Raw genomic sequence first — 576,716 nt, forward strand, 5'->3', positions numbered from 1 at the left:
TAAGAAGAAAATGGATAGAATTCTAGATTCGAAGGGGGTGAGCGTAAATGGCAACCTGGGCACGATTCGCGAGAATCGTGAAACTAGATTCTTACCGATGAGATCCTGTTTCCTGATTTTCCACACCCCTTGCCAATGATGTAATGAGGTTCCTGTCCATAACCTCATTTTATATATTTTAATACAATTTTTAATATAATTAGCGAGCTCCTGCCACGTTAACCCTGTTTGCTGAATATTCAAAATGGAATACAACAGGTCTATAATGATGTGATTCAGTTAAAGGGATCCCCCAGAATGCAAAGGTAAGTATAGCCCCTGGCAAGGGAGGAAAAGAAGATAAAGTTTATTACTTCGTGTCACAAGTAGGCTCACATTAACACTACAATGAAGTTACTGTGAAAATCCCTTCTTTGCCACAATCCAGCACCTGTTCAGGTACACTGAGGGAGAATTTAGCTTGGCCAATGCACCTAACCAGCACGCCTTGTGGAGTGTGGGAGGAAACCAGAGTACCCGGAGGAAACCCACAAAGACACAGGGAGAATGTGCAAACTCCACACAGTGACCCAAGCTGGGAATCAAACCCAGGTCCCTGGCACTGTGAGGCAACAGTGCTAACCACTGTGCCACCATGCCGCTATATGTTCTCCAGAAATGTTAGACCAGGAACATAGAATTTTTCATTCCTGTAGATGTCTTTGGAATATTTAAGAACTTGTGCTCCCACAAACACGAATGTGAATACCAAGTAAATTTAATTTACCAAGTAAATTTAATTTCATTTTGAATGTCGTGATTAAAAGCTTGTTTTGTGGAAAATGTGATGAGATTTAGTTGATTCCATTCCTCAGTTCTAACTCATTCAGCTAATTTTATTTACTTTCATTATCAGACAATAATGACTTGCAAACAATAAAAAAGACTTTCACAAAAAGAAAATAAGGTAAATTAGACCATAAGACCATAAGACATAGGAGCAGAATTAGGCCACTCAGCCCATCGAGTCTGCTCCACCATCAATCATGGCTGATTTTTTTCTCATCCCCATTCTCCTGCCTTTTCCCCATAACCCCTGACCCCTTTCTTAATCAAGAATCTCTCTATCTTGTCTTAAAGACACTCAATGACCTGGCCTCCACAGCCTTCTGCAGCAAAGAGTTCCACAGATTCACCACTCTCTGGCTGTAGAAATTCCGCCTCATCTCTGTTTTAAAGGATCGTCCCTTCAGCCTGAGGTTGTGCCCCCTGGTTCTAGTTTTTCCTATTAGTGGAAACATCCTCTCCACGTCCACTCTATCCAGGCCTCGCAGTAAGTTTCAGTAAGATCCCCTCTCATCCTTCTAAACTCCAACAAGTACAGACCCAGAGTCCTCAACCGTTCTTCATACGACAAGCTCTTCATTCCAAGGATCATCCTTGTGAACCTCCTCTGGAGCCTTTCCTAGGCCAGCACATTCTTCCTTAGATATGGGGCCCAATACTGCTCACAATACTCCAAATGGAGTCTGACCAGAGCGTTATACAGCCTCAGAAGTACATCCCTGCTCTTGTATTCTAGTCCTCTCGACATGAATGCTAACATTGCATTTGCCTTCCTAACTGCCGACTGAACCTGCATGTTAACCTTAAGAGAATCTTGAACAAGGACTCCCAACTCCCTTTGTGTTTCTGATTTCCTAAGCATTTTCCCATTTAGAAAATAGTCTATGCCTCCATCCCTCCTTCCATTCCGGAAACCTGAACTAAAAACCAATTTTTTGGAACTGCACAGCATTTGTAAGGAGAAATAAAATGAGTAAACATCATTTGTAAGAAGAACAAAGAGAAAGCAATCAGGTTGGATCCTTTGTCAAACTGCTGCAGTGAATGGTTCTCTTCAATAACGTACTTTAGTTTTGATTGTCACAATTTTACACTGCACAGGGAAATTCAAGATCAGCCTGGAAACAGCCAAAGATTCAATGCAACCTGAAGATGTTAAGACAACTCTTGTGGCCTATGGTTCAAAAGGAAAAAGTGATGAAATAGTTCTGTCTTCAGACAAGCCAGAATTTCCCCATTTCCTCCCAGGAACAATTGATGATTTTTTTGTAAGATATGAAAATGTTTTTAAGATGTTCTATGTGGAAGTGCTTATGATATGACGTGCAAAGAACTTATTGAATATTACAAACTGATATACTGATAAATGGAATATTTGCATTGAACCGTATGTAACTATGATTGAAGGATTCAAATTACTTTTTATAGTTTTGAGCACAATAATTAAAGTGAAAGGTAAACTCACCATACTCCCCAAATCTGTCTTTAGTTATTGGGAAGCTGGGTTAGCTTAGTTAGCTCAAAAGCTGGCTCGTGATACAGAGCGATGCCAATAGCGCAGGTTCAATTCCCATACAAGCTGAGTTTATTCACAGAAGGCCCACCTTCTCAACCTTGCCCCTTGCCTGAGCTGTGGTGACCCTCAGGTTAAATCACTACCAGCCTATGGTCATCTGGGAGTATGGTGACTTTACCTTTTACTTTAGTTATTGTGCTCAAAACTATAAAAAGTAATTGATATCAATTTTATCCTTGATATTGATTTATTCCTGACCCCTACCTTACCTGGATGGGTGCAGCTCCAACAAACATTCAAGAAGCTTGACACCATCCAGGACAAAGCAGTCTGCATGATTGGCACCCCATCCACAAACATTCACTCCCTCCAACATCAATGCACAGGAGCAGCTGTATGTATCATCAACATGTACCATCCCTGCAGGGACTCACCAAGACTGCTTAGACAGTTTATTCCAAACCTACGATCACTACCATTTAGAAGTACAAGGGAAGCAGATACAGAGGAACACCACCACATGTAAGTTCCCCTCCAAGCCATTCACCATCCTGACTAGAAATATATCACTGTTCCTTCACTGTCGCTGGGTCAAAATCCTGGAACTCCCTCCCTAACAGCACTGTGGGTATACCTACACCACATTGACTGCAGTGGTTCAAAAAGGCAACTCACCACCACCTTCTGAAGGGCAATTAGGGATGGGAAATAAGTGTTGGCCTTGCCAGCGAAGCCCACATCCCTTGAATGAATGAAGGAATAGATCAATAGAAATATGTGCATAACTGCAAATGTATGCTTATAAGTACATTTTGAGGAGGAAATAATTTTGCGTATTGCCACTTATAATGGCATTACACAGACTTGCACTGATTCCCCTGGACAGAAAAGTGCCACACATTCTTTTTCCATTTATCTAATTGGAAAATGCTTCACAATGCGTAGCATTGCCTGCCCCAGGGAATCGACGCAAGCCTTGCATAGTGACACTACATAAATTAATTTCTTCCCCATTATGTCAGACTCTCAACAGTAACACTTTGTCCAGGCGAACATGTTATTCTTTTTTAGATTTTTATTGAAGGTGTGGGAGATATTTATAAGATTCGAGTCAACGGTGAAGAGCTTGGAAACTATGTGGGCTGGCATTTAATGTCAATCGTCTTGGAAGATTTGCAAACAAAACAAGTCTACATTTTTAACTGCAATACCTGGCTGTCTGCTACCAAAGAAGACAAGGAGCTAGTGAAAGAATTTTCTGTAACAAAAGAAGGAAGAGACATGTTACCCGGTAGGAATAATAATCACTACCAAAATTAAATAGATGAAATTTACAAGTCGCCGTAGAACATTGAAAAAATGAATTCCTATTTTATTTTATTGCACTGTTTTAAAACAGTTGTGGGGCTTCAGCAATTTGAAGTACAAATTTGACAAGTAAGGTACACATTTTATAGCTCTATGTCAAATATCTGTTCTGATGTTTAGGAACATAGAAGCAGAAATAGTCTATTTGGCCTCTCCAGCTGGCTGCACCAGTCAATTTGACCCTGGAGGATCATCTAGTTCAACACCACACTTTCCCACACTATCCTCATTTCCTCTATTGGCATAGTACCCAGAAGTCTATTGATTTCTGTCTTGATAAGCTTAACGATTTTCCAGCCAAATCCCAAAGATTTACCACTTTCTAAGTGAAGAAATTCCTCCTCATAGAACCATAGAAAATTACAGCTCAGAAACAGGCCTTTTGGCCCTTCTTGTCTGTGCCGAACCATTTTATGCCTAGTCCCACTGACCTGCACTTGGACCATATCCCTCCACACCCCTCTCATCCATGAACCCGTCCAAGTTTTTCTTAAATGTTAAAAGTGACCCCGCATTTACCACTTTATCCGGCAGCTCATTCCACACTCTCACCACTCTCTGCGTGAAGAAGCCCCCCCTAATATTCCCTTTAAACTTTTCTCCTTTAACCCTTAACCCATGCCCTCTGGTTTTTTTCTCCCCTAGCCTCAGCGGAAAAAGCCTGCTTGCATTCACTCTATCTATACCCATCAAAATCTTATACACCTCTATCAAATCTCCCCTCAATCTTCTACGCTCCAGGGAATAAAGTCCCAACCTATTCAATCTCTCTCTGTAACTCAGCTTCTCAAGTCCCAGCAACATCCTTGTGAACCTTCTCTGCACTCTTTCAATCTTATTTACATCCTTCCTGTAACTAGGTGACCAAAACTGTACACAATACTCCAAATTCGGCCTCACCAATGCCTTATATAACCTTACCATAACACTCCAACTTTTATACTCGATACTCCGATTTATAAAGGCCAATGTACCAAAGGCACTCTTTACGACCCTATCCACCTGTGACGTCACTTTTAGGGAATTCTGTACCTGTATTCCCAGATCCCTCTGTTCAACTGCACTCTTCAGAGTCCTACCATTTACCGAGTACGTTCTTCTTTGGTTTGTCCTTCCAAAGTGCAATATCTCACACTTGTCTGCGTTAAATTCCATTTGCCATTTTTCAGCCCATTTTTCTAGTTGGTCCAAATCCCTCTGCAAGCTTTGAAAACCTTCCTCACTGTCCACTACACCTCCAATCTTTGTATCATCAGCAAACTTGCTGATCCAATTTACCACATTATCATCCAGATCATTGATATAGATGACAAACAACAATGGACCCAACACCGATCCCTGTGGCACACCACTAGTCACAGGCCTCCACTCAGAGAAGCAATCCTCCACAACCACTCTCTGGCTTCTTCCATTGAGCCAGCGTCTTATCCAATTTACTACCTCCCCATGTATACCTAGCGACTGAACCTTCCTAACTAACCTCCCATGAGGGACCTTGTCAAAGGCCTTGCTGAAATCCAGGTAGACAACATCCACCGCCTTCCCTTCATCCACTTTCCTGGTAACCTCCTCGAAAAACTCTAATAGATTGGTCAAACATGACCTACCACGCACAAAGCCATGTTGACTCTCCCTAATAAGTCCCTGTCTATCCAAATATTTGTAGATCATTTGTCATCTCAATCTTAAATGGCTTGCTCCTTATTCTAACATGGTGTTCCACACTCACCAGCTAGGTGAAACATCCTTCCTTCATCTACTCAGTCACAGCCTGTAAGAATCCTGTATGTTCATATAAAATCAATTCTCAATCTTTGAAACTCTAGACAAGGCCAGTTTCCTCATAAGACAATCCCACCACCCTCAGGGAGAGTCATAGAGCTTTACAGCCTTCGGCCCATTATTTTCTGTGCTGTCCATCAAGCACCAATCTATTCTAATTCCATTTTCCAGCACTTGGTCCATAGCCTTGAATGCAATGGCATTTCAAGTGCTCAGCTAAATGCTTCTTAAATGTTTTGAGGATTCCTGCCTCTACCACTCCTTCAGGCAATAAGTTCCAAATTCTAACCACTCTTTGAGTGAAAAATCAAATCCCCTCAAAATCTCCTGCCCCTTACCTTAAATTTATGCCCCCTGGTTATTGACCCCTCTATTCGGGGGATAAGTCCCTTCCTATGCACCCTATCTATGTCGTTCATAATTTTGTACACCTCTTTAAGGTGCCCCCTCATCCTTCTCTGCTTTAAGGAAAACAACCCCAGCCTATCCAGCCTACCTTTATAGCTGAAATGCTCCAGTCCAGGCAACATTCTGGTGAATCTCCTCTGCACCCTCTCTCGTGCAATCACATCCTTCCTATAGTGTGGCAACCAGAACTGCACAGAGTACTCTAGCTGTTTCCTAATGAGCATTTTGTACAACTTCATTGTAATCTTTCTGCTCTTATTTTCTATGCCTTGGCTAATAAAGACAAGTAACCATATGCCTTCTTAACCACCTTATCTACATGTCCTGCTGCCTTCAGGGATATAAGGGCATACATCCCAAGGTCTCCCTGATCCTCTGTACTTCCTAGCATCCTACTGTTCATTATGTATTCCCTTCCATTGCATCACCTCACATTCTCAAGGTTAAATTCCATTTGTTCTGCCCATCTGACCAGCCTGTCCATATTGTCTTGTAATCTAAGGCTTTCCTCCTCATGATTTGCCACACCACCAATTTTCATGTCATCTGCGAACTTAGTGATCATACGTCCTACTTTCACATCGAAATCATTAATGTTTAAGGGACCCAGCATAAATCCCTTTGGTACACCTCTGGACACAGGTTTCCTGTCACAGAAATAACATTCAATCATCATCCTCTGCCTCCTGCCACTAAGCCAATTTTGGATCAAATTAGCCAAGTTGTCCTTGGGCTCATATTTTCTTCACCAGTAATTAGTAACATCCTTCCGTCCTGAGAATGACCCATTTATTCCTACTCTCTGTTGTCTGTCTACTAACCACTTATCGGGCCATACCAATATATTACCCCCAATCCAATGTGCCCTAATTTTGTTTACTACTTTCTTGTGTGGGACCTAATCAAAGGCCTTCTGTAAATCTAAATGCTCCACATCCACTGCTTCTCATTTATCTATGCTATAAGAAACATCTTCAACAATCTTCAACAGGTTCATCAAACATGATTTCCCATTCATAAATTCATGCTGACTCTGCCCAATCATATCATTATTTTCTAAGTGTCCAGTTTACACACGCTTTACAATAGATTCAAACATTTCCTCTACTACTGATGTCAAACTGACAGGCCTGTAGTTCTCTGTTTTTTTCTCTCCCTCCCTTCTTAAATAATGGGGTTACATTTGCTACTTTCCAGTCTGCAGGAATCTTTCCAGAATAAATAGAATTTTGAAAGATAATCACCAATGCATCCATTATCTCTATTACCACTTCTTTCAATAGTCTGGGATGTAGCCTGTCAAGTCCAGGGGATTTATCAACCTTCAATCCAATTAATATTTCAAGTAATCCCTTTTTATTAACACTAATTTATTTCAGTTCTTCATTTTCACAAGTCCCCCAGTATCTCTGTGTGATTTTCTCTATCTTCCTCCATGAAGATAAAATATCTGTTAAGTTTCCCTGCCGTTTTCCTGTGCTCCATTATAAGTTGTCCTGTCTCTGCCTATAAAGGACCCACATTTGGCCATGCTAATTTTTTCCCTTTTACACACTTAAAGAAGCTTTTACAGTCCGCCTTTATGTTTCTCGCTAGCTTGCATTCATATTCTCTTTTCCTTTCCTTTATCAGTTTCTTGGTCCTCCTTTTGCTATATACTAAGTTGCTCCCAATCCCCAGGCTTTTCTGGCAAATTTATAAGCCACTTCCTTTAATTCTAAGATTCGAATGGAATCTTTAACATCTTTTGTTAGCTATGGTTGATTCACCTTTCCTATTGGATTTTTGTGTCTTAGAGGAATATATATATTTGTTATACACCATGTGATACTTCTTTAAATTCTATACATCTCCTGTCTATCATCAATTCTCTTAGTGGCTGTAATTTTACCGTCCTGCCTACTACGGGAATCGGAGCAGGCGAGAGATGGAACCTGGAAAAGTCTGTTGACCTCAGGCGGGACTTTACAGTTTTGGGACGAACGAGGCCACTCCATTTGTTTCCTCAATCCAAAATAGCCAACAAGCCTCTAATAGCCATTTCATTTCCTGTGTTTGAATTTAAGGCCCTAGTTTCAGAATGAACTAAATCACTTTCAAATTTAATGTAGAATGTCATCATATTATGGTCACCATTTCCTAAATGCCCCTTAACAGCAAGAATATTCGTTAGCCCTTTTATCATTCCATAATGCTAAACCTAAAATAACCCAGAGTTGGTTCTTCAATATATTGCTCCAGAAACCGATTTTGCGCACAGTCCGGGAATTCACCCTCCATGGCATTATTGCTAATTCGGCTTATTTAGTCAACATGCAAATTGAAGTCATCCATTATTATTGTATTCCCCGTTTTACATGCAGCTCTAGTTTCTTGATTTATACTGTTCCCAACATCACCACTACAGTTTGGTGGCTGATAAACAACTCCCACCAATGTTTGCTGCTCCTTGCTGTTTCACATCTTTATCCAAACTGATTTTATATCTTGATTCTTCGATTGAAGATCCTCTCTCACTGATGTTCTATTGTCCTTTATTAATAGTGCTATCCCACTTTGTTTCCTTTTTGCCTAGTCTTCCTAAATTATGAATATTCTTGAATATTCAGTTCCCAGTCTTGGTTATTTTGTAACCACGTCTTCATAACCATGTCTTCATTCCCATTTACCTTTATTTCTACTTTTATATCATCTACTTTGTTGTGAATGTTGCATGCATTCAGATAAAGGGCCCTTAACTTTGTCTTTTTAACACTATTCTGCATTCAAATTTGATTTGCTGCTTGCCTTCACTTCTGTTGCCTTCTAATTTCGATTACTTACTTTCTACTTCCTGATAGCAATTCTTCTTCCCTCCCTCTCAGATTTCCATCTCCCCACCAATCTAGTTTAAACCCTCCCCAACAGCACTAGCGAATCTCACTATGAGGAAGTTAGGCTAGGTATTGCTAGTGTGCAACCCGTCCATCATATACAGATTACACCTGCCCCAGAGCTGGTCCCAATGCCTCAGAAATGTGATGCCGTCTTTCCTACACCAATTCTTCGGCCACATGTTCAATCACTCATTCCTCCCATTCCTACACTCACTAGGATGTGACACAGGAAATAATCCAGCAATTACTGCTTTTGCGATCCTGATTTTTAATTTCTTTCTTAACCCCTTAAAATTTGCTTTCAGGATCTCACCTCTTTCAGATGTGTGCCATTGATATCAATGTGGACTAAGACCTTTAGCTGTTCACCCTCCCCCGGGAGAATCTCATGCAGCTGCTTTGTGACATCCTTGAGACTGGCACTAGGAAGGCAACACATCTTCCTAGAGTCACATCTATGTCTATTTCCATAACCAATGAATCCCTTATCACTATTACACTTCCGCTCTCTTTCGGTGCTGATTAGGTGCATTGATCCGAACAGGCGCCGGACTGTGGCGACTAGAGGAATTTCACAGTAACTTCATTGCAGTGTTAATGTAAGCCTTACTTGTGACTAATAAATAAACTTTACTCTCCTCCTGTGCAGCTAAACTACTTGTGGTGCCTCGGAGCAGTCTCACTGTACTCCTTTGAGGGCCCATCGCTTTCACCAATATCCAAAATGGAAAACTCTTGCAATAGCTCTCTTTGTTTGCCTGATGGTCACCCATTCCCTCTCTGCTTGCAAGTTTCTAACCTGTGATGTGAGCACCTGCCTAAACATGCCATCCGCATAGTTCTCTGCCTCGCAGATGCACCATAGTGACTCCAGCCACCACTCTGGTTCAAAACCTCAGAGCCCAAGCTTTGGTATCCAATGACACTTCCAACATTGTGTTTGTCTAGGATACATAATGCACCCATGACTTCCCACATGCATCAGGATGCACATTCCACTTGGCTCATTTGTACCTTAAATTTTGCAAACTTTATTAATAGATTAAGTAGAATGCTGTACCAGTTGCACAGCAATCAGCATCTTCCTTTGTATCAATTTAAGAACCTGAAAAAGATAGAAACTAAAGAAGAAAGGAAGATTTCCTTCCTCCAACTCCATCACCAACCAAACCCTCAGATGCTTCATCTGTCTAAGCCACACTTTGTTTGCAAGCTGCACTGAGACCCCTATATTTATACTAGCTGAGACTCAGATGAGTAAACTCTGTTACAAACTAGATTGAGCTAGCTACCTAATTCACTAACTACAATTGCTCTCTGGTCGAGAGCTTCACTATCCTCGGTAAGACGAGAGAAATTTAAACTTAACTGAAACAGCAAATTTTAATTAAATGATAAATGCAAACAAAATTGACTTTTAGAAAGAGATTACCCCTTACAATTCGCTCACTCGCCAAACTCCATTAATCACGATAGGTCTCCAACCTGTACCTGGCAAGTAGAACCTGTCAGAGGAGTTCAGGTGAGTGCATCACTCTGGAGGAAAGAGTAATGCCTGAGCAGTGCCCCTTGACATTGCCCCCTTGCAGTGGCAGGAGGTAGTGCTGAGTAGCATTGCCGAGGGCAGTGGCGAGGGGGCGGGATTATGTTGCATATGAAGGGTGTTTGAGGGGGTGGGGTGCAGTTCTATTTTTAATATTTTGTATCGGGCCACCCTTTAAAAAGGTGCTCGGATCTTCAAAAGTTTAAGTTGCTGGTGGGACGGGCTCTCTGCCAGTATTACATTGTGGGATCCGCCCCTTCAACTTTTTTCAACCATACCCCTCAACAATACAGCAGAGAAAGCAGCGACTTTAACGTCATTTTTCGTGCTCACTGCACCACCACCAAAAATGGGAAAATTCCGGTCATTGCTTCAGGAGCGGGTAATAGTTGGCCAATAATACCACCTTGGGTTATTAGGAGTCACAAGTAGCTGCCTTTTCCCATAGTTGGCTGGAACAGACTTTCCATCCCCGGGGTTGGAGCTCAGCCTTAGAAATGGGAAAAGGGTTGATGTATTTCTCTGGAATTCCATTGTCAGCAGTCACATCAAGGAGCACCTCCTTACAGATAGTTTGGAATTCCTCTGCTGTGAGCCATTGCTAGTCATGGAAAGTCGTTTCCATTTAAAAAAGAATAAAAGTGGGTTTTTTTTCACAGAGTAATCTGGGTGAATTAGACATGTATTTTATTTTCACAACTGGAACACAACCAATTTTTGATTGTTAGTAAAGTAGCTGGACATAAAAAAAGTGAATGGGTGTGAGGATAGACAGAAATTAAAGGAAAAACAAACACATAAATACAGACATACTCACAGTGACAATCGAGGCTGGTGAAATCAGTCAGTTCTAAGAGGAAGATGGACAAGCATTTGGTGAGAAAATTAATTGGAGAATGTAGGGAATGAACTGTGCATTCTGTTTTTGAATTTGTGACCAGTCACATGAACCAAACTGATTTTTTCTGAGCGCTTACTTTCCAGTGTTTCGGTACGTTGCCCAGAGGTAGAAGGGAAGCGAAAATAAGAAAAACATGGCCACTGCAAGGAGATAAAATTATGTATGAAAAATTGTTACGTAAAGGTGGAAGAGGAGATGAGGGAATTATATGTTCGGATTTTTCCGCAGTCTTTGGGATGCTAACTACAGGACCAAATGGGGTTCACAAACCTACAGTTGCTGAGAACCAGACCGAGGGAGCCAATTTCCCACTGGCAACTTCCTGTTTGGCCACCTCTGAGCTTGCAATCCAATCTTGATGCTGCTGGCCCTGTCCAAAATATAGCAAGGAGGCCAACTCCATTAAATTCGCAGCTTCATGTGCTGTGATGGGGTGGTGGGGATAGGCGGTCCCACCACAGGCAAAGTGTGGGCAATCACTTTAAATGTTTCCTAATTAGGATCTTAAATATGCAGATTGGCTGCCCACCATCTAGCAGGGGGCAAAGGATCCACATTCTTGCCTGCCCGAGGAAGCATCCCCAGCAGCGGGGAGCTGTGACAGGGAGCCACCCTAAAGTGGATGTTTGCAATTTTCCTGACCACCCTGTCTCCATTCCTGCCACTCTAGGCTGGGAAAATTCTCTCCATAGATTCTATGTCATCCCAGGATGTCAGTAAACAAAATATGACTTTCAATCAGTAGGCTCACGAAAGTATGACTGGTAAGCTGTATGAGACAAAAGTGTTGACACTCTCTGAGTACTCTCGTGTGGAGCTGTTTGCCTTGCAATGTCTGAAGAGGTGACGAGCTGGAATGGGTATCCACTGTCGCAATGTATGTGCCTGTCCTCTTACTCAGTTTAGTACGTGATGGAAGTTAGCCTTTTGCATAGATAATAGATTCTGTCTTGCGGTGAGCTCTGCCTGTCATTCTGCTGTATTTTGTAGAATTCTTGCTTGTCATACTGGACTTCTTGAATAATTTAAAGCAATCCTAGCCAATTTAATCTTTGCTTGTAACTGCTGTAAGTCCACTGTTACAGCAGCTAAACACAGCCTTATTTAAGGAAAATGTCACTGCTGTCTTGCTCATTCCCCACGCTGCAAAATACAGCTTGACTTGATTGAAGTGACAGTTTTATTCGTGTATGGGCTTCACAGAAACCCAATTGTCTTGTATTCCTCTGGGCAGCAACTGGGTGGGCTACTTAAGATATTCTCTTGCTTTGCCTGTGTGTCATTGGTGCTTGAGGATGCAGGGACCACAGTCAAGCACCGAGACAGAACAGTCCCTTTTTGCTTCTGATGGTTTATTTTCCAAAGCATCGAGTTCTCTTCTTCAACATGTTCTGTCGTGATTCTTCAATGTGTAACTCTCCTACAGAGAGGGCTGGCTTGTTTGGCTTCCTTCTCTCACCAAATTTTAATCCAGGAAACCATGACGAACTTTCATTGTTCCATGTGGTGAACATTGTGACCAATGTGAAAGGGTGATTATTCCACTTCCTGACACATCAGGCCCTATTTTATCATTTTGATTCTAAATGCTGGGCGGACTTGAAACTGGGACTGTCTCAGATCTGACCTTTAGACCTGTTCTCAGGTGCCCCCATAAACATTCTGCCTGCAAAAATATCAGCGATTCTGAATCACACTGCAGAAGCCTGTGGGCGGGGCTTAACATGCCCGAAACACTACAGCTCCGATCGGCGCCTCCAACTGCGCATGCGCAGTAAAAAAAAAGGATAGAAAAACGCTTCCCTGCCACATTGTTCCCGGGCCGGATAATGATGATGTGGAGTTGCCAGCGTTGGAGTGGGGTAGGCACAGTAAATAGTCTCACAACACCAGGTTAAAGTCCAACAGGTTTATTTGGTAGCACGAGCTTTCGGAGCGTTGTTCCTTCATCAGGTGAGTGAAGAGTTCTGTTCACAAACAGGGTATATATAGACACAAATTCAATTACAAGATAATGGTTGGAATGTGAGTCTTAACAGGTAATCAAGTCTTTACAGGTGCAGACAATGTGAGTGGAGAGAGGTTTAAGCACAGGTTAAAGAGGTGTGAATTGTCTCCAGCCAGGACAGTTAGTGAGATTTTGCAAGCCCAGGCAAGTCGTGGGGGTTACAGACAGTGTGACATGAACCCAAGATCCCGGTTGAGGCCGTCCTCATGTGTGCGGAACTTGGCTATCAGTTTCTGCTCAGCGATTCTGCGTTGTCATGTGTCGTGAAGGCCCGCTTACCTGAAGATCAGAGGCTGAAGTCCCTTGACTGCTGAAGTGTTCCCCGACAGGAAGAGAACACTCCCGCCTGATGATTGTCGAGCGGTGTCCATTCATCCGTTGTCGTAGCGTCTGCATGGTGTCGCCAATGTACCATGCCTCGGTACATCCTTTCCTGCAGTGTATCAGGTAGACAATGTTGGCCGAGTCACAAGAGTATGTATCGTGTACCTAATGGATGACGTTCTCATGTGAGATGATGGCATCCATGTCGATGATCCGGCACGTCTTGCAGAGTTTGCTGTGGCAGAGGATAATGCTATCCCTGCCCCCCATAGACATTGCCCCACCCACCCCCTAACATAACTGACCCCCTTATCTCCCCACCCACCCCACTACCCAGACCAATCACAGCCCCCTGCCCCCCTTCCCCCCCACCGATCACAAGCAGAGTGGCAGCGGACCCCCCCGCCCCCTCCCCGGCCTCCCCCCACCAATCTGAAGGTAGCCATCTGACCCACCTCCTCCCCACCTCCACCAATCTGGGTGGAGCCATCTGACCCGCCTCCCTCCCTCCCCCCCGCCCAATCTGAGTGAGGCTATCTCAGCCTCTCTCCCTCCCCCCGCCCCCCCCTTCCCATTGATCTGAATGGAGCCATCTGACCCACCTCTCACCACCACCTCCCGCCCCCCCCTTCACTTTCCCCCCCCCCCCCCCCCCCCCCCCCCGCCCCCCCACCACCCACCGATCTGCCGCAGAGAGCCACCAGCCACTCGAAACTTACCTACTCAGAAGCTGGAGCGCCCAAATCAGACCTTTGCGAACCATGTCTGCTTCACGCCAAATCTGGACAGGCGAACGCGGTGGGAAAGGGGGAAGTGCCAGTAAGTTTGGGCGTGCAGCCCATTAAGCCAATTTAAATGCATTTCAATTGACATTGCACGCGCCTGTTTCAGGCACAGTCCCGACGGCGGCCATTTTCAGCCCTTGGTAAATGGGGAACCAGTGCGGAGGTGGGCACGGATTGCACTACTCGCCTCACGCCCGACTTTACCAAGTTTTCACGCCCGAAAACGGGCGCAACTTGATGATAAAATCGAGCCCATCGTTTGTTAAAATTAATCAATAGTGCTCACATATAATTTTTCGATAGACGTCCTAGTTAAGCCTGGAGTATGGGATGAAAATTGACCTTCATAGTTTAGCCCCAATAGGTTTGTCAAATTCCCCATTCTCTAGACTTCAGTAAGAACTTTGGTCATGGTTAAATCTCTCCAGTTGTCTTCAAAATGTGTGCCTCCAGATTATATTTGGTCTGTCCTATGGCATTCCTTTAATTTAACTTACTTTCAATCCACTCATTCATCAACAGTGAACTCTCTACCTTAGAGAAAGGAATTTCCTCTGAGCCATCAAATTATATTATATTAAATTATATTACAGATATTATTTATTGATGTGATTTTTCTTGGTGTTCCTCTGAAATTTCCTGTTGTTCCGTGTAGACTCCAAATACAACATTCTACATTGCTCTTCTTCATTTCTACATCCACAATATGTCGAAATCAAGATCCCCTCCATAGCTTCCCTTTAAATATTATTTTCCTTTGCCTGAATCCTGCGGAATTTGGAACCCCTACTTCCCTTAATCATTCTTCTCCCTGCGATTGGTAGATTTTTTAAACTAATTGCTTGTTGATTTACTTTTGCTTCTGTCCATAATGATGGCATCCTGCACCTTAGACTTTGGTTCTGTACCTAAAAAAGTACATTCAAAAAATACCATGGACTCACAAAATCAATGTATAAAGTGACTGATTATTATCTTTGTCTAGAACGACCTGGGCATTAACTGCATGACCAGCAGCCACAGAATGCAATCAAAAAGCAATTGTTAATTTAACTGGTATCAGCATGGAGCCAGAGCTGGATTTATTGCTGCAACATAGTGAATCTCTATGCCAGGAGAGCACATACATTGCATGGAGTTGATAGTTCATGCACGAGCTCACGTGTGGAAAAGTGAGGGGTCACATCTGTCTAAACCTGAGGCTCAAAAAGACAAGGTTTAAATCTCAAGTGTCTTTTAAACAGGTTTCAATTCCTCCTTTGTTGTTCTTGAGCAAGAATTCTCAAGGGTTTTTCTGACTATGGTCATGTCACAAATGTTTACTTTATGTGCAAGGAAAACCATTGCCTGTCATTTACAGTGAGAGAAACTAAAAGATGTAGACTGCGATTCTCCCATCCAGACCTGCTAATTTTTTGGAAGTGTTCCCAATGCGCGCGCATCTTCCAGCGACAGATATCCGGTGCGGTCGGGTCCACACTGGTAACCCAACAGGAACAGCAGATAAGTGATTTTAATCTCATTTGAATGTAATTTAAATGTGATTATCAGGCCCAGGACTGAATTTTCCAGGCTCGATAGCAACTCCCACCCCACCAGTACAATTTTACTCCAGCAGAATTTAAAGTAGGTCCCCACTTTTGGGGAACTAGCGGGAGATCCCACTGGAGTGAAGGGGGGGCAATCAGATCCCCCCAAGGGGGTATGGGGCTGTGCCAGGGGCAGGGCCTAGGGGCAGGGCATAGAGGCGATCAGTGGGGGTGGGGGGGTTCATGCTGCCACTCTGCATGGGGATAGGCCGGGACTGGAGGGAGGCCAGCGATCGAGGCAGGCTGGGGGGGGTCTGCCTCCTGTGGGGGTTTTCTGGGGTGGGGAGATCTGCTTCCCGGGGGGGCGGGGGGGGGGGTGTCTGCCTGTCATGGGGGGGAGTGGATTGTCATTGCTGGGGAGGGGGGGCACTGGATATTGGGCACTGCTGGACCAGTAGGATTCGGGGCTGGCCTGAGAATGCTTGTGGGGGCCGCGATCGGGTGTGGCGTTGTTGGGAGGGGCAGCACTGCGAGGGTCCCGGGCTGGCCAGTGATTGAGCTGGCCAGCAAACAAGAGGTTGACAGTTCAGGGCCATTGCGCATGCGCAGAGTTCCAGAACTGTCAGGCTCTGGTGTGAATAGGCCCCGACCCCCCTGGATTTTTAATTATATTCACGATTGTGACCTCTGCAGTGCACAAAGTGGGGAAATTTGAGTGTGAAGTTACACTGAAAAAAACAATTGTGATTTACACCAGTTTTCCCGCAAATTGAGCACTTAGAACTTTTTTGGGAGAATCAGTGCTATCAGCCTGTTAAAGTGGAGGGAGGGATTTTAGGGTTGAGCACCAAATAAGGTCATTCAGCCAATAGTGTTTCTCCTGGCTCTTTGATAGTGCTCTCTAATTAGTCTCACTCCTTTTCTCCTTCTCTGTAGCCTTGCATTTTCCTTTTCTATTATTTATACAATTACCGTTTGGAAGTTGCAATTGTATCTGCTTTCACTATCCTTTTATTCAGTGCATTCTTGATCACAATAACTTGCTCGTAAAATGTTTCTCCTCTGGCACTTGTGCCAATTATTTTAAGCTGTGTCTCTTGCTGATTGATGTTCCTGCCAGTGGAAATATTTTCTCCCCAATTGCTCCATTAATACACCCGTAGCCCTGAACATCTGCATTATCGGTCTCCAAGGAGAACAATCCCAGCTTCTGTCATCTCTCCATATAACTGAATTCCCATATCCCTGGCACCATTCCAGTAAATCATTTCTGCACCCCCGTCAAAGGTGAATGACGAGGTTTGGATCCTTGGTATGTCATTCCTACTGTGTCATAACAGCGTCAGGTTCAATGGAATAAATGGATTTGCGTCTAACTGCCAACTATTCAATCACAGTATCCAGTCAGTGTGAAGCTTGACTATTGGGTTAATTAATGTCAACCATGACCCAGCCTGAATTAGAAAATAATGGGTTCAAGCACCATTCCAGAGACTCGAGCACAAAATCCAGGCTGTGCTGTTGGAGATGTCGTCTTTCAGATGTGACATTGAACTGAAGCCCGATCTATCTTTTCAGATATTAAAAGATCCCACTGTTTTGAAGAAGAGCAGTGTGCAGAGCCTGGTATCTTGGCCAATATTGATGCCTCAACAGCATTAAAATAAAATCTCAGGTCATTATCACAATGCTGTTTGTTGGACCTTGCAATGCACAAAGTGGCCACAGCAATTCCCATCCTGCAACAGTGACCACTTTGTATTTTTGAGTAGTCTGGGATTGTGAATGATGCCATCTAAATGCTGTTGTTAATTGGATAGCAAGGGGCATCTGATTATTAATAGATGTCACTGCAACTCAATGGTCAGAATAATTTTGGAACTTTAAACGTTAAAACAAGCAACCTACCTTTTAACTCTACAGAAGATTAATTTTTTAATCAGCTTGACTAGAACTGATCAGTAAAATACTCAAACAAACTGACGTATGGTTTAACCAGTGTGGGAAAATCCACTGGACGGGGTCCCAATGCTGTTAAAAGAGGTTGTCAGCCATTGTGCAAGATCCCAAGATAGAATCCCCTTTCACCAGAGTGCATTGTGAAGTGGAGATCATAGAGCTGTAGAAATGGAGAAAATAGTCAGTGTTGTCAGCCCTGTTGAGATCATTGAACTGCTTATGAGGCTATTTTGCAGTTGAGAATTGGCATTTACCATCAATGCCAAGTCCCACCATATGCCATGAGTGATACTTCTGGCAGGTTTCCTGCCATGGACACCCAACAATCTGTGTCTCTTGGCTGATCCCAATTTCCTTAGGAGGTGAAATTATGGCTGCTTTCTCTCTGCCTGTATTTCTATGCAGGCCCTGTCACCTTATATGGCTGTTTGTGCCAGCTGCTCTTGGAGCATAGATTAGAATAATCATGAGATATGAAGTGAAGTTAACTGACAGTCGAATGAATGCTCTTTACTACTAATGCAGTGTTCAGTCAGAATTACCTTTTTCAGGATTGAACTATAATTTTGATCACTTTAGGAGATTACACCCATTTTGCATGTGATTCAAAACAATGGCTACTCCATGTGTTGTACAGACAAGCTGGTGCAGAAACTCTTGTGCAAGCTGTTGTTATGATCGCAGTTGGTGTTATAACTGCTTGAGAAGATCCCAGAATGGAACCCTGGCTCAAACCACTGTAACTTTTATTTTTAGTTTATAAAACATGGAGGAACAGAGTCACAGGATCCCTAATTAGTTATAACAAAAAAAAATCATGAAAACATTGGATTAATATACAATATTATTTACTCCCCCCTTAGCTTAACAAATATACACAGATTTAAAGATTAACATGAATTACAAAGTAATCTTTCTGGTGTCTCAGTCTTTTCCTCTGTCCTTCTTTACTGAACAGCTCTCTTCTAGTACCTTTCATCTCAGACTTCTTGGAAACTTCTCTCCATTTCTTTAATTAATTGCTCTTCAGATCTCTGCTGTTGTTTTCTTAACCATTGTAGCTTTTCTTCCAGCAAAGTGAAAGGGATGTTCCTCCTCCAGCCTTCTAAACCACTTCTTCTAGCAGAGCTATGAAAGCTGTCTTCTCTCTTGCTACCTATCTTCAACTGCAATCAAATTAGCTGAACTAAAACTTAAAAGCTTCTCTATCTTAGAAGGCCTTAGCTGCTAAGCAACCACTGCCATTTTATTTATTATCCACACCATAGCCCTCTCTAAGCACAATAGAAACACAGTTGGAACTTAACCAACCTCCACACATACAAACTCCTTTGTTCAGCATGATCTCACTATAAGTGTTACCCTTCTAGGCACAGAAACATTAAATTAATTACTTAATTTCTAATGTTTACCAATAAAAATATAAATCCCTTGAAACTACCTTTGTTTTCCTAACATTATCCACGGCATGATGAGGATCAAAGGGGAAATTATATGGAGGTGTAGGGGGTCGGGCACGCCAGCTAAAGAACTGGTGAGAGACCTGTATTGCCTTCTCCTGGAAGGCCTACCTTCAGGTGCTTCTCAGGGCTCATTTGACCACTGGTGGGACTTCCCCAGGATTAAGGACACTTGGGTCAGAAATCCTGTCCCTCTGAAAGCTGCTATCCAATCAGAGGCTAGCAGCTCTTTTGCTCACCAGCATCACCAGAGAGGTGGTGGCTGCTGCCACAACAACAGCCACTGGAGGCCCAGGATCGAAGAGCTACCTAAGTCATGGTTTTGCAAGGTGGGGTGCAGCAGGGGAGGAGGTCAGCAGCAAGGACAAGTGTATAGTTCTTAACACAAAACCCCCTTGTTATGCTGGATCCCTTGATCAGGCACTGTGTGCCTTTGATTGAGGGGCCCTCCTGGGGGACCATAAGCAGCCTTCACCATTATACTTCTCACCCACACTGCATGGCAAAGGGTCTACCTACAGCTGAGTTAATACCAGTGCATTTTGGATGAAGCCCTTACATGTTCATTAATTGGCCACTTAAGGGCCTCAATTGGTATCTGGGAGGGAAGTATGACCTTGGGCCTTATTGCCACAAAGCATAATTTTGGCAGAGGTAGGAAGGGTTCTCACAAGGCACCTTCCCATCTGATTAAATGCCCTCCCTGCATCCAAAAAGCAATGAGAGAGGAGACAAATTCCCCCCCACCCCCCGCATCTTTTCCCCAATGGTAAAAATGTGGGAATTCACTCCCGAAAGTGTTCACATGGGCAACATTGGTGGTGGTTTTAACTGGTTGGTAACCTGATGGAAAGAATCACCTACCCTTTATGAAACCCATCTGATTTCTGTTCCATTGATTTCAAATTTCCATCCAGAAAATAAAGTTGGAAATTATCCCCATTATGTCAGTAGTAAACTAAATGTTGCTTTTCAAACAGTAGTTATGAAGGGAGCGATTGGTAAGATAGTTTTATCGTTTTTTAGTTTTATGTTTTTTCTAAATGATTAGAAAGATTGATCATATAAAAACTGATGCATATATCAGACTATCAAGCAGGATTTTATGATCTTTGAAACTGGCATTGCAGTTTGTTTAACAGTACAAGTGATCTTTTGTTGTTTAAGCACCCATTATAAAACTGTTATACTTATTTTATGACATGATCTTGACTTGTACTTGGAATTCTCATTATATTTGACTGTTTCCTTAAGAAACAGAAATTCAGACTTTGAATTGCTTTAAAACCTTTTTGAATACTGAATATAATATAATAGAATATGTAGTTTTAAAAATATTTCTGCATGGTATACAACATTTTCCATTTGGTAATGGTGTCACAAATGTGAGGTTTTATAAGATTATGCTTCAAGACTGTGTCTTTAATTTAGGATAAAATGGTGGAATGAAGAGGTCAGGCGACCTGTTCTGAATTCTGCTGATAGCAAGTTTGGATTATTTGGGTGTTGAAGGTTAAAGGGTTGTTTTACTGGAAGGAAGTTGCAAGGTGTTCATGCTTGTAAACAATGACCAAAGCATCTGTGCTGACAGTAAACAGATTGTTAGTCTCCAAAGTCTCAGGAAGGTGTGAGGAATGTTAGGTTTTGTAAACAGCTGTAATTCAAACTGCAAAATGACAGCAAAATACAGTGGATGCTGGACAATTGAAGTGAACACAGGAAGTGCCGGGACTCTGCTAGTTTGGCAGCATTTGGATTTTCCAGGCAAAGGGTCATCCTGACACAAAATCTTGGTTCTATACTTTCCCCACGGAAAGTTGTCAGACCTGCTGAGACATTCCAGATTTTCTGTTTTTGTGTTAACACAGGTTAAGAATTCATTTTAGACCTGGAGTGTTTGATAAGTTAAGCTAATACATTTATGTTTACTCAAGTTTCCCTGGTATTTCAGGGTAGAGTTTTGATTAGGGACAGAGACAAGAACAAAGAACAATACAGCACAGGAACAGGCCCTTTGGCCCTCCAAGCCCGCGCCGCCCCCCGGTCCAGGATTGAATCCTGAATCCAGGATCCCCGCCCAATTTTCCAGCCTATCTTCATACCAATATACCAATAGGATACCAATATCCTATCCACCGAGCTGTCCCTCACAGCTACGATGCTTTGTTCATCACTAGACATGTGCTTAATGGGAGGAATTAAACTTGCAGGGGAGAAATACTAGGAGCGATTCTCCCAAAGGTGCTGACTTGGTGGGAAAACTGTTCTAGATCACGACTGTTTTCTCAGTTCAACTTCACATTCGAATCTCCCCACTCTGTGCAATGCAGAAGTCCCAATTGTGAATCTCATTAAAAACTCAGGGGGGCAGGGCCTATTCACGCCAGAATCTGACAGACCTGGAACTCTGTGCATGCGCAGTGGCTCCGATCTGTCAGTCTCCCAGTTTGCTGGCCAGCTCGATCACTGGCCAGCCCAGGACCTCTGCAGTGCTGCCACTCCAGCACCCCCCCCCCCACCTCTCCACGGCCCAATCGTGGCCCCCACAACAATTCCTGGCCAGCCCTGAACTCCCCGCCCAAGAGCACCCCAACGTCCAACACCCAGCAGTGGCGATCCCCCCACCCCCTCACACCAGCAGACCCCCCCCCGGGTCAGACACCCCCCTCCCCCCTGGAGGCAGGCCCCTTCCCCAGCAGACCATCCCGTCAACCCATCCCTATCGCTGGTCTCCCTCCTGCCCAGACCAATCCCCATGCAGAGTGGCAAAAGGATCCCCCCACCCTCACCGATGGCACCAGACACCACCCACAGTAGACCCCGCCCCCTTGGCACTGCCCAATGCCTGATGGGCAGCGCCAAGATGCCCCTTGGGCAGTGCCATGGAGCACAGACTTGAAATACCAGGGTGCCCATTCCCAAGGGGCACCACCCCCGCCGCCCAAGCCCTGATTGCCCCCCCTTCATTCCGGCTGGGTCTCTGGTAAATCCCCAAATGTAGGGAGCTTCCCTAAACCCCGGCAGAATGAAGTACTTTTGGCGGGGTGGGAGATTCAATCGGGACCGACATGTTTCTGATAATGAAATGCTAAAAATATTTAAATTACATTAAAAAAAGATTCAAATGATCTACCTGTCTTCCCGCCGATTTCCAACGTGATCTGGTCTCCAGCAGTTCTCCAGCTCTGGTTCCCGGGCATGCGCAAATCCTGGAACAAGGCTGACAACGCCCCTCTCCCAGCCCAACCCGCCAGAAAAGTTGCGGGTCGCGATGGGAGAATTGCTTCCACTGTTTATTTTAAAAATACAAGCAGTTTCCTTCCTGGACTGACAGAAGGAAGCAGTGGCTTTCCCTCCCTTTCTGTAAAGGCCTCTCTGAGGGCTCTAGGACTGTTAACCTGAGTCAAGCAAGTAGGCCTGTGATTTTCTGACTAATTTTAAAGAAGGGGGGGTTAAGTCTATAAGTAGAATATTGTTTGAATTGGAACTCACAGTGAGAGTTAGCAGTTAAGAGGTGTGTTGTTGTCTTATTTAAGTATTGTTCTATTGTTAAAAGTTAAGCTAATTCATTTGGTATAGTTAAACTGTGTTATTAAATAAAATTTGTTTGATAAAAGCTTCCCAGTGTGTCAATTGAAATGCGTTGGGAGTGAAACATTATATCACATTAATGCCAAGATATCAAATTGTTGGGACCGAGTCTGACTTCATAATATACCTTGGCTTTCTGATCTGGTACCCTAACAGCGTACAGTAGGACATTGACAGAACTCATGCGCGTCTACAATGGTGCTCATATGTAACCTTCATGTTATTTTGCAGTGAACCACTATCTTGTTTATGTGCATATTGGTGATCGTTGGGCAGCTGAGACTTATGCAAATGTATTTGTAACATTACACGGGGAAAGAGGAGACACTGGACTCAGGAAGCTGAACAAGTCATTAGTATATGGAGAAAAGTTTCAACAAAACAAGGTATTATACATTTATTGAAGAATTAAATCTATTTTATGGATTTTAAATCAGTTGATGGAAATGGAAACAAAATATGAATCATAAAACCCAGAGCGGCTGATCATATAATTAAACTTGTACTTAATGCCATTTTCATTACAACTTACAGACTGACTCATTTTTGGTGAAAGCAGTATCTTTAGGCCAACTGACAAAGGTGATCATAGGTCACGACGGAGAAGGATATGGTGCTGGAATGTATCTGAAGATGATAATAGTACGTGAATCAAAGGATTCCGACAGAGAATGGGTGTTCCCATGCTGGAGCTGGCTGGATGACCACATTGGAACTAAACAAACTGTTTGCGAGTTAGCTTTGTTGGGTAAGCTTTGTATCTGTAGTGATGCTTCAAATTGTGAATGCAATGATTCCATAACTGCAACCTTCAAAGTCTTGCTTCATTTTATAAAGGTTACTTCACTTAACAGCAAGATCAATCATTTACATTCATTTATGTGGTGTTAAATTTTAAATGCCCCTAAAAACAACCCATTAGCTTTTCAACAAGTAATCTATTTCCTCCAATTTAAAATTACTCAATTTGATGTTTTTGCAAAAACCGATGCCTCAGCATTCTTTTATTTAAATTGCTTAACTCAAAGTGCTGACTAATTCGAATTCCTTTCAAGCACAAAATAACAAATAGTTTGTATTTTTGGGTCTAGAACTGTACTCATATCCATCAGGTGCACACAGGGTAAGAGGACTGGGGGGTGGGGGAGGTGCCAAACCAGGACACAGAGTATGCATCCAATTAATGTTTATGGTGATCTTCTGCATTGCCAGCCCATTTAGGAGCACTAATTCTATACATTTGACATATTGTATTCTTATTGCCTCCGATATTTCAGTGTGTGACACTTTATTATCATGTCTGCAGAAATTGCCGTTTCACAGTCACCAAAGACATCTTAAGGCAAGTCTTGCCTCATTTTGTGCAGGCAGAGAATCCCAAAGATTCTTCAGAGTGAAGAAATTCCTCCTTATCTCAGTCCTAAACAGTCTACCTTTTATTCTGAGACTACCTTCCCTTGTTATAGACCTCCCCCTGGCCAGAGGAACCATCTTTCCTACATCTACCCCATCAAGCCTTGTAAGATTTCTGTATGCTTCAACGAGACCATACCTCATTCTTCTAAACTCTGGAAAATACTGGCCCAGTCACTTCATTCTCTCTTCATAGGACAATCCCACCATCTCAGGAATCAATCTGGCGAACTTTCATTGCACTCCCTCTTTGGCAAGTATATCCTTCCTTCGGTAACAAGTCCAAACCTGTACAGAATACTCCAGATGTGGTCTCGCCAAGACGCTACAGAATCACAGCACAGCGTCTTTACTCCTGTACTCAAATCCTTTGCAATAAAATTGAACATACCATTTATAGTCATAAGCCTTAATCTTGACCCAGTTTTCCCTGAGCTCTCATCTCTCCAAAGAACCTTGTGCCTTCCAATACCTATCTACCGTTGCTGCCAATATCCAAGGGATCAATATAACTCTGGAATAAAATCAGTGGCTGTGTGCTGTCTGCGATTGATCAGTCACATGTAAATGAGACACGGGTTTCAAAATCATGGTGATCTCTTCAGAGACTTTTCCAGTTTTGCCTTCTATACTTTTCCTGCCTCTTGACCACAAATGGGAGGAGTCACAACACCTTCTAGCATAGCCCCATCCCTGAGAATAGCTATGAACGGAGGTTAATTTAAAGATTTCAGACCATTTCTCAGCTGTTTATCTTGTTTTTATTCTGTCATAATTTAGATGATTAGAATTCCTTGTACTAATTATTGTGTAGGTGTAAAAGTTTTTTTTCCCACAACTGCAATAAAACCAGTATGTAAGCCATGGAATATTACTTTCAACAATATTGTTGGAGGGACAGGAAGAGATGGGGAGAGTGATGCTAATCAGGTCAGGTTTGTGCCGCAGAGGCACTTTGCACCCTGTCACCAGATTTCCCAGCAATGGAAGGGGTTCTGATCTGTCAACTATTCTCCAGGGTCACTGAGGCAGGTACATAACTGGAAGATATTCATCAATGCAACTGTCCGGCCAGGATGGCTTTCATCGGTTATCCTGAAGAGTTCTAGCAATAACTACTGTGGGATTGCTGTTCAAAGCACTTTTGGTTTATCATTCCTGGTTTCCTCCCACAATCTAAAGATGTGCGGGTTAGGTGGATTGACCATGCTAAATTGCCCCTTAGAGTCAGGGGGACTAGCTAGGCTAAATACATAGGGTTATGGGGATAGGGCCTGGGTGGGATTGTGATCAGTGCATACTCGATGGGCCAAATGGCCTCCTTCTGCACTGCAGGAGTCTATGATTCTATGACCAAACCATCCTCCTCCAACACCTCTCTACTATCATCCAGTTGGGTCAGACTGCTCTCACCTGGTTCCATTCTTATCTGTTTAATCATAGGCTGAAAAAAACACTTGGAATGGCTTCACTTTCTGCCTGTGCACCATTTCCTCTGGTATCTTCCAGTGATCAATCCTTGGCCCTCTCCTAATTCTCTTCTACATGCCACCCTTCGACAACATCATCTAAAAACATGCCATTTTTTTCACATGAACATTGACAACATCTAGCTCAACCTCACCACTAGCTCTCTCAATTCCTCCTCTGTTGCTAGATTACCAGACTGCTTAACCAATGTCCAGTACTGGATGAGCAGATATTTTCTCCAATTAAATATCAGGAAGACTGAAGCCATTGTTTTCAGTCCTCATTCCAAACTCCATTCCCTAGCTACCAAGTCCATCCCACTTCTTGGCAAAAGTCCGAGATCAAGTCAATCTGTCCATATCCTTGGGTGCAGATTTCTATGCCTCTGTCTGTGTATCAGAAAGAGGCGAGGGGATTTCAAAATGGCAGACCAGACCCAATTCCTGCCCTTTATCCCAGTGTGGCGCCAGGATAACAGCACAGGCAATCTCACCCTTGCCTACCTCATTATGGGAGTCGGCAGTTTATATTCCCTGTTATTTTCATGGAGTCAGTTCTGTTATTGGAGGAGATGTTGCTCACAGAACCTCAGAGGATTCATGAACCATCGTCTGGTTTTGGGAACCATTTGACAGGTGACTTTGGAAAATCTTGGAGATTTGGAGTTTGGACATCACTCCATCGACATTCTCTGCACAACACTTCAGCTACTGACCTCCTCTGCAACAACAAGCCAAGCCTGTTTGGTGAGACTGGCTGGCCAACTCCTGTACCCTCTTAAAGTAGACTTCTCTGCATGTATTGACTGTTTCCAGCATTCCCTTCAGGAATGTGTCCATGAACCAGATGCAGCCATCTCATGCCTTTCATGTATTTTGCTCCTTGTTTCCGTCTCTCATTGAGTGGATCACACCACACAGCACTGCTACTGTATGTGCTGCTGAGAATCCTTTATGTTGAGATCCTCCATTGCTGTTTCAATTGCATCATCGTCTCTGCTCCCTCTATTTGAATGGTTATCCCAGATGGGGCTTCTTAATTGGTTGGCACTGGCAAAGAGTACTGGAAGGCTCACTACTCAGGAGGTCAGGTTTACAACCCTGAAATGCACTCATCATTGTTCCAGAGACTAAGGTAGTAAGATTCTGCCCAGAATTTCTTTGCAAAGTAATTTTAGTCATTCTTACTGAAGAAATGTAAGATGGTGATTTAACAAATGGGCATATTAAATTTATGAGAGGGATGCCAAAAGCTTCAGTTTTAATCAGCATACCCAGCGTGGACAGGGTGTGTTTAGATGCTTGATGTCTGGTTTTGGATTCCATTGAAGTCAATGGAGTGTAGAATTGAACAGCATGGAAGTTAGGTATCTGCCCCATTCTTTACCCATTAAGTTAAAATCTAAGCTATTGTAATGGTAGCAAGTCAGGAATGTGATGGAATAATCTCTATTTGCCTGGATGGGTGTAACTCCAACAAGCTTGAGACCAGCCAGAACAAAACAGCCCATTTGATTGGAACTCCTTCCATAAACATTCACTCATTCCACCACCAACGCATAATGGTAACAGTTTGTACCATCTACAAGATGTACCGCAGGAACTCACCAAAACACCTCATGCAGCACTTTCCAAACCAACAACCACTATTATCCAGAAGGACAAGGGCAGCAGAGGCCTGGGAACACCACTATCCAGAAGTTTCCCTCCAAGTCATTCACCATCCTGACTTGGAAATATATCACCGTTCCTTCACTGTCGCTGGATCATAATTCTGGAACTCCCTTGCTAACAGCACTGTTGGGTGTACCTACCCTCCAGAGACTGCAGTGGTTAAAAGAGGTAGCGCGCCACCACCTTCTGAAGGGCAGCTAGGGATGGGCAATAAATGCTGGTCTAACCAGTGACGCCTGTATCTTATAAAAGAATAAAAAAGCAAAGATTCCTGGGGATTTCTGTTCCTTCTTTTGATAACTTTAACAACAATGTCAATGTGAGTAAGCACTCATAAAAATTACTGAATGGAGGAAATTTTGACTGTGATGAAAAAATACAATAGCAAGCCTGATCATCTGAAGTTAAAAAGAAAATGCAATAAATTAACAGCTGAAAGCAATTAACGTTTTGGGAAGAGCTCTTATTTGATGCTGGTTAAATCAGATGAAGTTAAATTAGATCTTTTTTCAAGAAACTGTCAATGGAAAACTGCTTGGTAATTAAATGTGAATTTGCCTGTAGGTGAAAGACTTGCTATCAGCCCCAAGGGTGTATTGCAGCATTCATCAGATATATGGATGATGAACATCTTCAGTTCAGATGTGAAGAGCAATCATGGTCTGGTGCAGATACTAATTACTGTCTATGGGAAAGATGGTCAGAGGAAGTTCACGGTTGGAATTGCAGATGAAATGACACAAGTCAAGGTGAAATATACATTATTCCCTCTTATGTTTTCTTCCCGTGCTTCTGTCCTGAAGCTGTTGACTCCTAACTGGGATACAATTCCACAATCACAGGTTAGTCATTTAGCAATGGCTGGCAAAAGTTGCTGTTCTCCATGTGTGAAGCTCAGCAGAGTGTTGGCAGACAGCTTAGGGAGTACTCCATAACAATCAAGACCAAAAACCTTTCCCCTCCCTCATCCAGAAGCCACCAACACCAAAGTTTTAAACCCTGACGACAACCTAAACTGAGATAGCTAATTCAACATGGGCCAGCTGCAGTATCCCTGCTGGTGATAAACTTGCTGAGGCAAAGGAAGAACCCGTTCTTTATGCTTATGATATTTATGTGTTCCTATTACTAATTCACGTTGATTTTTTTTTACAGATTTGAATTAATTCCCCTTTTTACCTTGTAGGCTGAATTGGCAGATGTGGGGTACGTTTACAAGCTCCGTGTCACTCCCATGTCTAATGGCTTGAGGCAGCCATGGAAATTAGATTCCATCAATATGAAACGCATTGCTACCAAGCAGGAGCTATGGTTTAACTTTAATTGGTGGTTTAAACCAACTGACATTCAAGGCAGAGAGCTCCCTGCACTGAATCCTTTGGAAGATCCTCTTCCTGGTAAGCAAATACCAATCTAACTTTCTGTGCTATTATATTGTTAGCAGTTAATAATCTTAATGGGTTTTATTTTATTTTAATTCATTGTTATCTATTAGGGCAGTATATCATATATGTGCACAATAATCTTCCAGAATCACTATTCCTGTACATCTTGTAAAATCACTATTACTGAACTTAGAGTCATTAACCAGCAGCAAACTGTATCTTTTTGGCTGGCGCTTGGGCTAATTGTCTGTGACAAATGCTGAATGTCAAAATGGAGCCCAAGATGTTGACTTTATTTATTTAAGATGCATATATGGAATGTAGCAGTCAAAATGATGTCAGTTTTTCCCAAGTGTAAACTGTTCCCACCAACTGGATGACTCTCACCAAAAGCAGTTACAAGTAGGCTTCTGTATTTTGGAGTGCAGTAAACATTTTATACATTGTTACTTGTCTGTGCAGCCTGCATTAATAGTGCATGGTATGAACACTATCTTTCTCACAGGAACACACTTGATTTTTCTTTGTATCTCAGCACCTGCCTTGCGTGCACCCCTCCAGTCATTCCACCCTTGGCATCCAGTCAATCACAAAGTCTTTTTTGAGGTAAAAAGCTGAAAATACTGGAATTTCTCAGCAAGTCAGGGAGTATCTGTAAAGAGAGAAACACAATTAACATTTCTGGCAAATGACCTTTTGTCAGAACTGAAAGACATCAGAGTTGCCACAGGTCTTAAGTAAGCACAGAGTCAGGGAACGAGGGAAGGGGAGAGGGAAGGAAAGAGCAAAGGGGAAGATATTTGATGGGGTAGAGGGCAGAAGAGATTAAGGGGACGATTTTCCCATTTTGATTCTAAGTGCTGAATCTGGGCGCAATTCAGATCCGACTTGTAAGCCTGTTCTCAGGCATCCTCATACGCACTCTGCTTGAAAAAAAAGTCATGAATCTGAATCGCGCTGTGGGCGGGGCTTATCGCGCCGGAAACGCTGCAGCTCCGATCTGAACCTTCAACTGCGCATGCGCAGTGAAAAAAAATTTTGAAAAATGTTCCCCTGCCATATCGCGGCTGGGCCACAAAAAACAGATAAAGCAGCCCAGGAGCAAAAAGTGGGAGCGATGGCCCCCACAGACATCACCCCACCCCCACAACATAACTGTCCTCCTTATCCACTCACCCCCCCCACTACCCAGACCGATGGCGATCCCCTGTCCCCTTCCCTCCCACCGCTCACCCGCAGAGTGGCAGTGGACCCCCCTTCATCCCCACCAATCACCTGCAGAGTGGCAGCAGACTCCCCCTGCCTCTGACCCCTGCCCCTCCCCTCACCAGAGATCCATCTGATCTCTTCCTCTCCTCCGCCCCCCCCCCACCAGACAGCGATCAAGCCCTCCTCCCCCCCCCCCGTCCCCATCAGAGAACCATCTGGCCTCCCTCCTCCCTCCCCCCCACCAGAGAATGATCGGGCATCCCTCCTCGCCCCCCACCCCGCCCCCCACCAGAGAATGATCTGGCCTCTTCCTCCTCTCCTCACCCCCCAGCAGAGAATGACCTGGCCCTCCCTCCACCAACCAGAGAGCCATTTGGCCTCCCTCCTCTCCTCCCCCCCCCTGACCAGAGAATGATCGGGCCTCCCTTCTCCTCCACCCCCCCATCCCCCCACCTGAGAATGATCTGGCCTCTTCCTCCCCTCCCCACCCCCACCAGAAAATGACCTGGCCCTCCCTCCACCCCCCCCCCCCCCCCGCCCCCCCAACCAGAGAACCATCTGGTCTCCCTCCTCCCCTCCCCCCTCCCCCCCCCCACTAGAGAACAATTGGGTCTCCCTTCTCCTCCACCCGTCCCCCCATCCCCCCTCCAGAGATAAATCTGACCTGCCTCCTCCTCCATCCCCCCCACCAGAGAACCATCTGGCCTCCCTCCTCCCCTCCCCTCCCACCAGACAATGATCGGGCCTTCCTCCTCCTCCACCCCGCCCCCCCCGCCCGCCCCCACCCCCCCAGAGATAAATCTGACCTGCCTCCTCCCCCCCGCCCCCCTTGAATCTGAAGGGGCTCAGATTCTCTGACACATCCATAGAGGGGTTGCGGTAAAGGCAAAAACAATTGGGCACTTTTGCCAGTTTAAACCCTCCACCACAGACACACTTGTCAGTCATTGACCACAAATGTCACCACGATGGCAGATGTTATTATTTCTTTGGAGATTATCCATCAACCTGTGTTTGTAAAGCTGCACTTAATGTCTGCACATAGGGGAAGGAGTTTCAGATATGGAGCGAGCACCCCTCAACGCTGTACGGAAATAGTTGCAGGAAACTTGACAGTCTGTGACACTACATGCAGAATCCAAAGTCATCTGAGACCCCTAAGACACGAGGATTTTTTTTCCTCTTTGCACTCAGGCCTTGCCTCATAGAAGTAGTGGACTAGGACCTTGAGCAAGCAAAGTTTCTAGAGCAATGGCTAGTCGGTAGGATGAATTAATTTGAAGCACATTTTGGTGAATGCTCTGTAAAGGAAACAAGGCTTGGCTACACAAGAGTTCTCTGTTCATTTCTGTAAGTGCTGACATACATTTGGGAATTCGATGAAGGCAGAAGATATGTAGACCCGGAGGTGCATCAACCTGACTTGGACCATTCCTTCACCATCGCTGGGCCAAAATCCTAGAACCCTAAAGGCACTGTGGGTGAACCTTCACCATGTGGATTGCAGCAGTTCAAGAAGATGGCTCACTCCCACCTTCTTAGGGTCAGTTAGGGATAGGCAATAAATGCTGGCCTAGCCAGAGATGCCCACATCCCATAAAAGAATAAAACAAAGTGCTGTCCAATGTGCAGCAAACTGCAATGAGTTGGAAGAGTGTCACTTGGCTCCGTTGGATTTATCCAGACATTTATAAAGAGACTTGTGAATGCCTGTTCTATGACATTCCCTGGACTGGCATAGACCTCATTATATTCTTCTATTTCTGAAAGTCTTACCAGCGTTAGAAGCTTGGCTGTATTGCCAGTCAAATATCTTTTTATATTGCTCAGAATCATCAAAGCTGGTGTGGAAAATAGTTGCATGACAGTTTTCTGAGTGTGCATAATACATTGATTGGTATCACCCATCTGTTGCACATTGAGCGAATGAAAGCCTTTCCCGTCCATGGAAATAGAGCAAGGTGTTATATGATGCTTTCTATGGTGCATGTGATCAATCAAATTCTCCTCGTCACTGGCAAAATCTGTCTGGCTGTAGAACTGGATAGCACTCCCACTCCCTATTTCTCCGATTCTCCTGGGAAGGCTATGAATTGTATGGACTTTAGGGTGAGGGTTGAATGTCACTGAATCTTCCTGGTGTAAGTTCTAAATTGAGTACTAACGACCTACTTGATGCATTGATGAGCAACTGCCTGACACATATGGCAAGGTCATCAAATGTTACGTAGAATGTATGGTATAAACAGAACTGGCCCCTGGTAAACGTGGCTCCAGGACTTCAGACAGTACTTGATATATATTTCAAACAGCCTCCAAGAGGAAGTGCAACCTTCTGAGACAGTGAGTCAGACTTTCTTGATACATAGCCTATGGTGAGCAGGTAGAATGCATGGGGAAGGAAAAATTTCTATGATATCTCATTTCAGCTGCCTCGATCTTCTCCTTCTGCTCCACATGAAACAGAATTGGAAGGATTTCTACTGATAAATTTCTGTTCTATGTCCAAAAGTGCATTGTTTACAGAGCTAACAAAAATAAATTGCAAGTTCCTGACATCCAAACTATTAGACAGATGCAGGCAGGATAATACCATCCATCAGTTATAGCAAACAAATTAGCATGCTCAGCACAATAGCAAAGTCAGGGATATATAGCTCATACTGTATATAATTGGGTTGTATTTGGGAAGAAATTTAGTCCTGGCAGGATTTAGGCCTGCCCATTTAACTCCATGTAAATAGTGGGCTCCCGTTAGGGCTTACAGCAGCCTGGCTATTTTCTGATTGGATCATTTTGATATGGTAGACCAGTGGCTCTTAACAATCATCGCTGCATACTCCAAACAAAATCAAAGGAAAATGGAGCCCTTTGGGTGTACTTTCTATGAAGGAGCATGACTCGACTTGTTGACAAGAAAACTGAGCAGTTTTAAATACAAAGTGTTCCAGTGAGGATCCAGCAAAGATGCAATGGCTGGACCGCATTATGAATACTCATCAAGACAATAAACTCTCCTCTAATACTTGACAAAAGCAAGTGGTGTGTTTCGTGCCATCAAGCTGAGGGGCATAGCTTAAACGTGCCGGTAGAGCCCAGCTATACTGAGATCGGGGTGTCGCTTTTAAAGGGCACCCCTATCAGAGGAAAAGAAGAACTCCCCCACCCTACCATGGAGGTCTCAGGGGCTCCTCTCACTCCCTCCCACCTTCCCTGCCAAACAATGCCGGTATCCCCAGGTGCCACATCTGCACCATCCCCTCCCACCACAATTAAAGGAGAATCCCCCCCTCCCCCCCCCATTAGGCTTTGGTTATGATCCGCCGTGTCTGGCACTCACCCGGCACAGGTTGGCACTGCCAGGTTGGGGCAGGGGGCAGTGCCAGGCCACTGCCTGCCAAGTCGCTCTTTCCGGGGACTGTTCTCACCTTTACGTCCTCGGTGAGGGGATCTCCATGACCGGTTCACGTCTGGGTGAACTTGTTGTAAACCTCACCAACATGACGTCATGTCAGCGAGGTACGAAAATATGCCTAAGGGGGAACATATGGCGAGGAGTCTACATAATGATATGTAAATGTATTAAAGGGCATGAACCCGATTACGCTGCCAGCGAGAGGCAATGAAAATCAGGGATAGCAATCGCACCAGCAAGGTCCACGATTTCTGGGTTTTGCCAGGTCTTGAGCCACTGTTGGTGATTCCACGCATGGAGAGAGTGGGCTAAAGATCCCGCATGTTATCTGAGCTCAGCTCCTTTGTTAAATCTAGTGCCTTCAGCTGTTAATTGATACAATGTGGATTGAAGCAAGGCATTTGTGATGCTGGGGACCTCTAGGCAGAGGCTAAGGTAAATCATGAAAATTATCAAAAATGTTTCAGTCTTATCTTTTCCACTGACATACTCGTCTCGCCCATTATTGAGGATGGGGATTTGTGTGGAGTCTCCTCCAGTTAATTGTTTCATTGTCACCACTATTCACGACTATATGTGACAGCACTGCGGAGCATTGGTGTGAACCATTGGTGTGGGATTGCTTTGCTCTGTCTATCAACATTTTGATGTGAAGATGTCAGTGTTGGATTGGGGTGAACACAGTAAGAAGTCTCACAACACCTGGTTAAAGTCCAACAGGTTTATTTGGAATCATGTGCTTTTGGAGCGCTGCTCCTTCATCAGGTAAGTCCTTCATCAAGTGTATCAACATTTTAGCATGCATGCAGTGCTGCGTTGTAGCTTCAGAAGGATGGCACTTCATTTTTATTTTAGGTACGCTGGTGTTGCTACTGTAACCACTCCTACTCCCTTCATTGAACCAGGGTTGATTCCCTGGCTTGGTGGTCATGGTAAAATGAGGAATAAGTCAAACCATGAGATTAAAAAGCATGATTGAATACAATTTAGCAGTTGTTGATGGCCCACAGTGCCTCATGAATACTCAGTTTTGAACTGCTAGATCTGCACTGTACCCACAAAAATTCTGGAAACACTCAGCAGGTCTGGAAGCATCAGTGGAGACAAAGAAACAGAGTTGATGTTTCAAGTCTGTATGGTTCTTCTTCAGAGTTAAAGAGAGGGAGAAATGTGATTGATGTTATACTATTTAAGAGGGGGTGGAGCAGGTGCTGAAATATGGAAGATCAGGGATAGGTTGGAGTTCAGGAGACATTTGGCAAATATTTCATGAAATACAAGACAAAGGAAGTGTTAATGCTAGAGTTAAAAGGCTAAAGAAGTTGCTGATGGTGGCATAAAGGTAAGAAAGCAGAATGTGTTAATAGCAGAATAAGGATAAGTGAAAGCAGAACCTAAGAGAGGAAGGAGCTGTGGGAAAAAATAAATCAATAACAGAGGTCATAATGGGGGAGAAGGTTCATGGTCTGAAGTTGTTGAACTCAATGTTAAGTCCAGAAGGCTGTCACACTTGGAAGTAAAGGTGTAGTTCCTCCAGTTTGCATTGGCCTTTTCTGGAACATTGCAATAGGCCAAGGTCAGACATATCGACATGAGAGCAAGTTGGTGAGTTGAAGTGGCAAGCAGCAGGAAGGTTAGTGCCATGCTTGCGAGTGAAGATATTCTGCACAGTCTGTGTTTAATCTCCCCAGAGGAGACGGCATTGCAGGATAAAATCCATCGCTTATCTCCCTCTCCTTAGCTCCGAGGAAGAGTCATATGGATTCAAAACATTAGCTCTGTTTCTCTCTCCACACATGTTGCCAGACCTGCAGATTCATCCAGGATTTCTGTTTTGATTTCAGATTTCCAGCGTCTGCAGTACTTTGTTTAATGTTTTGTATCTATCCCATTGAACGCGTAACATGTTGCAAGATGTCCTCAGTTTGTAATGGTGTAGTTTCACAGCTTGAAACAATGACAATTTGGTGGAATTTTCACTAAACCAGCCATCGCAATGAAGAATGTTTGTAATGATGTACAGGTTATGGGGATAGCGTGGGGAAAAGGCATTGAAGTGGACGATCATATTAAACAGTAAAGGCCTTATCATACTCCTCTGTTTCTATGATATGGATGTAAAAAATGGGGGGAAAATCAAACTCATAGTAAAGAAAGTTCCTTCATGATTCAGTTTTGAAAGAAGAACGGACAGCATTAGGCTGTACTAGATCCATTCTTCAGTCAACAATGCTTCGATTGGCAGTATTATATCTGAATTTCTGCACTAAATGCACTCCAGCTCAATAAACATAACAGAATAACAGCCATTCAATTACCTTGTGAAAATGATGAACCATTGTACATATTATTATCATTGGACAGTTGGGATCAGGAAATGAAATGTTGCCTCTTGAGTCCTTATATATGCCACAAAATATTCTAAGTGGCCCTTCACTCTGACAAGGAATCAAAGAGTGTAGATTTAGCAGAAAGCCTGTGATAAATTGTAGAGCAATTTTAAATCTGAATTATTTCTGTACTCTTTCATGAAAATAATATATTTCGATTTTGCCCTTGGGTTAGGTTCACTAATCAAACCAAAACGATTAATGAAAAGAGAAGGCAGGCACACCTACTTCTTTTTAATTTAGTGTTGGCAAGAAAGAAAGGGAATCACAGTTTTATAATACTGTCCTGTGTGATGTTGCTTATTTATCAACACTGAGACATACTTGACCACACAATGCCCACTTCTCTTTGGTTAAACAGCCTCTTGAGTTTTCAGAATGATGGCAGAGAGCACAAACTTCTCACCATCTGTCTGCAATATTAGTCTAAACAATTCCATTGGTTTTGAGAGTATCATATGAAATTATGTGAAGAGCTAAAAATAATATCTAAATTGTGGTCTTGCACTTTGTACATTTTGACATTCAGTGGCATCACATCACTAAATGCCCCACTATCAGCATCCTTAAACTTTATTTATTAGTATCACAAGTAGGCTTACATTAACACTGCAATAATGTTACTGTGAAAATCCCCTCGTCGCCACATTCCAGCGCCTGTTCGGATACACTGAGGCAGAATTTAGTATGACCAATGCACCGAACCAGCGCGTCATTTGGAGTGTGGGAGGAAACTGGAGCACCGAGAGGAAACCCACGCAAACACGGGGAGAACATGCAGACTCCACACAGATAGTGACCCAATCCAGGATTTGAATCCGGGTCCCGAGCGCTGTGAGGCAGCGCTGTGCCATCGTGCTGCCCCTGGGGGTTACCATTCACCAAAAACTGCACTGGACTAGCCATATAAATGATGTTGTTATAAGAGCAGGTCAAAGGTTAGGAATCCTGTGATGAATAACTCAGTCCAAAGATGTACGGGTTAGGTTGATTGGCCATGCTAAAATTGCCCCTTAGTGTCCTGAGACGCGTAGGTTAGAGGGATTAGTGGGTAAATGTGTAGGGATATGGGGGTAGGGCCTGGGTGGGATTGTGGTCGGTGCAAACTCGATGGGCCAGATGGCCTCTTTCTGCACTGTAGGGTTTCTAAGCTTCTATGATCTCCTGTCTCCCCAAATCCCGTCCACCATCTACGAGACACAAATCAAGAGTGTAATGGAATATTCTACACTTGCCAGGGTATAGCACCAATAACACTCAAGAAGCTTGACACTATCCAGGACAAAGCAGTCCATTGAATTGCTACCCCTTCCACAAACATTCAATCCCTCCACCACAGACGAACACTGGCAGCCATATGTACCATCTACAAGATGCACTGCAGGAACGCACCAAGGTTCCTTAGACAGCACCTTCCAAACCCACAACTACTACCATCTAAAAGGACAAGATTAGCTGCTACCTGGGAAAACCACCAGCTGGTGGTTCCCCTCCAAGTCACTCACCATTATAACTTGGAATTATATCGCTGTTCTTTCACTGTCACTGGATCAAAATCCTGGAATTCCCTCCCTAACAGCACTGTGGATATATCTACACCACATGGACTGTAGAAGTTCAAGAAGGCAGCTCCCTGCCAGCTTCTGAAGGTCAACTATGGATGGGCAATAAATGCTGGCCCAGCCAATGATGCCCACATCCCGTAAAGGAATTTTAAAAAATCTCCATGTGCAAGGAAGTACCATGATCCTGGGGGTACCTGTATTATTAACAAAGCCCCTTCAGCACTGTTACCTCAAATAGTCTCTAGATAAGTCAACAATAAGTTTAATGCAATCCATATCCACACTTTTACAGCCTAAAACATGCTGCCAGATGTGAGTAATCCAAGTAATTTTTAATTCCTGCAGCACAGCAAACAAATATAACCCTGTTTGTAGCCTAATGTCGGTTTAAAGAGTTGACTGAATTGAAGCAGTCAATTTGAAGCAAAAGGAAAATAGATGTCGAGAGTCCCCATTCTGCTCACATCCTGTTTTCCCAGGCAAGAAAATGGGCTGTGGAAATTTCCCTCAAAATGACAACCATCCCATATATATTTAAAATTTCCCCACAAGGAATAGAAAAGTGTCAGGAATTTGAAATTTCAGGGTGCATTTAGCTGAGGAAAAGGAGTCAATAAGGGACTATAGATCATTGAAGCACTTTTCTGCTCTTATAAATGTATGTGTCCCAGAGAATTGTCAAAAATATGAACATTACAAATTCCTAGAATTGATCTCACTGTATTGTGTTCAGCGAAATGTATGGATGAATAATCATACGGAGTGTATTTTCACGGTGTCAATATGAATGGATATGAATGGATCAGTGAACAAAGCTCCCTGTTTTTACTGAAAACTGAGAAAATTAGCCCAAATCTGTTTCACTGGAACTATGTTTTCACATACATTCTATCGTCCCAAACAAAATTCTTAGGAAAAGAAACATCAGTTGGTGCACATGTGGTTCCCTTGCATGTATGTTAATTGGCAGATGTGTAAATAACAGCTTGTATTCAACAGAGAAACATTCAGAAGAATTCAGAAGCATAAACTGCAAGAAGGTTGGGAAAATGTAAGGAAAAATAAGCAGTGAAGTTGAATAAATCATTTTTGAAGGGGCTTAGGAAAATGTAATGGCTCAGGAACAGAAATTTGGAAACGTCTGTTTTGGAAGGTCTGCCACCAATGGTGCAAGGGAGGGAGGGGAGATCAGACCATGGAGGATATGATCTGAAATGTAGGATGGGAGGAAGTTGCAAGTATTGTAAGGATATTGAGGATTGTAAATGAAGGTGGTTTTGGAATCAATATTCTTAGGAACAATACGATAGATTGGCAGAAATTTGGGATAAGATACAGGGCAGCAGAGCTCCAAATGATGTTGATTGTGTTAGACGAAGCTTGTGAAGGCAGTGAAGAGAGCTTTGAAGAAGCTGAGGCTGAAGGGGATGGAAGCAAGTATGAGAGCTTCAGCAGTGGTGGGAACAGAAGTATTTGAGAAGATTATAGTGAGCATTTGCAAATGACTGCAGTGATACTACTACAGTGCTGCTAAGGAGGGACTTTTAGAATGTTGGCTCAGTGACAATGCGATATATGTTGAGTTCATAATAATGTGTGACTTGGAGGGACCATTGATGTTATATTCCTGTACACATACTGTGTGCCTGTCTTTCTAGGTAGTAGAAGAAATGGGTTTGAGAGATGCTGTCGAAGAAGCTTTGGCAAGTTTTTGCAATGTACCTTCTAGATGGTACACAACATGGCACACTGATGGGTTTTTTAAATTCATGGGTGAACTCATTTAGGTGAAACTCTATCACATCTCTTGCAGATGATAGACGATTTAACTCTCGTCAAGTCAGTATAAATTACAAGGCAAACTGAGATCAGAAAGTGAAATGGAGCTTTGGTTCATGGAGAAGGCAAAGCCCCATGGAAAAAAAAATGAGTGAAGACGCTCAGTGTGTAGGCTGTAAGAGGGAAAGCACAACAAAGAAGAAGCTCACAACAATGGGGAAAAATGTACTAACCACCATCTTGATATGCTCTCAATGTGGTGGGAAAACCTGCACAAGCAGAAGGAATGGCAGATGGGGGAGCAGAGTACCACAACTGTGGATAAATATAATTTTTTTTTAAAAGTCTGCCAATCTAAATCGTGGGCGGCCTGGAAAAATAGTAAAATATATTAAGGCCAAACTGCATACAAGAAGTGGAAGAACAACAAAGAAATTAAATACCTTTCCAAGGGGAAGTAAATTAAATTGAAAATAAATACTGGAGTATAAATTTGAAGTGGATGAGCATCCCACAAACTTTAAATTAGACATAGGGCAGGAGTTTCTGTTTTGTCTGACAAAATAGAATGGCTTAAGCACTTTACACTACAGCCATCATCTACAGCTATCAGGTTATAGAAGTTACAGGATATAAAACAAGTATAACAAAATATGATGACTATGTCTAATTAAGAAAAGATTAGGTGGGATTTTCCAGCCTTTCCCACCAACGGGACCTTCCAGTTCCACCGATGACAACCCCTCTGCTGTGGGTTTCCCAGGGAATCCTGTTGACAGCAGTGGGACCAGAAGATTCTACTACCGACCAATGGCAAGCCACTTCCACCACCACAAAAAAAGCTGTCCGGGGGTGGGGTAGAAAGTCCCGCCCACTTCCTGGCCAGGCTATACACTTAACAATCCATTACCACAGCAGTACATTGAACAGGGAAAGTATCTCACAATTATTGATCATTCCTGAACTTTTAATGATAGAATTAGTCATTCCAAGAACACTTTGGCTTGATATTATTCAAAGACTTCATCAAAGTCACTTAGGGGTAGCAAAATATTGAGCGAGAGCCCAGCAGTCTGGCCATGCATTACATGCTCTATAGAAGTCTTGCATGTACAGTAAACAGTCAAGAGCAAAAAGAACCACTATCACCATCTACTATTCCATCAAGGTTGTGGGGACACCCAGGAATAGATTTATTTGATTCTAAAGGCAAGAAATTCCTTATTTTATTTGATTACTATTCAAGGTGGATTGAAGTGAACAGATTGCACAGCATAACTGTGGAAGCAGTCATTTAGTCATTGAAGAGAATTTATGCAATACATGGCATTCCAGACATTGTGGTGTCAGACAATATACTGCAATTTGTTAATGAATTATTCCAAAAATTTTGCAAAAGAATATCGATTAATTCACACAACCAGCTCACCTCGCAATCCTCAGGCTAATGGAAAAGACTTTGATGAATAAGAATGAAGATTTAATTTACTTCTTCTGAGTTACTGAACTTCACTATTACAAAATTGTTTCTCACCATCAGTGTTGTTAATGGGAAGGAGAGTGGGAATACAACATTCAGTTCTGCAACAGAAATTAAAGCCTGATATTACCGAGAATGACCACGAGAGGGTAAAACAGCATGCGGAAGAACAAAGAAACAAATAGCTTTGTAATTTTAAGTTCAGGCACAGAACATGAGACTTTTTAGTGCTGAAGACTGGGGTGAGAGCAGGGTAGGAGACCGATAGAAAGAAGGCATAATAATCAAAAGACCTCCACAACCAAATCATATAGGATTGAGACAGACCAGGGAACTATAAAGACAAACTGCAATGCCTTAATAACCTTGGAAAGAAAGCCAGCAGAAATTTGAGCTGCCTACCCAGACCCTGATGGAGATAAGGAAGAAGAAACAAGACAGAGCGCTGTAGCCACTCAGTAGGACATTTGTATGACAGAACATAGAGTTCGGAATGTCCTCAATCTCAGAAAACGATCAGAATAAGACCAGGAAGATTTGTAAAGGCACCTCAGGGACAAACCCTGTGAAGTCTAAGACACAGGGAGGGAGATTTTGGAGGATGTATATGATTGTGACAAGGACTGGTGGGGAGATGGTAAAGTAAAGGGTCCACATCAGAAGCACATGATCCTGATGTAATGATGATCTAACATCACATGATTGAGTAACAGAGGTCAGACCAGATAATATCAGATCAGTTATGATCTCATTGAATGGTGGAGCAGACGCGATGGGCTGAATATCCTACTTCTGCTCCCATGTCTTGTGGCCTTATCTGGAGAAAGCAAAAGTTCCAACCTCATGCAAAGCTCCCAATATGTATATAGTGGCTGTTAGTAAAGACTAATGGTTTTAACAAAGCACAGTCTTGAACAGCTTACATTGGGAGAATAGACAAGCCCCAAAGAACCCCGTCTAGACCCCAAACACATTCTAACAAAACACATACATAATAATTACCAAACCAGCAGAATGGATATAAAAGTAAAATTCAGATCAAACATTTCTACATATCCTCTGGTTCTATAAAAATCTGTATCTTAAATCTGCATTATGAATGTTTTATAACTTCATTAGCACTGCTTCATGTTCAGTGTTCTTACCTTGTACATTTTAAGAGCTATCTAACCACATTGCTCTTTATCATTTAGTTGTGGAATACAGTGTTCACATACATACTGGAGATGCAGCAAATGCAGGTACTGTTGGAACAGTTTTCATTAACGCCCTTGGAGACAAAGGAGACTCTGGAAAACAATGGCTGACAGAATCTAATTCAAAATTTGTTACATTTGATAGAGGGAAGGTAAGTTTGGATAGATGAAGCACTCAGCGTGCTGGTTATGTTGGTACAGTTGTTACCACAATTTTATTTTCTTTCAAGTTGTACGATTTCTGTTAATCCATCCAGTTTTTATCAACAGCAAAGTTTTCTTTCACTTTACATTGCATTGTAAAAATTGCATGAGCATTGATTTAGCTACATTCATAAATAGATAGAATAGATAGAAGTTAGGTAATAAGTAGATTTTTGTATATATGTACAGAACTATAAATGGACCATAGATTTAGCCTCCCACTTTATAATTCTGACTAATGCTCCAGTCTGCACCTACTCTTCCTCCCAGCATGGTTTCTCTCACATTAATAAACATGATAATGTATTGAAATGTCCAATAGTTTTTATCCATACCCCTTTGATGGAACTTCTCTGCATGTATTATTGAACAACTGCAACTATTCTAATTAGCACACCACAACCATTAAAGGATGAAAGAGTTGCTCAAGTAGATATGTAAAATAAACATCTGATTCCCAAAATTATGAGAAAAAATAAGACTTGAAGCAAAGTTAATGGTGATGCCATAATTAATTATTTTTGATTGCAAAATGCATCATATTTTACATAAATATTTAACAAAATATGCTGAAAATTTGTGACAAAATTCTAATTGTTCTTGCTGCAGAATTCCATCCAAGAGGCAGGATGTAGCTTTGAATTCATTGTTGACATTTCATTTGAAGAGAATATTCTTACCTTGCACATTTAAAGTTAATTAACTGAATTGTAGTCCATAAAATAACTGTGGAATACAGCAGCCACATATGTTTTGGACATGTATTGCAATTGGGGTTGCTTTTGGTAAAGATTTTATTGGAATCTATGAAGATCTTCATAAGACAAGTTCCCAAATTTAGTTATTCCAACAGAGCAAAATGGCTGCCAACTGCATCCTTACAGGAAGGGAGATTTAGAGATCAATGGTTTACCTTTGGCCACTTAAACGCATTGACAGTCTCAAGGGATAGGGCTATCAATGCTTTTAGTAATGTGGTACAGAGTGACTTAAAGAGGGTGAGAGACAATTAAAACCATGTTCTTTTTAAATCAAAGGATTTACCAAGATGAATATAAAACTTCTCAAAAAATTGTATTTTTCATTGTTATCATTGTACAATTTCCAAGTTTAAAATACCACACAATTCTTTAGTATTACTGTATTTATTTTAAAAGTCACATTGAGTTTATTTTCCAAAAGTACTATCCATAAATGTTTTTATCAATATAAGTCACTTTTTGATTCTTGTTACGAAAGCCAATTGCAAAGAAAATGTATACGATGTTGATACTAATAAATGACAGTTGTGATTTGATTTCTAAAGATCAACTCAATTCTACTGACTTCAGGAATGATGGGATTAGTGTAGATTTTATAGAAACATAGATTATGACACCAAGAGGCCATTTGGTCCATCATATCCATGCCTGTCGAAAAGCAGCCCTTGGCCTGTAGGTTACTGTATCTCAATTGCTAATCCAAGTTTTTCAAAAAAAACAAGTCTTTCTTCCTTGACCAATTATTCATGTAGTGACTTTCTGACACCCAACAATCTCTTAGTGATCAAGTTGCTCATCATCTCCCCAAACTGCATTAAATATGAATCTCCTGTATATTGATCACTCTACTAACACAGATAGGTCCTTCTGTCCACTCTATTCAACCTCTCATAATTTTATGCACCTCAATGAAATCTCCCCTTAAGCTTCCTGTGTTCCAAATGAAATAACTCTAGCCTATCCTTGTAACTAAAATTCTGGCAATACACTCGTAAATCTCTTCTGTTCCCTTACTAGTGTGATTACATTTTTTTACAATGCACTAAACCTAATTGCACGCAGTACTTTAGCTGTGGTCAGACCAATGTTTTATACACTTCCAGCATTACCTCCCTGCGTTTATACTCTTGACCTTGCCCAATAAAAGTTAGTGTTCCCAATGCCTTGCTGACCTCCTTATCTACCTGTCCTGCTACATTCAGGGATCAGTATTCTCCAAAATCCCTCAATTCCTCTCCACTTCTCAGGTTCCTATATTTATTGCTTATTCCCTTGCCTTGTTTGTCTTCCCTAAATGCATTATATCACACTTCTCCAAATTGAATTTCATTGGCCTACCTGACCAGTCCATTAATATTTTCTACTAATCTACAGTTTTCTCTCTCACTATCAAGCAGACAGCCATGTTTCATATCTTCTGCAAAGTACTTAATCATGACCCCACAATTAAGTGTAAATTATTGATGCATACTATGAACAGCATGGGACCTGGTACTGAGCCCTATGGAAAGCCACTGAAAATATCTTTCCGGTCACAAATTGCCTGCCAACCATAATATTTGCTTCCAACCACTGGAACAGTTTTACTTCCAATTTGCTTTTTGCCATCGGATCCCATGAGCATTTATCTTTTTGACCTTGTCAGGAACCTTGCTAAAATGCATCTGGATTGCATCAAGTGGGCTATCCTCATCAGCTTTCCTTGTTACTTCCTTAAAATATTTAATCAATTTTTTCCAACACAACTTCCCTTTAACAAATCCATGCTTACTGTCCTTGGTTAATCTGTCGCTATCCAAATGCTGAATTATACTACCTCTCAAATTGTTTACAGTTGTTTGTTAGACCAACCGGCCTGTGAGTACGCAGGTTATTCCTTCCTCTATTTTTAAGCAGTGGTACAATGTCAGCAGTCCCCTGGCACCATTCCTTTCGTAAGAGTGGATTGGAAAATAATGGTCAGAGCCTCTGCTATTTCCTCACTTTCTTCCTTAGAAATCTGGGATACATTTCCAGGCCAAGAATCCACTTTTAAAGATGATAAACACCCTAACAATTTCTCGCTCCCTATGTTTATCCCATCCAGTGTTTTGCATTCCACAACTGCAATGTTGGTTTGTGAAAAGAGATGCACAATATTGAGTAAGAACCATGCCCACATCTTGCACCTCCACACTTAAGTTACCTCTTTGGCATCTAACTAACCCTACTCTTTCTTTAATTTTCTTCCTAAAACATCATAGAGTCATAGAGGTTTACAGCATGGAAACAGGCCCTTTGGCCCAACTTGTCCATGCTGCCCTTTTTTAAAACCCCTAAACTAATCCCAATTGCCTGCATTTGGCCCATATCCCTCTATACCCATCGTACCCATGTAACTATCTAAATGCATTTTAAAAGACAAAATTGTACCTGCCTCTACTACTACCTCTGGCAGCTTGTTCCAGACACTCACCACCCTCTGTGTGGAAAAATTGCCCCTCTGGACACTTTTGTATCTCTCCCCTCTCACCTTAAACCTATGCCCTCTAGTTTTAGACTCCCCTACCTTTGGGAAAATATATTGACGATCTAGCTGATCTGTGCCCCTCTTTATTTTATAGACCTCTATAAGATCACCCCTCAGCCTCCTGCGCTCCAGAGAAAAAAGTTCCAGTCTATCCAGCCTCTCCTTCTAACTCAATCCATCAAGTCCTGGTAACATGCTAGTAAATCTTTTCTGCACTCTTTCTAGTTTAATAATATCCTTTCTATAATAGGGTGACCAGAATTGCACACAGTATTCCAAGTGTGGCCTTACCAATGTCTTGTACAACTTCAGCAAGACGTCCCAACTCCTGTATTCAATGTTCTGACCGATGAAACCAAGCATACCAAATGCCTTCTTCACTACTCTGCCCACCTGGGACTCCACTTTCAAGGAGTTATGAACATGTACCCCTAGATCTCTTTGTTTTGTAACTCTCCCTAATGCCCTACCATCCTTGGGTTTTCCTTGATTTTACTTGCCTTTTTTTCACATTCTCTTTGTTTCTCTAACTTTCTTTTCAATTTTACCCCTGTACTTCTAATACTCCTCTGGGCTTTCTGGTGTGTTAAATTCTCAGTATTGGGTAGAAGCTTTAGTTTTTGGCCCTATTTTACTTTGACATCCAAGGGTGGTCAATATTTGCGAGCCCAACCCTTTCTCTAAGTGGGATCATATTGTTTTGAATTCTCTTCAGCTCCTCCTTAATTGTCTCCCACTGCTCTGACACTGATTTACCTTCAGATGGCTGTTTCCAGTCCATTTTTACCCAATCACATCTCAGCTTAGTAAAATTGGCCTTTCCCCAATTTAAAACTTTGAGGGTGGAATTCTCAAGTCCCGCCCCACCATGGGAATCATAACGGGCGGGGGACAACCATGCAAAGGTCCGTTGACCTTGGGTGGACATTTCCGGTCTTGGAGCGAGTGCAGCCGGAAAATCCCACCCTTAGGGCCTGATTTTACCATTGCAACAGGCACGAAAACTTGGTAAAGTCGGGCGTGAGACCATTAACACAATCCATGGCCGCATCCGCGCAGATGCCCACTTTACCAAGGCCCAAAAATGGCCGCGATCGGATTCGCGCCCGAAACGGGCACAACAGCGATTTAAATGCATTTGCATGCATTTAAATTGAATTAATGGGCTGCCCGCCCAACTTTACCAGCATTTCCCCCTTTACCATCGCGTTCGCACGTCCAGATTCGGCAGGAAACAGACCTGCTCGACAAAGGTCTGTTTTGGGCGCTCCAGCTTCTGAGGAGGTAAGTTCAGAGCTTCCAACGGCTCTCTGACTCAGATCGGTGGTGGAGTGGGGGAGGGGAAGGCGGGCCAGATCATTCTCTGGTGGGGGGGAGGGAGGAGGGAAGTGGGTCAGATCATTCTCTGGTGGGGGTGGTGGGAGAAGGGAGGCCCGATCATTCTCTGGTGGGGTGGGAGGGGGGGGGGGGAGGCGGGTCAGATCATTCTCTGGTGGGGGGCAGGGAGGAGGGAAGTGGGTCAGATCATTCTCTGGTGGGGGTGGTGGGAGAAGGGAGACCCGATCATTCTCTGGTGGGGAGGAGGAGGAAGTGGGTCAGATGTATCTCTGGATGGCGGGGGGCGGGGGGGAGGCCAGATCGCTCTCTGGTAGGGGGTGAGGGAGACCAGATCATTGTCTGGTGATGGGGGGGGCAGCAGAGGGAGGCCAGATTGTTGTCTGGTGGTAGGGGGAGGGGAGGAGGAGGGAGGCCAGATCGCTCTCTGGTTAGTGGGGAAGGAGGTGAGGGGATGAGGGAGGCCTGATCATTCTCTGGTGGGGCAGGGGGGAGGGGTGTCCACTGCCACCCTTTGGGCAATTGCTGGGGGCGAAGGGGGGCAGGGGGCCACGATCGGTCTGGGTAGTGGAGGCGGTGGGTGGATAAGGGGGACAGTTATATTGTGGGGGTGGGGTGATGTCTGTGGGGACCATCACTCACGCTTTTTGCTCCTGGGGGGGAGAGGGTCCACTGCCAGTCTGCGAGCGATCGCTGGGGGTGAAGGGGGGCAGGGGGCCGCAATTGGTCTGGGTAGCGGGGGGTGGGTGGATAAGGGGGACAGTAGTTATGTTGTGGGGGTGGGGCGATGTCTGTGGGGGCCATTGCTCACGCTTTTTGCTCCCGGGCCGCTTCATCCGCTTTTTGCGGCCTGGGAGCGATGTGACAGGGGCGCGATTTTCAAATTTTTTTCTCACTGCACATGCGCAGTTCAAAGCTCCGATCATTTCAGGTGCGATAAGCCCCGCCCACAGTGCAATTCAGACTCACGATTTTTTTTTCAAGCTAAGTGCGTATGGGGGTGCCTGGGAACAGGTTTCCAAGTTGGATCTGAATTGTGCCCAGATTCAGCACTCAGAATGAAAATGGTAAAATCGGGACCTTAATCTTGGTTTATCTTTATCCTTTGCACAACTTCTCTAAATCTAACTAAATTCTGATCACCACCAATAAAATGTTCTCTTATTGATACCCCTTCTGTGCTTACCCAGATCCATTCCCTAAAACTATGCCCTCAACTGCCCCTTCTCTTGTTGGGCTCGTTATACCCTTTCTCAACAGACAAGTTCTCCTGAGTGCATTTTAAAATTCTGTATTCTTTGTATCTTTACCGCTGAATTTATCCCAGTTATCAATATTAGGGTAGGCTAAATTCCTGTATTTCCCAGCATTTTTTCTACATACTTGCTACATGCTATACGTAAAAAAAAATTATTCACTTATCATTTACAAATGGAACATAATCAATATAATGTGGAGAAAAAAGTAGTCAGCAAAAATATGTTTCACTTTCTTCTAATTGTCCAACAGGTTAGAAAAATCTTTTAGAGATGGTGGGGGTGTACAGTGAGGGAGAAATTTTTGCTTTATGTATCTATATCAGGACTGGTGGAATTTGAATGAAGCAGCCACCAGAAAGCTGATGTGCTTTCATTTCTAACAGCTAATCCAATTAGCTAGTTTCAACATGTACTTTATATAACACAGAAGTTAAGAGTATTTACACAATTACTAATTATCCGTACTTTCAGGTGAACAAATTCAAGATTAATGCTGTTTGCCTTGGGAAACTATACCATGTTATTATTGGATACAATAGCCAGAAAAAAGGTATTTCTAATTACAGTCTTTAAGTTTAACATCACATAAGCAGCATTGATATGACATGGATATGAACCAATTTTTTTTTGTTCTACTTTTCGACGATGTTGAATATTACAGAATAGGAGGAGGCCATTTGGTCCATTTGGTCCATCATGTCTGTGCTGGATGTTTGAAGAATCAATCAACTTAGTTCAAACCTCCTGCCTTTTCCTTGTACCCAATTCCATTATATAAACCGCAATTGACACTGCCTCCACCATACTCTCAGGCAGTGCACTCCAAATGCTAAACACCTGTTGCATGATAAAGTTTATCCCCATTTCACCAGTGCTCCTGACAGTGAACTTAAAATTGTGCTGTCTGGTTCTCAATCCTTCCACCAACGGGTACAGTTTCTTCCTATCTCCTCTGTCCTGATGCCTTATGATTTTGAATACTTCTATCAAATCTTCTCTCAACCTCTTTTCCCTATAAGATGATAAGAAATATGAATAGAAGTAGGCCATTCAGCCTACTGAGTCTGCTCTGCCATTGGATTAGATCATGGTTGATCTGTCTGTGGCCTTAACTCCACTTTCCCACCTATCCTCCTTAACTCCTTTGGTTATCAAAAATATGTCTGTTGCCAAAAAAGAGGCATGTCAAAGCTTTCATCTCGCACTCTTCAGGAGACTTTGCAAGAATACCAGTATAAGGAGAAAATAACAATTTAGACTGGATGAGAAGAGTATGCTGATCGATTGACAATGAACTTTGATTGGTAGAGGCATTGCCATGGAGAATGCACCAGTTGATGATGACTGACAGATAACTGCCAAACATTGTTTTAAATTTAAACCAGGCAGCTTAACCAAGGCATTGCCCTGAAGAGTGAATCAGCAAATGGCTGCCACTTGTTTTGTTTAGCTGAAACATGCACAATGAGTATACATATTCTTTCTGTCTACTAATATATGTATACTAATATATGTAGCTTCCAGTACACACAAGTACACCACACTGCGAACCTGACTGACAATTTTAAATTGATTGTCAGCGTAATTCTTAGCACACGTAGTGAGGGTGACCAAAGTCTCACCAATTCATGAGACAACTGTAGCAAAACATCCCTAACTTTATATTCCATTCCTCTTACAATAAATCGTAACATTCTACTTGCCTTGTTAATCATTTGCATACAAACATGCATTCTAGCTTTTTGTAAATCATGTACCAGGACACCGAGATCCTTTTGTTCCTCAAGAGTTCTGGAACCTCTCTCCATTTAAATAATATGTTTTTTTAAATTGTTCCTGTTAACGTGGACAAGTTCACTTTTTCCCCACATTGTACTCTGTGCCAAAATTTTGCCCACTTATTTAACCTATCTATATCCTTTTGCAGACTTCTTATGTCCTCTCCACAACTTGTTTTCCTACTTATCTCTGTTTCATCAGTAAATTAAGCAACGATACATTCGATTCCATCATCCAAATCATTGACATAAATTGTAAATTGTTGAGGCCCCAGCTGATCCCTGAGACACTCTTCTTATTACATCTTACCAAAGTGATGGAAGGGGTCATCAAGCGATACTTGCTTAGCAACAATCTGCACACTGATACTCAGTTTGGGTTCTGCCAGGATCACTCAGCTCCTGACCTCCTCACAGCCTGTTGAAACATGGACAAAATAGCTGAACTCCAGAGGTGAGGTGAGAGTGACTGCTCGAAGCATCAACACCTCATTTAACTGAATGTGGCATCAAGGGTCCTAACAAAGCTGGCATCAGAAGACCCTGACATAAAGGGTATGATTTCCTCTTGGTACAAAGTTTCCAGTAACATTCGCCCTCCTTGATGCTTTGTTTTGCAGCTTGACCTCCAGCTCAGTGTCTCTGAGCCGAAGCTCCTTAAACTGTAGAGATGTTTATTCTGGTTTACCCCAGTGACCAGGAGCTCCAAGAAATTTGTTCTGCACTCTACAGCCTCCTACACTCAGCACTGCATTCAACTCTTTTAGATCGTAACTTCTGCATCCATCGATTTAGTTTTTTTTCCTGGTTCAGTTTTTCTCTCATTTCTTTCTTGGTCCTTTTACTTTATGGGCACAGTGGTTAGCACTGCTGCCTCACAGCTCCAAGGACCTGGGTTTGATTCCTGGCTTGGGTCACTGTCTGTGTGGAGTTTGCACATTCTCCTTGTGTCTGCGCAAGTTTCCTCCGGATGCTCCGGTTTCCTCCCAAAGGTATGCGGGTTAGGTGCATTGGCCATGCTAAGTTGTCCCTTAGTGTCCCAGGATGGATAGGTCAGAGGGATTCGTGGAGTAAATATGTGGGGTTACGGGGATAGGGCCAAGATGGGATTGTTGTTGGTGCAGACTCGATAAGCCGAATGGCCTCCTTCTGCATTGTAGGGATTCTATGATACTTTGCATTTGGATGGCTGTTAACCAGCCATTTGCACTCGACTTGGCACATCTTTCATTTCTTTACTTGTTACCGTTCCTTTTCACATTCGAACTGGGAATCCTTGTATTATTTAACCTCTTTTACCCTCCACCCTACCATAGACTTTCCATCTTGCACTTCCTCCCTGCCCTCTACCCTTTTCACCTTTTCAAATCCTGTTGTATTTCTAACTTTCCTTAGCTCTCATGAAAGGTCACGGACCTGAAACATTTATTTTGACTTCCTCTTCAAAGATTCTCCTGACCTGTTGAGTATTTTCACCGTTTTATTTTAGAATTCTGGAATCTTCTGTGCTGTGCTTTAGTTATCCGTTTATCTACTTTGTTCCCATTCCTGTTGCATGACTACCCTTATTATCAGGATGCGGTTTGTACGCCTATCGACCTACAGGATTGTAGTCCTCAGGAAATTTGTGATCCAAGTGAAGCCATTATGTATTCACTCTTCCAGCCAGAGTCAGCTTTGCCCCAGTGTGAACATCCCAAAGAGATGTTATTGCTGGTGCCACACTCCTGAAGGGAGGACTCAGTTGCAAGGGCCGCTGAGATGACCGTACAATTCATTTTTGGCTAGAACCCCACACAAATTGGTAGTAGACTTCTCCACACTATCTAGCAGGTCACAGGAGCTCTCTGACAGACAGGCGAGTGCATTTAGCAACTGTTTCAGATACTTGACCCTTGAAGTCACCACCTTTGTAGAATTTTCCCTTCCGGCACCAAGTCCTGTGGCAGGGATGATGATGGGGAGTGTTCACTATCGCAGAGGCTGCCAGGAATTCACGCCAAATCCCATGATCCCAGCTTCATTAATTATGCAGTCAGGGGTTTCCCAATTTTTTGGTGACTGGGCAGACTGGATGGTACACACCCCACCATCATATCCGGCTGCCATTTTTAAAAAGTGTCTTGATAGCATCCTACACATTGCCGGAAGAAGACATGAGACCCTGGTGCCCAACTTCAACATCCCCTCCCTGGCTGTCCTGCTCAACCAAGTGGAGGCCAGGAGGAAAGTTCTCTATCAACCAGTGCCCAAAGCCTCCAGCAGAGAACTATCCTTCAATACCAAAAAAGGATGAATGACCATATCCGTGCCACCAGGACAAGTGAACCTACAGTTGCTCACACTCAACTCGATAAATAGTACAGGAGACATGGGCTTCAGTGGCAACGTGATAAGGTCATGCCAAATAGCCCCACTGCGGTCCATCTACTGTGGAGGGGGAGAGACCGCTGTGTGTTCTTGACCCTTCCACACAGATGCTCTCTAGGGGATAGGCGGAGGCTGGAGGGCGTATGGTGGCAAATATTGTGGGAAAGGTTTCAGGCATTAAGAGCACCAACAAGCAAGGATCTCTGAGCATTATCCTTATATCCGCAAGGGTTCACCACTCTGGAATGCTTCTGGACAACCTGCAATGCACCAGTCACATGGCTCACAATCCAGAGGGTTATTTGTATGAGTAGAAGTATGAGAAAAATACCTGAAACCCAATTTCTATCAATCCCATCTTCTCTCTTTGCACAGGCGAAGTTAAGCCATCATGGAACAGAAGCTCGGAGGACGCTAGCCACACTTAAAAGAACTGACCAATTTTGAGCAGCGGGCATCCCAGCTGGTGAGGGTGAAGTGGGGCAGGTCCATTGGAAATGGAAAGATTGGCTTAGCCTTCCATCCACTAAGTGCCATGCAGGTCCTAGAAACCTAAGGGTCAAGGGTGACCCCAAGTTGGAGACAGCTCATGCTGTTTCTCGCACTATCCTTTCTCACTTCCAGCTGGCAGCAGGAAAGAGTGAGGCTGGAAAGTGAGGAAGCCCTGTCCAGCTCAACCGCAAGATGAGAGAGGAGCGAGAACATCACTGATGAAGAAAGTGCATCTATAGAGACAACATAGCAGACACCTGCACTCTTCACGCACTTTGGTGGGAATGAGTTCTAGTTTAGGAAGCGTCTCACATTCTGGTGGTCGCTGCACAGACACATGTCCGCAGAAGGAGGAGACAGTGTCAGCCAAGCTCACAGGCATTTGGAGGAGTGGGGCAAAGGTATCTGGTAGGTTTGTGCCCAATGATGGGCATCAGGAATCGGTCTGCTAAGATGTGCTGGAGAGGCAGCCAGAGGCAGAGAAACATCAGGCAGAGAGGTCAGAGGTCATAAACAGGGTGGCCAGTGATGTGAGGAGCCCACTGATGAAGTGGTGCTGACCTGTGTGCATGCATGGTCGTCTCCATTGGCAGGATGGCAGACTCCTTGGAGAATCTTGACCCGTAGATTCTGCTGGAGTTGCGCACAGACTTACACTCCATCGCTGTAGCCATGGGCAAGCTTCTGCAGAGACTACACAAGAGGGGAATGGGGCACCTCGCCCTCCCTCCAGGTACTCCTTCCCCTGAGAGAGTCAGGTAGGGACCCTTGGCAGTGAGGAGGAGCAGCTGTTGTCTCCCCTGGGATCTCTGCTCAGGACCCTCCGAGTGTGTCCAGCCCTTCAAAATCGCCCTTACCTATGGAGCACCTTGTCCTCTGTGGTCGCAGAGGGAGCAGCTGCCCCACATCAGGGCAGCCTAAGTTAGCCGGGACCCTCCAGGCCTCGTGTCTCCAGAGGGACACCCACAAATGTCATCTGAGACAGCAGGACCAACTGGTCAGCAGGCTGCCTCCAGCTCGGCTGCAGATGTCAAGGGAACACTTAGAAGAAAGGATAGGGAAAGAAAAATTAGGAAGTTTTGATTTCACAAGTGGCTGTACAGGTGCACTTTGATTATTACATACATCACACTTTTGTTAATATAATTCGCTGGCACTTCAGTCTTGTCTGATGTGGTTTATTTGTAATAATATATAAGCCTGTGTGCTCCTTCCCCCCATCATCTTCTGGGGGGCACCTACATATGCAGAATTACGCATGCTAAGGAGGCAGAGGTCTTTGCCAGAATTCTTGTGAGTCATGTGCAACAAGTTTCCCATGCGTTCAAAGCTTTTGTCCTTCTCACTCACTGTCCCAGGGCCCTAGCATTGTCAGTGCTACATGCTGGGGCTCCCCTTCAGTTGTCCAGCATTTCTGTCCGCCTCTGATCACCCCATTTTCAGACTGCATCTCGAGATCTCCACTACAAGCAGCCATGGTGCCAGTAACATTTGAGATAGAGCCTGATACCTTTTTCCCTCCCTGGTCACCCACACACTCCCACCATAACCATATGTTCCCCCAGGCCTCCTCCATAGATTGAACTAATCGCTCCCTCTGAACCCCTTTTCCCACGACAGACCACACCACTACAGCCCGCCATGCCCCTTCACACCTGCACACTCCCCAATGCCCTTTCACACTTGCACAGTCCCCAATGCTCCTTCGCACCTGCACAATCCTCCCATGCCCTTTCATACCTCTGTACTCCCTACGCCCCTTCATGCCTATACAGCCCATCTTGCCCCTTCACACCTGCACTCCCCCCATGCTCCTTCACACCTGCACACTCCCACATGAGATGTTTAATATCTCATACAAAATACGGCACCTCTGACAGTGCAACACTCCTTTAGTACTCAACGCCGGAACTCAGGAACCACTTCATGGTTATATGATTTAACCATGTGATGAAGCCCCGAGTTTCAATCTGCGCAGTAAATCTGAACAACCCTCAGTTGCTTGAGGATTGGCCCAGGAAGATGTGGACACTTGCTGCACAAGTGGGACATGAGGAACAGTCCAAGTTGTGATGGCAGCTATCCAAATTGCTGAACTTTTGCCCTGAGAGATCTGTTCCTGGTATTGTTGTTAATGACCTAGACCTTGGCCAAGAGGGCACAATTTCAAAATCTGCAGAGGATACAAAACTTGGAAGTATTGTGAACCATGAGGAGGATAGTTTGGAACTTCAAAAGGATATGGTCAACTCGGTGGAATGGACAGACAAGTGGCAGATGAAATTTAATACAGAGAAATGTGAAATGATTAATTTTACTAAGAAGAATGCAGAGAGACGTTCTGAAATAAAAGGTTCTATAATGGTTGCAGGAGCAGAGAGACCTGGATTGTATCTGTGTATAGATCATTGAAAATGGCAGGACAGGTTCAGAGAGAGGTTAATAAAGTATGGAGCATCAAGGGCTTTATACATCGAATATAAAATCAAGGAAGTGTTGGTAAAACACTGGTGGGGCCTGAACTAGAATATTGTGTCTTTAAGAAGGAGGTGAAGGCAACAGAGAGGGAGCAGAAAATATTCACAAGCATGCTTCCAGGGATGAGAAACTTCAGTTACGTAAAAAGATTGAAAAGATTGGGTCTGTTCTCTTTGAAGAAGAGATGGTTATTTTGTGGGACACAGGCATCGCTGGCTGGCCAGCATTTATTGCCCATACCTAATTGCCCAAGGAAAGTTGAGAGGCAACTACAATGCTTTGGCTCTGGAGTCACATGTAAGCCAATCCAGGTAAAGGCGGTAGATTTCCTTCCCTAAAGGACATTAGTGAACCAGATGGGGTTTTCCGACAATCGACAATAGTTTCAATAGATTGGTACTTCCAGATATTTTTTATTGAATTCAAATTCCACCATCTGCCGTGGCGGGATTCAAACACGGATCCCCAGAACAGGAGCTGAATTCCTGGATTAATAGTCCAGCGATAATACCACTAGGCCATCGCTTCTCCGTTTTGAGAAGATTTGATAGAGGTTTTCAAAATCATGAAGGATCTGGACAAAGTAGAGAGGGAGAAACTGTTTCTATTGATGGAAGAACCAAAGGGCACAGATTTAGGTTAATTGACAAAAGAAGCAATGGTGGCTCGTGGAAACATTTTTTCACAGAGTGTTTAGGATCAGGAATGGAATGCCTGAGAGTGTGTAGAGACAGGCTCAATTGAGGCTTTGAAAGGGGAATTGGACCATTATCTAAAAATGAATATTTGCAGGGCTTGGGGACAAAGGCAGAGCAGTGGCATTAGGTGCATTGTTCTTCAAAGGGCCAGCACAGACATAACAGACAGTATGGTCTCCTCCTGTGCCACAACCATTCCTTGGTTCCGCGTGATATGTCAGCTCTTGCCAAGTTTATTCACCAATTTGTCACTATATAAATTAAAAGAGCTTCTTTGTATTGTGACCTTGGTCCACATGCATCTCCGTGACTGTTTCTAAAGATCTAAGGAGCCAAGTGCAACTAATGTTGTCCATAAACATTTTCCTGCAGAATTATGGTGTTGTTTGCTTGTTATGGCCATAAACAATAACTGTGCTCATGAGTGTTTATCTACTGTCTGCTTAAGGTACTGAATGCCCTTAAGAATCCGCAGTTACAACTGATTTCCAGCCTTTTGATTCCCAAGCATTTGGGGAGCATATTTGCCTCAACCATGTGAATAAGGGAATCAGTCATTGGCAACTCCCCCAAGTGCCTGTTGCTGCAGCCCAGCTGTTTTCCACTGAAAATGAAAATCACCCCTTTATATCTTATTCCAGCTGATGTGGACTAGTTTTACTTTGGCTTTAATGATTTTAATTTATATTTCATAATCAGATGATTGGTTCCTGGAGAAAGTTATGATAACGGAGGGGGAAATGCCGGTTTCTAGATATATATTTAAGCACAATGACTGGATTGGAAAACATCAGAAGGACAATGAATTCTCTGAAGTAATCATCCATCTTGAAGGTATACGAATCATTAATATGACCCAACTAATCATATTCAGTAACATTGTGGCACAAAATGGAAGTTAACTCTGACAATAGTTTCCATTGCCTTTGCTGCAAGTACTTACAAAAGTACAAAAGAAGGGCAGTTGTATTGGTTTAATGATTTTTTTAAATGAATAAGCTGTTTGTAATATTTTTCTAAAACCATAATCATAGAAACATAGAAAAACTACAGCACAAAACAGGCCCTTCGGCCCCACAAGTTGTGCCGAACATATCCCTACCTTTTAGGCCTACCTATAACCCTCCATCCTATTAAGTCCCATGTACTCCTCCAGGAGTCTCTTAAAAGACCCTATTGAGTTTGCCTCCACCACCACTGAGGGCAGCCGATTCCACTTGCCCACCACCCTCTGTGTGAAAAACTTCCCCCTAACATTTCCCCTGTACCTACCCCCCAGCACCTTAAACCTGTGTCCTCTCATAGCAGCCATTTCCACCCTGGGAAAAAGCCTCTGAGAGTCCACCCGATCTATGCCTCTCAACATCTTATATACCTCTATTAGGTCTCCTCTCATCCTACGTCTCTCGAAGGAAAAAAGACCGAGCTCCCTCAGCCTATCCTCATAAGGCATGCCACTCAATCCAAGCAACATCCTTGTAAATCGCTTCTGCACCCTTTCAATCTTTTCCACATCCTTCCTGTAATGAGGCGACCAGAACTGAGCACAGTACTCCAAGTGGGGTCTGATGAGGGTCTTATATAGCTGCATCATTATCCCCGGACTCCTAAACTCAATCCCTCGATTGATAAAGGCCAGCACACCATACACCTTCTTAACCACCTCCTCCACCTGCGGGGCCGATTTTAGAGTCCTATGGACCCGGGCCCCAAGGTCCTTCTGATCCTCTACAGTACTAAGAGTCTTTCCCTTTATATTGTACTCCTTCATCCCATTTGACTTGCCAAAATGGACCATTACGCATTTATCTGGGTTGAAGTCCATCTGCCACTTCTCCGCCCAGTCTTGCATCCTATCTATGTCCCTCTGTAACTTCTGACATCCCTCCAGACTATCCACAACCCCACCAAGCTTCGTGTCGTCAGCAAACTTAGCAACCCATCCCTCCGCTTCCTTATCCAGGTCATTTATGAAAATGACAAACAGCAAGGGTCCCAGAACAGATCTCTGGGGGACACCACTGGTGACTGATCTCCATTTAGAAAAAGACCCATCTATACCCACTCTCTGCCTCCTTTGGGCAAGATGTGGAGATGCCGGCGTTGGACTGGGGTGAACACAGTAACAAGTCTCACAACACCAGGTTAAAGTCCAACAGGTTTATTTGGTAGCAAATATCATAAGCTTTCGGAGCGCTGCTCCTTCGCCAGATGGAGTGGAAATGTGCTCTCAGTGCACAGAGACTTTGGGCAAGCCAGTTCTCGATCCACAGGGCAGCAGCACCTTGGATCCCATGCCCTCTCACTTTTTCTAGAAGCCTTACATGGGGGACCTTATCGAACGCCTTGCTAAAATCCATATAAACGACATCTACCGCTTTCCCTTCGTCAATGTGTTTAGTCACATTTTCGAAGAACTCCACCAGGCTCGTAAGGCACGATCTGCCTTTGACAAAGCCATGCTGAGTATTCATGAGCATACAAAACCTCTCTAAATGCTCATAAATCTTGTCCCTCAGGATCTTCTCCATCAGCTTACCAACCACTGAGGTTAGACTCACCGGTCGGTAATTTCCTGGGCTATCCTTATTCCCCTTCTTGAAAATAGGAACCACATCCGCAATCCTCCAATCCTCCGACACCTCTCCTGTCTCCATCGACGATGATCTATAATCATGTTTCTTTATAAAATAATGGTCTGAGACTGTCTGTTGGGAAGCAAGTATTTGGCTTCATTTTCCTCCACTGTTGTTTCTCTTGAAGTCAACAAAAGAAAATGTTTCTCTGAAACAATGTTTGAATACTGTTCAAATGTGCCATATGTATCTATAATATATTAAAGACTTACCTCTAAACAAACCTCCTGGTCAGAGTTTTCCAAGAAAGTAAATTGCTACATTATAATTTTATTTAGGCAATTTCCATTATTAATATGAGCATAAGAATATATCAATGAAAATAAATATATGATCAGAAGGTACAACTTTAAAATAACAAATGAATTATGTCTGAATCTAGTTATCCTCCACTCTGTAACTGGCATCACATCAGGACTATACTTACTCACGACTCTTTTTCAATGCATGGAAGACTAACCAGTAGTTATTATTTTTAGAATCAATCTGTTTCTTTGATCTTATTCAGAATCTGCTGATATTTACACGAACCCATTGAAGTATGTTACAATGGACCACAAAGAGCATTGGTACATGTGGATACTCAGGTTGCCTGACAGTGGAGAAATATTGCGAAAACCAGAAATTTCCATGATTATATTTGGAACGAAGGGTAAAACTCCTTTGCTGAAAATTGCAAATATGAAAAATCTCCCATTTGAAGTAAGTTAATTTTGGAAGAATGGAGCTCAAAATATTTTGTATGTTTACCATTTCTTCCTTTTGATTACATTTTCTGATTGTAAGCTTAGCATAAATATTATTACCCTTTTTATATTTCAACTTCAATACACCAAGTAGTTATGATATTTTTCCTGATGCAATAAAATCATTACACATTGGCCCAAATTTTGTTGTCAGAACAACAGTGGATGGAATTTTCCAATTTTGAGACACTGGTGGTGGGTTGGTTCAGCGGCACCCAATCCACGACTCGGAAGGGCATGAGCTAGTGTCCAATTCCATGTTTGGAAGCTCGTTAATTATGTACAGGTTAGTATCTCTCCAGATCATCTAGGGGCTGGGAGATAATTTGTCCGCCCACATTATCTAACACAGTTGAAAATCTGAGGAAAATCCAGCCACCTGTCTCAAGGACATCCATAGAGATATCTGGACGTGAGAAAAAGGCGGTTCCATCCCACTTCACCCACTAGGCTCTCTATAGAAACATAGGAAATAGGAGCAGGACTAGGTCAATCAGCCCTTTGAACCTGCTCTGGCATTCAATATGATCATGGCTGCTCCTTTGTATTAACACCATGCACCTTCAGAGTCTAGGCCATTGTAAGAGGAGGGTGGGCAAAGGGAGCTCCTGAATCCCAGGAAGGAGCCAGCAAGCAGACGAGCCTCATCTCTCCGGTCTGGAAGGCCATCATAGGGGACATTAGCATGGCTGGCAACCATGCCCGTAACGCCATCCAGCGCAGGAAGAGAATGAATCATCTAATCTCCTCCACCAGGGTAATTTATACTTCAGCTCCCTCCAAGATCAAACTCTCATCATGGCATCATGCACTCAAAGCGTTAATTTTTAAAGGGAGCTCGCACAACTAATAGCAGGTGACACACATCACCATTTATTCTCTCATGAAAACTTTCACATCCCTATCATCAGATCTATCATACTGCTCATACTCCATCCTCTAGCCCTTCTGGGGAGGGCGCTCCACACAGGGGGCATGCATCTTTTCCAATCTAAGCTTCATGTCTTCTCAGCACATGACTTACATTTGTTTTCATCCAGAGCAAGCTTGTCCACAACAGAAGGGATAGAGAGCAGACTGAGGGAGGCATGGTTGAATTCAGGAGTTGAGAGGGTTGGCTTATGAGGAGGGACTGAGTAGACTGGGACTATACTCATTGGAATTCAGAAGAATGAGGGGAGATCTTATCGAAACACGTAAGATTATGAAGGGAATAAATAAGATAGAAGCAGGAAGGTTGTTTCCACTGGCAGGTGAAACTAGAATTAGGGGGCATGGTCTCAAAATAAGGGGGAGCAGATTTAGGACTGAGTTGAGGAGGAACCTCTTTCACCCAAAGGGTTGTGAATCTGTGAAATTCCCTGCCCAGTGAAGCAGTTGAGGCTACCTCATTGAATGTTTTTAAGGTAAGGATAGATACATTTTTGAACAGTAAAGGAATCAAGGGTTATGGTGGGTTGGCGGGTAAGTGGAGCTGAGGCAAGAAAAGATCAGCCATGATCTTATTGAATGGCAGAGCAGGCTCGAGGGGCCAGATGGCCTACTCCTGTTCCTCGTACTTATGTTCTTATGTTGTTACAACCAACATCATGGCCCTCGGAGAATGTGAGCAGGCTGCAGCTGAGATCACTGGGAAGGACAGGAATCACTCCAGTGGGGAAGGGGAAATTGGATTATCACAGTTAGATTCCAGGAGGAGTAAAGTTAAGGCAAGTGCAGATGATTACAGTTCTCCTCGCCCTCATTGCGATTGTCTTTTATCTCAGGAAATGTCCAGCCATCCACATCAAAAACAAGTCCTGCATTCACACTTGCATATTCTGGCCTCATGAATTGCCAGACCATGATCACTGCATTGGTCCATAGTGCCCTGTATTGCACTCACTCTGGGAACTGAGCGTCCACTGAGAAACAAGAGCAATGTGAGAGAGGACTTGAAACAGTTGCTGCCGGTTACTGATTAAATTACAGCAGTCAGTAGGATGACAACATGCTGGGGATCACCTCCTCCCATCCATTGTCTTCTGCCACTTCCACTGAGGAGACACAACAGCCGCTAGTCAGACAAGGCTGATGAGCTTCCCTCACATAAGGGTCTTCCATGAGGAAGAAGGGTTAGAAGCACATACATCACACACTTTGAATAAAGATTTTAACACATCACACAGGTACAGATAGGCTGAAATGACATGAATTTTAATCACACAGAGGGAAACTATCACTGAGTGAGAGAATGGCTATACCTCTAAATAAAAGGATTCAAATGTGCATAATCATAACACCTTCAATTGACCAAGCCATTCACAGAAACATCAAACATATTAACAAAGTGCAATATGTTTGCAGTGGTAGCAGAACTGTGATATAAAGGTGAATTTAAAATTTCTTAGTTTTCCTAACCCTTCTACAATGCCTGGGTGCAGCTCCAACAGTCCATTGCAGAGGTGAAGGCAGCCTGCTAACTATTGCTAGTCCTAATGTCTGCAGTGACCTTGGTATATGTGCTCTGGTGGCCTGAGGCCAGACTGATAGGGGTGTCATGCTCAGAGTCAGATGCACCCTGCTTGGCCTGAGCAGTTAAGAGTGGTCACAGGCAGAGAGGACTGGGAGTAGCTGCACATTCTTGGAATGGGACCAATGGGAGGCAGAGAGCAGTCTGAGGGTTGGTAATCTGGAGCCTGACAAGGTTAGCTGAAATGCTAACAAACAAGGGGGTGAGAGGACTATCACATGTATGAATATGCAAATATGAATGCATGACCTGTTTTTGATGTGAATGGTTGAACATTTCTTGAGATGGCATCGTCACGTTCATACTGACACTCAGTACCTGACTGAGGTTCCTGGGTCTCCCGATCTTCATCCGTCAATGAGCTCTCATCCTCCTCCATTTCATCCTCTGGCAAGGGATCACCTCTTTGTATTGCCACATTGTGAAGAGTGCATCAGACAGTGATGATGAGTGATTGGGAGTGTATTGTATTGAGCCACCTGAGCGCTCTAAGCATCTGAAGTGCATCTTCAGAAGCCCTCTGGTTTGCTCTATAAAGGAGCATGTAGGTCCACAGAGCAGCACTGTACCTCTCCTCGGAGAGATTCTGAAAGTAATACATTAGTGTCATCTTCCAGTCTCTCAGTGGCTACCCCTTATCCCCAAGCTGCCAGTCCTGCAGCTGTTCAGGCACTTCAAAAATCACAGGAACCTGGGAATGACTCAAGATGTTGGAGTCATGGCAACTCCCAGGGTACCTGGCACAAAATGTGTTTCTGATGATCACACCAGTTAAATGATGATGGAATAGCAATAGTCTTTGGAGTTGATAAAAATTAGAGGCTGCTATCCTGGAGTCCTTAAAACGACATGGGAACAGTTGATTGCACTCTGCACTCTTGAGAATCCTGATGTGTTGAAGCCAGTGAATCTTGCATCCAGAGTAAACCTCACATCGTGAAATGCCTTCCAAGAAAGGACATCTGTAACCTCATGTTATGCATCAATGTGTTGCAGACTTCTCTTGCTGCTCATTCATGGGATGTGGGTGTTGATGGCAAGGCCAGCATTTATTACCCTTTCTTAATTGCTCTTGAGCTGGCTTCTTGAACAACTGTAGTCCATATAGTATAAGTACACACACAGTGCTGTTAGGGAGGAAATTCAGAATTTTGACTCAGCAACAGCAAAGGAACAGCGATAGATTTCCAAGGATGATATCTGGTTTGGAAGGGAACTTCCAGGTGGTGGTGTCCCCAGGTATTTTCTGCCTTTGTCCTTCTAAGGGCAGGGATTGTGGGTTTGGAAGGTGTTGTCTAAGGAGCCTCGGAGTGCTGGTGAAATGCCGCAAACGTTCCCTGTTGATTCCTGGGAAGACCCACAGGCAAAGAAATGGAGCATGGCAATCACCTCCAAAGCCATTGGCAGAAGATAGCCTCCAGCTCCAAGGGGCATCAGATCTTCACAAAGAATGTGGCTGATATGACCTACCATAGCTCAGGACAAGCACAGACATGCCCAGCATTGTCTCTCACTCATTTGTAAATTAAAATCAATCTTGGAATCCCTATATTGCAGAAAAGGCCATTTGGTCCATTGAGTCTGCAGCGATTCGCTAACAGAGTATCTAACCTAGGCCCTCTTCCCACCCATAACCCCACACATTTCCCATGGCTAATCTGCCTAACCTAAACATCTTGGGACACTAAGGGGCAATTTAGCATGGCCTATGAACCTAACCAGCACATCTTTGGAGTGTGGGAGGAAACCGGAGCACTCTGAAGAAACATGTAGACACGGGGGGAATGTGCAAATTCTACAGACAGTCACGCAAGGCCGGAATTGAACCTGCGTCCCTGGAGCTGTGAGGCAGCAGTGTAACCACTGTGCCACCAGAGATTGGAGAACCTTCTTTGGTATATCCTTCACCTGGTGATTTGCTTTCATCATCTGGTTTTCTCCTCTTGACCCTCTGGTTCTTTCTCTGAGTCCCACTAACCCTGAACATCAGCCAGGTCCTCCTGGCGGAGCTGTGCTCTGTGTTTCCTCTCCCTCCTTAACATCCTCCATTGCATCTCTGAAAAGCAGCATTGAGTGCTGGATCCAAGTCCATTGACAGTGATTGTGAGACTGCCCGACACATCAAGCTGCGCATTCTTCTAACCGAGCACACGGCCCTGAGCCCCACCCTGGAGCTCCTAATGATTACTGATGCAGTGTGCCCTGTGCACTCCATGACTGTCTCCACTGTTTGAGTTTTGACTGTGAGGTTCACAAAACCCCAGAGTTTTCTCTACTCTGACTGCTTTCCACTAAACCCCAGAGGTGTCTTTACTCACTGACTCCTGACTGGAAGATCCAGACCAAAGACTGATTTTCACATTGTTGCCCATTACCCTGATGACTGAAGACTACAGTATCTTCCTTCCCAAACCATTCCTCTCCCACCCCACCCCTTACGAATCTGCGTGCAACCCATCCCTCTTATGGCATATGAACAACACTCACCCCTTTCTTATTTGAGAGTCTGCATTCATCTCTCACGTTCATACACGTGGTATTCCTCTCATCTCCTGTTTGATAGCATTTCAGCTAATCCTGTCGGGCTCCAGAATCCCACCCCTCAAACTGCCCTCCGCCTCCCATTGTTCCCCTCCTCCTCCAATATCTTACAAAGCCTTTCTGTCCCTCTGCCTTCCATTCTTCCCCAGCCCCCCCCAGCCCATTACATAGCCTTGCTTCCACATTGTCTCCCATGAGTTCACGCTTCCCACTATTATTGAGCCCTGCCTTGTGATGATGGAGGCAAAGGGAAACACTCCAGCCCCAGTCATGTGGCCATCCACTAGCATGGCAATGATACCGGCACAGCGCTGTGGTAGGTAAACTATTTGTGTAACACTCACCTCCAAGCCCCAAGTGAAGTAAAGTCTGAAGTGTGCACACCATCTTTTTTCAAATGAGACTCAGAGCACCGTGGTTTCCTATTGGCAAGACACAAGTCTGGAAGGTAGCATGTGATTCTGGTGAGAAACTACTTTAATAAGCATGCATGAGGTGGTAATGAATGTAAATGGTGTTCACAACACTACATTGAGGAATACTCGACCCACCATCAACCTGCCATCAGGAGAACTGCAAATGAGTTTTATGTTGGGAGTTTCTGAATTTTTGCCTGCCGCTGGATTCATCGCTCCCACCTGCCAGGAAACCCACCATGGGTTGGATGGGAAAATTCCGCTTACTGAGACTGATAATGCTCAATGTTATTTATATGCAAATGCTTTTGCAACCTTAGGTGAAGGCAGATGTGCAGTTAGTTGTGGAAATCAAAATGTTGCTCTCAGAGATGCGTTACTCTGCCGTTAGCTTTGTGAAAACAATGGGTGGGATTTTTCTCCCTCTCTGCGGCGTGTTTAACGGTGATGGGAGGCTGCTTGCTGCTCGCTGGTGGCGAGATCTCATGCTCCAGCTATTGTCAACAGGGTTTCCCATCGAGTGCACCCCATGCCGATGGGAGACATGAGATGGGAGTGCAGCGTCAGCAGGATCCTGTGTAAAAGCCGGCGCAATTTCAACAACCATCTTGTTATTGTTCCCCATTCAAATACATTGAGCTGCATGGTCCACGCTTGCATGATAGATATGTAGGCCAGAATTCTACCGCCTCGCCTGCCCTGGAATCGGGGTGGGCAAGGCTTGAGAACGGAATTCTCCGTTGGCCTTGGGCGGGATTTTATGAACCTTGCCCGAGCGAGGTCATAGAACCCCACTGATAGTATGCTTGGCATAGTAAATTAAGTTGTTTCAAGTCTATGTGCTCTATAAATATGACATTAACCATTGTCATTTGACCTTTTTGATACAGAGCTACACAGTGCCACTTTGAATTGCTTTCAGAGATTTTATTTTGAATTTAAAATAAATATGTTTTTACTTTCATATTTCTGTCTCTTTTTTTTGTACATTAATCTGATCTTTTTTTCCATTTTCTTATTGTTTTTTTCTGGAGTTGATTTGAATTCACCCATTCTAACTTACATTGAATTCTCAGTACTTGAGCTGTTAATTTCAAAATGCTTCAATACGACTGTTTAGGGGACACACAGTTGTAGATTGGTTCAGTGAAGTCTCAGGTACCTTGAAGAGAGCTGTGCCATTTCTATCTCAGACTTCCAAAATATCAGCGTCACAAAGTGGGCAAGGGGCATCATTCATTGGTCTGCCAAAGGAAATTTAGGGTCAATCTTTTCATGGGAAACCACACCCATTACAATCATATTTTGCCCTGCCTGACCATCCTTTCTATTATCTTATCTCTCCTCCCATCCAAACTTTTACAGATGTTTTGTTCTTTCATTCTGTCCCTCCACCACTCTGCGCCCTTTGTCTGTTTATTAGCTTAAAACCTGTTACGTCTCTAACATTTTCCAATTCTGACAAAAGATCATCAAAACATTATAGGTAAGATTTTTGTTTTAGCGTGGGAAACCTCAATACTGGGATCGCTTCTGGGTCCCGACCCCCAACTCCACAGCATAGACCTGATGCACCCAATGTGATTTTTGTTGAATTAGTCAATTAACAGCCAGAACTCTCCAACCAATTCAGGAAGGTGATGGGTTTGTGATGCTGAACAGCTTATATGGTGTGGATGGTGTGTCTGGATGGTGTGTTGCCTCCCAGGAGCCAGAGTCCATGATGTCTCGGATTGTGTTTTCGAAATCCTTAAGGGGGAGGGGGACCAGCCCCAAGTTGTGGTTCACATAGGCACTCAAGACATAGGTAGGAAAAGGGATGGGGACGTAAGGCAGAAATTCAGGGAGTTAGGGTGGAAGCTTAGGGCTAGAACAAACAAAGTTGTTATCTCTGGTTTGTTACCCGTGCCACGTGATAGTGAGGAGAGGAATAGGGAGAGAGAGCAGTTGAACACGTGGTTACAGGGATGGTACAGGAGGGAGGGTTTCAGATACCTGGACAATTGGGGCTCTTTCTGGGGTAGGTGGGACCTCTACAAACAGGATGGTCTACACCTGAACCAGAGGGATACCAATGTCTTGGGGGAGAAATTTGCTAATGCTCTTCGGGAGGGTTTAAACTAATTCAGCAGGGGGGTGGGTACCTGAATTGTAGCTCCGGTGTGCAGGAGGTTGAGAGTAGTGAGGTCATGGATGAGGTTTCAGGGTCGCAGGAGTGTACTGGCAGGCAGGAAGGCGGTTTGAAGTGTGTACACTTCAATGCCAGGAGGATCCGGAAAAAGGTGGGTGAACTTGCAGCATGGGTTTGGTACCTGGTATTTCGATGTTGTGGCCATCTCGGAGACATGGATAGAGCAGGGACAGGAATGGTTGTTGCAGGTTCCAGGGTTTAGATGTTTCAGTAAGTGCAGGGAAGGTGGTAAAAGAGGGGGAGGTGTGGCATTGTTAGTTAAGGACAGTATTACGGTGGCAGAAAGGACATTTGATGAGGACTTGTCTACTGAGGTAGTTTGGGCTGAGGTTAGAAACAGGAAAGGAGAGGTCACCCAGTTGGGAGTTTTTTAGAGACTTCTGAAAAGTTCCAGAGATGTAGAGGAAAAGATTGCAAAGATGATTCTGGATAGGAGTGAAAGTAACAGGGTAGTTGTTCTGGGGGACTTTAACTTTGCAAATATTGACTGGAAAAGCTATAGTTCAAGTATTTTAGAGGGGTCGGTTTTTGTCCAATTTGTGCAGGGAGGCTTCCTGACGTAGCATGTTGATAGACCAACAAGAGGCGAGGCCACATTGGATTTGGTACTGGGTAATGAACCAGGCCAGGTGTTAGATTTGGAGGTAGGTGAGCACTTTGGTGACAGTGACCACAATTCGATTACGTTTACCTTAGCAATGGAAAGGGATAGGTACATACCAAAGGGCAAGAGTTATAGTTGGGGGAAAGGAAATTATGATGAGATTTAGGTGGCATGGGTTGGGGAAGGAAACTGCAGGGGATGGGCACAATTGTAATGTGGAACTTGTTCAAGGAACAGCTACTACGCGCCTTGATGAATATGTACCGGTCAGGCAGGGAGGAAGCAGTCATGTGAGGGAACCGTGGTTTACTAAGGAGGTTGAATCTCTTGTGGAGAGGAAGAAGGAGACTTGTGTTAAGATGAGACGTGAAGGCTCAGTTAGGGCACTTGAGAGTTACAAGTTAGCCAGGAAGGACCTAAAGAAAGAGTTAAGAAGAGCCAGGAGGGGACATGAGAAGTCTTTGGCAGGTAGGATCAAGGAAAACCCTAAAGCTTTCTATAGGTATGTCAGGAGTAAAAGAATAGAAATCATAGAAACCCTACAGTACAGAAAGAGGCCATTCGGCCCATCGAGTCTGCACCGACAACAATCCCACCCCCATATCCCTACATATTTTACCCGCTAGTCCACGCATCCCAGGACACTAAGGGACAATTTTAGCATGGCCAATCAACCTAACCCGCACATCTTTGGACTGTGGGAGGAAACCGGAGCACCCGGAGGAAACCCACGCAGACACGAGGAGAATGTGCAAACTCCACACAGACAGTGACCCAAGCCGGGAATCGAACCCAGGTCCCTGGAGCTGTGAAGCAGCAGTGCTAACCACTGTGCTACCGTGCCGCCCCTAGAGTGACTAGGGTAAGATTAGGGCCAGTCAAGGACAGTAGTGGGAAGTTGTGCGTGGAGTCTGAAGAGATAGGAGAGGCACTAAATGAATATTTTTCGTCGGTATTCACACAGGAGAGGGACAGTGTTGTCGAGGGGAGTACTGAGATGCAGGCTGTTGGACTGGATGGGATTGAGGTTCAGAAGGAGGAGGTGTTAGCAATTCTGGAAAGGATAGAAATAGATAAGTCCCCTGGGCCGGATGGGATTTATCCTCGGATTCTCTGGGAGGCTAAAGAGGAGATTGCAGAGCCTTTGGCTTTGATCTTTGTGTCATCATTGTCTACAGGAACAGTGCCAGAAGACTGGAGGATAGCAAATGTTGTCCCCTTGTTCAAGAAAGGGAGTAGGGACAACACTGGTAATTATAGATCAGTGAGCCTTACTTCTGTTGTGGGCAAAGTTTTGGAAAGGATTATAAGAGATAGGATTTATAATAACCTAGAAAGGAATAATTTGATTAGGGATAGTGAGCACGGTTTTGTGAAGGGTAGGTCGTGCCTCACAAACCTTATTGAGTTCTTTGAGAAGGTGACCAAAGAGGTGGATGAGGGTAAAGCGGTTGATGTGGTGTATATGGATTTCAGCAATGCATTTGATAAGGTTCCCCATGGTAAGCCTTTGCAGAAAATACAGACACATGGGATTGAGGGTGATTTAGTGGTTTGGATCAGGAATTGGCTAGTTGTAAGAAAACAGAGGGTGGTGGTTGATGGGAAATATTCATCCTGGAGTTCAGTTACTAGTGGTGTACCGCAAGGATCTGTTTTGGGGCCACTGCTGTTTGTCATTTTTATTAATGACCTGGATGAGGGCGTAGAAGGATGGATTAGTAAATTTGCGGATGAGACTAAAGTCGTTGGAGTTGTAGACAGTGCGGATGGAAGTGGCAGGTTACAGAGGGACATAGATAAGCTGCAGAGCTGTGCTGAGAGGTGGCAAATGGAGTTTAATGCGGAAAAGTATGAGGTGATTCACTTTGGAAGGAGTAACAGGAATACAGAGTACTGGGCTCATGGTAAGATACTTGGTAGTGTGGATGAACAGAGGGATCTGGGTGTCCATGTGCATAGATCCCTGAAAGTTGGCACCCAGGTTGATAGGGTTGTTAAGAAGGCGTACGGTGTGTTAGCTTTTATTGGTAGAGGGATTGAATTTCGGAGCCAGGAGGTCATGCTGCAACTGTACAAAACTCTGGTGCGGCCGCACTTAGAGTATTGCGTACAGTTCTGGCGCCGCCTTATAGGAAAGATGTGGAAGTGTTGGAAAGGGTGCAGAGGGGATTCACCAGGATGTTGCCTGGTATGGTGGGAAAATCGTATGAGGAAAGGCTGAGGGACTTGAGGTTGTTTTTGTTAGAGAGAAGAAGGTTAAGAGGTGACTTAATAGAGGCATACAAGATGATCAGAGGATTAGATAGGGTGGATAGTGAGAGCCTTTTTCCTCGGATGGTGATGGCTAGCACGAGGGGACATAGCTTTAAATTGAGGGGTGAGAGATATAGGACAGATGTTAGAGGTAGGTTCTTTACTCAGAGAGTAGTAAGGGCGTGGAATGCCCTGCCTGCAGCAGTAGTGGACTCGTCAACATTAAGAGCATTCAAATGGTTATTGGATAAACATATGAATGATATTGGAATAGTGTAGATTAGAGGGGCTTTAGATTGGTTTCACTGGTCGGCGCAACATCGAGGGCCAAAGGGCCTCTACTGCGCTGTAATGTTCTATGTTCTATATGATGATCTTCTGCATTTAGTTAGCCAGCAGCTGGCTGACGCAGGTAAACCATGATAAAGGGCATCTCAAAATGGAAGTGCTTTTTCAGCACTTCAAAAACCTTTGAGAATAACAATGGCCACAGCTGTTGGATGTGGAAGGAAAATCAGATGTGGCCATTTTCCTGAATTCGCAGCAAGGTGGAAGATGATTAAAGAGCATTGCCGTTTAAATTTGAGTGGGGTGGGGCGGGCGGGGGTGGTAGCTGCAGGTACTTAATGCGTCCTTTGGTTTCAGTCCAACCTGGTCTCCTTGAAAATGGCCTTCCAGCAGGACTGTGTTGGAAAAAACCCCCAGCCAGCAGCAGAAAGATCTGGGTTTATCTGGCTATGTTCTATTTATAGGTAAGCCTATATATAAGCCTAGGTACGTAGGGACATGACCAGCGCAACTTGTGGGCCGAAGGGCCTCTTTGTGCTGTATTTTTTCTATGTTCTATGTTCCACCTCTGCTGAGTTTCCAAAATGCAGTCTCCTGGGTTTTTTTCTCTCTGCCTTATGTACTGATTATTTCCGGTGATGAAAGAATGGACAACTGTTCATTATGTGTGTAATGATTTCAAACAGGCAGTTGAGATTGGCCGATTGGAATGTGAACTCCCTGATGAAGGAGTCAATTGATGGGCCAATCAGGGACATCTTTTGTTGACCCTGACTGGCCCATCAATTGACTCATTAATCAGGGATATCTTTTGTGTTAAAGTCGACGTTCACAATTTGAACAGCGGGTGAAGATATTGATTCCACCTTGGCCCAAAGAGGGACTTGAACCCATGGACCCTCAGATTAAAAGCCAGATGCCCTACCAACTGAACTATCCGAACGCCACTCCTTGATCAGGGAGTTCATATTCCAATAGGCCAACCCCAATGGCCTGATTGAAGTCATTACAATGTGGCACCTTATTACAGCTCAGAACCAATCTTTTTGGCCAACCAAACAAACTAACTCAAACTAACAAGTGGACAAATTAAAAGGGGCAGCTCTCATAAGGACGGGAACTGCCTGAAACAAAAGACAAAATGGAAAGGAAATTTAAAACATCAAATCAAAATGTGATTAAAGGGATCGATAATACACACCAGTCCCTGTGGTGCCCAGCGGGCACAGAAGGCATTAACAGTGTCCTTGAACACTGCATGCTCCCTCTCCAGAGACATCCAGCCGTGAATATAGCCATGGTAGAGTGACAGGCAGTCAGGTCGGACGACCCCCCTCGGTTGTCCGCTGCCTGGACTTGTCGATGGCAAGCTTTGCCAGGCCCAAGAGCGGGGTCACGAGGAGGTCCTTCTCCTTCCCTGCCCCCTGGCAAACTGGGTGTCCGTAGATCAGGAGCGTGGGGCTGAAGTGCAAACAAAACATCAACAAAAGGTTTTTGAGGAAACTAAAATGGGAGTGCAGTCTATAACAGTGAACATAGACATGGTCCACAGACTCCACAAGGTTGCAAAAAGGGCAGGCCACAGCTCAGAACCATCTCCAAGCACTTCACAGCCTTGCTTGACAAGTTTAGTGACTATTGTAGTTATGCAGATGAATAGAGTAAACACCCTGTGCATCTTAAATCAGCTTTTGGCAGTAAATGATGTGGACGAAATCATGAAGAAAATGAACGTCTGGCTTATATAAAGCCAATTTGTTAGTTGGATGTAGCTTATGGAAATTAAATCACAAAATGGTGTCTGCTTCGTAGTTGGGACTGAATTTTGATTTCTGTGTTTGAGCTATATATTCTTTGAATGTTATCGCTTTCCGACCATCCATTGCAGATTCATGCCTGCAAAATTCTGCTTGTGCTGCTCTTTAAAAGTGCTGTCCAATTAGTCCCACTTGCCTGCTCTATCCCAAATCTTCATACACTTTTTTGTTTTCTTTTCCGAAGTAAGAAAATGTTATAAAGCAAAAAAGTTGGTCCTTTGGCCCATTGTTCCTGCACTGGCTCCTTGAAGTAACTATCTTATTAATGCCCGTCATCTACTCTTTCCCCAAAGCAATGTATTATTTTTCAAGTATACACCCAGTTCTTTTTTGGAAATCACTATGAATAGATTATTATCATAAACAATTATTTTGTTTTTTTCCTGTTGGATTTTGTTCAGGCTTGCAAATGTAGATTTAACGAGAAACAGGGAAGTAACCGTATGAGAGCCAATTCCACGCTACAGTGTCACAAGTAGAAAGAGGAACACATATTGGAAGTCATGGGTGCACAGTCTATAACATTCCTGCAAGCACCCTCCCCACAGGACCCATGGGAACATAGTACCAGTCCTGTGTTAACTTCATGTGATATAGATTTCAAGTCGTGAGAAATATGTTGAATCATAATCAAACAGCAGAGATGCAACCTCCTCGACCCATTGTGTCTATGGAACAGACTCTTTGAAAGGGCTAACTATTTAGTCTCATTCCCCTGCTTTTATTTCCCATAGTATGTCATAGGGCGTCTTGACAAATACATGAATAGGATGGGAATAGAGGAATGTGGTCCCCGGAAGGGTAGGGAGTTTTAGTTCAGATGGGCAGCATGGTCGGTGCAGGCTTGGAGGGCCAAAGGGTCTGTTCGTGTGCTGTAATTTTCTTTGTTCTTTGTTCTTACAGTGCTTTTTTTGGTTCTTAAGTATTTCTTCAATTTCCTTTTGAGGGTTGCTACTGAATCTGCTGCCACCATCCCTTCAGGCAGTGCAGTCCTACTCATCACAGCTCAGTACATAAAAATTTCTTCTCAACTCCCCTCCAAAACTTTGCCAGTCCTCTTAGATCTGTAACTTCTGGTTATCCCAAGCCAACAATCTCTCCTCCCCAATTCCCTCACCACCACTTTAGTGCACTGTTTCTCTTTGTTAACTTTATCAAAATCCCTCATAATGTTGAAACTTCTTAAATTTCTCCTTAACCTCCTCTCTCTAAGAATTCTGGATTCTCTACCACATAATCAATGTCCTTCATCTCTGGTATCATTTTGGTGAATCTTCTGTATACCCTCTCCAAGACCTTGGCATCCTTCCTGCAGTGTGATACCCAGAATTAGACACAGTATTCTAGCTGAGCCTAACCAAGGATCTATAAAGATTTAACGGTTTTTTGTTATTCATTCGCAGGATGTGTCACTGGCTCGGCCAGCATTTATTGCCCATCCATAATTCCCTTGATAAGGTGATGGTGAGCCACCTTTTTGAACCGTTGAAGTCCCTTTGGTATCAGTGCAGCCACATTGTTGTTAGGAAGGGAGTTCTAGGATTTTGACAAATACGAAGGATATATTTCCAAGTCAGGATTGTGTGTGGCTTGGAGGGGAACTTGTAGGTTGTGGTTCTCATGCATCTACTGCCCATGTGCTTCTAGATTGTGGGTTTGGAAGGTGTTATTGAAGGGTGCCTTGGAGTTGCTGCAGTGCGTGCATCTTGTAGATGGTACACACTAATGCCACTGTGGTGGAAGGAATGAATGTTGAAGGTGGGGGATGGGCTTCCAATCAAGCAGAGTGCTTTGCCCTGGATAGTGTTGAGCCTCTTGAGCATGTTCATTGTTGAATTCATCCAGGCAAGTGGAGAGTATCACATCACCCTCCATTGGTGCCCTGTAAGTGGTGGACAGGCTTTAGGAGGTTAGCAGGTGAGTTAGCTCTAAGAATTCCCAGCTTCTGACCTGTTCTAATAACCACATTATTTATATTGTTAATCCAGTTCAGTTTCTGGTCAATTGTGACTCATTAATTCAATCTGATTGGATAAGGATTCTCTGTTCCAACACCCCCCTTTAAATTGTGCCATTTAATTTATATTGCCTTTCTTCATTCTTCCTCTGAAATCCATAATTTCACCGTTTCACACTAAATTTCAATGCCATGTGTCTGTCCAATTCATCAGTCTATGTTCACCTAATGTTACAATCCTCCTCACTGTTTACTATATTTCTAAGTTTTGTGCTATTTGCATACTTTCAAATTATGCCCTGCCTACCATAGGAACATAGAAACAGATGTAAGCCATTCAGCCTCTCAAGCCCACTCCACCATTTAATGAGATCATGTCTGATCTGTGGCCTAACTCCATGTACCTGCCCTAGGTCCATATCCCTTGATACCCTTGTTCAATAAAAATGTGTCTATCTCAGACTTAAACCTAACAATTGAACTAGCACCTGCCACCATTTGAGGAAGAGATTTCCAAACCTCCACCACTCTCTGCATGTGGAAGTGTTTTCTAACATCTCTCCTGAATGGCTTGGTCCTAATTTTTAGATTTGGGTGGCATGGTGGCACAGTGGTTAGCACTGCTGCCTCACAGCACTAGGGACTCGGGTTCAATTCCGGTCTCGGGTCACTGTCTATGTGGAGTTTGTACAGTCTCCCCGTGTCTGTGTGGGTTTCCTCCGGGTGCTCCGGTTTCCTCCCACAATCCAAAGATGTGCGAGTTAGGTAGATTGGCCATGCTAAATTAACCCTAGTGTCAAGGGGATTAGCAGGGTAAATACGTGGGTTTACGGAAATAGGGCCTGGGTGGGATTATGGTCAGTGCAAACTTGATGGGCCGAATGGTCTCCTTCTGCACTGTAGGGATTCTATGATTCAGTGATTATTGTCCTTGGTTCCAGAGCCTTCACCTAATGGAAACAGTTTATTCTTATCCACCCTGTCCTTCCCTGTAAATATTTTGTAGACTTTTATCAGATCACCCCTCAACCTTCTGAATTCGAGAGAATAAAGGCCTAATTTGTCTAGTGTCCCCTCATAACTTAACCCCTAAAGTCCAAGTATTATTCTTATAAACCTGCGTTGAACTCCCTCCAGGGCCAAAACATCCTTCCTAAGGTGTGGTGTCCATTCCTGCTCTCACAGTACTCTAAATGGGGTTTAATTAGGGTTTTGTACAACTGCAGCATAACACCTGCAGCCTTTCCACCAGCCCTTTGGAAATGAAGGCCAGCATTCAGTTAGCCTTCTTAACTATTTTCTGCACCTGCATTCGTGGCATTTTAAGGAGCTATGCACCTGAACCCCCAAATCTCGTTGGACATCTACTGAATTTAACTTTGTGTCTTCTAAAAAATACCCTGATCTTCCTTTTTTGATTCAAAATGGATAACCTCACATTTGTTTATATTAAAATCTATTTGCCACAGCTTGGCGCTTTCACCCAATCTATCAATATCCTGTTGTAGTTTTATGCTGTCCTCAACACTGTCTACAATGCTGCCCAATTTTGTGTTGTCCATAAATTTGGATATTTTACTTTTTATGCTATTGTCTAAGTCGTTAATGAGTATTGTAAATAATTGAGGCCCCAATTAGTCACACCACTAGTCACATCACTAGTCATATCCTCCAAGTTGAACTTAACCATTGCTACGGCTCTCTGTTTCCTGTTCCTTAAATAATTTCCTATCCATGTCAGCAATCTACCTTCAATTCCATGGTGTTCCACCTTAGCTAACAATCTCTTGTGCAGGACTTTATCAAAAGCCTTCTGGAAGTTCATATAAATGACATCCGTCGATTGCCTCCGTCCACCATCTTTGTCACCTCTTCAAAGAATTCTATGATATTTATCAAGCATGACCTATCCTTCATGAATCCGTGCTGACTCTCCCCAATTTACTGAAATTTCTCAAGGTGATCAGTTATCCAATCTTTGATTAATGACTCCAACAATTTCCCCACCACAGACATTAGGCTAAGTGATCTGTAATTCCCTGGTTTCCCTCTGTCACTCTTCTTAAAGAGTGGAGTGACATGAGTCAATTTTCAGTCCAGGGGTACGACTCCTGAATCTAGGGAACTCAGAAAGATTATAGTTAGGGCACTGACAATATGTTCTCATACCTCCTTTAACACGCGTGGATGGAAACCATCAGGTCCGCTGCATTAATATTTAACAAAAAGGGCAGTTTTCCCAGCACTGACCCTTAGGAACATCACCACATACTTCCCTCCAGTCTGAAAAATAACCATTCATCACCACTCTCTACATTCTGTGTATTGTGGTCGATTTCGTATCCATGCCGCCTCTGCCCCCTTAATTTTGATAACAAGCCTGTTGTATTTTACCAAATGATTTTTGAAAGTTCGTGTATATGATGCCTGCTGCACTACCCTCGTTGTTTTAATCTTATCCAATTTTTCCACAACCTCCTCCTATACAGTGTCATTGGAAGCATCCTCTGCTTTAGTAAAGGCAAATGTAAAGTATTCATTTAGTACCTCAGCAATGCTGTCTGTCTCTGCAATCTCCTTTATGGTCCCTCATTGGCCCACATCTCCTTTGACTATCCTTTTACTCTTATATGTTTATAAGGGGTGGCATGATGGCACAGTGGTTAGCACTGCTGCCTCACAGCGCCAGGGACCTGGGTTTGATTCCTGGCTTGGGTCACTGTCTGGAGTTTGCACTTTCTCTCCATGTCTGCGTGGGTTTCCTCCAGGTGCTCCGCTTCCCTCCCACCTTCCAAAAAATGTCTTGGCTCGGTGCATTGAACATGCTAAATCCTCCCTCAATGTACCTGGAGTGTGGTGACTAGAGGATTTTCACAGCAACTGCTTTGCAATGTTAATGTAAGCCTACTTGTGACACTAATAAATAATGTAAGCGACTTCATTCTTCCCCTTTGTATTACCTAATGTTGTGATTAAAGAAAAGACGACTCAGGTCCGAGAGTGCCTGTAAGCAAAGTCATTATTCAAATATATGCCAGAGAGAGAGAGAGAGAACCACAGCTTGCCTTGATGCCTTTATTTATATAGAGTTTGTAATACATATGTATAGTTCTTATCTTCCTAAGTTTCATTATGCTGTTTCTCACTAATTTCTTAACTAACCATATGACTCTATCATCAGATGTTCCCATTATCTCACTGCTTCAGCCAAGGGTATGGCCTTCAATTCCACCTTATCTTCTTGTCCTGTTCAGCAATGAATGTCTGTAAAAGCTGCTTTTGCTTTAGCTGCTGGGCTGGCTGCACCTGGAACTATCTATCAGGTTGTCTACCATCATTCTTTTTCTACCTCTTGCTGTGTATCCTTTTAATCTTCCTGCTCATATCTTAAAATATGTTCAATCCAACTTTGTTGCCTTTTCTAGATGATATTCACTAACGATCTGTCCCCTCCATCAGCCTAAGAATTTCCTCATTGCTCTAGTGTTTTCTTCAACTGACCCGCTCCATTCTTTTCCAGAACCACATTTCACAGCATTATCGTCTTTGGATGTCTGCTTTTCTCAAGATTCACATTTTAGCACCAGGCAGCAAGACACTCCACTCTTGATCATTATTTTCTTGAGATCTCTCCTGATTCCTCTGCTGAGCAATTCTTTATGTATGGAGAACTCAAATTTGTCATTGTTATCCTAGCTTTTGATTTCTTTATGCCAGTAACCACCTTCTGACTTTTAAGGGGCGCCTGGACAAATATATGAATAGGACGGGAATAGTGGGGTGTGGTCCCCGGAATGGTAGGGGGTTTTAGTTCACACGGGCAGCATGGTCGGTGCAGGCTTGAAGGGCCGAAGGGCCTGTTCCTGTGCTGTAATTTTCTTTGTTCTTTGTTCTAAGATGCTTCACAGCTACTTAAATTGTGATATCTATTTTAGCTGTAAACCTTGGCCTCTGCATTCCCAACATTATTTCTTCCAGTCTTCATTCTTAAGCTTTCACCACTTCATTCATTCCGTCCATTAGTACCTGTGGATCTTCTGTTGTTGTATCCACTGGAAGATATCATCTGCAAATCTCATTATCTTCACCAATTGACCTCCAACTTTGACACCTTTCTGTATCTAACGATGTTAAAGAGCAATGATGATGTTAAACAGCCTTGTCTCACCCTGCACCAGATTACACTGATTCACTTTCACTAAATATTGTCCTGATTGTTGCAGACTACCCCATATACAGAGCAACAATCATGCTTTGATCTCTCCAGTCATCTCTGATCGCCTCCAGCTGTTGCAACAGCTGTTGTCAGTTCACCCAGCTGGAAGCTTTTCCATAATCCACACAGCAGGCGTACCCTTCTTGTTGGTATTCAATGCTCCTTTCACTTAACACGCTCAACACCGCTGTAACCTCGCTAGCTCCACAACTCTTCCTAAAACCAAATTGATCGCTGCTGATGTAATTGCTTGATTTGTCTTCCTATCTATTTGTTAAGATCATTGACATTATCTTGGATGCATGTGTAATCAGAGTTATGGTGCGATGTTCTTCACATTTCATGCAATTTTCCTTCTTCTCCAATGGAACCATTGTGCTCCTCAAAATGTCTACCAGCCATTTTCCCTTAGTGTACATCTTCTTGCACAAGTTTATGAATTCTCTTATCACCTTCTCTTCAAGCCTTTTTATCATTTCAGCAGGAATTCCATCACTTCTTTTGCTTTTTCTTAACTTTATATATAGCTCCAAATATTGAACACTTCAGAAGGACAGATCCTAAATCATCCTGGCAAACGCCTTTTTCATTCTCTGGTTCTAGTTCTGTTGCCTTGACATCTTTGTCAGACAGGTGTGTGATGATACCATGCCATTAAGAAATGTATTTTAGTCATGGTTCTTGTGCAGGATCTATTCAATGCATTCGGAGCTGTTTTGTCTGGATCCAGCAGCAACTGTATTGTTACTGCGGAAGCATAATTGATCTTAATAGATCTCCCAGTATAGTGTATACACAGTGCACACAGTGCACCAGGAGAGCTGTGTAATGGCACCCCAAGAGCTCAGAAACCAGCCTCATGGGTGTGCTGAGACTCCACTCTCTCCCTCCCCCCAATCACCCCCCTGCCCCCCCCCCCCCCCCCACTCCCCAAACACACACACACACACACAGGAGAGATTCACATTCTGGTCTCTGTATTGCACAGAGTGCAGACACTGAAAAAACACGCGAGAAAACCTTTGGTTTTCTTGCCCGTTTTACACACATTTTTTCTGAGAAAATTCTGCCCATGGTCTTATAAATGCCCTGTACAGCTGTAGCAAAACATCCATACTTTTATATTCCATTCCCATTGCAATAAACAACAACATTTCATTTGCCTTCCTAATCACTTGCTGTATCTATATCCTAACTTTTTGTGAATGATATACCAGAACACACAGATCCCTCTTTACCTCAGAGTTCTGCAATCTTTCTTCATTTAAATATGCTGTTTTTCTATTCTTCCTGCCAAAATGGACAATTTCTTATTTTCCCACAATATACTCCATCTGTTAATTTTTTCTCCACTCATTTAACCTGTTGATATCCTCTAATTTGCAAGCTGCTTAAATCCACTTCACAACTTACTTTCTTCCCTATCTTTGTATCATGAGCAAATTTAGCAACCATACATTTGGTCCCTTCATCCAGGTCATTGATATAGCTGAGGTCTCATCACTGATCCCTGTTTTACTCCTCTTGTCACATCCCGGACATACCATTTCCGACATAAAATTTAGCCTATTTACCCAAGCAACCTTAGCTAGATCTCTCTGCACACTTATGTAATTGGCCTTTTCTAAGTTTAAGAGAGAGCTTTGACTACTGGAAGATGAAGGAGCCATGAGAGCTACCATTATTAAAATCAGCACACACAGGGAGAAAGCTCTTGTTGTGGTTGCAGATGTGTTGAACATAGACCGAGTGGAAGCCCTTCCTCATTATGATTCTGAGTAGTTGGTCAAGATGCCATGATGGCCTACACTTGGGGGACTGCAGGAATGGCAGTGAAATCCATTGCCCCTGTGCCTGCAAGGCCACAGCTTTCATGAAATTATTGTATTGTCCGCGCTGGCAAAGAGGGCATCCATGACCCGCAAGATGCAGTGGTATGCTACCATTTGGGAGATGCCACTAAGGTCCACAGCTGATTCTTGGAAATGAAGTTCACAGTCTCAGTGACTTTGATTGCTACTGAAGGGGGGCATGGCCACCCTACAAGTGCTCTGAGGCACGAGGTCTTCAACGAAGAGGGCACAGATCTCTGTGAGCATCTGCCTGGAGGGTCGCAGTCTCCCACGGCACTCAGTCTCAGTCATCTTAGGTAGCTTTGGCTTTGATTGGCAAATCCTGTGGTGAGGGTTTCGCCTTTGTTGCTTTCCTGCCCCTTTCCTGTTCTGTGCCTTCCTGCGACTCAGAGTTTCACCTACCCTGTGAAAGGCGTTGGTCCTCATTGCCACTGGGCCCCAAATTTGACAGTCATGCATCCATTGTCTGCAGCTGCCTTGCTTGCGCTCTTCTGATTGTGGTGAACCATCGTTGGTTACCACTGTGGGGTTATTCCAATGCTGCTGTTGGGTTAGGGTGTTGACACTGTGGGGTTGTTATAATGTTGTTGTTGGGCTAGGGTGTTTACACTGTGGGATTAATATACCTGTGGTGGATGCTGTTATGGCACATCCCAGTCGGGCCCCGCCTCCTGGGAGAGGTATAAGACCCTCTGCTCAGGCGGGACCCCTCCAGTCTGGAATGGTGTACTCGTGTTTAGATAGTTCCATTGTTTGTCAATAAAAGCCTTCAATCGCTGAAACCTTGTACCTCGTGCTTGATTGTCGCGCATCACTGATTGCCCTATTGCAATTGGGAGGCCTGCCCCTTGCCCTTCTGTCCCCAAAGTGGGGGGGAGAGGAAGATGCGGGCGGGGGCTGGAACTGAGTTTATATTTATTTGTTTCCTTTTCTTTACATGTTTTGTTTTTTTCTCTTAAATTTGCGTTCAGACATCAGGACAAGGCACATCTTTTGTTCCTTTTCCTGCCCCATTACAATTCCTTTGGACTATTCTGTCATTCAATCTCTCCTGCCTTCCACCCTGTCAGAGATCTTCCTTTTGTCCTTGTTCCACCCAACTCTTGCTCAAAATCTATTTCATCTTTAACTTTTCCCAGTTCCGATGAAAGATCATGTTGGGTGAAATTCTCCAGCCCTACCCACTGGTGGGATCTTCCGGTCCCGCTGAAGTTAACCCCTGCTGTGGGTTTACCGATGGCAACACAGGAAATGAATGCAAATCGACTTCAGCAGGACTGGAGGATCCTGCCGGCGGCAGGGGGAAGGGGTGGGGGGATCGCTGGAAAATTCCACCTCCTAACTCTGTTTCTATTCCACCAATGCTGCCTGAGCTGCTGAGTGCTTCCAGCATTTTATCTTTCTGTAAGGAACCTATGCTGCATTCTAGTAATTTCAGCTTTTTGCTGAAAATAATCCAATTTGTTTGCGATTACCGCTCAGTAAATTTGTCTTATTGATGTCGGCACATTGTCTATTGTCTTTCTATAGATAAACCTTGAAGGAGTCGGTGAAATAAGGAAAGTTTCCTTTGTGTTGCTAAACCCTTACTTGAACAAGGGGATAAGACTATTTAAGGTAAGAAATTTATGGGAAAATGTTGAACAACCTTCTGGAAAATACCATTGCCTTTTGCTTAAAATGAAAAATGTGTTAACTGTTTCTGGCCTAAAATCTAAACATGTACAATAAAACTATTATCCTAGCTCCGCATGAAGAACCTAAAAACAAAACAGGAACTGGGATTTAACACTGAACGTTGTTGGCTGTTTGAAGAACATGGAACGGAAACTGTGACAGAACTGGCAGCTGTTCGGCCAGACCGACAACTACTGAGAGGTAAATATTCCAATTCCCTTCCTGCATCTCATGGTGCGCTCAGGCAGACTTCCATCCATTTCCATAGCTGGTCACTCACTCGTCTGTGATCAGGGACTTATAGCTTGAGAGGCGCCACTCCACATCGAATATGGCTGACCCAGAGTCTCATCTTACCACCAGCCATTGGTGTCTTTGGAAGGATTTTCTGGTTGACAGACTGAACCTGCGAGTTTGACCACATTATGAACACATCTTCCTTGGCCATCAAGTTCTGGGGTGGGATTCAAACCCGGAGCTTCTGACTCAGATGCAGGGACACTACCCACTGCTCCACAAGAGAGGTAAACATAATAAGGGGAAAATTTTCCCATTCCACCCGCCACAGGAATCGTAGTGGCGAGGGGCGGACCATGGAAAGGTCTGCTGACCTTGGCGGGGGTGGTTTCCAGTTTCAGGGTGAGTGCGGCCAGAAAATCCCACTTTAAGTGTTTATCAAAGAGCTAGCAAGCATTTCTGAATATATTTTGACTTTGATATTTGGAATCATAGAATCCTACTGTGCAGAAGGAGACCATTCAGCCCATCGAGTGTGCACCGACCGCAACTCCACCCAGGCCCCAGCCCACACCCCATGCATTTACCCTAGCTAGTCTTTCTGACTCTAAGGAGCAAGTTAGCATGGCCAATCCATCTAATCTGCACATCTTTGGACTGTGGGAGGAAACTGGAGCACCCGAAGGAAACCCACACAGACATGGGTGGAATGTGCAAACTCCACACAGACAGTGACCTGAGCCAGGTAGCAAACCCAGGTCCCTGGCACTATGAGGCGGCATTGTGCCATCATGCACCCCACCACAGTGCCATCGTGCAGTTTTATGGACTTAACTGTGAAACTTTCACCTGATTCAGATCATGTCTTCTTACAATGGCACATTACATCTCCCAATGCAGCTGTGTTTCTGTTTTCTTCGATAACAGCTGTTGACCAAGAAAATTGGGTGCAGTGGGCGCTGGAATATTTTCCAGTTCTTGAATCTTAAGGGCTGAGAGCCCCCAACAACTGGGCCTCAATCTTCATGTGCCGCAAGCTGGCATGTTGCCAACGAGAACAAGCAATGTGCCAGTGAGGTATGATTCAAAATTGGGCATTACAGAGGACCTAAGGTAAGTGAGAAGGGGAAGAGGTACTAAGGAGGGAATTAGTGCCTTCTAATCAGCCCACCTCGGCACTTGCACACCTCTGTGGCTGCCTTGGATGTCTACCTAATGCCCTCTAGAGTTTAGAAGAATGAGAGGTTATCTCATTGAAACGTGCAAAATTCTTAAGGGGCTAGACAGGGTAGATGCAGAAAACACAATTTTCTCTGACTGGCGAGTTTCAAACTTGGGGGACACAGTCTCAGAATAAGTAGGAAGCCATTTAAGAATGAGATGAGGAGGAATTTCTACAGGGAGTAGTAAATCTTTGGAATTTTCTATCACAGAAGGCAATGAAAACTCAAGTTCAAGGCAGTGATCAATAGATTTCTAGATGTTAATGACATCAAGGGTTATGGGGATAGAGTGAGAAAATAGCACTGAAGTGGATAATCAGCCATGATCTGCTATGCTGCTGCTCACATTACATGGCATCATGAACCACACCTTCTTGTTCCCAACCAGCTTCTTTCTCCTGGTTCTAACAACCTCCAGAACTTCCAGAGAACCAGGAAATCATCTACTAATGTAGTTAAGGCATTAGAAAACCAGTGACTGACACGATTTCCTTCTTTCAGGTTTCCCACACATAATTCCACACATAATTATGTCTGAACATTAAAATCCAGGCTCATGTTGCAGTTACTTGTGAACCCAAACCCAATTCTGAAGAGTGGCATTTTTGCTGCTGACATTTCCCAGAGTTCAGCAGCACTTTAGCCATCTCTAAAAATGTGGTTCATGTTTGTTTGTACGTTGAAGTGTATGCTAATGAGATCGCTGGCATGAGTTGTCACTGGTGATGTTCTGCAGATTTAACTATTTCAATAATCCAGAAAATGATAACACAATGCTTATTGCTTCCAATTGCACCACGAAGGTTATCTGTGACTGTCTTATTATTTTCTTTCACAGCTGTCAATACATTAGAAGAAACTATAATGGACTAACTGGTTCTGCTTCCTGTAGATATCTCGTATTCTGTGCGTGTGTTAACTGGGAACCTACCTGCAGCAAGCACTGATGTCGATGTTTCCATCATGATACTTGGTGAGCATGGAGATACTTGCAAAAGGAAACTCAGGCGTCCTCATTCTGCACCATTTGAAAAACATCAGGTTGGTTTTGAGTTTACAATAATCATGATTGAAAGTAAAGCTTCAATTATCAAATAGCTTAATATATGTACTGTTGCACGGTAAAAAATGTTGTTGCTCTTATTACTGGGCCTCCCTATTACACCTATGATGATACCAAGACCACTATTTCCGAAATGGTTCTTGACTGCACATTGCTCACAACTATCTAAGGGTGAATAAACACTATATGCTGTTCACATGCATTGGAAAATCAGAATGTTTGAGTAAATTATGAACTGTAACAAAATCTCTGAAGTCTGAAAACAGTATATGGCATTTGTACAGTGTTGCTTCCTATCAGTGCTCAGAATGTTTAGAATAATAGATGCTCTAACTATAGGATGGATGGATAGTTCTAAGAATGATGGACTTAAGACTTAGGAGCAGAAGTAGGCCCATCAAGTCTTCACCATTCACTGAGATGATGACTGATCTGATATGATAATCCTCAACTCCACTTTTCCGCTTTATCTCCATAACCCTTGATTCCCTTACTGATTAAAAATCCGTCTACCTCAGCCTTGAACATACTTAATGATCCAACCTCTGCAGCCCTCTACGATAAAGAATTCACTACCCTCTCCCACAAGAACTTCATCCTCATCTCTGTTGTAAGTGGGCACCCCCTTCCTCTGAAATTATGCCCTCTGGTCCTAGACTCTTCCACAAGGGGCAACTACCTCTTAGCATCTATCCTGTCTAACCCCTTGAGAAAGCTAATAACTTAATACTGTAAACAAACAAAAATAAACTACAATCGATTCCAGGCACCATGTCAACTGGGAAATCACAAGACTTCCACAGCCTAGCACATGTTGCAGAAAACATTGTCCAACATGTGATGATCAACTCTCCATTTTAATTCTTGAATAGAGAAGACAGAATGCAGAACAAGTATGAGAAATACAAACACTTCCTAAATGTCCATGGCTTGGTAGGGCTCAAATCTAGCTGAACTATGTACTTGTATACGGAACTGGGGAGGCGAGAGTGCGTTATTAGTTTTAAGTTCTACCGTAAAGATTGTCAGAAGTGAAGGACAATATCAGATATAATTTTTTTATTTACTATTGTCACAAGTAGGGTTACATTAACACTGCAATGAAGTTAATGTGAAAATCCCCTAGTCGCCACGCTCCGGCGCCTGTTTGGGTACACTGAGGGAGAATTTAGCGTAGTCTATGCACCTAACCAGCACCTCTTTCAGACTATGGGAGGAACCCGGAGGAAACCCATGCAGACATGGGGAAAACGTGCCAACTCCGCACAGACAGTGACCCAAGCCGGGAATCGAACCTGGGTCCATGGTGCTGTGAGGCACCAATGCTAACCACTGTGTCACCCTGCCGCCTGAGCTAAGATGCAACCATGCAAATGATTAGTTCATGTCAAGGTGATATTATTAGTCCCAAATTTAGTTACTTACGCCTGAGACTCCATCACTTATGCCACTATAAGACAGTGATAATTTAGAACACCAACTGAGGAAGGCTGATGCAGAAGTGTTGAAGTTGAATTGCTGCCTTTTATTGTGTTGTTTTGTAGAGACTCATTACTTTGGTGTGGTCATATATAAACAACTTCTGTTCATTATTTTGGAGGCTTCTAACTTCATTTTGAATTTTCCCTCAAGATTGTCTCTTCAGGGAATTTCCCTAAAAGGAAGAAGCATGCATAACATTTTTCTCCCGCTTGCTGCCCCGGGTCTACCAGAGTGTGGGTTGCTGCTGACTCTGGATTATTTCCTCCCCTCCCCCACCTCACACACAGTTCCCCTATTCCCCCCACACACCACACCCCCCCCCCCCCCCCCCCCCCACCCACCCCACAGACCTTTGGTATGAGAGCTAAGTAAAATTGCTCAGACCTAAACCTGGCAAGCTACATACGGATGTCGGTTTGAACAAAGAACAAAAAACAAAGAACAAAGAAAAATGTTTGGGTCCCATAGCGTAGCTTAAATGAAGCCAAGACTTTATAACAGCTTCCGGTTCTTCTCCCAGGAAATGTTGCAAACAGACATGTTCCAACAGTTGGCCATCTAAGACAAAATCTACCCTGAATCACAGAATCCAAATAATCTGTGTGCAGCACACTAGAAACTTTAATACGTTATGTAAATATAAAGTGCAATATTATGAACTTAAGAGAAAATAAGCAGGCAGAATACATTCAATGTCAGCCAATCTAGTAAAGATATTCACATTTTAGCTCCTCATTTATTTCCTTGCCTACTGGACCTGTGCTGAATCTTGTAAGCATGAATGCCTCCCAATCAGTAAGGTAGCCCCTTGGGTAATCCAGAGGAGATGTTTCCTGACAGTTTTTATTGCTGATGCTGGTGTCCCCCAGCTAAAGGCAGCAGCCAGATTTCTTTTTATGTGTGGATATGAGGAAGAAAATTATACATATTTTTCATATTAGCCAGGATTACATTATGCTGAAGATATTAAGCACTATGCACACATTTTTCATTGAATAAAGCTTACAGAGTCAACAGAATGAGATTCATAAAGTGGGAGACATGACTCGGACTGAAATTAGTGGAGATTGCGAATTTTTATTTATGGCGAGGGAGATCTTTGCTCCAGATACTTGAGAAATTCCAGCAGAACGGGGGTGGAATTCCCACCAAAGGCAATCTCCCTCCCCTCTCCCCCCACCCCGCTGTGGTAGGTTGCCCCAGTGGTGGAACGGGCAAGCCATGCTAAGTGCTGCAGACATTGGCAGGACCAGAAGATCCGGCTGGCTGCCAATGGTGAGCCATCTCCACCACCGGAAAGCACGCTACAGAGGGGCTGTAAAATCCCACCTCCTTCTTTTCCACTTTGAGGTGTTCTGAATAAACTGTTCCACAACTGTTAAAATGTGGCACTTTTTCTCCAAGGTAGCAGAATATTTTATACCTGCCAGTGCACTTGGCATGATGTGTAGTCTACAGGGCACAGTGAACAAGAGGGAGCAGAGCAACAGACTGAATATAATCCCTTTAAAGCTTCTTTCTAGTTTAAGAGCAGTCACATTTAAAAAGTTCTGCTCTTTGGGTATGCAGTGAGTAATCCAATTCTTCAATAACTATTTGAAGTCAGTAATACCCTAAAGCAGAGGAAACTTAATAAACACATTGACACTGTCAATCCCCATTAATCCAACGTTTTAAGACAGGTGAAGTAAAGCTGACAGTAAAGTGTTACAAAACTGAGAATGAAGGGATTACGAGTTTACATTCACTGTTATTATGCTCTCAGTGGAAAGGAAGCTGTGCTCAAAACAAACATGGAGGTGGTGAATTTGTAGTTATGCTACAGTTGGTATTTTCACTGGGAATTACCTCAAGGATTTTCTCAATCAGCTGTTTTAACTTCACCAGGCAATCATTATAAAATCTGTACAAACCACGCAAACAGCTCTGAGCTTCCACCAAAGTTACAGTGTCCAACTGGGAGAACCCCCAAAGAAATTCTTAGTGCAAATATTTTTGATTCATGTGGATGTTCGTGGCCATCGATATAAAATGCTGCAAGAATTTTCAAAATACTGTAGATACTGTCAGTTAGAAAATTTTTCTCACATAATTCATTTTTAAAATGTTTGTTTATTTTCTATATTCCTTTTGTTAGGTTAGCGTCTTTAATATACAAGCTGTAGACCTAGGTATTCCAACACAAGTGCATGTTGAACACGACGGTGCTGGATATGGGGCTGGTTGGTATCTAGAGGCGATCACCATAACGGAACCAACAGAGACCGGTGGAGCCAATGAATATGTGTTTCCATGCCAACAGTGGCTAGACAGTGAAGTTGCAGACAGACAAACAAAAAGGAAGTTAAAGCTCCTCGGAAAAGTCAGCAATGAAAGCAAAATGCTGACAGCAAATCTTCAGGGTATGATGTCAGATAAGTTTTCCATTTGCCTCCTTTCCAAATAGATTCTTCAGTAAGTATGTAGGGAGAGAATATTTCAGTACTTGCATTATTTCTCCTACCATTTTGTGTGATTAACATTAATTTCTCAGCCAAAAGTGATATAGTTCTAAATTCAATTTCTTCATCATTTTTCAGTTGATCGCTTAAGATATTTGATGATACTCTGTTTATTTAATTCCCCCATTTTTATCTTTCCAGTACTCTGATTACCTTTGTAGTATGCACCATTGCCTGGCAGTGAGAGTAAGTAGATAATTGTGCCGTGGTAATGAATCGAATCAGATAGTTGGATGCGCAAGATCAGGGTTATTTTCCTGTCCATTTACCCTCCCTACAGGGAATTACGTTGACACTGGTAACACATTCCCTTTTTCAGTCCAATTGAAAACAGGAAGGGCCTAATTGGTGAAACATAGGCCTTAAGAGTTTCTTTTGAGAAAAATACTGCACCTCTGACACACAGGGCCCGATTTTACCAACAATTTGTGCCTGTTTTCGGGCGCAAAATCGCGGTAAAGTCGGGTGTGAGGCCTTTATCGCGATCTGCACCCGCATCCGCTCAGATCACCACTTTACCGAGACCCGCGAATGGCGGGGATCCATTCCGCGCCCAAATCGGGCGCAACGACGATTTAAATGCATTTGCATGCATTTAAATTGAATTAATGAACTGCCCGCCCAACTCTATCAGCATTTCCCCCTTTACCACCGCGTTTGCCAATCCGGAACCGCGCTTTTAAGGACCTGCTAAATAAAAGTCTGAGTCAGGTGCTCCAGCCTCTGAAGAGCGCGTTCAGTGTTTCCAACGGCTCTCTGTCTCAGATCAGTGGTGGGGGGGAGGAGGGAGGTGGGTCAGATCATTCTCTGGTTGGAGGGGGGGAGGGGAGTGAGGTCAGATCGTTGTCTGGTTGGGGGGGGGAGGGAGGAGAAGGAGGCGGGTCAGATGTATCTCTGGCGGGGGGGGGGAGGGCCAATCATTGTCTGGTGGTGGGGGGGAGGGCTGATCGTTGCCTGGTGGTGAGGGGGAGGGCTGATCGTTGCCTGGTGGTGGGGGGGGAGGGCTGATCGTTGTCTGGTGGTGGGGGGGGAGGAGGCGGGTCAGATGTTCCTCTGGAGGGGAGGGGGAGTGAGGCCAGACCATTCTCTGGGGGGGGGGGGGGGAGTGAGGCAAGTTCGTTGTTGGGGTGGAGGGGGGAGATGTGGCCAGATCGTCGTCTGGGGTAGGGGGGGGTGAGCCAGATCGTTGTAAGGGGGGAGAGTCAGGCCAGACCATTCTTTGTGGGGGGGGGAGGGGGTGAGGCTAGATCGTTGTCTTGGGGGGGAGGTGGGGGGGGGGAAGTGAGGCCGGACCGTTGTCTTGCGGGGGGGGGGGGGGGGGGAGTGAGGCCAGCTCATTGTCTTGGGGGGGGGCGGGAGGAAGTGAGGCTGGACCGTTGTCTTGGAGGGGAGGGAGTGAGGCCAGATCATTGTCTTGGTGAGGGGGAGGAGGGAGGCGGGTAAGATGTATCTCGGGGAGGGGGGGGGCTGATGGATCTCTGGTGGGGGGGCAGATGGACCTCTGGTGGGGGGGGCCGATGGATCTCTGGTGGGGGGGCAGATGGATCTCTGATGGGGGGGCAGATGGATCTCTGGTAGGGGGGGCAGGGGGGTCTGCTGCCACTCTGCGGGCGATCAGTGGGGGGGAGGGGAAGCAGGGGTGACGATCGGTCTAGGTAGTGGGGGGGGTGAATAAGGGACACACACACACATCACTGTCCCCCTTATCCACCATCCCCCGCTACCCAGACCGATCGCCATCCCTGCCCCCCCCCCCCACCGATCGCCCGCAAAGTAGCAGCGGACCCCCCTGCGCCCCCTACACCCCCACCAGAGATTCATCGCCCCCCCCCACCAGAGATCCATCTGTGCCCCCACCCCCCGGTCCTGAGATACACCCTCGCTCCAGCTTTTCACTCCCGGGCCACTTTCTCTGCTTTCTGCGGCTCGAGAGCGAACCAACACAGGCCGTTTTTTCCAATTTTCTTCTAACTGCGCATGCAGAGCGCCGATCGTTCCGGCAGTGCTAAGCCACGCCCACAGCGCAAATGGGACTGGAGATGGCTGAGAGCGTATGGGGGCGCCTGAAAGCAGATTTCTAAGTCGGATCTGTTCTACACCCAGATTCGGCACTTAGAATGAAAATGGTAAAATCGGGCCCACAATCTTCAGAATCAATCTATGCAAAAATATTTGCATCTAATTGATTTAACTATAGATCAATAACATGTTTTTTTTGTATACCAATTCATATGCAGTCACTTTTATAGATGTTCACCATAGTTCAGCACATTACCCATCCAGCAAAGAGCACATTGGGTTCCATGTGAGAAACACTCCTCAAAACAAAACAAAATCATGAGTTTTCATTTTTCTGCTTCTTATGTTAAAACAACTTATTGAATGACTTTGCTTTCCCTTTGTGTCAAATATGTACAGATTTTCTGGCAAGGCTACAGCTGGCTGATGATGCAGCAAAGTTCTTGGCACAAACATTAGTTGTGATGGATTTTAATCATGACTGGAACTGTAAAATTGTTTTATTTGTGCGGTGCATTGGAGTAGCAATTCAGGCGCTTTCCTTATCGCATTCTGTTGATCTCCAAATATAAGCCCTGTTGATTCTGCGAGAAATAGAAACATAGAATCTTACAGCAACAAAGAAGGCAATTCTGCCCAATTTCTCTTATCTTTCCGTGTATCTAAAATTCCTCATTCCTGATATCATTCCAGTAAATCCCCCTTGCACTCTCTCTCGGGCTTTAACATCCATCCTTAAATAAGTTGCCCAGAACTGGGGCCAATGGAGGCATTTTTACCATTTTTTTCTGAGTGCTGGGTGAACTTGAAACTGGGACAGTTTCAGATCTGTCTTTTGGACATGTTTTCAGTCCTCCCCATTCGCACTCTGTCTGCAAAATTTTGAGCAAGTCTGTTGCTCACTGCAGAAGCCTGTGGGCGGGTCTTAACATGCTTAAAAGTAGTGCGCATGTGCAGACCTCTGATGCTGCACATGCGCATTAGCAGTAGCAGGGGTATGACAGAAAAGAGAGAGCTGTCAGACCCCTGCTAGTGCAGGCAGCCTGAAGCAGCTCCCCCCCTGAATCCCAGGGCCCACTGTCTGAGATGCAGCCCCGCCAACCCCCCGCACCACCCAGAATGATCACAGACCCGCCGCCCTCCCCCCCACTGATCGCGAATCTGCTGCCCTGCCCCACTCATTGCACACCTGCTACGCTCCCCACACTGATTGCTGCAGAATGGTAGTGCTTCCCTCCCCCCCACCGATCCCTGCAGAGTGCCAGCGGGCCTCCTCTCCCTTCCTCTCTCCACCGATCCCTGCAAGGTGGCAGGGTGGCAGTGGGCCCCCTCTCCCTCCTTGCACCCACCAATCCTTGCAGAATGGCAGTGGGCCACCTCTCCCTCCCACCCTTCCCTCCCCCCCCACCCCCCCACTGATCCCTGCAGAATGGCAGAGGGCCCCCCTCTCACTCCCTCCCCCATTAGTCCGATCCCCACTGGCCCCTCCCCAATTAGCCTCACCCCCCCACCCCCGTGGCCTCTCCCCATTAGCCCCGCCCCCTGGCACTGCCTGGTGGGCATTGCCCAGGTACCAGGTGGCATTGCCCAGATGCAGGATGGCACTGCCAGACAGGCACTGCTTGAGGGGCACTCCCCCCTTGCCCTCAGCCTCCCCGGAGGGACCACAGTGGCCTCTAGTTCCACCAATGAGGTCAAGCCGACTACTCCTCATTCATTGGGTGCATGTCTATTCCTCGCCGGCAAGAACCTTTCCCGGTGAGGTCATAAAGAGAGGCGAGCCCGGAGGATTGAGCGCCAGGCTCGCTAAGCAGATGTAAAACAGCATTAAAATAAATTTACATATGTTAATCTGCCTCTCGCCCATTTCCGATGAGAGGCTGACCACACCGGAAATCCGATGCTCGTAAAATGGCGCCAGCTGTGTAAACCAACGCCAGTCGCGCTAATCGCTTTACCCCCCACTTTACCACCGCGTTGCGCCTGAAAAGGCCTAAAATCGTCCTCAATATTCCAAATGTGGTCTGACCAATGATTTGTAGCATCACTTCCTTGCTTTTCTGCCCTATGCCTCTATTTATAAACCCAAGGATCCTGTAAGCCTTCTTAACAATTTAACTTGCCTGGCCACCTTCAAAGAATTATACACTTGAACCCCGAGGTCCCTCTGTTCCTGTATTCCTCTTGAAGTTGTACCATTGAGACTTTATTGTTTCCCCATGTTTCTTCTACTAAAATGTATTACCTCACATTTCGTCTGCCTTATTTGACCAACTTGTCAATGTTCCTCTCAAGTCTCTCAGCATCATCTTCACAATTCACTATTATCCCCAGCTTAGTACCATCTGCAAATTTAGAAACTTTGTCCTCAATGCCCATCTCTAAATTATTTATGTAAATCAGAAAAAGCAAGGGTCCCAACACTGACCACTGGACAACATCACTTTCAACTCTTCTCTTCAGGCCACTGATCGCGAATCTGCAGCCCTGCCCCACTCATTGCGCACCCGCTACGCTCCCCACATTGATCGCTGCAGAATGGTAGCGGGCCCCCTCTCCTTCCCTCCCCCCCACCGATCCCTGCAGAACTCTTCTCTAGTCTGAAAAATGTCCACCATTCCTACCCACTGGTTCCTATCTCTTAGCTAACTTCTAATCAATGCTGCCAATGACCCATCAATCCCAAACATTTCTGATTTGTTGACCAACCTGTCATGTGACACTGTATTAAATGCTTTCTGAAAGTCCAAATATACAACATCCACAGCACTACCCTCATCCACTGCCTGTGTCACCTCGTCAAAGAGCTCATTAAATTTGTCAGACGTGACTTGCCCTTGACAAAGCCATGTTGACTGTCTAGTATTGTCTACTGTCTCGCACTAACTTATTACCAGTATTAATAACCCCCAAGCACGTTTTTCACTAATTGCGACACCTCTCAAAATGGAATACTGGGGCAAGTGACTAAAATCAGTATAACTTGTATGTCTGATTAGCAAATCGGAGACATTGCTCAGCACTTTAATGGCTGGATTTCCAGTACAAGAAAACAGAAAAGCGCTATTTAATATTCCAGAGAAGTGGTTCTTTCCCTAATGTAGTTGGTTTAAAAATGTTCCTGCCAGTTAACCTCAAATGTGGAAAAATAAAGTGCAGAACTTATGAAAAATAACAGACTAAAACTTGGAAAAGGACAGTAGTGGATACAAGGATTACGATGTACTCTTAGCCACTCTTGTTGGAAGCAATACGGACAGCATGCAAACTTTTTGCTGCCTGCACATTTCCATGATGGTGGCGTGTAGCAATGCATCCATCTTCATGAAAGGCTAGCACTAATCAAAGCTAGGTTGCACCTCTTAAAGGGGAGGTGCATTCTGACTGCAGCAAGGGATGGAAATGACTGGAAAAGACTCTCCAAGCAGGAATAAATTGGAATAATGGACCAGAAGGCTGGAGCTGGAAGTTCTTATGTTCACAGAAGCAATGCTGGAGAGCTTCGTGCAAGAGCTGGAAAGGAGAACAGAGGACATCATTCTGCAGGGAATCATGTGATCCTCTAGATAACCAATGTGAAGTCAGTGAGATTAGACAACTACGGAAGTCAATGCCATATGGACCTTCACTTCATCCTGTAATCTGGTGTGTTGTGCAAGTTACAGATAGTGTAAGCACGCACCTTTTGCTTCCAACCCCACTTCCCTCAATCCAACCCTCTCTTCTGTGCATTTATGTTTTCAGATAGTCAAAATTAGTCACCTGGACAAAAATAGTGCATGAAGAAGAACGTCTAAAAGAAGAGCAAATTTCTGAGGCAGAAGCACATTAATTGATGTGACACTTAAATACTGACACTGTAAAGTACTGAGGGAATAGTACAGAAGTGGTTGGTGAGTCACTGGCCACAAGTGGGCTGTACCTGACCAGGAGTAAAGGACAGTGCTTAGACCAGTATCCCCAAGGGCAATAATCTTGTTGATAATTTCTGCTGTAGAGGCCCACCAGCCTTTTCTTTGTGTAAATGGATAAATGCAAGGTTATCCATTTTGGCCAAAAAAAAGGGCAAATTACTATTTAAATGGGAAACAGATTCAAAAGGTCTCTGCACAGAGGAATCTGGGTGTCCTTGTGTATGAGTCTCAGAAAGTTCCTTAAAACATTCTGTAGGTGCAGAATGTTTTAAGGAAGGCAAATGGAATTTTGGTATCTACTGCCAAGGGTCTAGAGTATAAAATTAGGGAAGTGTTGTTACAATTGTATAAGGCACTGGTGAGATCACACTTGGAGTATTGTGTTCAGTTTTCGTCATCTTCTTTGAGGGAGAGGTTCACTAGATTGATTCCAGATTTGAAGGGCTGTCATATGAGGAGCGGTTGAGTAGCTTGTGCTTGTACTCACTGAAGTGCAGAGGAATGGGGGGGATTTGATTGAGGTATATAAAATACTCAACGGCATTGATAAAGTAAATGTTAACCAAATGTTCCCCCTTCTAGAACAGTCTAGGACAAGAGGTCATAGTTGTAGAGTAAGAGAGGGGAGGTTCAAGAAAGAGATAAGGAGCAGCTACTTCTCACAGAGGGTTGTGAATCTATGGAACTCACTGCCCAGAGTGCAGTGGATGCAGATCAATCAATGGATTCAAGAAAAAGATAGACAAATATTTGATCAAAAGTGGGCTAAAGGGCAATGGGGAAAAGGCAGAAAAGTAGAGTTAGGATGAGATGGAGATCTACCATGATCATATGGAATGGCGGAGTGGGCTGGAAGGGCTGAATTGCCGACTCTCGCTCCTGGTGCCTATGTTCCTATCACCCCATCAAAGTCCTCATCTGCAGAAGTCCTCTACAGCATGCGCCTGCAACACAGTCACTAAAGCAGCAATGTGAATAGTTGGGTATGGTATGTATGATTTGAAATGTTGTTGACTAAAGTTAGTATAGACTTTTTTTTGTTTTATGGTATCCTTTATTTCAAAATTTAAGCCAAGAGGATGTCCTGCTGCTCTGTGACAGGTGGAAATGTAGGGAAACAGGGAGGTATGCTGATCTTAATAATCTTTCATGGAAACCAAAATCTGGTAAGTTACTCATAGCCAGCATTCTGGAGTGATGATGCACAGGATGCCTTTGCCCTTCCTCCTCCTCCTAATGACAACACGTAACACTGGCACGGCGGGGGGGGGGGTGGGGTGGGGGCAGTCTTTTTGGCACTGAGCGTATGTTCAAGCGAGCATATTAACAGGACCTGTGAGGTCAAAAGCGATAGGGTGTGCACCAAATCAGCGTTAGACACTGACTGATATCATAACCTTCCTAATTCTATATGCTTCAGACCCGTGCATGGTGAGCCCACAATATCGCCTCATACATCATGGCAACTGATGCAGGGATGCTGGAAATCATGCAATTTTTATATTCCCTTGGCTCTAGTAGAACCAAACTAGTGGTACTACAGAGTCAAATTCTGCAAGGCATTATTTCATAATGCACAACCAAAGCTGACTAAGTGGTGAGGCAAATGCAGAATGCCTTCACATATGTAGAAACTTGCCAAATGAACATCTGACTTAATCACACTTGACATTGATAACTGAAATCTGTAGATGATGGTGGAAGTAAACAATGCATAGTGCGTTCATTTGTATTTCATGAAAGCATGAAAATACCTCTGGTCTTTTTATCAGCTCAGTGCCCTTTAATCCTTCCTGTTATGAAGATGATGGGTGGAATTGTATCAGCCTCACAGCGACAGCTTTGTGAGCAGGGAGGGGAAATTTGGAAAGTTGAAGGGCGAGTTTGTTCCCCACTGTGTTCCCAGCTCCATGCATTTTTGCCAGACACGGATTTACAGTGGTTGCGGCTGCCCATTCAACACTAGCAGGAGTGAATTCGATAAATTAAAGGCCTACTTAGGGGTACTTTTCAAAGACTGATTATATCTTAATGGCAATGAACTGGCCCGCACTTCTGAAGCAGCTTCCCAGTGGCAAGCTGGAGGACCTTCAGTGCCTAACTCTCACTGCCCTAGTGATTGAGCCGCAGGTATAAAAAAGCTACACCCTTGACCATAACACTTCTTGTGGAGGGGATCCTCCTACACACTGATAGCCCTAAGAACTGTGGGCCTTCTGCTTTTTATGATTTAGTTAGGTGTGCGAGAGCGCTTCCATTTTGATGCACCATCCCACCATCTTACCTGTTGTCACAGTGCCAACCTCCCATGGTGAGGCTGCTGCTTGTTGAGTGCTCCAGGCAATCTTATTGAGCCACCATCTCAGAGATCCACCGGTCATCCTAAACTGGACGTTGAACATGGGGGCAGCTTCTTACTTGGCTTTCTCGTGAAAGATTCGTCCTGGTGGCACACTTTAAACCCATGTGCAATTGGGACCCAAACATTGAACTGACTCTCAATTATAGCAATGTCCATAAGATCCTGAACATTACAGTAAAAATTATGATGTGCTGCACTTGTTTTGGGGGTAAAATGGGCACAATCCATGCAAATGTTGGTCCGCTGCTAAATTTGTGGAGATCGTTTTTTAGACTTCGTGGACATTTTAAAAAAAAATCTAATGTGGGATGTGCGCAAAACTGATAAGGTCAGCGTATGTTGCTCATGAACTGATTTCAGAGAGCAGTTAAGAACCTTCCATATTGCTGTGTGTCAGGTAAGGATGGCAGATTTCCTTTTCTTCAGTGAACCAGATTTCTTTTTCCTGACTCTCAATTGTAGTTACCATGGTCACCATCAATGAGACTAGCTTTCAACTCCAGATTGAAATTCCACCACCTGCCATGGTGGGATTTGAACCTATGTTCCCAGGGCATTAGCCTGATCCTCTGGATTACTCGTCCAGTGATATTACCACTGCTCCGCCATCTCCCAAGACAGGCGTGAGGTTCCTAAAGTGTGGCAATTTGGAACCCATTGCCTTGGGTTTCAATGAGTGGGACAGGTGTAAGGAATTTTCAGCAGAATTGTTCATTCTTTTTAAAATAATTTTCCTGTGGCTTCAGGAGAAGTAGGAATTTTCCCCCTAACTCCACATTCCTAACCATCACCTTCCCCCATTGCCTGATACAACTCCTATCCCAAAGCTTAACTGGGGAAGCTTCTTATGGTGGCACAACTTCTGATTGTATAATACAGTCCATATGAATATTAGAACATAGAGAACATAGAAAAGCTACAGCACAAACAGGCCCTTCGGCCCACAAGTTGCGCCAAACAATTTCCTTACCTTCTAGGCTCATCTATAACCCTCTATCTTACTAACCTCCATGAACCTATCCAAAAGTCTCTTAAAAGACTCAATCGAATCCGCTTCCACCACCACTACCGGCAGCCGATTCTTCGCACCCACCACCCTCTGAGTGAAAAACGTACCCCTAACATCTCCTCTATACCTACTCCCCAGCACCCTAAACCTGTGGACTCTCGTGACAACCATTTCAGCCCTGGGTAAAAGCCTCTGAGAATCCACTGTATCAATACCTCTCAACATCTTATACACCTCTATCAGGTCACCCCTCATCTTTCGCCTCTCCAAGGAGAATAGACCTAGCTCTCTCCACCTATCCTCATAAGGCGTACCACTTAATCCCAGCAACATCCTCGTAAGTCTCCTCTGCACCCGTTCTATGGCTTCCACATCCTTACTGTAATGAGGCGACCAGAACTGGGCACAGTACTCCAGGTGGGGTCTGACCAGGGTCCTATACAGCTGCAACATTATCTCCCAATTTCTAAACTCAATTCCTCTATTGATGAAGGCCAGTATTCCATATGCCTTCTTAACCACAGCCTCTACCTGCGATGCCACTTTGAGCATCCTATGAACCCGGACCCCAAGATCCCTCTGTTCTTCCACACTGCCAAGCGTCTTACCCTTAATATTATATTCTTCCATCCTATTCGACCTGCCAAAATGAACCACCACACACTTATCTGGGTTGAAGTCCATCTGTCACTTCTCCGCCCAGTCTTGCAATATTGTTAAATTATCGAATGATTAGAGCTTATACTATAGAAAAAAATGATGCTGAAAGCTCACCCCAACTATGCAGATGGGGTTCAAACCCAATTTCAGACTAACCTCAGACCTATCTGTTTGGAACTGGATTCATTTCCACCCATTGACTCATTCTGGGGTATAACTTCATGAGCATTGATATTTCCACATGAACATAGACAGTGAGCTTTTAATAGCAATTCAACAACAAGGGCCTCATCACAACAAGAGCTCAGGCCATTTGTAATCTGATGCCTGGACATATCTTATTCCTAGCAACATGACTGAGCAGAATCAGAAGAAGAAACCCTGGCTCATTTTTAATTTCTCCAAATCCAAAGTCAGGTGTATTTCAAATACTTCTAGCATCATTTTTTCTAAAGTGCAAGTACAGACCATTAGATAATCCAGCAACATACATGCAGACTGTATTATACTTTCAGTTATTGAACTCATTGGTAAAGATGTTCACGACATCTTCTCTGCCAGAGTTGTGTTGGCGAAGGATTTTTGCTCTCACTAATTCAAGTTATTAAAGCCGTTATAACAAAACCTGTTTTTCTTCTCCAAACATTGAGTCACTTGAATGGGTTGACTGATCACGAGCTGATCACTGTTTTAAATTAACCATCTTGTTCCAACAGAAATCTAGCATCGCTAGTCCTCAGATGTTTGCCTTGGATGCATCAAGAAGTGTAGATAAATAATTCGACAACACAGAGGAAAAACAGCATTGATTTTACTATTGATGTGGATTGTGATCATTTTCTTCCATTTTGAATCTGAAGCAAAGTATACATATGTGAATTGTATGTCATAGTAACTATTGCATGATGCCATATGATTAACTCTGTACCCATATTTGTGCCCATTCATCAGGGAGCTGGGATGTCTTTGTTGTTACTAGTGACATGCCAAACAGTGGCACAGATGTAGAGGTAGTACTGACAGTTGGCTGCAAGAATGGCTCTGCTGCACCCATAATTCTTGAGGCAGGGTCTTTGAAGAGAGGATACAGGTACCAGACCTCAATAAACATAGATGAGCAATTAGGAGCCATCACTAAAGTAAGATTGGAAAGAAAGGAATCCAGGAATGAAGACTTTTGGCATTGTCACAAGGTAATGAGTGAAGATGTCTGTTGGCAGTAATAACTGATCATAAATCCCTAACCTGTATAATTGCTAATTCTTTCCAAAAACATCCCTCATTTAATTTCCTTCATATTTCAGGTTTATTTAATACAATTCTAATTCTTCCAGCAAAATTAATTTGCAGAGTCATTGTAATTGCTTAATTCCCTTAGGTAGAGCTTCAACACCAAAGCACAAAAGAAGCGTTAGAGTTTTTGTTCCTGCGCAGTTTATCACAAGCTGAAAGATATACAGTGGCGGAACTTCCTGTAATCATAAACAGCGCTGATTTTCTGACAGGTTTGTTGCTCCATTGAGTATATCCAAAGATGAACAGTACATATAAACATACCTAATATTGATTTAGAGGAAGTATGATGAAAAATATGCATTGACCAGAATGTCCAAAGTTGTAAGCACGCTATTGTGTTTTGCAGTGAAGGAGTACGTGCTATTCACCATCACTGGATCATCCACTAAGTTCGGAGCAGATTCTGATGTGTATATAACTTTAAAAGGACCTCTTGGAGACACAGGCAAAAGAAAGCTCAACACACAAACAGGAAATAAAGAAGCAATGGTATGAAGACTAATGCACCATGGTCACATAATTTGATTTTAATTTTCACTGTGTATTGATAGATATAATAAATTTAGGATTGTCCTAATCCAATAAATGAAGCATAGATTTATGTTGATGCCAGGTAAGTATCTTTATAAACCTTCCTGGTTTATATTGATTTATCGAAATGTAATAATCCCCAGGTTCGCATAGGTGTAATTTTGTTTCATTTCAAAATATTAATTAAACAACCCAAAAACCACTTCAGTTCTTCTAAACCTCTACTGCAGCCTTCTGAGGCAGAGACCCAGCAAGTCTTTTTGAATGTGACAACAATTTCATGTCGAAAATTGGGATCTTCTGCCTGCAGTATTGTTTCATTCTTTTTTCTCTGAGTGTATAAATGTAATAAATATATTAAATGTCTATATTCTCAAATTGTGCACCACTATTACACAGCTTCCCTTCTTAGCCCAATGGGAGTGGGGTGCAGGAAATCACATGCACTCTCAGCCTTATAGGAATTGCACGCTGTATGAATGTGTCTGCCTGGAAGTAGGGTGGAAATCACTGCTGTTAGATTTAGGGCTAATTACGTTTAAAATTAAACAAGGGCCAGGAGATTCAGTTGAATTCCTGTTGCAAGGATTTTAAATCCCCTTCCACATATGACAGTAACACTGTGTGCATGCTTGGTGGAAAGCCCAGAATTTCATAAAAGGATTAGATGTTTGACAGGTGCGGAGAAATTAATACTTTGCTTGAATGACTGCTTCATGATGTTATAATATGCTGTTTTATTTGCAATCCATTTTGTCAATGGCTCAGTGTTCATTTGCACAAAATGAATAGGTGTCAACTGCTTATTAATATTTTAAAGATCTGGTTGATTAACACATTTTTAGGATTGTAGCAATAGAAGTTTCATTTTAAGAAAGTTAAGTGTGTTTTTTTTAAGCAGTTTTACATGTGCTATTGTTACTAAAGGGTTCATTGTTTCTATATAGTGTATACTGGTTGAATGGACATAGAACTGCCATGAGTTGGCAGGGAGGAAATGAGGAACTATTGGTGGTGGGGATATGAGTTGACATGAAGGGCCATTGTGTGTGGGTGAGGGCATGAGTTGGCATGGAGGGCATGAGTGTCCTGAGTGTATGCGGGTGGGTAGAGGGTATGAGTTGACATTTATTTGCAAGGAGGGCCCTGGAGGCATGAGTAAGGAAGTTTGACCTTACCTTATAAAGATTTGTGCATCCAAATTATGTTTCATGACTTCTCCGAGGGCCCTCGAATCATAAGTCATGGAGAATCTGACCCAACTCCATGAAAATTGCCAAGAGCGAGGAGATGACTACCCAAACAATAGAGCCAGCCAGGTCAGGAGTGCAGGATTCAGGCTCCCTACCCATGCTCTTGTCTTGTGCCACAAAGAAAGAGATGAGAATCCCAAAATTGTGTCCCCCTTACCATTATTCAATGGCTGTAGACCTCTTTTGGCTCTGTACAAACCCAGCATCTTGTATCGTCCGCATTACTTGCTTTCCTTCCTTCCTTCATATTGTCAGTAAATTTGACTACAACATAATCTGTTCAGGCACATCATTATTATAGATCATGAATAGTTGAGGCTCCAGCCATGAACTCTGTTGCACTCCACTAGTTACAGTTTGCTAATATAAAAATGACAAATTTATCCTAACTCTATTTCCTGTTAGTTAGCTAATCCTCTATTCATACTTATATATTACCCCCCAACACCAAAAGCTCTTCTTACCTTATGTAGTTTACATTTTATGTGTCACCTTATCAAATGCCGTTTGGAAATTCAAATGCACTGCAACTACTGGTTCCCCTTTATCCACCCTGCTTCTCATATCTCCAAAGTACTCCAATGTATTTGTCAAATGTGATTGTTCTTTTGCAAAGCCTTGGTGACTTTACCTGATTCTGTTATGATTCAGAGAGTCTTGCATCTCAGGAAAGTGGCCACTGTCCTTAAAAAATAACAATTTTATTTGCTGAAGCTGTGGTATAATTTCTTTTTTGATGGGATTGATGAGAGCAATGCATCATGACCTCCTTCATAGCAGGTTCTTACACCACTAAAGTTTGCCCTGATTTCCTGAAGCCTGGGTCATGTAGGCATCCATAGTCATGTGTGTATAGCCAAATTCATTGTCCCCTTGCAACTCGGATACCCAACCACTGACCCCACACACACAGACAATGTTCGCATTAGTGAGGTACAATATTTATACATTTGGGGCCTATATGATTAATTTATTTCTATTTTGCAACATTTATTATATCTAAAGGGTCAGAAGCTTTTTTAGGAAACTGCAGTCTGTGTTATCTATATCTAATACTTACAGCAAAAGTATTATAACTGAGGGTTTCCATCAAGACAGACAACAAGACAACTTTGATTGCCATCATTAGCATTAAACCCTGAACCACCATATTGTGATGAAATATTCTCACTAATTCACTATTTCATTTCTCAATGGATATTCCATTTTGCAGATGAACACACTGGTAATTGAGGCAGTTGATGTTGGGAAACTTCAGGAACTAACCATCCAAATGGAAAGAGGTTCTGATTTGTACCTGGAGAAGATTATTGTGAAGGAAGGAAAGTATGCAATGATAGAACATGTATTTATGGCGCGTGAATGGTTACATAACCCAAAAGATACAAACAATATATCAACATTAACCCTACCAGTTACAGGTTAGTGAAATTGCAGCAATAGAATTCTTAAAACTTCAGTCATTTTATTAGATTTTAAATGCTGAAAAGCTTGCAAGTTTAAAAAAGAGTCAAGAAATTTGCTCATATAGCACCTGTTTTACGTCACTATATTGTCTCTTAAGCCATCAATATTGCAGGCTAGAATTGCCTGCTTGTTATGAACTGGAAATGTAACGCCTGCCATACTACTAAAAGCCAAAACATTGCCATGCAGTGTTCATCCTGAAGCAGGCCTTTTATTCTTTGCATATACAAATAAGAGAGATTACAGCTGTTTGATGCCCTCACGGCAAGATTGGTTTTCGTTAAGGCAACATTCAGGAAAACCAGATCTACATGTACCATATCACGTGGACCTTAAAGGGATTGCATGTTAGGACACAACCATCAACGTAAGTTTTAAAATATACATATCCTGAATGCAGAGCACTGAGGAGCCTGCATTCAAAGCACATGAACACCTTCGATTTTCCCCATGGAACTTGCTGCACATCATCACCAATTCCTGCCGCCCTGATCTATATCATTCATGGGCTAATTAGAAAAAAAACCACAATTACAGGAGCATTAAATAAATCACACTTTAAATTAAGGCTATTCAAAGGAACAGGTAACGATTTATGCCCAAACCCAAATATCAATATATTCTTAATTAGTAACTTTTCTAGAGAGTTCCTGTCACCTGCCGATATCAGTGAACGGACTTAGCCTGTATCTATAAGAATAATAATTTGCTTCTCTACATCATCAGATAAAAGTGAGTAGTGTTTGTGAGTAAAGAAATAGAAGGTTAGTCCAGATGAATGTGTGGCTGGAGAAATGGTGCAGGAGGGAGGGCTTTAGATTTCTGGGACATTGGGACCATTTTAGGGAATAGTGGGACTGCAAAAGGCAGACCAGTTGCACCTGTACCGAAATGGGACCAGTGTCCTATGAGGAGGTGAGAAATGATTTGGCCAGAGTTGACTGGGTGCAGACACTCTTAGGTAAATGCGTGGCAGAACAGTGGGACATATTCAAGAAGGAATTAAGGAGAGTACAGGGGCGACATGTTCCAATGAAGAAAAAGGGTGGTACCAACAAAGCCCATGAGCCTGGATATCAAGGGGTATGCAGCATTGGGTAAAGAGGAAAAGGGAGACTTATGGCAGACATCGAGGGCATAAAATAGCAGAAAGTTTGAAGAGTATAGAATGTGCAAGAGGGAACTTAGGACAGCAAAAAGAGGACATGAAAGGATAAGTAAAATAAAGCAAAATCCTAAATTGTTTTGCAAGTGCATTAAGGATAAATGATAACAAGGGAAAGAGTAGGGCCCATTAAAGACCACAATGATAATTTGTGTGTGGAACCAGAGGATGTAGTTGGGTTCTGAATGAATACTTATGTTTGTGTTCACTAGTGAGAAAGACAATGCGGGTATAGAAATCAAAGAGAAGGACTGTAATACAGTTGAAAAAATTAACATAGACAGAGAAAAGGTTCTGAGTAGTCTGGCAAGCTTAAACTATAAGATGAAATGTATCTCAGGCTGTTGAATGAGGCAAAGTAGGAAATAGTAGGGGTGCTGGCAATAGTTTTCAATTCCTTTCTGGCCACGGGAGAGATGCCGGAGGAATGGAGGGCGGCCAATGTGGTACCATTGTTCAAGAAGGGAGGAAAGGATAAACTAGCAAACTACAGGTCAATCAGTCTAACCTCAGTGGTGGGGAAACTATTGGAAGCAATTCTGAGAAATAGAGTTAATCTGCATTTGGAGAGGTAGGGATTAATCGAGAAAAGTTAGCATGGTTTTTGTTAAGGGGAGGTCATGTCTGACCAACTTGATTGAATTTCTCGATGAGGTGATCAGGTGAGTAGGTGAGGGCAATGCATTTGACCTAGTCTACTTAGACTTCAGCAAAGCTTTTGATAAGGTCCCACATGGGAGACTGATAGGGAAGGTAAAAGCCCATGGCATCCAAGGAAATTTGGCAAATTGGATCCAGAATTGGTTGAGTGGCAGGACGCAGACGGTGATGTTTGAGGGGTTTTTCTGACTGGAATAGTGTCCAGTGGGGTCCCGCAGAGATCAGTGTTAGGGTCCTTGCTGTTAGTGGTTGACTTGAATATAGGAGGGTTATCAGTAAGTCTGCGGATGATGCAAAAACTGGTGGAGTGGTAAATAGTGAGGAGGATAGCCTTAGATTGCAGGAGGATGTAGATAGGCTGGTCAGTTGGGCTGATCAGTGGCAGATGGAATTCAATCCAGATTAATGTGGGGCGATGCACTTGGGCAGGACAAACAAGACAAGGAAATACATGATTAACGGTAAGACTCTGGAAAGCACCGAGAATCAGGGAGATCTTGGTGTGCATGTACACCATCTCTTAAGGTAGCAGGACAGGTGGATAAAGTGATTTAGAAGACATATGATATACTTTCCTTAATTAGCTGAGGCTTGAGTTTAAGAGCAGGGGGATGCTGGAACTATATAAAACGTTTGTTAGACCACAGCTAGAGTATAGCATGCAGTTCTGGAATCCACATTATAGGAGGGATGTGGTAGCACTGGAAAAGGTGCAGAGGAGATTTACCAGGATGTTGTCTGGGCTGGAGATTTTTAGTTATGAAGAGAAATTGGATAGATTGGGGTTGTTTTCCTTGGAGCAGAGGATAGTGAAGGGGGACATGATTGATGAAGGGCATAGAAAGAGTGTAAGGGAAGAAATATTTCCTCTTGGTGGAGCGATCTATGAGGGACATAGATTTAAGGAAAGGGGCAAGAGGTTTAGAGGGGATGGGAGAAAAAATACTCTTTTTTTACCCAAAGGGTGGTGGGAGTCTGGAACTCACTGCCTGAAAGAGTAATGGAGACAGAGACCCTCATAACCTCAGAAGTATTTAGATGTGCACTTGCAATGCCAAGGCATTAATGCCTATGGGCCAAGTGTTGAAACATGGGATTAGAATAAGAACATAAGAACTAGGAGCAGGAGTCGGCCATCTGGCCCCTCGAGCCTGCTCTGCCATTCAATAAGGTCATGGCTGATTTTTTGTGGACTCAGCTGCACTTACCCACCCGCTCATCATAACCCTTAATTCCTTTACTGTTCAAAAATGTATCTATCCTTGCATTCAAAACAATCAATGAGATAGCCTCAACTGCTTCACTGGGCAGGGAATTCCACAGATTCACAACCCTTTGTGTGAAGAAGTTCCTCCTCAACTCAGTCCTAAATCTGCTCCCCCTTATTTTGAGGCCATGCCCACTAGTTCCAGTTTCACCCGCCAGTGGAAACAACAGCTTCTATCTTATCTATTCCCTTCATAATCTAATATGTTTCTATAAGATCTCCCCTCATTCTTCTGAATTCCAATGAATATAGTCCCAGTCTACTTCGTCTCTCCTCATAAGCCAACCCTCTCAACTCCGGAATCAGCCTAGTGAATCTCCTCTATACCCGTCCAGTGCCAGTATATCCTTTCTCAAGTAAGGAGACCAAAACTGTACACAATACTCTAGGTGTGACTTCACCAGCACCTTATACAGCTGCAGCATAACCTCGCTGTTTTTAAACTCCATCCCTCTAGCAATGAAGGACAAAATTCATTTTGTCTTCTTAATTACCTGCTGCACTTGCAAACCAACTTTTTGTGATTCATGCACAAGGACACCCAGGTCCCTCTGCAGAGTAGCATGCTGCAATTTTTTACTATTTAAATAATAGTCCATTTTGCTGTTATTCCTACCAAAATGGATAACCTCACATTTACCAACATTGTACTCCATCTGCCAGACCCTTACCCACTCACTTAGACTATCTATATCCCTTTGCAGACTTTCAGCGTCCTCTGCACACTTTGCTCTGCCACTCATCTTAGTGTCATCTGTGAATTTTGTCACACTACGCTTGGTCTCCAACTCCAAATCATCTATGTAAATCGTAAAAATTGCGGTCCCAACATTGATCCCTGAGGCACACCACTAGTCACTGATCGCCAACCAGAAAAACACCCATTTACCCCCGCTCTTTGCTTTCTGTTAGTTAACCAATCCTGTATTAATTCCAATACATTACCCCTCGCACCACGCACCTTTATCTTATGCACTTTTGGTGCGGCACCTTGTCAAATGCCTTCTGGAAATCCAGATACACCACATCCACAGGTTTCCTATTGTTCACTGCGCATGTAATGTTCCCAAAGAATTTCACCAAATTAGTCAAACATGACCTGCCCTACATGAATCCATGCTGCTTCTTCCCAATGGGACAATTTATATCCAGATGTCTTGCTATTTCTCCCTTGATGATAGATTCAAGCATTTTCCCTACTACAGAAGTTAAGCTAACCGACCTATAGTTACCCACCTTTTGTCTACCTCTTTTTTTAAACAGTGGTGTCACATTTGCTGTTTTCCAATCTGTGGGAACCACCCCAGAGTCCAGCGAATTTTGGTAAATTACCACCAGTGCATTTGCTATTTCCCCCACCATCTCTTTTAGTACCCTGGGATACATTCCATCAGGGCCAGGAGACTTTCTACCTTTAGTCCCATTAACTTGTCCAATCCTACCTCTTTTGTGATAATGTCCTTACCTGCCATAGCCTTTTTGTCATCAATTTTTGGCATGTTATTTGTGTCTTCCACTGTGAATACCTGTTCTATCCCTCAGCCATTTCCTGGTGAGGTGGTTTATCTTGGACCGGCACAGGCGCAATGGGCCGAAGGGCCTTCTTTTGTTCTGTATATCTATATGATTCTATATTCCCGGCAGTGATCAATTAAATGGCCATTGTCAAGGCTGCCATTCCTATTAAGGATTATGACCTGCTTCCAAGAGTTGCCGGTTCAATCAGAGGGTCTGCAGCAACCTGAACAGTGCCACTACCTGGGGAGGTTTATCCATGCCCCCGTGACTCAATTCCCTTACAACAGATTAGGCTCACAGCAGGCCTTAAAGTGCTAGCAATTTGTGGGAAGATAACGCTCAAACTTTTGTTACAAAAACTTTAAATAGCCTTTAAGAAACCATTTTACTCCTTTTTATGCCTCGGTTCTGCCCAAAATAGATGATAATCAGAGGAATAATCTGAACTTAGTTAGGCTAGAAAAGGCATGAGGTGTCAGTACCAAGGGGAAGGACAATGGGAAGAAACACCAGTGTAGTATTATCATTATTTAGCAATGAAAATGTTCAATAATTGATGGAATATGTATAGATTAATTTGAGGGCAAAGTAGTGGAAAGCTTGTCAGAAAAGCAGATAATTTCTAAATGATAGTTGTGAAGAAGAACCAAATGTTAACATGTGAATGAAGTGATGTATCTGCCAAAGGTACATCATGAAAGCAGGACAGGTTTGGTGGTAGGCACCACCTATCTTAGCTACTTATAAAAGCTCTGCTATATGTACGTTTTCTGCAGCTTTGCTGCATCTGCCTGCTGATCTGAGTCATTTTTAAAAAAGTATTCGTATCTGACAAGTTTAATAGATTTTGAGTAAATAACAGAGTGAGTTGATAAAGGAAATTCAGTGGATGCTGTCCCCATCTTTTAAAAGAGGAGACAAGATGGCACCAGGTGAGTCCATTAGTTTGACATCAATAATAGGAACGATGCTGGAGGGAATCATAAAATATATGACAGCTGAAAGAAGGACATGTTAGGAACATCCAGGACTGCTTCAGGAAAGTAGTGGCTATCCCACATTTTAGTTGTTTTGTTTTTGAAGTAGGCACCAAGATGAAAAATTGTCTGCTTGGGCTACTAAAAGGTTGTGACAAGAAACCAAGTAAGAAGTCTTTCTGCAACATTGAATTCTTCAGTATTAATGGCAATATTGAGCTGGACTGAGAACCGGATGGAAAGCAATAGACAGAAAGTAATTATAGGTGGATTTGGTTCTGCTTGGAGACTGGCGTCCTGCAGGGATTGGCTGTTAACATTTTGCCCTTTACTATTGTTATCAATAATGTTATCAATAATCAATAATAAAGGTATTGGAGCCAAAAATCTGCAAGTTTGCAGATCATCTTAAGATTTATGCAAATGCTTATATTGTAGGTGATGCTGTCTGCTTCAGATTGATCAAGGTGCATTAAGGAATTGGGATTGTGATTGACAAATCATGTTTCATTTGAGAAGTGCAGTTTTATGCATATGGGCTGGATGAATACCAGTCATGCGTACACCTTTCAGGAAAAAACAAGTGGAGAAAGAAAGAAATTGGCTCTAAAAATTCATGAGCAATGTCATAAAACAATTGAATGAATAGGATGAATATAGAAAGGGCAAGAAATTGGACGTGAGGAATGTTGGATCAGCCGTGATCCTATTGAATGGTAGAACAGGCTTGAGGGCCCGAACAGCCTACCCCTGTTCCTATTTCTCATAGTCTTGTGGTCTTATGATGCACTTATAGGATTTAGCATACTAATTTACTCGTAAAATATTTTGGTCAGGCCCCCATTCGATCACAATATGCAATTTTGGCCTATTTACATGAGGGGTAATATTGCAGGCTTTTGTAAAGATGAAGAGAAGAGTCACAATAGTAATTCACAGTTTGAAGCATCTTAGTAATTAAAGTCGGCTAACTGTAGTGAACTGTAGACTTGAGGATAATTTGATCAACATTTGCAAGATTAATTGATGCCAATACTCTGGATGAATTGTGACTTCATTAGCGGGAATCTGTAGCACTAACCATTCTACACCTTCCTTTGGAGGTTCCTACATTTATATTTTAATGGCAGGTGCCCGCACCGTTGCAGGCACACCTAGGCATTCACTGAAGATGTGAGTGGGGAATGCAACATTGGCTAGCCGCTCACTGACCCATCAACCAGAAAAAACTCCATCTGCTCCCCTACTCGGGGGAGGGGGGGGAGAAATATTTGGCCCAAAATCTTCATGGCCCTAAGCCACATCCCTGACTTGGACCCCCAGTTAGATTGCCTACTTGCCTTCCAACTGGCCTGCTTACCACTTTTTCACTCAACCTATTGTCCTGCCAGTCGATCCCAAGATAGGCCTGAGGAATCTCTCATTTTCGAGTCCTTTTTGTGGCTACCCACTTTGAGCAGATGAATGTTCCACCCCAATTAGGGCACCTTCTTTCTGGCACTAAAGACTGCAGTCCAGCATATCCAGGTCCTGGCCTATTTTGTAGTCTCTCCCACCACCACTCCTGGCTCACTTATGGCAGGTTTGCCTCAAAAGCATTCAACACTGTCCCCCACTCCACTTACCCCACACCTTTGAGGAAAGTGAAATTTTTGTTGTTTAAGCTCATTAGCTCAATGAAGCAAAATAGTATCACTGTGTGTTAGATGTAGCGCAAATGTGTTATGATTGTGATGCACACCTTCCGCCTCCATCGCTAAATCAAATGGCAGATTGAAACTAAACTGGTTATGAAACTATTCAGAAAGTAAACTTGATTTAACCAAAAAATATCTTCAATTGATTTAGAACTTCAATCAAGCAGTGAATACATTGAACCACCCTCCTGGCAGCAACTTAAATCAGGTACATTGATGACCAGTGCAAATCCTCTATTGCTTTTGTAAAATAAAAATCACACGACAATTCTTAATATTGGACATTGCTCTTGATCCAGGTGGCAAATGGAAAGTCTATCTCACAAACCTGAATGGCAATACAGTGAATAGGATTGAGTTAGAAATGGTAATATTTGGAAAATTGAAAAAATCTAACCCTATTCCTTTGTCAACTGAGCTGAGTCGTTATGTGGACTTTGTGAAATTTGAGGTAAGTCATTAATGCCTGCAGTGCAGAATGGTATTTATCTGTGTAACATCAATAAGCCCACTGGTTAACAGGTGTAGTTCAAGGACTGGACTGAGTGTGTCTTTATCTGCAGGTGATATTTATTTCCCTGAGATAAATGCCCTTATGGCAGTATTCCTTTCTCTGAGTTATGCAACAGGAACTGGACATATATAACAACAAGAGTTTGCATTTATATAGTACCTTTAATGCAGTAAAATGCCCAAAGGTACTTTACAAAAAGTTAATGAAGGAAAAATGTATCAATGTTGTGTTCCCAGTGGAAACCACACTGAAAATGAGTGTAAGTCAGAGATAGAGCTTACAGCATTTCTCCTACTCATAGTCCTTTCACTCATGGTTCCCTCCTGGAAGTTGTGCTGTGAGGTCATCAAACTTCTTCTCGTACTGCACCTAGATCCTCAACTACATTTCTGGCCCTATCACAATGGCTATCTGCTCCCACTGCCTTCTCTGTGTCCATCTGGACAGCCTTCTGGTTTCCTGTAGATAAAGGACCTCGCTCATCCTTTGTTTTAGTTTTTTCACAGGGCATCGCTGGCCAAGCTAGCATTTTTATTGCCCATTCCTAATTGACCTTGAGAAGGTGCTGGTGAGCCGGCTTCATAAACTGCTACAGTCCATGTGCTGTAGATACACCCACAGTGCTGTTAGGAAGTGATTTCCAGGAATTTGACCGAGTGACAATGAAGAAATGGTGATAGTCAGGATGATGTGTGGCTTGGAGGGGAATTTGCAAGGGGTGGTGTTTGCATGCATCTGCTTCCATTGTTCTTTGAGCTAGTAGAGGTCACATGTTTAGAAGATGCTACTGAAAGAACTTTAGTGAGTTGCTGCATTGCATTATGCAGATGGTACACATTGCTGCTATTGTGCATATGTGGTGGAGGGAGTGGATGTTTAAGATAGTGAATGGGGTGCCGATCAAGTGAGCTGCTTTGTCCTGGATGGTGTCAAGCTTCTTGAACGTTGTTGCACTCATCCAGGTAAGTGGAGAATATTCCATCGCACTCCTCCTTTGTGTCTTGTAGATGGTGGACAGGCTTTGGGGAATCAGGAGGTGGGTTACTCACCACAGAATTCTCAGCCTCTGACCAGCTCTTTAGCCATAGTATTTACATAGCTGGTTTAGTTAAGTGTCAGGTCAATAGTAACCCCCAGGATGTTGACAATGAGAGATTCAGCAATGGCAATGCCATTGAATGTCAAGTGGTGGTGGCTGGATTCACCTTTGGATTCTCTCACTCTCCTACAACATGGCCCCCATTGTTAACATGGAGACCTTGAGCTGCTCTCTTCCATGTTGTTATATTTTTGTGTATTTTTTCAAGCTTCCAGTCCAAGCTCAATCAAAATACATCTCTTTAAGAGCTGCATGCTGGCTTTAAGTGGTGCAGGCAAAATTGAGCCTCTGTTAGCCTTTTGCAATTTACATCTCTTGCTCACACATGCAGAGACCAAAACGTGTTTCATGCTGGCTGCATACTACAATCGTATCAATGAACAGGCAACCTGAAACCAGACTGCTTCAGGATGAACAGACACAGGTTCATTGCACAGCACAGTCCATGTGCCCATTTTCAGGGCCTAGCCAATGTTGTCCCAAGAGAGTTGAGGAGAATTTGGGGCTGGCTACTAGATTTTTATTCCATATTTATTGAATTAACTAAACTTAAATTACCCAGTTGTTGGTGGTGTTTGAATCACATCTCTGAATCATTTGACCAGGTTCCTGGATTTTTATACCCCTTAACAGAATTGCAAACTTTTTTACAGCACAGAATCAGGCCATTTGGTCTAACAGGTCAATACCAGTATTTACACTTTACATATGCCTCTTCTACCCTTCATCTCACCCTATTAATATATGCTTTCTGCTTCATATAATTATCTGGATTTCCCTTAAACCACCTATAATAACTACCTGAGCAACTTTCTTTCCAAGGAGTATGTGGCCTCTTATTTCCCTTACCAAAATGCCATTACTTCGCAATTAATTACATTGAAATTTGACGTTCAGACAGCTATTCTGCAACATTACTCATAGCTGAGAGTTTCCATGTCCAGTTGGGGTGGGCATGTTTGGCGGCATGATCTCACAAGATGGCTGGGGCAAGGCAACACAGACTGATGCAAGTTCACAAGCATATGTTAGGAGGAAGTGGGTGGGAAGTGGCCACGCACTGGGAAAGCTTGTCAAAAGTGAGCATTCTTCCGCAGCTCAAAACAGTCAGCAGTGACCCCACTGACATGCAAAAGCATGAATGTGCCAACAAATGCTCCAGAACTATTCACCCCTTGGACGCAGACTGCAAATTAATGTGGATTTTAGAAAGGCTGCAGAACAACTGGATGACTGAGCAATTGTAGGATCCTCTTGCTAAAAGTGAGCATGGAGCAATGCCTGAGAGAGGTGGTTAAAGCCCCCTGCAATGTACTTATGGACAGTGTGAGGACAGGATGGGCAGAGGAGCTGAGGTGTTTTTGGGAGTGAATGGTGATGTCCCTTGAGCTCACAGTGAATGAGACCCCTGTGGATTTGTGATGTGTGTGAGTTGAGAGTGATGAGAAATAATTTAACCTGGTGGAACAGAGGAGATCATCCATCCTCTTGTGGCATTGGGTGGCTGCCCTCTTTTTGTGGGTGTTGGCAGTGAGAACCAAACCGAAGTGTCGAGATGTCAATGCTGCACCTGTATTATAAAACAGAGTTTGACCCTCCCTCTCTCACTGTCCTTGTGGCTCCAATTTGCCTGGAGCCTCACGATTTACATATAGAGATGCCACCTGTTATTCTGCATCCTCCCCCACTAATCCTGGATCCTGTCATTGTGGTGGTAGCATTGACCGATCTTTGCACAGCTTATCTTCCACATTGCCCCCTTTGTCTTTGTCTGCCCTGATTAGTGCAAGTTTAAAAGCCTCAGTAGCATGTCTCTTTTTTTCAGAAATACTCGAGTTCTATATTACCAAATGAATCTTCGATATATGTCGTTTCTAGATGATTTTTTCTGGTACATCTGTCTGTAAAGATTCAGTAAAGATATTCATCCAACCACTGACATGAAGCTAACTAGTCCATAATTCCCTGGATTTGTTCTAAATCCCTTTTTGTATATAGGAATAACAGTAGCTGTCCACTAATCCTCTGGCACTGTTCCCGACCAGAGGTAAATCTCCTTACTGCAGCATCCATTTAAAGTTGATCCCCTGATTGTGAATGATGTTGCCAAGGTACAGCATGTAAAAAAAGCAGAGGGGCCAAGGATAGATGCTTGGGGGCTGCAGTTGCTGTGTAGCACTGATATCATATGCTACCTAATAAAAACTGCATGAAATGCCTACAAATTTCCAGTTTTAGATATAAAGGCAGGCTAAACTGGAATCAAAGCAGAAAGTGCTAACTGCACAAAATGAAGAATGTCAGAGAAGGATGTCACCTTACAACCTGGTGATTGATTTTGATCTTCCTTTTAAAGAGGTTTGATCTTTCCTCCATAACAACACTTCGTAATACTTCATTGCTTGTGAAGTGGATTGTGAAAGGCACTATATGAATGCAAGCTCCTTCTTTAATGGTGCAATGATTTCAGCACCACAATTACATGTTTTCTATTTTTGTAAGTTGGAAATTAAATTTGAAAACCACCAATTGTGTAGTGTAAATATATTTTGCTTAGTAATCAGACAATAAACTGAGTCCATATACCATCCCCTTCAGTCTGAGACAAATATTTTAAGTGTGCTTAATAAGAGCAGCTAAGTAACAAACCTGTAATTATAGTATTATAAGATGTAAGTAAATGCATTACAAGCAACTGAGATCCAAAACTATTTATAGACTACTGGTGACAAATGCTGTGTGAAGCTAGCAGTATTGATGAAGAGCACCATATAAAATACTAATCTCATGCTAAAGATCATGCTGTGTACTTTCAAAATGTCCTTGAGATTTTCACTTGTGTTTGATTGTACTAACTTGCATTGTCCCAGCCATATTATTGGGCATATTACTTGCCCTAAAGCCTGGGCACTGCTCATTTCCCAGGAACTAGGGCGATCCAATGCATCATGCTTCCTCTGCTTTTGTTTTTCCCTCAGGATTTCTGGGGTTTCTCAGGAGTTTGGAGCAAGGCCTGCACCTGCAATGGTCAAAGGCACAGAATTGGGATATTAGTGACACATATCTCCTGCTTAAATTTCCCATCCTTATGTCTCAGGGACACTGGGTTGGCACCTTAAAGAAGCTCATCCCTGGGCCCTCCCCCAGACTGGAGAGGCTGAGGGACTCAGAGGAAGGTGATTAAGGGCCAATAGGTAAATGGTCTTTTTTGTCAGGTATAGTTGAATATTAGAGTGCAGAGAAAGGCTTTCTTATTCTTGCTCTACAGCTGTATCTACAAGACTCCCATGACCAATCACAGAGCTGCAGGCTGTTCAGACCTGGAGCAGTGCTCCTGATTCTCTCATTAATTCCTGATTCTTGACCCAGCCAGAGGTGCTGAGGATGCAACTGAGTCATGTTAGTGATCCAACTGACAAATTTAGGCAACCTTAGCAGATGGAGCTCACTCAAACTAGAAGTGTGCTCCAATGTAAAGCACATAACCAAAAAGGGAATATTAGGGTTATTTTGTCTAACTCATTCTGTAGTTAACAAGTTCTTCCAATTTCTTGTCATCTGTGAATATGATCAGCTTTTACTGAGCTCCTGTTCACAGAATCACAAAATTGTAATGGAGCACAAGGGGGCTATTCAACCCATTGTGTCAACACAGATGCTGGAATTTTACCGGCACACCCACCCAAGGCTTATAAAATCACGCCCGAGGCCGACGGAGAATGCCATTCTGCAAGTCTCACCCGCCCCGATTTCAGGGCGGGCATACCGGTAAAATCAGGACCAGGGTTTCTGAATGAGCATTATGATTTAGTGCCGCTCTCCTGCCTTTTCCTCGTCCCTTTGCACATGGTTTCTATTCAAATAATCAAATACTCAAATAATGAGTAGGTTATTCAGCCATTTCCAAGTAACTAATCTAATTGAAAGCAATAGAGGTTTTAACACTGATTCTCTAGAATAGGAAAACCTAGTCTGCAGTGCAATGATGCGAAAAACATTAGGTTATAACAAAGGTTAGAAGGATGTCTGGAATGTCAAAATTAATGTATTTGTGTTAGCATGTAAAGCCTTAAATTTAAAAAATCGTGGAGTAAGTTGTCAATTATTTTTTATTAATTTAACAGTATTATTAGATAGTTGGTCTTGGTTAAATTGATCATGTTGATGTGATTCTAATTGGAATGACTAACAAGTTTTAATCCCAAACATTATGACAATAATTATCGGCTATATTGTGGTACAACATTCAAAAATGAATTGAAAATATTTGGTGTTTTTAAAGACACTGCTGAGATTTGATTTTAAAATAACATAATGACATAGCTTCCACAACATTTCAAAATTCCAGATTAATCTCCCAGAAGACATAGGCAACCCCTGGAAGGTTCGTCTCGGACTTGGAAAGCCAGGGAAAAAATCAGCTCCGCCAATATCTCCAGTCTTACTTCGCTATTTTAAGATGCAAAATGTAACTAATCTAGCGACATTTAGCTACTCCATTAATGAGAGTCTTCCTGTACATTCTAATGGTGACAAATGGCTTGAGTTCCCTGTAGAATGGCCAGAACAACCGACTAAATCTGGTGAGTATGAGATCCTGATTAAAAATATCCTTTTATTATATTCTTCTCTATCTCATAAAATTGCATAATTCCACTGTAGTCACAATGGCTTTAAAATTCTGTCGGCCTACACTGGTCTCTTATTATGACGCCAGCCTGAGACCAAAAGAGCCCTGAGAGAAGCAGCTGAAAACGGCATTATATGCTGTTTCCCTCAGGATTCTGCTGGTCTCCTTTGGAATTACGGTACAAACCTTGTGGAATTTAAGGATCAACATTTCCTGCACTGTTTTACTGTTGAGGGATGTGAAGATTGCAGTCAAAAGGCAGAATTTCCCTGTCCCGCCTGCCACGGGAATCGTTGTCGGCGGGACAGGACTATGCAAAGGTCCATTGACCTCAGGTCTTGGGGTGAGCATGGCCGGAAAATCCTACCCTTAAATCTGCAAAAAAGGGAAGAAAATAAATTGGGAAAATTTTTTTGTGAGCTTTCAAGTGATGTTTTTAGTTTTATAATGGTACTGGTGTTTTGTGTAACAAAGAGAGAAAACAATGGAGACACTTAGCAGGTTAGGCAACATCTGTCAAAAGAATCAGCTAATGTTTCATGTATAAACCATTTGTTTGAAACAAAATATCACAGAGCAACAGCATTTAAAAAGGTACAGAACAGAGAAAAAAGGAGAAATATATTAAACACACAACTGGCTGCACATACATCTAAAGATGTATAAAGTGCCGTGGTGAGGATCAGAAAATGGTTAAAGAGCAGAAGTGAAATATACAGGAAACAAAAGTAGACATGAATTCGAAACAAAATTAGATGAAAAGCAAACCATGCAAATTTCTTCTGCTTTTGTAGTGGGTCATAGCTTCATGCACCCTGAGAAGCCTCAGATAGCCTCATCTCCCCGAATGCTCATTGCTTCCACTTCCTCTATCCTAATGATCTGACCTTCAAACGTAGGCTCCAAGAATTGAGTAGAATGACACAAGTGGGGCCCACAGCCTGTTTCCCAACTAGGGTCACAGTTTGGGATAGCCATTCAGATAAGTTTCTCTCCCAAGCAAAATCAGCCTTTGATGTAATCAATAACAACAACTTGTACTTTACATTGTTAAATATCGCAGCACACTTCACAGGAACATAATCAGACCAAATGTGACATAGAGTCTAGGTCTAGGCAGATGAAGACACTGCAACCAGTGGTGAAATGAAGGAAATCGAAGATATACAAGGCTCAAATTGGAGCAGAAAGTTCCTGAAGGGTTTTAGGGCTAGAGGAGGTTACAGAGGTAGGTAGGAACAAGACTGTGTGGAGCGGTGGGGGGTGGAATTTAACATGGACTATGGATATGCTATCACTGAATTTATACAATTGTGTCAAGTCAAGATCTACTTTTGCCTCTAGCCATATCTTATTGTTTTTCTGTCTCATGTTTCCATAAAAATTAGTTTGTTCCTCAAGAGAGAAAACACCTGCTAACCCTATAGTAGAAAATACTTGTGCTCAGGTGGGATTTAATTTAAACTGTTTGTTAAAGTGAATGGACTGATTGTACCATGATGTGTTACAACCTTATGACATTACAGGTCAATATTCCCTCTGATTGGTTATTTTTTTGTGAGGCAAGATGCCCAGCCACCAAAGTGATATGACCAGGAACTCTTAACATTTTCCTGCAGGGGGCTCTGTTGTATATACAGGAGTAGAACATTATAGCAGTATTCACTATAATGACTAGTTCATTGTTGTTGAATGGGAGGGCAATGCAGTTTAGCTTTGTGATTAATTAAGGGTGTGAAGCACTTAAATTGAAGGAAAAGAGAGAGCAGAAGCTGGCTTACAATGCCATTGTGGAGGACCTCCCAGATTTGCAGACTTTTGGCAGACATAAGAGTAAATATAAGTACTCCTGATTTGGTGCTGAGCTGAAAAGGGCGATGGAGGCACAGTCAGTGTAATCTCAACCGTCGTACACAAGGTAAGTCAGTGCTGGAAACAGTTTAATTAATTAACTCACAAGGTTGGCATGTCATGAGTACACACACTTGTGCTGCAAAACTGTAAGAAGCATGCTGCACTAACAGATTCACATAATCTGACTGTGCAACTTAGTAGGATGAATATTCACCATGTACGTGTTATTCTACATACACATAATACCACCATTCCAATGTACCTTATTCCACTTCAGAGATAAGAGTTAAGACATAAAAATTGCAAAGGTCAGAGAAAAGATTTTGAGATTTGCTGTTAATAGCTAGAAAATGGCCGGAATTTTCTGGTCGTTCATGCCTCACCGCCGCTGCCAGCGAGAACGGAGAATTTGGCGCAGAGCCAAATCCCCACTCACTGCAGCGGGACTGGAGAATCCCAGCTGCGGGTGAGGTCGGAGATCCAGCCCAATGCTTCAGAGCCACTCTTGAGTCCAAACAATAAAGGATCAAAGTCCAAATAAACTGCTGCAAAACATACGGATAAAATTCTCCAGCAATGTGATGTCCATCTATGGAATAGTGCTTTGCTGCTCCTCCTGTGGTTTTTTTCCCTTGGTCATGTTAGGGTCACATTTGTGGAAAATTGTGGCCACGCACACCAATCCCAATTCACATATGGCATGGACATCTTACAGATGCACCATCGAAAGCATTCTTTCTGCTTGTATCACAGCTTGGTATGGCTCTTGCTCTGCCCAAGACCGCAAGAAACTGCAAAAGATCATGAAGGTAGCCCAATCCATCGTGCAAACCAGCCTCCCATCCATTGACTCTATCTACACTTCCCGCTGCCTCAGAAAAGCAGACAGCACAATTAAGGACCCCACTGCACCCAGACATACTCTTTCCCACCTTCTGCCATCGGGAAAAAGATACAAAAATCTGAGGTCACATACCAATCGACTCAAGAACAGCTTCTTCCCTGCTGCCATCAGACTTTTGAATGGACCTACGTTGCATTAAGTTGATCTTTCTCTACACCCTAGCTATGACTGTAACACTACATTCTGCATTCTCTTGTTTCCTTCTTTATGAACGGTATGCTTTGTCAGTGAAACAATACTTTTCACTGTATACTAATACATGTGACAATAATAAATCAAATCAAATCAAAAAATATGATTTTTTTTTCCTGAGAGTAAAACTGTGATGACAATTCACTAGAGCGTAACTGTGTAGCAAGATATGTCAACTTACTAGTTTTTAAATTAATTTTAGTTACATTGTAGAGAGCTAGGACTGGGGTTGATACTGGAAATTAAATATTGTTTACAGCATTTAATATGCAATTGAATTAGTTTATATTTTGGTGCTGTCAGTACATTGCTGCTACTCATTTTATTTTGTAGTTCTCACATATCAGATAAAGATGTACTGCAGTGACTTTTTGGACATAGAACATCCTGCTACCGTTTCTTTGTGTTTGTATGGTGTCAGTGGTGATACAGGAGACAGAAACCTTCTCAAACCTTTACATAAAGAAACAGGACATAGACAGGTACTTAATGCATCAGAGAGCGTGCATTTAAAAAATACACAATAGCTGTTCTTATTATGTCATGATACATTTTCACTGAATATGTTGACGGACATATGTTCTTTTTTTCAGTCATATCTGTTTGAAATTAGCGCTGTGGAGCTGGGAAGACTACAGGCAATTGAGTTGTACATCAGCAGCATAAAGAGTAAGTCTTATTTTTGCCAACACAGAAGAACAAATTATTTCTTAATTGTTTTCTTGTTGCCCTAAGTTCTTACATTCACAATTTAGCTTTTGCACTATTGTAGCTCTCTATAATCAAGCAAGTGCTGGATTCACATTTCTCCACAAACTACAAGAAGTTGTCATATTAGGAGGGACAGATAAGCAGTGTGACATGTGTTTGTTTACTCCTGGCCAGCTTGCCCTCCCATGTCCTAAGCTGGCCTCGCCAAAATTGGTAAATTTGACAGAAACAGAAATCTCAAGTGACTGTCGGTTGAGCTCCAGTTTCATTCCAAGGTCCAATTCTCTCACAGGTTTTATGTACCAGCCTAACTCAATCCTGAGTGAATAAAAACTGATTCAAACCTAGCCAGAGTGGCAATTTTCCTGAATCAACTCATTGACAGCTCCATAGTTGATTTGGGCATTGGCCTGCTGTTGTGACTAGAAAATTGTAATTCAGTTAAATGGAAAGGGATACAAAGAATTTTAAAAATGTATGGCAGATGAGGGTCAAAAGCCCTCACTGTCTGGAAAGGCTCAAAATACATTTCAACCCTTTGAGAGACTTTGCCAAGGCTGAGAGGTGAGAGTGTGAAGAATTGACGGAAAAACTAAAGGGAAACAAAGCCAAGTGTGAAGGCTCATTCAGTGCATCAAGTAATAGAGCAACACTACACACAACACAGTTTAATGGCTGATGATCTGGAGTCCCTGCAGCATGTGATAATTCCAAAGTGGTTCATTTTTGCCACTGCAGGATACGACCTCCAAAGGTTAGATCTAAGTATGTCCGTAAGATGGTGGCGAGCATTCAGCCAAATCCCCATAGTCATTGCCAGGATCTGCTGATATGATTGGTGACATCTTAATTATTCTGCCTTTTTGATTGTTCTATCATGTCATCCTTGATGAACCATGTGATTGAGATGCTTCAAAAGAACCATCCTCCATGTCAGTTGGCCAGATCTTCATTTATCACTTATGCCTGCTGTGATATCTTAATAAGACAAAAGTACTGGTACTTAGACATAGAGTTCTAGTGCCCGACTGAACCGGTTTGTTCCATTTTTATTTATATACATGCATACACAAATCATAGAATCCCTACAGTGCAGAAGGAGACCATTCAGCCCATCGAGTCTGCACCCAGCCCCTATCCCCATAACCCTACCTATTAACCCTAGAGGGTGCTACTACACTCTTCCTTCCTTAATGAAAAAGTTACACAAAGTTCAAATCCCATAAAACTTACATGTATTTCTTATTTTTCCTTTACTTACAAATTGAACTTAACTACTGGTTTCCTATTCCTAAGAGACTACTGCTTTTCTTGATCCAAATTTTCAATACTTGGGGAAGGACCTTGACCTATCTTGGCCTGAATCTGAGAAGTTTTCTTCAACAAAGACTGATTTTGCCCTTACCCTTCAATTGAATTTTCCACTTCACTGGGCATGTCTGTCTGACTTTGACTCGGATCTGTACTGGTCGTAAGCATAACTTGTGCAGTAATAACTCTTGGTACTCTATTCATATCCCAACTGTCCAATTTTAGGTGGCATGGTGGCACAGCGGTTAGCGCTGCTGCCTCACAGCACCGGGGACCAAGTTCAATTCCGGCCTCGGGTCCCTGTCTTGTGGAGTTTGCACTCTCTCCCAGTGTCTGCATGGGTTTCCTCTGGGTTCTCCAATTTCCTCAGACATTCCAAAGATGTGCGGGTTAGGTTGATGGCCATGCTAAATTGACCCCAGTGTCGGGGGGGGAATAATAGGGCAAATGTGTGGGGTTACAGGAATAGGGCCTTGGTGGGATGTGGTCAGTACATACTCGATGGGCTGAATGGCCTCCTTCTGTACTGTAGGGATTCTATGATTCTATCGTGTAAGTTGTGTTCCAATAAATAAACAGAAAATTGTCAATTTGTGATTCATTGACTTTTCTTCCCATTTATATTGAGCATTTGTTTAGCAAGAGCACACTTAACAATTTGTACAGTTTGTTCTGCTTCTCCACTTGAAGCAGGATGATACAGCAGGACTTTAATGTGTTTTACCCCATTCACTCTCATGAATTTTACAAACATTTCTTAATAAAACTGAGGTCTATTGTCAAACACAAATTTTTCCGAGGAACACATAAGCAGCAAATAAACATGCAAAATAGCTAGAGTTTTGCTAGATTTTATTCAATTCATTAGAAATCACTCATCCAACTTCAAATGGCTGTGCATTACAATGAATAACATTTCCTCTTCAAATTCTGTAAAAACAACGTGCAGCCTTTGGCTCACCCTAACTGGCCATTTCCACGGTTGTGAAAGGCCTGATGGTGATTTATTTTCTACTGCTTAACTTGCTGTGCACTGTTTCACTGTGTCTTTTACTTCTTTATCTAACCCTGGCCACCAAAGGAAAGCTTCCTGCTGGACTTTTTGTCAAACTCATTCCTAAGTGTTAGTCGTGAAGGTCACATAGCAACTGGGCAAAGAAACCTCCTGCTGATTAACATATGCTGCCTCTCCTGAGCTGGTGAATCAATACTTCTCCATGTTGAACACTATTTGGAGGAAGCACTGAGGGTGGCAAGGATGCAGAATGCACTCTGAGTGAAGGACTTCAATGTCCACCACCAAGAGTGGCTCGGTAGCACTACTACTGACCAAACTGGTTGAGTCCTAAATGACATAGCTGCAAGATTGGGTTTGCAGGAGGTGGTGAGGGAACCAACAAAGAGGAAAAACATACTTGACCTCATCCTCATCAACCTGCCTGCTGTAGATGTATCTGTCCATGGCAATATCAGTGGGAGTGACCACCGCACTGTCTTTGCAGAGATGAAGTCCCATCTTCACATTGAGGATGCCTTCCATTGTATTATCTGACACTATTACTGTGCTAAATGGGATGGATTTTGAACAGATCTAGCAACTCAAGACTCAGCAAACATGAGGTACAGTGGACCATCAGAAAATAAAAGATCAAGGTATGGGAGTACCTATTGCCATGGAGAGAAGATTGTCTGTCCAACAGGAAGCAGAGTTAGGCATAAATTGGTCTTTTTTCAGGTTGGCAAGATGTAACACAGGGATCAGTGCCGGGACCACCATTACTTATCATTTATAAAATGACTTAGATCAGGGCTGGATTGGATGGTTGCCAAATTTGCTGATTACACAAAGATAGTAGGAAAGTAAGTTGTGAAGAGGAAATAAGTAGGTTACAAAAAGATATAGATCGATTAAGTAAGTAAGCAAAGAACTGGCAAATGGGATTCAATGTGGGAAAATGTGAAATTGTCCATTTTGGCAGGAAGAATAAAAGAGAAGCACATTATCTAAGTGGTGAGAGAATGCAGAGCTTTGAGATACAGAGGGATTTGGGTATTTTAGTGCATGAATAACAAAAGGCTAACATACAGGTACAGCAAGTAATAAGGAAAGCTAAGAGAACTTTATCATTAACTGTGAAGGAAATTGAATCCAAAAGTAGGGAGGTTATGCTTCAGTTAAAACCCTAGTGAGACTACATCCGGAGGACTGTGTATATTGGTTACCTTATTTAAGGGAGAATGTAAATGTATTGGAAACAGTTCAGAGAAGGTTTATCGGACTATTGCCTGGACTGGGTGGCTACCTTATGAGGAAAGGTTGGACAGGCTGGGCTTGTGGTGACTTGAATGAAACATATAAGATCCTGAGGGGTTTTGACAGGGTAGATGTGGAGAGGATTGAGTGAGGACCTAGAACCAAGAATCGCTGTTTAAAAATAAGGGATTGCTTATTCAAAACGGAGATGAGGCAACAAAAAATTCTGAGGGTCGTAAGTCTTTAGAACGCTCTTCCTGAAAAGGTAGCGGAAGCAGAGTCTTTGAATATTTTAAAGACAGAAGTGGATAGATTCTTGGTATGCAAGCGAATGATCGGTTATCGACGGTAGGCAGCACGCAGATTTGACGTTACTAACAGGTTGGCCATGGTCTTATTAAATAGTGCAGCAGGTTCAAGCAGCAGAATGGCCGACTCCTGCTCCTTGTTTGTATATTTGTATCAACAGCAGAATTATACTCAACCACAATCTGTTATCTGAAGGCCTGCATATCCTATCATTACCACCAAGCCAGGGGATTAACCCTGATTCAGTAAAGAGTGCAGGAAAGGAGGCGTGCCAAGAGCAGCACCAGGCAGACCAAAATAAATGAGGGGAGGAATTTTCCAAAAAAGAGGTCACAATTCTCTGGGAAAAAAAGTGCTACTGCCAGCAGGAAAACCGAAGTCTTACCCATTGACACTGGCAGCGACTCCCAGGTGGGATTCATCCACCTTTGGCATGTAAAAATATGCATAATAGGAGGCAGATCAGCCAGCCTGCCTTCACCAATGGCACCCTGATCTGTGAATTCAGAGGGAGGCCCTCTCCCCCACCACTGAAATGGTGACTCAATGCCCCTGCTGACAAAGGGAGCACCACTAAAATAATGGGTCACCCCACTCCGCGCAGGCATGAGGGTGACCTGGCACCCCCCACCCCCCCCCCCCCCACCCCCACTCCCCCAGCACTCCCCCGAGGCACCCACCCCCCTCAGCTTCTTCTGTCAGGCACACATCTCAGGCCCATCCCTCAGACCACCCCATGCCTGCCTCCCCCCCCCCCCCCCCCTCAACAGTAACAATAATGCAATTCTCCTTGGCATCCTGGCTTGACATGTTGGCATGTTGAAGTCTGAGAGGGATCAAGGAGGTAAGTGCATTGCCCATGTGCCCTTCTGCTGCTGCCAGGCTGCAGAGGGAAGAACCCCCAAGATCCCTGAGGATTGGGTGGGCTTTGGCTGGGGCCCAAGGTTTGACTTCAGCACTCTCCACTGGGATGGGCGTTTAGTGGCTAGACTGACCCTTCTAGCCCTGGGAAAGCTGAACATCACTCCTGGCATGGTGACTTCAGGCATCTCACTGATCAAAGTCTTTATTCCTGTCTGTCAACTGTGAAAACTTTGAGGTGGCCTGGTCACTTTAACCTACATGCCCCCTGAACACCTGGCAGGCATCCAAATGCTAGCAGCACTACATTCAGCAGAAGGGATTCCCATTTCTCTCTCTAAGAAGCTGCAGGTGTGAGAAGACCCTCTTCAAGTCCTCTGACAGGAGAAGTCACTTTAACTGGGAGGAGACGTATTCCCTTCTCCACAGTGGGTCTCTCAGCTCCATTCTTTTAAAACAGCATTTATTTCAAGTCTCTGAACTTTCACAGAAAACTCAAAGCCTTTAAAATCCCTTCAAATCCTTTGAAAAGCCTTGTTTCCATTCAATTTCAGCCCTGTCTTTTTAACTCTCCTTTGATTGACAGCTTATGGTTTTTTTAGACAGCATGCAGTCAGCTTTGTTTATTGAACTTTCCCATCATGGTTGAATGCATTTCAAGTACCCCCTTCCAATTTTCCCTAACCACAAATGAGGAACTGAAAACACATAGCTTTTTTGGAGTCGCCCTAGTATTTTCTGCCCACAAAAAGCAGGACAAATCCAAACCGAGCCTATCAGTCTATCTCGATTATCAGTAATGTGATGGAAGGGATTATCAATAGCACAATAAAGCAACACACGCTTAGCAATAACCCGCTCACTGAAGTTTCAATTAGGTTCCTCCAGGGCCACACAGCTCCTGGTCTTGTTATAGCCTTGGTTCAAACATGGACTGCATGGTGAGTGCTGCCTGGCTGTGAGGAGTGCTTTTGGAGTTGGGTGATGTGGAGTTGCCAGCGTTGGACTGGGGTAGGCACAGTAAGTAGTCTCACAACATCAAGTCAAAGTCCACCAGATTTAATTGATAGCACCAGCTTTCAGAGCACCGCTCCTTCATCAGGAGAAGAGGGGACTGTTCTGATGGGACGGTCTTCATCTGAATCATGCTGGGACCAGAGTCCTGGCAAATCGTATAAATGGGCTGCAGTTAGAGCTTTAAACTAAATGGTTGGGGGGGGGGGGGGGGGGGAGGATTCACTTGTATGGAGAAGTAGAAAATCAAAGTTAAAGGAGAGGGTAGAAGTGCAGGTTGATAATGAGGTCTTTCAACTAGTTAAAGGAGCCGAGGGCTCAGGAGAGGTTAGTAAAGTTTCAAGACCACGTAATAGAACAGAGAGTATAGAAGGTGGCAGGAATCTAACCTCAGGCAGAGCAAAAAAGGTGACAAGTATGAGAAGGGAGGTGGTCAATGCAGGTTTGAGGGTGTTGTACCTAAATGCGCGCAGTATAAGGAACAAGGTAAATGAGCTTGTTGCGCACATTGAAATTGGCCGGTACGATGTTGTGGGCATCACAGAGACGTGGCTGCAAGGGGATCAGGGCTAAGATCTAAATATCCAAGGATGTGTGTCCTATTGAAAGGACAGGCAGATAGGCAAAGGGGGCGGGGTTGCATTGTTAGTAAGGAATGAAGTTAAATCGATAGCAAGAAGTAATATAGGATCAGAAAGAATAGAATCCCTGTGGGTAGAGTTGAGGAACCGCAAAGGTAAAAAGACCCTGATGGTAGTTGTATACAGGCCCCCTAGCAGTAGTCAGGATGTGGGGCAGAAAATAAATCAGGAGACAGAAAAGGCAATGTTACAATAATCATGGGGGACTTCAATATGCAGGTGGACTGGGAAAATCAGGTAGGTAGTGGATCCCAAGAAAAGGAATTTGTGGAATGCCTAAGAGATTTTTTTTTGGAGCAGCTTGTGACAGAGCCTACTAGGGAACAGGCAATTCTGGATTTGGTGATTTATAATGAGGCAGACTTGCTTAGGGAACTTAAGGTGAAGGAACCCTTAGGGGCCAGTGACCACAATATGATAGAATTTACCCTGCAGTTTGAGAGGGAGAAGCTGGAATCAGATGTAACGGTATTACGATTAAATAAAGGTCACTACAAAGACATGAGGGAGGAGCTGGCCAGAGTTGATTGGAACAGCAATGGCAGGAGTTTTTGGGGGTTATTCAGGAGGCACAAAAATTCATCCCAAGGAGGAGGAAACATGCTAAGGGGAGGATGAGGCATCCATGGCTGATGAGGGAAGTCAAGGATAGCATAAAAGCAAAAGAAAAAGCATACAAAGTGGCAAGGATTAGTGGGAAGCCAGAGGATTGGGAAGCCTTTAAAAGCAAGCAGAGGACAACTAAAAAAGCAATAAGGGGGAGAAGATGAAATATGAGTGTAAGCTAGCTAGTAATATAAAAGAAGATAGGAAGAGTTTTTTCCATATATGAAAAGTAAGAAAGAGGCAAAAATAGACATTGGTGCAAAGGAAAATTAGGCTGGAGAAGTAATAATAGGAAACAAAGAAATGGCAGAGGAACTGAATAGTTACTTTGCATCAGTCTTCATGGTGGAAGACACTAGGATGCCAGAGCTCCAGGAGAATCAGGGGGCACAGGTGAGTGTAGTGGTCATCACAAAGGAGAAGGTTCTGGGGAAACTGAAAGGTCTGAAGGTGGATAAGTCACCTGGACCGGATGGAATACACCCCAGGGTTCTAAAAGAGATAATTGAGGAAATTGTGGAGGCATTGGTGGTGATCTTTCAGGAATCACTGGAGGCAGGGAGGGTCCCAGAGGACTGGAAAGTAGCTAATGCAACACTGCTGTTTAAGAACAGAGGGAGGCAGCAGACGGGAAATTATAGGCCGGTTAGCCTGACTTCGGTCATTGGCAAAATTTTAGAGTACATTATTAAAGATGAGATCGCAGAGTACTTGGAAGTGCATGATAAAATAGGACTGAGTCAGCACGACTTCGTCAAGGGGAGGTCATGTCTAACAAATCTGTTAGAGTTCTTTGAGGAGGTAACAAGGAAGTTAGATAAAGGAGAACTAGCGGACGTGATTTATTTTGATTTCCAAAAGGCCTTTGACAAGGTTCCGCATAGGAGACTGTTAAATAAGTTAAGTGCCTTGGTGTTAATGGTAAGATCCTGGCATGCATAGAAGATTGGCTGACTGGCAGAAAGCAGAGAGTGGGGATAAAGGGGTCTGTTTGAAGATGACAGCCAATGACTAGTGGTGTGCCTCAGGGGTCGGTGCTGGGACCACATCTTTTTACAATATACATTAACGATTTGGAAGAAGGAAATGAAGGCACTGTTGCTAAGTTTGCAGATGATACGAAGATATGCAGAAGGACAGGTAGTATTGAGGAAGCAGGGAGACTGCAGAAGGACTTGGACAGGTTAGGAGAGTGGGCAAAGAAGTGACAGATGGAATACAATGTTGAAAAGTGTGAGGTTATGCACTTTGGATGTTCTAAGTGGGGAAATGCTCAGGAAATCAGAAACACAAAGGGACTTGGGAGTCCTTGTTCAAGATCCTCTTAAGGTTAACGACAGTTAGGAAGGTAAATGCAATGTTAGCATTCATGTCAAGAGGGCTAGAATACAAGAGCAGGGATGTACTTCTGGGGCTGTATAAGGCTCTGGTCAGACCCCATTTGGAGTATTGTGAGCAGTTTTGGGCCCTGTATCTAAGGAAGGATGCGCTGGCATTGGAAAGGGTCCAGAGGAGGTTCACAAGAATGATCCCTGGAATGAAGAGCTTGTCATATAAGGAACGATTGAGGATTCTGGGTCTGTACTCGTTGGAGTTTTGAAGGATGAGGGGAGATCTTATTGAAACATACAGGATACTGCGAGGCCTGGATAGACTGGATATGGAGAGGATGTTTCCACTAGTAGGAAAAACTAGAACCAGAGGGCACAACCTCAGGCTAAAGGGACGATCCTTTAAAACATAGATGAGGAGGAATTTCTTCAGCCAGGGAGTGGTGAACCTGTGGAACTCTTTGCCGCAGAAGGCTGTGGAGGCCGGGTCATTGAGTATCTTTGAGACAGAGATAGATAGGTTCTTGATTGATAAGGGGATCAGGGGTTATGGGGAAAAGGCAGGAGAATGGGGATGAGAAAAATATCAGCCATGACTGAATGGTGGAACAGACTCGATGGGCCGAGTGGCCTAATTCTGCTCCTATGTCTTATGGTCTTATGGACAAAAGAGCTGAACTCCAGAGGTGAGGTGAAAGTGGTCCTGGCCTAAAATGATTTTCAAAACAGGAAATCCATTGCCTTGCTTGCGCCAAACAACAATTCAAATTGAATCCAATTCATGGTCCCAACAAGAATGCATACTGTCATAAATAAGGGTGAATTTCAGAATGATCTTACTGCCATTTGCGGCACGGTGGCACAGTGGTTAGCACTGCTGCCTCAAAGCACCAGGAACCCATGTTCGATTCACGGCTTAGCTCACTGTCTGTGCGGAGTCTGCATGTGCCCCCTGTGTCTCTGTGGGTTTCCTCCAGGTGTTCTGGTTTCCTCCCACAGTCAAAAAGATGTGCTGGTTAGGTGAATTGGCCATGCTAAATTCTCCCTCAGTGTAGCGGAACAGACTTTGGAGTGTGGCAACTAGGGGATTTTCACAGTAACTTCATTGTAAACCTATTCGTGACATTAATAAATAAACTTGGAATTTAATATAGTGCCCTGATCCTCTTGGTTAGGTAACTGTGGATTGGCAGAGTGCTGGGGGTAGGATTTACCAGCAGATTTAGTTTAATTTCGAACTTCAGTCGGTACATCCCCGCTTGACTGACTGGCTAGTTGGTTTACATGGGCCTTTGCATTGAAATCTCATTCAGGAGGGGGAAACATTTTGGGCGGAATTTTCCAGTCATGCTCGCCCCAAGATTGGAAAATCCTGCCCGAGGTTAACTCTCCTTTGCATGGCCCGTGTCCTGCCTGTTTCGATTCCCGTGGCTTGCGGGACAGGAAAATTCCACCCTTTGAGTAGGCTTTGCTTCCAGCAGGTGAGAGGGATCATCCAATGAGTTTTGTTCAAATGCATTGTGGGTGCAATTGAAGCTACTGTAATTATTAATAATATATTGCAATGTTACTAAACTGGGGTGTCTTTTTAACTCTTAAATTGTTTCTGGACAAATTTGTTTGAAAGTAATGTTCTAAATTCTGAGCAACTGAAGAAAAGTACCAAATTAAACAAGAATGTTCTACATATAAAAAGGGGGCTTGTGATCGAACTGCTCAGAGAATCTGAATATGATTATATGCACAGATGAAAGCTATTTGCTCAGAGCTGCAACCCATTGATTATCATTTGGAGTCAAAACTTGTGTTCTTGTATTATTTTGCAATGTAGCCTGGAAGAAAATATTCTGAATATAGAATTCCTTTGTTGTAAGTGCTGGATCCCCACAGCCGCCTCTTTAAGAACATACATCTCTGTCGAGTTTGCCTGATGAGAGTATATTCCATTGGGGCTGATGGAGTGAGTTGTATCCTGTAATTCCTGTGGGATCTATCTGTCACTGCAAAAATGATCTGAAATAAATAAAATAAAACAGTTCCTCGCTTGCATATAGTGCCTTGGTGGCCTTGCTCGACTGGCCTCTCAAGTTAAATTTATAACCAGGCTTGCTCAGTCTGCTGAAAGGTGTGGACAGGACAGTGTAGTGGAGGAGCCTGTTGAGGAAGAGAATGCTCTTAAAAAAGTGAGAAGTTGAGAATTGACTGCACTGCTCCCTTCTGGAGGGAAAGCAGTGTCTGCAAAAAATCCCGAAAAAATAATGCAGCATTGATTTATTTATTTTTTGACAGAAGCATTGTGGTGGAACATAATAATGGGAAAGGTCACAGTTTTGAGCTTGTATACATTATTTACATGATAGTACCCGGAGTATTATGAGTAGTTTTGATCTACTTATCTGAGGAAGGATGTTCCTTGCTATAGAGGGAGTGTAACAAAGGTTTACCAGACTGATTCCTGGGATGGCAGGACTATCATATGAAGAGAGACTAAGTCGGTTAGGATTATATTCATTGGTGTTTAGAAGAGTGAGAGAGGATCTCATAGAAACTTATAAAATTTTACAAGGATTCGACAGGTAGATTGAGAAAGAATGTTCCCGATGGTGGGAGAATCCAGAACTGGGGGTCATAGTTTGAGGATAAGGGAGGATAAACCTTTTAGAACTGAGGTGAGGAGAAATTTCTTCACCCAGAGAGTGGTGAATCTGTGGAATTCACTACCACAGAAAGTAGTTGAGACCAAAACGTTGTGTGATTTCAAGATAAATTAGATATAACTTTTGGGGCTAAAGGGATCAAGGGATATTGGGGTAAGGTGGGATCAGGATATTGAATTTGATGATCAGCCATGATCATAGTATGGCAGAGCAGGCTCGAAGGGCTGAATGGCCTACTCCTGCTTCTATTTTCTATTTATATTTGCAGGTTGATACTCAACCTCTTTGGTCACGTTATGAATGCATCTTCCTTGGCCATCAAGTCCTGGGTTGGGAATTGAACCTGGAGCTTCTGGCTCAGAGGGAGGGACAATATCCACTGCGCCACAAGACCTCCTTATTTTCTAGTTAGCCACTGTTAACTTTCTGAGTGAGCTTAGACTGTTTGATCTTTTATTCGTGCAAGGTGCTCTCAGGTTCCAAATGATTATGAATCTTGACATTGGCTCAGCAGCAGTGCGTGGAATCACAGACTGGTTACAACATAGAAAGAAACCATTTGGTGAGTCATGTGTGCTGGCTCTCTGAAGGAGTAATTCACCTAAAGTCATTCCCCTATCTTTTCCCAGCAGCCTATCACATTCTTCCTTTTCAGATAATTATCCAATTCCTTCTTGAATGTCTTAATTGAATCCGCCTCCGTCACACTATCAGGCAGTGCATTCCAGATCCTTGCTGCATGACGTTTTTCCTCATGTCACTTTCCATTACTTATTTTGCCAATTATCTTAAATCTGTACTCTCCCATTCTTGATCCTTTCAACAATGGAGTCAGTATGTTGAAGCTTAAAGTTCAAGTCCAGAGACTTTACATAATGTAGATTGACACTTCTAGATAGTACTGAAGGAATATTGCATTTTTAGGTATAATGTTCACTGTCTATTGCATGAGTATTATTTAAAGTACATACGGACATGGGGGAGATGATGGAAATGGAATGAGGGTTTGAATAACATGAAACAAAAACTTAACAAATAGGACGTGTTATAATTGAGACAGCAAATTATGGGATTTGGCAAGTGGACTAGGGGAGAAATGGATTGAGAGGAGTAGTGTGGGGAGGAAAAGAGGAGGAAACATTTTGATTGATGGATTGGTGCAACCATAAATCTGGCCAATGTAAGCATAGAAACATAGAAAATTGGAGCAGGAGTAGGCCATTCGGCCCCTAGTGCCTGCGCCACCATTCATTATGACCATGGCTAATCATCCAACTCATTAACCTGTTCCTGCTTTCCCCCATATCCTTTGATCCCTTTCGCCCCAAGAGCTTTATCTAACTCCTTCTTGAAAACATACATTTTGGCTACAACTGATTTCTATGGTAGAGAATTCCACAGGCTCACCACTCTCTGGGTGAAGAAATTTTTCCTCAACTCAGTCCTAGATAGTTTACCCCATATCCTTAGACTACAGGGATGAAATCTCTTTAGAAATGGGTTTGTTTAAAGATGCAACTGATTCACAAGCAGAATTTTCTGTATTGTGCCAGATGCTTAGTTTGATTGGTTTACAAGGAAAACATGCAAGGGAAGACTGCCAAATCCCTGATGCATGCCTCAAGTCATCGACCTTCTTAAACCAGCCAAAGACTGAAAATGGTCATTCTAATTACTGGCTATTTTAACCGCTATCACTATACTTCGAGGTAGTAGAGCACTTAATCCTGCAGCTGATCAAGTGTCACAACTGGGATGGGAGGAGTGTGCAGTTGGTCACAGGTCACATTAGAGAAAATGTTTAATTCATTCACCATAATGGCCAATCATTTACCTTCACTTTTATCAGATGCAGAATAAAAGAAACTTTAACCAGGCTCCTTTCAATAAACTCAAAATGATGGATTTATTGAAAACAAAGTTTCTTTTTAAAATCAGTTGCAAGAACTGGTTAGCACACAATTTCTAATGTGGAATTGTAACTATCTAACAATCTATCCTTTTTAAAATTCTCCAGCACAAACACACACAAAGGACAAACAATTTTTTTTATTCATTAATGCGACATAGGCGTCACTAGCTGGCCAGCATTTATTGCCCATTCCTAGTTACCCAAGGGTAGTTGAGAATCAACCACATTGCTGTGGCTCTGGAGTCACATGTAGGCCAGGCCAGGTAAAGACAGCAGATTTCCTTCCCTAAAGGACATTAGCGAACCAGAAAGGTTTTCCAACAATCGACAATGGTTGCTTGGTCATCGGTAGATTCTTAATTCCAGATTTTTAAAATTGAATTCAAATTCCACCATCTGCTGTGGCGGGATTCGAACCCGAGTCCCCAGAATATTAGCTGTGTTTTTGGATTAATTGTCTAGCGATAATACCACAAGGCCTACTGGGTGTCTGCAGAGATGGGTGGCTGAAGAGAAGACTTTATTTTTAAAAAAGGATCAAGTTTGCTGGGTTTTGACACTGTCGGTCTGGAGATCCCTCACATGACGACAGATTGCTAGTCCCTGGAAGGAGAATAGAGCTGGAGCAATCCTTATAGTCTCAGCCTGTCAGGCTTCCAAATCCAGGCAAGCTCATTGGGATGAGGATTCCTAGCTGGAAAATGAAAACAAACTGTTTTAAGCAAGTACATTCCCAACTGAGTTCAAAGAAAATAGGCGGGATGTTCCGGCCGCACTCACCTCAATACTGGAATAACTGCTCGAGGTCTGCATCCCTTCCCTTCCCCCCCGCCCGTTATGATTTCCATGGCAGGCAGGACAGGAGAATTACCCCAACAAGTTCAAAATTTTAAAGCTCATCTCCATCAGCTAATTTCCAGTAAATAACGGGACCTTTGCCTTTAAAACTGCTTATCTTTTCTCTCAGTTATTAAAGTAATTACTGCTCAAATGAGTAAATAGCTCTCCTCAAGTACTATGTTGGTCAGGTGATTTTTTGGGAAAGATATGCTTTGATCCAGTTCAAAGGGAAACTCATCACCTCTCTTAAAAAAAAATCCAAGGGCTGGATTTGACAGCCTCGCTGGTCCCAAAACCGTAAAGTTCCACCCGAGGACAATGGACCTTCCCATTGTCTGCCCCTCGCCGCTCTGATGGTGGGCAGGATGGTAAAATTCTAGCCCAAGTGTGCAACCAAATTTTAAAAGAACAACGCAGTTCTTGAAAATATGGGGTTGTTTTCAACACCAGTCGGAAGTGCGGATCATCTTGAGGGCAGACAAAGCAGGTTTTTGACAAGAGAGAAGAATTTGTGATCAGGTCTTCACAATAACCATTTTCATTGAAAATGCCTTTCAAACTAATCTTTCAGACTGAAAGACTTGCAGGTTAGGTGCATTTACCCGAACAGGTGCCAGAGTGTGGCGACGAGGGGAATTTCACAATAACTACATTGCAGTGCTAATGTAAGCCTCCTTGTGACTAATAAATAAACTTTTTAACTTTAATCTCAAATTTCCTTTGAGCTTTCTGGAGTGTACCATATAATCTCGCACATTAGCCTATTTGTCAAAATGTCAAGAGTTCTCCCTCCCTGCGTTACGAAACTGCTACTGTAGGATAGACAGTTTAGGGTGCATGGGAGTGACAAGAATAGAACCTGGAACAAATTGGCTATGGGAGTTTGTCTTAGCCCCAAGCTTGTTCAACTTGTACACTGGCAACGTATCCCTAACCTGGCCTTGGAAGTTAATTTATTCAGAGGATAGATACTGTGGCATACAGGCTCAGAATTTCCATGATTTGGAAGACGCATTGAACAATAATATTGCAAAGCTGGCCAACTACTGCAAATGATGTGGAGATGCCAGCGTTGGACTGGGGTAAACACAGTAAGAAGTCTAACAACACCAGGTTAAAGTCCAACAGGTTTATTTGGTAGCAAAAGCCACTAGCTTTCGGAACAGGCTGTCCCTTCGTCAGGTGGGTGGCAGTTCTGATCACAAACAGGGCACAAAGACACAAACTCAATTTACATGAATAATGATTGGAATGTGAGTCTTTACAGCTAATCAAGTCTTAAAGGTACAGACAATGTGAGTGGAGGGAGCATTAAGCACAGGTTAAAGAGATGTGTATTGTCTCCAGACAGGACAGCCAGTGAGATTTTGCACATCCAGGCAGGTTGTGGGGGTTACAGATAGTGTGACATGAACCCAATATCTTGGTTGAGGCCGTCCTCATGTGTGCAGAACCTGGCTATCAGTCTCTGCTCAGCAACTCTGCGCTGTTGTGTGTCGTGAAGGCCGCCTTGGAGAACGCTTACCCGGAGATCAGAGGCTGAATGCCCGTGACCGCTGAAGTGCTCCCCAACAGGAAGAGAACAGTCTTGCCTGGTGATTGTCGAGCAGAGTTCATTCATCCGTTGTCGTAGCGTCTGCATGATTTCCCCAATGTACCATGCCTTGGGACATCCTTTCCTGCAGCGTAACAGGTAGACAACATTGGCCGAGTTGCAAGAGTATGTACCGTGTACCTGGTGGATGGTGTTCTCACATGAGATGATGGCATCCGTGTTGATGATGCAGAGGTTGCTGTGGCAGGGTTGTGTGGTGCCGTCGTCACTGTTCTCCTGATGGCTGGGTAGTTTGCTACGGACAATAGTCTGTTTGAGGTTGTGCGGTTGTTTGAAGGCAAGAAGTGGGGGTGTGGGGATGGCCTTGGCGAGATGTTCGTCTTCATCAATGACATGTTGAAGGCCCCGGAGGAGATGCCGTAGCGTCTCCGCTCCGGGGAAGTACTGGACGATGAAGGGTACTCTGTCCACCGTGTCTCGTGTTTGTCTTCTGAGGAAGTTGGTGCGGTTTTTCGCTGTGGCGCGTCGGAACTGTCGATCGATGAGTCGAGCGCCATATCCTGTTCTTATGAGGGCATCTTTCAGCATCTGGAGCTGTCTGTTGGGATCCCAAGCCATCAGGAGGTGCGTCAACACCAAATTCATCAGCCGCACTCACAAGACAGCCCCGAACATCACCCAAGCACAACGCAACGCCATCCACGCTCTCAAGACCAACCACAACATTGTCATCAAACCAGCAGACAAAGGAGGGGCCATCGTCATACTGAACAGAATGGATTACTGCAAAGAAGTGTACCGACAACTGAACAACGAGGAACACTACAGACAGTTACTCGCAGATCCGACCAAAGAACACACCCGTCAACTCAGCACACTGATCAAGACTTTTGATCCGGACCTTCAAAACACCCTCCGTGCTCTCATCCCACGTACACCCCACGTTGGAGATCTCTACTGCGTCCTGAAGATACACAAGGCAAACACACCCGGCTGTCCCATCGTATCGGGCAATGGGACCCTGTGCAAGAACCTCTCCGGCTATGTCGAGGGCATCCTGAACCCCATTGTACAAAGAACTCCCAGCTTTTGTCGCGACACTACGGACTTCCTACAGAAACTCAACACACATGGAGCAGTTGAACCAGGAGCGCTCCTCGTCACAATGGATGTCTCGGCACACTACACCAGCATCCCCCACGATGATGGCATTGCTGCAACTGCCTCAGTACTCAATGCCGACAACTGCCAGTTTCCAGATGCAATTTTACAACTCATCCGCTTCATCCTGGACCACAATGTCTTCACCTTCAATGACCAATTCTTCATCCAGACACACGGAACAGCCATGGGGACGAAATTTGCACCTCAATATGCCAACATCTTCATACACAGGTTTGAACAAGACTTCTTCACTGCACAGGACCTTCAACCGATGCTATACACTAAATACATCGATGACATTTTCTTTCTTTGGACTCCTGGTGAACAATCACTGAAACAACTATATGATGACATCAACAAGTTCCATCCCACCATCAGACTCACCATGGACTACTCTCCGGAATCGGTTGCATTCTTGGACACACGCATCTCCATTAAGGATGGTCACTTCAGCACCTCACCGCAAGCCCACGGATAACCTCACGATGCTCTACTTCTCCAGCTTCCACCCTAAACATGTTAAAGAAGCCGTCCCCTACAGACAAGCCCTCCATATACACAGGATCTGCTCGGATGAGGAGGATCGCAACAGACACCTCCAGACGCTGAAAGATGCCCTCATAAGAACAGGATATGGCGTTTGACTCATCGATCGACAGTTCCGATGCGCCACAGCGAAAAACCGCACCGACCTCCTCAGAAGACAAACACGGGACACGTTGGACAGAGTACCCTTCGTCGTCCAGTACTTCCCCGGAGCAGAGAAGCTACGACATCTCCTCCGGAGCCTTCAACATGTCATTGATGAAGACGAACATCTCGCCAAGGCCATCCCCACAGGCGCACTTCTTGCCTTCAAACAACCGCACAACCTCAAACAGACCATTGTCCGCAGCAAACTACCCAGCCTTCAGGAGAACAGTGACCACGGCACAACACAACCCTGCCACAGCAACCTCTGCAAGACGTGCCGCATCATTGACACGGATGCCATCATCTCATGTGAGAACACCATCCACCAGGTACACGGTACCTACTCTTGCAACTTGGCCAACGTTGTCTACCTGTTACGCTGCAGGAAAGGATGTCCCAAGGCATGGTACATTGGGGAAATCATGCAGACGCTACGACAATGGATGAATGAACACTGCTCGACAATCACCAGGCAAGACTGTTCTCTTCCTGTTGGGGAGCACTTCAGCGGTCACGGGCATTCAGCCTCTGGTCTCCGGGTAAGCGTTCTCCAAGGCGGCCTTCACGACACACAACAGCGCAGAGTCGCTGAGCAGAGACTGATAGCCAGGTTCCGCACACATGAGGACGGCCTCAACCGGGATATTGGGTTCGTGTCACACTATCTGTAACCCCCACAACCTGCCTGGATGTGCAAAATCTCACTAGCTGTCCTGTTTGGAGACAATACACATCTCTTTAACCTGTGCTTAATGCTCCCTCCACTCACATTGTCTGTACCTTTAAGACTTGATTAGCTGTAAAGACTCACATTCCAATCATTATTCATGTAAATTGAGTTTGTGTCTTTGTGCCCTGTTTGTGATCAGAACTGCCACCCACCTGACGAAGGGACAGCCTGTTCCGAAAGCTAGTGGCTTTTGCTACCAAATAAACCTGTTGGACTTTAACCTGGTGTTGTTCGACTTCTTGCTGCAACTACTACAAGCCATAGTACCTGCACAGAGTACCAGTGAGACAGACAGTTTCTAGCACATTCCTGTGGCAGGCGGGAAGTTAAAATTCCGTCCCATAATTCCAGGTGGAGAGGATTTGTGACTTTATTAAACATAAATGAGAAACACATGGAACCAAGTGAGAACATGTTTTTTAAAATAAGGAGACCATAAATGTGGCTCTTGTTCTAGCTAAGGCTTATTTTGAAGTAGACAATGTAACCTTAGCAAATTTGCAACGTGTACCTGAAGCTAAATTGATGGAATTGGCAAATAAATTGGAATTCCAATTATCTTCAGGAGCTAAGAAAACTGAGGAATTGAAAGTATAGCAACATATTTGCATATACAAGCGGTGTCAGCCAGGCTCAGTATTTCGAGAAGCGGGGGGATTGAATTAGCTAAAGTTCAGTTACAAAGAGAAATAGAAATGAAGAAATTAGAAATGCAAGAAAGAGAGTTTTTCAAAGTGAACTGCAAATAGAGAAGTTAGCAATGACAGAAAGAGAAAGGATAAAGCGAGAGAACATCAAATTAAAATGCAGCGAATTGTAGCAAGGACAACAGAGCTAGATGAGGAAGAAAGTAGTTCTCGACATGAACCTAGTGGGCTGATGTTTAGATTTGTGCAGGCACTTCCAAAATTTGATGAAAGGGATGCTGAGACATTTTTTGATGCCTTTGAGAAAATAGCTAAATAGATGAAATGGCCGCAAGATATTTGGACAATGCTCTTAGAGATTAAACTTGTAGGTAGGGATAGTGAAGTCTATGCATCTTTGTCAGAAGAAAGATCTGGGGGACATGAGACAATGAAGAAATCTATATTGAGTGCATATGAGTTAGTACAGGAGGCTTACAGACAAAAGCTTTGAAATATAAGAAAACCGTCTGGTCACTCTTATATTGAATTTAAAAGGGTTGAACAAAGTAATTTTTCTTGGTGGATAAGAGGACTAAAATAGAAGAAGACTATGAGGTTCATAGAGAAGTAATTCTGTTGAGAGATTTTAAAGACTCATTATCTGCAATGATAAAGACTCAGAGTTAAAACTGCAAGACAAGCAGCAGAGCTTGCTGATGATTGAGTTGGTTCATAGGTTAAAGCCTTTCTTTTGACACTTGTTTATGTCTGAGAAAGATTGAAAATGGGAAGGTGTGAGAAAAAAACAGTCAAGCAAGAGAGGGAGTGGTTGAAGATTCCAAGGAGACTTCATCTCAAAATTTAAAAAAAGAGATATGAGGAAATTTAGATGCTTTCATTGTAGTGAACTGGGCCATACTGAGTCAGTACGCTGGAGATAAATGGAAAGACGTTTGAAATTGTAAATCTTAGGAAGGAAAATATGAAATCAGAGACTGGAGAACAGGAGAAGCAGGTAGAATTTACACTATGAGGAAAAGAGCAAACAATAGGAATGAAAATGTGTGCACAAATGACGCAAGAATAGTGACCAGCAGGTGGCTGATGTGTTTTTAGGATTTTGTGTGTGAAGGAAAATAACGTGGATAGACTAGAATAGGGAAAAAGAATCTGAATTTTAAGAGACACCGGTGTGAGCCAATCCCTAATGCTGTGGGATAAAGATATTTATTATTTTGAAGGAAGATGTTCTGGTCAGCATTATTCACAATGAAACAAGAAAACTTCCTTTGGTAAAAGTAAACTTAAGGAGTGGCTTGAAAACAGGGGAAGTGGTTTTAAGGAATGGTAGCAACACTGCCCATTGCAGGGACTCAATTAATTCTCGGGAATTATAGAGCTGGATCACAGACAGTGGTGATGCCTACTGTGGTTGAACAGCCAGTAGAAATTCCAGCTACAGAGAAATTACAAACGGACCATCCTAATGTTTTTCCTGATTGTGTTGCAATGAGATCACAGGCTCATAAGATAAGACAAAGGAGGGAGGAGTTGTGAGCACAGGGTGAGACAAGTGAGATCAGGTTATCTGATGCAATCTTTAGCAAGCTGAATGAAGATGAAACAGGAAAAGGGAAAGCAATGGACCTATTTAAGTCAGAGAGGCTGATAGACTTACAGCAAGGTGATTCCAAAGTAAAACTAATCTATCAGATGGCATACTCAGTGTATTCTTAAATGTTATTATGTAAAAGACCAAATACTAGTGAAAAAATGGTGCAAATGCACAAAAATACATCAAATTGTATTCCCTCCTGATATTAGAAAGAAATTCTAATGTAACAGGAAGAAGAAGAAGGGTTAAATTCAGACGGTGAGTTCCCTAAAATTCATTTGGATAATGTGGAGTTCCTGGAAACTTGAAACAATTTTGAATCCAAAATTGGTTATTTTCCAGATAAGAGCCGAAGTCAGTTGAAAGTGTCACTGCAGTCATATAAATGTATCTGTGGGGAGAAATTTGGTAGAATGGAGGTAGCAATGCACGATGACTAAGTGGATAACGCAACATCTATATAGGTTAAATCCAAAAAAGTAATCACAAGAACAGAAGGAAATTGAAAATTTGTTCCAGAACGACATCATTGAATTAAGTTCGAGTGAACTCAAGAATGTCAGTGCTGTGAATTGACTGAACCCCAGAGTGTTGATGCTGTATATTCTCTGAACCCGAGAGTGTCAGTGCTGTGTATTCTCTGAACTCGAGAGTGTCAGTGCTGTGTATTCTCTGAACTCGAGAGTGTCAGTGCTGTGTATTCTCTGAACTCGAGAGTGTCAGTGCTGTGTATTCTCTGAACCCGAGAGTGTCAGTGCTGTGTATTCTCTGAACCCGAGAGTGTCAGTGCTGTGTATTCTCTGAACCCGAGAGTGTCAGTGCTGTGTATTCTCTGAACCCGAGAGTGTCAGTGCTGTGTATTCTCTGAACTCGAGAGTGTCAGTGCTGTGCATTCTCTGAACCCGAGAGTGTCAGTGCTGTGTATTCTCTGAACTCGAGAGTGTCAGTGCTGTGTATTCTCTGAACCCGAGAGTGTCAGTGCTGTGCATTCTCTGAACCCGAGAGTGTCAGTGCTGTGTGTTTTCTGAACTCGAGAGTGTCAGTGCTGTGTATTCTCTGAACTCGAGAGTGTCAGTGCTGTGTATTCTCTGAACCCGAGAGTGTCAGTGCTGTGTATTCTCTGAACCCGAGAGTGTCAGTGCTGTGCATTCTCTGAACCCGAGAGTGTCAGTGCTGTGTATGCTCTGAACCCGAGAGTGTCAGTGCTGTGTATTCTCTGAACCCGAGAGTGTCAGTGCTGTGTGTTTTCTGAACTCGAGAGTGTCAGTGCTGTGCATTCTCTGAACCCGAGAGTGTCAGTGCTGTGTGTTTTCTGAACCCGAGAGTGTCAGTGCTGTGTATTCTCTGAACTCGAGAGTGTCAGTGCTGTGTATTCTCTGAACCCGAGAGTGTCAGTGCTGTGTATTCTCTGAACCCGAGAGTGTCAGTGCTGTGTATTCTCTGAACCCGAGAGTGTCAGTGCTGTGTATTCTCTGAACCCGAGAGTGTCAGTGCTGTGTATTCTCTGAACTCGAGAGTGTCAGTGCTGTGTATTCTCTGAACCCGAGAGTGTCAGTGCTGTGTATTCTCTGAACCCGAGAGTGTCAGTGCTGTGTATTCTCTGAACTCGAGAGTGTCAGTGCTGTGTATTCTCTGAACTCGAGAGTGTCAGTGCTGTGTATTCTCTGAACTCGAGAGTGTCAGTGCTGTGTATTCTCTGAACTCGAGAGTGTTACTGCTATGTGTCCTCTGAACTAGAGAGTGTTAGCTCTGTACATTCTCCAAATTGAGTAGTCTAGTGCTGCGTATTCTGCGATCTTGGGAGGATTCACACTTTGTATTCTCTGAAATTATAGTGTTAGAGTTTTACCCTTTTTGACCTCAAAAGTCCTAGTGCTGTATTTTTTCAAATTTGTGCATTTTGGTGTTGTGACTTCTCTGAACTCAGGAGGATAAGTATTGTGTGTTCTCTGATTTACGGGTCTCATCATCGTGCAATCAATAAATTCAGGAGTATCAATGCTGTGTGATTTTTAAACACAGAAATTCCAGTACTTTTTGTTCCCTAAGTTCATGAATGTTGATGTGGTGCTTTCTCTGAAACAGGAAAATGTCATTGTGGTGTGGTCTTCAAACTAGGGAGCATTCACACTTTGCATTTTCTGAACTCAATGGCGTTAGTGCTGTGCATTCTCTGAACTTGGGAAGTGTTAATTCTTATCATTTTCTGAACTTGAGTCTCCATGTTATTTGTTCTCTGAACTGGAGATTGTTACCACTGTTTGTTCCCTGATCACAGATGTGTTAGTGCTGCACTTAATTCAGCAGTTTTTGTGCTGTGCATTCTCTAAACACGCTACTGTTAGAGCTGGAATCTCTCTGAACACAGTGGTGATAATGCTTTGTGTCACTGATCTGAAAGCACTGTGCTTTCTATGAACCAGGTAGCTTTAGCACTGTCTGAACATGACAGTGGAAATGCTGTGAGTTTTCCCATATCAGGAATGTTCACGTGATGCATTTACTGAATATTGAGAGTCAGCTTTGCGCTTTCTCTGATATCAATAGGGTTGGTAATGAGCCTTGTCTGAATGTAGGAGTGGCATTGCAGTGTGTTCTCTGAACATCTGTGTGTTTGCCCAGAACTGGATTTTACATACCCCCAACGGTTGTGTGCCTAGTCCACCACCTCCGCACGCACCCCAGAGCTAACCCCTATAACACAGTAGGTGGGCTGGCATGAAAATCGGCAACGCACCTGGCATATGTAAACAAATAATTAAGGGTTAATTAAGCTTGTTAGCAAGCCAATTGACTCTGATAATACACTGCCCTTGCCATGATATGGTTGGCACAGGCAGGCAGGTAAGAGTGGGCAGATCATTTTTTTAAAAACTGGTTTTAAAGGGACAGGAAGAGGGAAGGGGGCACTATCATCAGGGGTGCCCTTTGCTCATCATGGCAACCTTCTAAGAAAGTAGCCCTCCTTATTCAAACCTTCCTACTCTTCAAAACCCAACCCTAACTCCCCAGCAACCCCTTAAACTGACCAAAACTCCCTCCCCCCTCCCAATATCCCAGACTTATCCCACTCTGGGATCCATTGAGCCTTCATTTTGGGACTGATTGCAGCCTCGGTAGTGACCACAACTGAGCGCGAGATGTTGCTGAGACTTTTGGAGTTGCTAGCCAATCAGATTGACTGGCAGCTTCTGAGGGGAGGACTTCCTCCCACTCAGGTGGAGGTCCCACTGCCAGTCCATTTCACCCACGCACGGTGAATTAAAGCTCCAGGCAAGCCTTGCACAGAGCAAGTCAACTTCCAGCACACTTTCTTCCCTGAGGGGCTAGGAAATCCAACACACCTCCCCCAACCCTACCCCACTTGCCCTCAATAAAATGCAGCCCAGCCCAGTGCGTGTGCACTGAACACAATGCAGACTTATGAGTTGACACAGCATATCGTGGTGGCACTCCTGGATTTAGAAATGCCTGGCACTTACACTACCAATTTCAGAGAATGGGCAACAATTGCATGAGGAAAATCCTGGACAACCTTCAGGTTCAACTGATAAATGACAAGTAGCATTTACACCGCAACTAATGGGAAGCAATTATCATCTCAAAGAAAAAAATACAACCACCTTCTTTTCATGTTCAGCAGCTTTACCATTGTCAAAACCCCCATCATCAATATCCTGGATGTTGCCATTAATCAGTAACTTAAACGGATCAGTCATGTAAATATTGTGGCTAAAGGAATTGGTCAGAGTCTGGATATTCTGTGGGTGAGTATTCTCCTGATCCTCAATGACTGCCCATCACCACCAGGCAGAGGTGTGAGTGCGATAGAATACTCCCCATCGCCTGGATGAGTGTAACTCCAATAACAGTCAAGAAGCTCAATATCACCCAGAACAAAGTAGCCCACTTGATCGGCAACTCTGTTCACCAACATTCACTCCTTTTGGAGTGGTAACAGTGTGTATCATTTACAAAACACACTGTAGAAACCCACCCAGGCTCCTTCAGCTGTACCTTCCAAACCTGTTCTCTCTGCCATGGGGAAGGACAAAGGCAGCAGGCACATGGGAACACCACCAATTTCAAGTTGCCCTTCACACACCACCCTGAATTGGAACTTCTGTTCAAACACTCCTCAAAAATACATCATGTTGCTGTCAATCAAGAGGTGAGATAAGGGAAATTATTCCACATCACTCCCTGTCTGTAACACCTTTATGATTGTGTATTCACAAGAAACGAGCTGACGTTGTTGACATCAACAAAACTAGTATTGAAAGAGCGAGGATCATAAAGATTTAAAACCACAATGACCTTCATTGGCACAGAGTGTGTGATTTTGGGATTCATTTCTCACTCCAATATTCTCCCTCACAGGTAGGAGACCGTATTACACAATGTTGCTCTGTGAGGTTCAGGGCTGACGTCATTCTCAGGAACTCCCACATGCAGCTGAACCCGGACTTCTTTCGTTCTCTTCGAGCAGGCAATGCGGGTCTTTGCTACCTTTCTTGCTGCTGTTCCGCTGAGAGCCTCAAGGCTAGGCGCACATTCAGCAACTGAGGACATCCGAATCCTGTGAAACAGATCCGAATCTCTCATTCTGGAATTCTATCTGACAGGCTAACATGCTAAATCAGTCAAAACCCCTGAAACGGAAGCAAGCGATAATCCTAAAACATCTAACCAGAGACTTTGCTTAATGGAGATAAAGATAAAGTTGGGGGGAGGAGGGCTAAGGAAGTGGCATTTGAACAGAAGGTGGACAGTAATTTCACAAGAGGGACCAGATTCAGTCACACGATGCTTATTGATACATTGAAATGATGCTTGCATTTGTTACAACCAGACATCAAAGATGCCTACTGAGCATCTGGGCCAATATGATTTCAGGCACCATTCTGATGTGAAAATGCAGCTGCACATTTTCATTTTGTGGTGCCTTTTTTGGATCCAGAAAATGTGTGAATGCCTACCCCACTAAATTCAGAATAACTGCATAATTTTGCACAATTTTATTGCTTTAGCAAATTAATTAATTTTGAATTGATGTTCTAATTATTAAATTTCTTTTCCAGATCTCAACCTATATATTAACGAGACATATGTAACTGAAGTTACTTCCCCAAAGATGGTTTATGTTTTTACACTAAATGAGTAAGTATGATTTTCTACATACATTAGATTAATGCAGCACCAAAGGAAGACATTCAATGCTTCATTTTTTTCATTCATTCATGGGATGTGGGTGTCGCTGGCTAGGCCAGCATTTATTGCCCATCCATAATTGCCCTCGAAAAGGTGGTGGTGATCTGTCATCTTGAACTCTCGAGTCAGTGTGGTGTAGATACACCCACAGTGCCTTTGCAGGAGGTGTTCCTGGATCTTAACCCAACCACAATGAAGGAACGGTGATATATTTCCAAGACAGAATGATGATTGGCTTGGAGGGAAACTTACACGTGGTAGTGTTCCAATGTATCTGGAAACCTTGTCCTTCTATATGGTAGCAGCTGTGGGTTTTGAAAGTGCTACCTAAGGAGCTTTGGTGATTTTCTGCAGTGCATCTCATAGATGGTACACACTGCAGCTACTGTGAGTCAGCAGTGGAGGGGTGAATATTTGTGGATGGAGTGCCAATCAATTGGCTGCTTTGTCCTGGATGTTGTCAAGCTTCTTGAGTGCTGTTGGAGTTGCACTCATACAGGTAATTGGAGAATACTCGCTATCACACCCCTAATTTGTCCCTTATAGATGGCGGACAGGCTTTGGGGAGTCGGGTTGGGGGGGAGGTTTGCTTGCTGCAGGATTCCTAGCCTCTGATCTGCTCTTGTAGCCACAGTATTTATTTGGTTAATCCAGTTAAATTTCTGTTGAGTGCTAACCGGCAGGGTGTTGATAGTGGGGGAATCAGTGATGGTAATGTCAATGAAATAGATGGTGAGATCCTCTCTTGTTGGAGACGGTCATTGCCTGGCACCTGTGTGGTGTTCATGTTACTTGCTATTTCTCTTTGGCCTTTGTCATATTCTTTGAAAAAGTGATCCAATTAGTCCCACTCACCTGTTCACCGTCATTTGGGTGGCACGGTGGCACAGTGCCTAGCACTGCTGCCTCAGCTCCAGGGACCTGCATTCGATTCCCAGATTGGGTCATTGTCTGTGCGGAGTCTGCACATTCTCCCCATGTCTTCATGGGTTTCCTCCGGGTGCTCTGGTTTCCTCCCATAGTACAAAGGTGTGCGGTTTAGATGCATTGGCCACGCTAAATTGCCCTTTAGTGTCCTGGGATGTGTAGTTTAGAGTGATTAGCGAGGTAAATTTGTGGGGTTGCGGAATGGGGCCTGGGTGGGATTGTTGTCGGTGCAGACTCAATAGGCCAAATGGCCTCCTTCTGCACTGTAGGAATTCTATGATAGCCCTGTAAATGTTTCCTTTTCCAATATAAATTCAATTCGCTTTTCAAAGCTACTGTTAAATTTGTTGCCACCTTCCTTGCAAGTGCTTTCTTCCAGATAATAACAGCTCATAGCATGAGAAAGTTATTCTCATCTTCCCTCTGGTTCTTTTCACCAATTACCTTAAATTGTGTCCTGATGCTCCTCCGAGCGAAAACAGTTTCTTCATATTACTCGATCAAAATCCTTCATCACTTTGACCCATTGTATCAAATCTCACCTTAACCTTGTCTGCTGTAAGCAGAGCAATCCCAGATTCTCCAACCTCTCCACATGCTAAAGTATCTCATCTCTGGTACCATTCCAGTATATCTCCTCTGCACACCTCCCCCAAAGCCTTCTAAAACAGTTCTGTCTAGAAATGGACACCAAATATTAGCTGAACTGTAACCAATAATTTATAAAGGATTAGGATAACATCCTTGCTTTTATACTTGGTGCCCTATTTTTAAAACCAAATATCATATATGTTTCCTTTTAACAACCATACCAACTTATTCTGATACTTCAAAGATCTGTTTATGTCAACCCATTTAAAACTGTACCATTTATTTCATCTCCTCTTCATTCCTTTCAAAATGCATCAGTTCACATTTCCCTTTGCATTAAATTATTGTCTCGCCATTTCACCACCTAGCAAAGCACTCCTGAAGGCTGCTCCTGTACTCCTCAGTCTTCACTGCATTTCCAAGTATTGTGTCATCTACAAACTTTGAAATTATGCCTCCCATACAGGGCACCAAAAAGAGCAGTGGTCCTAATAATGATCCCTCGAAACATCACTGTGTAATCAATCCCTTCTAGTATTATATCGAGTACTTACCACAACTCTTTTTTTTCTGGCTTTTAACCACTTTTGCACCCATGCTGTTAGTGCCTCATTAATCCCATGCATTTCCTGGCATTGACCTAGGTACAGTAAATCTACTGTCGACCCTGCAAAATCCTCCTGACTAAGATCGGGAGGCTTGTGCCAAAATTGGGAGAGCTGTCCCACAAACTCATCCAGCAACAGCTTGACATGGTCACACTCTCAGTCAAACAGACAAAGTGCCAGGCATCACCATCACCAGCCCTGGGCATGTCCTGCCCTAGCGGCAGTGGGGGTGGGGGGGTGGGGGGGGGGGGGGGGTGGGGGTTGGGGGGGCGTGGGTGGCAGGGGGGAGCAGATGTTGTGTGGGACAAAAAAAAAATTTATATTTGTATTTTTTGCAAGATGGAGGAGAAAGGTCTCAGTCTAAAGTTGTTTAACTCATTGTTGGGTCTGGAGGGTTGTAATATGCCTAATCGGACATTGAGGTGCTGTTTGTGCAGCATGTTATTAAATGCCTTTTGGATGTTCGCGTGCACACATCAACAGCATCACCATCAGCAACCCTCCCTGTTACTTCTTCAAATCTTTCATTAAGTTAGTTAAACATGATTTTCCCTTAAAAAAAGCCCATGCACGCTTTTCTTAATGAACTCACATTTGTCTATGTGTGCATTAATTTTGTCCGAATTATAGTTTCTAGAACCGTCCCCACCACTGAAGTTAAACTGACTTGTCTATCTTGACACCCTTTTTGAACAAGGATGCAACATTTGCAATTCTCCAATCCTTTGGGACCATCCCTGAGTCTAAGAAAAACTAGAAAAATATGTCTGGTGCCTCTGAAATTTCCACTCTTACTCCCCTTGGTATTTTTGTGAGTCTCTCACCTGTTCCTATCAACATTAAGTACAGAAAACCTATCTGATGGCTATTTTTCCAATTTTAAATATCTCTTGTGCCTGAATTACCTCCTTTTTTACCATGGCTTGGATAGCTTCTTCATCCTTGGTAAAGACAGATACAAAGTATTTATTTAATACATCAGCTATATCCTCTGCTTTCATCTGTAAATCCCTTTTTTGGTCCCTAAGCTGCCCTCTTCCTCCTTTCACCACCTGTTTACTATTTATTTGCTTAAAGAAGACTTTGGGATTCCCTTTTATGTTAGTTGCCACTCTATTATCATACTAATTTTTGGTTCTTTTATTTGTTTCTTCACCTCTCCTCTGAACATATATTCAGCTTGGTTTTCATTGTATTTTCTACTTGACACCAGTCATAAGCACATTTTTTCTTCATTTCTATCTTGTCATTCAGGGAGCTCATGACTTGTTTTCCCTACCTTTCCCTTTGAGGAAATATACTTTGACTGTGCCCATTTGGGCGGCACAGTGGCACAGTGGTTCGCACTGCTGCCTCACAGCACCAGGGACCCGGATTCAATTCCCGGCTTGGGTCACTTGTTTGCGGAGTCTGCACATTCTCTCGTGTCTGCCAGTGTTTCCTCCGGGTGCTCCGGTTTCTTCCAGTAGTCCGAGAGATGTGCTGGTAAGGTGCATTGGCCATGCTAAATTCTCCTTCAGTGTACTCAAACAGGCGCCGGAATGTGGCAACGAGGGGATTTTCACAGTAACTTCATTGCAGTCTTAATATAAGCCTACTTGTGACACTAAGAAATAAACTTTAAAACTTTTAAAATTCCACCCCTGACTCTGTTTCTATCTCCATAGCTGCTACATTTTTCCAGCACTTTCTGTTTCTATTTCAGACTTTTAACATTTGCTGCATTTTGCTTTTATATTGGAAAAGTATGACCTGGAGTTATGTAGCATTTCTTCCCAAGCATTTCACAAGCAATTAACTACTTTTGAAGTTTAATCAGTGTTGTTTTGTAGGCAAACAACAGACAATTTGCACACAGGTTCCTTTCAAGCTGTCACTTTCACTTAATTTAATTGTCTGTTTTGTAGGAACATTGCTATTCACTCCAAGAAGCCTCCCATTATAAAAAGAATCCCATTATCTGGCATGCTTAACCATGAACAGAAAAGACCACATTCTCCGCTCTCAGGAACAGATTCAACCAGCACAGGAGCACCAAAAGAATTAGATGAATACTTGGTCCAAGTTTACACAGGAGATGAGTTTGGAGACAGTACAAATGCGAATGTTTATATTGTCTTATATGGTGACAAGGCACATTCAGACAAGATTATTTTAACAGAAACACTTGATCATGTGAATCTGTTTAAAAAAGGACAGGTAAGGAAGCACCTCAGATAGATGAAATAAGAAATATGTACTGTTTTCACTCTGCCCTATTTAAGCTTCCGTTATGTATCCCTCTGATAATTATTTAGGTTGACAAGTTTAACATCAAAACAAATCTATTGGGGAGCCTATATAAAATTGAAATTAGTCACGATGGGGTGAGACCTGGTGAGTAGAGCATTGAAGAGAAACATAATCCCATTTGATGTACTAAAGCCTATGAGAACCATTAGAATTGTAATACAACATTTATCTACGTGTTACAGTTTCTGAATGTATGTATTTCTTTGCAGGAAGTGGATGGTTCCTTGAAAAAATTGAGATAACTAATATAGTTACCAAAGAAAACCTTGTCTTTCCCTGTAACAGGTGTGTTAATAATATTATGTACTTTTAGATTGCTTTACTTCTGGTTACTGTTGAACTTTTAAACAAATTCTCAACTGCGATAAAATCTGAATTTATTTGTAACAGGGATAAAATTTAGCACAGCAACTTCCCTGTCCTGGTATAGGAACTAGCTCTGGGATAATTAGCTATATTATATTAGGAAAAGCCAATTTGATACTTTAGATCATTGCACCAATAGTTTGGAATCCAGAAAAAAAGTGTTCTCAGTTTTGTACCCTGGTCTCGACAGCAGAAGGGTGAGCATCTGTGGTGCACAGACTACACTTGAGGCCTCTGCACAAGAACATAAGAAGTATGAGCAAGAGTAGACCTTAAGGCCCATCAAGCCTGCTCTGCCATTCAATACAATTGAAGCTTACCATCCACTTCAATATTTCTTTCTCCTCCACTCCTCATATCCCTTGATTCCCTGAACAAAAACAGCTGTCTACCTCAACATTAAGTATATTCAACAATGGAGCATCCACAACCCTCTAGGGTAAAGAATTACAAAGATTCACAACCCCTGAGTGAAGAATCTTCTCCTCGTCTCGGTCCCAAATGATTGGCCCTTTATCCTGATACTCTGCAGCTGTGTTCCAGCCAGTGGCACCCACCTCTCAGTGATTATTCTGTCAAGTCCCTTCATAATTTTGTATGTTTCATTGAGTTCATCACTCAATCTTCTAGGAATAATGGACATCAACAGTGGGAATGTCCACCATGAACTTCCTGAACCTACCACATGTTCAGTGGTAGTGTGCTGTACAGTAATCCTACCATACATGGGTGAAAAATGGAAATGAGAATAAACTCCTCCATTTGTCCTGCCGTTACTTGCAAATTCTGAGAGACCATCCTCAGCACCTGATGGTGACGCTCTGAAAGCATCCTTCTTTTAAAAAAGAAATACATGGGGTTTGAGTCCCAGGGATCTTTGACTGGCCTGTAAAGAACATCTACTTCCTCAAATTTCATCCCCAACTTCTTCTGCTCATTTGCTCATCACTATATGCACTCCTTCCTAGCTCTGTGGACTGTCCCTTGTGAGCTTTGAACTAGTATTTGGCATAACAAAGTTGAATGAGGGGATGGGAAATGAGGTGTTAGGCGGAGAAGAAGCAGGTGAGCTATTTTTGCTGCTACTTGCTTAGTGAAATCTCCAGGAGTTGCAGAGGATCATTAGTGACTAGAAGTAAAGGATTTAAGATGTATGATGTTGTAAGATGAAGTAAAGATTTTAAGCTTTTTGACAAAAAGGCCACAAAAGTCTTCTGCGTAGCACTGGCGGTGCCACCACTATGGGGGATGAATGAGTTGAAAAATGGTGGCAAGGGAGGTTGGGGGAAGGGGGGTGGGGAAGGAGGGGGTGCACTTCTGTCCATTTCCTGTGCAGACCATAATGATTATCCACTGGAAGTGTGCAGAGCTGGCAGTTCATGATAACAGTCGAAGTCTAACATTGGTTTGATTCATAGTCTGTTATTATTTTTCCTTTTTCTCATCTTTCTTCCTTTTCTTCTTTTTTCTTTTTTTTTCTCTTTTTTTGGAGCTCACCATTCAAGTTAACACTTTCTCTTAAATATATACAGTTGAATGAGCATCCAGGTTCATGAGGGACCTCCTTGTTAATTGTATTCAGGTGGTGGTCATTCATTGGGGTCTTCCCGGTGCTCATATCTATAGGAAGGGGCTGAAAAACAAGTTTGGCATTGAAGATGCACAGTATTCAACACATGGCTTTATGAATAAAAACTGTGCTGCATATTCTGTCCTTCACCACTTGCCTATCTGAGTTTTCGCATGGTAATGGAGAATGATTGCCTAGAGTTCAAGGTTGGAAAATGTGATTTGTTTCTTTCTGTCATAAAACATGACATCCGAGTAGCCATTGTAGAAAATGTTTGAAGCAGGTTTATTTCATCAGGGTATGACCACCCTTCAATATTCTCAGATTTTGAACAATATGGAAGAATAAGGTTGATATATGCGTATGGGTTACTACTCATCCATGGAATAAACAAGGCCTGGCCTTGGTATTGCTGCTTCCTGAGCAAAATAAAATGAGAAATAAGGTATTCTTTGGGATTAATGTCACTCAGTTGAATAATGATAACGGTCTTGACACTGTAATAGAATTCCTGGATGAAGTATTTAAGAAAAATGGCCTGTTAAATGCCTATGAGACATGATCAAAATTTGATAGTTTTTGGATAAAGGATGATCATTCAATGAAAGGTATATCATCCATCCATCCAATTCTCTTCCCACACCAAATGATGCACTAAGACAGACTCTTGTCTGTTTCCATAGCTCGTAATTCTTGGAACAGGGTGCTAGTTGCTTATGGCTTGAGGGACACCACTCCATATCAAGTGTGGCTGACCAAGAGTCTCTCCCACTCTTATCACCAGCCATTGGCATGTTGGAAGGATTTGCAGGTTGACAAACCCAACCTGTTTGGCCACATTATGAACGCACCTTCCTTGGCCATCAAGTCCTGGGGTGGGACTCAAACCCAAAGCCTCTGGCTCAGAGGCAGGGTTGCTACCCATTGTGCCTCAATTAGGTATATCATGGACTTTATCGAATTGTACAAAAGGTTGGCAAAGTTCAAGGTGGAGATCCCTGGATTAGTACTAGATTTAAATTATTAAATGATGCTGAGGTGTCCCATATGGATAGGCAAATGTTTCAAATTGGTGCCCTGTTCTTGGTGAAGGAAATTCTATTGATTCAAATGTCTGCTGACTTCAAAAGCAAATCCTGGGGAACAGTCATTCACCTCAATAATCATGGAATAAGTGAGGTATTCCACCGTGGCATAAAGAATCGCAAACTTGATGGTTATCAGGTTTTAAAATATTCCACACACTGGATGGTGGCATCAACGTGATGGAAAGATTAAGGGCAGATAGAACGTGAATGAAAGCATGTTTTGGCAAGTGTGGTGATATCATTAGGATACAATTGAAACAGTATTAATGAACAAATTAATTTCAGGAATGCCCAAGGACAAATTAATAGATTTGTTGCAAGTGACTCAAAGTATCAAATGTTGAAAATTGCCCAGAGTGAAAAACCATGTCAAAGAAGTGACACATGAATAAAATAGTTCTTGAGGACACGATTAGTGTGAATTGTGAGGTCTGTATAAAATTATTGGAGGATTCTGCCACATCCTATTGTAGGCCATCCACTGACACGTGACTTTACTGTGGCTCCCATGAATATAAGGATATGGGGGAAAAAAAGCCAGAGATGCTTTTGTCTTCCATTTTATAGACCTGGCTACAAGATTTGGGCAGATTTCCGGCCATTCCCACTGGCGGGATCTTCTGGTCCTGCTGGTGATGAACCCTGTTGCGGGTTCCCCAGTGGAGGAAGGTGTGAACAATGGGAAACCCCGTGGTGGGATGGGAAGATACCACCGCAGGTCAATGGCGAGCCGCCTCAGGCATTGCAAACCATGCCACGGAGGGAGGTGGGGAGTGGAAAATCCCAACCTTGGGATTCAGTTATAATAAGGAGAAGAAAGTTATTACAGGTAAATTTAAGGAAAGATGCATAGGGACTGGACTTGGAAATTAACAAAGATTTTGACTGATAATGGAGGTGAATCCATGAACAAGGAGTTCAGAGGTATTTGTGAGAATCTGAACATCATTGTCATGAATAAAGCAGCTGAAGGTCTTCTTGGTGATGGCTTTTATTGAAATAATCATATGAATTAGGAGCAGGAATAGACCTGAGCCTGTTCCTGCATTCAATAAAGTCATGGCTGATCTGAATGCCGAACCCCGATAACCTTTCACCTCCTTGCTTTTGAAAAATATATCTATCTCTGCCTTGGAAACATTCAAAGACTCAGCTTCCATGTTGTGTAACATTTTAACTGATGGGCCACTGTCCATGATGGTAGGACAGTACTTGTCAAGCATGGCAGTCAAACATTTAAGATTTATTCCTCATGGTTAGAATTAATTGTAAAGTTTCAAGCTCTGAGCAGTTGCAAGAAGTAAACAGATAATCATGTACCTCAAATGTTCACATTATTTTGCGATGAGGATCCTGGGGAAGAGAATGACATTGACCAGGAAACGGATATGCGTGGTCATGACACCCATCACATCCACAGAATCATTATTCACAATGGGTAGTCAGGTGCCATACATTCCAGAAGGATTGAATGAATAATCTAACAATTGTAGAACATGCAGGAAAAATCACTGGTAAGTTTAAATTTTGGTTCAAAGTTCTGGATGATAATCAAGAAATTAGGCCTGTGGACAGGTAGAATGGGGTGGAATTGTGGACAGTAATAAAGCGCAATGCAGCAGTGACAGTGAGTATGGAAGTGACTATTAGGTCAGAAAACAATCTTGATAAAGTCTCCAATTGTAAAAGAGGGAGGTTTTTCAGTATCTACTCCCATCCTGGATAGTTGTACTACATCATCACAGGAAGGTAATGTTGTATCTGAGGAGACAGAAGAATTGAGAAGCATGATGGGTTGAACTGGCTGGTTACTCAGAATGGTGTGGAGATGCCGGCGTTGGACTGGGGTAAACACAGTAAGAAGTTTACTCAGAATGGACCAGATGAAACTTTCAATGCATTGGAGTTAAGTCTTTCAATGAAACACTCCAAAGTAGAGAATGCTTTTAAGGGCAAAGAAATTTTACAAAAGTTCAATCTGGATAAAAATGTACTCAGTTTTCCATCCTTAGGTGACTCCAAGAACTCAACACTAATTATTTTTAGTGATTTTTCAGATGCTAATCTTCCTAATGATCATTCTATACAACTGGTTTCATAATAATTCTTATTCAGGAGAATCTGAAATATATTTCAGCTTAGGATCCTGAAGAAGAGAATGGCATTGTCTGGGTAGCACAGTGGTTAGCACTGCTGCCTCACAGCTCCAGGGACCTGGGTTCAATTCCCGGTTTGGGTCACTGGCTGTGTGGAGTTTGCACATTCTCCCCGTGCCTGTGTGGGTTTCCTCCGAGTGCTCCGGTTTTCTCCCACAGCCCAAAGATGTGTGGGTTAGGTTGATTGGTCATGCTAAATTGTTGCTTAGTGTCCCGGAATGCATAGGTTAGAGGGATTAGCGGGGTTCTGGGCATAAGGCCTTGATGGGATTGTTGTGGTGCAGACTCGATGGCCGAATGGCCTCCTTCTGCACTGTAGGATTCTATGATTCTATGAGGAAGCTAAGAAAATATAAAGAGTTACCAAAAGTACTTAGCTGCAGAAACATTGCTCTTGGGGAGGTGCTGAACATGGATTCTATTTGCCAAATATCTTCAATGCTATCCTATACACTGTGAGTACTTAAAACCTACCATTTTGCAGAGTTGGGAATGACCCTGGGTTGGGATTCGCCCATGTGCATTTTGCAGAGGCAGCTGCTCATGGAGTTCAGGAGCTGCCACCACTCGTATGATTTTGGCATGAGAGGTGTCTGAAACTTGGCATGCACGGATTAGACCTGATAGGAACAGGTCTGAACTTTGTGCATTCATCTGGATAGCCAGGGTAACCTTTTGGGAGAGTTAAGGTACCCCTTTGGATAAGATCCTGAGTCACATTTGGGGAGATCAAGTGCCCTTTGGAAGAGGTAAGGTGCCCTTCTGGTGAAGTCAGGTGCCTTTGTGTTTTCTAAGAGTAGTCATGAACATAAAGTGAAAAATCCATAAACTCATTGGAATTTGAAGTTCATTAGAACCATCAAAAACAATTGTCAAGATTGTCATGATGAACTGTCAAGAGGAGCTTGCAAAAATAATTGTCAAAGGTGTCAAGGTGAACTGTCAAAAAGAGCTGTTGAACTGTCAAGACATTTAAAAACCCTGTCCTTCAAATTTTTAAAAAATCTATCTGGAGAGGTAATAAAAATTATTGCTTGCTATTTCACTCTGCCTGTTGATATAAGCCTTAGGACTGCCATTGCTGGATTAGTGCTGCATGACTTATTTCAAGACAATCTATTATCACATTAAGATGCCTGCCATTTCAGTTTGACAATTCCAAGTGGTTATGGGCTCTTTGAAAGAGAACTATGGATTCCAGTGCTTGTTTTTATAAGGAATTAGGCAATTGAATAAAATACTTGTTGTTGTAAGGAATGATGGCGTTGAAGGAATGTCAGTGTAATGAATGGGATGGAGGGTATGAAGGACCATGAGAGTGGGCAGAGAGGCATTAGTTGGGATGGAGGTTATGAGGGGCCATGGGGCAGAGTGTGGACCATGAGATGGCATGATTTGGCATGGATGGGGCATGGGGGATTTGTGGGGATGAGTGCAAGAGGAACTTCAATACAGTACTGGTGCACTGAGGCAGTCCATCCATTGAGCTTGCCTTCACATCCAGCTGTGCTGAGTGTCTGAGGGTAAGATGAAGCATATGAATGTAAGGTCTGAGTTGTGCTTGATATAGATTGTTGTTAATGAAAAGAGAGACATTTTGCTAAAGCTTTTTATCTTGCACTCATCAGGACAAATGCAAGAGTGCTAAATTTTAAATGACCAAAGCAATTTATAGCACAGGGTTACAAATTGGTTGGCAAGTTGATTGTGATTGGACAAGGCACTGCCACAGAGAAAGCAACAGGGATATATAGGTTCCCTGACTTGTCAATCAACCTGCACTTGCAAAACTCTAAACAAAACATCCACTGTTAGATACAAGTGCATGATTGGGCAGCACTTGCTGAACAATCCTGAGTGTGCTATAGCCAAAGTAACAAAAAATGACATACATTCATATGCAGGGACCCATTCTCTGCAAAGAAATGGAATATGTTCAAGCTTTGTGCCTTTTCTGAATTATTCAGGAGTTTCAGGATCTATAATCCCCCATTGCTTTCTCTATGGCAATGCTTTGGCCAATCAGAGTTGACTTTCCAATCAATAAGCCACCTGTTTTTCCTGTGGTATAAATGTTGTCTTATCTTTGTCTTGATGAGTGCAAGACAAAAAACATTGGCAAAATGTCTTTCTTTTCAACAATATTCAAGTTTTGTATTACTGACTATTCACATGAATTGTTGGCTGATGAGTAAAGATCGAGTGATGGAGTTATGTGCAAGGCTAGTGATACAGTTGGTAAGAGTTGGAACTGACCTTGACTATATTTGTGAGGTCCTTAAACGTTTTGCGTACCACATCAGTGCCCTCGGTGACAGCCAGTTGGCATTGATGGCTAGAGTCACCTGTGCCAACTGATTTCTCAGCACTTTTTGGAGGGCTTCTGGGCTCCATGAAGATAGAGAACCTCTTTCCTCCAGCCCTTCTCCTAAATTAGTGACTCCAACACAGCATCAGAAAACCTTAGTGTACTTCCTCTAATCTGTGGCACCATTCCAGATCTTTCCATGTTGCCCAATCAGTTTCTGCTCCTGCTACAGCAAGATTGCACCTTGCCTTTCAAAGGTGTGGTATGTGTTTAAATACTGCGGGCTAGCTTCAAGTGATGTTAAACTCACATGAACCTGAGTCCCCTGCTGAGGTGCATAGCCACTCAGCAGCATGTTTAGTGCTGGGCTACATGCCAGAATCATGAAACTGAGCAGACAGCACTAGATTTTCCTGCTGTCTGCATCACATTAGTCTGGTTCAGATAATTGGTGATTGCAATTCCCAGGCCCAAGTGTGGGGGCTATCCAATCCATTGATTGCGTCCACACTTCCCGCTGCCTCGGAAAAGCAGTCAACATAATTAAGGACACCATGCACCCTGGACATACTCTCTTCTACTTTTTTCCATCGGGAAAAAGATACAAAAGTCTGAGATCACATACCAACCGACTCAAGAACAGTTTCTTCCCTGCTGCCATCAAACTTTTGAATGGACCTATCTGATTTTTCTCTTCACCCGATCTGTAACTGCAACACTATATTCTGCACTTTCTCCTTTTCTTCTCTCCTGTGTACTCTCTGAACAACATGTTTTGTCTGTATGGCACAAGAGACAAAACTTTACACTGTATCCCAATTCACGTGATAATAATAAATCCAAATCAAACAATGCCTGGTCTAAGAAAAAAAGAGGAAGGAAAGGAAAAGAAGAAAAGCGTTGCATTTATTAAGTAACTTTTACAGCATCATGAAGTCCAGAAATATTTTACAGCTAATTTAGTACTTTCAAAGTGTGGTTAATGTTATAATGTAGGAAACATAGCAGCCAATTTGCAAACAGCAAGCTTTCACCAACAATAATCTGACAATGTTCAGATAGTTATGTTGACTGAAGGACCATAGAGCTGGATAATGGGGAGATTTTCCCTGCTCTTCTTTGAAATAGTGCCATGAGATCTTCATATCCGCCTGATAGGTTTGGTTTCATGTCTCATCTGAAAGCCACGTATTACTTCAGTACTACACTTTGTTTGATTAAGTGTCAGCTTGGATTATGTGCTCAAGGTTCTGGAATGGGCCTTCAGCCCATGACCTTCAAACTCAGGGTCGCAAATGCTACCAACTGAGCCAAGGTCAGAACGTCATAGTGAAACTACAGCTGGCAGCATCCCACCAACTCCTTCATCTCTAACTCATTGTAGCTGATTTCATAAAAGAGTATACATAGGGTGAGTGGGGCAATTGTTATATATTCAAGACATCCAAACCATTTTGATGGTCAGTCCTCATTTGGAAGAACAGGGAGAGAGGAAATGGAGGTGGGGCAGCCCTTAATCAAGGCTAAGATAAGTACAATAATAAGAAAAGATCTCAGTTCGGAGGATCAAAATGTAGAATCAGTTTGGGAGGGGAAAAGAAATATGATACAAAATAAGTTATTGGTGGGAGTGGTTTACAGTCCAACAAACAGCAGCTGCACTGTAGGACAGAGTATTAATCAAGAAATAATGGGGGCTTGTAAAGTAGTAATTGTGGGAGATTTTAATCTTCATATAGATTGAACAAGTCAAATTGGCAAAGGTTGCCTAGAAGTCATCCTAAGAGTGCATTCTGGATGATTTTTGAGAAAAAATGGTCTACTTCTGTTCCTATTTCTTTTCACTAATGTGAAAAACAGAAAATGCTGGAAAGTCTCAGCAGGTTAGACAGCATCTGTGGAGAGAGAACAGAGCTAATGGCCAGAATTCTCCAACCTCTCCCGCAGCTGGGATTCTCCTGTCCTGCTGAAATGAACAGAGATTTGGCTGAGTGCCAAGTTTTCCCTTCTCGCTGGCAGAGATAGCAAGGTATGCGAAACCGGAGAGTTCCGGCCAACGTTTATATTCTGGATGACTCTTTGTCGAAGCTAAAGAAAACTGGAAATAGGATGAGATTTATGCCCAATGGGGGTGGGGGTGGCACTCTGAGGGAACTTGACAGGGTAGATATTGAGAGGATGATTCTTCTCATGGGAACATGAGAGGAAACAGCTTAAAAAGGGATTTCATATTTAAGATGGAGATGAGATTAATTTTTGCTATCACAGAGTCATTAGTCTTTGGAAATCTCTTCCACAGAGAGAATTGGAGGCTGGATCATTAAATATATTCAAGGTTGGGTTAGGTCGTGGCCAGTGTTTTACGGTCCGTTCCTTACGCAATATTACTGTCCTGTCAAACTGAAAGGAGATTTTTAACTGGCTCGGGGGGGTGGGGAGATACACCGTAGTGGGGCTGTATATTCTGGCAAGTGACAAGGGAGTCAAGGTTTAGGTGACAGGCAGGAAAGTGGCCACAATCAGATAATCTTATTAATGGTGTAGCAGGCTCAATGGGTCAAATGGCCTACTCCTGCTCCTATTTCTTAGATATTCTGATCATCTATGCACAGAAATAGTATGATTGTTCACACAATCTGAGTACTTATTAGGCAGCTTGCCATTCTATAGTGGTAAGAAATTCAGCAGCCCATAGAAAGATATCAAACCTGCAACACAAAAACAGCCCATTCAAACCAAACAGATCATTTTACATTTATATTGCAGTTATATTTACATACAGCAAAAAAATAGATTCCAGAGCCAAGTCAACAGAAACTGATTGACCTGGCCTAACCTGCATCTCTATTCAGTGGGGGCTGAAGGTAAGGGTGAGGATGGGGAGCAGACAAGAAAGTTCATGTTTAGTAGAATTTTTAGGTACGTTCAAGGAGACCAAATATGCTCACCCAGAAATCACAAAGTCTTTACCAAATTGATTTTGGAAATCATTTACTGCAACCTCCAGTGATCCCTTCAAGGGACATTAGTTTCCACTTGAGGCCACTCATATCCAAAGTTCAACTCTATGTCACAGGACCCAGAGCGAAATTTTGGAGGAAGTGCAGACTGACAACGTTGAGATCTACTCAAACATGCCAGCCAGCAAATCTCAGCAATGAACGGGTGCTTGCGGTTTTGGAAAATGGGGAACAAGAGGGGCTAAAATTGGGGCACTCTATCTGCTGCCCCAGCAGCTCCAACACTTCATCCTTGTAGAGGTTAAAGGCTTGTGGTTGGCAGCATTTTCTTTGAATTTTAAAACTGTCTTATTTTTAAGAAGATTGCAGACGGTATAATTGCCCTCTGGCTGCCATGAAATATTTTTCGATCCAGGTGGCAGTAGTTGTCAATACAAATCGTAATGAGATGAAGCCATGTAAGTATGCAAGTGAAGGATACCTTACAGTTACAGGTACAGATTAACTGCCCCCCCACCACCCCCCAGGAACCTCTTGGACATTACTAGTAAACTTCTTCAGCGCAGTGAAAGGAAGTTGGAAGTCATGCTGAGTCCAGTACATTCTTGGTGGTGGGCTAATTCCCCTTACCCATACCAGCAAGAATGGACAGAGCTTTGAGTTTAAAATTGACATTCATGTTTTCAAATCCCTCCATGGCTTTACCCCTCCTTATCTCTCTAATCACCTCCAGACCTAGAACCCTCCAAGATTTCTGCACTCCTCCAAGCATGACCTTATGCACATTGCTGATCTTAGTTGGTTTATCATTGGCCTCCATGTCTTTGGCTGCCGGGTCCTAGTTTTTGGAATTCCCTCCCTGAGCCTATCTGCCTCATTAGCTCTCTATCTGCCTTTAAGACACTCCATAAATTCTATCTTTTTGAGAAGCTTTGGATCATCGGCACTAAGATCACATTATTTGGCACTGTGTCAAACCTTGGGTAAGTGAACTGAATTAGAATATACTGCTATATAAATGCAGCTGTCATTATAATAGGTAGTAGCTGGTTGGGTTATTAGCCTTCTTCTGTTACAGTATAACTATATGGTGGTTAAGTCTACCCCCCCCCCCCCCCCCCCCCAACTGTGCCTGATGAACTTTCCCTTAAATCCCAAACAGGACCTCTCCCATACTGTGGATAGGATTTTCCAGTCCCACCGACATAGACATTGTGTGATGGAAAATTTGGAGAGTGGCCAAAAGTCAACTGGTGGGACCAAAAATCCCACCGTATGTTTTCATCCAGAGTAAATTCTTTACCAGATCCAAACCTGAAACGACCTTGCAGCCAGCAGTTAAACTTTGTTAACTTCAGCAAAGATGTCCCCCCCCCCAATGCAATATTTCTCCCAAAGGTAACACCTGCTGTCAATTTTTAAGTTCTGAAGCAGCTTGTAGTTCTGTTTCCTCCCTGATAGTCAACCCTTAATCATACATGACAAGGGTGGCACAGTGGTTAGAACTGCTGCCTCACAGTGCCAGGGACCTGGGTTCAATTCCAACCTCGGGTTACTGCCTGTGTGGAGCTTGCATATTCTCCTCGTGTCTGTGTGGGTTTCCTCCGGGTGCTCTGGATTCCTCCCACACTCGAAAGATGTGCGAATTAGAGTGATTGACCATGCTTAATTAACCTTTAGTGTCAAGGAGATTAACAGGGTAGATACGTAGGGTTACGGGGGTAGGGCTTGGGTGGGATTATTTTTGGTGCAGGCCTGATAGGCCAAATGGCCTCCTTCTGCATTGTAGGGATTCTATGATTCTATGAAGACCACAAGGAGATTGCTAGTGCTGAATTCATCAGGCATTAGAAGAACATCCACACTAAACTTTCACATGCCATGATAATTGGCAGTTTTGACTGTTGAAATTCAATTGATGATTGAAGGTGACTGATGATACATTCTCAAAGTATGGGGTAATTTTCAAATAACCACTAGAGTTAAACAGTCATTACAGATCAATAGTTACTTCAAATAAATCTTCAATATAAATGGACAGTCTAAAGGTGGTCAAGAAAGAAGACGTCAACAAGCCCTCCCATGCTCTTTCCCGTAAAACCTTAACAGATGGAGCACCCTCCAACATTATTGCCCATGTGAGATAATAACATAACATGAGAACTAGAAAGAGGAGTAGACTATACATCCCTCAAGCCTGTTCCTCCATTCAATAAGACATTGGCTAATCTTTGACCTTAACTCCACTTCCCTGCATAATCCTGATATTCCTTGATTCTATTTTTAATTGTCCATTCGTGGGGTGTGGGCATCACTGGCTGGACCAACATTCATTGTTCATCCTTTATTGCCCTTGAGAAGGTGTTGGTGAGTTGTCTTCTTGAACCGTTGTATTCCATTTGTTGTCGGAACAATCACAGTGATGTTAGGGAGGAAGTTGCAGTGACAGTGAAGGAACGGCAATATATTTCCAAGTCAGCATGGTGTCTGGCTTGGTGGGAACTTCCAGGTGGTAGTGTAGCCATGTAGCTGCTTCCCTTGTCCTTCCAGATAATAGCAGTTATGGGGTTAGAAGGTGCACACAAAGGAGTTGAGGTGAGTTGCTGCAGTACATCTTGTAGCTGGTACACACTGCTGCCACTGTGTGTCGGTGATGGAGGGAGTAAATGTTTAAGGTGGTGGACTGGGTGCCACTCAAGTCGGCTACTTTGTCCTAGATGATGCCAATCCTCTGAGGTGTTGCTGCAGCTGCACTCATCCAGGGAAAAAGAGACTATTCCATCACACTCCTAACTTGTGCCTGTGGATGGTGGACAGGCTTGGGGGAGTCAGAAGGTGAGTTACTCACTGTAGAATTCCCAACCTCTAGGCTGCTCTTGTAGCCACAGTATTTACATGGCTAGACCAGTTCAATGTCTGATCAATGGTAACCTCCAGGATGTTGCTAATGGCGAATTCAGCAATGATGAAACCATTGAATGTCACTGGGAGAGAGTTAGATTCCCTCTTGTTGGACATAGTCAATGCCAGGCACTTGTGCGAATGTTACTTGCCACTTATCTGGATATTATCTAAATGTTACCCAGGTCATTTCTGCATATGTTCATGGCCTGCGTGAGTATCTGAGGAGTTGTGAATAATGCTGAATATTGTGCAGTTATCAGCAAACAGCCCCACTTCTGACCTTACGATGGAAGGAAGGTCACTGATGAAGCAGCTGAAGAAGATTGGGCCTAGGACACTATCCTGAGGAACTCCTGCAGTGATATCCTGGAACTGAGATAATTAACATCTAACAACCACAACAATCTCCCTTTGTACTTGGTTTGACTCCAACCAGTGAGGAGATTTCTCTCTGGTTCCTATTGACTTCAGTTTCTCTCGGGCTCTTTGAAGATATATTTGGTCAAAGTCGGCCTTAATGTCACGGATAGTCACTTTCACCTCATAAGTTCAGCTTTTTTGTCCAGATTTTACCCGAGGCTGTAATGAGGTCAGGAGCTGAGTTAGCCCTGGCAGAATCCAAACTGAGCATTAGTGAGCAGGTTATTGCTGAGCAAGTGCCTTTTTATACCACTGTTAATGACACTTGCCATCATTTTGCTCATAATTTAGAGTAGACTGATGGACGGTAATTGGCCAGGTTGGATTTGTCCCACTTTTTGTGGACAGGCCTACTTACTGCTTACATTGCTTGACATGCAAGTGATCCAATGCTGTAGCTTCATCAGGTTGACATCTATTTTTAGGTTTACCTGATGCTGCTCCTTACATCCCCCCCTCTATTCTTCATTGATCCCCTGGCTTGTTGGCAATAGTAGAATGGGGATATGCATGAGGTTACAGATTGTGGTCAAATACAGTTATTTTGCTGCTGTTGGCCGACAGCACCTCGTGGATGCCCAGTTTTGCATTTTCTATTTGAAATCAATCATATTTAGCCAGGTGATAGTGCACACTACACAATGGAGGGTATCCTCATCATGAAGGCGGGACTTCATTTCCAAAAAGACTGTGAGGTGGTCATTCGTACTCATATTGTCCTGGAGAGGTGCATCTATGACAGGTAGATTAGTGAGAATAGATTTTTCCCTCTTGTTGGTTCCCTCACCACCTGTTGCAGACCCAGTCTAACAGCTATGTCCTTTAGGACTTAGCCAGCATGATGAATAGTGATGCGACCAAGCCCCACTCTTGGGATGAACATGGAAGTCCCCAACCCAGAGTTTATTCTGTGTCCTTGTCATCCTCAGCACTTTTGACAATTGTTCAACATGGAGGAGCACTGATTCATCAGCTGCGGGGGGTGGTAATCAGCATGAAGTTTCCTTGCCCGTGTTTGACCTGATGCCGTGAGACTTTATGGCATTCAGAGTGAATGTTAAGGATTTACAGGCCAACTCCCTCCCATCTGTGTACCACCATGCTGCCACCTCTGGTGGTTGTGTCATGCCAGTGGGATAGGACATGCCTGGGATGCGGATGTCTTGGGCATGCCCTGCTCTTTTTTGATGGCCTGTCTGGGGGCATAATTTCAAAGTTTGTAGGTGACACAAAACGTAGAAGTGCAGTGAAGAGTGGGAGAATAGTAGCGGCATTCAGGAGGATATTGGTAAGGGGTGAAATGGCAAGACAAAAATTTGATGCAAAAGGAAAGAAGGGTGAGGAGTGGAAATAAGTGGTACAATTTTAAAGGGGTTCACATTCGACAAGGTGACACTCTCAGCATCAGGGAATCAGATTTAATTCTGGCCTTGGGTGACTATCTGTGTGGAGTTTGCATGTTCTCTCCATGCCTGCGTGGATTTCCTCCAGGTGCTCCAGTTTGCTCCCACAGTCCAAAGATGTGCAGGTTAGGTGGATGCACCATGTTGAGTTACTCCTAGGTGTCCGAAGATGTGTAGGTTAGGGGGATTAGTGGGGTAAATATGTGGGGTTACAGGGAAAGGCCTGGGCGGGATCCTCTGTCAGAGAGTCAGTGCAAACTCGATGGGCCAAATGACTTCCTTCTGCACTGTAGGGATTCTGTAATGATTTCTGCACAAATCTTCGAAGGGTTAGAATAAGTTGGTAATGTTGTTAAAAAGGAACAGATGTGATCATTACATGGAAATAGCGGCACAGAGTATAAAAGCAAGGGTAGAAAATGCTGTAAAATCTCAACCGGTCTGACAGCCTCTGTGGAGACAGAACAGAACTAACCTTTCGAGTCTGGGTGTAGTCATCCAAATTCACAATGTTAGCTCTATTCTCTCTCCACAGAGGCTGTCAGACCTGCTGAGGTTTTCCAGCATTTTCTGCTTTTTTTTCCAGATGCCAACATCCTCAGTAATTTGCTCTTTTTAAAATAAAAGCAAGGATGTTATGCTAAACCTTTATAAATTATTGGTTATGGTTCAGTTATTGTTTGATGGCCAATTCTAGACAGAGCTTTTTTTTAATGGGCTTTTGGGGGGTGGTGAGGGGAACGGGGGGAAAGGGGGGAGGGGTACAGAGGAGATTTACTGTAATGGTACCAGAGATGAGATACTTTAGAATGCGGAGAGTTGGACAGGCTGGGATTGCTCTGCCTTTATGGGATTGCTCTGCTTAGAGCAGACAAGGTTAAGGTGCGATTTGCTACAATAGGTCAAAGTAATGAAGGATTTTGACAGAGTAATATGAAGAAATTGTTTTCATTGTTAGAAGAATCAGGACACAATTTAAGGTAATTGGTGAAAAGAACAAGAGGGAAGATGAGAAGAACTTTCTCATGCTGTGCACTGTTATTATCTGAAAGAAAGCACCTGCAAGAGAGGTGGCAACAAATTCAATGGTAGCTTTGAAAAGGGAATTGGATTTATATTGGAAAAGGAAACATTTACAGGGCTATGACGGTGAACAGATGAGTGGGACTAATTAGATCAGTTTGAGAGCCTTGAGACTCTCAGCTCAGAGAGAGCAGCAGCAAGAAAGGCAGCAAAGATCTGCATTGCCTACAAGAAGAGAACGGAAGAAGTCAGGGTTCAATTCCATGTGGGAATTCCTGAGAATGACGTCAGCCCTGTACCTCAGACAAATATTGTGTAATACGGGGTCTCCTACCTGTTCCACCTATTGGAGTGAGAATAGAAACCCAAAATCAGGGTTTGTACCACATAAATAGTGGCACAGTGGTTAGCACTGCTGCCTCACAGCGCCAGGGACCTGGGATCAATTCCCAGCTTGGGTCACTGTTAGCGTGGAGTCTGCATGTTTTCCCCATGTCTGCGTGGGAGACCTCTGGGTTCTCCAGTTTCCTCCCACAGTCCAAAAGACGTGCTGGTTAGAAACATTGGCCATGCTAAGTTCTCCCTCAGTTAACCCTAACAAGCGCTGGAGCATGGTGACTAGGGGATTTTCACAGTAACTTCATTGCAGTGTTAATATAAACCGACTTGTGACACAAATAAACAAACTTTTAAAAAAACTTTATAACAATGAAGGCCATTGAGGTTTTAAACCTTTATGACCGTGGCTCTTTCCAAACTGTTTCTGTTCATGTCAACACATCAGCTCATTTGTTGTGCACACATGGTCATAAAGAGAGAGATGTGGAATCATTTCCCCCTTTTCTCACCTCTCGATTGACTGCATGATGATGTATATTTTGAGAAGTGTTTGAACCCAGGTTCCACGTCAGGGTGGTATGTGACTTGGAGGAGAACCTGAAGGTGGTGGTGTTCCATACGCTGCTGCCTCTGTCCTTCTATGTGGCAGAGTTTGCATGTTTGAAAGGTGTTGTCAAAGGAGCCTATAGATGGTACACACTTGTTAGTGGAACTGCACTCATCCAGGCAAGGGGGAGTATTCCATCAGACTCCTAACTTGAGCCTGTAGGAGATGGGCAGGTCTCCAGGAGTCATGAGGTGAGTCACTCATCGCAAAATACCTATGCTGGGATTCTCCCAAAAAAAGCCAAGTGCCCAATTTGTGGGAAAATGGGAGTATTTCCCACCTGTTTTTTTGGGCATACTTACCAGAGCGAATCTCTGACACTCTGAGCACTGCAGAGTGCTTCAGCGTGATTCACTCTGGTAAGTAGGGGGTGGGCCAATTCCTGCCTGAGAGCGCGGCAGCATAGCGCTGAGCGAGCCATTGTGCATGCACCGAACTTTCAGTGTGGAGATCAATGCATGCCCAGTGGGCAGTGCCAAAGTGCCTGATGGGCAGTACCAGTTTGCTCATGGGAAGTGCCAAGGTACCAGGCTGGCACTGCCCAAGGGGCACCCCCTTACTCCCGACCTCTCGCGGGGGGTGTCAATGGCCTCTGTTCCCTCCAGCGAAGTCAGGGCACCTGTTCCCCCAGTAGTGGGGAACAGTCATAAATGCGGCTGGAGGGAACAACTCCCAGCAGGGGGGTAGATGCTAGTTGGCCCAGAGAATCCCATCCCAGGCCTGCTAATCATATTGAAATCCTCATTTCAATATTATAATCAACTCCATACCAATATCTAGTGTGGAGCTGATGACACTAAAAAAAGCATGAGAGACTATGCCGGTCATGAACCTCACTACAGACCCCCCACTGGTGTCTCCCGGCCTGCTGTTCTGCTCAAGCAGTGCAGTGGGCTGGGAGAATCCAGGCCCTAGCCTCTGACCCGTTCTTGCAGCTACAGTATTTACGTAACTGGTCCATTTAAGTTACTGTTAACCCCCCAGGATATTGATGATGGGAGATTTGGCAAAGGTAATGTTATTGAACGTCATGGGTAGGTGGTTGTGGGGCATGATATTACCTACCGTCCATTCATGTCGCGCTCCTGCTGCAGCGAGGTCAGAGAATTTGGTGGCCAACTAAATCTCTGTTTATTGCAGTGGGATGGGAAAATCCCGCTAGCGTGAATAGTGGTAAGATTCTGACTGTGGTCTTTTTTTTTTAGATGATACATGCTTACCATTTGTGTGGTGTAAATGTTACTTGTCATTTGTCAATTGTCAATTGATGCCTGAACATTGTCCAGGATTTACCTCATGCAAGTGTTGTCCGTTGTCTGAAATTGGTAGTATAAGTGCCAGCTGTTTTCAAATCCAGGAGTGCCACCACTATGTGCTGTCTCAACTCAGAAGTTTTGGCACTGTAATCAGTGCACAAGCAATGGGCTGCATCTCCCAGTGGGGGGGAAGGGAGATGGAAAGTTGTTGGTGGATGACCCACTCTCCAGGAAGGAAAGTAGCGAGCCCAGCCCATAGCTTTAATACACTGTCTGTGACATTGTAAGGTATGATTCAGTGAGTATGAAATGTCAGACTGCTCTTTGACTAACCTATGGGATAGTTCTCTCAATTTTGACAAAAGCCCCAGATGTTAGTAAGGAGGATTTTGCAGGGTCGACATGGCTGGATTTGCTGTTGCCATTTCAGATGCCGAGCTGGTCCATCTGTTTCATTCCTTTTAGACTTCATAGTGGCTTCAGCACAACTGAGTGTCTTGCTAGGCCATTTTAGGGAGTATTTAAGAGTCAACCACACTGTTGTGGGTCTGAAGTCATACGTTGGCCAGGTCAGGTATAAGGATACCATATGTCCTTTCCTAAATCTCATTTGTGAACTTGATGGGCTTTCCCAATGGTTTCATGGTCATCATTATTTAGACTCTCTTTGTATTGCAGATTTATGAATTGAATTTAAATTTCATCATCTGGCATGGTGGGATTTGAACTCATGTTCCCAAAGTATTAAGCCTGGGCCTCTGGATTACTAGTCCACTCACATTAGCACTATGCCAGCATCTCCCCAAAAGTTCCCTTAGAGCTGATGTGCATATAATTCTTTTGCTCATAATGTGAGCACTTATATTTCTGGGTATTGGGTGGTCACTTTGTAAGCATCTCTTCCAGATTACAGGCACAATTTGTAACTCCATATTCCTCAACACTTCAACTCCAAGCCCCTAATTTCACTCCAGTCTTTCCGTCATTGGCCTCATACAGTGTTCCAATCAGGCCATGCAAACCTAAAAAGCAATTGCCTGAATCTTTCTTTCTCTGCCACTCATCCCATCAATATCAGTAAACATTCCCATTATGCATGTGATCACAGGTATCAAACATATAGAACATAGAACAGTACAGCACAGAACAGGCCCTTCGGCCCACGATGTTGTGCCGAGCTTTATCTGAAACCAAGATCAAGCTATCCCACTCCCTATCATCCTGGTGTGCTCCATGTGCCTATCCAATAACCACTTAAATGTTCCTAAAGTGTCTGACTCCACTATCACTGCAGGCAGTCCATTCCACACCCCAACCACTCTCTGTGTAAAGAACCTACCTTCCTATATCTCCCACCATGAACCCTATAGTTATGCCCCCTTGTAATAGCTCCATCCACCCGAGGAAATAGTCTTTGAACGCTCACTCTATCTATCTCCTTCATCATTTTATAAACCTCTATTAAGTCTCCCCTCAGCCTCTTCCACTCCAGAGAGAACAGCCCTAGCTCCCTCAACCTTTCCTCATAAGACCTACCCTCCAAACCAGGCAGCATCCTGGTAAATCTCCTCTGCACTCTTTCCAGCGCTTCCACATCCTTCTTATAGTGAGGTGACCAGAACTGCACACAATATTCCAAATGTGGTCTCACCAAGGTCCTGAATAGTTGCAGCATAACCCCATGGCTCTTAAACTCCAACCCCCTGTTAATAAAAGCTAACACACTATAGGCCTTCTTCACAGCTCTATCCACTTGAGTGGCAACCTTTAGAGATCTGTGGATATGGACCCCAAGATCTCTCTGTTCCTCCACAGTCTTCAGAACCCTACCTTTGACCCTGTAATCCACAATTAAATTAGTCCTACCAAAATGAATCACCTCACATTTATCAGGGTTAAACTCCATTTGCCATTTTTCAGCCCAGTTTTGCATCCTATCTATGTCTCTTTGCAGCCTACAACAGCCCTCCACCTCATCCACTACTCCACCAATCTTGGTGTCATCAGCAAATTTACTGATCCACCCTTCAGCCCCCTCCTCTAAGTCATTAATAAAAATCACAAAGAGCAGAGGACCAAGCACTGATCCCTGTGGCACTCCGCTAGCAACCTGCCTCCAGTCCGAAAATTTTCCATCCATCACCACCCTCTGTCTTCGATCAGATAGCCAGTTACCTATCCAATCGGCCAACTTTCCCTCTATCCCACACCTCCTTACTTTCATCATAAGCCGACCATGGGGGACCTTATCAAACGCCTTACTAAAATCCATGTATATGACATCAACTGCGCTACCTTCATCAACACACTTAGTTACCTCCTCAAAAAATTCAATCAAATTTGTGAGGCACGACTTGCCCTTCACGAATCCGTGCTGACTATCCCGGATTAATCCGCATCTTTCTAAACCTTGCACATTAATGTGAAGTACGCTGGTAGTTACCTCGATGCATTTATGAGAGAATAATTTCTACAACATTCTGCTAAATTAATGGCAGGTTATTTGGATGGATTCTTTGAGATAAAGATTGCCCTTTTTAATCTGAGTTCATGATCCTAGTTATGATTTGTTCCAGTAAAGGTGAGGAGAACTCCATGCAGTTACTAGAGATGGAATAGAATACACCTTTGAAATACCACAAGTCTGATTCCATTGACTGGACAGTTCTTGGTAGCATGTTCCAACACAAGTATTGAGAATAGCCATTGGATGCTGCACAATTATACAATGAAGAGAGGAATCAATTGAAGGGAGTGGAGGAACCACTGGCCTAAAGCGCAGCTGGCAACTGCTGGTGGAGAAACAGGGAGATAGAGCCCAGTGATGTAGAAGAGTGAGGAAAATCTATAGGAATATCCTGTGCCTGACCCAAGAAGTGTCAAAAGTTCTGATGAAGAACACATTCTTCTGAAAATAAAACAGAAATAACCTGTATCTAAATAAAGACCGCAATATGTGATTGACAGCACCTCCCACAAAACTGGGCAACCCAATTTCTTGGAAATTCTCCGTAACACACCATACATATATCACGGATAGGGTGAACAATGCACCACAAATTCAGGAATAAACACAGGACAGTGTTCCACACATTGAAATTAATATGTTTAGGGCCTCTGACTGATTGTTGATATACTTGGGAAGAAATGTGAAAGCACAGAGAACTCAAGGATCTACCTTGTATATTATAGAGAATGGTGTCTAATTATTTAATCTGACATGTGATCCAGGCTTTAAATTATTTGACAATCAATAAACATTTCACCAATTTGAATTTCTTTCAGGTGGTTCACTCTGGATACAGGAACTGTAGTACAGCTTTATTTAAGAGGTTTGAATTCATTTAATTTACAGTCAGTCAATGTGAACAGCTTTGCAGCAAGTAAAACATTTGTTTAAGCATTCATTCCTCATCAAGTAAATTAAATAAATTTTCACATTCACATTTCTGAATTAATACGTTCTATAAATGCCCAGGAATTTACACCAATTAATTTATTGTAAACCCATCAAATTGTAGAATGGTGTAGCCTGGAAGGAGGCTACTCAGCCCATCTGTGTCAGTTCTTAGGTAGTTACCATTGAATTTCCTTCTGCCATCCTTTAAGGCAATGGATTCCAGATCACAGTAACTCCCTGCGTAAGAAAGTGTTTTCTCATGTTGCCTCTGGCTTTGGTGCGAATCACCTTAAATCCATTCAGCAGTTGCATGGGAGCACTTGTAAGCTCCCCTCCAAGCCATACGTTAACTTGAATTGGAACAATAACACCATTCCTTCACTGTCACTGGGTCAAAATCCTGGAACTCCCATCCAAACAGCACTGTAGGTTACCTACACCATATAGACTGCAGCAGTTCCAGAAAGCAGCTCACCACCAAATGCAATTAGGAATGGGCAATAAAGGCCTAGTCAGTGTCACCCACATCCCATGAAAGAATAAATAAAATCAAAACCTTTGTTGAAGATCTTTTACTAGTTCAGTGCTAAAGCAACTATTTTTATTTAAATAATTCTCAATTTTTGTCCACATGCAACTCAGCAAGTAATTCAAAATTCCATGACAGATTTTGTAACTGTACCAAACACCAAGCCACCATGCCATATGCGGAAACACTTGTTTCACGCCTGCAGCTCAACACAGTAATTTGCCAATCTCATGTGCCACCAGCATGGACACAAACCAGATACTTTCTCATAAGGAGAAACTGTAGCTTCATGTTGTGGACTTCCATTCTACTAAATAGAGCACATTATTAAAATAAATACTTGCGTTTATATGGCAACTTTTCACAACCTCACAATATCTCAAAGCACTTTACAGCCAATAAAGTACATATATAAATCAATGGAAAAATAGTCAGGATGTCTCCTATCCATGTTCCCATTTAGAGAATGGTGACTGATATGTGAGCAAATAATAACAAAAAATAGAAAAATAGTTTAATTAACTACGTAAAAGTGATTTATTTAGAAAACATACATCTGGGAACCTGAACAGCTCACCCGGTTTATTCACTGATATAGGAAGTCCAAGTTCAATCCCTATTTTGGACTGGGTTAGCTGATCTCAGTTTGGCTGCAGTAGGGAGTTTAACACTCTTGATTACTACTCAGTGGCCTCTGCTGGGAGTGCATCTGTCTAAATGCTTAATGATGACAGAATCAATCTTGACTGTAATATCACTCACACCCAATTAGTCTGTGTCTATTTGCTGCTGAGAGAGAATAGCTGTAATGGTCTTCATTCAGTGTGAAATGCTTATTGAGTACAGCACTGATCCTCATTTCCATTGTACTTACAAACCAAAAATAACTATTGGGAGAGCGTTAGACTGAAGATCTAAAGGTCCCTGCTTCAATCCCGGCTTTTGGCACAAACCCGCAAGCTGGCTTTCTTTGAACAGCAGCATTGGTGCTTCAGTGGTAGAATTCTCGCCTGCCACGCGGGAGGACTGGGTTTGATTCCCAGCCAAGGCAAGACCGGTTTTTAATTCCTCTCATTGTTGTTGCTACTGTGTTACTTACAATTCATCTACTGTCAAAGTTCAGAAATGGACCATGGCTGCTTGACTGACACCCTAACAAGGAGTCAACTTCTTTGGAGAGGAGTAGGATTGAAACACGCAAAATAGACCACACCAGAGAAAAGAACACACATTAATACAAAAATAGATTGATTTGAGTATAGACAATAATTCCAACTAAAGCTCTTTTGATAAGTTTTTCAGTACAGCATATGTGGAACAAATGGATGTCTGAGCAAATGTTAGCTTTAAGTGAATGTTTTCATTAAATGACTACACATTACCCCAATATATAGCTCAAGGTCATGCATTTTTCAGTTAGCTACCAGTTTATCTAATGTTCTGTTCATTAAAATTCTTTTCATAAATTCTTTTCCAGAAAACTAGTCAGGAAAATAAAAGATCGGCAAATTATACAGCTAACAGCCATAATGATATATCTACAAAGCATTGATAATCAAGTAGAAAACACTGAGGTGATATCCTTACGTGTCAAGATTTTTCAATGAACTTTTATGAATAAACTTGCAAAAGAAATCGAAACATCATTAAGTTCTGATTATGATTATTATGATAATCCTTTCTTGATGTCCTTAATGGTAAATGTAGTTCGTTAGAAATAAGTTAAATTATGATGATACAAGGTCAGCGAGAAAACCTGAACTGTGGACTAAAATCTACAGTTGCCATTTTGAGATTTGGCACTCCCAGACTGGCACTTGCAAAGAATCCAATCTCAGGAAATCATATCCACCACCCTTGATTTTCTGAGCAATGAGGCTGGATGTTTAGTCCCTTCCAGTGGTGGGATCAGAGGTGATGAGCAATGAATGTTACGGTTTCCCGGCTCCAACCTACCCTGAGATATTTCTTGGAGGCAGGATGGGGAGTAACAAGATTACCCACTCACAAGTGACTAGTTGCCAGTTGAGGGTACTGGCCACAAGCTCCAGGCAGGCTCAGAGGCCTTCCTTCATGCCAGGGTTGAGCAGCAGCTGTCATGTGGAGGTGTTCCTCCTCACCAACCCCAGAGTGGTGCCCAACTCCACTCTTGAGGTGCCCACTGCTCCACTTTCCTGCTGTGGCTACTTTTAGGTTGGAGGGCCTCCTACTGTTTCTCCAGCTTTGAGAACCTGCCCACCAACCTTAACCGGATGATGAGCCAGCCCTTTGATCATTAATTGACCAATTGTGGAAAAATCATTTTTTTTCCCACACAGTGAATTGCTAATATCCCCCAATTGAGACAGACAGCAGGATCCTGAGGCTGAGGGAAATATGACCATACTTCTGGTGAGAACCGCTCCTCATTGGATCATGAAATTACTCCTCTACTGTATGCTTTAAATACTTTTAAACAAAACATTTATAAATGTAAAAAGTATTGGTTTCATAAAATCCTACAGTACAGTAGGAGGCCATTCGGCTCATCTAGTCTGCACCGACCACAATCCCATCCAGGCCCTAACCGCCTATTTCTATGAATTTACCCTAGCTAGTCTTCCGACACTAAGGGGCAATTTTGCATGGCGAATCCGCCTAACTCGCAAATCTTTGGACTGTGGGAGGAAACCAGAGACCCAGAGGAAACCCACACAGACACAGGGAGAATGTGCAAACTCCACACATGATGTGGAGATGCCGACATTGGACTGGGGTGGGCACAGTAAGAAGTTTCACAACACCAGGTTAAAGTCCAACAGGTTTATTTGGAATCACGAGCTTTCGGAGCACTGCTCTTTCACCTTTTGGAGTGCTGTTCCTTCACCAAATAATTTAACTTTAACCTGGTGTTGTGAAACCCCACACCAGACAGTGACCCAAGCCGGGAATTGAACCCGGGTCCCTGGCACTGTGAGGTAGCAGTGCTAACCACTGTGCTACCATGCCACCCAGTTTCACGGCAGAAAGTAGACAATATGCAACAGTTTCAGAAAACAGGATATTTGATAATAAACCATGAAATATTTTTAAGCTTTCTTTTAAAAGGCAGACATTTTAATTTTGCAGATTTAAAGTATTTGCCACAATTACCTGCTGTGTTTATACTTAATATGAAAAAAAAATGGAATGCAAATATGATTTGGCAATGGAGCTTGGTATTGTTAAAAAAATCAATTAAGTGCTTAAGCATGTAAATATATTCATCAAATAAAGACAATTGTAATGCAAATGTTATTCACACCTAAAATGTATTTTGCTTACATCTTTTGCATTAATTTAATAAACAAATAAATTGTATTGATTTTCCTGTTGTTTCCAGCTATTATATTTCTTATACTCCAGAAGAATCAATTGGTGAAGGATGTAACTGGTTTCAATCTTCACACATTTCTATATTTATTTACAAACAACCAGCTCCTAACCTGACCACAATAGTTCCAAAAATGTTTTTAAATTTGTACTTCTTTCTTAAAGTTACAAAGCCACTGCTCAGAATGGAATGGACAAAACCACACCCATTCCTTGCTTGCTCCAAAAACCAAATTCAAAATCCAATTGAACCCAATTTAAGGCCCTCACAAGGGAGACAAACCGGATCCAAGCCAACAAGATAAGGCATTGCACCCCATCTTGGGCCTCATCTGATGCTTGATCTTGATATTTGTAGGCATACAAGTGAATTAGAACAACAAAGAACAAAGAACAATACAGCACAGGAACAGGCCCTTCGGCCCTCCAAGCCCGCGCCGCTCCCCGGTCCAGGATTGAATCCTGAATCCAGAATCCCCGCCCAATTTTCTAGCCTATCTACATCCTAATATCCTATCCACCGAGCTGTCCCTCACAGCTACGATGCTTTGTTCATCACAACCTATTAACTCACCCCCACCCCCCATTCCAGACCATGTGATCTCCAGGGAGAGGCGAAAATTCTCAGTTAATGTCCACCATCTGCCTATAATTAAACACAATCAATATACAATTGACAATATTTTGCATTGTTTGCTTTCTCCTGATAGCCTGCTACCCCGCCTCCTGTATCCTCACCTCAATACAAAGTGTGCAGACTTATGGGCATTTTTTCATTCAGTTCTACCATATCTCCCATTCCTATTACCTGTCAAGCCTGACTCCCACACCGGCTGCAGCCATTAAACCACATCTTTCTCTAGTTTCTGCCAAACACATACTTGAACTTCATAGACAGAATTTTCATCTGGGTTTAGGAAAACGTAACCCTGTAGACTTTTGCAGCTCGAATGATGCACACCATGTGTGACTTTGAGGAATTTTCATCTTTTCACACAGGAATTGAATTTGCAGAGCATTTTGTGAAATACAATGAAGTGTGGAGGAGTGTGGGTGTGGCTTTGGCTCTCCAACACAGTAACCCAGCGCTCAACACAATTTAGAGGCCCCATAAACCTCACCTCACATTCCATCATGCCACTTTCTGCCTCCTCACATTCTGCCATACCACTTCTATGCTTCCAATAAACCCCATGCCCTCTCATATTCCTTCAAACCCTCTCAGTTTCCCATGCCACCTCTACGCCACCATGACATCCCATGCCTCCTCATATTCCCCATCCCATCTCTATTTTTCTCAAGAATCTTCCATACCAGCGCCTCACCATGTGCTGATTCCACCTCTAGGCTACCGTCTAATTTGTGTGCACTCTCAGTATCTGAGTTGGTGGTTGTGATTATATCATTTTCAGTATCTTGCTCTTTCAACATTTCCTGGCCAGATGGCAGTTTTTGGAGATCTGAGACAAAAAAGGCATGAGGAAGATTGCGGTGAAGAGAAGAAGGAAAGTAAGAGGGTCATTATTAGAAGTGGTCCAACTTGGCCACTACAATTTTCACATTAAAGGGCGAAAATGCTACCAGGTTGCAAAATGGGTCAAAATCAACCTGCTTCATATTGCATTAGTAGATGCTTTTACACTGCAATTTCCTTTCCCTTTGACTTCAATAATGTAGAATGGGCCAATGAAATACCACTGACTAAGGTGAATTTGCTCCAGTAGAGTTAACTATTAGCTTCAGTCACAGTTTGTTTAAATGCTCCCAATTGATCCCTGTCCATTCAGAATCATGTTGTGGAGATGCCGACGTTGGACTGGGGTAAGCATAGTAAGAAGTCTCACAACACCAAGTTAAAGTCCAACAGGTTTATTTGCTAGCACAAGCCACAAGCTTTCAGAGCGCTGCTCCTTCATCAGGTGAGTGGGAGTTCTGTTCACAACAGGGCATATAAAGTCACAAACTCAATTTACAAATTAATGGTTGGAATGCGAGTCTTTAAAGGTAATCAAGTCTTAAAGGTACAGACATTGTGAGTGGAGAGAGGGTTAAGCACAGGTTAAAGAGATGTGTATTGTCTCCAGCCAGGACAGTTAGTGAGATTTTGCAAGCCCAGGCAAGTCGTGGGGGTTACAGATAGTGTGACATAAACCCAAGATCCCGGTTGAGGCCGTCCTCATGTGTGCGGAACTTGGCTATCAGTCTCTGCTCAGCGACTCTGCATTGTCGTGTGTTGTGAAGGCCGCCTTGGAGAATGTTTACCTGAAGATCAGAGGCCGAATGTCTGTGTCATGGACCTTCTAAAGGATAGAACAGTTACGTTACTTCCCCAAACTTAGCACACTGTACTCACTGCTCTATGGTCAGGAGGCCAAATGCAGATTAAATGTCGACTTTGCTGAATGTGGAATGAGAGTTCACACTATGGTTGTATCTCAATCTCTTGGCCTGTTTGTAGGAATGGCACACAATGAGTTAAAACAAATTTCTGATGATCGTGGATATACTGTCTAGGTATAAACAAGCTGGTGGAATGTGTGAAATACATTAATTCATGCCTTTGATGTCTGGAAGGTCACATGCTTATAACAAAACAATGGGAAGGGTTTGTGAGGGCCATATAATCATGGAGCTTAAGAGGCCACTAAACCCCGGTAACAAAATGATTAGAAGAAATTAAGAGATAAATGTATTTTTCTGGCTCTATGTTATTCTGATGTCATTTGTGTTTTTCTTTGTCATACTATCATTTAGTTGTCAAGTGCGTAGAATCTAGAGATGAAAAGAATAATTAGTATAAGGGCTGTGAGTGAACCACCATATGTTGTAGTTACATTGACATTATGAAGTGAGACCCAAGAACACATACCAGAATGTGTAGTGAGATATTTCATAAAATACCTGATTTTGCATTGTTACGCCTGCATGTGCATACTCTGTTTGAAATAACAAAATTAATGATAACAAAAAAGCACTTTAACACTTCCATTTAGTCTACTGTGACTCCCTATCATTGATCACTCTAGTTTTCTGTTACAATCCTATTCTAATTTCTTTGTCCTTCTACATTGTTTTAATGAAGCTCAAAGCGGGCTTAAGGAACACATCTAAACACTTTGTAGTCCTTTGCCTTTAATCACCATTTACAATTTCACATCTTCTCTAATGTTCCCTTTAAAATGTTGTCATAATGCACAGGCAGTTTATCAGCGCATCTTTGTATTTGCATGGCCAGTGTGCACACGTGGTATTTAACATGGAACAAGGTTTATATGGTAACTTACAGGCTGCTATGTGGCCATGTATGCTCACAGCTCAGCAGGAACATTAATCTAACAATAGTTCCCATTTTCTCATTGGCAGGAAGTGTTGGCAAGGTGTAACATGTGTGTTGCCATTTCTGGTGAAGGTGGGACAGAGTAGGTTGGTGCTTGGTCGAGTCTGCAATTGGAACACTATGCTGACATAGTGGCTGATGGTGTCAACTTGTTTTTTTCATCAAGCTCCTGCAGATTGCTCCACTTTGCCTGTTCTTCATGTTTCCCTTTTTAGTGTTGATCCTCCACCTCTGAGATATTCACATCATCCAAATATCTCCCTTACTACACTTCCTATTGTCCCGTGTCAATATCACTCCTGCAATTTAACTATATCCTTTTCTCCACTTAAGTTCTTTACTGATCAACCTTTTAATTTCCTGTGTTTGAATGCATAGGTGTTTCTCTTACCCTTATCCAGTTCCTTATCAAGTGTTTTTATTCATAATATCTTCCAGTTCTAATAAAAAGTCCGTACCTGAAATGTTAACTCGCCTGTTCTTTGTACAGATGTTGTCTTACCTGCTGAATGTATCGAGCATTACCTCTCCTGTTGTGTTTTCAGATTTTCAGTATCTGTAACATCTTGCTTTTTGTTCATTTATTTAGCCCCTCCCGAAATGCTTTTGAGCGCTTCCCAGGAATCGGCCATCGTGCTCCAGGAATCAAACTTGCCGTGATAATCATGTTTTTATTCGTGCTAGTGACATCTATTGGCGGAATATCGCTGCTTCGCCAATTTGTACTATATTGGCAAGATCCCTAATTGAAACATGTACTTCAGGTTTACAATGTTATTTTGTCTGTCAAATGGATGATTATTTTGTTTGCACTACTGATGGTTATTTTCTTTTCTCTGGCAATTGTATTGGTGATGTTGAATTCATAAGAGGGCGTGTTCAACGGAAAAGCTACAATGGGGGAAAGTTACTGTGAGACCAAAAGTGCAGCAAATGTAGGATATTGTCCAATGATCCTAATAAATAGAAAAAAAATCTCAAGGTGAGCATGTTCTCGGAGTTTCACTGTTTTTCTGTGGAATTTGGAATAATTCTGAAACAGAAACTGTAGTGCTTGTTCAGCAGGCGAGGAGAGAGCAGGTTTCAGTTGGCGGGGTGGGGGGTGGGGGAGGTGGCAGAGAGGGTGTCCTCAGTGAAGTTTGTGCCAGTGACCATTCGGCGAGTCCCTCTTTCTTCTTTCCAGTGGGCTGGATCTCAACAGCAGTGAGAGATAGCGGAAGTTTAGTGGTGTATAACCAATCTCACATACCGGAAGTGGAGGTCGCCCTATTCACTGACAGCACCAGAGAGAGGGAGAGGTGAGAGAGGGAAGGAGAGAAAGACAGACAGAGAGAGAGAGAGAGTGGAATAGAAAGAAGAGGATCAGGGAGTTTGATGGCTGCGAAGTCGGACGGGCTGTTAAAGATGAAGAAGAAGAGTGATGTGGCTTTCACTCCTTTGCAGAATTCGGAGCATTCGTGCTCCGGGCAGCTCCAGGACCCTGGACAGCAGCAGCAGCAGCAGGAGGAGGACGAGCAGGAGCGGGAGAGGGTGAGCGCCCAGGCCGGCTCAGCAGAGCGCTCCTCCCGCTGCTGCACGGGGCTGTGCCGGGGTCGCTGCCTCCGCTTCGCCCGGCACCAGAGGTACACCCTGTGGGACGGCCTGTGGATCGTGGCCGCGGTCGCCGTCTATTTCTCGGACGTGGGCACAGACGTGTGGCTGGCGGTGGACTACTACCTGCACTCCCGCTACTGGTGGTTCGGTTTGACCCTCTTCTTCGTGGTGCTGGGCTCCCTGGCCGTGCAGGTCTTCAGTTTCAGGTGGTTCATCCACGACTTCGGCGCCCCCGGCGGAGCGGCTGCCGGCAGCGCCAGCCCGGTGGACGGCAAACTGCTGAGCAGCGCCGGGGGAAGCGGTGAGACCGATGCCCGATCTCCACAACGGCAGCCTTCAACCACCAGGAGCAGGAACACCGGCAAAGGCAGCAAGGCATCTTCGTGCTCCTTCTGCGTCTGGCTCCTACAGTCGATCATCCACATCCTTCAGCTGGGACAGCTCTGGAGGTAACCTGCACACACAGACACACACACAATGTGCCACATCGTTGTAGCAGTAAGTGTCGGGAAAGCAAAGCACACAACACCCCTCCAGTATCACATATCCCTCCAGTAACACAAACCCCTCCAGTCACACAAACCTCTCCAATAACACATACCCCTTCAGTCACACATACTCCTCCAGTAACACAGACCGGAATCTGCTCAAATAGCTGCCCCTTCAGTCATTGCTATTCCAACACTCCGGTCCAAACCCCCCATCACTCCCTGTCTCCTTCCCTCCCCTCCACCGACACTTGTTCTGTTCACATCTGAAAGTGCGGGCAACATCTGAAATGTTGCAAATCTAGAAATGCTCAGATGCTAAGGGTTTGCTGATATTCAGCACCATTTTAGTTTAAATCCGGTATATAAAAGAAGCATTTGCAATAATGCTGCCAGTGAGGTTTGTGATAGGTGTAGCTCTGCTGGTTGCTTTGTAAGAATACAATTCTGCACCATTGAAAGAATGTTGTCATACCTTTCGGGAAACCGGAAGTGTTCGCATGTAGCTTTCTGTGGAATATGCAGATAATGCATTCTGAAGCACGTTTCTTGCCGATGCAGGTCTTGTATCTGATCATTGTTCCGGCGGCACAGTATTAGGGAGTTAACAAATATCTATTATTGCAGCAAAGCCATCTCAAATATTCACCTGAATGAATTGTGCATTATAAATACATCGCGCCTGCCATGAAATATGATTATTGTGCACATCAGTTTAAACGCTTAAAGGTTTTTTGCGAGACACTTTAACTCACTGTGTAAGATAGAAACACGCTGCCAATTTGATGCTGGTTTTAAATTACTGAAATCTTTGCGGATACTGCGCTGATCACACTGAGTTGTAAATGGACCCGTGTCTGGTTTCTACAGTTAATTGCGGTGCCGTTTTGGACAGCGAATAGATTATAGTGATACCAACTCCCCTATAATTAACCAGCACCACTGCTTCACTACTTATTATTGCTGAATAATTCAATTCGTTTACAGCCAACCAGTAATTTTGTGATTATGTTCGGTGTTAGATTAGGCGTTGCACTTGGTGCGTCCAGTACATGTGCGAGAACAAATCAGCGCACTGCTTCAATATAAAAGTGTTTTGTGTTTACTTCGAAACCTGCCGCTTGTTATTCAACATTTATTTGAGAGTTAGAATGAGCGATGTCTCTTTTAGTTATAAACATAATTAAATGTTACTGAAAGATGATTGTTGTTTAAAATATGCGCAATGTTGACAAGTCTGGGTCAGCCGGGATCTGTTGGTTCAAATATCTGAGTACAGAGGTTGAAGTTATTATCCATACATTGAGAGTGCGGGTATAACATTCATTTCCAAGATCACTAATGTTGATAGGTGACTACTGTGTAACTGATATTAAATCACACCCTGGTAGAGTTTACTACCTCGCTTCAAAGATCAGATAGGTTTGATTGAATTTGAGGCACGAAGTAATGCGATCAAATTAATTCCTCCACAAAGTGGGGATTTCTCCGAGGGGATTTCGAAGCTTTATAACATTTCCTTGGAAGGAGTGAATGATGTCCGTGACTCCAGGTTTTTTGTGTTTCCTCTTATTCCACATAGTAGCTGTGTGACGAGGTTAAGCCAAGTTACAGAAAGTAACGTGATTAGAGGCTAAAATGTATGAAACGAATCTGAATGTTTATCTTGGCTTATAGAAAAATAATGTTGGGTAAGGTTTTAATTCATTTCCTAGGAGACAGCACTGCAATAAGCCACAATTCAACATTTCCGCTCTACACTTGATTTCTGCTTGTTCTTCTGCAAACTTTCTATTATAGATAGCAAGTATATTGCTCACAGCTGCAAAATATATTTTAAACTTGCGCATCAGAAGCTGAAAATGTGTGTAAAATCTAATTTCGGTTTGAACAGCAAAGGCAGGGAATGAGAAGTGAGATGGTTTAAATCGGAATGGGAAATTCTGTAGTGCGATAGAGATATATCATTGGTGGACTCATATCTCGCCATTAGCCTTCCACAAGTTTGCAAGAGCGCAGTTCAGAACAGCTTTGTGACTTGAGCTAATTTCACAAGTGAAAGCACATTAGTAAGGCGCAGCTGTTCAGTTCTGTACTCCAGTTATTTCGTGGCCATTACTCAGGTTGTGTGTGAAAGTGATTTTTCACATCACACACCATTAAGTTATAATTGTATTGTGTGATGTAATTGTTGTCTACCAGTTATGACACGATCCACGGTTCTGTGGCACTGTTGATTAGTTGAGAAATGCAGCATAATTTATCGCCCGACTAGTAATATTTCTGGCAATACACCATTACAAAACCCCAAGGTGAAATTTGTTCCTCACCCCAGGCCACAATCACGAACCCACTTTAATTTTAAAACCTTTTTTTTTCATGCATTTTGAAATATAAAGCCACATCTCTAAAATCCAATAGGAGATTGATACTTTAAGGAATAAGTGCCCCCCTCCCCATACTTTGATTAAATGCCATCTGTTAAGAATGGGGACTGTACTGACAGATTGAGAATATTTTTTAATTCAATAGCGTGAATTATCCCTTGAATGATCCCCATAAGTTAAATAGACGTATAACATAAACTGCACTATAACTTAATATTCTTTAGATTACTATATTCGTAAAATGCTTTCAGTTGCCAGCACCATAGATTGCTACGTCAGATAACTAAATGCATGATCCAGGCATAAAAACCTACTGTAACAATACAGTTGTCTTGAATAAAAATCTCAATGCAAGGGAAATGTTGCTTAATGCTTCAGATTTTAAGACACACTGAATTTAGTCAATCTGCAGACACCTTTTGAGTCATACAGCGCAGAAAAGGCCTTTCCGCCCATCCAGTCTGCATCAACAGTAACTTGTATTAAAGTCACATTTATTCCATTTTCCAGCACTTGTCCCATATCCTTGAATGTTATGATGTTTCAAGTGCTCATCTAAATACTTTTTAAAGGCAAGATTTTGAGCCTCCAACACTTTCCCAGGCAGTGCATTCAAGATTTCCACCACCCTCTGAGTGAAAATTATTTTTCTCAAATCCCCTCTGAATCTCCTGCCCCTCACCCTTAAATTATGCCCCGTCGTGTTCGACCCCTCAACAAAGGGGAATAGCTGCTTTATCTTCACCCTGTCCATACCCCTCATAATCTTATGCACCTCAATCATGTTCCTCCTCAGCCTTCTCTGCTTTAAAGAAAACAATCCAAGCAAATCCAGTCTCTCCTTATAGTTGAAATGCTCTATCCCAGGCAACATCCTGGTGAATCCCTTCTAGTGAAAACACATCCTCCCTATAGTGAGGTGACCAGAACTTCACACAGTACTCCAGCTGTGGCCTAACCATCATTATGTACAACTCCAACATTCGCTCTTTACTTTTATATGCTATGCCACGACTGATAAAAGCAAGTGTCCCATATGCTTTCTTAACTACCCTATTGACCTGATCTGTCACCTTCTGGGATCTGTGAATAACTACCCTAAGATCCATCTGTTCGTCTCAGCTTCTTAGTGTCCTGCCATTGATTAAATACTCAGCTGTCTTGTTACTTCTTCCAAACTGCATGCCTTGTACTTATCAGGGTTAAATACCATCTGCCACTGTCTGCCCCTCTGACCAACCCATTTATATCATCCTGTAACCTATGACTTTCTCCTTCACTATTAACCACCCTACCAATCTTGGAGTTTTCTGAAAACTTGCTGATCATTTCCCTCACATTATCATTGATATCATTTATGTATATAACAAACAATAAGGGTCCCAGCACTGAACCTTGTAGTATGCCACTGGACACCGGACTCCAGTCACTAAAACAGTCTTCTATCACTGTACTTTGTGCCCTTTTACTAAGCCAGTTTTGGATCCATCTCACCAGGTTTCTCTGAATTTCATGTGCTGCAACCTTCTCAGTCTCCCATCTGGGACTTTGTCAAAGGCTTTGCTAAAATTCATATAAACTACATCAACTGAACTTCCCTCATCCACACACTCGATCACGTTTTCAAAAAATTCTTTCAAATTTGTTAGGCATAATCTCCCTCTGACAAAGCCATGCTGACTATCTCTAATTAACCCAGGCCTTTCCAAGTAGAAATTAATTCTCTCCTTCAGAATTTTCTCCAATAGTTCCCCTACCACTGATGTGATACTTACCAGTCTGTAATTTCCTGGTTCATCTTTACCATCCTTCTAGAAAAGTGGAACCACATTAGCCATCCTCCAATCCTCTGGCACTTCCCCCATGTAAGAAGTTTAACAACACCAGGTTAAAGTCCAACAGGTTTATTTGGTAGCAAAAGCCACAAGCTTTCGGAGCCTTAAGGCCTTTCCTACCTTAAGGCTCCGAAAGCTTTTGGCTTTTGCTACCAAATAAACCTGTTGGACTTTAACCTGGTGTTGTTAAACTTCTTACTGTGTTTACCCCAGTCCAACGCCGGCATCTCCACATCATGACTTCCCCCATGGCCAGAGAGGAATTACAGATTGGTGTCAGAGCCCCTGCAATTTCCTGCCTCACTTCCCACAGTAGCCTGGGATGCAATTCATCCAAACCTAGGGACTTGTCCACTTTTAAGTATGTCAGAGTCTCCACTACCTCCTCATTCCCTACGTCAAACTGTGCAAGTTCCTCACTGTCCCTTTTCCTGAATTCCTGAATATCTACATTCTCCTTTTAGTGAAGACCAATGAGAAGTATTCATTTAACATCCTTCCAATGCCCTGTGGCTTCACACACAGATTGCCCCCTTGCTCTCTAATGGGCCCTACTCTTTCCTTGGTTAACCCCTTCCTCTTAATGTATTTATAAAATATTTTAGGATTCTCCCTAATCTTGTTTGCAAGTCTTTATTCCTGCCCTCTTTTTGTTCTTAATTGCTTTCTTAAGTTCCCTCTTGCACTTCCTATATTCTTCTAGGGCCGCAGCTGAGTTGCTCCTTTTGGACTTGCTAAAAGCCTTTCTCCTCTTCCTTATCCGTTCCTGAATTGTCCTCGACATCCAGAGTTCCCTGAATTTACTGCTCCTACATTTCCCCCTGTAGGGAACATGTTGGAGATTCTGCTTTAGACTTTCCTGCAAGGAGCTGTTCCCAGTCAACTTTGGCCAGATCCTGCCTTATTTGAATTGCAGATGAAAGAAAATAATATGCCCTTAAAGTTTAATGATTTTTGTGTGAAATGTTTTTGCGACTGCTTTTATTAGATCAAATTACTGATTAAATGTGCTGCAGTACAACAATTTTGAACTGTTTGGGAGGAATAAATTTTAAACAAATCAGTATTCAACCCTGTGAAATTCCAGATCTTCCATACAATGTCTGATAACTATTAAGCTATAATTATACAGCAGGGTGTAAGTGCTCATTACACTTAATCCAGTCTTACTGAGATATTGCAACATTTCTTTATCAATGCCACGTCTGACCACTTAAAGAACATAATATAAATTCTCATCGTGCATGCATAACATTTAGGCAACAGAACAAGGTAAACATTTTAACAAAAGCAGAATAAGATGATTATGCAGATGCATGCAGAAAGAGGCCATAATGCTTTGGTCCTTCAGTGGTCCGCCCCCTCGATTTATTTTCACGCTCTGAAGCAGGTTTACCAGTTGTCTGCTTGGACAGAAGGGATACCCATTTAAAATGTGCCTGGTGGCTGTGCTCTGCATCACATTGCACAGTAATGGTATCTGAATCTGCAGGAGAGACTGGGTGCAGGGCGCAGAGTCTCTTTAAAAGATTCCAAGGAGCAGCAGATGAACAGTGATGGGGCCAAGACACTAGCAGGACTACACAACATGGCTTAGGATACCCTCATTATTGAGGCCATTCCACCAGTTCACCTATATGACGGACTCATTCAAAAGAGCCACTTAACCCTGAAATGACACTAACACTAAAGACTCCTGCAAACAAACAAGCATCCCCCTTCACAACCCCCACCACTACTGTGGTGTGATTTCATGTCTTACTATCCATTGCAAGTGAAAAGTTTTTCTACTGGGCGGAAAGAAATGGGCAACATAGAAAAGTGGTCAAAGGAAATCATATTTTTACGTCACTCAGAAATAAAACAGAAACATACCAATCTAACATTGTGCCAGACACCCATATGCAAACTCCTGTATATCTAAAAATCTTTAGTCTTCTGAGCACTTCTATACCACACCATTTCTGTAGTGGAAGCAGACTGCACTGTCACCTCATATGCATATTCTCTCAGTTTTGGAGCTCACCAAAGACTGTTCCATCTCCACCTGAGTGTCGCACTCAGCCATCAACACACAAGGTGCATATGGAGTACAGACCAAGGGCAGGGAAGAAAGATGAGTAGTGGAAGTACTTTGAGCTGAGTGTTCTCTTTCACCATCATCCCTCTCATGGCCAGCTCACATGTTGCTGCTAACAGTGAGCTGGAAAGTACTTTGTTGCAGATCATTGGGATGATGAATGGCCAAGGCCAGGGTAAAATTTATCCTATTTAAGGTGATGTTACTAATGTGCAAACCATTAATGAGGGGTGCATGCATTCACTTGGCTGCAGCATTTGCTGCTGAATGAAGGAGGCCATTCCTTTCATGACGAAGAGATCTTCACAAAGGCCTATGACACTATGCCATTCACCCTTGAGACAGATTCCTCCCATCTCCCTTCAAGCACAGTGCAGCTGGAATGCCTGCTGGATATTGCGTATTCTTTGCTGCTGCTCCAAAAGTCATGATGTGTGCTCCAAAAGTATCCAGTTCACCAGCGGCCCCGAGGATCAGTCACTGTGTTGTGTGCAGCTCAGCAGCGTTTGGAGCATCTTGCATGTCTCTGATGCAAACTTTCCCCTCCTGTCCCTGTTGCCACCACCTGCTCATTTGTGAACTGTGAATCACCAGGTCAAAACCCAGCAATCGTCTTACTGGCTTCTCCAAAGCAAATGTCTGAGTTTGTTCATGGTCTGCATCGATCCTGTGAAGCTGCCACTACAAAGGGAGGGACCTCCTCTGAGGAGTCATTGACCTCCTGAACCACCTGTGGGTTGTTTGAAGGCCCAGTTTAAAGACCTGGATTAGATCTGTCAATATAATGTTTTAAATGATCATTGTGCACATAATTTAATCTCACTCCTGACATCAAGTTAACATGAGTGAATGCTGTACGCTATATGGCTGTCTGATATTCAATTCTGCAACCAAGTAAATGGGAGACCTCCATCTCTCCATTTGCTCAGGTCAAGAATGCTGAGACTCCACTGAGGTCCAGCACATCCTCCTCTACAGCTATCAGTTGTGCAATGGTTGGCAGGTCACCTCCAGTTCTCTGCTGCTCCCAGCAAGGAGGGAAAGATTAGATCAACGAGTGAGAGTAAGGGCATGCATTAAACAGATGAATGGAAAGCATTTGTTAGAGGCGGCTATGAGGGTGTAGCATGATATTTCTTAAGGAAGAAGGTGAGTGTCAGTGATGAATGGACAGATGAGGACTTGAGGAAGTGCACGGACAGAGAGGGATAGGTCTTTCTATCTGCAAGGTAAATTGGCGGGAGGAGTGATTTGCTAGAGAAGGCAGAGTAGGGGGTTGGGATGATATCAATATCAGAATGTAGAAATATGTCACGGTGCTCAGCTTTCTTGTCCTGTAACGGTCATTAAATTGCTTTTCGTATTGAACCATTGAGCAAAGCAGCAAACTTCTGTTGTTCAGCTTATGCGCAATGACATGCCACTACTACTTGGTTTCATCTGCAGGCTTCTTCCTCCTGTCAATAGGAAAAAGTATCTCCCTGCAGGCCCTTATACCCTTGTGGCACATCCTAGGACCCAGATTTAAATGAGGAACAATCTCTTATCATAGAGATAACTCCTTCGCTTCTACATTGTTTAATCAAAGTGTATGTTTGTGTGGTGTGTTCCTTTAAACTCCGGAGTTGAAATCACCTTTTATGGATCATCATCACCTCCTGCTCACACTAATTGGCCAGGAAATACGATATGGTATTGCAGTGGCTGTTTTGGCACACCACTGACAGATACAGCCCTACTTCCAGGCTTCCCGTGTGCTATCGCACTCCCTGCTCCCATTGTGTCACAAAGTTAAAATCCAGTCCAATGTTTCAGGTCATAAACCAACTATAAGACATTAACAAAACCTGTAGCTTTGGTTTGGTAGTTGATGGTTTGCTTTCAAAAAGGTCTGGCAATTTTACATAGATTGAATTGGAAGTGTTTGACTTGAGTTGATGTATATCTTCATTTTTGCCACTAGAGGTACTTTTATCTTCACTGAGCTCATTCTTACTTAATAAGTTTAAGGTTTATTTATTAGTGCCACAGGCAGGCTTACATTAACATTACAGTGAAGTTACTGTGGAAATCCCTCGACCGCCACACTCCGGCGCCTGTTTGGGTAGTGGTTAAGGTTGCTACTGTGACCTTTTCTTCATCACTATTGTTGACTCTATACACCTTCTATTTTTGTTATATGGTCTAGTAGGAGGATAGAGCCCAGAGCAATACAGCTGATCACTTTTAGATAAACATTGATGCCCCATTTTTTTGTCTTAACTGTTTCCTTTTTTATAAGGATACAAATATTTTTTCACTGGAGAAAAATAAATCTGCTCTGTCTGAAAAGCTGGAGGAATTTTTAAGAAGCTGATTGTGCAATATTATACACTACAATGTGGCTTTTGAATCAACTTGTGGACAAATAAACCTAATATCCCATAAACTAACCAGAGTTGCAATTCATTCTATTTCTGTTGTATACTTCAATTTTCTGCTGAAGACTATTAATAGACACTTTGGAATGAAGGGAGGAAGATGAAAAAAAAGTTGGATAAACTATATGGTTCAAAATATATGTGGATGCCAAACCATGGATTGATAGCAGAATCTATAATTACATTGTTGAAAAAGCTATTGGGGGCCTATAGCGAAATGCCAGAAAGTAAAATATGAACTAACTCTGTAGCAGATTAATTTGTTTAATACAATACAATAAATGGAACAATGCAGTGGAAATACATCCACAAGACCATAGTTAGATGGTGCTAAAATGCTTTCAAAATTAGTTTTAGTGAATTTTCTTTTTAAGTATATGTTTTATTAGAAATCTATGTGATTACATGTATTAGTAAGAAGAGATAGCAGTATAAAATTACTAGTGACTAAGAACAAATTGTGGCTTTGGACATCCTTCAGTGCTCTTAAGTATATGATAGTTAAATGCACCATGAATTATATATGTGTATAAATGTTCACTTTGTTGACTTTTTGTTGAGGTATTCAAAAGATGGATCTGGTTTGTAAATAATGAATTGTACACCCTTTATAATAAGGTTAAGATTGTATAATATTGTGCATAGGTTAATAGATATGTCAAGAAGAATTGATTTTCTGTTCCTTGTATTATAAATTAAACTGCCCAAGTAGGTAGTTACTTATCTTTTAATTAAAATGGTCCTTTGCTGATCACCAAAATGAACTCCAGATTTAGAATTAGAACTCAATAAAGTGCAACTCCTTGTGTAAATGTGTAAATGAGATTTGGAAATCACATTTTCACAGCGAGGTGGTGAAGAACAGGTATGAAATATGCTCATTTGTTAATGTATCACATCAGTTCTCAGTTGATTGGATAGATGGATCACTTGTCACGACAAAGGGAGGTGAGAAAAATAAAAGCAGAGAGTTTGGTTAAAAAAATAAGAGCTACAATTCTCCGACCTTGCCCACGGCTGGGATTCTCCAGTCCCGCTGCTGTGAATGGAGTTTTGGCTGAGCACCAAATCTCCTCTCTTGCTCGTACAAAATCAGAGAATTCCAGCCAACACTCATCAAATTGTTAGGGAGGTTTGATATTGTGAATATAACATACAATGATATTTTCACAATGATATAATATCCCTTTGGATGAATTATGCCACTACTTTAAATATTTGCGTAACATAAGGAAAGCTTGACAGCTAAATGTCAGAGCTGATAAAACTGATAATCTTAGGTGCAGTCTTTCACCTGAAGTGTAAGATTGGTTCAAATTCCAGCTTCAGCTGACCTTTACACCCAGGCACCAGGCCATTGGGCACTGTAATGATACACTGCTAGGCTAAATGGAGCAAGCTGGCAGACCTACAACATTGCTTCTAATAATTGAACCAAGAGTAGCATTCGTGTTGGATCATGAATGGATTTCATTTGATATTTTTTCCTCCCATTTATGTTGTGCACTCACAGGAATAGAAAAATATATATTCATTGCTCATTTTTATTGCTGTCGTAGAAAGAAAATACAACTGAGGAACCAATTATTAAATAACTATAATAGTGATTCTGCATCACCATAGGGCATGAATTGACTGGCCTCCCGGAAAAGCCTCTTGTCACTTTCGAGGAACATGGAGAAGTCTGGCTGCAAGTAAGCAGAGGGGATTGTACAGTGTTCCCTCTCTCCAGAGCCAATGCTCATCACCCTTCCATGCTGCAGACCAAGGTACGGCCACTGCTGCCCCCATATCTGTTTGCAGACTCTGTGCCCTCCTTGTCACGCTACAACATCATTCCTTGCCAAGAACAAAGAACAAAGAACAATACAGCACAGGAACAGGCCCTTCGGCCCTCCAAGTTCGCGCCGCTCCCTGGTCCAAACTAGACCATTCTTTTGTATCCCTCCATTCCCACTCCGTTCATATGGCCATCTAGATAAGTCTTAAACGTTCCCAGTGTGTCCGCCTCCACCACCTTGCCTGGCAGCGCATTCCAGGCCCCCACCACCCTCTGTGTAAAATATGTCCTTCTCATATCTGTGTTAAACCTCCCCCCCTTCACCTTGAACCTATGACCCCTCGTGAACATCACCACCGACCTGGGGAAAAGCTTCCCACCGTTCACCCTATCTATGCCTTTCATAATTTTATACACCTCTATTAAGTCTCCCCTCATCCTCCGTCTTTCCAGGGAGAACAACCCCAGTTTACCCAATCTCTGCTCATAACTAAGCCCTTCCATACCAGGCAACATCCTGGTAAACCTCCTCTGTACTCTCTCAAAGCCTCCACGTCCTTCTGGTAGTGTGGCGACCAGAACTGGACGCAGTATTCCAAATGCGGCCGAACCAACGTTCTATACATCTGCAACATCAGACCCCAACTTTTGTACTCTATGCCCCATCCTATAAAGGCAAGCATGCCATATGCCTTCTTCACCACCTTCTCCACCTGTGACGTCAACTTCAAGGATCTGTGGACTTGCACACCCAGGTCCCTCTGCGTATCTACACCCTTTATGGTTCTGCCATTTATCGTATAGCTCCTCCCTACATTATTTCTACCAAAATGCATCACTTCGCATTTATCAGGATTGAACTCCATCTGCCATTTCTTTGCCCAAATTTCCAGCCTATCTATATTCTTCTGTAGCTTCTGACAATGCTCCTCACTATCTGCAAGTCCTGCCAATTTTGTGTCGTCCGCAAACTTACTGATCACCCCAGTTACACCTTCTTCCAGATCGTTTATATAAATCACAAACAGCAGAGGTCCCAATACAGAGCCCTACGGAACACCACTAGTCACAGGCCTCCAGCCAGAAAAAGACCCTTCCACTACCACCCTCTGTCTTCTGTGACCAAGCCAGTTCTCCACCCATCTAGCCACCTCCCCCTTTATCCCATGAGATCCAACCTTTTTCACCAGCCTACCATGAGGGACTTTGTCAAACACTTTACTAAAGTCCATATAGACGACATCCACGGCCCTTCCCTCGTCAACCATTCTGGTCACTTCTTCAAAAAACTCCACCAGGTTAGAGAGGCATGACCTCCCTCTCACAAAACCATGCTGACTATTGTTAATGAGTTTATTCCTTTCTAAATGCGCATACATCCTATCTCTAAGAATCTTCTCCAACAACTTCCCAACCATGGACGTCAAGCTCACCGGCCTATAATTACCCGGGTTATCCTTCCTACCCTTCTTAAATAACGGGACCACATTAGCTATCCTCCAATCCTCTGGGACCTCACCTGCGTCCAGTGACGAGACAAAGATTTGCGTCAGAGGCCCAGCAATTTCATCTCTCGTCTCCCTGAGCAGCCTTGGATAGATTCCATCAGGCCCTGGGGATTTGTCAGTCTTTATATTCTCTAACAAACCTAACACTTCCTCCCTTGTAATGGAGATTTTCTCCAACGGTTCAACACTCCCCTCCGAGACACTCCCAGTCAACACATCCCTCTCCTTTGTGAATACTGACGCAAAGTATTCATTTAGGATCTCCCCTACTTCTTTGGGCTCCAAGCATAATTCCCCACTTTTGTCCCTGGGAGGTCTGATTTTTTCCCTGACAACCTTTTTGTTCCTAACGTATGAATAAAATGCCTTGGGATTCTCCTTAATCCTGTCTGCCAAGGACATTTTGTGACCCCTTTTTGCCCTTCTAATTCCCCGTTTGAGTTCTTTCCTACTTTCTTTGTACTCCTCCAGAGCTCCCTCTGTTTTTTGCTGCCTGGACCTAACATACGCCTCTCTTTTCTTTTTGACCAATCCCTCAATTTCCCTGGTTATCCACGGTTCTCGAATCCTACCCTTCCTATCCTTCTTTTTTACAGGCACATGCCTGTCCTGCAGCCCTAACAACTGTTCCTTAAAAGACTCCCACATGCCAGATGTGGATTTACCCTCAAACAGCCTCTCCCAATCAAGAGTTGCCAATTTCTGCCTAATCCCACTAAAGTTAGCCTTCCCCCAATCCAACACCTTACCCTTGGGACACCACTCATCCTTTTCCATCACTATCCTAAAGCTAACAGAATTGTGGTCACTATTTGCCACATGTTCCCCTACCGAAACTTTGAAGACCTGACCGGGCTCATTCCCCAGTACTAGGTCCAGTATAGCCCCCTCTCTAGTCGGGCTATCTACATATTGTTCCAAAGAACCCTCCTGTACGCATTTTACAAATTCCTCCCCATTCAGAGTCCCAGCTCTCAGCGATTTCCAGTCTATACCAGGGAAATTGAAGTCTCCCACTACAACAACCCTATTTTTCCTGCACCTATCCAGTATCTCCTGACATATCCATTCTTCCACTTCCCTTGGGCTGTTGGGGGGCCTGTAGTATACCCCCAAATCTAGGAACTCATCATAACACCTCAAAAAACATCCTGAGTGCTTCCAATGAATGGCAGAAGTTCTTACAAATTACTTTCCCCTCCATTTGGTTGCCTCATCCCCTAAACTCTGTGCTGGGCCCCACTTGCAGCTCATTGTTTGTTGTGACAGAGAACTTTATTGCCTGAACCTGCGTAAAATGAGATATCCTGGTGCTGCATCAGCTGATTGGACTGTGTGACATCAGGACAGTGCAGCCTGAGGCAGAGGGGCTAACTCAGTGAAGCTAGCAGCCTCTGCACATGGTAAGGGACTGCTTTGCTACTAGCAAAAAGCTGGAGAGCTGATGAAATTGCCCCGAATTGGGGTCTTAATTACACAAATTGGTTGCCTGCCTCCATGGTGCCAGCAGTCAATCCACTTTCCTGCTCGTCCAAGGGACGCTTCTCCAGCTGCAGGAATGCATTGGGGAGCCACCTATCACAATGCCCTCCATTTTACTGCTGCTCCTCCAAACCCACCACACAGGCTTGGAAAATTCACCCTTGTATACATGTATCTTCAAAACAGATGTGGAACCCTTGATTTCCCCAGAATTGTGTGCCTTGTGATCATTCAGTGAGAAATAAACATTAACTTGCAACATCTTACAAATACTATTTGAGATGGGCGGCACAGTGGTACAGTGGTTCACACTGCTGCCTCACAGCGCCAGGGACCTGGATTCAATTCTGGCCTTGGGTGACTAGTCTGTGTGAAGTTTACACATTCTCCCCCTGTCTGTGCCTGTTTCCTACGGGTGCTCTGGTTTTCTCTCACAGTCCAAAGATGAATGGGTTAGGTGGATTGGCCATGCTAAATTGTCCCTTAGTGTTGTGCAGGTTAGGTGGATTAGCCATGGTAAATGAGTGAGGATATGGGGGAGACAAGTGGACCTGGGTAAGATGCTGTTCGGAGTGTTGATGCAGACTCAATGGGTTGAATGGCCTCTTTTGCACAGTAGGGATTCTATGGCTCTATTTGTGTTAGCAGTAAATCTTATTGAGAAAAGAGAGTACTGGCTCAGTTATACGAGTGTCACATTAAAATGGGGGCATGTCTCCACACTGGTAAGGCTCAGGATTAGATTTTCATTATTGAGGCGGGTTGCTTGAGTTGGGAAATTTCCCGACGTAGTATACGCACTTTGATTTAAAGGGTCCGGTAGACTCAATCTTTGATCCGGGGAGGTGGGGGCAGGATACAGTCAGGCTCACCGTCCCCGGAAGCAGGTCATAGGTGGGGAAGGGGGCAAGCGAGAGCTAAGCTGGGCTGGTTAGAAGGCCCACTTCAGTTCTCTAGGACTTCTTCAAGGCCTTCCAACAGCCAAAATGGAGTCCACGTGAACTCCGTTCTAAGTTCAAATGGCCTTGCTGGGTTTGGATTTCCCACCCATGTGAATTGCGTCCCACCCCCCCTTTCCACTGCCAGCAAAAGGCAAACTCAACCAGTGGATACAATGATTTTTGTTGGACTGTGTGGATGTGGTCACTGTTAATAGGCAATTATCAAATCCAACATCCTAAAGCGAGTGCTTTAGGGCCCCTTTTATTTGTGGCTTATATAATGACATTAATGGCCAGATTCAGCATAGTACATTTTTGAAATATGCAGCTGGTATTAAAATTTATTTGGAATTTAAGAAAAAGAATCCAGGGTTCTCGAACACACTTCTGCAGAGTGAACTCTCTACTATTGTGCAGTGGCCCAAGGCATGGCAATTTACGTTTAATGTGGCAAAGTGTTCAGATCTCCATTTCAGCCTCAATAATCCTAATTCACATCGATGGCCAGTCTTTAGCACATTCAACCATTGAAATGGATTTGGGTGTGACTGTTACAATTAACCTGAAGTTTATGAATCATGTGGCTCAGACAGTACAGCGGGCAGAAAATGTTTTACAAATGCTGAATGCATCCTTTTTGAGTCGGGATGTCAGCGTTTATCTTAAACTCTATAAGAAGCTGGTACACCCACATCTGGAGTATGCGTCCATAGTTTGGAATCCACACTTTCAAAGAGATGTACAACTTTTTGAGAGCGTGCAAAGACTTACTACCAGGAAAATGGAAGGCATAAGAGGAATACCTCATGAGTAGCATTTAAGAATTCTTGGATTACAATCTTTAGAGAAGGCTGATTTTGATTTAGTTGAAATTTGATAGGTGGCCTCACTACCCTTAAGCCTGAAAAGTTCTTTACTCGCAATTACACTATTTTGCATAGTTAGTACAAACTACAAAACTTTGGTTCATATCTTGGTATTCATAAAAAAAACACATAAAATTGTTGATACTTGGAATGCTTTGCCTGATTTTGTTGTCAATGCTGAAAATGTAATGACTTTCAGAAGACCCGTTCGAAATAAAGTGTGATTTCTAGGTAAGTGTTGTTTGATGTTGTTGCTGTTCTTGTTTTTAATACTGTGCATATGAGCTTTGCACTGTCTGGATATAAAGATAAATAAATCAATAGAAAATTGGAACTGCTGGACACATGGGGGAGAGGTCTTCAGCATCTGGATCCAACCTACCTTTTTCCTGACTCTGCAAAAATCCTGCCTGTAGTTTGTAAATCCAGCTGGTGGTAATTGCTGTACCCAATTTGTTGCCTTTGTTACATCAATGATGCAGCATTGAATTGAATATTGGTTTATTTGAGTGATGTCTTGTGTTGGTGCGTGAAAGCATTCCACAACATCGAGGATGAGTGCAATTTTACTTCTGCTGAGATTGCTAAAGTTCCTGGTTCCAGGTGTCCAGCAGTTTGCAGCTCTTGCTCCTCCAAAATGCATAGCAATGGTCAATAGAACAATCCCTATGCTCCAAGTTCATCAAAAACTTCACCTTGATTATTGGAGCTTTATCCGGTCTCCTAGTGCTCTCTTGCTAGATTTAAATAAGGAAAAAGTAACTTAATTATTAAATTTGCATGTTGATTGTTGTTCGATAAATAGTGAAAAAATGTTAACACCCAGTGTCTGGATTAACGTGTATTAGAAATATTCACTCTCTTGTAGTTTAAGAATGTGGCCAAAGTTAGTGCCTATTAAATGAATTACTAATCATTAATACACAATTAATATATCTGCTGACTCTAAAGTGCAGAGCAAATTAACTTCTCCCTAATGTTCTTAAAGCAAAGAACATTAAGGGGAATTTAATGGAGGTGTTCAAAATTATGATGTATTTTGAGAGAGTAGATAAGAAGAAATGGTTTTACAGACTGTGATGTTGGTAACTAGAAGACGCTGATTTTTAGGTTGTCCAAAAATCCAAGGAGATTTGAGGAGAATATTCTTTATCCGGTGTGTTATTACAACTGCCCAAAAGGCTCTTTGAAGCAGATTCAATGATAACTTTCTGACGAAATGGATGCATACTTGAAAGGGAGAAATTTGTGGGGCTTTGGGATAAGAACAGGGGCATGTGATTAATTGGTTTGCTCTTCAAAAGAGCTAGAAAAATCATGATGGGCAAAATGGGTGCCTCTTGGGTTGCTTGACTCTATTAAAACTAATTGCCTGGAATCATTACTGAAAAGCACAGATTTCACAAAAAGTAATCTGAACTGCCAGTGTGTTCAATGTGTTCACAATTTTCAGAATGGATATGTTAAGAATTATTATCAATTTTCTGCATTCCCAATTGCTTCTGCAACCTCAGCTTTTTAAATTTGTAGTTTTTGGCATTATACTCATTATTGTTATGGATGTTGATTCAGGGAAATAAGACATTTTTCACAACCAGTGTTGGATAGTGCGTTCCTCGGTCAACCACTGTTGGCATAGCGCATTCCTTAGCCAACCATTGTGAGCGTGGTGCATTCCTTAGTCAACCAGTGCTGGCATGGTTCTTTCCTTAGTCAACCAGTCTTGGCATGGTGCATTCCTCAGTAAAGTTCAACATGATTTAGGTGCAATAAAACTTTCTCCACTCTACATCGAAGAAGTATGCCAACTTACACTCAGGAGAAGAACCCTACTGGATCAATATGACATTTTTCACCGATCACACCAAACATTCTGTGGTCTCATTAAGAAAAATTCACAATATGTGCCAGCTTGTTCAACATTTTTTTGCCTTTTTTTGTTTTAAATGCACATACACTGGGAACTAAATTCAAATTTGTTATAACTCATTTATGGTTGAATGCTTACACCCAATAGAATGAGAATTAATCCTATCAGTGATTGATTTCCATAATTAGTCATTAGTTGTGTATCATATGATTACCACGATGATAGAAATTGCTGGACTAAAAAGGATTATTTCGTTCACATCGATGTTCCTATTAGGCTTGGCCTAAATTGGAACCTGGGCCCTGAGGTGAAAATATAGCCTATAAACCCCTGCACTGCCAGTTTCCTGACTCCTGAAAGATCAATCTGTTATTTTCTGACGTATGGCTTTGAGCATTGTCAACACGGAATAAATACTAGGTGTGAGATTTTCAGTTATAATGCGTAGACTTAGGGTGGCCAATCACACCGAAAGCTAAACATGAATAAAAGTGCTACTGAGCATGCCCAAATGGGAACATCTTGTTTTCCTCCTGACAGGGAGAGGGAGCTGTCCCTTGTGACTGCTCTTTGTAACCTTTTGTAGCCAATTTAAAAATGCACTGGTGAAGTACTCTTGGGGGTGATCCACTGTTGGCTGCAGCTTTATGTGACACAATGAGAGCAGAGAAATCAGGCGGGGCGGGGCACATTTTTATCTCATCTATATGTGGAAGCAGGAAATTTAGAATCTTCTTCAATATCATGCCTGAGATTTGCAGCTTGAAGATTTTTTTCAATGCTGTTGTTAACTCGAGGCTTACTGTTAGTGTTCTATTGATGCCAGTAGAGGCACATTTATTGTAGATATACAGGAAAATGTATCCATTTGTGCAATGCATTTTCTAATTTAGATGGCATTATTTCTTCTGACTGGTCAACAATTAACCAAACAGTTCTTCTGAAAAGAAATAGTTTCCTTTGGATGGTCAGATATCAGCCCTGATCTCCCACAATGGCCTCCAGTAGCAGCAGTGTTTGGTTTCAGCAGGCCCAACTGAAGTAATATAACACCACTGAATCCTAAAATCAGACTGGGTGAGCTGACAGCACTACCTCTTTATTCTATTTCTGACCAGCAGATTATCAGTCCTTGCTAGCAGGTTCTCAAGTAATATTATGTGGTATTTTTAAAGGATAGGCTTGCAAACAAACAAAAACTACATTAGAAAGGTGTTTACTCAACAGGCTGTGAGGGTAGACTGCCCATTTGCCTGCACAAATGGCCATCAATGTCATAAGGACATCATGTGATCAGTCCCTTAAAGTCTAGGAACTAGGAACATGAATACAGAATACTTTCCTCCCCCTTTACATCAGAGGTTCCTGCAATGAAATACAGCAGAATATTAATAAACACAACAGTCAATAGGTTAGATAGGTTTTGGATGACAAGTAGTATTGGCAAGGAGTGAGATGTGGATACCTGCCATTGTCTGCATAGACAGGACGAATTTCTATACTGTACAATGACATTAGTTTCTGGGTGGTTGTCAATGAACCTCAGTCATCTGCTTTTTTGTGTTGACTGCAACCTCTGATATTTTTGATCTAGTTTGGATTTGTCAGTGGTTGTCTTCACTGGAGTTGACTGAAGTTGGACACTGACTCGGTGTTGAAGTGTCCTCAACTGAGGTACTGTCTTCCCCAATTATTTCTGGTATTGTCAGGTTCTCAGGTATATTTAGGTCTTCGCTTGGTACAGCTTATTGCTGACTCTTGGTTGATTCTATCTCTTATCAATTGGTTCTGGTTGCCAAAAGTTGGTCTGCATGTCTTCTCCATACTATATTGTCTTGATTTTATACAGTATAGAGATTCGTCCTGAATATGCAGACAATGATGTGGAAATGCTGGCGTTGGACTGGGGTAAACACAGTAAGGAGTCTAACAATACCAGGTTAAAGTCCAACAGGTTTATTTGGTAGCAAACGCCACTAGCTTTCGGAAATCTGATTTCCACTCCATCTGACAAAGGAGCAGTGCTCCGAAAGCTAGTGGCGTTTGCTACCAAATAAACCTGTTGGACTTTAACCTGGTGTTGTTAGACTCCTTACTGTATGCAGACAATGGCAGGTATCCACATCTCACTGCTGGTATAGTTCCTTGCCAATACTACTTGACCTTTTATGAAAAACATGACATTTAGCCCTGTTCTCACGTCGTATAACCTGACTCTGTTGTTTCTTCTCGGCAATTTCTCTTGTCTTGGGCAGATTAAGCAAATCAAATACTGTGGTAATTGATGTTTTATCATCAGCAATGCTGGAGAACTTTTGGTTATCAAATGTGTCGTATTTCTGTACTGTATCTCACTGACCCACTGTCGCTCTCAAGTTGTTCAGGGTAACCGAATCTTCCAAAAAACTCACCCAGTCTTTCTATTGTTCTCTCCAAGGACGTTGTCTTCATAATGGTGACTCCAGGCCATTTCAGTGCACATTGATCAGAACGAGAAACAACTCTTTGCCATGGCCTTTCTAGCCATTCCCATGGATATAGTGGCAGCAAATTCTGAACTTCTGTGCAAGGCAAACACATCCCCACCTTCTCCTCAATTTTGATTTTGAGCCCTGGCCACCAAATATAGTTTCTGGCGATCTCCTTCTTCCTTACTATATCACAGTAACCTTCGTGTAGTTGGTTTTGGACATGTTTCCTTAATAATGCTGGAATGCTGACTCTCATTCCCCGGAGGAGACAACCAGCTTGTATGGATAGTTTGTGACTTTGGTGATATATGGTTTCAACTCCAGGTTTGTCCCTACGGCCTTGTCACAAAGTACCATATCCATAACTTCTGACAGTAGTGGATCATTTCTGGTATACTTGTCCTGCGGTTACAGGAGTGTTATCTACTTGCTCAAAGTCAAAATGTTTCCATTCAGACTGTTCATTAATCACTCTTTGGGTAAAGGTAATTAGGAGAGTCCATCAGTATTCACAAAGATTTGACTGACAATATTTTATCGTATATGTGTGCTGACAACAATGCCCATCTCTGCTTCCAGCTTGCTGCTAGAGATGGAATCCCGGTGTTGAAGCCCAAATATTGTTAAATTTCCTTCCATATAAGTATTGGATCAAAGTGTATCTAACTTTCTAACTTTAGTAGTCTCTCTTTAGCTTGTAAGCAGGCTTTTGCGCACTGATCCACCCATTTCCGTTTCCTGTTTTGACACCATAAATTGTGTAAAGGCTTAAGGATAGTTGCTAGATTAGGGGCAAACTTTCCATAATATTTCCATAAGACCAAAAAAAATTAAGTTGATTGACATTTTGAATTACAGGTGGCTTGGTAATGGCTTTGACTTTTGAAAACAATTTGTGCAGTCCCTTTGCATCTATGACATGACATGGCCCAGATATTCAATAGAAGATTGGAGGAGAGGCGATGGCCTAGTGGTATTATCGCTAGACCATTAATCTAGAAACTCAGCTAATGTTTTGGGGATCCGGGTTTGAATCCCACCATGGTAGATGATGGAATTTGAATTCAATAATAAGAATTTCTGGAATTGAGAATCTACTAATGACCATGAAACCACTGACGATTGTTGAAAATACCCATCTGGTTCACTAATGTCCTTAGGGAAGGAAATCTGCCTCCTTACCGGTCTGGCCTACATGTGACTCCAGAGCCACAGCAATGTGGTTGACTCTCAACTGCCTTTTGAAATGGCCGAGCAAACCACTTAGTTCAAGGGCAACTAGGAATGGGCAAAAATGCTTGTCAGCCAGCGATGCCAATGACCCATGAATGAATTTTTTAAAAATTCACCTTTCTTTTTCCTTACTCATAATCCGTGATCTTCTAGTCTGGCATGCAGGATGTGGAAATGTTGTTCCTCATTCTTTTCAGTAACTAAGATATCATCTAAATAACACTGGACTCCTATTTTTTTTATTTGCTAGTGTCACAAGTCGGCTTTCTTAGAATTTGATAGATGGCAAATTGGAACAACACAGGTGCGGATGTGATGCCAAATGGAAGTCTTTCATTTCTGTACAGCCGTCTGTGTGTCATGATTGTCAAATATTGTTGTGAATCTGGATCCTCATTCATCTGGAGATAAGCTTGACTAAGGTCAATTTTACTGAAGTGTTGGCCTCCAGCCAACAATGAATAAATCATCAATCATGGGCAGACGGCACTCTCTGCACACAGTACAGGATTGATAGTGACATTAAAATTGCCACAAATGCATACTGATCAGACTTTCTTCATCACGGGTACTATCGGTGTGGCCCATTTCACTCTCATTAACTGTTTCGAGGACTCCTGGCTTAAGAAGCCACGCTAATTCCACCTCTACCTTGGGTTTGATTGCATATGGCACTGACCTAGCCTTTAAGCAACTTGCTCGACTTTCATCATTAATCTTTAACTTGACTGAAATCTTCTTCATGCTTCCCAGCTCCCCTTTAAAGATAATGACATGTTTCTTTAAAATCTGAGTCTGACATGAGATTCACCTCGGCCAAGTTTAGCTTGATTCTCACCAGCCTTGTTCTCCCCATTAGCACTGGATAGTTACCTTTAATGGTGATGTGTTGGGACAGTCTGCGGTCTGTCCGTTTAGCTGTACATTTATATCGATGTGGTCCCTCAAAGGAATCACTTCCCCAGTGTAGATTTTGAGTATTATCTTCAAGGTTTTTAAGGTGATACGTTGTAGTTTTTCTTGGCAAACAGTTCCTGGTACCACAAAAATTGATGCTCCAGTGTCCACTTCCATTTTCACCGGTTGTCTGTCTACAAACAATAGGCAGTATGTTTAAAGACAGTTCATCATCTGACTGACTGTGGTCCTTTCTTACGACCTCTTTTGTATCCTGTGGATCCTTTTTCCTCTATCTGGTTTTCTATTTGACACACTTGATTCTTGCTTTTTATAATTCTTGTTTGGAACTTGTTGTTTCTTTCTCCAACATGCACATTCAATGTGCCCCTTTTTACCACAATTGCTGTGTGCTCAGTTTTTGGCAGTTTCGAACCTGTCTCTATGTTCATGTTTTAGTCGATACCTTATAGACTATACTGCTCAAGCTTAATTATGGGCTTCCTTAACAACCAATTCCATTGAGATCATGACTTATAAAGCCTTTTTTATGTCTAAGTTTCTTTCTGTTAACAGCCTTTTCTGGATAGCTACACTTAACTCACACACTAGTCGATCTCTAATGGTATCATTCAAGACATCTCTAAATTCAAAGTATTCAGCTAATTTATTTTAATTTGCTACAAATTAAGTGACTGATTCACCTTCTTGATGGTTACATTTATGAAACTTGAACCTCTTGACGATGACCAAAGATTTAGATGAGAAGTGGCCCTTCCACATCTCCACAATCTCATCATAAGTTGTTGAGCCCAGCTTTTTTAACTTTACCAGAGATCTCAGGAAGTTGAATGTCCCCACCCCTCACCACCTCTCCCATTGTACTCAGGAAAGCTGGGACCACAATATCTGCCACAATTTTATTTGCTTGGACAAAATAATCCAATCTTTCAGTTTCTGAGCTCCACTGCAGTGTTCTCGTCATACGGTCCCATAGTGCCAAAAACTCCCACCATTTTTACGATGGAAAGGGCTTGCATAAGCACAATGTGCCACAAAATCTTTTAGCTATATGTCATTTTTTTCTAATAAGGTACCCCTGAGCTCAATCTGTTTCCTTCCAAGTTTTGCAAAACCCCCAGCTCTAAAGTTCTTGTTGCAGTGTAGCTGGTACTCCCAATGCTCCCTGTACTGTTCCAGATTTTTCTGGGCAGAGCAGGTGGAGAGTTTCTTTTCAACGTTGTTTCACTGAAATCTTAATTTAAATTTTGGTTCCTTCTCCGGCTGCTACCATTAGTTGACACCCATCCATCGCCAGCTTTGGTGCAGCAATACATTTTTTTCCACTTATGAAGTCTTTCTGGATATCTGCAGCATGGACCGACGATTTTTCTCTTTTTCCACCAGATTTCTGCAATTCATTTACAAGTGTTTGCAGCGTGGATCAACCACCTCGTCGCCAGTTTTCCTTGTGGTATTCTGAAAGGATAGGCTTGCAGACCATGAAGGCAGAAACAAACAAGAACTTTATTAGATAGGTGTTTATTCTCGGTATTAGGATAGACTGCCTGTTTTCCCGTGCAAATGGCCAATGATAAGATCCGGACATTACGTGATCGGTCCCTTAAAGTGCCCTTGTTCCAATTAGGAACATGAATACACAACACATTATCTGTTTGTTTCACTCTCAACTGCCAAATCAGCTATTTCTGACAGTAGGTTTTTCTGACAGTGAGTGCTTTCTGTTAATAATGTTCACTTCAGTTGCCTTTGGCTCTACTAGTCATAGGAACGAGGAGTGCTATCAGAGTTTGGTGGGTTTATGTTACAAATGATTTAATTCATTATGATTTAGTATAGGCAATGTCACAGGAGATCCACGAACATTTCTAAATATTAGCTTCTTTAGATATTAGAAATTAGAGATCATTCTGCTTATCCATATTTGAAGTTCATAATTACAATTGCAGTAATTAGAAAAATGAGGCTTGTATTGCTGTAGATGCACTTATTATTCTGCATAAATAACTTGATATTGTGTTTATTTTAGAAATCCTAGCCTTACATTATGGAATTTTACATTCAGAATGAAATACGGCAATATCCAAAATATTTTACTAATTCATAAGTATGGCTCTCCAATGGGACAAGGCTGTATATTTCATTCTATTTACAAACAAAACAAGTATATTCAAATTGAAGCACTCTGCTCCAATCTTTTGGTCTGCTTTTGTGCAAAGTGCATCAGAAAAGTTACCTGACTAAACGAAAATAACTATTGACTGGGTACAATAGAGCAATACTTTCCATTAGCTGAACATTGAAGTTGCAATGACCGAAAATTCAAATTATTTATTATAACTTGAATTTACCAAATATTGAGAATTTTCCCAAAAAAATGGCAGTGTTTCCAGAACGCAACTAGGTTTTCACTCCAGATTTTTTGACACTTTGTCAGAACGATGGTGTTTCACAACGTCATTCTGGTGGGGCGGGGCCTCATAGAGCCGGCAATTTCTAAAATTATGATCTCCGCAAATCCTGTCTGGCCCTCTTGTGAGAGTTTCCAACCATAACTGGATTTGCACATAAAGCAAACAGACCTTGAAAAATACCCCCATGAACAGTTTTTAAGGTGATCCATTTGTGAAAGGTTTTATATCTGCTTTGTTTGCAAGTCGTACTGAGCTCCATATTTTGTCAAGAATTCCTGGCTTTGTATTTAGGTCAAATTTGGATTAAATCATGAAGAAGAGAATTAGAGGAATTTGACGTGAATTTTATTTAAATCAGCCTCAATAATCAAGTGTTTCACTGAAGAATTTATCATCCACTATCGCCTAAAGATTGTTACCTTTTCATTTGTTATTTTGTGATTAAATATCCAGTGATCTTCAAAAAAAAATCTATTTCTTATATCCCCCCCACTGCCCTCCCCAATTTAAATTATTTTCTCCTCTGTTGCTCATAATCATTCTCTAGACAGAGCAGGTGGATGGAAGTCAAGCTTCTTGATTTTGACATTGGAGCTAAATGGGCTAATTTTAAAGAACAAACTCGGATCACTCACAGTGCTAATTATTTCTTCATATGAAGCCTTTCACAGGTGAGAATCTTTGACTCACAGTCCCCAATGAAATTCCAAATGCCAACTTTGTTGTTGTCAAATCACTTCTTTTAATCTCTGAGGCCATGGGCTTACTGAATACTATAACTTCAAGGTTCCTCCAGTGGCTTAGTCGCTAAGTCCACTGTCAAGTCTGAAACTGAGCTTTTAGGATGAGGAAGGTCTGAGGTTTGTTTGTTGGTCGCTGCTAACTTAACTCGAGCACCACAATTAATTCCAGCACGTTGGTGAAGAGAGGGGAAGGAAATCGGCAGTTATCCACATCCTGTTATTCCTGTTGGATAATGAACACTGGTTGCAGACAGGATTTGACTGGATGTCAAGGCCACAAGCATTTTGTCACTTTTAAAGAATAAAGAGTACAAGCACAAACACTGTTGACCCTATTTTGAACTGGCGCGTCAGGCATCAGCTCGTGGCCAATGCTGTCTAACTCCTAAAAATGGTGGTGCTCGGCCCTGATGGCACATGAGGTCTCACGGATGCTCAGGTGTGCGGTGACTCCCATCTCTGTGTACTGTGTTCACCCCAGTCCAACGCCGGCAACTACACATCATGACTACCCCTGCTTGGACAGAATTTCACATTGTCCCCGAACCCTTCCTCTAGTGCTGGTGCCCCACATTTTGAGTAGCATCATGGAAATGCCTTCTGTGCCCTTTGTATGGGCTGCTGCTGTGTGGAGGGGTTTTCTGTTTGGGCTGCTCCTGTGTGAAGGGGTTTTATGTATTGGTCACTGCTGCACAGCTTTTACCTCCTTGTCTTTGCCCACTGTCCAGACCTTGTTGCTGTCTAGTGGCAGAGATCCTCGATGGAGGGTTCACAATGCGGGAGTCCTTCCCTTTACCACCGGGAACCTGGGGTGGAGGATGTTACATGCAGCTGTCTCATACAACCGTAGTTTGCATTGTTTCATGGACTCCCAAGATGCATGTCTGTGGCGGCCTTGTGGAGTCTGTGGTCCTTTTATACGTATGTTGTCCTCGGCTTCACTCCCTTTTTAGCTTTCTGAAAAATCTGTTACTTTCTTTTTGGCTTGCACGCTCCCGATCTTTGAGCATCGGTGCAAAGGGGGAGCAGGGAGGGATAAAGACCTTCTCATGGGCCTTCTCTTGGGCCTAGCCAAACTTGCCATTAATAGGTCCAGGCAATGGTCTGTTCCAACTGTCTGCCTCTCTTCTGTGGCTACGTTCGCTGGCAGGTGTCTCTGGAAAGGGAGCATGCGGTGCCTGCTGGCACCACCAAGGCTGTCTATGCCCGATGGGCACCATGGGGAATGTGGTTCATTATTGAAATCTTTAACCATGTTTTGTTTTGATGTTTTAAGTTTCCTTTGGGATTCTGTTCACTTTGATGCAGTATCCCTTTAAGGGTCTGTATTTTTAATTTCTCCCTCAGTTTGTTATTTAGTTTATTTGGTTAACGAAAAGAAGCATATACATCTGCTTCTGAACTGAACTTCCTGCCAAAACAGGAAGACCCCTTTTATTCCCTTCTACAGAAAAAGGGCTCCACCTCTAACACACCCTCCTGGCAAATTTTTATAAAGCAGTTTTTTTTTAACTAAAATGTCCTTTTACAAAGGCATAAACTTTAGACACACACATCACTGCTGTCAAGGCCTACAAGTGAATGCTCTGCAGATATGTCTAAGCGCATACATTTTAGAACAATACTTTCAGAAGAGTAGGGCAAAAATGCTATGGAAAAAAGAAAACAGTAGTTTCTGTTCTAGGATGATTGCAGAAATATTAATTTGCATGAGTATCAAAGATACTTTTCTTGGCAGTCTGACCATTAATACATTGCAGTTATTTCTGCTGTTAAGATAGAGTGCTAATTTTTGATGAGATACATTATTGTTCCAATGAGTGAAATAGAAATATTAAAGAATTGATCTTATTCCTTTAGCATACATTAGGTAGAGGTTTATGTTCAGTCCCTATCAAACCTGCCTCTCACTTCTTTGGACTGCAATGTGCTTCTGGATATATATTTTCATTACCTGACTTTGGCTGACTCTTGGCAGAAGAAGGAACTGTCACCATTGACTGAACCCATAATCAAAAAGGTTTTGGTTTTTAAAAAGAAGAAACATTTATCTGTATAAAAGCCTTGAGAATTCGAATCATACTTCAAACTGTCAAAAGTGTTTAATAAAGAAAAAGAAAGGTAATTATTTCTGACTTGAAACTGGCAACTTGTAAGTATCTTTCAATAGTTTGATCAACTGCAATACAATAGGCTTGACAGCTTGAAAGTTAAAGCACCCAGAATTAAAAGACCAGTGGCAATACGGACATGAAGATGACTGTGATGGGAAACCGAGTCGTGGTGAACGAATGTTTATTAGAACATAGAACATTACGGCGCAGTACAGGCCCTTCGGCCCTCGATGTTGCGCCGACCAGTGGTACCAATCTAAAGCCCCTCTAATCTACACTATTCCAATATCATCCATATGTTTATCCAATAACCACTTGAACGCTCTCAACGTTGACGAGTCCACCACTGCTGCAGGCAGGGCATTCCACGCCCTTACTACTCTCTGAGTAAAGAACCTACCTCTAACATCTGTCCTATATCTCTCACCCCTCAATTTAAAGCTATGTACCCTCGTGCTAGCCAACACCATCCGAGGAAAAAGGCTCTCACTATCCACCCTATCTAATCCTCTGATCATCTTGTATGCCTCTATTAAGTCACCTCTTAACCTTCTTCTCTCTAACGAAAACAACCTCAAGCCCCTCAGCCTTTCCTCATACGATTTTCCCACCATACCAGGCAACATCCTGGTAAATCTCCTCTGCACCCTTTCCAACACTTCCACACCCTTTTCAACACTTCCACAATATTGGACTAGAGATTCTTTTTATTATTCATTCATAGGATGAATGGGCATTTATTGCCCATCCCTAAGATGGTGGTGGTGAGCTGCCTTCTTGAATCACTGTTCATGTGGTACAGGTACATCCACAGTGCTGTTAGGGAGGGAGTTCCAGGGTTTTGACCCAGTGATTGAACGGCAATATATTTCCAAGTCAGGATGGTGAGTGGCTTGGAGGGGAACTTCCAGGTGGTGGTGTTCCTAGGAATCTGCTGCTTGTATCCATCTAGATGGTAGTGGTCATGGGGTCAGAAGGTGCTGCCTAAGAAACCTGTGTGAGTTGCACTTCAGGGCATCTTGTAGATGGCTGCCACTATGCGGAGGTGGTGGAGCAATTGAATGTTTGTGGATGACATGCTATTCAAGCAGGTTGCTTTGTCCTGGATAGCGTTGAGTTCTTGAGTGTTGTTGGAGTTGCACTCATCCAGGCAAGCAGAGAGTATTCCATTGTGCTTTGAAGATGGTGGGCAGGCTTTGGGGAGGCAGGAGGTGAGTTACTTGCCTTAGCAGCATCCGACCTGTTTTTATAGCCACAAATCACTAAAGAGCCTGTGACAATAACTTCCAAAACCATGACCGCTTCCACCTAGAAGGACAAAGGCAGCAGATACATGGGAACACCACCAGCAAGTTCCCCTCCAAGCAACTCACCATCCTGACTTGGAAATATATCACCGTTCCTTTACAGTCACTGGGTCAAAATCCTGGAATTCCCTCCCTAACAGCATTGTGGGTCAACCCACAGCACGCGGACTGCAGCATTTCAAGAAGATAGCTCACCACCACCCTCTCAAGGACAATTAGGAATAAATGCTGACTAGCCTGCATCACCCAAGTCCCATGAATGAATTTTTTTAAAAAAAGTATTTATATCCAATCCCAGGTGGAAAATCCAAGCCATGAAGTAAAAAAGCCAGCTGAAATGTTCATATTGGCAGAGAGGTCAAGAACCAGAGAAGACTGAAATGAGCTGAGTGGCAAAAGAAGCAACAGCAAGATGAGGAAGATGGTTTTGATGCAGTGAGTGGTCAGGATATCAAATACACTGCTGGAATGTGTGACCAATACAGATTGAGTTGTGACTTTCTGAAAGCAATTGGGTGAGCAGCTGAAGTGAAACAATTTGCAGAGCTATAGGGAAAAGGCCAAGATGTGGAACTAGTTGAGTTGCTTTTGCTGAGCTAGCATATTCACAACAGGCCAAATGGCCTCCTTCTGTGCCTGTAACCATTCTGTGTTTTTATTCTATGAAATAAACTCTGAGTGACCTTAAGTTATGCTCACTTATAGCAAATAGCCTTACTTTTCAACCTTAAAGGTTTTGTTATCCTGTTCCAACCGAAATAGAATAATGCACTGTGTGATGGGTGGTATAATATGCATACCAAAACCCATATTTTCTGTCTCAGCGCAAGCAATGTCTCAGGTTGTCTTCTGTAAACTAAGAATGGCATTTCTAAATAGTAAAAGGGAGTGACTAAATCTTATATTTGTCTTAATATGTTGTTCTCTAGTGTGTAAACTGAAGATTTTTAACAGTGCCAAAATAGATGGCATTTTGGATTTTCTATAGATATATAAAACACCATTGCTAAAATGCTATATATATAATATATTGCCTGCATTATAACACGAGTTTCCTTTAAATTAGTAGAAATATATCCAATATTTGCAGTTTGACACGCAGCTTAATGGAAGAAGAAAAGCTATTAGTTTGGTGACAGGTTTACACAATGCATTTCAAGGCACAAATTTTTAAAAAATATGATTTCTTGTCATTTTCATCTTTAATTATGACAGCTCCTGTTTTTCCTAATTTGAGGGGACTGATGTGAAAAGCGTACAGCACAATGCTCAGCGTTTGATATACATTTTCTAATGTGACCTGTCAGGGACCTATGAGAGACCATTTATCAGGAATAGCTCCAACTGTATATTAGTTTTGGCAGGTCCCTTGTATTCTACCTTTTTAACAAATCTCATTTGATGCCACATAAGGTCCAAATTAAAAGCTTAGAAAAGCAGTTCCGTTTAATTCTTAAATGTCATTATTTTTGGGGTCTCTATCATGTGCTGGACCCGATTAAGACATTTGGTTCCTGGAAATCTTTAGTTCCATTTTGGGATCTGTAGAGATTGTAATTTAAACCTGATGGATAATATTTTCAGCACGAATCCCACCTCAACGTTTTGAGAATTTGAATTTAGCTTGGAAAGAAATCTGGAAATAAAAAGCCAGTGTGAAGCTGTCGATTGGTGCAAATAAAAGGAAGCCCAACTATCAGATGAATGTTCATTCGGGTAGGAATCCTGCCATTCTTCCTGATCTGATCTTCATGTGATTCCAATCCCACTCCAAATTAATTGATGCTTAATTTGTATCAAACTGCTACAACTTAGCATCTTTATCACAGGGACTGCAGCAGTTCAAGAAAGAGTCCCCCCACCACTTTCATAAGGGAACTAACATTGATAATAAACATTGGGGGAGATCTTACCAAAAAAAATTCTAAGTGCTGAATGAGCCCAGACGATTGAGTCCCGAGCTCACTAATCATATTAAAATTAACTAATAAATATTTAAATCAGCCTCGCACCTTTCCCAGGCCTGAGGCTGATTCTGCCTTCTTAACAGGGCCAGTAATATCGAGAGGTTTTTGCCTCTCTTGCGATCTTACTGGCTCACCACGCCGAGCAACCAGTGTGACGAGCCGGAAAGATCATCCCCACTAACTTTGAATAAAGCAGTGCCCACGTTCTGAGTTTAAAAAGAACAATAATTTTCCCACCACTCCATGTATTTTGATGCCTTAAAAGTACATCCAGCCAGGAAAGCTGCCATGTGGCCAGCTCCCAGGCCTCCAGTAGACCTAGTCTATAATTGATCAGATTGATCAATCAGCAGACTTTCCATCTGCACGGAAATACCTGTTCCATGCTCACTGCCTCTCCATAGTGGCATGGCCATGTGGGTTATGACTGGTTTGATTTGATTTATTATTGTCACATGTATTAGTGTACAGTGAAAAGTATTGTTTCTTGCACGTTATACAGACATAGCATACCAATCATAGAGAGGGAAAGGAGAGGATGCAGAATGTAGTATTAGTCATAGCTAGGGTTTAGAGAATTATCAACTTAAACAAGGTAGGTCCATTAAAAAGTCTGATGGCAGCAGGGAAGTCCAAATCTGTAAGAGATTGAATTAAAGCATTGTTACATAGTTTAAAAGAATTAGAGTAGAGTTTTAGAACATGAGGGTATGCTGGACACAGCTTGCAAGAAGTCGCCACACTCCGGCATCATCTTAAGATAGTATATATCATCGTCCAGCACAGTGCTATGAAAATTGCCTTTTTCAATGACGTATTAACAATCCTAGTAGTTTAAAGAAAGGTCATCATCCTGAGACAGAAGGGCTAAATTCAGATTCCCCTGAAAATGGATGCAGGGATCGTGATGCATGATGAATCCACAACCGTTCAATGTAATGTGGGCAGCACTTCACCCACTTCATGGTGCCTGTTGTTTTAAATGATTTAAATATCCAGCTAGCACTAACTGCACCACTGATTGGCTGGGCAGTTGCCTGTATTTGGCTGGCTAACGCCACTTAAGGCCAGTGCAAGAGCTAACTTACACCTTTTAAAGAGAAGGTGCTTTGTGGCTGCAAAGGTGCTGACAGTCATGCAGGAGGTTAATCAGACCTGTAAAGTATTGAATAATTCGATCTAATTGAATAGAGAAGCATAGTGACCTCTCTTACACAACAGTGGAAGACAAACTGCGAATATCTCCAGTTGCAACTTAGAGCCAAACACATGAACATTTATTGCCACAGTCACCTTCACAGCCACTGACGGAGGCACACATAAGACAAGCACTAATGGAATACACAAGGGTGAGTCACGTTTTTGTACACAACATGGAATAATTTCATTTATAAGCTTAAGTTTGTTTATTTATTAGTGTCACAAGTCTTCACCCAAAGAGTGGTGAGCCTGTGGAATTCATTACTTCAGGAAGTAGTTGATGCTAAAACATTGAATGTATTCAAGAGGCGGCTAGATATAGTACTTGGGCCAAATGGGATCAAAGCTTATGGGGAGAAAGCAAGATTAAGCTATGAGTTGGACGATCAGCCATGATCGTAATGAATGGCGGAGCAGGCTCGAAGGGCCAAATGGCCTCCTTCTGCTCCTATTTTCTATGTTTCTATGTAAGTAGGCTTACATTAATGCTGCAATGAAAATCCCCTAGTCGCCACACTCCCGGCGACTGTTCGGACACACTGAAGGAGAATTTAGCATAGCCAACGCACCTAACCAGCACATCTTTCGGACTGTGAGAGGAAACTGGAGCACCCAGAGGAAACACAAGCAGACACTGGGAGAATGTGCAGACTCCGCACAGACAGTGACCAAAGCTGGGAATCGAATCCAGGTCCTTGGCGCTTTGAGGAAGCAGTGCTAACCACTGTACCACCGTTTCCAATTTTGTGCAGTAGATGCTGCTTAGGTCCTGCTTAGTATTTCCAGTGTTTTCTGTTTCTATAATAGAATAAATTATGGTTTTATAAGTTAGCTCTGTACCTTATTTGACTCTTTGCCATAGCCTTTGTCAGTACAACTCTTTTATATTGGTGAATTAGAGTAATAATAGAATACTTTGTTATTTAACATTCTTCAGCTCTCTTTTCTCACTTTCCATGAGAAGGTACCTAGAATCCAGCAGTAACCCGTTATTGACAGTTTGACATACATTATAGACTTGCTGTGTGGGTAATCACAAGCTTTGAGTTGTATCCTACGGCAGACCAATGTACCATCTGATGGTACATTTCTGATATAATTTATGACACTGATATGAAATTAAATGAGCGATATAAAGTGATGAGTGATATGCTACACATACAGAAACTCACTGGATCTCATTTTAGACGTGAACCTTGATGTGTTGACTGTACTGAGAATCAGTATTACTTTTATTTCCACAAATGAGTTGATCCCTGTACAGTCATGGTGGAAATAAAAATCATATCATGACTGAAGATTTCCAGAATGCATTTGACAAGATGCCACATCAAATAACTCGTGATGTAACATAATAGCATGTTAAGAGGATTGATTAGATAACCGAAAAAGAACATAGGGATACATGGGTCATTTTTGGGTTGTCAGGATGTAACTAGTGGAGTGCCACAGGGGTTAGTGCCAGAGCCTCGATCATTTCCAATCTATATCAATAATTTGGACGAAGGGATCTAATCTATAGTTGCTCAATTTTCTAGTACAAATATAGATAGGAAAGCAAGTTGTGAAGCTGACATGAGGAGTCTGCAAAGGGTTATAGATAGGTTAGGCGGGTTGGAAAGAAAATTGGCAGAGCAAGTATAACGTGGAAAAATGTAAATTTGTCTATTTTGGCTGGAAGAATAGAAATGCAGCAGGAGAGAAATTGCAAAAGTCTGATGTACAGAGGGATCTGGGTGGCCTAGTACATGAATCACAAAACATTAGTATACAGGTACAGCAAGTGATTAGCAAGGCGAATGGAATAGAATATAAAAGTAGAAATGTTTTGCTGCAGTTTTACAATGCATTTGGCCTGCTTAAGAAAGGGCATAATTGCACAAGAAGCAGTTCAGGGGAGGTTCACTGGGTTGATTCCTGGGATGAGGGCGTTATCTTATGAAGAATGTTTGGACAGGTTCGGCCTGTATCCATTTGAGTTGAGAAAAATGAGAGGTGATCTTGCTGAACATCTAAGATCCTGAGGGGACTTGACAGAGTGGATGCTGGGAAGATGTTTCTTTCTCCCTGTGGAGAGATCAGCATGAGGGGACACAGGTTAACATTAAGAGATCTGCCATTTAAAATGGAGGTGGGGAGTTTTTTTTCTCTGAGGGTCATGGGTCTGCGGAACTCTTTTCCCTAGAGAATGGTGCATTCAGAGTCATTTCATATTTTTAAGACAGAGGCAGATAGATTCTTGATGAACAAGGGAATCAAAGGATATTGGGGTAGCTAGGATCGTGGCATTTGAGGCCACAGATAAGCCATGATTTACTGAATGATGGAGCATGTTCAAGGGTTCAAATGTCCCAGTCCTGCTTCTAATTCTTATGTTTGCATGTGAAGGATTGAGTTGATAATTTAAAAATTTTTATTTATTAGCGTCACAAGCAGGATTACATTAACACTGCAATCAAGTTACTGTGAAAATCCCCTAGTCGCCACACTCCGACACCTGTTCGGGTACACTGAGGGAGAAGTTAGCATGGCCAATGCACCTAACCAGCACATCTTTCAGGAGGAAGCCAGAGGACCCGAAAGAAACCCATGCAGACATAGGGAGAACATACAGATGCTACACAAACAGTTGTCCAAGCTGGGAATGGAACCCAGGTCCCTGGCGCTGTGAGGCAGCAGTGCTAACCACTGTGCCACCTTGCCATCCCTTGGTGGATTCACCCTTCTCCCCAGTGCTTTCATTGGTTATGCTTGGAATAGCTGAGTCATCCAAACAAGGATTGTACTAACTTAGGACCCAATCTGTGCTGAGTTGGCAGATCTCAGAATGGTTAACATTACAGGTGTCACAATTTGACCTCCATGCCCCTTAACTGGAAAGGGGAAAATGAACCAGAAATTCAATTTCTAACTCCTGCTTGTATTATCTGTAGATAAACTTCAATGGTAAGTAATAGAGATTGGAGCGTAAAACAGGTGTAAAATCAAGTGCCCCCTGAAAAGGCTGGGGAACGTATTCCATAGAATGTCACCAGAGTGAGTGAGTTCTTGTAGATAACTTAATTAGAGGATAAAAGCAAAATACTGCGGATGCTGGAAATCTGAAATAAAAACAGAAAATGCTGGATATTTGGCAGCATTTGTGGAGAGAGAGAAATGAGGCGATTTTCGAACCTCACCACTTGTGGCACAGATCACAGAAAATAGCGTGCTGGCCTAAACGTTGGTTTCGTGCCCAGCGCCAAACAGTTTGCAATCGTCCTGGTCCCTTTCTAATGGCACAAACCAGATCATGCCCAGAAAGGGCGCAAGGCCAATTAGCATATTTAAAATCGTATTTAAATATGCATAGCCTGTTCAGCACCAGCTTTACAAAGCTCCCAGGATCTTCTGACCTTTGGATGAGAATCATTATAGGTCTCTATTAGTGGAGACCAGGCGCATCGGCCACACTGGGGGACTTGGCCATTGAAGCTCCTGGGTGGTTGGGGCATGGCTGGGCAATACTCATCGAGCAGTGTCCAACTGGCAGTGTCCACCAGGCACCCTGGAAGTGGCAAGTGGGCACTGCCAGTGTACCAGGGGCAATGTCAAGGGGATGGGACCTGAGTGGGAGCAATGGCAGGGGAGCTATGACGGGGCGATTCTGTAAGGGTGGCTATGCAAGGGGGATCGTGCAGGGGTGGAGTATGAAGGTCACGATGGGGGGCATGTTGGGGGTCAGGCGGAGAAACCCATCGGGAGGGCCCCATGCCAGCGACCTGTGTCGGGGAGGGGGTGGGGAACATGCTGCTGCCACTGAGGGGGGGGGGGGCAATCCCGATGTCTGTGGGGGGGAGAGATCGGGCCTCCCTTGCGAAATGGCGCCCAAGCGCCCTGCAGCTGGGTTAACCGATGTGTTTATGGCTCGTCTACCCTAGTACTGGCACGCAACTCATCACTCTCCCAAAACGTGATGGAGCATGCCTGATGGACAGAACGGATCGTTCTGCTATTCTCGCCCTTGTGACCGTTTATTTAAATTCTGCCCACTTTGGGTCCATATGACCATTCGATGGAACTGTTCTGTGGAAGGGTCATTGGACTCAAAAACGTTAACTGTGTTTTTCTCTCCACAGATACTGCCAGACCTGCTGGGCTTATCCAACATTTTCTGTTGTAGTTAATTTTAAAACCTTAGTTAAAGGGAGGGAGAAATTTGGTAGAAGAATAAATGAATAAATAAACAGCATGTGCACCGTATTAATTTAGCATGTGGTGCTGCCCCTGCTTCTTTGTGGTATTATCACTGTGGGAATGAATTTTTATTTCCGCATCTCAAGTGTTATCATTAGACAGCATACTAAATCAGCCATAAAGAACAACATATTTTTCAAGTATCATTTATCACTGGATTCTGGAATCCATTGAGTTATACATTTAAACAAACCCCAAGGCATTTACTAAATATTGTTGATTGGAGGTAGAATTAAAATATTTTTTATTTTAAGCCTTTTTAAAATTGAAGATACCTCCCCCAGACTTGTAGGTTTGTAGGGACTGTGAGACTCGTAGAAAGGTAGTCAGAATCCCTATGGCTCATCTAATCCCGAAGGAAATAAGGAAAGTCCCATTCTGGGATTTCTTTATTGTTTATGAGAAGGGCTTCTCACAAATGGAATCTACTTCGTATATCATTGCTCCCCTGTGAGTGAACTGCAATACAAAAAAAAAATGAAGATATAGGGAAAACTTCTCCGTTTCTTGAAAAGTGATCTGAATAAAGATTTCAGGCAACTCAACACCAATGCCAAATATCATAATGATTCTAGTTAATCAGGTGGCACATGTGGCACAAACCAAACTACTGAGTATTCTCTTTCCCATTTCTATAAGATGGCACACACAACTCTCCTCCTTTAAGGACAATGCACCCCACCAATTCTCCACTCATTCACTCCTCCCTACTGAGTACAAAGAATGTGGATACAGGTTCCAAACAGTAAAGGACAGAAACTCTCAAATGTGTATGGCTGGAGTTTTAACAAGCTACATTCCTTACCAGGAAGAGGAATGGATGAGCTTCTCAGTGCTCGGCCAGCTACGACTATCCTATCAGTTAGGGCATTGACTTGCAGTTATCTGTGTGGAAAGAAGCTCAGTTTATGGTGGCAAGCCCATTAGTCCCTTTAATGAGCCAGGCTGACTGGTCATTCATTAATCAGCACCCTGACCAACTACAAACCAAGCTGGCTTAGTCTGTCATGCCGATCAATTCAATTGCAATTTTCCACCAAAAGGTGTATCATCCTAGAGTTAATTTGATGCAGATAAATCACATTTACTGCCGTCTGCAAGGAGGATAAATACGAGTTATTAGTTAGTGCCTGAAAAAAATGTAGTTTACTTGGTAATAAATATTTGTGGATATTGAATTTTGTAGCCTCTATATTGCTTTCTATACTAAATATTTATGTCATTTGTTAGCTAAGAGTAGGTATTTAGGAAGACAGAGCACTTAATCACAAAACTTTTACTGATTTATAAATAGTTTGTCTTTAATGTTTAATAATTTACCTTCCTTTAAACTTAAGCTGTTTGTATGTGTCTCGAAACAAATAATATATTTTCCCCCATGTAATTGTTGAATTTGTTATTTAATTTCTTTCAGCATTGTTTTATAAGTGGCAGCTCTGTGTGATGATATTGTCATTAGGGACTGTGTTTCTCTGGGGAGTAGGATGACTGTGCCAGATTGGATGCATTCATTGGAAAGCCTTAGAACACCAGCTGAGTACTGTAATGTATGACAGTCCAGGTTAGTGACAACCTCTGGAGGATTCTGCTTTTTAACTTTGCCAGTAAAAGAAATTAACGATTCATTCTGCTTAGCAAGGTATTACAGTGTATGACCCTGAGCTTAAAAGTAGTTCTGCATTCTACCATTTACAAAATGCACTGCAGCAACTCATCAGGGTTTCCTGAGTAACACCTCCTTGGTTTTTCATTTTATTCCTTTCTCAGAGTTAGAAAGCCAATGTGCAGATTGGATAGGGCAAGCCCCTAATTCATCACCTTGCTTGCTCCAAAAAGCAATTCAAATTGAATCCAAATAATGGTTCCCACAAAAGAGATCCAAGCTGACAAGAACAGACATCACATTTGATCTCACTTTTGATCCTACGCCTAGCCAAAAAGCCGAAAGAAAACATCCTAAGTTCTCTGTCTCCTGCAACATACAATTAGATTACTGGGAATGCAATCTGGCAGCAATTTATTTAAATTAAGATTTTCTCTAAACAATAAGGGCGACACGGTGGCACAGTGATTACCACTGCTGCCTCACAGCGCCTGGGACCCAGGTTCGATTCTCGGCTTGGGTCACTGTCTGTGTGGAGTTTGCACATTCTTCCCGTGTCTGCGTGGGTTTCCTCTGGGTGCTCTGGTTTCCTCCCACAGTCCAAAGATGTACGAGTTAGGTGGATTGGCCATGGTAAATTGTCCATTAGTGTCGGGGGGACAAGCGGGGTAAATATGTGGGGTCACAGGGATAGGGCCTTGTTGGGATCGTTGTTGGTGCAGGCTCACTGGGCCAAATGGCCTCCTTCTGCACTGTAGGGATTCTATGATTCTAGGTAGTGGAAAGAAATGCTGAATGTATTTATTCAAAAACATTTCTTGGGAGGTATTTTAAATCGAAAATAGTTCACATCCCATCTCAGTTTTGTGTCTGTCATAACAAGGCGAGGCAAATCCTATGATCAGAAATGCATTTTTAACAGGAATTATTCTGTATTTCAAACTTGTAACTGCTGACATAAGACAATTCTGACTTTGTGAAGTTAGAATCATAGAATCCCTACAATGCAGAATGAGGCCATTCACTCATTGAGCCTGCATTGACAACAATCCCACCCAGGCCCTATCCAATAACCCCACATAATTACCCTGCTAATCTCCCTGACACAAGGGGGCAATTTAACATGGCCAGTCAACCTAACCTGCACATCTTTGGATGGTAGAATTTGCTAGAAGCTCCAGGGACCTTCTAAAAAAAATAGATGGGACCCAGATCTGGAAGTCCAGATCCAGAAGGGGTATAACATACTGTAAAGTAGTCCTTGCAGTACGTCAGAGTTCTTTGGAGCCAATAACAATCTAAGGCATTGGAATAAGAATAGATTCTTATCGAGTCTTTTACAAGTTTCACCTTCTAGATGGATTATTAATTGTCAAGTGTTCAATTTGTAATAATGTATACAGTTTTTATTAAGGAGATACAAATCCTCATGACTTCATCGATAATATCTTGTCTTACAATAAGGCATATCAGATTATCATAAGATTTTTGCATTGGAGCTTTTAGTGTATTAAGACCTTTGAGAAAAAGTTTGATAAGATACAAATGCAGGCACAGGGATCTCAATGCCCAATGAGCCCAAGCCTATTCATTGTTCTGTGGGCAGCATGCAAACCTCATGCTGCCTGTCAATTTAAATGTTAGCAGTGTGGAGCCTAGCTCAAAATGTGCTGCTGCGTGACAGCATGCCTCAGCAGGGGACCCAAGTTTGTGCAATACTCTTACACCTCTTAAAGCCAGCCTGCACATCTTAAAGGGGAGATGCATTCTGGCTGTAGCATGTGCTGGAACTGACTGGAGAAGAGTGATCTGCAACAAGAATGAATATTGTCCGGCAGGGCAGTAGGCACCCTCCAAGGTGCTGGGTTCAGTACTTCGTAAGAAGCTTAACAACACCAGGTTAAAGTCCAACAGGTTTATTTGGTAGCAAAAGCCACACAAGCTTTAGGAGCCCCAAGCCCCTTCTTCAGGAGACCTGGGGCTTGGGGCTCCGAAAGCTTGTGTGGCTTTTGCTACCAAATAAACCTGTTGGACTTTAACCTGGTGTAGTCAAACTTCTTACTGTGTTTTCCCCAGTCCAACGCCGGCATCTCCACATCTTCAGTACTTAGTGCAGGAGTGGACAGGAGGAGAGACGCTTTCTTCCCACAGGGGACCAGGAAGTCCTCCAGACAAGGGAGCAGATAGTCATCATAGTCAATCGCAGCAGTATGGCTTCAAAGACTTAAATATATTACTGCAAGAATCTTCAAATGCCAAATCCTTACAAATAAACCACTAAATTCAAATCTCACACCTTTACTCGCCTACTGAATTCCTCTATCAACCACAATTCCTTCTCTCACATTCATAGCTTCACCTGCTCCTTACACACTTAGCACATTGCAAGCCTCACACCCACATCTTACATCACAACTGAAAGCAAATGGCCTGACCGGAACCTTTGAAGTCAGAACCAAGGTTTTCACCACATGTAACATCACTTCTTATCAGCTACACTAACTTTAAATAGTACTAGAAAATGCACGACACTCAGAACCAGGAGAAACGAATCAGCAACTAAATTGAAAGCAGTAGATGGTTCCCTTAAACAGCACCAGTTGGGCAGGGGGGAAATGGGCCAGTGAGCTTGAACATGGCAGCACTGGCATCAAATCAGTGTTACATGCAGACTGGCATAACAAACTGCCTTCTCTACATATGTGCAACATATGCTCCTGATGACAGCACTAATGCTGTCACCACAATGTTGGTCACCATAAGCCAGAAGGATTTGTATGCAGTACAAATGCCATTTTGATTTCAGAACAGACCCATCGCACTGAAACAGAGAATGCTAAGGAGCTGAATTTTGTGGCTCTTGTTTCTGTTAGTCAAGCATTACTGTTGCCAAGAAATTACATCTGTTTGAAAGCATAACTGAAACTCTATTTAATAATTGACTAACTGTGAGAATGCATAAAGCCCACCACTTAATTATCTGCCCCAGAGACTGTGGCTGAGAGTTTTATTGACAATCTGTCCTCCGATTATTTTCTTATTTTGGCAGATGAGCGTTTTAAAATTATTTTTTTGCTGATCAGTAGTCTGTTGGCCACTGCTGGAATAATTTATCAGTTAAAGATGCCCAGATCCAAGAAATGAGAACAATAATTCTAATTTTGTTTGAAAAAGAAATTTTTGTATAACTATTTTAACTGTTCAGTTAAAGGATGGATGATTTATTATATACTTGAAACGATGCAAGATTCTATCAGGCTTGGATAAATGAAGTCATTTTATTTATTAGCAATAACTATTCAACACTTGCAATGATTGCATCACTAAATGTTCAGTCTAGATGTCATCAAGCATAAATTATACTGAAGCTATTGGCTGTCTTCTGCTCCAAAACAATAGATTTTATTTTGCATGCCCCCACCAGCACGTAAAAAAGGGTGGGTGCCCACCTCACCCACCTTCCATCCACTCCCAAGCTCATCCTCATAATATGGCGGGGTGGGTGAACACTGAAATTGGCAGACCACTTGCCACGTTAAATCATGTGTCAATTAGACTTGTTACCAAGTCACTTGACCCAATAATATGTTGCCTATACAATAAAATGGATGGCATGAGCAGTCGAGCAGGAGTGAGCAACAGGTTTTAAAAAGAAAAGAATCTGCAAAGGCATCTTTGGGGGCTGCTCTTTGCAGATTAGGGGGTGGTCAGAATGTCTTCCCCCTTTCTTACCCGCTGCCTTAAAACCACTACCCCCATGTCCCCACCCTGCTCCCTAACCTTTTCAAACCCTCTTGGTCCAAGATGCTGGACCTACCTTTATCCGGGGATCAATTGGGCCACCTTCTACTTCCTCACTGTAGCACCCACTAACGCACTCTTGGTACTTCCGGGACTGATGGGCTACCAGTAATTGTAAAGGCTGAGGCCTCAGTGCTCCGGCCCCCTGAGTCACCTCACCTTCCCCTCAGTCACAGTCACACTCTCCTGTCCCTGACCACTGATCAAATAAGAAGATCCTGTCCTAAGAGGTATATCTGCCTCCTGGTATAAAGAATCCAGGTAACTTGCTCCCTCCCTGATACATCACAGTGTCTGGAGTTCAGCCTCCAGCTCAAATTCTGAGCTGAAGCTGCTCAAACTCCAAGCACTTACTGCAGAAGTGTTTGCCATGAATCAAAATGGCATCCAGGAGACCCCCATGTGCCTCAGCTGTGATACACCACCTGTCTTACCATCCTGTTAGTTCTAAGTTGTTAGTTCCAGGTCTGAATGTGACTCCTTAATATTGAAATTGAAAAAGAATTACCCGTTCAATTCCCACTTTGAAACAAATTCCCCAAAATACCCACTTGCTCGTGGTCTATACTTCTCTCAAGCCAAAGTCTCCCTTCACTGATCATATGCCTCTTACCGACAGGAGAGTGCCAAGGGCACCGAATATAGTCTGGGTGAGAGATTACAATGTCCATCACCAAGAGTTACTCAGTAACACCACTACTGATTGAGATTGCCAAGTCCTAAAGGATATCGTTGCCAGACTGGGACTATAGCAGGTGGTGAGGGAACCAACAAGAGGGAAAAATCTACTGGACTTTGCCCTCACCAATCCACCTGTTGGAGATGGATCTGTCTCTGGCAATACAGGTAGGAGTAACTATTGCACAGTCCAAGTGGACACAAAATCCTGTCGTCTTATTGAAAATATCCTGAAACATGTTGTATGCCACAAACATCGTGCTAACTGGGTTAGATTCAGGACAGATCTAGCAGCTCAAAACTGGGCATCCACGAGGTGATTTGAACCATCAACAGCAACAGAATTGTAACCTCATGGCCTGGCATTTCCCTCCATTACCATCAAGTTGGGGATCAACCTCATTCAATAAAGAGTGCAGGAGGGCATGCAGGAGCAACTTCAGGCAAGCCTAAAATTGACGTGTCAACGTGGTGAAGCACAGGATTACAAGCATAGCAAACAGTGAAAGCAGCATGTTTTAGACAGAGCTAAGTGATTGCACATCTAAGTTCTGCAGTCCTGCCACATCCAGTCATGTATGGTGGTGGGTAGTTAAACAGCTCACTGCAAGAGGAGGAGGCTCAATGAATGACACATCCTTATTAATGAGGGAACACAGCACATCAGCGCAAAGGATAACGCTGAAGCATTTACAGCCATCATCAACCAGAAGTGCCAGGTAAATGATTCATCTTGGCCTCCTAAGTGTCTCTGTATCGCAGATGCCAGTTTTCAGCCAGTTCGATTCACTCCAAGTGATATCAAGAAATGGTTGAAGGCACTGGACACTATGACTATAGGCCCTGACAACACAGATCATAAAATCCCTGCAGTGCAGAAGGAGGCCAATTAGCCCATCAAGTCTGCACTGACTCTCCAATAGAGCATCTTATCCAGACCTTATCCCTGTAACCCTACACATTTATCCCACTAATCCCCCCAACCTACACATCTTGGGACACTAAGGGGCAATTTAGCATGACTAACCCCCTAACCTGCACATCTTTGGACTGTGGGAGGAAATTGGAGCACTTGGAGGAAACCCACGCAGACACTGGGAGGATGTGCAAACTCCACACAGTCACCCAAGGCTGGAATTGAACCCGAGTCCCTGGCGCTGAGAGGCAGAAGTGCTAACCACTGTGTCTGTAGCCAAGCTGTTCCAGTACAACCATAACAGTAACATCTACCCGACACTATGAAAAATTACCCAGGTATGTTCTGTCACAAAATGCAGGACAAATCCAACCTGGCCAATTACTGCTCCATCAACCTACTATGAATCATCAGTAAATTGATGGAAGGTATTTTGGATTCTGCCAGGGTAATGATGACATTACAGCCTTTGTCCAAACATGGGCAGAATGTCAAAACTACAGAGATCGGGTGTGAGTGACTGCCATTAAAATCGAGGCAACATTTGGCTGTATGCATCAAGGGGCCCTAGCAAAGCTGTAATAAATGGGAATTGGGAGGAAAACTGTTCATCTGCTGGAGTCATACCTCGCACATGGAAGATGGTTGTGCTTGTAGGAGGCCATTCATCTCAAGACCAAGACATGGCTTCAGGAATTCCTTCGGATAGTGCCCTAGCCTAACCATTTTCAGCTGCTTTATCTATATCTTTCCTTCTGTCATATGGTCAGATGTGGGAATGTTCATGGATGATTGTGCACCATTAACAAATCCTCAAATATTGAAGCAGTCTGTGTCCATATGCAGCAAAACCTGGACAATATGCAGGCTTGGGCTGGCAAGTGATAAGTAACGTTCGTGGATGCTGGATCTTCTGTGCATAGAGTTGATGCTGACCGTGCCAACTACCTCCTCCACAACAGAGAAGTGAGGTTAGTGGAGCGCCTTTTCACAGCACTGGGGTGGAAGACATCCTGGCATTCCTCCAAGGCCAGCAGAAGAACCCCCAGTGCATTGTCACTGAATTTGGGGGCTGTTGACTTCTTGCTTTTGGACAAATTGCAGCCCAACCATGGGATCTGATGTACTTCCTGTTCATGCATATATAATGAACTGAAAAGTGGACGGTCTGTTGTGGAAACCTGCCATTGTAGCTGGTGGGGAATAAACCACTTTTACTGCTCACCACCACACTTAGGGCCTGATTTTACCAAAACTTTGCGCCCAAAATCGCGGTAAAGTTGGGCGTCGGGCCTATACCGCGATCTGCACCCGATTCCGAGCAGATCGCGGTTTTACCGACACCCGATCCGGGCACGGGTTAGCATGCATTTAAATCAACTTAATGAACCGCGCGCCCAACTCTACTGCCAAATCCCATTTTACCGTCTTCTGGCCCGATCCGGATCCGCGCTTTTAACGACCTGGGAAATAAAAGTCTGAAGTCGTCGCTGCAGCTTCCGATGAGCGGGCTCAGAGCCTGCAACGGCTCTCTGACCCAGGTCATCCTCTGGTTGGGGGGGGGGGGGGGGGGGGAATGGGTGGGGACGAAGGGGGGGTGGGACCCAGATCATCCTCTGGTCGGGGGGGGGATTCCGCTGCCAGTCTGCAGCCGATCGTTGGAGAGGGAGGGGGCAGGGGGGTCCACCGCCACTCTGCGGGCAATCCCTCCTCCCCACTGGAGGAACGAATCCCTCCTGCCGGAGTGGACGTGCGGCCATGCCATCCCACAAAACATTCAGGATGAAGCGATTCCTCGCTAAGAAGATGAAGCAGAACCGGCCGATGCCACAGTGGATCCGCAAGAAAACCGGCTACAAGATCAGTACAAGTCCAAGAGGAGACACTGGAGAAGGACCAAGCTGGGCCTGTAAAGGGATACACCATCACTGGTACACTACCAGCCACAGATTACTCTTCTCTGCAGGGGCAAGAGAGCGGGAGAGATGGCTGTGGCTGGTAGTGTACCAGTGATGGTGTATCCCTTTACAGGCCCAGCTTGGTCCTTCTCCAGTGTTTCCTCTTGGACTTGTACTGATCTTGTAGCCGGTTTTCATGCGGATCCACTGTGGAATCGGCCGGTTCTGCTTCATCTTCTTCGCGAGGAATCACTTCACCCTGAAGGTTTTGTGGGATGGCATGGCCGCATGTCCACTCCGGCAGGAGGGATTCGTTCCTCCGGTGGGGAGGAAGGATCGCCCGCAGAGTGGCGGGGGACCCCCCTGCCCCCTCCCTCCCCACCAATTGGCCGCAGACTGGCAGCGGACCCCCCCACCGACCAGAGGATGATCTGGGTCCCGTCCCCCCTCCTCCCAACCCCCCCGCCGACCAGAGGATGATCTGGGTCCCACGCCCCCCCCCCCCGACCAGAGGATGATCGTCAGAGAGCCGCTCTCTCCGCTTTCTGCTTTCTTTTCTTTCACGCTCTGTCAGATTTTTTTTGAACTGCGCATGCGCAGTTCAGAGCTCCGATTGGTCCGCCAGTGCTAAGCCCCGCCCACAGCGCGAATCGGACCGGAGCCGGCAAAACGCGTCTGGGTGCGCTGCAAAGAGGATTCTAGGCTCAGATCTATTTGACGCCCAGATTCGGCACTTAGACTCAAAATGGTAAAATCAGGCCCTTAGTGTCCAGAACGCAAATTCCACCCACATCGGGCAGCAGCCAGGAGAAGGACTCTCCCCTTCCTCGGCTGGGTCACTGGAACTAGTTGCAGTTGTCCTGCTGTCACTCTGGCTAAGTTCATATTGCTCAGAGATCAGGTCACTTAATTGGAAAGCGTTTCAATCTGTTCTTCCAATACGTGTTGTGTTTACTCCCTCAGGAGTATTATCCTGTGACTCATGATTGAAGAAACCATCAAGTACATATCCTTGATGGATTTTCATAGCATCATTTGAAAAATGGAACAGAGTTGCAACTTACAGAATCTTACATTGCTGTTTCGATGATTTAAAGTTTTGGAAAATTTGAATAGCTGTGACAAAGACAAAGAAAAGCGATTTGTTTCATTATTTAGGACAAAGAACAATTGTGACATTTTTATGGTTGGAAGAAATAATTGTCCCAAGATAGTGCAATGATTTAAAATACACAATTCAGCTGAAAAACAAATTTGGCATTTATACTGATATTTCTACATGACCAGAAACCAATGTATTTGTAACAGACTTACAGGAGCCAATGACTGGAAAGAGAAATATGCTGCAACTATCAGTGCTCAAGGGTACAATTTCTTAAAGCTATACTGAATCTGGTTTTGCTTTCCTTGGGAAGACAGGATGTATGCGTGATGAAATGCAACACTTAGAGACTAATGCTTTTCCATGATGACAATTGAACTGTGTTGTTAAAATCAAGAACCAAAAGTCCTGCTGCTGCTGTTCAAAGTAGTGTCATTTTCATTTTGACATTGCGTTATTTGATAACACATAGCTCAAGATTAGCCTTTATGCTGACATTGCTTTGCACAGAATCTTCTGTCAATTTGAAAGTAATTCAAGCAATTCTAGATATGGAGATGTTTCTTTCTCTAAGGCTTTACTTTGAATACAAGCTATCTGTTAGCCTGTGCCAACATTATTAGAAGCTTTATAGCTATTGCTGGGGGGGTGTGGAAATGATCATCTATAAAGTTCTCGAAAAACATATATTTCCAAGTTATTAAATTAGTATTTGTAACTTGTTAATGAAAGGTTGCTCCATAACAGTAAAACTGAATATTTTGATGAGTGCATTCTTGATGAAGCCAATTGCAGATGACATGCAACAGCACAGAAATGTCTGAATTTATCACTCGTATCGAACTGAGAAAAACACAGTGCATGATGCACACTGTGGAAGCACTGATGCTCTCTGCCAGGAATGCTGAGAAACAGCTGGGATCCTCTGGTCCCATTGCAGTGAATGGAGTTTTGGCTGAGTGCCAAATTCTCCGTTCTCACTGGCAGCAGTATCAGGGCAAATGACATCGGAGAATCCCGGCCATTATATCCTGATGCCGAGCTGTTCAGTTTGCTGCTACCAGGCAGACTCTGCTTACTCTTGCATCTGTGCCCCAAATTGCCCTTCCTGTGTCACATGAAGCACTCTGCCTCTTTGAATCTGCAAATCTCTGGGGAGTGATTTCCTCACACCTGTAACACTCTGTAAGGATCCTAGGCTATTCATTCATTCTCCTGAATCTTCTAACTCTATCAGCTTCCGTATTTGTTTCTCGGTTTAAACCGGTGTCTTCAATTTTGGCAACATTACTGCCTGCAGCTTCCGGCCCTAACTGGTGAGTTGAGCAATTCTGCTCTGAAGTTCCTGGGCACCCTTCTCAGCATTCTCTGTCATCAATGCTATTTCCAGTGCCTTTTTAAATATTAATCTCAGTTTTTGACAGCAACGTCCTCTGTGTAGCCTTATCATTTACTCCACAGACCAATCGATCTCTCAGCATGTCATTTAATGTTGTCCCGAAGTCCCGGGCTCTCCAATTTGCCTAAGCCTTCCTATGTAGATTGCAATGATCTTCCCTGAGGCTCTTCCTGTTGTATTGAATTTAAATCATTGCAAAATAATGGATGGCTTTTGGAGGTAGTGCCCTTTTACCAAATCCACAATCTTTGCAAGTGAGCTTTCATTGGGCACTTTTGGGGACATTAGATTACAGATCACCTTATAGGTTTAGATCCCACCTGTGCTTAATAACATTGCCTTCTTCTTTTTCCCTCCTCCTCCATTCCATTTGCTTTGAAAAAATATTCTAATTGTTCATCATACTGTACCCACTCTTCAGCAGAAGTGTCAAAGAGTTCCACTCTACCAAATACAGGTATCTCGGCAATTCTACTTTGCAAACTTGACTTCGACTGGACCAGGTTATGTGCTGATGATCGTGTAATTGCACTTGCTGCTTTTTACCTTGTCACCAAATGTAGTAACTTGGCTCCACCAGTTAAGGACAACTATAAACAACTATTAATGAACAATAATTATTGACAGGATGATGCAGATTCAATGCTTGCAGACATGACTTAAAGACCCAACTGCTGGAAGAGGCCCAGGCAAGTTGGAGTGAAGCCCCAACTCTGTTCCTGATTGGTTAGCCCAGTTCCTGTGACCCTTTTGGAAGATTGACCTTTAAAGGGACCGGACACCACAGCAATGTATGTGCATTTAGAACGGAACAATCTCATTAGTGACAGACAGCATGGTTTTGTAGAAGGGAGGTCGTGCCTTACAAATTTGGTGGAGTTTTTTGAGGAAGTGACAAAAACGGTTGATGAAGGAAGGGCCGTGGATGTCATCTATATGGATTTCGGTAAGGCATTTGACAAAGTCCCACATGGCAGGTTGGTTAAGAAGGTTAAGGCTCATGGGATACAAGGAGAAGTGGCTAGATGGGTGGAGAACTGGCTTGGCCATAGGAGACAGAGGGTAGTGGTCGAAGGGTCTTTTTCCGGCTGGAGGTCTGTGACCAGTGGTGTTCCGCAGGGCTCTGTACTGGAATCTCTGCTATTTGTGATATATATAAATGATTTGGAAGAAGGTGTAACTGGTGTAATCAGCAAGTTTGCGGATGACACGAAGATGGCTGGACTTGCGGATAGCGAAGAGCATTGTCGGGCAATACAGCAGGATATAGATAGGCTGGAAAATTGGGCGGACAGGTGGCAGATGGAGTTTAATCTGGATAAATGCGAAGTGATGCATTTTGGAAGAAATAATGTAGGGAGGAGTTATACAATAAATGACAGAGTCATCAGGAGTATAGAAACACAGAGGGACCTAGGTGTGCAAGTCCACAAATCCTTGAAGGTGGCAACACAGGTGGAGAAGGTGGTGAAGAAGGCATATGGTATGCTTACCTTTATAGGACGGGGTATAGAGTATAAAAGCTGGAGTCTGATGATGCAGCTGTATAGAACGCTGGTTAGGCCACATTTGGAGTACTGCGTCCAGTTCTGGTCGCCGCACTACCAGAAGGACGTGGAGGCGTTAGAGAGAGTGCAGAGAAGGTTTACCAGGATGTTGCCTGGTATGGAGGGTCTCAGCTATGAGGAGAGATTGGGTAAACTGGGGTTGTTCTCCCTGGAAAGACGGAGAATGAGGGGAGATCTAATAGAGGTGTACAAGATTATGAAGGGGATAGATAGGGTGAACGGTGGGAAGCTATTTCCCAGATCAGAAGTGACGTTCACGAGGGGTCACAGGCTCAAGGTGAGAGGGGCGAAGTATAACTCAGATATTAGAGGGATGTTTTTTACACAGAGGGTGGTGGGGGCCTGGAATGCACTGCCAAGTAGGGTGGTGGAGGCAGGCACGCTGACATCATTTAAGACTTACCTGGATAGTCACATGAGCAGCCTGGGAATGGAGTGATACAAACGATTGGTCTAGTTGGACCAAGGAGCGGCACAGGCTTGGAGGGCCAAAGGGCCTGTTTCCTGTGCTGTACTGTTCTTTGTTCTTTGTCCTCCAACCAGCCGTTGTCCAGCGTGTTTGTTTTACTGGGCTGTAAGTGGCCCGATCATGGTTTATCCAAAAGGTAATCAGTTAACATTTGGAAAGTAGCACTTTGTTAGGGGATTACCTATGACCAAGCTAATCCTCAGGATTAGCCAAGGGAAAGGTTCTTTTACACTTGAAATGACATAGTATGATTTGTGGATTTCAACCTCCATGTCCTTTATTCTGTATTACAATTATTTTTCTTAACACAATAAAGGAATGTGCAGAATACTTCAGAAAGATCTTGAATTTATCATGGTGGCAAGTCCTTATTATTATTCCTTTTAAATGATTGACATTCTTCCTCATTCATTTAAATTCCACTTTCAATATGCTCATTCTCAAAGGGAGAAATTCACAGAAAACAAGTTATCTTCGTGAATGACTGTTGATATGATTCTCTCTCATCCTCTGGTGAATAAGTGCTGCAGTTGCAGATTCATCTCAGTAATTTTCTGTTGTCAGCAATATTAGGAAATTCCTGCAGAGAAGTCAGGGTCCTTTTCTGATTTCCTCTTTTCTAGTTTTGTTTAGGTATGGAAGAATAGCAAGATCTTTTTAGCGATGGCAATTATTGTTTATTATCCAATGTTCCTAGATAAAGCTGATATCTCTAACATCAGCATCCTTGTTTTACAGGAAGACCTCCCAAAATATTTAATGAAAGCCGTATCTGTAGTTTCAAGTATTCACAGTTTATCTTCTTAACATTATCAATAAAGTGATAATAAATCTGAAATAACTGTTACTTAATTAAGGCCATGATTAAAAATTCTTTGAAGAGTGTCCATTGTGGTTCTCATGAGATTATAAGGTTTGATTATACAATGCCAGTGATGAAATAAATGTAGAATTGGGTAATTCCACCATAGGATTTACTTTAAAAAGAAACTTTAAAAAAGTATATTTTTACTAGCAAGTAGAACCCAGTTTTCAATGTCAATAGTTTAAATTCAATTTTGATTACTACAAACAAATTTTGAAGCCACCACAATAAATAATGTGCATCATGTGAACACTTTCTTTTCTTGTCACTATATTGCCCTACTTTACTCGCTATATTGCCAAATATATGTGGCAGTAATAATGCTTGGCCTTCAATTCAATGTTGACTAGTTTGCCAGTGGCTTCTCAAGCCAACTGGTGTTTCACTGATGGCCATAATGCCAGGCAACAAACCTGTTTTAGATCGCAAGACTAGCCACATCGCATTTTTTCAAAAAATGGGAGCTCGCCACTCATATATCAATTTAAAGTGGCTTTTAGAGCTGTATTTGGGTGAGTTTCCACTTTATCTTTGCTTCTCTGTAGAGAGGATGTCTCCTCTGAGGATATATGGTCTGACAGTTGTCTTAGACAAGTATGAGAAATGGATATTGTGAAAAAAAAGGTTGTTATCTGAGATGTATCTCACAATAAGAGTCCGGTTTGCCAGACTTGCAGAGTGAGTGTGGTTATGTGGGAAAAACTAACTCGATTGATGTGTTTTTCACGGCAAGAATTTCACAGGGTGCAGCTTTGAGTCATTGAGAATATTTTATTTTTTATTTACCCTGGCACAAAGAGATATTTAACTGGGAATGAAGACTTTGCTGACCAATTAAGCTTTTGTTGTACTGTAAGGTTAATGAGGATCTCTGTGAAATATTTGTCACATGAATGCTTTTCATCAATGACACCGGGGAGAATTTATTATGTTCATTGCAGGTAACCATAAAAGATCCTTGACTTTTATTATTTTTGAATTGTTTGGGGATAATGTTGAAAAACCAAATATTCTGCCATTGAAGGAATACCTTGCCCAAGCCCTGAATTTGCATCTTTCTCTTCTATCTTCCTTCATACTCCCTCCCAACTAATCTTGTCCATCAGATGCATTTGCTGCTCCCCCAACCTGATATCCACGAAAGTGCTGACTACCCAACTTCTCTTCCTGGCTCCCAGGTGAACTGATATTGTCAGTGGTTCGCTCTCATTTGGGACTCTTCAAATCAGCTGTCATCACCCATCTCCTCAAAAAAACATCATTAATCCTTTTTTGACTGCAAACATTTGCCCTATTTCCAACCTTCCTTTCCCTTCCAGAGTCTTTGAACATGTTGTTGCCTCCCATGTCCATACCCCTTTCTGTCATAGCTCCATGTTTGAACCATTCCAATCAGCTATCTACCCTGACTACAGCAGTGAAATGGCCCTTACCAAAGTCACAATTAACATCCTTCATGACTATGACCATGGTGCACTCTCTCTAGTCATCCTTCTAGACCTGTATGCATCCTTCAACATGTTTGAACACACCATCCTCCTCCAATGACTCTCTTCTGCAGTGCAGCTGAGTAGAGTGACCATCGGCTAGTTCTACTCTTACCGAGGGGGAAATAGACATAGGGGGAAATTTTCCCATCCCGCCCACCACAGGCATGTAAAGGTCTATTGACCTCAGGCGGGATTTTCTGGTTATGGGGCAAGCGCGGTCAGAAAATTCCGCCCATTTAATTTCATGAAATGGTTTCTCTACTTATCCCTTTCTCTACATTGTTACCACTGGAGCTTCCCACGGATCTCCCCTTAACCGCCTCATTTGTCTCACCTACATGCTGCATCTCAATGGCACCATCTAAAAATGCAACATTAGGTGACGCAGGCATGTACATCACCATCACATCTCTTGACCCTTCCATTGTTTCAGATTTGTCACGCTGCTTATCTGATATCCCCCCGTCCCCCACCAAAACAAAACTCTGTTCAACAAATCATTGATTACACTCCCCCAACATTGTCTGAGATTGAATTGGGCTAATTTGTTCTGAGCTTTTACTTCCACAACATTCATGTTGCCTGCCTCCATCCTTGTCTCAGCTCTGTTGTTGATGAAACTCTTATTTATGCTTTTGTTAGCTCCAGACTCAAACAGTTGAGATTTTCTGAAGGCAGCAGCTGTCCTACTGTGGGCCAGAAATAGAGGGCAACCCTTCTTCAGCCAACACAGGACCTGGGGCCACGTGCTTCATTAAGTGGCTGCTACCAAGGACAATGAAAGGACAGTCTCTCATTTTCCACCCTCCCTAAACTCCAGCTTATTAAATGTGCTGCTGCCTATATCCTGACTTGTACATGAGTCATTTTAATCCACTACCCCTGTGGGTAATGAATTATATTGGTATCTGGCCCAGCAATGCCTCAAGATTAACCTTCTCACCATTGTGTAAAAGTCACTCTATGGTCTTGTCCCTTGCTCCCTCTGCAATCTGCTCCAGTCCAATAAAACTTTGAGAACTCTACATCCCAATATTTATGACCCCAAGTGCATTCCGAATTCCCCTTGCTCCTCCATAGGTAGTTGTGCCTTCATTGTCCAAGTTCTAATTACCAGAATTCCCTCCATAAACCATTCCATCTCATCCTAAGGCAGCCCCTTGGGAGTGAGGATGACATGCTTCCACTCCAATGTGATGAATTCTAGGATGGTTGATAAGTCCAGTGCACAATCTGCAGACTCTGCCAGAATGTGGAGATGCCGGCGTTGGACTGGGGTGAACACAGTAAGAAGTTTCACAACACCAGGTTAAAGTCCAACAGGTTTATTTGGTAGCAAATAAACGGACAATATTACAACGGACAAATAATACGGACAAGCCCTCCGAATACACAGGATCTGCTCGGATGAGGAGGATCGCAACAGACACCTCCAGACGCTGAAAGATGCCCTCATAAGAACAGGATATGGCGCTCGACTCATCGATCAACAGTTCCGACGCGCCACAGCGAAAAACCGCACCGACCTCCTCAGAAGACAAACACGGGACACGGTGGACAGAGTACCCTTCGTCGTCCAGTACTTCCCCGGAGCGGAGAAGCTACGGCATCTCCTCCGGAGCCTTCAACATGTCATTGATGAAGACGAACATCTCGCCAAGGCCATCCCCACACCCCCACTTCTTGCCTTCAAACAACCACACAACCTCAAACAGACCATTGTCCGCAGCAAACTACCCAGCCTTCAGGAGAACAGTGACCATGACACCACACAACCCTGCACAGCAACCTCTGCAAGACGTGCCGGATCATCGACACGGATGCCATCATCTCACGTGAGAACACCATCTACCAGGTACACGGTACATACTCTTGCAACTCGGCCAACGTTGTCTACCTGATACGCTGCAGGAAAGGATGTCCCGGGGCATGGTACATTGGGGAAACCATGCAGACGCTACAACGGATGAATGAACACCGCTCGACAATCACCAGGCAAGACTGTTCTCCTCCTGTGGGGGAGCACTTCAGCGGTCACAGGCATTCAGCCTTGGATCTTCAGGTAAGCGTTCTCCAAGGCGGCCTTCACGACACACGACAGCGCAGAGTCGCTGAGCAGAAACTGATAGCCAAGTTCCGCACACATGAGGACGGCCTAAACCGGGATGTTGGATTTATGTCACATTATCAGTAACCCCCACAGCTTGCCCCTGGTCTTTCATAATCTCACCAGCTGTTCTGTCTGGAGTCAATACACATCTCTTTAACCTGTGTTTAATGTTCCCTCCACCCACATTATCTGTACCTTTTAAGACCTGGCTGGCTGTAGAGATTTGCATTCTAATTAGTATTCTGTAACTTGATTTCTGTGTCTGTGCACTGTTGGAGAACAGATAACCACTCCATCTGACGAAGGAGCAGCACGCTCCGAAAGCTTATGGTATTTGCTACCAAATAAACCTGTTGGACTTTAACCTGGTGTTGTGAGACTTCTGACTCTGCCAGATGCAGGGCATGTAGGATATGGTAGCTGAATTTTTGGAATGTTTGTGAGCTTTCTCCGATACTGCCACTTCACCTCTGCATGTTCCCAACTAAGTATTTTGATATGTCAGGAGCCTTCCCTAAGATGAGACGTGAAGGCTCAGTTAGGGCACTTGAGAGTTACAAGTTAGCCACGAAGGACCTAAAGAAAGAGTTAAGTAGAGCCAGGAGGGGCCATGAGATCAGGTAGGATCAAGGAAAACCCTAAAGCTTTCTATAGGTATGTCAGGAGCAAAAGAATGACTAGGGTAAGATTAGGGCCAGTCAAGGACAGTAGTGGGAAGTTGTGCGTGGAGTCTGAAGAGATAGGAGAGGCACTAAATGAATATCTTTCGTCGGTATTCACACAGGAGAGGGACAGTGTTGTCGAGGGGAGTACTGAGATGCAGGCTGTTGGACTGGACGGGATTGAGGTTCATAAGGAGGAGGTGTTAGCAATTCTGGAAAGGGTAAAAATAGATAAGTCCCCTGGGCTGGATGGGATTTATCCTAGGATTCTCTGGGAGGCTAGAGAGGAGATTGCAGAGCCTTTGGCTTTGATCTTTGTGTCGTCATTGTCTGCAGGAACAGTGCCAGAAGACTGGAGGATAGCAAATGTTGTCCCCTTGTTCAAGAAGGGGAGTAGGGACAACCCTGGCAATTATAGACCGGTGAGCCTTACTTCTGTTGTGGGCAAAGTTTTGGAAAGGATTATAAGAGATAGGATTTATAATCACCTAGAAAGGAATAATTTGATTAGGGATAGTGAGCACGGTTTTGTGAAGGGTAGGTCGTGCCTCACAAACCTTATTGAGTTCTTTGAGAAGGTGACCAAAGAGGTGGATGAGGGTAAAGTGGTTGATGTGGTGTATATGGATTTCAGCAAAGCGTTTGATAAGGTTCCCCATGGTAAGCTTTTGCAGAAAATACAGACACATGGGATTGAGGATGATTTAGTGGTTTGGATCAGGAATAGGCTCGCTGTAAGAAAACAGAGGGTGGTGGTTGATGGGAAATATTCATCCTGGAGTTCAGTTACTAGTGGTGTACCGCAAGGATCTGTTTTGGGGCCACTGCTGTTTGTCATTTTTATTAATGACCTGGATGAGGGCGTAGAAGGATGGATTAGTAAATTTGCGGATGACACTAAAGTCGGTGGAGCTGTAAACAGTGTGGAGGGAAGTGGCAGGTTACAGAGGGACATAGATAGGCTGCAGAGCTGGGCTGAGAGGTGGCAAATGGAGTTTAATGCAGAAAAGTGTGAGGTGATTCACTTTGGAAGGAGTAACTGGGCTAATGGTAAGATACTTGGTAGTGTGGATGAACAGAGGGATCTGGGTGTCCATGTGCATAGATCCCTGAAAGTTGGCACCCAGGTTGATAGGGTTGTTAAGAAGGCGTACAGTGTGTTAGCTTTTATTGGTAGAGGGATTGAGTTTCGGAGCCAGGAGGTCATGCTGCAACTGTACAAAACTCTGGTGCGGCCGCACTTGGAGTATTGCATATAGTTCTGGTCGCCGCATTATAGGAAAGATGTGGAAGTGTTGGAAAGGGTGCAGAGGAGATTTACCAGGATGTTGCCTGGTATGATGGGAAAATCGTATGAGGAAAGGCTGAGGGACATGAGGTTGTTTTCGTTAGAGAGAAGAAGGTTCAGAGGTGACTTAATAGAGGCATACAAGATGATCAGAGGATTAGATAGGGTGGATAGTGAGAGCCTTTTTCCTCGGATGGTGATGGCTAACACGAGGGGACATAGCTTTAAATTGAGGAGTGAGAGATATAGGACAGATGTTAGAGGTAGGTTCTTTATTCAGAGAGTAGTAAGGGCGTGGAATGCCCTGCCTGCAGCAGTAGTGGACTCGTCAACATTAAGAGCATTCAAATGGTTATTGGATAAACATATGGATGATATTGGAATAGTGTAGATTAGAGGGGCTTTAGATTGGTTCCACTGGTCGGCGCAACATCGAGGGCCGAAGGGGCTGTACTGCGCTGTAATGTTCTATGTTCTATGTTCCCCATTTTCATTGGTCACAAGCCAGGGATTTGTACAAGTTGGCAGGGATGTTTGACCTTTTCAGGGATGCTTGGACAACATCCTAAAAGCATTTCTGCTGTCCTCATGGGTTTTTCCTAACCTGACCAACTTCCAAGTAGACCAGTTGCCTCAGAAGTCTGGTGTCAGGCCTATGAATGATATACCCTGCCCAGCAGAGCTGGTTTTGAGTGACTAGCACCTCCAGGCTGGGCACGTTGGTTTGGGGCAGGACATTGTCACCACATTTAGAGAATCTGACAAAAACACTGATGGCAGTGGTACTTCTCCAGTGCTTTGAGGCACCTGCTGTAGGCTGTCCAAGAGTCTGAAGTATACAGGAGCAGGGGGATTGCTTTTGCCCAGTAAACCATAACCTTTACTCTCTGGTTTGAGATACAAATCCTTAGATATCTTCTTCAATCAGCCAAAAGCCAAGCTGGCACATTGAAGGCAATGATGGCTTTTGACAGCTGTGTCTGCCTTCATCGAATGGAAGCTCCCAAGACATAGAAAATGGTTCACATTTTCCAGGATCTTGCCATTGAGGTGTTGTGCTTTTGTTAAAATCTACTTCCCTAGTATCTCCTTATGTGATTTGTTGTCAGTTTGATCTGATAACACTCCTGTGAAGTGCCTTGGAGTATTTTACTACATTAAAAGGTGCTATATAAATGCTCAGCACCATTTGCAACTCCTCAGATACAGAAGCTGTTCATGTCCAGATGCAACATGACCTGGACAATATTCAGGCTTGATCTGACAAGTGTCAAGTAACATTCATGTCACACGAGTGCCAGGCAATGACCAACTCCAGGTCGTGGAATTATTCCTGGCGCAAAGTATTCAGATTTATGCCAAAATAGCAAGTTTTTTTACAGGGCGGCACAGTGGCACAGTGGTTAGCACTGCTGCCTCACAGTGCCAAGGACTCAGGTTCAGGGACTTGGCTTAGGTCACTGCCTGTGCGGAGTTTGCACATTCTCCCTGTGTCTGCATCGGTTTCCTCTGGGTGCCCCGTTTCCTCCCACAGATTAGGTGCGTTGGCCGTGCTAAATTCTCCCTCAATGTACCCAAACAGGCGCCAGAGTGTGGCGACCAGGGAATTTTCGCAGTAATTTCATTGCAGTGTTAATGTAAGCCTACACTAATAAATAAATTTTAAAAATTGTTGGGGTATAGTGTGGCTTCCTGATGTAATTTGGGGTTCTGGTCCAAGACCCTAATATGAGGCACCAACACTAATAAGGGATTTGATAACAATATTGTGGGTTCCGGCACATGAGAACCCACATAACCATAACCACAACCTTTACTCTCTGGTTTGAGATACAAATCCTTAGATACTCTTCTTTAGTCAGCCAAAGGCTGAGTTGGCACATTGAAGGCAATGATGAATTTTGACAGTTACGTCTGCTTTCATTGAGAGGAGGCTCCCAAGACATAGAAAATGGTCCACATTTTCCAGGATCTCGCCACTGATCTTAACTGATAGGGGGAGGTGTTGTGCTTTTGTTAAAATCTACTTCCCTAGTATCTCCTTATGTGATTTGTTGTCAGTTTGATCTGATAACACTCCTGTGAAGTGTAAAGCTTCAAGGTATCAGAGCTTTGAGTATGTGCTCTGCTCAAAGCAAGAGTGAAACTATGACTGAATCACATGACACATTTCTCTTCTTCTAGTGATGTCATACTGATATCACTTAAAGGCGTATTACAACAGTCTTCAGCCATTTACTTCAACCTGATGTACTTCCCTATATCCCGCATAACTGTTCATTTTGAAAATGAGAGCCACTTGCATTACTATACCTGTGACCTATTATTATTACTCCAAATATTGTCTGCAATTTAGTAAAATTGCTTGGGGGGAAATTCCATAAGGAGAATAAGTATTACAAAATTAAAAGTAAAAGTTTGAAAATGCTAATTTCAAGCACAGAACTACTTGGTTAAGGGACTTAATAAAATAGCCTAACCAAATGATAATGGGAATTAATTTAAACCAACATTAGTCGAGAACTCTGCCCAAGCTTTGATTTGATTTGACGTATTATTGTCACATGTATCGGGATACAGTGAAAAAGTATTTTTTCTTGCGCACTGCACAGACAAAACATGACGTTCAGCATTGAACACAAGTAATCCTTTCCCTAGTGCTCACCTGGCATTTTTGCAAAGACGCTTGCTTAATTGTTAGGAATGTTACTTCTGAGTGCTTTAGATTGCAAAGACAATGGCTGGAATTTTACCATCCCACCCGCCACGGGAATCGGAGCAAACGAGGGGCGGACCATGGAAAAGTCCGTTGACCTCGGGCAGGATTTTCCGGTTCGGGGCGAGCGAGGCCAGAAAATCACGGCCATAGATTGTGATACAAATTAAATAGTGCACATAACCAGGACATTGACTATATTGCAAAATCCCAGCTGGAATATGTGCGTGGTGAATTTTCTGTGGGCTGTGCCTCTTGTTATTAATGTAAAGAATGATTAAGATTAATGAACTGAAAATCACTGGCTGTGTCCCAACATGTACTTGCAGTGAGTATTAGTCCCTCGTGGAAACATCATACCATGGAATTTCCCCTATGGTCTCTTCCAAGTCATGACTTTCAGTATTTATCCTACTAATCATTCAAATTGACTCCTACAGAATATGGGTTTAGCAGTCATTATGTTTCAGTATGAATAATCTAAGGCAGTCATCAGATCACATTGGATAGTTCTCACCTAATAAGTCCAATTATTTTGCCATTTGATAAAATGTGAAAACTCCAATTCAATAATGCAATTTGTAAAGTTGGAATTAGTCTCCTGGAGATTTGCTTCATTAACTTTGTGGGACAGAGAAAAATTTCACCTTAGTACAAAGAGTATATGGAAGTTTCATAACAACGTAGAACATAGGAGCAGGAGCAGGCTATTTGGCCCTTGAGGCCTCCTCCTCTGCCATTTAATATTTCCTTCTTAAATATATTCAGTGACTTGGCCTCCACAGCCTTCTGTGGTAGAGATTTCCACAGGTTCACCACCATCTGAGTGAAGTTTCTTCTCATCTCAGTCTTAAATGGCCTACCCTGTATCTTGAGACTATGTTCTAGACCCCCTCAGCCAGAGCATCCAGTGTGTCCAGTCCTGTCAGTATCTTTTACATTTCAATTAAGTCCCCTCCAACAGATGCAGGCGCAGTTGACCCAATCTCTCCTCATATGACAATTCTGACATCCCAGGAATCAGTCTGGTGAACCGTCGCTGCACTCCCTCTTTGTCATGTATATTCTTTCTTAGATAAGGAGACCAGTACTGCACACACTGCTCCAGGTGTGGTCACACCAAGGTCCTGCACAGCTGTAGTAAGACACCCTTGCTCATGTACTCAAGTCCTCTTGAAATGAAGGCCAGAATATCATTTGCCTTCCTAACTGCTCACTGTACCAGCATGCTTGCTTTAAGAACAAAGAACAAAGAAAATTACAGCACAGGAACAGGCCCTTCGACCCTCCAAGCCTGCACCGACCATGCTGCCCCCGATTGAACTAAAAACCCCGACCCTTCCGGGACCATATCCCTCTATTCCCATCTTATTCATGTATTTGTCAAGAAACCCCTTAAAACTCTCTATTGTATCTGCTTCCACTACCTCCCCCGGCAGCGTGTTCCGGGCATCCACCACCCTCTGTGTAAAAAAGAAACTTGGCCTTGTACATCTTTAAACCTGCCCGTTGCACCTTAAACCTGTGCCCCTTAGTAATTGACTCTTCTACCCTGGGAAAATGCTTCTGACTATCTACTCTGTCCATGCCCCTCATAATCTTGTAAACTTCTGTCAGGTTGCCCCTCAACCTCCGTTGTTCCAGTGAGAACAAACCAAGTTTCTCCAACCTCTCCTCATAGCTAATGCCCTCCATACCAGGCAACATCCTGGTAAATCTTTTCTGTACCCTCTCCAAAGGGTCGAGAGCTTCAGGTTTTTAGCCGTCCAGATCACCAACAACCTGTCCTGGTCCCCCCATGCCGACACTATAGTTAAGAAAGTCCACCAACGCCTCTACTTTCTCAGAAGACGAAGGAAATTGTGCACAAGAACACCAAAACACATAAACATTTCCCAATCTATCACCATTTAACTAATGCTCTGCCATTCCATTTCTCCATCCAAAGTGGATCAATTCACATTCATTCACATTATACTGTATCTGCCATGTGTTTACCCACCTTTCATCTGTAGAATAAACAGGTTGGTTGCAAATTCTACATGGACTGTAGAGGAAGTGGATTTGATGAGACAAAGAAGAGGAAATATCCCTTCCTCATGACTCATAAATTCAATTTGGGTATGAGCAATGTACCAAGAACATTGATGTCCAAACTTCTCATTCATTCGAATAGAGTGTACATCGACCAGGGTCATTATCAGGCACACACTAGAAAGTTTGCATACTTCTTAGGTACTAAAGAAGCTGCTAAAATTGTGGAATTCTGGAATGGCCTTTAGTTTCTTTCAAAAATACTAAAATGAACTGTTTTGGAAGTGCCTATTTCCATTACATCCTGTTTGAATTTCCTTCAATACCAGAGTCCCGATTTTAACTCGGGGTGGTAATTGGGCAGTGCTCAAGTAGCCACCAAACTGGCCTGACCTTCTCAGCATAAGGCCCAGGAGACCTTTGCTCCTGGATCACATTTGCATCCAATTTCCCAAACCATCAGAAAAGGCAGTTGGGCACTAGGCAACAGCACATGCTTAGCAGCACGAGATGACAATTTGGAATAGGCCAGTCGATCGAAGAGGAAACAAGAGCTTCTGTTTGGGTCCACACCTTCCTTTTGGATTTTTTTAAAGTTATGTCCATCAGCTGACTCCTCTTAACCAACCAATTAGCTTGGCAGGAAAGTCACAGCCATTACTTTTCTCATGCTAGAAATAAAAAAAACAGCTGGGCCTTATGCCCTCAGAGACCATCAGTATCTTCAAATACCCTCCAATTGCTAGGTTCCATGAGTGTTCTTATCTACTCTGCTGCAAGGTTGTTGAGGAATATCTAATGGAATGGCTTGCCCTACTTCATGTAGAATCCATCGGATTTTGTTTCACTTCATTTATTTCAACATGATGAAAATTAGTTTCTAAAAGGTGGCCATTATGCTGCATTAGATCACCACCAGATATGCTTGTTTCCATTTTGTTGCAATATCTCTCACCCTGCTCAGTTTTTATTACTCGTGCTCTTCCTATGTGGATACCTTTTCTTCCTAAGTTCTTTTATTTCACACTGACTGATGATTTGACTTATTGACTAAACACAGTTGAACTTTGGAGCAATTGCAGTGATGGACGCTCTTGAAACATTTCCTCAAAGGCCAAACAAATCCAAAGGTCACTCTGGAAAAAGTTGTGGATGAAAGCAATTGGACTTCCCTCAAAGCAAAAGCATTATTGTTTTCTGTTGGCATATAACTTCAGTCCATCAACCTCTGAGCAATTTTTTCCATTACATTACTCATACTCATTGATTATCTGTGTTGCCAACATGGTGCCAGTCCTCCTAGACTCCACACTGCATTTTAAATGTGTGTTTTAATCTACTTCAAAGTACACAAGATACCTTCAACAAGTTCACACTGTCTGTCCTCAATTAACTTATGCATTGATAAATGCTTACTGTTTTCATGTTGAATTTTAAGAGTTTTGCCAAAACTGATGTTCACTAGCTGTTCTATAATTCGCCAGTTTATCCTTCTCACACATAAATTACTCTCCATTCTATTGGTACAATTTGCATGTGGGGATAGTTAAAATCATCCAGTATTATTAATCCCTGTACTTGCATTTATTGCTGACATGTCTGCAACTCTCTACTGCTGGGACGTCTGCACAGCACACCAAAAATTATGCTATTTCCCTCCTTATTTCTTCCCTCTTCCCCTATGGCTCCTGTGTGGAATGCCCCAGGAATCCTAGTGTTCCAATGCTCTAATGTTCTAATACTACGATAGAATCCTTCAGTAACACTGCCAGTACACATTGCTGTTCTATTATTTTATCCCCTCACTGGCCACTCAGTCTGAATTTTTCAGCATTTTCTCTTTTGGATCCAGGAATCTAAAACCCTTCCCCCTGCACCAACATTTAAGGCACACATTCATCTGCATTATTCTCCTATTTCTGTGTCCGCTAGCACGTGGCACTGGGAGTAATCCAGAGATCACAACCCAAGAGATCTTGCTTTTTAGTCTACTGCCTAACTCTCTGAATTCTTGATACAAGACGTCATCCTCTTTATATCTTTGTCATTGGTACCAGCATATACCATGACCTCTGCCTTATCACCCTCCCCCTTCATGATGCCCTGCAACTGTTCATTGACATCCCAGATCTTGGCACCAGTTGAGGCAACACACCATACTGGAGTCACGTTGACAGCTACAGCAGCGCCTATCTGTTCCACTGACTATAGACTTCCTATTACTATTGCTCTTCCTCCCCTCCTATACAGGCAGGCTGCTTGTAGTCCCAGAAGCTTGGTTCTGTCTGCACTACCTGGAGGAACCAGCATACTCATCAGCTCCAAAATTGAATACCAATTTGCGAATGGGACCCCAGGGGACTCCAGAACTACCTGCCTGTTTCTCTTGAACTGGTAGTAGTCACCCATTCCCCTCCATCCTCAAGTCCCTTCAGTTGTGGTATGACCACCTCTCAAAACATGCTAGCTACGATGCTCTCAGACCCGCGGATGTTCCACAGTGTGCCCAGCCACCGTTCCTGCTCTTAAACCCAAGCTTCCAGGAACTGCAACTGGACGCACTTCCCACAGATATACGAGTCTCAGGCACTGGAGATGTGCCTGGCTTCCCACATAGAACAGGAGAAGCAAACCATGACTTTGAGCTCTCCTGCCATAACTAAATCCTTTAAATTTAAAACTTTAGAAGACTTCTTTAAAAAATAAATAAATCAAGTAAGTCCTTACCCTTGCTTAAACAATGATTCACAATTTAATATAGTTTGAAAAAAGCCCACATAAAAAAGTCACCAATCGCTTGTTCCCATCGGTCCCACGTCACTTCCTCAACTGTGACATCGCCTCAGAACACCACCGTCTGTCGCAGCATGTCTGTCGATTTATGCTGCCACCGCAAAGATAACCTTTGCTGGATCTTGAGCCTCTGCCACCGATCCCGCGCATGGAGAAAGTGGGCTCAAAGTTCTGCCCTATTTCTTCTGGAGGATAAACTGGAACCAGGGGATTTAGCCTAAAACTTAGAGCCAGATCTTTCAAAAGTGGAGTCAAGAGCCGCTTTTACACATGAAGAGCGGCAGTGGTTTGCCTACACTCTTCCCCAAATAGTCATTGATACTAAGTCAATAGTTAACTTGAATCTTGAGATTGATAGATTTTTGTTAACCAAATATATGAAGAAAAATGGAGAAAAGGTGGGTATATGGAGATAAATCACAAATAAGCTATGATTTCACTGAATTGCAGAACAAGCTCAAATGGTTAAATGGCCTATCTTCCTCTGTCCCTGTAATATCCATAATAGCCTGATCATAATAGCAAGGACATGTTATCCAAGTTTTAGTATGGTTGAAGGTCATCCATCACTTTACACAGTGAAGTACACTATACATTCTTTGAGATGTCATGTTGCAGGAAAAAGCAGTCACTGTGTATATATATATTTATTGTCAGATTGAGTACAATGAAAGCTGAATTATCTAACCATCGGAACAAAAAGCAGTGATTACTTGTCTTCAGTCAGTTTAATCTATGCATGATTCTGGCAACAAGGTTAATTCTTTTCAGCTGCTAGGAAGGAGATGTGCCTTTTCTAAACTGTCCTCATTAGCTCTTCCTGAGCTTGCAAGAAGATACAGACATAATTCAAGTTAACAATACTCTTGTGTGAAATTATTCAGGCAAATGTCGCTGATGCAACCTCCTTGGAAAGGTATTTCTGCCATTATAGGATTATTGGCAATGTCAAGTTTAGACAGTAGTTTGACATAATTAGCAATGATCCTCACTGTTCACCTTCCTTTTCAAGTCAGACAACTTCTTTTGAACATCATCCTGATTGCTGGTGAAGTACTAACATTTCACAACTGCTTGACCCCACATTTGTCCTTCCAAAAATGTCAAGGGCATTTCTCCACGTGAATGAAATAATCTGAGAGTCCTGATCATTTCTATGTCTTAATCCCTTCATTATTGCTCCAATTTTCACACCCCACATTTGGATTGCCTCACCGAACATTATTTTTTGCACGTATGTGCTTATTATCAGCACCATTATTGCAGCTTTTTTCCTGATTGTCTGCTCAGTTGTGCATTCGTTGTAACTCTTCAAGGAAGGTGCTATGAATAAATTTGGGTGTCTGAAAGCACTGAGAAAATAATTAACTCATTCATGCACAAACAGTATCCAAACAGCATGTTAAATTCTTGTCAGGGCCACCCCTTATGCCTCATTTTCCACTTCCTAAATTACCAATCTTTACATTATGTCTGAGTCAGATTGCAAAATTCAAAATATTTATTGTCACACTGGGGGAACTTTGTGCTGTTGATCTAATGCCATTCAAAATTGTACTGTGACTTCATAAATAACCAGTAAATTCATTTTTATTATTCTGGTCAAAGAAAACAATTCTCCACTCATTTACAATGAAGTTACTGCTATGAAGGGAGGCTGTTTAGGCTGGGGTTGTTTTCCTGTGAGCCGAAAAAGCTGAAGGGGGGCCCGATTAGAGTGTACAAAATTATGAGGGACATAGCTAGTGTGTATAGGAAGACACTTTTTCCCCTTAATAAAGGGGTCAATAATCAGGAGGCATAGATTTAAGGTAAGGGGCAGGATATTTAGAGGAGATTTGAAAGAAAACATTTTCAATCAGAGGGTAGTGGGAATCTGGAACTTACTGCCTGAAAGGGCGTTAGAGGCAGGAACCTTCACAACATTTAAGAATCATTTAGATGAGCACTTGAAATGGCATAGCGTACAAGGTTATGGACCAAATGTTGGAAAAGGGATTAGAATAGATAAGTGCTTGATGGCCGGCACAGATATGAAGGCCAAAGGCCTCTTTCTGCGCTGCAAAATGTTACAGCTCTGCAAGTAGCAGATCATTCAGCTGGTTCATGTCAGTGTTTATGTTCCACACATCTCCCCCTCCATCTCTCTTCATCTAATATTATCGGCGTAACCTTCTTTTCCTCTCCGCCGCTAGCCTCCTCTTAATAGTGCCTTGAGATCATTCATGTTCGCTTGAATAGGAAGACAGGACACAATTTAATCTTTCCTGGGATAATCCAATAAGTTCTAATATGTTGGAAGAGCTTAGCTAATGGCCGGGATTTTCCACTCCTGTTCGTGTTGGGTGGGTTCAGCGAGAACTGAGTCAATCTGATACACTGGTCAATGAGGCACTGTGGCAATAGTTGTGTTGTTAATGGGAATATCCAACACAGCTTCAGAGTTTGTTGACTATTTTGTTGTATTGCTTAATTTTAATACTACAGACCTAAGCAGACAAAGAAGCCAATTAGCCGACCCCTCCCCCGCAGTTATGCTAATGTTAGATCCACATCAGATCCATCTGCCCAAATGTACCTCACTGCTCTTTCCCTATATCCTTTAATACTTGCCTCTTAAAATGTTCATCCAACTCCATATTAAATACAATGATTGACTTGTCTTCTATAGCTACCTCTGGTAATGCATTCCGTTTTCCAAAATACTTTGTATGAAAAATAATTTAACATCCTTTGTATTCTTCGAATACCAATTCAAAACATATGTCATGTTGTTACTGATTCATCAACCAACAAATACAATCTTTCAGCATTTATCCTCCCTAATCCTTTGAAAATCTTGAATAGTTCTATTAGTTCTCCTCCTTATCACCTGGTTTTAACAACTCTCACCCATAATTATAATCCCGCAGCCACGGATTTATTCTTTTTTAAAAACTATCTTTCCCATGGTTGCAATATCCCACTTACAATAGAGTGCCAAACTGCATACAGTACTTCAACTGTGGCTAAATGAATGATTGATATAAATTCATCATCATTCAGTGACCCGACATATAAAACCCCAAATTCTTTTTGCTCTGTTTATGGCTTTTTCCTCTTGTAAATCTGCCTTTAAAATCAGAATTTTCCAAGGTCATTAGAGATGGCTTTGGTGGAAACAGTACAGTGGCACAGTGGTTAGTACTGCTGTCTCACACCATCAGGGACCCAGGTTGAATTCCAGTCTCAGGTGACTGTCTGTGTGGAGTTTGCACGTTCTCCCAGTGTTTGCGTGGGTTTCCTCCGAGTACTCCGGTTTCTTCCCACACGCCAAAGATGTGTGGGTTAGGTTGATTGGCCGTGTTAAATTGCCCCATAGTGTCAGGGAGAATATTAGGGCAAATTATGTGGGGTTAAGGATCTGGGGCCTGGGTGGGATTGTGGTCAGTGCAGACTTGATGGGCCGAATGCCCTCCTTCTCCACTAGGGATTCTATGATTCCATGAAATCAGATGGGAATGTCCCAGAAGTTGGTCAGGTCAGGAATCTGATATGCTCCCAGCCTCTTTGGGCTTTCTGTGAGGCAGCATTGAAGATGAGCAAAAAATTCCCTTGGGTCTGTGGTAAGTAATTAAGTGGTTGTTGAGATTGGTAAGGTCCTTTAGCCCTGAATTCTAGAATTAGGTATGAAACTGTTTCAGACCTCTCAACAATTCGAGGAATCAAAGGCATATGCAAGCGGGAAGAGCTCTTTCAGTGGAACTGACAGGCTGAGAGGTCTTTGATCAGTTACAATGAAGAGCAGCAGCTATGTCTATTGAGGGGCATCTGTTTAAAGCACGTCATCTCTCAGACAGTGATTTCACTACATGCCAGCTGATCGCCAACTGCTCGGAAAGCAGTTCACCTGTCCAGTGCTTCACTCACCTTCAACTGCGCTTCTCTACTGTCAGCCTTCACCCTGGCATGGAGCAGTTTCCTGGCTCCATTTTGTAACATTCACCATCATGTAGTCTTTGGTAGAATTTTAATTTTGGTAAATAACGGTTATAACATTTGCTGCTTCATCACACTCCCCTGCAGTGGAGTTTAACCTAACTGGCCTGATGCAATTTCCTTTAAAACTTCTATCAGTTGGTGGCTCTTTTTTTCCATCTGTGCATGCATACAGTCCTTGCTTAACCTTGCATTGTAAGTTATGGGGCAAATGTCATTCATTATTCTCTACAGTACGATTGCCTTCTTCATCCTACCTGCACCGACACCTTTAGGTGCTGGGAGATTGAATTTGTAAGAGAGTTGGGGTTTGCCAGCCAGTTTATGTTGAACTGAAAAATCCCTTTCTGGTGAGTAGGAGGTGTGCGTTCTGCTGCCCCAATATCAGTTTGCCGGTGGGGCAGAGGGTTCACTTCCTTGTCTGCCCTGGGAATTCTGTCAGTCCTACCCTTTATAGGATCAGCTCAGAGCAACTATGGTTCTATTCATAATAGGCTGCAATGAAGTAAGAGACTGAGTGGTCCTGGTGGAACCCAAACTGAGCATCAGTGAGCAGGTTATTGCTGAGTAATGCCTAGCCCTGAGTTGTAAAGTGCGTTATCCAAGTTTTCCTTTATTTAACACTTCAGGGAAAGTCTCCAAAATGCTCTTATTTTAGAATGATTACAATGTTAAATAAATAAATAGGAGACTGAACTGTTATTAACTATTTATCAATTGAAATAGACACATCGCCCAATCTGTGGCTAGCCTTTTGATTAGAAATTCAAGGATATATTTTTACCTTCCCTGCCTGGTGAAAAATATTGCAGAGTAAATTGTCCAGACACTATTGAGTCTATCCAGTACAGAGTTTTCTTAATATAAATTCCACAGATGTATAGCCCACCCAGTGTAGAGTCCATCCAATGTAAAGCTCACCCAATGTAGATCCCAACAAATGTTGAATCTGCACAATTTTGTCTCCTGCCTAAGGTAGAGCCTACATAATAGAGCTCATACAATATTAAATCTGTACTGTACAGAGCCCAGTGTAGAGCCAAGCGGGTTTTTATTCGGTGTATGACCTCTTCTACCGTGTTACTATTGGATGGTGAAAATGAAAATTTTAGCCCTCCAGATCTTAAGATTTAGTGGAGCCAATCTTCATTAAAGCTAACATTGGGCAAACAATGGCTGCAGCGACTAGGACAACCACCTGATGTCACCGATGAGAGGCCTAAACCATTTTCATGGTTGGTTTCATTTTACTTCAATGGGTAAGCTGCCCACTCACTTAGGTGCAGACAAGTAGCTGAGCAATTTGACAGCGAGCAGGGCTCTGACAGCTCCTCCACAGAGCTAATCTGCAGCGACACATTAAAAAGGGGACAGGTTATAGCGGGACTGTTTTTTTTCTAGAGCCAAGAGGAACATTACTGCTGTTTATGACTCCACAAAAATGATTACAACTTACTGCAGTGTCCCTTTAAAGCCAGTAAAGGTACAGGTCTGCTGAAATTAGACTTGCACTGCACATATTCCATCTAGTAGAAACCCAAACCTGTACGAGGACCACGTGTAAATCACTTTAGGACAGCACGGTGGCCCAGTGGTTAGCACTGTGCCTCACAGCGCCAGGATTCAATACCAGCCTCGGGTGACTGTCTGTGTGGAGTTTTCACGTTCTCCTCATGCCTGCGTGGATTTCCTCCGGGTGTTCCGGTTTCATCCCCCACTCCAAAGATGTGCAGGTTATGTTGATTGGCCATGCTCAATTGTCCCTTAGTGTCAGGTTAAATACTTGGGGTTAGGGGGATAGGACCTGGGTGGGATTGTTGCCAGTGTGGGCTCGATGGGCCGAATGGCCTCTTTCTGCTCAATAGGGATTCTATGATATAACCCCAATTTGCATATTTATAGTAGGGTTCCTCCTATTTCAGGCAGGAACGTTGCTGCCTATTTCCTGTAAGAAGTTTAACAACACCAGGTTAAAGTCCAACAGGTTTATTTGGTAGCAAAAGCCACACAAGCTTTCGAAGCTCTAAGCCCCTTCTTCAGGTGAGTGGGAATTCTGTTCACAAACAGAGCTTATAAAGACACAGACTCAATTTACATGAATAATGGTTGGAATGCGAATACTTACAACTAATCAAGTCTTTAAGAAACAAAACAATGGGAGTGGAGAGAGCATCAAGACAGGCTAAAAAGATGTGTATTGTCTCCAGACAAGACAGCCAGTGAAACTCTGCAGGTCCACGCAACTGTGGGAGTTACAAATAGTGTGACATGAGTTTCACTGGCTGTCTTGTCTGGAGACAATACACATCTTTTTAGCCTGTCTTGATGCTCTCTCCACTCCCATTGTTTTGTTTCTTAAAGACTTGATTAGTTGTAAGTATTCGCATTCCAACCATTATTCATGTAAATTGAGTCTGTGTCTTTATAAGCTCTGTTTGTGAACAGAATTCCCACTCACCTGAAGAAGGGGCTTAGAGCTTCGAAAGCTTGTGTGGCTTTTGCTACCAAATAAACCTGTTGGACTTTAACCTGGTGTTGTTAAACTTCTTACTGTGTTTACCCCAGTCCAACGCCGGCATCTCCACATCATGCCTATTTCCTGACCAGCTCTAAAATTCAAACTTGCCAGATATCAACAGTTTGAGTAATAAATTCTTCAACATGATAGTTATATTGTATTACCACCACAATCCCACCCAATAACTAGGATGCAAATTGGTCCAACATATGCAGAAGAAAATGCAAACTAAAAATCTTATTTGCATGATTGGGCAATAGTATGCTCTTATGCGTTCTTAAAAAAACTCTTAAGCTGATCTTGTTTGCATCGTTCCCATAGTCTATGTACCTTTTTTAAAATAAAAGTTCCCTTTCTATCTTAGGGGAAAAATGGAGCGGTGGGAATGTTAATTTTCTCAGCTAACTTGTCATTTCGAGAAACTAGTTAACACCAGTGGCAGCACATCTAAAATTTTACTGGAACCTAAACTTGATTGACAAAATAATGAAGTATGCCCTGCAGGCTGAAACCTCCGAAGTGTTTTGATTATGGAGGAAAATGAAATCCTCATTAGCAAAGTTTTTTTTACAAAAAAGCTGCCTCGCTGGATTTGTTTAAAGGGTGTGAGTTCATTTTGTTTGCTAAATAATTAAGCCCATTCTCCAACTATGGTTCTATTCATAATATATTATTGTTTGCCACTTATCCTGGTGTACGCTAAAATAGTACTAGGTCATTGTATTCCACATGGGGTAGCTCTACTGGTGTAAGGGGCCTTCCATGCCATCACGTATTGTGCACCGGGTGCAGATGGTTAGTTGTTAATACACATTTTCTTCCTTTGCATAACTACTCGTAGGTGTAAGTACATGTGTGTGGGAGGAAGATTCGCGTCACTCGTCCTATTCCCAAGTGTTGCTGGTGGACCTGTCAGAAAGATGGTGCAAAGAGAAAAGTGTTGACTGAAGCAGTGCCTTTGGGGGAGGTCGGAGCTGAGTCGTCCAATTGATTTTGAGGGAACAGATGATACTCAGCAGGTTGTTGCTTTTTAATTGTTCCTGTCACATGAGTCCTTCACTTTTTATTCATGCCTGCCATTGAAATCAGGTGCAACATACAAGCAACTTATTTGCGATCACTAATTGCAAGGCACCCAGAATAGATGTTTTAATTTGAGTCCGTTATAATTTCTCACCTTGTATGAAGTGCAGTAAATCTGATGCACACAAGTGGAATTCTTCAAATACCTTAACTAGGATTCCTTTTTGAAATCATAAGTCGGTTCCCATGTGAATTTAAAATTACCAGTCCCCATTCAGGTTTAAAAGCATTTCCTTAACTGCCTTTGTAACACCTTTTTGTTATAACTTCGTTGGCTTTATACCTGAAGAGTGGGTGCTGTAATGGTGTATTTTGAGCCTTTTCCTATTTAAATATATTTCAAAGACTAGGATTTGCCATCACGGTTGGTTCAGAAATACAAGTGCTGTAAATCTGGCAATTTCAATCCAAGCAAGAATTCATATTTGTATTTGCAAATGTAAAAAGATAACTCGACTTTCCAACATGCAATTAAGTGTCTGCAATAACTATATTATCATATTAACAACAATCAATGTGCTGTTACTGTTTGACATATTGCATTTTTGCATCTTTTAGAAAAATGTTCACACCAATCTGAAGTCTGGGATTATGTGTTGATATTTGAGACGTAGAGGAATATGGGATAAATCTAATTAGTGCAGTTATTTTCATATTCATGTTCAATTAATTGTGCCTGCCTACTATAGCAGTTTGTTGGGAGGGAAACTTGCTTTCTGAGTTTTTCCCCGAGGGAAGTGTTTGGGAATGACCTTCCAAATCAAAATATTTCCTTGAGAAGCACAAGAAACAAGAACAGTTTTTTGTTTCCACCCAAAATTTTAAAACATCTCGAGAGTCATCACACATTAGTTAAAATTTCTCTGGGTCCATAAGAATTGGTTTTAGACAGTGGGGGAAAGTTGAAGATACATACACGCAAAGGTTTGAGTCGAACCCACTGGAGATTTTGCTCGACACATTTAGCATAATATCTTTAGCAGGGTTTATTGTACCCTTAGCCATCTGGCAAGAATTGAGATTGGTCTAAAAGGACTTGTGACTGCTGGGCAATTCTCTTAAGGATTACATCCCTTTCAAATCACAGAAGCACATTTGGGGGAAGCACGGTCTTATCAAGTGAGCCAGAAAACTCAATCAGATTGCTTGGATCCCTTTGTTCCTGTGAAGCATTTTCTCTGTAACTGGATAAATAAGTATTTCTTTATTTTTAAGTTTAAATAAATCCCAGATTTATCGTGGTTAAGAGGGAAGGAGGAGAATTTGGGACTTTCTTATTAAATGCACGCAACTCAATTTCTAGTCCGAATGTAAGATGAGCTACAGTAAGAAAGTGAGAAAATTAACAAAAAATAGACCATTGAAGGGTGGAGTATCTTTCTAAAGATTATTGTGTATTATGGGAACTGCCACTTATCCTGCCCCAGTGTTCATTTGTACATTTGGAGCCATTTAAGAATGCAATGAATATATTGCTGAGATTCAATATACCGTGTAATGTGTCTTTAATGTTTTGGTCTATCTGTGCCCAAGATTTCTTTCTTCCCAATGTAAGTATTGCACTATGAGAATTTTGCTTAAATAAACATTATACCAGATGGCAGAAAACAAATTTATTCATACTGGTCAGAACCTGTGCCATCCTAACCTATTAAAATGTCATTGCAAGTAATTTATATTTTACAATAGAACATGCAAAATGTGGCAAAACTCGTTACCTATTATATATTGTTACAATTATCTTATTTTTTATTTTGATTATTTTCTGAGAAGTACTACGTGCTTTCGATATTATAGGTGCCTCTATTTAATATTGTAGGATTTTGTGATCAGTGTGCTATTCAGAATAGGATATAATTAAATTGCTGCATGGTATTGCAGTTACAATTACAGTAACTGGAGTCCAAACTCATTACCCTGATTAGATGATGCGGTTGGTCAATGCAAGATCTTTTTTCCTCTGGGATTTTGATTTAAATTGAACTGGGACAGATTGGATGAAAGCCTTCTCCATATGACAGCTGCTTGCAAGCCTGTATCAAATGAGTTTGGGCGGGTCTCAATCCAGCTTCTAAAAGGTGTGAACCCATTGCACAAAAATGTCGTTAATATGACATTGGGAAACACCAAATTGCAATAAAGTCTTATTTTAAAATATAGCAAACAAAATCGTATTACAAACTCAATAGGCTTTTGGAACTAGCCATGCAGATGACAGAGTCTCTTATCATTTACTTCCCTATGTTCCACTATCTGATTTCCAGAGTTTCTGTGGCCTTTTTAACGAGTGAGGGTACAACACTGTAGCTGCGAATCTGATTTGGTGAGCACTCCAGATTTGTAACGAGAAAATTAGATGCTTAGCAAGGCTCCTGAACCTAAGGGGCCAATTCTTTCCAGTCCCGCTGCAGTGATTGGAGCTTTGGCTGAGCGTCAAATTCTCCATTCTCAGTGGCAGTGGTGGTGGGGCATGGTCGGAAAATTCCAGCTAACATTACTAGGGGTTGCTACTTAATATAACCAATTTCTAGAATTATTTTGATTGCACCTCTATTCATAAATTTTTTAAAAAGTAATGCACAAAGGAAAATATCAAGGCTGGTCTTTTAATACATACATGACATGATCTGTTTGGTGTTGATACTTAACATCATTCACTTTGCTCATTCCCATTCAATTGTTCTGTACTGCCTGTTTAAAATACATGACCAAATTTACTGGCCAATGTGCATGCTAGCTGGATTCTCTGGTCCCGTTGCAGTGAACGGAGATTTGGTTGAGTGCCGAATTCTCTGTCCTTATTTGCAGTGGCTGCCGGAAAATTCCGGCCCAAGTTATTCTTTTGTTCTATTGATAAATGGTTCAAAGAGTTCCGTTTCAGCAGCCCTTTAACCCTTTCTAAGATGTTCATTATATGCAAGATCACTGAAAATCTGTGAACATAACATTCTGTACTTTTCCAATTTTGTGTACATCATATACACAAGTAAATAGTTGTTTAGAGCTGAATTATTTCAGTTCATTACCCAATATCCTGAAGAAATTGGGTTCTTCCACGTGAGGGAATGGAAATGGCTTCCACTGTTGGGTGTGGGTTTAAACTGCAAAACTCTCTCAAATAACCAGTACAATGGACTGATTGGGTTCCTTCTCTCCTGTAATGTTTTCTGATTCTATTCTACTACAGCTTTGTAAGAAAACATCATATCCTACGAGATCAAATACAGACAAATGCTCCCTCCCTTTGTTCAGCAACTCCTCCACTGTTGCTGAATAATCAGACTACTCAACTGATATTGAGTACTGGCTGAGTAGAAATTTTCTCCAGTTAAATGTTGGGAAGCCTAGAGCCATTATTTTCAGTCCCCACTCCAAAATCCGTTCCCTCGCTATAGACTCCATTCCTCATCCTGGTAACAGTCTGAGATTAAGCCAGTTTGCCTTCAACTGAGGGACTCAGCAGCAGACAAGTGGAGACAGGAGCAATACTGTGTACTTTGCAGGGCCTTTAACAGAATGAAACATCCCAAGGCACTTGACAGGAGCATTTAAAAACAAAGTATAACACTGAACTACGTACGGTCAGGTAACCAAAAGATTGGTCAAAGTGGTAGGTTTTAAAGAGTGTCTTCAAGGAAGAAATCACCTGAAGGCACGGCCACCAAATTAAAATTGGGGATGCACAGGAGCACAAGGGTATTTACGGGAATGCAACAGTCTGCAAGTTAAAACCTAGGCAGAGTTTTGGAAAACCTCAAGTTTATGGAGGATAGAATGTGGGAGAAGAGACAGGAATGTATTGGAATAGTCGAGTCTAGACATAACTATGGTATGAATGAGGGTTCCAGCAATGTTACAGCGGTGGAAATCTCCGATCTGAATGATGGCTTGAATATGAGATTGGTAGCTCATCTCAGGATCAAATGTAACACCAAGGTTGCAGACAAATTGGCTTAATCTTAGAGTATTGCCAGGAAGGGGGATGGAGTCTGTAGTTAGAGAATGGAGTTTGGAGTGGGGACTGAAAACAATGGTTCTAGTCTTTTTAATATTTAATTGGAGAAAATGTCTGCTCAACCAGTACCCAATGTCAGATAAGCAATCTGATAATTTAGCTAAAGTTGAGGAGACAGGAGAAGTGTACAGTGTTTAGCACTGCTGCTTCGCAGCGCCAGGGACCCGTGTTCGATTCCCGGCTTGGGTCACTGTCTATGCGGAGTCTGCACGTTCTCCCCGTGTCTGCCGGGGTTTTCTCCGGGTGCTCCAGTTTCCTCGCACGGTCCAAAAGACGTGCTGGTTAGGTGCATTGGCCATGCTAAATTCACCCTCAGTGTACCTGACAGGCGCCGGAGTATGGCGACTAGGGGATTTTCACAGTAACTTCATTGCAGTGTTAATGTAAGCCTACTTGTGACACTAATAAATAAAGTTTTTTTAAAAACTGAAGTATGTGCTTTAGCCCCTTACTGTACATGCATGATAGTTGCAGTTCCAAAAATCATAAAATAATCAAATATTTTTGTGAATAAATGTCCTAGTCTCACTATCTAGTGGCAAGCAAATTGACAGGGTACTAATACAGTTTCCTATAGCGAAGAATGTACTGCTCTTTGGTAGTATCTGGCATAAACAGTGTATTATTAAGATAATGGTGCTGTGGCTCACTAGAGGTGATGTGTTTACTCTCTTGGATTTTTGTAGTGTCTCTATGATATTATTCTTTATGGACAATGAGGGGCCATTATGGAGCTAATCACCTATATTCTGCAATTATCAAATCAATTCAATACTCCGTGGAATTAAGCCATCCAAAGGATGTGTGGGAAAAGTCATAAATTCAAAGCTAACAGTCAATAGCTATGCATGCTGGAATTAAGTAACTTGTTGTTCCAACAATTACACATTTTTACCAAGTATTCATTTAACTTCTAATTTACCCAAGAAATCCCTCAACCTGCCAAACAGAGTGCAGAGCAATATGGAAGGGTTAAAATTATATTATGTTTCATTGATCATATTTGAATCAAATTGGTAAAAGGTGCAACAGTATTTCATAGAATGTGTCACCATTTTCAATGCAGCAGTCACAGAGCAAATTTTCAAATCTCTGAAGGATGACCTTGCATTTAGATAGAACTTTTAATTTTTTTCTTATTTATTTATGGGAAGTGTACATTTACTAGCAAGGCCAACATTTCTTGCCAGTCCTGATTTGCCCTTGAGAAGGTGGTGTTGAGATGCCTTCTTGAACTGCTGCAGACTATCCAGTACCCACAGTACTGTTAGGAAAGAAGTCGTAGGTCTCTGACCCAATGACAGTGAAGGAGTGGTGATATAGCACCAAGTCAGCTCGGTATCTGACTTTGAGAGGAGCTTGGAGTTGGTGATGTTCCTATGCCTCTGCTATCCTTGTTCCCCTCAGTGGTAAAGGTCGCAGATTTGGAAGGGACTTTCAAAGGAGCCTTGGTGAGTTCCAGCACTGCAGCTTGTACATAGTGGGCCTGATTTTACCATTTTGAGTCTAAGTGCCGAATCTGGGCGTCAAATAGATCCGAGCCTGGAATCCTCTTTCCAACACGGCCATACGCTTTTTGCCGGCTCCGGTCCGATTTGCACAGTGGACGGGGCTTAGCACTGCCGGACCGATCGGAGCTCTGAACTGCGCATGCTCAGTTTGAAAAAAATCTGAAGCAGTGCGCCCGGGCGGGGAGAAAAAAGCCAGAGAGAGCGGCTCTCTGACCTAGATCACCTGGGGGGGGGGGGGAGGTGGGAGGAGGGAGGAGGAGAGGGGGCGGGACCCAGATCACCCTCTGAGAGGGGGGGGCGTGGGAGGAGGAGAGGGGGGTGTGACGGGTCCATCTGGCTCACCAAGTCAGTTACAATACTGCGTTCAGCCTCTACTGAACCATCTTGGATACAAAGGATAATGGCATTAGGGTTCTGCATGTAAGCCTTGCTTATGCTAAAAATTATATCCTTGGTGTCGGCAGCCATTCCTGGTGTTACAGTACTGGTAGCACCAGGAAGATCCACCAGTACGATTCATTATCCTTTGTATCCAAGATGGTTCAGTAGATGCTGAACGCAGTATTGTAACTGACTTGGTGAGCCAGATGGACCCACAAAGCAGAAGGACCATCTTTGTGTTGACTAAAGTGGATCTAGCTGAGGAACATACAACTTATCTTGCTAACAGAAGGACGGTGGAGGGAGACCAGCGATCGAGGTAGGTTGGGGGTGTGCTCTGCCGAGGGGGGCCTGCTTCCCAGAGGGGTCTGATCCCGGTGGGGGGAGAGTGGGTCTGCCGGGGTGGTTAGCGGGGGGGTCCATGAAGGATGGTCGAGGAGAATGGTGACTTCACAAGGGCAGAGAGGGCTTTGGAGGTTCCCCTGCAGAATAGAAATCCGCTTTGGACTTTTATTCTGCAGGTCGCTAAAAGTGCGGATCCGGAACGGGCCAAAAGACGGTAAAGTGGGATTTGACGGTAGGGTTGGGCGCATCGGGTGTGGGTAAAGCTGCGATTTGCTCGGAATCAGGTGCAGATCGCGGTATAGGCCCGATGCCCAACTTTACCGCAATTTCGCGCCCGAAGTTTTGGTAAAATCGGGCCCAGTGTATACACTGCTACCACCATGTGCCTTCAGTGGGTGGAGGAAGCGAATGTCCAAGGTGATGAATGGGGCACTGATCAAGGCGACTGCTTTGTCCTGAATGGTGTTAAGCTTCAATTAGAGCTGTGCTCACCCAGACATGTGGGGGAGACTATGGAGATAGGAAGGGGCAAGGCTCTGGTGTGCATGTTCTGTTATCTTTACCAATCCCGGCAAGGGTAAATCTTCCTTTTGAACTTATTGCTAGATTAAAACCTCAACTAATAGAAATTCTAAAATACCATAAGAACTTAATCACCAAGCCAAACAGCAATTGGGTCTTAAGGTACTTAGCCTTCCTCCCAAGAGTTCCTAAAGAAAATTATCTTAGGAAGATATATATGCCATATATTTATAACAGAACGACTTTTCTTGACATCTCCTTTTGCAGAATTTAGAATTCACAACTAGAGAATCCCAGAAGAGTTGGTGAGCTTGAGGTTCATAGAATGACAACCTTTTTTAGTGAGTATATATTTGGTTTAGAAACAGTGGGGGTTATTCTCCCTTCGTGACCCCAACTTTTCTGGCGGCTCCGGTCAGGAGAATTGCGTCATCAGCCTTTTTCTGGGATTTGCGCATGCGCCAGGAACGCATGTGCCGGGAACGTAGGCACATCGCCCAGAGCCGGAGAACAGTCAGAGTCCAGACCACGCTGGAAACTGGCGGGAAGACAGTTAAGTGATTTGAATCTTTTTTAAATATGTTTTGCATGTGATTATCAGGAACTTGCCAGGCCCGATTGAATCTTCCACCCCGCCAGGAGTACTTCATTCCGGCAGGGTTTAGAGTAGCTCCCCATGTTCAGGGAACTAGCAGGTGACCCCGCCACAATGAAGAGGGGCAATTGGGGGCCCCCAAGAGGTTGGGCACCAGGGGGGGTGCCCCCTGGGCATGGGCACCCTAGCAGTGCCAGCCTGTGCCCCCAGCACTGTCCAAGGGGCAAAGTGCCCATGCCCAGGAGTCACCTAGGCACTGCCCAACGGGCATCGGGCAGTGCCAAGGGGGCGTGGCCTATTGTGGACAGGGCCTAGGGGTGATCGGTGGGGGTGGGGAGTCCCGCTATCACTCTGTATGGGGATCGGTCTGGGCTGGAGGGAGGCCAACGATCGGGGCGGGCTGGGTGGGGGCAGGGGTGCCGGTCTGCCGGGGGTGGGGTATGCCAGAATGGGGGGATCGCCACTGCTGGGCGGGGGGGAGGGAGGGGGGGGAGGGGGGGGGCTGGACATTGGGGTGCTCTGGGGCGGGAGGGGTCAGGGCTGGCCCGGGAATTGTTGTGGGGGCTGCGATCGGGCCTGGGGGGGTGAGGGGGGGTGGGGGGGGGGGGTGGTGGTGGGGGCTGGAGGGGCAGTACTGCAGGGGTCCAGGGCTGGCCAGTGATTGAGCTGGCCAGCAAACGGGGAGACTGCCAGATCGGGACCACTGTGCATGCACAGAGTTCCAGAACTGTCAAACTCCGGCGTGAATAGGCTCCGCCCCCCTGGGTTTTTAATGAGATTCCCGATTGTGACCTCTGCATTGCACAGAGTGGGGAGATTCGAGTGAGAAGCTGCACTGAAAAAACAGTCGTGGTCTAGAACAGTTTTCCCACCAATTCAGCACTTTTGGGAGAATCACCCCCAGTATGTCATTGTAATCTAATACTGAAAGTATAAAAACAAACTATATTAATTCCTCTCCGAACACAACTTCAATTCTCAAATCCAGTTAAAATTGAAAGTTGTCAGAATAAACTAAACAAGAACTAATTTTGTGCTCAAAATCCGGAATATGAAGTGTAGCTTTTTCTTTGTTGTCTTATCTCAATTTTTCATAGGGAGATTAGCTTCTATTAGTGTGGAGATCTGTGAAGTCCCTAGCTGACTTTTCCAGGTTGTGCCTGTGCTTACTTAGTTTATTAATTAAAAAGAAAATGTGTTTGTTTGAGAATAAGGTGCCAATGTCTATTTTACATCTAAGGCTCTCTGTCTGAGTTCCTTGAGAATCAGCATGTTTTCGTAATATAGCTGTACTGAATGTGTCATCAGCTTTAGGCATGGCTCCCTGTTTGGAAGTGCCTGCTTCAAGGCCCCTGTCTGATTTTCTGACCAAACCATTTCAGTCTCGCTAAATTTTTAACCCTTCATAGTGAGTTAATTCATTAACAACGGAAGAATTTGAAAGCAAGGATGAGAACTTTTTTCAAAAATTGAGACATTGGCTGACCAGGAGCCAATGGAAGTAAGTGAAAAATATGGACTGCAGCCGTTCAAGGAAGCAGCTCATTACCACCTTCTCAGGGGCAATTAATGATGGCAATAAAATGCTGGCCTAGCCAGTGAACCCCACATCTCATGAATGAATAAAAAAACAAGGGTGTTTAAGGGGAGGCAGTGACCTAATAGTCACTAGTCACTGAACTAGTAATGCAGTGGCCCAGACTAATACTCTGGAGACAAGGGTTCAGATCGCACCATGGCAGCTGGTGGAATTTACATTCGGTTGAGAAATCTGGAATTAACAGCTAGATTCAATATTGGTGACATAAAACCATTGTCAGTTGCCGTAAAAACCATTGTCAGTTGTCGTGGTTCACTAATGTCCTTCAGTGAAGAAAATTTACTATCCTCACTTGATCTGACCTGCTTGTAGCAGCAGACACACAGCAATGTGGTTGACACTTAACTGCCCTCTGAAATTGCCTAGCAAGCCATTCATTTGTATCAAACTGCCACAAAGTCTAAAAGGAATGAAACCAGACAAATTGACTGAGGCACCGGAAATGACAACAGACTCAGCCTTGTCAACCCTACAAAGTCTCCTTACTAACACCAAAATTGGGAGAGCTGTCTCACAGACTAGCCGAGCAACAGCTTGACATGGTCATACTCAGGGAAGCATACCGTATAGACAATTCCTCAGGTATCACCATCATTATCCTTGGGTATGTCCTGCCCCACCAGCAATACAGACCCAACAAAGGCAGTGACACAGTGATTATACATTCAGGAGGGATTTGCCCCAGGAGTCCTCAACATCGACTAGAGACACAATGAATCCCCGTTTTCACGCAAATTGGGGACCTCGAATTTTTGGGGGAGAATCCCACCCAAAGCGTTAGAGTGAAAACCACAGTCGATTCATGATTGCAAGGGAGAGAGTAGTCTGTGGGACCTCTTCTGGGAGAAACTCCTGGATTTCCACGTTATTCTGCGCATACCTGAACTCCCAAAGTTTCTGTCAGTTTCATTGTAATAATGATGGCGAATACTTACAGTTTCACTGCCATTACCATGACAAAATTTGGGCCAATGTACTCACCACTGAAACAAGCAGCCATTTCAAAATCAAGGTGAACCTCCATACTTAGACCAGGTAAATAGCTCACCTGTAATATTACTGCTGCTGTTATTGATTCAACAGTTCTTTTGTATTGGAAATCAATGCTATTTTTGTGTGCATATGATTCAATCTCTATGTCTTCTGCATTCTCCCTGCTGGGTCGCAGGAATTTCATTTACATTGATAACGTTGTCATTTTGGACATCAAAAGTAATTTGTAGAAACATTTATGTCATTGTATCTTTGAAATTTAATCAGCTGCCTAATCCAACTTTATTTTCTTCAACCATACTGTAAATGACTGGACTCAAGAATAAAATCAATTGTTGATTTCATTCTCTGAATTTAAGAGCTAGTGGATCAATCTTTTTGAGTGCAAATGCTTTCATTTTAACCTGCCACACAGCTCTTTGTTTTATACTGAAGTGCTGTAATGGCATTTGCTTCCAAAAGCTCAGACAGCCTGATTGTCAGCATGTGCGCAGGAAGAACTGCCTAACATAAGACCTGAAGAAGACATTGTGAGCTGTATAAAAGCCGGTCTACAAAAAGGCATTGGCCATATAGAATGAAGTTATCTGTGGTTCACTTGGCGCTCAATACCTTATTTCAGCTTAGGGGAGTTGTGGAGGTGCATTGTTTGCCAGTGATGAGTGTTTGCATTAATTGAAAATGGATTTATTTTCCCAGCTTCTGAAATTCGATTCTCAAATCTTTTGATATCCGAGATGTCGGATCAGTTTGTGTCGAGCAAAGGTCCTTGCCTATAGATTGAGAGTGTTACATTCCTCTCAACTCACACAATTCTGGGAATCATCCTGAGCCATATCATCAATTAAAATATAGGGAAAATAAACATTGAGTTATGTGATAGTGTTACATTTTATAGACTGGCGATTTAAATTTCCTACATACAAAATCTCAGTTGTTGGTAAATAAAGTAGCAGCTGCATTGGTATCTGATTTTCTTCTTGAAGAGGCGTAGTACATCTCCATAACCTTGTGCAGTTAGCGATTGTCATGGAGACAGACATGAAGGATAATCATGTGGGTTCCAATATAATTTTTAGTTCCTCTTGCTATGTTGTTTGACTGAGTGAATGCTGTCATGTTTTCTGTGAAAATGTGGGAAGCAGGCCATTTTTTGAAATGAATAACTCATTTGCCACAGATCATGCTGCACTTGGCAATGAAAGTAGAATTATTGTCCATATTTTGAAGATGTGAATTGGAGCGGTGATACCTGTATGTTATGTTGTGTTTGCCTGCTGGCATGTCTCCCTGAAAGGGAGGCTGTTCTCAGTGTCATATAACTAATCATCGAGGATGCATTATGAGAGTAAACAAACCCTCTCAGATCATACCTTCAGGTGACCCCCATGCTCAGACTTTCTGTCTCTCGATTTAGATTAAAAATGTTTTACCCACAAGAAACTAGCTTATTTTTCTTCTGTGTACCGTTGTGGAGTATTGGAAGTAAACAGAAATAACTTTCCTTTGGTCATTAAGTGAAAGGTCAATGTGTTTAAATAGTAGGGCAATACTGTTCATGCATGTTTAAACCAGCACTGAGATTAATCCACTGCAAAAAATGGGTACGGGAGAGAAAATTAGCAAAATGCACAAGTGAAGCAGCTTTTTTGCCCATTAAGGGCTTGTTGATGGCCAAAGATCAGCAACTCGTGCAGAATTTCACATGATTAAAATGTATTTCATTTCAGACCTTAGTAACTTTAAATGAACAGGAAGATTTGAAAGCATCACTATTGAAGTGAAACAAATAACAGGGAATAGTTTAAACAAATCCCCCTAAATTAAAGGATATCCAGAAAAACAGCAAGAGATAATGGCTGACTAGGAGTCACTGGTGATTTTATTTCTGTTTTAATTAATGGCCATGTGGAGCATCTCTAAAATATGCAGATAGTTTCTGCATGTGTGGAGAGTATGAATAATCCGGCAAATACATTGCATCGGAACACTTATACTTTTAGAATGGATGGGACTTTAATCTAACCTTTCTAGTCAGAAACTGATGGCATGGATCAGCTGTTCCAGCTTCCAAGTCTTTCCACATAAGTCATTCGTCCCTTGTATTGCTTTAGTCAATCTCTTGATAGCTGTCTTATCGTGGTGTCCAGAAATAGACACCATGGGACTGTTGAATTCTAACCAGTATTTTATAATGTTTAAGCACAACTTCCTTGCTTTTGTACTTTGAGATAATTCATTCAGCAAAGGATCCCATAAACTATTTTAGTGACCTGCCCAACCTGTCCTGACACCTTGAAAGATGTATAGACAACCACACTCAGGACTCTCGGTTCCTGCACCCATTCCCCCTCTTAACCCTCCCCCTCCCTTTATTTTGTATTGCCCCTCCTTCACTGTACTCCATCTATTACTGTTGCTCTTTTGGTCTTCTTGATGACCCCTGCAACCCCATGGCCTCCCCAATTGACTTGGATCGGCTGCACTTACTGGATGAACCATCACTTTCATCAGTATTCGGAACTAAATACTAGCTGGAGAATGAAAAGTAGTGCTGTCTCCTGTACTACCTTCCTATTTCATCTTGACTGCCTGATGGTCCTTCATTCCCTCTCTCGCTGAATACTCTTAAGCGGCAGAGTGACAACATCCATAAACATGCTATCCACAAAGCTCTCAATCTTGCATATACATACTGCTGATCAAACACTGAATTCTGGAGCTCAAGCCACTGCAGCTGACAAAACATACTCCACATATGATTATCCAGGATGTGGGATACATTCGCTATCACATTCACCAGTATGGAATTTGCTATTTCAAAACCGCAATAATGAATCGTACTTGCATAGCTCAAAATCATCTCAGAGAAATCATTGAAACCGAGTTAGAGAAGAGGAGTTTAAGGTTGGGCAATGATAGCATTTTTGAAACTGTCCAGAGTCAGAGGGATGGTCCTTTTGTCGGTTTTGTTGAGTCCACTTGGGCAGCTACAATGTATATGTAAGTTTGGAGTCAGTGCCAAAGAGGGAATAGATTCAGGTGCTCAAAAAGTGTAATAGGTAAGATGTTGTCCAATGGACTCAATGCCAAGAAGAAGCAGATAGGTGACCATTAACCAACAGGTGTTTCTCCTAGAATCCAGTTGAGGTGAGCAGTGACCTCGGTGGTTAACAAAGGATATGCTGGATAAACAGAAACATTTGCAGCAGTGAGAGCCAAGAGCAGTGAAAGCCATGCAAAAGGTATGGTGAAGGGTAAATCTGAGGGATCACTGCAGATGAGGAAGGTGGTACAAGGAGCAGTTCTAAAGCACTGAGGAACACATAAGATTAGGTACACAGCAGGAGTTTTAAGAATAGTTCCACAGTCTGTGATTAAATGGTTCACACTCTGCAAGGGCCAATTAAATGTTTACTGACAATGGCATCCATTTCTAGGTGCAATCTATTGTCCTTTATGGGATAAATCATGGAAGTTTGCTGCTCTGGTTTTCACTGTAAATGAGTGGATATTTCATTCTAATGGGTTTCCCTCTCAGGTGAATCTTAAGAGAAGTGGGAAATTAGATTTGATATGGTTTCTTTAACTAATCTGTCCTTATAAAGAGGCCATGCTAGAATTGATGTAAGTGTCACAGAAATGATCGGAGTTTGCATGTACAGTCGTTCTCAAGAAGAATGTTTCAGGTTGTTTCCCATTTTTGTGTTTGCTGTACAACACATTCATCATCTTAGATCTTGAGGTGATTATTGAGAAATTGAAGTAAAAATGGACATTACTAAAAAATGTTTGGCTTTAAAGTCACTTGAACTTCTTGTTGCTTCTCTTCCTGCACCTAGTGCTGCACAAGGCAGACTTTCATCCGTTCCCATAGTGCGGGTTTTTTCCTGGAATAGATCGCTAACCTGTCGCCAGAGGCTTCTGGTTTGAGGGGCGCCACTCCGATTCAAGCATGGCTGATCAGGAAGTTCTCCCGTTCTTACCGCTTGCCACTAGCATGTTAGAAGCATTTTGCTGGTTGATACTCAACCCATTGGCCACGTAATGAACGCAACTTCCTTGGTCATCAAGTCCTGGAGTGGGGCTCAAAGTCAGAACTCCTGGCTCAGAGTCACTGATCCACAAGACCTCCTTGAAGCTACAATACTTGGCAAAAAAATGAAGTATTTTAGATTTAAGTACAATTTACTCAAAGTTGTTAATAATGTTCCAGGAAAATGATATAGAGTTTTTGGGGCATGGCATTGAGAATATTAACTAAGTAATTGGGCATGTCAATTATTTACTAACCAAGCTAAATTACCTATTATGCAACAGCAGAATGCAAGATTCCTGTTCAGCGAGTGCTTGTGTTCTCAGTAGAAAGGTACATTTTAATCTGTCTGTGGTCTCCGCAGAGTCAAGTTTGCCCATTAGTTATTTTGATATACTGAATGGAAAGTTCTATTTTATGCCACGTGCCATCTCAGACTGGGGTGGGACAGGGCAAGGACTGCTGCTTTGTTGGCAAATACAGAATTGCATTAGGATTTTACTAATGGAATGCAACTGTGGGAGGCAATAAAGTGAAGGGGTACAAAATGTGCAAAGGAAAAATGGAATTCTCCACTACTCCAAAGGAAAAAGAAATTTAGGATCAAGAAATAAACATTATGCCTAACAAACCTGAGCCCTTTCCGCAGATTTCTGATTGCTCCCCATTCACTTCTTTCCAAATACTCCTCTTTTCAGGAACACATTTTGATTTCTGTTCATCCAATTTCAATTATTGTCCTCAATTGTTATCCCTGGGAACACATTTATTTTGCATGTCAAAAATTCCTTCATTTTGCTGATTTGCTAACATTTGGAATTGTTCCTCACCCAATGTTTAAATCCTTTAACATAATTGATAAATTACCAGGATGAGTTTAATCAATAACCATCATAATCCTGAATAATTCAATTAATGTGCAAATTTATCTTAATTCACTTTGCAATGTCGAAAATGTGTCGATTTAATATAAATGTACGTTGTGGTAGCAAATAAATTATGATCTATCTATGAGGTTTGACACATCCTGCTGTAATAGTTAGATTGTTGTGTGTACCTCTTAGTACCTTTTTCTGGCAGGTAACTAATTAAAATATAACCTGGAATCATTGAACTTGCAGCATAGAAGAAGGTGTTCAGTTCACTGTGCCATCTTGAATTTGATACAATATTAATATTGCATTGTTTTTATTATGCCGTTATTTAAAAGTGTGCAGCAAAGTATCAAATTAGACTAAATTTTACAAGTTAGAACTGCAGCCAATAATCTCAATTGGTGAGTGGGAAGGTCAGATGATTGGAGTCTGCCAGTTTATATCACTCCCACTTTGTTAGTTACTAATTTTAATAACAGAAAATTAGCAACTCCAGAAATTGATTACACTGACCAATTGCCTGCCCTCCTGTTAAGCAAGTCTCACAATAAGAATGTCTACTGGAAAAAAACGTCCTACGATTTCAGTGTAATCAATACTACCCATTGGTTTTGTGAACATTTTTTTATTTGCTTTGTAAAACACCCTCTGACGAAGAGTCATCCAGACTCAAACAGCTCTCTCTCCACAGACGCTATCAGACATGCTGAGATTTTCCAGCATTTTGTTTTTGTTTCAGATTCCAGCATCCACAGTAATTTACTTTTATCCTAAAAACATAATTGGGAACAACTGAGTAAATGATATGGAGAAAATGCACATTGTTGGAAATTGTAGGACTTCTTTCAGTTTCTTGCTAATCTTGCCATTGACAGATCAGAAGGATTATTTTTTCCTTTTTGCTGGCAGATATATTAGTTTTCGTTGAAAAGTTATATCAATAGCATTTCATGAAAAGTAGTTTCTCCTTGAAAAAGTTGACACTAAACTGAAGAGAGAGGAGTAGAGATGATTCTTATCCTACTACCCACATTCATCCCTCTCAGCTTCATTTTTTTCACCTTGTGAGTAATGCTAACAACAAGCTGTTCACTTGCAGAGATTTTCAGTCTTGAGATCAGCGCTTAATCACTTGCTACGGATTACAATTTCAAATATAATGCTAACACAATCTCCCAACATCAGGGATGCTTTTCGTGACATACATTCTTGTGCTACCGTTGCTGTCAAAGAAATTGTACCTGTTGCAGGTTTTGATTTTTGGAAGTTTTTGCTCGACTGCAAACTTGTAGCATTTTAAAGAAACAAAGTCATTGCACTTATTTCTATATTTGAAAGTTATAAGAAGGGCTATGTGCGCGGCTATATTATCTCAGAATTTAGAAACAAAACTATGTGCAGGAGTTTGCCCAAATGCAAGCAGGATCCCATTGCCAGGATCAAAAGGGGCTCAAAGGTCCTCTTGGGAAGCAGTCACACATTTCTGATTTTCCGCGAATTGGCTAATGAATAGATCACCAGAAGACGGCTTGTGGCTGCAGGAAGGGAGGGCCTGTAAACTGGAGTGCTTGCCCATACCCATGGTTTGGTGTGGGTCAGTGCTGGAGAAATGGCATGCCAGCCAGCGGTACAAAATTCCACTTCCACCCAGTTCTGTGCCCGCCCCCAGTGGGGCTAAAGTTCAGCCCAACTGTAGCTGGTGCAGTGATTTTCTGGATGAGGAATACTTCCCATAATCCACAATATAATTGTAGAGGTTTCAGCAGAAAAATATGATCCCAGACTGTAATCATCCATTCCCGAACATAGAATGTAATTACATGAAGCAAGTTCTCACTTTTTTTTAAAATTCATTCATGGGGCATGGGCGTCACTGGCCGGCCAGCATTTATTGCCCATCCCTAGCTGCCCTTGAGAAGGTGGTGGTGAGCTGCTGCCTTGCATTGCTGCAGTCCGTGTGCTATGGGTTGACCACAATGCCGTTAGGGAGGGAATTCCAGGATTTTGACCCAGTGACTGCAAAGGAACAAAGATATATTTCCAAGTCAGGATGTTGAGTGGCTTAGAGGGGTGCTTGCAGGTGGTGGTGTTCCCATTTACCTGCTGCCCTTGTCCTTCTAGATGGGAATGGTCATGGGTTTGGAAGGTGCTGTCTAAGGATCTTTGGTGAATTGTTGCAATGCATCTTGTAGATAGTACACACTGCTGCTACTGTGCGTCGGTGGTGGAAAGAGTGGATGTTTTGTAGATGTGGTGCCAATCAAGTGGGCTGCTTTGCCCTGGATGGTGCCAAGCTTCTTGAGTGTTGTTGGAGCTGCACCCATCCAGGCGAGTGGAGAGTATTCCATCAGACTCCTGACTCTTGCTTTGTAGATGATGGATAGGTTTTGGGGAGTCAGCAGTTGAGTTACTTGCCTTTGCCTACTTTGTGCCTACATGAATTTTTAAAGGGAGGGGGTGACTCTGTTGTGGAGCACTGTCCCAGTACTGCATTGAGGTGTCAGACTAAGTTATGGGATTCAAATTTTGGAATGATCCTTACCCCCAATTCAGAAGCAATGGTATTGTTAATTGAATCAATCTGATACATCAGTTAATAAAAACAAAATACTATGGATGCTGGAAATCTGAACGAAAAACTGAAAGGACTGGAAATACTCAGCTGGTCTGGAAGCACTTGGAGAGAAAGAAACAGAGTTGATGCTTCATATCGACCATGACTCCTCTTCAGAACTGAAAGAAGGTAAAAATGTAATAAGGGAAAGCAGGAAGGAGTAGAAGAACAAAAAGAAAGCAGCAGGATAGAATGGAGATGAAATGACAAAGCTAACATGGAATAATGGGCAAAGGGAGTAGTGATGAGGAGAGTAAAGAGACAATGGGTGGAATTCTCCCAGAAAATGGCAAAGTCAGGTTCTGACTGAAAACTGGCGTGTTTCTGCCCAGAGAAATAGACAGGTTTTTCCATCCACATCTTCCCGCAATTTGCCATTTTAAAGCAGAAGTGTTTTGCATTGTCTTTGTGAGGGATGGGGGCTAAAGACACTGGTAAGCCCGGTTCCACAGACGCTTTTAAAGGTAACCCTGATCGTAAGTCCCCACCCCGCCCTGCCCACCCCCTCAATGGCCAGCATTGGATCGAAGGGGCATTGCACCCCACCCCCCCCCCCCCCAACAATCTCCAGTACCTGGACATCAACCCCCTTTCCTACCCGCCCCCCCAGCCCCCCATGTGAAACAGATGCTGCTATGGGGTTGCCCCTCCCCTCCTGGTCCCACCCCTTGGTAGTGCCAGGTTGATAGTGATGGGGACAGTGCCAGGGCACTGTCCAGTCATGTCCCTGACAACCTGGAGGCTACATTGGCCTCTTGAGCTCCCAGCCTGCTCATCATATCTGGTCTCTGTTTTTGTAGACCAGTAGTGATTCCCACTGATGTTACATCACGCCGGTGGGTGGGAACATATTACATTCCCAAAAGGTACATATTTAAATGTATTTAAATGAATGGTAATCAGATTCACTTATAGCTGCCTCACGAGAGTTTCTGGCCAGCATCGAACGAAGTTGGAAAATCACCCCCAGTGTATTAATCAAAAGTAAGTGTCAATGCCAGAATACGAGCAGCTCAGTCCAAAAGCAAAAACATGAGAAACAAGAGTCAAAGTGGCACCTGGCAAAAAAAAAATCAATCAAAATGGGCGACAGGGATCATGGCCGGAATTCTCCCCAAAACAATTCTAAGTGTCGAATTCACGTGAAAACCCGAGCAATTCACGTTAGCTTTTTCAGTGGGAGTTCGGACTGGAATCTCCCACACTCTGTGCACTGCAGAGAGCACCAGCATGAATATCGTTACATTTCAGGGGGTGGTGCCTATCCCCGCTGGAGAAGCTGATATCAGCGCGCTGAGCTGGCTACTGTGCATGCACTGATTTGTCAGTGCCGAGGTCAATGCATGCGCAGTGGCCCGGTTCGCTGGCCAGCCCCGCAACCCACGCAACGTGGCTCTCCATGCCTCCACAGGCCTGATTGCTGGCTCCCTCCAGCTATTTCCGGGACAGCCTCATGCCACCCCCCCCACCCCCCCACCCCACCACCACCCAAACCCCGGGAGTGGGGGGGGGGGGGGGGCGGTCCTGATTGTCCCCTCTTCACTGGGCCACTAGTTCCCCAAAAGTGGGGAGCTACTCTAAACCCCACTGAAATGCCCCTGGTTGGGGGTGGGGGGGAGGTGGTGAGGCGGGGGGGGGGGGGGGGGGGGGCAGGGGTGATGCTAATAGCAATGAGATGATATTAAGATGATTTAAATATTTACCCTGCTGATTTCCAGCACGGAGCAGATGCCGCCACAAATCCGGTGCTGGGAAATGCTATTGCGGCAGGAACACATGCGCGAATCCTGTGCATTGCCTGTTGCGGGATTCTCCTGGCCCATTACACTAAGAAATGGGAGATGGATGGGAGAATCTCATCTCTCCCCGCTCCCCCACCCCGTCATTGCTTTGAAATTGTTCAACTCAACGTTGAGTCCAGAAGTTTGTAAAATGGCTGGTTAGAAGATGAGATGCTGTTCCTCCAGCTTGTGTTGAGTTTCACTGGAATACCTCAGGATGAGGACAGAGATATCTGCTCACAAAACCCACAAAGGCTGGAAATGTGAAATAAAACGCAAAGTGCCAGAGGTAGATCAGCCACGACTATCTGCATCTGAGGCGAATAATAGGTTAGCATTTTACTCTATTTTCTTGACAAAACTATTGTAAGAGACCGATCCAATAATGTCACCTATTATTTTGGAGTTATGTGGCCTGCTGTGTATTTATAGCACTTCTAATTCTTACGTCACTCGATGGCAGAAATGCTATGTCAGAATGTGCACTTGTCATATAAAACAATGATGCAAGTTATCTTATTTTACTTCATGGAGCCTAATCACTTTCAAATTACTCTTCGTTTGCCAACCATTGCCTTTATCTTGGTTGCACGCTTAATCTTATTTTGTTTAATCACTTTGTTTGCAAGCTGTTGCCTGCACACTGTCTCCTTGAATGATGGTGTGGAGATGCCGGCGTTGGACTGGGGTAAACACAGTAAGAAGTTTAACAACACCAGGTTAAAGTCCAACAGGTTTATTTTGGTAGTAAAAGCCACACAAGCTTTCGGAGCCCCAAGCCCCTTCTTCAGGTGAGTGGGAATTCTGTTCACAAACAGGGCATATAAAGACACAAACTCAATTTACATGAATGCGAATACTTACAGCTAATCAAGTCTTTAAGACACAAACAATGTGAGTGGAGAGAGCACCAAGACAGGCTAAAGAGATGTGTATTGTCTCCAGACAGGACAGCCGGTGAAACTCTGCAGGTCCAGGCAGGCTGTGGGGATTACAAATAGTGTGACATAGTATTGGGTTCATGCCACACTATTTGTAATCCCCACAGTTGCCTGGGCCTGCAGAGTTTCACTGGCTGTCCTGTCTGGAGACAATACACATCTCTTTAGCCTGTCTTGATGCTCTCTCCACTCACATTATTTGAGTCATAAAGACTTGATTAGCTGTAAGTATTCGCATTCCAACCATTATTCTTGTAAATTGAGTCTGTGTCTTTATATGCTCTGTTTGTGAACAGAATTCCCACTCACCTGAAGAAGGGGCTTGGGGCTCCGAAAGCTTGTGTGGCTTTTGCTACCAAATAAACCTGTTGGACTTTAACCTGGTGTTGTTAAACTTCTTACTCCTTGAATGATAACAGTGGACTGGATCTGCGCTGTCCCCCTCAACCAGTGTAAATGTCAAAGGCAAGGTCACCTAACTCTGGCTGCTTGCTCCGCAGAAATCTAAGTCGGTGGATAGTTAATTGAGTCAGGGCGGGACATGTCCCCCCATTTAAGTGGCCAGAAACTCCCTGATCCCAATAGCACCAACAGGAGCGACTGCCACTGCTGAGACTGCAGTGCAGGATCTTGTGTGATAATAACATTTGATTAGACGACAATACTTTCTTCCCAGTGGGCAGTACTTTTGGACTCATTATGAGACAAATAATCTAAAATAACTTCCTGCTGGGAAGGGAGGGTGCAGCTTTAATGAAATGGTGCAGGTACTGAAACTGACAGGATCTTCTGGTGATGCATGCACAATCATTGTTAATGCTTTTTAGGACTCTGCTGCCAATACTATATGGCATCTATAGACAGATTGAACACCGGTAGCCTTACAGAAGCCTTGGGCTTATCCTGGGGTAAGTGCAATGCTATGGGTGCTGTCCTCGGCGCCTACTTGCCAACCTTACCCATCCATTATTTTACCTGCCCGGGTTCGTAGTGCTGTGAGACAGCAGTGCTAACTACTGTGCCACTCTGCGCAAGTATCATAGAATCCCTACATGACATGAGCCATATGTTCCAAAGCTAACAAGTAACACCTCAAAGGTGGGATTAACTTTAGATTTTTAATTCTTTAATTGTTCAGTTGATATATCTCCTGACGTAGGAACCGAGCCGTGCATATTATCTCAGCTGGAGAAGCAATAAGAGCATCACAATGGATCTTAGTGCCCTGAGTTAGAGAGAGGCACATCAGTCAGGTTTATTGGGGGGGATTTTCCAGTCCTGCCCACCGCAAGAATCATGGACGGGATTGAAAATTTGATTGACCAGCAAAAGTTCCGTTGACTTCAGGCAGGAATTTCTTGTCCTGCGGCGGGACAGAATGGAAAATCCTGCCCATCATTTTTAAATACTGCTCGTAATCCTTGTTGGAAATGATGGGCACCTTGGATAAGGATGGGATCAGGCTGCACTGCTCCATATTGTAAAAAAACAATACTGTGAGATTACAGAGATGGCCCTTTGACCAAACTTGCTGGCATATAGCCAGCAAGAGTCAACGGACAAAATTTAATGCCCCAGGTACGTGGCAGTGGAGCACTTAATCAAATGGGAGGGTGGGGTGGCATTGGGATTCTGCTGTCTTCTTGTCTATGCCCTAATTAAGTCTGGGGTAGGAAGACCTATGGACAACCTGTCTGCACCCTTGTCAATTGAGGCTCTTAAGTGGGCAATTGCTGCCCATCAATGGTGTTCCCATAGCCGCTGGCGTTCAATCAGTGGCAAGCAGGGGACAGTCTGAAAAGCAAACCCTGTTGGAGTTGCTGGTGTGTTTCCGGAGGGTGGTCCTTCATTATCAGGCACTCAAAGCCACAACCCTACCCTTGCTGCTGATCCCCCTCTCTCGATTATCCCCTGTGACTCCCGCCATGATTCCCCTGGGGCCTGGTTCCGTCAGTGATCCCAGACCTTGTTTGGGTGCATTACTGACAGCAACCACCACCTCCCCAGTAGCACAGTTGTCAATCTCTGGCCAACAGCTCCTTGGTGACGGGGGAGATTTCTGTCCCCAGGGGCCCGCGGCTGCCCAGTTAACTGCCTGATTGGCACTTAATTTGGGTGGGGCTTCCCCCAGTTAGGCAACGTAGAGCTCTCACCTCTCCAATTGGCAGCAGGACTCTCATTGCTTACATTAAGATCCACCCAATGGGGGGGAAACATTCAACTTCAAAAGTAACAAATTGACAATTCATTGCGGATCCCACCCAATTTCATTTTCCATTGACAGATATCAGGCAGTCAATCTGTTCCTGTCCACTTTATGCTCAGCCAAAGTTGAAAGCCTTGTTCAATGTCTTCAAATGAATAACTGGGGTTAAGCTAATTTTTGTTTTCATCATAGTTTTCATAGGAAGGTCCACAAATAGGATTATTTTTTTAGAGCTTATCTTGGTGTATTCCCTTAGCCTCAGCCATAACAGAGCATTCTGTGCTACACCAGTTTTGACATTTCCATTTATTGCACCATTCAGCCTGCAGGTCTCTGACTGAAGGGCCCAATTAGTGATGACCTACAGGCACTTTTCTAATGTAAGCTGACATCCACTGGGAGCAGGGCTGACTCTGCCTGAACTCATTTAACTTCAGATCTGTAACTGTCGACTGAAATCTAAGAAAAATTTTATCCATCTGCTTCGCCTGGACTTTAAGCCAATCCCAAGGGTGAATAGGGCAGTGTTTCAACTCACTGTGCCACCTGATCCTGCTGAATATATGTAAGTGGACACTCGTTCCTTTCATGCTCACAAAAGACAAAGAAATCATTCCAAATAAAATGTGGCCAGGAAATAAATAGCAAATGTAAAGAAAGATGGAGAATATTGGTTCAGGAAATACAAAGAGGCCAAACGTGCAGAAACAAGCTTTGTTTTGGTATTCTGAAATTTCACAACACCTAGGAAGTGTCCAGGAGATATATTCCTGCAGAGCTGGTAATACTTAACTCTTGTTCACCTCATTCACAAAGGTATCATTTTGCATCTAAATTCTTGAAAAATGATTAGTTGTTAAATAAATTGTCAGTTTTGTTAATGCCAAGCTGGCGAATGCATACTGTGATGACCAAAAATTTATTTTTCTAATACCAGTGGGAAATTGATAATGCAGCAACTGCAGCAGCATCACCAAGTGTGCCAAATATTCCTGCTCTTTAATGGTTCCAAAAAATACATTTTAAAGTCTGAAGACTATCGGCCCGGATCTTCCAGACTCTGGGATCATCAGAGACTGGACGTATGACCCAGGATCGTACTAGGACCCTGCAGGAGTCCCAGCGTACTGACTCCATGTGAATTTCCCGGGAAGTTTGACCTTTCAATGGGCAATACCCCTGCTCCCTGGGACCCTCTGTAAAAGGTCTCCAACTCTTGAGTTAGAGTCGGAAGTATTCATATGATTCTGATGTACTTACCTGAATGGTTTTCCAGGAAATATTTGACAGAAAAATCCTGATCCAACTCCTGGGTAACCATAAAACTGACCCCAATAACTCTCACCGATTCTGCCCTCCCCCCCACCGACTACCCCTGGCACCTGACTCCCCCTTTCCTCTCGATCTGCCCAACAACCCCGGACCCAACTACCACTTACCCACGTATCCATTTACCCATCTACCCACATGCTATCCTGCCTACCTATCCACTGCTCCCATCATCTTGCCCACCTGCCACCCTACCCACTTCTCTCACCCAGCCTACCCACTTACCACACTGTCGTTTCCCCCGGGCCTCCAGTAGGTGTTTTGCCTGCAGTAGCCACCTCCTCCACAGTGGTATTGCTGAGCAAAGGAACTGCTGGCCTTTGATCAGCCAGTAATTCTCAATAGATGAGACTTCCACTCTGGATAATTCCAGGGAAAGGCCTGCCAATGGCCTTGCCATTGACGGATTAGATTGTGGTTCAGTGGTCCATCCCGATAAGAGACAGCATGTATGTCTCACCAGGTTTTCAGCGGCAGGCGAGATTTCTGAGGCCTCAACAAGATCCCTCCCATCGTCAGATGCACCGTGGCCCCAACACAATCCAGCCTTCTATTCTCTACTTAGCGATCTCCTCTACACTGGGGGGGGGATCAAATACCGATTGGGTGACCATTCCACTCAGTCTGAAAGCATGATCCAAAGTTTTCAGTCACCCATCTTTTTAATTCTCCACTTTGCTCCCACTCTGACGTCTCTGTCTTCAACCTCCTGCACTCTTCGAATGAAGCAGAACGTGAGCTCAATTAATAGCACCTCCTCTTTGGATTAGGCACTTCACAGCCTTCCGTACTTAACACTGAGTTCAACAATTTCAGATAGTAAGATCTGTCCCCATTTTACTTCCTGTTTCCTTGCTGGATTTGGGTTTTTCTTCAAACCCAGCAGGCCTGGCAGCACCTGTGGAGAGAGAAGCAGAGTGAACTTGAAGTCCCTGGGACTTCTTCAGAGCTAAAGTCGTACAGGTGCGAAACGTTGGTTTTCCCCTCTTGTTGGTCTTTATTTTCATTCACTGTCAGCTTTTTGTGATTCTGCCATTCGCACCTCCACTAGATCTATTTTTTGTTTCTATTCTTGGCCCTTTGGCCCCGGATCACTACACCTTTCATCAGTTAATGTCTCCTGCCTGCCAGGCTATCACCGGCCTTCCTTTTTTTTTCTTTATCCCGCTCTTCCACATTTCACTTCCCTGAAAGCCTGTTACTTCATGAACCTTTCTCGGTTCTGATGTAAGATCACCTACCTGAAATGTTAACTCTGTTCCTCTTTTCACTGTTGCTACCAGATCTGCTGAGTATTTCCAGAATTTTCTGTTTTTATTTGACTCTAGAAGGCTTCCATTGGTAATGATTATGTTATTCCCCTTCACATGTCTCCAAACACATGTTTTATTTCCTTTCCTGTCCCATTACTTCCTCTTTTTCTCTTGCCCAATCATCATATTTGTCAGTTAATCTCTCCTGACTTCCATCCCACCACAGACCTTGTCCCCATCCACACCCCAACCTTGCTCTGCTATGACAGTGTTGCTGAATTCTGTTGTGCCCCTGACAGACGTGTTACCCTCTAGGTAGCATGGTGGCACAGTGAATAGCACTGCTGCCTCAAAGCACCAGGGACCCAGGTTCGATTCCCAGCTTGGGTCACTGTGTGTGGACTCTGTACATTCTCCCCGTGTCTGCGTGGGTTTCCTCTCCGTGCTCTGGTTCCCTCCCACAATCTGAAAGACATGCTGGTTAGGTGCATTGGCCATGCTAAATTCTCCCTCAGTGTACCCAAACAGGCACCAGAGTGTGGCTACTAGCAGGTTTTCACAGTAACTTGATTGCAGTGTTAATGCAAGCCTACTTGAGATAGTAATAAAATAAACTTTAAACAAAGTCAGATGCCTGCCCGCCACATTTAACTGAACTATTAAGGATCACTTAGGCTTATCATCAAGTCAATTGACCCAGATGATATGCTGCCCATGCCATAAAACATGTATTGTGGGCAACAGGGCAGAAGCAGGAAGGCTGATTTTTAAATTGGAATGTTTAACGGGCGGGAAGGAAACAAGAGGGTGTCATTCTTCAGGGGCTGCCCTTTGCTGATCGTGGACTGGTCCCCTAGACTGAATCTCCCTCTGCCTTCCTTCCTACCTGGTAAGAAGTCTAACAACACCAGGTTAAAGTCCAACAAGTTTATTTGGTAGCAAAAGCCACTAGCTTTCGGAACAGGCTGTTCCTTCGTCAGGTGGGTGGGAGTTCTGATCACAAACAGGGCACAAAGACACAAACTCAATTTACATGAATAATGATTGGAATGTGAGTCTTTACAGCTAATCAAGTCTTAAAGGTACAGACAATGTGAGTGGAGGGAGCATTAAGCACAGGTTAAAGAGATGTGTATTGGAGAATAGTGACCACGGCACCACACAACCCTGCCACAGCAACCTCTGCAAGACATGCCGGATTATCAACATGGATGCCATCATTTCATGCGAGAACACCATCCACCAGGTACACGGTACATACTCTTGCAACTCGGCCAACATTGTCTACCTGTTACGCTGCAGGAAAGGATGTCCCGAGGCATGGCACATTGGGGAAACCATGCAGACGCTACGACAACGGATGAATGAACACCGCTCGACAATCACCAGGCAAGACTGTTCTCTTCCTGTGGGAGCACTTCAGCGGTCACGGGCATTCACCTCTGATCTCCGGGTAAGCGTTCTCCAAGGCGGCCTTCACGACACACGACAGCGCAGAGTCGCTGAGCAGAGACTGATAGCCAGGTTCCGCACACATGAGGACGGCCTCAACCGGGATATTGGGTTCATGTCACACTATTTGTAACCCCCACAACTTGCCTGGATGCGCAAAAACTCACTAGCTGTCCTGTCTGGAGACAATACACATCTCTTTAACCTGTGCTTAATGCTCCCTCCACTCACATTGTCTGTACCTTTAAGACTTGATTAGCTGTAAAGACTCACATTCCAATCATTATTCATGTAAATTGAGTTTGTGTCTTTGTCCCCTGTTTGTGATCAGAACTCCCACCGACCGGACGAAGGAACAGCCTGTTCCGAAAGCTAGTGACTTTTGCTACCAAATAAACCTGTTGGACTTTAACCTGGTGTTGTTAGACTTCTTACTGTGTTTACCCCAGTCCAACGCCGGCATCTCCACATCATTCCTTCCTACCTACCACTGTCTCCTTAAACGTCCCCCTCCCCACCCCACGCTCCTCACCCTGGCCATCCCATACTCTCCTGACCCAAGACCCCAGACTTAGCTGCTCCAGGGATCCAAGGCCTTCAGATCCTGTCTTCAGAAGCAGTGGGGGTGAGGGGGTAGGGATGGCGGTCCCACTCAACCCCCCATCTCCATATTATTCCACCCATTATATCTCAAACTTTCAGAGGCATCAACTTGAACCGTTAACTGCCCTTCTCTCTCCACAGATGCTTCCTAATCTGCTGAGAATGTCTGGCATTCTTGGTTTTTATTTCAGATTTCCTATACCTACAGTATTTTGTTTTGGAGCCAGTGTTGTTAGGCAGAGATTCTATTCGTACTAAATCCACATAGTGGAGCAGCCTTCTAATGATTTATTTATGCATTTTGTATTCAAGGCAAGGCCTCAGCACACCACAGATGGGACATTTTTCACTTAATTCCCATTAGTTTGAAATCCCAGTGTCCAGTACCTCATAAGTTCTGACTACTATATTAACCCTTTGCCCTCACTCAGCATCAGAAGTCACTGTCAGATCATTTTATTGCGCTTTACAGAATCTCCGTCTGAGTGCTTCTTAATGTCTTATTATGGTTGCTAGGCAATAACCTAGCAACCTACGGTCGCATTTGCCTCGTTCCTAATGCAGAACAGATTATTTAGTGGCATTAATCCTAGAGCAGTTGAATTATGTTGTAATGTTTTACAACTAGAATAACAAGTAAAAAGCTATACTGAATCGAATATCGGGTTAGAAAGAAGGAATAACATTGAGGCAAATATGTTACATATAGAGATACAGACTTCAATAAGGGAGTATTATATTTTATGCTTTTTTTAAGAAAGGCTCCCTGAACCAGTCCAGCTACATCAAAACTCAACCTTGGCCAAGTGCTTCCTGGCAGAACTGAGTTCAGAAGGAACAGCTTCTCCTCACTGCAATTCAGATAGTACCATTGAGATGTAAGCAGGTTTTACATGATTAAAATTACTTTTGGTGGTATCAACATCACTTTATCTGGTATTTTTCAGAGCCAAACTCATGTGACGTTTTCTGCTCCACTAAAACTGATGATAACTGATTTAATTTGTATGGCTGAAAAAAAAGAGACGTGCTGTCAAAGCTTTTCATCTTGCACTCATCAGAAAAGATTTGCAAGAATAACAAATCTCAAAGGGAAGAATCTAATATTTGTGTGAATCTGTTCTGATGAGTGCAAGACAAAAAGCTTGTTTTTCAGCAAAACCCAAGTTCTATGCTACCTTTTAGTGGGCATAGGCTATTTATTTGTCTGTGTTTTTGGGCAGAAGATTGTTATTTGCAAGTTGGCATTCTTATTAAAAGAGTAGCCAGAGGTAGGCTACACAAATATGTTTAGTGTTTTTCTGCTGATATCGATAACAGTAAGATATTGTGTTCAGTGGGAAATCTTTGGGATTATTTTTCAAAATGTGGAAATGAGAGCATCTTTAGATAGTTGCATATCTTAATGTCTTAACTTTATATCTTAAGGTCATCACTTAATGTCTATGCAAAAATACTGAAAATTCAGAAATTCGATGGGACACTTCTAATTTGGTCTATGTGGCAGGAACAGAAGGGCGGTGACTTTAAAATTACAGAACTGAATTCATCCTTTTTCATTTACCCTGCCATTCCTTCAGAGGGCAAAAGGCTTTTTTAGTTTAGTTAGGGCATCATGATCGGCACAGGCTTGGAGGGCCGAAGGGCCTGCTCCTGTGCTGTACTTTCTTTGTTCTTTGTTCATTGTCGCTGGATCAAAGTACTGGTATTCCCTCCCTAACAGCACTGTGGGTGTACCTGCACCACATGGACTGCAATGGCTCAAGAAGGCAGCTCACTAACAACTTTCTCAAGGGCAATTACAGATGGGCAATAAATGTCAGTGTTGCCAATGATGCCCAAAGCAAATGAAATAATTTTAAAGAACCATCCTGTCCCTATTCCCACCTCATTGCCTGGGGCCCTCATAAGCATGGCCCAGAAATCTGCCAGACAGAGTGTAATTCATAAAAATAGGGATCTCATAATGCACATGGGACCCCGATTACAAATTTGATATCAAAATGGATAGAATGTGGGCTGCATGAGCTCAGCCAATTTGTACTGGGAAGTGAGCAGCCTAACTGGTGATCTTTAAGGGCATTGCTGGAGACCACTCACAAAGTGGGTCAGGGAAATATCCCCTTTGTTTGAAGGGGCCAGGATGTTAATTATAATGTTATTATTTTAGGAGTGCTGTCTGGCCCATCATTAATCTCATTTTATTACTTGCTACAAAATTACTGCAAACATGGTCAGCACTTAATCCTTGTGATATCCTTGTTGAGTTTGTTAATGCTGGCATAATTGTTATCTCAACTGAACTTGCACCATTTTGCAGTGTTCTCACTTTTGCACATGCAGTGTGTTGACAACTCTGATTTATAGCTGGCATTGCTACAGCTGCTGCAGGGTGTGTTTTTTCAGTTAAAGCTGATTAGTGGGAGGAGAGTCAAAATTTTGCCTGTGTTGAAGTGCATGAGAATTGGTTTCAGCATCACTTATACAATGATTAGGTTAGGAAGAAAAAAGGCTGCAGGTAAAGTCACCAGTGCCTAATGCACGAGCTATACCATCTAAGGCAGAGCTGATTGATGTGACTCAAGGGAAACGCAACACATCAGAAAACTGAGGCTGTGACAGAGCTGTGCCATCGCTGAAAACCAGCCAAACTTACTATCTGTACAGTGATACTATAAACAGATTCGACCCGGGTTTGAATCCTGACATGGCAGGTGGTGGAATTTGAATTCAATAAAAAAAATCTAGAATTAAGAGTCTTCTGATGACCATGAAGCCATTGTTGATTGTCGGAAAAACCCAGCTGGTTTACTAATGTCCTTTAGGGAAGGAAACCTGCCGTCCTTACCTGGTCTGGCCTACATGTGACACCAGAGCCAATAGCAATGGGTTTGACTCTCAACTGCCCTTTGAAATGGCCTAGCAAGCCAGTCAGTTCAAGGGTGACTAGAGATGGGTAATAAATGCTGGCCAGCCAGCGACTCCCATGTTCCATGAATGAATATTTTTAAAAATGTAATAACCAAGGACTGAATGTCTACTTTGGGGTTGTTCCAAGCATCCACTGGTATTACATGCAACCTCAGTCAGTTTGCCATTTATGGATCTATCAGATACCAACAATTGTCTTTTGATTTTCAAAAATACCAAGAGTCCCAGTGTTGGGTATCACTTTTTAATATGACCATTGAATTCTTGGATTGCATGCATCTTGCCATTAATGCCCAAGGACACAATGTAATACTTAACAATGAACTGCAGGACCTCTTGCTCTATCAAAGTATAGCTGTCATATGGTTACTAACACACAAATATCTCACTAAATTTGGTGCTAGCTGTGCTTCATCAGTGTTATCATTTCTAGATATTAAAGATACCAAGCGATATAGGAATAATGTGAGAAAATGGTGTTGAGATAGAAGATCAGTCATGATCTAGTTAAATGACGGAGCAGGCTGAAAGAGCCAAATGGCCTACACTTGCAGCTAAGTTCCTATACCATCAAAGCTGCACAGATCTGGGTCCAGGCCATTCCTATACCCCATCTATTGTCCTTTTCAGATGAATCAGAAAACAATTTTCACTTGTAAGTAAGTCGTGTGAGGCCCAAATCTCAATTTGCAGTGGCAGCGAGTAATCATGTAATCGCCCAGAAATATGGCCTTCTGTAGCCAACACCCACTTGATCTGCCTGTCCTCCCTTCTCCATGTACCTGACTTGCTCTATTCCCCGTTTTTCTAATTCACTATTTGTACCAACTTTGGCCACTGTGGATGATGAGATGAGGCAATGCTTGTGCTACAGAATACTGAGAGGCACTGGTTGAAAGATCATCTGTTCCTTCATTTCTGTGAAAAGCAAAAAAGGAAAATGTCAAGATGTTGGCTCAATTAATCAGACTGCAGCAGAAGTATAGTTGCTCAGTATTTTCTGCAATGCTGAAGTTACAGGTACTTGTTATTCAGTGGGGTATCAAAATTATGACATTGGTCATAAGTGAGAGGGAAGTTACCCTATTTTATTGTTCTGCATTTCTTCTATGCACTCCCTGTGAAATATTTTTCAATATGCCTTGTTCGAAAGTGATCAGAAACCTGTATTTTCTCATTCCATCTTAAGTACTGCACTGTTCACACCAGTTGAACTGAATCCTTTCTTGCATTTACAAGTGCTGTATTGATTCATTGAAAGTACATGGTGCTCTGATAATGTCAAGCAGCAAAACATTGTTTGGGATATTGGATGTTTTAAATGATTTGGCATTATCCTGCCAGGTTCAAATTCAAACATTCGATGTCTAAATGGCCTTTTGGAATTATTGCTATGCACACAGCTTCTCAGAAATATTGTTGAACTGCATTTCCCTTGTACGAACTATTCCAATTCAAGTTATCTAAGGCACCATTACACTGGTTGCTCTCCATGCACTGGTTTTCAATAAGAGGCAGTAAAGGATGAAAAATTGGTCAGGTCTGCCTTCCTTACATGTCTGCTCATAACAGAGAGATGTCATTTGTTTTAATATTCCTTGAGATCTAGCATCTCTGTTGCGATATTTTGATGGACCGGGCTGGATATTTGCTCCTGAGTCAGGTAGCTTGAGGCAGGAAATTTCCTGATCCACTGCCTGGCTCCGGAAAACATGCTCTGAATGGCAAGATCTTCATTCTGGGGTGGTGGATGGATGCAGGATGAAGTTGGGCCCACTGCCCCTGTACACAGATTGGAGGCAGCCACAAGGGCTACAAAGTGCCAAGGCAAGCTGTTTAAAAGGCCCACCTTGGTTCTCTGGGACTATGTCCCACTTGTTTTCTTAAACATATGTCCTCAAACTCTCACCCCTCACCCCACCAACTACATTTGTCAACTTCTGCCAGCCTATGCCCCATCCACCCCAACGAGCCCTCATACCCTCCATGCCAACCTATGTCCCCACGTATCCCCTTGGCTGCTTATAACTCATATGCCAACTCATGACTCCCTTACCCATCCCCATGGCACCTTAGAGGCCCTTTGCCAATTTGGTGTGAACTCATGCTCTCTACTCACCACCATTTGCCTTTACACCCTCCATGCCAACTCACCTAATATCCACCATAGATAGACCTTAGGGGCCATGTTGAATTGATAAAAACAAAAATTCTAAGTATCTATTACGGACTCTGATATAATAAAAAAAGAAAAGAAAGCTAATTTAGTACATTTAAATCCCCTCAAGTACTTGATCACTTATCAAAACAAACATTTAAATTCCTAACCTTCTATCAAAACCAACTAATCATTAATAACGTCAATCAAAATGTGGGCTTGCAACTACCCACATGTTAATGATTGATTATGCAAAGCAACCAAGCATTGATGAAGCTATAATGATAGTACTTAGAATTGTCAATAAACAACAATTGAAACTACTAGAACATATTTTTTACCTCTTACAGACACAGGCCGGCAGTTTTCTTTTAACATTTAAAGGGTTGGGTGTTTAAATTACTTGACGACTGACAGTTTTACAAATATTATCCACCCTACAAAAGCATTTATGACTTACCTAAAGATTTGTAACTCCTACACTACAAGATAAGTTCCTTGTTCAAGGGAAAGTGCAGTCTGTTTGAACTCAGCACTGATTTCAAGTCGCCCCAGTGAGTTCTGGTTTCCCACATGTCCTGCCCCTTATGCCACAACCCTGAGTGTAGCATCAAGGAACCGAGCAAAATTGAAGCCAGTGCTAATAAAGGGAAAATATTCACTGGTTGGAGTCATACTAGCACAAAAAAAGTGATTGTGGTTGTTGAAGATTAATCATCTCAGTCCCAGGAGAGCCCTGAAGCAGTTTCGCAGGGAGTCTCTTGGGCATAACCATCTTCAGTTACTTCATCAATAACCTTCTGTCCAATAAAAGGTCAGAATCAACTCCTCAGATACTGAAGCAGTCGGTGCCAGCATACAAGACTGGGCAATATTCAGGCTTGAGCTGATAAGTGAAAATTGACATTCATGCCACACAAATGGCAGATAATGACAATATTCAACAAGAGAGAATCTAACCACCTCCACTTGACCATCAATGATAAGACCATTGCTGAATCCCCAACTATCAACATAGTGCTTACCACTGACCTGATACTGAGCACCAGCCATATAAATACTGTGGCTACAAGAGCAGGTCAGAGGCTGGGAATTCCGCGGAGAGTAACTCACCTCCTGACTCCCCAAAGCTTGTCCACCATCTACAAGATACAAGTTAGGAGTGTGATGGAATGGTCTCCACATGCCTGGAACACTCAAAATGTTTGACACCAGCCAAGAAAAGTCTGCCTAGTTGACTGGCACCACTCCACCACTTTAAACATCCATTTCCTCTACCAACACACAGTGACAACATTGTGTACCATTGCAAGGAGCACTGCAACAATTATCAAAGCCGCCTTTGACAGTACTTCCAAATCCACGTCCTCTACCACCTAGAAGAACAAGGTCAGCAGATGCATGGAAACACCAACATGTGCAATTTGCACCACAAATTGCTCAGCATATTGACTTGAATTATACTGCTGTTCCTTTGTTGTCATTTGGTCAAAATCCTGGAATTTCTTCCCTGACAGCATGGTGGGTGTACCTACATAAGACAGGTCATAAGAAGGTGGCTCACTACCAGATTCTCAAGGACCATTAATGATGGGCAATAATTTATGGCCTTGCCAGTGGTGTCTACACCTCCAGAACATCAAAACCTGATCTGTATATACAAGATGGACCCTGCCAGTTTCTGATAGGCATCCCTCTCACTTGCTACGGGGAGCAGTTTAAATTCTGAATCTGTGGGGAAAAGAGGGTAGCCAAGGGTATATTCCACAAGTGATTTTAACTGCCCACATGCACACACAGTTTCCACTAGTTGGACAATGTTAAATTTACCCTTTTGTGCTTTGAGCTTTTCCAATTTGGTTGTATCTTTCCCTGTTCACCAGTGCGTGATTGTATAGTTAACTATCACATTCAGGAAAGCTTAAGATTTTCTACGTAGGCCTACAGTTAAACCCATTGGATTGTATCGATGCTGGGGTCTTCTTTGCTGCAGTTACATCTGGCTGCTGTCTTCACCAGTATTGCTGCATAGGTCAACATGGTAGCACATAACCACAAACATCCTTTTTTGGTGTTTCCCAAATGCTGCATTTGCAAAATATCATTATGTCCACTGATGTGTGGGAACATTCCATTTTAGCTTCCAGCTTTCAGAATCCCTCTGTCTGGAATCAGCTGAAGTCAATCGTGATTGCAGATTGGTACTTGAAGACTAAAGTCTCCATAGCAGCAATGGGAGCATTCATATTTTTACTGGGATTATGGCCAGAATGTTAAGATTTTTGCAGCAGCTAACATTAATGTTACCTCATGTTTAATGACAAACTGAAATACAGGTAACATGGACGGTGTCATCACTTATGCGGGAGATGGCAGTGTGTATCTGACTATTGGCTTCCACGACATGATCCATATCGCCTATCAGTGTGAGCAGCATAAAGACAATATTGTGCTGCTGCTCAAATGGCCTTCACTGGAAGGCAGGGCAACCACTGTCTATCTCCAAATAAAACTCAGGAGATGCATTCAGCCTACCTCAATAATCTCCTATCCCTTCATGAACTGTGGTCAGTGCCTCATTCAGTTAAAAGTTTATTTAATAGTCACAAGTAGGCTTGCATTGAAACTGCAATGAAGTTGCTATGAAAATCCCCTAGTTGCCACACTCCGGCACCTATTCGGGTACACTAAGGGAGAATTTAGCATGGCCAATGCACCTAACCAGCATATCTTTCAGACTGTGGGAGGAAACCGGAACACCCGGAGAAAACCATGCTGACACGGGGAAAACATGCAGACTCCGCACAGTCACCTAAGCTGGAAATTGAACTTGTGTCCATGGCACTGTGAGGCAGCAGTGCTTGCCACTGTGCCGCCCTTTCTGTGCTACCATCTAGCATTATTGCTATTTCTCCTTTAGTATATCTCCAGTTAAAAGCAAACCTCAATTTTAAAACACTCATTCTTGTTTTCAAATCCCCCACTGGACCATTGAGTCCTTCTTGGCTGGGAAAAAGAGCAAGTAGGATGTCATCAGCTTGATTCTCTTAATGCAGCACTGTGCTTATTGTACATTTCTCCAAAAGAATGCCTTTGTGGTTACTCCAGACCATGTTAATGGAATGGAACCACTCACATTTATGAATTCCATCAGATTGACCACTAACATTCACATGTCTCGCATCAATTTGATAAAATCCATCACTTTGGAGATGATGTGAAAGGCATAAAGAGATATTTCACTCTCTGAGCTTGTGTGGGAAAGGCTGATCCATGCAAGCATTCTGGAACAGTCACCTTTGAATAGATTTATCAAAACCAGAGGCATCACCTCCTAGTTACTGAAAAGAGCTGCAATCAGATAATTAATGGTTGCTGTCAGATTCACAGCCATTGGCAGAGCAGCTAGAGACACTGATCACTTTAATCAGCTTTTAGCATTCCAACTGTCACCTTCAAAGACTTGTCGGACAGTATGTAGTATTTCTCTGATATGTTTGGATGTATCATTAAAGTCTAATATGTATTTTTGTTCATGGTAAAGTTTCTCCCTATCTGCCTTCCTTTTAGAAGACTGCAACTCTATATCCATCTCCTTCTTCCATGGATTTATTGATGGAAGTCACAACTGTTGATTGTGAAATTTCTGGGTTTATTATCAATGTCAAATTTTGTACTGTAATTACAGACATCATCGGGTAATTTTATCCCTCCCCCCCAAAAAAAATAAGTGCTTTTGAGTCAGTTGAGAAATTAATATGCTACAAATCTGAAGCGGGGACAAAACCCACCTTGAACCTGCACACTTGTGGCTCTAACAGAGACAGGTGATGAACCTGTTCTAAGGATGTATCCTGGTCATTGAAGACATGATCAGTTTTTCTGTTTTTAAATACAGCTGAGGTTCTGGGCTTTGCGGAACCCAGCAGATAAAAGGGGGTAATAAGGGTTGTATCCATACTGTATCTTTACAGTACTGCTAATGGTCCAGGAGAAGCAGGAGTGTTTTTCTCTAGGGTAAACAAGCTAACCTGTAAACCCCTCACCCTATAACCCCCAAAAGCTTCCCCAACCTTCCCCCTCGTATCCTTGTTATCACTGATCACGCAACGGTCTCCAATCCTTGTACAAGATCATCAACCCGTGATCCCTGACTCCCTCTGACCCCCGCCCCCCCCCCCCACCCTTCCCCTTTCTGATCATAAGACCAGAAGACATAGGAGCAGAATTATGGGCCACTCGGCCCATCGAATCTGCTGCGCCATTCTATCATGGCTGATTTTTTTTCTCACCCCATTCCCCTGCCTTTTCCCCATAACCCCTGATCCCCTTGTCAATCAAAAACCTGTCTATCTCTGTCTTAAAGACACTCAATGACCTGGCCTCCAAAACCTTCTGTGGCAAAGAGTTCCACAGATTCACCACTCTCTGGCTGAAGAAATTCCTCCTCATCTCTGTTTTAAAGGATCGTCCCTTTAGCCTGAAGTTGTGCCCCCTGGTTCTAGTTTTTCCTACCAATGGAAACATCCTCTCCATGTCCACTCTATCCAGGCCTCGCAGTATCCTGTAAGTTTCAATAAGATCCCTCCTCATTCTTCTAAACTCCAACGAGTACAGACCCAGAGTTCTCAACCGTTCCTCATACGACAAGCTCTTCATTCCAGGGATCATTCTTGTCAACCTTCTCTGGACCCTTTCCAAGGCCAGCACATCCCTCCTTAGATATAGGGCTCAAAACTGCTCACAATACTCCAAATGGGGTCTGAGCAGAGCCTTATACAGCCTCAGAAGTACATCCCTGCTCTTGTATTCTAGCCCTCTTGACATGAATGCTAACATTGCATTTGCCTTCCTATGACTGAACCTGCATGTTAACCTTGAACAATGACTCCCAAGTCCCTTCGTGTTTCTGATTTCCTAAGTATTTTCCCTATTTAGAAAATAGTTTATGCCTCCATTCCTCCTTCCAAGGTGCATAACCTCACACTTTTCCCCATTGTATTCCATCTGCCACTTCTTTGCCCACTCTCCTAACCTGTCCAAGTCCTTCTGCAGCCCCCCTGTTTCCTCAATACTACCTGTCTCTCTACATATCTTTGTACCATCTACAAACTTAGCAACAGTGCCTTCAGTTCCTTCCTCCAAATCGTTAATGTATATTGTGAAAAGTTGTGGTCCCAGCACTGACCCCTGAGGCACACCACTAGTCACTGGCTGCGATCCTGAGAAAGACCCCTTTATCCCCACTCTCTGCCTTCTGCCAGTCAACCAATCCTCTATCCATGCTGGGATCTTACCCTTAACACCATGGGCACTTAACTTGTTTAACAGTCTCCTATGTGGCACCTTGTCAAAGGCCTCCTGGAAATCTAAATAAATCACGTCCACTGGTTCTCCTTTATCTAACTTCCTTGTTACCTCCTCAAAGAACTCAGATATGACCTCCTCTTGACAAAGCTGTGCTGACTCAATCCTACTTTATCATGCACTTCCAAGTACTCTGCGATCTCATCTTTAATATTGGACCTAAAATCTTGCCAATGACCGAAGTCAGGCTAACCGGCCTATAATTTCCTGTCTGCCGCCTCCCTTCCTTCTTAAACAGCAGTGTTACATTCGCTACTTTCCAGTCCTCTGGTACCCTCCCTGCCTCCAGTGATTGCTGAAAGATCACCACCAATGCCTCCACAATTTCCTCAGCTATCTCTTTTAGAACCTTGGGGTGTAATCCATCCAGTCCAGGTGATTTATCCACCTTCAGACCTTTCAGTTTCCCCAGAACCTTCTCCTTAGTGATGGCCACTATACTCACCTGTACCCCCGACTTTCCTAGAGCTCTGGCATCTCACTGGTGTCTTCCACCGTGAAGACTGACGCAAAGTAACTATTCAGTTCCTCTGCCATTCCTTTGTTTTCTATTATTACTTCTCCAGCCTCATTTTCCAGTGGTACAATGGCTATTTTTGCCTCGCTCATGCCTTTTATATATTGAAAAAAACTCTTCCTATTTCCTTTTATTACTAGCTAGCTCACACTCATATTTCATATTCTCCCCCCTTATTGCTTTTTTAGTTGTCCTCTGCTTGCTTTTAAAGGCTTTCCAATCCTCTGGCTTCCCACTAATCCTTGCCACTTTGTATGCTTTTTCTTTAGCTTTTATGCTGTCCTTGACTTCCCTCATCAGCTATGGATGCCTCATCCACCCCTTAGCATGATTCCTCCTCCTTTGGATGATCTCTACTCTCCCTGTAATCCCTTCTCAGTCTCCCCGTGATCACTCCAACCCTCCAAACCATGCTGAACCCACGCAACCTCTCGTAGTCTCTGCCACCAACAACACTAAACATAATTGCTCCGGCACCATAGCCCATTTTGCAGCATACCCCACCCGACATGGAGGCAAGGTTAGCAATCTGACTGATCTTATATAAAAAAAAGCATGAGGCACACACACATTCGAGTTAAATCTCCATGGTACTGGAACTCCTCCACTAGCCCCCAGCGCAAGCTTTATTTATAGAACTGTTGTTGAGTCATTGCTAATGAATTACAACTATCATATCATCACAAGCACATTTCATGATTGGTAACAACTGTAGAATGTTTAGAAATTAGTTTTAATGATTAAAATATTCACATTGAACAAGCCTATATGTGCCACAGATTAAAACTGCACTTGTTTCATATGATCTTATTAAGACAATGGAAATCCTGTGTGAAACAGGCTGCCATTTTGCACGACTGTCAGTGACCAATCTCCCATCACCCACCTCACCTACCATCACCACCACTAACCCCTCCCTCACCAAATCCACCCTGTCTGATTTGACTTTGACATTTTACATAATCAAAAATTATTACTTTGCTTCACTAATGCTTATATTTATAAATACTAATCCTGAAGTCGAAATTTGGCAAGATCCAGAGTACAAAATTCCTTCACAGGTTTCCCTCTCAGAGGAATTAGAACACATCATTGATATCTACAAAAACATCTTGAAGAGCAGACAACCCTTATTGAAGAACAGCATGGCTTTCATGAAGCCAGATCCACAGAATCACAGCTCATCCTTTCCATCCATGATCTGACCTATAACCTTGACAATCACATCACCACAGATCTAGCTATTTTAGACTTTTTTCAAGGCCTTTGATAGTGTACCATAAGCAAAGCTACTGGACAAACAAGAGCCTGGATTTTCACTTCGGGGTCAGGAGTGCTGGATTGGAACCTTTCCCGGCTACACAAACCTGACCCATGAAAAAGTGGTCCAGTAGTTGGGATTTTTGTTTCATGGTGACAATGTTCTCTGGAAGTCAGGCCTGCTGCCCCTGATATGAGTATGGAGGCTGCCAGGTGCAGAGAGTGATGGATCGGAAGGCCAGTCTCTGTACACCGGCACTGTGTCCAAGATTTATTTTTAAATCAGTAAAACAAAATACAGTCCTCACTCCTCACACCCTCTCACCACCCCACAAACCCCCCCATCCATGGCAACCCACATTACCTTGTGTCCTCTACTCGCCCCATAGCTCCTTATTCCTCCATATCAACCTGTGCCCTCTACCCATTCCCTATGGCCCCTCATAATCTTCACATCAATCTATGCCCCTCTACTTTCTCCCCATGGCCTGTCATCCCAACCATGGCAACCTATTTCCCCTACCTACCTTCAAGGCTCCCTCATTCCCTCGATGCCAATCAGTACCACTCCTCTACCCACATTAGCTCTTCATACCTTCAGTGCCAGCCAATGACTAGCTACCTGCTTCCTATGGTCTCCCATAGCCTCCATGTCATACCCTTCTTCCCCTTGCCCCATTGGAACCCCATGCCAAATTTCTGCCAACTCATGCCAACCCATGTCCTCACACATCAGCCTTTGCCCTTTCACCTACCTATCAACTCACCCAATATCCACGTGCATAAATTAGGGTCCATGCTGAGATTTTTAAAGAATTATTTCAATTATGTCTGTTGATGACTTCACTATTTTAAAAAAAGACACACTCAATCATAAAACCTACCCACTCCATTTACATTCTTTCAATGACAACATTATAAAAACAATTATTTCATTCAAGTTTTTATTGACTTATGAACACAAGTATTGAAACTCAGTCATATTTCAAAGGGTCTATAAGCACTTGGACCTGTCAATTAAACTGTGAAATGGAAGGCACTCGACAGTGATAATGGAAAGTTGTGGAACTATTCATGCAGCACAAATCCATTAAGGACAACCTTCAGGTTCATGTCAACAGACAGGGTGAAATAACAAATATTTTTTTAAAGACTCCATTTTTTCAAAGATTTAAATGGCAGGAGTTTTAAATGCCATAAAGGTTGACAGTTACATTTGACAAATCATTTTGACACTTCTGACAGTTTCAGTGAGCTTGTCAGTTCATGAGTTTATGCATTTCTTACGTACATTCATGCTTACATTTAACAATCCCATGGAACATCTTACCTCTCTCAAGGGTCACCTGACCTATTCTAAAGGGCACCAGTCATCAGCCAGAGGTGTCCTGGGACCATATCCAAAAGTGTATTCTCCTTCTGCAAAAGGATAATCTGCCTCTCAAATAGACTTCACAAAGGTCAGCCCTCTCCTACCAGGGCCCAGATTTTCACCCTGATAGCGAGCCACTCCATCACAGTGAAATAGTGGAGAAGCCTGGAAATTATAAGTCACACCTAGAACATGGCACTTCCTACTTTCACAGGGGTCACCAGAAGCCTCCACTGTGCAGATTAGACCAGGTAAGAACTGATCTGAACATAGTAGAGAATGGCAGAACAGATTGTTAAAGGACTGCCTGAGGTACCCCTTTGGAGAAGTAAGGTGCCCCTTAATATATGGTTTGGAAGAGGTAAAGCATCCTTTGGGATCCAAAAGGCACATTTTGGGAGAGATAAGACACCCTTTGGAGATTGTTAAATGTAAACGCACTTGTGTATGAAAAGTGCATAACCTCATAGGAACTGTCAAAGCTGCCAAAGAACTGTCAAACTATCAAAGAAGTGTCAAAGCTGTAAAAACTATCAAAGATAAAAGCAAAATACTGTGGATGCTGGAATCTGAAACCAAAACAGAAAATGTGGAAAATCTCAGCAGTTCTGACAGCATCTGTGGGGAATGAATTGAGCCAAGGTTTTGAGTCTCGATGTCAGAGCTAAGAGCAAAGAGAATCAGCACAGATTCATACTATTGGGGTGGAGGAGGGGGTGTGAAATTGGCCAAAGGGAATGTAAATGAGGATACAGAAGGCTGAGAAGATGCTAAGAGTGTCCATTGAGTGATCAGAATGCGAGAATGGCAGAACAGATTGTTAAAGGACTGCCTGAGGAATTTGGCAGTTGTACTGAAAGGAGCGGGGGAGGGTGGGTGGCAGGGGGATGTGGAGCGAAAGAGTGCTGGAATGGAAAAGTGGAAAAAGAAGTAAAAAAGAAAGATGATAAAATGGATGAATGAGATTAAATGAAATTGAATAAAATAAATGGAAATGGGGTGAAGTGGAGCGGAGAGTTCATCCTCTGAAGTTGTTGAACTCAATGTTCAGTCCAGAAGGCTATAGAGTGCCCAATCAGAAGATGAGGTGTTGATCATCCAGTTTGCATTGGGTTCACTAAAAAATTGCAAAAGGCCAAGGACAGACATGTGGACAGGAGAACAGGAGAACAGGGTGATGTGTTGAAGTGGCAAGCAACAGGAAGGTCTGGGTCCTGCTTGCGGATAGACCAGAGGTGTTCAGTGAAGTGGTCACCCAGTCTATGTTTGGTCTCTCCGATGTAGAGTAGATCATATTGGGAACAGCGAATGAAATAGATCAGGTTGAAGGAGGTGCATGTGAAGCGCTGCATGAAAGGGGTTTTTAGGACCTGGAATGCTGAGCAGGGGGGAGATAAAGGGGCAGGTGTTACACCTTCTACGATTGCATGGGTAGGTGCCGTGGGCAGGGGATGAGGTGTTGGGAGTGATGGAGGAGTGGACCAGGGTGTCCTGGAGAGAGCGGTCCCTGCAGAATGCAGACAGGAGTGGGGAGGGTGAGGGGAAGATGTGTTGGGTAGTGGCATCATGCTGGAGATGGCAGAATTGGCAGAGGATGATCCTTTGAATGTTGAGACTAGTGCGGTGAAAAGTGAGGGCAAGGAGGACCCTATCCTGGTTCTGGGAGGGAGGAGAGGGGGTGACAGCAGTGGTCAGGGGGCTGGGTTGTACGTGGTTGAGAGCTATCAAACTATCAAAGAACTATCAATGTTGTCAACGTACTGTAAAGGCTGTCAAAGAACTCTCAGAGAATACTTGGTGTGTTGGAATGGAGTGGGTAAGGGCAAAATATGGTGGGTGGGGGGCATAGGTCAGCATGTGGTGACATTGAGGCTACAAAGCACCACGGGTATGTTGGATTGATAGGGGGTGTGAGGAACCATAGGTGGGTAGAGTGGCATGAGTTGGCATGGGGTGTAAGGGGTTACGGGACGTTGTGGAGGAATGAGGTGGCATAGGTTGGCATGGATGGGGCATGGAGAGCATATGGTGGGTTAATAGGGGAATAATGGCACTTTTTTGTTTAATTCAATGGAATGCAAGAGCACAGAGGCAGGCCTTCCACCTATCCCGCGTTCACACCTGAAAGCCTCCGCACTGAGTCTGTGGCATGGCAGGCCTGACTTCTAATCCAGCTCTTCCCCGGAACAAAAATCAGAATGGTGGGTGGCCATTTGTAATGGTCTGACTAGTCTTTGCTACAGCATTTCCTTCACTGTAGTCAAAAGTGATGGAAGTTCTGTTTCATGTATCTAAGCACCTTGGAAACTGTGTGTTGATTTTGTACATTCCTATCTGAATTTCTGGATGTGGATTCCTAAGTAATGGCATTCTTTAGTAACTTCAAGGGGGAGAAATCAGGAATTGTGCATCTGGGTACTGATGGACGTTGATGATTGCTGATTCGCAAGATGTTGCATGTATGGTCAGGTTTGCTGAACCAGGAATTCTCCTTTCTCTGCTTACCTGACCCGGAGTAAACATCTGGGCCCAGCTCGAACCTGCGAATATCATCTTTCACACAACTGGGTCACCAAAATTACATAGGAGTGGAGGCAGATGCTGATTTATATGGGCAGCTACCTCTGTAAAACATGCACATAAAAATTCCAACCCAGGCCCATTCCCACCTTCTCGAAAGTAGTTGGAGCTGTGTTCTGGGGCGTAACTTCTGATATTCACATTTGCAATGACAGAGAGACACTTTGTCATTGCGAAAATCCATTTATGATGATCATATTTGGTGTCTGAGGAAACACTGAGCAAAACTACAACAAAGAGTCATAGTGAATGAGAAAGCCTCACATTGCTAACAGCTGTTAAGTAGCTTGCCCCAGGGTATCACCGTGGGCCCACCCACACTTGTTTCTTCTCTTTATTCATGCTGAATGTCATTCATATATAAGTTAGCCTTTTTGTAGCTGAATGTTTTGTGCCATTACTGAAGCAGAAGATGAAGTAAGCCTTCACGAAGATCTAAATAATGATGTCAAATATGCCAATGTATGGGGAATGACATTTAAGAATGACATTGAGAAATGCAATATCTTGCGAATCAGCCATCATCAATGTCCATCAGTACCCAGATACACAATTCCTGATTTCTCCCCCTTGAAGTTATTAAAGAATGCCATTATTTAGGAATCCGCATCCAGAAATTTAAATTGGAATGTACAAAATCAACAAGCAGCTTCCAAGACATCCGAGGTTGTTAGATTCATTAAAAAAAACCTTTCATCACTTTTGACTACAGTGAAGGAAATGCTGTAGCAAAGACTAGTCAGACCATACCTTAAGTATGGTGTAGCCACTTGGGACCAATATGCTGCTACAAATTTACCTTCCTGGAGAAAATTCAATGCCAGACAGCTCATTTTGTTACTAACAATTATTCATGAGTGTCTTTTGTCTCCCAGTTGGTCATGTTGCTAGGCTGGCACAGTCTCCAGAAAAGAAAACAGACTCACAGGTTGACATGGCAATTAAATATTTCTGAACAGTACATCAAGCCTCAAAATGAGTTTGGAGAGTTTGTAACCAACAGCTCCAACTGTATACAGCCTAATGTCTTCCTTTGTTAACTCCTTTGTAGCAAGACTTCCTTGTTCTTATATTTCAATCCAGTTGCAATAAAGACCAACATGCCATTTGTCTTCCTACTTGCTTGCTGTACCTGGATGCTAACCTGTCATCTTTCTTGAGTGTTTAACAGTGATAATGTATTAGCATATAGCATCCATTCAAAGAATAGTGGTTAAAGAAGACTCTATTTGGATGCATCCATAACACGATAGTTTTATTCATGAATTCATTACAAAAAGAGATAAATGGGATTATCTAAGCATTGAAGAGACATAGGCTGGAATTTAATAAATATGATGGCGGTCTCGCCCACCAGTTGGAGAAGTGACGGAAGCCCCACATTGCTTCTCTCTGGGAGGCCCAACACAATTACCAAGTAATCAGGCACTTAACGGGAAACCATAAGGCCTCATGCTTCATTAAGTCCCTTGTAGTGTAGAGTTTCTGCACCCATGAGCTGTCAGCCATTCCCTCTTGTCAACTGGCCATTGTATTCTGATGACGAAGAACAGTGTCCTCAAGAGGTAGTCCAGGATGTATTAAACCAGGATGATTCATGATATATGTTCTGACGAATATTGCAGAGTTCCGCCACAGCTGTCAAGGTGAAGCCGTTGTTTAAGCACCCCAGTGATCTGCTCAATGATATTCTATGTGACATCATGGCTTTTATATGTGCGGTTTGCATGTGCACAGGTTGTTCAACTGAGTCATTGGTCTGGTAGGAAATGAACACCCATGTCACCTTCTTGCCTAATTCCAGCACCTCCAATACTGGAGAGCTGTACTGGAGGTGCTGGAATTAGCCAACGTTAGTCTTACACTTGGGCCTGCAGGAGGGATTAGTGTTGGATCCAAAATAGAGATCAATATGGGTGGGATGGGGATCATTGCGAGGGGTTGCCAGTGAGGGATGAAGGGTGGAGTGGGTTCAGAAGCAAGGGCAGAGGTGTGGCTTTCAGTGCTCACCATCCCACCACCCACCTCCCCCCCCCCCACCCCCGCCATCTGATGCTGGGACCCTCAATCGGGTACAGATTCCCTGTCAGTGAGGGGTTTCCTCTGGTAGGCTGATAACAAAACCAACGGTTGTTCCGTTGTTTAAAAAAGGTTCCAAAAGAAATCCGGGAAATTATCGGCCAGTAAGTTTGACGTCGGTGGTGGGCAAGTTATTGGAAGGTGTGATAAGGGATAGGATCTACAAATATTTGGATAGACAGGGACTTATTAGGGAGAGTCAACATGGCTTTGTGCGTGGTAGGTCATGTTTGACCAATCTATTAGAGTTTTTCGAGGAGGTTACCAGGAAAGTGGATGAAGGGAAGGCGGTGGATGTTGTCTACCTGGATTTCAGCAAGGCCTTTGACAAGGTCCCTCATGGGAGGTTAGTTAGGAAGGTTCAGTCACTAGGTATACATGGGGAGGTAGTAAATTGGATAAGACACTGGCTCAATGGAAGAAGCCAGAGAGTGGTTGTGGAGGATTGCTTCTCTGAGTGGAGGCCTGTGACTAGTGGTGTGCCGCAGGGATCGGTGTTGGGTCCATTGTTGTTTGTCATCTATATCAATGATCTGGATGATAATGTGGTAAATTGGGTCAGCAAGTTTGCTGATGATACAAAGATTGGAGGTGTAGTGGACAGTGAGGAAGGTTTTCAAAGCTTGCAGAGGGATTTGGACCAACTAGAAAAATGGGCTGAAAAATGGCAAATGGAATTTAACGCAGACAAGTGTGAGATATTGCACTTTGGAAGGACAAACCAAAGAAGAACGTACAGGGTAAATGGTAGGACTCTGAAGAGTGCAGTTGAACAGAGGAATCTGGGAATACAGGTACAAAATTCCCTAAAAGTGACGTCACAGGTGGATAGGGTCGTAAAGAGTGCCTTTGGTACATTGGCCTTTATAAATCGGAGTATCTAGTATAAAAGTTGGAGTGTTATGGTAAGGTTATATAAGGCATTGATGAGGCCGAAATTGGAGTATTGTGTACAGTTTTGGTCACCTAGTTACAGGAAGGATGTAAATAAGATTGAAAGAGTGCAGAGAAGGTTCACAAGGATGTTGCCGGGACTTGAGAAGCTGAGTTACAGAGAGAGATTGAATAGGTTGGGACTTTATTCCCTGGAGCGTAGAAGATTGAGGGGAGATTTGATAGAGGTGTATAAGATTTTGATGGGTATAGATAGAGTGAATGCAAGCAGGCTTTTTCTGCTGAGGCTAGGGGAGAAAAAAACCAGAGGGCATGGGTTAAGGGTGAAAGGAGAAAAGTTTAAAGGGAATATTAGGGGGGGCTTCTTCACGCAGAGAGTGGTGGGAGTGTGGAATGAGCTGCCGGATAAAGTGGTAAATGCGGGGTCACTTTTAACATTTAAGAAAAACTTGGACGGGTTCATGGATGAGAGGGGTGTGGAGGGATATGGTCCAAGTGCAGGTCAGTGGGACTAGGCATAAAATGGTTCGGCACAGACAAGAAGGGCCAAAAGGCCTGTTTCTGAGCTGTAATTTTCTATGGTTCTATGGTTCTAACAGGGTTTGCTCGGCAGCCTCCCCAGATGGCAAAGTTGAATACCAGGAGCAGTGGGATGATGACCTTAAGTGGCCCTTAATTTACTATTTAAGGGTCTCAATTGAGCTCCAAGGTGGAGGGCTACCCTCCACCCTTCCCACCCTAAATTTGATCAGAGGGAGTTGATCAAGGGAATGGTGAATGTGGCGATGGCTTCATCACAAACCCACCCGCCTGTCTGATCAAATGCCCGCCATCCTCCCGATTGGCAGGTGAGGCATGGGGGAGGGGGTTGGTTGGAGCTATGATTGCAAGGTTATCAAGTTTGGGAACTACACATTCTGGGGTACAAAGCTACTCTCCATTTAATATATTTTCTGTCCCTTTCTCTCCCACATTGCTGTTTTCATCCAAATGCTCTATTGCCTTGACTTTTCTCTTTACATCTCTTAATTTCCCTTCACCTGACCCCTGTCTTTTAGTTAAGGCTTTATTTTTGGTCCTGGTTAAATGATTCAACAGGACTTTGATACTAGGCTGGTGTAAGTCAAGCCCATCCCAACAGAACAGTTCCATCTTTCACCAATTCTGCTGCCAGTGCTTAATGAATCAAAACCCATTATTCCCAAATCATTTTTTGAAGCCACGCTTGACTCTATCAATTTGCACTTTCTGTTCGCCCTTAAACTGCTCATTACTGGATGCCCGGAAAAGGTACAATCTTTCCTACTTCCAATATCTGTTTCTGATTTTTCCAAGACCATATATCAGTTTGGCAGTTTCTTTACCTACATTGAGCATAATTTTAGATGAATTTATTGTCTATCCAGACATAAAAATACTATTTTCATTTTCAATCTGAGAAGATTTTCTTCTTTTAAAAGATTTGATCCGCATAATGCTTCTACTGAAGCAGTTACACTGGATATGACAGAGCATGTTGAGAAATCAGTTAAGGACCAGATCAGAAATGCCAAGATATTTTATGAAATTAGCCTAGACCCTAACTTTTACATTTGATTTTGGAATTAGCGTGAGCATAAGGTGTTTCACTCCAGGTATTATTCAAGTGACCTACTAGGAAGCCTTTATCAAAACAAATTTTATGACAAAACTGTTAATGTAACAAAAGGAATTACCATAACTTTTACCAATTATAAGACTTAAACATGACAATATTATTCTTAACAGCTAACTATCTCTATTGTTCCAATTCAGCAATAACCCCCATAGAAATAAATCCTTTCTGTGGAACCACTTAGCACAGAAACCAAAGATGATTACATGATGCTAGATTTCCAACTTTTTAATACTTCTGGACAGAGATCCAGACAGCAGCTTTCAGAGAAGAATATATCCTCAAAACAGCAAAACCTCAGAAGTAAAAGTCTCTGGCAGCTTCCAGACTTCAGAGAGAGGAAAAGAGAGACACTGCTCTCTCTCGACTCAAAAGCAGCATCTAAGCTTGAATATTCTGTGTAAGCCTAGCTTCACCCTGCCACATGACCAAACTTGTCAATCAAACCCCATTCTGCAAAATCCCAGGGGAACACCAAAACAGCAGAACAGAATTAGTTCAAATTAAAATTAACATTCTAGCGATTAGAAGCAATTATACTGCTGCAGTAACAATGCAGGATGTCGGTTGTAGACAGAATGGCACCAATAAAATGGAAGGGAATTCTGCAAGCATCCTGCACAGAAACATCGCTATAAAACATTTCTTAGAAACACAGCATCATCACACAATTAATAAAGCATATGGTACCTTAGGCTTTAACAATAGGGGTGTTGGGTAAAGAAGTAATGTCATGCTTGTATAAGACACTAATAAGGCCTCATTTGGAGAATTGTGTCCTGCACTGGGTGCCATACTTGATGAAGGATGTGGAGCCACTGGAGAGAGTACAGAGGAGATTCGCACAAATGATTCCATGTAGCTATAAGAATAGATTGCAGGCACTGAGACTGATTTCCTTAGAGAAAAGAAGGCTAAGAGGAGATTTGATAGAGGTACTTAAAATCCTGAGTGGTATGGATAGGGTAAATAATGAGAAACTGTTCCCTCTCAAGAATGCATTGAGAACTGGAGGGCATAGATTCAAAATAACTGGCAGAAGTAAAAGTAATGTGAGGAAACATTTTTTTACCCAGAGGATGGCTGGAGTCTGCAGTGAACTTCCTGAGAGGGAAATGGAGGGAGGTTCAATCAACATATTCAGACAGGAATTGGATTACCATCTCTAAAGGAAGAATGTGTAAGGTTACAGGGATAAGGCAGGGGAGTAGGACTAGGTAGACAATTTGTTTTATAATGTCGATTAAGGAATGAATTTTGGCTGAGATATCAGAGATAATTCCTCTGTTCTTCTCCAAGCAGTGCCATATGAAATCTTTTACATCCACCTGAGAGGGCAGTCTGGGCATCGCCTTAACATCTCACAGTGCAGGACTGCCTCAGTACTTTACTGGAGCACTAGCCTTGATGTGTTTTTTTTGTGCTCCAGCCCTAGAGTGGGGCTTAAACCCAGAACCTTGTGATTCTGAGCCAGGAGTCCTACCAACTGGGCCATGGCTGACACAGTAAACACAGTAAGAAGTCTCACAACACCAGGTTAAAGTCCAACAGGTTTATGCCCTGTTTGTGAACTGAAATCCCATTCACCTGATGAAGGGGCAGTGTTCCGAAAGCTAGTGGCTTGTGCTACCAAATAAATCTGTTGGACTTTAACCTGGTGTTGTGAGATTTCTTACTGTGTTTACCCCAGTCCAACGCCAGCATCTCCACATCACATTAAAGAGAATCAGTTGAGTCATTTTAAGCAAGGTTTCTTTATTCTAAGATTGGTTCAGAAATGTGTGAAGAATAAGTTGATATTCAAGTAACAAAAAGGTTATTTCAAATCTGTTAGTTATTTTTAAATAATCTTTTTTATGGAACAGAAGTACTCTTTCTGCTGCTTGTAAGTAGTTGTATGATGAAGGGTCATCTACACTTGAAACATTGGCTCTATTCTCTCTCCACAGATGCTGTCAGAACTGCTGAGATTTTCCAGCATTTTCTGTTTTTGTTGTATGATGAAAGTTTGTTTAAGGGTAGAGATGGGAGATAGAATCCTGTGAACAGCAAACTGCAGGCAATTGGTGCAGAGAAATGCTATGTATATATTAATATGCCCATCGACAACATCAAATAATCATAGGTCAGGTACATTGTGGGTTCAGTATAGGGTGAAGTCCGTTCTGTGCTGCCCAACCATGTGCTATAAATCTACCTTCAGTAAGACATCCTCTGCTGCACCAATGTGAAATTTCTGTTGAATGCACCAGACATGCTTGAACCTGAGTGCCAAATTATAGGTAATTTAATCTTATGGACCTGTATCCTCTGAGAAGTTGGGTCAAATTGTCTAAACCTATTTCATTCTGAACTCTTCCAGCAGTTTGAATGGATATTTGTTTTTTATCCAATCAAGCTGGGTTGAACTCAAACCAAGCTTGAGAATCAAAGTATCATACTCTAATACATTATGTCATGCACTGTAGAATAGTTATGAAAAAGGCTGATGGAATGTCAGCCTTTATTTCAAGTGGCCAGAATACAGAAGGATGGAAGTTCTGTCAGTTATATCAAGCTATGGTTAGTCTCCATTTAGAGCACTGCATTCAGTTCTGGACACTGCACCACAGGGAGGATACATTAGCCTGGAGAGGATGCAGCACTGATTTACCAGAATGAGACCAGGGCTGCACAGGCTAGGTTTGTGTTCCCATCAGAAGAAGGTTAAGGGGTGATCCAGTTGAGATCCTTGAGCTGTTTAAATGAGTTGATAGGCTGGACAGTGAGAAACAATTAACCCTGGTACTAGAAATAGAGCAAAGGCATTTAACCTTGAACTTAGAGTTGGGCCATTCCAGAGTGGTGTCAGGAAAACAGTTCATCATAGGAAGGGTCATGTTGATCTGAAACCCGCTCCTCCAAAAAGCTGTTGAGGTTAAGCTAACTGAAAATTTCAAAACTGAGATTGATAGATTTTTCTTAGGCAGGGATTAAAGATTATGCAACTAAGGTGGGTAGATAGAGTTGAGAAACAGATCAGCTATGACCTAATTGATTTGCTCAATCGCTTACTCCTGTTCCTGTATTTCTTTGTATGTTTGTGCATTCATCACTTCAATTACATCATTACTGGTGAATGTGCCTTCAGCCACCAAGGCCCCAAGCTCAGAAATTCCATTCCTAAGCCTTTCCATTTCTCTACCTCCTTCTCCTCCTTTAAAATATTCCTTAAAGCCCAGTGCCGGAATCTTATGGCCGTTCATGCCGGTGGGATTTTCTGGTCCTGCTGCAGTGAACGGAGATTTGGCTGGGTGCCAAATTCTCTGTCCTCTCTACAGCAGGACTGTGGCGTGAATGGGCAGTAAGATCATGCCCAGCTTTTTGACTAAATATCTAGTTATCTTCCATAATATACAATATACAATTTACAACCCGCCCGCCACGGGAATCGGAGTGAGTGAGGGATGGAGCACGGGAAAGTCAGTTGACCTCGGGCGGGATTTTACAGTTTTGGGACAAGCAAGGCCGTAAAATCCCACCCTATGTCTCTTCAGCTCTGGAGAAGAGTCATACAGACTCGAAACTTTGGGTGGGATTTTCCACACAATCTTGTGTCTTGCAGTGGCGGAGGTGGCCTACGAGCTGCAGGATCTTCTGTTCCCGCCGTTGTCAATGGGGTTCCTGTCAAATGCACCCCTCACCACTCGGGAACCCGTGGCAGGGGTGCACCATCGGTAGGGCTGGAAGATCCCATTGGCATTAACAGCTGGAAAATTTCCGCCACTGACTGTTTCTCTCTCAATAGATGCTGCCAGACCTATTGAGTTTTTCCAGCATTTTCTGTTTTCAATTTAGATTAGGGGCGGCACAGTGGTTAGCACTGCTGCCTCACAGTGCCAGGGACCCGGGTTCAATTCCCGGCTTGGATCACTATCTATGTGGAGTTTGCACGTCCTCCCCAGGTCTGCATGAGTTTCCTCCGGGTGCACCAGTTTCCCCCCACACTAAAAATGTGCGGGTTAGGTGCATTGACCCGAACAGGCACCGGAGTGTGGTGGCTAGGGAAATTTCACAGTAACTTCATTGCAGTAATAATGTAAGCCTTACTTGTGACTAAAACTTTAACTTTTTAACTTTTTCCTGCATCTGCATTACTTTGCTTTTACTGCTCTAATATCACCCCCTTTACCTCAAGTGTCATTTTTTTTGACTGATTTCATGTCTGTCAGCTGAACTGTCCCAAGGATCTACCAGCGGGTTCAATAGTGGGCGTGGGGCAGAGAATAAGGCAGGAGGCCCAAAAATTGGTTTTGCGCCACTGGTGCCCCCCCATGGCTGATCTGGAAACCCACTGGACACCTATATGAACTTTATTTCCATCCTGCTAATAGGGTGCAGATAAATAGCAGATTACCCATGATCAATTCTCTGCAGTGCCAGCAGGGAAACAGACCAGTGCGGAACACATTGGAACAACATGGTATGCGGATGTCGGATTCTCCTCAACAATGCTCAAGGCCATGTTGGGATTTCAGGATTGGGACCAATGGCAATCCTGGAACCCGGGAATACTACAGTAGTGGGTTAAGGGAGCATCTGCAGGTGAACCTTCCAGATTTGGTATCTTGGAGAGTGTCCATCTACCAGCCTCAGAATATTCCTGGAAATTCCTGGAGTAGTTCAGTGGTTAGCACTGCTGCCTCACAGCACCAGGGACCCGGGTTCAATTCTGGTCTCGGGTCACAGTCTGTGTGGAGTTAGCACATTCTCCCTGTATCTGCGTGGGTTTCCTCCGGGTTCTCCGGTTTCCTCCCACACGCTGAATTGTCAGGGAGATTAGTAGGGTAAATATGTGGGGTTCCAGGGATAAGGCCTGGGTGGGATAGTTGTTGGTGCAGGCTCGATGGGCCGAACGGCCTCTTTCTGTACTGTAAGGATTCTATGATCCTTCAATCTCAGGAAGTCCATCTTCCAGCCTCAGGATGTTTCCAGAGATCTGACTTCATTTTCAGGAAGTCTACCTTCTTCCTTCAATAGCCGGTCAGTGATGTTGGGCGCCTTTTTAGTCTGGCATCTGGTTAGGATGATGGACTTTCCATCATCCAGACCTGCCCTTCCGCAGAATGCAGCACAAAACACCTGTTAATGTAATTAGTGAGGTTGTGGGTGGGAAAATCTGGCACGTTTTCACACCAGCCTCTGCAGCAGGAAACACTCCATATTCCTGCCCCCGCCACAGGACTTAACCCCCAGATGGGAGAGTTCTGCCATGTGAGATGGTTCACTGTATTAAAGGCACTAAATAAATGTAAGTTGCTGTTAAATAAGATTATTAATTTGTGATCAGTTACAGAAATAAATTTTACTTTAATTTTGCTTTAATTCCTCTTGCTGTGTGCAATATTATTGAAATTTCATAAAATTGTGAAATTTTACTGTGCAGAAGGAGGCCATTTGGTCCATCGAGTCAGCACCGACCACAATTCCACCCAGGCCCCATTCCTGTGACCCAACCTCTTTACCCTGCTAATCCCCTGACACTAGGGTCAATTTATCATGGCCAATCAACCAAACTCACACATCTTTGGTCTGTGGGAGGAAACCGGAGCACCCGGAGGAAACCCACGCAGGCACGGGGCGAATGTGCAAACTCCACACAGCCAGTAACCCGAGGCCGGAATTGAACCCGGGTCCCTGGCGCTGTGAGGCAGCAGTGCTAACCGCTGTGCCACCATGCTGCCCCAATGAATTGAAAGTTGTGAAAAGCAAACAGTTTTACCTTGTAACATGGAGATAATGTGCCCATTTACTCATTTACTTCCACTGGAATGAAGAGACGTGTAAGTAAGGTATAAACATATGCTACAATTCCTAAATACTGCGGTTCAGTAAATTTTTAAAATCTAATGAAATTTTATTTGCATGCTGTCACTGATAATGCACGCCCACATGGTCCATTGGGAAGAAGGCCTTGTTCCAGGAGACTGCAGATGTCAGCGGTGACTTTCTGTGAAAGCTTGAGTCTCCCGAGGCACTTGTGTTTACACTTCTCGACGGAGCTGGTCCTTATTCTGTAGTCTCTCGGTTATTATCTGCAGTCTGCTTCAAGCTTTGTCCAACCCCTCTGTCACATAGAGCAGCATGTGGCTGAGGAGAAGGCAGCTGCTGCAATGGCTGCAGCTGCTGAGGTTATTCCTGGTGCTGATGATGGTGGCACTGCTGCTCCTCCCGTTTCTCTTCAGAAGTCCAAGGTAGGGCTGCGTAAACTGCACCCGTGCCACAGTAAAGGCTGAGAGCAGGGAAACATAGATCAAGGCGAGTGAAGTCTAAGACAGATGAACTGATTTCTAGGAGATTGGAATTCTCCTGTTAAACACATTCACAGAAGAAGTGCCTTTCGCCGAGCCTTTGCTTCAGCTATTCAGTTTCACTCTTCGAAGACTTCCCAGCCTGTCAATTAGTCTGAAGAAACTATGATCTGGCCAGGTTAGCCTTGGTGAGTTGCAGTCATCTTGGGAAACATGAGGTGACTGATCAAGCCAGAAAGCTGGGTTAAATCCAGAGAGAACTACCTCTCTGAATATTTTAATTACTTACCAACACCTCCTCAGGAGGTGCCTGCAAACCTGCCTGGTTTAAACTCTGAGGTGGGCAGGGTCATAACAGTTTCCCAACCTGATGCCACTTTTTGGGGCTGCAACCTCTTGCCCACACCCAAACTCCTTGGCAGTTAAAAAATTCTGCCCGAAGTATTTCAGTTAAGAGATTTTATTTGAAAGGAAAGATCCTGAGTTGCTTGCACACGTGGGTTTTGAGACAGTAAAGTGAAATAATTTCTGATAAGGAGGATAGATAACAAAGCAGTATTGATGATTATGGAGCAGCAGATACACTAGCTGTCTTAGATACAGAAAGCAGAAGATCCTTTGTTCAGCTAAGAAGTCTTGAATTGGAGAGCTCAATAAACAGTTTTGTTTAATCAAGAAATTAACATTAAAGGCTGATTTCTAATCCTGGATTAAGTTTACATTCTGTTAGAAATGGGTCCTAATGTTTCACCAGCTTTGTTCTGCAACATTAGGGCATTACAAGATTAGTTTACCATGCAGCTGTTTCTGCTTACTACAGTGATTTTTTTTAAGTGAAGTGCAACATCTGTGTGTGATGAACTGATATTAATGATGTGGATTAGTACCAAATGTTACTTTCCATGTTCATTAAATTATCTCAATGTTCATTAAATTCATCACAAAATACAAGGTTACTCCTTTGGGTTCAGTGGTATCTACCTCTATTAATTGATTTTCACCATTCTGTCATCAAACTGAGGAAATTATGGATTTGCAGTTTTGGGAGTTTTCTTCCTATGCTAAGAATTCTTTTGGGTGAAGTTCAAGAATAAATTTCTACTTCTGAGATTATAAAGACAGAGTTTATACAAAAAATATCATACAGATTTCACCAACTTCACTTAGCAAGAACATGATTTATTAAAACAAGATCTCCAAGATGCCACTAGTACTGCTGATCACATTTTATCTATTTAAACACTCATAATAGAAATCACCATTCGCTAATAATTGTATAAAGAGCAGTAGCATATAAAGAATTTTCAATAAGAATGGCAAATCATGAAAAAAATTACTAATAGGTGTGAAACAATCAGTGATCTGGATCGTTTTGCTGTCTAGGCCAAATAATAATTCTTTTCACTTGCCATGGACTAAGGAGATGTGCAGTTGATCAAATAATGTAGTTTGTTGATGTGGTGCAGTGGTACTCCCAACATGGCCACTTATTGCTTCCTATTCTCTCAGTTTGGAATTCCAGGCGACCTGCTCTGTTTTGCATTTCTGAATCTCCAGCCATATTCTCTAGAACATGGTAGATGAGAGAAAAAGGTTGTGTCCCCAGACAAAAAGGTCAGTGAGCAATGTTACAGGATTCACAATGCTGGTTCTGTGGAAGTTAATTAAAGCTTAACAATAACAGAAGTTTAGGAACAAATTGTCCATCATCTGAACTGATCAGAAATGGAGAGAATGTGAAAAGAACAACGAATACTCAGATCATTATTTTAAAAATAAACAGAAGGATTGAAGCAAAAGCTGTTTTGAAAGTGTGGAAAAACATTTTTATGAAAGAATGTACGCCCGCAAACTGACGAACCGTGCGCAAAAGTAAATATTCCAGTCCTGTACTGCTGCCCTGCACCTTATATCAGAAATGTGCACACTCCAGCTTATGATTTCCTGTCCATTAAGTTTAAGAGGCAGAAGAATTAGTCTTAAATACTTCAACACAAGTACATGACATAAATTGACGAATGATAGGGGGAGGAGCCAGAAGATGCAGATGGTCCTATGGACAGGCTGACAGTCAGAAACATGATAGGGGGCCTATCATGGCTCAGAGATTTCTAGATTATGTATCCAGTCATTCTTGATCTCAGACTTTGAATGCGATTAGGATCATTTATATGGAGAAAGAGTTTATGGAAGGAATGGAGGGCAGGAACTCAGGAGAGAATGCAAGGTGAGTTGAGTTGAGTTTAAATCACTATGGATGTAAAGTTGCTCGGTGTACAGACAGCTGTGTGACTGCTGAATTAAGCTGAATTTGTCGTGCATTGTGTGTGAGAGTGAGATTTCAGTGAAAAAGGACAGAGTTTAGAATAGACAAGAACACTGTGGAATACATCTTCCAGCTTCACCACTTGCCATGCCCCAACATGACCCAACCCTACAATATGGGTAAATAACATCCTCCTCACCTGTTCTCATTTTGTCTTGATTATTGTTCTCCAGCTTACCCTGTGACAAAGAAGGGGGAGTGTTGTTATAGTCTGCTGAGATGCATTGCAGCCATGTTCTAAGGTCGATGCTGCTGGCATCGACCCTATCTGCTACCTATGGCCACTGGTGCTGAACGGCTTGTCAGCATACGTTTCCCACTTCCTCCAACAGCCAACCTTCTCCATCAGGATCTCCAGTGATACATCTGAGAAACAGTGTTAGGTTGGCAGGGTAGGAGAGGGTGCTGGGGATGGTGGTGGTGAGGGTTCTCTTTGAAGCTTCTCCTTGGTCTTCCATGTTCAGAATTGCCTTCCAGTTGCTTGCAGCCAAAGTATAAGCTGCCTTAAAATAACACTTGAGCCATATGACATTCAAGCCCCTGATCAGGCAACCTGCCAATCAACAGCTTGCCTAGTGCTGGCAGTCTGCCTATTTAACAAAAGTGAGGGCCAATTTTGCCTCCTGATTGTTCTCGTGTGATTAGGCCCACTGCGTGAGTTTCTCTATTTTTAATAGTGGGCAGAACAGGCCTGTTAGCTGAGCTGACCTGTGGGACTAAGAGGTTAATGCAGAATTTAAAAGGTTGGGGTCAATCTGCTTCATGAGATTTTCTTCTCAGCAGGTAGCATATTGAGCCAGACCATGTGAATCCATAATGGGCCATATCTCTCCTTGACTAATGAACTTGATTGATTGTTTCTGATTTTTTCAAGGTGATCATGCAGAGTGTTCTAATCAATCAAAACCTGAAGAATAGTTGACTTTATTCTTTATCCAACATTGATTTTTCAATCAGGGATGGCAGTTCTTCACAGTTCATGTCAAAGCAAATAGACTGAACAAAAATAATTACAGTCGGATTAGGCACTGAACCAAACTTTTGACTGTTAATTTGATTTTATACGACAATGTAAGTAGTATAAGTATGTATATCTTCTCCAAATGTTCTCCTGTCCAATGTTCCTCTCCATACTCCCATGAAACACAAAGACATTTTTTTAATGTTATAGCTGCTATTATTGCAACATCATGTTATTGTTTGCCACCAGGATGCGGTGCTAGATGTCTGGTTTTAATCCAGGAATCACACACAGCAACACACAGGATCTTCAAGAGATAAAGGGAGGGAGGCAGGGAAATGTTTTTAAAAATTGCAGGATAAATTTTGAAAAAACTGACACTTTTTTGCTCTTCAAAGGAGATGGCTTTTACACCAGCTGCAGAGGCTGATTGTTTCAGGAAAACCCAACTGTTTAACAATAGGAGATTACATGGCTAACATAAATTTCTCCTGATAGGGCTGTTATCTAACTCCTCTTCAACTGAGTTTAAATCATTCAGTAAAATAAACTGATGTTTTCAACTGTTTGGTTGAGAAAAATAATCACTTTCTAGATATTAAAACAATTACATTTATTTTGGTGCAACAAAGGCTAGGTGATGTTAATCACAGCTGCGTTATTCATAAATGTTGTTTTCCACAAGCAACTCAAAGTCAAAAAGGAGCTACTATTCCAAATGTGAAATTGCAAAGCTTTTCCACAAAAATCAACAAAGCTCACAAATTCGCAGGAGACGTAGGGGCACAACCTTCTCTATCAATACATGTATCTAAATATACGTGTGTATATATATATAGATCAATCCATGAATGTATCATTGGACATCATGCAAACTGAAAATGGGGGCCAATATTAACAGAAGTGGTTTTAAGCTGCTTTCAACTATTATGGGGATAAAATATTCAATCATAAATCCAAACATTTGAGATTGGTTGAGGCCTTGAAAAAGAAACTTTAAGTAAGGAAGGAAGGTGGAAAAGATTATGGGTAAATTTAACCATTATGTTTAAGTTTACATACTTAATTCTTTGAAAGAAGTTCTGATCTTCATCATTGGTGTGGCAGAAGAAGCCACAGAGAAGTAATAGTTACAACCTCCATTGCCATTTCTCTGGGTTTCCACTGATCTTCCATTATAGTTACAGAGGGTGGTTTGGGAGGATCTGTCTGGAAATTCTATTCTGCAGCTTCAACAATTGATATCATTTGAAACTTTATTTTATACATTAGAAATACAGTTATTGAGAGAAAAGGAATTGAAGATTTTCAAAACATTTTGAGTGTTAAGTCGGTTTACTTTATTTTTACTTGTTTTTGTTTATTTTGTGAATAGGTTCACCCACATGCTCATTCAGATTAGTTTTCACAATCCATTGATGTCTCTCATTGCCTGTTCCCTAGGCAATTAGGGCAGAATTGTCCCACCTTAATCTCCACCAGAACAGTGAAACCATTTTAAGGTCTCTGAACAAGAGTCTCTGAACTGTGTACCCAGCAATCGCTCTTTACCAGAGCAAACCATTGTCCTCCCATCTCTGGGCTCCCTGTCCGATTAGGAAGGATGGGCAGGATGAGGTGCTCATTCTGTCAAAGGAAGGATTTCCAATCAAAAGAACCATGGCATTGATAAGAAAAGCTCACCAACACTCTGGTCACTTACCTGGAGGTTCTGCTGCAGGATCTGAAGGAATGCAGTGAAATGAGCTTTATTAAGGACGAAAGGAAAAGTACTACTTCCCCAACCAAGCACGCATGGATGGAATTGGCCAATGAAGTCAGCAGCAAAAGAGTGCTTCCTCCAACCTGGAGGCAGTACCACGTGAGATCCAGGACCTCAGGTGGAAATGGCAGGTGAGTGGCAGGGCACTTTCAGTTGCCATTCCCTGAAATGTGCCATTTTCCTGCACAGGACTCCTCAGATCAACAAATCTTCAGCTCCATTCATTCCATTTTCTCCAGGCTGCTCACATTCCCATTTGAATAGTGCTGCCATAGTACTGGATTATTAGGAGCATAGTCTGGCCATCCTTCCAGATACTATTTTCTTATCTGGACACATACGTCATCTTGCTGCTGTGCGTATTTTACCTCCTGCAACTTCTTTGGTAGCCGGTCAGTTTTGAGTAATGGATGATGTATATGCTTTCATTTCCTTAACAAAATACAGTCTTCTATATTGGTTCCTTCAACTGTTATCCTTGATAATGTATCTGCTTTCGTCTGGTGCTTTGCTAAAACGTACTCTGTTATGGAGACATATCTAATATGAATCTTAATGTGAACTGGTGGATTCTGGATAGCTATTCGAGATGCTGAGAGTCTGTTTCCCATTGTGGGAGAGCCTAGGACCAGAGGGCATAATCTCAGAGTAAGGGGTCACCCATTTAAGACAGAGATGAGAAGGAATTTCTTCTCTCAGAAGGTAATGAATCTGTGGAACTCTTTACCAGAGAGGGTTATAGACGCTGGGTCATTAAGTATGTTCAAGGCTGAGATAGACAGATTTATAATCAGTAAGGGAATCAAGAGTTATGTGGATAAATCGGGAAAGTAGAGTTGAGGATTATCATTTCAGATCAGTCATGATCTCATTGAATGGGGGAACAGACTCAATGGGCCAAATGGACAACTTCTGCTCCTATGTCTTACTATCTTATGGCCTAATCTCTTTCATACTCAGAAGAGTGACTAGTGGTTTATGGTCTACTTCAAGTTTGAACCCTAATCTCATCACATCATCTGAGGACATCTTACACATCCATGTTACTGCCAATGTTTCCGTTGCCATTGTAAACATATCTTTTCTTTGTGTCCTGTGAGTGACCTCAAGGTGTAGTAAACTGATCAATGTTTCTTGTCTCTCTGCACTTGAAATATGACTGCACCCAGACTTCATAGAATCCATACAATGCAGAAGGAGGCCATTTGGCCATCGAGTCTGCACCAACCACAATCCCACCCAGGCCTTATTCCCATAACCCCACATATTTACTCTGTTAATCCCCTGTCATTAGGGACAATTTAGCATGGCCAATCAACCTAACCTGCACATCTTTGGACTGTGGGAGGAAACCGGAGCACCCGGAGGAAACCCACACAGACATGGGGAGAACGTAGACAATCCATGTGGTGCTGCTATGGTTGGTACCTCTGGGTCATACTGTGCCAAAATTTCAGAGGAAATTAAAAGATGTTTGATTTTCTCCATAGCATTTTTGCTGGTATATACTTCAGCACCACTGTTCACCCTGTTTCAACAGTTGTCTCAAAGGCTCATCAACCTCCGCCAAATTTGGTAGAAACTTTACCACTTGATTGTCATCCTGCAAAATCTCTGAAGCTCATAAATGATTTAATTTGATTTGATTTACTATTGTCACATGTATTAACATACAGTGAAAAGTATTGTTTCTTGTGCACTATGCAGACAAAGCCTACCATTCACTGAGAAGGAAACAAGAGCGTGCAGAATGTAGTGTTACAGTCATAGCTAGGGTGTAGAGAAAGATCAGCTTACTGCGAGGTAGATCCATTCAAAAGTCGGACAGCAGCAGGCTGTTCTTGAGTCGGTTGGCATGTGACCTCCGACTTTTGTATCTTTTTCCTAAAGGAAGAAGGTGGAAGCGAGAATGTCCAGAGTGCATGGGGTCCTTAATTATGCTAGCTGCTTTGCTGAGGCACCAAGAAGTGTAGACAGAGTCAAGGGACGGGAGACTGGTTTGCGTGATGGATTGGGCTACATTCACGACCTTTTGTAGTTCCTTGCGGTCTTGGGCAGAGCAGGAGCCATACCAAGCTGTGATACAACCAGAAAGAATGCTTTCTATGGTGCATCTGTAAAGGTTAGTGAGAATCGTAGCTGACATGCCAAATTTCCTTAGTCTTCTGAGAAAGTAGAGGCCTGGGTGTGGAAATTCTCTGACTATCTTTGTATTTTGTGCATCAACTGTTATCCCAAAGGCTTGAACAATGTGACTTAGAAATTTAATCGTATGGCAAATTCACATTTTCCTTTCAATGTTAGGCCTGCATCCTGTAAGACTTTCAGGACGTTCCTCGGTGTGATATTTGTTTTTCAGTTTTCTCAAGACTGTATATAATTTGGAAATTCATTCCTGAATGGGCTGCTGTAATACTTGTCAGCAACTTGATCATCTTTATAGATTAGCTTCAATTTTAAACTTGCCTTCTTGCTTATTAAAGAAGATTTTTGGATCTGGATGACGTACAGGCATTCAATGATTTCGCTGTCTTTGTACTTCAATTTTGCCATGTGTTGGCCTAGGGTTTTCAGTGTAATCCCACCTCGACCCTGTAACCTGATGGATGATGTCTGTAGTGTAATGTGCTTAAGCCATTCTACTTCATCAGATAAGATTAACACCTGCCCTGTATCTAATTTAACCTCTATGGAATGTCCGTCCACGTCAAGTTTAATGTTCCAGTATTTCCACTTATTTACTTCCCCTAGGAAAGTTATTTCCTTTCTTTGTGGTTCTTCCATTTCTTGTATGTGATTTGGTTTCAATATTTTTTCCTTTTTGCAGCTTGTCAGCATTCTAGGTTGGAAGACTTTGTTAAAATGCCTCATTGTTTCACAGTTGTGGCACTCTACTCACCAGAGAAGCCCTACATTACAGAAGGAGGCCACTTGACCCATCGAGTCTGCACTGACAACAAACCCACCCAAGCCCTATCTCCATAACTCCATGTATTTACCCTAGTTCGTCCCCCTGACACTAGAGGGCAATTTAGCATGGCCAATCCACCTAACCAGCACGTCTTTCTCCCTGCTGCCATCCCACAGAGCATTTCAACATGATGGTTGGCCTGCTTTTCCTTGTTTTCACAGGATTTTTCTTTGCTGTGCTTCCCCTCTCATGGTTCATATACTGAATGGCCTCACTCCTTTGCTTCCATGAGAAACCATTTCCTCCTTGAGCAAAAGCTCGACTTTTTCAAAGTTCAATTTATCTCACAATTTGTACTGCCTCAACTAGAATTAAATCCTCTCTTGTCTTCAAGAGATCTGATAGAGGGCCTGATTTTACCAAACGGGCACGAAATCGCGGTAAAGTTGGGTGTCGGGCCTATACCGTGATCTGCACCGGAATCCAAGCAGATCGCGGCTTTACCGACAGCTGATTCGGGCACGGGTCCGGTGCCCGCCCGAATCGGGCGGCCCGACGATTTAAATGTATTTGCATGTATTTAAATTGACTTAATGAACCGCGCGCCCAACTCTACCGTCAAATCCTACTTTACCGTCTTCTGGCCCGATCCGCGTCCGCGCTGTTACCGACCCGCACAATAAAAGTCCGAAGTCGTTGCTGCAGCCTCCGAAGAGTGGGATCAGAGACTGCAACGGCTCTCTGACCCAGGTCATCCTCTGGTCAGGGCGGGAGGGGGGGTGGGAGGAGGAGAGGGGGTGTGACGTCTCATTCCCTGGGGGGGAGGGTGGAGAGGGGGTGTGACGTATCATCCTCTGGTCCGGGGGGTTCCGCTGCCTGTCTGCGGATGATCCCTCCTGGCACCATCACTGGTAAACTACCAGCCACAGATTACTCTTCCCTGCAGGTGCGAGAGAGTGGGAGAGATGGCTGTGGCTGGAAGTGTACCAGTGATGGTGCCAGGAGGGATCGGCCGCAGACACGCAGCGGAGCCCCCCCGACCAGAGGATGAGACGTCACACCCCCTCTCCACCCCCCCAGGGGATGATACGTCACACCCCCTCTTCCCCCCCACCCCCCCCCACCCCAGGGGATGATACGTCACACCCTCTCCCCTCCCATCCGCACCCCCCCAGAGAATGAGACGTCACACCCCCCCCCTCCAACACCCCCCCCCAGAGCATGAGATGTCACACCCCCCCCCCCCGCCCCCCCCCAGAGGATGAGAGCCGCTCTCTGCTTTTTTTTGCGCCCGGGCGCGCTGTCAGATTTTTTTCAAACTGAGCATGCGCAGTTTAGAGCTCCGATCGGTCCGCCAGCGCTAAGCCCCGCCCACACCGCGGATCGGACCGGAGCTGGCAAAACGCCTATGGGCGCACTGGAAAGAGCATTCCAGGCGCGGATCTATTTGACACCCAGATCCGGCACTTAGCCTCAAAATGGTAAAATTCCCCCCAGAGCTTCAGCTAAGACCCAAACTACAATTGATCACAAATCAATTCTTCCCTCACTATTCCGTCGTTGCAATTTTCTATCAGCCTGTATAAATAGTTGATGAAAAAAATCCACGTATTCACTGATTTTTGCTTTTGGTTGTTAAATTTTACCCTTTCTATAATTAAATTTTTGTAAATGCTGAAGTATGCTTACAGATCTTAATAAGAAGTTGAAATCTCATCAACTCCCTGCTTCACTATTACAGCACTCACCATTCTCTGTCTTTTTAGTGACTATTGATGCAGTTCCTTCCATTCTTGTTTCGAGGATCTCTTGACTTGTCTGTAGCTGCTTCTTGGAGTTTTATGAGTCTTTTATTCAGCCATGTTCCATTGTGCTGGTGTTGAGACGGGGTTCTTTAAGGCTTACTCATTCTCCTGAGGGAAGCAGCTTGAGACTGTAGTTTGATAAAACCATTACTCTTTATTAACGGCTAATATATACACATTGGGACCCCTGCCCAAGATTGAAATCTCTGCTCCCTCCAGATCTCTGTGATTCAAACATGTGATGGTACAGCAGCATGATGTCAGAATCATGGCAATAGCTCTGACTGCAGATATGGCTCAGTGGTTAGCACTGCTGCCTGACAGCGCCAGGGACCCGGGTTCAATTCCAGCCTGGGGTGACTGTCTGTGTGAAATTTGCACATTCTCCCCATTTCTGCATGGGTTTTCTCCAGCTGCTCTGGTTTCCTTCCACAGTCCAAAGATGTGCAGGTTAGGTGGATTGGCCATGGTGTATGTGCAGGGTTACGGGGCTAGGGCAGAGGGGTGGGCCTGAGTAAGATGCTATTTCGAAGAGTTGATGCAGATTTGGCAGACCGAATGGCCTCTTTCTGCACTATAAGGATTCTAGGGTTTCAATGGTACAGTAATGCACTTACTTGATCCTTTTTGTTCTTTTCTGTACAAACCAAAGGCGTTCTATATCTGGAAAACCTCTTCCTCTGGATGTCCCAGTGTTGAGCTGTTGCAAACCTTCAGAGCTTTGGAATGGTTCTGGGAGTGGTATTGTGGATTCTATGGTTGGGATTTTATGGCCTCACTCGAACGAGACTGGAAATTCCTACTCGAGGTCAACAGACATTTCTGTTGCCCGCCCCTTGCCCGCTCCAAATCCGTGGCGGACGAGGCGATAGAATTCCAGCATATGTTTCTCCTGATCCTTGGAATTGCTGTAACTTCACTAGCCTGCTTTGGGTTTGTGCTCACTGTTGTCCAAATTCTGGGTCAATGTCTTAGCTTGTATCTATTGCACCCACAATTCTCTGTCTTTTTAGTGAATTTTGAAGCAGTTCCTTTCATTCTTGTTTCAAGGATCTCTTGACTTGTCTGTAGCTGCTTCTTGGAGTTTTATGAGTCTTTTATTCAGCCATGTTCCATTGTGTTTGGGGTCGAGAAGGGGTTCTCCCAAAGGAAGCAGCTTGAGACTGTAGTTTGGTATAACTATTACTCTTTATTAACGGCTAATATATACATATTGGGACCCCTGCCCAAGATTGAAATCTCTGCTCCCTCCAGATCTCTGTGATTCAATCATGTGATGGTACACCAGCATGATGTCAGAATCATGTGCTTCTAATTTTAACACTTTACAGAAATCATCTGTCAAGCTGCAAGAACATTCCCTGGGAGGAAAAAGTACTTTGTACAGGACTCTCAATGAGGCATGACTGGAGCGTAACTGATCAAAGGCTTCCCAGCTTGTCAGTTTCACTGCAGAAGCAGTTCCTGTTGTGCACTCACCTTGGCTGATCCTGATAAGTTGCTGAGAGATCAAGAAACAGATTCCATGGCTGGGAAATCCAGGATTCAGGGCTAAACAGGGTTCATAATAGGCTTCTTAACAACCTCTGTAATGTTTTAATTACTTCCTGATAGACCCAGTCGAGTTCCCTGCTCACCTTCAATGGCACTCAGGATAAAGCTTGAAGAGGACAGAATCATGTCAGGATTCTCACCTTCTGTCAATTTACTGGAACCTCCCATCCTCCTAACCCACCACCAACAACCTGAGAAAATCCTGCCTTTACAATCTTTTGATTGATGCATCACATAGTTTCAGTTTTGATCGTGATATATAGAAGTTCAGCAGAGTTTGCAGCGTACATGTTTGGACACCGTAAACTTGCAGATCTTTTAAATGGATAGAAAATAAAGGGTTGCGGCTGAATGATTTTCTCCTGTGCTTTGTTGACAATCTCTAATTGTGGAATTACCTCATTAAGCTCAAAGATGGTGATCAAGGAAGTAAGATTCACGTGCACAGGATATGTTATATATAAGAACATAAGAACATAAAAAATAGGAGCAGGAGTAGGCCATCTGGCCCTTCGAGCCTGCCCCACCATTCAACAAGATCATGGCTGATCTGAAGCGAATCAGTTCCACTTACCCGCCTGCTCCCCATATCCCCTAATTCCCTTATCGATCAGAAAACTATCTACCCGTGATTTAAACATATTCAACGAGGAAGCCTCCACCACTTCAATGGGCAGAGAATTCCAGAGATTCACTACCCTCTGAGAGAAGAAGTTCCCCCTCAACTCTGTTCTGAACCGGCCCCCCCTTATTTTGAGGCTGTGCCCTCTAGTTCTGGTTTCCCTTCTAAGTGGAAAGAATCTCTTCACCTCTACCCTATCCAGCCCCTTCATTATCTTATATGTCTCTATAAGATCACCCCTCATCCTTCTAAACTCCAACGAGTACAGACCCAATCTGTTTAATCTCTCCTCATAAGCTACACCCCTCATCTCCGGTATCAACCTGGTGAACCTTCTCTGCACTCCCTCCAAGGCCAATATATCCTTTCGCAAATAAGGGGACCAAAACTGCACACAGTACTCCAGTTGCGGCCTCACCAGTGCCTTGTACAGTTGCAGCAAGACCTCCCTGCTTTTATATTCTATCCCCCTCGCGATAAAGGCCAACATTCCATTCGCCTTCTTGATCACCCTGCACCTGCAGACTGAGTTTTTGCGATTCGTGCACAAGGACCCCCAGGTCCCTCTGCACAGTCGCACGATGTAATTTTTCTCCATTTAAATAATATTCCAAGTTACTATTATTTCTTCCAAAGTGGATAACCTCACATTTGCTAACGTTATATTCCATCTGCCAGATCCTCGCCCACTCGCTCAGCCTATCCAAATCCCTCTGCAGACTTTCCGCGTCCTCCACGCAATTCGCTTTCCCACTCACCTTCGTGTCATCAACAAACTTGAATACCCTAGATTCAGTCCCCTCCTCCAGATCATCTATGTAAATGGTAAACAATTGAGGCCTCAGCACCGATCCCTGCGGCACGCCACTGGTCACCAACTGCCAACCAGAAAAGCACCCATTTATCCCAACTCTCTGCTTCCTGTTCGATAGCCAATCCCCAATCCACGCCAACACCTTACCCCTAACTCCGTGTACCCCAATCTTCTGCAGCAACCTTTTGTGAGGCACCTTATCGAACGCCTTCTGGAAATCTAAAAACACCACATCCACCGGTTCCCCTCTGTCAACCGCACTAGTGACATCTTCATAAAAGTCCAGTAGATTCGTCAAACACGACTTTCCCTTCAAGAATCCATGCTGCGTCTGCTTGATCGAACCATTCTTATTCAGGTGCTCTGTTATTTCCTCTTTAATAATGGACTCTAGCATCTTCCCAACTACGGACGTTAAGCTAACCGGCCTGTAGTTACCCGCCTTTTGTCTACTTCCTTTTTTAAACAGCGGCGTAACAGTAGCTGTTTTCCAGTCAGCCGGCACTACCCCAGAGTCCAGCGAATTTTGATAAATTACTACTAACGCATCTGCTATTACCTCAGCCATTTCTTTCAGTACCCTGGGATGCATTCCATCCGGGCCTGGGGACTTGTCTACCTTCAGTCCTATTAGTCTACCAAGCACCACCTCCTTAGTAACAGTAATTGTATTAAGGACCTTCCCTCCCACCAACTCTCGATCTCTAATATTCAGCAAACTATTTGTGTCTTCCACCATGAAGACCGACACAAAGAACTTATTTAAAGTCTGAGCCATTTCCTCGTTTTCCATTATTAAATCCCCCCTCTCATCTTCCAAGGGTCCAACATTCACTCTAGCCACTCTATTCCTTTTTATATACTTGTAAAAACTTTTACTATCATTTTTTATATTTTGAGCTAGTTTAGTTTCATAATCTATCTTTCCTTTCTTAATCGCTTTCTTAGTCGTTCTTTGTTTTTCTTTAAAGCTTTCCCAATCCACTAATTCTCCACTATTTTTGGCCACTCTGTACGCATCTGATTTTATTTTAATACTCTCCTTAATTTCCTTCGTTATCCACGTCCGGTTATCCTTTTTCTTACATCATAGAATCATAGAAACCCTACAGTGCAGAAACAGGCCATTCGGCCCATCAAGTCTGCACCGACCATAATCCCACCCAGGCCCTACCCCCATATCCCTACACATTTACCTGCACATCTAACCTCTAACCTACACATCTCAGGACACTAAGGGGCAATTTTAGCATGGCCAATCAACCTAACCGCACATCTTTGGACTGTGGGAGGAAACCGGAGCACCCGGAGGAAACCCACGCAGACACGAAGAGAATGTGTAAACTCCACACAGACAGTGACCCAAGCCGGGAATCGAACCCAGGTCCCTGGAGCTGTGAAGCAGCAGTGCTAACCACTGTGCTACCGTGCCGCCCCTTCTTTATCACCGGAATATATTTTTGCTGAGTACTTTTAAAAATCTCCTTAAAAATCCTCCACTGTTCCTCAGCTGTCCTACCTACCAGTCTGCTCGCCCAGTCTACATTAGCCAATTCCACCCTCATCCTATCGTACTCCCCTCTGTTCAAGCAGAGGACACTGGTTTGGGACCCTACTTTCTCACCCTCCATCTGTATCAGAAATTCCACCATATTATGATCAGTCATCCCAAGTGGATCCTTCACAAGAAGATCCTTAATCCTACCTGTCTCATTGCACAGAACCAGATCCAAGATAGCTCGCTCTCTCGTAGGTTCTGTAACATACTGTTCAATGAAACAATCCTGACAGCATTCCAAGAACTCTTCCTCAAGCCCTCCACGTCCAATTTGAGTCGACCAACCAACATGTAGGTTAAAATCCCCCATGATTATTGCCGTTCCACTTTTGCACGCATCCATTATTTGCTTGTTTATAGCCCTCCCCACCTCTAAGTTATTATTTGGGGGCCTATAGACCACGCCTACCAGTGTCTTTCTCCCCCTACTATTCCTTATCTCCACCCACAACGATTCCACGTTTTGCTCCTTAGAGCCTATGTCATCTCTCACTACCGTCCTGATATTATCCTTTATTAACAAAGCTACCCCACCTCCTTTTTCTACCTGTCTATCCTTCCTAAATGCCTGATAACCCTGTATATTCAGTTCCCAGTCCCGGTCACCCTGCAACCACGTTTCTGTGATGGACACTAGATCATATTCATTTGTATGGATTTGTGCCATCAACTCATTTACTTTGTTTCGAATGCTTCGTGCATTTAGGCAAAGTGTCTTTATGCCAGCCTTTATCTGGACCCGGTTTGTTGAAGCGCTACTCACATCTCCCAAGCCCTCTCCTCCTTTAGCTAGTTGTTTATTCACTATACTCCTGGCATTAGAGTAGACACCTCTCAATCCTATGGTCTGACCTCTCCCCTTCTCTGTTCCCAGTCCACCTGCCCTCTTGCACTGCCTATAACCCTTCTCTGTTTGCGAGCTGTCAAACACAAGATGTATTAATATATGATGGATGGGTTAATTTATTTGTTATCTTGCAATGGCATTCCTAATAATAAAGTTTGCTGCGGGGACATGATTTTATTTTTAGCCACATTTAAGGTCATTTTAAACTGACACAAGCACATTTCATTATTTAATATTAATTAAAGATAATTTTATTATTCCACTGCCCACAGGGTAGTTACAAAATAGACACAAATTATGAAATTTGCAGCTTGTTGATTTGTTCTAGTCTGAAAATTATCTCACTAAAGTGTCTTTTTCATCTAAATATTAGAAAATGTTCCAGCACATATTTGTGACACAGAACAAATTGTGAAATAATGTATTTTCAATGTCCCACTTCAGAAATTTGCATCAGGTTTGCCAAATATGAATGAATGGTTAATACAGTTGCAAAAGGATGTAACAGAATGTTCTCCTTCACCCGCTGTGAAATTTCTTTTGTGCTGATGGTATTTCGAAAAAAAAATGGACTTGTTCATTTTTTTTAACATTCTAAATGAAATTAATTGATTCTTAAAATCAGAAAGTACATTGTATTTCCATTGTTATGCAAACCTGAGTTTGTTCATGTAATGTTAAAAGTCTTCATTTTGTGGAGTTTGGTTTGTCCAAGACAAACATTGATCTTTTTATTCCCCTTTGTCCTGAACTTAGGGTCCACATGGGGCTCCTTTTTGCCTTTTCCTGCTTCTGCAGCATGTGCTCCAAGCTGTAATAACCTTTTCAAACCCCTCTTCTTACTTATGCCTTGAACTCTAGACAGGGGTTACATGATTAACTCTACTGCTTTTTAGAAAGCACCATTATAACCAAATTCCCCAATGAGAAACCAATTTCGTAAAAATCACCTGCTTCTTGAAATATAAAGGTTTGGCATGTAAAGAGTATCATGGGACTGAGTGCAGTACTACCCACACAGTGATGTGACAGAGCACATCCTCAACTAGGAGTCAGTCTAGTGTTGGACAGAGCTATTTGCACAAGCAAACCTGGAGACAGCTCCTAGCTTGTACTCTTTACTGTATATATGTACATAGTCCTTGTAGTTAACACACACACTTAACCAACATAAGACTACAAAGACTTCAATAAGACCTAACAAACAATAACCAACACCTTCCAATACTTTTGTTTTCAATTTTGTAGTAGTCCTGCCTTCAGTATTTTTTCTACTTGCAAAAAGACCTTAAAGACGGCAAAAAGAGTGTGGTGAACCATTGTTGGTTCCCACCAGGTAGTGCTGAGCCATGGTCTGGCCAGTACTATGAGTCTGTAGATATGTTACTGTTGGGGTTAGGGTTGGGCTGTTCTACCTGTTAATATAGTCCTATGGTACACCCCAGTTGGCTCCGCCTCCTGGGAGAGGTATAAAGGCCACTGCTCTGCCTGGTGACCCTTTAGTCTGGGATTATATATTGTATATAGTAGCTCCGTTATTGTTGGCAATAAAAGCCTTCATTTCCCGAGTACATCCTGCCTCCCGTATGATATATCGCGTATCAATTTTATTGCCAACAAGTAAATTCTTTTTTTTGGAAAAAAACCCAAAAGAAAACATGGAGCAAATGCTTAAACCCGAACGGCTTACGTTGGACCCACGTGCGGCGGGAGCATCGAACACCTTCGATCACTGGTTGAAGTGTTTCCAAGATTACCTCGACGCCTCCACAGCAGTCACCGACGACGCCGACAGACTCCGGGTCCTCCACGCGAGGGTAAGCGACGCTGTATACTTAGCGATCCGTGGGGCCACCGACTACAAAGGGGCCCGCGAGCTTCTCAAGAAGTGATACAACAAAACGCCGAATGAGATCCATGCTCAACACCTTCTAGCCACTCGACGGCGGCAGCCCGGCGAAACGACGGAACAGTACGCGTGCGAGCTTCAGCAGCTAGCCAGAGCCTGCAACTGCAAGTCAGTGTCGGCAGCCCAGTACATGAGCGACCTAGTTCGAGATCCGTTCGTGGCGGGAATCGGCTCGTCGTACATCCGCCTTCGGCTGTTGGAGCAAGGTAACCTCGATCTCACTAAAACCATAGAGTTAGCTGACGCTCTAGAAACGGCCTCCAAAAGTCTGGAGGTGTACCCCGACGACCGCGTGGAGACAGAGTGGCAGGGGCAGTCGCAGACTCCACTTTATTCAGCGGGACCGAAAAACTGCGCGATTGCGTTCCCAGCCTCGGACCTGATGACGGCAGCAGCTCCAGGTGGCCGGCGGTGTTACTTCTGTGGGGGGGGGGGTGAAACACCCTCGGCAGCGATGTCCAGCGAAAGCGGTGTTGTGCTCCGCCTGCGGCAAGAAGGGGCATTATTCCAAAGTATGCCGGTCCAAACCTCCATCCAAAAACAGCAGTGCGGCGTGTGACTCCCCGGAGCCGGCCTCCTTGTCTTCTGCGTCTTCAAGGTCTTCTACCACGTGCAATTCCAGGATGTCGCCATTCCGAACGACGGAGTCGCAAGACACGTGCGACCTGCAGGGGCCGCAGGTTTTGGCGCCATCGTCCACGTGCGACCTATGGGGGCAGCCATTTTGGTTGGCACCGACCGTGAATGACCAGCAGGGGTCGTCATCAACCATCTCAGCTGCCTGCAGTTGCACCCACGAACCAACGGTGGCGTCGATCATCCTGGACCAGGCCAAGCCTCACAGACTCGACAAGTCCATGATGGACATACAGGTAAACAGACGCCAGATTTATTGTTTGTTTGACAGCGGGAGCACGGAGAGCTTCATTCACCCTGACACCGTGAAGCGGTGTGGTCTCCAGATTCGGACTGTCAAGCAGACAATTTCGATGGCGTCAAGGTCCCGGTCTGTCACCGTGCTAGGGAGCTGCGTGGTCAATCTGACGGTGCAGGGCACGGTTTACGAGAACTTCAGGCTCCTTGTGTTACCGCACCTTTGCGCGCTGATACTCCTAGGACTAGATTTTATGGTCCACCTGAAGAGTGTAACCCTGCAGTACGATGGGCCACTCCCTCCACTTACAGTGGGAGACCCGCAGCCTCTAAATTGCCCAACGCGCTCCACATGTAGTCTCTCAACGCTTAGGATTACCACACACTCCCTATTCCAGAATCTCATGCCAGGCTGCAAGCCCATCGCAACAAAGAGCAGGCGTTACAGCGCTGAGGATCGGATCTTCATTCGATCTGAAGTTCAGCGGCTCCTCAAGGAAGGGATCATCCAATCTAGCGCTAGTCCTTGGAGAACGCAAGTCGTGATGGTTAAGAATGGGAACAAACCCCGGATGGTCATAGACTATAGTCAGACCATTAACAGATACACGCAGCTGGATGCGTATCCCCTCCCGCGCATATCTGACATGGTCAACCAGATTGCGCAGTACCGGGTGTTCTCCACCATCGACTTAAAATCTGCTTATCACCAGCTCCCCATTCGCCCAGAGGACCGACAATACACGGTCTTTGAGGCGGATGGTCGCCTGTACCATTTTGTAAGGGTTCCTTTTGGTGTCACGAATGGGGTCTTGGTCTTCCAGCGTGCTATGGACCGAATGGTGGACCAGAACGGGCTGCGGGCTACGGGCTACCTTCCCGTACCTGGATAACGTCACCATCTGCGGCCATGACCAGCAGGACCACGATGCCAACCTTCTTAGATTCTTACGCACTGCATCTCGCCTGAATCTGACCTACAACAGGGAGAAGTGTGTATTTCGCACGCGCCGCCTAGCTATCCTCGGATACGTGGTGGAAAACGGGGTCCTTGGCCCTGATCCAGACCGTATGCGTCCCCTCCTTGAATTCCCCCTACCCACTGGCATCAAAGCACTGAGAAGATGTTTAGGCTTCTTCTCATACTATGCACAGTGGGTTCCCAATTACGCGGACAAAGCCCGTCCACTCATCAAGTCTACCTCTTTTCCCCGAGCAACAGAGGCTCGCTTAGCCTTTGCAAGAATAAAAGCCGACATCGCAAAAGCCACGATGCACACTATCGATGAGTCCATCCCCTTCCAGGTGGAGAGTGATGCATCTGATTTCGCCCTGGCCGCCACACTTAACCAGGCAGGCAGGCCCGTCGCCTTTTTCTCTCGCACCCTCCAAGGCCCTGAAATTCGACATTCGGCGGTGGAAAAGGAGGCCCAGGCCATTGTGGAGGCCGTTCGGCATTGGCGCCATTACTTGGCGGGAAAACGGTTCACTCTGCTCACGGACCAGCAGTCCGTGGCGTTCATGTTCAACAACACGTTACGGGGTAAGATCAAGAATGATAAAATCTTGAGGTGGAGAATCGAACTCTCCACCTACAATTATGATATCATGTACCGTCCAGGGAAGCTCAACGAGCCCTCGGATGCCCTGTCGCGTGGAACATGCGCTAGTGTGCAGGAGAATCGATTACAGGCTCTCCACAATGACCTCTGCCATCCGGGGGTCACTCGGCTCTTCCACTTCATAAAGGCCCGGAATCTACCCTACTCGGTGGAGGATGTCAGGTACATAACCAGAAGCTGCCGGGTATGCGCGGAATGCAAACCGCACTTCTACCGACCTGACAGGGCACATCTCATTAAGGCCACTCGTCCCTTCGAAAGACTGAGTGTGGACTTTAAGGGCCCCCTTCCCTCGACAGATCGGAACGTGTACTTCCTCAATATGGTTGATGAGTACTCACGATTCCCTTTTGTCATTCCCTGTTCTGATATGACCGCTGCCACGGTTATCAAGGCATTTCGTGATCTTTTCACCCTGTTCGGTTACCCCTGTTATATCCACAGCGATAGGGGCTCGTCGTTCATGAGCGACGACTTGAGGCAATACCTGCTCTCATATGGGATTGCCTCTAGTAGAACCACGAGCTACAACCCAAGGGGTAACGGACAGGTTGAACGAGAGAATGCTACAGTCTGGAAGGCTGTCTTACTGGCGTTGAGGTCTAAAGGTCTTCCAGTCTCCCGTTGGCAAGAGGTACTCCCTGATGCGCTCCACTCCATGCGCTCACTCCTGTGTACGGCAACCAATGCTACTCCTCATGAGAGAATGTTTTCATTCCCTAGGAAGTCTTCCTCTGGGACCTCATTACCGTCTTGGTTGACGTACTCAGGACCTGTCCTCCTGCGGAGGCAGGTTAGGACCCGCAAGTCCGACCCTTTGGTTGAACAGGTCCATCTCCTCCACGCCAACCCTCAGTATGCCTACGTGGCATATCCTGACGGGCGAGAGTTCATGGTCTCGATTCGAGATCTGGCGCCAGCAGGGGGCTTGGAAACCCCTGTCGCTCCCACACCCCCTGTTAGGGACCCCCCAACCATTATTTCCCCTCCTGACACGGCGCGGGCAGTATCGGGACCACCACTTAACCCTCTTACTCCCGTGTACAGCTTGCCTGAGTCCAGGAGATGGTCGCCACTTCAAGGCGTGCCCGAGTCCAGCGGATTGTCACCACCTCGTGGTCTACCGGCCCGTGAGGAACTGGAGGAGCCACTGGACACCGCCTTGGAGAGAACGTCACCGCGATTGCCTGAACCGGTGTCATCGCCGGTGTTGAGGAGGTCACAGCGACGGTGCGGTCCCCCAGACCGTTTGAACTTGTAGACAGATGAACAGTTGTTCTGTGTTTTGTACCCCGCCGGCCTTTGTTTTCAAAGGAGGGGTGAATGTGGTGAACCATTGTTGGTTCCCACCAGGTAGTGCTGAGCCATGGTCTGGCCAGTACTATGAGTCTGTAGATATGTTACTGTTGGGGTTAGGGTTGGGCTGTTCTACCTGTTAATATAGTCCTATGGTACACCCCAGTTGGCTCCGCCTCCTGGGAGAGGTATAAAGGTCACTGCTCTGCCTGGTGACCCTTTAGTCTGGGATTGTATATTGTATATAGTAGCTCCGTTATTGTTGGCAATAAAAGCCTTTATTTCCCGAGTACATCCTGCCTCCCGTGTGATATATCGCGCATCAAAGAGATTAGTGGATGAATTTCCTGGCTGCGTTTTCAATGTGCTCATTTCTATCACACGTGCAGCAAGCACTTCCTTGCGTGGTTCTTCATGTTTTTGAAGCTGACTATCCAATTGAGTGGAAGCTCTCTGAGGCAATCCTTCCACTCACCCTAAAGCAATCAACACTGCTCCCAGTGTTAAATTGCTATGGGATGCCATTGGAATTCTGGACGGGCTCCCAGCCAACTTTCTGGCTGTCTACAGGGGGTGGAAGTGAAAGTGGGGCCTGCAGTGCCCGTAAAATCCAGCCCCTGGACTTGCTTGTCACTTATCTCAGGGAAAACACAGACAGAATTTTTGATCTCACGGCACCCCGACACCCTCCCCACTCCAACCCAAAATCCCTTCCTACGGGCAGGACTTCTCTTGATCATACATGGTATTCTCTAAGTATAATTTTGTATCCAATTATCATGGAGTAGGAGAACCACCACAGCCTGGATCATAGGCGACGCAGATGATGGGCAGGAACTTGAACCCGTACACTCTGTCCGCTAGATCACAAACAGAGCTGAATATCCAGTGAAACCCAGAATCGTGAATCTCACTGCTGAGATTGCGATCTCCGATTTTCCACCCCTCACCAGCGACATAATCAAGTTCATGCCCACAATGGGTGAGAACCTGATTTCCACTCATTTAAATATAATTAAAGAACTCCAGACAGATTTTCCCCCCTCACAAGATTTTCGTACCTTGTCGATGTGATGTCAGGTCAGCGAGGTTTCCAACAGGTTCACCCAGATGTGAATCTGTCAAGGGGATTCCTCTTGGGCAACCTGTGCCAGGGGGCAGTGCCAGAGGTAGGCCCTAGAGGGAGCCTCACCTGTAGGATCTCATCTATTTGTGGTGTGGAGGGAGCAGATACAGAGCAATGGGGTTGCTGGCAATGATGGAAGAAGGATGGGAAGGTGGGGGGGGGGGGCGGGTGCGCGATGCCAGCGATGATTGCGGGGGTGGACAAAGGGGATGATGCTGGCAATGCTCGGGGGGGGGGTGGGGGGTGGAATTCTGGCAATGATCGAGGGGTGGGGGGAATGCCAGGGAAGATTGTGGTGGTGGGGGGGAAGAGGCCCCAGGTACCTCCATGGTGGAACAGGGGGAGATTAATTTTTGTTTCAGTAATCGAGTTGCTCTTTAAAAATGGAGCCACAATCTCAGTGGAGCTGGTTCCTGGCTCTAAGAGTCTCCGCCTCACCAGTTTGCACCGACTATTTTTTTGGCAGCTAAAGTGACAAGATCTGGGGAGAAAACTGGCCAGTGGAGCTGCAGAGTTCCACGCCAGTTTCCCCACGAGAACTGACACTCTGTCAAATTCTCGTAAGATTCCACCCAGAGTTTCTTCCGAGAGACTCAGCAAATCTTCATCAAAGTCTTCTCTTCCCAGGAACAAGAGATCACAGCCTTACATCCTCCTTTCCCACTGTGAGTGGAGTGGATGGAGGGTTGAGGGTGAGATGAAGAGTGTGAGGAAGGACAGGAGCTGAGTGAGTAATTTAAAGTGGGAGAGGAATTTATAGCAACAGGAATGACAGTGCTGCAAAATCTGAAGATGGTAATGAAAAGGTCAATGTATAGGAGATATGATAAAACCATGGGGGGAATTTTACCATTTTGAGTCTAAGTGCCGGATCTGGGCATCAAATAGATCCGCGCCTGGAATCCTCTTTCCAGTGCGCCCATACGCGTCTTGCCGGCTCCGGCCCGATCCGCGCTGTGGGCGGGGCTTAGCGCTGGCGGACCGATCGGAGCTCTGAACTGCACATGCGCAGTTCGAAAAAAATCTGACAGTGGACACGGGCACGAAAAAAAAAGCAGAAAGCGGAGAGAGCGACGCTCTGACGATCATCCTCTGGTCGGGAGGGTGGGGGTGGGTGGGGAGGGGGTGTGACGTCTCATCCTCTGGTCGGGGGGGTTCCGCTGCGTGTCTGCGGCCGATCCCTCCTGGCACCATAACTGGTACACTACCAGCCACAGCCATCTCTCCCGCTCTCTCGCACCTGCAGGGAAGAGTAATCTGTGGCTGGTAGTGAACCAGTGATGGTGCCAGGAGGGATCGGCCACAGACACGCAGCGGAACCCCCCCAACCAGAGGATGATACGTCACACCCTCTCTCCAACCCCCCCCCCCGAGGGGATGATCGGTCACAACCCCTACCCTCCCACCGCACCCCCCCCCCCCCCCCCACCCCCCCCACCCCCAGGGGATGAGACGTCACACCCCCTCTCCTCCTCCCACCGCCCTCCCGCCCCGACCAGAGGATGACCTGGGTCAGAGAGCCGTTGCAGTCTCTGACCCCGCTCTTCGGAGGCTGCAGCAGCGACTTCAGACTTTTATTCTGCAGGTGGGTAACAGCGCGGACACGGATCGGGCCAGAAGACGGTAAAGTGGGATTTGGCGGTAGAGTTGGGCGCGCGGTTCATTAAGTCGATTTAAATGCATGCAAATGCGTTTAAATCGTCGGGCCGCCCAATTCGGGCATGCGCCGGACCCGCGCCCGAATCAGGTGTCGGTAAAGCCGCGATCTGCTTGGAATCGGGTGCAGATCGGGGTATAGGCCCGATGCCCAACTTTACCGCGATTTGGGACGCGAAGTTTTGGTAAAATCAGGCCCCATGTGATGTAAAGGAAGCATGAGTGATTGGGGAGAGAATTGGATTGAAAATGCTGAGGGACACAGTTTCTCAGATTTCTGAATGCTGCTTGCAACCATTGGTAGCATATTTCTTCAATGCAGCACACCATCATCATGTCCAACTTAAAAGGAAAGGAGAAAAAGGCAGAGAGGCACAGAATCATATAATTCCTATCGTGTAGAAGGAAGCCATTCAACCCATCGAGTCTGCACCAAGTCTATGAAGAGCACCCTTATCCAGGCCCTATGCCCGTAACCTCATGTATTTATCCCGCTAATCTGCACATATTGGGATATCAAGGGACAATTTAGCATGGCCAATCCATCTAACCTGCACATCTTTGGACTTTGGGAGGAAACTGGAGCACCCGGAGGAAACCCACGCAGGCACAGGGAGAACATGCAAACTCCACACAGTCACCCAAGGCCAGAATTGAACCCAGGTCCTTGGCGCTGAGAAACAGCAGTGCTAACCACTGTGCCACCCAGAGAACAGAGAATAAAACAAAAAGAGTTGGGGGCAAATAAGCAGACTGTAAAAGGACTTTCCAACTGGGATTGATGCTTTAACATTCCTATTTTGCATCTTCCAGGTCCTAGGTTGAGAAACGTCTACGCTCCAACCAGCTCTATATGTCTGCTTTCTTTACTTTGAAGTATATAAACAGAAGAACCAACCATTTAACTTTAAAATGGGGACATAATTATGTGTGCACCCTTGTCCAATTTTCTCCCTTCCCTAGTGCTACTTGGTCTTAACTTCCTGTGTGCTATATCACAAGATATCTAATAATAATATATTCAAAAGTGTTGCATCTAGCACCTGGTGGCTATTTGTCACATTTCCCTTTCTCACACTTAACTTGTTACATTGACTGGATTGTCTCAGATCAAAACTAAAGAAATAGGGAATATACAAATGGATTGTATACAAATGAATAGCAAGGTAAATGGTTAGGAAAATCGCCAGTGAGAAATTTAAGCACTTATAAAAACAACCAATCTTTAACAACGAGCTGGAAGAATCTATCAAAAACAAAAAACAGATTGCTTAACATGCTTCTTGGAAGTACTTTTTATTGTCATTCCTTTCTCAGGAACTGACACGTTTATGTTCAAATTGAAGCTTTAAGCAACATTTTAAAGTATATTTACACAGTTAAATTTATCCATTTAATTGTCTTTTGTGTCTTTTAATACTTAGGGTAGAATTTTTTGGATCCATTGCAATGGGGGAGGGCCTGTTAAATGCGGCAAACCATTCAAAAGTCAAAAGGTTCAGTGGGATCTTAAATTCCCACCAGCGTAAAATTCCACCCATCAGGCTGGATTTTACAGCCGCACTGGCCCAGAAATGGGAAAATCCTGCCCGAGGTGAACAGACCTTTCCATGGTCTGCCCCTTGCCTGCTACGATTCCCGTGGCGGATGGAACAGGACAATTCACCCCTTCAAGTTTTTAGTTAAAGGTTTTAGCCTTTTTCTGTGTTGCAACTTGTTATTTTTAAAGATTCTGAAGTATGAGCCTACGTAGTGTATAGTTTCCCAGTATGTATGATTAGCATTTAGTTAGCCAAACAAATAGTGTCTAATGATGGCCTAGAAGTTCCAAAAATGTTCTTCCTGTTACCCACCAGAGAACAGGTGAATCTGTGATGAGTAGTAATATGTAACAATGGCCATTTATACCATTTCTGCGTATCAGTCTCCCACCATATTTAGGGCAACAAACTGGGATATTTTTCACAGAATTTCAGGACCAGAACCTTTTGGTCATTTTATAAAATTATTTGAAGAAAATTAAGAAGATCGATTGTAAAATATTTATTCAGGAAAATTGAACATCAGAGAAACTTTCTAAGAGATTAATTCTGAATGTAAGACTCTACTGATTACATAATTGTGTCTTTAATTTGTGATTGAATTATAAACATTCTACTAACTTAAGAAAGCATATCAAGCCAAGAGAGGAATATGGGAATGTAAGTTAACCATCAGCCTCTTGAACCTACTCTACTATTCAATAGCTGATCTTTACCTCACACTCTTCGCTTCATGTCGTTTAATACCATGAACAAGAAACTTTTGACCTCGGTCTTAGCTCAAATTGTCCCTGCATCCATAACCTTTTAAGGTAGAGGTTTCCAGATTTCTGCTACCCTTTCTATAAGAAGTCCTTCCTGATTTCTCTCCCAGATGGTCTGGTTCTAATTTTAAGATTATGTCCTTTCATTCTTGATGCCCATATCATATGATGCATATCCAAAGATGTGCAAGTTAGGTGGACTGGCCATGCTAAATTGCCCCTTAGTGTCAGGGGGACTAGCAGAGTAAATATGTGGGGCTACGGGGATAGGGCCTGGGCGGGATTGCTATCGGTGCAGTCTTGATGGGCCAAATGGCCTCCTTCTGCACTGTAAGGATTCTAGGATATGGAATGGTGTCAATCAAAATCAAATTTTAATATGTTAAACACCTCAATCAGATCATTATTCAATCTATTATACTGAAGGGAACACAAGGTAAAAAGACAAATCATCCTAATTAGAACCCAACCCCACTGTGCTGCCACCCTGTCCCCACCCCCACCACAGTGCTGCCAAACCACAGGACCCATGTCTCAATTTTACCTAATTCACCGACCTTTCCCCAGTTCCACTCCAGTTTAGCTGAATTCCACCATTCAGCTCATCTCAGCTAAACACTAGATAGTTGTCCCCAACTGCATTGAAACAATATCCTGTTGCTGACCCTCAGTTTGAAAGAATGTAAGTCAAAAAGTTAAATACGTGGGAAATATATGTAAAATCAGAAGCTCGATTCTTTTACTGAACAATTGTCAGCTTTGAAATTAATTTCCAAAGCACTAGTAAAACATCCAGAATATCATGTAATAAAAACAGAGTTAACTTAGTCAATTATTATGCCTGTTATGACATAAATGCGGCTAATATTTAAAAGAGAGTATCCTCTGGCTCACCATGAGTAATGCCACATGAGATAATAGCATGCTGTTTTATGCAGCAAATCTATTGGAGTTGGCACTGAGTTGAAGTGGAAACTAGTTTGCAGTCAACCTTCTACAATCCTGTACTGGCTTCTTGCAGATTGTAACTGGTTGAAGCAGTATTGACAAAGGATATAGAATGTCTGTGCACTCTCTTGGTTGTGGAATGTAGTATTATGTGTGCTGGGAGTAGGATGCAAGGAAAACGGAAATGTAACTTTAAAAATGAGGAATAGTTGAAAGATTAAGTTCTTATCTACGTTTCCTAGCTTTGTGGCACTATTATCATGAAATACTATTAGCTCCTATGCACTTCACATATATTCCCTGAGATATAGCTGGGACCTCTCGTGCACAAATAAATTAAGGTTACAAGCTTGTGCAGCATATTCATGTATTGTTTGTTTCAGGTGACAGAAACTGCCCCATTTGATGAACAGGTCATATGAAGAACAATGTGTGATTTTTTTTACATTGATTTTTGGCTTTTAAAAGAAAATTCCTAATTTCTGCAGCCAAATCTATCTTCTGCCACCCTCAATGTGTCGGCGGAAGATTATCCTTACATATCATTGGTTCTTTGTGACTGCTGTGTAAAAAATATTTCCACAAGTATTCCACAGTTTTATGCAGTTTCGACTTTGATTTTTAGACTAACATTTTCTAAAGCTTTTGCTCTGCTACTGGTGATATTAATTAGAACCTACTAAACATTTTTTTGTAGGTTTAAAAAAAAGATTTGTATCTGAATGTTAGACTTGAGTCCTGAGTGCTACGGACTCCTGCTAGGTGTGTGATTAAGGTATAGTGCATAAGGCAGCATGATAAGCTGGCGCTTGGTACATATGAGAAGTGCTGGACAGATGTGTTCACCAATCTTGACCACACATGTGATGGAGTTAAGCTTATTTCTACTCTGCTGTCAGGTTTTCAGGGCCAGATTCCAGACATTGACCTCCCGGGCCATATGCTCCCATTCTCTGTTTTAGGGTCTTCTGTACCCATCCCCCGACCCCATGATGAGAATTTGCCTCCATTTTCTATCATTAGTGTTTCCAGAGTGGCCTCAGTGAACCTTGGAACCCTGTCTCTGGGCTGGTGCTCCATTTTCCATCACCTTGAGTGGCCCTGTTCCACTTCTTTTTCAGACTTGAGTGTTCTAGTACAGCTTCCCTTGAAGAGGGACAGACTGTTTTTAAGAACTCGTCTCTAGCTTGCACGTGTGATAGCCTTGCGTGCTCTTCAGCCCCACCATTGTGTGTTCAGCCAGCCAGTCAACGGAATGATGATGCAGCATAATGTTAGCACCTCCAGCAGAACCAGCACAGACAAGTGGTTGGGGTGTGGAATGGACTGCCTGCTGTGATAGTGGAGTCGGACACTTTAGGAACTCTCAAGTGGTTATTGGATAGGCACATGGAGCACACTAGAATGATAGGGAGTGGGATAGCTTGATCTTGGTTTCGGAAAAAGGTCGGCACAACATCGTGGGCCGAAGGGCCTGTACTGTGCTGTACTGTTCTATTTTTAAAAATCAGAAATTGTGGCTTTCAAACCAAATGAATGGTGCAGCCACATCCAAAGGGATAACTTCTCTATTGATAAGTGTGAAGGAACATCAACGTTTTTAATTTTCTTGCATTCAATTTACATTAATGTTTTCAGACTCTGGGGGAAATGTTGGCTGCAATTCTTTGGCCTTCGATGCCCTGCCACCGGTGCAAGTGAAAACAGAGAATTTGGCACTTAGCCAAATCTCCATTCACTGCAGCAAGACCAGAGAATCCCACTGGAGTGAACGGCCGGAGATTTCCAGCCATTGTATCTATCCAGGATTTCCAGGAACAAACACTACACACAAATGGACAAAAATGGTAATTGAAATCAGGATCGTAAACATATGCGTGCATATGTTTAAATATTAGTCTCGAGTAGGGTTTGAATCTGACTTGTGCATTAAGCACTCTTGCTTCTTGTCACTATCTCACTGGTTCCCAAAAATAGAACTTATTATAGCTTTGGTAAGACAGCTGACAGGCCACCTTTTAAATGAAGTAATGCAGGCAGAGCCCTTTTTTCCGATTTCCCATTCTTCCCTGTGGAGAAACACCTTGCTTCACTGGTGATTTAATTCTCTGTGAGACGCGGCCTCTGAGCAATTTGTTTGTGAGTGCTGCCTTTGACCACATCAACAATAGAGACTTTTGTCCCTGCAGCTAAAAAAACTAACCAATAGTGTTTTAAATGTAGCTTTATGATGCGAAAGGCTGATTATCAAAATCAGTGGCAACAACAACTTAGGATCTTTAGCATGTTGAAACATCCCAAGGTCTTCACAGAGACAGCATAAGACAAAATCTGACAAAAAATTATAAAATGGACAATTATACCTGGAACTACTGATACTAAATATGATTTGAATTTACAACGTGACGATAATGCAATTATTGAATTTTAAATGTGAAATAATGGAATAAATGAGTTGTATGATTCAATGTGTTGAAGTATAGTCTGCTGGGACATTTGTCACATTCACCCAATACCCTCATCTAAGCTGGGAAAAGTTTGTTCTCATTGATCAGTTCCCCTCTGCCCCACTGTCTTACAGACAAGACGGACGGGACTTTCCGGCCTCGCTCACCCCAAAACCGGAAAATCCCACCCGAGGTCAACGGACCCTTTCCATGGTCCCCCCCTCGCCCGCTCTGATTCATAAGAACATAAGAATTAGGAGCAGGAGTAGGCCATCTGGCCCCTCGAGCCTGCTCCGCCATTCAATAAGATTATGGCTGATCTTTTTGTGGACTCAGCTCCTTTACCTGCCCGCTCACCATAACCCTTAATTCCTTTACTGTTCAAAAATGTATCTATCCTTGCCTTAAAAACATTCAATAAGGTAGCCTCAACTGCTTCACTGGGCAGGGAATTCCACATATTCATAACCCTTTGTGTGAAGAAGTGCCTCCTCAAAAACGGTTGATGAAGGAAGGGCCGTGGATGTCGTCTATATGGATTTCAGTAAGGCATTTGACAAAGTCCCACATGGCAGGTTGGTTAAGAAGGTTAAGGCTCATGGGATACAAGGAGAAGTGGCTAGATGGGTGGAGAACTGGCTTGGCCATAGGAGACAGAGGGTAGTGGTCGAAGGGTCTTTTTCCAGCTGGAGGTCTGTGACCAGTGGTATTCCGCAGGGCTCTGTACTGGGACCTCTGCTATTTGTGATATATATAAATGATTTGGAAGAAGGTGTAACTGGTGTAATCAGCAAGTTTGCGGATGACACGAAGATGGCTGGACTTGCGGATAACGAAGAGCATTGTCGGGCAATACAGCAGGATATAGATAGGCTGGAAAATTGGGCCGAGAGGTGGCAGATGGAGTTTAATCCGGATAAATGCGAAGTGATGCATTTTGTAAGAAATAATGTAGGGAGGAGTTATACAATAAATGGCAGAGTCATCAGGAAACACACAGGGACCTAGGTGTGCAAGTCCACAAATCCTTGAAGATGGCAACACAGGTGGAGAAGGTGGTGAAGAAGACATATGGCATGCTTGCCTTTATAGGACGGGGTATAGAGTATAAAAGCTGGAGTCTGATGATGCAGCTGTATAGAACGCTGGTTAGGCCACATTTGGAGTACTGTGTCCAGTTCTGGTCGCCGCACTACCAGAAGGACGTGGAGGCGTCAGAGAGAGTGCAGAGAAGGTTTACCAGGATGTTGCCTGGTATGGAGGGTCTTCGCTATGAGGAGAGATTGGGTAGACTGGGGTTGTTCTCCCTGGAAAGACGGAGAATGAGGGGAGATCTAATAGAGGTGTACAAGATTATGAAGGGGATAGATAGGGTGAACGGTGGGAAGCTTTTTCCCAGATCAGAAGTGACATTCACGAGGGGTCACGGGCTCAAGGTGAGAGGGGCGAAGTATAACTCAGATATTAGAGGGATGTTTTTTACACAGAGGGTGGTGGGGGCTTGGAATGCGCTGCCAAGTAGGGTGGTGGAGGCAGGCACGCTGACATCGTTTAAGACTTACCTGGATAGTCACATGAGCAGCCTGGGAATGGAGGGATACAAACGATTGGTCTAGTTGGACCAAGGAGCGGCATAGGCTTGGAGGGCCGAAGGGCCTGTTTCCTGTGCTGTACTGTTCTTTGTTCTTTGTTCAACTCAGTCCTAAATCTGCTTCCCCTTATTTTGAGGCTATGCCCCCTAGTTCTAGTTTCACCTGCCAGTGGAACCAACTTCCCTGCTTCTATCTGATCTATTCCCTTCATAATCTTATATGGTTCTATAAGATCTCCCCTCATTCTTCTGAATTCCCATGGCAGGCAGAATGGTAATATTCACCCTGACATGTTTGCTGAATTGAAACTCATTTTTGTACCCAGTTATTTAGGCTGAAAAATATGGCATGGGTAACCTGTTATTGGCAGCATTTTTGTCTATCACCTGATTATCAGCCTGGAAGACCAATAAAGCTGTCGAGCATGACCCCTGTGGTCTGTAAATTATTGTGTGATTTTGTTTTTCAATTCTCTTCATTTTTGCAGCATTTTCTCACCAGTTCTACCACCTGGAGTCCTGCTGGTGCCTGAAAGCAAATAACGTGAGGACTCCTCCTCTCTTTCTGCACATTAAAAGGTGATCACATTCCAATTGCACTGGGCATTGCCCTGTTCTTGATTAACATGGGTAGCCTGAGTGGAAGCAGAGGAAGGAGGAATGAAACCAAGGCCAGGAACTGAATCGACCTTGTTGCAACCTGCTTGCAAGAGGAGCGTACAGGGCGTATATTACCTATTCTGTCAAAGGATCTGCCCAAGTGTATCTTACACTTTGTCATCTTTGCAAAATATTCCATGAAGCCAATAAATCTTCCTCATGGCCTTGTTCATAAGAATGAAGGTGAAAATGGCCCTGAATTTCTAGATCTCTGATTCCATAACTGAGACATTCAAGACCTCTGTAGCATCAGTCAAGAAGCTGTGAGGTCCAATATTCAACAAGTGACAGATGCTATGATTTAAGTTGAAGAGCCATTTGCCAGGGTATTTGGCAGTGCCTTGCTCTTGCAGCCAAGCTATTGACTGATCCATCTAAACCTTAAGCAGTCATGACCACCACAATGTTTATCGCTAATGGTGGTGCTATTGAAGATTAATGGTCAGTGGCAGGCACCTTAGGGAATTTCTCACATTTTAGCAAATTGTTTTAATTGTAAATTGAGGTAAACAATATGAAACCATCAATAGACAGTGCCACCTTTATTTCACATTTAAGGAGAGAAGGTCATTGATGAAGCACCGAGTGACAGTTGGGCTGAGGATCTCCTGCAGTCATGTCCTGGACAACTTTCCTCTTGACTCTCATTGTCCTAAGTTTTGTTAGTGTTCCCTGGCACCATATTCAGTTAAATTCCGAATTTAGTTACTTTCACCTCTCCTCGAGCATTCATTTCTTGTCCCATGCCTGCATGTGGAATTGTCTATAGTCGAATGGCTATTGTGGAACCTGAACTGAGCATCAGCTAGCAGGTTACTGATGAGTAGCAGTCATTTGATGCCAGTGATTATGATCCCTTCCAATGATTGGAAAGAATTGCTTCACCGTCACTGGGTCAAAATGCTGGAACTTCCTCCATAACGGCACCCAGGGTGTACCTACACCACATGGACTGCTGTGGTTCAGGAAGGCAGCTCATCACCTCCTTCACAAGGCCAATTAGTGATGGGCAATGAATGCTGGCCTAGCCACGAAATCCATATCCCTTTTATAAATAACAAAATCTCTGGTCAGGTTGGTCTTGTTCGTTTTGTGAATTGGACATAGCAATGTGTACAGATACCAGTGTCAAAGCTGCACTGTAGTTCTGCTCTATTGGTCTTCAATGCTATAGCTGGAATGTTTTCAGGGTTCATAGTCTTTGGCGTGTCCAATGCATTTCACAGCTGCTTAATATCTTGTTGAGTAAACTGAATTGACTGTGAAATAACTCCTCCGAGGCGGTGTCCCTTCACCAAATTGAGATTTATTTACACTGTAAGCAACATCCAGACAGGTACTTCCTCATACAGAGTATAAACACTGACACTCCATATTATGTACACATGCAGGGCTCCCTGATTGGACAAGCCATTACTGCCTAAATCTGGGAGATCACATTTTAAGAGGTCCACATCGTGGGCCTCGTTAAACCTATTACAGACTGGATACTGGCACCATTGAGAGAAGGAGAGCAAATTGGGTTGCCCACTTGACACTTTTGGCTCATAATACTTGAAAGTACTGCAGCCTTGATTCGTGCTGCCATGTTACCTTAAAAACTTATTATTGATGTTTTGTTTGCACTTCAGTCTCACGCTCCTGATCTACAGGGAGAGTGGGGGAGCAGGGGAGGGAAACAGATGTGGAAGTGGGAAGACCTCCTCCTGAACCTGCTCCTGAGCCTGGTCAAACTCTCCGTCAACAGGTCCAGGCAGCGGGCAACCGAGGGGGTCGTCTGACCCAACTGTCTACCCCTCTACGCGGCTATATTCGCGGTTGGGTGTCCCTAGAGAAGGAGCATACGGTGTCCGAGGGCACTGTTGAGGCCTTCCATGCCCATTGGACACCGTAGGAGCTGGGGTGTATTATCAACCCCTTTAATCACATTTTAGCTTGATGTTTTAAGTTTCCTTTTTGCTTTGTTTTTTTGTTTTAGGCAGTTCCCTCCTTTTTGGGGGCTGCCCCTTTTAATTTGTTCCTCAATTAATTTGATTTAGTTTAATTGTTTAGTCAAAAAGATTGACTCGTGCTGGGTTCCACTGTAGATTAAGGTCAGGATTGGGAGTGCCTCTGACTTGTCCCTGCCATTCTTGACCTGCAAAGCTTTGAACTGTACTGAAGTACAAGTCAAAAGAAAATAAGAAAATGTTTTAAAATAATAGCCTATTTGCAATAAAATCAATAAATCAAAAGAATTAAGCAGAATACTTCAAAATTAATAACTCCAGCTACAAGAACGTAAGGCATTATTAATTTCTGGGCTAATATGTTACAGGATTAAAATTTATTTCCAAAGGATGCCAACCTTAGTAGATATCCACAAGTGTAGAATACTAATTTATACTCTTAACATGCAAATACTGTATCAGCAGGCAGTACTGCTGCAATAGATGTTATTTCAGCAGCTTTGGGATCCCTGTCCAATATTCACACTCATTTTGTGGGACATCTTTTCTTATTGCACTGAATACAAGTTTAATCAAAAAAATATAAGCTTTCAAAGGCATAATTATTTGTTGATCATAGCTCTGCACCAATATCTCTCATTTTCCAATAATTGAACATTAAAAAGTGTATGTGTTTAAATCAATTTATTTCAGAATAATGTGAAAGTTCTTCAAGATATGAAAGGTTTCACTCACAAGAGATAAATGAGGGACATCTTAATTCAAATTGAAAACAATTTATGGTGAATTACCACGGTAGCACAGTGGTTAGCACTGCTGCTTGACCGCTCCAGGGACATGGGTTCGAATCCCAGCTCAGGTCACTGTCTGTGTGGGTTTGCACATTCTCCCTATGTCTGTGTGGGTTTCCTCCGGGTGCTCCGGTTTCCTCCCACAGTCCAAAGATGTGCGGGCTAGGTTGATTGGCCATTCTAAAATTGCCCCTTGGTGTCCTGGGATGCATAGGTTAGAGGGATTAGTGGGAGGGGAGTGGGATTGTGGTTGGTGCAGACTCGATGGGCCGAATGGCCTCTTTCTGCACTGTAGGATTCTATGAATTTTGGGGATAATACACTGCTTAAAATGATAAATATTGACCCAGGTTTTGCTGAGCAGGACATCCGACACTGTGCCACATCCATTAAACTTGTTTGTACACATTTAGGTTTTAATAATTTTTTCCCACAAAGTTACTGAAGTATTAGTTGATTATAGTGCAGTGAGGGCAACAGCACATTTGGGGTCTAAATGGACAGTGTTTCTCTATAACCAATGAAGCTTAAGGATTGAGAAATAAACAGAGGAAGCATTGAAAAAGGAGGGTAAGTGACAATACCTGAACGCTGTATACAGTTTTGGTCTCCTTACCTAAGCAAGGATATATTCTCCATGGAGACATTGATTCACTAGATTGATTCAATGGATTAGGGGCCTGTCCTATGATGACAGATGAAGTAGATTTGATCTATATTCTCTGGAGATAAGGAGAATGGGAGGTGATCTAATTGAAACAATTAAAATTCTTAGAGCATCTGACAAGGTAGATACTGAGAGGACATTTTAGCTGTCAAAGCCTCAGGATAAGTAGTTGGCCATTTAGGACAGATGTGGGGGAAGTTTCTTCACTCAGAGAGTTGTGAATCTTTGTGGAATTCTGTACACCAGAGAGCTATGGATGCTCAGTGAATGACTATATTCTCAACTGAGATTGATAGATTTGTGGATGCTAAATTATTCCAGGGATATGGAGAGAGGGTGGGGATGTGGAATGGATGAATAAGTCCAGCCATGGTCCTATTAATAGTACAACTGGCTGATTGGGTTGTTTGCCCTACTTCTGATCCTACTTTTTTCTGGGGAGGTTTTCCACGGAAAGAATATGGGCATCATCAGCCGGGCCAGATTTATTGCCTATCCTAATTGCCTTTGAGAAGGTGATGATGAACTGCCTTCTTGAACTGCTGCAGCTCATGGGATATAGGTACATCCACAGTGCTCTTAGGTAGGGAGTTCCAGGATTCTGGCCTAGGAACTGAGTAGGTACACTGATACATTTCAAAATCAGGATGGTGCATGGCTTCAAGTGGAACTGGCAAGTGGCAGTGTTCCCATGCACCTGCTGATCTGGTTTTTCTAGATGGTAGAGGTTGCACATTTGAAGGGTGGGTTACAAGAATGTATCCTGTAAATGTCCATACCATTTTCCATGGGAGTGAATGTTTAAGTTGGTGGATGGGCTGCCAGTCAAGTGGGTTGCTTTATCCTAAATGGTGTTGAGTTCCTTGAGTGTTGTTGGAGCTACCTTCATCCAGGCTGGTGGGCAGTATTTCACCACATTACTGACTTGTGCCTTGTACACGGTGAACAGTTTCTAGTGAGTCAAGAGGTGAGTTATTATGAGTGCGTGAACTCCTAGCCTCTGACTTGTTCTTGTATCCATAGTATTTATGTAGCTGATCCTGTTAAATAGTCTTTCTGCAAATGGATCACGAAAGGAGCAAGACTACACTACTTACTGGCAGGGTAGAGACCTAAAAGAGCCAAGACAACATGGCAGTGTGCTTTGCCATCAGAAACACCTTGCTCAGTATGATAGAGCCATCCCCAATTGGCTCAGATTGCACACAGTCCATCTGACTGTCTGCCACTCCTAGACCAGTACACCTACCCAGCATCTACACCCCAACTCTGTTCCTCACCTGAAGTTAAAGACCAGTTCTACGAGGAACTTCACAATATCATCAGCAGCATCCCTAACACCGAATATCTGTTCCTGCTGGGGGACTTTAATGCCATGGTTGGGGCCGACCATGATTCATGGCCCTCCTGCCTTGGGTGAACTAGCATTGGAAGGCTGAATGAGAATGGACAGAGGCTGCTGTAGTTGTGTGCGTTTACCACAACCTCTGTATCACCAACTCGTTCTTTCAAACCAAACGCTGTCACCATTGAGACATCCAAGAGCATGCTGGTGGCATCAGCTGGACCTCACCATCACCAGGTGACCCAACACGCAGCTTCCAGAGTGCAGACTGCAACACTGAGCACTCTTGGATGCGCAACAAAGTCAGACTCCAACCAAAGAAGATACATCATTCCAAGCAAAATGGTTGTCCACACATCAACACTACCAGAATTTCTCACACACCGCGATCACAGAAGTTTCTGAATTCGCGTGAACAAGCCCTTCAAAATACTCCTGCAGAGACCAAGTGGGCCCACATTGGAGACGTCATCCATAACTTTGCAATGACCACCTTTGGAAAACACGAGGAGCAGAATACAAAGTATTCAAGCCCACTTTGAAGAGATGGAACCAGTCGTAGTCACCAAATGTACTGCATGGCTGAACTAGTAAGAGTTTTAACAACACCAGGTTAAAGTCCAACAGGTTTATTTGGTAGCAAACACCATTAGCTTTCGGAGCACTGCTCCTCCGTCAGATGGAGTGGAAATGTGCTCTCAAACAGGGCACAGAGACACAGAAAACGCAAGCCCTCAGCGACAAAACATCCTCAGCACCTAAAGCCACTAGAAACACCACGCAAAGCTAGATGCTATGCAAACAACTACGGGCAACACCGATGCAGTTAGATCCAGATGGCCTCTGACACCAGAAACATAAGTGAAATGAACGATGATATTGATAAAGATTTTGGTCAAGTAGAACCCCACCACCTTAGGTCTAATTCAGGGGAAACAATCACTGACCAAATCAAGCAAATGAACCGTTAGGTGGAGCACTACCTGGAAAAACCTGTTCAGCCTCTGCCAGTCATGGATGAGCTAGATGAACAGCCAATGGAACCGAAATTCAGCAACCCCATCGATTCTCTAGTCAGCAGAAAGGCACCGGAAAGTACGGTATTGACCCCAAAATAATCAAGTGTGTCAAGCCAGCTTTACTCTCAAAACTCCACAAACTGCTTTGCCAGTGTTGGGATGAGGGAGCAGTACCACAGGACATGCATGATGCCAACATCATCGCCCTCTATAAGAATAAGGGTGACCGCTGTGACTGCAACAACTACTGTGGAATCTCCCTGCTCAGCACATTAGGGAAAGCCTTTGCCCCAGTCACTTAAGACTTCAGAAGCTGGCTGATCGTGTCTACCCTAAGGCACAATGTGGCTTTCATGCAGAGACATCCACCATCGACATGTTGTTCTCACTTTGCTCGCTACAGGAGAAGTAGTGTGAAAAATGAATGTCCCTCTAATTTGCCTTCATAGCTTTCGCCAAGGCCTTTGACCTCACCAGCAGATGTGGTCCCTTGAGTCTACTAGCAAAAATCAGATGTCTGCCCAAGCTACTGAGCATCATCACTTAATTCCATGATAACATGAAAGGCACAGTCCACTACAACGGTGCCTCATCAGACCTCTTTCCCATCTTGAGTGATGTGAAACAGGGTCCTCGCACCCACACTGTTTTAGGTCTTCTTCTCACTGCTGCTCTCTTATGTGTTCAAGTCTCCAGTATAAGGAATTTTCCTCCACATAAGATCAGATGGCAGCCTATTCAACTGTGCCCAAGTACGGAAAGACCTCATCAGGGAACTCCTCTATGCTGACAATGCTGCACTAACATCCAACACAGAAGAGTATCTGCAGAGATTCATTGACAGTCTTGTGGCTGCTTGTAACAAATTCTGCCTAACCATCAGTCTCAATTATATAGAATCATAGTATCTTACAGTGCAGAAGGAGGCCATTCAGCCCATCGAGTCTGCACCGACCACAATCCCACCCAGGCCCTATCCCCATAACTCCATGTATTTACCCTAGCTAATCCCCCTGACACTAAGAGGCAATTTAAAATGGCCAATCAACCTAACCCGCATATCTTTGGACTGTGGGAGGAAACCGGAGCACCCGGAGGAAACCCATGCCGACACTGGGAGAATGTGCAAACTCTACACAGACAGTGACCCAAACCAGGAATCGAACCCGGTTCCCTGGCGCTGTGAGGCAGCAGTGCTAAGCACTGTGCCACCGTGCCACCCAAGAAAACAAATGTCATGGGACAGAATGTCAGAAATTCTCTATCCATTATCATCGGTGACCACACTGTAGAAGTGATCCAAGAGTTCAAATACTTGGGCTGAACTACTGCCAGCAACCTGTCTCTCGACACTGAACTCAGCAGGCGCATTGTAAAGGTGTCTGCTATTATGTGCAGACTGACCAAGAGGGTGTGGGAAAATTCCGCACTCATATGGAACACAAAGATTTGAGTGTTTCAAGCCTGCATCCTTAGTATTTGGCTCTACAGCAGTGAGGCCTGGATAATGTATGTCAACCAAGAACGATGCCTCAAGACATTTCATATTCACTGCCTCTGATCAATCCTTGGCATCAGGTGGCAGGACCACATCTCCAACACAGAAGTCCTCAAGGTAGCCAACATTGCTAGCATGTATGCCATACTGAGCCAGTGGTGCTTGAGATGGCTTGGACATATAAGCTACATGAAGGATAGCAGGATGCCCACCGACATATGATACAGCGGGCTCACCACCAATGCCAGACATACTTGCCGCCCATCCCTTCACTTCAGAGACATCTGCAAACATGGCATGAAGTCCTGCGATTTGGACCTTAAACGTGAGAACAAATTGCCAGAGCTGGTGGACAGCAGTGAAGGTGGGAGTGAAAAGAGGCGAAGAGAAGAGATATAGCAGCTAGCAAGACAAGGCATGGCACCGCAAAGAGAGAGCCAGGCCGAACCAATCAACGACCCATTGGCACGCATCCATTGACTCTCGAGACAGGACAGCTGAGAAGAAGAATTCCTAGTCTCTGACCTGTTTGTGTATCCACAGTATTTATGTAGCTGGTCCTGTTAAATAGTCAGTCAATAGCAACTCCTCCCCATCCTCCACAGGATGTAGATGGTAGAGGATTTAGCATTGTTTGACATGGCTGTTACTTGCCACTTATCATCCCAAACCTGAATATTGCCTGGGACTTGCTGCATGCAGGTAAAGGCTATTCATTTCTTGAGGAGTTTCGAATGGAACCAAATGCTTTGCCATCACAAGCCAACAACTTCTGACCTATCGCAGGATCTTCAAGAGTGCAAAAGGAAGCCATTTGTTCCATCAGGTCTGCACAGGCACACTGAAGAAGCATTCTACCTAATCCCACTCCTCTGTCTTTTCCCAGAAACCTTGCACATTATTTATTTTCTGATAGTAATCCAATTTCCTTTTAAATACCTCAATCGAACCTGCCTCCAACACCCTCTCAGGAAGTTCATTTCAAACTTCAAAGAACACCTGGGTGAAAAATATTTTCCTCATATCACTTCCACTCCTTGTGCCCATTATTTTGAATCTATGCTCTCTAATTCTTGATGCACTATTGAGAGGGAACAGTTTCTCACTATTTACCTTGTCCAAACCCCTCTGGATTTTAAATATCTCTGTGAAATTTCCTCTCAGCCTTCTTTTCTCCAAAGAAAACAGTCCCAGCCTCTCCAATCTATCCTCATAGCTACAGATTTTATCCCTGGAATCATTCTTGCAAATCTCCTGTGTACTTTCTCCGATGCCATCACATCATTCATCAAGTATATTGCCCAGAACTGAATGCAGTACGCCATATCAAGCCTTACAATGGAGGGAGGGTCATTGGTAAAGCAGCTGAAGATGGGGTGGGCCTATAAGACTGCCTATAAGATTGGTATCTGTGAGGAACTCCTGCAGCAATTACCTGGGCAGAGATGATTGGCTTCCACCATCTGCAACCAACCACCTTCCATTATGCTAGGTATGAATCTGGGCAGTTGAGAGTTTGCCCTGCTTCCCATTGATTTCCGTTTTGCTTCGGCTCCTTGATGCCATGCTCAGTCAAATGCTGCTTTGATATCAAAAGTAGTCACTCTGACTTCACCTCCGAGTTCAGCTCTTTTGCCCATGTTTTGAACCAAGGTTGTAGTGGGGTCAGGAGTTGAGTGATGAGAATTCAAACTGAGCACTGTTGAGTAAGCTATAGGTGTGTGAGACCCACTTGGTGCCAGTGAACCATCACTTCATTGATGATTGAGGGTAGACTGATACAATGGTAATTGGCTGGATTTGGTGATTTCTTTGTGGACAGGAAATAACTGGGTTATTTTCCACATTGTTGGTTAGATGCCAGTGTTCTAGCTATACTGGAACAACTTGGCAAGAAGTACGGCTAGTTCTGGAGCACATGTCTTTAGTACTACAACTGGGATATTGTCAGGGCCCAAAGTCTTTGCTCTATCAGTGCCTTCAGGTGTTTCTTGATATCATGTGGAGTGAATCAAATTGGTTAAAGATTGGTATCTGTGATTGTGGAGGTCTCAAGAGAAAGCTGAGATGGATCAGCCACTCAGCACTTCTGGTTAAAGATGATTGCAAGTGCTTTAGGCTTGTCTTTTGCACTAATGTGTTGGTCTCCCCCATCACTGAGGATGAAAATGTTTGTGGAGCCTCCTTCACTTCCTGTTAGTTGTTAAATTGTCCATTGCTATTTATGACTGGATGAGGTAGGGCTGTCGAGCTTTGATCTAAACTGTTGCATGTGAGATCATTTATAGTTTGTTGCCTTTACTGTTCAGAACTATTGCTTTTAGTTCTGTAGCTTCACTGGGTTGGAGCCTCATATTAGGTGCTGTTCCTGACATTATCTTCTACATTTCTCATTGAACCAGGGACGGTTCCCAGGTAGAATGAGGAATATCATAAATCATAAGGCTGGAGTATAATTCTGGTAGTGGTCACCTGTACCAATACTGGTATGGACAGATGCATGTGTAACATTTGATCGGTAAGGGCAAGGTCAAATAGGTTTCCTGCTCAGGTTTGGTCTCTCACCACACCACCTGATGCAGGTCCAGTCTTGCACATAGATCCTTCAGGACTTGACTAGCTCAGTCAGTAGTGCTGCTACTGAACCACTCATGATGATGCAGTTAAGGCCTCCACCCAAAGCATACATTGCGCATTTGTTACATTTAGTGTCACCTTCAAGTGGTGCTCTGTTGTATTGATCCGTTTGTTGAGGGAGACTAGTGGATGAGAATGAGCAAGCATTTCCCTTGCCCTTGTTTGTTCTCATCTAGAAAAGGGTCTTACAATTAAGATGGAGAGGAGGAGAAAACTCTTCTCTCAGATGATCATCAATCTTTGAAATTCTCTACCCCAGGGAGCAGTGGAGGTTGGGTCATTGAGTATATTCAAAGCTCAGTTAGACAGACTTTTGATCTACAAGAATCAAGGGTTATGGGGGGCTGGCAGAAAAGTGGTGTTGAGGCCACAATCGCATCAGCCATGATTCTACTGAATGGAAAAGCAGGTCTGAGGAGCCTATGGTTTATGCCTGCTTCTATTTATGTTCTTACTTCGTTTTAGTCTGTGTCAGTTTATAGGACACTCAAGTGTGAGCCCATCAGCAGCATGTAATTAAACAAAGTTAATATACAATTAACAGATTCCTGTCTTTATAAATGATATAGTGAGTTAATATGTACAACCAAGATTGCAATAAACATTAAATCAAAAACCCTCTTATTCTGTACAAAGCACTACATTGTGAGACACCTCTCCTCTGAGACACCTAACAATTTCTTTATACTTGCATTGCTTTTGTAAAACAATCAGACAGTGAATGACTTACATCCACCCATTTAATATTAGAGATTTCCTTTCTTTCCAGCATTTGTTTGAAGGCAGCAAAGTCAATCCATAACATTTGCTCACTCACACATAGTGTAGAGTATACGTTACCCCACAAGGAATACGTAGCATTCAATGGATATATTGGACAGGATTTTCCAGCCCCACCCCCCCATGGTATATTTTCTGGCAGTAGAGACAGGTCCCACTGACGGAAGGGCTGGAAAATCCCATCCATTATCTTCTCTTGAATAGAATCTCACTAAAAACATTGGACAAATAGAATCCCATATCTATTGCCTCTGAAGAGCCAGTGTTTCAACACCCCTTTTTATTTTCTTAATTTCCCAAGCCAAAGGACAACATTTCTAATTTTCATCAATAAGAAATATTATTAATTTAGCTGCAATTTCCCTCAAGATGATTAGCACGTGAAGCATCACCAAAAACAATTAGTTTCATGTTCTTTGGGCCACCTTGGAATGAGAACTTAAGTATGCATTTCTCGAGTTTTTATTTCTCCTTAAAACAATCTTTACTTCAGGGTGTTTGATCATAGTATTTAAGTCCAATACATCAACAATTGCTCTGTTACTTCTTTAGAAGTAACATCATCTATCTGTGATGATCTAGCACAATTAAGCAGGATTGGAATAACACTCTCTAAATAGGATTGCTAAATTGAAGTTATTCCAGAACTACTTTGCTTAATATCTAAGCCAATACATTTACAAGCTGTCAATAATGTCAAAGTCTATTGTATCTTATTAATAACACAGTTTTCAAATTCCCTCCATTTACTAGACCCTTTGGAATATTGGTCACCAAGTACCCACTCTGGTCAATTGGCCTTTGGATGTGATAGCTCTATCCTGTGTGTCATGATCACTCACATTACCACTATCTTGGTGGGATGCGACAACTATGGGATATGCAGTAAAAGGTTAAATATTGTTTGAATGTTGAGGATCGAGGCCAAGAAGTGAAGCCCATGGGCTAGAAGAATATGGTAAAAGAGTGGAGAATAAGAAAGTGCTGTTCAAGTACTGATATGGGTCTGGAATTGACTCTTGCATCAGAAAATGATCACGTAATGGAGAAGATCCTCTAATAATGCAGTCCTTAATCTTATTCTGTTCCTCAGAGCACCCATCACAAAACACATCAACATTTGAGCTACAAGGTGTCTTGTTTTACATTATATCAGCTGCTATGAGTCTGAGATTTTCTAATTAATTCCAATTAATCATAAGGAATGACTTTAACAATTTGATTGTCATATTTGCTAAGCGTTGTCTTACCATCATTACCCATTACATATGTAAAATACTGCAGATGTTGGCTATCCAAAAAAAAAATAGAATATGCTGGAAATACTCAACAGATCTGGCAGCAGAAAGTAAAATAGAGATAATGTGAAAGAGGGAGGAAGAACAACAAAACTTTTCATGACACCAGCCAAAAAGGAGTGACAATGAGCCAAGCAAAGAAACAAAAGATGTAACTAGAGGAGGTATGAATGATAGGATCCTGATTAGCTGTCATTCGAAAGCAAAGTGAAGAAAATAAAGAAGAAACAAAATTTTAAAACACAGCAAAGCAAAAGTAAACAAAATGAATGCAGCGATTATGATCTAGAGTTATTGAACTCAATGTTGAAGTCAGAAGTACCCAGTTGAAAAATAAGACACTGCTCCTCAAGTTTGTTTTGAGCTTCATTGGGTACTTTAGCAGGCTGTGTGCAGAAAGGCCAGAGTGGGAGCCAGGTGGACTGAACAAAACTGTTGCACAAAGCAGTTACCTAGATTGTGTCTGATTTCCCCCATTTAGTGGAAACCACATCATGCAAAGCAATTACAACACATTAATTTAAAAAAATACAAATAAATCATTTAGAGCCTTGGATGGTGAGAAGTGAGGTGGTAAATTGGCAGGAATTGCGTCTCCAGCACTTGCATGGAAAGGGCGTAGGAAATGGAGAAGGCTTTGGTGGTGACTGAGGAGTGGATCAAAGTATGGTAGAGAGAACAGTTCCTTTGGAATAATGAAAGGAGAAAGGTATGTTTGGTGAAGCACCATGTTGGCTGAGGCAGAAATGGCGGAGGATGATCTATTGAAAGAGGAGGGTGGAAGGTGGGGTGGAAGATGAGGACAAGGGGAATTCCATTGCCGTCCTGGGAGGGAAGGGAAGGGGTGAGAACAGAACTTTGTGAAATTAAGCAGAATACAATTGCGGGCCTCATCAACCAGAATGGGGGAATCCTTGGTTGAGGAGAAAAGAAGACATATCAGAAGAATTAATTTGGAAGATTGCATAATCTGAACACTTGCAACATGGATGGAGAAAGGGGGAGAGCAAATGGTGGCCTTGCCAATGATGCTCACATCCTGTAAAAATAAGCACGGAGTTTCATTTCTTCAGGGTGTGAATTGTTTCAAATTTTAGACGCATCTAAAGTGTTGTAGTTACCCTTTCTGACTCTTCTTTCTTTTTCTTTTAACCTGATCTTTCTTTCCCTTTCTGTATCTGCTTTGGAAAAGAACCAACAGTGAGGTTTTTGACCATGTTCAATATCTGGGCAAGAGGTAGTTTGGCCATTATTAACAATTATCATGTCGCTAAAAGTATACTTATACTGTTAATTACTAGACTTTCTGTGGTTAGTTTAATGGCCAATTAACTTGAAAATGCAGCAACCACAGGGAGATTCTACATGTAATGTTATTTTAGTGAAGCCATTGGCACACTGATGTAAATTGGCCAGCAACAGGATATCTCTTCCTCACGACAGGTTTCTGTGATTTGCATATTAACAATGGCGCTTTCTTCACAAAACTTAGGTGATTATTTCTCCAGTGACTGTCATTATCAAATAGTGTCCTAAAAGTCTGTCCTTCTATCATGCAGTGAATGATGCAATAACTAATGCAACATATAATGCGTATTCTGCAGATTTTTTATCTGCAGCAAATCTTAGGGAAAAACTGACCCTGAACATCTGAGTTAATGAACAGCCATTGCAGGGAGCTAATAAGCTGATACCAATTCTCCACAAGCTGTTGTGGAACAAATATTTTCTATCATCATTTTCTGTATGGAGTGATGGGCTTTGTGAGGGTTTCTATAATATATTTGATGCCTAATACTGAAGGTTTTCAGATTCTGGAATTAGTGCGAAAACAAGAATCTGGACTGGAAAATGATGGTCTGGATCCTCTTTTGCAAATCCACCCAAACTGGGTCGGGATTGAGGCAAGCTGTGGCATTAAGGTCTGTTGCTATTTAACCATGATTTCCTTCTTCCCCCACTGGGACTGCCGCACGTCTTCATGTCCCACCCACTAATGAACATGCTGGTGTTGGAATGGATGAGGGTCCAGGCTTCATTTCCTAGGATAGTCATGGCAGTAAGTGCAGAATAACAGCTACAAAGTCATGGAAATGAAGTAGATGCCCGCAAGGCTAATGGTTTATTTCTTTTCAGGGTTCTTCTGTCTCTTTATCTCGCCATCAGCTCACTTGATGCTGGAGTGTTGATCTATTGCAACACCGGTGAGATGTCGCAGCTAACTATTAGCAGGGTGTCTCTTAGCTCCACGGGCCTATCATGCATATCCAACAACCCAGAAAAATGGAGTGGCAATAGAACAGTGATTAGATGTCTAGCTAACTAATATGGCCCAAAGAGAAAAATACATCTTGCCAGCTGTAAAATAACAAATTTGTCATTATATTGTTCAAATTTCAATTAATTACACAGTTGCCCCATAACATAATGGAATGCACTCTTCTACCTCTCATCAATTAATATATTTTTAAACAAAGATAAGAGGTGTCTTGTGAGTACTAAATGTGAAATGAGAGTTCAGCATCTTCCACTGTAATTACAGACATACATAAGAAAACTACCTGGGGAGAGGACTGTAAGTTGTCTTTTCATAGTGTGAAGAAAATGTAACTTTTTATATTTCTGGGGTCTACTGTGATATTCTGTAAAGCAAGATTGTGGGGTACGTGCCTGTGTGTTGGTATGACTAATTTAGTTAAGCTGTGGTCCGAGTGAAAGAGAGAAATATATTTAAAGAGAGAGGTTGAAAGCTGTGTTAGATGTGGCCATGTAACACCTCCTGAAGAGAATGCTCTGTGGTGAGACAGAACTGTGAAGAAGTAAAGTGAACCGCCTCCAGTCATCCCAGAAAGCAGGGTTTTGGTTTAAAGACTTGACTTCCCATAGCCAAATGAGAGAGAGAGAATCCCTGGGAAATACATCCTCTATGGCAACATTGGGTTATGCCTTGTGTTAATAGCACTGGAATTGTATAGATTAAATATCTATAAAAACTGTTGCCCAAAGGGGTGTTCGTAAGTAAGAATTTTTTGGGACATGTTCTGTAAAACTAATTTTAACTGTGTCAATGTAATCTTGTGCGTTTAAGGTTTCTTTTCTTTTGTTAATAAATGTTTTAATTTTAATATTTAAAATCTCCAGAGGTGTTACTAGAATTTGTGGCTCCTTACTTCAGCCTATGTGTTTTCTTGTGGTAAAATACAAATAAAAAAAACAATTATGATCACTTTTGGGATTTAGCTCACATGGCACTTACCACCTGCTGGATCATAACATTAGACTCCAGCTTGGTAGACCGAAAGTCATGTCTTCCCATATATGGAGAGATATGCATCATTTGCTGCTTTTGCTGTGGTTTCATTCTTCATGGGTAAAGAATAATCCTAGCTGCTTAATGATTGAGAGGAGTCACATAAACTGGATCATTTAAACTGTTTCATTGACAGTAAAAGCAGCTGTTGTTCATATTCCCATTGGTAAATGGGCACATCATGCTTGATAATAGCTGCACAAATATTAATTAAATAGACTCTGTTCTGAGATAGGATACAGCATAATGGGAAATATGCCCTTTGAACAATATGGTTATTCTAGAATGTGAGCAACGCTGCAATACATCTGTGAAATATCACGGTACAACAATAAATCCCCTCCAAAATGATTCAAATCTCTGATGACTCCGACCCAGAAAGTGAGATGTGCCCAACATCCAGGCTCTCTTTTCCTTTCTGCCTACATCTGCTACCTCCCACTCCCTAAAAGTGGCATGATGGCTTAGCAAGGCAAAATAAAAGCAAGCCACACATTTGGTTTTATTTCCAGCGAGATAGAATTGAAAAATAAGAAAACTTTGCCAAATCTGTTTTGAACTTTGGTTAGAACACACTTTGAGTAGTGCATGTCGTTCTGGTTGCCATACTATAAAAAGGATATCAAAATACTGGAGAGGATGCAGAGAAGATTCAAAGGAATGGTACCAGAAATGCATGGATGTACATACCAGGAAAGGATTGACAGCTTGGGTTGAGATCTATATTGAAACAAGAAAGCCGAGAGGTAACTGAATAGAGGTAGTTAAAACGATGAAAGATGTTGAAAGAGTGGATACAGAGAAAACGGCCAGAACTGCACCGTGGCACAGTGGTTAGCACTGCTGCCTCACAGCGCCAGGGAGCTGTGTTCGATTCCTGGCTTGGGTCACTGTCCGTGTGGAGTTTTCACGTTCTCCCCGTGTCTGCGTGGGTTTCCTCTGGGTGCTCCGGTTTCCTCCCACATCCAAAGATGTGCAGATTAGGTTGATTGGCCATGCTAAATTGTCACTTAGTAATAGGGGGACTAGCAGGGTAAATGCATGAGGTGAAGGGGATAGGGGCTGGGTGGGATTGTGGCGGGTGCAGACTCGATGGGCTGAATGGCCTCCTTCTGTGTTGTTGGGATTCTATCATTCTATCATTCAACTTTACACTCCCCCAGGATGGGTTGACAGGTGGGGGTAAAATAAGTTTAAAGTTTATTTATTAGTGTCACAGGTAGGCTTACATTAACAATGCAATGAAGTTAATGTGAAAATCTCCTAATCGCCAGGGAGAATTTAGCATGGCCAATGCACCTAGCCAGCATGTCTTTTGGACTGTTGGAGGAAACCAGAGCACCCGGAGGAAACCCACGCAGACACAGGGAGAAGGTGCAGACCCTGAAAAGACAGTGACCCAAGCTGGGAATCAAACCCAGGTCCCTGGCACTGTGAGACAACCGTGCTAACCACTGTGCCACCATGCCACCGTGCCACCCATATGGTGCTCTGTTAGTGGCATCATGCCCATCGCCTACCCATCCGTCCCCACCCCCTTTGACATGTTACCCAAAATGGGAGAGGTATTGGGTGGCCCACTTACCCATGGACCAATTAATAGTAATCTAAGAGTCTCCTCCCACTATTGCTGGCATTCTATTTGTGACAGGGTGGCAAATAATGACAAGGTATTTCTATTCCCCAACCCCACTGTCCCGTTGAGCTCAGCCCTTCACTCCTCTAACTGGGGCCTATTAGCCTGGCCTCAGTGAGGCCACAGATATACCTGGAATTCCATGTGCTTATCTTCAGGGACTGCCTGTGGGACAAGAGAGTTACCGGTTGTTTGATTGGCCAGCAGCTCATTGAAGCAGGAATTCCTCTCCAATGGGGGCAGTGGGCCAACCTTAAGCCATTAAAGGCCTGACATCCATTAGGTGGAGGTGAGGATCCATCCCCAGTGTAAAATTCAGCCTAATGTTTCCTCTTGTTGGAAAAAACATAACTATAGAACTGATCAATATAGGATGGTCACCAAGAAATGCAATAGTGAACTCTGAAGAAACATCTTTACCCAAAGATGTAAGAATGTGAAACTCGTTGCCACAGGGAATGGTTGAAACAAATAGTTTAGATGCATTTAAAACTAGACAAGACCATGAAGCAGAAGAAAATAGATGGTTACGATGGAATATTTGGATGGGAAAAGATAGAAGGAGACACAACTGGAGCACATACAGCAACATGAACTTATTGGGCCAAATGGCCTGTTGCTGTGCCTATATCCTATGTAATTATGTATTAAACAATGTATTTTCTGATGGTTAGGAAGAATGAAAGTGATACAGGTAGGATTAACTGAGACTCCTTTTTTAGTTCAAAAGGTTCTCTATCTGTCGATTTGACAGTCACAATCTGGAAACAGTTCCTGAGTTCTCCCAGATTGCAGACATCAATCAGCCAATTGTTTTAAACTTTAAATTGCCAATTGGCAGGTTGAATCATTGTTGTGGTGAGGTTTCAAGGGCTAATTCCCCACTTTGAGCTGGGTGCAACTCTTATCAAAAATGCATGTCAGATAGATGGCTATAGCATTGTATCCTCAATTCCTCCATATGAGTGCAACTTCTCTCTGCCAGTATGCGATTACACAATCATCCTATAGAGATAAACATACGTAATAACAGTACAACTTCATAGTCACTGAACCCTTAGAGAATTTGTGCTTTTCACCCTTAATAGTAGATTGTTCAGGAAAGACATTTGTCATATAGCGAACTTTCACCAGAAGCAGCTTTTTCAATCTTTAACCTTTAGGGAGTATTTTTCTAATGAGCAAATTCCTCCACTTGCAGCAGCTATGAAAAATATAGACACAAGCCTAACAATTAAAAATAATGTGTTATGCTTTCTCATAGAGTAAGGCATTATAAAATTGGAAAATTGCCTCTTTATGTATAACTCACTAATAGTTGTTTGATAGTACAGAACCCGAGTGGTGCTGAAAAAGAGACACGTTGAAGCTTTTTATCTTGCACTCATAGAATCATAGAATCCCTACAGTACAGAAGGAGACCATTTAGCCCATCAAGTCTGTACCGATCACAATCCCACCAAGGCCTATTCCCGTAATCCCACGCATTTACCTGCTAATTCCCCTGACACCAGGGTCAATTTAACATGGCCAATCAACCTAACCTGCACATCTTTGGACTGTGGGAGGAAACCGGAGCACCCGGAGGAAACCCATGCAGACACAGGGAGAATGTGCAAACTCCACACAGACAGTGATGACCCGAGGCCAGAATTGAACATGGGACCCTGGTGCTGTGCGGCAGCAGTGCTCACCACTGTGCCATTGTGCCGCCCAAGTGTACCACTTTGCAAGAGTACCAGTATAAAGGGAAAAGAACAATTTATACTGTATGAAAAGAGAAAACTGGTTGGCAAGTGGACTCTGGTACAGGCATTGCTATGGTTGGCAAGTGGACTCTGGTACAGGGTACAGGCATTGCTATGAAGAATGCACCAGTTGATGATGACTGACAGATAACTGCAAAGCATTGTTTGAAATTTGAATGAAGTAGCTTGACCCTGATTAGTAAAGGCATTGCCCTGGAGAATGAATCAGCGAACGGCAATCACTGATTATGTTCAGCCGAAATAGGTGCAATGTGTACATTTCCTTTCTGTTTGCAAAGAACAGGGCCTGTGTATTAATATATGTAGTTTTCAATACGCACAAACATACCACAATGCAAGCACAACATAAATCTTAAATTGGTTGTCAGTGTAATTCTTAGCACATTCAGGATTATTTAGCAAATGTTATCCAATCACAGAATCACATCTAATGTTACACACTCTGCGACGGGGAAGGGAGGGGGGGTGGGGGGGGGGGGAGGGGGGGTGGGGGGGTTGGCAGTCTCATGGACTCCACCTCACCACTTCCCCTGATCCTTATCGGAGCCAGCATTCACCCTAACATCTCGAAGCAGGCATTTCTCCCACCACCCCCAGCAGTCAGTGCCGGAACCCCCTTCCTTCAACCCAAACATCGGACTCCTTCCCCAAACCCACATAGTCAATGTTGACACTGCCCCCCACCGCTTCCTTTGAACATCAGACCCCTTCCCCCCAACCACCCAACCCACACAGTCTGCGCCAGCAGTCCCCTTCTCCTGAACTTTGGACTCCTACCCCCCAGCCCTCCCCCCCATACAGTCAGTGCCAGAACCCTCCTTCCCCTGGATATTGGACCCCTTCCCCCTAATCCCCCACCCACACAGTCAATGCCAGAGCCCACCCATCCCCCAAACAGCCATCTCCAGTCCCACGTTTGCTCCCCCCACCACCACAAATAAATGAATCTCCTCCCCCCCCCCCCCCCCTCCCATGAGGCTCCCACTGGGTTCCACTCCTGGCACTGCCCTGGCACTGCGACATCGCGGGCTCTTTCTGGCCATGTCCCTCTCCCCCGGGGGCTATTCTCACCTTTACGCCCCAAAGGGGATCCCCAAGACAGGTCCACGTCTGGGTGAACCTGTTGTAAACCACGCTGGCGTGACGTCACTTTGGCATGGTTTGAATACATGGAGTGGGGTCAATATACAGCGAGAGTGGAGATTAATGAAATGTAAATACATTAAAATATATTTAAATCAGGTTCATGCCCATTACGGATGTGAACTTGATTACATCACGGCAAGGGGCGGTGAAAATCAGAAGTCGTGATCTCGCCAGTGAGATCCGTGACTTGCGGGGTTTTGCCAAATCTTGAACCCTCCGCCATTCCCGTGGATGGCAAACATGAGCTCAAGATCGCCCCTTATGTTCTGGATTTTGCAAGCACGGGCTGGCTGGGTACCACCTGCAACTTGCCCTTTGCGAATAACAGCTGGCATATGCCGTTTGACGCGATCTGCCAGTCCTTGTGACATATGACCTACACACCTCACATCAGACCCGCAATGAAATTCAGATGCAATGGCAGGATTATCCAGTTATGTGGGTTCCAGTGCCAGAAATTCCTGCCCCAGCTAAACAAACTTTTAAATGGTTCACCAAATTTCCTGTCCCACCAGCTACAATTCCCACAGCGGGCGGAAAAGGAAATTTTGTTTATTACTCACTACTCATTTGTGTGACAGGCAGAACATCTTTTCGGTTTGACGGCAGCCAATGTCGAACTTCACATGTTGCTCACATTTTTCAGACACCTTACCCTTCCACGGTAATCTGAGGTAAACTGGGCACTTTCTAGCGCCAAAAGCAATGGCTTTAGGTTTAAGAGTCTGTGAGATATATGGCACAAAATGCTTTAATCAGGGCAGTCATTAGATCACTTTGATACATTATTTTGGCATCAACTTCCCATGTTGAGCAAATGGCTCAAGCTTGATTTACAATGTTGCTGATGAGACTAATCTCATAGTGTGTGGAACTGTAAAAATGCTGAAGGGTTTTTTGACCATGGGGCAGCACGGTGGCACAGTGGTTAGCACTGCTGCTTCACAGTGCCAGGGTCCCGGGTTCGATTCATGGCTTGGGTCACTGTCTGTGCGGAGTTTGCAAGTTATTCCCGTGTATGCGAGGGTTTCCCCCCACACTCCAAGATGTGCGGGTTAGGTGGATTGGCCATGCTAAATTGCCCCTAAGGTAAATGCATGGGATTATGGAGATAGGGCCTGGATGGGATTGTGGTTGGTGCAGACACGCTGGGCCAAATGGCCTCCTTCTGCACTGTGTGATTCTATGATTCTATGACCAGTGAAGATAGGCTTGCAGTAGACTGTGGCAGAAAACTCTCTAACAGATTTCTCAACTAGTATATCAAGGAAAGGGAGTTAATTTACCTGTTCTATTTCAAATGTGAATTTGAGTACAGGATTGAGCCCATTAAGACAGGTAAGTAATTACATTGAACTACAGATTTAAGTATAGCAAACGTATCATCCACATATCAGAAATATGCAGGGGATAGGAGGTTAGGTGTCATTCCATCGAAAACACGTTTCTCATGGAACACAACAAAGATGTCTGTGAGAGTTGGGCCTAGAGGGGATTCCACGGCAAGAGCATCAATTTGGGCATGGTGTCATTAAAACTGAACTCAACTGCGCAAGTTACTGAGCTCGTAAGTTCGATGAATACTCATTCTCGCAGAGGTGGCAGATCTAGATTGCCATGATATGCAAATTTGCAGTAGTGCAAATATTTATGGCTTTCTTAAGTGGAACATTGGTGAATAGGCTAGCAATGTCAAATGAGCACAGGGACACAGCATTGCGATTGATTTGCAAGTTCTGTTTGGTCTTGTATCTCAAGAGTTTGGGGAACAGGTGAAGCTAGTTGTTTCACATTGCTACTATGCAGTAGCAACGTGAATGGCGTTCACCCGAACAGGATGCTGCCATCAAACCAAAAAGATGTTCTGCCTATTACACAAATAAGTAATCTGATATCTGAATTTCATTGCCATTGTGATGCTAGCTAAATAGACTGTATGTCAAAAAGACTGGTGGATCATACCAAACAGGATGCCCCAGTCACTGTTCGTAATGAGCAGGGTACAGGCCGTATCCAACCAGCCTTTGCTGAGAAAACTCAAAATACAATGTCCAAAATTAGATTTGAACCCACGTTTGGATAACATTGGCGAAATAACCGCAGTGTGCTAAGATTTATGCTGACACCCAATTTAAGATTTTCAGTTGGACTCGCAGTGTGGCACCATCAACTGGCGCATTCTCCACAGCAATACTCCATGCAAAGTGTACTGATGAGTGCAAGATGAAAAGTTTTGGCATCTCTCTTGTTTTGGTCAAAAATTAGCTTTGATAATAAATATGAAATGTGCTAAGCCAGGGCGGTGATGATTTTGCTGTGATTAGTCTGCAGAGGTGTAGCCTTGGGGTATTGAATGACAAGCATACAAGTGTCTGACGCAATGTGTTGGAGTCCAATCATTTTATCACAGGCACAGCAGCTATGGATTGTGACACGGAGGAAAGATAATCTAATGTAGTTGCCACTTTTTGACAGGATACAAGTTCCAGTAATAAATGGATTACTGGATAAGGCAGCATCTTCAGCTGCAAAAATACAGTGCCAGAGTCAGCTTCTTTAAGCATATTTTCCATGCTGTGCTTGGAACGCTCCACGAAATACATTGACTGGTTCTAAACTTGAATGTCATTGTATTAGATATTGAAGGGCAGTCAGTTGGTTTGTGACTTGTTGCGAAACAAATGGCATTTTGTGAGTTCCTTTGAAAATTCTGCGCCGAATTGAAGAAACCTACTTTCTAAGGCATCAAAACATTATTTATTTTCTTAATCCAACTTTATTCCCTGTTGTTTCTCCCCCTTCTGAGTCATGCTGAGGCGAATACATTCATAGATGCTGGCGTAATCTAGTGCATTTTGAAAGCAGCCATTCTTTATGTACAAGCCTCAGAATGAAATGCTGAGAAATTATTCAACTGTGCAACACTTCATCGCACAATCTGACCACGTCCACATCCAACTGGATAGAAGTCAGGAGCAAGAAATCAAATTCAACATTTAATCAACAAGCTCAATAGCTTTGTATATTTCCCCACTAAAGCAAGGAACACAATTTTAATTATTTTAAGTATAACATAATTATGGTGAGTCTTGATGGAAATAAACTCTGCACATGGTGAATAAAGATTTAAATTAATATCTGGCACTGTGAAATCACATTTCTCTTATTAGGAAAACGCAAGCATTTAGTTCGACTGCAAGTTGCAACAGGGTACAAGTCACAGAATCAGGTTAATCCCTGGCTGTGCAGAGGGGACAAGATTTTCACAGCACAGTGGAAGAGGGTATGGGAGCATGCAGGGTGGAAAAGTTCCCAAAAAGGACGTCAGATCTGGATTTCAATGAGATTCTACCCTCTTTCAGCTTTGCCCAGGGTGGCTCGTGATTCTAGTCAAGACCTGTATGTGTCAGGCGGAAAACAAATTGAGGTACTTAAAAATGTGATCAAGAGCCTTCTCGGACATGGGCCTTCTCTTTCCTAACTGCACACAGTGTCTGTAACTCACCGAGGATGGAGAAGGCGAGTACACAACAGGAACTCATCATAGAATGAAACTGACCCGATATGAACAATATGACATGTGAAACTGACAAATCAGTTGTCAGCCGCAATGAAAGGCTTGTGCTGACATGAGCAGTTCTTTCAGCCTAAACTCACTGATTTTGTTGAGGACAGTGACTTTGTACAACTTATTGCAAGTACTTTGGATACATCAGAGGATAATCTGACTTTACAGCCTGAGACATGTCTCTGTGCCATTGGATCTACATATTCTGAAGTTAGTTGGACTTCTGAGAAGAAGAAGAACTTCCTCCTGCTCAGCAGCCTCCGTGAAAAAGGGCAGCAACACCAGCAGCAGCAGCCGATGCCTTCTTGACAGCTACATGAAGCTGCATAAAACAGAAGGGATGAACATTGGGCTGCACCTTGGAAAAAAACAGGCTCAACTATTACATGAGGGAAAGAGGGTTGGTAGGAAGATATGTTGGGGTTCAATGAAGAAAGATGTGTGGAGGCATGTGTAGAGCATTAACACTGGCATGAACCTGCTGGGTTGAAATGGCTGGTTTTGGTGCTGCGAATACAGCAAAACTATGTAATCTCAGGATTACTATCAGTGTGAAATCATTCCCATTCAGAAGGATGTTATGACCAGGTGAGAAGGAGCAAACTGGCTCCCCTCTATTCAACTGCCTAGGTCAGTCATCACAAAAGTTTAACTTGTTTTTTCACAAGGATATGTGCCTTTTCCAAATCAGAATGTATTTAACTATTTATGCAGTTAGCAATAAGGAGCCAATCAAACAAGGTCTTCTCGAGTTAGAGCAAATTTGTTAACCACTAAGTCCGAGAAAAAAAAACAAAAACACGGCATTACATGCGCACAGATATCAGAAATAAGAGAAGTTACAGTCCAATAAAAAAATATATATAATTAAGTGTCCTTTACCTGTCTTTAAGACATAGATTATTAAATGTTGCGGGCAATTTGGATTAGTTGGTTTTGTGAATGCGGTCGGATGTAGAGGATGTTGCAATAATGACGAAAACTTGGTTCACAAGTAGATTTCTAGTAAAGTTGACTCCTGGACCAGTTAATACATTTGTTCCAACAGAGAGAGAGAGGATGAACTCCAGTTTATGGCAAATATGTAGTTGGAGGCTGACCAGCTGTGTGTTGGAATAGTCAAGGCTATAGGTTACACTGGCATGGGTGAGGATGTTTTATTTATTCTTTCATATGATGTGGGTGTTGTTAGCTGGGCCAGTATTTGTTGCCAATCCCTAATTGTCCTTGAGAAGGGGGTGGTGATGAGCTGCCTTCCTGAACTATTGCAGACAGTATCATGTAGGTACTCCCACAGTGCTGTTAGGGAGAACATTCCAGGGTTTTGACCCTGTGACAGTGAAGGAACGGTGATATAGTCCCATATCAGGGTGGTGTGTGGGACTTGCAGGTGGTGTTTTATTTTCTCAGTAGCAAGTGAGGTGAGGTGTCATAACCTCGGGCAATGTTATGGAAGTGATGTCAATAATGGCTTGGCAATGTGCTTGGAGTTCATCTCAGGGTCAAATATGGCATCAAGGTTGTGTATAATCTGCTTCAGGTTCTGTCAGTTGCCAGAGAGAGGAGTGGTGTCAGTGCCTATGGAATTGAACACAATGGGGGGAATTCTCTGGCCACTCCGCAGCATGTTTCTTGCAGCAGGGAGGCGATGCACTGTTCGTTGGGAGCAGGATCCTCTGGTCCCGCCACTCTCAATGGGAGTTCCCATTGATTGCACCCCACTGGGAAATCCACAGGCCGGGATGGGCCATCAACGGGACCAGAAGATCGCGCTGGCAATAAGAGCCAGAGAATTCTAATGGCTTTCTTCGTCTCAATATTTAAAACAGTATCCCCGACTAAACTTACATCCTATCACTAAGTGTGACTAATATCATTCAATGCTGAATTGTGAAGATGAGTGTGAATTATAATTGCGAACACCAATCAGGGTTGAGAATGCCCAAAGCTATATCACATAGGCATGAATTTTATACATTAGCTTATGTGCCGCACAGCTTCACACAACTGGGAGCACATATCAGAGATTCAGATGCTGGGATTAGCACTATATTTCTCCAGAACAAGGCGTTAAAAGTGGACATACCTGCAATGCACCATGTGCCTGCTATTTTCCTCTGTTCAGATTGCTACGATGACTTGGAAGAGAGGAGTAAGCCAGTAAAAAATCACTTTAAACACTTTTAGACTTTTTATATTGATCAGCATTTGAATCAGACTGTGTTTTTTTAGACATGGAAGTCTTCCCACATCTAGAGGCAGACAAAGTTGATTTATTATTGTCGCGTGTATTAACATACAGTGAATAGTATTGTTTCTTTTGCGCTATACAGATAAAACATGCCATATATAGAGAAGGAAAGGAGAGGGTGCAGAATGTAGTGTTACAATCATAGCTAGGGTGTAGAGAAAGATCAACTTAATGCGAAGTAGATCCATTCAAAAGTCTGATGGCAGTAGGGAAGAAGCTGTTCTTGAGTCGGGTTGGGACGTGTCCTCAGACTTTTATATTTTTTTCCCGATGGAAGAAGGTGGAAGAGAGTATGTTCGGGGTCCTTATGTCTGTTTTCTGTAGTTTGTTTTTCTTGAAACAGGTCACTATCCTGAAGCTATAGTTTGAAGAAATCTGATACAGCGGTGGGTCTCAGGTGTTAAATGCGCAATTACTAGTGATGTAACGCATTAAAGATCTAACAAAGTGTGTCACAGTGGGACAACTTGGGCTGCTGTCCATGGCTGTCTTTAAGCTAATTACACTCAAAGATGTTCGCTTCTTTTATTATTTAATTTTTGATTATCTCCCTTATTCCTTTCCTACTAAAAGCTGTGTCATATACAGAAAAGAAATACTTATATTTATATAGTACCTGACTGTAATTGAAACATTTCTAGGCATTTTGCAGAATGAGTAATTTTTTGACTGCTGCAACTGCTTTAATAGTAGATAGACTACAACTACTGAACCATTCATTCACAGTCCTACAGCACCATGCCTAACCCTAACCCTCATATCCCCATTTCTCATGTGTGTGCCTAGATAGTTTGATGCTAAGGATCTCACAATGAGCTTAGTTTTGTGTAGTTGTGTCTACTTTCCAACATGAGGCCATCTTTATTCTTTCTACTCTACTCTCTAGTGTGAGATTGATGAACTCAAGGAAGAGATTCTGGACCTGTCTGGCAAGTGTTTCTTGAAAACTGTTTCACACCCATTCAACCACTGGTGCGTTCTTTATTTATTTTTAATTACCAACCAAAGACAGTGCCTATGTCTTGTGGGGAGAATGGAGTGCAAACAGGGAAACCATTTTCCCTCCCATCTCATGCAGCAACCTGTCTTCTTTGCCAGGTATCAAAAAGGTTGGAATAGTTTGAATCACTACAGTGCAGAAGGAGGCCAATTGCCCATCGAGCCTGCACTGACAACACCCAGGCCCTATACCTGTAACACCATGTATTTATCCTGCTAATCCCGCTGACACTGAGGGGCAATTCCACATAACCTGAAGATCTTTGGATGTGGGAGGAAACCGGAGCACCCGGAGGAAACCCACGCAGACACAGGGAGAATGTGCAAACTCCACTTAGGCAGTCACCCGAGGCTGGAATTGAACCCAGATCCCTGGCACTGTAAGACAGCAGTGCTAACCACTGTGCCACCATGCTGCCACAGTGCTGCACTCCAATTCCTGTAGCTATTTTGGCTACCCCTGATTTTTGACCAGCAACTTTTGTACACCATAAAATATTTGAAAAAGCAAAAAACAAAGTTGAAACTTTTCCAGCTCTTTCGCCTCTTTTCCACACAGCTTTAATTAGCCACATTCTTTTAAAGTTCAGCACCATCCTCCTTTCACCATCCCTCCCCCCCCCCCCCCCCCCCCCGCCCCACACACATACACATATATGAAGTCGAATTTTAGATTGTCTAATTTGTGCCATAATGGTTTTTAACTCTCTCTCTCTTAAGGTATTTGCGCACTATATACCTTGGCATTCGAAGCCGTCGGAGTGGGGAGCTCGATCGCTGGCGTTTTTACTGGAAGATGGTGTATGAGTATGCAGATGTAAGTATGTTACATCTGCTGGCGACCTTTTTGGAAAGTGCTCCACAGCTTGTGCTGCAGCTGTGCATCGTAATTCAGAGCCATCGATTAGAGGCACTCCAAGGTAAGGAATGATCCATTTACAGAAGACTAGTGATTAAAACCTGAGGTTTTACCATGATTGTGGTGCAGAAAATTATGTTGCAATTACAACACAGAAATAGCCCATTTGATCCAATCAGTTCTTGGTGGTGTTTAGCAGTAGAGGCAAGCCCACTTGCTCACTCTGCTCCAATTCTTTATTTCCCTTCCCTATGTCTAACCTATCCTTAAATGTTGACATTTGCCTGGAATGTCTTCAGAGCTGCTCCCACTCCCCAGCCAGTCTGGTGGAATCCTAGTTAATGTTTAGAGGTTTCCATTACATTCCCATTGAAGTATGGGATCAGAATGGGGTCAACTCCAAGGAAAGTTCCTGCCATGATCTCTGCTTCAATCATTAATTCTGGTCAAGCCTTGCACGGCCTGGTGTGGATGACATGTTGCAGGTTCTGAAGTGTATCAATGGAAGGCTTTTAATTTTCCTCTCAAGTTTGTTGGATGGGCAGTGAGAATGATAAAAGCTGCCCTTACAGGGAATTATCCATGTCAATCACCTTTCCCAGAAATGTTGTCCGCTTTACAAAGTCCCAATCACATTTGACAGAGTATCCATTCCATGTCAAAGTAAATATCTCTTCTCACTCTCGAAGTACAATGTAACCGAGCAGAAACAATTCACTTTTGGCTCGGGAAGGTGATTCAAGGATACTTTCAATTTTGTGCAGCGGTTATTCTCCATGCCAAAAGCACCAAAATTACTTTGGACTTTTTACAATCCTTTCATCTGGTTGAACGAGACTAAGCACCAAAAGTTCTCAATGGCTGTGTTCTCTCTCTCCTGCTCTTCCCCTTGCTGTCTGTATACGATCAGTCTCTCCTCTGGAGAGCACCAGCACTGCAAAAGTGAAAATGTAACAAGATGTTGCAGTTTATTCGGCATGACAATATTCTAAGCTGATGGCTCCAAAATTATGCACTTGTAACCTGGTGAGGGGAGATTTTCTTTACAACCGTAAACTGCAATCGTGGTCTTTATGGATTGTGTTGCAGTAATGCACAGGGGAAATCTAAGCCCCATCACCGTCCCCAGCAGTTTGGCAACTGGGAAATATGGCCAGTGTCAATTGCTCTTTGTGCTGTTTCTGTATTGTGACTGCAGTGTGCAGCTAGTGGTGATGTAATCGTTAGAAAGAAGCTGAGCGGCTAAAAATAGCACAGTACCAGCACATTTCATCTTCAAGTGGCAGTGCTCAGCTTTGAAAGCAAATGCTTGGTTTTGATCCAACTCAATCAAACCAATGCAGTTGGGGTCACTTCAGATTTCTGACCTAGATCTCTAGTTACATCCACGTTGTGATTGCAGATAATTGTTTCCTCAATCCTAAGGGTTTATAAATATTGATGTTAGGGACAAATACTTTTGCCTGAAAAGCTGCAAATGAAAGCAGTTTAAATTCAATAGCGAGTCATTTTAAAATCATAAATCACAAACTACAGGAATATGGTTTGAATGAGAAATTAGCCTGGAACATGTATGATGATAGCAGATCAAGGTGTAGCTGTTTCTGAAATAACAGTGATGTCTGTTTCAAAAGACAGCAAACTCATGCTTGATGGTCATTAAGAATGAGAGCAGTTTTGAGATTTGATCCTGCCTATAGGTCATTTCAGAAGCTTTTATATGGTCGTTTTTGAAATAAAAACCAGGCAGACGATGTAAAAGGAACATTGCAATGTGTTTCGGTTGCTTACAACAAAGCACTTGGGGTGGAGATCAGCTCATATGAGAGATGAGTATCCTAAAAGGCAAATCATAACCCATGTAATCTCCTGGACTAGTTTCAATCAACCCAGAAAGTTGTAGAGGATTTTTTCTTCTCCTAGCTGGTTTGCCTGGGTGTCTATAACATGGTTTGAATGTGTGGTAAGGCTCACAAGTGAGTGGAACTGGCTGAATGGACTAGTTTCTTTTTGCTTGCTATTTTTGCATGTTCATATTAGCTTGGTCCTCTGATTCACTAGAAACATGATCATACCCACCCATACAGTTCAGCTGAAACCACTGGCCTTGAAATTCCATGTAGTTATTGTGCCCTTTTCAACCTCACAAAGCACTTTGGACAGGATTTCCAGGGACTCATCCTAGCGCTGCTGGCATTGACCCAGTGACTGGCATGAGGCTTGCCATGCATGGAGCACAACTAGCTAATCCTGCCAAGTTGCTTTTGGGCTCTGGGGATGTCCACCACTCAAAGGCACTCCGTGCCTGATCGAGGGACACAGTACTGGGAAAGGGACGGTGGGGGAGGGGAGGGTTCTACTGACAGCTACTGACACCCCTCCTTAAATGACCCCCACCCTGTGACTTCCATCACTCACCTGTGCGAAGGTCCCTTCTTGAACTGAGGTCTCTTGTTAGTGTGGTAGCAACAGCAGCCACTGCCTCCCTGGTGGTGCTGCTGACTACAGAAGAACTGTACTGCCCTCTTCCTACCAGATCCCACAGCAAAACTCCTCTCCCATTAATTAAGATCACTGGTGAAATCCTGGAAAATGTGGACCATTTTCTGTATCTTCGGAACCTCCTCTCACCAAAGGAAGACATGAATGACAAAATATATTATCACCTCCAGTGTGCCAGCTCAATCTCTGGCTAACTGAGAGAAAAAGTATTTGAAGACTAAATCTCAAACCTAGCTTACCAAGCAGCAGTGATTATCATGTTGACGACACCAAGGTAGGTGGTGTTGTGGATAGTTTGGAGGGATGTCAGAAGTTGCAGCGAGACATAGATAGAATGCAAGACTGGGCGGAGAAGTGGCAGATGGACTTCAACCCGGATAAGTGTGTAGTGATCCATTTTGGCAGATCCAATGGGATGAAGCAGCAGTATAATATGAAGGGTACCATTCTTAGCAGTGTAGAGGATCAGAAAGACCTTGGGGTCCGAGTCCATAGGACTCTTAAATCGGCCTCGCAGGTGGAGGATGCGGTCAAGAAGGCGTACGGCGTACTAGCCTTCATTAATCGAGGGATTGAGTTTAGGAGTCGGGAGATAATGCTGCAGCTTTATAGGACCCTGGTTAGACCCCACTTGGAGTACTGCGCGCAGTTCTGGTCACCTCATTACAGGAAAGATGTTGAAGCCATTGAAAGGGTGCAGAGGAGATTTACAAGGATGTTGCCTGGATTGGGGGGCATGCCTTATGAGGATAGGTTGAGGGAGCTTGGTCTCTTCTCCCTGGAGAGACGAAGGATGAGAGGTGACCTGATAGAGGTTTACAAGATGTTGAGAGGTCTGGATAGGGTAGACTCTCAGAGGCTATTTCCAAGGGCTGAAATGGTTGCTACGAGAGGACACAGGTTTAAGGTGCTGGGGGGTAGGTACAGAGGAGATGTCAGGGGTAAGTTTTTCACTCAGAGGGTGGTGGGTGAGTGGAATCGGCTGACGTCGGTGGTGGTGGAGGCAAACTCGTTGGGGTCTTTTAAGAGACTTCTGGATGAGTACATGGGATTTAATGGGATTGAGGGCTATAGATAGGCCTAGAGGTGGGGATGTGATCGGCGCAACTTGTGGGCCGAAGGGCCTGTTTGTGCTGTGGCTTTCTATGTTCTATGTTCCCATATGCTTTGGGGACTTGGACAACCTACAGCAGACCTCACAAGCACTGGAGAAGTACCATCAGCTGTACTTTTGCAAGGTTCACCAAATGCCAGTGGCAAGAAAGGTGGTTCAATAGCAGTGTCCATTAGCAATCTAACATGCCCACCATTAAGGTGCTAATCACTCAGAACCAGCTCTTGTGGCTGGGATATGTTGTTCGTATGCCTAACACCAGACACCCGAACTGTTCTACTCTAAACTCAGGAGAACTTAGGCAGTAGGAGACTCCCAGGAGGACAGTGGAAATGCTTTAGGAATGTCCTCATAGCATTGCTGAAGAGGCCAAACATCCCACCGGCTCATGGGAGGCCCGTACTTGTGACCTCCCAAAATTTGTTTTATTCTTTTATGGATTGCATGCAAAGTCAGCATTTGTTGACCATCCCTAATTTACCCTGGGACTAATGGCTTGCTAGGACATTTCAGGGGGCAGTTAAGAGTCAAGCCCCTGTGGGTCTGAAGTTACGTGATTCCCTTCCCTGAAGGACATTGGAAATGGAGAACATTTTTTCCGGAAGGTACTTAACACTGAGAGACTTCATCAGGACACACAGGAATGAAATCAAGGCATGGGAGAGTGCACAAACCTCCAAACAGCTCATCTGCCTGATCCTTCAAGCACCACGTGCCCCGTCTGTTACAGAGTTTACAGATCGTGCATTGAACTTATCAGCATTTCAGAACCTCCAAACTGGTGTAGAAGTAAGTCATCCTCAATCCCAAGGGACTGTCTAATGAGTGATTTGTGCCAATGGAAAGTAAGAATTTGATTAATTGCCCACTTAACGCCCTCAATTGGTGTCATGGTAAGAAAGCCATCCATAAGCCTTCCCACCCCAGGCTTGATCAGGGCAGAGGTGGGATCCCCACCTGGCAACACAATACTTCCTCAGTATAAGACTTGTTTCAGTCACATCAAGAATATTGCCCCACGTTTCATTTTGGCACATAATGGGAACCTGGAGAAATTTAAATAGAGCAATCAAAATAATACCAAGTCTTGGTTATCAGTATAGATTCAGGATCGGAGCCTCTGTCTTCACTGGAGAAATGCAAATTTCACTGGTGTATGATTGAGATCTGCAGAATGAAGAAGAAAAGGGATTCTGTTCAAATGAAGAGTTGAATATAGTTGGGCAAGAAGGGGAACTCTCGTGGGCATATTTACTAAATCTAGAAACACAGGGAGAATTATTAATTTAATTTGCTGGGCAGGAAACCTTTGGGATTGGTTGGAACACAAGTTTTACTCCCTGCCCATTATCACTCTCCATTGGCACCAACAGGTGAGGTATAAGACTTGCATTCCAACTGATTCTGTCCATTTCCTTGTCGACAGTTAAAACTTCCTGGAGTGCAAGGTTAGTTGGTTAGAAAACATAGGTATTGGTTTGTTTCCCAGCTGTTCACAGCAGTATGAGATCACAGGAATTTTAACTGCCAGGTCTTATTACTATGCTGCTTGTCCACTTCCCACCTGGAAAGTAGCTATATTCTGATAGTTGATTTTAAATTTGAGAAAAATTATCTTGCATTGGGGTCAAACTCGATTATTATTAGCTGTCAGACTTCAAGTGACAAAACTAAAATCCACTCTTGTATGTGGGCACTAAACAATGACAGGCAGATGAGCTAATTTTAACTGGTATTGTTCTAGAATACTAGAATACTATTATGCTGCATGTCAATTGAGGCTCTTAAGTGGATAATTAATGGCACTCATCCCACCATGATCAGTGGTCAACCAAGGAATAAAGGGTTAGCTATTACTTTAATAACAAATATACATCGATAGTGATGTCAGATCATGTGTTCCTAGAACTCAGAGAGATGTTTCTGGAAGGAGCTTCATAATTATCTATCCCTGTATATAGTTAACAAATGTTTGGAAGTTTCTGATGGTCTTGTTTCCAGTAGTTTCTGTTAAACACACTCTGGGATGATTTCTTGAAGAAACATCTTGGTAAACTAACTGATTTGCAAGGATCCCAAGTCAGGATGGTGAGTGGCTTAGAGAGGAACTTCCAGATGGTGCTGATCCAAGGTATCTGCTGTCCTTAGCCTTCTAAATAGTATTGGGTTTGGAAGGTACTGTCTCAGGAGCCTTGATGAGTTCCTACAGTGAATCCTATAGATGGTGCACATTGCTGCCACTGTGCGTTGATGGTGGAGGGAATGAAAGTTTGGGGATGGGGTGCCAATCAAGCAGGCTGCTTTGACCTGGATGGTGTCGAGCTTCTTGTGGGAGCTGTACTCCCCAGGCAAATGGACAGTATTCCATTACACTCCTGACTTGTGCGTTTAAATGGTGGTCAAACTACAGGGAGTTAAGAGATGAGTTATTCACCACAGGATTCCTAGCCTCTGACCTATTCTTTTAGCCCACTGTATTTACATGGTTAGCCCAGTTCAGTATAATATAGTGATACCTGAAGAACCACCACGACTAGTCAGAAGCTCTATTCCAAAGTGTACCATCTGCTAACCTAGTTGTAAACCTCACCATGAACAAGTTCACTAAAACTCCAGTAACCTACCTAGGCAAGTGGAATGTATTCCATTACACTCCTGACTTGTGCCTTATAGATGGTGGACAAGCTATGGGGAGTTAGGAGGCAAGTTAGTGGTAAATAACTCACCTCCTAAGTCCCCATAGTTTGTCCACCATCTGTAAGGCGCAAGTCAGGAGTGTAATGGAATACTCTCCATTTGCCTGAATGAGTACAGCTCCCACAACACTGAAGAAGCTCAACTCCATCCAGGAGAGAGCATGTTGTATGTCAAGGGTAAGTCTTGCCAAAGGCAATGAAAGTACAGACATTGACAGATTTCCAGCTTGACTAAACAGGAAATAATACAACTTTTGGAGATGCATGGTTTCTGTTGCAAGTTCATCTTAAACTTCAGTACGTTAACCCCATCACTGACAGACTTGCTACAGAAAAAAACAAAGGCAGTGTGGTCAGAAAGATGCCAAACCACATTCGAGAGACTGAAAGCTATGCTAACAAACAAATTGGTGCTGGCAGTCTAAGTTTTAACGAACCCTTTAATAGTCAATGTTAGTAACAGGGGTAGACTGAGTTCTGCTGCAAGATGATGAATCAGACATCGAAAGGCCAATTGGGCATTTCTCAAAGAAAATAAAGAGACAACAAAAGAAATATCCCACTGCAGAGAAGGAAACTCGAGGGCTGCTACTCACCCTCAAGCACCTGAAATATAGTCAGCAATGGATATAGAGGAACCTGCACCTACACAGATCACCTTCTCTTAACAGTTGTGGAGAAATTCAATATTCACCACTAACTTGCCTCCTAACTCCCCATAGCTTGTCCATTATCTATTTGCTTGCTATTGCAACCCTTCCACTTGAAGATTTTACACATTGCAGAAAAAAAATGATGTGATAGCGGATGCCCTATCTAGAGTTTAAATTTTCAATGGGAGACCAATTCCAGACTGTATAGAATGTAGCCACAGTGTCCGACGTCTGTGTGACTGAATATGTGTCTTTTCCTTTTCTTTTTTCAGAAGCTGAATTGTAATGAAATGCTGTTAGCGTTTCAATCGCCTGGTGGGGAGGTGTTATAAAACCATGGTTTATATTGAAAATGATTTTATTTATTGAGTGGGCTGAAACCACAGGTATATTTAAAAAGATTGACAATGGCATTTAAAGTGAACTAAACAGCAGTTCTTAAGATAGCCGACCATTTACATAGCTTCACCTCACAAATTATAAAAGCTATCAGAAAAGGGATGTGTGGTCCAGAAATAGCATACCAAAGACAATCAACTTAAATGAATGCAAATGACCTACCTCCTGAGACATTCACAGATATACAAACATATTTAGTTGGGTGCAGACCAAACTGTTAAGAGCAATCACTTTAGACACAGGACCAGCCATGTAATCTAATCACTGTATAATGGACCTGAAATGAAACCTGCCCAGTTTGCTGTGACTATATTTGGTAACTGGCCAGTCGGAGACCAGAAAGACCTTGGGCGGGATTTTCCATTCTCCCCGCAGCATATCTTGCAGCAGTGGAATTAGCCTGCCATTAGTCAGTGGCACTTTCAACAGCGTTTCCCATTGTTCACCTCCTCCGCTGCCAGGGACCCCATGGCAGAGGGTTGCCGTCGCCCGGTGCCAGAAGATCATGACGGCGGGAATGGCCAGAAAATCATGGGAACAGGAATAGACCATTCAGCCCCTCGAGCCCGTTCAACCATTCAATGAGACCGTGGCTGGTGATTCCTACAGTGGGCGGGACTGGAAAATTTACCCCAATTTCTTTCTCTTTTAAAACTTATACAAAAACAGTAAACCTGTCTGTGTGTCTTTTACATTTACAGCACTCAAGTAGTTAAACACTCACTGAATTGTTAAGCAATTTTTTAAAAGAAGAAGCATCTGCTGCATTCAACCAAGAGGTGAAAATTGAGGGGAGTCAGACATAGACATAGACATAGAATCTTACAGTGCAGAGGAGGCCATTCGGCCCATCGAGTCTGCAGCAACCACAATCCCACCCAGGCCCTATCCCCATAACCTCATGCATTTACCCTAGCTGGTCCATCTGACACTAAGGGGCAATTGAGCATGGCCAATTCACCTAACCCTCATCTTTGGACTGTGGGAGGAAACTGGAGCATCCGGAGGAAACCCACGCACCAACTGGATCCTGAACTTCCTAACTCACAGACCACAATCAGTAAGGATAGGCAACAACACCTCCTCCACGATCATCCTCAACACCGGTGCCCCACAAGACTGTGTTCTCAGCCCCCTACTATACTCCTTATACACCTATGACTGTGCAGCCAAATTCCCCTCCAATTTGAGTTTCAAGTTTGCTGACGAAACCACCATAGTGGGTCGGATCTCAAATAATAATGAGACAGAGTACAGGAATGAGATAGAGAATCTGGTGAACTGGTGTGGCAACAATAATCTCTCCCTCAATGTCAACAAAACGAAGGAGATTGTCATCGACTTCAGGAAGCGTAAAGGAGAACATGCCCCTGTCTACATCAACGGGGACGAAGTAGAAAGGGTCGAGAGCTTCAAGTTTTTAGGTGTCCAGATCACCAACAACCTGTCCTGGTTCCCTCATGCCGATGCTATAGTTAAGAAAGCCCACCAACGACTCTACTTTCTCAGAAGACTAAGGAAATTTGGCATGTCAGCTACAACTTTCACCAACTTTTACAGATGCACCATAGAAAGCATTCTTTCTGGTTGTATCACAGCTTGGTATAGCTCCTGCTCTGCCCAAGACCGCAAGGAACTACAAAAGGTCGTGAATGTAGCCTAATCCATCACACAAAGCAGCCTCCCATCCATTGACTCTGTCTACACTTCCCGCTGCCTTGGCAAAGCAGCCAGCTTAATTAAGGACCCCATGCACCCCGGACATTCTCTCTTCCACCTTCTTCCTTCGGGAAAAAGATACAAAAGTCTGAGGTCAAGGACAGCTTCTTCCCCGCTGCTGTCAGACTCTTGAATGGACTTACCTTGCATTAAGATGATCTTTCTCTACACTTAGCTATGACTGTAATACTACATTCTACACTCCTGCGTTTCCTTCTCTATGAACAGTATGTTTTGCCTGTATAGCGCGCAATACTGTATGTGACAATAATAAATCAAATCAAAGCAGACGCAGGGAGAATGTGAAAACTCCACACGGACAGTGACCCAAGCCAGGAATCGAACCTGGGCCCCTGGCGCTGTGAGGTAACAGTGCTAACCACTGTACAGCCCCAATTCTACCACTCCTCACCTGACAGTAAATAAAGATAAAAGTCACCATCATTCCAGACGACCATAGGCTGGGGGGGAAAGCTGATTTAACTGAAGGGTCACCACAGGCAAGGGGCAAGGTTGAGAAGGCAGGCCTTCATGATTCACCCCAGCCAGTGCAGGAATTGAACCCACGCAGTTGGCATCACTCCAGCACAAACCAGCCATCCAACCAACTGAGCTAACCCACCCCCCCCATTACCGATAGTAACAGTTGCACCTTTCAGGAACCCAGCTACAATGCGAGGAATTACAATTTCATGCAGAGGCAGCACTTGCCCAAGCTAGTGAAACCACTGTAGATTCATTCATTTTAACAATGTAAAAGCAAATTAACCATTCTGTGTTGTGCATATTGCATTACTGAAGACAGGAAACTAGGACAGAGTCCTTTAATGTTGATGTTATTCCTGAATGTTTAACAGTTTGAAAAAGAATTAAAAGCAGTGGCAAGCAGAGTTTTTTGTGAGTGTAACACTTTTCTCTGTGTTTAGAAAATCTCCTTTCATTGCATTAAGTGTGTAAATCCTATATTTTTCTGGAAAAGAAATGTCACTGAGAGAACAAGCAAATGAGAAGCTGGCAGTGTGAATTTGTGCTGGGTGAATGTAAGAGGGAGTTTGGCCTGAATGTGTGTTAATGCTAGCTAAATGTGTTGGTATAACTCAAGGTTTTGTGTAGATTGTGTTGTTTGCACTCCTCGTCACGTAGGTTAACTGTGAAATAAATTAGTCACATTGTGTTGTTTAAATTGAGGATGGGGCTGAGAGTTGAGTGAATTTCTGAGTGAGTCATCAAAATAAATGGGTGTGGAAACACTGACAAAGGCAGTTTGAGCAAACTAATGGAATGAGTTGTATTAAGTGATGCATTTAGCCTGAGCAATAAAGGTCTGAGACACTGTGGGCTTGTGTCTGAGAGACAACAATTGGCAAGAAAAAGTTGTTGTAAGACTAGTATTTATCAATAACACAGCGACTGGGATTATACAAATGGTAGGGCTGGGAGCTACTCCAGTGGACTGCATGATGTAGGATATCCTATATCTGGAAAGTACTGAGGGGTAGTGCATATTAGTGAAATGTCACAATGTAGGATTGCCTGAGCAGTGAAATGCAGAGCTCAATGTCTAGCTGGATACTTTCAGAAACATGCAACACTGACAAGCTGCATTTATATCGTAATTTTGACATCGTAAAACATCCCAAGGTACATCAGATGTGCGTTGTTGAACAACATCAGATCATATAAGGAAATAGTAGGGCAGATGACCAAAAGCTTGGTCAAAGAGGAAGGTTTTAAGAAGCGCCTACATGGAAGAGAGAAAGGTAGGGAGGTTGATGGGTTAAGGAAGAGAATTCCAGGCTCAGCCCTCTGTGGTTGAGTGATCAAAATCAGGCTAGCGCCAGAGGTCAGAGTTGGAGAGGATCTCAGAGATCGCAGAGGGATGCGGGGTTGAAAGAGGTTACAGAGAAAGGGAGGTGCGAGGCCTTGAGCGATTTAAAACAAGGGGGAGAATTTTGAAATCAAGGTGTTCCAGTCCGAGAGGAAATGTAGGTCAGTGAGCACAGGGGTGAAGGGAATAGTCAAGTCATAGAGTCATAGAGGTTTTCAGCATGGAAACAGGACTTTCAGCCTAGCTTGTCCATGTCACCCAGTTTTTACCAGTAAGCGAGTCCTAATTGCCCACGTTTGGCCCATATCCCTCTATACCCATCTTACCCATGTACTGTCTAAATGCTTCTTAATTAGACAAAATTTTACCCGCTTCTACGATTACCTCTGGCAGCTCGTTCCAGACACTCACCATCCTCTGTGTGAAAAAATTGCCCCTCTGGACCCTTTTATATCTCTCCCCTCTCACCTTAAACATATCCCTTTAATTTTAGACTCCCCTGTCGTTGGAAAAAGATGTTGACTATCTACCTTATCTATGCCCCTCATTATTTTATAGACCTCTATCCGATCACCCCTAAGCCTCCTAGCTCCAGGGAAAAAAGTCCCACTATATCCAACCTCTCCTTATAACTCAAACCATCAAGTCCCAGTAGCATCCTAGTAAATCTCTTCTGCACTCTTTCTAATTTAATAATATCCTTTCTATAATAGGGTGACCAAAACTGTATACAGTATTCCAAGTGTGGCCTTACCAATGTCTTGTACAACTTCAACAACTTTTGTATTCAATGTTCTGACCAATGAAACCAAGCATGCCGAATGCCTTCTTCACCACTCTGTCCACCTGTGACTCCAGTTTCAAATAGCTATGAGCCTGTACCCCTGGATATCTTTGTTCTATAACTCTCCCCAACGACCTACCATTAACTGAGTAAGTCCTGCCGTGGTTCGATCTACCAAAATGCATCACCTCGCATTTGTCTAAATTAAACTCCATCTGCCATTCATCAGCCCACTGGCCCAATTGATCAAGATCCCATTGCAATCCTTCTTCACTGTCCACTATGCCACCAATTTTAGTGTCATCTGCAAACTTACTAACCATGCCTCCTAAATTCTCATTGAAATCATTAATATAAATGACAAATAAGAGTGGACCCAGCACCAATCCCTGAGGCACACCGCTGGTCACAGGCCTCCAGTTTGAAAAACAACAGTCTACAACCACCCTCTGGCTTCTGTCGTCAAGCCAATTTTGTATCCAATTGGCTACCTCACCCTGGATCCCGTGAGATTTAACTTAATGCAACAATCTACCTGTAGTACCTGTCAAAGGCCTTGCTAAAGTCCACGTGACAATGTCGACTGCACTGTCCTCATCTACCTTCCTGGTTACCCCTTCAAAAAACTCAATCAAATTTGTGAGACATGATTTTCCACTCACAAAACCACGTTGACTGTCCCTAATCAGTCCTTGCCTCTCTAAATGCTTGTAGATCCTGTCTCTCAGAATACCTTCTAACAACTTTCCCACTACAGACGTTAGGCTCACCTGCCTATAGTTCCTAGGCTTTTCTCTGCAGCCCTTCTTAAACAAAGGCACAACATTTGGCACCCTCCAATCTTCAAGCACTCACCTGTGGCTGTTGATGATTCAGATATCTCTGCTAGAAGACCCACAATTTCCTCCCTAGTCTCCAACAATGTCCTAGGATATACTTCATCAGGTCCCGGGGATTTATCTACCTTGATGCACTTTAAGACTTCCAGCACCTCCTTCTCTGTCATATGTCCACTCCTCAAGACATCACTATTTATTTCCCCAAGTTCTCTGACATCCATGCATTTCTCAACAGTAAATAGTGATGAGAAATATTCATTTCGGATCTCACCCATCTCTTGTGGATCCGTACATAGGTGACCTTGTTGATCCTTAAGAGGCCTTATTCTCTCCCTAGTTACTTTTTTGCCCTTTAGGTATTTGTAGAAGCTCTGCGGATCCTCCTTTGCCTTATCTGCCAAAGAAATCTCATGTCCCCTTTTTGCCCTCCTGAGTCTAGAGATGAAAAAGCTTCCATATTTTGATGGTCCCACAGCCAGTACTGAGATGAATATCAAATCAAAGGGGATCAAGTGGGTGATTTGCTACAGACATCATGGGGAGGATACTGGGGATTCGGAATGTTCTGGGTACAAATCTGTTTAATCTTGATGCTAATGATGAAAATAATGGCAAAGTGATTTGACTGAGTAATCAAGAGAAATAGCTTAACACTGTGAAGTTAGCCCTGGAGAGGACAATTTTCCTAGCTGTGAGAATTAGAGGACTTGACAGTCTGACGTGCAGCAATGATTGGGCAATCAAGAATAATCTGTTGCTTTTCACTTGCCAGGGTAGGGGACATAACGGAGAGGGTGGGAAAATGTCTCGAAAGTGTCGAAAAACAGACGGAAGTCATAATTCATTTGCAATCCAATGATAGGACATAATAGGGTGGAGTATTTGACGAGGGGATTTGTGGTGTTAAACAAAAGAGCAAGACCTCAAAAATGGAAATCTCAGGATTATTCCACATGATTTTTGTTGGGTTGCTGAGGGAGGAAGATTCTGGAAATGTAGTGAGAAGGATAGAAACTGGATGTGAGGGAGAGTTTCAGATTCCTGGGAAATTGGAATAAATTCTGGGACAGAAAAGATGCTAAAATGAGCTGGACTTTAAAGCAACCATTGTTCTCGCACAGAGAGTAAATGGAACAGTGGGTGGGAATTAAATTAATGGGGGAGGTGTAAGTGAAACAGACAAACAACATAATGACATCAATAGGGAAAAGATCAAATGAAGGAATGTTTTAAAGGATCTGTTTTTGCGCAGCATCATGAAGAATAGACCAGTTAGAAATATATATAACCATGACAACAATAACTGCAACTTGCAATTATATGCCATCTTTAACACATAAAAATATACCAACGCAAATAAACTTACATTGAGTTAAGATAAGGTAACTGAAAACTTGGGTGAAAGTGGGTTTTTAAAAGGCTTTTAAATATCAAGAGTTGCATAAAAAATCCCAAGAGGTTGGGCTGAGAAAGATAAAGGTCACAGTATTAATCTTGGATGGAGGTACAAAAGGGACGTAAGGAGGGGGAACTGAAGGACACCTGCTGGGAAGTAAGGCTAAATAATGTAGCAGACGGTAAGGTGGAAAGCAGACAGCAAATCAAAGTTGACAATTTAGAGCCGATAGATTCATAGATGATGCACCGAAGGAGACCATTCAGCCCATCGTCTGTACCAGGTCTCCACAAAAACAATTAATCGATGCCATTCTCCACCTTTTGCCTGTAGCCCTGCAATTATTTTCTCTTCGCATAATGATCCAATTCCCTTTTGAACGTTGTGATTGAACCTACCTCCATCACACTGTCAGGCAGTGCATTCCAGATCCTAACCACTCACTGAACCAAATCGTTTTCCTTGTGTCTCCATTGCTTCTTCAGCCAACAAGCAAATGTTTTGACAATGCCTATTTATTGGCACATTCAAATAATGAGAGTAGTGTGTTTCCCAATGGGTATTCTCCTTTTCCTTTTGCAGAAAATGGAGGAGGAGAAGTGAAGGAATGTCACACAGCTAGTCTAGAACATTGTTCACATTTAAGGAATGTGCACATCAGCCCAGCAATCAATATCCAGAAATGGCTACACATGGTACGGAAACAGTAAGATTTATGCCAAACAAGTACCCAGATAATCACCATCTCCAACAAGGCAACATTTTTGTCCCCTACACATCGGAGGACCATGAGTCAGCTATTTCCCAAGTTTAGAAACCTGAACCCATCGCTTTTGCCCATACCCACTATATTTTGGTCTTCTGCAAGCATGAGCAGACAGGGTTCAAGTTTTCCAAGTCCTGAGATAGCTTTGGAAGAGGGTGGGTGCCGAAATGGGCTGGGTGGAAGGCTTGCCTCAGTTTACTAGGACATTAGTCCAGTTCTCCAACATAGTTCACATGCCCCCTAAATCTAAACTCTCACCCCCCACCATACCTCTACCCTTCCCCTCATACCATCCTATTCCCCCTCATATCCGTCTTACTTCTCCATAACCTCATATCAATCAACTGTACCAACAGTGCAGTCCATTGAAACAGAAACACAGATGACTTTTTTTTCTATAGCCAGTGCTCATTCCCATTTCAAAGCAAATTGTCTGTCAATCATTGAAATGTAGCAGGTGTTTAGGGCATTTTTCATGGTTATACATCACAGTCTAAACCATGTCAGGAGAGTTTCCTAGCACATTTTTCTACAGTTTTGAATGTATTATGTCATTTTCTCCATTGGGAAACATACAGCAATGCATGTCAACATGCTTTGCTGGTCAATATAATGGTCATCTTATTTATTATTTATTAGTCACAAGTAGGCTTACATTAACACTGCAATAAAGTTACTGTGAAAATCCCCTAGTCGCCGCACTCTGGCACCTGTTCGGGTACACTGAGGGAGAATTTAGCATGGCCAATGCACCTAACCAGCATGTCTTTAGGACTGTGGGAGGAAACCGGAGCACCCGGAGGAAACCCATGCAGACACGGGGAGAACATGCAGACTCTGCACAGATAGGGACCCAAACCCGGATCCCTGGTGCTGTGAGGCAGCAGTGCTAACCACTGTGCCATCGTGCCATGCCGTACCTTTGCAAGACAGAGCCTTGTGAAGAATCACTCCATTAAAAACACATCTGCATTACAATACAATATCTAATGGTGACATTCAATGGTGTCAAAATATTTGACTTACTTGTCAGAATGTTCAAAACTCCTCAGCAGGTTTCCCCCAGTGGTCATGAACTCTCAAACATGGCAGGTTTTTTTTTTCAGAACTTCCAAAATTTGCACTATGAAATGAAAATCGCTTGAGAAGGGAAGTTCAAAATTCCTACGGTACTCATAATGGCAACCCAACGTCAGAAGAGGTCGGTTATGCGGTTCACACTCTAGGCTTTCCTGACCCTCAACAATGCCACATTAAAATATCACTGGTTGGAAAGGCACCACAAATTGTACTTGAAGTCATGAATCCTGTTTTTTTGTTACTTTCACCTTTTCATTTTTTTCACTATTCTCATCACCATCAGAAGTCAGAAAATCTGGTGTGTGGCTGGCCCAAAACTCATTTTACTGCATCTGCAGCACATTATGCTTTCCACAGTGGGTGAGAGCATGGTGTACCCATACTTGCATGGAGTTCCTATCCCAGAGGATTAACTTCTCATTTTAGGGGACCACAGGGTCCCCTAAAATCGTCTAACTTTTATTAACATTACAAAGATTCCATACCAAGTACAAGAAATCCCAGGTGATCCACTCGGGTCACTGGCAAATCTTAAACCTGACAGGAAATTGCCGGGATCGGGTGGAACACCAGTTTTACATCCCGCTCAACCTGACTTCAATGGAGAGTAAAATTGGTTGACGATGTAAATCTAGCCCCACACCTTAGCAGGGAGATGGGTTAAAATTCTCCCTGCTTAAGGTGTTAATCAGTAGAAATTGCAGTGCTGCCAGTGGGAATTTTACATGTGCACCCATTTAGGTTTAGAAACTTGTATTTTCATTTTCTCAGATGTCAGATTCCAATGTACATAACACATTTTGTATCGATGCACACTTGAAGCCTATGAAACAGTGTCAGTACACTTTTAGAATAATGCAATATCCATGCTTGTCACCGAAATGTATTGAAAATATAACTCAGTAGGACCATCTACTGTTGACTACTTGGTATTACAATGAAAGTTGTAAAACTTGCCCTCAGGAACACGAGAGGTAGGTGGCTGTTCCAACGTACGATCATGGTGATCTTGGACTTCAATTCCATTTTCCCACCCACTCCCCATATCCTTTGATTCCCTGAGAGACCAAAATTCTGTCTATCCCAACCTTAAATTATATTCAGTAATAGAGCATCCTCAACCCTCTGGGGCACAGAATTCCAAAAATTCATAACCTTTTAAAGAAATGTCTCCTCACCTCCGTCCCAAATGATCGGCCCCTTATCTTGAAACTGTTCAAACATCACCCCCGATCCCTGTGTTTTAGATTCCCCGACCAGCAGACACAGCCGCTCAGTCTTCACGCTACCAAGTTCCTTCAAAATCGTCTGTACTTCAATGAGATCACCTCTCAGCTGCAGCTCCTGGAAGCCTGCATTTCGGAGCTGGAGCAGCGGCTGGGGACACTGTGGAGCATCCGCGAGGCGGAGAGTATCATGGATAGCATGTATAGAGAGGTGGTCACACCACAGGCTCAGACTCCACAGGCAGGAAGGGAATGGCTGATCACCAGGCAAAGCAAGAGAGCTAGCCAGGCAGTGCAGGAATCTCCTGTGGCTATTCCCCTGCAAAACAGATATACTGTTTTGGATACTGTTGAGGGGAATGGCCTTTCAGGGGAAAACAGCAACAGGTAAATCCATTGCACCATGGTTGGTTCTGCTGCAGAGGGGAGAAGTAAAAAGTGTGGGTACTTGCTAGAGTGGTTAGGGAGGGTTTAAACTAATATGACAGGGGAATGGGAACCTTTGCAAGGATTCAGAACAGGGGGAATTAAGAACAGAAGGAAAAGACAGTAAGGAGAATAAGGAAAGTGATAGGCAGAGAAACCAAGGGCCAGAGTCAGATAAGGACTGAGTAAAAAATAGTAGGAAAAGGAAAAGAAATGTTATAAGTGCCCACCTTAAGGTTTTATACCTGAATGCTTGGAGCATTCAAAACAAAATGGATGAATTAGTTGCACAAATAGATATAAAGGGGTATGAAATGGTTGGCATTACGGAGATGTGGCTCCAAGGTGAGCAAGAATGGGAACTAAACATTGAGGGCTCTTCGGTATATAGGAAGGACAGATGAAAAGGAAAAGGTGGTGGAGTTGCATTGTTGATTAAAGATGATTTTGATATAATATTGAGGAGAAATATTAGCACAGATGATGTGGAATCTGTGTGGTTTGAGTTAAGAAACAACAAGGGGCAAAAAAACATTGGTGGAAGTGGTATACAGACCCTCAAACGGCAGTGGTAATGTTGGAAAAAGCACTAATGAGGGAGCAGACAATCTTGGACAGGATGTCGTGCAATGAGAAAGGATTAGTTGGCAACCTAGTTGTGAGAGAGCCCTTGGGGATGAGTGACCATAATATGGTAGCGTTCTTTGTCAAGGTGCATAGTGATGTAGTTGATTCTGAGACCAGGGTCCTGAATCTCAATAAAGGTAACTATGATGGTACGAGGCATGATTTGGCTATGATGGACTGGGAAACATTACTGAAAGGAAAGACAGTGGACAGGCAATGGCAGGCATTTAAAGAATGAATAGGTGAACTCCTGAAGTTGTTTATTCCTGTTTGGCACAAGAGTGGTAAGGGAATTGTGGCCAAACCACGGCTTACAGGGAAATTAGAGATAGTATCCGATTCAAGGAAGAAGCATATAAATTGGCAAGAAAAAGCAATAGGCCTGAGGATTGGGAGCAGTTTAAAATTCAGCAAAAGAGGATCAAGGGATTGATTAAGAAGGAAAAAATAGAGTATGAAAGCAAGCTAGCAGAGAACGTTTAAACTGACTGTAAAAGTTTCTATAGATATGTAAAGAGAAAAAGATTGGCAAAAATGAATGAAGGCCCCTTACAGTCAGGAACGGGAGAATTCATTTCGGAGAATAAAGAAATGGCTGAGGAATTAAATTTGTACTTTTCTTCAATCTTCACAAAGGAAGATAATGGACCAGAAGTGCTGAGAGAAACATGTTTTAGTGAGCAGCTGAAGGAAATCAGTATTAGTAGAGAAATGGTTTTGGGGAAATTGATGGGATTGAAGTCTCCAGTTCCTGATAATCTTCATCCCGGAGTACTTAAGGAAGTGGCCTTGGAAATAGTGGATCCATTGGTAGTTATTTTCCAAAATTCTTTGGACTCTGGAATAGTTCCTACAGATTGGAGGTAGTCAATGTAAGCCCGCTATTCAAAAAGGGAGGTAGAGAGAAAACAGGGAACGATAGACCAGTGAGCCTAACGTAAGTACTGGGGAAGTTGCTAGAGTCCATTATCAAGGATTTCATAATTCGGCATTGGAAGGCAGTGGTATAATCAGGCAAAGTCAGCATGGATTTACAAAAGGGAAAGCATGCTTGATGAATCTATTGGAATTTTTTGAGGATGTAACGGGTAGAGTTGACTGAGGAGAACCAGTGGATGTGGTCTATTTAGACTTTCAGAAGGCTTTTGACAAGGTCTCACATAACAGACTACTATGTAAAATTAAAGCACATGGGATTGCAAGTAATGTCTTGAGACTGATAGAAATCTGGTTAGCAGATAAGATGCAAAGGGTTGGCATACATGGGTCTTTTTCTGATTGGCAGTCAGTGACTAGTGGGGTTCCGCAGGGATCTGTGCTAGGACCCCAACTGTTCCCATCATATATTACTGATTTGGAAGAGGGAACTGAATGTATTATCTCCAAATTTGCAGATGATACAAAGTTTGATGGGAGGCTGATTTGTGAGGAGGATGTAGAGATGCTTCAGCATAATTTGGGCACACTGAGTGTGTGGGCATCTGCATGGCAGATACAGTATAATGTGGATAAATGTGAGGTTATCCACTTTGGCAGCAATAATAGGAAGACAGATTATTATTTGAATGGGTATAAACTGAGAGGGGTGGATACTGAACGAGACCTTGGAGTCCTCGTGCATTAGTCACTGAAAGTAAGTGCGTAGGTACAGTAAAGAAGGCAAATAGTATGTTGGCCTTCATAGCGAATAATTTGGGTATAGGGATAGGGATGTTTTGCTGCAATTGTATAGGGCATTGGTGAGGCCACACCTGGAGTTTGTGTGCAGTTTTGGTGTCCTTACCTGAGGAAGGATGTCCTTGCTACAGACGGAGTACAGCCGAGGTTTACCAGGCTGATTCCTGGGATGGCAGGTCTGTCATATGAGGCGAGACTAAATTGGTTAGGATTATATTCACTGGAGTTTAAAAGAATGAAAGGGGATCGCATAGAAACTTATAAAATTCTAACAGGGTTAGACAGGGTCGATTCAGAAAGAATGTTCCCAATGGTGAGGGAGTCCAGATCTAGGGGTCATAGTTTGAGGAAAAGGGGTAAACCTTTTAGAACTGAGGTGAGGAGAAATTTCTTCACCCAGAGGGTGCTGAATGTGTGGAATTCACGACCACAGAATGTAGTTGAGACCAAAATTTTGTCTAAGTTCAAGAAGAAATTAGATATAGCACTTGGGCTAAAGGGATCAAGGGATATGGGAGGAAGGGGGGATCAGGATATTGAATTCAATGATCAGCCATGATCAAAATGAGTGGCGGAGCAGGTTCAAAGAGTCGAATGGCCCACTTCTGCTTCTAGTCTCTATGTTTCTATGATTTTCTCAGCCTCCAATCATAGGACAACCCTCTCATCCCAAGGGAGGTGTATCCAAACAGGAATCCCTGGACCTGGGCTCAATGAAAATAGGGCTACCATTTTGACCCACCATTCCTTGCTGTTGATCTCAAAACCTGATAGATCTTTGTAGCAGAGATGATTGTTAAAAAATATTTTTAAAACCAAAACCAAATAGTCCAACATAATTTCCAGACACATGAAAATATTAAACTGTGTTATTAATTTATATTACTATTGTCTAATTCTTAATATTTGGTACTCAATATGTAATATTCTGCTGCATTTTAATGTACTTTAAAAGAGATAATTTTTCAACTTTATATTCACAGTTGGGAGTCTTGTTTGCATATTAGAAAATCATGTGCTCTGAATGATTTTCTAATTGTTTAAAGATAGGGAATCTACGCAGAGTACACACTTATATATACACCCTGGGCCGGGAAGGCTCCTCACCAGGAGCAGAAAGTCAGAAAATGATCCCTTAAATATAGCAATAAATCACATTTATGTTACCATTAGAAAATGGTATTTAATGTTACATTTTATCAAATTGCATTTGGAAACAGCTTAATAATTAAGCATTGTAAATGTTTAATGTAATTATTCACCTTGTGGTGCAATGGTACTGATATAGATTAGGAAAGATATAGGTTCAATCCCTGTTCTGTACTGAATGAGCTAACCACAACTTGTTTTATATTCATTTACAGGGTGTCGCTAGGTCTAGGGCAGCAATCATTACCCACCCAAATTGTCTTTGAGAAGGTAGTGGTGAGCTGCCTTCTTGAACTGCTGCAGTCCATGTGGTTTAGGTACACCTGCAGTGCTGTTAGGGTTCCAGAATTTTGAACCAGCGACAGTGAAAGAATGGTGATGTAGTTCCAAGTTAGGATGGTGAGTGACTTAGAGGGGAACATCCAGGTGGTGGTGTTCCTTTGTGTCTGCTGCTCTTGTCCTTCTAGATGGTAGTAGTCATGGGTTTGGAAGGTTCTGTCTAAGAAGACTTGGTGGGTTCCTGCAGTGCATCTTGCATATCGTGCATACTGCTGTTACTGTCAGTTGCGGAGGGAGTGAATATTTTTGGAAGGGATGCCACTCAGGCGGATAGCTTTGTTCTGGATGGTGTCGAGCTTTTTGAGTGTTATTGGAGCTACACTCATCCAGGCAGACGGAGAGTATTTCATTACACTCCTGACTTTTGCCTTGTAGGTGGTGGACATGTTTAGGGGAGTCAGGGGTGAGTAACTTGCCACAGATTCCTAGCCTCTGACTTGCTCTCATAAGCAGAAACTGGGACAGAAATGGGGCTTCAACTTTCATCATTGGAAAAGAGCATCATTCTTCATCCCTTACAGATGTCTGACAACACTCGGATCAGGAAAAGTTGTTCACTGTTAGAAATGAACAGGAAGCATACAAGCCTTTCACAGCGTTGAAATTATGCATTAAGCAACATTTTCATATTTGCCCTATTATGTTCCCATTAATCTAATTTACATGTATAAAATAATTTAATTAGGATATTTTCTGTAAAATCAAATGCAACCTCATTTATTTCATTTCATAAAGACATACTTGGACTTGAATGACTGTGCAGTTCTAGATAATATCACTGCCTTGTGTTTGACATAATTTCACTTTCCTTTTCTGACCATAAGCTGCACGAATAAAACAAATCAAATTAACGTTCTACTTTATTACAGCTGACTTAAAAATGTACATAGTCTCTTTACTCATGTCTGAGACCATGCTTCCTTGGGTCTCTAAAAGCCTTCTTCATAAGCCAATGATCTCTGCCACAGGACTTCACTGCAAGAGTTTCTCAAAGTAGTGTCATAAACCGAACTTCCGCTGTTTCATCAAAGACAATCCCTGCATCATCAGATTGGAACAAGGTTCGTCACTGGTGATTGCAGTGTTTAGCTCCATTTGTAATTGCTGTGATGAATCTTCTGAATGGGAGAGCATAAGAATATGTGGACATTAACTGCCTTGGCATTAATAAGACAGAGAAGAATGTGAAAGCTTCTGGACATTTGCTGCTTTACAAGAGTGCAATTATGAAGCAGCACATGTCCAGAGGCTTTTTCACATTTTGCTGCTTCATTAATCCCGGGAAGGTTATATTCACTCATTCTCTAAGCGTTTGCCTACTAATATACCAGCTGCACACACTTCACCATGGCCTTCTTTTCACTGGGGGTCAACTCTGTTACCCAGAGTGTCTTCATTGATGTCCGGCCTTTTATAGGGATTTTGTGCAATCTTCTCTTGTAAAAAAACTGGAGGGGAGAATAGTTGAAAACTAGCGTTTGATACCTCCCAGCTGACAGCAGCCAGTTGATGTGTTAAGTCAGTTGGCTTCACCCTGTTAAAATGAAAGAGGGAATTTAAGCCGCTGGATTTAAGTATTTGTGATAGAAGGATGGGCAACACACATTTTAAAATCCCTGGATAATGAAACCCTCATTGATAATGCACGTGAAGAAAAAGGAAAGTGACCAATGAGTGCTCCTATCATGTCTGTGAATTGTTTCAGGCATTGGTTTGCCTTTTTGGGAGGGAGGGAAGTGGAACTAAATGTCACTGCCACCTCCCTTCACAGAGCACAGAAGACCCTTTTTTGTGCTTTTTTCCAATTCTACCAAACAGCCTTTCACTGTGTTGCTGCTTGTACTTCAGAGTTCATAGATCAGCTTGAGACGTTTCTTTCCTACCTGATTTCTCATGTGACATGGCAATTCCAATCAGGAAAGGCCACCACATATTTGAATGAGCTTAGCATGAATCTTCTGCTGATCTTGCTTCTGTGTATTCACTAATTGACTAGTCTGGTATTTCTCTTTTGATTGTGTTCTTGAGCAATTGTTTACAGCTGAGTGATGGTTTGGGCAACTTCAGAAAGCATCATTCATTAACCACATATTGTGGAATCAAGTCACATGTAGATCAGACCATGTATGTATTATCTGCAGGATGCACTAGTGTTTCTCAAAAAACTTAACTTGACAGCATCTTCTAATCCTGTGCTCTCCACCACCAAGAAGGATAAAGAGAGCAATATCACAAGAGCACCATCACATCAAAATTATGCAGCATCCCAATTTGGGCATAAAGCATGATATTTCATAATTTCTGGATTAGAATCCAGAGAATCCTTACAGTAGAGAAAGAGGCCATCTGGTTCATTAAATCTGCATTGACGATCCGAAAGAGCTTCCCACCCAGGTCCTTCCCTCCAGTCTATCCATATAACCCAGCACATTTACCATGGCCAATTCACCTAACCTGCACAGCTTTGGACTGTGGGAGGAAACAGGGAGCACACAAAGGAAACTCCCACAGACATGCACATATCCTGGCATTCCTTACATAATGCCATTATGTGAACAAAGATTGCAGTAGTTTAAGAAGCTGGCCCACCTGGACCACCATCTCAGGACAACTAGAGATGGAGACATGAAAGCAACCTTCCCAGTGATGCCTGTATATACTGAGATCAAGTACAAAGAGCCAGCAAATGATAACAGCTGGTTGGTATAGTGGTCAGGTTAACAAGTATGTAAATATGTCAGAACTGTCAAATCTTGGGTTCTGTTCATACCATGGTTCATTTTTATTATGTTTCTGAGAGCAAAAACAAACACAATTTCTTCTGAGATAGGATTTTTTTTGTATCACAGCTCCTCAGAGCAGTCACCAGATACAGATAGGGTTTGTTTCCTCTTGATTAAAGTGTGTGACTCTATTCTTGTTTATAATACCCACAGTTAAACCAATGGCACACGAGTTACTCCTATATATGTAGAGTAGACTTAGTATGTTTCGGTGCATTACAATTTTCATAAGAAAAGACTGTAAACAATTTGACTTCTCCTGTAATATTACACACTTCAATAAATTCTTCTTTTGTTAACACAGTAAATATGTGGTTTACATTTTGGCTTGATATGTACATTTCTTTCCTCAGCTAGCAGTATGATTTATTTTTCCTGGAAATAAATGCCTTATTAGCATTGTCTCTGGTCTTTCTAACCCGTGCGATGTAAGATTCTTAAAATAGGAACTAATCAGTAATTGTCGTGCCTGGTAGGAATTTATGATGGGAAGAGCAGATTTTTTGCTCGTGAGGAAACCTTTGAAGATTTCCTACCTATTGATTGATATTTCTTACTAAACCATTAGATGTAGTTATTGAAGTTGAAGAGCTGATGTTTTTGAGGAATATAGTTCTGTAATTTCACCTTCACATTTTAAGGAGTTTGCAAAGGATCCTATAAGACATGCTTTTGTGTGTGTTTTTTAAATGAGTTCCTATAGAATTTCCCAGCAGTTGGCTTGCAATAATAATTGAATTTGCACAAACGCATGAAGTTTCGAAATTGATTAGACACGCTGAAACTTTTAAGCACAGTTAATGCCACAGTCTCTAAAGAATGCAAAATATCTTAATCCTACCTAAAAGTTATTTAGCTTTCTTACTTAAAAGTAATCATCACACTTTGTTGTGCTTTGCACCATGACAGTCTTCAAAAGCAAAAGAGATGCTATTAACGCAAAATCATATAGAATAGTAGGAGAAGTAGGATAAAGGGCCATAATGTGGAGATGTCGGCGTTGGACTGAGGTGGGCACAGTAAGAAGTCTCACAACACCAAATAAACTTTCGGAGAGCTGCTCCTTCATCGGGTGAGTGGTCTGATGAAGGAGCAGTGCTCTGAAAGCTCGTGATTCTAAATAACCTGTTGGACTTTAAGCTGATGTTGTGAGACTTCTTACTAGGGTGAAAGGAGTTAATCATTGCTTTGAAAAGTACATTAATTATTGCTCATGTCCAACTACTCGCCTATGTTTCTTTGACAGCACCTTCCAAACACACAACTTTTACCACCTAAAAGAGCAAGGTTACAGACATATGGTAACAGCACGACCTCCAAGTTCCCCACCAAGTCACACAGCATCCTGACTTGGAATTATATTACTTTTCTTCACTGTGGCTGGGTCAACATCCTGGCATTCTCTTCCTAACAGCACTGTGGCTGTACCGACCCACACCACATGGACTCCAGGAATTCAGGAAGGTGGCTCACCACCACCTTCCCATGGGGAATTAGGGATAGACAATAAATGCTGGCCTTGCCCATGAATAAATTTATGATTTTGCTTCTTTGCATTTAAAATGAGCCCACTTTATGCACATGCAGAGTCCAACTCAGATACAAACCTGATATACAAATCCCTCCATTTTTGCAGTTTCAATTATTTTTGAACAGCTATCTGAAAATCCATGATGTCTGAAAGTGCCTAGTTCATATCCCGTAGCAACAGCATTCAAATGTTCACTACAAAGGCACTGCACCAACAATCTTAATGAAGTTGATACTCAATGCTGCTGTGCACACAAGGTCTGTTTAAGAGTCACAATTTTTTGTTGCTTGTTTATAAGATGAAGACATGGTTGCTTTTTAATTGAGTGAACAAATTGCTGCTAAAATCATGCTCTTTTCATTGACTGGAGAAGTAGCATAAGGGGAATGAATCATTGTTTTGTAAATTAGTGCTCATATTGTATTGCAGCAGGGTGTGAGGTGTTAGGTCTGCACTTGGTCTATTTATCTTTGTTCAGGGCATGGTGTATTCAGCAGAGGTTTGGAAAATTGAATGCAGATAAATTTGGTGTACAGCGAGCTGTGAAATCAAACAATGACGTAATGCATTCTCCTATCCTCTGGATGTTTCTTGATAGATTTAAGCATTCAGCCAAAAAGCAGAATGTTTAACCACTCAAGGAAAGAAATACTGTACAGTCATGATGTTATTGGTACAGCATTGTTTGTTAGATATACATTTTGATAGATTAGTAAGGCCAAATGTATTCAATAAACTGGTTATACTAGGGGCTAAATTTGATAGCTCCCAAAAATGGATGAGAAGATCTAGTTGCAGGATTAACCTTTTGCCATTAGATATTTTGCAGATAGCATGCCATCTTCATGCTTCCTGCTCATTTATATGATTTTAGCGTGCAGCCAGGGCTCAGCACCATGTTGATGGGCTGCACACATTAGCAAGGACTCTGACCTGGAAAATACAGAAGAATGGCTGATAATGGGAGAGCAAAGGCATTCGTGTTTTCTGACATTGCACCTGGGATTGAGAAGGTGGAACGAGGAGAGGTGTCCTGTATCTGCAAGCCTTGCAGACATACGAGCTGGGAATCTTATCAAAAGCTAGGAATTCCTGCTGCCAGAACAGGTGGTGGGGCCCTTGGTGGAATTTTACCAGCGATAGCCAATTAAGAGGCCACCACTAGAAATGCCATCCAACCGAGGATGGCAACCCACCCCTCAGAGTTGACCGTCCAATCAGAGGACCGGAAACTCAGCAACCCCACTGATAGAGGTAGCTCCAGCTGAGACTGCAGGGAGGTGTCTCCATGTTGAGGCACCCTTGAAAGCCAGGGTAAGACTATTCCTACTGTCCCAGGGTCAAGCAGGCAAACTCCTGGTGTGAATCCTTCAGTAGCAGTCATGGAGACAGTCATTGCCCATGCGGCGGCACTGCTGGCCATGGATCAGCACCCCCCACCCTAGTAACCCACTGTGAGATGACCATAGTTTACCTGGTGGTCTTCCCACAGCCGGGGCCTGGCCTGCACCAGTAAAATGCCAGCAGGGATAGGAAGTGATTATTAATTGTTCAATTAATTGGTTTAATTCGCCACCATCACTGGCTTACGGGTGGCTATGCTGTTAACATTCCCACCCTCTCAATGCCTTCTGTTGCGATTTTAATAGACCTTCCCTCCCCAAACCTGTCTCCAGAGGGCTGGTAAAATTTGGTCCATGGTGAAGAGGCATTGGGTGCAAATTCCCATGGAGGTCAATGCCTGAAGTCTGTCCCTGCGGACCTGGATGCAATGCCACAGGAAGTTTAATGAGATCACATGAGTGATCAGAGTCAGTAATGAATCTTTTGATGCCATACCCCATCAACTGCACCCTTCAACCTCATACACTGCTCAATTCACCAGTTTAAGAAGCCTCACAACACCAGGTTAAAGTCCAACAGGTTTATTTGGTAGCACAAGCTTTCGGAGTGTCACTCCTTCTTCAGGTAAGTGAAGAGGTGTGTTCACAAACAAGGCATTCATAGACACAGTCTCAATTTACAAGATAATGGTTGGAATGTGAGTCTTTACAGGTAATCAAGTCTTTACAGGTGCAGACAATGTGAGTGGAGAGAGGGTTAAGCACAGGTTAAAGAGGTGTGAATTGTCTCCAGCCAGGACATTTAGTGAGATTTTGGAAGCCTAGGCAAGTCGTGGGGGTTACAGATAGTGTGACATGAACCCAAGATCCTGGTTGAGGCCGTCCTCATGTGTGCGGAACTTGGCTATCGGTTTTTGCTCGGCGATTCTGCGTTGTCGTGTGTCGTGAAGGCCACCTTGGAGAACACTTACCCGAAGATCAGAGGCTGAATGCCCATGACTGCTGAAGTGTTCCCCAACAGGAAGGGAACACTCCTGCCTGGTGATTGTCGAGCGGTGTTCATTCATCCGTTGTCTCAGTGTCTGCATGGTCTCGCCAATGTACCATGTGTAGCGGGTCTGTTTCCTTTACTCCACGCACAGGTTGGTATCGATGTGCAGCAGTACCTGTGGGGTCTCTTTCCAGCGGGCTCTGAAACTTCAAAGCCGAGGAACGCCGCACTGGGGCAGTTTCCGCCGGAGAGAGTGCTGGGCCAGGCTCACTGTTTATACCTAACCAGTGACCTGGACCTTATTCCACACCAGGTATCCTGACCACCACCAACGCCTGGGTGATTCTCTCTCTCGTTGGTGGAGCAAACGGCCACCCTGTAACCACCTCATTCAGGTAGTTTCCACGAAAGAAAGAAAGAGGGAAACTGCACTGTTTATCCCTGACCAGTCGTTTCCCCCGAGTGAGCGTTTTCGAGGCGCTCAGATCACCCTTGGTTCTAGACTCCGGATTTACGGTGAGAGCCCTTGAAATTGTGACCCCGCCAGAGTACACGGATGAGAGAACAGAAAAGCAAGACGAGCTCCAAACGGGTTTCAAAGTTACAATAATTTATTCAAACAGCAAATCAACCTTCCCAACACCACACCATACAATAACAAAGCTTATACTTTAAACTATTTTCAATGGGAGGAAACACTATCGGCACAACGTAAAATCTTACTTTTACACAGTCTTATCACACTTAACTTCACTAAACACTACCCCCTTTCAACCCTCGTCCTCTACCTTATATCGGGAACTTCAGCCGGCGGAGGTACTTACAACTTTGAGAGCGGCTTTACTTGTCTTGATGCGAGTCCAGCTGGCGGGCAGGAGCGGGTACACGTGGTGCAAGAGCTGAAGAGCTAAGTGCCAGGAGGAAGAGGCAAAAAGCTAAGAGAGCACACATCGGGAGCGAGAGAGAGAGAGAGAGAGCCAGAGCTTGCTTGTCCCTTTTTAAAACCTCACTGGTGATTCTCTCACATAAAACGGTTTCTGATCACTGGTAGTTTCGATCGACTGGAACAAAGGGCCGGAATTGTCGGGGCCGCCCTTAATCGATATTTTAATGTCTTTTAAATGTTTTCTGAATCAACCTGATTGGTATCCCATCAGCGAGATGGGTCTTAATGTTGTCCGTGGATGGACTGATCTCTGTTCTCATTGTCTTGCTGCTGGGCTATTTACTCCTCGTCTGCTGGCCATGGTTTCTCCTTTGTTTCCTGTTGATTAGATCATCCCTGTCTCGACCTTCTCGTTATTCCCAGCCTCTTGCATATTCATGTGGCTGTAAAGGTCCTGACAGCCAGCCGGCCATTTTAACGAATTGTCCATTCTCCTTATCCCTGGGTTCTTTAATCATGGCGGATTTGCCCTAAAACTTACAGATGCCTCGGGACATCCTTTCCTGCACCGTATCAGGTAGACAACGTTGGCCGAGTCGCAAGAGTATGCACCGTGCACCTGGTGGATGGTGTTCTCACGTGAGATGATGGCATCCGTGTCAATGATCCAGCACATCTTGCAGAGGTTGCTGTGGCAGGGTTGTGTGGTGTCGTGGTCACTGTTCTCCTGAAGGCTGGATAGTTTGCTGCGGACAATGGTCTGTTTGAGGTTGCGCGGTTGTTTGAAGGCAAGAAGTGGGGGTGTGGGAATGGCCTTGGCGAGATGTTCGTCTTCATCAATGACATGTTGAAGGCTCTGGAGAAGATGTCGTAGCTTCTCCGCTCCGGGGAAGTACTGGACGACGAAGGGTACTCTGTCCGCCGTGTCCCATGTTTGTCTTCTGAGGAGGTCGGTGCGGTTTTTCGCTGTGGCGCGTCGGAACTGTCGATCGATGAGTCGAGCGCCATATCCTGTTATGAGGGCATCTTTCAGCGTCTGGAGGTGTCTGTTGCGATCCTCCTCATCTGAGCAGATCCTGTGTATACGGAGGACTTGTCAATTCACCACTTCCCAGCACTCTCCCATTAACAATTTCTATCAATTAGGATTCACGCCTAACATATAGATGTTCAACTCACCATCAGATACTTAGCACTGCAGAAAGCTTCATACCTACATCTCACACATCATGCATATTGACAGCTATTCAAATATGACAACCACATCACCCAAACATTTTACATGCCACTCACTGGCACATTTCCCTCTCTTCTGTGGGACAAGATGGCACCTAACTAAAGACAGTGTGAGCTAATGGAGTGGGAGAGGTGTGCCTGCATGTTCTAACCTTCCTGATGGAGATGATGCTGATCCTTATCAAAATGATCATTGCTGAGGATGTGGCTATTGGCAGGACATTGAGAAGGACAGTATACTTATACCTTTTTCACCTTTTTACATCCTACTTTCACCTCATCTCACAATCTTTCCTGAGTTACAAGTTGCATGTACCCCTTGCCTCCCCCTCACCACAACCTTCCCATTGTGTCTTTTTCCTGTACAACATTGCCAGGCAGAAGACGAACACAGAAATGACAATGATGATGAAGCTACAATGCCACTGGATTTCACGCTCGCAGCCACCAGCTCAGACATGGATACTGCACATATCTTAGAGGTTAGATTTAGAAGCAGGATCTACAGATGGTGAAACACAGGGCATGACTGAGCTGCCAGTGGAGGGGGAAAAAGGAGCCTTGGAGATTGAGGTTGCATGTGGGTTCTTCTGGAGAGGACTCAGATGGGCAATGTCACAGAAGGCAGCGAATAGGGGTACATACTAAAATGCTTAGTGTATTGGAAAGCCTGCCAGAAACCCTGCACTAATGTCAAGGAATACTAAGGAGTCCACAGCATCAGCTTGGCACAGGACTTAGCCCAGAGCTTGAAGCCCATCTTTCCCAGCATGGAAATGGTCAACTCCACCTATGTTGCAGCACCTAATGATCAATATCACAACTTCCATTTCAGAATAAGCAGCTTCCACCAAATGTCAGAGTGAAGTCCAGACTAAATTCATGCAAGTTTCTGCTATGCAACCCAAGATTTTTGCCCTCCCACATCTGTGAACATCAGTGCTCAAAGCAACCTGCAAGTTGTCACAGATGTCCAAAAAAATGTCCGCTGATAGATTTGGATTGCTGAGGCACTACCCCAGGGAATAATAGTGGCTCCATGGTGCAGGAACCTGTTGCCTGTCAGCCAATAACAATTATTTTGAGGGTCATGAATCTTTGGAACTCTTCTTCAAAAGGCGGTAGCAACAGATTCTTTGAATATTTTTAAGACAGAGCTAAATAGATTCTTGGTTAACAAGGGGGTGAAAAGTTAATGAGGTAGACAGGAATATGGGCTTGAGGTTACAATCAGATCAACCATGATTTAGTTGAATGCCGGAAGAGGCTGAATGGGCCGAGTGGCCTTCTCCAGCTCCTAATTCATATGCCCATATGTCTCTCAATGAGCGATATGCTGTGCATGTGTGGGTTATGATCCTGAGTCATCAGCTACATCGTCAGCAGATAGCTCTTGCTGGATGACTGCTGCCATGATACCAGGCATTGACCTGCATGCTATATTGTCTATGGTCACACACCAACTTGTTGTTGAGAGAATTGAATCCCTTTCCATTCCAGTACATTGCATCGAGTTTGCATTGAGTGCCTGCAAGGCAACTTTTGTGCACTTACTGGCCTTCTGCATCACAGGGAAACCAGCAATCTGAGCAAACCTTCATGCTTACCTAGCCTGCATGTTTCTGGCAAGAGGGAATGAAATTAATTTAGCTCTCTTTGAATAAATAACTTTAGTGACCTCCCTAACACAACAGTGAAAGGTAAAACTGGGAGATGTTGCTCATTTCTCCAACTCCAGCCTGGAAGGAGCCAAATGCATAAATGTTCATCGCCATGGTTACCTTCGGAGCCACTAACAATGTGGTTCCTGCCCTGTGCGGAGGTTGTGGTTATGGCTGCAGCCAATTTTAGGTCTTCCTCAGTGATGCACTGACTTCTCACTGTTCCTCACTGGAGGTTCAGGTGACAATTGTTTCCTGAGCACCAGGGGGATAGATGGTCTCCTGTTGAAGAGCTCTCCCCCTCCCTCTGCTAGCAGCTTATTTTGCTCTGAGCAAAGGCCATGCTGTATTCCAAGGAGAATGCCTACCAGTGTACCAATGATCTGGGAGCAACTGGTTTCTTCATAATTCTTGAAGTCAGCAAAAAGTACTTCAGTACCTGTAAAACCATTCCCTGTAGATTTTGGAAATAACTTTGGAATGTACCAAAAATAGCTAAAATTGTAGCAACAGACAGAAGAAATAATCTAGCAACTAACCTTTAAGTGGTTGCTGATCATTTTAAATAGTGCTGATTGGCATCCTCGTGTTGTTTAATGCGTATTCAGCTGTGCAAACTGAACGTAGTGCATCAGCAGATGCTTTGAGTTCTGAAGCACCATCACCAGCGTTAAAGTAGCATTGCACCATGACTGATGTCATGATCTGCCTACTCTACATAGTTCCAGTGGATGTGCACAGCCCGCATGCTAATGTCTGTACAAATATAGCATCCCGTGTGCTTCATGTTACAATGCCATTTAGAAGCCCAAGGACACTTGCAGAATCTGAGAAACAAGCATTACCAAGCTAAATTCCTCAGTCACTGAGTGCGGAATTCCAGTTTTCACCCACCATACTGCAGTATATTCCGACGATTACTGGCTGTTTTTTTTGTTACTTCATCTATATGGCTACACTTGGTGTGCAAGTTTAAACAGTTTTGGTAGGATATGGCAATAAGGGATTTGTTCATTCAAAGAGCTAATGCAAACACAATTGGCTGAAGGCCTCCTTTTACACTGTAACAATTATGTGATATTTAACCACAATAGAAATCACAAGTGAACCTCTGTTCACCCAATTTTACACACGTCAGCCTAAAAATCTGACAAAGTTTACACAGTGCCCCAACAGGTGAACAACATGAGAATGGGATGAAAGCAGAAAATGTTGGACATGCTCATCAAGTCGGAAGAATCTGTGGAGAAAGGAATAAAAGCTTACATTTCAGATATAATCCTTCATCCAAACTTGCACAAAAGACAAGGCTGCCCCTGACTGCTTAAGAAAAAGTGGCTGCGCAGGCTTTGTAACATAGACAGAGGGTACATTTACAATGGAATTTCACACTCATCCATAAGAGCTGCAACAAAGAACAAAGAACAAAGAAAATTACAGCACAGGAACAGGCCCTTCGGCCCTCCAAGCCTGCACCGACCATGCTGCCTGACTTAACTAAAACCCCCTACGCTTCCGGGGACCATATCCCTCTATTCCCATCTCATTCATGTACTTGTCAAGACGCCCCTTAAAAGCCACTACTGTATCCGCTTCCTCTACCTCCCCCGGCAATGAGTTCCAGGCACCCACCACTCTCTGTGTAAAAAATCTGCCTCATACATCTCTTTTAAAAGTTGCCCCTCGCACCTTAAACCTATGCCTCCTAGTAATTGACTCTTCCACCCTGGGAAAAAGCTTCTGACTATCCACTCTGTCCATGCCTCTCATAATCTTGTAGACTTCTATCAGGTCTCCCCTCAACCTCCGTCGCTCCAGTGAGAACAAACCAAGTTTCTCCAAACTCTCCTCATAGCTAATGCCCTCCATACCAGGCAACATCCTGGTAAATCTTTTCTGTGCCCTCTCCAAAGCCTCCACATCCTTCTGGTAGTGTGGCGACCAGAATTGAACACTATATTCCAAGTGCGACCGAACTAAGGTTCTATAAAGCATCAACATGACTTGCCAATTTTTAAACTCAATACCCCAGCCGATGAAGGCAAGCATGCTGTATGCCTTCTTGACTACCTTCTCCACCTGCATTGCCACTTTCAGTGACCTTTGTACCTGTACACCCAGATCCCTTTGCCTATCAATACTCCTAAGGGTTCTGCCATTTACTGTATATTTCCTATCTGTATTAGACCTTCCAAAATGCATTACCTCACATTTGTCCGGATTAAACTCCATCTGCCATCTCTCCGCCCAAGTCTCCAACTGATCTATATCCTGCTGTATCCTCTGATGGTCCTCATCGCTATCCGCAAATCCACCAACCTTTGTGTCGTCCGCAAACTTACTAATCAATCCAGTTACATTTTACTCCAAATCATTTATATATATTACAAACAGCAAAGGTCCCAGCACTGACCCTTGAAGAACACCACTTGTCACAGCCCTCCATTCAGAAACGCACCCTTCCACTGCTACCCTCTGTCTTCTTTGACCGAGTAAGAAGTTTAATAACACCAGGTTAAAGTCCAACAGGTTTATTTGGTAGCAAAAGCCACACAAGCTTTCGGAGCCCCAAGCCCCTTCTTCAGGTGAGTCACATCATGGCTTCTTTGACCGAGCAGTTTTGTATCCACCTTGCCAGCTCATCTCTGATCCCATGCGACTTCACCTTCTGCACCAGTCTGCCATGAGGGACCTTGTCAAAGGCCTTACTGAAGTCCATGTAGACAATATCCACTGCCCTACCCTCATCAATCATCTTCGTCACTTCCTCGAAAAACTCGATCAGGTTCGTGAGACACGACCTCCCCTTCACAAAACCATGTTGCCTCTCACTAATACGTCCACTTATTTCCAAGTGGGAATAAATCCTGTCTCGAAGAATCCTCTCCAATAATTTCCCTACCACTGATGTAAGGCTCACCGGCCTGTAATTACCTTGATTATTTTTGCTACCCTCCTTAAACAGGTCCACAGCAGACGCCATTTCCCTGGCCCTGCACTCAACCCTGGAACACCTAGATAACAAAGACACCTATGTCAGACTCCTATTTATTGACTACAGCTCAGCCTTCAACACCATTATTCCTACGAAACTCATCTCCAAACTCTGTGGCCTGGGCCCCAGCTCCTCCCTCTGTGACTGGATCCTGAACTTCCTAACCCACAGACCACAATCAGTAAGGATAGGCAACAACACCTCCTCCACGATCATCCTCAACACCGGTGCTCCACAAGGCTGTGTTCTCAGCCCCCAAGTTACTCCCTATACACCTATGACTTTCCAAGTGGGAATAAATCCTGTCTCGAAGAATCCTCTCCAATAATTTCCCTACCACTGATGTAAGGCTCACCGGCCTGTAATTACCTGGACTATTTTTGCTACCCTCCTTAAACAGGTCCACAGCAGACGCCATTTCCCTGGCCCTGCACTCAACCCTGGAACACCTAGATAACACCGGTGTTGAGGATGATCATGGAGGAGGTGTTGTTGCCTATCCTTACTGATCGTGGTCTGTGGGTTAGGAAGTTCAGGATCCAGTCACAGAGGGAGGAGCTGGGGCCCAGGCCACAGAAATTCCCCTCCAACTCGATTTTCAAGTTTGCTGATGACACCACCGTAGTGGGTCGAATCTCCAACAATGATGAGACAGAGTACAGGAATGAGATAGAGAATCTGGGGAACTGGTATGATGATAATAATCTTTCCCTCAATGTCAACAAAACGAAGGAGATTATCATCGGCTTCAGGAAGCGTAGTGGAGAACATGCCCCTATCTACATCAACGCGGACGAAGTAAAAATGGTCGAAAGCTTCAAGTTTTTAAGTGTTCAAATCACCAACAACCTGTCCTGGTCCCCCCATGCCAACACTATAGTTAGGAAGGCCCACCAACTTTCTCGGAAGACTAAGGAAATTTGGCATGTCAGCTATGACTCTCACTAACTTTGACAGATGCACCATAGAAAGCATCCTTTCTGGTTGTATCACAGCTTGGTGTGGCTCCTGCTCTGCCCAAGTCCGCAAGAAACTACAAAAGGTCGTGAATGTAGCCCAATCCATCACGCAAACCAGCCTCCCATCCATTGACTCTGTCTACACTTCCCGTTGCCTCGGCAAAGTAGCCAGCATAATTAAAGACCCCACGCACCCCAGACATTCTCTCTTCCACCTTCTTCCGTCGGGAAAAAGATACAAAAGTCTGAGGTCACATACGAACTGACTCAAGAACAGCTTCTTCCCTGCTGCCATCAGACTTTTGAATGGATCTACCTCGTATTAAGCTGATCTTTCTCTACACCCTAGCTATGACTATAACACTGCATTCTGCACTCTCTTGTTTCCTCCTCTGTGAACGGTATGCTTTGTTTGCATAGTGCGCAAGAAACAATACTTTTCACTGTGACAATAAGAAATCAAATCAAAATCAAATCAAAAGCCATTGAAACCCCAGTAAAATAGTACCAATGCAATCCAAGTAACTTCCTCGAAAAACTATATTACTCGTAAGATTAATTTCATCCCACAAGATGAATAAATTATATGTTCATACTACAGATCTGATAGGCAGACCCATCCTACATAGCGACTAATGGTTGCATCTCTTTTTACAGCACAGGAAATTGTTATACCAAGATTGTACAGTACTCCTCACAAATCCTGGCAGGAGCAATAGCTCTATTAGCTCAATGCCTGCAGGAGCCACAATTTTATATTAACCATAACAGTATGAACAAGTCATGATAATTGTTTATTCCTATCGCCCCAAGTCCCTGGAAAAATTCATTAACTTGACAGTATGTGGTGATTGGCTTTTTAAGGGCAACACAGCAGAAGAAGGTCACCTGGCTTGAGGGACCAATTGGGACAAGAGAGTGGGTAATCATTTCAGGGGGTGGAGCCCTCACCTGGGCAGAAGACAGTCTGAAGACATGTAGGGACTGGGGCAGCCGTTGCGTTGCTGCCTTCTGTACAGTTTTTCCTTGTCAGGGGGTCAATGGCCTCGAGGTATTATTGCTAGAGTCAGCTAATGTTCTGGGGATCCAGGCTTGAATCCCATCATGGCAGTTGGTGGAAATTGAATTCAATTTTAAAAATCTAGAATTAAGAATCTGCTGATGACCATGAAGCCATTGTTGATTGTCGGAAAAACCTATCTGGTTCACTAATGCTCTTTAGGGAAGGAAATCTTACCTGACCTTACCTGGTCTGGCCTACATATGACTCCAAAGCCACAGCAACGCAGCTGATTCTCAACTACCCTTGGGCAACTGGGGATCGGCAATAAATGCTGTCCAGCCAGTGATGCCTATGTCCCACAAATGAATTTTTAAAAACCTTTTGTGTCCCTATCGAAGCCTGTGAGCACGCATCATTACACAATACACAGCTAAAAAGATGATTGAACATATTATGAATTGCTATTTTGCTCCACAAACAAAACTTAAAATAAAGGCCATTCCACAATTTCCAAATTATATCATTGGCAAAGTTTTCCCATCCCGCCTGCCACGGGAGTTGTAGTGGGCGGGTCAAGGACCATGCAAAGGTCTGTTGACCTCAGGCAGATTTTCTGGCTTTGGGGCAGGCGCGGCCGGAAAATCCCACCCTATATATGTTGCTCCTTCAATTAAAAGGCTGCTTTAGTGACTGGAAGCCAATGTCCAGAGATCTGTGCTGGGCCTCCTATTATTCGTCATTTCTATAAATGACATTGATGACTATGTGGGGGGTAGGATTAGTAAGTTTGCGAATGACACAAAGATTGGCCAGGTGGTTAACAGTGAGGTGGAGTGCCTTGGGCTACAAGAAGATTTAGACAGAATGGTCAAAGGGGCATATTAGTGGCAGATGGAATTTAACCCTGAAAAGTGAAAGTGATACACTTTGGAAGGAGTAATTTGACCATTCAATGAATGGTAGGACACTAGGAAGTTCTGTAAAACAAAGGAATCTTGGCGTGTTTGTCCACAGATCTCTGAAGGCGGAAGGGCATGTTAGTAGGGTGGTGAAAAAGGCATATGGAACACTTGCCTTTATCAGTCAAGGCATAGATTACAAAAGGAGGAAAGTCATGTTGAAGTTGTATAGAACTTTGGTGAGGCCACAGCTAGAGTACTGTGTGCAGTTCTGGTCACCACATTATAGGAAAGATGTGATTGCACTAGAAGGGGTGCAGAGGAAATTCACCAGGATGTTGCCTGGGATGGAACATATAAGTTATGAAGAGAGGTTGCGTAGGCTTGGGTTGATTTCTTTGGAGCTGAGAAGGCTGAGGGACGACCTGATCAAGGTATACAAGATTATGAGAGACATGGGCAAAGTGGATAAGGAGCAGCTGTTTCCCTTAGTTGAAGGGTCAGTCATGAGGGGACATAGGTTCAAGCTGAGGGGCAGGAGTTAGGGGGGATGTGAGGAAAAACCTTTTTATCCAGAAGGTGGTGATGGTCTGGAATGTGCTGTCTGGGCAGGTGATGGAGGCGAGTTGCCTCACATCCTTTAAGAAGTATCTGGATGAGCACTTGATATGTCATAACATTCAGGGCTATGGGCCAGGTGCTGGCAGATGGGATTAGGTGGGAGTTCAGGTGCTTATAATGTGTCAGTGCAGACTCGATGGGCCAAAGGGCCTCTTCTGCACTGTATGATTCTATGATCTATTGATACAGATCAAATAAGGAGCAATTATGCCAGTCCACTGTTCTTTAGGCCAGGCTTTCGTGTTAGCAGCTCTCTCAAAGACCTTTGTACGCCTCCACATCATCCATAGGGCGGCACGGTAGCACAGTGGTTAGCACTGCTGCTTCACAGCTCCAGGGTCCCGGGTTCGATTCCCGGCTCGGGTCACTGTCTGTGTGGAGTTTGCACATTCTCCTCGTGTCTGCGTGGGTTTCCTCCGGGTGCTCTGGTTTCCTCCCACAGTCCAAAGATGTGCGGGTTAGGTTGATTGGCCAGGTTAAAAATTGTCCCTTAGAGTCCTGGGCTGCGTAGGTTAGAGGGATTAGCGGGTAAAAATATGTGGGGGTAGGGCCTGGGTGGGATTGTGGTCGGTGCAGACTCGATGGGCCGAATGGCCTCCTTCTGCACTGTAGGGTTTCTATGTTTCTATGTTTCTATATTTGTAATTTTCTGTAGCATGATATCCCCACACATTCTCGATGGAGTTTGTGAAGAGGGTTTGGATAGCATGGCATTGAGTTTCTGAAGTTCTTCCCGGAGCTGCTCTTGACCCTGTCTTCACTCTTCCAACGGTAATTGATTCGTGGCAGCTTGTGTCTGCCTCTTGTAGTGCCCGGATTGCCTCATGTTAAGTCAACATTGCCTGTGTGAGCTGCTGAATAAAGGCATCCATGCCTCTTTCTTTGGTGTCTGTTACCAACCCATAACCAATGCCTACATTCTCCACTACTTGATGTTGTAAGGGGTAGGAACAATGTAGGCAGGGTTCAGAGAGGCAACATTGATATCCAGAAGTCTAAGTAATAAACAATTTATTAATTAACCCAATTGAAGTCACATAGTCAAGTTCATAGTTGTGAAAACAGAAAAGATTCTAGTTACTAAGTATATTCTCATCCAGTCCTTAGTCAAATTCCAAATCAAATTTGTTGTCCATAAAGCACACAGTAAATTTGCACACAGTCATCAAGCACCTTCCCTAAGACTTCCTTTTTTAGCAGGAGTCAGCACTCTGCTTTATATAGTCTGATACAATTGCACAGCTGATTCTTGATTCCTCAGCAATGTCATGTGACTTCCTGTGGCCATGTTTGTAGGCATGGCTGCACTCAATAGCCATGTTGAATGAAGGATGGATATGATCTAGAAATTGGAGAGGCAAGTGTTGGAAATACCACCACACCGCCCCCCCCCCCCCCCCCCCCACAGCACCCAACCCCTTGTGGCATCACACACTGAAAAGAACAATAACAGCAATGTTGTGCAAAAGCTATCGTACAAAGTTCAATCTTGGAGATATAGGAGCAAATTTTCCTGTTCCGCCCACCACAGAATCGGAGCAGGAGAGGGGCGGACCGTGGAAAGGTCCGTTGATCTCAGATGGGATTTTCTGGTTTCAGGGTGAGCGCAGCCAGAAAATCCCGCCCATATTGTCACTGAGTCAAAATTCTGGAATTCCCTACCTAACACTATCATGGGAACACTGTTACCGTAGGGACTACAATGGTTCAAAGAGAAGACCCATCATCACTTTCGCAGGGCAAGTAAGAATGGACAATAAATGCATCTATCTGTGTCACCCACATCTCAAGGGTGAAAAAAAGGGAAAAAAATCTTTACAATATGTTAAATATCACTTTATTGAATAAAGAAACCTTTGATAAGCACTACATAAGAAATGTAATTCGGCTCATTTGTAGATTTTATTCAGCAAAGTATAAAATTATGAATAGATAAGTTTTTAAACTGTCGATGTGTGGAAGTGCTCAAACCTTTCATAGAAAAAAATGACTAGAACTTAAAGGGTTGCAAATGAGTTCTGCATAGTTTTGCTTTATGTGATGAAGTTATCTGTCCTTTAAGACATGCAAAGAAAGTCAAATCTATTTCCAAGAATGGTCAATGCAGCTATGACCAGGAAACAATTAAACGCACTGATTCTCTCAGCCACATGTTTGACGCTGATAACAGTGTAATTGACTGTAACAGCCCCAACTGTTAAAGTATGATAAATAGAATTGCAACACTGGGCTGTATTTCCATTGAATAATGCATGGCCTTTTAAAATTTTAGGAGATTCAGTCACCCTATGCTTTGAGGGTGGGGAGTGGGGGGGCGGGGGGGCGGAGGTTGGTATCCTAAAGGAAGAAAGATAGCAAGTGAGGCTGATGGGATTAGAGATGGCATTCCAGAGTTTAAGGCCCAGGCAGTTCACCCCTGTAACATCCCTGATTGAGGGACCTGGTACTGGGAATGGGGGGCCCCACTGAGAGCCATTTCCCTGCTCTTGCTGCTGATCCCTTCCCACAAATGCATCTATCACTTACCTGTGGCCTGAAATCCAGTGACAATCGATGGCCTTGGGTGGGTGGCACGCTGGCAGCAGCCACGAGCTGCCAGCCTTCAGCTGACAGGCAAGAATCACTGACACTTCTGTTAAATACCAATTGATTTCAAATTCCTCCATGGCCTCACTCGTACCTATCTGTATTTCCCTCCAATTCTTCACCTCTCTGAGCTTTGTGTTCCTCCAACTCTAGTTTCCTGAGCATCATTGATTTGAATCACTTCAGTATTGGCAGCCATATGCATTAAGCTGCCTAGGTCTTAAGCTCCGCCCCCCCCACCCCCCTCCCCATCCGCCTCTCTAGCTGTCTTCCCTCCTTTAGGATAAAACCTACCTCTCTGACCAAGCTTTTGATCACCTGCCCTAATAGCCTAATATCCTGTGACTCAGGACTGGATTTTACTTGCCCCCATTGATTGAGTTTCTGACAGGACGATGGGGAGGGGGGTTTGCGGGGAGCACATGAAATTGGATGGATGCCCAACCCACCAACTTCCCGCCCAACCTCTGAGCTCACCCCATAACATGGTAGGTGATGGGCACTAAAATTAGCCTGTCATAAATAAATAAAGAATTAAGAGTTAATTGAACTCATTAATAAGCCAATTGACCACAATAAAACACTGTTTGCTCCATAGTACGGCAGCCAGGCGGGAGTGGGCATGCTGTTTTTGGTAAAAAGGTTTTAAAAGGCCGGGAGGAAAGGGGGATTCTATCTTTGGGGAAGAGGGGGTTACCCTTTACACATCCTGGGGCAAGTTCCCCTAGGATAGTATCTCACTTTCTTCCTACCCATCTGTTCTCCAAAACCTAGCACCCCATCCTCCTCCCTAAGTTAGCCAAATCTTTCCCACTCCATATGCCATATGTACCTTATTCCGGGATTTGTTCCAGCCCTTGCAGTATCCACTATCAAGAACGTTATGGTGCCGGGACTGCTGGAGCTGTCAGCCAATCTGATTTGTCAACAGCTTCTGAGGGTGGGACTTCCTCCCCATTGAGTGGAAATCCCGCTGTCCAATAATTTAGCCAGTCCACAGTGTGTTATGGCTGTAGAGCAGGCTGACATGGAATGAGTTGTCTTCCAGTTGACTTTCCTTCCAGGGTGCTGGGGGAGGAAATTGGCTATCCCACCTCATATTATTTAGCTTGAAATCTAATATTTAGATTTTGTCAAATGTCATTTGCAAAAAATGTAATTTATTACATTAAAGGCTCTATCAGAATGCAAGTTGTCGTATATGCTGTAGGCCAACATGTTTGGAGTGATTTAATTGTTATAAGATACAAAATATACAATGCATCTGGTTAACTCTGATCTGGGAATAGGTGATTTGTGTGATTTCACATCTAAAATGTTTGAGGTGCATGTTACTCACAATGCTATTAAAATATTGAGAGTATTATTAAAGGAACTGTCCAATGAAAGAGGGATTGGGTTATCTCATTCCTATAGCTCTAGCCTCAGGTCACACAAAATTTCCCCTCATTCAAAGACAATAACAAAAAAACAATGGGTGGGTTTTTTGATGGAACAAGAAATATAAAAACAGACAATAAAAGCTTCTATAAGTATACAAAAAAGAAAAGAGTTGCTAAAGTGGGCATTGGTCCCTTGGAGAGAGAGTGGGGAAATATAATGGGAAGTGGCAGAGATTTTGAACAAGGCGGCGATGTAGATTTATGGTGGTCGATTTAGCTTTCACTCAGAGATGCCTGATCTTATAAAGTTTTCCATCTATGCAGAATTTAATAACGACACAAAAGAGCAGTTGATCTTTGAAGAATTGAATAGCCATTGTCGGGTAAATTCTAAGTAGCATGGGGTGCTATCACACAACCTTGCTTGCCATTCGGATTTTGAAGGCATGTTTCAGATTAAGACAATTGCAGTCATATTATCATGGTGTAGGATTGTGATGAAGTTTCTTGGACATCCAAATCTTTGGAGCACAATCCACAGAGCCTCATGATTTACTTTGGTCAGGTGAATGCAATGAAAAATTCCTTGTGTTGTTGCTATTTTTCTCGAATTTGTCTGGCAACGCAGACTATGTCAGAGCTTTCCTTGAAGGTCTAAAACCTCAGTGGGAGGATCCACTGGAAGTAAGTGGTTCAAGAGAACCCATGTCAGGATTTTCCCTGCTATGAACAAGAGGGAAATACCTTGATAGCTCCCACAGTATGATTTATCTCCATTCTTGAAAATAGTTACTATTGTCGCATTCCTGAAATCTAGGGGGAGTTGTTTTTCCTTCCTGTTTTAACAAGTATCTTTTATTCGTCTTCACAGTAGAAGACACACAAAAAACATCCCAAGAATAGTAGTAAATCAGGGGCAAAAGCGGGGAAGGAACTTAAAACAATCGCTATCAGTAAAGAAAATATACTAGGAAAATTAATTAATGTGACAAAAATTTGACAAGTCACTGGTCCCAATGGCCTGCATCCTAGGATCTTAAAAGAAGTTGCTGCACTGATAGTGGATGGATTGGTTTAATCTTCCAAAATATCTTAGATTTTGGAATAGTCTTGACAGATTGGAAAACCGCAAATCACCATTCAAGGAAGAATGGAGGCAGAGAACATGAAACTATAAGCCAGATAGTCTAACATCTGTCAGAGAAAAAGTGCTGTACTCCATTATTAAGGAGGACATATCAAAATCATGAGGAGTATGGACAGAGTATAGGGAGAAACTATTCCCACATGTGAAGAGATCGAGAATGAAAGGGCACTGATTTGCAAAGAAGCAAATGCGATATGAGAAAAACATTTTTCATGAAGTGAGTGGTTAAAGTCTGGAATGCACTGTTTGAGAGTGTGGTTGAGGCAGGTTCAATCAAAGCATTCAAATGGGAACTAGACTGTTACCTGAGAAGGAAGAATGTGCAGGGTTATGGGGAAAAGGTGGCAGAATGGCACTAAGTGATTGCTCAGAGAGCTGTGCAGACATGATGGGCCAAATGGCCCCTTTCTCTGCTTTAGCAATTCAATGATTCTATGATTTAGAAAATCATAACACAATAAGACAGAATCCATATGGTTTTATTAAAGGGAAATCATGTTTGACAAATTTATTAGAGTTCCTTGGCAAATCAGAAATTAGTGGAGTACCACAGGGACTAGTGCTGGGGCCTCAAATATTTACAATCCACATTAATGACTTAGTTGTAGGGACTAACTGCATTGTAGCCAAATTTACAGATGTTACAAAGATAAATGGGAGAGCAAGTTGTGATGATACAAAAAAGTCTGCAAATAGTTAAGTGAGTGGGCAATATTTGGCAGATGGCGTATAACATGGAAAAATGTGATGTACTTTGGCAAGAAAGAATAAAAAAGCAGAATATTGCTTAAATGGAGAGAGACTTCAGAATGCTGCAGTACAGAGGGAGCTGGGTGTCCTTGTACATGAATCATAAAACATTAGCATGCAAGTACAGTAAGTAATTAGGAAGGCAAAAATAGAATGGTGGTCTTTATTGCAAGGGGAATGGAGTACAAAAGGGCAGAAGTCTCGCTACAACTGTAGAGGGCTTAGTGAAATATACCTATAGAGGCTGTGTACAGTTTTGGTCTGCGTACTTAGGGAGAGATATATTTGCATTGGAAGCAGTTCAGAGAAGGTTCACAAAGCTGATTCCTGGAATGAAGGGGTTGTGTTATGAGGAAAGGTTGAGCAGGTTGGGCCTATACTCATTGGAATTTAGAGAAATGACCTTATTGAAAAATATAGGATTCAGAGGGTAATTACTTAGAGGATATTTCCCCTTCTGAGAGAATCTAGACCCAGGGCTCACTGTTTAAAATAATGGGTCTTCTTTTTAAGACTGCGGTGAAGAGGACTTTCTCCTCTCAGACAGTTGTTAATCTTTGGAATTCTGATCCCCAGAGAGCAGTGGAGTCCGGGTCATTGAATATATTCAAGGCTGACTTAGGAAAATCTTTGATCTACAATGGTTATGGGGGAGGTGGGGGGGAGGTGGGTGTTGCAGGCAGAAAAGTACAGTTCAGGCTACCGTCAAGTCAGCCCCGATCTTATTGAATACCTAGAACAAACATATAAACTAGAAGCAGGAGTAGGCCATTTGGCCCTTCGGGCCTGCTCCGCCATTCATTATGATCATGGGTGATCATCAAATCAATACCCTGATTTCCTCCTTCCCCCATATTCCTTGACCCCTTTAGCCCCAAGAGCTATATTTCATTCCTTCTTGAAATCATAAAACGTCAAGCTCCAAGACTTCAAACACTGTTTGAACACAAGTCAGGCACTGCACGAGGCAAAAAATAATACTTTCTGTGGTAATGAATTCTACACATTCACCGCTCTCTAGGTGAAGAAATTTCGCCTCACTTCAGTCCTAAAAGGTTTACCCCTTATCCTCAAACTATAACTCCTAGTTCTAATCCTGTTAGAATTTTATATATTTCTATGAGATCCACTCTCACTCTTCTAAACTCCAAGATATATAATCCTAACCGACTTAGTGTCACCTCATATGACAGTCCTGCCATCCCAGGAGTCAGCCTGGTAAACCTTTGCTGTACTCCCTCTATAGCAAGGATATAATTCCTCAGATAAAGACACTAAAACTGCATACCATGCTCCAGGTGTGGCCTCACCAATGCCATAGACAATTGCAGTAAACCATCCTTATTCCTATAGCCAAACCTCTCGCTATGAAGGCCAACATTCTATTTATCTTCTTTACTGCCTTCTGTACCTATATATACTTTCAGCGATATGAGAGAGAAAAAGATGGACTGGGGCAGCATGGTGGTGCAGTGGTTAGCACTGCTGCCTCACAGCGTCAGGGATCCGGGTTCGATTCCCGGCTTAGATCACTGACTGTGTGGAGTTTGCACATTCTCCCCGTATCTGCATGGGTTTCCTCTGGGTGCTCCAGTTTCCTCCCACAGTCCAAAGATGTGCGGGTTAGGTTGATCGGCCATGACAAATTGACCCTAGTTTCGGGGGGATTAGCAGGGTAAATATGTGGGGTTCTTAGAAGAATCTTAGAATCCCTACAGCACAGAAAGAGGCCATTCAGCCCATCGAGTCTGCACCGACCACAATCCCCACCCAGGCCCTACCCCCATATCCCCACATATTTACCCACCAATCCCTCTAACCTATGCATCCCAGGACTCTAAGGGCAATTTTTAGCTTGGCCAATCAACCTAACCCGCACATCTTTGGACTGTGGGAGGAAACCGGAGCACCCGGAGGAAACCCACGCAGACACGAGGAGAATGTGCAAACTCCATACAGACAGTGACCCAAGCCGGGAATCAAACCCAGGTCCCTGGAGCTGTGAAGCAGCAATGCTAACCACTGTGCTATCGTGCCGCCGTGCTACCGTTACGGGGATAGGGTGGGATTGTTGTCAGTGCAGACTTGATGGGCCAAATGCCTGCCTCCTGTTGGAATTCTATTCTATCCTATTCTATGAATGTTATGAAATGTCGCATTTCAAAAGTTGTTCCTGTGAATGAAACTTCATTGTTGAATAGTGACACAGTTGAGCATAGAACTGATCCGGGTAATATTACTGATTTATGAAAGTCAGTAATGGACAAAAAGAAAACAACTGAGGTACTTGCTAAATTGGAAAGTATAAAATGTCAACCAGAAGTACTGAAATTGCAAAGTGATCTTTCTGAGTCCATGACCAGAGACACTGATTTAAAAATGCTTGTCGGTAATATTCCACAAGATGTAACTGTTGGAAGAAAGACAAGTGAACAGTTTGCCAAAGATCATTTGAACTCGAGTTCATAAATTGTGCAAAAAGTTGAAGGGTTAGAACAAACTATGACATTTCAGAGAGAGGAAATGGCTCAAACAGAATTGAAAATAATTCATTTGAAATGGGGCTGGGAGGAACAAGATCACTAAAAGTTTAAATAACAAACAAAGCAAGAGGGTGATACTATTTTAAGTGAACTTAAGCATTTTAACAACATCCTCGAAACAGCTAAGAGAGATTTTGACAAGATAAGAAATTAGATGTTAATGCACAGAAATGATATTTGGACTGTGTTCAATCAGAATGTGTAGTTACCACATGTGAATTTGGAAATTGGGCTTGAAAGTGGAACTATGCCTGCAAATGACAAAAAGGATAATTGCACCAGAGACTCAAATGAAACATTTCCTGAGTTGAAAACTGGAAATCAAAAGAAAAAGAAACACAGTACTTTTGTTACCATGTATAGATTCTGATGATATTGTTAAAGTTATTGTCTTCATTTTGAGTAAATCATTGTAATTATTTAATATGACATGTATTTGTTAAATAAGAAAACTATTTGTATGACGTGATAAGTTAAATGGTTAGATAGTTGTAATCTTAAGTATGCTTAAAGTGGATGTAACATCAGTGTAAAAAACGTCTTCATGGTTATGAAGATTTATTTATTTCAAAGGTGGAGGTGTTAGGAACACAAAGTAGTTTAAGGGAATTATATTTGTATTGGTAAATATTAGAAATAAGGTATAGTTTTAAGTGTGTTTAATTTAATGTTTCTACACCTGTAAGGATAAAACCTATAGTTATGTTCATGCTGGACAAAGACGTTTCTTTGTGTGGAGGTTGGTTCAGTTCCAACTGAGTTTCTATTGTGCTTAGAGAAGGCTACGTCGTGAAAAGTAAATAGCCAGCAGAAGTACGCAGGCATTGCTTACTAACTGGAGGCCCTTTCAAGGTGTGGTGAACCATCGTTGGTTCCCACTAGATGTACTGAGCCAAGGTCTGGTCAGTACTACAAGTATGTATATATGTTGCTGTTGGGGTTAGGGATGGGTTGTTCTACTTGTTGCTGTTGGGGTTAGGGTTGGGCTGTTACACCTTGTATTATAATTATTGTGGTACATCCCAGTCGGGCTCCACCTCCTGGGAGAGGTATAAAGGTCTCTGCTCTGTCTGGGACCCCTCAGTCTGGGATTGTGTATATAATTAGTAGCTTCGTTGTACAGCAAATAAAAGCCTTTATTTCCTGAGCATCAAGCCTCGTGTGTGATAACGCGCATCAATTTTATTTGCTGTAAATAAACTCTTGTCGAAAAAAAAATGATATAGAGAGAGTATGGAGCAGATACTGAAGCCTGGACGCCTTACACTAGATCCACGTGCAGAGGGCGCCTCTAACACCTTCGACCACTGGTTGAAATGTTTTGAGGACTACCTGGCAGCCTCCGCAGCGGTCACCACAGATGATGACAGACTCCGGGTCCTCCATGTGAGGGTAAGCGACACCGTCTACCTCGCGATCCGTGCAGCCACCAACTACACAAAGGCCCTCGAGCTTCTTAAGAAGCATAATATTAAACCGCCCAACGAAATACACGCTTGTTACCTCTTAGCCACTCGACGTCGGCAGTCCGGCGAAATGATGGAGGAATACGCGAACGAGCTCCTACAGCTAGCCAGGGGCTGTAACTGCAAAGCAGTGTCGGCAGAGCAGAATATGAACGACCTCGCTCGAGATGCGTTTGTGGCGGGACTCGGATCATCTTCATCCGACTCAAACTACTGGAGAAAGGTAATCTTGACCTCATCCAGGCAATAGAACTAGCGGAGATGCTGGAGACGGCCTCCAAAAGCCTAGTATTGTATCCTGAAGACCACGTGGAGACAACGTGGCAGGAGCAGTCGCCCATCCCTCCTCGTCCCTCGGGTTCGAAATGCTGCGTGATGGCGTGCTCACACTCGGGCCAGACGACGGCAGCAGCTCCGGGCGGCCCGCGGTGTTACTTCTGTGGGGGAGCGAAGCATACTCGGCAACGGTGTCCCACTAAAGCTGTGTTGTGCTCCGCCTGCGGTAAGAAGGGGCACTATTCGAAAGTGTGCCGATCTAAATCTGCTTCTCGGAACAGCAGTGCGGCCTGCAATTCCTCAGAGCCCGGTTCTTCGTCGTCGACATCGTCGAGGGTTTCGTCCACGTGCGAGGCCAGGACGACGCCATTACGGTCGACGGAGTCGGAGATGTGTGACCACCAGGGGTCGCTGAGTTTGGCGCCATCACCCACGTGCGACCTATGGGAGCGGCCATGTTGGTCAGCACCGACCGCGAACGACCAGCAGGGGTCATCCTCGTCGATTTCAGCTGCCTGCAGTGGCGCTCATGAACCAATGGTGGCGTCGATCATCCTGGACCAGGCCAAGCCTCATACACTTGACAAGTCTATGATGGACATTCAGGTAAACGACCACTTGATTTATTGTCTGCTTGACAGCGGGAGCACTGAGAGTTTTATCCACCCAGACGCTGTGAAGCGGTGTGGACTCCGGATTCAACCTGTCAAACAGACTATTTCTATGGCATCAAGGTCCCGGTCTGTCACCGTGCTAGGGAGTTGCGTGGTAACTTTAACGGTGCAAGGCACAGTTTACGAGCGTTTCAAGCTCCTGGTGCTGCCGCACCTTTGGGCGCCAATACTTCTCGGACTAAACTTCATGGTCCACTTGAGGAGTGTAACCCTACAGTACGGTGGGCCACTCCCTTCGCTTTCAGTGGGAGAACAGCAGCCTCCAAATTGCCCAACGTGCCCCGCCTGTAGCCTCTCGACGCTGAAGATTACCACACCCTCCCTGTTCCAGAATCTTGTGCCAGGCTGCAAGCCCATTGCGACTAAGAGTAGGCGTTACAGCGCTGAGGATCGGATCTTCATTCGATCGGACGTTCAGCGGCTCCTCAAGGAAAGGATCATACAACCCAGCGCTAGTCCGTGGAGAGCGCAGGTCGTGGTGGTCAAGAGTGGGAACAAACCCCGGATGGTCATTGACTATAGTCAGACCATTAATAGATACACGCAGCTGGATGCGTATCCCCTCCCGCGCATATCTGACATGGTCAATCAGATTGCGCAATACCGGGTGTTCTCCACCATAGACCTCAAGCCTGCCTACCACCAACTCCCCATTCGCCCAGAGGACCGACAATACACGGCTTTTGAGGCAGATGGTCGCTTGTATCACTTTCTCAGGGTTCCCTTTGGTGTCACCAATGGGGTCTCAGTCTTCCAGCGTGCTATGGACCGAATGGTGGACCAGAATGGGCTGCGGGCTACCTTCCCGTACCTGGATAACGTCACCATCCGCGGCCATGACCAGCAGGGCCACGACACAAATCTCCTGAATTTCCTACGCACTGCATCTCGCCTGAACCTGACCTACAACAGGGAGAAGTGTGTGTTTCGTACGCGCCGTTTAGCCATCCTTGGATGCGTGGTGGAAAACGGGGTCATTGGCCCTGATCCAGACCGTATGCGTCCCCTCTTTGAACTTCCCCTGCCCACTAGTGCAAAAGCACTGAGAAGATGCTTAGACTTCTTCTCTTATTATGCACAGTGGGTTCCCAATTATGCGGACAAAGCCCGTCCGCTCATTAAGTTCACTTCTTTTCCCCTAACACCAGAGGCCCGATTGGCCTTTGATAAATTAAAAGCCGACATCGCGAAAGGTACGATGCATGCTGTTGATGAGTCCATCCCCTTTCAGGTGGAGAGCGATGCATCTGATTTCGCCCTGGCCGCCACACTTAACCAGGCGGGCAGGCCCGTCGCCTTTTTTTCCCACACCCTCCAAGGCCCCAAAATTCGGCATTCAGCGGTGGAAAAGGAGGCCCAGGCCATTGTGGAGGCCGTCAGGCACTGGCGCCATTACTTGGCGGGAAAATGGTTCACCCTGATCACGGACCAGCGGTCCGTGGCGTTCATGTTCAATAACACGCTGAGGGGCAAGATCAAGAACGACAAGATCTTGTGGTGGAGAATTGAACTCTCCACCTATAACTATGACATCATGTACCGTCCAGGGAAACTCAATGAGCCCTCGGATGCCGTCTCGCGTGGAACATGCGCCAGTATACAGGAGGACCGTTTGCAGGCTCTCCATAATGACCTATGCCATCCTGGGGTCACTCGGCTCTACCATTTTATAAAAGCCCGCAATCTGCCCTACTCGGTGGAGGATGTCAGGTCCATGACCAAGAAGCTGTCGGGTATGCGCGGAATGCAAACCACACTTTTACCGACCTGACCGGGCACAATTAGTCAAGGCCACTCGTCCCTTCGAAAGACTGAGTGTCGATTTTAAGGGCCCCCTTCCCTCAACAGATCGGAATGTGTACTTCCTCAACATCATTGACGAGTACTCGAGATTCCCTTTTGTTATTCCCTGCTCTGATACATCCGCTGCCACGGTTATCAAGGCATTCCGTGATCTTTTCACCCTGTTCGGGTACCCCAGCTACATTCACAGCGACAGGGGCTCGTCGTTCATGAGCGATGACTTGAGGCAATACCTGCTCTCATACGGGATTGCCTCTAGTAGAACCACGAGCTACAACCCTAGGGGTAACGGACAGGTGGAACGTGAGAATGCTACAGTCTGGAAGGCTGTCTTACTGGCGTTGAAGTCAAAAAGCCTTCCAGTCTCCCGTTGGCAAGAGGTGCTCCCTGATGCGCTCCATTCCATATGCTCACTCCTGTGTACGGCAACCAACGCTACTCCCCATGAGAGGCTGTTTTCATTCCCTCGGAAGTCTTCCTCTGGGACCTCATTACCATCTTGCTTGACGTACTCAGGACCTGTCCTCCTGCGGCGACATGTAAGGGCCCGCAAGTCCGACCCGTTGGTCGAACAGGTCCATCTCCTCCACGCCAACCCTCAGTATGCCTATGTGGCATACCCTGACGGGCGAGAGGACACGGTCTCGATCCGAGACCTGGCACCAGCAGGGGACGTAGGAACCCCTGTCGCTCCCATACCCCCTGTTACAAACCCCATAACTCTTGTTTCCCCTCCGGACACGGCGCGGGCAGCATCGGGACCATTACTTAACCCTTTTACTCCCGTGTACAGCTTGCCTGAGTCCAGAGGATGGTCGCCACTTCAGGGCGTGTCGGAACTCCATGGATTACCATCACCTCAGGGTCAACCGGCCTGTGAGTCTGTGGAGGAACAGTTGGACATCGCCTTGGGGAGAACGCCACCGCGAGTGCCTACTCCGGTGTCATCGCCGGTATTGAGGAGGTCACAACGACGGTGCGGTCCCCCTGACCGTCTGAACTTATAGACTGATGACAAATTATTCTGTTTTTTGTACCCCGCCGGCCTTTGTCTTCAAAGGAGGGGTGAATGTGGTGAACCATCATTGGTTCCCACTAGATAGTACTGAGCCAGGGTCTGGCCAGTACTACAAGTATGTATATATGTTGCTGTTGGGGTTAGGGATGGGTTGTTCTACTTGTTGCTGCTGGGGTTAGGGTTGGGCTGTTACACCTTGTATTATAGTTATTGTGGTACATCCCAGTCGGGCTCCGCCTCCTGGGAGAGGTATAAAGGTCTCTGCTCTGTCTGGGACCCCTCAGTCTGGGATCGTGTATATAATTAGTAGCTTCATTGTACAACAAATAAAAGCCTTTATTTCCTGAGCATCAAGCCTCGTGTGTGATAACGCGCATCACAAGGGAATAAAGTTTTTTTGCTCTTAGTTTATGTGAATTTGTGGGCAGTTGAAGAAGGACACCAGGATGTGAACATCTCTCAACTATGCCAGGATAAAGACTGGACATGACAGGAACTGCAAAGTGGCTGGCTTCCCAAAGAACCAGTTACTCTCCAGATAACCAGGGAATTGGAACAGAAAAAAATGCCTTAAGACGAATGAAGTTAAAAGAACAGAGACCAAATTATTGGTCAGAAGAATTCAAGAAGAGTAAACAAAGTGTTCTGAGTTAAAGAGACAATTGCAGTAACCAGATTTAAAGAGGGAAAACAGACGTCAGAGGTAGATCACAAATTTAATGCCATTTGAATAGAGTCTGGGAATTGTGGGTTAAAGCAATTGTGAAGTTAGTACAGTAGTTAAGACAAAGATATCCTAAGGGGAGTGTTGTAAAACCTGGATACTAGATTCGTTGTTAATAGTGGAGTGGAATTTAAAAGAGTTATTTGGAAAACCTAATCTGGATTTTGGGATGCAAACCACTAATGGAAAGCCTTATTGTGAAAGAAGGTTTTAAAGCATGTTTTTGGGACTGGAGTTTGGAACTGTCATGTGACAATCATCTTGGAGGGATTCTGAGGAGAACTCCACAGATACCAACTTGGATTCTGAATGGAGTGTGTGTATTTGACTATAAGCCAATTTCTGTGTTTAAAGGGATTTTATGTTATTGAGACAATTGAGCTTAAGATGTACTTTTTAATCTGTACTAATCTTAAAATCTATGTATATTTGTTAAGATAAGGGGGGAGTAAAGGAGTATTGTAGCATAATCCAACCTTTCACATTTAATTTTAAAAATGTTGTCGTTAAAACTAATTAGTGGTCCTGTGACTCTGTTCCTCCTCATTTTATAAAAAAAAGTAAAAGTTATGGACTTACGTGCCACGGTTCCATTCTGCAATCTTCCTGTGCAGTTATAACATCAACTGGGATCACAACATCCCTTATCACCACTCTGTTTGTCTTTGATGTCAATGTGTGATATTCTATTGCCCCAATCCAGTGTTTTCCCTAACCTTGGAGGTTAGAGTATGTGAAATAACTGATACTGACTAGATGAGCTTCTTTGCATTTAGACGGCCACCATCTCGCACCTCTGACTCAGGAAGTGCCAGCTTGTGATCTATCCGCTGTGCTGATGATTGTCAGCCTGACATATTGGCAGCTTACTGTCTGATACGCAGACATCTGAAGTGCCTGGCTGCCCTCAGTGCTGACACATGAGTGTGATGTTCTATAAGGTGTCAGCCATGGCTCACTGGTAGCACTCTCGCATCTGAATCAGAGGATTGTGGGTCTAAGATAAAAGCAAAATACTGCAGATGCTGGAATCTGAAACAAAAACAGAAAGTGCCGGAAAATCTCAGCAGGTCTGAAAGCTTTTGTGCAGAGAGAATAGAGCCAATGTTTCAAGTCCGATTAACCCTTCGTCAGAGCTGACTTGAAACTTTGGCTCTGTTCCCTCCCCACAGATGCTGTCAGACCTGCTGAGATTTTCCAGCAGTTTCTGTTTTTGTTTCAGATTCTAGCATTTGCAGTATTTTGCTTTTATCTTTGTGTTTAACCTACTGCCACATTTAGGAATCCCTTCCCTGAAGAAGTACTGTTCTTCTCTGATTGTGAGTTTAAGCCTACGTCAGGTACATTAGCTAGTTTGAGACATCAATGCTGCAGTATCAGAAGGGCGACCTTTCAGATGGGACATTAAGCCAAGGTTTGGTCTCAAGATGTGCTCTCATTATCACATGGCACTATTCAATGAAAATCTGGGGCGCAGTTTTACGGCCTTGTTGCAGCAGGCATGGGGCTGGAAATGCAACAAGTCCATTGAATTTGGCTGGACTGGAAAATCCCACTGGCAGGAGGGCCAATAAAAATCTGCCCCTGGGGAGTTTTCCAGATGTCCTATCCAAAATCTATCTCTTAACTAATACCACCAATAACAGATTACTGGTCATCTTTCTCGTTGTTATTTGTCAGGCTGTAAACAAATTGCTTGCCACGTTTTTTTACATGATAGTAATTACATTTTGAAAGGTTCTATATACGTGCAAGTTCTTGCTTTTTTGCAAGGTGACATAATATTATTGTCACTGGACTAGTAAACCAAACACCCAGGGACCCAGGTTTGAATCACATCACAGCAGGTAGTGAAATTTAAATTCAATAGAAATCTGGAAATAAAAGTCTAATGATGGCCATGAAACCATTGTCAATGGTTGCAAAGACTCATTCGGTTCACAAACGTCCTTTAGGGAAGGATATCTACCGTCCTCACCTGTTTTTTAAATACATAAATGATATCGGTGAGAATGTGGGGGGAATGATCATTAAGTTTGCAGATGACACCAAGATTGGTAGGGTGATTAATAGTAAAAAAGAAGGTTGTAGATAACAGGAAGATATAGATGGGTTGGTCAGATGGGCAGAACAGTGGCAGATTGTATTTAACCCTGGTAAGTGCAAAGTGATGCACTTTGAAAGGAGTAACTGGGCAAGGAAGTATTTAGTGAATGGCAGAACATTAGGAAGCTCAGAGGAACAGATGGATCTTGGGGTACTTGTTCACAAATCCCTGAAGGCGGCAGAGCAGGTGAATAGGATAGTTAAGAAGGCACATGGGACATTTGCCTTTATCAGTCATGGCATAGAGTACAAGGGCAAGGAGGTTATTTTGGAGCTGTACAGAATGTTGGTTAGGTCACAGCTGGAGTACTGTTTGCAGTTCTGGTCACCTCACTGTGGGAAGTATGTGATAGCACTCGAGGGGGTACAGAGGAGGTTCAATAGGACTTGCCTGGGATGGAACATTTGAGCTATAAGGAAAGACTGGATAGGCTTGGATTGTTTTCTTTAGAGCAGAAAAGGCTGAGGGGGGACATGGTTGAGGTGTGTAAGATTATGAGGGATTTGGACAGGGTGAATAGGAAGCAGCTGTCCTTCTTGGTTGAGGGGTCAATCACAAGGGGGCATAGTTTTAGTGTGACAGGCAGGAGATTCAGAGGGGATTTGAGAAAAATAATTTTCATTCAGAGGGTGATGGGAATCTGGAATGCACTGCCTGGGAAGGTGGGGAGGCGGGAAACCTTACAACCTTTAAAAAGCATTTGGATGAGCACTTGAAATATCATAACATTCAAGAATATGGGACAAGAGCTGGAAAATGGGATTAGTGCAACTTAAGTGGTAGTTATGATTGGTGCAGACTCGATGAGCCAAAACTGTATGACTCTATGACTCTATGATCTGGCCTACATGTGGCTCAGACCAGCGGCAATGTAGTTGATTCTTAACTGCCTTCTGAAATGGTTTAACAAGTCACTGAAATCAAGGACAATTTGGGATTAGCCAGGAACGCCCACATCCCATGAAAGAATAAAGGAAAAAGATCAAGAGATTATGGATCACAAGCTCTTCACAATTTTACCTGCACCGCCCCCGCCCCCCCTTGTCCCTCCACCACTCCCATGCAGGAATGTCAGTGATTTCCTCTTCCACATTCGCCCAGTTCTTTTTGGTGCGTCACCTTGTATAATCTCCTGAGTGCCCGTCAGGGAAAAGGCGGCCCTCAGTCTGAATTATGTTGTGTGGCAGTCAGTCCTATGGGCCTTGCCTTCCTTTCCATGCTGGTCTTTAAGCTACTGCAGGGCTTTTAAGTCTCATCACGATACAAAATAGCCAAATCTCTTGTGACAAACTATATTTAAAATATCCGAGCTGAAAAATTTGGTGCGAAGCAGTGAGCGTGTGGGATGAGCGGGGATCCCATGATTCTAGGCTTCCACTTGCTGCATGGTTGAGCAGACGCTACCCACCTTTATGTAGAATAAATGTTGATAAATCATAAAAACATTTGCAACAAACAGAAAGTAATGGAAGTGCCAGAATTTTTGTTACTATATATTCTATGCGTCTATTTCAACATTTCCAGTTAGATAAATAGAAAACTAAAATATTATTACTCAGTGGCTGTGGTACACACAGTCATCTCTAGTTGGTGACAGACTGTTACCACCTTGTGTTGTGCTTATTGCATTGATTTTGCCTTTAACAGTGATACTATCCTTAAGATATCCTCCATGGGAAATTGAACAGTTTAATTTGTTAATTTCCAGTAAAGTTTTTCTTTCCCATTTCTATAATATTTCAGTCCTTATGTTTTAATGAAGTTATGATTGCAAAATAATTAGGTGGCACCCGCAGTATTTAACAGAAAGGGCTGTCACTGGGAAAAATGGAATGATAGTTAAATGAAAATTAAGATCTGTACTGTAATATTATTTTTCCCATATAAAATATCAGGCAAGTTCTTTAAATTAAAGGCAATTTAACTACTAGAACCTAATGGCAGTGGACCCACAAGTAATGACAGTAAATGGCTTTCAAGGAGAAAAAGAATGCTCCATGGGGAATTACTTTCAGTATAAAGTGAATTCCTCTTTCAATACTCCAGCTGCATTTTTTTCATGGTTCTGAAGTTACTTAATGATGGAGGGCTTAATTGCATCAGCATCTAAAAGAGAATTGAATGACAATCTCCATTGAGTCAATGCAACCACTCACTCATTGAGCCAGGATTTGACATCAGCTAAACACGAACTGGATCCTCAAACCAGTCAGCAATGTCAGATCAACTCAGGTTGATGGTGTAGAGTGCTATAAATCAAAATAGCTCCAAAAAAGCAAGGAGTTTAACATAAAAACTTAGAAACCAGAAGCAGGAGTAGGCCATTCAGCCCTTCGAATCTGCTCTACTATTCATTTTGATCGAGGCTGATCAGCGAATTCAATATCCTGATGTCCTTTGATCCCTTTAGCCCCTAGAGCTATATCTAATTTCTTCTTGAAATCGGACAACGGTTTGGTTTCAACTGCATTCTGTGGTAGTTTTAGAGAGATCTGAGTGAAACAAAGGAGAAGCAAGTTGCATCAAAGGTAGCCCTGCATATAAATATTGGAAATCTATTGCGTTAGCATGGTTAATGTTGAAACTATTGTTTTTAAGGATTTATTATGTTGCATTTTGGTCTGACTTACCTTCATAAGGAAGGAGTATAATAGGGATGTGCACAGGACAGGAGGTCAGCACCAGCTAAATATACCCAGAAAGGCCTTGTATTGTATTTTTCTGGCTTCTGAAGAGGCATTCACCCATCAAAGAATTTGATTTATTATTGTCCCATGTATTAACATACAGTGAAAAGTATTGTTTCTTGCACGCTATACAGACTGTTAATAGAGAAGGAAACGAGAGAGTGCAGAATGTAATGTTACAGTTATAGCTAGGGTGTAGAGAAAGATCAACTTAATGCAAGGTAAGTCCATTCAAAAGTCTGACAGCAGCAGGGAAGAAGCTGTTCTTGAGTAGGTTGATACGTGACCTCAGACTTTTGTATCTTTTTCCCGACGGAAGGAAGTGGAAGAGAGAATGTCTGGGGTGCGTGGGGTCCTTAATTATGCTGGCTGCTTTGCCGAGGCAGCGGGAAGTGTAGACAGAGTCAATAGATGGGAGGCTGGTTTGCATGATGAATTGGGCTACGTTCACGACCTTTTGTAGTTCCTTGCGGTCTTGGGCAGAGCAGAAGCCATACCAAGCAGTGATACAACCAGAAAGAATGCTTTCTATGGTGCATCTGTAAAAGTTGGTGAGAGTCATAGCTGACATGCCAAATTTCCTTAGTCTTCTGAGAAAGTAGAGGTATTGGTGGGCTTTCTTAACTATAGTGTTGGCATGGGGGGACCAGGGCAGGTTGTTGGTGATCTGGACACCTAAAAACCTGAAGCTCTCGACCCTTTCTACTTTGTCCCTGTTGATGTAGACTTCAATTGATATAGAACGCAGGAGACCTTAACTTCCAATGTCCGGCTAGCCAGAAAGTAATGCAAAGATGCACTGGGAGACAGCCCCCACCTTGCCTCCTCATATGTTCCCACATAAAGATTGCACAGCAATTGTCCAGGAAATTCAACTTCTAACTCCTGGATAACTATTACACTGATCTCCCAAACACCCCACTCATTGGTGTCCCCAAATCCCCCTCCCCCTCCCCCAACTACCATCCAGGCCACAATAACCCTTCTGACCCCTCCCTGACTACACCCCACCCTTCCTCATCGACTTCAGGAAGCGCAGTGGAGGACATGCCCCTGTCTATATCAAAGGGGATGAAGTGGAAATGGTTGGGAGTCTCAAGTTTCTAGGTGTCCAGATCACTAACAACCTGTCCTGGTCCCTCCAATCCAATGCTATAGTTCAGAAAGCTCACCAACCGCCTCCACTTTCTCAGGAGGCTAAGGAAATTCGGCATGTACGCTACGACCCTCACCAACTTTTACAGATGCACCATAGAAAGTATCCCTTTTGGTTGCATCACAGCTTGGTATGGCTCCTACTCTTTCCAAGATCGCAAGAAACTACAAACAGTCGTGAACAAAGCCCTGTCCATCACTTAAACCAGCCTCCCACCCATTGACACTATCTACACTTCCCGCTGCCTCGGAAAAGCAGCCAGCATATTCAAAGGACCCCATGCACCCCAGACATTCTTTCTTCCAGCTTCTTCTTTCGGGAAAAAGATACAGAAGTCTGAGGTCACATACCAACCGACTCAAGATCAGCTTCTTCCCTACTGCCCTCAGACTTTTGAATGAACCTACCTCGTATTAAGTTGATCTTTCTTTACACCCTAGCTATGACTGTAACACTAGGTTCTGCATCCTCTCCTTTCCTTCTCTATGAAAGGTATACTTTGTCTGTATAGCGCACAAGAAATAATACTTTTCACTGTTCAATAATATATATGACAATATTAAGTCAAATCCTGACCACCCCCACTGCCCAGTCTATCCTGCTGACCCCCACCTACCTCCCTGACCCCAGACATCCCCAACTACCCTCTCAACCTCCTCGACTACCTCTCCCACTCTCCTGAATAAACCCCACCCACACCTTCCACTGACTACCCACCCACACAACCTGCCACCCAGACCCCCACCAACCATCCCGAATAATCTGCCCCCACTAACCATCCCTCCACCCATCACCGTCCCTCCATTGACCACCTGAACCTTTCCACTGATCACCTGACCACCCCTGTGACCACTCAACACTCCCATCATACCTACTAACCACCTGAACCCTCCCACTGATTACCTCCATTGAGCATCTGACCCCCACACTGACCATCCCCCCACTGACCACCTACTCTTCTTCACTGACCACCCAACTCCCGCACCACTAAGCACCCAAACTCCACCCCCACTGACCACGCAGCCCACCCCTCCACTGAGCATCTGACCACCCAATTCTCCCTTATTGACCACCTGAACCCCCCCCCCCCCCCCTCCATTGTGCCTATATCTTCCTACACGGAGACCAAGGAAATATTGAAAAGAACAACATTTGAAAGCTGAGGTTCCCAAGGAAATTATTTAGGATTTTTGTAAGATGCTTGAAATTGTGACCTATATCTCAAGGAATTTAACTGCCTTCTCATTTGAAATGAAGATCACAGTAACACATAACTTTTAAGCATTTGAATTATTTCAAACTACAAGGGCAGATCTTAGCAGTCTGCTCAGATCAGCAGGACAAAAATGTGTAAGGAGTGTAACCAATGCGATAGTTGAAAGAACAACAAATTGCATTATAATGTCAATGGACTGAGATCACAGTGTAAAAGGGCTGTTAGCTTCTATAGGATGGCTGGCTTTTCCATTTATGGAGCCCATGTATAAGCTCCTTTCATTGTTCCAGTTGTCTGCGACTGCAAGTAGTGTCAATGCCCTTTAACCTAATAGCTCCAATATCATTTTCATTCTAAGGCGGTTGCGCTCTTTCTCAGGGTACTGACTGTCCATTTGGCTGATTGTTGTTAGACCTAAGTCGGATCTCCAGCCATGGCTGATAACTCCCATGTGTTTTCCTAATGCTAGAAATAACAACAGCAAGTTTAATTCAGTGTTCAGAGACTCAAAGTACACCTGAGTTAAAAGTTCTGAAACCATCAGCTGAATTTTACAGCCGCAAATGGGGTGGGCTGAATGCAAAATAGGGTGTGATGACTTGGCAATACAATGGCATCACACCAATCTCCCGAATTATGGAGGTGGGTGGATGCTATTGAACCTGTTAATGACCCAATTGTCTACAATTGTCCCTTGCCTGCTGCAGGCTTTGAACGTAAAAGTGTCGGGGAGTGTTTTAGGGCACCTTTGATGAGGCGACATATGATTGAAAGAAAAGGTCTGCCACCAGGACCATGGCTGAATGCAGCAGCAGATTCTGTTAGTGATAGCGAAGGTGGCAGCATCTGCGTGTTTTTTAAAAACTAATTTCTTGGCTCTTCTGAGCCTTCAATAAAAAAAATAAAGATTCAGAGAGCAGGGAACCTTTAAACCTGTAGCGAAGACCGGCTTCCTGTTTGCAGCCTTACCCCTATGCTGCATGATGTCTGGCCTATAGTCATAACTGAGCATGAAGTCTCCCTTTGCATCTCTACTATCTCCTACCTACTGTTGATGGTGGGGTCGGGAGTGAGCGCACCACTGAATTTCCGTTCTGCCTCCCTCACCCTGCCAGTAAACGTAAAATCCAGCTGTGTGCTTCAGCTGGCTGGATTGTCAGCAGGAGCTTGGAGCTTTCTGTAGTTTCCATGATAATTATGGTGTGCTACATCATCTGGCACTTGTAAGAACAATTGATATGCAAAAGCATCAAAAAGAGATACCCGGTGAGATAGCTGACAAGGTTGCCTCAGATGATAATCATAAGATTATTGGAAATCATTAGGTCTGAGATTACTTCAACTAATATAAAGTATCTACATGACCCATTCTGTCCCCATTCCATCTGGAGATGATCATCCAATTAGAATCAGAAATTGGCACAGTTTAAGTCTACAAATATTTCTTGATGAAGACATATAAATTATTAAACCATTATAGGCTAACAACTAATATCCACCATAATTGATTTTCTTTGCATCTTTATCAATTAAAAGCCTACTAATTCTGTGCTCCTTCTGGCTAGTCCACTAATGTCAGGAGAATCTCGATAAGGTTATAATGTTTTTTTCATGTGATCACTGTTGTCAATGCCTCATTGTTTATTTGTACAAGATTAAGAGGTGACAAGTGCTTAAAGCTTCTATGATGCTTTAATGGACTGTTGTTATGGGGCTGTAGGAACACCAGATATTTTTTCAAAAAATTATGAATGGGTATTTTTTCTGAGCAGTTTCATACATAGAACATAGAACACTACAGCACAGAACAGGCCCTTCGGCCCACGATGTTGTGCCGAGCTTTATCTGAAACCAAGATCAAGCTATCCCACTCCCTATCATCCTGGTGTGCTCCATGTGCCTATCCAATAACCGCTTAAATGTTCCTAAAGTGTCTGACTCCACTATCACTGCAGGCAGTCCATTCCACACCCCAACCACTCTCTGCGTAAAGAACCTACCTCTGATATCCTTCCTATATCTCCCACCATGAACCCTATAGTTATGCCAAACATGCCATTGTTATTATAGATTTCATTGGTTTTGTGCATAGTGTATACTGGATGAACAGGCATGTAAGGGCCATGAATCATAGAATCATAGATCCATAGAGCAAAAGGAGGTCATTTGGCCCATAGAGTCTGCACTGACTCACCAAAACAGCATTCCACCTCGGCCCTCCCCTCCACCCTTTCACCATAACCCCGTGCATTTACCATGGCTACTTCACCTAACCTTCACATCTTTGGATGCTAAGGCAATTTAGCATCACCAATCCACCTAACCTGCACATCTTTGGATGCTAAGGCAATTTAGCATCACCAATCCACCTAACCTGCACATCTTTGGAATGTGGAAGAAAGCCGGAGCACCCAGAGGAAATATACAGAGACACAGAGAGAACATGCAAACTCCACACAGTCATCCAAGGCCAGAATCAAACCCAGATCCCTGGTGCTGTGAGGCAGTAGGGTATTAGGGACTATTAAGGATTGGTAGAGGCATGCATTGACATTGAGTTGGCCCCTGATTCAGCAGCCCAACACACACTAATTCGAATTGCAGACAACACCCAATTGGGGTGGACAGTCTGAACAAAGAGGGAAATACATTAGATAAAGCATGTCCAGTTTTCGATCAATGAAATATAAAATTCAATATAGTAAATTATTGCACACAGGAAGAAAAAATATCCAACACTCAAAGGTGAAAGACACTACTATTGAGTCAAACTCACCCTGCCAAGAGTTAGGGTGAAAACTAGAATATAAATCATCAAACAGAAAGCACTATTTAGGCAAAGCACCTAGTTGGTGTCAGAGGAAAGTACGCCTAAACTGAATAGGTCATTTGCCAGACACCAATTTGAGTACTATGTCCAGATTGTATCACCAGAACACATTGGCTTGATTACTAGCACCCTTACTTCAGCATTAGAAGGTTATAAGTTCATGTCCAAATCTAGGACTTGTCCACTGTAGGAGGGAAATAAAACGAGTCAAGCCTTGGAGACCATGTTGAACTTCAAGAAAGGTTTTTATTCCACATGCATGAGAAAGAGCTGGACACTGGCCTGAAATCTCAAGTTGCCTGTGAGCCCTCTCTGACTCTGGTAGATTGGTAAGAAGTCTCACAACACCAGGTTAAAGTCCAACAGGTTTATTTGGTAGCAAATACCATAAGCTTTCGGAGCAATGCTCCTTCGTCAGATGGAGTGGTCTCTGTTCTCAAACAGGGCACAGACACAGAAATCAAATTACAGAATACTGATTAGAATGCAAATCTCTACAGCCAGCCAGGTCTTAAATGCACAGACAATGTGGGTGGAGGGAGCATTCAACACAGGTTAAAGAGATGTGTATTGTCTCCAGACAGTACAGCTTGTGAAATTGTGCAAGTCCAGGAGTCAAGCTGTGGGGGTTACTGATAATGTGACATAAATCCAACATCCCGGTTTAGACCGTCCTCATGTGTGCGAAACTTGGCTAAGAGTTTCTGCTCAGTGACTCTGCGCTGTCGTGTGTCGTGAAGGCCGCCTTGGAGAACGCTTACCTGAAGATCCAAGGCTGAATGCCCGTGACTGCTGAAGTGCTCCCCCACAGGAAGAGAACAGTCTTGCCTGGTGATTGTCGAGCGGTGTTCATTCATCCGTTGTCGTAGCGTCTGCATGGTTTCCCCAATGTCTAAACCGGGATGTTGGATTTATGTCACATTATCAGTAACCCCCACAGCTTGACTCCTGGACTTGCACAATTTCACAAGCTGTACTGTCTGGAGACAATACACATCTCTTTAACCTGTGTTGAATGCTCCCTCCACCCACATTTTCTGTGCATTTAAGACCTGGCTGGCTGTAGAGATTTGCATTCTAATCAGTATTCTGTAATTTGATTTCTGTGTCTGTGCCCTGTTTGAGAACAGAGACCACTCCATCTGACGAAGGAGCATTGCTCCGAAAGCTTATGGTATTTGCTACCAAATAAACCTGTTGGACTTTAACCTGGTGTTGTGAGATTTCTTACTGTGCTTACCCCAGTCCAACGCCGGCATCTCCACATCTGGTAGATTGGTACAGGGTATTATACTTTTTCTGTCACAAAGGTTTACATTAGCATATTAATTCCTCGAGTTGGATACAAGAAGGCTCTTCTAATCTTGTTATGCAGACTGCATTGTTCAGTGCAACTTTGTTAATCAGTTCTTTGGGCAGTTCCGTTTACCTGATTATAATGTCAAAGCATTGTATTTGCCCAACTGATTTACAACGATGTGTTAATCATTCCCCCCTTTGCTAGGTAATCGTGTTTTACAGAAGTCTATGCCCTCCCTAGACTAGATGGAGCCTAGCTGTCTTAATGCCAGTTCTCCCATTGTTGTGATAATTCGGAACGATCTCCTGCACATCAAAAGTTGATAGCATGAGTTAATCGTTATCTGTCAGCAGAACAGGCCTCTAGCTGTCTGCGTTAACCCTTTCCTTCCCTCTGGTGAGGCCTGGCTCTCTGGGCTTGCTTCTATGTAGCCCTGCATGTATTGCACTGAAATTAAATAAAATATGAACGGACATATAAATTAAAATATAAAAGACACAATCCCTGATATCGCCCTACAACATTCACAAAAATCAATCCTGACTCTCCACAGGGCAGCACGGTAGCGCAGTGGTTAGCACTGCTGCTTCACAGCTCCAGGGTCCCGGGTTCGATTCCCGGCTCAGGTCACTGTCTGTGTGGAGTTTGCACGTTCTCCTCGTGTCTGCGTGGGTTTCCTCCGGGTGCTCCGGTTTCCTCCCATAGTCCAAAGATGTGCGGGTTAGGTTGATTGGCTAGGTTAAAAATTGCCCCTTAGAATCCTAAAATGCGTAGGTTAGAGGGATTAGCGGGTAAATATGTGGGGGTAGGGCCTGGGTGGGATTGTGGTCGGTGCAGACTCGATGGGCCGAATGGCCTCCTTCTGCACTGTAGGGTTTCTATGATGTTCTAGTGTAATACTGAGGCAGTGCTGCACTGTGGGAGGTGTCTGTTGGGTGGGATGGGAAACTGAGGCCCTGTTCATCCTTTCAGGTGAATGTTGCTCTGTCAGGTGGGTGTAGAAGGTCCAATAGCACTATTTTGAAGAAGAGTAGGATAATTATCCCTGGTGTCTTACCCAATATTTATCCCTCAATCAACACCAGTGAAAACAGATGAGTTGGTCATTATCAGCTTGCTCTGTGCAAATTGACTGTCATGTTCCCTACATTACAACAGTGACCATACATCCAATGAAATTGATTAACCTAAAGTGCTTTGCAACGTCGGGTGGTTGTGAAAGGTGCTATCTAAATACAAGTCTTCATTTGTTTACAAGAGAAACATTCCAGCCTTGAGGCACTACAAAGAAGAGCCATGTGGCTAATCCCTTGTGCCCCATGACTGAATTATTGGGAAAGATTGGAGAAGCTGGAGGTGACTAAATAGAGATTTTGATGAGGAAAACAAGATAGAAAATGATGTAGTAAAGGGAAAGCTGGTGCATTATTTCACCTTACAATGTGAAAGTTGAGTTAGGAGTCAGGGCTTCAAACTGGTGAAAGATAAATTCATGACTGATGTCAAGAGGTTTCACTTTGCATTAGAAGTGATCCAGATGTTGAATGAATATCACAAGAAAACCACATTCCTACTTTCAATAGGAGTTCCGGGAAGCTGCCTGTGTAGTTCTAACACTGATTCACAGTTGACTGATAAGGTTACACAGGGATGGAAAATCCAGTGCTCCAGCTGTACAGCACAGCTGGCAGAGAACCCTTAAGGAGGTAAGCCACACCAGTGCGGGGGTGGACAAATAGATTAGACAACAGAGGAATGTTGAACAGAGTGTAGGGTTATGCTCACCCAGCCTTGCAAAGATGCTTCACAAACTTGACTATTGGCCTTTTCTGATCAGTCTCCAGCATGTCTTTGGGGGACATAGATACAGCTGCTTACCACTCAGTGTGAGTGAGCTAGACCTGTTCAAAGCAGGTGCCACAAGTTTTCAGTTCAAAATAACACTGAGGTCCTTGATACATTATTTATGTTGTCTGTTCATTGTCACGACAGTCGTAATGAGGCTGTTGGCATTGCTTTGCTTCTTATGTCCCTTTCTTCAAACTTCCCTTCAGGTTTTTAGGTGTCCAGATCAACAACAACCTGCCCTGGTCCCCCCATGCCAACACTATAGTTAAGAAACGCCTCTACTTTCTCAGAAGATTAAGGAAATTTGGCATGTCAGCTACGACTCTCATCAACTTTTACAGATGCACCATAGAAAGCATTCTTTCTGGTTGTATCACAGCTTGGTATAGCTCCTGCTCTGCCCAAGACCGCAAGGAACTACAAAAGGTTGTGAATGTAGCCCAATCCATCGCGCAAGCCAGTCTCCCATCCATTGACTCTGTCTACACTTCCCGCTGCCTCGGCAAAGCAACCAGCTTAATTAAGGACCCCACGCACCCCGGATATTCTCTCTTCCACCTTCTTCCTTCGGGAAAAAGATACAAAAGTCTGAGATCACGTACCAACCGATTCAAGACAGCTTCTTCCCTGCTGCTATCAGACTTTTGAATGGACTTACCTTACATTAAGTTGATCTTTCTCTACACCCTAGCTATGACTGTAACACTACATTCTGCACTCTCTCGTTTCCTTCTCAATGAACAGTATGTTTTGTCTGTACAGCGCGTAAGAAACAATACTTTTCACTATATGTTAATACATGTGACAATAATAAATCAAATCAAATCAAATCAAATCCCTCAATCGATGTCAGGTTCTTAATTGCGATTCTGATCTTTAATACCCCCCAAAAGCAAAGCACTGGTGAGATGAAATCACCTCCAAGAAAGCTTGGCTGCGTAGACAGACATAGCAAAATTATATGATTGTGTGGAAGTGAACAATTTAAGGTATATTGAAATAAAAAAGTTGGATAAACTGGCCATGTTGTATATATACATTAGGACACAGCCTCTGTTTATACCAGTAAAGCAATTTCTTTCTGAATTTTCATTATGCAGGAAAATAAGTCAAGTGTACAACCAATCTTGCTATGTCTTTATTTGTTTTGTCATGAAACTACTGAAGGAGAAAATCCAGGGGGATCTATTATAAATATTATTACTGGTGAATGGAACTATATGAGTCTTTTTATTCACCCATGTATGACATTGATCCTCTCAGTACGTGAATTATAAGACATCTAAGAACTAAGTACGCACTCTTGAAGTTGTATTCTACTTAAGTGATAGCCATGGTGGTTGATTACCATATTTGCATGCATATGAAGCAACCCATTTTACAAACATAGAAAAAAACTATAGCTCTTGTACCAAACAAAAAACAATACTATATCTTGCAAAATTATCACCTTCATATTGGCTGGTGTTCACAGATTGGTGTTCTTTTACATTTCTCTACCTGTGAGTGTGGTGGATGCAGGGTCAATTGAGGCTTTCAGAAGGAAATTGGATAATTACCTGAAAAGGAAAGATTTACAGGGCTATGGGGAAAAGGTACGTGAGTGGCTGTAGGTGCATCAGAGGGCCAGCACAGAGATGACAGACCAAATGGCCTCCTTCTGCGCTGTAACTACTCTATAATTTGATGATTTTTACCTATAATATCCCACCATATGTTCTTCCATATTTAAATATAAGCTCTTCCACTCCAGTACTAACTCCTGCTGCTGATTTTAAATAGATCTGCATGTTGTGCAGACTGTAGATGATGCTGACCTCCATTCACATTATTTGACCGGGCCTCAAAGGCCAGCTGATCCTCTGATGTTTTAAATATATTGAAACTGCCTTGTTGTCGATCATGCTGCTCTGTGCATGTGAACACTTTTAGCCCATTTGCAGAATGAACAATTCACAAAGGAGTATAAGGCAATTTTGCCAATCTCCAGCGTCTTTTATCCAAATGAGAGCTGGAAGCTTTGGCGAGTATGAGTTCTTACATCAGCTCCTGTTACATGAGATGTTGATAGATTAATAAAACAACACTGACAAATATTTAAGCCATTCACTCTTCTTCTCTGTGTTTAAAAAGCATTAGTCAGACTAGTCAGTGCAATCTGCAATCCAATTTCTTCAAACAATGTATAACTGGGAGAGAATTACACTATTGTCATCTAATTGTGGTACATAAGTCATCATGAAGCATGCATTTTTATATTGTCTCTTTTTCATCTTGCTACTGGCAATCATGATGTTGAATGTTGGCAGCAAGTATCAAGTCAAATGACACCAACCAAATATCTGTTGATTTGATTTATTATTGTCACATGTATGAGTATACAGTGAAAAGTATTGTTTCTTGCACACCACACAACACATAGTGTTCATAGAGAAGGAAAGCAGAGGATGCAGAATATAGTGTTACAGTCATAGCTATGGTGTAGGGAAAGATAAACTTAATGCGAGGTAGGTCCATTCAGAAGTCTGAATCTCAGAAACATTTAATCTGGATCAAACAATAAAGAGTGATTGAAGTTACTGAAGAGCACAATGAGCTAAAAATCTGCACCAAAGCTGCCTTCACAGTTGGTTTGAATTGAAACCAGTGCAGACCAATTGCCCTTCACTAGTTGCTGAGTAATATTTTTGCCTTGCAGCTGTTTATCTTTTGATCTCTGTTTAATTTCAAATCAAGCTGATAACCGCATATATGTTTAAAGCAGATACCATCAGCTAGTTTCATTTTGAAACATAGATCAAAAATATCTCAGCAGCTCATGCATTGATATGAACAGTGGGATTAAGACAGCAAAGAGAGAGCATAACAGATCCTGCGTACAGATGAACATGTGTGAGTCCTGTGCACACTATGGGCTAATGGAAGAAGTTGGCATGATAAACATGTGCTGCAGTTAGTAAATGTCAGAAGTAAATGTCAGCAGTACAGACACCACATTGGAGAAGTGAACCAAGCAAATGCATTATACAGCTTGACAAATATCATTATTTCATTTTTAAATTGGTTACCTGATTTACTTTAAACACAAAAGGGTAGATCTTGACTTTGTGAATAAAATTGTCAACCCATTTTACAGTGTCTCAATTTTTATTTTCAATGAAGTTATAGAAATAAAATGTGAGAGAGATGTAAACGGGCTGCTGATTTGTTATGAGCCATTTTATAGTATTGCACAATGTCATGATTTATTCCTGGTCATATATTACATTCGTTTGTCAAAAGCACTGTACTAAAGTGTGGTGAAACATGACTTTGTCTACATTGGGCTGTAATACCTGCAATTTACAATATATACAATAATACTGATAAAAAAAAGACATGCTGTTGAAGCTTTTCATCTTGCAATCATCAGGACAGATTCACAAAAATACCAAGGGAAACAACAATTTATACTGCATGAGAAGAGAGTGCTGGTTGATTGGCAAGTGAATTATGATCAACACCCTTTTCTAATACAGTATAAATTATTTGTTTCCTTTGAGATTTGGTATTCTTTCAAATACGTCTTGATAAATGCAAGCTGAAAAGCTTTGATGCCATGTCCCTATTTTCAGCCAAATTCAAGTTCTGTATTACTAGGTGACTATGTGCATACAATAATGTACAATTAAACTTTACCCAATGCAAATCGATCAAGAATTTCAAACTGAGCAACCTGTTCTTAGGGTTTTTGTTAATTAATGAATAAAGCCAATGACGAGGTTTTGCACCTTCCAGACTTGTATTTAAGATGCATTTAAGTCTTGGACTATGGAGTTGGAAGGAGAGGGCATTTTTGCACGGGGCACAGCCTTGAAATGGGAGTAAAGTCTTTACATCCTGGCAGAGCTAAGGGAACAAAATTTTGGTTTCAGTTGAAAATGGACATCATTTGGATGAATTTCCATAACATTGTTCATGGGTCAACAAGTACAACCTGATAAAATGCATGATTGGATTGAATTGCAACAGCAGGACAAAAACAAAATTATAAATCTATATTGAAAAATAAAGCACAACAAAAAATCTGGACAGCAGGTAAGAAACAGAGCATTTCAAATTGATTCCAAAAGAATCAAAAATCTAATTTTATGGAGGCGTTATGTCCCAGTGACCCTGAAAAATGAATTTGGCATCATCAGAGCTCATTTTCCCTTTGAACATGACCAAAAATACCACTGCCAAAATTGCACTTTTGTGTACTTCAGGGCTATCCCTCTGAAATGCAACTGATGAAATATGGGGCATTGTTGTACCTTCAGTTATGATAAATTAATGTCCCACTATTTATCTGAAACACATATGTGAGGCTACCTGGTTTCAGATTTCAGAGAAAAATAAACTGGATTGTGGAATGTGATCCTAAAACACAAATAAAAAGGATGAAATACAAAATAAGAAAGAAGGGATTACACTAATGCGGTAGCCTTGAAGCAGTGGCCTCAGGCAGGAGCCTTCATTAGGGGGAGCTATTATTCAGTTTTATGGGTTTTCAGCTTTCTTTAATGTTTTATAGATTGATGTGCATCGTCTGCTCTCTTTGTAACCCATTTGCTGAGTTTTCTTCAATGTTAAATCAGCACATAATACCGGGGCTGAGGGAAAGCTACTGTTTATATGGGTAAAACAGTCAGTAGCAAATACATCTCCACTGATGCTGACTGCTCTCCAGCCATTTAATGCTGCCTGAATGTTAATTGGCTAGAGACAAGACTTCTTACCTTCACCCAGGAAGAAGTTCTGCCCCAGAAAGCTGCATCCAATCTGATTGGCCAGGTGGTCCCAGCAGCGCCACCAGGAGCAATGGCCGCTGTTGGGATTTCAAGCAGTCCCCACATTCTCAGTCCCAGAACGAGGATGAAGGAATGTGTGGGAGTCTTGCAGCAAGAGTGGGATGGTAGGCCCAGGGTGTGAGAGGAGAGTCTTGATAGAGAGACTAGTGTTTTGGAACACCAAAGGAGAGGTAAATGATCTTAGAATGTTATTTAATATGGAAAGGGGGCAAGTGAAAGAGACACTCACCTTCTGACTCAAGAAGGCTTACCTGCCAGTCCTCTCCCTCGTCTGTCACCTCCTTCCACTTGTCTCAAAATTTAGGGTGAGCAGGAAATGGCCCTTAGGTGGCCATTCACTGGACACTTAGAGATCGATTGGGGTGAGGGCAGGTGAGTGGGCTGCCCAGAACTCAACCACCCCTGTAAAATTAAGGCCAGGTTGGGCAGGCAGGCAACCTGGGGAATTATAGTCCCCCCATCCATTTCACATACCTTCCCCCTACCTGCAAACCCAATAGCACGGAGCTGTAAAATTCTGCCCTCACGGGCTCCAAAATACAAAGGACAACTGCCATGAGCATCTCACCTGTCAAAGCAGTGGACCAGTCTGTTTCTGGATGTGTGGAAGCCACAGGGATTGCACCTCCTGGGTATAATATGAAGCAGATGGGAATGACTGAGTAATAGTTGTTTGGTATTTCAGAATGTGAGTAGTATTGAAAAAAGCCATGTTGTCAAAGCTTTTTGTATTGCACTCATCAGGATAATTTACAAGAATACCAAATTATGAAGGGAGCAACAATATATACTGTATGAGAAGAGAGTGCTGATTGGTTGGCAAGTGAACTCCAGGGTGGTGCCTGTAGAATGTACCAACTAACTAATAACAGACAGTTTATTGCATAACTTCATTTGAATTCAAACCAGGCAGATTGACTCTAAATGGTTCAGACATTGTTCTGGGGAATGAACTACAGAATGGCTGTCACCTATTTTGTTTACATGTTCTTCCTATCTGCAAAGAACAGGGCCCTGTATATATAAAAATGTAGCTCCTAGCACATGTAAGTATGCCACACTGCAGGCATGACTGAAAATCTTAAATTGGTTGTCGACATAATTCTTAGCACATTCATGATTGTTTAGCAAACGTTGTCCAATCCTTTGAGCTGCAGCTCTGTGTCCTTCCACTCTGCCCTGTGAAGAGGCACATAGCCCTAGAGAAGGCAGCTGCTGTGTGTGTTGATGCGGTGGCTCCTGATGTTGATGTTGTTTCTGGTGCTGCCTCTCCTGTTTCATCAGAAGTCAATGCCATATCCGTTCAAGCTGCAATAAAGGCTGACAGCAAGGAGGTTGAAATCAAGGTGTACAAAGGTTAGATTACTTCCAAAAAGTTGGAAATCAGCATTGAAGCAGTGAGATCTAGTTCTCAGACCAAGTGATATGAACAAAGCTTTCACAGAGACAAGGCAGCAGCCATGCAATTTCACTCATTTAAGACTTTCCAGACCATCAGATTCATTGATCATTGACTCCCTACTGTACTCTCATCTTGTTGACCCTGGAAAGTTTCATGGAGCTTGGGAAGCAAGTTGTTAAAGGCAGAATTCTGGGTTCAAATCACATTTTGCTAAAATATTTTAATCGTTGACCCAACAGCTCCATACAAGTCTCTCATTCACTTCAAAATGCACTTGGATAAAACCAGAGGGTGGATAAGATATTTGGGATTTCCAAGTATTATCATGGCGAGCTATATCCTATGCCACCCCATCCCAATAAAATTCACCCCATGAAAGAGGCTATATAAATGCAAGTATTTTTCTTTCAATTTGGGGTTTTTGTTAAAATCTTTGTTTCAAAATCTTTCATGACCTCAGGACATCTCAAGGCAGATTACAGCCAATGAAATACTGCTGAGGTGTGGTCACTGTTGTAATGTCCAGTGTTGTGCTAGGTAGTGTAGTTTATCTGGTCCAATAAAGAACCCTCCTTCAGGATTTCTATCTAATCAGAAATGATGGGTAGATTGAGGAAGCATGAGAGCAAATCAACATGTGTAATTTAGAGAGCAGTCAGCAGCCTTAACCTTCACTGTGTCGATAGTGAGAGTGCTGTTGACGGGATTGGCACAAAAGAGGCCAGAATGAGATGGATCTGAGAGAGCGTTGAGGAACGGTAAGGCACTTCTGCACCCCGAGTACTAAGAAAGACAACAGGCTCGAGGGGCTCCCGGAGCTACTCTTTCACCTTCAATATTCAGATTGCATGTTATTTTCATGCCTCTCTGACTTCCCACTGTGTCCTTGCCTCCTGTGAGTTGATGGGACCGCAGACATTGCCATGGTCCCATGTGCTGCTGGTAACACATAATTTTCCCAGCAAAATGGCTGTTAATTGATTCAATAACATGCTCAATTGGCTTCCAGATGTTGCTCAACCATCCTGTCCAACATCATCCTTTTCTAATTTTCCCAGCCTCCCCACCTTCAAAACTGCCTTCGGGGAAAATTCCACCCACACCCTCCCACCACCACCCCAATTTCTTCTTCACTTTTTGTGCCATAGTTAAAGACAGTTATGGTCACACAGGAAAGGGTTTACCCAAATAAATATTTGCAATTGGAAAAATTATTGCACCTTTATTAAACTTGCATTTATATTGATTGTCTCAAAGCATTTCACACAATGAATTATTTTTATCATAGAATTTATTACTATGGAGGAAAATGCAACTGTCATTCAACATCAGCAGTGTCCCACAGATAGCAGCAAACTGAATGATTACTTAATTTTTCAATAAAATGTTAGGGAGAGGAAATCTCACTGCTCTTCTTGAATTAGCACATGAGATTTTTAACATTCACTTCATTGCCTTCAGAACAGACAGGTTTAACATTTCAGCTGAAGGATAATACACTGTTGCCTCACAGCAAGAAGTTTAACAACACCAGGTTAAAGTCCAACAGGTTTATTTGGTAGCAAAAGCCACACAAGCTTTCGGAGCTCTAAGCCCCTTCTTCAGGTGAGTGCCTCACAGCACCAGGGACTGGGTTCAAATCCCAATTTGGGTCACTATCTGTATGGAGTCTGCACATTCTCCCTGTGTCTGTGTGGTTTCCTCCAGTTGCTCCAGTTTCCTCCCACAGTCCGAAAGAGGTGCTGGTTAGGTGCATTGGTCATGTGAAATTCTCCCTCAGTGTTACCCGAACAGGCGCTGGAATGTGGCGACCAGGGGATTTTCACAGTAACTTCGTTGCAGTGTTAATGTAAGCCTTGCTTGTAATACTAATAAATAAACATCAAACTCTTTGCATCCAAGGTATACCGACCCTCAAGAAGGACACATGAAACTGATGTCAGTCAGGAAGACACAGGAAAATTATTTATTCGCAAAAATTGTTGTTCCCTTTACAATGGAGATTTCTAGAAGCTGTCCTAATGAGTACAAGAATAGAAAATTTTGATAACATGTCTCTTTTTTCAGCAATATTCAAATCCTGTGCTATTAAACAACTATTTAAAAAATCTATATTCAGCAATGTGTGAGCCAATTCCCGCCTCTGTGGGGAGACAAAACATTGGCCCCATAACTTCATTTAAGTCATAAGACTAAATTGTGTATTTTCAGGGAAACACTTTATGAAACACTCCATTAAGACCATAAGACCATAAGACATAGGAGCAGAATTAAGCCACTCAGCCCATCGGGTCTGCTCCGCCATTCAATCATGGCTGATATTTTTCTCATCGCCATTCTCCTGCCTTTTCCCCATAACCCCTGATCCCCCTATTAATCAAGAACCTATCTATCTCTGTCTTAAAAACACTCAATGACCTGGCCTCCACAGCCTTCTGCGGCAGAGTTCCACAGATTCACCACTCTCTGGCTGAAGAAATTCCTCCGCATCTCCTCATTTAAAGGATCGTCCCTTCAGCCTGAGGTTGTGCCCTCTGGTTCTATTTTTTCCTACTAGTGGAAACATCCTCTCCACGTCCACTCTATTCACTCTATCTAAGCAGTATCCTGTAAGTTTCAATAAGATCCCCCCCTCATCCTTTTAAACTCCAACAAGTACAGACCCAGAGTCCTCAACTGTTCCTTGTACAACAAGCTCTTCATTCCAGGAATCATTCTTGTGAACCTCCTTTGGACCCTTTCCAAGGCCAGCACATCCTTCCTTAGATATGGGGCCCAAAACTGCTCACAATACTCCAAATGGGGTCTGACCAGAACTTTTTACAGCCTCAGATGTATATCCCTGCTCTTGTATTCTAGCCCTCTCGACATGAATGCTAACATTGCATTTGCCTTCCTAACTGCCGACTGAACCTGCACGTTAACCTTAAGACAGTCTTGAACAATGACTCCCAAGTCCCTTTATGTTTCTGATTTTTTAAGCATTTTCCCTTTTAGAAAATAGTCTATGCCTCCATTCCTCCTTCCAAAGTGCAAAACCTCACACTTTTCCACATTGTATTCCATCTCCCACTTCTTTGTCCACTCTCTTAACCTATCCAAGTCCTTCTGCAGCCCCCCTGCTTCCTCAATACTATCTGTCCCTCTACATATCTTTGTATCATCTGCAAACTTAGCAACAGTGCTTTCAGTTCCTTCCTCCAAATCGTTAATGTATATTCTGAAAGGTTGTGGTCCCAGCACTGACTCCTGAGGCACACCACTAGTCACTGGCTGCCATCCTGAGAAAGACCCATTTATCCCCACTCTCTGCCTTCTGCCAGTCAGCCAATCCATGCCAGGATCTTACCCTTAACACCATGGGCACTTAACTTATTTAACAGTCTCCTATGCGGTACCTTGTCAAAGGCCTTCTGGAAATCTAAATAAATCACGTCCACTGGTTCTCCTTCAGACACTATCTCCATTTCAAGGATAGTTACAGCCACGATTTTGAATATCTAATTTTGAAAAGGTACACCAGTTTATGCTATTTTTGTGCCAGCCCTTCTCTAAATCCCCAGAAGGAGTCTAATACTTCAAGAAGTGGCCTAGGTCCAGCTCATCCTGCTTAAACTCTGAACAAAACATTAAGCAGTAGAATGAGTAGGAAGCATTACCTTTAAATATTTAGATCTGTGTGAATACATAGATGAGGCGTAAGATGGTCAATTTGTTTAGGGCTTAGTCCATCCCTAAATAGAAGATAGTAAGAAGTCTCACAACACCAGGTTAAAGTCCAACAGGTTTATTTGGAATCACGAGCTTTCGGAGTGCTCCTTCATCACTCACCTGATGAAGGAGCAGTGCTCCGAAAGCTTGTGATTCCAAATAAACCTGTTGGACTTTAACCTGGTGTTGTGAGACTTGTTACTGTGCCGACCCCAGTCCAACGCCGGCACCTCCACCTCATAAATGGAAGATGTTTGAGAGGTGAAATTATTGCATATTGTGAGGTGCACATAACTCATTTTGAGAAGTCAATTAAAATTATAATGTCATCATGATTGACTAGTTTGAAAACTACTCATTTGAAATTAATCTGTGTACTATTTTTAAAATAGTGATTGACATATTTGCTTCAAATTCCCAAATGTGATTTTTTTAATAAAAGTTTCTAACCAGAAAGCGATCAATAACTTTGTTCAAAATAGTGTACAGGAGAATTTAATTTAGCCAGTCTTACCACAAGTGACAATATTATGATGAATCAAAGATAATCAGAGCATCTTAACTGTAATTTTGAAAGGTAAGTCCATTTTTCACAAAAAAGACTTTTGACGTAGTTGATATTTGTTAACGTGCTGAAGCAGGCGGGAGCTGCATAGATGTAGACAAATCGAAGTTGATGTAAATCTGGAACACACCTCTGAGAAAAAGCATGGAACTAAGAACTGATAATCTATAGATCTGTCTTCAGGAATTGCTTTCTGGCCCAGCAGAAGTAGAGAGGAGATGTAAATAAAAGGGATTGTAAAGTGGGTTTACAAGCGGATTGGAGATTTTCACCCAGTGAATATTGAATTAATATGGCATACTGAGTTGATTTGATTTGATTTATTATTGGCACATGTATTAGTATACAGTGAATAGTATTGTTTCTTGCTATACAGACAGAGCATACCGTTCATAGAGAAGGAAACGAGAGAGAGTGCAGAATGTAGTGTTACAGTAATAGCTAGGGTGTAGAGAAAGATCAACTTAGTGCGAGGTAGGTCCATTCAAAAGTCTGACAGCAGCAGGGAAGAAGCTGTTCTTAAGTCAGTTGGTACATGTCCTCAGACTTTTGTATCTTTTTCCCGACGGAAGAAGATGGAAGAGGGAATGTCCAGGATGCGCACGGTCCTTAATTATGCTGGCTGCTTTTCCAAGGCAGTGGGAAGTGTAGACAGAGTCAATGGATGGGAGGTTGGTTTGCGTGACGGATATTCACGACCTTTTGTCATGTATCGTAGAACTGCTCTTTTGCCATGACACGGCAGAGATCCTGCTGGTGAGGGAGAAAGTTAAAATGGGGGCAATCACTTACCCTTTTTTATTCCTGTTGCCTTTTCACCTTGGTCTGAGCAAATGAGCAGAACAGTGGGTCTGTCTTTAAACATGCAGTTTGAGCTCCATTAATCAATCGGCTCCAATTGCAGTATGAGCAGTAGGCAAGGAGCAGAGCCATATTTTCCAGATCCTGCCAGGATCATGAGTCAGAAGAACAATCCAAGGTAACTGACTGGCCATATTTAATTTTAGGCTTCCTTGTGTACTAGGAGGAGCATGAATGTTCCCCCCGGCCTCACAAAGAACAAAGAACAAAGAACAGTACAGCACAGGAAACAGGCCCTTCGGCCCTCCAAGCCTGTGCCGCTCCTTGGTCCAACTAGACCAATCGTTTGTATCCCTCCATTCCCAGGCTGCTCATGTGACTATCCAGGCAAGTCTTAAACGATGTCAGCGTGCCTGCCTCCACCACCCTACTTGGCAGCGCATTCCAGGCCCCCACCACCCTCTGTGTAAAAAACGTCCCTCTGATGTCTGAGTTATACTTCGCCCCTCTCAGCTTGAGCCCGTGACCCCTCGTGATCGTCACCTCCGACCTGGGAAAAAGCTTCCCACTGTTCACCCTATCTATACCCTTCATAATCTTGTATACCTCTATTAGATCTCCCCTCATTCTCCGTCTTTCCAAGGAGAACAACCCCAGTCTACCCAATCTCTCCTCATAGCTAAGACCCTCCATACCAGGCAACATCCTGGTAAACCTTCTCTGCACTCTCTCCAATGCCTCCACGTCCTTCTGGTAGTGCGGCGACCAGAACTGGACGCAGTACTCCAAATGTGGCCTAACCAGCGTTCTATACAGCTGCATCATCAGACTCCAGCTTTTATACTCTATACCCCGTCCTATAAAGGCAAGCATACCATATGCCTTCTTCACCACCTTCTCCACCTGTGTTGCCACCTTCAAGGATTTGTGGACTTGCACACCTAGGTCCCTCTGTGTTTCTATACTCCTGATGACTCTGCCATTTATTGTATAACTCCTCCCTACATTATTTCTTCCAAAATGCATCACTTCGCATTTATCCGGATTAAATTCCATCTGCCACCTCTCCGCCCAATTTTCCAGCCTATCTATATCCTGCTGTATTGCCCGACAATGCTCTTCGCTATCCGCAATTCCAGCCATCTTCGTGTCATCCGCAAACTTGCTGATTACACCAGTTACACCTTCTTCCAAATCATTTATATATATCACAAATAGCAGAGGTCCCAGTACAGAGCCCTGCGGAACACCACTGGTCACAGACCTCCAGCCGGAAAAAGACCCTTCGACCACTACCCTCTGTCTCCTATGGCCAAGCCAGTTCTCCACCCATCTAGCCACTTATCCTTGTATCCCATGAGCCTTAACCTTCTTAACCAACCTGCCATGTGGGACCTTGTCAAATGCCTTACTGAAATCCATATAGACGACATCCACGGCCCTTCCTCCATCAACCGTTTTTGTCACTTCCTCAAAAAACTCCACCAAATTTGTAAGGCACGACCTCCCTCTCACAAAACCATGCTGTCTGTCACTAATGAGATTGTTCCATTCTAAATGCACATACATCCTGTCTCTAAGAATCCTCTCCAACAACTTCCCCACCACGGACGTCAAGCTCACCGGCCTATAATTTCCTGGGTTATCCCTGCTACCCTTCTTAAACAACGGGACCACATTCGCTATCCTCCAATCCTCAGGGACCTCACCCGTGTCCAAAGAAGCGACAAAGATTTCCGTCAGAGGCCCAGCAATTTCACCTCTCGTCTCCCTGAGCAGTCGAGGATAGATGCCATCAGGCCCTGGGGCTTTGTCAGCCTTGGACCTTCCATGTCCTGTAGTTCCCCATCTCACCCAAACCGCATCCCGAGCCTCCTCACCACCATCCTGGGCTGCAGCTTCATTTGTAGAGATGGACAATAAACGCTGGCCTATTCAGCGATGCCCACATCCCAAGAAATAATTTATAAAAAATAATTCCCATTCCTGTCCACCAAGTTTGGGGAGATCAGCAAGGAAGTTTATCAAATGCAGCCACCAGTTAAGATCGGATGGGAATCCACAGCACCAAACTCCATGTTCGCAACCTCCTTTGTGGGAATGTGCACTCCACTGCTTAAAACCAGGACGCAAATATTTTCATCAGGTTTCACAACACTGATGGACAGTGACAATACAATACAGGTTAGCAAGGATTTAAGACAAATATTTTATTAAATGTATTTGAATAAACAAATATATGAAAGGAATTTGTTTTTAAATTAATGTTTTGGAATTTATGAGGTTTTTAAAGGATCTTTCACGAAAGGTTTCAACTTGAATTTGTCGCATCTCACTTTACAGGAATATTTTTGTTCAAAGGTTCTAGTCTGACATTGATGATCTAAAATCACTTACTATTTGTGTACTTTTATCTTTTCTACAGGCCTTACAGCTGCGGCATCCCTTGTATCCTTGGCCTGGGCCTTGGCTTCCTACCAGAAAGCTCTTCGTGACTCTAGAAATGATAAAAAACCCATCAGCTACATGGCTGTTATAATTCAGTTCTGTTGGCATTTCTTCACAATTGCAGCCAGAGTCATCACCTTTGCCTTGTTTGCATCAGTTTTCCAACTCTATTTTGGGATCTTCATTGTCTTGCATTGGTGCATCATGACTTTCTGGATTGTTCATTGTGAAACAGAATTCTGCATAACCAAGTGGGAGGAGATTGTATTTGACATGGTTGTGGGAATAATCTACATTTTCAGTTGGTTCAATGTTAAAGAAGGAAGAACTCGGTGTCGGCTATTCATCTACTACTTTGTAATCCTTTTGGAAAACACCGCCTTGAGTGCACTATGGTATTTGTACCGAGCACCTCAAATAACAGATGCGTTTGCCATACCAGCGCTTTGTGTTGTCTTTAGTAGTTTTTTGACTGGAATCGTTTTTATGTTGATGTACTATGCCTTTTTTCATCCAAATGGACCAAGGTTTGGCCAGTCGCCAAGCTGTGCTTGCAAGGAGCCTGTGGCCACTTTCAATTTGCCTGCAGAGGCAGCAGCAAATGCTTTGAGGGCTGTGTCCCAAAACAGGGAACAGAAATTCACAGAAAGAGATGGTTGCATGCCTGTTTTTCAGGTCAGACCTACTGCACCCACCACACCATCATCTCGCACTCCACGGATAGAGGAAACTGTGATCAAAATTGACCTTTTAAGAAACAAGTATCCAGCATGGGACAGACATGTTTTGGACAGAAGTCTACGAAAGGCCATCCTTGCTTTTGAATGTGCATCCTCACCACCTCAACTCCAATACAAGGATGAAGCCCTCATTGAAGAACGGCTGGAGTATGAAACAACTCTGTGATAAGTTACCAAGTTGTTTTGTCAAGAAAACCAATTGCCAAACCAGAGGTTGAAAGTAGGGTTGTGCTGATAGAAAAGGGTGGAAGATTTCCACTGTGTGCTGCCCCTAGTGAGATTGTAAACATAAATCGGTTTATGATTTTGATGCACAAGGTACTGTAATGTATGTGCCATCATGAACATCAATGTTTACAAACTTGGTGAGGCAGACAACTATTACTATGATTATCATTTTCTTATAACTTTAATAATATGGTGCTAATTCATCTGCCAACATAATTTACCAAAATTGGGCTTCTCTAAGCTGTCAAGAATTCAAATGCATTATTTGCTGGCAGTATGAACATGCACATTTTCTAGTATCTAAAAATGAATACCATTTGCAAAATGTGTCTCTTTGATTTCTGTAATCAAGAGTTAAAATGTGATTTTGGTTTTTTTATATATATTGTGAACTATAGTAGAAGGTAACTTTTTAAATGGATAATCGTGATATTGTGAACTAAATTTTATGCAGATGTTGAAAACAATCTTGGCAGCTTTCCATTCTGGATTGTATCATGGTGAGAACGTAAATAGAATTATAAGTATCTATATGTATTTATACATATATATATGTATGAAGCTTAAGTAAAGGTGTCTGCACCAAAATACAAGCCCGCACTTTGTGGCTGTTGAGTAATTTGATGGAGCGAATAGGATTTTTGGTATCAAATAGGGTCATGAAGATCTCAGTATGGAAGCCAAGGAAAGGTTGTGAATTTACTAAGACAGCCACAACCTAAGTTAGTTTCAACCTTTGCAAATTCAGGCACACACTATTAGTACAGTAGGTGATACTTACCTACATAGAAAATAAGCACAGACTGCCAAACAGATTGTCAGCTATTGGACTGAGTTCTAGTTGAAGCCAGTTTTTCTAACTGACTATAATACCTCCGTCAGTATTGTAAGTTCTGTTTAGGCTAGAATTTCACACTGTAATCACAGTTCGTGCATTCAGAATGTGCACTCTATAGAAAGGATAGCGAGGGATGCAGTAAGCCTAATTGTCTAACTTTTTGCAGACTGTTGCAAGAAAAAATGGCAAAATTATTTCTACTTTGGCATAGAATGGCATTGCATTCTGTCGCAATATAATTATATAAATCAGTTAGGAACAATTGGATGCCACTGTGGTAGTAAAACGTTTTAAAATGCATTGCATTGGACAAGGTTGATCTTACTTGTCAGTGGAAGCTGTTTTTACCTATTGTACAGTATTTGAATTTTCATTATTAATAGTTTTGCCGATACAAGTGCTTCTGTCCGAAGAATCTAAATTCAAAGGGAATATGCAAAGAATAGGTTTAGAGAAATTGCTTTGTCTTTTCAAAAAAAAGGATCTTTCTGTTGTTCTTAAGAATAAGAAGACTTTTTTTTAAAGGAAAAAAAAACTTGTTTCGGGATTTTGCTTTTTTGATTAACCTGTTACAATGTATATTTTACATGTTAAAAGATGTTTTGCATCTATTAATTCAGTGTAAGATACAATTCCTCCCATTTTCCATAATTTGTATCAATGTTTCAGTTGTACAGTATGTCAGCCATGGATAACCTAATGTGCAGATATTAAATGAGCTCTATGCCAAATAGGTTATTGTCAATCCTGTATTTCTAGTTCTCTGGCAAATATGGTAGTGTCAAAGCTCAATTGTTGGTCAATATTTCAAATACACAGCTTACTATAGACATATTGACAACTATCAGAAATCCAAGGAGTATGATTTGCAGAGCAGAGATTTTAGGTTAGGGGAATAAATTGGTTCAAATCGCACCATTTGATCTGGCATTTTCATCAATTAAATATATATCTGATGATTTCACTAATTTGAGCAGTTTGGCAATCTTTACACAATGATATAAATTGCAGTAATGCTCCAATTACATCTATTCTATGTTCATAAATACATATAAATATTACGTTATGAATTAGCAACTAAATGTTTGATTTTTATTTATGTAGTAAGTAATTTAGAAGCATTCTGTTATGTCATTGGGGAAGGTTTACATTCACTTGTAAATATATACCGAGGTTTTGCCCAAGATGGTCTTACGTTAGGACAACAAAAGGTCTTTTACCAGACTTTCGCATTCATCTCTAACTTAATTGACCAAATCCTCCGAGGAATTTTACATCAAAGTCATGTCTTAAGGGGAAAACCTTTTATGTGAATGCCAAATGCTAGCAAAAGACCAACAAACAATGTTTAATAACTGAGGGCATCACTCTTCCCTGAAAAGCAGCGCTCAGGTCATGATAGCTGGAAGGCAAACCTGTCATTTAAATTTTTTATCTATATTGAACGTTTACAGCTGATCACTTTTATAAATATTCTGGTGATCACCAAAACTCTGTGATCCTTTCTCAACTTTCAAAAGGCGAGAAATGGCTGAAGCAAATAACTTTGATATCTGCAAAAGGAAATAAAATGAACAGATGAGAGAAAAGGGGATAGAATCATACAGTGCAACAGGAGGTCATTCAGCCCATTGTACCTAAATCGGCTGTGAAAGATCCAATTATCACTCCCCTGCTCCTTCCCCTCAGCCCCAGCAAATGTTCTCTTTCTAATGGTCAATCGTCATTTTACCATGATGGCGGTTACACACTTCTGGAAATTTAGGTCTTGAGCTTGGTGGTGAAACATCCATCATTAATGCTGATGACTTCTGAAAAAGCCACTGTCATGTAGCATTCCACTAAAGCTAGGTCATAATTTGCAGGCTTTCTCCCAACGCGCTCTGTATGTGCTTGAATGATAGCTTATCCGTGGTTCTTTCTGCATTAACTTAGGGCTAAGTCTTTTTCCCCGGGTCATCCTTCTTACTATCCAGCCCTGACCATTTTTTTGCTAATAATTTTCCTCAATGTTCACTAACATCCTTCAGATGACGCTCCTTCATCTTTTGTTACCTCAAGTTCTCTTGATGTAGAGGCTGAATTGATAGATTATGATCTTTCCCATGATTGGCAATGAACCAACGGATACCTTAATTCTTTCACCTCTTTCCCTCTTATTTTCGCTTTGTCTTTGCAGGGGTGCCAGCTAGTCAAGTGATGCCAAAAGCACAAACATTCCATTTAAATACTATACTGGCATAGGTAGTGTTACCTTCAATCACAGCTGGCATCAAGCAAAAGGCCATCCACTTTAGTGGGATAAGTTGGGTAGCTATTTGAGGAGAATGGGTATGAGTTCTGTGCAGTTGGAATATTTTGCACCTGCACTATTTTCAACTATAATCTCCAAGGAAGTTTCCACATGTGTTCATGTGAGACAGTAATGATGTGATAGTGTCATAAGTTGCATATTTCATAACTACAATTGCTGCCACTGATGTTCTAACCTGTATAAAATTTCCAAAATCTCAAGGCACAAGAGAAAAGGCAAGAGTTAAGTTCAGGAGTCAGCAGCTAAATTGATAGGATTTGCAGAAACCTTGGGGTTGTATTTCTGTGGAGGCCCTCCAGATTGTAACTGTGGTGGAGCATCTGTGGAAATCTCAGAGAAATAGTGTAAAACTCATCCCTTTTTCTGATTATATTTTTATTTTTTCAATGTATCAGCAATCCTAGCTTCACTGTCTCCACTGACCTCAAATGGAACTCCCATATCCTCACCATTATACAGGTAGCTTTGCTTATTGTAGCCAATGAGAAACTAATAGGTTCAGATTGGCTCCTTACTTCAGTGAAAAGTAATTTTTATTGGTGGATTTTAAAATGCTGCCCAAATTGGTCCCATCAGTTTCTCACTGTGCAAGTAACATTAAAATGTGTGAAAAGTTGTGTCTTCATCTTTACCAAAACTGTATTTTTTCTTCAATATGATTCAATATGATTCTTCAATATGATTTGATTACTGTTCCCAAATCTGGTTCAGAACTGAACTGAATCAGCCATATAGATACTGAGGCTACAAGAGCAGGTCAGAAGCTAGGAATCCTGTGGAGTAACTCACCTCCTGACTCCCCGAAATTATCCACAATCTACAAGTCCCCACTTGCCTGGATGAATGCAGCTCCAACCACGCTGAAGAAGTGTGACACCATTCAGCACAAAGCAGTCCATTTGATTGGCACGTCTTCCGCAAACAGTCACTCCCTCCACCACCATCAAAACACAATAGCAGCAACATGTATATCTACAAAAACACTGCAGGAACTCACCAAGGCTCCTCAGACAGCACCTTCCAAACCCATGACCACTACAATCTAGAAACATGAGGGCAGCAGACACATGGAAACACCACCTGGAAATTCCTCTCCAAGCCACTCACATTTCCTGACTTGGGAATATATTGCCATTCCTCACTGTTGCTGGGTCAAACTCCTGGAACTCCTCCCGAACAGCACTGTGGGAGTACCTACACCACTTGGACTGTGGCAATTCAAAAAGGCAGCTCACCACCACCTTCTAAAGGGCGACTAGGGATGGGCAATAAATGCTGGCCTAATCAGCAATAGCCACATCCCCATGAATGAATTTTTTAAAAAACTGCAGATACTCCTTTGCCAGCTCTCCCATATTTTTGACAGCGTACAAAAAAACCTTGACTCCAAATTTCCTTGGGGTGCATTTAACTGACACCTCTGCTCACCCTTGCCTGAAGTCAGGAATCTCATACAAAACACTGGCAAAGGGATCATTTCCATGGCATTAGTAGAAGCTGATCAAACAACCAACCAGAATGTCAGGCTGAAGTCATCCAGCTGAGAGGAGACTCAGTGAGACTATCCAGGAAGGTGACCATAAACTGCTTCAAAGAGATAAGTTTTACGGAAGACCTTAAAATGGATCTCCTGTTCCCGACAGAGTGGCAGGCTGTGCTGGGAATGATCAGCTTTCCCCAATGATGGTTTGGAGCCTCTTAAGACCCCAGCTGTACGCATGGCAGCTCTCAGCTTGTTTGTGAGGCCTCATGGTGGTGTAAAGTGTAGAATTACTGGAGTAGCCCAGAAACTCACCTGAAGTGTCCACTTGGTTTAGTTAGGGCAAAAGAAAGATCAATCTGAAATCCCTCCCTACTAGATCTCAGCACATGCAACTGAATCCCTTGGTCTCTCACTGGACCTTTTATACATCTCCAGAATTTAAGTTTCTTCTAATTGGTTATTCCTCACTCACTTCCAATCTCCAATATTCCTCTATCCATCACAATTTTACTCTGTTTAATCTAAACACATCTTTTACCAGGCATTCAAAACTGAAGTTCCTGACTTTCCTGATCCCTCATTCCTACAAATTACAATATTTCAAAACACAAACTTGTCATCATTGACCAGAATTTTACATTCCCCTTCAGCAGCTTCTGAGGTTGGGGTGGCAGGGGGTGGGGGCGGAGTTTGAAATTGCACAGACAGGTTCCCATCCACCCAACCTTGCAGAGATCTTACGCTAGCGTGGGCAGTACCTCGGACAGGAAGCCCACCCTTGCCCCATTTGAGGTGCTTAAGTGCCCAATTAATGGCCACTTTAAGGACTGTTTCCCACCCAGCTTCAATCTTTAGGCTGGCGGGTGGATGGAAGCTCAGGGGAGGAAACCCGGAAGTGAAGAAAATTCAATATCAGGTGTAAGGTGGTGGGAGGAGTGCCTCTATCAGAAGCCTCCCTCGGACAGAGGACACCCTCCCCTGAAGGCATGGTGACCTCTGGACCTCCCTCCCACCCCTGGCCTATCCCCTGAGATCCTAATCACCTCCCTATCCTGGGACCCTTAACTTTTTCCCCAGTTCCCAGGACTTAGTCTCCAGCAGCTCCATACAGTGCCTCTTCCAGCCACTTGCTGCACTGGTGCTGGAGGGACTGGGGAGCTGCTGGTCAGTCTGATTGGCCAGCATTTTTCCAAGGCCGGACCGCCTCTTGGATGAGGATCTGAAGTCCCGCCTTATGTCAATCAATGCTTGTTTGAATGTAAAATGGCAGTGGAGCTGTGGGCAACACATCCCCACCAACTCTTCGCTAGGCTCCCACCATCCTAAAAATTAAGACCATTGTTTAATCACCAGGACCTGATTCACCCTGATTTCCTATTGGGTATTTTCAATCTTGCTTTTGGCCTACATCATTTGCCTTGGCTGTTCGATTGATTTGTCAACAAAAACGCTTCTCTCATTGCCTTAAGAGGAAAGAAACAATCCAATGGTAACAACTCAGGGGCAGCAATGCAGATTCACCAATAAGGCCTTTGTGCTATAGTTTGTGTTTACCGTCAGATGTACATAAACCAACAGGATATATGAAGATGTAGTTTGTGTGAAATCAAAAGTGAAGAAAATTAAATGCTGTATTGTCTTCATGAAAGCAGAACTTATAACCTGTTTTATTGACCAAATAACATTCAGCTAGCTGTCTGAAGCTAAGTTGTTGTACCTACAGAAAATGAAGTAATTGTGGTAGCGATCACAAAATATTTATCTGATCACTGCCATAGAGAACAATACTTTATAGATCAGTCAGTGCTAAGAATGAAAGTTTGTCCACATGAGATGGAATGTGAATTCGATATTAGCCTTGACTTTCAACGTATTTAATTGGAGGTTCAGTTGGAGATATAATACAAATTCCTTATGTATTTTCTCCAAAATTTGGTTCTGGGAAAATCAAAATCTTGGGCCTAAAATCCCACCTGAATCCTGGGTTAATTGCCGATGTAGTTGCCGGACGGGGGAAAAGAGAATATGACCCCATTCTTTCAGGATTCTGCCCCGTGGAAAAAAGGCTGGAAAATTCCACTGGGTGGGGAAAGAGGAGAGTTTCTGCACATCCCTTCCACAACAGGAGAGTTTGGGAAGTTTTGGGCTTCTCCATTAAAGTCCTCCCAGTACACCATCTGACTTATCCAGTGAACCCCATCCCCGTAGGTTCTGTATGAGCCTTCCAAATGACCCAAAGTGCCTGAAGAGAAATGCAATCAGTTCTGGAGGGGAACAGCATAGTGGCACTGTAACATTCCAGATCTGTCCTAATGTGCACTGCTCATGCATTCACCTCAAACATGTTAATCATACTGTTCCTACAGTTTGGGAAAAAGGTTGGCATCCCTCAGAATCAATAAACTGGTGCTGATAACCATAAGGATTATTTATGTTTCTAATGGCACCTATTTTACCTTACTAGAATTTCCTCCCTAAATCCTTCCACCTCCTCCTTTAAAATCTGCCTTGAAAAACATTCTCTGAGCAAGTTTTGGCCATCCCTTTATTATTGTTATTATTGTTGTTTTTTATATGTTCCATCAGTGAAGAACTCATGTCCCCAAAGTAACAAGCATATTTCCACATGTGTCCTGTTCATATAATAAGCCTAAAAATAATGGTTCTCCTACTAGCCTGTTGGACTGAATGCTACTACAGGCTTCAGGATCCCAACTTCAGGATGAAAAGCAAGTGCCAAGCCCACACTTGCTGGCAGTGGGACCAGCTCAGCAATTTTACCACTGGTAGACTCCCAATTGTTTACCTATGGGCTTGCTATCTAATTAAGGACAGCAGGTGGTCTCCTGATGCTGCCAGCCCAATCAGAGGGCAGGTAGCTCTGGAGGAGCTGGGTGGAGGGGTGGGTGCAGCGGAAGCAGGTAGGAACCTGCAGAATGCCTCAAAATGTAGTCACCCTTGGACTACTAGTTAAAAATTAAAATTTGGGGGGCTCAGAGTCGTAGAGGCCAAAGGAAGGAGGGGAATTGGGAACACCCATCCCCCCAAAGAGTTTTGAGGCCAAGGGAGCTCCCTGACTGCTTGACTCCAATGTTCTGCTGGGGCTGCCATCGGGAGGTTAGCTCTTTGAAGCTAGCAGCTTCCCTATGCTGGGAAGGAGTGGGGACAATCTGCTATTGAAAAATGCTGGCTTACCCATGAAATGGCCCTTAATAGACCTCTGATTATGCCAATCAGCTACCCACTTCTGTGCAGTGGGTAGCTGATCCACCTGGCTTCCCATCTCCTGACACTGCAGTGGTGAAACAGTGATGGGGAGCCACGCTGATACAGCTCTATGCTATTTTATCAGTCCTGTTCCTCTGTTCCTGCCACTTGGGGGCCAGTAAAATTCAATACATTGTTTCTCTCCTGTTCCCATGAGTAAAATTATGGTTTAGACATATCAGAACCTCCCAATATTTGTATTATTCAAATCTGTCTTACAATAAACTAGCACATAAGAATAGACATAATTCTCTGACTTTGCATGCCAAAGAACACAAATTGAAAAATAAGGACAGCTTCAAGTAATTCTCTGGTTATTAATTTAAATGATCAAAAAATCATGCACTGGACATGCCCAAGTTTTAATGTGTATTATTGGCAAGTGAGTGGCAATTGTTAAAAATGCATTGGAAAATTACCACTCAACCATTGTTCCAGCATCCAGTGTGAGTAATGATTTGTTTACAAATGATGCTAATTTGAAATTCCACAATGTTGTTTGATTTGTGATTGAAGCCTATCAAAAGATCACTTAACGATAAAGTGCAATAGAAAAACTTGTGCAGATTAACATAGCCCACAGCTCAGCGCACCATTATAATTTCTGCCCTTCATAACCATTTCCCCTCAAGTTTCCAAATGATATCTAACGGTCACCATAATTGTTTCAGAAGGACAGAAAGAAGCTATTAAACAGTATAGGCACAAAGTCCATTATTCTATTGCATCAAGTGGAACGATCAGTTGTACACAACTCAAGTAATAAAAATATACTTGTGGTAACATTTACTTTTTTATTCTCATTCTTGGGATATAGACATTGCTAGCAAGGTCAACATTTATTGCCCATCCTTATTTACGCTGAATAGCTGGTAGTTGGTCACCTTCCTGAACAAATGTAATCCAAATGATGAAGCTGCTCCCAGAATGTTGCTATGTAAGGAGTTTCAGAATTCTGACCCAGTACCAATGCATAACTAGAGATACAATTTGAACAAAATCAAACCCACAATAATGTAAAATATCCAGTCATAACATGATCTGATGAATGTGAGTTGCTTTGTGCCATGTGGAGTCAAAACTTACATACTTTAGTTTGCAATTTTATTGTTTAATAACAGCACTTAAATTGACAAAATACATTAAAACATTAGGAGCTGCAATGAGTCGCATTTAATTTGTATTTTAGCTCTATTGTACCAGCAGTTTTGTTCTCTTTGTAAATTGTACTGTAATCATTTTTTACAACAATTCATTTATAGAATTTTAATAAATCCTGTTTAGTCAATTGAAATACTATTGTTACAGTTTGCATGCTTGTTTTTTCAGTGTATACCATAAGGTTGTTATAGTAGGAATGAAAAAGCTTCTTAGTCATATGATCATAATACATTTATTTTTCCACTTTAATTGTAAGTAGTGGATAGTCTCAGCAATTTTTGCTTCTAAATTTGTTCTCTCCTCCAGGTCAATGTGACCAAATGTAATTAGAATATTTCTAACATTGTACTGCTCCTGCACAGGCAAGGCAATTGAACCTGTGAAGCTGCTATTTTCAATCATGCGATTACATTAAAAAATAGCAAGAAGGGATTGAAAATAATTTGGGGTCAACAACGTCAACAAGAGCTTTATCTGTCAGAAATCCATGTTGGAAATTTGGGTACACATTGTCCTAACTCTTCAACTATTTTGACTCCCAAATTTGCAATATGTGGTCCCAGTGGGCAGGGTTCCCCAGCTGCAGCATGAGCTCATAATGTTTTCCCCAGTTTCATCCCATTTTATTTGCTCCATTATGAAATAGCATTTAAACTGAGGTTACGGTATAATTGTTTTAAATTACACACCACTGTCCTTTCTTTAATCTCTGAGCTGATTAAAACTATTCCCCTGCCAAACATGGTTTCAATAGGAGTCTGGAGCATATCTAAAAACAAAGCCACAGAAAAGCTGCAGGGGAGCCACCAATGACCTCAGTATCAGTGGGCTCAGGAAGAAATAAAATCAGTCAGAATTCCCACTCTGCTTCTGTTCCATGACACTTACCAGAAAGTGCACATGGGTAGACATGAGGTAAGAATGTGACCAGGCTCAGCTGTGATGCTTTCACAGCTCAAGTAGGCTGCTGACATTCACTGCAAACATGGGGGAAATGGCTACCTGAATGAGTTACCAAAAGATTGCCTCCACTGGAGACCCCTAAGCCAGCAGAGGTCAGCAGTCCAAGAGACGGGAGGAAAATTTGAAAAGGCAAATTTTTAAAAATTGCACAAAAATAATGAAAGAATGCTATTAAACTGACAGTTTATGCTGCTCTACAAAGCATTTGTACAGACTTTTCATTCTGTTGTATTAGTACATTGTGTTAATGAAAGACAAGTCATGATTTTCATTATCATAGCCAACTTCAGCATTGGAGTGGCCGCCATTGCATTACAAGCAATGAAGTTTTAACCAACAGAAATGATGCTATAATGGGCACAGTCAAAATAAATAATTGTGTACTGTCATTGTCTTTTGTGTGAACTGCTTTTCATGTAAAAATATTCATAAGGAATTTTGTGATATTCAAGAGTTTTGACATAGTTGTACTGGTAGCTAATTATGTCCATGGTTGCTCTTCAAATTAACCTCTGTATTGTCTGTTTAAATGGTGGTCCATTTTGTGCTGTGAATGTTAATGTAAGCACTAAAAATATGTATGATATCTTTAGTAACAGATTGACTCATGTTATTTTGTTTCATTTGTGAATCTGTTTTTGTGCTTTTTTCAGTTTTCATAATGCATTGTACATCACTTGTTAATATGCATCTTTGATTTTCCAGACTTTCAGTTGTGCTTAAATATGCATTTTTCACCTTGAACAGTTAGTTCCATTATCAGCTATGCAAAACAGGAAATCAGTAAAACTGAAGAGTTTCTAGATGTGATTTCCCTTTTTATTGACCCACAGGTATCGTTTTTTTATTGCCAAAGATTCTGCCACCGATATTACAGGACCTTCTTTGGTAATGTTACAACCTTATAAGTATAAGTGTATTTCATAGCGTGAGAAAATTAAATATGTTATACAATATGAAGTTAAACCATTTTTGGCCGTTTGACGTGCAAGTTCCAAAAGACATTTGGCAATCAAAAGTGTTAACCTCTGCCGTTATAGTTCAGTGATTTGTGCTGGTAGTGAATCACTTGCTTTGGGTGTTTTTTTTTATTGCAGCTGTTGTGATTAGTTTACTTTGAAGATTATCCATTTATGTGAATCTGATTGCATGTTATCAAATCAAGAAGTTGAACTTGCATGGCCTTCCTCTTTTCAATTGTTCTAAATTCTAATCAAATCAGTCATCAAATTTTGTAACTAATTGCAAGTGGGAAGCCTTTCTAATTTAACGCATCAGAAGTCCCTCCTGACAATGAATTTTAAAAAAACAAAGTACAGGAAATACTCAGCAGGTCTGGCACCATCTGTGGAGAGAGAAACAGTGTTAATGTTTCGAGTCGAATTTGACTCTTCTTCAGAAAGCAAAGCAATTAATTCATGCTGAGTAATGCATATTCACTCCAATGTGAAATGTATAGTGCATGTTGCGTTACTTAGTTGAGTTATAGTACACATTTTACATAGGAACAGAAGTAGGATATTTAGCCCTTAAAACCAGTTTTGCCGTTCAGTGAACATTAACCATCATTAACCATCACCTGTTTAAATGTTAGTAGAAAGATGACAATCCATTTGCTGAAAAAAGAGTCAAAGCTTTTCATCTTGCACTCATCAGGCCAGATGCAAAAATGCCAAATTTCAAAAGAGCAACAGTTGATACTGAATGAAAAAATGGTGCTGATTTGTTGGCAAGTGAGGAAGCGATTTTATGACCTTGCCATGCCTGGCAGACATCACGCCGATCCTGGATAATAGCATGCGGGCCTAAAACCGACTTTGCGCCCAGTGCCAAACAGTTTGTAGTCATCCTGGTCCCTTTCCAATGAGACCCAGCACAATGGCCACGGTGGGGACCTCACAGGCCACTTAAGCCCCAAGGTGGTGGGGAGCATGGTCAGGAGATGCCCACCTGGCAGTGCCCACCAGGCACCCTGACAATGCCAGCTTGGCCATGCCAGTGTGCCAGGCAGTACTAAGAGGGTGCGGCCTTTGGGGACTATTATGGGGGTGCTATGCTGGGGGCTATGCAAGGGGGTTAAGCAGGGGTATATCATGAAGGGGGTCATGATGGAGGGGCATGTCAGGAGTCATGATGGGGGTGCTCGTCAAGGGTCAGGAAGGGAGACCTATTGGGAGGGCTCTGATGCTGGTCACCTATGTCGGGGTGGGGGATGTCCCAATGTCTGTGGGGCGGAGAGAGGGGAGTCTCTCAGTGCACTGTGAGATTGGGACATCCTTGTGGAACGGCACCTGAGCACTCTGAAGCCGGGCTCACTGACTTATTTAGACCCCACCCCCTCAGTAGCAGCACACAACTCCAAAAAAGTGACTGAAGGTGGGACGATTGCAGTGCGGAGCTCATCAGAGAGACTGGCACAGATCATTCTGTTATTCTCGCCGTTTTGACACTTGGGGGTAAATTCCGCCCATGGTGCTGCCATGGAGAATGCACCAGGGAGCTATTGTTCCCCCATGCTTTTGTTTAATTCAGACAAGACACAATGATTTGACATGTTCCTTCTGCTTGTAGAGAACAGTTCATTGTGTAGAAATGCATGTAGCTCTTAGCAAGCACATGTAAACCATATTACGAGCCTGACTGATAACCTTAAATTGATTGTTAGCATAATTTGTGGCATACTTGGGATTATTCAGGAAGTGCTGTCCATCGTGGTATCACGTCTGATGTTAGACATTGTGGACGGGATTTTCCAGTCACGCCAGCTTCAAGACTAGAAATTCCTGCCCGAGGTCAATGGACCTTTAAGTGGTCTGCCAAAACATTCTGTCCCACCCACTATGATTTCCACAGTGGACAGCTTGGGAAAATTTACCCCTATGTTTTGGAGTTTTGCAAGCACAGTCTGGTTGAATATGGTCAGTACTGCACCTATTGCCAATGGGACATGCTGTTTGATATGATCCGCCAGTTGTTGAGCTGCACAGTCTACATACCTGGCATCATAGAAGCACTGAAATTCATATATCACAATACTTACTCGTGTGATAGACACGACTTGATGTTAAAACCTCATTAGTGGAAAATACCCACATGTTGCTATTGCACAGTCACTGCATGAATTGTGTAGCTTCACCTGTTGATCAAAGTTTTGAGATACCTTAACCATCCAGGTAGATTGGACACTTTTCAGGTCCTAAAGTGGCTATATATCCCAAGGACTGGTAAACAATATCAAACAGTGTGTCTCTTCAGCTGTTCACAATAGACAGAGAACTGACCATACTCAATCAGCTGATGCTTGCAAAACTCAGAACATAATGTCTAATGTTAAATGTGATTCACAATTAGACAGAACTTGTTGACTAACCCACCGACTATGCTCAGAATCACACAAACAACCAATTTAAGATTATCAGTCAGGTTCCCAATGTGGCTCACTTACGCTTCCTATAAACTACATATATTCAGGAATTTGTTCTCTCCAGGCAAAAGGAACCTGTCCAAGCATTGCTCCTTTTTTGAATTAAAGAAAAACATATGGAAAAATAGTTCTCTGCTGCATCCTCTATCACAACTCCTCGACCAATCGAATCGACCTACCAACCTATCATCATCCTTTTCTAATCCAGTATAAATTGCTGTTCACTTTGGGATTGGATATTCTTGTGTTTCTGTCCTGATGAGTGCAAGATAAAAAGTTTCAGCCACATGTCTCTTTTTTCAACAATACACAAGTTCTGTACTACCAGGCAACTATTTGATAACTATTCTATTAGCTCTACACTAACATTGAAATTGAACTAATATTTGGATGTCTGTGAATGAAATTCTGCACATATATATATACACCTGCAGAATTTTGATCTTCAGGGAAAGGAGAGATGCAGGGTGGAATTTTCCTGAAACAATATCTAAGGGCCAGACTCTCTGACCTCGCATGCAGCTGGGATTCTCCCTGCTGCAGTGAATGGAGATTTGGCTAGTGGGCATTGCCAGGGTACCCAGTGGGCATTGCCAATGTGGCAGGTAAGCAGTGGCAGATGGGTTCTGCCAAATGGACACTGCCAGCCATGTCCACAGCCACCCCATGGCTTCAATGGTCTCCAAGCCCCTCGGCATGGCCATCGCGCCTGGGAGACCAGTAGTAATTCTCACCGGCTTCGCACTGTGCCTGAAGATCGGAAGTTCCTGGGAGCTGGAAGAATCCGGCATCGAAAAGGTTATGCATGTTTAAATGCTACTTAAAAATGTTGCTCAGACTCATGCCTTTTCTGGGCGTGATCCGATTTGTGCCAGTAGAAATGGACTGGGATGATTTCAGCCAGGCAGAAAACCGCTTTTTAGGCCTGCGCACTATTTTCCAGGATCGGGGTGATCTGCGCCAGTCACGGCGAGGACTAAAAATTGCCCCCACAGTGTCTGAACTATATTTCAGTACTGCTGACCCTACATTATTTTTCCCATACACTGATATGAAAACTGAATCTGTAATTGAGCTGCATCTTTAGAAGTATATGGCGAAACATTGCTGCTGTTTATGCCAGCAGGTTCCTACGATCCCGCCAACGGCATACCCACGCTGCGGGCTCCCAAGCCACGAGGGTTGCGTTCAACGGGAAACCCTGTTGACAACAGCAGGACCATAAGATCCGCCACCAGCGAGCAGTGTGCCGCCTCCCACTGTCACAAAGCATGCTACAAAGGGGAAAGAAAATCCACCCAGTATCCATCGACCAAAATCAAAAACCCAAACCGCCATTATTCTGAGTACATCTTCATAGAATTATTGGCTGGAATTTTCCGGCCTTCAACACCCCGCCGCCACTGCAAGCGAGGAGGGAAAATGTGGCGCTCAGCTAAATCTCCAGTCACTGCAGCAGTTCCAGAGAATCCCGTTAGCGTGAACAGCTGGAAAATTCTGGCCATAATCTTTTGAGGAACATTTATTATTCTCTTAATGTTGCTGCTATCAAATTATTTTGGAAACCTTTGAACCTTAAATATTTCCTCATCACATTTATTACCAGGTCAGGCTATGAATTAAAATGATTGCCAGAACTCTCCGGCTGTTTACGCCCAGCCACCGCTGCAAGCAAAGACAGAGAATTTAGCGCTCAGCCAAATCTCCATTCACTGCAGCAAGACCTGAAAATCCTGTCAGCGTGAACAGCCGGCCAATATGTTAGAGATATTGTGCCGGATTCTCCAACCTCGCCAGCAGCTGGGATTCTCCGGTCCCGCTGCAGTGAATGGAGATTTGGCTGAGCGCCAAATTCTCCATTCACGCTGGCAGTGGCAGTGGGGTGGAAACAGCTGGAGAATTCCAGCCATTGTTGTGATATACATTGTATTGTTAGTTACACTATTTGTTCTTTATCATTCTCAAATTGCAATTAGTATGAAATATCATTAATATGAATTATTAAAAATGTAATATCAAATCTCATATTCATCTCACATACTAAGTTAAAATCATTGTTTTCTTAATTCTGTTACACTGCTTGGTATTTTCCAGCCCCCCCCCTCCCCCCACCAGCCCCAACCACGGTGAGTTCCCCACAGTGGATGCAGCAATTCAGTCAAAGACCGAAAGATTCTGTTGGTGGGAGGGGCTAGAATAGAAGACATTTATTGGATAGTTCATTTTTTATCAATCTTTTTAGATATTATAAGTTCCAGTGCTAAAAGTCCAATCCTTTCCAATATTTATAAGGGGCAGTAGCTACGTGAAAAACTGTTTGGTAAATAATTTCTTCCTTTGTTTGCAAACTCAGAATGTGTAAGACAACTGCCTCATTTGGTGCATTACAACATCTGGATGAAATGCAGCAAGGCTAGCATGCATTTTTCCAAAACTATACAAAACACAAGGCTTACCAAGCACTTTTTCATGAAGACAGTGTCCTAAGCAATGCACTATACTAATACTCATTATAACGATGCAATTATTTCACTCTACAATGAAAAATGTAAAACTTGGTGTAAAATCAATCTAAAATATACATTTTTATTGTGCTAAAATGCTACAAAACATTGGTCATTAAAAGCAAAATTGAGGAAACATAACATGAGGAAGATACAGAGGAAGGAAGGAAATGCAAAGAATGGTGAATTACTTGTGTTTAAAATCAAGACAAGGCTCATAAAGCAAGTTAGCATCAATGATGCAAAAGCTGAAAGAGATGATTAGGTAGTTTCCCAGTTTGGGTTCTAAAAACATGTAAATGATAGGACTAAAAGTAGATTAAATACCACTTTATATGTGGTTCCACCTACGTATACACACACACAGACATTTATATACATAACCAATTGTTGATCTGCCAAGAGCTTGCATATATGAAGCCAAGACTAAGGTCTGGATTTTATGGCCCCATAGCCGGGCATGTCTGGGGGAATTGGGTATAAGATATGTAAGGTGACCAACCCACCACCTTCCCATCCACCCCTAGGCTGGCTCCATAATACTTTAGATGGACAGGTGCGAAATCAGCAGCTCACCAGCCATATTTAAATGTACAGTTAAAGGTCAATTAGACTTGTTAGCAACCCAGTTGACAGGGATGATATGCAGCCTACGATACAATACTCTATGCATGGGCAGATAGGTGGGAATGAGCACGCCGTCTTTTGTGGCCTGGATGAAAAATGGCACGAAGGAAGGGGACACCTGATTTGGGGGGGTGCCCCGTGCACAACCCCCCCTTCCTTCTTTGCTGTCAGCCCTTCAATGTATTTCATTATTTTAAAGTCATAAATTCAGGGCACGCTCGTACCACTGTTCACGGCCTGCTCCCACAACAGCGAGGTTGGAGAATTTAGCGCCCAGCCAAATCTCTTTTCACTGCAGCAGGTTGGGAAAATCCCGTCGGCGTGAATGATGGTAACATTCCAGCCTCTTTCTTTACTTTATATTTCCACTATAACTCCACCTAAAATGATAGAAACTGCCAATGTAAATATGTTACAATGTGGTTGCATCCTTTATCAGCAGTGACACAGCAGTCCCTGTAAATGTAGACATAGGCAGTATCAAAGTAATGACAAATTGCATGACTTCAAAATGTGGATTGAATTGCATCAATGGTCCCTAGTCCAATTATCCTCATACTGTCTACACCCAATGCACCTGAAGGCTACACTTGTTCTTAACTCCCCATGCACAATACCACAGGAGATCAATGAATACATATGTAAAATATACAGTATTCATAGGAATAGGCCAGTCAAAAGGGAACCTGCATTTTTACTTCAGATTTTACATGTTATATTTAAAGGCATTGTTTAAGATTCTGAAAACGGTAGATAATAAATCCAAATTAATATAGAACATAGAACATAGAACATAGAACATTACAGCGCAGAACAGGCCCTTCGGCCCACGATGTTGCACCGACCAGTTAAAAAAAAAAACTGTGACCCTCCAACCTAAACCAATTTCTTTTCGTCCATGAACCTATCTACGGATCTCTTAAACGCCCCCAAACTAGGCGCATTTACTACTGATGCTGGCAGGGCATTCCAATCCCTCACCACCCTCTGGGTAAAGAACCTACCCCTGACATCGGTTCTATAACTACCCCCCCTCAATTTAAAGCCATGCCCCCTCAGCCTCTCCTCATATGATGTTGTTTATCATGTAAACTAAACTCAAGGTGAATGTGCCAGTTATGTTCCATTGTCTGTTGTGCTGCAGCAAATAATTTTTTGTAATATATTGTACATTGCGACTACCTCAACTGTGATTTATGCATACAGTTTGGAGATTCATTTTGTTGTAATTCATCTAAGAATGGCATCAATCTCTAATAATATTTTATTTGACTGTTCTGCTGAGGCTTTTAATTTGAACATCTTCTTTTATACATCATCAGGTACTGTGCAGATACATGTCAATGGGGCAGATTTTCAATTTTCTGCCCTAAAATGAAGCTGGCATAAGGGATCAGCCAACCATTATGGAAACTCCCTGATTAGAAAGTGGGCAGTTTCTGTAACTGACACAATGTCAGTTTTAGGCTCTCCCATAAATTTACACCAACGTGTTCCCTTTCACAATTTTAATTAGGTTCACATAGGAAGTAGAAATCAACAGATGTAATGTTGCATACTATATATGCCATGACATGAAGATGCTACCTTTTAAAAAATATTTAATCAAACGTTACATTCCTTACCATACACATGCAAGTAACATTTCCCCCAATGTCTGAATATACACTCTTCAAATCCTAGTAATGTCAGCTGTACGGAAGGGATTTATATCTCAAAACATATTGTCGGTTGCCAAATATTAATATTCTGATCTCAGTGAGTCTAAAATGTGCTTACAATACTTGATTCTGAAAGTGCTTTTTTCCATTTTTCAGGTAACATATCAGTTGATCAATCTTAAATACCTGGTGAGAAAGTAAAAAATATATACTTCTGGTTAGACAATGATAAGATGAACTTTTAGGTCAGTTCATGTACAGTAGTGAAACATGCAGTAGAAAAACAAATGTGCTTTTAGTAACCTCTTATAATATGCCTGGGATAATGTGGAAAGAAAAGATCTTACTGTGAATAATCAAAAACTGATTGAAAATAACATGATCCCTTTCTGTCAAACATTCCTTTAAGAATACAGATTGCAAAGACTGTATTGGCTAGTGACTGCTAATGTAATGCTTTTCAGCAAATAGAACAAGCTGTAGTGAACACAAGAGTATCAGAATCTGCATTGTGTATTTGCTATCTTAATTGTGAAGTGAGTTGAATCATTGCAGTGATGGAAATTTAAGGTAATATTTCAAATAAATATTAGTTCTTTTTTTTCTTGTAAAAGTAAAGAATTGGAATACTTGAAATTTTGTATACTGTATCTCAAAGTTTTTGTACACTTTTTATTTTACTGCAGCACAAGGTAACAAAATCATTGAATAAATACACTGTGGCCATTTTAGCAGCTGAATTTGGTTGTCTGCGTCCTTTTTGACAGCCATTGCAGATGGCAATTCTACAATTTCTAATGAGAAGGAAAATAAAGGGTCATGGATTGTTTTGATCTGATATTGCCTTTGCGCCTGGGGTCTCATTGTTCTAGAAATTATTTCAGAAATATAGTGGCAACATATTTGTGTCTCAAGCACACCCTTTTGATGTGCTAAAGACACATGTCATTAAATTCCACAGGAATTTTCCTGACTGTCAGTTGGAACTTTAGCGGAAGATCTAAGGAAACTATGGAAAAACAACATTCCTTTCCTGCCAGCCTTTTGTTCTGGGGTTGGGATGGCGGAATCAAGACAATTTATGGGTTTCAGCCACTATGGGGACCCAGTCTGCCAATTGGGAAATTCTAGTTGACAAGGTTAGATGTATCTTACTAGACCCTATGATATCTCTAATTGGTTCCAAAATGGCCAGGAAATGGTAATATGGCAGTTCAGCCAGCACTCTGAACAGTGGCTGGAAATTGTGGGTCTGCTGGCCTCCTCAAGCAATCGAAAATCCTGCCCATCATTTCTCTGCAGTTTTCATGTGTAGTTCAGTTGTGGTTTCAATTTTCATGGATCTTCAACTGAGAGCATGACTGAAGTTAAGTTAACCTCACATGGAAACACTAGGCCTTAATGCTTAACTATTTCTCCAAGTTTCCCTAATGTCCCCGGTTAGTTTAATGATTGCCGATGTGTCAAGCCTTGCTATTAGATACTGTCTCTTTTGCATACCTTGCTACAATGCATAATGCAAGTAAAATGCCAATGTTTGACATCACCGGAGGTGGAATTTTCACTCCTGATTTGGCAGCGCTGAATCAGGAGCATTGCTGATGTCACTAATATGTCTTGGCAGAAACTGCCTCACATGGTCTGATTTTGGTTCCTGGGGGTTGGAGTCGATCTCAAGTCAGGCCCACAGACTCTGGAAGTACTGGAGAGGTGGATGCAGGTTGAGTGTCAGTTGGGCACTTGGTATAAAAAGTGGGAGGTGAAGAACAAAGAACAAAGAACAGTACAGCACAGGAAACAGGCCCTTCGGCCCTCCAAGCCTGTGCCGCTCCTTGGTCCAACTAGACCATTCATTTGTATCCCTCCATTCCCAGACTGCTCATGTGACTATCCAGGTAAGTCTTAAACGCTGCCAGCGTGTCTGCCTCCACCACCCTACTTGGCAGCGCATTCCAGGCCCCCACCACTCTCTGTGTAAAAAACATCCCTCTGATACCTGAGTTATACCTCGCCCCTCTCACCTTGAGCCCGTGACCCCTCGTGATCGTCACCTCCGACCTGGGAAAAAGCTTCCCACTGTTCACCCTACCTATACCCTTCATAATTTTGTACACCTCTATTAGGTCTCCCCTCATTCTCCGTCTTTCCAGGGAGAACAACCCCAGTTTACCCAATCTCTCCTCATAGCTAAGACCCTCCATACCAGGCAACATCCTGGTAAACCTTCTCTGCACTCTCTCTAAAGCCTCCACGTCCTTCTGGTAGTGCGGCGACCAGAACTGGACGCAGTACTCCAAATGTGGCCTAACCAGCGTTCTATACAGCTACATCAGACTCCAGCTTTTATACTCTATACCCCATCCTATAAAGGCAAGCATACCATATGCCTTCTTTACCACATTCTCCACCTGTGCTGCCACCTTCAAGGATTTGTGGACTTGCACACCTAGGTCCCTCTGTGTTTCTATACTCTTGATGGCTCTGCCATTTATTGTATAACTCCCCCCTACATTAGTTCTTCCAAAATGCATCACTTCACATTTATCTGGATTAAATTCCATCTGCCATTTCTCCGCCCAATTTTCCAGCCTATCTATATCTTGCTGTATTATCCGACAATGTTCATCGCTATCCGCAAGTCCAGCCATCTTCGTGTCATCCGCAAACTTGCTGATAACACCAGTTACACCTTCTTCCAAATCATTTATATATATCACAACTAGCAGAGGTCCCAGTACAGAGCCCTGCAGAACACCACTGGTCACAGACCTCCAGCCGGAAAAAGACCCTTCGACTGCTACCCTCTGTCTCCTGTGGCCAAGCCAGTTTTCTACCCATCTAGCCACCTCTCCTTGTATCCCATGAGCCTTAACCTTCTTAACCAACCTGCCATGAGGGACTTTGTCAAATGCCTTACTGAAATCCATATAGACGACATCCACGGCCCTTCCTTCGTCAACCATTTTTGTCACTTCCTCAAAAAACTCCACCAAATTTGTAAGGCACGACTTCCTCCTTACAAAACCATGCTGTCTGTCACTAATGAGATTGTTCCGTTCTAACTGCGCATACATCCTGTCTGTAAGAATCCTCTCCAACAACTCCCCTACCACGGATGTCAAGCTCACTGGCCTATAATTACCCGGGTTTATCCGGGTTATCCCTGCTACCCTTCAGGTCCAGTTGTGAGGCAGGAAGTGGTTGGTGGTGCTGCTGTGGGTTGGAGGAGATGTCATTAAGCAGTCAGGGGAGTGCAAACTGTCGCATTTGCCATCATGGAACAGATGGCCCATCATGAGTTTTCCATAGGAAACAAAGGGGGCGATTTAAACTTTTTTTTCTAAGTGCTGGGCAGACTTGAAACTGGGAGAGTTTCAGATCCGTCTTTTCGGCGTGTGCTCAGGCCCCACCCCTCCTCCCCCCCTCCATCCATATGCACTCTGCCAGCAAAATTCTGAGCGAGCCTGTTGCTCGCCGCAGAAACCTGTGGGCGCGGCTTAATGTGCCTGAAAGCCTGCAGAGGGAGGCCTCTGATGCTGCACATGTGCATTAGCAGTAGCAGGGATCTGACAGAAAAGAGAGAGCTGTCAGGCCCAGCAGCTCCCCTCTCATGCAATCGCGGAGGCCCGCGACCCAAGACATAGCCTCCACCAACGCACCCCCCCCCTCGCCACTCAGACCAATTGTGGACACCCTCACTCAGCGATCGCTGCAGAGTGGCAGTGGGTCCCCTCTCCCACCCTCCCCCCACCGATCGCTGCAGCGTGGCAGCGGGCACCCTCTCCCCCCCCTCCCCCGACCGATCGCTGTAGAGTGGCCCCCTCTTCCTCCCTCCCCCCATTAGCCCTGCCTTTCCCCTATTAGCCTCACCCCCACTGGCCCTTTCCCCACTGACCCTTCCCCACACACCCTGGCACTGCTTGGTGGGCATTGTCCAGGTGCCAGACTGGGATTGCTCAGGTGCCAGGGTGGCACTGCCAGTCTGGCACTGCCACAGGGCCCCCCCCCCCCCCCTTGCCCTCAGCTTCCCAGGGGACCTCATTGGCCTCCAGTTTCACCAGTGAGACCAAGGTGACTGCTCCCCGTTCATGGGACAACCTTTCCTGGCGAGATCATAAAGAGAGGCGAGCCAGGACGATTGAGCGCCAGGCTTGCTAAGTGTGGTAAACCACTGTTAGCTTATTACCTGTATATGTGACATGCCTGGACACATCCCTGCCGGCCCTACCCAAGACTCCTCCCCCCCGGTCCAGGTATAAAGGCGACTGCTCCCCACTCCCCTGCCTCAGTCTGGACCAGTTCATCGGCATGGGTGTGCTCCAAGTCTTTTGCTAATAAAAGCCTATTTGTTCTTGCATACAAACTAGTCTTTGCTCGATTGATGGCGCATCACTAAGTAAATGTTAAACAGCATTTAAATAAACTTAAATACATTAATCTGCCTCTTGCCATTTCCAGCAAGAGGCTGAGCGTGCCAGAAAGCCGGCGCTCGTAAAATGGTGCCGGTCGCGAAAGTCAGCGCCAGTCACGCTACACACTTTATGCTCCACTTTACCACTGCGTCGTGCCTGAAAACCGGCACAACATGATGATAAAATCGCCCCCAAAGAGTCATTCCTGCTGCCTATTCACGATGGAACACAATCTTCCAAATGAAGGTTAGAAATACTTCACAAGACACATCACTGGGGATGGCAGCATTTTGGCACTATCAGCTGTTCACATTATTCTGCATTGACTCAGATTACTATTGTGCCTCAGGGAACGTCTGATAAAGACCACATTTGCCACAATCCTTTGTCCATCCATCTACCCTCTTTCTAAACATTTCTTAGGGTGCACCCATTCAACTGAGCCTTGACCAGATCCCTCACAGCTGCACACTTTCATGGCAGACCAGTGTGACTCAAAGGGAGTAGCTCAGCAATTTGTATTCAGGAGCCTTGCCAAGAGAGCAACAAACTCCAGGCTACCATACACTCATCCAGAATCAGCTCCCAACTCCTTTAGCATTTATCATTGATGGGATAGAGAACATTGTACGTGTATGTAAGCAGACATACATGGTGCATATGTGTAAGCAGACATATGTGTGTGACAGCATTGGAAACTGGATCACTTTACATTTCTCATGCCAAAATACATCCCCAAGAAGAGGCTTGAGAAAGATTGGAAGGAGCTGTGCCTCACTCTAGCGACTGGGACCTCCAGATCCTGGTGGAGGAATTCCAGAGACAGTGAGAAATGATGTACCCAATTGACTAACGGAACCAGCCTGAAACCACAAAGAGGGGTTGGCAGGATATAGCCCTTGCTGTGGATGTGAAAGGGACTATATCAGAATATTGATACAGTTTAGAAAGAGGTTATGTATGACCTGCTGCACTCTGGAAAGATGTGCTGCTCATTAGAAGCACCCAGCAGTCCTAGTGACGGTTCATATCTGAATGCTGGACCTATGGTGGGATATCTAGCACGTACCGCTACCATAACATAACATCTAGGCTTGAATGTGCAAGGTGCTCCTGTAGGTGCACACAGCAGAGATGCACATAGCTGATTAATACCTGGAATGAGGAGGTTGTCTTATGAGGAAAGGTTGGACAGACTGGCTTGTCTCCACTGGAGTTTAAAAGAGTGAGGGGTGACTTGATTGAAGTGTATAAAATCCTGAATGGTCTTAACAAGATCAATGTGGAATGGATGTTTCCTCTTGTAGGTGAGTCCAGAACTATGAGCACTGTTTTAAGATTAGGGGTCACCCTTTTACATTTGGCGGCACGGTAGCACAGTGGTTAGCATTGCTGCTTCACAGCTCCAGGGTCCCGGGTTCGATTCCCGGCTCGGGTCACTGTCTGTGTGGAGTTTGCACATTCTCCTCGTGTCTGCGTGGGTTTCCTCCAGGTGCTCCGGTTTCCTCCCACAGTCCAAAGATGTGCGGGTTAGGTTGATTGGCCAGATTTTTAAAAAATTGCCCCTTAGAGTCCTGGGATGTGTAGGTTAGAGGGATTAGCGGGTAAAATATGTGGGGGTAGGGCCTGGGTGGGATTGTGGTCGGTGCAGACTCGATGGGCCGAATGGCCTCCTTCTGCACTGTAGGGTTTCTATGATTTCTATGATTTTAGGATAGTGACGAGGAGATTTTTTTTCTCAGATGGTTGTGCAACTTTGGAACTCTCTGTATCAAAAGGCAGAGTCATTAAATATTTTTAAGGTAAAAGTAGATACATTCCTGTTAGGCAAGGGAATCAAAGGTTATCGGGAATAGATGAGAATGTGGAATTCAAAACACAAATGGATCAGCCATGATTTTATTTAATGGCAGAGCAAGTTCAAGGGGCCGAATGGCCTACTTCAGCTCCCATTTCATTTGTTCATATACATTCATGAGATTTCTTCCTGACAGCATAAAACATTCGGTTATAATTAGTTTATAAAACTGAAAGTGCTGGAAAACCTCAGCACGTCTGATAGCATCTGTGGAGACAGAACAAGTTAATATTTCAAGACCAACATGAGTTTTCTCGGAAATACTATGTTATATGTTTTATTTGCAGGTGAAGAGGGGTCAGAATGCACGGGGATGTTCTGGACTGGGGATGGGTCTTCCAGGCTTCGAGCGATTAGGAAAGCGGCAGAGGTAGTCAGTCTTTCTGCCCAGCTGGCTGTTAGGAGGGAAATCACCCATAGTAGATGATTAAGGCGTAGGTAAAGGCACTTTGTAACATGGTGGTAATGGTGGAGGTGATGCTCTTAGTTTAAAGGGGATGTTGGTATGAGAGGGAGTGCAAGGGGTTGTTTGCATGAAAAGGGTAATGCAATTATGGTTGAAGGCAATGGCTTGCATCCCAACACACAAATTAGGAGCATGAGTCGGCCACTCAGCCTCAAGCCTTCTCTGCTATTCAATAAGATCATGGCTGTACTGATTGTAACCTCAACCCCACATTCCTGCCTACCCCGATAACCTTTCACCACCCCCCCATCCCGGTTAATGAAAAATCTATCTACTTCTGCCTTAAAAATATTCAAAGATTCTGCTTCCACCGCCTTTTGAGAAAGAGAGTTCCAGGGGGCATAAGTTTAAGGTGCGAGGGTCAAGGTTTAAAGGAGATGTACGAGCCAAGTTTTTTTACACAGAAGGTAGTGGGTGCCTAGAACTCGCTGCCGGGGGAGGTATTGGAAGCAGATACGATAGTGACTTTTAAGTGGCGTCTTGACAATTACATGAATAGAATGGGAATAGAGGGAGATGGTCCGCGGAAGGGTAAGGGGTTTTAGTTCAGTCGGACAGCATGGTCAGTGCAGGCTTGGAGGGCCGAAGGGCCTGTTCCTGTGCTGTAATTTTCTTTGTTCTGACACACAGATCCCTTTGAATCTCAGAGCTCTGCAACCTCTCACCATTTAGATAACGAGCTGCTTTTCTATTCTTCCTGTCAAAATGGACAATTCCATATTTGCCACATTATACTGCATTTGCCAGATCTTTGTCCACTCATTTAACATATCTATGTCCCTTTGTAGCCTCCTTATTTCCTGTTCACAGTTTACTTTCCTACCTATCTTTGTGTCATCAGCAATTTTAGCAATTATACTTTCAGTCTCTTCATCCAAGTCATTTATATAAATTGTAAAAAGTTCAGGTCCCAGCACTGCTCCCTGTGGCACGCAACTAATTACATTCTGTCAAGCAGAAAAAGATCCATTTTTGCCATCATTCTGTTTTCTGTTAGTTAGCCAATCTTCTACCCAATATGTTACTCCCTACACCATGAGCATTTGTTTTTCACAATAATCTGTGATACGGCATCTTATCAAATGCCTTCTGAAAATCTAAATACAGTACATCCTTTATCCACAGCACATGTTGCTTCTTCAAAGAACTCCAATAAATTGGGTAAACATGATAATTTCCCTTTCACAAAACCATGTTGACTCTGCCTGATTACCTTGAATTCATCTAAGTGCCCCATTATAACATATTTAATAATGACCTCTAACATTTTCACTGTGATAGACGTTAAGCTAACTGACCTGTAGCTTTCTGTCTCCCTCTGTTTTTGAATAATGGAGTTCCATTAGCTATTTTCCAATCAAATGGAACCTTCCCCGAATTTAGAGAATTTTGGAAAATTAAAACCAATGCATCAACAATCTCATTAGCCACTTCTTTCAAGACATGAGGATGAAATCCAGCCAGATCTAGGGGTTTGTCAGCCCGCAGCCCCAACAAGTTGCTCAATACCACTTCCCTTATGATCGTGATTTTCCTGAGTTCTTCCCTCCCTTTCATTTCCTGCTTTGCAGCTATTTCCAAGATGTTACTTGTGTCCTCTATAGAGAAGACCCATGCAAACTATCTCTTTAATTCATCCTCCATCTCCTTACTTTCCACTATCAATTCCCCAAAAGCACTTTCCATAGGACCAATGCTCACTTTGTTAATTTGTTTCTTTCTAAATATCTAGAGAAAACTTTACCGTCCATATTTATATAACTCATTTGCTTTCTTTCATATTCTCATTTTTCTCTCTTTATTGATCCTTTGTAATTTTTGCTGTTCTTTATATTCTTTCCAAGCTTCTGAACTGCCAACCATTTTTCTGCACTAATATGCTTTTTCTTTAAGTTTAATACTGCCTTTAACTTTTTAAGTTAACCATGGATTATGGGCTCTCCCTTTGGAATTTCTCTTTTTCATCGGAATTCTGAAATATTGCTTTAAATATCTGCCATTCCAACTCTATTGACCTATCCCTTAACTTCATTTGCCACCTCACTTTAGCGAGGTCTATTTTCAAGTGCTCATAATTGACCTTATTTAATGTTAAAATATCCACTCCATCTGCAGATATCCACTCCATCTGACGAAGGAGCAGCGCTCCGAAAGCTAATGGCATTTGCTACCAAATAAACCTGTTGGACTTTAACCTGGTGTTGTTAAAACTCTTACTGTGTTTACCCCAGTCCAACGCCGGCATCTCCACAGCAGACAGATGGCAGGGTAACCAGTGCATTAGTGGCGTTGGGACTCGAACACATATGTAACCCTTCAGGGGTCATTCAGTGGCCAGAGCAAATGCACGCAACGTGAGTTCCAAGCCAGTGGTGAACCCTGACCTGAGGACAGCCAGACCAGCACGAGCCGCTCCAAATCCCTGCAACCATGCAAACCCCGCCCATGCCATCCCGCACCATGGCAATGGCTGCCCCCCACCCCTCACACACCCCAGAGGTTGGTGCTCAGCAGCACTCACTTCCTCACTCTCCTTCACTATTGCTGCAACCGAGCCACACTTTCCAAGAGGAGTACGAATTGGCATTGGCACGACAGCTCGCTGCAGAGGTGGGAAGCATCCAGGAGGAGGATGCATGCGTGCTGAACTCACTAGTGATATTGAAATCCAGTCGATCTCATGCTAATAAGTTTCACCCCATTGGAGAGGGGCGGGAACATGGCAAACCGTTTGATGCTGGGCATCAAATTGAATTTTGAGCATCGCACGCTAGTTTCCCAGCTTGCCTCGCTGTTCGGCAGGCGTGACGAGGTGTAAAATCACGCCCAATGTCTTAGGCTATGAGATGAGGTGTATTGCCTGTTCTTGTCAACTTGGGGCCAGTATGTCTCTGATGCGCGTCTGGTAAATAGACAAAGCTGATGTTGCCAGAAACAGAAGGCTTTTATTCGCTAAAAAAGGAACGATATGGAACAGACAATACTGAGCATGTGGACCTCCCGACTGAAGGCCGGAGGGGGAGGGCTGCAGCCTTTGTACCCTGAGGGCGGAGCTTCCAGTTAAGGGTGCAGCCGAATTAAAGGTGTCAGGGAGTGTCTCATATATGAACAGTAGTGGCAACAATATATACAGCTCAACCGTGCCGAAGGCACGACAGTGGTTTACCACATTCACCCCCTGTTTAAAAAACGTTTGTCAGGACGAGGTGGTACATAGTGGTTCATAAGTTCAGACGGTCTGGTGGGCGGGTAGTCCGCTGCGACCGCCGTAGTGTGGGTTGGGGTGCTGTTTCGGGGGGCTGTGGTGACGATCCCGAGTCTGGTCTGATGACGTCCGCAGTCTCCGCAGTTCCTTCTTGTCGTTGGGTACAAGGAGGGTGCTCCTGGGTCTCAGGCATGCCGTACACACGGGCTGGACTAGCACAGTGCCGCACAGGAGCGTCAGGATGGAATGGTGTGTCAGTGTGGGCATCGGGGGTGAGGGGCGAGGGGCCGTAGGGTGCAGTACCAGCGGGGGCCAAATCCTGAATGGAAACCGTATCCTCCCGCCCATCGGGGAACGCCACATAGGCGTACTGGGGATTTGCGTGGAGGAGACGGACCGGCTCGACCAGTGGATCCGCCTTATGGGTCCGCACGTGCTTCCAGAGCAGGACAGGCCCGGGGGCTCGTCAGCCATGACGGTAGCGAGGTTCCCGAGGAGCACTTCCTGGGGAAGACAACCATGCGTTCGTGAGGGGTAGCGTTCGTGGCAGTACACAGCAAGGAACTAATGGAGTGCAGGGCGTCGGTGAGGACTTCTTGCCAACGGGAGACTGGAAGGCCCTTAGACCGTAAAGCTAGCAAAACGGCCTTCCAGACGGTGGCGTTCTCTCGTTCCACTTGCCCGTTTCCCCTGGGGTTATAGCTGGTAGTCCTACTCGAGGCTATGCCCTTGGAAAGTAGGTACTGCCGCAGCTCATCACTCATGAAAGAGGACCCCCAGTCGCTATGAATATAGCTGGGAAACCCGAACAAGATGAAGAGGTCATGCAGGGCGTTAATGACAGTGGCGGAGGTCATGTCTGGGCAGGGAATAGCAAAAGGGAACCGCGAATACTCATCTATGATGTTGAGAAAATAAATATTGCGGTTGTTGGAGGGAAGTGGCCCCTTGAAATCGACACTGAGGCGTTCAAAGGGGCGGGTAGCTTTGGTGAGCTGTGCTCTGTCCGGCCAATAGAAGTGCGGTTTGCACTCCGCGCACACCTGGCAATGCCTGGTGACGGACCTGACTTCGTCAATGGAGAACGGCAGATTCCGGGCCTTGACGAAGTGAAAGAACCTAGTGACACCGGGATGGCAGAGATCGTTATGGAGCGTCTGCAGCCGGTCCAGGTTCGCGCTGGCACAGGTCCCTCGAGACACAGCATCTGGGGGTTCATTGAGTTTCCCCGGGCGGTATAAGATATCGTAGTTGTAGGTGGAGAATTCGATCCTCCACCTCAATATCTTATCATTCTTAATGTTGCCTCGTTGCTCATTGCTGAACATGAAGGCAATGGACCGTTGGTCCGTAAGAAGGGTGAACCGTTTGCCCGCTAGATAGTGGCGCCAGTGTCGCACGGCCTCTACGATGGCCTGCGCCTCCTTTTCGACTGAGGAGTGTCGAAGTTCAGGGCCCTGGAGGGTGCGCGAGAAGAAGGCCACGGGTCTGCCCGCCTGATTAAGAGTGGCGGCTAGGGCAAAATCAGACGCATCGCTCTCCACTTGGAAGGGGATGGATTCATCCACTGCGTGCATGGTGGCCTTCATAATGTCAGCTTTGATGGGGTCAAAAGCCAGTCGGGCTTCCGCCGCGAGAGGGAAGGATGTTGATTTCATAAGCGGACGGGCCTTGTCCGCGTACTGAGGGACCCACTGGGCGTAGTAGGAAAAGAAGCCCAGGCATCTCCTCAGCGCTTTAAGGGTGGTGGGGAGGGGAAGTTCTAAAAGGGGGCGCATGCGGTCAGGGTCGGGGCCAATGACCCCATTCTCCACGACACAACCAAGGATGGCGAGCCTGCATGTGCTGAATACGCACTTCTCCTTGTTGTAGGTCAGATTGAGAAGTGCCGCCGTGTGGAGGAATGTTTGGAGATTAGCGTCGTGGTCCTGCTGATCGTGGCCGCAGATGGTGACATTATCCAGGTACGGGAAGGTAGCCCGTAGCCCGTTCTGGTCCACCATTCGGTCCATCTCACGCTGGAAGACCGAGACCCCGTTAGTGACGCCGAAAGGGACCCGTAGGAAGTGATAGAGCCGGCCGGCGGCCTCGAAGGCGGTATATTGGCGGTCTGATGGGCGGATAGGGACCTGGTGGTATGCCGACTTCAGATCGATGGTGGAGAACACCCGATATTGCGCAATCTGATTGACCATATCAGATATACGCGGGAGAGGGTATGCGTCCAGCTGTGTGTACCTATTGATGGTCTGACTGTAGTCAATAACCATGCGCATCTTCTCTCCAGTCTTCACAACCACCACTTGGGCCCTCCAGGGACTGGTACTGGCCTCAATGATCCCTTCCCCCAGAAGGCGCCGCACTTCTGACCGGATAAATGCCCGGTCCCCGGCGCTGTACCTCCGGCTCTTGGTGGCAATAGGCTTACAATCGGGGGTGAGGTGCTCGAAGAGTGAGGGAGGGGTAACCTTGAGGGTCGAGAGACCGCAGGTATTACACGACCGCTGAGCATTCAGTTGCGGGTTTCGGACTGAGATGGAGGGGAATGGCCCATCATAGACCATCGTGACGCTTCCTAAGTGGCACATGAAGTCCAGCCCTAGTAACACGGCAGTACAGAGCTAAGGCAGCATGAGGAGCTTTCACCTCTCGTACACTGTGCCACGTACAGTGAGGCTTGCTACACAGTAGCCGAGGATACTCACAGACCGGGACGTTGATGCCATGGAAATGGACTGCTGCATCGGCAGCACTGACAGCCCGAGGCGCTTCACCGCAGCCGGGTGGATGAAGCTCTCGGTACTGCCCGTGTCAAACAGGCAGTCAGTTACATGGCCATTTACCTCGATGCCCATAGTTGACCAGGCGAGTGGGTGAGGTCTGGAGTGGTCCAGCACGACTGAAGCCACTGTCGGAGCAGGCGAGGCGTCCGGAGTAGCAGGCACCGTGGATGCGGTGGACGGAATCCAAGGTGGCGGCCCCCGTGAGTCGATTGATGGCACCCAAAATGGCGGCCCCCACAGGTCGCACGCGGCTGATGATGCCCAAGATGGCGGCCCCCATGAATCACACGCGGTCGACGGCGCCCAAGATGGCGGCCCCCGCGATCCGCACGTGGTCAATGGCGGCGGGGAGGGTGACTCCCGAGGGTCGCACGCGGCGCTGCTGAGCTTTGAGGCTGGCTTTCCCCGGCATACCTTAGCGTAATGCCCCTTCTTCCCGCAGGCAGAACAGGTAGCGTCCTTCGCAGGGCAGCGGCATCGTGGGTGTTTGTCCAGACCGCAGAAATAGCACTTTGGGCCTCCGGGGACGGCAGCTGTGGTCCGCTCCACTTCGGGACGTGGCACGGCGTTCGCTTGGGACCCACTCGGGTACAGCGGCGCTGGCGATCGCGGCGCCCACGGTGTGCTCACATGGTCGGGGGTAAATGCGTCGATGTTTCTAAAAGCCACCTCCAATGAGCCTGCAAGTTCCACCGACTTCGTAAGGTCGAGCCCACCTTGCTCCAGAAGTCGCTGCCGGACGTACGATGACCAGATACCTGCAACGAAGGCATCCCTAATGAGATCGTCCGTATTCTGAGCGGCTGAGACGGCTTTGCAGCCGCAAGCCCTGCCGAGTGCCCGCAGCTCCCTCAGGAATTGCTCTGTAGATTCCCCGGGCCCCTGTTGCCTGTGTGTGGCTCGCAGGTGTCTTGCGTATACCTCGTTCAACTGCTGGTTGTACTGGCCCTTCAGTATCTCGATTGCCTCGTCATACGTATTGGCGTCGCAAATCATTGCGAAGATGTGTGCGCTTACACGGGCGTGGAGCACATGGAGTTTGTCGCTGTCCGTCACGACGACCGAGGTGGATGAGGCGATAAATGCTTCAAAACAATGAAGCCAGTGGTTAAAGATTTTGGAGGCACCAGCAGACTGAGGATCGAGATCTAACTTGTCTGGTTTTAGCAACTGCTCCATCGCCTTAAAAACTTTTTAGCGAATAAAATTGATGCGCGTCTGGTAAATAGACAAAGCTGATGTTGCCAGAAACAGAAGGCTTTTATTCGCTAAAAAAGGAACGATATGGAACAGACAATACTGAGCATGTGGACCTCCCGACTGAAGGCCGGAGGGGGAGGGCTGCAGCCTTTATACCCTGAGGGCGGAGCTTCCAGTTAAGGGTGCAGCCGAATTAAAGGTGTCAGGGGGTGTCTCATATATGAACAGTAGTGGCAACAATATATACAGCTCAACCGTGCCGAAGGCACGACAGTGGTTTACCACAGTCTCTTTTGTGGGCATCATGAATTGGATTCAATTTGAATTTGAATTGTTTTTTGGAACAAGCAAGGAGATCACTTAATGGATTTGCCCTATCCACTCTGCACATTGACTTCGAAAGGACTAAAATTTAAAACAAAAAAAGGTAGAAAACTGTCCTAATTAAAATATGTATGGCCAGGATTATCCAGCTGAGCATGGGCCTCAAGACTGGAAATTCCTTCCCGAGCTCAACGGACCTTTAAATGGTCCACCAAATTCTCTGTCTGAGCCGCTATGATTCCCGTGGCGGGCAGACTGGAAAATTTCCAACCTATGTTTTGAAACTATAACTATAGGGAGGGATTCATGCTGAGATTTATTATGAAGTCTTGATTGTGTCTTTAAAACAAAGGGGTAATGTGAACATGCTAAACCAGCAGGCAAGCTGACTCTTATCAGCAAGACAGTTCTTCACAGCACTGATAGCCTTGAATTGTTTTTAAGCCGTCTCGCCCTTGCAGTTTCTAGCTGCATGGTCTTTAACTGTTTAATTACCTTTCTCTCAGCAGGCAAGAACTTCAGCTACTCAGTTTAAAGTATGGTTAGTATGGGATCACAAAATGTTAGTCCTAATTAATATAAAATCCTAAATTAGTACATTATCGAAAACTTGCAATTTGAAAGCAGTTGACCGTTGAAATGTTGATGCCAGTTGAAGAATACGGTCAGTAGATAGGAAGAGAAGAAAAGTTATGATAAAAGCATCAAATAAATTGCACCATTGTCAACATTTTTAATTTTTATATTATACTTTTTGTTTCAATTTGATTAACCCACTGAAAAAAGACATTCCCGTTTCTCAACTTTGCAACAAATTAAAATCAGCCAAGGGGATAAGGAGGTGTACACTGAGTGATTGCCCATTGTACAATAAAATATCCATTCAAAGCCATTCCCATGATTTGATAGGGAACTGAGTGGGGATTGGTTTGTGCACTGTGCACCCTTCGCACCGTGAAATCATTTCTATTATCGATCACGACATTACTGGTCGCAATACAACTGACTGGGCTCATTCTCTGTATTTTGTGATGAAAAGTTATGAAGGGAAGATTAAATAGAAAGCTAATTGCAGTGGTGTTGGATTTCAGCCTGTGTGGTGGCAGGAAGTTCAAGTGCATAAGAAATTCATGAGAGGGGAAACAAGCAAGGTTTGCTCTCTAGCTGGACATTTTCTGTTTGGCAGTTCCAAACAGATCCTTGTGTTGAAGCAGGTCTCTGAGAAAAGAGTAAAGATGGTGTGTGTGAAACATTTAGACAGGATAGGGTGGCCCTGGTGGATTCTTTCCAGAATCTCTAAGCTAACCACTCCATCAAAGCAAACATGAACAGAAGTGAGTCGTTAAGAAATACAGGAAAAATGCTATTTTGTACAAAGTATCATAGAATCATAGAATCCTACAGTGCAGAAAGAGGCCATTTAGCCCATCGAGTCTGCACCGACCACAATCCCACCCAGGCCCTATCCCCATAACCCCATGCATTTACCCTAGCTAGTCCCCCTGACACTAAGGGCTAATTTAGCATTGCCAATCTAACTCACCCGCAAATCTTTGGACTGTGGGAGGAAACCAGAGCACCCGGAGGAAACCCACGCAGACGCGGGGAGAATGTGCAAACTCCACACAAACAGTGACCCAAGCCGGGAAGGGTCCCTGGCACTATGAAGCAGTAGTGCTAACCACTGTGCCATCGTGCTGCCCATCTTTATGTAATTTTGATTTGATTTATTACTGTCACATGTATTGGGATATAGTGAAAAGTATTGTTTCCTGCATGCTATATAGACAAAACATAGAATTCATAGAGTACATTGAGGGGAAGGAAAGGAGAGGGTGCAGAATATAGCGTTTCAGTTACAGATAGGGTGTAGTGAAAGGTCAATTAATATATGGTAGGTCCAATTTTTAAGGAAAGGTGCAGAGATTTAGAGGAAATGTGAGGAAAAACTTTTTAACCAACGGGGTGGTGGGAGTCTGGGACTCACTGCCTGAAAGAGCAGTGCAGGCAAAGACCCTCATAACATTTAAGAGGTACTTAAATGTGCACTTGCAATGCCAAGGCATATAAGACTATGGACCAAGTGCTGGAAAATGGGATTAAAATATTTTGGTGGTTTGTCTTTGACCGGCGCAGATGCATTGGGCCGAAGGGTCTTTGTCTGTGCAGTATACCTCTATGACTTTATGATTCTTGTTTGAGTGAGGTGGGAATTACCAACTGTCCATGTCGTGATGGGAGATTTTAATTTCCCAAACATAGATTGGAATATCCCTAGGGCTAGGGGTTTGGATGGAGAGGAGTTTGTTAGGTGTGTCCAGGAGAGTTTCCTGACACAGTATGTGGATAAGCCTACTAGAGGAGAGGCTGTTCTTGATCTGGTGCTGGCTAATGAACCTGGACAGGTGGAGGATCTCTCGGTGGGTGAGCATCTTGGGGATAGCGATCATAATTCTATCTCCTTCACGATAGCATTGGAAAGAGATAGGGTCAGGCAGGCTAGGAAAGTGTTTCTCTGGAGTAAAGGGAAATACAGTGTCATCAGGGAGGAAATTAGACGGGTAAATTGGAAGGAGGCATTCTTGGGGAAAAGTACCGAAGGAAAGTGGAGGATTTTCAAGGAATGTTTGTCTGGAGCTCTGCATGACAACGTTCCGATGAGACAGGGGGGTGTTGGTAGGGTACGGGAACCGTGGTGCACGAAGGTTGTGATGAACCTGGTAAATAAGAAAAGAGAGGCGTACAGAAGGTTCAGAGAGCGAGGAGGTGTTAAGGATTTAGAGGAGTATACGCGATGTAGGAAGGAGCTTAAGAAGGAAATTAGGAGAGCGAGAAGGGGTCATGAGAAGACCTTGGCGGGTAAGATTAAGGAGAATCCCAAGGCTTTCTACAAATATGTCAAGAGTAAAAGGATGAGATGTGAAGGCATAGGACCCTTAAAAGGTGAAGGGGGAAAAGTTTGTGCGGAACCGTTAGAAATGGCGGAGCTGCTTAATGAATACTTTACCTCGGTATTCACGGTGGAAAGGGATCTGGGTGGTTGTACTGCTGGATTGCGGAGGACAGAAAGGATCGAGCATGTGGACATAAAGAAAGAGGATGTGTTGGAACTATTGAATGGCATCAAGGTTGGTAAGTCGCCGGGACCGGATGGGATGTACCCCAGGTTACTGTGGGAGGCGAGGGAGGAGATTGCGGAGCCTTTGGCGATGATCTTTGCATCGTCGATGGAGACGGGAGAGGTTCCGGAGGATTGGAGGATTGCGGATGTGGTCCCTATATTCAAGAAAGGGAACAGGGACAGCCCGGGAAATTACCGACCGGTGAGTCTAACCTCAGTGGTTGGTAAGTTGATGGAGAGGATCCTGAGAGACAGGATTTATGATCATCTAGAGAAGTTTAGTATGATCAAAAGTAGTCAGCACGGCTTTGTCAGGGGCAGGTCGTGCCTTACGAGCCTGGTTGAGTTCTTTGAAAATGTGACCAAGCACATTGACGAAGGAAGAGCGGTGGATGTGGTCTATATGGACTTCAGCAAAGCGTTCGATAAGGTCCCCCATGCAAGACTTCTTGAGAAAATGAGAGGGCATGGGATCCAAGGGGCTGTTGCCTTGTGGATCCAGAACTGGCTTGCCTGCAGAAGGCAGAGAGTGGCTGTGGAGGGGTCTTTCTCTGCATGGAGGTCAGTGACCAGTGGAGTGCCCCAGGGATCTGTTCTGGGACCCTTGCTGTTTGTCATTTTCATAAATGACCTGGATGAGGAAGTGGAGGGATGGGTTGGTAAGTTTGCTGACGACACCAAGGTAGGTGGTGTTGTGGATAGTTTGGAGGGATGTCAGAAGTTGCAGCGAGACATAGATAGAATGCAAGACTGGGCGGAGAAGTGGCAGATGGACTTCAACCCGGATAAGTGTGTAGTGATCCATTTTGGCAGATCCAATGGGATGGAGCAGCAGTATAAAATGAAGGGTACCATTCTTAGCAGTGTAGAGGATCAGAAGGACCTTGGGGTCCGGGTCCATAGGACTCTTAAATCGGCCTCGCAGGTGGAGGATGCGGTCAAGAAGGCGTATGGCGTACTAGCCTTCATTAATCGAGGGATTGAGTTTAGGAGTCGGGAGATAATGCTGCAGCTTTATAGGACCCTGGTTAGACCCCACTTGGAGTACTGCGCGCAGTTCTGGTCACCTCATTACAGGAAAGATGTTGAAGCCATTGAAAGGGTGCAGAGGAGATTTACAAGGATGTTGCCTGGATTGGGGGGCATGCCTTATGAGGATAGGTTGAGGGAGCTTGGTCTCTTCTCCCTGGAGAGACGAAGGATGAGAGGTGACCTGATAGAGGTTTACAAGATGTTGAGGGGTCTGGATAGGGTGGACTCTCAGAGGCTATTTCCAAGGGCTGAAATGGTTGCTACGAGAGGACACAGGTTTAAGGTGCTGGGGGGTAGGTACAGGGGGGATGTCAGGGGTAAGTTTTTCACTCAGAGGGTGGTGGGTGAGTGGAATCGGCTGACGTCGGTGGTGGTGGAGGCAAACTCGTTGGGGTCTTTTAAGAGACTTCTGGATGAGTACATGGGATTTAATGGGATTGAGGGCTATAGATAGGCCTAGAGGTGGGGATGTGATCGGCGCAACTTGTGGGCCGAAGGGCCTGTTTGTGCTGTGGCTTTCTATGTTCTATGTTCTATAAACAAACAGATGATTAATTATGATAAAGGGTTTCCATTATTCTAAGTATATTTTCATTACCATTCCACTGGGCCGCTGCTGTGGTCAACCTTGCATACAGTATTGACAAATGTGGATGCAGTCCTCATTCAGAATTTGCTCTTGCCATATTTGTTGTAGCATTTTGGAGCTCACTGGCAATTGTGTTGCAACAACTGGAAATAGGACTCAACTTTGTTGACCAGATTAATATCCTGTGTTGCCTGATAATTGATTGTAGAATCATAGCATCCCTACAGTGCAGAAGGAGACTATTCGGCCCATTGAGGCTGCAACAACCACAAACCCACTCAGCCCTATTCCCGTAACCACACATATTTACCCTGCTAATCCTCCTGACACTAGAGTCAATTTAACATTGTCAGTCACCCTAACCTGCACATCTTTGGACTGTGGGAGGAAACCGGAGCACCTGGAGGAAACCTACTCAGACATGGGGAGAATGTGCAAACTCCACACAATGACCCAAGGCCAGAATTGAACCCGGGTCCCTGACGCTGAGGCAGCAGTGCTAACCACTATGCCACCTTGCCATCCACAATGTGCCCACAGTCCTGGACATACACTGTTGAATAAGTGAAGCACGTTATTTACAAACAGAATCTCCAGATTCTCAGGGGCATTCTAGCAAGTTCCTTTTCATCCAGCAATGAGATTAACGGTTTGTGGTCTGTCTCAATGACTACTTTTAGCCCAATGATATAATAGGAGAATTTCTCACAAACTCTCAGGACTGTGTGAGCCTCCTTCTCTGTAACTGCATACTTTAGTTCTGAATCAATTACTATAATAGATTAGTCGCCCATTCAGTTGCTTTTGAAGCAGGACTGCCTCTAGATGAGGCATCAGCTGTGAATGTGGTTGGCAAGGCTGGTTCATAGTGAGTCAGGATATCTGGTGAGAGCAGCAAGTCTTCAATCTAGTGGAATGCTTACTCTTGGGATGCATCCCAACACCATGCTCAGTCCTTCTTCAACAAGTGTGTAGGGGCTCTGTGACTTGCACTAGGTTCAGCGGAAACTTTGTCAGCTGATTTACCATACCAAGGAATTATTGAAAATCTGGAATGGATGACAGGATTGTAAATTCGCGGCTGGTCCTTGATTTTTGTGGGTCTGCCGTTATTCCTGTGCTACTCACATTGTGGCCTAAAAATCGAATGAACATTTTGGAGAATTTAGAATCATAGAATCATAGAAACCCTACAATGCAGAAAGAGGCCATTTGGCCCATCGATTCTGCACCCAGGCCCTACCCCCTTATCCCTACACATTTACCCCACTAATCCCTCTAACCTACGCATCTCAGGACACTAAGGGGCAATTTTAGCATGGCCAATCAACCTAACCTGCACATCTTTGGACTGTGGGAGGAAACCGGAGCACCCGGAGGAAACCCACGCAGACACGAGGAGAATTTGCAGACTCCGCATAGACAGTGACCCAAGCCGGGAATCGAACCCAGGTCCCTGGAGCTGTGAAGCAGCAGTGCTAACCACTGTGCTACCGTGCCGCCCCAACACTTATCATTAAATGTCAGTTTTTCTTCTGCAAAAGGTACAAGACAGTTTTAAGTCTCAGTTGGTGTTCTTTGACAGCTGCTCTGTGGAGAAGGATCTCATCCATGTGGCATGTTATGCTTGTAAGGCCTTGCAAGTTAGTAGAAATGGTTTGCTGAAATCTTTCAGGTGCTGATGTTATATCAAGCGGCAAATAATTAAAGCAAAATCTGCTGAATGCGGTAAGAAATGTTGTCAATAATTTGGGTTTTCATCTGACAGTACCTGCCAAGAGTCACTGTTGGCAATGAGTCCACCAAGGCGTGATTTCCCTTGTCGCAGATACAAAAGGACTCATTTGATTTAGGACCTAGAATGATTCCTGAGCACCATGGCTAGTAATATAATGCCTGAAGCCATGTGCAACCCAGCTATCTGGTCCAAGAGGGAACAACACCCACCACAGTTTATCATTGGATTCCAGGTCACGGGTAAGTGATGGCAGGACGGGAATGCAGAATGGGGGTCAAAGGGGAATGACAGTAAGGGCAAGATGATGGTTCTTAGGGGACCCCCCTTCCCAATGTAGAGTCCTTTAATCAGGTAGTGATTATCTTTAAATGAGGGATCCTCTCTGGGAGCCCACAAGCAATCTAGTACAGGTTTCCTTCTCGTACTCCCCTCATGGTGAGTCCCCGCCCCTGCCAGTGGGTTAATATCAGCAGGATGAGCCCTTAAATGAGAATTAATTACCTTAAAGGCCTCAATTAGCAGCGGCATAGGAAGGCTGTCCATGGACCTTTGATGTGGAGATGCTGGCGTTGGACTGGGGTAAACACAGTAAGAAGTCTCACAACACAAGGTTAAAGTCCAACAGGTTTATTTGGTAGCAAAAGCCACTAGCTTTCGGAGCACTGCTCCAGGAACAGCACTCCGAAAACTAGTGGCTTTTGCTACCAAATTGGACTTTAACCTGGTGTTGTGAGACTTCTTACTGCGTGGACCTTTCCACCATGGACTGAATCAGTGTGGAGGCAAGAAGGTGGTGGGGTCTCCGCCCACTACCCTTCCACCTAATGAAGTGCCACTTCACCACCAAACCCGCCACAGGAGAGAGAGCAAAACTGTGCCTCTTGTTTTCACTGTGCTTCTGTGTTCAATGCAAGTTTTCTTGGCAAGATACTGTTGTGCCAAAACTTCTGAAGGAGCAAGGAACTTAGACAACAACTTCCTGTTTTCTGCCTTTAAATGCGTTTCTGCAAATGTTAAAAATTACTGTCTAAGCTATTCTTCACTCATGGTGAGTGCTGATAGTCTCACAGCTACTTCTACTGCAAAATCTGAGCTAAAATGTTAATTTAACATGTCTGGCAATTCCTTATTATTCAATATAGTTTCATCTAAATTTAATGAACTCACCTTCCCCTTTACTATTCCCGCTCTTAATATACTTGTGTAAAACATTTACCAATAACTTTGATAGTCCTTGCATTTTTCTTTATCTGCTTTATCATGATTTTCTCTATAACGTTATCGCTTTTTCTAGCTTTCCCAATGTGCTGGATTTCCACTTTTCCTTGCATTTGATTTAAGTTTTTTTTCTTTTAGCTTGACACCTGATTTTACCAAAACTTCGCGCTCGTTTTCGGCCGGGAAAGCGCGGTAAAGTTGGGCGTTGGGCCTATACCGCGATCTGCACCCGATTCCGAGCAGACCGCGGCTTTACCAACACCCGATTCGGGCGTGGGTCCGGCCCGTGCCTGAATCGGGGGGCCCAACGATTTAAATGCATTTGCATGCATTTAAATCGACTTTATGAACCCCGCGCCCAACTCTACCGCCAAATCCCACTTTACCCTCTTCTGGCCCGATCCGCGTCCACGCTGTTACCCACCTGCAAAATAAAAGTCTGAAGTTGCTGCTGCAGCCTCCGAAGAGCGGGATCAGAGACTGCAACAGCTCTCTGACCCAGGTCATCCTCTGGTCGGGGCGGGAGGGGGGTGGGAGGAGGAGAGGGGGTGTGATGTCTCATCCCCTGGGGGGGGGAGGAGAGGGGGTGTGACGTCTCATTCTCTGGGGGGGGGGGGGGTGTGACCGATCATCCCTTGGGGGGGGTGGAGAGGGGGTGTGACGTCTCATCCTCTGGAACGGGGGGTTCCGCTGCCTGTCTGCGGCCAATCCCTCCTGGCACCATCACTGGTACACTACCAGCCACAGGTTACTCTTCCCTGCAGGTGCGAGAGAGCGGGAGAGATGGCTGTGGCTGGTAGTGCACCAGTGATGGTGCCAGGAGGGATCGGCCGCAGACACTCAGCGGAACCCCCCCCCGACCAAAGGATGAAACGTCACACCTCCTCTCCTCCTCCCCCCACAGGGGATGATATGTCACACCCCCCTCTCGTCCCCGTCCCCCCCCAGGGGATGATCGGTCACACCCCCTTCCCTCCCACCAGCCCCCCCCCCCCCACCCCGCCCCACACCCCCGCCCGACCAGAGGATGAACGTCAGAGAGCCGCTCTTTCCGCTTTCTGCTTTTTTTTTCGCGTCTGGGCGCGCACTGTCAGATTTGTTTCAAACTGCGCATGCGCAGTTCAGAGCTCCGATCGGTCCACCAGCGCTAAACCCCGCCCACAGCGCGGATCGGACCGGAGCCGGCAAAACGCGTATGGGCGCGCTGCAAAGAGGATTCCAGGCGCGGATCTATCTGACGCCCAGATCCAGCACTTAGGCTCAAAATGGTAAAATTCCCCCCATGGTCTTCCTTGGTTGGGCCTCAACTGCACTATTGTGTCCAACTCTGAGCATCACCCTTTAGAGGAATATCACAGCCTTGAAGTGGGGACAGAGGAGATTTATTAGAATGGTACCAGGAATGACAGACTTCAGTTATGTGTAGAGACTGGAGAATCTGGGATGGTTCCCCTTGGAGCAGAGAAGGTTAAGAGCTGATTAGTAGTGATTTGCAAAATTTTGAACAAGCTTAGATAAAAGTAAATAAGAAACCGTTTCCACCAGCAGAAGTGTCAATAGCCAGAGGACACCGATTTCAAATAATTGCTAAGAGAATCAGAGGAAGATGAGAATTTTTTAATTCAGTGAATTGCAATGGTCTGAAAACATTTGCCACGGTTCTCCCATTGCGATCCACAACTTTTCTATCGGGTCGCGGTGGGAGACGCGCGTCTGCGGCCTTGAACCGGGATTTGCTCATGCGCCGGGAATGTGTCTGCAACTCCCAAAGCCGGCGAACAGTCGTCAGTCAGACCACGCAGGAAACCGGCGGGAAGACAGGTAAGTCATTTAAATCTGTTTTTAATCTGTTTTAAATATGTATGTTAGTTAATTATTGGGACCTTGCAGGTCCCGATTGAATCTCACACCCCGCCAGGAGTACTTCATTCTGGCGGGGTTCAGACTAGCTCCCCACGTTTGGGGAACTAGCAGGAGACACCTCCAGAATGAAGGGGGCAATCAGGGCCCCCCAGGGGTCGGGCAGTGGGGGTGGTGCCCCCTGGGCATGGGCACATTGGCAGTGCCAGCCTGTGCCCCCTGGCACTGCCAAGGGGCAAAGTGTCCATGCCCAAGAGCACCATCGGGCATCAGGCAATGCCAAGGGGGCAGGGCCTATTGTGGGCAAGGCCTAGGGGTGATTGGTCAGGGTGGGGGGTCCTGCTGCCACTCTGCAGACAGGATCGGTCTGGGTTGGAGGGAGGGTAGCAATTGGGGTGGGCTGGGGGAGTGTTGTCTGCCGGGGGGGACCTGCCTCCTGGGACAGAGTCTGACCCCGGGGGGGGGGGGGGGGGGGGGGGGTCAGCAGGGGTGGGGGGTGGGGCCTGGGCATCGGGGTGCTCTGGGCCAGGGGGCAAACCCTGGGGGGTGGGGGGGGGGGAGAGATCAGTTGGGGGGTGGGGGGGAGTCTGCCGGGGGGTGGAGCCTGGGCATTGGGGCGCTGTGGGCCAGGGGGAGTCAGAACTGGCCCGGGAATTGCTGCAGGGGCCGCGATCGGGCCATGGGGTGGGGGCTGGAGGGGCAGCACTGCGGGGAGGTCCTGGGCTGGCCAGCAATCAAGCTGGCCAGCAAACAGGGGAGGTTGACAGATCGGGGCCACTGCGCATGCGCAGAGCTCCGGAACTGTCAAACTCCAGTGCGAATAGGTCCCACCCCCCCTGGCTTTTTAATGAGATTCCCGACTGGGATCTCTGCAGTGCACAGAGTGGGGAGATTCAGGTGAGAATCTGAACTGACAGAACTGTCAGGATTTAGAACAGTTTTCCCACCCATTCAGCACTTTTGGGAGAATCGCCCCCATTGTCTGAAAGGATGGCAGAAGCAAATTTAATTGCAACAAATCCAATTTCCTTTTGAACATTCTCAATAAGGAGAATTTTGCATGGTTATGAGGAAAAAGCAGGGAACTGGATTTATTGCTTGGTTCTTTTATACAGCTGGCTCAGGCATGATGGACTGAAATGACCTCCTTCAATGCTGTCTGATTCTATGACAAAAATAATTGACCATAATTGCTGAGCTACACAAATGCCACATTTGACATTTCGGGGTTTGTGCCCCTTTTGCATTGCACCAAATACTACTTTGAATATTTCCCATTGTTTGTCTGTAGATCTGTCCATTGTGGCTAATTCATTTCTCAGTCCTTCAAATTTTGCTTTGCATTCAATACCTGGATTTGTGACTCTTGATTCATTCTCTCAGAATCCATGATGAAACTCATTTATAGGTTGTTCGCAGTTTGCAAGATATTCCCTCGTTGTCAGATTGTTAAGACCATAAGACCACAAGAAATAGGAACAGGAGTAGACCGTTTGGCTCTTCGAACCCCAAAGGGCACTGCCCCACCCCCACCCTGGCCTCCTGGGGGGCCTCAATGGCCTCCGGACCCACCAGTGAGGCCATCACCTAAGGTCCCAATTGCTGGGGACCATCTGTGATCCCCGCAACCAGCTGGATGTCGGTCATGATACCCGTCATTAGCCTCTGACTGACATTTCCCGCCCCACTACGCTACTCAACCAGCGTAGCGGGGTGGGAAAACAGCGCCCAAAGAGTTGTCCCAATACGAGCGCCTGCCTTTTGGGTGTCTTCAGCATGTGCAATTTTCCAGAGGACAATGGAGAGTCTGCTGCAGGGACTTCCACAAGTTGTGGTATAACAAATTGTGTTCTCATAACTAGATTAACAGAAGCAGAGCACCTAGTAAACTTAAAGGAGGTGCTGAAGACATTTTATGAGGCTGGAGTTCACTTCAAGAAGGAGAAACATACTTTTCAAGCCATTGAGATAACCTACCCTGGGGTACCTTGTAGATAGATGCACAAGGATTACACGCTGTGGAAGACAAGGTCAGAGCCACAAAGAGCTCAGTGATCATAAAGGGTTAAACCTCCTCTGTTCCTCTTCTCAGGGTTGTAATGAAGTGTGATGCACAGAATTGTCCACATACTCGAGTTGAGGCCTAACCAGTGATTTATGAATAAATGATACCACGATCATTTTGCTATATGCCTTTGTTTACAAACCCAAGTAACCCATTTACTTTTTTTAAGCACTTTATCAGCTTGCCCTGCCATGTTAAAGAAATTGTGTGCATGGACACTGTGGTCTCTGCTCATCTAAACATTTTAAAATTGTACCATTCTTTCATGAACTGCTTCAAATCTACTTTGTTCTTCGAGCTGACTTTGACAAACTGACTGTATTTATTGCTTCTGTATAAAAAGTCCAGCAGTGAATAAATGTGCTCAGTAATTCAATTTAATATAAAAGTGCCTGGTGTGACTGACATTAATCATCTTGTGAAGTGATGTGGATGTATAGTTGAAATCCAAGCATAAATCCAGAAAAAATAATGATAGATGAGTGCATTGTTTGTCGGGGGATGTGAAGTTATATTACTTTGTGCACTGGGTCATGCTTCAGTTTGTAGGGAGCGAGGGAGCTTGCCTGTGGCAGCTGACTTTTATATTAGGTCCATGAAAAGCATGAAAGGTTACCATGGGGGTAAAATTGGATCTAGGCTGATAATTTGGCGCAGGGATTGCAATGCACAATTAACCCGTGTCCCTTCATAGCAAAGCAGGCAATGTGTAAATTTCATGTTGCCTGCTAATTTAAATGATAGTGGCATGCAGCCTTGCGCTGAGCGTGCAGCTGACAGGCTGAATGCCTCAGCAGGGGATCAAAGTTGGTGCTTAAAGCTAGCCCACACTGCCTCAAACCTAAAAGACAAGATACATTCTGGCTGCAGCAGCTGTTGGAACAAATGAAAGGAGAGACTATGAGCAGAAGGAGGGGCGGCACTTTAGTTAGCATTGCTGTCTCATAATGCCAAGGTCCCAAGGTTCGATTCCAGCCTTGGGTGACTGTGTGAAGTTTATGAATTCTCCCCATGTTTGCGTGGGTTTTGTCCAGGTGCTCTGGTTTCCCCCTACAGTAAGAGTTTTAACAACACCAGGTTAAAGTCCAACAGGTTTATTTGGTAGCAAATACCATTAGCTTTTGGAGTGCTGCTCCTTCGTCAGATGGAGTGGAAATGTACTCTCAAACAGGACACAGAGACACAGAAATCAAGTTACAGAATACTGATTAGAATGTGAATCCCTACAGCCAACCAGATCTTAAAGATACAGACAATGTGGGTGGAGGGAGCATTAAGCACAGGCTAAAGAGATGTGTATTGTCTCCAGACAGGACAGCCTGCAAGTCCAGGAGGCAAGCTGTGGGGGTTACTGATAATGTGACATAAATCCAACATCCCGGTTTAGGCCGTCCTCATGTGTGCGGAACTTGGCTATCAGTTTCTGCTCAGCGACTCTGCGCTGTTGTGTGTCGTGAAGGCCGCCTTGGCGAATGCTTACCTGAAGATCAGAGGCTGAATGCCCGTGACTGCTGAAGTGCTCCCCCACAGGAAGAGAACAGTCTTGCCTGATGATTGTCGAGCGGTGTTCATTCATCCGTTGTCGTAGCGTCTGCATGGTTTCCCCAATGTACCATGCCTCGGGACATCCTTTCCTGCAGCGTATCAGGTAGACAACGTTCCCCCTACAGTCCAAACATGTGTCGGCTAGGTGGATTGGCCCTGCTACATTGCTCCTTAATGTCCCATGATGTTAGGTTAGGGGATAAATACGTGAGGTAATGGGGATAGGGCCTGGGTAAGATGCTCTGTCAGAGAGTCGATGCAGAATTGCCTCCTTCTGCACTGTAAGGTTTCTATGGATGGAAGGCTAGGCAGCAATCCTCTAGGTTATGATACAGCACTGGTGGCTTTGATACAAGAAGTGGACAGGAGGAGAGGTGCTCATTAACGTGCCCTCCAGCCAGAATTATGAAGGCAGTGGAAGAAGATGGTTGTCTTATTTTTATTTTGCAGCGTGACCATTATCATTATTGCAAATTAACTTTACTAAAAAGCGAGTTTGGGCACAAATGCAGGCCTGCAGCCTACTTACACCTTACGTTTATGTGTTCTCAGGTGACCCAATGAAGTAGAGAGCGTACTGTATTATATCTAATACTGGAGTACACTACAATAATCACTCTAATATCATGACAATTATCATTGTGGTCAATGCCAGTCGTCTTGTTTCAAGGATCTGGATTCAGTTCCGCAAAGAGTGAGAACATGTGGTCAAGATTGATGACATTTACCTGCTATATTCTTACAAATGAAACACTTACTGCTCCATCCATCAACCCTCCAGCTTCACACGTGCCAACAATCTCAATTACGTGTAATTTATGCCCAACGTTCATCGTCTCACCTCACATATTTAGGACTGTTGCAAGCCTCACATTCACAGTTTGAATGTACTGCTAGCTATTCAACAATGGCAGGCATATTACCCTAACATATTTCACCACACTCACTCACACAGTCCCTCTCTCTTGCAGGACAATGTGACCCTGAATTGGAGACAGCAGCATCTAACTGGCAAAGGGCAGGCACAGTTGCATGCACTCACCCCTATTGAGGAAATCATGCTAGTGCAGCCACAGCTGAGGCCATGGTCACTGGCAGAGGATGAAAGTACGTCCTACCGAATCCACATTCTCACATCGCCATTTCCCTTTCTCCTTTCTCTTCTGATTTACAAACTGCAGATGGTGGAAGCATATCAAACTTGCTTCCCCTCCCATTCCCTTTCCTTACTCCAAACTTACCCTTGTGTTCTTATCCTTTCAGATACCCAAGAACTATAAATTTGTCAAGAACTGGAGACTGACGCCCAAGAGAAACAAGAGACTGCTAAAGGAGAAACTATCTTAATCACTTGCTTGCAGCCACCAGCTTAGAAACTAGCACTGCAGGAACTTTAGACAGCAGCATATATTGCTGGATATGCATGTGACTGAGGACAAATGCAGGCAGAACAGAGGGGGGAGGATAGTGCGGTGCCAGCGAGGTCGCACACATGTTTTGCTGCAGAGGATTCAGGTGAGGACTTTGATGGGATGGTGTACAGAGAAAGGCCGAATGCACAAACAAAATGAAATTCTTGGTTCATTGGCAGGCATGCCAGAAAGCCAGCCTTCACTGTCACACAGCTCCAACTCGACACAGCCTTTTTACAGAGTTTGCAGCCCACCCTTTCCAGCATGCAGGTGATGACCAACTCCACTGACAATCTTTTTATAGAATCGTTACTGTGCAGGTGGAGGCCATTTGGCCCATCGGGCCTGCACAAACAACAATCCCACCCAGGCCCTATCCCATAATCCCACATAGTTACCCTGCTAATCTCCCTGACACTAAGGGGCAATTTAGCATGGCCAATCAACGTAACCAGCACGTCTTTGGACTGTGGGAGAAAACCGGAGCACCCAGAGGAATCTTACTCAGGCACGGGGAGAATGCACAAACTCCACACAGTCACCGAAGGCTGGAATTGAACGTGGGTCCCTGGAGCTGTGAGGCAGCAGTGCCAACCACTGTGCCAGCCTGGAATTAACATGGTGCAGTGTCTGGTGGCCCAATGTGTCAGCTTCCATTCAAGCACAAGCAAATTAATTGCAATATAGACACATGTGAGCTGTTACATTTTGGTAAGAAAAATAAGAAGGTTGTATATCAATTAGAAAGCAAGAATCAAACACGTAAATCAGAAACGCTACGTTAGCAACGCTATTATAGAAAGGCAAACCAAGCACTCGGGCTTATTTCCAGAGGGTTGGAATGCAAAAGTAAAGAAGACATGCTAAACTTGTATTGAGCCTTGGTCAGACCACACCAGGAGAGAATTCAGATTCAGAGATTTATATATAAAAATGATGCCTGGAATGCGGGGTACATCTCAAGAGAGGATGAATAAGCTGAAAAGGCTGAGGGGTGACCTAATAGAGATCTTTGAAATTATGAAGGGGGGATTTCCCATCCCATTTTCAGTGGGCAGGAATGGTGGGGGCGGGGGGGGGGGGGGGGTGGAGAATTGAGGAGGAGTCCCAAAACAACTTTCACACCAGTGGGATTTCCCAGCTCGATTCTCCCCGCCCCTCCCCGCTAATGATGTAATGGGATTCCAGCAATGAAAGGTTGTGAACCCCGTTAACATACGCTTAGCAGGCTTTCCTGTTGTATCACACCCACATGTGGGGATTCCACCCCCCCCCTCCACCCCCCGCCCGCCCCCCCCCCCCCCCCCACACCCATTGGCGTGTATAGGTAATTACAGTTCTCAGGGGGAGAGTGTCATACCTAGCAATGCCTCCTAGCCCTGCTTCCTGGCACCGTCAGGTGCAGTGCCCAGGTAGTGCGGGAGGAAGTACCCATAAGAACATAAGAACATAAGAAATAGGAGCAGGAGTAGGCCATCTAGCCCCTCGAGCCTGCCCCGCCATTCAATAAGATCATGGCTGATCTGATGTGGATCAGTACCACTTACCCGCCTGATCCCCATAACCCTTAATTCCCTTACCGATCAGGAATCCATCCATCCGCGCTTTAAACATATTCAGCGAGGTAGCCTCCACCACCTCAGTGGGCAGAGAATTCCAGAGATTCACCACCCTCTGGGAGAAGAAGTTCCTCCTCAACTCTGTCTTAAACCGACCCCCCTTTATTTTGAGGCTGTGTCCTCTAGTTTTAACTTCCTTACTAAGTGGAAAGAATCTCTCCGCCTCCACCCTATCCAGCCCCCGCATTATCTTATAAGTCTCCATAAGATCCCCCCTCATCCTTCTAAACTCCAACGAGTACAAACCCAATCTCCTCAGCCTCTCCTCATAATCCAAACCCCTCATCTCCGGCATCAACCTGGTGAACCTTCTCTGCACTCCCTCCAATGCCAATATATCCTTCCTCATATAAGGGGACCAATACTGCACACAGTATTCCAGCTGCGGCCTCACCAATGCCCTGTACAGGTGCATCAAGACATCCCTGCTTTTATATTCTATGCCCTTCGCAATATAGGCCAACATCCCATTTGCCTTCTTGATCACCTGTTGTACCTGCAGACTGGGCTTTTGCGTCTCATGCACAAGGACCCCCAGGTCCCTTTGCACGGTAGCATGTTTTAATTTGTTTCCATTGAGATAGTAATCCCATTTGTTATTATTTCCTCCAAAGTGTATAACCTCGCATTTCTCAACGTTATACTCCATTTGCCATATCCTCGCCCACTCACTCAGCCTGTCCAAATCTCTCTGCAGATCTTCTCCGTCCTCCACACGATTCACTTTTCCACTTATCTTTGTGTCGTCTGCAAACTTTGTTACCCTACACTCCGTCCCCTCCTCCAGATCATCTATATAAATGGTAAACAGTTGCGGCCCAAGTACCGATCCCTGCGGCACGCCACTAGTTACCTTCCTCCAACCGGAAAAACACCCATTTATTCCGACCATGCGGTGCCATTGGGTGGCTTCCATTGGGGGGGGTTCAGTATGGGAGGGGTCCATGTCTGTGGGGAAAGGAGGGGGTTATGTGTCAGTGAGGTGGTCCCTTTTTTACTTTTATTCCTTTTACATTGGGGCGCCCTTTGAAAAAGCTTTCTTGATCCCTCAGCGGCCGAGGTTTCCTGGCAGGGTGGGGGCACATTCACCCTCCAACATGATGTTGTGGAATCCACCTCCAGGAGTTTTTATTCATAAGTGTTTAAATCTTCGGTGGGAAAAGCCAGCAGCGTAGTCGGCAGGCTAAACACTGCGTTTTCCCGCCTGGGTTGACACACTGAAACAAAATGAGAAAGCTCTCCCCAAAATGTTTTGATACAGCAGTTCCAGAGCAGAAGAGCAGAACTACAAGTCACCAAGAAACTAAATAGGGAATTCAGGAGAAACGTCTTTATCCATGGAGAAGTGAGAATGTGGAACTCACTATCACAGAAATTGGCTGAGATGAATCATGTAGATGCATTTAAGGGAAGGCTAGATAAGTATATGAGAGAGAAGGGAATAGTGAGACATGCTGAATAATAGTTTCCCCAAGGCACAGGTGCTACTGATCGCACATGCTTTGTTTTCCAGGTGTCACATGCCAACTCTGCAATGTACCAGAAACAAAAAGGATTTCACTTCTTCAACATATAGATGGTATGTGTTTATAGGCAGCACATGAAACAATTCAAGTGCAGGTCAATGCCCAGTATTCTGGCAGCAATTATAATGCCTTCATTCTAAAAATGTTTGCTGTGCCAACTGCATTTGAGCCACCATGGGCAAAGGGTGGCATACAATGAGAAACATGTTGCCACAAGCAACATGATAGATAGATCATTGGTGCATCCTGCTGCTTGGAGCACTCTGGTGGAGCGATCTAGTACTTAGCTGAGCTGATTGATCTGCTTCATGCTGCACAACCTCACTGTCACGAGGGAACAGCTACCAGCCATCTGGTAAAACGCTAAGCAGCATGAGAATGGAAAAAGAGGAACAGGAAGAGAGGTGGCAACCAAGATGGTCCCTTTTTATTTGACAGTATGTAAAAAATCCATTTGATTGTGATACCAGTAACCACAACCCCAATTCTTCATTCACCAACTTTCCCACACTCCTTACCCCTCCTCTGTCACTGACCACCCTCTTGTCCACAATGCAAAAATAAAAGCCACCACAAAGTAAACACTCCAAACCAAAATAATGAATGAAATCATGTTATATTCCCTACAAAAGGCATCAGTCATCCTTATGCATTCCCTTAAGGTCTGCCTTCTATCTATATTTGACTTTCTTGCTGCTCCTGCACAGTGCTGTCACAGTGACTGCAGCATAACCCATGGAAGACTTTCAGTGGAGGAGACTGCTGATAGCCTTGGAGGACAAACTCAATCAGCTTTGGACCTAGAAAGCCCAGTTTCAGACGGAACCACTTAGGCATGTTTGGCAGCAGTCCAGGAGAGCTGTCTGATGGGCAACAACACAAGCACTGGTGGAGTGGCAGAGATGTTATGATGAATGCTGTCATCCTGAGAGAAGGCAGCAGACTTGTTCTCCATGGGGCAACTGCCACTCCCCCAGGGAAGTGCCTCAGCAAATCTGCTGGAGGACAGATTGTTGGAGTGTTGTGACACCTCAGGCCCCTTTAAGTACTCCACAGCCATGGTGGCAGCAGTCAGCCCTGGTCAAATGGTGAGAGGCTTTGGGAAGGGGTGGAGTGTCCATCATCTTCCTATTACCAATGCAGTTACCACCAGTGGGAAAGTTGGAAGATGATCCTTCTGCCTGGAGGCCAATTGAGCCACTTACTTATATGGTCAAGACGACAGTACCATGTATCAATAATCTTCCGTGTCTGTTGAACAAAATAAATTTTTCAAATGAAAGATCAAAATAAAAATTGTCCATTGAATTAAAGGAAACTATAATGAAAAAGGCAATGATTTATTATCAGAAATTGGAGTCTCTTTATAATCAAATTATAATTGTTAATTGTATTCTTTTACCACTTTCTTGTCAATGGGCAAGAAGATTGATGTTAAAATACTTAACTGATTTCAAACATGCACAATTTTCTTCTCCCCAGCTTTTAAAACTACTGCACACCACATATAACTCCCCCATCAACTGGAGATCATTTACACATCACAGCTTAGCAGACTGCTGAAAATGTGAAAATAACACAGGTCAGCTCACTTGATGATTTTTGCTTTTTCCCTGTGTTTCCTTTCCCTCCTCCCCCAACAGCCCTCCAGAGATCCCAAACTCCTTCATGTAGCAATTACAGTCGACAGTGCATTTACGATAGCAGCTTGGAGCAGCCTGAGCACTTACCTTGATCGATAGATAAAAAGATGATAGTGGAAAGGTAATTCAGCTGTGATCATTATAATAAGATTTACTATAAAGATCACACTAATAGCATGGTGCATATGAAACCACCCTGCGTAACACTAAACTATTCAGGCCAAAAGGTTCAGGTTTGATTTCCAGCCTGTGCTGAGTTAGCTAATTTCAGATAGCACAGCAATTGGGGCATTAAATTGCCCCTCAGGTCAACAAAAAAAAACAACCAAGTTCCCCTTGCTGATGCTTTCTTGTTTCCATTGGCATGTGCACTGTGTGGAGAATGTTGGATAAAATGTCAGGTGTGATATCCTTCACTATCAAATAAATTCACTGTATAGACTTAGATATGAAAGGATGGTTAAAGCATTAGAGTGCCACAGTACTTGTGGAAGCACACACCACAAGGAATTAGCACACCAGCAAATGGAGGGAGAAACTCAGAGAAAATCTTACATAAACACCAGTAAGCACGAAATACGAGGTGCCTTCACTTCTTTGATACCACAAGCAAAACACATCATATCTATCACTTTACCACCTTAAGTGGTTAAACACTTGTCCTGAAAACACCATTGCTTAAAGTTTCTGCTGCAAAGTGTTGGGTGTATGTTTAATTAAGCTATGCTGTGTACATACCCAATTCTAAAGCCTATCATTGATGTTTGCAAGGTATGTCATAGAACAATACTGTTCACTTACTAAGAATGTAAAGGACAAAATATTCATTTTCTCATCAACTGAAAATACCAATAGGTTTACTTCCTCCAATTATATGCCATCCATGCCATATCTGAAAATGGCTATAACTCAATGTCTTCTTATTAAAAATATAGCTGGAAAGTCATAACTGTGATTTATTTAAAGCGATTTTGGCAAGATCTCTATGCCACCGAGGGAAGATTTGAGGTCTCCTCAGGTTGAATGTCTACCAATTTATAATCTAGCTACTCAAGAGAGATAGCAGTCAGACACATTACTGCTGTCTTGGAGTGACGAAAACACATGAAAATCATTTACTGAAATCCAACTGATAATCTTTACTCAGGGTCAGTACCAGTGTCACATCAAATCAGCTGCAAACTTAACTATCCACATCCTCACCGCAGTTTGCCGGAGAAAGAATCAATTTGTATTTTATAATTAACCTCCATTCATTACATTTTGCTGGAGAAATCATCCTGCTTTTAATGTGCCATTTAAAACTGGTGCGGCAACAACAGTTGCAGTTCGTTTTATGTGACTGATATTTCATGCTTTGCTGCAGCTTCCAGGGATTCCAGCTTCTGGTGACCTGCTTGTAAAAGGGAATAGCTGGCTGAGCAGAATCATCTGCAGGAGTCACTGGAGTTCAAATAACCTGCGAAATCTCGCTAGGAGTATATGGGGGGGGGGTGCGGGGGGCGGGTGGGGGACAGGGAGCACCAGCTGGAGGATCTGTGAAGCCGAGGGTGAATAATTGCACTGCAGCCCATTGTGGAATGCACAGCAAATCAAGGAAAAGATGCGGCAGAGCCCATAATGCCAGATATCTTGAACCTGTTTGGGTGGTTCTCAATTAATGCTCAGGCTGTCACTATGGAGGCTTGAGGCTTCAGAATGGTGAGTGATCACATTTAGGGAATTTTGCAGGGGGGGATTCAAAATTATCTTTAATATCCAGACCTGTGCTCTGTGCACCTACAAACTGGATAGTTTCCAACAGCACATTATTTGACCTAAAGTGGAATCGGGAGGAGGAAATTTAACGTGCAATTTTTGATTCTGCTCGAGAATAGTGCGCGAATTCAGTGAGTAATGCAAGGTCCTCAAAGATAGATTCACTCATGATGGCCTCCATATTTTCATAGAAGGGCTCTTGTACGGCAATACTGTTGTAGGGTATAACACCTCGCAACACTCCGTGCAAGCATAGCAACATGTAACTGACATGGTGGATGCAATGTGTGCAATGCAACACAATTGATTAAAAGTGCAAAAAGGGATGCATGACCTGATGGGCAATACATAGTTAGGTGATTTTAACTGAGACCACAGTTGCCCACATTTAGACCCAATGATCTGTCATGACTGCCATAAAAGACATACTTCACAAGAAACTATCTATAGGGAGGAAAATCATATAACTGGTCCAGATGGAGTGTGACAGCTCATTCAACTAACACTACAGCAGTTTCCATATTATTAACCACTAGATTATTAGTCACATTGTGTAAATATTATTGTAAAGGGAACCCACTGAACTAATTTCTATATTTATCTTTTCAGATTAAGGTGGCATTTAGTAAAAAGATGAGCTGCAAGCAACTGGAAGTAAAATAACCAGACAAGCATGCTAATCATGCTTGAAGAGATAATTACCAATGTATTATTTTCAAAGACCTTAGCATCCTTCTTTTCAAAGCAGACCAGCAATCAGACAAGCACACAGCCATTAAAATCAGTTGTTTTCTCTCTCTCTTCCTCATCCGTGCTCCAAATATCATCTTGTGATTCCTTTATGTCATTGACTTGGCCCTTCTTTGAGAGTGTGGCTGGAATAATTCTTCAGCTGAATGCATTATGTGCTCTCTTTGTGGGATGCTCTGGCTCTCTTCTTTCTGAGCCACAAGCTAATTGGCACAGGGTCAATAAGTGGTTCAAAGGTTGGAGTGGCAGAAATGGGTTCGAATTCATGGGACATTGGCACCAGTACCGGGGAAGAAGGGAGCTGTTCAGGTCTTCATCTGAAACAAGCTAAACTAGAGTCCTGGCAAAGGTCTAGGAAATTAATATCCAAGAGTACTCAGTATTTCAAAAGGATCGACAGAAAGGAAAAGGATATGGTATAGCTTTGCTAGTGAAGGAAGGGATCAGTGCTGTGGTGAGAAATGAAATAGGTACTGGTGATCAAAATATGGAATCAGTCTGGGTAGGAATAAGAAATAGCAAAGGAAAGAATCTATAGGTTCCCAGACAGTAGTTCTACAGTGGGGCACAGTATTAACCAGTAAATACTGGGGCTTCTAAGAAAGGTACGGTGATAATCATGGGTGATTTTGATATGCACATTGACGGGATTAATCAAATTGCCCAGGGTAGCCTGGAGGGATAGTTCTTTGAACATATTAGAGATTGTTTCTTGGAGCAATACATCATGGAACCAACCAAAGAGCAGGTTATTTTGTGTAATGAGCAGGGATTAATTGATGACCTCATAGTTGAGACTGATCATTGTATGATAGAATTCAAAATTCAGTTTGAGGGCAAGAAACTGGAGTCCCACACTCACATTCAGGAGTTAACCAAAGGCAATTAGGCACGAGGACAGACTTGACCCTAGTGGACTGGGCAGGAAGGCTAAAGGACAAGACAGTTGATGAGCAGTGGTAGTTGTTTAAGGAAATATTCAATTCTTCCCAACTAAAATATATTCCAGACAGGAAGAAGGATTGTAAAAGGGGAAAAAACAGCTATGGCTAAGCAAGGAACTTAAAGACAACATAAGGATATAAACTAAGACATATCATATTGCAGGCTGGAAGATTGGAAAATTTCTAAAGATCAACAAAGGGCTAGCCGGGAGGGGGTCGGGGGGGTGGGGGTGGCGGGGGACATAGGGGCTGGCCCAGGGAGGTCCAGGAAGCCAGTGATCATGGGGTCAGAAGACCAGCAATGGGCTTTGTAATGCACAGAGTGCCAGAGATTCATTCTGGAAAACACATTAAAGAAACCAACGGGATTTACTCCCATTTTCCCGCACGTTGGGGACTTTTTTGGAAGAATCCTGGCCAACTGTTGGTGGGAAATTATTAGATTCCATTATTAAAGAAGTAATAACTTTTGGGAATAATATTTGGAAAGGCAAAATGCAATGCATCAGAGTCAGCATGGTTTTATGAAGGGTAAATCATGCTTGACTAATTTGCTTGAGTTCTTCGAAGATCTAACAAGTCAAGTGGATAATGGGGATCCAGTAAATGTAATATCTGGACTTTAACAAAACATCTGATGGTTGAAGGTTAATAAAAGGTTAATACACACAGTAAGATCACATGGGTTTGGGGTAATTTATTAGCTTGGATAGAAGGCTGGCTAACTGACAGAAGACAGAGAGTCGGGATAAATGCGTCTCTTTCTGGTTGGCAAAATGTAACTAGTGGGGTGCTACAGGGTTCGGTCCTTGGGCCCCAACTAATAACAATCTATATTAATGACTTAGATGCAGGGATAGAGGGTACTATAGTCAAATTTGCAGATGAAACTAAAATAGGTGGGATAGTAGGTTGCAATGAGGAAATAAGAAAATTATAAATAGATATAGATATGTTAAGCGAGTGGGCCAAAAAAGTGGCAGATGGAGTTTAACATGGATAAATGTGAGGTTATCCATGTTGGTCAGTAAAATGGAAAGGCAACTTATTATCTAAATGGAGAGAGACTTCGGGGTTCTCCTGTGCAGAGGGATCTCGGTGTCCTCATGCATGAGTTGCAGATAACTGGTATGCAGGTACAACAGGTAATAAGGAAAGCAAATTGCCATTTGTAACTAAAGGAATAGCGTATAAAAGTAAGAAAATGTTGCTGCAACTATACCTGTCATTTATAAGACCATACTTGGAGTACTGTGTATAGTTTTGGTCCCCTTATTTGAGGAAGGATGTAATGGCATTAGAGGCAGTTCAGAGGACGCTCACTAGATTGATTCCAGTGATAAGAGGCTGGTCTTATGAAGAGAGATTGAGCAGTTTAGGCCTATACTCTTGAGAGTTTAAAAGAATGAGAGGAGATCTAATTGAGGTATATAAGATGATAAAAGGTATTGACAAAGTAGACATAGGGTGGATGTTTCCTCTTGTAGGGCAACCTAGAACAATAGATCATAGTTTTAGGAAAAGGAGTGGCAGATTTAAAACTGTTCTCTCAAAGGGTCATGTATCGGTGGAATTTACTACCCTAGAGTGTGGTGGATGCCAGGACACTGAGTAAACTTAAGAAGGAGATAGAGAGATTTTTAATTAGTAATGGGTTGAGGGATTATGGAGAACGGGCAGGAAAGTGAAGTTGAGGCCAAGACAAGATCAGTCATGATGGTATTGAATGGCAGAGCAGGCATGAGGGACTGAATTGCCTACTCCTGCTCCTAGTTCTTCTGTTTTGATGTCTCTGGAAAAAGAAATAAACAATTTTATGAGTTCACATGCTGTCTTCCCTCAAAGGTTTAAGGATTGTATGTGTTGGCAGCTGTGGGCTGCTGCAGTTACCATTTAAATGCTACCCAAAGAGTCTCCCCAGTAGATTCAGACTATTACACCTGCTTCAGCATCAGTTATATCCTCTGAGGTCCTTGAAACTAATACATTGACAATTAACTCTTCAAGCATGGTTAGCATGCTTATCAGATCATTTTACTTCCAGTTGCCTGCTGCTCTTTTTACTAAAGTCTACTTTATTCAGAAAAAGGAAAAATATAGAAATTGGTTCAATGAGTTCTCTTTACAATAATATTTACACAACGTGACTAATAATGTAGTGGTTAATAATATGGAAACTGCTGTCACATTTCATCTGGACAAGTTGTGGGCCAGAATTTTACGTTGCACAAGTGGGTACGAATCCAAACCGAAGTGCATAAAATCACGTGAGAAGGCATTGGCCACATGTCCCGACGTCATCGCACCGTCGAGCGATATCTCAGTCAGCGGGCGTGGGCATGAGTCAGAAGCACTCCCACAGACAACAAGAAGCCAATTTAAAGTGATTAAACAGCAATTGACTGGGATTTTACGTTGCCCGTTTGCTTGGCAGGCAGCCCAATTGGCAAGGCAGCCTTTACGTTTTGGTTTCAACCTCAATCCAGAGTGGGATGAAAGTCAGGGCTCAAATAAAATTAACAAATATGCCTGGGGACTAAGGTATCTGTATGATTGTGCTGCTTAGTCACTTGTGGCATTGTTTTTCACAGGTCTGCAGCTTCCTCAGAAAGCTCCACAGCAGCTGTCCCCCTGAGAGAGCACAGTGGAAGTGCTAGCCTGCATGCTCCCTTTTCTCAGCGCCCACCTTCCTTCTACCCAACCCAGTAGTGCTCAGCCTTTCACAGAGCGTGTTTCATGCTGGATGGCCATTAATTGGCTTACTAGTCTATTATCGCACTCACAACATGATCTCAAGCTGGAGTGGTTTCACACCTGCTCCTGCCCATGCCAACTTCGAGCACACACTGAACGCAAAATTCAAGCCAGGATGTTCCTTCCCATAGAGCGTTCTTTATGAAATATGTCTTTCATGGAAGTCATAACAAACCATTATGTTCAAGTAAGAGAAACTATGACCTCAGCTGAGACCTTCAAATCATTCATCTTATATTGCACTTTTCATCAAGTGTGTTGGGTAGCTATACACTAAGCAGTAGTAACTCAGTCACTTATGGCTCTAAGAGTGACTGGCTGGGGAGTAATATTCATAAAGTATTGGATCAAGGCACACATACACATGCATGCACACGCACCTCAACATCAAGAGAAAACTAATGGCTGCCATCATGAAACTGGCCTACAATTGACCTTTATCAAGTTAATGATGTCAGTATAATTGCACCTAGGTATACATATTAATAGAAGGAACTTTTTAACATGGATGTTAACATTGATGTTTTGGAGGCAACAGTCCAAAAAAGTATAGGCATTAGCTTTGGCATACTTGAAACAAAATTAAAATAGCCATCAATGAGTATATTAGTGGGCTAGAAATGATATTGCTTTGTGCTTCCATAGCTCTCTGTTCACTCCTTCCCACCCTCAGTGCTTCCGCCAAAGGGTATTCAACATGGAGGAGTACTGATTCATCAGCTGAGAGGGGACGGTACATGATAATCAGCAGGAGGTTTCCTTGCCCATGTTTGACCTGGTACCATGACTCAATATACCATAAGGTGGAATATTTATAGTGAGTTAAATGAATGGAGACCAGCAAGGGTGCAATTCAAAATAATTTTTGATGACTGAAAACTGTCAACAATCAAATCATTTCACAGGTTAGTGTTGACAACTGACAATTGCAAGAAATCTATGAGCATCATAAGATGCTGAACAGTACACGTTTATATTGTTATATTATTTGATAAGAGCTAAGAATAATTGTTATCTTTACACACATCCCAGGATGCCACATTTACAGTTGCACTGCAGTCAGGTGCTAAGTAACAATGTATCAGTCTAAAAGTCTAACAGCCACACAAAAAGGAGCAAGAAAGACATGCGATGAATTTCCAACAATCTGAGTTTAATGTATGATTAGTTCTAACTTATAGGAACCAACAATATAACATGGTGGCAGCAGTTATCTGAGTAAAAGGACCCAAACATTTTTAATTAATTTGATGCTCATTTAGATTGAAAAATCAACCCCAATTGGTGCCAGAAGGGGGCGTGGGGTTCTTAGATTGGAGTGGGGTGGGGGGGAGGTGTCCTGTGCAGGAGCAGAGGAGCGGGTGGCCTGGATGAGAGAGTGCGGTTGGGGTGGGGGGTATTCTGGACTGGAGAGGAAGATGGTGGGGGTGATCTGGACCAGGGGGTAGGGGCTATCCGAGACCAGGGTGGGGTGGGGAGGTTGGGTCAGACCAACCCTGTTGAGGGAAGGGGGCCCTTAAAATCGACACTCAGTCTCTCGAAGGGACGAGTGGCCTTGACTAATTGTGCCCGGTCAGGTCGGTAAAAGTGCGGTTTGCATTCCGCGCATACCCGACAGCTTCTTGTTATGGACCTGACGTCCTCCACCGAGGAGGGCAGATTGCGGGCTTTTATAAAGTGGTAGAGCCGAGTGACCCCAGGATGGCATAGGTCATTATGGAGAGCCTGCAAATGGTCCTCCTGTATACTGGCGCATGTTCCACGCGAGAGGGCATCCGAGGGCTCATTGAGTTTCCCTGGATGATACATGATGTCATAGTTATAGATGGAGAGTTCAATTCTCCACTGCAAGATCTTGTCGTTTACCTGAATGTCCATCATAGACTTGTCAAGTGTATGAGGCTTGGCCTGGTCCAGGATGATCGACGCCACCGTTGGTTCATGAGCGCCACTGCAGGCAGCTGAAATCGACGAGGATGACCCCTGCTGGTCGTTCGCGGTCGGTGCCGACCAACATGGCCGCTCCCATAGGTCACACGTGGGTGATGGCGCCAAACTCAGCGACCCCTGGTGGTCACCCATCTCCGACTCCGTCGACCGTAATGGCATCGTCCTGGCCTCGCACATGGACGAAACCCTCGACGATGTCGATGACGAAGAACCGGGCTCTGAGGAATCGCAGGCCGCACTGCTGTTCCGAGAAGCAGATTTAGATCAGCACACTTTCGAATAGTGCCCCTTCTTACCGCAGGCGGAGCACAACACAGCTTTAGCGGGACACCGTTGCCGAGTATGCTTCACTCTCCCACAGAAGTAACACCGCGGGCCGCCCGGAGCTGCTGCCATCGTCTGGCCCGAGTGTGAGCACGCCATTACGCAGCATTTCGAACCCGAGGGACGAGGAGGGATTGGCGACTGCTCCTGCCACGTTGTCTCCACGTGGTCTTCAGGATACAATACTAGGCTTTTGGAGGCCGTCTCCAGCATCTCCGCTAGTTCTATTGCCTGGGTGAGGTCAAGGTTACCTTTCTCCAGTAGTTTGAGTCGGATGTACGATGATCCGAGTCCCGCCACAAATGCATCTCGAGCGAGGTCGTTCATATTCTGCTCTGCCGACACTGCTTTGCAGTTACAGCCCCTGGCTAGCTGTAGGAGCTCGTTCGCGTATTCCTCCATCGTTTCGCCGGACTGCCATCGTCGAGTGGCTAAGAGGTAATGAGCGTGTATTTCGTTGGGCGGTTTAATATAACGCTTCTTAAGAAGCTCGAGGGCCTTTGTGTAGTCGGTGGCCGCACGGATCGCGAGGTAGACGGTGTCGCTTACCCTCGCATGGAGGACCCGGAGTCTGTCATCATCTGTGGTGACCGCTGCGGAGGCTGCCAGGTAGTCCTCAAAACATTTCAACCAGTGGTCGAAGGTGTTAGAGGCGCCCACCGCACGTGGATCTAGTGTAAGGCGTTCAGGCTTCAGTATCTGCTCCATACTCTTTTTTTCTTCGACGAGAGTTTATTTACAGCAAATAAAATTGATGCGCGTTATCACACACGAGGCTTGATGCTCAGGAAATAAAGGCTTTTATTTGCTGTAACAAGGCAGCTACTAATTATATACACGATCCCAGACTGAGGGGTCCCAGACAGAGCAGAGACCTTTATACCTCTCCCAGGAGGTGGAGCCCGACTGGGATGTACCACAATAACTATAATACAAGGTGTAACAGCCCAACCCTAACCCCAACAGCAACAAGTAGAACAACCCATCCCTAACCCCAACAGCAACATATATACATACTTGTAGTACTGGCCAGACCCTGGCTCAGTACTATCTAGTTGGAACCAACGATGGTTCACCACAATCTTCTAATCCTTTCAACAGAAGTTGAGAGGTATGGAAACGCTGTTAATTTTCTCAGTGAAAAAAACCAGGACATCCTGAAAGATATAAAATATACTATTACAAATATTTAAGCAGCAAAGGTTTGATGAATTTATTGATTGCATCTGTAAGAAATTAGGGCGTTTAATAAATCGGTATTTTCTGCAGAGTATAGAGCTCTCATGAGATTAGTTAACACAGCATTGATGACCTCTCTCTAGAAAGGCAATTTCTAAATCGGCAACAATTCTGAGCAGTCTCTGGAAATGTCAGGGTCACTAGGTTCTGGCTTCTATGTTTACATTCCTCAGTTGATAGGATGAAGTCTTGCATACCCCTTTATCTGTGCAAGTGTTTATAGAGGGTCAGGAAATGATCCTCAGCATGACCTCAAGCAGGGTAACGAGTGGTGAGGGGAGAGGGGGCAACCACCCTGACATTTTGGGTACCTGTTCTATATCCATTGGTCAGAAAGGTTTGAATAGGTATTGATGCTGGGTAAGTTACCCAGCCTTTAAAGAAAGGGTAAGTTAACAAATGCTCCAGTCCTTACCAAGATGGCAGTGCTCGTCAGACAACTGCATTCTTCAGATGGAAGATGGACCACAGAAGGAGGACCGAGGGAAGAGTTCGCTAACACTTCAACCGGAGAGCAGAATGCTTCTATCACAAGCTACAGAGATCAACACACTCTGTACTAACTGTCCATTCATCCTCTGGGATCAAAAAACCACTCTCAGCTGTCATGGGTCATGTACCTTTTCTGCCTAATTAATAAGGTATCATATCTAAACTGGTGCTTCTTAATTAACTTAATAAACTATCTGAAAATTACTTACGATTAGTCGATTGCCTGTCTTTAGCATCTGTGGCATCCAAATCCAAAATCTTACACATCTATTTATAGGAGCGTTTGCTCTGGCATGAATTAATTCTGACATGTTAGATTTGTTTGACAAGATGAGCAATGAAGGGAGCGATTGACTGGAATGTTTCCATTAAATGTTTTTGACGTATCAACAGACTGATAGTAAAAAACATTTATTTCTAAGGTAACACTAACAATTGTCAGAGGATTAAACCTAATCAGTTTCATTTGATACAGCTAATTAAATGCACTGTTGTGCTAATTTAAGGATCTTTTTGTCTGACCAAAGTGGCAAACCACATGTTATTCAAACATTTGCAGTTTTGAAATTAAATTAAACCCGAAGTCCAAGTACTGAGTGCTATATACAGTTTTAGTCTCCTTACTTAAAAAAGATATAATTCCAATAGAAGTAGCTCAAAGAAGGTTCACTTGACTGATTGCTGGGATGAAGGGGTTATCTTATGAGATTGGTTGTACAAATTGGGCCTGTATCCATTTGAGTTTAGAAAAATGAGCAGTGATCTCACTGAAATATATAAGATCCTGACTCCTCAGGGCTTAGAGTGTGCATGCTGAGAGGATGGTTCCCCTTATAGAAAAGACAAGTAGTAGGGGAGATAGTTTAAAAGTTTAAGATGGTGATGAGGAGAATTGTTTTTTTATCTCAGAGGATGTTTAGTCCCCAGAGAGCACTTGAAGCAATTAATCATTAAATATTTTTAGGGATGAGTTAGATGGGTTCTTGATTTACATGACAGTCAAAAATTATGGAGGTAGACAGGAAAGTACAGGTGAGGCTATAATCAGATCAGCCATGATCTTATCAAACGATGAAGTGGGCTCAAAGAGCTGAACAGCCTGCTCTGATTCATATATTTATTTGTTCAAATGAATGCACATTGATTTATTACTCCCAAGAATAGAACACCAGAAGTGGGAGCAGAAGTAGATAAATCATATGACCCAACATGGCTGCTCCGCCATTCAATATGATCATGGTTGGGATCACGCACATGTTAAAGCTACAATGGAGCTTTATCATTTATTTTAATATTTCTTCATCTTTGTGCACTTTCGCCATTTCATGGTACATTGTGATTATATAAACCATGTTTTAATGCCAAATATTAATTGTGTTCAGACATTATTTTCTAAGACCTCAGAACTGTGGAAATGTCTTCATGCCCTCTGGTCAGATTTTTAAACCTCTGGAACAGAGACAGAAGAGCTTTAATAATGCTGGATGGGGCACGATTCTATGATTCCCACCTCCATTCCCAGTAATTTTTCTTGATGCAGGCAAAAGGCACCAGTGGTAAGCCTGAACGCACTACTCCTGACCTTGCTAGCTCTATTCTGGGGGTTGGCATTTCAGATCCACACAATTGTGATTCGGTCAGGCTGAGTTTTGCAGAAGACATGGTTCACAGCTCCTCAGAGGAGTTGTGAGCCATGGGAAAACTCAAGTTTGGATTCAGGAACCAAAGAAAAATCAGATATTCAACATTCCCTTTTGATATCTGCCCATCTGTTCAGTCTGTTTCTGTTGATACAGTTGCCAGGTGATTTAATTATAAATGCTTGGCTGAACTTCAAGAATGACTAATAAAATCAGCCTGGCAGGGGTTTGTTATACAGTTGCAAAGGGAACTTCTTACCTTGTTTTATTGGCAGATTTGTTACCTTGTAATAACTTCATCTTCATTTGAAATAGTTTTTCAATGCCTGTATGTTTATTTACTCAAGGTTAAGAGGTGTGAAATGGATTAAAGGTTTCTTAAATGGATCCTTCATTGCCTGTGTGTTCTCATTAACAGCTTTATGAGAAGTTAAGAGCTGCAGAGTTTTTCAAAGGGATTTTTGGACGGATTTTTAAAAAATAATAAAAAGGAGCATTTCATATAGTTCCCAGTTTTCTTATATGGCTCATTGGTTGACTACCCCAAATATTCCTTGTGAATTGGCATGGGAAAAGCATAAAGGATATGAGGGGATATGAGGGGGAAATGCAGGGGACATCGGTGGGGAGATGAGGGATGGGTGAGGGCTAGACCAAGTAAAGCATGAATATCACTGGGCCATTGTCCCAGTAAACTGAGGCTGGCCTTGCAATCCACCTGCTTCTATTGTTACCTCAGGCCTACATCTAGAGGCAGCAGGCCTATCTCCACACAATGCCTGCTTGACCAACACAAGAATAGGTTGGGTGAGATCCTGCAGGGCAGAGACAGGATTGCAGGGTCAGGAAAATTTCCAACTTCCAATACCCATCTCCATGATGAAAATCCAGCTCTCAATATTTCCATCTCTCTGCAATTCACTCTGCAATTCACATAAAAGACAACATTCATGTGACTCCATTTAGCTTGTATTTTCCCCTACTTTTCAGTTTTGATGGTGCCAACATGAAGAAACCTTTCAAGACATTGTGATAGGAAAACAGAAAACTAGATTTGGAAATAATAGGCATTTCTCATATAACATTCAATGGGCCAGACTTTCCACTGCCATGATTGTTATGGTGAATCTGCGCTGGCGAGCAGTAGAAAACAAACTGGGGATGTTCTGGACTCTACTGTTGCCTTCCTGTGACCCTGTTGTCACCCAAAAAACTGTGCTGGTCCATATGGTGCATTCTAACAAAGTGAGGGAAACAGCCTTTCTGAGGTTTGTGTTGAGAGAACAAAAAGCCTCCTGTTGAACTCTGGCAAACAGAAGTTAACAGTGGGGAGGGGTGCACTAAAACGTACCCATGAAAGTTCACTAAAAGCGCAGACCTTCACAGCCTCCTCAGGTAAGTGAAAGATTCTCTTTAATCTGTTTTTAAAAAATATTTTTGGTATGTAACACACAGGCCGCTATATTTTGACCCACAGCAGCTGGCCCCTGGAAGCATCTCATGGACAGATGCAAATGTCTGCCCACCTCACATCTATTGGTACAATTGCCAAACAGAACCCCCAGTCCTGTAATTGTTATGAAGACTGTAGGGTAACGCAACATGCAGGTATAGGAGCCCCAGGAAGTAGAACTACTGCCTTCTTTTTAAAAAAATTGTATTTGTTTTACAGGATGTGGGTATTGCTGGCTAGACCAGCATTTATTGCCCATCCCTAGTTGCCCTTCAAAAGGTGTTAGTGAGCTGCCTTCTTGAACCATTGCAGTCCCAGAGGTGTAGGTGCACCCACAGTGCTGTTAGGGAGAGAGTTCCAGGATTTTGACCCAGCGGCAATGAAGGAACAGCGATAAATTACCAATTCAGGATAGTGAGTGCCTTGGAGGGGAACCTCCAGGTGGTCGTGTTACCAGGTATCTGGTGCTTTTGTACTTCTAGATAGCAGTGAGTGTGAGTCTGCCTAAAGAACTTTTGTGAGTTCTTGCAGTGCATCTTGTAGATGGCACACACAGCTGCCACTGTTCTTCAGTGGTGGAGGGAATGAATGTTTGTGGAAATGATAGCAACCAAGCGAGTGCTTTGTCCTGAATGGTGGCGAGCTTCCACAGATAGAGCATCCTACAGATGGTAGAAAGTTAGTGGAAGGTACAATAACATTATCACCTTTCATAAAACTCAAGTTAGCTTAACAACATGACTGAAGCTAATTAGAAAATAAACCCAAAACCGTTGTTCTAACTGTGCTTCAGTTAAGTTCCAAAGGGAAATGCTAAATTCTAACTTAAAGCATAGCATGAAAACCTAAAGTTACACACCAATTTCTATTATGAACACACAAATAAACCAGGAACGGAAGTAGGCCTTTCAGCCCATTAAGCCTGCTCCATCATTCAATAAGATCATGGCTGATCTGATTGTGGCCTGAACTCCACCTACCCCTGATAACCCTTGACTTCTTTGTTAGTCATGAATCTCTCTACCTCTGTCTTAAGGATATCCAATGACCCTGCCTTCACAGCTGTCTGGGGAAGTAGGTTCCAAGGAATATTGGGCGGCACAGTGACACAATGGTTAGCACTGTTGCCTCATAGCTCCAGGGACCTGGGTTCGATTCCCGGCTTGGGTCACTGTCTGGGTGGAGTTTGCACAATCTCCCCGTGTCTGTGTGGGTTTCCTCTGGGTGCTCTGGTTTCCTCCCACAGTCCAAAGATGTGCGGACTAGGTGGATTGGCCATGCTAAATTGCCCCTTAGTATCCCAGGATGCATAGATTAGAGAGATTAGTAGGGTAAATATGTGGGGTTATGGGGATAGGGCCTGGGTGGGATTGTTGTCGGTGCAGGCTCAATGGGCCGAATGGCCTCCTTCTGCACTATAGGGTTTCTATGATTCTATGAATATTGGCATTCTAATGTCCTCTACCAATTCACTCTTGCAGCCCAATTTTCTCCTCTGTGAAACATCAGCTATTTCAAAAATTAAGAAGTAAGGACCTCTAACCTGCAGCAAACAGGTTTGTAACATGACGACAACTTTATCTCAAATGAGGTGGATCCTGCATTTTTCAAATTGTTTTCAAAGAGTCGAGGCCAGTTTGCAATTAATTTTGCAGGAGAGACAGACATGAAATCATTTTTGGTAGTGATTGAGAACGAGGGGCAAAAAATGATTCAGAGGTTCTGGACAGCTGATTTTCGTTGAAGTTGATGAAGAGATTATTGAAGTAAAGAAAATATGATCATAAGAATTTATTATTTCCAATTTTCCTCACTACAGTTTGTATGGTCAAAATTGATTAATGAACTATATGCCATATATAGGTTTTAACTATTTATTTTTCGGTACAAGAGAGTTAAAAAATAAAGAATCTTAAATTTCACAATCTATGAATTCATAAACTCTACAATAAATGATTGAGAAAACTTGGAAAAAATCAATTTCGAAGAAAAGTTACACATTTGCATCTTTAAGAGAAAACACTGATACATTGGATAATTTCAGTTCTCTGTAGAGTAACAGCATATTTCAGGATAGTTAGTGCATTCTATCACAGATTTGTAATGCATCAGTTCAAAAAATTGAATTCATCACATAAAGATTTAAGACACAAGAAAAATTAGCTAATTAAACATAATTTCTCATTTCTTTGAGCATGAAATATTCTTCATCTTAATTTGGACCAAACAGGTGGACAGATACCTCTCCACAGTAACAGAAGGAAACGTTATTCGGAACGAGTCAAAGTTACTTTGCTGAATTTTGTTTTTGCTGGCTGTAGAATGGCTTGGGAAACCGCATAACCTCTGTTTTGAGAATAGTGCATGGGCTTGGGGCTAAAGGGATGAAAGGATATGGGGAGAAGGGGGAGATCAGGGTATTGAATTCGATGATCAGCTATGATTAAAATGAGTGGCGGAGCAGGCTCAAAAGGGCCAAATAGCCTACTCCTGTTTCTAGTTTCTATGTTTCTATGCATGGAGCAGGAGAAGGCAAAGGGAGAAAGAAAAGTGATTACTCTTCACAGTGAACTGAAATCAATCCAATAAATTAAAAATTGTACCCTTCAACATTTAACTGCAGGGTCAAATCCTATAAATTGGGAAGTCAAGTTCTAATATCACCACCTTGGTCTTGGTGCAAGTTAAGACACAGACAACAGATGGCCTCATGTTTGCGGAGAATAAAATGTAGGAGACCAGCCTGGAGTGCTTTGAAATGGTCAAATTCCCGAGGCAACAAAGGAATGAATGAAGGTTTGGAAACAGATGAGCCAATCAAGGCAGAGGTAAAGTTGGGTGATATTATGGGGGTGGAAATAAGCGCTATTAATGTTGGTGTGATTGGAAGCTTATCTTGAGGTAAACCATGACATTAAAAATTAACATGTTTGACTGCAATCAACGCGAGCACAGAGGCAGGCAGGTGCAAAGTTTTGCAGTACCAACTGGCATGCTGGTACTCCTGCGCCATCCTGCCTTTGGGCTTTTTCCCAGAGTTGGAATTGGATGGGGGTAATTGCCACTTTCAGGAATACACACACCATTCTGAATTGGACAATTTGTCTGCTGTCTGGCTACTATTTAACCAATTTGGGGAAAATCACAGACTGTTGCCCATAGAGTACAGGCTTTTGGCCCCCACTTCAGCCCGAGTGAAAGATCGTGAAGCCGACAGGGAAAATCCTGCCCCAAAGAACAGGTTCAAATTGTTGCCAAGGAGAGGGGTAGAGTTAGGAACTAGGAAATGGAATTCGAACCAGGAGTTGAAAAGAATGACTTCAATTTTCCCAATATTTAATTGGATGAAATTTCTGCTCATTCTGTAATGGGTATGGTATAAGTAGTCGGATAGGTTAGCAACAGTGGGGGAGTTGAGAGAGGTGGTTGTGAGGTAAAGCTGAGTGGGGGCTGGAACTAACACTTTTTCAGCTGATATTGCCAAGGGACAACAAGAAGATGAGAAAAATCCCAACTCATGTTTTATTGTGAATGTTGCTTAGATTTGGCCCAGTAAACATTTGTGCATCTGCAATCTTGTGCTCTTTCTCTCTGTTTGTAATAGCCTTTTACAGAAATCTCCTACTTACATATTCTTGATAAAGACTGAAAACAAGCCAGAATTCGACCCTTATATATACTTGATTTTCAAAGATACCTCCACAACTGAAATGGACAATAAATCAGAGTGGCATTTCTTAGAGGTGTTCATTGCCTTTTTGTATAAATCACCTCATGCAACCATACCTCCATACGTTGTCTCTCTACCTTAATGATGTGCGGATAACCATGCATCAGTACCCAGACAGACCAAGTAGCAATTTCACTCCCTTGACCTTCAATCTCTTAACAATAAGCTCTTTCAAACTCTTTCAATTTACTACCAAATGTCTGTAGCCTTGATGTCCTCCGATTTCTAGTTCCTGGCAGAATGCCTTGTTTCATATGGATAGTCACAATTTTTAGCTTTTTGCTTTCCCATGGTTTAGCTTTCTACTGATTATATTTTTAAAGACACATTTACAACAACTTTCAGGATATTTTGTCAACATTAGCCCATCTACATCAAACACATTTTATTTCTAAGTAAAACAGTCACATAATCCAAGAAATATTGCCTTCAGTTTGTGTATTTTATATTGCACTTGTCTTGATTCTGATTTGTAGGGTATTGCGAATAAAATGATTTTTAAAAATGAAGACTTGTATTTATATAACACTTGTCACGCCCTCAGGTTGACCCAAAGCACTGTGCAGGCAATTAAGCACTACTGAAGTGTAGAAGTTGTTGTAACGTAAAATAAATTGTGCATGGCAAGTTCAAATAGTAATGAAATGATAACCAGATAATCTGGAGAATTCCCCGTTCTTCTTTGAAAATTGTCAGAAGAGTTTTTCTGCCCAGCTGAGATGACAGTTTAGAATCATAGAATCCTACAGAGTAGGAGGCCATTCAGCCCACTGAGTCTGCACCGACCACAATCCCACCCAGGCCCTATCCCCATAACCGCATGCATTTACCCTAACTAGTCCTCCTGACATTAAGGGACAATTTAGCATGGCCAATCCACCTAACCTGCACATCTTTGTGCCTCAGTTTAACATCACATCTGAAAAATGGCAGTGCAACAGGTAGTGCAAAGGGTTAATGTAAACAGACAGTCAGATTGTCAGTGCTGTAACATCACATGAGAACAAAGTATATTGAGAGATAGTTCCATGTGAAACCTTGTGCCAAACCTTGTCTTGTACAGAGTGAGAAGAACATTTAATAAAGGTTAAAGTTTACTATCAGCCTTGTCTCCAGCAGTCTCTGCCAATCCTAACCAAGCATTCAGAGCCACAACAGACAGCTTTTCCTCATTACTTCCCAGAAGTGTCAGTCAAGACTTTATGCTCAGCTCTGTAAGATATATTTCAAACCAAAACTTAGGAACTCTTGATTATACACCAATTTACAATGTTCATTGAAGTTTGAGGGATGCCATTCATTTTGATGGATAATTGAGGTTTCACTGCAGAATAATTATGTTTAAATGACTGTAATTTTCACTACGTAAAATAAACTATGGAAACAAAACGAAACATATTGAAGAAAAAGATAATCATACAATTTGTTAGCAATTAAGTTCAATATAGTTTAACAATCCTAAAACAATGTGGAACAGTAATTGTATCTTCACTAATTGCAAACTAAATAGGAGAACATTTAAAATCATAAATTTGACTAAAAATAGCATTTACAATACACTGAAGTTTTGCAAAGGTTCTAATGTCCAGGACACAAATGCGACCAGGAATAATCTGTTGCCTATGAATCTGCCCAACTAATTGTATACTCAGGTGGCAGTGCATGACTGAGTCATTTCAAATTATGGCAAACTAGCAAATTAGACTGAGTGGGTGTCCTTCCATCAAAGGGATTACTGAACTCATGCTGAAAGAGAAAAATCTTTTGCCTCATTAGGTTTACTAGTTAGCGAATCCTTCACAATGCCTTAACTTAATGAATCTGGTTAATGATGTATTAATACCCAGGCATACCAGGTGGCAAACCAATCAGAGAAAAATGTTATCACTGCCCCAACTGTCATAACAGACAGATGTATTGAGCACCAACTTAGGATACAAATATTTAAATAAATATTGAAGTGGCTCCAGTTAGTGATGGTTGCAGAGACTCTATCAACATTAAGGAACATAAAGATCAGAAACCCCAAGGTATTTTATGTAGTTAGATGACTTGTTATTTTGGCATTAATGTGAGGATAAGGTGTTTCACCCCAGGTGTGATTCTATTGACACACCCAAAAGCTTTTATCCAAACTTTATTTAACAACACAGTTTACCTATAACAAATGAATTAATTTAACATTTAACAATTGAATAATACTTAAACATGACAAGATACTGTTCTTAGCTGCTAACCTATTCAAGCAATATGCCTCTTACAGAATTAAAACCCCTCTTCAAAATCAGGTAAAAACTACATGCTTGTAGTTGGTAACAATCCTAGAGCTTTTTGAACTTCCACCTCTAGAGAGAGGGAGATAGAGAGACACCTCTTGCTGTTTCAGGACAAGCAGAAAATGGACTGTTTTAAAAATAAAAGAGAAACTGTGTATCTGCCCTGCAAGCTTAGGGCCTCCCATTAGCAAATGACTCTGTCTCTTGTCAATCAACCTAATCAAAACCCTACGCTGAAAATTCAAGGCAAACCTAAGTAAACGCAAATGCATTAACTCTTTTCAGGTAAGCACACCATTAGCTAAAATCAGTCGGTATCCTGCATTCTCAACATTTTAACTGCCTGTTGTCCAGACAAATCAACACCATGTAAAATGGTGCTGAATGTTAAACATACCCCTTACAAGAAACATAATAAAGTCCATGTCTTAAAGGCACAGTATCATCATAACAAGGAAAACCCATAAGATTCTGACTACAGTTTGTATGAGCGTTAAGAACGACCAGGAATTGTTGGGTCACATTGTCTTTTTCTGGTTTGCAATTTCTCTGTAACTCCATGTAAGAAGCATAGGATGAAATACGGTATTATTGGTTCCTAAGGAACCAGGAGGTAGAGTTTAGAAGTCTAGCATTGTTGAAGTCTTTCGGGAGTTGTCTAGATAATCACTGGCAATGCCCATGCAGCACCTTTGGCAGTACGAGGCACAGAAAATTCTCTGTGGAGGGGCTCAGACATCAGGATCCATGGAAGTAGTGGCTGGGCCAGCTGAATTGTAAGGTTATGCAGCATACAGCAAACCACCACAAACATGTACATCCCCTCTGGCCTGTACGGCAAAGATGCCTCCGAGTGATTTATTAAGCTGAATGTTGCTTTTATAGGTCGAAGGCTTGTTCCACCATGTTGTGAGTGATTCCATGGTTTTCACTGAAGGCCCTCTGATCTCTCGAGATGGGATGGTAGAAAGAGGTCACAAGCATATGTAGGCAGGTAGCTTGTTCAACAAGCAGCCATTCCATGATGCACTTGGGAGGCCCAGACATGGTCAATATTGTAGACTGGCATAGGACTCCTGGCTGGAGATAATACACATCTCTTTAACCTGTGCTTAACCCTCTCTCCACTCACATTGTCTGTACCTTTAAGACTTGATTACCTGTAAAGACTCGCATTCCAACCATTATTTTGTAAATTGAGTTTGTGTCTTTATATGCCCTGTTTGTGAACAGAACTCCCAGTTATCTGATGAAGGGGCAGCGCTCTGAAAGCTAGTGGCTTGTGCTACCAAATAAACCTGTTGGACTTTAACCTGGTGTTGTGAGCCTTCTTACATAGGATAAAAACAACATGAGTGCTGCCAGGATAATGGTCCTCACCCTGCTTTGAAGCTGTCAATCAGTGTGTAGAAGGAGGCACAACCCCTGATGTTCTCTTTCGTGAATCATAGTCTCATCCAGCATGGTCATGAGCTTGGAATGGTGCTCCCAGAACACTCTTTGTGGGCCTTTTCTGGAGAGCCCTCCTTCTCCTCTTTCCTCTGAGAGTTTCTCCTCTCTGTCTCCTGTCTTTATGTTCACAGAATCCATAGAATCCCTACCGCACAGAAGGAGGCCATTTGGCCCATCGAGTCTGTACCAGCCACAATCCCACCCAGGCCCTATTTCCATAACCCCACACATTTACCCTGCTAATCCCACTGACATTAGGGTCAATTTAGCATGGCCAAATCAACCTAATCCACACATCTTTGGACTATATAATTACTTCATGGCAGTGGTTCAAATACATCTTCACTAGAAACAGAGATATTAGGATTTTTTGTTCTATTCTCTGAAAGTTGAAAATTATTGATGATATACCCTGTGACTTGAATGCCTCAATTTTGCAGGTCAATTTAAATGCCAACCTGACAATTAAGTGCACTACCAACTGTACTATCAGCAGGGCAACATTTTGAATGAGATGCTAAACCAAGCCCCCAACTGCTTGTTCAGTTGATGTAAAGTCTCCCTTTTGCACTGTTCAAAAAGGACAGAGGAGTTCCTGCATCCTGTGCAATATTTCTCCTTCACTTTCTATCATTATCAACAATTCCAAAACAGAATATTAGGTCACTTATCTCATAGTAAATTCCTACTGTGTACATATTGGCTGTGGTGTTTGTCTAAATAACAGTGCTTTGAATTACAAAGTAACTCATTGTGCAGAGGTTTAGAATACCCGTATGTTGTTTAAAAAAATTCTATGTTTTTTAAAATGATTTCTTTCAGTCCTGATTCTCAAACATTCTGGGGACTATGGAATCCTTTAGGAAATGTTTCAAATTACAAAAGCTGGTCACAGGAGGCAATAAATTAACAAATCCCTTAAAATGTGTTCTTTCACACTACTCAGTGATATAGATATATTAATAGTACATAGGTTGTTTAAATATACACCACCAAATTAATCTAGCTGTGAAAAAAAGTTCATGTTGCAGAGAAATCATTACTGCAACATCTACCCTCATACAGAAAGGAACTGATCTTTCCTGCATTTCTGTGGGAGTTGTTCCAGCAACTCACCACACTACTTCTACAAGCTGTTGCCTCAGCAGAAGTGAGTCAAAAACATCTTAGCTGCTATTTGTTGGGTAGCACTGCCACAATCGCTGAAGAGACTGATAACTTTTAGAAAGAGATATGAATTTCCCAGAGACCAATGCAAAGTATCGCATAGCAAGATTATATCGCAGAAAGAGTCTTTCTTAGTTTGCAGCTGGGATTCTCCGGTGCTGCTTAAAGTGAATGGAGTTTTAGCTGGAATGCTAAATTCTCCGTTCTCACTTACAGTGGGCCTGGCATGGATGAGATCAGAGAATCCTGCCCCACATTTTAAGACTTTTATTGTACAAATAAACTAAAATCAATATTGACTAAACATTACTCAGCGGGCAACTAATATACTAAACTACACTAAAGATATTCCCTGTTAACTTCTTAACTCAACCAAAACCCTACTGCATTGTTATACATTACACCACACTCTCAGCAGAAATGCAGTCTTGTGTTTAAAGTCACAAACTCCTTCCGGCTTTAACCCAGGGATCTCTTCCCCCTGGGTTAAAGGGTGAATCTTGCAATGTCCTTTTAAAAGAAAGTCCTTCACTCAATCTTCTGATAACTGAATCAATTTCCAAGAACAAAGCAGCCTCTAGTGATTCCTTGGTTTTTAACTCTCCATAACCCTGTTTCTTCAAACTGTAATCCATCCTCACCAGCACTCTGCTTGGTGCTTAACCCCACAATATTACTTTTCTTTGCCTGGCATAACAGCTCCAGTTGTGGGTCTTCTTCACCAAATCTCTCTGACCAGCTCTGAGAGTTTGGGAGTCTGTAAGTAGCAGGACCAGCTTCCTCCTCCTGTGTGTTTTTTAAAAATCATTCATGGGACACGGGCATCGCTGGCTGGCCAGCATTTATTGCCCATCCCTAGTTGCCCTTGTTCAGAGAGCAGTTGAGAGTGAACCATATTGCTGTGGCTCTGGAGTCCAGGTAAGGATGGCAGATTTCCTTTCCTAAAGGACATTAGTGAACAGATGGGTTTTTCCAACAATTGACAATGGTTTCATGGTCATCAGTAAATTCTCATTTCCAGATATTTTTTATTGATTTCAAATTCCACCATCTGCCGTGGCGGGATTCAAACCCGGGTCCCCAGAACCTTAGCTGAGTTTCTGGATTAAGAGTGTGGTGATAATACCACTAGGCCATCGCCTCCCCTGTGTGTCCTGCTGCTGAAAACTTGAACCTTACTTTCAAAAGTTATGATTTGTGTTTCTGTCTCCATAGGAAGCAGGTGGCCTGGACTTGTCTCTGGGCCGATTTTGTCAGAGTTCACATCCCCCTCTCAAAATGATTCAATTTTACCTTGAATTAAGGGAGGTAGTTTAAAACATAATTCAAGCAAGTCCAGAGTCCATAACACTGCTTGGGTAGCACGGTGGCACAATGGTTAGCTCTGCTGCCTCACAGCACCAGAGGCCCAGTTTCGATTCCAGTCTTGGGTGACAGTGTGAGGTTTGCAGGCTCTCTCCATGTCAGCGAGGGTTCTTCCCACAGTCTAAAAGTGTGTAGGTTAGATGGATTGCCCATGGTAAATTGCCCTTTCGTGTCCAAAGGTGTGTTGGTTAGCTGAAGTAGCCATGGCAAATGTGTGGGGGTCACAGGGATATGGCAGGGAGAAGGCCTACGTGGGATGTTCTTTCAAAGAATCGGTGCAGACTCAATGGGCCAGATGGCCTCTTTCTGCTCTGTAGGGATTCGGTGAAATAGCCTCAGGGCAGGGCCCATTTTTCTTCATAACCACTTGTGCTTTCAGGAGTGACTAGCAAAGATGCTGCCTTCATATGTGTTTGAAAACATTGGTATCCTGGCATTGAAAAGCCTGTTCAGCTTACTGATCTCAGGACAGTATCCATTCAAGCTCTTTGGGTGCCTGCTGGAGTTGCATCTTTAAGTGCTACTCTACATCCTTAACGCTGGGTGAGTCACATAGCGGAGTAGGCAGCAATGCACTGCACATATAGAATACTCCTGTAGACCTCTGTATAGAACTGAATTACTTACACTAATGCCGGAATTTTACTGCCCCGCCCGCTATGGAATCAGAGTGGGTGAGGCACAGGCAACGGAAATGTCCGTTGACCTCGGGTGGGAATTTCCAGTCTCGTTCAAGGGAGGCCATAAAATCCCATCCAGTCTGTGTCTCAAAAATAATTCTTCAATCTGACTGGTTGAACGCAAGGTATTAAAGAATGTGGAGTAAAGGCAGTTATATGGATTTGGATCACAGAGAAACCTTGATGTCACTGAATGGTGGGCAGACTCAAAGAGCTAAATAGTCTACGCTGTTTCTACATTCTTTTGTAGAGAGTGACACATTGAACTGGTTCTCCAATTATCCTAAGTTGCTGTTCGAAAGCCCACCGAAAAGCTGTGAGAAATGGCGAGTGCTGCTCATTCTCCGTTGAGTGCAAAATTCAGGCCAATATCAAACAGAAAAATAAATCACCCCAGATTCTGACTTTTCCATCTACTTTGTATTAAGCTCTGACCAAAAATGCAAGACAATCATTTTGTGGGTCAGTTTGGTCTCACCAGCATCAGATACTATTCATTCTTTGTTTCGTTGACCTTTTCTGAAAATGTCAAGATAATTCACATACATCAAAGTAATTATTTAGAAAATGACAAGTATAAATAACCAGCATAAAACTTGAAACAAACCGGTACACAGGTACACGGTAGCACAGTGGTTAGCACTACTGCTTCACAGCTCCAGGGACCTGGGTTCGATTCCCGGCTTAGGTCACTGTCTGTGTGGAGTTTGCACATTCTCCTCGTGTCTGCGTGGGTTTCCTCCGGGTGCTCTGGTTTCCTCCCACATTCCAAAGATGTGCAGGTTAGGTTGATTGGCCATGCTAAAATTGCCCCTTAGTGTCCTGAGATGTGTAGGTTAAAGGGATTAGCAGGTAAATCTGTAGGGATATGAGGGTAGGGCCTGGGTAGGATTGTGGTCGGTGCAGACTTGATGGGCCAAATGGCCTCTTTCTGCACTGTAGGGTTTCTATTCTATAAAATTTAAGGTATTTAATTAAGAGCACAATGAATGGCTGGCAATCTTAGTTTCTATTGTAGCTGTCTGGATATGGCAGAACTTCTTCATAATTATTAAACAAGAATCAATTTTTAACAGCAAAATGCCTGATTGAGGCACCAGACATCAGCTAGAATAGAGGATGTTGAATTTTACGCTCCCTTCCCTTGCTGTTGACTCCCCTCACCTGCAGCCAACACCCTGTGACTCCCACCCCCCAATACTCATGTGTGCCTGGACCCCTCCTTGATCCAAGACCTTGGGTGAATAGCAATTACCAAGTACAGAAGAGCTGTTGCCTTCTGGCTGGTCAGTAGTTTCCAGCGGGTGGGGCTTTCACTCCTGGGGTCCATGATTCCATGGGAAGACACACTGTTGGCCTATCAAAAGAAAAGGCTCCTGCCAGGGCAGAAGCTGCCATTGCATCCACAAGATTACACCCAGGGTCTTTTATTAATTAAAATAAATATTAGCCTAACACCATTAATATTACTATAGACATCCAACTGAATCCCCCTTGTCCAACTGAAGTCTTTCTCATCCACTTCTTTGAAAGCCTTCATTGTGTAAACCACTGCATCTTCAGTGGAGCTGGACACATGCTGCTCATTCCTCTGCTTTGACAGATGACATGACTGTGACAGATATCCTCTGGACTTTGGACCTTGTGAGAGCCACAACAAATACTGCTCACCTTACCTGTACAAGAAGAAGACAGCAACATGTGCGGCTGTCTGGGTGAAGGATAAGAATTGGCAGTGCTTTGAGAGGATTCCACACCATCATGTGTCCTTTTTCCATCTCATGCCCCATCTGCACATTCCAAGAGCTGGAGAATACTTGGCTGCATGTCAATAAGGTGTTGCATCACCAAGGCAATGCTTTGCTCCATTCTGTATTGTTGTGGGCTAGCATGCACGTGTTGGTGACCACATCTGATTCTCCATGCAGGTGGCACTCTGTCCACAGGTGGACATCATCACAAATGCCTGAGGCATCATGGTACTCGTGCTGGAGCTGGGCTCCTCCAATCTCTCCAAGAATGTACATTATCTGGAAATGCTGACAGAAACACACACATTTCCCATTGCTGCTCAAAAATCACAAACATGGCTGCCACATTAATTTTCAATGAGTCATTGTTGCACTAGGCACCAGTTCCGCTATGTGCCTTTGGGAGAGAGTAGACTATGCACCACATCATAGAGGAAATTCCGATCCACAAACTCAGCAGAGGCCTATCCGCACTCAACCCAGCAGGACCGGGAGAAACTGCTTGGCTTAGGGAGTTTGCAATCGCTAAGTTAAAAAAAAAATAGGTCCAGCAATGCCTCAATTTTAAAATATTCATCCTTGTTTTCACATTGCTTCATGGCCTCATCCCCACCACATCTCATTAACTTCTTCCTCCATCCCTACAACCCTCTACAATGAACTCTTCCAATACTACAAAAGCTTCTTGCTTCTCCCCAATTTTAAAATTACTCCAGCTTTAGCTGTCTGGGTCTTAATTCTCTCTCTCACTTTTCCTTTAAGATGCTCCTTAAAACAATGGCCGGAATTTTACCATCCCGCCCACCACGGGAATCGGAGCAGGCGAGGGACGGACCATGGATAGGTCTGTTAACCTCAGGCAGGATTTTATGGTTTCGGGACAATCGAGGCAGGTAAATCCCACTGAATATCTCTTTATGTTTTTGGTCACCTGTTGCAATATCTCCTTACTTGCCTTGGTGTCAAATTTGGTTGGATAATGCTCCTATGAAGTGCTTTTGGATATTTTACTTAGTTAGAGATGCTATATAAGTGTAAGTTGTTATTATTGCTTATGGTAGGCTGATAACTATTCCAGTTGGCAGGGTCTGGGAGCAGATTACCTAGTTGTAGAGTTTGGAGAATATTTCAGCACGTACAGATGAGAAGTAGGCCATTCAGCCCCTTGAGCCTGCTCCACCATTCAATAAGATCATGGCTGATTTGATTGTGGCTTCAACACCACTGTTCTTCTACTCTCTATACTTTTGACTCCCTTGTCAATTAAGAATCTATCTGACTCAGTGTTGAAAATATTCAAAGGCCCTGCCTCCACTGCTCTCTGGAGCAGAGTGTTCCAAAGACTCACAACTCTCTAAGAAAATAGCTCTCCTTACCTCCATCTTAAATGTGAAACATCTTATTTTTAAACTGTGTCCCCTGATCCTAGTCTTTCCTACAAGGGGAAACATCCATTTAGGGACATAGGAATTAAGAACAAAAGTAGGAAAATTCAGCCTAGAGTCTACTCCGCAACTCAATCAGATCATGGCTGATCTCTCCCTGGTCTCAAATCCACCTCCCCACCTGTTCCCATATCCCTCTTTCCCTTTTTTATTAGAAATATGCCTATCTCCCTCTTGAAACCATTCAATGATTCAGACTTCATCACGCTATGGGGCAGCGAGTTCCACAAATTCACCACCCTCTGCGATAAGTAGTTCCTCCTCATCTCAGTTTTAAATCTACTGCCTCTCAACCCATACCTGTGACCTCTTGTTCTAGATTGCCCACAAGGGGAAACATTTACTTTATCAATCCCTTTTAAAATTTTATATACCTCGATTAGATCCCCTCTCATCCTTCTAAACTCCAGCGAGTATAAGCCCAAACTGTTTAATCCCTCTTCGTACATCAATCCCTTGTCAAGTCCCCTCAGGTTTCAATAAAGATCTTCTTTCACTCTTTCAAAATCTAATGGGTACAAGTCCAGCCTCTTCCACCTTTCCTCATTGAATAACCCATCCACACCCCAACGCCCCCAAACCCATCCCAAGTATCAGTCAAGTGAACCTTCTTTGAACTGATTCTAACGTATTTATATATTTTTTAAAATAAGACTAAAACAGTACACAGAACTTCAGATGTGGTCTCACCAGTTGTAGCGAAACATCCCCATTTTTATATTCCATTCTGCTTGCAATAAATGACAACATTCCACTTGTCTCCTAATCACTCAAAGTACCTGTATATCAACTTTTATGATTCATGTACCAGAACACCCAGATCCCTCTGTACCTCAGACTTCTGCAATCTCTCTCCATTTAAATAATATGCTGCTTTCCTATTCTTCCTGCATAGTGGAAAATTTGACATTTCCCACATTGTACTCAAGCATGGACAGACACACTTGATAAATAGATCATAAACACTCACTCCCTTCACTAGCAGTGCAAAGTGGGCAGACTCTTGCCTTTAGGCCATATCTGAGTCCCCATCTACCTCAGCCCATCAGGGTGCCAGCCCGTGAGATCCTTCCAGACGTACCCAATTTGGAAGCCGCCACTGGGTCTGCTACACAATTAAGGAAGCCATGCGATTGCCGAGGCCTATAACCTTGGAAGAAAAATAACCCCAACAGGAGAGGATGATGCTGCCACTGCCATAAGAACATCATGAGGGCATCTTCATCTTGAGGTAACAATTTAATAGAGTAAATGGCTGTCACAACTGTAAGGCCACTCCGTGAAGGGGAAATTCTCCTACAGGATGGCCAGCAGCTACAGCTGTGGCCAGCTGATGGCTACATCTCTGGTGAAAGGGTTAAAAAAAGTGGTGCACAGCTAAAGCCACCCCCCCCCCCCCACCCCCAAGCCACAACCCAGGGCTTGTCCCTCAGTGGGTAGTCTATCCTCTCCTAGGAAAATCCCAGTGGTATCTGCAATCAGACCATAAATTTACATTTAATTTTGCAGTTGGCTATCTGCTGCAACTGGAAAAGTAACCTCTGCAGCTGTTGGCTCGCATAAAGGTCTCCCAGAAGCAAAAACACGCAGGCTAGCGCCAACCTTCATGAAATTCCTCCCAGTTCCACCTTAAGCCTACCCTTGCAGGGCCAGAAATATTCCAACCTATGGCAGCAGTTTGCATAATCTCCAAGATGCACTGCATCAACATGCAAGGTTCCTTCAATGGCATCTTTTAAAATGGTGACCTATACCACCTAAAATATGAGAGCAGCAGCCACATAGAAACACTCCATCTGCAAATGGAGGCAAGCACAATCCTTACTTGGAAATAGTTTGTCACTCCTTCACTATCACTAGGACAAAATCCTGTAACTTCCAAACAATATGGTGGGTACAGCTGCACACACTTTTATTGCATTCTTTAATCAAATACAGGCATCAATATCACAGCATTAGTTCCCCACCTCTAACTACCTGCTTGAACCACTGCAGTCCATCTGGTGCAGGTACATCCAGAGTGCTACTAGGGAGTTCAGCGTTTTGACCATCAACAGTGAAGGAATAGCAGCATAGTTCCAAGTCAGAATTGAGATTATCCTTGTGCTTTGGGAAAAGACTATTTTCTTTTTGTAAGATGTCCATTGAAGTCCAAACTGAAATGAAGATAATACTGAAAGGTGATGGGGTGGAGGGTAATTGAACCTCTTGATTATTACATAATTTCAGAGTTTAACTTGGTCAAGGTTGCAAAGGAGATGAAAGCTTATTGCAGCGGTATCAGGTTTCAGCCTATTTTGTGGCAGTTTGTGTGATGGGAAGCAAGCAGAGCTGTCAACACATAGATGGGTTTACTCTTTGTAGTAAGAAAATACAACTCCAGGGATCCAGGGTGAGGTAGCCAAATGGATACAAAATTGGCTTGATAACAGAAAACAGAGGGTAGTTGTAGAGGGTTGTTTTTCAAGCTGGAGGCCTGTGACCATTGGTGTGCCTCAGGGATCGGTGTTGGGTCCACTGTTACTTGCCATTTATATTAATGATTTGGATGAGCATATAGGAGGCATGGTTAGTGAGTTTGCAGATGACACCAAGATTGGTGGCATAGTGGACAATGAAGATTATCTCAGATTGCAACTGGATCTTGATCAATTGGGCCAATGGGCTGACGAGTGGCAGATGGAGTTTAATTTAGGTAAATGCGAGGTGATGCATTTTGGTAGATCGAACCAGGGCAGGACTTACTCAGTTAATTGTTGGGAGTTGGGGAGAGTTATAGAACAAAGAGATCTAGGGATACATGTTCATAGCTCATTGGAAGCGGAGTCACAGGTGGACAGATTGGTGAAGAAGGCATTCAGCATGCTTGGTTTCATTGGTCAGAACATTGAATACAGGAGTTGGGACATCTTGTTGAAGTTGTACAAGACATTGGTAAGGCCACACTTGGAATACTGTGTACAGTTCTGGTCACCCTATTATAGAAAGGATATTATTAAATTAGAAAAAGAGTGCAGAAAAGATTTACTAAGATGCTACCAGGACTTGATGGTTTGAGTTACAAGGAGAGGCTGAATAGACTGGGATTTTTTTCTCTGGAGCGTAGGAGGCTTAGGGGTGAACTTGTAGAGGTCTATAAAATAATAAGGGGCGTAGATCAGCTAGATAATCAATATATTTTCCCAAAGGTGGGGGAGTCTAAAACTAGAGGGCACAGGTTTAAGATGAGAGGGGACAGATACAAAAAGGTCCAGAGGGGCAATTTTTTCACACAGAGGGTGTTGAGTGTCTGGAACAAGTTGCCAGAGGTAGTAGTAGAGCCGGGTACAATCTTGTCTTTTGAAACGCGTTTGACAGTTACATGAGTAAGATGACCATCGAGGGATATGGGCCAAACACAGGCAATTGGGACTAGCTTAGTTGTTAAAAAAAAGGGTGGCATGGACAGGTTGGATCGAAGGGCCTGTTTCCATGCTGTAAACCTCTATGACTAACTCCAGCCACACGCGAGTAAGTCCTAAATCCTAAAAGCAGTATAAATAGCTCATGCGTGTTGAAGACCTTAATGTTTGTATCAAAGGACCAGATTGTGAACCTAGTGCATGGATTGGTCAGCTGAAATGGAACGCTGGAAAGCTGCACCATCGGGACTGTTGTGGACTGAGAGAGCAGGTTCGCAGACACGCACCTGATCAGTGTTAACTATATCCATGAGTCACAGATGGATGCTGGTGAAGCACTTGAGGGTCAAATCCATCAAGTAAAAAGTGAGAGACCCTACATACCAGAGGGCAAGTTGGAAAGACTGTCAGATTGCATACTGTGCGGCAATGATACAAGTGCTTGTAACTACATTAGGCATATCTTTGTTGTATCAACTGTTTAAAGTGAAGTTGATCTTTTTTGGTCTGAAGTATTAGTTGCTTGCTAATTAATGTTTGAAGCATGTTTATTTTAATTGTTACAGTAAAGGTTTAACATCCCATGAACAGGTAAAAAAATCAACAATTATAACAAGTGGAATCATATTTTCAATAATCACAAGATATTTTCAGTAATCACAAATTTGTAAGAATTGACAGCTAAAAACAAATTGTTTATTGGAATGTTGTAAGTAAAAATAAGTAATTTCAAAAATTGCAAAATAAGCTATATTTTATGATCAAATGAATTTGCCCATTAAAATTATCAAATGCTTAATCATAAACTAAAAAGTTTCTAAATATCAACATAAAAGATCAGACTGACAGTTTTAACAAAATAGTTTGTGCAAAGTTATATTCACATTGGTGAGATTGATCATTGATTCAGTACGTCTATCTCTATTTCACTGCAGAAGACTTTCGGCAATGAACAATAAAACTGCATGCAACTAAAGCCAGTGTTGTGAAATCACATGATCACACAGACCTTTTAGCACTGGCAAACTTAAAGATTACAGTCACTTCTGCCCAGCATTCACAATGTACTCAAAATTAAAATCAAAATGAAGCTCAGATAGTATTGGCTTTTCTGACTTAACGTTCGAACCCATGCTCTGGAAATCTTGTGCTTTTCTTTCATCATAGTTGGAAACAAATTGTACAGTAAAAACCTTTCAGTATGGACAAAACTGATAAAAGCATAATTTCAGCAATGAGCAAGTTTGGTGTGAATAATGTTGGCAGAGAGAAGTAAAATAAAACCACACAGCAGCACAGTTGTACTAGTTTTAGATATCATTAATGGTACATGGTTACTTCAAACTAACAAGCTATCAAAGGAACTCCAATATATATGGCCAGTGTTAATGTCAGCACTTCACTGGATACCTTTGACAGCAAAATAAATGTTTGCCGGCAGAAGCACATATGCCAGGTCCACCATTTTGAATTACTTGCCACTGTTGAACCCGCTCTGTCTATCAGTCCATTGAAGCCAGAAACACATTGCTGCTCTTGTTGGCAGATACAGACTTTCTATTTATATTGGGAAACATCTGGCCCAAAGGGCAAAGTCATAAAAGTAACCTTGCACTCACTATGTATGACAAGATCTGTGCAAGCACAATTACATTAAAGTCATTCACAAAATGGCTCGGTTATATAAATGAGATATTAATCTTCAATTCCTGCTGCAGAATACAAAATTCTGAAGTCTATTGAGAGGTACATAAGAACATCAGCACGGTGACTGTACATCACCACACAAGTATCTTTTATTGCCTCAAGATAAATTCAGGATGCTACTGTCTGTGTCAGATGATCTAAGGTGTTTACTTTGCATAGCAATGGGAAGTTTCGTACAGGTAATGCTTTGTTGAAAGGCAGTTTAAGTCCATGAAGGATTAACTTGTACATTAAATTGGCCATATAAGTAGGGCATCAAATAAAGATGAATTAAAATGTTACTCTGGCCAGCTAAAGTAAACATTACTTAAAATATTTTTTCATATTCACAATGGTAGTTCAACAGGAATTCTGTACTCCCAATAAAGTGAAGTTTCAATCTGATCAAATGTCTCAGAACATCCCTTCTTATGTGAGCATACAAAACAATTAAAAGTTTCCGTAGCTGTTCACATACAATTATTTTAGATATTCAAACTCAACTACTGTACGAAAACAAAGCTTGGATAGAAAAAAATAAGTAAAATTAATATTTTTTTTCAGATGTTTAAAACACTTGTTTAGCTCAAGAAAACATTTCAATAGAAAACTCAACCCATTCAGAATTCATAAAAATCACACTTTCAAAAATTAGGGTCGGAGAATTGTTTTCCAGTTTTATGATTTGTCCAGTCAATTATATGAAGGATTGGTAGTTAAAAATCAATGGCTTGATGATTAACATTGTGACGTTGCCTTTCTTATATCCTTCACACAGACTTTTGCTGACACACTGTTCTGTCCTATTCATGATGTGGAGATGCTGGCGTTGGACTGGGGTAAACACAGTAAGAGTTTTAACAACACCAGGTTAAAGTCCAACAGGCTTATTTGGTAGCAAATGCCATTAGCTTTTGGAGCCTTGCTCCTTCGTCAGATGGAGTGGATATCTGCCACTCCATCTGACGAAGAAGCAGAGCTCCGAAAGCTAATGGCATTTGCTACCAAATAAACCTGTTGGACTTTAACCTGGTGTTGTTAAAACTCTTACTGTCCTATTCAGTCAAGGAGCCATTCTTCATATAGCTAAACACTGAGGTCTAGACCTTGAGAGAGCAACACCTTCACTTTTTTGGTTTATACTTTGATTTCCATTATTCCAGCAAAACATTAAACGCACAACAGTTTATGACATGGCACATTCTTGAAAAGCAGAGAAAATACATTCATTTCACTTGAGTGAAAGCTTCAAATCAAATTACTTTAGACTTAAAACATTTTACTTTGAATACAATCCAGTCCCTGAACAATACAAAGTTTCATTTCAACATTCTCCCACTCTTCGGTAAAAATGAAATAATCTTAGCAGCTTGACAAAGGTGGTGTTCATGCAGTTGTGCCAACAATACAAGTATAAACTCCTGCTGTTTGAAACATCATGCAGAAACTGGCAAAGTATATAATCATAGAATCCCTACAGTGCAGAAGTGGCCATTCGGCCCATCGAGCCTGCACTGACAACAATCCCACCCAGGCCCTGTCCCAGTGTTTAGCCTGTTGGTCCCCCAGACATTAAGGGGCAATTTAGCATGGCCAATCAACCAAACACCCTCTCTTCTTTGGACTGTGCGACAAAACCCGGAGGAAACCCAGACACGGGGAAAATGTGTAAACTCCACAGTCACCAGAGGCTGGAATTGAACCCAGGTCCCTGGCACTGAGGCAACAGTGCTAACCAATGCCCTTATAATTAGAAGTGAAGTTCAGTATCCCTACCAACATAGCTCTTAATGTACCCATTTTCCTTATCCCTCTTGTAAAGGTGGTGTTTCATGGGGAGATACATACATTATAGATACCTATATTGGCACCTGTCATGACCATTCCAAGTTTGAGCTGAGACATTACTTATTGTACTTGACCACGGTGCAATCTTCATAGTGTGCGTAGTATACATAGTTTGCAAGTGTGACTGCAGCAGGCAGTAAAGAAAGCAAATGGTATGTTGGCCTTCATGGCAAGAGGATTAGAGTATAGGAGCAAGGATGTCTTACAATTATATAGGGCCTTGGTGAGGCCACACCTGGAATAGCGGGTGCAGTTTTGGTCTCTTTATCTGAGGAAGGATGTTCTTGCTATAGAGCGCAGTGAAGATTTACCAAACTGATTCCTGAGATGGCAGGACTGATGTATAAGGAGAGATTGAGTGGTTAAAATTATATTTGTTGCTTAAGTTCAGAAGAACTGGGAGAGGGGGCTTATTAAATTCTAGCAGGACTACAAAGGGTAGATACATGAAGGATGCATGGTGGGGGTGTCTAGGACCAGAGGTCATAGTCTAAGGATACCTTTTAGGACCGAGTTGAGAAATTTCTTCAGAGAGTGGTAAACCTGTGGAATTCATTACCACAGAAAGCAGTTGAGGCCAAAACATTGTATGTTTTCAAGTTAGATATAGCTCTAGGAGTGAAGGGGATCAAAGATGTGGGAGGAAGGCAGGATCAGGCTATTGAGTTGGATGATCAACCATGATAATGAATGGCAAAGCAGGCTTGAAGGGTCAAATGGCCTACTCCTACACCTATTTTCTATGTTAATAACAAGTACCTTCGATAATTTTCTTCCCATTTTCCTGCGTTTGGCTTGACTGTTTGGGGGTGGATAGAAGCCAGTTGTATCGTCCATAACATTTGATCCAGAAGAAAACAGAAGACTAATGATCAAACCTGGAAACGTATTGATACACCTGTCTCAGTAACTGGTAGTATAGTTACCACTGAGGGCAAATTACAGGAATAATTTCATTAGATGTTTACAGGCATCCTCGGATTGGTCCAGTCCATAAGAAACCAAATAAAACAAGACAGTAATTAATAACAAATGTCACTTCACAGTGAAAAGAGGATGTTGCCATCAATTCTTCCAGTAAACTCCATTTTCATACCCTGCAGGAAAATGTGCTTAGTTTCTAACCTCATGTTTACTGATCGCTTTAACTTCATAATGAAAGCAATTAAGTCCAGTTTTTCTTTTTACAAACTACAAACTAGTACTAGTTATCAAACTATTGGATGCTCACTTTTTAACAAAATAAAAACAATGGGCCAAGATGTTCTCCAAGACATCTCCAGATGTTCCGAAACCAGCTGCATGGCAGGAAAATGCTCATCAGGATTCTTTGGAACTCTGGACATGTGGACCCATCAGAAGAATGCCTGGCAAGTTTAAACGTCTGTTTGAATATCTCGGCCTCTGAGCTAGAGCCTCAGACTTTGGACTTACTTGCTGATTTACCCATGAAATATTGGACAGATTATAACATGGTCTAACACCTGAGTAAATCTACAACAAACCCTCCCAATCACCCATAAGAACAAATGCTGGAAATCTCAGTAGGCCACATATGTGTGACGTGAAACAGAGTCAACAGGGAAACAGGATCAATAACCTTTCATCAGATCTAAAGAAAGATGGAAATGTAAGAGCTTTGAAGCTAGTGGAAGGGGGAGAGGGAGCAGAAAGAACAAAGGAGATCTGCGATAGGGTCGAGGACCAGACAGACTAACAACAAAAGCTTTCATGATGCAACAGCCAAAGAATGTGTTAATGGATATAGTACAAAAAACAAAGGCTGCTTCCAAATGAGCCATGAATTACTACATAAAACCCATCTGAATGCAAGATGAAGGGATAAAGAAACAAAGCCAACAGAATAAAATAACAAGATAGAGTCAGTGTTATGATCAAAAGTTGCAGAACTCAATGTTGTGTCCAGAAGGCTAGAGCACAGAGTTGAAAAATAAGGCACTGTTCCTTCAGCTCGAGTTTCATTGGAACATTGTTGCAGCCATAGACATAAAGGTCAGCATGAGCGCAAGAGAAGAAGTAAAATGAGAAGCAACAAGAAGCTTGAGGTCATGCTTGCAGACTGAATATACATATTCCGCAAAGAGGTCACCAGCTTAAGTTTGGTCACCCCAACGTAGAGACCATATTGTGAGCTCGGGCAGGCAGAATGATGGTGGTGCATGGGAATTGGTTGTCTCCATTTGAGGAAGAATAGAGAGCTCCGAGACTGTCCAGGTAATTGGGGGAGGGGGGGGGGGGGTGAAATGGAGGTGTAGAGGGATTAGGTATCCATTGTGAAGAGGAGATGATTAGGGCCAGAAAACTGTTGAAGTGACATAAGGCATCAGAAGGTAGTCGATGGAGGTAGGAAGAGACTGCACCAGGGGATAAAAAATGGAGTTGATGTAGGAAAAAATAAGTTCAATGGGGCAGGAACAGATTTAAACAATAGGTCATTTGGGGCAGTCTTACTTATGGATCTTGGGAAGAAGGTAGAATCTGGTTATTGGGATTTGGGGAATTATGAGGTTGGAGGCAGCGGAAGATCGCCAAAGAATGAGATCAGTGATGGTCCAAGCCACAATGGCTTGATATTTGGTAGTGAGGATATGGTCCAGTGGGAGGTAAGAAATCATGACCCTCTCCACCCCCTTGACAACACACCTGACTAGAACAGACTGCCCCCAACCACCTCCCAACCTATCGCCCGACTACCTGCCAACCAGATTAGACTAGCACCCTCTATATTAAGAGACCTGAAATACCTCTTAAAAGTAATTGCAATTAGCAATAAGTCCATTTTTGTACTTTTGTGGAGGGAGTGCAACGAAGGTGAAGAGTCAAGAAGGGTCAAAATAATAAGTTGAGAGAGTGATCACTGAGCACTGCTAGCATTAAGGATACTGCATTATCAGCAGAAACAGTTAGAAACTCAGGAGGCTGTAGCAACTTGGTTAATTTGACATACTTTGTACCAGGGTAGCAAATCTCAAATGGTGTCAACACTCCATTTAAAAACAAAAACAAATATTCTGGAACATTCAAGAAGAAAATGGATGCTAAATCAAAATCTGTTTTTTTAAGGAAATGCCTCATGTAATTTTATTTTTAATCCTATAAAAAGTCTCTGAAAGGGCATGATGCACAGTAAAGTTTTATTTCAATGAGGAGGTGAGGACATCCCGAGCACTTCAAAAACACATTCCAAACAGCAGGACTTGGCACTTGTATTGTTAAATAAACCAATCAAAATGTATTTCCATCATAAACTACTCAACTACACACAGTATAAATAGGTAAACAAAAGACAATTATTTTTTGTGCTATAGGAAAAGTTTTCAAATAGTTTTCACAATTAACATAATTACAATAATCAGAAAAATATTAAAGCAATTCAGGTATAATTTTGCAATAAGTAACCAGTTGATAAAGACAGAATCCTGAAATAGTCAAAGATTTAAAACAGTACATACAGAAATCACCACAGATTTGTTTTAAAATTATATTTCCGATAGCGTAGGAAGAAACATGGAAAAACCTCTTGTACAATTAAGTGATATTGTTATAACAATCAACATTTAAACTTCAGTAGGAAAAAAGCATACATAATAATCAACATCGGGGATATAATTTTTAAAAATCATCCAACGTGGCTTTGGATTCATGAGCTGAAATCCAATTTCTGTTCATCTACACCTGAGTAATTCATTTCAGATTATCTTATTTTATATAAAATATATATATAAACATGTTTAATTTTTATTTTCAACCACTATCAATGGACTTTCATAGTAAACAATACACAATTGATGTACACTGATATCAGTGATAAAAGTAATGGATGAAGAAAAAATTTCACATTCATTTTAGTCCACACTCTGACATCAGAACATGAAAATAAAATAAGAGTATTTTATATGTTGCGCACACACAAACTCCACAGAAATACATGCAGGTTTTAAATAGCTCAACTGACTGCTTGGTAAAATAATTACTAGCATCACTGAATAAGTGATTGATAGATGTGAAATGTTTTGATTCACTTGCATGCAGATCTTTTCACATGGGACATTACAGCCAACATTCAATGTTGCTGAAATGTTCCACTTTCAGATGCATTCATTTTCCCAGAGCAGTAACAGCGGATTGTGTAACATTCACTTAATAATCTCCAAAAAGGGATAATATCAGAAACTCTGAGAATACAAAGTTTAGAAAAAATAGAAAGCATCGAAGGCAATGTCTTTGAAGCTGTGCTTTTCAGAACAGAGTGTGCAGTGAAAAACAACATACAGATGAATCATCTTTTTGCATTCTGTTTGTGCTGCTAGCTCCTTAAGTGGGAATCTTGCACAACTGGCAGCAATACCAGAAATAAACCTACTGTATTCACCAACATGGTGGTTGTTTTTCATACTTGTTTTCTGACATATGTATAAAGAAGATTTTGTTCTGGGAAAATTACTTTGAAATTTTCCAGTCATGTGGAATTTCAATTTTGGAAGTGGGTTAAATTATTTAGACTATAACTTAATTATCTGGGTTTTTTTTCCCACCATCATTTCTTGAACTATCAGGGTCTTTCTTTTCTGCAAGTAGAATAACCAAAACTGGTCACTATTCCACTTGTGGTATGTAGGGCTGAAATACCTCTGCTGATCATTCTAGCACACCCTGACAAGCAATGACCACTATTTTGCAAAATTCAGCAAGCTAGACAGTCTTGATAAAAGTTCCTGCTGCAAGTTAAACCAATGCATAAGTTGATAAGTTATTAAACATTAAACAATTAAAAATTGATGGATTAAATATAAGGGGAAGGGAAATAGAAACAGAAAGTAAAAGGGAGAAACAAATTTAAAAAACAGAATCTGCAAATATCATTTAACTAAAATTGATCAGTGCGAAATCTACTGATCTTTATTTCGGGATATTTTTGGTCCATCAGAACAGCAACTCGAGTTAAACTCTAGAACCCATAGAATCCCTACAGTACAGAAGGAGGTCATTCGGCCCATCAAGTCTGTACCGACCACAACCCCACCCAGACCCTATTCCCGTAACCCCACGCATTTACCCTGCTAATCCCCCTGACAGAGTCAATTTAGTATGGTGAAATCAACCTAACCCACACTGGACTATATAATTACTTCACTTTTAAATACATGGCAGTGGTTCAAATATATCTTCACTAGAAATGTAGACATTAGGATTTTTTGTTCTATTCTCTGAAAGTTGAAAATTATTGATGATATACCCTGTGACTTGAATGCCTCAATTTTGCAGGTCAATTTAAATGCCAACTTGAAAATTTAGTGCACTACCGACTGTACTATCAGCAGTGCAACATTTTGAATGAGATGCTAAACCGAGCCCCCAACTGCTTGTTCAGTTGATGTAAAGTCTCCCTTTTGCACTGTTCAAAAAGGACAGAGGAGTTCCTGCATCCTGTGCAATATTTCTCCTTCACTTTCTATCATTATCAACACTTCAAAAATAGAATATTAGGGCACTTATCTCATAGTAGGTCCCTGCTGTGTATATATTGGCTGTGGTGTTTGTCTACATAACAGTGCTTTGAATTGCAAAGTAATTCATTGTGCAGAAGTTTGGAATACCCTTATGTTGTAAAAAAAATTCTATGCTTTTTAAAATTATTTCTTTCAGCCCTGAGTTCTCAAACATTCTGGGGACTATGGACTATGGTATCCTTTAAGAAATGCTTCAAGTTACAAAAGCTGGTCATGGGAGGCAATAAATTAAAAAGTCCCTTTAAATCTGTTATTTCACTCCTCAGTGATATAGATACATTAATAGTACACAGGTAGTTTAAATATACACCAAAATTAATCTAGCTGTGAAAAAATGTGCTAAAGGAAAACCAGTGTATTCCAAACAAAAATCCTTTCACTTCTAGTGGGAATGGTGGACAAGTTTTAAAAAAAAATTTATTTGTACAGTTGTGCACGAAACGGACCACAGTTATTTTGGCAAATGGGAGTATGACAGGATCAATAGATCAAAGAATCTTACAATCTCGTGCTTTGGGCAGAGAACTAGATACATTATCTGACAAGAAACACAAATTGTCATCCAAAAATAATAATTGGTAGTTAATTTGAAAAGCCCTGGGCATCCATGGTGAAATAAACTGGTCTTGATTTTGGCCACATCACACGGATTGTTGTGATCCAAAAGAAAATACAGACTAAGAAAAGTTGATCTGAACAGTGGCAATGGCAGTTTAAGAGTATTACGTCGGTTTATCTCACAAAGAGAAACTTTGTGTAAAATATAATTGCCCCTTTGACCTTTTAAATATTCTGCTTAAGAAATTGCAGGCCAAGTTTAAAAAACATTTCTTTGTACAGATGTGCACAAAATGTACCATTATTATTTTGGCAAATGGGAGTATGTCAGGATCAAAAGATCAAAGAATTTTACAATCATGTGCTTTGGGCAGAGAACTAGGATATTTGTTTGGAGTGAGACAGAGTCTGCTAAAAGAACACAAATAATTTTCAAACTGATAGCTTAAGGACCAAAGAGTATCTTTAAGTTTGTATGTGCTTTGCGGGGTTCAGCAGAAATGAGTCAAAGCTGTCAAGCTTGGTGATGATGTTTCTTTAAGATTTATTCATTCAAGGGATGTGGGTATCTCTGGTTAGGCCAGCATTTATTTTTCATTCCTAACCGCTCTTGAGAAGGCGGTGGTGAGCTGCCTTCTTAAACCACTGCAGTCTATGTAGGTAAACCCATGGTGCTGTTAGGAACAGAGTTACAGGTTATTGACCCAGTGACATTGAGGAATAGTGATATAGTTCCAAGTCAGGATAGAGGGGAATTGTACAAGTAAAATTGCTGAAGGATGATGTTTAGTGAAATAATTGGTAGTATTTTCAATTATGGCGTAATCATATTGAAGAATAAGGGCATTATTTGACTCAGACCTTTTTTTTTGGAACAGTACCTGCTCACTCTAAATTAGAAGTGCTGATGAAATCTCGTACAACTGCCTTATTAGCTTTAACAACCATTACTGGAGAGTTGGGTAAATGCATTTTTAAATTCAAGTATTCTAATAACTCCCATTCTGATGTCCATGTGTTGGCCAAACCTGAATTACTTATATCCTTAACAGAGCATCTAGTTATTTAGCCTAAATGCTTATATACCTCTAGCCTTTAACTCTGAATTCTGCTCAGACAGATACATTATGCAAAAAACAATGCTGAGATGCTTCACAATAATCAAACAAAATGGATGCTAAGTCAGAGGTGACTTGGAGGGATCTCCACAAGGTCAGTTAGAGGTGTGCTTTAAGCAAAATATAGAGTGGTTTAGGAAGGGAAGGATGGAGTGTGGAACACAGAAGGCTGAAGGCACAATCAATCAAGAATGGCACAAAGACCAGAACTGGCGGATCTAGTTCGCTGTCTGATTATGTCAGTTAGCTAATTTAATTAAATAGATTTAAAACATTAATTAGAATGATTGGCACAAACAGAAGAATTTATCTTTTTTGTTCATCATCTTTTCCTGAACAGTCTTCGATATATCCCAACTACAACCAAGAGTTTCATCATGCACCTAAATGAACTGTTCAAAAAAAAACACAAATTTTCATTATTCTTTTCTATTTATATTTAAGCAAAAGCAGGACACCCATGATAAATGAACTGCTACATTTGGAACACCCTGATACAATTATTTTACATCCCAAACTTTCCCTTTCCTCCACAACCTTAACATATATACCATAATTTTTCAAACTAATCAGAATTTTTCTAGGCTTTTAATTCCAATAATCACAGTAATTGCAAAATTCAATATTCATCAAATTTTGCAATTAAGTAGATGACAGACATCTTTTAGCTTTCACAAATTTGAAACTATAAGGTTCACCATATACACCGAACATGCGGAAATTTTTAAAAATCAGTTTGGGAGCTGATTCAAATTACTGATTGCAACTCATTAAAACAAGTCAAGATAGACGGAACAGTTTGATTAGAACTTGAAATTGCCATGAGCGGTCCCAATGTATACATGGTTAGATCTGAACTGGGGTGCAAAAATGTCCCAAATCAATGAGAACTAAACAGCATGCTACTGTAACAAGGCTCCTTGTTATACTGAGATGTTATTTACTGCATGAACTGCACCGATGGCAAACATAACAGTGGACAGAATACAACCATCTAGTTAAAAACAGAAAATCACAGAGCTTGAAAGTTACAGGTTAACAAATTTATGTTCTGATATCAGATTGGGATTAAATTTCAGAAATTTCCAGTACTTCATCTGGTGTACTTATATTTGTAGCACATCAGTTTTGTCTTCTTTACAACTTCCTCAACCTCCAACCCTAGAGAGTATAAAATTAATCCCTTCCTCCTTTCCATACAGATCTTTCTAGGTCAGCTATCTCTTATAAAAAATTTGCTCCCAGTACTCTGTCATTGACATTCTCCAGCCTACTTCTAAAGCCATATGGCAAGCTGACCCAGGACAACCTACCCTCAAATTCCAAAGCAAGGCATTGTGCCTTTGCTCAGTATCTCTCCACAGAAACACACTGAGATCAAGATGCAATTGAAAGGGGCAACTGAACCATGCTTCTCCACTCAATATAACACCATATAATGGCAACGCAAAATGCTATGCCATATTCAGTACTAAAACTGTCAGGTAACATCAATACTGGTGCAAAAGACTTTTTCAACAAAATTATTTTAATGTATAACAGCAAACATTATTCAATATTTGTATAGATGTAGACACTTGAGAATGAAAAGAAAATGTTTTTAAAAAGTGTTCACTAAAATGTGTTGTCAAAAGTGTATAGTCATTCATCTTTTTGTCCCCAGTGAACACGTTCTAAAAGGGCCCGAAGTATGTTTCCTGGTATTTTTTGGTGTTTGTTTATTAAGCTCTGCACAGCTTGCTTTGCCTAGAAAGATGAAAAGATAGCGTTATGAGTGTGTTACAAATCACCTTAGCCTCGAAACACTGATTTGCTGCAGGCGTATCACAGTTTTCAGTCAACCTCCATCTAAACATATTTGGGGAGACCACCAATCTTATTATTATTGCATAAAATTCAATCCTTTGCGCATCTACTTAAAAAATGACTCCATGCTCACTTTATGTCAATACACAATAAACTAGAAGAAGAAGAGAGTGTTACTACACTAATTTACCTATTTTAATCACTAATTGGTCTTTGGACATTATGTGATAACAATGTAGATGGACCTCCTCAGTTTCCCTTTCCTTCCGAAAAGCCCTCGAGCCTGCTTGGTATCTCCCAACCATTAAGCACAATCAGAAAGTCGCCTTGTAGAAGGCTGAAGGTACAAGTCTCTGCACCATAACATTAAGTTATGAAGTCCATCAAATATTTGTCTTCAGCATAGAGATATTGGGACTTTGAAACGTTGTAGTTTTTTCCCCCTAAATTATGAAGTGCCCAATTGCAAAACAACACACTTACAGGAAAACAAATTACCTTATCAGCCAACTCAGCAGAAGTTATATTGGGATCATAAGGAATTGGATCTCCCAAATAGGTACAAAACTTGACAGGAAAACCTCCATAAGTGGGAACAAATGGCCATTTAAATTTTTCATACAACCATCTACATATACCTGTGAAATATTAAGAAAAGAGAAAGTTGCACTTCGGATTAAAACACTACACAACACTCAATGTGGCAAACCTCTAGAAAATGCCATATGGGCACACATTCCAACCTGAAGTACAAAGAAAATATTATAATATTTTCTTGAAAGATTGGTTAATAAGATCTAAAGTGTAATATAAACTTAACAATTGTACTACATAGGGAAAATTATTAAATCGGTAACATTTATGGTTACTTTGCCACACTGGTTATGAGCACAGTTTCCAATTTTAGTTTTGGAAAAAAACAAAAGGAACAATTTTGTCTAATTTTTGTTACAAAACTGAGGCTGGGAAAGGAATTTACAAAGGAGATGACAGACATTCTGGTATACACATTATCATGGAAACAGAAAATAGGAGCAGGAGGAGACCACTCAGCCCATCAAGCCTGTTCCACCATCATTTGTGATCATGGCTGATCCTCTATCTCAACACCATATTCCTGTTCTCTCCCCATATCCTTTGAGACGACTACTGTCAACAAAGCTATCTATTTCTTAAATACATCGCAACTTGGCCTCCACAGCCTTGTGGTAGAGAATTCCACAGGTTCAGCACCCTTTGATTGAAAAAAAGTGTCATCTCTATCCTAAATGCTGATCCTGTATCTGAGACTGTGACCCCTTATTCTAGGCACCCCAGCCAGCGGAAACATCATCCCTGCATCCAGTCCGTTCCACCCTGTCAGAAATCATACATTTCGATGAGATCCCCTCTCATTCTTCTAAACTTCAGGAAACATAGAACTAGTTGACCCAATTTTTCCTCGTATAACAATCTTGCCATCCCGGGAATCAGTTTGGTGAACTTTTGCTGCAATCCCTCAATGGCAAAAATATTTTGCCTTAGGTAAGGAGGTCAAAGGCACACACACTGCTCTGGGTGTGGTCCCACCAAGGCCCTGTACAACTGCAGTAAGACATCCTTGCTCTTGTACTCAAATCATCTTGCAATGAAGGCCAACATACCATCTACCTTCCTAACCACTTGCTGCACTTGCATGTTTTTTTCAGTGACTGACGTACAAGGATACCCAGGTCCCTTTGCATGTCAACATTCTCCAATTTATCACCATTTAAATAATGCTCTGCCATTCTGTTTCTCTGTTCGAGGTGGATAACTTGACATTTATTCACATTATACTGCACCTGCAGGTATTTGCCCACACACTCAAAATGTCCAAGTCAACTTCAAGACCCTTAACATCTTCCTCATCTCACACAATTCCACATAGTTTTGTGTTTTCAGCAAACTTGGAAATATTATATTTGAACTCATGCAAATTGCGAATATATATTATGAATAGCTGGGGCCTATGCACTGACTCCTGTGATACCCCACTAGTCATCACCTCCCACTCCAAGAGACCCATTTATTCCTACTCTGTTTCCTGCCTGCTAACCAATTCTCAATCCATGCCAGCACTTCACCTCCAATCCCAAATGCTTTAATTTTGCACACTAACTCTTATGTGGGACTATCAAAAAGCTTTCTGAAAATCCAAATATGCCACATCCACCATTTCTCCAGTATCTATTCTGCTAGTTATGTCCTCATAGAACTCCAGTAGGTTTGTCAAACATGATTTCCCGCTCATAAATGCATGTTGACTTTGACGAATCCTGTTGATATTTTCTAGGTACCCTGTTATCACATCCTTCATAAAAGACTAGCATTTTCCCTATTACTGATGTTATGCTAACAAGTCTGTAATTTCCAATTTTCTGCCTCCCTCCTTTTTAAATAGTAGGGAATATTTGCCACTCTCCAATCTGCTGGGACTGTTCCAAAGTCTACAGAATTTTGGAAGATGACAACGAACGCATCCACTATTTCCATGGCACCTCCTTTAGTATCTTGGGATGTAGATTATCAAGCATTGGGGATTTTTCAGCTTTCAGTCCCAGTAATTTCTCCAGCACTATTTGTTTACTAATGCCAATTTCCTTCAATTCCTCCTTCTCACCAGACCTTTGGCTGCCCTAGCAAAGTTATTTGTGTCTTCTGTGAAGATAGAACCACACTAGTTGTTGAATTGCTGCACTATTTCCTTGTTCTTCATGATCAATTCTCCTGTTTTGGATGGTAAGGGACTTACATTTGCTTCATTAATCTTTTTCCTTTTATGTATTTGTGGAAGATTTTACAGTCCGCTTTTTTGTTCCTTGCAAGTTTACTCTCATGCTCTATTCTTCCTCTCTTAATCAATCTCCCAGTCCATCTTTAGTGAATTCTAAAGTGCTCCCATTCCTCAGGCTTGCAACTTTTTCTAGCAACCTTATATGACTCCTCTTTGGATCAAATGCTAGCTTTAATTTATTTTGTATTAAACAATTCTGAAATTGTTGTTCTTTGTTCCAATCCATTTACAGCTACAAGAATATGTATTTATCCCCTCTGCACCAAGGTTATTATATCATTTCATAGAAATAATACTATCCTGCTTTAATGTTTAAATCAAATTTATTTGGTTGAGCATCACTTGCAGGGTCAGAATGCTCACAATTCTAACATGGCTAAAATTTACGCATTACAGATAATGCTTCATGAAAGTTTAGGTGCAAACATGGATCTCAGATGGAGATTTCAATATTGTGTCAAATGTTGCTGCACAGCTGGTCATTTATTATGCAAAATACTGGGCACACCACCAGATATACTTTTTCACGATTTGTTCACATAATGTGGAAGTCACTGGCTAGGCAATATTGGAGCATAATCAAGTGCAAGCAAATGGGAAATTATTTAATTCCGCGGTGTAATTTAAAATATGAAGCATACTTCATTGTTAATAAATTTCTATAAAAAGTTAAGTGATAGAATTGTAATGTGTATAGCTAATAGCATTAAATACATTACAATTTATAATTAAGATTTACTATAGGAGCAAAGATGTTACTTACCAAAACATCCAAAAGTTCTAAATCCTTCTCGAATATTCCGTGTAAACATAGGAATAATGGGCTAAAAATGGAAAACAAAGTCAAAGAAACACAGGACGTATTTTACAATTAGCATATTGCACAACATAAAATCTTTTAGAAACATACATTTTAATTAATTAGCACAAATAATGCAGTGAAAAAGGTGAATCTGTGAATTATGCTGGACTTAAATTGATACTTTTCAGAGCCAACAATGGAACAAAATAAAACATTAACATTTTTGAATTATATGTCATCACATACAACATGGGTCACGAGGTTAGCAGCAAGGATTACAAAATTGTCACCTTTTAACACAATGAAGTTTTGGTTAGTTATCTTTTTAACATCTTCCAAGCCCAAATTGACTTTGTAGTTATTACTGACACTGTCTCTTCTAATCTAGATCCTGCTGCCATCATTTCCTTCAGTAATTAAAAGCATAATTTTATAGCACTAATATTTTAAACAGTGGACAGGGCAGAATTTAATGAATTGCAGTTCTTCTTCTACTGCTCGCACTCCATAACATAAGAAATATTTACTAACTTCCAACTAACCATGAGTAGTCGCCTTACAGACTGTTAAGTTTATCCAAGAATTGCATCTTAAAGCTTTTAATGTATCAAAAATCCAAAAATACTTCAGATGAAGCCAAAAAGAAAAACACTTAGGGGGCAAAATCAAAAGAAAGATTTTTTTTAGTTTAAAACCGGCGAACTAGAGATGCTTAGAACTAATGCCGCTGAAAATGTTACTAGAGTTGGTGAGGTTTGGAAATAAGGAAGAATGACCAGAAGGTGAAAGTCAGAGAAATAATGCATTTGTGAGAAGATAAACAACTGGACTATATTGCAGAGATAGGATGGAACTGAGACAGAGAATTTATAACCGAATTACAGCAGTGGAATAAAAGGATTTCAGTAAGGGAAATCACAGACTCATAGAACCCCTATGGTGCAGAAGGAAGCCATTTGGCCCATCGAGCCTGCATTAACAACAATCCCACCCAGGCCCTAGCCCCCTAACCCAATGTATTCACCCTGCTAATCTACTGACACCAAGGGGCAATTTATCATAGCCAATGAACCTTACCTGCACATCTTTGGAGTGTGGGAGTAAACCAGAGCACCCAGAAGAAACTCACGCAGACACGGGGAAAACATGCAGACTCCACACAGTCACCAAAGGCTAGAATTGAACCTGGGTCTCTGGCGCTGTGGGGCAGCAGTGCTAACTGAGCAACGACAAAAGATGTAGCTGTTTATGAACATGTAATTTCATGGTTCATATTTTTAAAGAATATAACCTTTAGTTTGGCAATTGAATTTTTAAATGCATGATACAATTTCTATAAATACCCAGATGTTAGACTAGGATTTTCTGTCGAACATTTCCTGGGTAAGAAAGTCCAGGCAAGCAAGTCGTAACCTTCTGCCATAGTCCGAAGTCTCTGACTCAGAGTCGAAGGGCGGAATTTTCCCAGCAGCTGGTTCCATGGCAGAAGGGCTGGAATGTCCATCACAATTACAATGGGATCCAGGATTACTTGGGGAGGCAGGTGTATAACTGGAGGGTACTCTACCTGCTCTTAACCTTCTTTGCTCCAAGGGGAACAATCCCAGATTCTCTAATCTCGCCACATAATTGAAGTCCCTCATTCCTGGTACCATTCTAATAAATCGCCTCTGTACCCACTACAAGGCCTTGATATTCCTAGAAAGGGTGGAGTTCAGAATTGGACACAATACTGCAGTTGAGGCCCAACCAACGAAGCAAATGTGTCAAGCTAAATGAAAAAACGTACACAAATGCAAAGAAAAGTCAAAATCCAGCAGACTGGGAAAGCTATAAAAAGCAATAAAATTATAGAGAAAATTATAAAATACATAAAGAAAAATGCAACGGCTATCAAAGTTGATGGTAAATGTTTTTCACAAATGTATTAAGAGTGATAAAGGGGAACGTGGGTTCATTAAATGTGGATGAAACCATAATGAACAATGAAGAAATGCCAGACATGTTAAGTGAACAGTTCAGCTTAAATTTGCAGTAGAAGTAACTGTGAGGCCATCAGCTCGCCAATAGAATAGACTAGTTAATGTTTTTTTAAAGTTTATTTATTAGTCACAAATAATCTTACATTAACACTGCAATGAAGTTACTGTGAAAATCCGCTAGTCGCCACACTCCCGCGCCTGTTCGGGTACACTGAGGGAGATTTTGGCATGGCCAATTCACCTAACCTGCACATCTTTTGGACGGTGGGAGGAAACCAGAGCACCCAGAGGAAACCCACACAGACAAGGGGAGAATGTGCAAACTCCACACAGGCAGTGACCCAAGCCGGGAATCAAGCCTGGATCCCTGGCACTGTGAGGCAGCAGTGCTAACCACTGTGTCACCGTGCCAATCCCCTTGCTAGACAGCAACCCTCTGGTATTTCCACATATGTGCAGATAAAAGCAGAAATTAGGAAGTTGCTGTCCAAGTGGCCTTGCTCCTTCAGAAGCTTGCTTATAACAATACCTCACCAAGAAACAATACTTACCCACGATACTATGCTGGAAAAAGTAAGGAATTCCTCTTTCAAGTCTAACTGAATTTTTTTACAGTGTGTTTAATGATTGTCAAGTAATCCCTCTGACACTACAAATTAATTCATTTGTTTAGACTTTAATTATTATTGGAGACTTTAATAAAATAAAAATACCTTTTAAAAAAAAATCTTTGTCTCTTAATGTTATCTACCTTTCCCTCTCTTCATTTTGTTTTCTGTATAAAATTTGGCTTCTAACTGGCACTTCATGTTTTAGAAATTGCGCATCTCAGTCAGATTAATTATGGTGACACACATTGCTATTCAGAAAGGTCCCAGATTCCCTATCGAGAATGCTACAGTTTTTAATGTCCTAAATTTTAAGTGTAAAGCTTCACAAAAAGTTTGTGGGCAAGCATAAGTTCAACGAATGGCAAACATTTTTGTTTACCGTTGACCACAAAATCAAGGCCAATGTGTTAATTTCCAAATAGAGGGAATGGGTAAAATATCAGTTGTTAGGTAGTCCTGATAACTGTTAAAGATGGTTAAAGCTAACCAGGACATGCACAAATACCTTAATACAAAAGCAAACCACTATGGATGCTGGAATACTGAAATAAAAGTAGAAAATGCTTAAGATACTCAGGTCATCACGCAGCACCTGTGGGAAAAAGACTTGACATTTCAAGTTGATGATCTTTCATCAGAGCTGGAAAAGAAAGAGATGTAACAAGAATAGAGTTTTAAGCAATACAGAGGGAGGAGGCAAGAGAATAAAAAAGGCAAGAATGATTTACTTACAAAAAAGGGATGATGGTGCAAAGAGATGGCAATGTTATAATCAAATAAATAAAAGAGGGCCTGGGAACAGCAGAATTGTCATCCAAAGCTGCCTTCCAAAAGGAAATGAGCTGAAATTGTTAAACTTAATTTTGAGTCCGTAAAGCTGTAAAATGCCGAACTGAAGGATGAGGTGAGGTTCCTCAAGCTTACCTTGAGCTTTATCAGAACAGTGCAAGGCGGCAAGGACAGGGAGGTCAGGGTGGTAAGCAACGTGCAGAATTAAAATGGCAATTGATCATAAGCTCAGGGTCATTGCTTGCGGACTGAATAGAGGTGTTCTGTAAAGTGGTCCCTTAATGTGATTTGGTTCCTCTAATGTAGAAAAGTTCACACTGTGAATGGCGAATGCAGTACACTAACTTGAACGAGGTACAAGTAAATTGCTATTACATCTGGAAGGAATGTCTGGGGACTTGGACGGTGGGAATGGAGGAGGAAAAGCAGTCAGTGCTTGTGTGGGAAGGATTGCCCCGTCCTTCATTCCGGCGGGGTCTCCCACTCGTTCCCCGAACGTGGGGAGCTAGTGTAAACCCCACCGGAATGAAGTGCTCCTGGTGGGGTGGGAGATTCAATCAGGACCGGTAAGTTCCCAATAATTATATTTAAAATACATTTAAAACATATTAAAAAGATTCAAATTACTTACCTGCCTTCCCGCCGGTTTCCAACGTGGTCTGACCGGCGACTGTTTGCTGGCTCTGGGAGACGCATATGCGTTCCTGGCGCATGCGCAAGTCCCGGAACAAAGCCAGCAACACGCATCTCCCACCCCGACCCGCCAGAAAAGTTGCGGGTCGGGATGGGAGAATCACGGCATTAAGTTTTTAAAGTTTCGAGCTTATTTATTAGCGTCACAATTAGGCTTACATTAACTCTGCAATGAGGTTACTGTGAAAATCCCGTAGTTGCCACACTCCAGCGTCTGGTCGGGTACACTGAGGAAGAATTTAACATGGCCAATGCATCTAATCTGCAAGTCTTTCAGACTGTGGGAGGAAACTGGAGTATCCAGAAGAAACCCACGCAGACACAGGGAGAACGTGCAGACTCTGCAGACAAGCCGGGAGTGGAACCTGGGTCCCTGGTGCTGAGAGGCAACAGTGCTAACCACTGTGCCACCGTGCTCTCCTCTCCCACCCCCTTCCATTGCCTCCAGAATCACCATCCAATTAGGAATGATGTGACCTGTGGAGATGGCAAATTGATTCTGCACACTCCATTGCAGAGGCGGGCTAACAGATTTCACTGTGTCTGCAGTGAGTGTGCAATTGAGGTGCATGCAGTAAGAGGGGTAGGTGGCAATGGGAGTATCTCCCAATTCATCAGCCCCAGCACTGTCAGAGACATCAGTCTTCCCATTTATCTCCTGGGATGGGAGGAGTGAGGGGGTTGTCCATGTTGTAACAATTTTATGACTCGTAAGAAATGATAATACAACTTAAAAAACACAAGCCTTCAGGACCATCCACGCTTGCAAAATAAATAGATGAAAACACAAACATTTCAGTCATAATCCTGGAATCCCCGAATGCTGGAATGTGTCTTGTGCCACTCCATTATTTAAGGAAAATGGGAGGTAGAAGGTGGGAACAACAGACCTGTCATTTGAACATCAGTTATAGGGAAGCTAATAGAATTATCAACATAAAATTACATTTATGTAATACCTACAAAACATAGTTCAATGTCCCAAGGCTATTCACAGAGTGTGAAACAAAATTTGGCACTGAGCTACATGTAGTTTTTATAGAGCACCTTCAAGGAGGAGGATCCATGAAGAGGCACAGAGTTTTAGGGAGGGAAGTCCAGAGTTTATATACAAGACAGTTGAAGATCTGGTTGCCAATTACATTTGGGGGTGGCCAAGAGACCAGGACTGGAGCTGGGCAGAGAATTTGGAATGTTTTAGGACTGGAGGAGGTTACAAGGATAAGGAGGATGGAGGCCATAGAAAGAATTTGAGAATAATATCGTGTATTTTTAAAATCAAAGCATTGCCAGATCGGGAGCCAATGTAGATCAGTAAGCAGAGGGGTGATGCATGAATGGAACTTGCTGTAAGTTAGGATTTGAACAGCAGAGTTTGGAACAAGTTCAAATTTATGGGGAGTGGAAGCTAAAGGTTAGCTAAGAGTTCAAAGGTAATAAAGGTATTGATGACAATTTTAGAATCAGATGAGCTGAGACAGGACTGGAGACAAGTGATACTATGGAGATGCAAGTAGGCATGGTGATGGAGCATACATGTGGCTGGAGGGTCATCATATATGACCTTAATGTTGTAAATTGTTGGATTCTCGGTCTTAACAGTTGTTAGAGAAAGGGATGAAGTAGTTTGGTAGGAACCATAACACACAGTATTTTTCAGGGACAATGTGGCAGCAGTTGGACAAGACATGACCAGAGAGTTATCATGGATTTGAGGGGTAGTTCATGCCTGGCTAATCAAAATAGTTTTTTTTTTAAATTGAGGAAGCCACTAATATGGTGCAGTGTCCATGAATGATGTTCGTGTGGATTGCCAGAAGGCATTTGAAAAATAAAAAGGTATGGTATTGGAGATAAACTTGTGTTATGGGTCGGAAATTGGTTAGAGAGGAGGAGACAGAGTAGAAGTTAAGAGCATGCACTCTGATTCTCAAGATGTGACAAGTGTTGATGTCCAGCAATATGAACTGGACCCTCAGTTTTCATCATATTTATCAATGACTTGGATGAAGAAATAGAGTTGCAATATTCAACATTGGAAGATGATACTAAATTAGGAGCCACATTTAAGTTATGCAGATGGGAGCACAGTATGGGGCAAGGGTAAATTTACATGATGGAAATAGTTGATGGTTTAGTGTAACCTGTCATTACAATGAATGTTTATTTGTTTGGATATATTAATTTGATGGGTGTCCCATCAATATAATCTGGCATCCACAGAAAGTAGAGAATAGATTTTCACTTCACAATTACAGGGTACAATAAATCAATAATGATATCAGTCTCTCTCTTTTTCAAACAGCACCTGGTCCCTTTTGTGTGGGAGAGTCCATCAATTGAAATGGATAGCAATCAAATCTTTGAAGACTTCCATTCATCCTGCTCCTTAGCAAGGTGATGGTAGTCACCACTGGAAAAACTGCTTTCTATAGCTGGGTTTGGCGAAGGCTTACTTCCATACCTAATAACTCTGACAAGATCATAGGCAACGTTAAAATTGAATGATATTGCAAAAAGGCAACTTAATTAGTCTTCACCAGATCGTCAGCTAAATTTGGCTTTTTAAACAAGTTTCAGCAATCTGTTTCAGACATTGTAAATGGGTATTGGAAATACCAACTGTCCCCAACTGATGAACACCTGCAGCATGGCAGCCTTCCAATATCTTTCTATCATTACAAATATTCCCAAGCTGAATGTTGCACCCATTTGTTATGAAGGTCATTTAAATATTTTCTCAAGCAAAATGCCTTTTGCAGAAGTCAATTTGGAATACTACTAGGTTCACCTCTTTAAAAAAGTCAAGTTTTAAAAGCAATACTGCTATGTGGCATGTGGCAAGGTAATTTACTAGCTTAGTTACTGGCCTGTGATGACATCATTGGTAATGCCATTATATTGCATCAATGATCACAATTGTTAAAACAAAATGGTAAAAAAATCAACATGATTTAATTAAGATGTTTCCAAAATGAAAGAAGGTGCACCACGAATTGACAAGAATGAGTCTTACCCAGTACCCAATATCATCCTGCCCGCTGAGCTTTTCAACTACAGTTACCAAAAATATTGAGCTAGATTAAAATAATCACATCATTGTTCAGGTTGTTAAAAGTACTTAGAGTTCCACGGAGTATCAATCATAGAACTTCAGTGTTTTTAAAATCAGCTAATGGGTTTGCAGTTAAATTCTGGAAAATCCCTTTATACATTAGTAATAAGAACACTGGCCTGGATTTTACGGTAGTTGCGAATGAACAGTGTCAGCCATTGCACTCACCCGCAGAATTTCTATGGGCTTTGCACTAAAACTTGCTGTGTTTGGAAATCGACACCAGTGCAGAGCCCTCTACTGGGAGAGACTTGTGTCAATAGGACAAGCAACTATATTAACCAGTTAACTAGCTCCTTATCCAATCAGACTGAAAAATTCTTAATGAGCAGCGCAGAACTGCAAGTTATATATATTTTTTCAATGACAAATTATGCACAGAAAGCAAAATGAGGGGGAAAGATTAAAATAATAAAGGAAAAATGAAAGAGACAACGAAAATGTTTTTTAAAAACTTGTAAAAAACCTCCAGCAATAATTAAAATCTAAAGGCTTCAAAATTCATACATGTAATAGTTAATTTTCAGTGCCAGAGACATTGCTCGAGGTAATTAAGATGCATCACATCATTAAAAATCCACAAATAAAATGGACGAGACTAATTTTTGGGGGAAAATTTTGTGGGTACAGCAAACTGATGCATTCCATGTGTTTCAATGTTGAGTCCCTGGGCCATATACCAATGCAGCTAAACTTCCTGATTTTCATGTTTAATGGCACATGTGCAGTTGCCTTAAATTGCATCTGATTTACTCCTTAATAAATGTGCTCTGATAGCCTCACCATTACTTTTAGTGTAAGATTTGCACCATTAATCTTAAAAACACAATTTGCAGTGGATCACAAACTATGTTTTAATAAACCTTAAATTTATTTTCATTTTTGACTGCAGTGTAAAAGCATTAACTGCAAATGCCTACATATTTACTACTGTTAATTTAACTTGAATTTTGCTCAATAAATTTAAATTACACACGTGATTATTATTCCATTAATTTTATACAGCAGAGGTTATTTATTTTTGAATCGATGGTTTGAAATACTGAATTGAAACTGCAATTTCATATAGTCAATACATTTTTAAAAGATTATGCCATATTTGTAATTCCATATGAAACAATACTTGCAGAGATATTTCTCCTGTACTGTACTAGTCAGTTTTTTCCAATTTAGTCCTCTGTGCCACATTCCCAAATGAGGGAGAAGGGACAGGCAACCTTTGTTCTGTCTGGGTTTTACTAATATAATTCAAATTAGATGCTCACTGTTTGGTCCCTCCTGATAAGACTGACTTATTAAAACCCATAATTGGAAAAATCACCAATACAAGCCCATTTTCTACACTGCTGAGTCTGCTGTATCACTGGTCACAAGCCATTTTTACTGAGGGGGGGGGGGGGGGGGGGGAAGAGGGGGGGTGCATAGCTTGCTTAAAATATCACTTCATATTTAAAAGAGAGACTTGTATTTATATAGCATCTTTCACAAGGTCAGGATGTCCTAAAGTGATATGTAGCCAATTAAATACTTCTGAAGTGCAGTCACCATTGAAAGTAGAAAACATGAGAGCCTATTTCAGTGCAGCAAGCTCCCAAAAACATCAATGTGAAATTGATCAACTAATGTTTCTGTGATGTTGATTGTGGGATCAATATGGGACAGGAGACCCAGGGAATAACTGTACTACTTTGAGTTATGCCGTAGTATTTTTTACATCCACCCGTGAAAGCAGATGGGGTTTTGGTTTAACATCCCTTCCAGAAGATAGCACTTCCGGTGGTGCAATAATCTTTCAGTACTGCTCTGGATTGTTAGTCTAGATTATTATGATTAATTCTCTGGATTCAGGCTTAAACATACAAATTCCTGATTCAAAGGCAATTGTTTGCAACTGAGCCACAGCTGACACATTAAGGTAGTACAAGTCTATTGGTAGTTATGAATTAATCGCTGGTTGCAGTTAACATTAACACTCAATATAACTAGGATGGCATGTTTTCAGTGTGTCTGCCAGCTAATTATGGTGGACTAATAAAGGACTGGGAATAAGAACGACTGCCAACTAATCCTTTGCAATAAAGATCTTTCCACTTGGTAAATGATGCAATCACTGTGGCAGTGGAAGCTATAAAAGGATTGACAGCTGTTCGTAAAAGCGAAATATTTAAAATACAGCTGTTCACGTTTGTCACTTTCCTTTAGAGCCACGGGGGATTTATTTTGGGGCAAAAACATTGAAATAAAGACAGACACAAAATACAAACTGAAGTAGATAATGCATCCTCCAAAGAGAAAACCATTGCTTAATTGTACTCACCACTTGAGCATCAATTGCCACCTGAGCGAATCCCTTCCGACCGCACCAGAATATATTGTAAGTCTCATCACTGAAGAGTGCTTCACGGACTCCACCTGGCGAGATGGCCAACAAGTGACCACTTTTCAAAGCTTTGACACACTCCTCTTGAGGACCATGCATGACACTAAAAACTTCCAACAATAATTTAAAGCCTGAAAAAGAAATTTAGAAACCTGTGTGCATGGTTATCTACAAAAAGTGGCAGAAATAAATGTGAAAAAAATTTGAAACAACCAAGTGTTTTGTATGCTTGTCTCAAATAATAGCGTCAGAAGCAAAACTAAATAGGCTTACAATACTAACCCCAGGTTTGACCAGCCTGGTCATCAGCCATGATCTTATTGAATGGCGGAGCAGGCTTGAGGGGCTAGATGGCCTACTCCTGCTCCCATTTCTTACGTTCTTATTTCTTATGACCTACTGCCTAACCTCAGTAGTTAGGCAACATCCTGGTTTTATTTGAAGTCAGCAACCAACATCCATCTTTTACGAGATAATGTATACCTCACAAATTTGATTGAGTTTTTTGAGGAGGTGACAAAAACGATTGACGAGGGAAGAGCCGTGGATGTCGTCTATATGGGTTTTAGTAAAGCGTTTGACAAGGTCCCTCATGACAGGCTGGTGCAAAAGGTTAAATCTCACGGGATAAAAGGTGAGCTAGCTAGATGGGTGGAGAACTGGCTTAGCCATAGAAGACAGAGGGTAGCAGTGGAGGGGTCTTTTTCTGGTTGGAGGTCTGTAACTAGTGGTGTTCCGCAGGGCTCTGTACTGGGACCTCTGCTGTTTGTGATATATGTAAATGATTTGGAGGAAGATGTAACTGGTGTGATCAGTAAGTTTGCGGACGACATGAAGATTGCTGGAGTTGCGGATAGTGATGAACATCGTCAGAGAATACAGCAGGATATAGATAGGCTGGAACATTGGGCAGAGAAATGGCAGATGGAATTTAATCCAGATAAATGCGAAGTGATGCATTTCAGTAGATCTAATGTAAGGGGAGCTATACAATAAATGGCAGAACCATCAGGAGTGTAGGCACACAGAGGGACCTGGATGTACAAGTCCACAGATCCTTAAAGGTGGCAGCACAGGTGGAGAAGGTGGTGAAGAAGGCATATGGCATGCTTGCCTTTATTGGACGGGGCATAGAATATAAAAGTTGGCATATGTTGCAGCTGTATAGAACGATGGTTAGGCCACATTTGGAATACTGCGTCCAGTTCTGGTCGCCACACTACCAGAAGGACGTGGAGGCTTTGGAGAGAGTACAGAGAAGGTTTACCAGGATGTTGCTTGGCATGGAGGGTCTTAGCTATGAGGAGAGATTGGGTAAACTGGGGTTGTTCTCCCTGGAAAGACAGAGGAGGAGGGGCGACCTAAGAGGTGTATAAAATTATGAAGGGCATAGATAGGGTGAACAGTGGAAAGCTTTTTCCCAGGTCGGCGGTGACAAACACAAGGGGTCACGGATTCAAGGTGAGGGGGGCAAGGTTCAACACAGATGTCAGGGGGACGTATTTTACACAGAGGGTGGTGGGGGCCTGGAATGCACTGCCCAGCAAGGTGATTGAGGCAGACACGCTGGGATCGTTTAAGACTTATCTAGATAGCCACATGAACAGACTGGGAATAGAGGGATACAAAAGAATGGTCTAGTGGGCACATGAGCGGCGCAGGCTTGGAGGGCCGAAGGGCCTGTTCCTGTGCTGTATTGTTCTTTGTCCTTGAAACTTTTACTCAACAGATATAATTGTAGAAAAGGAACTGGTTCTTAAAATAAATTATCAGAATTCAAAAGGTGGGCATGTCATTGTGCGATAATCACACGTTATTAATAACAGAAAGTTAAGAGGTAGCAGAGATAATGCATTTTGGCAAAATATACAGAAATTTACCACCAGTTAAAAGAAGCTGCAAGGTGTAGATGAATAGGTAAAGTATGGGTACAAAAATATAATTGTCTCAAATTATAACTGCAGATAGATAGCTACAATGTGTAGTGACTTGAATACAAAAGGTACCAATAAATTTGTAGAAGACATTGGTTTTAAATAATGGTCTTATGCCAAACAATTCTAAGAAATTCTGTGACATATTGCTCATAAACCAATGTAGTTTGAATATTCATGTATTTTGTAGCATTTACATTCTAATCAATTATCGTTTTCCAACATGTTGCAAGATAAACTTTAACTCAAACGATACTCCTAAAATGTTTTTTAAAATGATAAACTAATACTTCCATTCTCTTAGATATCGTTTCTTCTTCGTAGGCAGTCCCTCGGAGTTGAGGATGATTTGCTTCCACACTAAAAATAAGTTCAGGTGACTGTGGCGTCCAATCCGTGACCTACAGTCTCTGTCACAGATGGGACGGATGGTGGTTGAAGGAGTGGGTGGGTGGGGTACCCGGGTTACCACATGCTCCTTTCACTGTTGACGCTTGGCTTCAGCTTGCTCTCAACGATGAAACATGAGGCGTTCAGTTCCTTCCCGAATGCTTTTCCTCCACTTCAGACAGTCTTGAGCCATGGATTCCAAGGTGTCATTTGGGATTTTGCACTTTTTCAAGGAGGCTTTGGGGGTGTCCCTGAAGCATTATTTTCTGCCCTCCTGGAACTCACTTGCTGTGTCAAAGCTCCAAGTAGAGCACATATTTTGAGAGTCTCATGTCAGGCATGCGGACGATGTGGCCCACCCAGAGGAGCTGATCGAGCATAGTCAATCTTTCGATGCTGGGGATGTTAGCCTGAGTAAGAATACTGATATTGATGAGCCTATCCTGCCAATGGATTTACAGGGTTTTACGGAGGCAGTGCTGGTGATATGTCCCCAGGGTTTGAGGTGCCTGTTATACATAGTTCACGTCTCTGAACTGCTCTGCAGACTTGAGCTTGGTGCTGGGTCCGACGTCCTAGTTTTCAAACATTCTCTTCCTCGGTGGCCAAAGGCTACGCTGGCATACTGAAGGTAGTTTTGAACATCTGGCCTGGTTGACAGAAGGCTCCCAAGGTATGGAACATGGTTTACGTTGTCCAAGTCCTCATTGTGGACTTTGCTAACTGGGCGGGGAGGGGGGGGGGGGGGGGGGGTGAGGTGGTCAGCGCTGAGTGGTGGGGACAGGTGTATAATGAACCTTTGTCATACGGATGTTTAGTGCAAGGCCCATGCTCTTGTACGCCTCGGTGAAGGTGTTGACAATGGCTTGGAGCTTGGTCTCCGAGTGTGCAGGCCGGGTTGAATAGATTCCTATTTGTTCTGTAGTTTATCTCCACTCCAGCGGGGAGCTTGCTGAGGCCGAGATAGAGCATTGCAGCAAGAAAAATCAAGAAGAGCGTTGCTGCAATGACACAGCCTTGCTCGACTCCAGTCTGAACATGAATTGGGTCTGTGGTGGATCCGCTGGTGAGGATCATGGCTTGCAAATCATCATGGAACAGGCAGGGGATGGTGACAAGCTTTTGAGGGCAGCCAAAACGGAGGAAGATGCTCCATGATCCCTCATAGTTGACAGTGTCAAAGGCCTTTGTAATGTGAAAGCAGGCCATGTACAAGGTTTGGTTCTGTTCCCTGTATTTCTCTTGTAGTTGTTGCACATTGAAGATCATGCCCATTGTACCCCATAGTGGGCGGAATCAACCTGGTGACTCAGAGGAGCTCTTCAGGGAGAAGGTGATTGAGGAGGACTCTTGCGATGACCTTCCCTGTGGTCAACAACAGGGAAATTCCTCCATAGTTGCTGCAATCAGGCTTGTCACCTTTTTTTGAAGATGGTCACGACTATGGCATCTCTGAGATCACCTGGCATGTTCTCCTCCTTCCAGATAAGGAAAATGAGGTCATGTAATCATGCCAATAGTACTTCTTTGCCATGTTTTAGTGCTTTGGCAGGGATTGCATCTGCTCCTGATGGCTAGCTGTTCTTTAGCTGGCAGTTGGCCATTCAACCTCATGGTGGGTTGGGGTTGTGCTGAAATGGTGGCGGATCGCATGCTGCGGGGTGAAGTCGAGGACACTCACATTGAAGACAGAGTCTCTGTTAAGGACACCTTCAAAGTGCTCCTTGCAGTGGGTGCTGGCTGCCTCTCTGTTCTTCATCAGCACCACTCCATTCTCGGTCAGCTATGGTGTGGGGCTTTGGATGCTTGGGCTGTAGGTAGTCTTGACTGCGCTAAAGAAACCTCGCTCGTCATGGCTGTTGGCTAACTGGTGGAACTCATGCGCTTTCTCTATCCACCATCTGTTTTTTAGGTCGTGTTGTTTTTGCTGGACCTCAACCTGTAGCCATTTATAGAGCTGCTCTCAATTTGAAATGCAATAGAATGTAATTTTCTTCCAATATAGCTTACAAAGGGTTCAAATAGTTTAGAGGATGCACAGACATTGCTTAGTTTTGTACATTCGAATCCCAACATATCCAGTATTCACCTGGTAAATCCATCCTTTACATTTGAAGCTATTGTAGATCTGAATTGATGTAATATCCTTACAAAATGCTCCTGTTCTCATTATGTCGAAAAAGAAACACATTGTTTTCTCTCTTGCAACCCCACACATGCATACTCACAGATAAACAATGTTCCCAACACTAAAGGTGATAGACTAATTAAACTCTTCCTTCAGCTTTTTACAAATAGTACAAATACTCATGTTGTTCAGTTTTCAGTTCTTACAAGGATTTCTCCCATCTAGAAAAACAACCATTAAAATACCCAAAATCATTTTATTATGTCCTCTCATTTCTTCTGTTGTAACAAATTCACACTTTCCAAATATGTATCTGCATGATTCATCTCTCATACGTTTGCTTTAGTTCCCAGCAGTGGCTCCCTTCCAAAAGATAGTATTAAATTTTGATATGCTGAGTTTGCACAAAAGGGAAAAGTTTGAAGATTACCTCTGTCTCAACAAAAAATATGCATCATGATCAGTTTATCTTTTGTGTTGGCAGTTTGTCTTGGGTAAAATCACGGCTAAGGAAGGGAGGAAAGTGAATAAGCCCTGATACATATCAATTCCACACTACTTGTACATTTCAACTATTTTTTTAAAAAAAAAGATGGACTTATCATTAACTTTTATTGTGTCACTTAATTCTACAGTTTAAGATAAACTAAAATTTTCTTCAGATCATACTCAAACTAAATTTTTTCATAAACTTCTGTACTGATTTTACTGGTTACTACACTGCCAAATTACTTAAAGTAGTGTCACAATATTTGAGGTTATTTAACAAACTTACCCATGTCATTATCTTCTACAGTTACAAAATATTTTATTCAGAACAGGAATGGACAATTATCTAAAGACAAGAAATTTGCAGGGAGATGGGGGTAAAGATGGGGGAGCGGGGCTAGATGAGTTACTCTTGCAATGAACCCAGCATGAATCCAATGGACTGAATGGTGTCCTCCTATTCTATAACCATTCTATGATTCTAGGAAATATTTAAATATACATACTTCAAACAAATGGTAATTGTTACTGCAATTTTAACTTTTGCAAAGCTTTCATCATAGAATTTGATTTTAGAACTTGTTTTGCAGAACATAAAACTCCAGCAAAAAGTACAGAAATAAAAGAAAATGTACCTGGTAATTTAAAAAGAAAATGGTCAGCTACAGAATGGCAGGTTCTTCCTTTATGGATAATTACTTTAGCTAAAAAATAGTAATAGTCTACAGGTATGGCCCCATGATAATAAACAATCAGTGCAGGCCCTGCATTAGGAATCTTTTCCAATCCATGAACTTCGTAACCTGAGGAAAAACGAAGAGAGTTAGACTAATACTTACACAATGTATGCATTTTATGGTAAGGGAGGATCATTATGCTTATATTGCTTTTGTAGGCAGACAGGATTTTAAGTCTTAAAAATAAGAATTTACAAAACCAATCTGATCTGGGCACAAATGCAACAAAAGTTTGTTGCATATTTCAAGCTAACAATAGCAGATAAGCAATAATGGAGAGTCTATACAGCAATTCAATTCTAATTACAATGGGTTGCATATCAGTGAGTATATTGTCATTATTTTGACATGTGGAAAATGAGACATTGTATAGTTTACATTCAGTACACAGCACTGTATTGTTTTAATTATAGGCTGTTATTACACTAATCCAATTCAACTTGTACTGATTTTGGATTTATCATTTCTACTTGTCTAAACTTACCTAGCAAATCATGGAAATAGGAGCTACCAAACATTCATCTCAAAATCTGTCATTCTCTTAAGTCGTTAGTGGTCTATACCTTTCATTTTTATAGGAGCTAGTTATATTTCACTGAATGTGTGAAAACCCCCTACAATTTGAAAGATTTTTAAAGAAGTTTCTCTTCAATAAATGATAGCACAAGGCTAATGGACATAAACAGCAAGTAATTAGCCAAATTTATTAGCAGAGTTTTGTGGACAAATAGCAGTTGGTCAGTTGTTGAACTGGACATTATCACTTGCGTATGATCAAGGTTGACTGTGCTGATTATTTGATTAAATTACAATAAGAAATAACATTCATTTTTCACTGTGTTCTGGTCTTTACAGAATTATAGATAAAAGAGATTCAATTCAATTTTTAAAAAATATTTTTAAATTACTGAACCATAAACCAGGAAACCCACTTGTAGAACTGCCAAGTCCTTGACTAGATGGGCTAAGTCCCCCTCTCCCAAGAAAACAGTCAAATATTAGGCGATTTATAATTTACACATCCCTGAAGGAAATTTTTCAATGGTTTTATTGAATTGAAATGTATACAAGCCCACTGATTTCCGATGACTTTCAAATTATAAAGGATTCTCTTGCAAGAAAAATGCATCTAGGGAGTTTACTTTCCCTCTTTATAGCAACGTGTTCATAATGTCCATTATATTTTCATAGCTTTAGGTATCACTTACTTTATAGTTCATAGAATCATAGCATCATAGAATCCCTACAGTGCAGAAGGAGACCATTCGGCCCATTGAGTCTACAGTGACTCTTCAACAGAGCATCTTACCCAAGCCCATTCCCGTAACCCCACATATTTACCCTGCAAATCCCTCTAACCTACACACCTTGGGGCATAATAAGAGGCAATTTTGCATGGCAAATCCACCTAACCTGCACATCTTTGGATTGTGGGAGGAAACCCACGCAGACACGGAGACAATGTGCAAACTCCACACACCTCAGATCTCTGGTACTGTGATGCAGCAGTGCTAACCATATGCAGCTGTATCCTCCACATTCTTCCACCTTGCCCTCTGACCTTGGGACCTGTGTGCTTCCCCTTCATCCCACCAGTTGTGTCAGTGCCTTCAACTGCTTTGGTCCTACTCTCTTCCACCACCCACTTCACTTTTAAAAAACCTTCTCAAAATTCATCTTTTCAGCTAAGCTTCCTAACATCTCTTGGTTCAACATCATTTGTGTGCTTCCAGTTGTGCAAAATGTTGCTTTATTAATGTATGCTGTTACCGGCTACTTAAAAGGACATATTTTTCCCAGTTCTTTCCTGAATTCCTCATATCCTCTCACTAAATTCTCTCTGCAACTGTTTAACTGTGGCTTAATTTTTAAACTTTGTTTAATTGTCCCTATCTTTAATGTCCTCATTCGCAGTAAATTAATCTCTCTCCCACCCATTGCTTTCATGGCTTCACTTCTGAGGATATAGAATCAACATCCCGTATTAATAAATGAGTAAACCATGTCAACATTAAAATTAGACTGGATAAGCAAAGAAAAAGGGATTGAATGGATGTGAAAACAGGGTAGATAAAAGATAATAAAGCATTTTATGCATGAAAGATAAATGTTGAAAATGACTTGTTGGTCTAAGTGGCGTACTTCCAAATTGCAACTTTAGGGGGAGATGATGACAGAGTGGTAAGCTCACTGACCAATAATCCAGTCTAATGCTTTAGGTACAAATCTCACTGTGGCAGCAAGTGAAATCTGAATTCAATTAATAAAAAAAGGAATACAAAGCTAGTCTCAGCAATAGAAACCATGAAAACTATCACCAATAGTTGTAAAAAATCTCTGTTTCACTGATGTCCTTTAGGGAAGGAAATCTGCCATCTTTACCCAGTCTGGCCTACATGTGACTCAAGACTCACAGCAACGTGGTTGACTCTCAACTCCCTCTGAAATGGCATAGCAAGCTACTCACTTTCAAGAACAATTAGGAATGGGCAATAAATCACCTTACCAGCAATGCCTATATCCCATGAATGACTAAAGGAAAAAAAAGTATTTCTCCTTTAGATCAGAGGGCTACAAACGTAATCATAGCAGTTAAGCCAGTTGTGTGACACCAAAGTCCAGTTTGACCACAACATGCTTCACTTTCCTTAGCGAAAACAATTTCAGGATCATTTGAGGACGGTGCAAAGATAATCCTCAGCTCTATTTCCCATGACCACAGCTCCTGTGAACTCTAATCCCAACACTGCTATTCAAAAGTCAAATCTGAGGAGCTCATGAGCTTCTTTAACTCTAACATTACCAAATTTGGACAGACCTGGCAATTAATTAGACATATTTTGTTTGTATGTTTGTATTTGCATTGCTCCGATTTGAGCAATTAATGCAGAAGAAAAAGTGGTGATCTTTTCTGTTCAGCAATCCACACCTACCCTCATCCCCCAATCTTCCAGCTATTCTCCCATAGTAAGTGGTTTAAGAACTTCATATGCAAGACTTGAGTTAGGACCCAGCAGAACACAACAGTCAGATGGGCCCAACAATAACTTTGTTCACCTTGACCCATAACATCTCCAAGAAATCAAAATATCTTTCCAACATCAGGTCACGGGGTGGAGTAACAATTTCCTTCAGCTAAACATCAGAAAATCCACATCATTATCTTCATGTATGGCCACAAGTTCCACTTCATTACCTCAGATTCTATCCCCCCACTAGTCACTCTCACGGTCTGAACTAGAATATAATCAATGTCCTGTGCTGAGCTGAACTTAAAACCCTATATATTAAAGACTGCTTTATTCTACTGCCACAACACTGCCTATTCCAGTCCTTCCTTCAGCTGCTCTGCTGAAAACCACTTACTTGGCATTTTCAGACTTGCTTTTTCGAATGATACCTTTGTTGGTTTCTTATCATCCATAAAATCCAACTTGTCCACAATTCTGCTGCACATGGACTGCCCTATACAATTCCAACTTTCTTGATCTTATGTATCTCCACCAAAATATCACATTTAAAATCCTTACTCTCTTTTGTAAATTCCACCCTGGTCCCAGTATTTAATCCACTCTATATCTGCAGTTCCTGAAGACCTATATCGCTTCATCCCTTTGATTGCAACATGTTGTGCACTGCAGCAACCTCCACTTCCTCCAATTTACCCCATCATTATGGCAGAGCTTTCATGTGCCTAGATCCTATTTTTTGTAACAACCTACCAAAATCTCTCAACATTTAAAAATCTTCTCAAGGAATAAGCTTAGCTACCACTCTTAATGTTTCCCTTCCAGCCCAGAATTAATTTTTCTAATAGTTATCTTTAAAGTAATTTCAAATGTTTCTGTTGCTGAGACACAATATAAATACAAATTGTTGATCAGCTAATTACAGCATATTTGCCTACATTGAGACATGGTCAGAGGTCAATTCTTCACAATGTTACCTAAAATATTCTAGGTGCTGTTTTAATTCTTACAATAATAACTACAAGTCATCGTGAAACAAGCAAGTAGATTAAACTAGTCTCAGATTTAATGTTGAACAACACATCATTATGCACATTTGGCACAATACCCAAGTTACACTTTTGCTGGTGGGAAAACCAGACCTCTAGTGAATTCAATCTCCAAGCTGAAGGACAACAACATATTTTCAGGCAATGAGGTGATATTTAAATAGCCTGATCATGTTTTTCACTCTTGTGATATACAAAGGAATTGCATTTGATACATATTAATCTTCCCCAGAAAAAGTTTGATAATGCTTCACTCAAAAGACCAATCCAAGAAAACATTTGTACTTTCGCAGTGTAGTCACTGTCCTTTGTAGTAAAAGCAGCAACCAATTGGCACACAAGTTCTCAAATGAAAAATTGGATAAGAGCCTGAACTATTTTGATGGGGTTGCTTGTCAGATGGATGCTGGCCAGCACACTGGAAATAACACATTGCTCTTCTTTGAATAATGTTATGGGATGCACCTGAACTAACAGACATGGTCTCAACATTAACATCTTGTAAAAAGAAGCATCTTTGACAATGCAGCATTAACAGCAATGAAACATTAGTTAAAATATGGTATTGGTAGCCTGAAAAACAGAAAAACCTTTAAAGCTGCAAAGAGGTTACAGTGAAGCAATTCATTGTTTAGTTCTGGGACTCCTTCCATTATAATGATAGATTAATGTACCTCCATGTTTGCCAACCACAGCAATGTAATGCTTAGTGTAAATCATGAGAAATATATTAATATTCTGAAGATTTGGCATTTTGAATAATTGCTGAGTAGCTAGCCACAATGATGATTCAACTTGGATAACTATTAACATTAGAGAAAGAGCAAAGTCCTTGTGTTAAATGGAAGCTGTGCAATGATCTGACCGGAAAAACGTATTAGGTTATTGTAGATGATTCTATGAAACTGCCAGCCTCAAAGTCATTGAGTTGCATTAGCAAAATACAGAGCAAAAATAAATTGTACTTCTGAACCTAAAGAACTGGTTTGATTCCACCTGTTAAATATTTCTCGTCACCTAAAAGGATAATATACCAGGTGAGCATAATAACTATGATTACAGCTATTATCTAGTGACAAACATTAGGCAAGTTAGTTTTTTCTTTGAAAATGAGGAGAATTCAAGTGAAACCAATCAAGGTTCTGAAATTACAAAGTGAACCGATAGAGTTAATGCAGGCAAATAGCTCAAACACAGGATAAAATTCTGAACTTTCAGTCCAGGAGAAATTCAGAAGGACTTTTGTCTCCCCACAAGAGGCACTGCTATCTGGAATGAGATACCGACAGTAAGAAGTCTCACAACACCAGGTTAAAGTCCAACAGATTTATTTGGTAGCACTAACTTCCGGAGTCTCAAGCTCCTTCATCAGGTGAGTGAGGACTTGTGTTCACAAACAGGTCATATACAGACACAAACTCAATTTACAAGATAATGGTCGGAATGCGAGTCTTTACAGGTAATCAAGTCTTAAAGGTACAGACAATGTGACTGAAGAGAGGGTTAAGCACAGGTTAAAGGAGGTGTATATTGTCTCCAGCCAGGACAGTTAGTGAGATTTTGCAAGCCCAGGCAAGTCGTGGGGGTTACAGATAGTGTGACATGAACCCAAGATCCTGGTTGAGGCTGTCCTCATGTGTGTGGAACTTGACTATCAGTTTCTGCTCAGCGATTCTGCGTTGTCGTGTGTCGTGAAGGCCGCCTTGGAGAACGCTTACCCGAAGATCAGAGGCTGAATGCCCGTGACTGCTAAAGTATTCCCCGACTGGAAGGGAACACTCCTGCCTGGTGATTGTCGAGCGGTGTTCATTCATTTGTTGTCGTAGCGTCTGCATGGTTTCCCCAATGTACCATGCCTCGGGACATCCTTTCCTGCAGCGTATCAGGTAGACAACGTTGGCCGAGTCGCAAGAGTATGTACCGTGTACCTGGTTGATGGTGTTCTCACGTGAGATGATGGCATCCGTGTCGATGATCCGACACGTGTTGCAGAGGTTGCTGTGGCAGGGTTGTGTGGTGTCGTGGTCACTGTTCTCCTGAAGGCTGGGTAGTTTGCTGTGGACAATGGTCTGTTTGAAGTTGTGCCTGTGTTTGAAGGCAAGAAATGGGGGTGTCTCGAGGCTTGGTACATTGGGGAGACCATGCAGACGCTACGACAATGAATGAATGAACACCGCTCGACAATCACCAGGCAGGAGTATTCCCTTCCAGGTCGGGGAACACTTCAGCAGTCACGGGCATTCAGCCTCTGATCTTCGGGTAAGTGTTCTCTAAGGCAGTCTTCACGACACACGACAACGCAGAATCACTGAGCAGAAATTGATAGCCAAGTTCTGCACACGAGGACGGCCTCAACCGGGATCTTGGGTTCATGTCACACTATCTGTAACCTCCACGACTTGCCTGGGCTTGCAAAATCTCACTAACTGTCCTGGCTGGAGACAATACACATTTCTTTAACCTGTGCTTGGACCTTTCTCCACTCACATTGTCAGTACCTTTAAGACTTGATTACCTGTAAAGACTCGCATTCCAACCATTATCTTGTAAATTGAGTTTGTGTCTGTATACAACCTGTTTATGAACACAAGTCCTCACTCACCTGATGAAGGAGCTTGAGACTCCGAAAGCTAGTGCTGCCAAATAAACCTGTTGGACTTTAACCTGGTGTCGTGAGACTTCTTACTGTGCTTACCCCACCGCATCTCCACATCATAAGATACCGAGGCAGGTCATTTAAACAAAACAGTGCAAATGCTTTCAAGAGAACACAGCAAAAGGTAACGAAATCACAAAGTTAGGCTAGTTAAGGCACAAGCTTTTCCTTGCAGCCAAACATTGTATTTTGCTCTGTGCTGTTAATATAGTCACACCTAATGTAGACATGAAAATTTCAAGATTAACAGAAAATATTTTACTCAACTTACATTAGCCCATCATAACTTCATAATTGATGAGAATTATCTAATCAAATATAAAAATAAAATCTATTCACATTTCGTAAGTAGAAGGTCAACTTTATTCCCAGAGCATTTCAACCACAATAGTTTTGATTTGATTATCTGCCTTGGAATCTTATTTCACGTAGTCAGTTACTCTTTTTATGAAAAAATTCCTTCTGAATTTCTCCTTAATTTAAACTTAACTTTCAATCTTCACCCAGTGTTTGAACTTCTTTGGCTGCATCATCAATATCAGTTCCTTGTAATTTCAAGAACTTTAGAATGGGTCAACTGAAAAATCCCTTATTTTTCAAAAGAAAAAAAAAAGTGTCTAACATTTCCTTGTTGATTGCTGCTAACAATAATGATTATAGCTATGATCAACAGTTTAATAATACCAATATTAAAAATGAAAACTGCTTACCATGCCATATTGTTGCATGTCCATCCCACAGAGTTGCCAAAGTCTTTCTAGCACCATCCCAAACATTATTTGAATAAGCCTCTTGCAGCTCCCTCTTTCTTTTGTACATGTGCAGAAAAAGAATGGAAAGGTACAGGAACAGAATAATAAACAATGGCAGAATGAAGACAATGATGAGGGGAGTGAAAACCCACAAGAGGTAGTCCAAGTAATGCAAGGAGCCTTCCAGGATTTCTAAGCCAGTCCATTTTTCCACTATGTCAATTATGTAGGACACAAAACTCCCACTTTGTCCTTCCACATAGGATTCATCAGCAGCAGCCATACCAAACCAACATCAGCAAACATCAGTACAGAGATAAAGTTTGGGGATCATTACGGCAGGTATAGCAGTATTCTCTTAAGAGTAAGACAGAGTTCTTGTCAACTGTAGGAACAGAAAATAGTGTCATGATCTCAGCAATTTGAAAAAAAATACTAATACAGTCTAGAGAAAAGTTTGCTATTAAGCTCAGAATTAGTAATTACAAATATTACATCAAACAGTATTTAGTAAATAATGGGATTACAACCAGATGTTATGACCAAAAAATCTGGAAGCTAATTATTCATGAAATATGCACTCATATACCTCCAGTCCATTCCTCTCAGCCAAATAAATCCAGTTGTTATTTAACAGTCTCGACCTATGCACAATTAATCATTTCGTTCAGTTGTATAGCACAACTGTAATTTTAAATCAATAGTCATAAGAAATATCAACATTTCCCACCATAATCAAGTAAAGAGCATGTATGATACCACAGGTTAACAGGAGCGTCAAAGGAATACTTTAAGATCACAACATTGGTACAGCCAATTTGAGGTGTGCACAGTAAACATTAGAAAGTTCAAGGATGTCAATGTTTTCACAACTCATTGGCATCATTGAAAGCAAAATAAACATTTTCAGGAACATGGTAAACCTTATATGTAGAATTTATAACAAACAGGCTGTTCAACTCAATCAGTACATGTTGGTAATTAACCTGAGCAGGTAAATAATTCTAACCGCACTTAGTCACCTTTTTCCATATTTGTTCAACCCCTTTTCCTTCATCCAGCTATCCAATCTAATTTTCTAAAATGATATACTTCCACATCTTCTAAATTTTCCATGCAAAATTGTTTCCTCTGCTCTCTTTGCTAAATTTCTTAAATGTTGCATCTATGGCTTTTCATTCTGAACTCAACCACCCAGACTGAAATAATTCCCCTTCAATCTACCCTACCCGTCCTTTTATAATTTTGAACACTTCTACAACTTGATAATCTACAATGTTCTCATGAGAAAAAACGATTTTCCAATTTTCTTTGTATTTGAAGTTGCTCACCCAAGGTAGAATCTTAGTGAATGTACATTTTATTCTTTCCAAATTTTCAACATCCTTTTAGAGTGTGGAACACACAGTACCCTAATTTAGGTCTTACAAAAGTTGTGAACCGTCATGCCTCTTGACTTTCATTTTCTTTATCACTTGATAAGTTAAGAATTCCATTAGTTTATATTTTTAGAGTCTTATTACCTGGTAAACTGAGATGTTTTTCATAATTTACTGTGAATTTGTATCCCCATATCCCTTGGCTCTTCCACAGCAGTGATCTTAGTTCGAGTGTATAATTATTGCCTTATCTTTAAATCAACATACATCACCACACACTTGCTCTGAATTTAATCTACCATCTTTAAACTAATGCCTCAAGCCTATCAATGTCCCTCAGTAGCTTCCTTTGATATTCCAAGGAATCAACTCCACTTCCTGTTTTAGGACTACCACAGAATCCCAGGAAACACAAGAGCAAAGGTTGAATTCTAATTAGCAGTGTTTCAAAATTACAACCACTTGACTGCTCTGCAGACAAACTTGGAATTGCACAATTAATTTTGTAACAGTTTCCAGCAGTAATTTGACAAATGGGTCATTTTCAGGTTGGCAAGTTGTAACTAGTGGACTACCACAGGGATAAGTGCTGGGGCCTCAACTATTTACAATTTATATCAATGACTTGGATGAAAGGACCAAATGTATAGTAGCTAACTTTACCAATGACATCAAGATAGGTAGGAAAGTAAGTGTTAAGTGAAGAGAGAGAGTCAGCAAAGGGATATGAACAGATTAAGTGATTGGGCAAAATTTGCCAGATGGAGAATCATGTGGGAAAATGTGAATATTTCCACTATGGCAGGCAGAATAGAAAAATAATATACTATTTAAATGGAGGGAGATTGCAGAACTGTGTGATACAGAGGGACTGGATGCCCTGGTACATGAATCACAAAAAGTTTGTATGCAGATACAGCAAATAATTAGGAAGGTAAATGGTATGTTAGCATTTATTTTAAGGGGAATGGAATTTAAAAGTAGGCAAGTTTCACAGCTGTACAGGGCTTTGGTGAGACCACATCTGGGATACTGTACACAGTTTTAGTCTCCTTATTGGAAAAGGGACATAAATTGTGTTAGGAGGAATTTAGAGAAGCTGCACTCCACTTCTCCTGGAATTAAGCGCTTACATTATGAAGAAAAGTTGAACAGGTTAGGCCTATACTCACTGGAGTTTAGAAGAATGAGTGGCAATCTTATTGAAACATGTAAGATCCCAAGAGGACTTGATAGCACTGATACTGGGAGAATGTTTCCTCTTGTGGGTGAGAATACAACCAGGGATACAGTTTAAGAATAAGAGGTCTACCTTTTAAGACTGAGATAAAGGGATTTTTTTTCTTTCAGAAGGTCGTTAGTCTGTGGAAGTGACAGGCAGGTAGAGTTGAGATAACAATCAGATCAGCCATTATCTTATTGAATTGCAGAACAGGCTTGAAAAGCCGAATGACCTACTCCAGCTCCAAAGTCCAATGTTCCTGTCACATGCACTGAAGCAGAATGCAGTGTTGAACAACGAAACCATAGAATCCCTAGAATACGGAAAGAGGCCATTTGGCTCATCAAATCTGCATCAACCCCCCCCAAGAGAGAATCCCATCAGGCCCTCCCCTCTGCCCTATTCCCATACTAATCCACCTAACCTATACATCTTTGGACACCAAGCAGCAATTTAGCATGGGTAATCCACCTAACCTGCACAACTTTGGACTGTGAGGGGAAACAGGAGCATGCAAAGAAAACCCAAGCACAGGGAGAACGTGTAAACTCTACACAGTCACCCAAGGACGGAATTGAACCCGGGTCCCCGGCGGTGAGGCAGCAATGCTAACCACTGTGCCACCTTATTATTTGTAACCTTTAGGGCTTGCCATTGGGGTCAGCATCTCCATAGTTAAGGGGCTATTAGTGTCAAGAATTAATGTGAAAATCACACAACTTAAGTGCTTTTCTGACAGTACATTTTCTTAACAAATATATATTTAAGTTACTAACCAATCACAAAGCGATATGAAAGAAGCACTCATTGCTAGTTAGACGTATATGATGCTGGATTGAGGAAATGTACTTTAGCAGAAAGAAGTCAAGTAAAACTAGATAGATACAGCAACAAACAAGAACAATTTACATTTCTTTACACCTGCAGAAAGATGTCTCAAACAACATGTAGAAAAAAGTGAACATAAAAGGTCAGTTATTCTTGGAAACTTTTGATAGAGGAATGGGTGACAAGTCAGAGGATTTTAAGGTTGGGATTTCAAAAGGCAAAGAAACTGAACAAGCACCACTAAATAACAGAACAAACGGATTGGGGACTGTGACTGTGATCACTGAGGATCTGAAACTCAACCCCCATTGAGATATGGGGAAGCCAGTTCAATTTAGCCAGGGTGTGATTATGGGTGGGACTACAGAATATGGTATTATGAATTGTAGTTGGTACAACTTGAAGGCAGGGTGATAGACAGGTTAATCCTTAAAGTGAAGAAGGTGTGCACTTTGATTTCAGCAGCAGCGGGAGAAGGTTAAGAATGGAGATTGGTGAAGTTTTGAAGGCAAAATAAAATATTGTTTTCCATACATAATCTGTTAAAAAATTCAGCTTGAAGTCTAGCAGTACAAAGGTCTGTGACCTTAGACTTAGTCTGCAAAGGCACTTGTAAAAGTAAATGTTAAAGTTAAAGTTAGTTTATTAGTCACAAGTAGGCTTACATTAATGAAGTTACTGTGAAAATCCCCTAGTCGCCACAGTCTAGCGCCTATTCGGGTACACTGAGGGAGAATTTAGCATTGCCAATCCACCTAACCAGCACATCTTTAAACAATTGCACCCAGGCCCTATTCCTGTAACACCGCATATTTACCCTGCTAATCCCCCTGACACTAGGTTCAACTTAGCATGGTCAATCAATCTAACCCACCCATCTTTGGACTGTGGGAGGAAACCGGAGCACCCGGAGGAAACCTACACAGGGAGAATGTGCAAACTCCACACAGACAAAATCATTTATTCCAGATTTAGAGAATACATTTCAGCCACCACTGTCAGCCTCTGCTTTACTTTCATGAGAAATCATACACAGGATCAGTACTTTATTGCTTGATCAATATAAAGGCAATGTGTACTGGTCTGATTGGTGTTACCTCAATAGGAGTAATTTATTTTGGCGTACGTCACTTTAAGAAAAAAGTTTTAAATATTTGCAATCTGTCACTTTTAGAATCATAGAATGGTCCAGCACTGCAGAAGGCTAATTCAACCAATCAAGTTTCTGCTTATGTTCTTTCATAACACAGGAGGTCATTCGTGATCCTTGTCAACACTGTAAAAGTAACTCAATTTGTCCCACACCCTGAAAATATTTTTTCTTCAGATAATTATCCAATTCCCTTTTGAAGACCTATTGCTGCTTGATCCCCTCAGACTATGCCAAAATGCCAAAAGACAGAGATGCCAATGGACAGGACTGGACCAAGCTAGAGTCGCAGGCTAGCAATACCGACCCCCGCCGACTACGGCAAGGTCTGCAAGACATAACAGGCTACAAGATGTAGGCATGTAAAATCGCCGGCTCCAAAGCACCTCTCCCTGATGAGCTCAATGCATTCTACACCCGTTTTGCGCAAAAGGTCAGCGAGAGCATGCCCTCCACCCCGGAAGCCCTGGATGAACCGGCATCTGGGGTCACCATTGCTGACGTCAGAGCAGCTTTCTTGAAGGTCAACCCACGGAAAGCGACTGGCCCGGATGGGGTACCCTGACATGCACTCAGATCCTGCACAGATCAGCTGGCAGGGGTGTTCACAGACATCTTCAACTTCTCTTTATAACAATCTGAGGTCCCTATCTGACGACCATCATTCTGGTACCTAAGCAAAACCAAGCAGCGTGTCTTAATGACTATCGGCCGGTGGCTCTGATCCATCATTATGAAGTGCTTCGAAAGGTTAGTCATGGCACGAATCAATTCCAGCCTCCCGAACGACCTGGATCCACTACAGTTTGCCTACCGCCTCAACAGGTCCACAGCAGACGCCATTTCCCTAGCCCTGCACTCAACCCTGGAACACCTAGATAACAAGGACACCTATGTCAGACTCCTATTTATTGACTACAGCTCAGCCTTCAACACTATTATTCCCACGAAATTCATCTCCAAACTCTGTAGCCTGGGCCTCGGCACCTCCCTGTGCGACTGAATCCTGAAGTTCCTAACTCACAGACCACAATCAGTAAGGATAGGCAACAACACCTCCTCCACAATCATCCTCAACACCGGTGCCCCACAAGGCTGTGTTCTCAACCTCCTACTATACTCCTTATATACCTATGACTGTGCGGCCAAATTCCCCTCCAATTCGATTTTCAAGTTTGCTGATGATACCATCTTAATGGATCACATCACAAACAATGGCGAATCAGAGTACAGGAATGAGATAATCTGGTGAACTGGTGCGGCAACAATAATCTCTCCCTCAATGTCAACAAAATGAAGGATATTGTCATCGACATCAGGAAGCGTAAAGGAGAACATGCCCCTCTCTACATCAACGGGGACGAAGTAGAAAGGGTCGAGAGCTTCATGTTTTTAGGTGTCCAGATCACCAACAACCTGTCCTCCTCCCCCCATGCCAACACTACAGTTAAGAAAACCCACCAATGCCTCTACATTCTCATAAGGAAATTTGGCATGTCAGCTACAACTCTCACCAACCTTTACAGATGCACCATAGAAAGCATTCTTTCTGGTTGTATCACAGCTTGGGATGGCTTCTGCTCTGCCCAAGACCGCAAGGAACTACAAAAGGTCGTGAATGTAGCCCAATCCATCACACAAACCAGCCTCCCATCCATTAACTCTGTCTACACTTCCCGCTGCCTTGGCAAAGCAGCCAGCATAATTAAGGACCCACCCCACGCACCCCGGACATTCTCTCTTCCACCTTCTTCCTTCGGGAAAAAGATACAAAAGTCTGAGGTCACGTATCAACCTATTCAAGAACAGCTTCTTCCCTGCTGCTGTCAGACGTTTGAATGGACTTACCTTGCATTAAGTTGATCTTTCTCTACACCCTAGCTATGACTGTAACACTACATTCTGCACTCTCTCGTTTCCTTCCCTATGAACCGTATGCTTTGTCTGTATAGCGCGCAAGAAACAATACTTTTCACTGTATGTTAATACATGTGACAATAATAAATCAAATATTTCCTCATTTTCAAGAACTACCAATTTCCTTTGAAATTAACTGATGAACTGCTTCAGCAATGGCAGCAGCCAAAGAAATGCACTTTTAACTACCCTGTCTAAATGAAATTCCAAACAGCTCCCTTTCATTCTTTTAACTTAAAATTGTATCCTTTAATTGGCCATGATCATCCAAAACAAACTTCACTGGGCTGGCCATGTGCTTAGGATGTCAGAGTCCCGACTGCCAAAGCAAACTTCCTTCACCCAACTTGAGAAAGGTTCCCAAACAAGAGGAGGACAAAGGAAGCACTTCAAAGATACCCTGAAGGCTTACCTCAAGAAATGCAACATAGACATCAACGCCTCAGAGATCCTTGCTCTGAAGAGACCTACTTGGAGAAACTTCCTGATTGCATGGACACAATTCTTCAACGACACCCATCGGCAAGAGGAGGCCTGGAAAAGGAGCCCAAGAAAGGAATAGCAGTGATCTAGAGTCCAAGGACCGAACCCACATCCTCCCGGACACACCTACCAAGTGCGCGGTTGAAGATGTGACTCTAGAATTGGGCTCATTAGCTATGCAAGGACCCACAAAACCCATGACCAGTAATTCGGGGCCCGATTTTACCATTGCGTCGTGCAAGTTGGGTGTGAGGCCGTTAACGTGATCCGCGCTCACGCAGATGCCCACTTTACCAAGGCCCAAAAATGGCACGATCAGATTTGCGCCCGAAACAGGTGCAACGGCGATTTAAATGCATTTGCATGTATTTAGATTGAATTAATGAACTACCTGCCCAACTTTATCAGCATTTCCCCCTTTACCATCGCGTTCGCACGCCCAGATTCGGTGCAAAACAGACATGCGCGGCAAAAGATCTGTTTCGGGCGCTCCAGCTGCTGAAATAGGTTCAGAGCTTCCAAAAGCTCTCTGACTCAGATCCGTGGGGGGGGATAAGGGGGACAGTTATGCTGTAGGGGTGGGGGCGATGTCTGTGGGGAAACATCGCTCCCGGGCCACTTTAGCCGCTTCTTGCGGCCCGGGAGCGATGTGACAGCGGCCTGATTTTCAAATTTCTTTCCTCACTGCGCATGCGCAATTCAGAGCTCTGATCATGTCAGGCGCGCTAAGCCCCACCCACAGCCCAATTCGGACTCGCGATTTTTTTTTCAGGCTAAGTGCTAATGGGAGCGCCTGAAAGCAGATTTCTAAGGCGGATCTGAGTTGCGCCCAGATTCAGCACTTAGAATGAAAATCGGGCCCGCTGACTCAGATCAATGTTGGAGGAAGGAGGGCCCGATCATTCTCTAGTTGGGGGGGGGGGGGGGGGGGGGGGGAGATGGGGGGAGGCATGAGAAGGGAGGTACGATCATTTTCTGGTTGGGTGGGGGGAGGAGGAGGAGACGGGTCAGATGTATCTCTGGTGTGGGGGGGGGAGGGGGGGTGGGCGAGGGGGCCAAATTCTTGTCTGGTTGGGAGGGGGAGCGGGGGCGGGGAGGCGGGCCAGGTCATTCTCTGGTGGAGGGGTGGGGGAGAGGGAGGGCAGATCGTTGTCTGCTTGGTGGGAGGGAGAGGGGGAAGGAGGGAGGCCTGATCATTCTTCCTGGGGGGGGAGGGATGCGATGGATCTCTGGTGGGGGGGACAGGCAGGTGGTCCGCTGCAACTCTGCAGGCGATCGGTGTGGGGGAAGGGGGCAAGGGGTCGCGAACTGTCTGGGTGGGGGGTGGGGGGGGGTTGGTGAATAAGGGAGACAGTTATGTTGTGGGGTGGGGCGATGTCTGTGGGGGCCATCGCTCCTGCTTTTCACTTCCAGGCCGCTTTATCCGCTTTTTGTGACCCGGGAGCGATGTGACTGCGGCGCGATTTTTGAATTTTTTCTAACTGCGCTTGCGCAGTTCAGAGCACTGATCATTTGGGGCGCGATAAACCCTGCCCACAGTACAATTCAGACCCGTGATTTGTTTTTCAAGTATGTGGGCGCCTGAGAACAGATTTCCAAGTCGGATCTGAATTGTGCCCAGATTCAGCACTTAGAATGAAAATGGTAAAATTGGACCCTCGGAGTTTCTTAGGCGGACAATCATTCTTGTTAGCGAGTGATTGTCGAAGAAGAACCATTGTTGCTCCTAATACGTCACCAGCGTTGACACTGTTTTTTAAAACACTAATTTTACTATAGAATAACATAAAAATAGGTGTAGGCCATCTGGCCCCTCGAGCCTGCTCTACCAAACAACAGTGCGGCTGATTTTCTGCCTCAACCCCACTTTCCCACCCACTCCTGCAAGTCCTTGAGACACCAAAAATCTGTCTATTTCTGATTAAATATGTTCAATAAAAGGAGCATCCATAATCCTCTGGGACAGAGAATTCCAAAGATTCGCCACCCACTGTGTGAAGAAATTCCTCCTCATTTCAGCCTTAAATGACCTCCCCCTTATTCTGAGACTGTATTTCCAGGTTCTAGACTCACCAGCTAGGAGAAATAACCTCTCAGCGTCTACCCCGTCAAGCCCCCTCAGAATCTTGTATGAGAGGGAGGGGGGGGGGTGTGAGGGAGGGGGGGGGGTGTGAGGGAGGGGGGGGGAGGAGGGGTGTGAGGAGGGGGGGGGTGTGAGGGAGGGGGGGGGGTGTGAGGGAGGGGGGGGGGGTGTGAGGGAGGGGGGGGGGTGTGAGGGAGGGGGGGGGTGTGAGGGAGGGGGGGGGGTGTGAGGGAGGGGGGGGTGTGAGGGAGGGGGGGGTGTGAGGGAGGGGGGTGAGTGTGAGGGAGGGGGGGTGTGAGGGAGGGGGGGTGTGTGAGGGAGGGGGGTGTGTGAGGGAGGGGGGTGTGTGAGGGAGGGGGGGGTGTGAGGGAGGGGGGTGTGTGAGGGAGGGGGGGTGTGAGGGAGGGGGGGGTGTGAGGGAGGGGGGGGTGTGAGGGAGGGGGGGGGTGTGAGGGAGGGGGGGGTGTGAGGGAGGGGGGGGTGTGAGGGAGGGGGGGGTGTGAGGAGGGGGGGGTGTGAGGGAGGGGGGGGTGTGAGGGAGGGGGGGGTGTGAGGGAGGGGGGGTGTGAGGGAGGGGGGGGTGTGAGGGGGGGGGGGGTGTGAGGGAGGGGGGGGTGTGAGGGAGGGGGGGGTGTGAGGGAGGGGGGGGTGTGAGGGAGGGGGGGGTGTGGAGGAGAGGTTTCAGGGGGGGTGTGAGGGAGGGGGGGGTTGAGGGAGGGGGGGGTGTGAGGGAGGGGGGGGTGTGAGGGAGGGGGGGGTGTGAGGGAGGGGGGGGTGTGAGGGAGGGGGGGTGTGAGGGAGGGGGGGTGTGAGGGAGGGGGGGGTGTGAGGGAGGGGGGGGTTGAGGGAGGGGGGGTGTGAGGGAGGGGGGGGTGAGGGAGGGGGGGGTGTGAGGGAGGGGGGGGTGGGAGGGGAGGGGGGGGTGTGAGGGAGGGGGGGGGTGTGAGGGAGGGGGGGGTGTGAGGGAGGGGGGGGTGTGAGGGAGGGGGGGGTGTGAGGGAGGGGGGGGGTGGAGAGGGTGGGTGAGGGAGGGGGGGGGTGTGAGGGAGGGGGGGTGTGAGGGAGGGGGGTGTGAGGGAGGGGGGGTGTGAGGGAGGGGGGGTGTGAGGGAGGGGGGGGTGTGAGGGAGGGGGGGGTGTGAGGGAGGGGGGGTGTGAGGGAGGGGGGGGTGTGAGGGAGGGGGGGGTGTGAGGGAGGGGGGGTGTGAGGGAGGGGGGGGTGTGAGGGAGGGGGGGTGTGAGGGAGGGGGGGGTGTGAGGGAGGGGGGGGTGTGAGGGAGGGGGGGTGTGAGGGAGGGGGGGGTGTGAGGGGGGGGTGGGAGGGGGGGTGTGAGGGAGGGGGGGGTGTGAGGGAGGGGGGGTGTGAGGGAGGGGGGGGTGTGAGGGGGGGGGGTGTGAGGGAGGGGGGGTGTGAGGGAGGGGGGGGTGTGAGGGGAGGGGGGGGTGTGAGGGAGGGGGGGGTGTGAGGGAGGGGGGGTGTGAGGGAGGGGGGTAGGAGGGGGGGTGTGAG

The 576,716-nt window shown here is 43.2% G+C and overlaps 2 protein-coding genes and 1 non-coding gene across 5 annotated transcripts in view; 2 read left to right on the top strand and 1 right to left on the bottom strand.

The window, feature by feature from the left end:
• The first annotated feature begins 172,709 nt into the window (after positions 1-172,709).
• Positions 172,710-172,780, top strand: trnag-gcc (transfer RNA glycine (anticodon GCC)). The gene has a single exon. It is a non-coding gene; the product is annotated as a tRNA-Gly (tRNA).
• Positions 172,781-179,791: 7,011 nt separating this feature from the next.
• On the top strand, positions 179,792-444,816 carry xkr4 (XK related 4). Its single transcript, XM_078217073.1, has 3 exons — positions 179,792-180,459; positions 364,372-364,571; positions 443,888-444,816. Exons 1-3 carry the CDS (start codon positions 179,792-179,794, stop codon positions 444,814-444,816), a joined length of 1,797 nt encoding a protein of 598 aa, XP_078073199.1.
• A 93,552-nt stretch (positions 444,817-538,368) lies between these two features.
• tmem68 (transmembrane protein 68) overlaps positions 538,369-576,716 on the bottom strand; it is a 39,698-nt gene continuing 1,350 nt past the window's right edge. The window contains exons 3-9 of one of the 3 annotated variants that reach the window (XM_078216184.1): positions 573,054-573,175; positions 566,104-566,530; positions 558,618-558,785; positions 552,979-553,172; positions 543,433-543,493; positions 540,353-540,492; positions 538,369-539,794 (exon numbers count right to left, since the gene is read on the bottom strand). In XM_078216184.1, coding sequence (XP_078072310.1) covers positions 539,690-539,794; positions 540,353-540,492; positions 543,433-543,493; positions 552,979-553,172; positions 558,618-558,785; positions 566,104-566,428 — 993 coding nt within the window. In that variant the 5' untranslated portion in view covers positions 566,429-566,530; positions 573,054-573,175 and the 3' untranslated portion in view covers positions 538,369-539,689. The remainder of the gene's footprint in view (positions 539,795-540,352; positions 540,493-543,432; positions 543,494-552,978; positions 553,173-558,617; positions 558,786-566,103; positions 566,531-573,053; positions 573,176-576,716) is intronic. The other 2 variants (XM_078216185.1, XM_078216183.1) reach the window with 2 other exon arrangements.

Source organism: Mustelus asterias, chromosome 7, assembly GCF_964213995.1.
Source record: "Mustelus asterias chromosome 7, sMusAst1.hap1.1, whole genome shotgun sequence".
Taxonomy (NCBI): domain Eukaryota; kingdom Metazoa; phylum Chordata; class Chondrichthyes; order Carcharhiniformes; family Triakidae; genus Mustelus; species Mustelus asterias.

Bases quoted from the DNA above. Each gene is read 5' to 3' on its own strand.
- xkr4 (XM_078217073.1), top strand. From the start codon at position 179,792: ATGGCTGCGAAGTCGGACGGGCTGTTAAAGATGAAGAAGAAGAGTGAT. The intron at 180,460-364,371 runs GTAACCTGCACA...CTCTCTCTTAAG, and splicing joins CAGCTGGGACAGCTCTGGAG to GTATTTGCGCACTATATACC. The intron at 364,572-443,887 runs GTAAGGAATGAT...TCTTTTCTACAG, and splicing joins TCGATTAGAGGCACTCCAAG to GCCTTACAGCTGCGGCATCC.